Consider the following 516705-nt stretch of genomic DNA (forward strand, 5'->3'; position numbering starts at 1 on the left):
GTGGCAGTGATCAATGTTGCATGGGGGCTTAATTATAAATATAAATGCAATAATTTTAGTAGCTGTGTGACCGATTAAGAAGTCTCGTAACCGGTTGGCCCTGACTAGTATTGGCACGCAATCTGACTGCATAAAACAAAAATTAAGAATGACAAGGAATTTCCATTAACACAATTGATTAATTAAGTCCCCTGCAACTATAAAAACTGCAAAGCAACAAACACAAGTGTAACTGTTCTGTGTGTGGTAGTGTGACTCAACGTACATGTATCTGGCTCGGTTCTTTCTCAAACGGAAATATTTTAAACACCATTTACAATTAACTAATTGAAAAACCAGAAATACTATAATTGCACATAGAAACCAGCATTACAAGTCTAATAAATGAACACGAGCCAGATGCCTTGTTGACTGTACCTGTGAGGAAGAGGCATTGTCATTAAAGAAAACTGTAACACCTTTTTACCTCATTATATATTGACGAAAATTTTCCATTAAACCAGCATCATAAATCAAAAGCTCATCTCCTTTCTCAAATACACTGTGACAATTGCAACATCTTCCATCTATACATTACACGAACCGAACAGAACCTACTATCTCGCCCAACAGAACATCAACTGCCCTCGACATCCACTCAACTACTACTGCACCAGTGGAGGTGGTGGAATAATAATCTTCGGCGCAATCTCTGGCGCTGTGACTCAGCGTAGCCACCTTTCATACGCTCCTCCTACACGGGCTAGAATTTGGTGGTATTTTTGCCAGCATTGATGGTGAAAATACCACCAAATTCGTCCAAAAAACACAGACAAAAATAAAAGATGATATTAATAAGTAAATATCACATAACTAAATAAATTTTGGCTGTGCACTGACCTTTCAATAACCTAATATATAAAAATACAGTAAGGAATACAAATGCTTGCGTACATGTGATTTTACATAGTAGTTTACGCAAGTATCATTTCTCAGAGTAGGTAAACAGTTCAATCAATCGCACCAGCAATGACGAATAGGTGCAGATAAGAGTCTCATAACATTTCATAAACAGTAAATACACAATAAATCAGTTTACACAAATATTCACGTAAAATCTTTTCAATAGTTCAATAAACAAGTAGCACTCCTCAGAGTAATTGACAGTTCCAACAGTAGCACCCAGCAATGGTCAACAGGTGCAAATAGCAGTCCCATAACATTTCATCAGCAGTATTTGAACAGCTCCAACAGTGGCACCCAGCAATGGCGAGCAGGTGCAGGCAGGAATGAGTGTCATCACATCAATACTAGCAGTTCAAACAGTGGCACCCAGCAATGGCAAGCAAGTGCAGAAACCAACAAGTGACATCTCATGAGTGGTTGAGCAGTTACAACAGTGGCATCCAGAAATGTTGAACAGGTGCAGACAGCAACAAGTGACATAATTTCAGTAGCAGCAGTTCCAACAGTGGCACCCAGTAATGGCGAGCAGGTGCAGGTAGGAATGAGTGCCATCACATCAATAGTAGCAGTTCCAACAGTGGAACCCAGCAATGACGAGCAGGTGCACACACCAACAAGTGACATCTCATCAGTGGTTGAGCAGTTCCAACAGTGGAACCCAGTAATGTTGAACAAGTGCAGGTAACAGTCCATAATATTCACCAGCAATAATTAAACAGTTCATCAGAGTTCATCAGCAGAAATTAAACATTTCCAAGTGGCACCCACCAATAATAATAGGTGTAAGCACGAACAACAGTTTGAATGCACACACAATTGCTTTTACAAAATTATTAGCATATTAACTATTACAAATACACAAATATCAGTAAACCTATAATATTTATGGGTGTCAGTGCGAGCCACAACAAATAAGTAAAATAATATTTAGGAGGTAGGTCGGTACCAAATATTTGGGATGAGGAAAGGAAAACACACAAACACACTCACTCATCTTTCATCCACAAACTAAGTACTATTGTGTAATTGAATAGTGTTAACTGTGTAAATGTAATTCTGTCAAAATTTGATGTTCAACATGTGTATCAATTAGTAGTGGCAGAAGTGTATAATAGTCAATAATAGTTAGTCAACGTCATAGTCATCATGTCGAGACCAATGTTTGCCAAGCCACATCAAAATATACAGTTGCTGAATAGCTGTCAGTTTGCCAACATACGCAAGTACTTCTTTGCCAAAAAAAGTATATACTGCTTATTTATTTAATAATGTGTGTGTGTAGACAATCTTCCTTCCACTGGAGTGTTCTAGTCTGCCACCTTCATCCTTCTTGTTCTATATAAACCAACAAAAAAAAGTGCTCCTCACTTACCTCTTATCCACCAAAACTCCAATAATCATCAGCATCACATAATCTCAATACTTCAATAATATCTCTTCAGTACGTAGATGCATATAAACTTTATCATTAATATCATTTACTTTACCTCTTATCCACCAAAACTCCAATAATCATCACCATCACATAATCTCAATACTTCAATAATACCTCTTCAATACGTCGATACATATAAACCTTATCACCAATATCATTTCACTTCCATAACAACTCTTTCCTCCAGTCAGTCTCCTCGAACAAGTACAGGTAAAATCCTAGTGCAAACTTCAGTACATCATCCCATACAATCCGAAGGCACAAAGTCCACACACAACCTCTGTGTAATCCACCTGAGCCAAATCTTCTACTCATTATGAATTATAAAATACATTTTGGTTATCTTGTCCATCATAAAATAAAAGAAATGCACTCATGACCTCTAACAACCTTCAGTTTGAATAACTTTGACTAAGTAGGTGGGAGTACCCAGTGTTAATGATCACATAAGAATTTGAATGAATAAATAGTATTTCACAGTGTGTACACCAGTTCAAGAATCATGGCAAAACAGAAGCAAACGTGGAGTATTTCTTTGTGTCAAGTGTCACTTGCTATTTCAATTGCTCACGAAGAATGTAGTGTAATAACTGTCAATGTGAACCTCCAGTTCATGTGACTTCAATGAAGTTTCTTGTACCCATGTACTTCGTAGAATTATAGCAGTTAATTTTCTTATCTTAAAATGTAAAGCACTGAGTGTAAGCAAAACATGCAATAGCGAGTAAATAGGACAGAATGTCAACAAGTGGATGCAGCACAATCCCTACAACGAGGCTCCGCCATGCAAACAATCTATAATTAATACCATAGTGTAACCTAAACTCTATGTTCGTGCACAGTATACAGGGTGTTATAAAAAGGTATGGCCAAACTTTCAGGAAACATTCCTCACACACAAAGAAAGAAAATGTGTTATGTGGACATGTGTCCGGAAATGCTTACTTTCCATGTTAGAGCTCATTTTATTACTTCTCTTACAATCGCATTAATCATGGAATGGAAACACACAGCAACAGAACGTACCAGCGTGACTTCAAACACTTTGTTACAGGAAATGTTCAAAATGTCCTCCGTTAGCGAGGATACATGCATCCACCCTCCGTCGCACGGAAACCCTGATGCGCTGATGCAGCCCTGGAAAATGGCGTATTGTATCACAGCCGTCCACAATACGAGCACGAAGAGAGTCTACATTTGGTACCGGGGTTGCGTAGACAAGAGCTTTCAAATGCCCCCATAAATGACATTCAAGAGCAGGGGCGGGCAAACGTTGCACGCGGCTCGTGAGCGCACAGCGCCGCACGTGTGCTGCTCGCGTGCAATCGTGGCGACAGCCGGCAGGTTGCGGCAGTGTAGTACCAGGCTAAGCCGCGGACGTTGATGCGAAGCGACCACTACGTAGTGAACGTTGTATTTCAAGAACCGGAAAATGCAGAGTGAATCAAGGAAACGGAGACGTGGAGATTTGCTTCCTTTTAAAAAGTAGTGGGAGAATCATTTTTTCTTTGTGCAATAACGTGAAAATTCGAAATATTTAATATGTGCCAGTACTCTCGCTGATCAGCGGAAGTTTAGTATTGAAGGCCATTATAATAAATTTCACAAGGACGAGTACAGTTTATTGTCGGATTCTGAGCGGATGGGGAAATTGACCGAGCTTAAGAAGGGCGACCTGACGATATTAGATGCATCTGTCCTAGTTGCCGTTGTCACGAGAGATCTGCGATTTTCTTTCGTCATGTCTCTCATCTAACTGATTTAACATTTTATGGAGCACTGTTTTCAATTTTTCAGGACGACAACAATAATTGCCCAGCGGTACGTTGCAAGCTATAAAATTGCGCTTAATATAGTGAGAGCTGGAAAACCATTCGCTGAATTAATAAGTCTCGGTTTAAGAGCAAACATAAGTGATGAAAATTTACGTAACTATTTGCGTTTGTTCTGTATGTAGAAATTTTGTTCCAGATATTAAACGTATTGTAAACTCCACCTGTGATAATTAAATAAAACGTATCGTAGTTAATAGGTACTCTTTCAAACCATGATTTATTTCAAGCACTCCTGCTAACCTTATTCCATCATTCAATAAAGCAGGCTAGAAAAACAAAACGCATTACAGAGGAAGGAGTGGATAGAAGGTATGGTGGGGAGGGGAGATAAGCGGGTGGCCAGCTTGCCCCTGTGTGCACGCAGAACACCTGTTAACTGCACGCGTGCAAGTGCACCGCACACGTGCAGGATTCCTGCCCGCCCCTGTTCAAGAGGGTTGAGGTCAGGAGAGCGTGGAGGCCATGGAATTGGTCCGCCTCTACCAATCCATCGCTCACCGAATCTGTTGTTGAGAAGCGTACGAACACTTCGACTGAAATGTGCAGGAGCTCCGTCGTGCATGAACCACATGTTGTGTCGTACTTGTAAAGGCACATGTTCTAGCAGCACAGGTAGAGTATCCCGTATGAAATCATAATAACGTGCTCCATTGAGTACAGTACAGTACATACTGACGACACTAAATTGAGTTCTAACATGGAAATTAAGCGTTTCCGGACACATGTCCACATAACATCTTTTCTTTATTTGTGTGTGAGGAATGTTTCCTGAAAGTTTGGCCGTAACTTTTTGTAATACCCTGTATAAGTATTTCTGTACACTAAATTAAAGATTAGTTTTGACAACAAGACAGAAATGTGTAAATATGCAATCCATACTCAAAGCAGCAAGTATATATCTTACATAATAAATAGGTCATTAGCATCATATCAGCATAAGCAAATAAATGTTCATATGTAATCTTAATAAGTAAACATGAAGGCGCAAGCGGATAAATCACAAAGTATAACTTACATACATAGCCATATCAGCGCAACTAATCAGGTGACAAATATAATTTAAATAAGTAGACACAGCAGGCACATAATAAAAAATATGACATCAGTGAAAAAGCATAGCAGCCAAGCGATGCATAATATACACAAGTAACGACCCTGTTCAGTAATAAAACATTGTCAAAGTCAGCAAATGTACGCAAGCATGTCGCTTCACAAGTAAATTCATAGAGAATAAAATTTAAAACAAAGTATAAATCGCGAGCAGCAAATTAATAGTTAACTTTTTAGTTTATTACTTTCTTCCTCGAAATTACATTCTTCCTGAAATTTTCTTGATAGCAAGTCTTCTTAATGTCGGACACGCAGAGAATTTACCTGAAGTTCTTAAATATTTTATAGAACTGTATCCTGGAAAAACTGAACGTTATTAACATAAGTTAACAAGTCACTAAAGCTTTATACTGAATTTAATCGGAGAAATTAGACTGGGTATTTGTCTACGGCTGTCAGTGCATTCGCACTGAGTGCTCGATCAGCTGTAGGTAAGCATGACGTAGGAAGTAATTGTTTGCGGTCAACGGCTACCTTGTGCGGCGCGCGGACTGACTGTCGCTTTGTGCGACACACTGTGAGACAAACGATGAGACTTAATTAACACCTTTTGACCAACTGACATAGTTTTTAAACGATCAGGACGTTTAGCTGATTTCTCTCTTCTAGCAGGCGCAAATGAAATATTTTGTAGAGCCAGGTTGACAACTTCAGAATGCCGCAGTTTCCGTGTAGGCGGAAAAGGAACGATTTCAGAAATACGATTTGTCTGTGCTTTATTTTTTAATATCAATATAGGCGGTAAAGAAGTTGAATCATTAGGGAGTTCATTCAGAATGTTTTGAAAAATATGAAGATACTGATCCCACGTTCTGTGATTATGATGACAATAAAGACGACACAATTTATTGATTTCCTTCATCCATCTCTCTGACGCGTTAGATTGAGGGTGGAAAAGTGAAATGAAAATTAGTTTAATCTTACGACGCCATAGAGTACGAAGCCAAATTTTAGAGCGAAACTGTGATCCATTATCTGATATAACTTTATCAACATGACCTACTTCTTTAAGAAAATGTTTGATGAACGCATTAGATACTGAACGAGCTGTTGCTTTGCGTAAAGGTGTAAAACACATATTTTGATGTTAATTCCATACTACCATAATGTACGCAAAGCCATTAGTAGAACGATCCACTGGACAGAACAAATCGACTGCAGCCATCTCCTTTAATCTCGCTGGAATGATAGGAAACAACGGTGCTCTGTGAGAAATAGTTGGCGGCTTAGCCTTTTGACATAATTTGCATTTAGCAAGAACAAATCGAATACGTTTTTCCATATTACTGAACTAGCAATTTTCTCGTAAATTATGGAAGCATTTTCTGGGACCAAAGTGTGCATAGCTGAAATGTGTTTACCAAATCAATGTATTAACCCACTCATCAGGAATGCAAACTAACCCAACAGAGTTGTTAGCCGATTTTCGTTTAAAAAAAATATCATTGCGATTCCAGACAGATAATACTGTCTAACCGCTACGCTTTCCTTTCTTCTCCACTTCTCCTTAATGTCCTTCCAGATTGGATCCTTGTTTTGCTCTTAGCGATGTCCTGGAGCGAGGGCGAAACGAAATTTTCAAACGCAACACCTTGAATAAACATCAAACAATAATTGTTTTCTTTGCAGTCCTCCTCAGTACTTTGTTTCAAACCCATAGGTGCATGTGATAAAGCATCAGCAATGATATTAGAAGAACCCTGGATGTAAACAATACTAAAATCAAATTCCTGTAGATACAGTGCCCATCGTGATAATATTCCATGTGTTAATTACATTGACATAAGAAATTCCAGATTTCGATGATCGGTGTAAGCCTTAGCATGTCTGCCATAAAAAAAGATGCGAAATTTTGTGAAAGCCCAAACAACAGCCAAAGCTTCAAGTTCCGTAATCGAATAATTCTTTTCTGATTTAAAGAGAACACGACTTCCAAATGCAATAGTTTTCTGTACTACAACGCCGTTTTATTCTATCTCTTGAAATAAGTGTGCACCTAGGCCTTTGTATGATGAGTCCGTCGCCAAACAAAAATCTTTAGATAAATCCGGATGTGAAAGAAGTGGAGCAGCAACTGAAGCATCACGAAGTTGTTCAAATTCTATTTGAGCTTCCTCATCCCAACACCAATTAGAATTCTTTCCAGAAAGTTCACATAAACGAGGTGTGGCCAAATTATACAATCTAACAAAGCTTCTAAGAAAATTACAGACACCAAGGAAACTACGAACATCACGTTTAGTAGTAGGAACAGGATAATTACGAATAGCATCTAGTTTCTCTGGATCAGGAAGAATACCTTCTGTAGAAATAATATGAGCAAGAAATTTCACCTGAGAACGACCAAATTCAGATTTTTCCAAGTTCACTGTAATGCCAACTCTTGCAAAAATACATAACAATGAATCCAAAATTCTGTTATGCTCACTTCAAGAACGTTTAGCAATAAGAATATCGTCAACATATGAAGTAATATTGTTACGAAGATAAACAGATAAAATTTCATTTAAACCACGAATGAATGCTGCTGAAGATACTGTAAGTCCAAACTGTAATTTCCGAAATTGATAACAGTTACCAAAGGCTAAAAAGGCAGTGTATTTTCTACAATCAGGGTGGAGTTCAATTTGCCAAAAACTTGCGCGCATATCAATAGTGGATAAAACTTTAATTCCATGGAAATGTTGAAAAAGTTCATCTAAATTTTGTGGACGGTCAGTTTCAGGAATGATGATATTATTTATCTGTCTGGAATCCACAACCAAACGAATTGACCCATCCTTTTTAAGAACGACATGTAATGGGCTGGTATAAGGACTGATTGCTGGCTCAATAATGCCTTGATCTAACATGTATTGAAGTTCACTCTTAACCTCGTCTCTATAAGCCAAAGAAATAGCGTATTTTTTCCGGAAATGGTGTTTGATCTTTTACTTTAAATAAATATTGTAAGCCTTGTATAGTTCCTGTGTGATGACTAAATACTGTAGCATTTGAAGTCAAAATTTGGTGCAATTCTTCTCTTGCAACGTCATCTGTCACTTCAGCTTTGATAACCTTTTCATTAATTAATTCTTCACTATTAATCATATCATCCATCGCGTCTCTGTATCTATTGTGGTTGTCATGAATGAACACATTGTCGTCATAATACTCAGAGAAACCATCAGAAGTAAGAAACCTTAAACAATTTGTGTCTGATTCAGATTTCATTACACACTCGAAAAATTTCAAACATCTCGATATTCCGGCAACAGCAAGTTCACACTTCCTTTCTTAAAGTTTAAAATTGCCTTATGTGTGTTAAGTAACTCCATACCTAATATAATTTGTGTACTGAGTAATGGAACAATAATAAAATTAGCAGAAAATTCATATCCTTGACAAATGAAATTTAAGTTGGTCTGTTGTTTCACTTCCACACTTTTACCAAAAATAGCTCCTCGAATTGTAGTTTTAGAAACAGGTAACACAGGACAAGCAATAGTTCTTACACATATACGAAAACTGATTCACTAATAACATTCAATGGGCTCCCAGAATCTAAAACCGCAGTGAAATTATCCTTACTCACACATGGATGTAAAAATGCGTCTACATTATTTTCCTTTTCGTCTAGCAAAATATCTCATGTCTTCCAAGCGTACTTTGTGTAATGTCGTAGTGTCATTACTTTCTGAACCGTCTATATTGCTGCCAGAAGCCGAAGCTACAAGTCATTGTCGATTGTTTGCGTCACGTCTTTGATTATTCGCGTCATATCGCGGATCAATTTCTACGATTTGCACTTGTCTCTCTGAATTTCTGTCACGTGGAGGATGCCAATTAGGTCCCTCCTGTCTGTTAGATGTAAATTCTTGGTTGTGTCTGTTATTAAAATTTCTATTCTCCTGGCTATCTGCATGACTACTTCTTGTGTAATTTCGACTGTCACTTCCGAAATTATTGTTAGGTCCACTACCCTGGTTATTTCTGTAGTAAGAATTTCTATTATTGTATGAATAATTTCTGTATTGATGATACCGATTACTGTTTCCATATGATTGATCATTCCGGTAAGAATTTCTGTTATTATAATTGTCTGTGTAATTTCTGTTAGAACGTCTGTTATTGTCATAAGGCTGGTATCTATTATCCTGTCTGTTTCGTCTGTCATTTTCAAAATTACCGCTATAACGTCCGTTCCGATCATTATCCCTTTTCTCTGAAAATCTATTGTGATTACCGTTACTGAAAAAATTACAAGAAGTTCCATCGTCGTTGTCATACTCAAGTTCTTGTAGCAAAGTCTTAAAAGTTTCAATGTCGTCTTTACGTCTTCCGGCTAAAGCAATGTGTCTTATCGATTGTGGCAGCTTAGTTAAACAAATACGAATTAATTCAGTCGGGCTATAAGGGTTGGAAACGAATTGATTCTTTCGAATCATGTCTTCAAAGTATTCTGCCGGTGTGCGGAACTCAGACTGTTTAAAATTACGCTGCATAATAAGACTATGTTTGACTCTGTCTTGCGTGTTTTCGGACCAATATGCCGATAGAAATGCATGATAAAAATCATTTAAATTATTACAATCTCTAATAAGTGCGCGCATGAGCGTCGCAGGTTCGTTTTCTAAATATCCACACATAAATACCAGTTTGTGACTTAGTGGCCAATTTGGCGGAAATGCGTACATAAATTGATCTAACCATGAACATGGATGTATGTCATTATTAGAATTGCGAAAGATCTTAAATTTTTGAACTGTTAAAAAGTGGTTATAGTCAAAGTTTTCGCCTCGTGGCGACAAAGACCTACCGCGTCTCTCCCAGTCCGAATGTCGATTATTATCAAGTTCGCGCGCCTGGCGCTCTCTTGTTGCGTATCGTAAATGAAATAAATTGTTTTCTTCAAAACTTACCGCTATCGGTGATTCTAAATTTCTTCTACTGTCTTTTCCCTCGATTTCGCTTTCAATTTGTTTAACTTGCTTTCGTAAAGCCTCAAATTCCCTTTTAACGCGTTCATTAAATTTTCCCTGATTTTCAACATGTTTATTTACATTCTGGCACTCTTCTGTTTCTGCAAATGGCAATGGAGCTGTATCATCTGAATCTCTGTCCCCATTTAAACTAAGACTTGTCAATTTATCTGAAATCCCAACTCTTACCGATAAGTCACCTATTTGTTCTTTCTGTTTATTTACGTCTTCCGTAAGTGTCGCGACTCGGGTTTCGGTACTGACACATTTAGTAGTTAACTGTTCATATTGTTGCGTTAGGTTATTTATTCTGTCATTTGGTACGGACTCCTCGATTCTTTCAAATATTTCTTCCTTATCGTGTGCACGTTGTAAATTTAACTCTGAAAATTTTAGTACTATCACGCGATCTCTTTCTCCCTGTTCTCTATCCTGTTCCTTTTGTATAATTTCTATTGAAGTTAATCTATTATTGTGACCATTCAAAATCGGTTGTACTTCTTCTCTAATTTATTTCTTTAATTCATCTTTCATATTTTCAAAACATATCCTCATTCGTGAGTCTAACCGTGTTTCCATTGTTCTCATTTGTGATCCCAAATTTAATATTGCACTCATCAACTGCTCCATATTAACTGGTTCAAAATTCTTTTCGCCCCCACCATTTCCCGTGAAACTAACTTCCTTCGTCATAGCCGTAAAGCTATCTGTGTTCAATAATATTCCAGAATCTTCTATCGTTAATCTCGTATTCTGAAAATTTTTCAATTATGAAAAATTTTGAACGGCTTCCTGACTATCTTCCAGGCTTATTAAATTGTTTTCTACTTCATTATTCACCATAGTGTTCTCCTGTGTTGGCGAGTTCGCCATGTTAACAATTTCGTTATTCTGACTATCCATCATTCTTGCCTTTTTCATCGATCGCGTAATCATTTACAAAATATACAAAACCCATCACTATACGAAAATTACATACAATATAACACTTTATCACCAGCAATACCATTCACACGAAATTCTTCCCGACAAACACGATTAACGAACAATTAAAACCTTCACAATTGCACAAAATTGTCAAACCCGTATAGGACACATCAAAAATTAAATTCTACAAAAATACTATCAGAAGAATGCCAAGACAACTACAAATGATCACTTATAAAATCTACACGTGCAATATAGACTACAATCACTAAACTACAAATTACTACAACAATACTACTGTCTACTATTTTTACTATCAAAAGAATTCCAAGGGACGATCCGAAGCAGCGGTCGCCACGTGGACGGGGGCTTAATTATAAATATAAATGAAATAATTTTAGTAGCTGTGTAACCCGGTTACGAAGTCTCGTAATCGGTTGGCTCTGACTAGTATTAGCACGCAATCTGACTGCATAAAATAAAAATTAAGAATGACAAGGAATTTCCATTAACACAATTGATTAATTAAGTCCCCTGCAACTATAAAAAACTGCAAAACAACAAACACAAGTGTAACTGTTCTGTGTGTGGTAGTGTGGTAGTGTATCTAGCTCGGTTCTTTCTCAATACGACAAATATTTTAAACACCATTTGCATTGAACTAATTTAAAAACCAGAAATACTATAGTTGCACATAGAAAGCAGAATTACAATTCTAATAAATGAACACGAGCCAGATGCCTTGTTGACTGTACCTGTGAGGAAGAGGCATTGTCATTAAAGAAAACTGTAACACCTTTTTACCTCATTATATATTGACGAAAATTTTCCATTAAACCAGCATCATAAATCAAAAGCTCATCTCCTTTCTCAAATACACTGTGACAATTGCAACATCTTCCATCTATACATTACACGAACCGAACAGCATCTACTCTCTCGCCCAACAGAACAACAACTGCCCTCGACATCCTCTCAACTACTACTGCACCAGTGGAGGCGGCGGAATAATAATCTTTGGCACAATCTCTGGCGCTGTGACTCAGTGTAGCCACCTTTCAATGTGTTACAAGTATTTATTATTAAAAACAGTCTTGATCACGATTTATTTATTAAGATGACCGGTTTCGACCACTGCTGTAGTCATCTTCAGACCATTGAGTCGGAACCTCTTTCTGCTGGAGAATCACTACTCAATTCTCCAGCAGAAAGAGTTTCCTACTCAATGGTCTGAAGATGACCACAGCAGTGGTCGAAACCGGTCATCATAATAAATAAATCGTGATCAAGACTGGTTTTAATGGTAAATATCTCAAAGAAGGGCTGTGTGTATTTTCGTGTCAGTGTAGCATTTCGTATAGAGAACACACTACTGGAATAGCCGAGAAATGCTAGCGAAAAATGTAAGCAATTCGGTTATAATCGAGCACTATTTGAGGTTTCTCTTCACTCGTATCATATTTCAAAAGCTTGTATTAGCTTCTTGTCTGAATTTCTTGTCCGAACGTTTCACTTCTGTGCATGCCTATGCTCCACAAATATATCTTCAGGAAAGACTTTTTAACAGATGTATTTATTTCTATGTCAAGAAATGTATGTTTTTCTGAATTATGCATCATGCCGTTGCCAATCTGATTTTATATCCTTTCTACTTGGTCCATCGTCACATACTTTGATGGTAAAATAAAAATGCTCAACTACTGCTTTTAGTGTAAATTTCCTACCATAATTACCACAGTACCATCCAATTTAATTCGAATAAATACGATTTCTCTTCTTTTTCTTTAGTCGATTTTCATCTTATAGTCTCTTGTAGGCACTATATATTCCATTAAACTTTGTCATCCTAACAGAACTGCAATGTCACCAGTAAATCTTAAAGTTTTAATCTCTTCTCTTCGAAATTAAATTTCCTTTGAAAATTACTCCTTGGTTTCCCTCTCAGCTTCCTCAATGTACAGACTGAATAGCATTTGGAATATGCTACAAAACTGCCTCATTACTGCTTCCATTGCATGTCCTTCAAGTCCAATAATTGCGGTCTGGTATGTTTACAGGGTGTAAATAACCTTTCACTTCTTGTATTTCATCCCCACATCTTCAGAATTTTAAAGAGTGTAATCTAGTCGACTGTCAGACCATTCTCTAAATACGAAACTGCAATAAACCTCGAATTACCTTCTTTCGACATATTTTCTGAGGTAAGTCATAGGGTCAGAATTACCTCATATTCTCCTACATTTCTCCGGAAATCACATCAGTTTCCAATCTTCTATAAGTAATACACATCAATGTTTTGCAACCCTGAGTTATTAAGCTGATGATTCGGTAAAATTCACACTTGTCAGCATCTCTCTTGTTTGCAACTGAAATTATTACATTCTTGCGTACATCTTGCATACCAGGTAGAATAGTTTAGTCGTGGCCGCTTCTGCGGCAGAAATCAACAATTCGGTGTAAATTTCATGTAGTCTAAGGGCTTTGTAACGACTTTGGGCTTTCAGTCCTTTCTCAAAGTCTTCTCGCAGTATCCCGTCTCCGTTCTCAATCCAACTACCTCCTCTTCTTTTTCTAAGTTACTGTCATCAAGTTCGTTTCCCTTGTGTGAACCTTCTATACACTCCTTCCACTCTTTAGACATTTCGTTGATTGGTACTGGCTTACCATCTGAAATTTTTATGTTCGTACACATGTTTCACTTTCCTTCAAATATCGCTTTAATTTTCCATACATCTAGAGTTTTGTACATCTCCTCTAGCAATTCCTACTTTCCCAATATCCACTTTCTGGCAATCTCATTTTTAGACGTCCATATTCCCTTTTGCCTGCAACACCTCACACCTCACAATCTGGCTGCAGTCCAAGAATCGACCACCGAAAGAAGAAAACTAGGTTGAATGTCGAAAAATTTCGCGCAAAAACAAATTCTTCAACATGGCTAGAAATACGAAATACCATCAGTGCTAACGACAGTTAAATACCCTTCGTAGTTAACCATATGGCCACACAGCTCAAAGAAACGGCTTCAGTTGACATACTGTATCAGATGCAGACCACCTAAAAAGAATTGATTAATTGTAAAAAGCGAACACACTGTGTTGTAAATACAGAATTATTTCAGATTATTTGGCACTTCCGTAATGTTATATATTAATGAACAACAAGCACAAAAAAATAATTTTTAAGAAAGGTTATTATTTCAAACTGGCAGTTCTAAAGAAATATTCTCATTTCTGACTGACGGTTTCGGCTTTTATGTCGTTTTCAAACAGCTGGGATGCAGACCAGGTGTCAAACTCAAATCAGATTAACTGTAATCTCGTCGGTATTTCTCACCTTACGGATCGTGCCATACATCAGATTGACATAAGTGGACAGTGACGTTAAACTGTCCTCTGAACAAATGATCAGAGATAACTAAATAAATGATCTTGTACACATGATGACAGTCATGAAAAATAAGCGATCTGTTGACCTAACAGGTATTGATTAACGACTTCATGTAACGCCAGACTATCATATGCTTGAGTGGTGAGATTTCGTTTTGTATCAAACGATTCCCTACTTTTTCTCCTCTGCAATGAGTTGTGTCATTGAGCTATATTACAACAAGTTCAGATACGTACCTCCTACCGTTTTTCATAGGCGAAATAAATGGAGAAAGACATATTGTTGATAAATGGCACAGAACGTTTCTGCTTTTGCGATTTCACACTCGGGCTCAATGACAGTGCTGGATTTAAGGTGTTCCTCTACCCCCATATTGCCATTAATTCTATTTTAGAAACAAATGAAAAGTTTCCAGAATGAGATTTTCACTCTGCAGCGGAGTGTGCGCTGTTATGAAATTTCCTGGCAGATTAAAACTGTGTGCCGGACCGAGACTCGAACTCGGGACTTTCGCGGGCAAGTGCTGTACCATCTGAGCTACCCAAGCACGTCTCACGCCCCGTCCTCACAGCTTTACTTCTGACAGTATCTCGTCTCCTACCTCCCAAACTTTACAGAAGGCAAAGGTCCAGAGTTCGAGTCTCAGCCCGGCACACAGTTTTAATCTGCCAGGAAGTTTCATATCAGCGCACACTCCGCTGCAGAGTGAAAATCTAATTCTGGAAACATCCCCCAGGCTGTGGCTAATCCATGTCTCCGCAATATCCTTTCTTTCAGGAGTGCTAGTTCTGCAAGTTTCGCAGGAGAGCTTCTATAAAATTTGAAAGGTAGGAGACGAGATACTGGCAGAAGTAAAGCTGTGAGGGCGGGGCGTGAGTCGTGCTTTGGTGGTAGAGCACTTGCCCGCGGAAGGCAAAGGTCCCTAGTTCGAATCTCCGTCCGGCACACAGTTTTAATCTGCTAGAAAGCTTGAAATGAATAGTTGCTTCATTACTCCAAAAACTGGTTCAGTCACACTGTCATCCTTTTCAGCAAATGTCGAAAATTCTTACAAAACGTCTGCTCTTCAAGGGATCATTGAAGCAGAGCTTGTTGGGTGCTTAGATCTACTGTAATCGTTTGTATAGACTTTTGCCTGCCATTGATACTGACAACTGCACATGGCTGTCTCCATTGATTTCTACCGAGTTCTTAGATTGAATCTCATACCTGGTTCCTCAGCGCGTCGTTTCTTTAATTAACGATATATTCTCTGTCGTATTATCTTGAGATTCGCGACACGAACACCTTCTTCGTTTGAATTCAGCTACACGGCTATTTTACAGTATGAAAAAAATTTAAATTATCGGATGGCATTGTTGGCCGGGGTGTCTCAGTCGGGTTCGGCCGGCAAGTGCAAGTCTTATTTCAGTCGGCGCCACATTGGGCGACTTGCGGCCGATGATGAGGATGAAATGGTGATGAGGACAACACAATATCCAGTACCCGATCGGAGGAAATCTCCAACCTGGCCGGGAATCGAACCCGGGCCCAGTGCATGGGAGGCAATATCACGGTATAAGTGTATGTGTGTGTGTGTGTGTGTGTGGCCATTTATCACGGGACTATTATATATTCTTGTTTTTATAATTATATTTTTTATGATTTTTGGTTGGGGTGGTTTTAAATATTGTGAGCTAGCATGAGACTTTTAATTAACTTATACCAAGATAACACTCATACGGAAATCAGCTGCCCCGACCCGAAGTACGTACGATATAATATTTTTTAAACAGAACGCGTGACTCACCGCCTTCTAATAAACAGTTTGCGTAAGCACTGCTATTTAGAAAAGAAAATATGCGTATTCTTACGTTAACTGTAATTAGTAACACGGGTCTCAGGGGCTATTGGTTGTTTATGTACCAAATGGCACAAAGATTGACTGAGATATTGCGGAGCTTTTTGAATATACTGATTTTCAGTATTTCTTGTTCATTATTTGCAAGGCAAAACTTGAGAGAATCTCATCCTCCGTTAGGCGGCCAAACTCGAAACATACTGAACTCATTCAGTATTCTAAATATTAATGAAGGAAATCTATTTTTACTCTGTTAACTCTGAGACTACTGTAAGATCAAGGTAGAGAAACCACTCACATTTACATTTAATATTATGGCATGAAATTTTAATTAAATAATACAGTCAGCTTAATGGCTGACTAAATCCTGCTAGAAGAGATGAGCTCCCTGCGCTATGAAGTTCTGCAAAAATTTTGTTAATTATAATTAATCGTTGCGATCATGAGAGGTGACAACTAAGTCAGTAATACACACTTTCTAATAACAATTTCTATTATATTTTGCAAAATTACAACCAAACTTACATTAAATTTTATCCAGCGCTACAATGGCGGCCTACCTCTAGACGAAACAAAACAGGAGAGCTGGTTCATTCAAAGCATTGTCTCTGATCTTCATGGCCTATGTTACACAGAGATTATACCAAAAAACTGTTTTTTGTTCATTACTTCGATATTTGTGTTTTGATAATAGTAACTTACGTTCTTTACTATTTGTTATACATCGCGCACAAATACACAGTCTAGAAATAATTTATAATTCACACGTCTCATAACAAAAACTTCTTTTCCCTTTCTCCAAATGTCCATTTATGTGACGCACCGTCACAGCAAGCACCTTACTACCCAGCTAAGCAGGCGGACTATTTTACAGTTTGTTGGTTACTCATTATGGATACATTAAAACACATGCGAGGTGTGGCGAGGGAATTAGCATCCATTGAGGGAGTCCTCACAGCAAGTGACGTGGAACAGCTTAATTGTACCTGGACGCAAACTGACCATTGGCAACTGTAAGGGAATAACTCCAATAGAATGTTCCTGTTATAGTTGCAGTGATAACGAATGGTCTTTGACACCAGCCATCAGCACAGACATCAGCTGTAGCATTTACGACGGCGACATGCTAAGCTACTGCTGCAGGTTGCCACAGATGCATCCTGCGCCGACCCCTATCCCGTTCTATAACATGTAGCTTTTTAAGTGTATGCGTAACAGAAAACTGCATTTTTTTATCATAAAATAAAAGTAATATTTCGCTGAAGCACGGAGTACTTTTTTAATATATTTAAGCTTAATCCTAATGTAAACCAACTTAATGGCTTTTTGAGCTTTTGCTGTTTCTACGCAAATATTAAAATCGTCCTTAGCTCGATTCATCTCCTAAAGCATATTTTATTTTCGACAGCTTCTTATAAATCCGCCGTCGCTTGCTGGCATACGCATGCTAAATAGCGTTTTCGTATTCCCTGTGTGGCCTTAATCACAATCGAGTATTCATAAATGTCAGTAAAATAGATTGTAGAGGGTACTGCTTGTAGTAAGTACGTCGAGTTCAGCACAAGGAAGTGATGGAAGACGGCAAGAAAAGAAACGTGTGATTAATAACATAACAGAGTTCCAAATGTGGAACATTTGATAAAGGTAGCAGAATCTATGATGTGTACGTGCACAATGAAGCCACGAATGACAAATTTTCATTCGTCGCTTCAGTTGGCATATAATCAGTTTGCTGCATATCTAGCTGCGCCCCTGAATATCTTTTATTTGTCGCTTCGCTCTGCTTTTAGTGACCTTGTCACCAGCTGGAACGGTCTTACTGTTGTTGTTGCGTACTTACTTGTTGAAGACCCTGTGCACTTGATGAGTTCTAAACACTCGCTAGCACTATTCCTAGTCGAAATCTATAATATGGCTGTTGTACAACCTCATATGAATTTCTGTCCTAGAGTTGTAATCTGCAGCTAAGTTCATAAGAGGAAGACGAAGTGAAAAAAATGAAGTCATGCGTCATCCACTGTCCAGCTCAGGGTTACTTCATCGGTCTTCCGTAAATGAATGAGGCTCACGAGCAATTATGGTTGTCTAACAGAAACGCACGGACGCGGTATGTTATATCGCTATTCTACTGGGTAAAATAAAACATGAATGCATAAAGATCATAAAGTACGTTGAATTTTAACACTTCCGTCGTTTCCGACTCTTTGGCTGATTTCCCACAACATAACAAAACTACTTCAACACAACACTGGAAAGCAACGATTAGACAAGACAAATGACACAGAATGGCCAACCCATAAAATTATTATTAGAGCAATGTTTGAGGTTACATGCACAAATGGACGATATACAACGTACACTCACTCATTCTATACGTAAGTTTGTTTGTCACGACCTTTTTGTTCCATTAAAGTGCGCGTCATTTATGACGGCGGCCGAGTTTAGGTTCGTTCTGCGCATCTGACCTCACAAAACACAGTCAGCCAATGAACAGAGAACGACGTTGCCAGAGCTCGACTGCAGTGCAGAGTATGGACGAGTGTCTTCAGTTTTAGAAACGTTCAGCCATAAATAAAGTAATTGAACAAAAGCAATGTCTTGATATCAGATTTTCGTTTATAGAAAGTTTGGAAAAAGCATTCTTTATACCAATTGCTTCATATGCTATTAACTAATGAAACCAAACAAGCAATAAGCCCCCTAATTAACGCGATAGCAAGGAAAGGTGTTTGTACCATTCTCACTAACCGCTTTTTCGCAATAAAGAACAGCGGTAATTGTTTATTTCCTATTGTACTTCGACGAAACGTAAGTAATTCATAATCATACCAACAGTTTTTGTCGGTATTTTGTGTGACGTTTTAAAGTCCTCAGGAAGACACATCGAATGATCAGCTGCGTTAGCGTAATGGTTAAAGTGTATGGCGGCTAAGTGAAAGGTTCTGAGTTCAAACGTTGATCGGTACTTAATATTTTCTTTATTTTAAAAACAATATCGAAGTGTCTTACTTCATGAATTTTATTCATTGACAGTAATTTTTTGAAATTTCTGGTGGCAACTAAAATCTCCATGTGGAAAGTATACGCTATGGACTTTTGCCTCTGCAAATTCTTCAAAATTTCGTGCAATGATTTACTGCATCTAATGCTGCACAATAACTGCGTTCAACATCCAAACAAAATTAAGTCTTTTATGGGGGGAAGGTATCAGTCAAGAAGATGTGTAAAAATCAAATTTTTGGGCCAAATAGTTTTTGTGAAATCGAATGATAAAGTGTGTCAAAGCAGTCGGAACACCATGTGTCCGCACGGGCGAAAAGTGCAGTGATGACAAAATCGCGCACATCGCGGAACGGGGAGCACGTCTCTGTAGCAGCGAAAGGGTTAATGCGGCCGTGGTGGCTTTACTTCATAAACTGCGCGCTCCCCTCTAAACGTAAGTTTGCGAACTATGCTATGGCGCTGCTTCTCTTGGCGCGTACAACTGGCAACGCAGCAATCTCCCGCGTCTGGGCGGGCATGCGCGAACCGCCAAGATAAAAGAATTGATCTATAGTTTACCTTATTGTTTTCAGGAGCTAACATAATTTCAGACAAAATTGGTCAGTTCAGATAAAAGGTCTCAAAACAACAAATAGTACATTGAGCCGTATGTTGAGAAGGCCATTTACATGGAGAGGTTTCTGTTATGAGAGCTTTGTGTATTATTTGTTATACACAGAAGAGCCAAAGAAACTGGTACACTTGCCTAACATCGTGTAGGGCCCCCGCAAGCACGCAGAAGTGCCGCAACACGACGTGGCATGGGCTCGACTAACGTCTGAAGTAGTGCTGGAGGGAACTGATACCATGAATCTTCCAGGGCTGTCCATTAATCCGTAAGAGTACGAGGGGGTACAGATCTCTTCTGAACAGCACGTTGCAAGGCATCCCAGATATGTTCAATAATCTCCATGTCTGGGGAGTTTGGTGGCCAGCAGAAGTGTTTAAACTCAGAAGAGTGTTCCTGGAGCCATTCTGTAGCAATTCTGGACGTGTGGAATGTCGCATTGTCCTGCTGGAATTGCCCAAGCCCCTCGGAATGCACAATGGACATGAATGGAAGCAGCTGATGAGAGAGGATGCTTACGTATGTGCCATCTGTCAGAGCCGCATCTAGACGTGTCAGGGGTCCCATAACACTGCAACTGCACACGCCGAACACCATTACAGAGCCTCCACCACCTTGAACTGTACCCTGCTGACATGAAGCAATAGGTACAAATGGTCGTTGTTCTACATTCATACTCCACAGGCCACCTTACGGTGTGTGGGGGAAGGTACTTTTCGTATTACTGTTTCTAGTTTCTTGTTCCAGTCGCAAAGAACTATTGTTGATAGATCTCCACGTAAACTCTAATTTCTCTACTTTTATCTTCATGGTTTTTTCGCGATATAGAGGACGGGCAGAAACAGTCTGGCAATCTGGTAAATGTGTTGCGGGGTAGGTCGCTCTGAGAAATAATTGTTAAAAAAATTCGATACTTTACGCCATTTCCGAGTTATTTAGCATCTAAGTTACCCAAACAGGTCGTTGCACTCACCAAATGAAGCGGCCCGTTAGATACAATTAGTGCCAGTTGTTCTCACTGCATAGATGAAACAATAGCGCACGGGACTGGTCATCCTTTGGCTCAGGTTCGATCCTTATTACCGTCCCACGTCCAATTTTTGCATCGCTCTCTTGTTCGAGTCGAGGAAACCAAACGAGGAACACGTCTGGCGACACCGTCTCCGACGGGCCGGTTGAATTTGTGCACACAACTGCCTAACTGATGAACTTCTGTGCTGGTTAACTCGGAAACGGCGCAAAGCTTCGAATTTTTTCCATAACAAATATATATATGGTTCATATGGCTGTGAGCACTATGGGACTTAACTTCCGAGGTCATTAGTCCCCTAGCACTTACTTAAACCTAACTAACCTAAGGACATCACACACATCCATGCCAGAGGCAGGATTCGAACCTGCGCCCGCTCGGCCAATCCGGCCGGCTCATAGCAAATATTTCTCATCACAGCGTACCCTGCAACACCTTTACAAAATTTTCACACTGTTTCTGACCACTCAATGTAGATAGAAAGAAACAATATATTGGTTTACTCTTGTGGGAATATACGCTGTCGGGATTTTAACAGTAAACTACACCGTAATATACGATGCCTCTCTTGTAGCGTCTGCCACTGAAGCTGAGCGAAAACCTAATGACGCATTTGCGCTTACTACATGAAACTGTAACGAAACACATTACTCTTTTTTTAATTTTATTTTTTTATTTCCTCTACCGGTTCCATCTGGTAAGGACCCCAAGCTGAGAACCAATACTCAAATATCGGTCGAACGAGGAGTTTGTAAGCTACCACTTTCGTGAGTGAACCACATTATCAGAGGATTCTTCCAGTGAATTTCAATCTGGCGTCTACCCTTCATAAGATTAATTTTACGTAGTTTTTTCCCTTTCAGTCATTCCGTACACATACTCCCAGCTGTTTATTGAATGTGAGTGAATGCTGAGAGGGATTGTTCGACAATCGCCTAATCGTGTAATTATACAGCAACGGGCATTTCCGCATGTTTATTCTCAGTATGTTACATTTGTTTATTTTTAGCGTCAGCTGTCAGTCCCTGCACAAACCATCGCCCCTCTGTACGCCTTCCCGAGTTTCGCTACGATTTTCTCGCTTTCCTATCTTTACCGATTCCCCGCAGACTTTGGGAGTTGCAAATCAACTACACCGGATAGTACAAACATCAGAATGATGCAGAATATCGACCTACACTGGATTGTCAGTACAAGCCTTCATAGAAAAGAATGTATGTGCATAAATCTTTGGATTGTTTATTGTTGACAGCACAATCCCATGATGGTCGAAACCATTAGGTGAAGGAAAATACTGGACGGAGGCATACCATTTGTGGTCATATAGATGTGTCGGACTGTTCGTCGGTGACTTTGCAACACACCGGAATCGATGAGGTCTCAAACGCCACAGCTTCGTATACCAATTGCAGTCAGCAACGCACCATCACATCTGCTGGAACAGCTGCGTGGGGAAAGCAACATGAAAACATACGCAGGAAAGATGTTCGCTGTCTGTTGTTCTAAGAAAGGAGGATACCGAGAAATAAGCACGACATTAAACGCGTGTCTGTTTCGAGGAACGGATTGAAATAAATGAGAACTGTCCTGAAGAGAAATCTGATATTTCAAAAATCGTACAATCAGATCTGGGGAAAGTAAGTTGGTGATATTGGAGTATTAAAAATTTCCATGCAGTCTGTTCCGGCGTAACGGCAAGCGCTGGCACGAAGATCAAGAACGGAAAAGCGGAGAGGGCTGTGGGGCGACGTCAGCCAATAGCACGCTGACTAGGACGTCACCACGACAGTAGCGGCCTGTATACGAAGACAAAAGCGACCCGCCGCCTAGCTGCGGTCGGACAGTTGGAGACGCGCTAGAAGAGCCACAGTGATATTAACGATACCACTGTCTTATGAACTTGTGTGATTAGCTTGCATGGAAAGTGTATCTATCAAAGGACATTGATTATTTGCATGTCGCCAATTCCTTGCGACCAGTCATGTAGAAACGAAAGTTAAGTATTGTCAATTCAGTTACTGTAATAAACTCCATTAATATGATTTGCTTGCATGTTGTCTAGTTATCCGAGAAAACAGCTTCCTAGGCATCCTAAAAGAGACGAGTGGGCAGGATCCCACACAGTCTGCATGGACATCATGAAGCAACAAGCAGAAGAAAACCTCAAAGAATTGCAGGTCCTCTAAGAAAGTACCAGCGTACGCGCCAAGCAGCCACGGTTGATGAAAACAAAGGTACAGTACAGAGCGAAACTTTTCTGCCACTATTGTGAACACGTCACACAGAAATGCAGCATGTGAGATCTGGTAGAAAACCAGGAAAATGAAGGCACAGCATGACATTGCTACTAATCATAAACAGAAACTGTCGCACATTGTCGATGAGTAGGAAGGACATTGAATTGTGTTAAATTAGTTACTTATAAATGTAGACTAGATTTGGCATCAAATTGTAAAATGACAATAATGAGATGAAGCTAATTAGTAAGTTCCATTTTCTAAAAATCATATTCAGGAAAACGTTATTATGAGGAAAGTGTCAAGACTGTATAGAATATGTACATATTAGTGAGCACGTAGGGTTTTAGTTGACTACTTACTTCTTTTCAAGTATTCATCTAAGGTATAGATGGAATTGTTGTGGAGAAAAATCTTTAATAAATAGGTTAGTTTCACCAGGATGTGCTGCAAATCCTTAATGTTACGGGGCGCCGGCAAATCCTTGATCACAGACAAATGCAGGGCAAATACCCTGTGCATTTAACACTTTTTTTAAAATATTCATGTTCTTCGTGGAGAAAGCAGCACCTTTTCCTGTTACGCTTTAAGCCAGTCTCGGTGAGAACATAAAACAAACATTCTAAATTTGCCAAATGTTCACCAGGAGAACGACCCACGATCATCCAGATAGTTCGTACATAAAGCGACTTTAGCTGTTAATTGTTCCAGGAAATGTTGAAAAATAGCAGGCGCTGAAACGCTTCCGAATGGCAGTCTTTGTAACTGGAACGATCCCAGGTGAGTATTCATCACAAAAAATTGCCTGGACTGCTCATCCAGCGACAACAGTAAACATGCCTCAAGGAAATCAATCTTCGAGAAGAATGCCCCCATGCAGAAGAAAAGAATGTACGATACTTTATGGATTTATCGTGGCTTTGAAATCAGCGCGCAGACCTATACCTCTAGACTGCTTTTTACGGATCACCAGGGGGATGCCCACAGGTCTGCAGAAATGGGTTGTATCAGCCCATCGTTGCATTTCATTTGCAACCTGATCAGATATAGCACGGGGGACAGTGTCTAGCATGATTTACTCGTGGTTATGTATTATCTTTAACAATGAACAGCACCTAAAAATCTCTAACCCTTAGTAATCCTGGTTCAAAAAGTTCACTGTACCTATTGCACATGCCAGAAACAGGGTATGAGACACTTCCATCCATGCACAGATCGAGCAAATCAAGCAAGACTAAATTAAAAATATTCATTTTGTAACAGGAACTCCGCAAACACCTGTATTCAGACCAATTTTATTAAGGCGCTGCCGGTTTCTTAACTTGTAGCTACATCATTAGGCGCGTATAAAGATTAAAACATGGTACAAAACGTGGCTAAGAATGTAGAAGGCCCAACCTTCTTAGTTGAAACCATAATGTCCGCAGCGCGGATAGTCAATAAAGAAAACGTTTGGTGGGGGGAAAACCTGCATATAAACGTCAAATCATGGTAACCAACATGGTGGAGAATGTAAAAAGTTTAATCTTTATAGTCAAAATCTTCATGTCCATATGGAGGATAGTCAATGGGTAAATAAAGTTGACGTATTGACCATCTGTCCCACGGACATAAAGGCTTTAACTGTGAAGATTGGGCCTTCTACATTTTCCACTATGTTTGTTACCATGTTTTATATGCCGAAGTTTTCCCTCGCCCAACTTTTTAGTCATTAACTATGCACCCCACAGACATTATGTTTTTAACAAGAAGCTTTGGCTTTCTGCTGTCTTCGCTATGTTGTGTACCATGTTTTAATGTTTGTACGCAACTGATCCTATATGGTTACAAGCGAGGAAACCGATAGTGCCTTATTAAAATTGGAATAAATACAGCTGTTTGTGGGATTCTTGCTACGAAATCTACTACCACAACTGCGGATACCCAGGCCATACATTCGTATGCCAAAACGTTCACGCTGTTTCTGGAACACAGTACATGGAGCGAAACACTTATTAACATCACGAAAAGTTGCTGGCACACTGCAAAAGCCTGGTACTGGTATTTTGCGTCCGTTATAAGCAGACAGAACTAGGCTTTCGTAGCCGTGGCTACCAAACATATCATAGACGTCTTTATTGATTAGGGAAACATACATACCTGCATCTAATTGAAATTTAAGTGTTTTATGAGCCACTATTAAATGGGCAAAAATTTTGTTCTCTCTCTGGATTAAAGTAGAAGGTTTCCACTATGCAGAAAAGTGAGACCTTGTTTGTGCATGCGGCTCAGGTTCAGTAGTTGTTGTTGTGGTCTATAGTCCTGAGACTGGTTTGATGGAGCTCTCCATGCTACTCTATCCTGTGCAAGCTGCTTCATCTCCCAGTACCTACTGCAACCTACATCCTTCTGAATCTGCTTAGTGTATTCATCTCTTGGTCTCCCTCTACGATTTTTACCCTCCACGCTGCCCTCCAATGCTAAATTTGTGATCCCTTGATGCCTCAGAACATGTCCTACCAACCGGTCCCTTCTTCTCGTCAAGTTGTGGCACAAACTCCTCTTCTCCCCAATTCTATTCAATACCTCCTCATTAGTTATGTGATCCACCCATCTAATCTTCAGCATTATTCTGTAGCACCACATTTCGAAAGCTTCTGTTCACTTCTTGCCCATGTTTCACTTCCATACATAGCTACACTCCATACAAACACTTTCAAAAACGACTTCCTGACACGTAAATCTATACTCGATGTTAGCAATTTTCTCTTCTTCAGAAACGCTTTCCTTGCCATTGCCAGTCTACATTTTATATCCTCTCTACTTCAACCATCATCAGTTATTTTGCTCCCCAAATAGCAAAACTCCTTTACTACTTTAAGTGTCTCATTTCCTAATCTAATTCCCGCAGCATCACCCGACTTAATTCGACTACATTCCATTATCCTCGTTTTGCCTTTGTTGATGTTCATCTTATATCCTCCTTTCAAGACACGTAGTCCATCCAAGTAGTAATTACGTCCGAAAGTGGACAGAAAGAATACAATGCACACCGTAAATTTAATTCTGTAGGCTGAGAAATGCGCTTCCAGCTGAGAGAGATATTCCGACCAATCCTCATCCTTGCAGTTAAGCGGGCAAAACCTGGGTGTAGCAACCGGCTGTGGTACTGCTCATTGCGATAGCGAGCCCGTCCTCTGTTGAACATTGAGCAACAGTCAGTCAGTCTCCTGAACCCTAAACTGAAGACTTCTGTTACCGATAGTTTACGTGGGCCTCAAATATGTTTAGAGATTTTAGACTAGATTTAAAAAATGATTGCTGCTGCGACCAGCGGAACACAAACCACGTCCATGCTGGCAGGTGAAGGCGGAATTCGATTCAAAAACTCCTCGTCGCTATTTTCATATGCCGTAATAAGCCTGGATGACAGTTCTATGGTTTTAACGCCTGGAGGAGGTCGGGAAGGTTCTACAACATTTCAGTATCACTAGAGCATTTTCAGCAAAAAAACTTTAATAAGAAATACTTATCTTTAGAAGACATCCGTGTCCATAAGTGGGACTATAATACGTAATACAATCTCAGAACAAATTCAATGATAAACATAAGTTGGACTATAATACGTAATACAATCTCAAAACACAGTCAATGATAAACAGTCTTTTGCCTCGAATAATAGTACTGCTATTTTTGTAACTGTTTATAGATCTTCTACTGAATAATTCTACACAGAAATGCCGTCGGCCCAACATGAGTCAAACATGACTTGGTACATTTAACTCTGAACTTTAATACACTGTCATGATTGACGGCGCTAGCTCACTGGTGGATCTGAACTACGGTGAGGCTGCTATCAGCGTAGGAGAGCGGCTCTGCACTCTGATGTAAGTAGACTTCAAGCAACGGCGGAGTACGGAACTATTTGCGAGCGTCTCTTCGCCGACGTCTCTCATTCGTGGCTGCGGGGGCGGCGGCTGTCTTTGATTTGTGATTCCGTCGTGAGATACCAACTTTGCTATGGGGTCTTATTCTTCGGGCGACATTACAGAACTTGCTGTCCTACTTATTTTTTGTTACATTTCATTAAAAGCGTTTGGAGTATGTCAGTGTACTAAACTGTTTCAGGAATGAAGCTAGTTAAGCGTGCAAAAGTAGGTAATAAATTTAACAAAAGCTTCATTTACTGCTTTGTGTGCGGATATTTCTTTGCTTGGCTTGTGGATAATACTTACATAAATTGCAAACATTTGTGAAATGCAATGGCAGGAAGAACAGGAGCCGGCAAGTGTGGCCGTGCGGTTCTAGGCGCTTCAGTCTGGAACCGCGTGACCGCTACGGTCGCAGGTTCGAATCCTGCCTCGGGCATGGATATGTGTGATGTCCTTAGGTTGGTTAGGTTTAAGTAATTCTACGTTCTAGGGGACTGATGACCACAGATAATACTTACATAAATATGCCATTTGAACCATTTTTTGAAGAACACGACCTCCGGTCTGGTGGTGTACAGGGTTAAAAACATTTAAGGGTAATGCAGGAGTAGCTCTAATAGTGAATAAGGAATTAGGAGTCTGGGTAAGTTTCTATGCACAGCATAGCGAGGTGATTATAGCAGTAAGGCAACATCCATCAGAGGCGAACGAGCATAAATGCTTTTGGCTCCGCAGATAATGAAGAGATTGAAACAATGTTTTATGAGATAAAAGAAAATATTCATACGATTGAGGGAGATGAACATTTACTCGTAATGTGAGACTGAAATTAGATATTAAAAAAGGAAGAAAAGGAGAAATTAGTAGGAGAACGTGAAGTGGAGAAAAGGCATTGAAGAGGATGAGAATTTTTCACGGAGCAAACTTTAACCATTGCTAACAAGTAGTTTAAGAATCATGAAAAACATTTGTATACGTGGAAGAGACTTCGAAACACTGGAAATTTTCAGACATTATATATTGATAAGACATTATATAATGATAAGACAGAGATTTTACCGAACGTGGTGGAGCAGTGGTTGGCACACTGGACTCTCATTCGGGAGGACGACCGCTCAAACCCGCCCCCGGCGATCCTGATTTACGTTTTCTGTAATTTTCCTAAATCGCTTCGCGTAAATGCCGGGATGGTTCCTGTAAAACGGCACGGCCGACTTCCTTCCCCCTTCTTCCCTAATCTGATGGGACCGATGATCTTGCTGTTTGGTCTCCTCCCCCGAATCAACCAACCAACCGCAGATTTAGAAACCAAATTTTAAACATTTCCAGGGCAGATATGAGCTCTAATCATAATTCATTGCTTATGAGCTACATATTAAAGCTGAAGAAGGTTGGAAATTAAGGACATATCAACCTGGATGCATTGAAAGTATGAGAGATTGTTGAGAGTTTTAAGGAAAATATTAGACAGCGGTTGACTAAAACAGGGGATGAGAATATATTAGAAGACGAGTGACTTGAGTTGAGAGATGAAATAGTGTAGGCAACAAAAGATCGAATAGCTAAAATGACAGGGCCCATTAAAAATCCTTGGATAAGACACGATATACTGAACGTAACTGATAGCAAGATAAAATATAAAAATGCTATAAATTAAGCAAGCAAAAAAGAACAGAAATGTCAAAAAAATAAGATTAGCAGAAAGTGCAAAATTGTTCAGCAGGTGTGGCTAGAGCAGAAATGCAGAGTTGTAGAGGCGTACATGACTAGGGAACAAATAGATAGGCCTACAAGTATATTAAGGAGAAGCAGCTATATGAATATCAATACCTCAGATGGAAAGACAGTACTGAGCAAAGAAGGAAAGGTGGAAGGACTATGTGGAATCGCTATTCAAGAGAACTGAACTTGAAAGCAATAATACGAAAATAGAAGAGGCTTTAGATGAAGATATGTTGGCAGATACTATACTGCAAGAAGAATTAATAATTCTAATTTCAAATTGGCTGGTACTCAGAGGTGCGGACACTATCAAACCATCAGTTTAACAAGGAATGATTGTGAAATATTGACATGAATTATTATTCATAGAAGAATGAATAAACTGGCTGAGGCCGACTTCGGTGAAGACCAGTTTGGATCATGGAGAAATGAGGGAACAGCAGAGGCAATAATGTACCTATGATATATTTAGAAGATAGGTTAAAGAAAGACGAACTTCGGATTATAAAAATTGAAGTTTTGAAGGACTTTGTCAATGTTTACTGGAATACGCCCTTTGAAATTCTGCAGGTAACAGCGATAAAACACAGGGAGTGCAAAGTTTTCTTTAACGTCTTCAGGAACCAGACTACAGGTATAGGAAAGGAAGGAGTAGTAGTTCTCAGGGGAGAGTGACAGGATGTTATATAATTACTCACACTGAGCAAGCAGTAAGGAGAAATTTGGAAAGAGGATTAAAGTTCAGAAAGAAGAAATAAAGAGTTCGATGTGTGTCGACGACATAATAATTCTGCTAGAGACGGCAAAAACTTGGAAGAGAAGCAGAACGAAATGGTTAGTGCCTTGAAAAGAGGATATAAGACGAAGCACAATAAAAACAAACTAAGAATAACGGAATGTAATCGAATTAAATAAGGCGATGCTGAGAATATTTGATTCAGATGTGAGGCACTAAAAGTAATAGACGAGTATTGCTATTCGGGCAGCAAAGTAACTGAAGACGGCAGAGGCAAGAGAGGACATGAAATGCAGAATGACATTCGCAATCGGGTCTCAGAAAAAGGAAAATTTGCCGTAGGGAAGTTTCATCTGAGGATATTTGTCTGGAGTGAACCCTTGTAAGGAAGTGGGACATGGACGATAATCACCGATACATGAAGAGAATAAAAGCTTTTGGAACCAAGGAGGAAACAAAAGTGATGGGATAGCGATATGCACATGTATATTTGAATGTAGTATCACGTACACAAGATATGAAACGGCAGTACACTGTCGGAACTGTAATTTGTACTCAGGTAACTTACGTGAAAAGGTTCCGACGTGATTATGGCCACACGATGGAAATTAACATAGTTTGATCGCGAAACGGTAATTGAAGCTAGACGCGTGGGACATTCTATTTCGGAAATTTTTAAGAAATTTAATCTTCTGAGATCTTCAGCGTCAAGAGTGTGTAGAGAATACGAAATTTCAGCATTACCTCTCGCTACGCCCAACGCAGTGGCCGATGGCCTTCAAATAGTTCAAATGGCTCTAAGAACTATGGAACTTAACATCTGAGGTCATCAGTCCCCTAGACTTAGAACTACTTAAACCTAACTAACCTACGGACATCACACACATCCTCGCACCTGCAACCGTAGCAGCAGCGCGGTTCCGTACTGTAGCGCCTAGATCGTCCGGTGTTCCGGGCGGCCTGTGGATGGTTTTTAGGCGGTTTTTCATCGGCCTCGACGAATGCGGGCTGGTTCCCCTTATTCAGCCTCAGTTACACTATGTCGGCGTTTGCTGCGTAAACATTGTCTCCACGTTACGCGTACGCCATAATTACTCTACCACGCAAACATTTGGGGTACACTCGTCTGGTATGAGACGTTCCCGGTGTGTGTGTGTGTGGGGGGGGGGGGGGAGGGGGGCACTGGCGATGGGGTGGCACTGGCGGTGGGGTGGGTGGACTGCTGTGCCCTGTTGTGGGGTTATGAACCGCTGAAGATTACAGAGGGACGAAGCTTATCCGTCGTTTCTAGGTACCCGGTCCAATATACAGGGTGGTCCATTGATAGTGACCGGGCCAAATATCTCACGAAATAAGCATCAAACGAAAATACTACAAAGAACGATACTCGCATAGATTGAAGGGGGAAACCAGATGGCGCTATGGTTGGCCCGCTAATAGCGCTGCCTTAGGTCAAACGGATATCAACTGCGTTTTTTTAAAATAGGAACCCCCATTTTTATTACATATTCATGTAGTACGTAAAGAAATATGAATGTTTTAGTTGGAGCACTTTTTTCGCTTTGTGATAGATGGCACTGTAATAGTCACACACGTATAAGTACGTGGTATCACGTAACATTCCGCCATTACGGACGGTATTTGCTTCGTGATACATTACCCGTGTTAAAATGGACCGTTTACCAATTGCGGAAAAGGTCGGTATCGTGTTGATGTTTGGATATTGTGATCAAAATGCCCAACGGGTGTGTGCTATGTATGCTGCTCGGTATCCTGGACGACATCATCCAAGTGTCCGGACCGTTCGCCGGATAGTTACGCTATTTAAGGGAACAGGACGTGTTCAGCCACATGTGAAACGTCAACCACGACGTGCAACAAATGATGATGCCCAAGTAGGTGTTTTAGCTGCTGTCGCGGCTAATCCGCACATCAGTAGCAGACAAATTGCGCCAGAATCGGGAATCTCAAAAACGTCGGTGTTGAGAATGCTACATCAACATCGATTGCACCCGTACCATATTTCTATGCACCACGAATTGCATGGCGACGGCTTTGAACGTCATGTACCGTTCTGCCACTGGGCACAAGAGAAATTACGGGACGATGACACATTTTTTGCACGCGTTCTATTTAGCGATGCAGCGTCATTCACCAACAGCGGTAACGTAAACCGGCATAATATGCACTATTGGGCAACAGAAAATCTACGATGGCTACAACATGTTGAACATCAGCGACCTTGGCGAGTTAATGTATAGTGCAGCATTATGGGAGGAAGGATAATTGGCCCCCATTTTATCGACGGCAATCTACACTAATGGCCATTAAAATTGCTACACCACGAAGATGACGTGCTGCAGATGCGAAATTTAATCGACAGGAAGAAGATGCTGTGATATGCAAATAAATAGCTTTTCACAGCATTTACACAAGGTTGGTGCCGGTGGCGACACCTACAACGTGCTGACATGAGGAAAATTTGCAACCGATTTCTCATACACATACAGCAGTTGACCGACGTTGCCGGCCGTGGTGGCCAAGCGGTTAAAGGCGCTACAGTCTGGAACCGCGCGGCCGCTGCGGTCGCAGGTTCGACTCCTGCCTCGGGCAAGGATGTGTGTGATGTCCTTAGGTTAGTTAGGTTTAAGTAGTTCTAAGTTCTAGGGGACTGATGGCCTTAGAAGTTACGTCCCATAGTGCTCAGAGCCATTTTAACCATTATTTGACCGGCGTTGCTTGTGTTGTTGTGATGCCTCGTGTAAGGAGGAGAAATGCGTACCATCACGTTTCCGACTTTGATAAAGGTCGGATTGTAGCCCATCGCGATTGCGGTTTATCGTATCGCGACACTGCTGCTCGTGTTGGTCGAGATCCAATGACTGTTAGCAGAATAAGCAATCGGTGGGTTCAGGAGGGTAATAACGGAACGCCGCGCTGGAACCCAACGGCCTCGTATCACTAGCAGTCGGGATGACAGGCATCTTATCCGCATGGCTGTAACGGATGGTGCAGCCACGTCTCGATCCCTGAGTCAACAGATGGAGACGTTTGCAAGACAACAACCATCTGCACGAACAGTTCGACGACGTTTGCAGCAGCGGAGACCATGGCTGCGGTTACCCTTGATGCTGCATCACAGACAGGATCGCCTGCGATGGTGTACTCAACGACGAACCTGGGTGCACGAATGGCAAAACGTCATTTTTTCGGATGAATCCAGGTTCAGTTTACAGCATCATGATGGTCGCATCCGTGTTTGGCGACATCGCAGTGAACGCACTTTGGAAGCGTGTATTCGTCATCGCCATACTGGCGTATCGCACGGCGTGATGGTATGGGGTGCCATTGGTTACACGTCTCGGTCACCTCTAGTTCGCATTGACGGCACTTTGAACAGTGGACGTTACATTTCAGATGTGTTACGACTCGTGGCTCTACCCTTCATTCGATCCCTGCGAAACCCTACATTTCAGCAGGATAATGCACGACCGCATGTTGTAGGTCCTGTACGGGCCTTTCTGGATAGAGAAAATGTTCGACGGCTGCCCTGGCCAGCACATTCTCCAGATCTCTCACCAACTGAAAACGTCTGGTCAATGGTGGCCGAGCAACTGGCTCGTCACAATACGCCAGTCACTGCTCTTGATGAACTGTGGTGGCGTGTTTGTACCTGTACACGCCATCCAAGCTCTGTTTGACTCAATGCCCAGGCGTATCAAGGCCGTTATTACGGCCAGACATGGTTGTTCTGGGTACTGATTTCTCAGGATCTATGCACCCAAACTGCGTGAAAATGTAATCTCATGGCAGTTCCAGTATAATATATTTGTCCAATGAATACCTGTTTATCATCTGCATTTCTTGTTGGTGCAGCAATTTTAATGGCCAGTAGTGTAAATGGTGCAATGTATGCTGATTTCCTACGTAATGTTCTACCGATGTTACTACAACATGTTTCACTGCATGACAGAATGGCGATGTACTTCCAAGATGATGGATGTCCGGCACATAGCTCGCGTGCGGTTGAAGCGGAATTGAATAGCATATTTCATGACAGCTGGATTTGTCGTCGAAGCACGTTCACCGGATCTGACGTCCCCGGATTTCTTTCTGTGGGGAAAGTTGAAGGATATTTGCTATCGTGATCCGCCGACATCGCGTGACAACGTGCGTCAGCGCATTGTCAATGCATGTGCGAACATTACGGAAAGCGTACTACTCGCTGTTGAGAGGAATGTCGTTATATGTATTGCCAAATGCATTGAGGTTGACGGACATCATTTTGAGCATTTATTGCATTAATGTAGTATTTACAGGTAATCACGCTGTAACAGCATGCGTTCTCAGCAATGGAAAGTTCACAAAGGTACATGTATCACATTGGAAGAACCGAAAAAAAAAATGTTCAAACGTACCTACGTTCTGTATTTTAATTTAAAAAACCTACCTGTTATCAACTGTTCGTTCAAAATTGTCAAAATTGTGACTATTTCAGCGTCGTCTATCACAAAGAGAGAAAAGCGGTCCAACTAAAAGATTCACATTTATTTACGTACTGCACGAATATGTAATAAAAATCGGGATTCCTATTTAGAAAAAAACAGTTGACATCCGTTTGACCTATGGCAGCGCCATCTAGCGGGCCAACCATAGCGCCATCTGGTTTCCCCCTTCAATCTAGAGAAGTTTCGTTCTCTGCGGTTTTCTCGTTTGACGCTTATTTCGTGAGATATTTGACCCGGACATGATCAATGGACCACCCTGTACACAACAGACACCCAGCTTGGTAGTACACTTTACTGAAAATGCGTTGATATTGCTAATGGTGTCCTAAAAGATATTTCAGGTTCTGGGCAGTACTTACACCTGAATACCTCTTTAAAAACTATGTTTTAATGTAAGTCAACACCAAATAACGAATTACGTTTCTTTATAACTTTTTATGGTGTGGTCACTTCCTCCACCCCTTGGTACAGTGCGTTATGGGAAATGCGTCGGTACTGCTAGGGGTAAACTAAGTAACAAAAAGTTAATTTATATAATAGAACATTGTGAGTGACACGCTTAGGTGTTTTCAGTAACTGAAGAAAGAAACGCAAGACGAAACGATTATAAAGATTTTGAATGTGTAGCATTCTACATAGATCGCAAGGAAGAAACCGGCACAAGTATTCAAGTATACGCGCACACGCGCACACACGCGCGCACACGCACACACGCAACCACGCAACCACGCACACACGCACACACGCACACACGCACACACGCACACAGAGAGCGCCCAGCATTCGACGTTCCCCGTCTCTCGTGCGGCACAGACTGCTTGATGCTGTTTGTGTTGCTGCCGCTGCGGCTGGCACCGAGCGACTTCCTCGCGGCCCTGTTGCTTTTAGCCCGTGCGCAGCCGACTCACGGCCTCGATGTGGTCAGCGGCGTTGCCCTCTATTCTGGACGCCATTGTGCAGTCTGTTTGGTGAGCAACGCCGTGCTCCAGCTGACGTAGGAAAGTGCCTCCGCCTACAGCTCCCGTTTCCACTTTTGCGGCAACCCCACACTATCATGTATCGTGCCGGGTTGGAGCTGTGATGAAAGATCAAACTGGTCTCTTGTAAAATGTAGGACTGTAGGGATTTCCTCATGGAGAATTTAGTTTCGCAGAGGTCCTGATCATCAAGACTGGCATGATACTGAGCATTTTCCTATTTTCAGTCGTGTCTGCAAGGTAAAGAATTATGGAGGTTCAAATGGCTCTGAGCACTATGCGACTTAACTTCTGAGGTCATCAGTCGCCTAGAACTTAGAACTAATTAAACCTAACTAACCTAAGGACATCACACACATCAATGCCCGAGGCAGGATTCGAACCTGCGACCGTAGCGGTCACGCGGTTCCAAACTGGAGCGCCTTTAACCGCACGGCCACACCGGCCGGCTACAAGAATTATGTTCTATGATATCGCAAATAAAATCATGCTATTATACTGGAGGGTGGAGTTTTGCAAATGTGAATGTGATATCTATGACAATGTATGCAGTCCATAAAGTATGTCTGTGTCGTGTTTGGACACAGCCTCTGTCGATTTCCCTCACAATGGATACTGGACACAAAGAAAAGAATCTACTAATGCGGCCTGGCCAAACTGCGCTACGCGAGAGCGAATGATCCGACGGCGCTCCTGCCTAGCTCTCGGAGCGCAGCGGACGTGGGGATGAGGGGTGGCGAGGAACAGGCAAATGAAGGCTGCAGCTGGACGCCGCTGGAGCGATGTAGTCAATGGTTCAAATGGCTGTGAGCACCGTGGGACTTAACATCTGAGGTCATCAGTCCTCTAGGCTTAGAACTACTTAAACCTAACTGACCTATCACACACATCCATGCCCGAGGCAGGATTCGAACCTGCGACAGTAGCAGTAGAGCGGTTACAGACTGAAGCGCCTAGAACCGCTCGGTCACAGCGGCCGGCGCAAAGTAGTCAATTTGTCACATCCCCAGCAGTTTGCTGAGATAACTATTTGTATTGGCACCTTGGGGCATACAGTATGTGGGAAACTGATGCATACAGCTATTTGTGTACAAATATCTGTCGCCATTCTTTGCAGATGATGGGAGTTCTCAGAACTTTAGTTCACAGAACACATAGCATTTCCGATGATAGCAGTCTGCAGGCCGAACTCCTACATTTAAAGAGAGTTTTTGAAGTCAGTGGGTATTCTCAACAGCAGAGACGTAAGACGCTATGAATGGAATCAAAAGTGGCCGTAAGCAATGCAGAAGAGGGCGCAGTAAGATATAAATCATATAAATCAATGGCTTTCCTACCATATGTGGGAAGCCTATCGTCAAAAATAGGAGGTGTACTCAACAAGCACAAAGTAAAAGTTTTTTCGTCCTTCACTGAAGACAGCAACACTCTTGGATTTCGTTAAAGATAATTTTATGCTTCGGAAGCTGAGGTTTACAAGAAGTGGTCTCTCATACATCGGTCTGACGATTCGTACAATCCATGAAAGATGTACAGTACTCTGCAGGTACACCCGCCTCTTACAGCCATATAAATCGGCTGTGGCAGAACGCTGTACTGATAATGGCCACTCTTTGTTGTAGAAAAACTTCGAAAGTTTAGCGTCTACATCCTCCTTCTGGGACTTGGTGCTGGAAGAGGCAATTGAATTTAATTAATATAGTGGCTACAACTTGGATAAATTATGGAATCCGGTGCTTTCTGTAAGAAACTTAGGAAGACGTCGTGACACTGCAGCTCAGAGCGATACATCAACATCGCAGCATGGATTGACTGCGCAGCCATACGGTCCCAGAATTTGAATTTAAAAGGACGGAATAAATGCTGGAGCGTTAGTCTTTCGCCTCACACTCAAGATGGCTGAACGATATGCAGCCGAGATATTAGAAGAAGCTGAATTTATGCGGCTGAACACACGACAGTTAATGAAGCAATGATAAAAATCCTACTTAAGTATGCTGTATTACTTACCTCTTAGAAGCCGCGGCGGGGGGGGGGGGGGGGTAGCCGCGTGGTCTAGGGCCTCCTGTCACGGTTCGCGCGGCTTCTCCCGTCGCAGGGTTGAGTCCTCCCTCGGGTATGGGTGCGCGCGCGTGCGTGTGTGTGTGTGTGTGTGTGTGTGTGTGTGTGTGTGTTGTCCTTAGCGTAAGTTAATTTAAGTTAGAGTAAGTAGTGTGTAAGTTTAGGGACCGATAACCCGAGCAGTTTTGTCCCATAAGATCTTAACACAAATTTGTTCACCTCTTAGAAGTAGTCTTACTGTGTTTAGAACATGTCTACTTAGTTTCCCGCATCTGCAGGCTTCAGCATATAGCGGCCTCACTCACACCGTTTCTCGGAATAGTGCTGTGATGGGGGAAGCTCTGGAGCGCAAATCTTCGCCAGACCTGCCTGTACTGTACTAATGCGAGATATTTCATTCGTAGTTGTTTACGTATCACGATCGAATACCTGCCCCCCCCCCCCCCCCGCCCGCCCCCCACACACTTCCATCACACCTACACTCGGACAGAGAATCTTTATCAGGCGTTAGCTGTATGATGTCTCAAAAACTTAAATCATGGTACACTAGTGTGAATCACAAAGTATTATACGTGGAGCAAAGGACAATGACACTGGTACGTGTGAAAGTCGAGCTGCGAGTGCGTCGCCGTCTGTTCATGAGCTATAAATGTGTACTGCTTTGCAGCGAGTTCGCTGGCAACATCGCACGCGCGTCACATATTTACAATATCGCCGCCAGACTAATAACTGATATCACAGAAAAATTTCTGCATCTGGCACTGCTTTCCAGCGAGTTCGCTGCAACATCGCACGCGCGTCACATATTTACAATATCGCCGCCAGACTAATAACTGATATCACAGAAAAATTTCTGCATCTGGCTGAATCGTCACAAATGGACGCACAGCGTGGAATGTTCCATCGTAGTTACTTCTCATATCCATCAAATCGTACTCATAATCTCGCGCCGTGCCAATAGTTAACGAAACTTAAAGTAACTCTCTACTAGCAGCTCTATATCCTCATGCACCACACTCACATATTCATATATATCTGAGACTACCACTAAATAGCGTGCACTCCACTAGAGGAGAAATAGAAATGGTTTATAGGTTGTTAGCGAAATGTAAGACTCGATATTCTTTCCGAAATAGAAACCAGACCAACAGCGAGTAATGGGTGCCTAGGAGTTACCAGGAAGGATGTGTCCTCAATGCTTCACACAGATATTGATGAGTGCATGGCAGAAGACTCACACAGCAAATACGACGGCCTAAGTCGTGTCACATTTCTTCATTTGGGATAACATCCATTGTGTTTCGTGGACAGTGAAGCACTTATGAGTGGTTTAAGCATTATCATATGGCCATTTACAGACAGTTCCACACTTGAGGTATGGCGAATTCTTCCTCTTTTTTATTTTCCCTGGCGTTCTATGAATGAGACCGGTGTTTCAGGATTTGGTAAACGTCCTTATACACTACTGGCCATTAAAATTGCTACACCAAGAAGAAATGCAGATGATAAACGGGTATTCATCGGACTAATATATTATACTAGAAGTGACACGTGATTACATTTTCACGCAATTTGGGTGCATAGATCCTGAGAAATCAGTATCCAGAACAACCACATCTGGCCGTAATAACGGCCTTTACGCCTGGGCATTGAGTCAAACAGAGCTTGGATGGCGTGTACAGGTACAGCTGCCCATGCACTTCAACACGATACCACAGTTCATCAAGAGTAGTGACTGGCGTATTGTGACGAGCCAGTTGCTCGGCCACCATTGACCAGACGTTTTCAATTGGTGAGAGATCTGGAGAATGTGTTGGTCAGGGCAGCAGTCGAACATTTTCTGTATCCAGAAAGGCCCGTACAGGACCTGCAACATGTGGTCGTGCATTATGCTGCTGAAATGTAGGGTTTCGCAGGGATCGAATGAAGGGTAGAAAAAAATGGTTCACATGGCTCTGAGCACTATGGGACGTAACATCTTAGGTCATCAGTCCCCTAGAACTACTTAAACCTAACTAACCTAAGGACATCACACACATCCATGCCCGAGGCAGGATTCGAACCTGCGACCGTAGCGGTCACGCGGTTCCGGACTGCACCGCCTAGAACCGCACGGCCACCACGGCCGGCTTTCAGGGTAGAGTCACGGGTCGTAACACATCTGAAATGTAACGTCCACTGTTCAAAGTGCCGTCAAAGCGAACAAGAGGTGACCGAGACGTGTAACAAATGGCACCCCATACCAACACGCCGTGTGATAAACCAGTATGGCGATGACGAATACACGCTTCCAATGTGCGTTCACCGTGATGTCGCCAAAGACGGATGCGACCATCATGATGCTGTAAACTAAACCTGGATTCATCCGAAAAAATGACTTTTTGCGATTCGTGCACCCAGGTTCGTCGTTGAGCACACCATCGCAGGCGCTCCTGTCTGTGATGCAGCGTCAAGGGTAACCGCAGCCATGGTTTCCGCTGCTGCAAACGTCGTAGAACAGTTCGTGCAAATGGTTGTTGTCTTGCAAACGTCCCCATCTGTTGACTTAGGGATCGAGACGTCTCTGCACGATCCGTTACAGCTATGCGGATAAGATGCCTGCATCTCGACTGCTAGTGATACGAGGCGGTTGGGATCCAGCACGGCGTTCCGTATTACCCTCCTGAACCCACCGATTCCATGTTCTGCTAACAGTCATTGGATCTCGACCAACGCGAGCAGCAATGTCGCGATACCATAAACCGCATTCGCGATAGGCTACAATCCGACCTTTATCAAAGTCGGAAACGTGATGGTACGCATTTCTTCTCCATACACGAGAAATCACAACAACGTTTGACCAGGCAACGCCGGTCAACTGCTGTTTGTGTATGAGAAATCGGTTGGAAACTTTCCTCATGTCAGCACGCTGTAGGTGTCGCCACCGGCGCCAACCTTGTGTGACTGCTCTGAAAAGCTAATCATTTGCGTATCACAGCATCTTCTTCCTGTCAGTTAAATTTCGCGTCTGTGGCACGTCATCTTCGTGGTGTATCAATTTTAATGGCTAGTAGTGTATGTTGTTAGCGAAATGTAAGACTCGATATTCTTTCCGAAAAATAAACCAGACCAACAGCGAGTAATGGTTGGCTAGGAGTTACCCGGAAGGATGTGTCAATGCTTCACACAGATATTGATGAGTGCTTGGCGGACGACTCATACAGCAAATACGACGGCGTAAGTCTTGTCACATTTCTTCATTTGGGATAACATCCATTGTGTTTCGTGGACAGTGAAGCACCTATGAGTAGTTTAAGCATTATCATATGGCCATTAACAGACAGTTCCACATTTGAGGTATGGCGAATTCTTCCTCTTTTTTATTTTCCCTATCGTCCTATGAATGAGACCGGTGTTTCAGGATTTGGGAAACGTCCTTATATTATTTAACTTCGCGGCTGGATGCACTCACTGACACCACAGTCGAACGTGACGTAAGGGAGCGAAATGGTGAGCACCATCTTTCTGTGAATCGTGTAAATATTGTTATGCGTGACATATTTCAACGGTTTGTGGGTTTATACACTGTAGGAAAATGAGGTACAAGCCCAGCGTTTGCCTAAACGAGAGTGAGAAACAGCCTAGAAACCATACTCAAACTGGTCGGTGTAACAGCCCACGATCGCTAATCCCCCACATCCACAAGCCTGACTCAACCCCTGTGTCACAAGCTAGATCAAGATATGCAGCATGAAATGGAAACATTCAGTAGGATTCAGTAGGGCGCTTGCTGCCACCTGACCTCGTGTTTCCCATCAGTGGTAGCAGTCTATTTGTCCTACAGAGTTTCTCACCACATCCAGCGACGTCCATCCGTTAAGCGAAGCAGAAAGCAGTACTCACCAGGAATGACTAGCAGCCAACAATCAGCAGCAGTTCTGTTTTTATACAATAGAGCAAAGCCATGTCGCTTATGTTGCTGTACGGTCGATATCGTAGTGTGTACTCCATGAATCTGGTACGGAATTCCCCAGACTGCGAGCTGCTGCACTGTAACTAGTCAATTGGATTCTATACCTCATATGTGACGACATTCACCTCGGACAGCAATGGTACGTGGAAATTTGTTGATGCTACGATGATTACTTCTCGTAGGTTTGTTACTTATCGCCCAAGAAACTTTCACTTTTGACTATCAACAGCCTTTGTCTGCCCCTGGTAGCTGAGTGGTCAGCGCGACGGAATGTCACACCTAACCGCCCGCATTCGGTTCCTGGCTGGATCGGAGATTTTCTCCGCTGAGGAACTGGGTGTTGTGTTGTCCTTATCATCATCATTCCATCCCTATCGGCACGCAAGTTGCCGAAGTGGGATCAACTCGAAAGACTTGCACCAGGCCAGGGGTCTACCCGACGGGAGGCCCTAGCCATACTGCATTTCCGTTTCCCAAAAGCCTTTGTGGTTTTTACCGTTAAACCCCCCCAACAACAAAGGAATTTCGCCTTTGTCAGGATTCTGTCCCCCCATGAACTATGGACATTGCCGTTGGTAGGGAGGCTTGCGTGCTTCAGCGATACAGATAGCCGTACCGTAGGTGCAACCACAACGGAGGGGTATCTGTTGAGAGGCCAGACAAACGTGTGGTTCCTGAAGAGGGGCGGCAACCTTTTCAGTAGTTGCAGGGGCAATAGTCTGGATGATTGACTGATCTGGCCTTTTAACACTAACCAAAACGGCCTTGCTGTGATGGTACTGCGAATGGCTGAAAGCAAGGGAAACTACAGCCGTAATTTTTCCCGAGGGCATGCAGCTTTATTGTATAGTTAAATGATGATGGCGTCCTCTTGGGTAAAATATTCCGAAGGTAAAATAGTTCCCCATTCCGATCTCCAGGCGGGGACTACTCAAGAGGACGTCGTTATCAGGAGAAAGAAAACTGGCGTTCTACGGATCGGAGCGTCGAATGTAAGATCCCTTAATCGGGCAGGTAAGCTAGAAAATTTAAAAAGGGAAATGGATAGGTTAAAGTTAGATATAGTGGGAATTAGTGAAGTTCGGTGGCAGGAGGAACATGACTTTTGGTCAGGCGAACACAGGGTTATAAATACAAAATCAAATAGGGGTAATGCAGGAGTAGGTTTTATAATGAATAAAAAAATAGGAGTACGGGTAGCTACTACAAACAGCATAGTGAACGCATTATTGTGGCCAAGATAGACACGAAGCCCACGCCTACTACAGCAGCGCAAGTTTATATGCCAACTAGCTCTGTAGATGACGAAGAAATTGAAGAAATGCATGATGAAATAAAAGAAATTATTCAGATAGTGAAGGGAGACGAAAATTTAATAGTCATGGATGACTCGAATTTGGTAGTAGGAAAAGGGATAGAAGGAAACGTAGTAGGTGAATATGGATTGGGGATAGGAAATTAAAGAGGAAGCCGCCTGGTGGAGTTTTGCACAGAGCACAACTTAATCATAGCTAACACTTGGTTCAAGAATCATGAAAGAAGGTTGAATACATGGAAGAAGCCTGGAGATACTGACAGGTTTCAGATAGATTATATAATGGTAAGACAGATTTAGGAACCAGCTTTTAAATTGTGAGATATTTGCAGGAGCAGATGTGGACTTTGACCGCAATCTATTGGTTATGAACTGTAGATTAAAACTGAAGAAACTGCAAAAAGGTGGGAATTTAAGGAGATGGGATCTGGATAAACTGACTAAACCAGAGGTTGTACCGAGTTTCAGGGAGAGCATAAGGGAAAAATTGACAGGAATGGGGGAAAGAACTACAGCAGAAGATGAATGGGTAGCTTTGAGGGATGAAGTAGTGAAGGCAGCAGAGGATCAAGAAGGTAAAAAGACGAGGGCTAGTAGAAATCCTTCGGTAACAGATGATTAATTTAATTTATGAAAGGAGAAAATATAAAAATGCAGTAAATGAAGCAGGCGAAAAGGAACACAAACGTCTCAAAAATGAGATCGACAGGAAGTGCAAAATGGGTAAGCAGGGATGGCTAGAGGACAAATGTAAGGATGTAGAGACTTATCCCACTAGGGATATGATATATCCTGCCTACAGGAAAATGAAAGAGACGTTTGGAGAAAAGAGAACCACTTGTATGAATATCAAGAGCTCAGATGGAAACCCAGTTCTAAGCAAAGAAGGGAAAGCAGAAAGGTGGAAGAAGTATCTAGAGGATCTATACAAGGCGATGTACTTGAGAACAATATTATGGATATGGAAGAGGATGTAGATGAAGATGAAATGGGAGATCTGATACTGCGTGAAGAGTTTGACAGAGCACTGAAAGACCTGAGTCGAAACAAGGCCCCGAGAGTAGGCAAGATTCCATTAGAACTACTGACAGCCCTCTGAGAGCCAGTCCTGACGAAACTCTACCATCTGGTGAGCAAGATGTATGAGACAAGCGAAATACCCTCAGACTTCAAGAAGAATATAATAATTCCAATCCCAAAGAAAGCAAGTGTTGACAGATGCGAAAATTACCGAAATATCAGTTTAATAAGTCACCGATGCAAAATACTAACGCGAATTCTTTACAGACGAATGGAAAAACTTGTAGAAGCCGACCTCGGGGAAGATCAGTTTGGATTCCGTAGAAATGTTGGAACACGTGAGGCAATACTGACCTTACGACTTATCTTAGAAGCTAGATTAAGGAAAGGCAAACCTACGTTTCTAGCTTTTGTAAACTTAGAGAAAGCTTTTGACAATGTTGACTGGAATACTCTTTCAAATTCTGAAGATGGAAGGGGTAAAATACAGGGAGCGAAAGGCTATTTACAATTTGTACAGAAACCAGATGGCAGTTGTAAGAGTCGAGGGACATGAAAGGGGAACAGTGGTTGGGAAGGGAGTGAGACAGTGTTCAGTGTTGTAGCCTCTCCCCGATGTTATTCAATCTGTATATTGAGCAAGCAGTGAAGGAAACAATAGAAAAATTCGGAGTAGGTATTAAAAACCATGGAGAAGAAATAAAAACTTTGAGGTTCGCCGATGACATTGTAATTTTGTCAGAGACAGCAAAGGACTTGGAAGAGCAGTTGAACGGAATGGACAGTGTCTTGAAAGGAGGATATTTGAACCATTTAAGATGAACATCAACAAAAGCAAAACGAGGATAATGGAATGTAGTCTAATTAAGTCGGGTGATCCTGAGGGAAATAGATTAGGAAATGAGACACTTAAAGTAGTAAAGAAGTTTTGCTATTTGGGGAGCAAAATAACTGATGATGGTACAAGTAGAGGGGATATAAAATGTAGACTGGTAATGGCAAGGAAAGCGTTTCTGAAGAAGAGAAATTTGTTAACATCGAGTATAGATTTAAGTGTCACGAAGTCGTTTCTGAAAGTATATGTATGGAGTGTAGCCATGTGTGAAAGTGAAACATAGACGATAAATAGTTTAGACTAGAAGAGAATAGAAGCTTTCGAAATGTGGTGCTACAGAAGAATGCTGAAGATTAGATGGGTAACCACATACCTAATGAGGAGGTATTGAATAGAATTTGGGAGAAGAGTTTGTGGCACAACTTGACTAGAAGAAGGGATCGGTTGGTAGAACATATTCTGAGGCGTCAAGGGATCACCAATTTAGTATTGGAGGGAGACTAAGAGATGAATACACTAAGCAGATTCAGAAGGATGTAGGTTGCGGTAAGTACTGGGAGATGAAGAAGCTTGCACAGGATGGAGTAGCATGGAGAGCTGCATCAAACCAGTCTCAGGACTGAAGACCACAACAACAAACAGGGTTTTGTATTTCAGTCTCATTTTCAAGGGCTGATGCGATCTAACGCAGATCAGCGACATTTATGAATATCCTAGGATCTACCGCACATTTCAACTGTGTAGTCAATGCAACGGATGTTGTGTTGTTTTCATTAGTTCGGAAATTACCTACAGGAAAACGGAAGCTAACATCCGTATAGCCCTCATAATTCACCAGTGCGCATTACGTGCGATACGCTCACGAACAACTGAACTACATACGCCTGCTGTGCTGCAGAAGGAGTGCAGCTTTCGCCACAGCGAGTAAGTTTCCTAGTTGTAGTACTCACTAAGAGACCAACTGATATCGACGGGTTTTGGCATCGTACAGGGCTCAGTAATATTAAAGTAACCACCGCCTACGTTCGACGTAAATGCGCAGTAACCACTCACACACGGTCGGCGGCAGCACTGGTAGTGGAAAGTATATAAAGCATGTCGGGGGACGCGGAAAACAGTCCAGTCCTTGTCAGAATATGGAAATGGAGCGATTTATCTGATCTCGAAAAGGGAATGATCATTGGCTTTCGGGCAAAGGATGGAAGCATTTCCGAAAGGTCTAAGTTTGTAAACTGTTCGTGTGTCATCGTGCTTGAAGTGCACCGTGAGTGGCAAAATGGCGCTATCCAAACAGGCTCCGAGGCAACGGTGGTGCACCAGAGGCCATAGATGACAGGGGGAATAGTTGTGCAACTGTTGAGTAACTGACCGCCCTGGTAAACCAAGGAGCTGCGAACAGTGGCTCCTCGACGACCGTTCAGTGAACGTTGCTCCGTGCAGCTGGAGCCTGGGTCATGCATCCATGCTACATGATGATCGTCGTTGACGAATGCAACTGGACATCTACTGAGCTGTGACAGGTGACGTTTTCAGGTTAATCACGTTTTACGCTCCACAGAACAGATGGCCCTTGTGGAGTTCACCGTGAAGCGCCTGAAAAAAAATGGTTCAAATGGCTCTGAGCACTATGGGACTTAACATCTGTGGTCATCAGTCCCCTGCAACTTAGAACTACTTAAACCTAACTAACCTAAGGACAGCACACACATCCATACCCGAGGCAGGATTCAAACCTGCGACCGTAGCAGTCGCGTGGTGAAGCGCCTGAAAGCAAACACTCTAACAATCGTCAGAAGGGCCAGACCATAGGAGGGGAATGTTTCCGTGTCATTCCCTCAGTGATCTGGTCATTTTGGAAGGCACTGTGGATCAACACAAGTTTACATACATCCTTGGGGACCATGCACACCCTACATGCAGTTTTTTCTCCTCGGGGCAATGGCATCTACCAGCAGATGTCACAGCCCGAAGAGCATGTGCGTGGTTCGAAGGGCACCAGAATGAGTTTACCGTACACTTCTGGCCACCATACTTCTCGGATTTAAAGAAAGTCGAGAATCTATCGGACCAACTCACTAGTGCTGTTCGCGCCACGGACCCTCAGCCGAGAAACCCAGTGCAACTGGCTACGGCACGGGAATCGGCATGGCTCCACATCTCGGTCGCTAGCTTCAAGAAACTCAGTAACTCTCTTCCTGCCTGTCTCGTAGCGGTCGGCTGCAAAATGAGATTATTCAGGCTTTTGACAAGTGGTCACATTAATATGACTGTACAGTACATGTGCCTAACGGAAAACAGATTTCATTTTTTCTTAGTGCAAAGGAGTTTCCTGCTTTCTTTTCGTGTGAGATGAATACCTTTCGGCACATGGTAAAGACTAACTATGACAGGAAGAAAAGAAATGAATCGTTGGGAAATAGAGATTCGAGCAATAATTGCTTATCCATTTGGGTGCTCTTACATCCACATATTCGCTAAAAGAGATATATATTCTTGAGAAGAAACAGACATGTAGTCTACACCGAGAAGCAGACACGTGTCACATAAGTATTTAAGAATGTACATGCATGATCGTGTTTAGTTTGGTGGCACTAAAATTCTTATTACTTTATATATAAATTCCGGGGTACTGCTTCTTGAGTCCACGCAAACTTCTGACATTGATCTGAAAGCAGATCTTGCACGTTTTGGCCATCATCTCAGTTTGTAAAGGCTTTTTTACTCATAAATACTGCAACTCATCGAAATAATTAATTCTTCGATTTCTCGGAGGCTGTCAAGTTACGGATCTGATAGGTGTGAACAAAAGTTTCATTTTTTTCTAGTGTTGTAACAATTCAGTGGCAACAATAAGAAGACAAAGAAGACGAATACTTGAAAAAAAAAAAGACATTCTGTTTGCGGACATAATGACTTTCAATGTACTACTTTTTTGATCTTTCAGTTAATCATTTTTTTATAACACAATGTTAACCGGTTTCGGATATCAAAGGCCATCTTCAGATGCTGTGGGTAGTATTCGACGATCAAGTATTCATGCGATGTCAACGCTTGAACGCTTGTTCATTAAATTATTGGTCAAAATATAAAAAGAAATACGTAAGAACAACAGTGTGTGAATATCATATACGGGAATGCTGTAGCTGTGACATTGTTGTGAACCACCTGAGCATCAGTAGCCACCGTGAGATGTCAAGTAGTATGCTTCTGCAACAACCACAGACCACGGAAATGTAGCAATGTACACCCTCGCAATTTGATAGCTCTATGGGACCGTATCATCAACTAATTGCATAGCTCCATATGCCATACCTGAAGTAACTCATAGAGTTTCTTTTTCGCCAAATTGAGACCATTATCAGGGCTAGAGGGAGTTTTACGTGACATCGGCATAGTATCTCTGTTGGATGAGTAGTATTTTGTCTGGTGTTCCGTGCAAAAAGAAGTAACTGGTAATAATGTATGTATGCCACTGTCAGTGCGCAGTCAACGTGCCGGAACCTGGAGTTCGGATCATAATAGGAGGCGGTCAGTAGTAAACCTCGAACCATTTTGCTTTTCATTTTTCTGAAAAAATATTAACTCATTTTTGTAAGACACGATTCAGTTTATAGACTTTATGGCAGACAGTTACAGTAAGTGTTCATCCGGTATCACACCACGTGTGCGTCATACAGGTGGGTATAGCTGCAATGTTTTTCTGTCCAGGCCCAGCTGACTGCGCCTTTTCTCTTTGCCTTCACCAGTTTGGCGTTCCCTTTTTTTGTGATACGGCCAGAGGGCGTGTGGAGCGTGCTAATAATAGCGCATTTGGAACGGCGTGCGTAAGGAGGCGGGCAGTCGGTGTGCGTCCCAGTGCCATCGCTGACGCAGCTCACCTGCGCTGCCTGGCGTTTACAGCCTGGTGCCTGCTGCTTGCTACGGTATCTGGCAGTCGCGTCTCCCACCAGGTACTGCAACTGCCACTTGTTGTCTCTCTCTTGTAAACCCCTCCACTCTAATGGAATACCCTGTCCATCAATCGAACAGTGCTATTCTGTGTGACGATTCACTATGTAAATGGGGACATTTATTTAGAAAAGCTTGTTTTTCAGTTGTGCGTTCCAGGAACCGACTGTGTCTCGCCGTTATAGACTAAAAAACAGTGGACAGTTAGATGAAATAAATCAGATAATTTGCGAGAAGATGGATGACACTAGAGAAATTTTCGATTGAATTCCACAAGGTTCAATGTTTGGGCCGTTATTGTTCCTCACACACTAAGTTTACGAAGGGGCGTAGATCTGACTAACATTTTACAAACGCCCAGTTATGGGAAAGAGGCAGTATTGCTTTAATGTCTGTTTTTGTTTTGTGAATGGAACGATGTAGGTCCAAGATCTTCGAGATTTTCATGTAACATTTCTGGAAGCTTGCATTGACACTCAGTTCTGAAAGCGCGACTTAGGTGATAAATGTGAAGCCCACTTCTGATACAAGAGCACAATTCTCACTGTTTAACCTGACGCTTACATGTATCGGTTCTCATTGTTACCGACGAAAAGAAACCGAGAAGTAACATGGAATAAGCCAGATAATCGAGACAGCGCATCTGATGTGGGGGAAGTGGCCAATGGAGTTTCACAACGTTCATTGTTCGCTCTGCTATTAGTCCTTGCCCACTAAGTTTCCATGCAGCTTGCATATGCCTGACATTTCGCAAACGCTACAAAGATATCAATACAAGGTTGCAGCGCATCTGATGTGGGGGAAGTGGCCAATGGAGTTTCACATCGTTCATTGTTCGCTCTGCTATTAGTCCTTGCCCACTAAGTTTCCATGCAGCTTGCATATGCCTGACATTTCGCAAACGCTACAAAGATATCAATACAAGGTTTCCATTGAGTAAAAGTGTACAATTTGGGAAAATTAAATTTGTGGGGGTGGGGTGGGGGGTGGGGGGAGAGAAAATTGGAAATTTGTGGTAAGTTCCTATGGGACCAAACTGCTGATGTCATCGGTCCCTGGATTTACACACTACTTAATCTATCTTAAACTATCTCACGCTAAGGACAAAACACACACCGGTGCCCGAGGGAGGACTCGACCCTCGGACGGGGGAAGCCGCGAGAACGGTAGCAAGGCGCCTTAGGCCGTGTGGCTACCCCGCGCGCCCAGGGGGGAAGTGAATTGTTTTGCTTCACTTAAATACTTGTAGCTTTTTCCTGGAGTAAGACGTTGAAGGAAGTATGTAGCTTTGTGATTAGAATGATGTATTTGGAACACCCTGAAATAGAGGGATGTTTTCAGATATCTGGAGGTCTGCACAGATACGGCCATGGATATCCGCTTTAATAACTACTTTGCGAATAAAAGCCTGCGCTTTCATGCATATTTTCTTGTAAATCTTCAAATATTACCTATAAAAACATCTTTGTGGGCCTAGAAGACAGTATCAGTACTAAGAATTTCGTTCATTTGTGTTACATGAGGATGATAACGATAAGTTTTAAGTCACTATTGTAAACCATTTGAAATGATGTGTCACTATGTTGGGTTCGACGCCCACTGTCGTGAAGAGGGTAGATGCTTTGTTGTCATCTGCAATGGCTAAAGATGCCGAGATGCCCTTCTTCCTGTTTGTCCCCATACTTACATGCAAACCCCGATTACGGTGTATTGCAGCGGCCTTACTTGTGATTGACTCCTGTTTCGTCTACTGTGTAACAGGTCACGTACGCAATTAGGATAAGCTGCCACAATGCTGCCTCAAGGCTCTACTAGGGCACTGTATCCACTGTAAACTTCGCTTCACGGTCTAACATCTGTTTATGTATCAGATGTATCAGAGACGTCACAAATAATGTGCAGCACAAAATATACCAAGGACCCTCTTACATATATATACAAATACAAAATTAAACGTCTATTACATTGAGAAGTATATTATGTTAGCATGATTTAATACTGTTGAACTGAAGTAAATATGACATTAAACAGTATGCATTAAGTGACAACAACTTGTAACTCCATTAGACTGGCCAACTGCTACGAAGAACATTTCACAGTAATCTTAATAACTCCAGAAAGTTGCAAGTTGTGGAACGTATCAAGAATATGACAGGTTATATTGTATTAAAATGTGGTCATGATCGATCTCTATGTTAATAATCCGTAGAATGTAAATTACAACCTGTGTCTTGGGAAGACAAAACTTTAGGCTAGCGGCGTTTCAATGAAAAGAGCTCCGAAGTACAGAACAGGTTAAAACGATTAAAGAAATTTAATACCAATGGATGCAAATGCGGATTACGACACTTGAGGAAGCGTATCTGTGACCTCTGTACGTAATGTTTGACAGAGCTTAACATTTTTTTGCAAAACAGCTGCATGCGACATATTACAATACTGGCCATTAAAATTGCTACACCACGAAGATGACGTGCTGCAGAAGCGAAATTTAACCGACAGGAAGAAGATGCTGTGATATGCAAATAAATAGCTTTTCAGACCATTCACACAAGGTTGGCGCCGGTGGCGACACCTACAACGTGCTGACATGAGGAAATTTTCCAACCGATTTTCCATACACAAACAGCAATTGACCGCCGTTGCCTGGTGAAACGTTGTTGTGATGCCTCGTGTAAGGAGGAGAAATGCGTACCATCACGTTTCCGACTTTGATAAAGGTCGTATTGTAGCCTATCGCGATTGCGGTTTATCGTATCGCGACATTGCTGCTCGAGTTGGTCGAGATCCAATGACTGTTAGCAGAATAAGGAATCGGAGGGTTCAGGAGGGTAATACGGAACGCCGTGCTGGATCCCAAAGGCCTCGTATCACTAGCAGTTGAGATGACAGGCATCTTATCCACATGGCGGTAACGGATCGTGCAGCCACGTCTCGATTCCTGAGTCAACAGATGAGGACGTTTGCAAGACAACAACAGTTCGACAACGTTTGCAGCAGCATGGACTAGCAGATCTGAGACCATGGCTGCATCACAGACAGGAGCGCCTGCGATGGTGTACTCAACGACGAACCTGGGTGCACGAATGGCAAAACGTCATTTTTTCGGATGGTTCCAGGTTCTGTTTACAGCATCATGATGGTCGCATCCATGTTTGGCGACATCGTGGTGAATGCACATTGGAAGCGTGTATTCGTCATCGCCATACTGGTTTATCACACGGCGTGTTGGTATGGGGTGCCATTGGTTACACGTCTCTGTCACCTTGTTCGCATTGACGTCACTTTGAACTGTGGACGTTACATTTCAGATGTGTTACGACCCGTGGCTCTACCCTGCATTCGATCCCTGCGAAACCCTACATTTCAGCAGGATAATGCACGACCGTATGTTGCAGGGCCTGTACGGGCCTTTCTGGATACAGAAAATGTTCGACTGCTGCCCCGGCCAGCACATTCTCCAGATCTCTCACCAACTGAAAATGTCTGGTCCATGATGGAGCAACAGGCTCGTCACAATACGCCAGTCACTACTCTTGATGAACTGTGGTATCGTGTTGAAGCTGCATGGGCAGTTGTACCTGTACACGCCATCCAAGTTGTGTTTGACTCAATGCCCCGGCGTATCAAGGCCGTTATTACGGCCAGAGGTGGTTGTTCTGGGTACTGATTTCTCAGGATCTATGCACCCAAATTGCGTGAAAATGTAATCACATGTCAGTTCTACTATAATATATTTGTCCAATGAATACCCGTTTATCATCTGCAATTCTTCTTGGTGTAGCAATTTTAATAGCCAGTAGTGTAAACGTGAAACCCATTTGTGACGTCACTGCGGAATTTCCACTCTGTTACACGATGCTTACTTGTACTGTGTACTTGCTTCAGTACCATCATACTTAATAAAGTACTGAACATTAATCATGCAGCAAACTACTAGCCTCTTAGTATTGTAGCCCATTCCAGCCCGCATTGCATCAGGATGGGTGAAAAAGAATGCTAAGGGAGAGGACAGATATAAGCCAAGGTGTACAGTCAAACAGCGGTAGTACTGGCAGGCGTTTATTCAAGCAGCGTATAAGCACTGTGTACTTGCAAACACAGCCGATCGCGGAATGCGCTGAAACCCCAATCAGGCAATTGCGTCCGCAGTCCTGAGTCGTGGACCGCATTGCTGAGCAGTCCATCAGCAGGCGACGCCGAGCGTGTCGCGTGTGGTGAAGAACGTGTGTCCTTTGATGCAGTAGCCGACGACAGACGTCCGTTGCCAAGTACCTGTGCCCTGTTGAACACCCGCCCCCCTCGCGCTCCCCATCTCCCCAGGGGTCGAAGGGATGATAATCGATGACGTCTAGGTGGCTACGAGGTCGCGAGGATCCATCTGACCCAGCCGAATCGCAGACAGATTGAAGTCCGTCGGCCGAATTCTCTCAGTGGGCCGATGTTGGCCGCCTACCTGCATCCTGCATCTGTGAAGTTTCCAGTGTCCCGCGGCACTACGCCACTGGTAGGCACACCTCCCCAGAATTCGATGAGTCAGTCAGGGTGTAGGTTGTCAGTCGATCTCCAGCGCCAAGGGTGGGTCGCATTTTCTCTGAAACGCAGAAGCCCAGCATTCTCTCCGATTCAAGATGCAGACAGAATCGTGGCACGACTGAAGAAGCTTTGAGCCCCTGAGCTCAATTATTTATACCCTCATAGCTACGCCTCTGATGTCCTATTAGAGGCGGGCAAGTAGGTTTGCTTCATATTACTTGTCCTGTAAGCTTTTCCTCGCTCGCTCTGCACTGAGCACAGGTTACTACGCCCGGTTAAATCTGCAACATGTGAGTTTCAAGTTAGCACGCAAATGCCCAAATTATAAAATATTACTTCACCCATGGTCACAATGAATTAGCTTTTCCGTACCCTTAACTGTTGGCCAGTGTCGCAAATTCCGGTCTCTCCGGATTGTTTGATCGTAATGTCGCCTATAAGGTCCAGTGGCTTACTTGATTAGCACAACGGTGTAAGTAACCAATCATGCCTCGCACCTCACTAAGCTGTTGAATCTGAGCAACTGATAAGAAACGCAATAGATGGGTTAGTTGTACGAGGGGAAAGCTACATAGTAAATTGGATATCGAGATCATCGACTATGGCTTGAAACTTTGTGCAGCTTTGACAGTATAGGGAGAACCTACTTTGGCCAGGGAGTAGATGACCCTAACCACACACGTACCACGAATCATTAATATACTACAGAATATTTTACCCAAGAGGATGCAGCTATCATTACGCCATACAGAAGAGTTGCATACTCTCGGGAAGACAAAGGATTGATAGAAAAAGCAGAGGTGACCCAAAGAAGTTCAGCATGCTTCGGCACAGGTACATTTAGTACACTCAAGATCACATACGTAGTTATAGGCCATGTGGACATCTAATGCTTAATGGTATGAACTCTGACGAATCTGTGATCGATTTCGGTTCAAAAACTTATTGGTATTAGGTTTTATGTGTGACTCCGTTCAGGCTGTCTACGCTCACTATTTGGACTATCCGTCACCCCTGGGTGGGAGTGGTGGCGTGCTCCTGTAATCCAGCGACTTGGAGGCTGGGTGTGGTGGATAGTCTGAGGACGTGAGTACTGTTTCACAGCATCCTGTGTTGATCTGGTGTCCGCACTGAGATCGCTATCAATATGGTTGCTTAAGAGGAGTCTTGAGCGACCAGGTTAGCTAAGGGGGGCGCACCGGGCCATGCAGGAAACTGAGCAGCCTAAAGTCTCTCTCCTAGTCATCCCAATGTTTCTATAGTTCCTAGTCCGCTGAAGGTTACCTGAATCTCAGCCTCCTGGGTAGAGTTTTACTGGCTACGTGGGCTTTCCGAGCGTGCTGTTTCCTACCATTTTGTAGACGACGCAGGTACGTGGGACTTCGAACAACAAGTTTTGCACAGTGGGTTTTCCGACCATAGCCTCTCCCACTGATGACTGACGCCAATCATTCACCAGCACGTACGTCTTATTACCGTGTCGGCCGGCCAGTGTCCTCGCCGATAGCCTTTGTTTCCGTGTAGTTTTGCAGGCCTAGGCTACTTTGAGTTCTAGGCACTGCGGGAAATGGAAATATTAATTACAAAAACAAAAAGGAAGCTGTGTCTTCTCAAGGATGGTCATCGCTTCTGGATGCTCAGAAAATGAACTGGTTGCGCGTGAACTTCGAACGGAGTAGGTGCCGAGGCCATTTAAAAATTGAAAGTGGCAGAATCATCGCTGAACAACAACATTATCGTCCACCAGACGAAGCAGATGTGCAGATTAAGAAAAAAAAAGTATAATTGCAGGAAAAGAATCCACGAAGAAAAGGCTGTGTATTTCTTCCAAAGCTGTATACAGGAATTTCGATATTTGAAATATAAAAGTTTAGATTTCGTCGCAGATATGCCAAATCATACGAATTCCAAGACTACATTGTGTAAAGCTACAAGCGAAGCTACGGCAACGACACAGAACCGTGAAATTACACTCCTGGAAATTGAAATAAGAACACCGTGAATTTATTGTCCCAGGAAGGGGAAACTTTATTGACACATTCCTGGGGTCAGATACATCACATGATCACACTGACAGAACCACAGGCACATAGACACAGGCAACAGAGCATGCACAATGTCGGCACTAGTACAGTGTATATCCACCTTTCGCAGCAATGCAGGCTGCTATTCTCCCATGGAGACGATCGTAGAGATGCTGGATGTAGTCCTGTGGAACGGCTTGCCATGCCATTTCCACCTGGCGCCTCAGTTGGACCAGCGTTCGTGCTGGACGTGCAGACCGCGTGAGACGACGCTTCATCCAGTCCCAAACATGCTCAATGGGGGACAGATCCGGAGATCTTGCTGGCCAGGGTAGTTGACTTACACCTTCTAGAGCACGTTGGGTGGCACGGGATACATGCGGACGTGCATTGTCCTGTTGGAACAGCAAGTTCCCTTGCCGGTCTAGGAATGGTAGAACGATGGGTTCGATGACGGTTTGGATGTACCGTGCACTATTCAGTGTCCCCTCGACGATCACCAGTGGTGTACGGCCAGTGTAGGAGATCGCTCCCCACACCATGATGCCGGGTGTTGGCCCTGTGTGCCTCGGTCGTATGCAGTCCTGATTGTGGCGCTCACCTGCACGGCGCCAAACACGCATACGACCATCATTGGCACCAAGGTAGAAGCGACTCTCATCGCTGAAGACGACACGTCTCCATTCGTCCCTCCATTCACGCCTGTCGCGACACCACTGGAGGCGGGCTGCACGATGTTGGGGCGTGAGCGGAAGACGGCCTAACGGTGTGCGGGACCGTAGCCCAGCTTCATGGAGACGGTTGAGAATGGTCCTCGCCGATACCCCAGGAGCAACAGTGTCCCTAATTTGCTGGGAAGTGGCGGTGCGGTCCCCTACGGCACTGCGTAGGATCCTACGGTCTTGGCGTGCATCCGTGCGTCGCTGCGGTCCGGTCCCAGGTCGACGGGCACGTGCACCTTCCGCCGACCACTGGCGACAACATCGATGTACTGTGGAGACCTCACGCCCCACGTGTTGAGCAATTCGGCGGTACGTCCACCCGGCCTCCCGCATGCCCACTATACGCCCTCGCTCAAAGTCCGTCAACTGCACATACGGTTCACATCCACGCTGTCGCGGCATGCTACCAGTGTTAAAGACTGCGATGGAGCTCCGTATGCCACGGCAAACTGGCTGACACTGACGGCGGCGGTGCACAAATGCTGCGCAGCTAGCGCCATTCGACGGCCAACACCGCGGTTCCTGGTGTGTCCGCTGTGCCGTGCGTGTGATCATTGCTTGTACAGCCCTCTCGCAGTGTCCGGAGCAAGTATGGTGGGTCTGACACACCGGTGTCAATGTGTTCTTTTTTCCATTTCCAGGAGTGTATATATATATATATATATATATATATATATATATATATATATATATATATATATATATACAGGGTGAGTCACCCAACATTACCGCTGGATATATTTTGCAAACCACATCATATACTGACAAATCGATTCCACAGACCGAACGTGAGGAGAGGGGCTAGTGAAATTGGTTAATACAAACCATACAAAAATGCACGGAAGTATGTTTTTTAACACAAACCTACGTTTTTTAAAATGGAACCCCGTTAGTTTTGTTAGCACATCTCGAACATATAAACAAATACGTAATCAGTGCCGTTTGTTGCATTGTAAAATGTTAATTACATCCGGAGATATTGTAACCTAAAGTTGACGCTTGAGTACCACTCCTCCGCTGTTCGATCGTGTGTATCGGAGAGCACCGAATTACGTAGGGATCCAAAGGGAACGGAGATGGACCTTAGGTACAGAAGAAACTGGAACAGCACATTACGTCCACATGCTAACACATTTTTATTGGTCTTTTTCACTGGCGCACATGTACAATACCATGAGGGTGGAGGTACACGTACACACGTGGTTTTCGTTTTCAATTACGGAGTGGAATAGAGTGTGTCCCGACATGTCAGGCCAATAGATGTTCAATGTGGTGGCCATCATTTGCTGCACACAATTGCAATCTCTGGTGTAATGAATGTCGTACACGCCGCAATACATCCGGTGTAATGTCGCCACAGGCTGCCACAATACGTTCTTTCATATCCTCTGGGGTTGTAGGCACATCACGGTACACATTCTCCTTTAACGTACCCCACAGAAAGAAGTCCAGAGGTGTAAGATCAGGAGAACGGGCTGGCCAATTTATGCGTCCTCCACGTCCTATGAAACGCCCGTCGAACATCCTGTCAAGGGTCAGCCTAGTGTTAATAGCGGAATGTGCAGGTGCACCATCATGCTGATACCACATACGTCGACGCGTTTCCAGTGGGACATTTTCGAGCAACGTTGGCAGATCATTCTGTAGAAACGCAATGTATGTTGCAGCTGTTTGGGCCCCTGCAATGAAGTGAGGACCAATGAGGTGGTCGCCATTGATTCCGCACCATACATTTACAGTCCACTGTCGCTGTCGCTCTACCTGTCTGAGACAGCGAGGATTGTCCACGGACCAGTAATGCATGTTCCGTAGATTCACTGCCCCGTGGTTTGTGAAACCCGTTTCATCGGTAAACAGGTAGAACTGCAACACATTCTATGTTAATGCCCATTGACAGAATTTCACTCGATGATTAAAGTCATCACCATGTAATTGCTGATGTAGCGACACATGAAACGGGTGAAAGCGGTGACGATGCAGTATGCTCATGACACTACTTTGACTCAGTCCACCGGCTCTCGCAATGTCCCGTGTACTCATGTGTGGGTTCATGGCAACAGCAGCTAACACGCCAACTGAACCCGCTTCTCCTGTGACGGGCCTGTTACGGATCCGTTTGCGTGCTACGACCATACCTGTTGCATACAGTTGGCGGTAGATGTTTTGCAACGTGCAGCACGTTGGATGCTCTCTGTCCGGGTACCGTTCTGCATACACCTTGCAGACTTCAGCTGCATTTCGTCATAGATGAGTATCATCTCCACCTTTTCAGAGTTCGAATACACCATGGTCACAGTTCCTACAACACTACACTATCACAGACGTCTGGTAACACGGTGTACTACAGTTGGTCTGCGTGCGGAGACGAATGCAGAATAACAATAGCAGCAAGCGCTACATCCGGGCACTGCGACAGCTAGACCAAACCACAACAGTGCACTACAGCCACACTCGTAAACACGGTCGTCATTATAAACATGTCCCTGGAGATGCTGCTCGCCGACCGTGGCCCGTGTTTGTTACAACACGCAACTGAACGTCGGAGGTTTCAAGCGTCTACTTTAGGTTACAATATCTCCGGATGTAATTAACATTTTACAATGCAACAAACGGCACTGATTACGTATTTGTTTATATGTTCAGATGTGCTAACAAAACTAACGTGGTTCCATTTAAAAAAACGTAGGTTTGTGTCGAAAAACATACTTCCGTGCATTTTTGTATGGTTTGTATTAAACAATTACACTGGCCCCTCTCCTCACGTTCGGTCTGTGGAATCGGTTCGTCAGTATTTGATGTGGTTTACGAAATATATCCAGCGGTAACGTTAGGTGACTCACCCTGTATATATATATATATATATATATATATATATATATATATATACTGGGTAGTCCATTGATAGTGACCGGGACAAATATCTCACGAAAAATGCATCAAACGAAAAAACTACAAAGAACGAAAGTCGTCTAGCTTGAAGGGGGAAACCAGATGGCGCTATGGTTGTACCGCTAGGTGGCGCTGCCGTAGGTCAAACGGATATCAACTGCGTTTTTTTAAAAATAGGAACCCCCGTTTTTTATTACATTTTCGTGTAGTACGTAAAGAAATATCAATGTTTTACTTGGATCACTTTTTTCGCTTTGTGATAGATGGCGCTAATAATAGTCACAAAGCGTATAAGTACGTGGTATCACGTAACATTCCACCAGTGCGGACGGTATTTGCTTCGTGATACATTACCCGTGTTAAAATGGACCGTTTACAAATTGCGGAGAAGGTCGATATCGTATTGCTGTATGGCTATTGCGATCAAAATGCCCAACGGGCGTGTGCTATGTATGCTCTTCGGTATCCTGGACGACATCATCCAAGTATCCGGACCGTTCGCCGGATAGTTACGTTATTTAAGGAAACAGAAAGTGTTCAGCCACATGTGAAACATCAACCACGACCTGCAACAAATGATGATCCAAAGTAGGTGTTTTAGTTGCTGTCGCGGCTAATCCGCACATCAGTAGCAGACAAACTACGCGAGAATCGGGAATCTCAAAAACGTCGGTGTTGAGAATACTACATCAACATCGATTGCACCCGTAGCATATTTCTATGCATCAGGAATTGCATGGCAACTACTTTGAACGTCGTGTGCAGTTATGCCACTGGGCACAAGAGAAATTACGGGACGATGACAGATTTTTTGCACGCTTTTTATTTAACGAAAAAAGCGTCATTCACCAACAGCGGTAACGTAAACCGGCATAATATGCACTATTGGGCAACGGAAAATCCACGATGGCTGCGACAAGTGGAACATCAGCGATCTTGGCGGGTTAATGTATGGTGCGGCATTATGGGAGGAAGGATAATTGGGCCCCCATTTTATCGATGACAATCTAAATTGTGCAACGATGTTACTACAAGATGTTTCACTGCATAACAGAATGGCGATGTACTTACATGATGGATGTCCGGCACATAGCTCGTGTGCGGTTGAAGCGGTATTGAATAGCATATTTCATGACAGGTTGATAGTTCGTCGAAGCACCATACCATGGCCCGCACGTTCACCGGATCTTATGTCCCTGGCTTTCTTTCTGTAGGGAAAGTCTGAGGATATTTGCTATCGTGATCCAGCGACAACGCCTGACAACATGCGTCAGCGCACTGTCAATGCATGTGCGAACATTGCGGTAGGCAAACTACTGGCTGTTGAGAGGAATGTCGTTACACTTATTGCCAAATGCATTGAGGTTGACGGGCATCATTTTGAGCATTTATTGCATTAATGTGGTAATTACAGGTAATCACGCTGTAGCAGCATGCTTTCTCAGAAATGATAAGTTCACAAAGGTACATGTATCACACAGGAAGAACCGAATTAAAATGTTCAAACGTACCTACGTTCTGTATTTTAATTTAAAAAACCTACCTGTTACCAACTGTTCGTCGAAAATTGTGAGCCATATGTTTGTGACTATTACAGCCCCATCTATCAAAAAGCGAAAAAGTGGTCCAACTAAAACATTCACATTTCTTTACGTACTACACGCATAGGTAATAATAAATGGGGGTTCCTACTTTAAAAAAGGCAATTGACATCCGTTTGACCTATGGCAGCGCCATCTAGCGGGCCAACCATAAGCGCCATCTGGTTTCCCTCTTCAAGCTAGATAAGTTCCATTCTTTGTAGTTTTTTCACACGTTCAGATCGTCCGCTCAAAACTCTGGCATCTTTCTTTCTACATCCACCACAGCTGGCGGCTGACTTCCAACTGCCCAACGCTACGATCTGTTCACATCCAACTGCCCAACACTACACAAGCGAATATTCCAACAATGAGTCTAATCAACCACAGACTGCACACAGCACAGTCAGTGATTTTTATACAGAGCGCTACGTGGCGTTATCAACATAAGAACCTAAACAGCCTACTTACAATATCGGTTGGATCTTGGACGACTCGTAAACGGTGGCCTGGTAAAATGAGTTGCGATTTCAGTTGGTAAGAGCTGATGGCAGGGTTCGAGTGTGGTGCAGACCCCATGAAGCCACGGATCCAAGTTGTCAACCATGCAGTGTGCGAGCAGGTGGTGGTTTGATAATGGTACTGGCTCTGTTTACATGGAATTGACTGGGTCTTCTGTCCCAGCTGCCATTTGGAGACCATTTGTAGCCATTCATGAACGTCATGTTCCCAACCGAAAGTGGAATTTTTATGGATGACGCTTGTCCCTCATAGATACCCTTCCGTTCTGGCAGCAGAGGCACGCCAAGGCACTCCACCTCGGCAAGGTCGTTGGTTTGTGGGGAAGGCAGTGACCTTAAAAGTGAACAACTCTTAAAAACAGAGTTTTTCTTAAAATTTAATTACAAATATATATTTTAAAATTTTTAGTTTAATTTTGTTGTTGTTATTTTTATTACAGTTACGTATAAGTGTTTATAGAAGAACAATTAAGAGAATATTACAGAAGTTGTACTAAAACTTCAACTCTTGGACAGTTCCAGAACATTTAGTTGTAGAAAATGATGCAAACGGTTTAAAATAAATGTATTTTATGGTGAAAACGTTTGGATAAGCAGCAATTTTAGCAAAATGAGGTGTGATACTCAAAACGCCTACTCTTAGTTATGTGTCGAGAGTTGGAGGTTATTTTTAAATACGTTTTTGAACGAATTGTATTCCTGTTTGATGTTAATGCCTAAGCCGCCTCCTCTCGTACAGAAGACTTTTTGCATTGCCCTCTCCATTACTTTACTCTCAGAATATGTAGGCGGTAACACACACACTCAGTTTCAGATCTTTCGGCATGTGTACTGCGGAAACAACTTTCTTGAAACGCCGTGATTGTCTCCCATAGTGACGCAGAAGTTTGAAATTTGGCTCAAACGTGCGTACTGCCTGCCTTTGTAATTGTGGAAAGGCGAGACGCGCTGCAACAGCAGCCTCCGATTCGACCGACGGTTCAAAGAGGATGGTGTCAACACGTGAGAGAAAAAGGCCAGAGTTCGGAAGTTCATGTCAGATAAAATGTGGGTAAATGATGTCACATTAGCCCCAAATTTCGCCACAATTCTACCAAACGACACCGTAGACGTGTCATACGATAGGGAGCTCGTAACACCACTTCTTAGCCACAGCTGACCCCTCCTTTTGACGCTTCTCCGATGGAGGTCAGAACTGCAACGCCTGCCGTTGCAGTCGAGCTGTTTTCTTACGGGTGGCTGAGAAAAATATTTCAGGCACATCGACGCTGAGAATCGACTTCAAAAGGCCGTAGGGGGTGACATAAAGGGCGTCAATGAAAGTACCCATTTCCTCCGAGCCTTGATTCCCAGACATTTCGAGGTCGAAAACGGAAGTTTCCAGTGTGGTGAGCAGCAGGACGACGTTCGTGACGACGTCTGACACTGCTGACACCCTCCAACCGACTCAACCCTTCTCTAAGGACACAGTGGACCAGAAATGCCAGGGAATGTGATGGCACCCCCTTGGAGCGCACTGTAAACGCAGATTTTGATCTAGTGTACAGGGTGGAACCACAAGGGGCCGTTCAAAGCCATTCGACGAAATCCGAGCGTGATCCGAAGCAGCAAAGGGTCTTAAGTTTTTTTCAGCCCGCGCAGGGCGTCATGCATTTGTAGCATTACAGAGGTTGGTTACTGGCATGTTTGAGCCAAATGTCAAACGTCTTCGTCCTGATTACATTAGATTAGTACTTGTTCCACAGATTATGAATACGACACTTCGTAATGATGTGGATCGTGTCAGGTTAATAAAAGGTGTCTATACAAGATATTACAATTACAGAACATATTACATGACACTTAATATTATTAATTTTTTTTTGGGGGGGGGGGGGGAATTACCCACTTACTATGTACAAAAATTCATCTAATGAGTAGAAAGAGTTGCCATTCAGAAATTCTTTTAATTTCCTTTTAAATGCTAAATGGCTATCTGTCAGACTTTTGATACTATTAGGTAAGTGACCAAAGACTTTTGTGGCAGCATAATTTACCCCCTTCTGAGCCAAAGTTAGATTTAACCTTGAGTAGTGAAGATCATCCTTTCTCCTGGTGTTGTAGCCATGTATACTGCTATTACTTTCGAATTCGTTCGGATTGTTAATAACAAACTTCATATGTGAATATATATATATTGTGAGGCTACAGTGAAGATCACTAGCTCTTTAAATAAGTGTCTGCAGGATGATCTTGAATGAGCTCCAGCAATTATTCTGATTACACGCTTTTGTGCAATGAACACTCTTTTACTCAATGATGAGACCCCAGAATATGATGCCATACGAAAACAGAGAATGAAAATAGGCGTGGTAAGCTAATTTACTTAGATCTACATCGGCAAAATTTGCAATGACCCTAATAGCATGAGTAGCTGAACTCAGTGCATACACCTCGAAATTTTGAATATTCTATCTTAGCTACCGCTTTCTGATCGAAGTCTATATTTATTAATGGTATCATTCCATTTACTGTGTGGAACTGTATATACTGTTTTTTGTCAAAGTTTAATGAGAGCCCATTTGCAGAGAAGCACTTAATGATTTTCTGAAAAACATCGTTTACAATTTCACCTGTTAATTCTCGTCTGTTGGGTGTGATAGCTATACTTGTATCATCGGCAAAAAGTACCAGCTTTGCATCTTCGTGAATATAGAATGAAAAGTCCATAATACATATTAAGAACAGCGAAGGACCCAAGACCGAACTTTGCGGCACCCCGTTGTTGATTGTTCCCCAGTTTGAGAAATCACCACTTTTTGCATTTTATGTGAACTGCTTATTTCAACTTTCTGCACTCTTCCGCCGCGCGGGATTAGCCGAGCGGTCTTAGGCACTGCAGTCATAGACCGTGCCGCTGGTCCCGGCGGAGGTTCGAGTCTTCCCTCGGGCATGGGTGTGTGTGTTTGTCCTTAGGATAGTTTACGTTAAGTAGTGTGTAACCTTAGGGACTGATGACCTTAGCAGTTCAGTTCCATAAGATTTCACACACATTTGAAGATTTTTTTGCACTCTTCCAGTTAGATATGATTTAAACCACTGTCCCATTCACACCACAGTACTTGAGCTTATCTAGAAGTATTCCATGGTTTACACAATCCTAAGCCTTTGAGAGATCACAAAAAATCCCAACGGGTGACTTTCGATTACTCACAGCATTTAATCTTTCATTAGTGAAAGTATATATAGCATTTTCCGTTGAAAAACCTTTCTGGAAACCAAACTAATATTTTGTTAAAACTTTATTTTTACAAAGGTGTGGAAGACAACTATGGCGTTTCGAGGAAGTAATCCTTTAACTGGGTTACACAGTGTAGATTTCAGTGCTAGCCGTTTGCATATGTTGGTTTTATATGGGAAGAAGAAAACTTTCGCATAAATTGATTTATATTTTCTCTGTATGTTTGTTATTTTTCCCCAGTTTTCATTACACGTAAATAGCAGAGTGTTATCAGTCGATCCATTTCGATTTTATATGGACGGAATGTCACAGCTTTTGGAGACTGTTGAGCACACGAATTGTACAGTTTCAGGGGCTTACATCGGGGCGAAGGTGAAGGACCGTGGTCCAGCCCGGCTGCAGAAGAAGGAAGAGCGAAGAAGGAAGGAAGCACCATGTGGCGGCCCGCGTACCTGCTGATGGTGCTCGTGGTGCTAGTAGGAGCGGCTGGAGGTGGTCTACGCATAGGTCAGTGGCTCCCACTCAGTCCCACAAACACCAGTTACATTTGGATTGGATTGGTTGGGGGAAGAGACCAAACAGCGAGGTCATCGGTCTCATCGGATTAGGGAAGGAAGTCGGCCGTGCCCTTTCAAAGGAACCATCGCGGCATTTGCCTGGAGCGATTTAGGGAAATCATGGAAAACCTGAATCAGGATGGCCGGACGCGGGATTGAACCGTCGTCCTCCCGAATGCGAGTCCAGTGTACTAACCACTGCGCCACCTCGCTCGGTACACCAGTTACACTGAGGTGGCAAAAGTTATGGGGCAGAGATATGTTGTGATGTCACCGCAGTTTCTGTAGTAAAAATCGCGGCGAAGTGTCAGTCGAGAATCTGGCGTGTTTACATCTAAGATGGGTGTGTGTCAGCCGTCTTGACAGCAGCAGAATCGTCCTAGTTTCGGCACTGACCGACAGATGGCGGTTCTTTAAAAAGAGTACGGTCAGTCTGGCGTCCAGCCACGTGACGGGGAAACTCAACGGCCGGCACGCTGGCTCATGGCGGGCTTCCTCCTGGCAGGTTTTAGCATAAAGCTAAAGTAAATGTATGATGTAGAAATAAATAAAAACTGATCTCAATGTGGCACAAAGGAGCTTGTAGGCTCATTTTAAAGCAGAAAATTAGCCTGTTGTGCTCACATAAACGCGCCTGCAGTCGCTTTGGTAGTTTTTGAATTATAATAAATCGAATATTTTAATAACTAAGTAAGATTGTGCATTGGAAATCTTGGAGACGCTTTGCAAAAATTTTACGAACAACGTGTCAAGTGAAAGGTCTGAATGAGTAGTATTAAGATATCTATGTAACTTTTTTACACGTTTTAAAAATTCAAATGAGGAGCCGGAATGCTGTTTTCGTGATTAAAAATGCAGAATTTTGATAACAAAAAATAAGAACTATAAAGATAGCTGCAGTATGGAAAAGTAGGCAGAAAGAAATAGGTAATACAATAATAATATCAGTTATTTAAGCATCGAAATTATTTTAAATAATGAAAAGTTCTATATGAAGAACACATAAATTTTAATAATATGAGAATAAGGTCCCGTACAGACATTTTTTGATCAATCTGAATTCAACGAAAAATTTCCGTCTGAAGAGAAGTGTTACATGCATTTTATTGTATCTATATTCAGTGTGAAACTAAATTTTATGTGCAAACAAACTTGATTCGACTTCAAAGCGTTCAAACCGAGGGCTTTTAAGGACGACCATTTTCTGTGGTTGAGTTGAGTTGAAAGGGGTAGAACGTGTAACTGGCAAAAATCCGTGCACGAACTGGACTTCGAATATTTTCGGACCGCGAAGTCGCGTGGAACATGTGATTTTCAGCAGTTGGGTGCTGCTGGACTTTGAAGAATTCTCGGTGGTGCGTTTGTGAGACTTGTGAAAATTTCACATACGAGTTGAACTTAGAATATTTTCGTACCGCGAAGTCGTGTCGAACTTTAACTCTGAACAACCGCCGTGGGATATAGTGATTTCAGCTTGCGGTTGGACTTCGGATTGTGTTTGGTTTATTATTATTTTTCGAGAAGTATTCTCCGCTCGGAACTTTGTTCACCTTGGAGCTTCAGCTATTTTAAAAGAAACATTAAGTGAATAACTGCTGAATGACTGTGATTAATATTTGTCTGGTGCTGTTAAACCAACTCGGTAAATATCTTAGGTCAAATCAAGAACACTTAACAGTATTTTAGTCAAATCTGTCCTGAACAAGTTAAAATAAACTCCAATTAGTTAAAGCTGTGTTTGTTCACTAGAAATTATTCCTCCCTGCTAGCATTTATTTTTATAAACTTGAAATTAATTTAAAATTACTGGAGATAGTGCAGCGGATGTGGCTGGCATCCCTCAGACCTAACGTAGCCAATTTAGTAAATAAGTCCGACCACATTTTACGGAACCCCAAGAGGATGCATGCGATGTAGATGCTTGGGTGATTATTGTTTTTTTTTTATTATTTTTTCGTGCAGAAGCACGTGGGGGCTCGAACCATCTAGTTTTACTAGATAACTGACTTTGAACTAAAATTATTGTGACCACCCTGTTCAACCAGTGTGTTTCTCCCGGTCTCGCGCTTAGAGAGAAACCGTAGCACGTCGCAAATGGTTTTCTCGACGCTGCGAAGTTCGCAAATGGGTATTTCTCGTCCGTAGTAGTTCAGAATGTACATATAAAGGTAGCGCTAGTATCGCATACAAGGTATAAAAAAACAGTGAACTGGCAGAGCCGTTATTTTTACTCAAGTGATTCGCTTGAGAAAGGTTCCAGCGTGATTACGGCGGAACGACGGGAATTTTTAGACTTAAAACGAGGAATGCCAGTTGCAGCTAGACGAATGGGATATTCCGTTTCGGAAATCGTTAGAGAATTTAATATTACAAGATCCGCATTGTCAAGCGTGTGTCGAGAATACCAAATTTCAGGCATTATATCTCTCATCACGGACAACCCAGTGGCCGACGGCTTCCACTGAATAATCGGGAACAGCGGTGTTTGCGTAGAGTTGTCAGTATTAACAGACAAGCAACACTTCTTCGTATAACAGCAGAAATCAATGTGGGACATACGACTAACTTATCCGTTAGGACAGTGCGGCGAAATCTGGCGTTAATGGGCTATGAGAACAGGCGACCGACGTGAGTGCCATTGCTAAAAGCATGACATCGCCTGCAGCGCCTCTCCCGGGCTCGTGAAATATATCGTACCCAAAATGACAGGAAAACCGTGACCTGGTCAGGTAAGTCCTCATATCAGTTGGTAAGAGCTGATGGTAGGGATAGAGTGTGACGCAGACCTCATGAAGTTATGGACACAAGTTGTAAGGCTCTGTTCGGGCTGGTGGTGGCTTCATAATAGCGTCTGTGTTTACATGGAATGGACTGGGTCCTCTGGCCCAATGAACCGATCATTGATCATTTGGAGCCATTGATGGACTTCATATTCCCAAGCGACTATGGAATTTTTACGGATGACAAGACGCCATGTTACTGAGCCACAGACGTTTGCGATTGGTTTGAAGACATTCTGAACAATTCGAGCGAATGATTTGGCCACCCAGATCGCCCAACACGAATCTCATCGAACATGTATGGGACATAGTCGGGGGGTCACTTGGTGCACAAAATCTTGCAGCGGCAACACTTTCGCAATTATACACGGGTCTAGAGGCAACACTGCTCAGCATTTCTGCTGGGGTCTTCCAACGACTTGTTGAATTCATGCCACATCGAGTTTCTGGGGAATAGATTAGAGATATACCATAACTTCTGTCGCAACCGAGAGAGGTGGAGCAGTGGTAAGCACACTGGACTTGCATTCGGCTGGGTTCAAACCCGAGTTCGGAAATCCTGATTTACGTTTTCCGTGATTTTCTGAAATAGCTTCAGGCGAATTCCGGGATGATTCCTTTGAAACGTGACGGTCGATTTCCTTCCCCATCCTTCCCTAATCGGAGATTGTGCTCCGTCTCCAATGACCTGTTTGTCGACAGGACGCTAAACATTAATCTCCTCCTCCTCTACTTTCGTCACCTCAATGTACATATGCTCTACACTGTATTACATTCACTTAACACATTCCCGGCAGCCATGTAAACGGCACTGTGTACGAAGCCGCGGTGCGGGAAGCTGTATGGCGACTTCCACATTCACACATAAAGGGCTGGTGGTGCCCACCTGTTACCAGACAGCCGTGGCCCTGTGGACCTGCTAGAAGCTTCCACTGCTGCAGCTGCCTGCCGTGCCACACACAAAGTGCAACATATGAGATGTGATCAAAAAGTAACGGGAATATTTTGATTTCACGTGCTTTATACATCAGATTTTCAAGTTTTTTTGCATTGTTGGTACATGTGTTACTGATGTATGTTTTCATTTTCAGCTCTTTTGAATATTTGGTTAATTGCTGACATTCGAAAAGGTTATTCGTGTTTTCAAGCGCTCGCCGAATTTTTACTTTTGATAAAAAAAAATGTTCAAATGGCTTTGAGCACTATGGGACTTAACAGCTGAGTTCATCAGCTACGGTCGCAGGTTCGAATCATGCCTCGGGCATGGATGTGTGTGATGTCCTTTGGTTAATTAGGTTTAAGTAGTTCTACGTTATAGGGGACTGATGACCTCAGAGTTAAGTCCCATAGTGCTGAGAGCCATTTGAACTATTTTTTTTATCGAAAGTAAAAATTCGGTGAGCACTTGAAAACACGAATAACATTTTCGAATGTCAACAATAAACCAAATATTGAAAAGAGCTGAAAATGAAAACATACATCAGTAATGCTGACTGTGGCTTTTGGTGAATCTACTGTGAATAATACAATAGTTTACGAGTGGTATAAACATTTCAGAGAGGGTCGAGAAGATGCCCTGGACGCCCTAGCACATCAATTACCGACGACTATGTGGAAAGAGTAGGGAAAATGGTTCAGAAAATCACCGAGTCACAATCAGAAAGGCTGCTGATGATATCGGCATCTCATTTGTCTCGTGCTCAGACAATTTTTTCGAGTGTTTTTGGCATGAAACGTGTAGCAGCAAAGTTTGTTTCGAAATTGTTGAATTTCACATAAAAAGCACATCGCGTAGACATAACTCAGGAATTGCAGACTGAAGTCGACAACGATCTAGAATTTCTAAAGAACGTTGTAATAGGTGACGAAACAGGGTATACGGGTATGACATCGAAACCAACGCCTAGTCGTTCAGTGGAAGCTACCTAAAGAGCCAAGACCAAAAAAATTCGACAACTTCAGTCAGATGTAAAGGTTCTTCTCATTATTTTCTTTCATTACAATGGGATAGTGCATCATGAGTACCTTCCTTATGGTCGTAAAGTCAATAAGTAATACTACCTGGAAGTTATGCGCCGTTTGCGCGAAGCAGTCCGAAGAAAATGACTAGAATTGTGGCAAAACAACTCGTGGAAATTCCACCACGATAATGCTACCGCTCAGATCTCAATGGCTGTTAGTGATTTTTTGGCAAAAAAACAAAAGTGCCCTGGTGTCTCAACCACGGTACTCGTTGGACATGGCCTCTTGCTATATCCTTCTGTTCCCGAGGCTGAAGAGAACCCCGAAAGAACGTCGTTTTGACACCATTGATGAGATAAAAACATAATCACCGAAGCAACTGAACGCCATAACGCAATGTAAGTTCCAGTAGTGCTTCCCAGATTGGAAAAACCGATGGCACAAGTGTATTACATCTGTGGGGATTACTTTGAAGGGGACAAAGTTGATGGTGCTAAGTAAATAAAGGTTATCTAAGAAAAACTTCCTTTACTTTTTGAACGTACCTCGTATCTTTCCTGGTAACGCCCATAGGCTCGTCCTATGCCTTACTGTGGACGCCAGTTAAAAAAAAAAAATGGTTCAAATGGCTCTGAGCACTATGGGACTTAACTTCTGAGGTCAGAAGTGCCCTAGAACTTAGAACTACTTAAACCTAACTAACCTAAGGACATCACACACATCCATGCCCGAGGCAGGATTCGAACCTGCGACCGTAGCGGTCGCGCGGTTCCAGATTGTAGCGCCTAGAACCGCTCGGCCACACCGGCCGGCTGTGGACGCCAGTGCTGGCTTACAATAACCCTGGGGGAAGCCATGAGATTATGAGCTGGTAATTTCTGTATTAAGTTTAGATACGTGCTTGAAAATGACTCACGGTTGAAACTGACCAATTGGACGGATAATAAAAAGTATGCAACCTACTTGGACCACGTTTTCATTCTCAATACACGTCCAAGCAGTTTACCACAAAAATAAAATTTTAAAACCCCTGCATTCCTTCTAAATGGGTTGTGTACCGAGTTTACCAGGCTGGCTTGAGGGGTTGTAAGTTACCTGAACGGTAAGCGGTTCGTGTTTTCCAACACTCATTGCAAGGAATCATCTGAGAGTCCTGGCAGGAAGCAGGACTTTATAGAGAGTACTTTTGGTAGCAGTAGGAAGTGGCCGATCAGATGCGTGACTTCGAGTCCTGAAAGTGGTTGTCAGAACGACCTGAATGTTTCATGACAGTTTCGTGGATCAGGTTTGGAACTTGCGGCAGCCCTCGCGAGAGTAGGAGACGAGTCGTGGGGCCTGTGGCTCAGAAGTTACGTTTTAAGAGTTTTCCGTATTACAAGGCGGTAATCAGTTGACCTTAGCTATCAGGCTATTTAATTTTCCTTAATGGAAAGGTCGAAACAGTTTGTAAGTACGTCTCCCTTGTGCGGGGACAGAGTCGCTTTCATCCGACAAGGAGAGTTTTGTTTTTCGTAGCACCTATTACGTCAGTGCGAAAAGTGTCGCTTGAAACAAACTGGTTGGTTGTTGTTCAAATATTTTCAAGCAAAAAATTTTGAACAAAAAATGATCAATTTATTTCAGGAGGGCCATTTGGCATCCACATAAGTGTTCTGAAGTTTTCCATCTTGTTCGTATGGCTCTTTGTGACTTTGCAATACAATTTGAGTGCTGCCGATTTGTGAGCGTGTAGGTCCCCTGTAGACGGGGGGCCTTTTACACCAGGTGGTGGACTCAGTAACTTGCAGGAGGTGCTGTTCAGTGAACGACGTCGATTTGACAAGGTTTAACTGAAGCCAATAAATTACTTTTGTTCCCGTGAAAATTTAGACGTAGTGTGGTTGTGTGAATTTTAGCTGTTGATTTCGAACTATTTCCTCTTTTGTTGTTGTAGAACATTACCGGCGGAAGTTGCTAGCAGTCATTTGGATGTGGTGCACTGAAATGTTAGGGATGGAGTTTTTCAGTCCAGTTCTCGGATCTCAGAATTTTCCTAGAAGTAAGTACACTACTGGCCATTGAAACTGCTACACCAAGAAGAAATGCAGATGATAAACGGGTATTCATTGGACAAATATACTAGAACTGACCTGTGATTACATTTTCACTCAATTTGGGTGCATAGATCCTGAGAAATCAGTACCAGAACAACCACCTCTGGGCGTAATAACGGCCTTGATACGCCTGTGCACTGAGTCAAACAGAGCTTGGATGGCGTGTACAGAGCTGCCCATGCAGCTTCAACACGATACCACAGTTCATCAAGAGTAGTGACTGGCATATTGTGACGAGCCAGTTACTCGGCCACCATTGCCCAGACGTTTTCAATTGGTCAGAGATCTGGAGAACGTGCTGGCCAGGGCAGCAGTCGAACATTTTCTTTATCCAGAAAGGCCCGTACAGGACCTGCAACATGTGGTCATGCATTATCCTACTGAAATGTACGGTTTCGCAGGGATCGAATGAAGGGTGGAGCCATGGGTCGTAACACATCTGAAATGTAACGTCCACTGTTCAGAGTGCCGTCAATGCGAACAAGAGGTGACCGAGACGTGTAACCAATGGCACCCCATACCAACACGCCGTGTGATACGCCAGTATGGCGATGACGAATACACGCCTCCAATGTGCGTTCACCGCGATGTCGCCAAAGACGGATGCGACCATCATGATGCTGTAAACAGAACCTGGATTCATTCGAAAAAATGACGTTTTGCCATTCATGCACCCAGGTTCGTCGTTGAGTACACCATCGCAGGCGCTCCTGTCTGTGATGCAGCGTCAAGGGTAACCGCAGCCATGGTCTCCGAGCTGATAGTCCATGCAGTTGCAAACGTCGTCGAACTGTTGGTGCAGATGGTTGTTGTCTTACAAACGTCCCCATCTGTTGACTCAGGGATCGAGACGTGGCTGCATGATCCGTTACAGCCATGCGGATAAGATGCCTGTCGTGTCGACTGCTAGTGATATGAGGCCGTTGGGATCCAGCATGGCTTTCCGTATTACCCTCCTGAACCCACCGATTCCAAATTCTGCTAACAGTCATTGTATCTCGACCAACGCGAGCAGCAATGTCGCGGTACGATAAACCGCAATCGGGATAGGCTACAAATTGACCTTTATCAATGTCGGAAACGTGATGGTACGCATGTCTCCTCCTTTCATGAGGCACCACAAGAACGATTCACCAGGCAACCGGTCAACTGCTGTTAGTGTGGCCGAGCGGTTCTGGGCGCTTCAGTGTGGAACCGAGCGACCACTACGCTCGCAGGTTCGAATCCTGCCTCGGGTATGGATGTGTGTGATGTCCTTAGGTTAGGTAGGTTTCAATAGTTCTAAGTTCTATGGGACTGATGACCTCAGATGTTAAGTGCTCAGCATTTTTTTTTCGCTGTTTGTGTAAGAGAAATCGGTTGGAAACTTTCCTCATGTCAGCACGTTGTAGGTGTCGCCACCGGCTCCAACCTTGTGTGAATGCACTGAAAAGCTAATCATTTATCATTTGCATATCTCAGCATCTTCTTCCTATCGGTTAAATTTCGCATCTGTAGCGCGTCATCTTCGTGGTGTAGCAATTTTAATGGCCAGTAGTGTAGGTAGCGACAAGGCTGCAAGTATTGACTCTTGGAGTAGAGAGACTTATAATCCTGTCTTCCGTGTCATTTTTCCCATTTAGATACGCAGCATAAACAAAGACTTTTAGCCGATGCTGCCTTGCATCAGTGCGTTTGTGACGCTAAAAGAGTTTTCTAAGTGTATAGACGAGAAAAACAAGAACGTGAGCTGCAAAGGCGGCTAATAATGCATTCAACATGTAGTCGACAAAATCGTAGTATGGTATTCATCAACTGAAGATGGATATAAACGCGGAACGCATCTTTGCATACGTAAGCCCACATCAAATGTGGCCTGCTGGTGCATTTCGTCAAGTAATTGAATCCGCAGCCGCGGAACTCAACCACTATTATAATCGATGAATTAATTATTTAAAAACCAATCTCATATCGTGTTCCTCACAGTATTTGCTCAAATTTTTCTACCCATTTAAAAGTACTGGAAGAATTTCTCAGAGTAGTTGCAGAGCTCTTGAAACAGGGCGTGAAATAACCATATTTGCTACTTTTCAGTTTAATTCGATGAATTCACTTTATGGGTTGGGTTTTTTGGGAGAGGAGACCAAACAGCGAGGTTCAAATGGCTCTGAGTACTATGGGACTTAACTGCTGAGGTGATCAGTCCCTTAGAACTTAGAACTAGTTAAACCTAACTAACCTAAGGACATCACACACATCCATGCCCGAGGCAGGATTCGAACCTGCGACCGTAGCGGTCGCACGATTCCAGACTGTAGCGCCTAGAACTGTACGGCTACTCCGGCCGGCAGACAGCGAGGTTATCGGTCTCATCGGATTAGGGAAGAACGGGGAAGGAAGGTGGCCATGCCCTTTCGAAGGAACCATCCCGGCATTTGCCTGGTGCGATTTAGGGAAATCACGGAAAACCTAAATCAGAATGGCCGGCGGCGGGATTGAACCGTCGTCCTCCCGAATGCTAGTCCAGTGTGCTAACCACTGCGCCACCTAGCTCGGTAATTCACTTTATCGTTTTCCTTTGTCTTCACAATCTACATTAACTAAAATTCGTGCCTGAGTTTGATCGATTTCCATTTCGCTGTGACTGTGTTGAGAGAGTGGGAAGGAACAATATTAAAAGGAGGAGCGGCTGGAACGGTCCTGACTAAATTACCTACCGCTTTGGTGTGCTAAGCTAGTTAAGATGATTCTCTTAAATGATAATAAATTTGAAATGTTTTGGTGAAAGCCAGAACAGGTCCAACATATCCAAGCAGAATACTCTCACCTCGCAGTTTATAATGAAGCAGTAGTAAGAATTATAGTAGTGTCGCAGATAAGCAGTATACCGATGCCCATGCAATTGAACACTCCTAACCAGAATTATCTCAAAATGCCAAGCCGCATTAGTCTGATTCGGTTTGTAGCAAGATGCTTCAATGCTGAGTTAATATATCTACATAAATTTACTATACATTTCAGCTGGACATTACATTGGTGTGGCCGCGCGGGATTAGCCGAGCGGTCTCAGCAGCTGCAATCATGGACTGTGTGGCTGGTCCTGGCGGAGGTTTGAGTCCTCCCTTGTCCATGGGTGTGTGTGTTTGTCCTTAGGATAATTTAGGTTAAGTAGTGTGTAAGCTTAGGGACTGGTGACCTTAGCAGTTAAGTCCCATAAGATTTCACACACATTTGAACATTTTTTTACATTGGTGTGAGAGTGTTTAGTGATCAAAAAAGACAGTAAAAATACACTCGTTGCACAGCAACTGCTGGATAAATATAAAATCGCCGAGGTGTTGTGCTGCTGTTTGGACATGCTGTAGGAAAAGTGTGAAATGTGCTTTCATGACGAGGGGTCCGTTTTCAGCTACATAACGAGTAGTTGTCAGTTTAAGATTTACCAATCTTCGTTTACATTTTACACGGCGAACACTTTCTCCAGCTTTACAAGATCGATGCCGAATTCGTTGATGAATCAGCTGAGTCACAGAATTAAATTTCCTGTGGCACGGTGACATTTATTTTGACTCAGTTTCTTATTCATTTATTAACTTTCTGTTTCAAATGGCACGAGGGAAAGCTGCAGTGATTGTATAGTGAGCGACGTGTTGCATTGGTTATGTAATGGTCTTGTATTTGAGAGGATCTGGTTCAAACCGCGTCCCAGTCATCCCGACTTAGGTTTTCTGTTGTTTCCCTAAACTGCTCAATAAAAAGTAGAAAGGAACACGATTGATGTCCTTCCCTAGCCTTCCCCAAACCTACGCTGAGCATCAGTTCCAATGACCTCGGCGCTGACGATATTTTGGGTCCTAATCTTCCTTCTTTTGGTCGTACCTCTGTACAACGACCGTGAAATATGCAACCGAAACTACTACTCACATCTACAGGGTGTTTCAAAAATGACCGGTATATATGAAACGGCAATAAAAACTAAACGAGCAGCGATAGAAATACACCGTTTGTTGCAATATGCTTGGGACAACAGTACATTTTCAGGCAGACAAACTTTCGAAATTACAGTAGTTACAATTTTCAACAACAGATGGCGCTGCGGTCTGGGAAACTCTATAGTACGATATTTTCCACATATCCACCATGCGTAGCAATAATATGGCGTAGTCTCTGAATGAAATTACCCGAAACCTTTGACAACGTGTCTGGCGGAATGGCTTCACATGCAGATGAGATGTACTGCTTCAGCTGTTCAATTGTTTCTGGATTCTGGCGGTACACCTGGTCTTTCAAGTGTCCCCACAGAAAGAAGTCACAGGGGTTCATGTCTGGCGAATAGGGAGGCCAATCCACGCCGCCTCCTATATGTTTCGGATAGCCCAAAGCAATCACACGATCATCGAAATATTCATACAGGAAATTAAAGACGTCGGTCGTGCGATGTGGCCGGGCACCATCTTGCATAAACCACGAGGTGTTCGCAGTGTCGTCTAAGGCAGTTTGTACCGCCACAAATTCACGAAGAATGTCCAGATAGCGTGATGCAGTAATCGTTTCGGATCTGAAAAATGGGCCAATGATTCCTTTGGAAGAAATGGCGGCCCAGACCAGTACTTTTTGAGGATGCAGGGACGATGGGACTGCAACATGGGGCTTTTCGGTTCCCCATATGCGCCAGTTCTGTTTATTGACGAAGCCGTCCAGGTAAAAATAAGCTTCGTCAGTAAACCAAATGCTGCCCACATGCATATCGCCGTCATCAATCCTGTGCACTATATCGTTAGCGAATGTCTCTCGTGCAGCAATGGTAGCGGCGCTGAGGGGTTGCCGCGTTTGAATTTTGTATGGATAGAGGTGTAAACTCTGGCGCATGAGACGATACGTGGACGTTGGCGTCATTTGGACCGCAGCTGCAACACAGCGAACGGAAACCCGAGGCCGCTGTTGGATCACCTGCTGCACTAGCTGCGCGTTGCCCTCTGTGGTTGACGTACGCAGTCGCCCTACCTTTCCAGCACGTTCATCTGTCACGTTCCCAGTCCATTGAAATTTTTCAAACAGATCCTTTATTGTATCGCTTTTCGGTCTTTTGGTTACATTAAACCTCCGTTGAAAACTTCGTCTTGTTGCAACAACACTGTGTTCTAGGCGGTGGAATTCCAACACCAGAAGTATCCTCTGTTCTAAGGAATAATCCATGTTGTCTACAGCACACTTGCACGTTGTGAACAGCACACGCTTACAGCAGAAAGACGACGTACAGAATGGCGCACACACAGACTGCGTTGTCTTCTATATCTTTCACATCACTTGCAGCGCCATCTGTTGTTGAAAATTGTAACTACTGTAATTTCGAAAGTTTGTCCGCCTGAAAATGTACTGTTGTCCCAAGCATATTGCAACAAACGGTGTATTTCTATCGCTGCTCGTTTAGTTTTTATTGCCGTTTCAAATATACCGGTCATTTATGAAACACCCTGTAGTTACACCGGGCACGCCACTTGTCAATAGATGCAGGCGGCACCATCGTATTGCCCAAAGGTGTGTTCCGGAGATAAGTGGAAACATGTTGGCATGCGTTCAACGGCTCAAAAATATGAAAATTGTCGTATGGTTCACGTCAAAAATTTAAAAAATAGTACTATTATTGTAATTATCTGTAAATGAAACCGAAATATTATTGAAAATTGTTCTAACAATGTTAAGGAACATGGCAGAAGTTCGCCTCGTGTTTGTATTTGGTGGAGCAAGCCTAAGGTGCATTGTTAAACAAACTGATTCAAAGAGAAAGAAAAGATTTCAGCTGTTATTACAGAAAAACTATGAAAAATGGAAACACCTTGTGCGTGTCATTGGGTAGAAGGAAGTTCAAAGTCTTTCACAGATATTATACCATACACTGAACATCAGCACCATGCGTTGCTCGAGGAACATCGGAACGGTAGTCCATTTCATTCCACACACGAATGAAGAGTTCCCTGTTTAGCGAATCAGCAGCTTGAACAATTGGCTGGCCGGTGTCGCCGAGCGGTTCTAGGCGCTTCAGTCTGGAAACGCGACCGCTACGGTCGCAGGTTTGAACCCTGCCTCGGGCATGGATGTGCGTGATGTCCTTGGGTTAGTTAGGTTTAAGTAGTTCTAAGTTCTAGGGGACTGATGATCTCAGATGTTAAGTCCCATAGTGCTCAGAACCATTTGAGCCATTTGAACAATTCGAGTCCTCAGCTCCTGAAGTGTAGCTGCCATGTGCGGAACAAAGACACTGTCTTTTATGTACCCCCACAGAAAAAAAATCGCCAGGTGTGAAACACAAAACATATTCAGTTTCGGTGAGTCTATTTCAAGTTCGATGGCGATGCTAGGATTTTTTGACCCCAAATTCTTGCATGAAGTCGGTTTATATTGCCCGATAGAAGGAACGTCGATTCGTCCATAAAGTTGAGTCGTTCGGAAAAACTGTCGTATCTTGGCGAACTGAAAGGCACAAGTCGTACCTTCTCTTATAGTCGTCGGAACGCTGTTGCTGTAGTAATAGCAACTTGTAAGGCTTCATATGCAGGCGTCGGTTCAGAGAACGCCAAAACGATGTTTGCGGAAGCTGAAGCTTCTGACCTGCCCGTCCTGTGTACATCCGAGGCCTCGTGACGCAGCTCTAATACACTCGACATACGCCTCAGAAATGCGCAACCGACCAGTGCTCTTCTCACTACATATGCGACCATCTGCCAAGAATTTTTTATATGCCAATCACAAATCTACAAATCCAACAAACAAAATAATTTCTCTTGTGGTGTAGTCGCCATCTTGCTAAAAACAAACAAAAGGGCAGCTGTGGTAAAATTGGATCTTTCCTCTATTCACTGACATGCGCAATGTGTTTCTGTCGTTTATAGTTTGTAATAAACATCTGAAATCTGTTCTTCCGTGCCGCGCATGAATAGCCGAGCGGTCTGGGGCGCTCCAGTCATGGACTATGGGGCTGGTCACGGCGGAGGCTCAAGTCCTCCCTCGGGTATTGGTGTGTGTGTTTGTCCTTTGAAGAAGAATAATTGATACACAGTCAACTTCAAGCCTTTCTTTGGCCTTCTTATCCAGTCGGTTCACCTTACTTAGTGGTATCACTAGAGGAGGCGATAGTAAAACAGTCATCAGTCAGTCTCTCCACCAGCTTAACAAGCGACAACACACCTATCCTTTCCATGATATACTGCAGGATCTAAAAAAAGAACAGTTTGCTTGCGAGTGCCTAAATTGACAAATTTGTAACGTTTAAAAAAGGCTAACAAATTCGAGGAATAATGTCTAGAATTATGTTTTCTTTTTTAATCCATATATACCTCAAAATTTTTTCAATCGCCTAGCATTTATTTACAATTGATAACTTGTGTTTTTAAGATAAGTAATAATAAATATCAACAGCTGAAATACAGGCGTTCACGCTAGTCAGGACTCCAAAAATTCAACTAGTAGAGAATTTCTTCAACTCTAAGTATAGTGCAACTTCGTGTCTTTTAGTCTGAAGCGATACGAATATGCTGCGTATGGTGACCGAGAGAAAATGCTTTTCACTATCCAGATACAGAAACGTACTGTAAGTGTTACTAATTACGGAATTACTAGGAGTGGTATGAAAACTATCAGATGGAACAGGTGTCAGATTGGTGTTTGTCCTTAGGATAATTTAGGTTAAGTAGTGTGTAAGCTTAGGGACTGATGACCTTAGCAGTTAAGTCCCATAAGATTTCACACACATTTAAACTTTTTTTTTTGTTCTTCCGTTTTGAATCACCCGATATTTAGCGACGATGTTAAAGTTACGAAAGAAAGATAATTGCTCGTCAGCCTTCACAGGGTGTAGTCGTTTGCCATAATATGACATATTTCTGACTGTCTAATCATAGAAAGTGTGACAGTGTCGCGACAATAAATCTTGTATCAAAGTAGATTGTTTTCATGGTATTACCACAAAGAAGGGCCCTGTATTACTTTTATACACATTACGACGGAAGGAGAAGTTGTTATGCAGGGAAAAGGCGCTCTGATTTACAAACGTTTCTCTAAACTTGTTATTTACTAATTAATTATTTAAAAAAAATACAGTTTAAATTCAGATTTATGTAGGAAGACTCCTTACAGAAAATAAAAGATTTTGATATACAGTTTTTAGAAGAAAGGCGACAAAAACGCCTAGTTTTCGAGCCGCTTACGTGTGGTCCTGATTTATGGCCGGCGCAGCTCCGTCTACGTTCGCCCTAATGGTTTTAATTTTGACTGACATAATCTTATGATTATGCGTCTTTAATGTTTTAATTTTTAATCTGTGACATGGCCAGTGTTTGGCTCACAAAATAATTTCATTGTTGTTCTGAAGAAGATTCCATTACTGGAATCGAAACCTAGGTAAACGAATAAAATTACCTTGCAACTGAAGGCTGAAAACATTGTTTATTTGCTGTACATTTCACAGTTGCTGACACGCTGCAATATGTTAAAGATTTGTAAAAACTTTTTTGTTGTAAAGAAGACGTTTCATTACAGAAGAAGACCATCATACTAAGGAAGAAGCATACTTTAATATTTTTTTTTTGGTCATCAGTCTACTGACTGGTATGATGCGGCCCGCCACGAATTCCTTTCCTGTGCTAACCTCTTCATCTCAGAGTAGCACTTGCAACCTACGTCCTCAATTATTTGCTTGACGTATTCCAATCTCTGTCTTCCTCTACAGTTTTTGCCCTCTACAGCTCCCTCTAGTACCATGGAAGTCATTCCCTCATGTCTTAGCAGATGTCCTATCATCCTGTCCCTTCTACTTATCAGTGTTTTCCACATCTTCCGTTCCTCTCCGATTCTGCGTAGAACCTCCTCATTCCTTACCTTATCAGTCCACCTAATTTTCAACATTCGTCTATAGCACCACATCTCAAATGCTTCGATTCTCTTTTGTTCCGGTTTTCCCACAGTCCATGTTTCACTATCATACAATGCTGTACTCCAGACGTACACCCTCAGAAATTTCTTCCTCAAATTAAGGCCAGTATTTGATATTAGTAGACTTCTCTTGGCCAGAAATGCCTTTTTTGCCATAGCGAGTCTGCTTTTGATGTCCTCCTTGCTCCGTCCGTCATTGGTTATTTTACTGCCTAGGTAGCAGAATTCCTTAACTTCATTGACTTTGTGACCATCAATCCTGATGTTAAGTTTCTCGCTGTTCTCATTTCTACTACTTCTCATTACCTTCGTCTTTCTCCGATTTACTCTCAGACCATACTGTGTACTCATTAGACTGTTCATTCCGTTCAGCAGATCATTTAATTCTTCTTCACTTTCACTCAGGTTAGCAATGTCATCATCAAATCGTATCACTGATATCCTTTCACCTTGTATTTTAATTCCACTTCTGAACCTTTCTTTTATTTCCATCATTGCTTCCTCGATGTACAGATTGAAGAGTAGGGGCGAAAGGCTACAGCCTCGTCTTACACCCTTCTTAATACGAGCACTTCGTTCTTGATCGTCCACTCTTATTATTCCCTCTTGGTTCTTGTACATATTGTATATGACCCGTCTCTCCCTATAGCTTACCCCTACTTTTTTTCAGAATCTCGAACAGCTTGCACCATTTTATATTGTTGAACGCTTTTTCCAGGTCGACAAATCCTATGAAAGTGTCTTGATTTTTCTTTAGCCTTGCTTCCATTATTAGCCGTAACGTCAGATTTGCCTCTCTCGTCCCTTTACTTTTCCTAAAGCCAAACTGATCGTCACCTAGCGCATTCTCAATTTTCTTTTCCATTCTTCTGTATATTATTCTTGTAAGCAGCTTCGATGCATGAGCTGTTAAGCTGATTGTCCGATAATTCTCGCACTTGTCAGCTCTTGCCGTCTTCGGAATTGTGTGCATGATGCTTTTCCGAAAGTCAGATGGTATATTGCCAGACTCATATATTCTACACACCAACGTGAATAGTCGTTTTGTTGCCACTTCCCCCAATGATTTAAGAAATTCTGATGGAATGTTATCTATACCTTCTGCCTTATTTGAACGTAAGTCCTCCAAAGCTCTTTTAAATTCCGATTCTAATACTGGATCCCCTATCTCTTCTAAATCGACTCTTGTTTCTTCTTCTATCACATCAGACAAATCTTCACCCTCATAGAGGCTTTCAATGTATTCTTTCCACCTATCTGCTCTCTCCTCTGCATTTAACAGTGGAATTCCCGTTGCACTCTTAATGTTACCACCGTTGCTTTTAATGTCACCAAAGGTTGTTTTGACTTTCCTGTATGCTGAGTCTGTCCTTCCGACAATCATATCTTCTTCGATGTCTTCACATTTTTCCTGCAGCCATTTCGTCTTAGCTTCCCTGAACTTCCTATTTATTTCATTCCTCAGCGACTTGTATTTCTGTATTCCTGATTTTCCCGGAACATGTTTGTACTTCCTCCTTTCATCAATCAACTGAAGTATTTCTTCTGTTACCCATGGTTTCTTCGCAGCTACCTTCTTTGTACCTATGTTTTCCTTCCCAACTTCTGTGATGGCCCTTTTCAGAGATGTTCATTCCTCTTCAACTGTACTGCCTACTGCGCTATTCCTTATTGCTGTATCTATAGCGTTAGAGAACTTCAAACGTATTTCTCGTCATTCCTTAGTACTTCCGTATCCCACTTCTTTGCGTATTGATTTTTCCTGACTAATGTCTTGAACTTCAGCCTACTCTTCATCACTACTATATTGTGATCTGAGTCTATATCTGCTCCTGGGTACGCCTTACAATCCAGTATCTGATTTCGGAATCTCTGTCTGACCATGATGTAATCTAATTGAAATCTTCCCGTATCTCCCGGCCTTTTCCAAGTATACCTCCTCCTCTTGTGATTCTTGAACAGGGTATTCCTATTACTAGCTGAAACTTGTACAGAACTCAATTAGCCTTTCTCCTCTTTCATTCCTTGTCCCAAGCCCATATTCTCCTGTAACCTTTTCTTCTACTCCTTCCCCTACAACTGCATTCCAGTCGCCCATGACTATTAGATTTTCGTCCCCCTTTACATACTGCATTACCCTTTCAGTATCCTCATACACTTTCTCTATCTGTTGATCTTCAGCTTGCGACGTCGGCATGTATACCTGAACTATCGTTGTCTTGTGTCGGTCTGCTGTCGATTCTGATTAGAACAACCCGGTCACTGAACTGTTCACAGTAACACACCCTCTGCCCTAACTTCCTATTCATAACGAATCCAACACCTGTTATACCATTTTCTGCTGCTGTTGATATTTCCCGATACTCATCTGACCAGAAATCCTTGTCTTCCTTCCACTTCACTTCACTGACCCCTACTATATCTAGATTGAGCCTTTGCATTTCCCTTTTCAGATTTTCTAGTTTCCCTACCACGTTCAAGCTTCTGACATTCCACGCCCCGACTCGTAGAACGTTATCCTTTCGTTGATTATTCAATCTTTTTTAATGGTAACCTCCCCCTTGGCAGTCCCCTCCCGGAGATCCGAATGATGGACTATTCCGGAATCTTTTGCCAATGGGGAGATCATCATGACACTTCTTCAATTACAGGCCACATGTCCTGTGGATACACGTTACGTGTCTTTAATGCAGTGGTTTCCATTGCCTTCTGCGTCCTCATGTCGTTGATCATTGCTGGTTCTTCCGCCTTAGGGGCAATTTCCCACCCCTAGGACAAGAGAGTGCCCTGAACCTCTATCCGCTCCTGCGCCCTCTTTGACAAGGCCGTTGGCAGAATGAGGCTGACTTCTTATGCCGGAAGTCTTCGGCCGCCAATGCTGATTATTTATCAAAATTTAGGCAGTGGCGGGGATCGAACCCGGGACCGAAGACGTTTTGATTATGAATCAAAGACGCTACCCCTTTTTTTTAGTCTCATTTTGTTCGTTTTCGTTCGTTGTATCTGCTCGGTGCGGACGTCGCAAGACACCCGTTTCAGTTCGTAGTTGATCCATTATCTCAGTTTTTTTATTACAGAGGGCAACTAACCCTCTGACCGAACACGCTGAGTTACCGTGCCGGCAACCCTAGACCACGGGTGACCACACAGCACTTTAATATCACAGAGCTATAAATTTAACTTTGTTTTTGATAGGAAAACCAGTCACAGACAAGGGAAGCCAACCGAGCCGGCGATCATCGGCGAGAGAAAGGAAGTCTATAAGGGAAAGTTGGTGACGAAAGAAAAGTAAGAGAGGTAACAAAGCTGGGTAAACGCAACACCACAAACCTCAAGATCCAGGGATGCATTCCTAAACGATCTAATCATTTTTTCCTGTTTTTTTTTGTTTTTTTTTTTGAGCGACAGTTTTATTTTCTTCCAATACGGTTTTTATTACCCTGCGCTACAGGAGAAATTGCACCAGAAAATAACGGTTTGTGTGACCAGCGTGCTGACAGAATGGAATTTTTCGGAAACACACTCTACAAAAATATCGATATAAACAGCCCTGCATGTAATAATGTAAGAAGAAAGAAGCTGCAAGCTGATAACATGGAAGTTTTTCAATATTAATAGTTTTCGCAAGAACTTAAACTATTACATTAATTAGCTTTTTGTATTAAAACCCATTGCACAGTAGCCTCTCGAGCACTTACTTGTACTCTGTTCATGAAGTGTTTTTCTGTTTCCCACTTATGTTATTCGTGGTGTTATTTAAGTTCTGTGATAACTATCTAATTGATAATTGCAATCTCCTAGTCTGCATAGTGGCTGCAATATCGGTCACTGCAGCCAAAGAAAGTGAAAACTGCTTCGGAAAAGAACTCTGCGAGCCTGGTAGGATCATTCTGGCAGAAAGCTGCAGGCCACGTGCTGCAGAGACGTAAGCTCCCAGGCGCACGGCTGACAGTTATATGAATGTTTGTCACCGGCGGGCACGTACAAAGTGCGTCACAGTCCTACGCCTTCCCCTCACGCTGCAGACCGAGGCACTACAGAGCGCAGCTTTGTGCCTTCCAATTAAGGAGCTCTACTTATTCTAGTTTTCCTGTACTGCTCGCCTTAATATTGTTACATCAGCTGATTCCTTTTCTTGATTTTTTAGGTTTCAGAATGTAACTCTTCATAATCCTTTTTAATCTCTTAGATTTATTTTTCTTTCTGCAAGCTGCAGTTAAATTGAACCACCATCATTCTGCGTGACTCTACTTCAAAATTTTCCGGTTTAATTTCTTCTATTTACTCCACTACAAGAAGTTCCAAAATTCCAATCTAAATCGTATTCTCCGGTAGCTGCCACTGGTGGTGATCCCTGCATTCTCCTTTTGACCCTGAAAGCTTTGCTGGCGGGAGCGTGTAAACTCCTGGTAGGGTCACTTTTAGCTAGGCACGTCAAGTGGTAGGATCCAGGACAATTGCAGCCCGTAATGAAGGGCAAGGAAATCAGGTGAGGTGAAACCAGTCCTGGGAGAAGGAACTCGAAAAGAAACGGGAATAGGATGATAAGTTAGAGGAAGTTAAGATAACTCCTAGCTCCTCTAATCGCTGGAAACCTCGAGACACTGTTCCTGTTCCCCAGGTTTTGCTCGGTTTGGTATGTCTAGTTTCCCAAAATGAACAAAAGATAATATCTCACACTCTAAATTCAAACAGAAACAGATGAATTGAGGAAGGAAAAATGATTTAGTATGAATGGATGAATGACCTGAGTAACTTGGATATGAGAGGCTTGAACCCGAAATCAAATTAATTATATCATAAACATGCCAAAATGAAAATGCAATGAAAATAATTTCAAAGACAAAACAGAAATTAAAAGGATATAAAGAACAGAAAAATTGTCATGTTTTATAGTGAAGTAACCAAGGAAAATCGTCCTTTATCTGGAATAGCTATTTAACAGAAAAATAAATACTGACAAATAAGGGGCTATCAAAAGGTTTCCGTCTGAGGGCGTTGCTGCAGGGCATATGCAACGTAGTGCGACTCCGATGCGGTTATGCGCTGAAGAGCCAAAGAAACTGGTGCACCTGCCTAATATCGCGTAGGGCTCCCGCGAGCACGCAGAAGTGCCGCAACACAACGTGGCCTGGACTCGATTAATGTCTGAAGTAGTGCTGGACGGAGCTGATACAGTGAACCGTGCAGGGTTGTCCATAAATCCGTAAGAGTACGAGGGGGTGGACATCTCTGCTGAAGAGCATGTTGCAAGGCTCCCGGACACGCTCAATAGTGTTCATTTTTGGGGAATTTGGTGGCCAGCGGAAGTGTTTAAACTCAGAAGAGTGTTCATGGAGCTACTCTGTAGCAATTCTGGACGTGTGGGGTGTCGCGTTGCCTTGCTGGAATTGCCCAAGTGCGTCGGAATACACACGCCCCGCACCATTACAGAGCCTCCACCAGCTTGAACAGTCCCCTGCTGACATGCAGGGTCCATTGCTTCACGAGGTTGTCTCCATACCCGTACACGTCCATCTGCACGATACAATTTGAAACGAGACTCGTCCAATCAGGAAACATGTTTCCAATCATCAACAGTCATATGTCGAAGTTGACGGGCCCAGGATAAGGCGTAAACCTTCGTGTTGTGCAGTCATCCAGTGAACAGAAGTGGGCCTTCGGCACCGAAAGCCCATTTCGTTCAATGGTTCGCACGCTGACACTTGTTGACGGCCCAGCACTGAAATCCTTAGCAGTTTGCGAAAGGGTTGCACTTCTGTCACGTTGAACGATTCTCTTTAGTCGTGGTTAATCCCGTTGCTGCAGGATATTTTTCCGGCCCCAGCAATGTCGGAGATTTAATGTTTTACCGGATAATTGATATTCGCGGTACGCTCGTGAAATGGTGGTACGGGAAAGTGCCCACTTCATCGCTAACTCGTAGATGCTGTGTCCCATCGTTTGTGCGCCGACTATAATGTTGTTGTTGTTGTGGTCTTCAGTCCTGAGACTGGTTTGATGCATCTCTCCATGCTACTCTATCCTGTGCAAGTTTCTAAATCTCCTAGTACCTACTGCAACCTACATCCTTCTGAATCTGCTTGGTGTATTCATCTCTTGGCCTCCCTCTAAGATTTTTTCCCTCCACGCTGCCCTCCAATACTAAATTGTTGATCGCTTGATGCCTCAGAACATGTCCTACCAACCGATCCCTTCTTCTAGTCAAGTTGTGCCACAAACGTCTCTTCTCCCCAATCCTGTTCAACACCTCCTCATTAGTTATGTGATCTACCCATCTAATCTTCAGCATTCTTCTGTAGCACCACATTTCTAAAGCTTCTATTCTCTTCTTGTCTAAACTATTTATCGTCCATGTTTCACTTCCATACATGGCTACACTCCATACAAATACTTTAAGAAACGACTTCCTAACACTTAAATCTATACTCGATGTTAACAATTTTCTCTTCTTCAGAAACGCTTCCGTTGCCATTGCCAGTCTACATTTTATATCCTCTCTACTTCGACCATCATCAGTTATTTTGCTCCCCAAATAGCAAAACTCCTTTACTACTTTAAGTGTCTCATTTCCTAATCTAATACCCTCAACATCACCCGACTTAATTCGACTACATTCCATTACCCTCGTTTTGCTTTTGTTGATGTTCATCTTATATCCTCCCTTCAAGACACCATCCATTCCGTTCAGCTGCTCTTCCAAGTCCTTTGCTGTCTCTGATAGAATTACAATGTCGTCGGCGAACCTCAAAGTTTTTATTTCTTCTCCATGGAATTTAATACCTACTCCGAATTTTTCTTTTGTTTCCTTCACTGCTTGATCAATATACAGATTGAATAACATCGGGGATAGGCTACAACCCTGTCTCACTCCCTACCCAACCACTGCTTCCCTTTCATGCCCCTCGACTCTTATAACTGCCATTTGGTTTCTATACAACTTGTAAATAGCCTTTCGCTCCCTATATTTTACCCCTGCCACCTTCAGAATTTGAAAGAGAGTATTCCAGTCAACATTGTCGAAAGCTTTCTCTAAGTCTACAATTGCTAGAAACGTAGGTTTTCCTTTCCTTAATCTAGCTTCTAAGATAAGCCGTAGGGTCAGTATTGCCTCAGGTGTTCCAATATTTCTACGGAATCGAAACTGATCTTCCCCGAGGTCGGCTTCTACCAGTTTTTCCATTCGTCTGTAAAGTATTCGCGTTAGTATTTTGCAGCCGTGACTTATTAAACTGATAGTTCGGTAATTTTCACATCTGTCAACACCTGCGTTCATTGGGATTGGGATTATTATATTCTTGTTGAAGTCTGAGGGTATTTGGCCTGTCTCATACATCTTGCTCACCAGATGGTAGAGTTTTGTCAGGACTGGCTCTCCAAGGCCGTCAGTAGCTCTAATGGAATGTCGTCTACTCCCGGGGCCTTGTTTCGTCCCAGGTCTTTCAGTGCTCTGTCGAACTCTTCAAGCAGTATCACATCTCCCATTTCATCTTCATCTACATCCTCTTCCATTTCCATAATATCGTCCTCAAGTACATCACCCTTGTATAGACCCTCTATATACTGCTTCCACCTTTCTGCTTTCCCTTCTTTGCTTAGACCTGGGTTTCCATCTGAGCTTGATATTCATACAAGTGGTTCTCTTTTCTCCAAAGGTCTCTTTAATTTTCCTGTAGGCAGTATCTATCTTACCCCTAGTGAGATATGCCTCTACATCCATACATTTGTGCTCTAGCGATCCCTGCTTAGCTATTTTGCTCTTTCTCTCGGTCTCATTTTTGAGACTTTTGTATTTCTTTTTGCCTGCTTCATTTACTGCATTTTTATATTTTCTCCTTTAATCAAATAAATTCAATATTTCTTCTGTTACCCGAGGATTTCTATTAGTCCTCGTCTTTTTACCTATTTGATCCTCTGCTACCTTCACTATTTGGTCTCTCAAAGCTACCCATTCTTCTTCTACTGTATTTCTTTCCCCCATACTTGTCAAACGTTCCCTAACGCTCTCCCTGAAGCTCTCTTCAACCTCTGGTTCTTTCAGTTTATCGAGGTCCCATCTTCTCAAATTCCCATCTTTTTGCAGTTTCTTCAGTTTTAATCAACAGTTCATAACCAATAGATTGTGGTCAGACTCCACATCTGCCCCTGGAAATGTCTTAAAATTTAAAACCTGATTCCTAAATCTCTGTCTTACCATTATATAATCTATCAGAAACCTTTTAGTATCTCCAGGGTTCTTCCATGTATACATCCTTCTTTCATGATTCTTGAACCAAGTGTTAGCTATGATTAAGTTATGCTCTGCACAAAATTCTACCAGGCGGCTTCCTCTTTCATTTCTTACCTCCTATCCATATTCACCTACGACGTTTCCTTCTCTCCCTTTTCCTACTACCGAATTCCAGTCACCCATGACTATTACATTTTCGTCTCCCTTCACTATCTGAATAATTTCTTTTATTTCATCATACATTTCTTCAATTTCTTCGTCATCTGCAGAGATAGTTGGCATATAAACTTGCACTACTGTAGTAGGCGTGGGCTTCGTGTCCATCTTGGCCACAATAATGCGTTCACTATGCGCTGGTTGTAGTAGCTTACCCGCATTCCTATTTTTTTATTCATTATTAAACCTACTCCTGCATTACCCCTATTTGACTTTGTATTTATTACCCTGTATTCGCCTGACCAAAAGTCTTGTTCCTCCTGCCACCGAACTTCACTAATTCCCACTATATCTAACTTTAACCTATCCATTTCCCTTTTTAAATTTTCTAACCTACCTGCCCGATTAAATGATCTGACATTCCACGCTCCGGTCCGTAGAACGCCACTTTTCTTTCTCCTGATAACGACGTCCTCTTGAGTAGTCCCCGCCCGGAGATCCGAATAGGGCACTATTTTACCTCCGGAATATTTTACCCAAGAGGACGCCATCATCATTAACCACACAGTAAAGCTGCATGCCCTCGGGAAAAATTACGGCTGTAGTTTCCCCTTGCTTTCAACCGTTCGCAGTACCAGCACAGCAAGGCCGTTTTGGTTAGTGTTACAAGGCCAGATCAGTCAATCATCCAGACTGTTGCCCCTGCAACTACTGAAAAGGCTGCTGCCCCTCTTCAGGAACCACGCGTTTGTCTGGCCTCTCAACAGATACGCCTCCGTTGTGGTTGCACCTGTGGTACAGCTATCTGTATCGCTGAGGCACGCAAGCCTCCCCACCAACGGCAAGGTCCATGGTTCATGGGGGGGCCGACTATAATACCATGTTCAAACTCACTTAAATCTTGATAACCTGCCATTGTAGGAGCAGTAACCGATCAACAACTGCGCCGGACACTCTTATATAGGCGTCGCCGATCGCAGCGCCGTATTTTGCCTGTTTAAGTGTCTCTGTATTTGAACACGCATGCCTATACTACTTTCTTTGATGCTTCAGTGTAGAAGCATAGACTTGTAGGCTAAGGATTAGTACGGCATTCGTACGACGTGCGTGCGATAAATGCGGAAACGTGAACTGTGGCAGCGTAATTACCAAATGCGCCCAGACAGGAACAACATGATGTTATTATTTTCTTGGCTGCCGAAGAACAAACTCTGGTGGACATCCATCGGAGAATGTGTAAGGGGTAGCATGTCTGTCGAAAACGACCGTTGCGATACGGTACGCCAATGGGTGCTGCTGCTTCATGATAGCGCACGTCCCAACATCGCAAATGTCGTAACACAGAACTTACGCCAACATAAATATGGAGACACAAGCAACCGCCCTATAGTCCACATCTCTCTCGATGCGATTATTATGCCAGCTGTCCCTTAAAAAAGGCCGTGAAGGGTCGACGAAACCTATCGGGCAAGGAAGTGCAGCAGGCAGTTACAGAGTCCTTCACGCTTCAAACTGATGCGTCGCTCAGATGATTGCCTCAATGCTCAAGTCAGTTTTGCCTGATTGGCATTTCGATTCTGAACTGTACGGCATTCGTGAGGAAATTTTTTGATTGCTCCTTATTGAATACAAGGTTACAACTCTATGTATCAGAGGATAACTAATTCTAGCGATATAATCACTGGGCGTTATTTAGCAATTCTGATAATTTTCTTCTTACAGAAGGTGAGGAAATAGGACAGCAAGGAATATTGTGAACCTTTACATTATTTTGACACAAAAAACGATTACTGGATCACTGAAAAGAAGACAGAAAGTCTAAGAGTTTACATACTGTAGACGCAATATCACTACAGACAGAAACCATCCGCATTATTTGCAAAGGAATTTATGTTAAACGATTAAAAAATACAGAACATGTAAGTCGTTATACCTTCGATGGCGGCCATTGTGAGGACGCCCGGTATGTGAAAAGGATTCCTGTAATGATTTCCTGAGAGTTGTGCGTTATCGTCTTTAACGACGAACCCGTCTCCGATAAATTGACTACACTGGTGGACGTGAAACTGGAGGACCCTGGTTCGGTACTCGGTAGCCCTCACTTTACACTCGACAATTATGAGATGCGTCTGCACAGCTGCTCGAAACATGGCTCACCTACTTCCGACTTGGATCCATTCGACTACATGCCTGAGACGTGGTTTGGTGCCTGGCAGCCCTTGCACTCTTCTACGATGATCATCTGGGGTCAGACAAATCCTGAACTCGCCAGTGAAGAGAACCCGATACCACGGCCTATATTCCATTCCAGGTGTTCCACTGCTAACCTTCTTCGCTGGGAGGTTTGTACCTTCCTTCGTAATGGGCGCCTAGAGATCAAATTGATCAAATGGTTCAAATGACTCTGAGCTCTATGGGACTTAACTTCTGAGGTCATCAGTCCCCTAGAACTCAGAACTAATTAAACCTAACTAACCTAAGGACATCACACACATCCATGCCCGAGGCAGGATTCGAACCTGCGACCGTAGCGGTCGCTCGGCTCCAGACTTTAGCGCCTAGAACCGCACGGCCACTCCGGCCGGCCCGATGCTATTCAATCTGTATATTGAGCAAGCAGTAAAGGAAATAAAAGAAAAGTTCGGAGTAGGTATTAAAATCCATCGAGAAGAAATAAAAACTTTGAGGTTCGCCGATGACATTGTAATTCTGTCAGAGACAGCAAAGGACTTGGAAGAGCTGTTGAACGGAATGGACAGTGTCTTGAAAGGAGGATATAAGATGAACATAGCCGGCCGCGGTGGCCGTGCGGTTCTAGGCGCTGTAGTCAGAAACCGCGGGACTCCTACGCTCGCAGGTTCGAATCCTGCCTCGGGCATGGATGTGTGTGATGTCCCTAGGTTAGTTAGGTTTAAGTAGTTCTAAGTTCTAGGGGACTGATGACCTAAGCTGTTAAGTCCCATAGTGCTCAGAGCCATTTAAACCATTTAAGATGAACATCAACAAAAGCAAAACGAGGGTAATGGAATGTAGTCGAATTAAGTCGGGTGATGCTGACGGAATTAGATTAGGAAATGAGACACTTAAAGTAGTAAAGGAGTTTTGCTATGTGGGGAGCAAAATAACTGATGATGTTCGAAGTAGAGAGGATATAAAATGTAGACTGGCAATGGCAAGGAAAGCGTTTCTGAAGAAGAGAAATTTGTTAACATCAAGTGTAGATTTAAGTGTCAGGATGTCATTTCTTAAAGTATTTGTATGGAGTGTAGCCATGTATGAAAGTGAAACATGTACGATAAATAGTTTGGACAAGAAGAGAATAGAAGCTTTAGAAATGTGGTGCTACAGAAGAATGCTGAAGATTAGATGGGTATATCACATAACTAATGAGTAGGTACTGAATAGAATTGGGGAGAAGAGGAGTTTGTGGCACAACTTGACTAGAAGAAGGGATCGGTTGGTAGGACATGTTCTGAGGCATCAAGGGATCACCAATTTAGCATTGGAGGGCAGCGTGGAGGGTAAAAATCGTAGAGGGAGACCAAGAGATGAATACACTAAGCAGATTCAGAAGGATGTAGGCTGCAATAAGTAGTGGGAGATGAAGAAGCTTGCACAGGATAGAGTAGCATGGAGAGCTGCTTCAAACCAGTCTCAGGACTGAAGACCACAACAACGACAACAACAAGGGGGAGATTGAGTACCAGCCGAGCACTTGCGCAGATGGACGTCGGAAAAGGGCTCTGCCAAACCAACAGTCGACAATCGTCCACGCAAATTCTCTCTGGATCCGGCTCACTTCCCTGTCCGGCAAGTTAGCACACTTTGCGTTAAGCTGTACTAGTAGGACAGGTACAAAGAAGTCTTCTTATAAACCGTCGACTTTTTGCACCTTTTTCTATTTTCATCCTCTTAGTGCTTCGCTTGATTTTGAGTACGCGCCTGAGCTGCATTTTCGCTGTGCGCTTTCAGCGCCGTAAATCACCTGGAAGGTACAAAGGATGAAAACGTGCCTGGTCACTATATACTTTTCATATCGCTCCCATCGGGCAGAGTTGGCTAAATGTGTGGTGGCCGCTTACCAGCGCTATTTTCTCCCGGGAAACGTAAATCGGTGTGATGAATAAATCGGCCTGCCAGCCACACTTGGCCGGCGCGCCAGCTGCCGCCACAAGCGATTAACGGCGTTCTCTAGCTGGCGCCACGGCGGCCCAGCCTCTGCGTCTCGCGGTGCACATTGTGTGTACACACGACAGGTCCCAGAATCCACCTTGGCAGCCGAGACCGCTGACGCACGCTGGCATCGCGGCATCTGTGCAGGAGGTAGTTATTCGGGACACTGATTAAGGAAGATATTTCCACCACCAGAATCATCACAGATATCCAGTACGCTGGTCCAAACCGCAGGATTGTCTACGGACTCTCGTGGGGTCTGCGTATGTGACAACGTTGGTGGAAGGTTATGTGTCAATGTTGGTGAAAGATCGGGTAGCGGTGCTCGAGAGGCGTGTGTCAAATCAGGTTTCTCCCTGCTGCTTCTCAACATAGAGACGATACTGCATACCACAGGCATCTATGACCGTCACCTACAATAAACAGTTCCAAAAAAATGGTTCAAATGGCTCTGAGCACTATGGGACTCAACTGCTGAGTTCATTAGTCCCCTAGAACTTAGAACTAGTTAAACCTAACTAACCTAAGGACATCACAAACATCCATGCCCGAGGCAGGATTCGAACCTGCGACCGTAGCGGTCTTGCGGTTCCAGACTGCAGCGCCTTTAACCGCACGGCCACTTCGGCCGGCAAACAGTTCCACTCCTGACACAAACCTCACCCTGCCACGCTACGTGCACTCTGATGCACTTTTTTTTTTTTTTAGAAAAAAAGGAGACTACAATTTCAGAAAATTTGGATGATTTATTCAAGAGAAAGATCTCCACAAACTCAGCAAGTCAACAATGCGATGGACCACCTCTGAGTCTTGTACAAGCAGTTATTCGGGTGGCATTGACAGAGAGCCTTTACTGGCAGTCTTTCACTACCCATACGGTCTACGTGTTTCTTCCATTTCCCAACTTTCCTTTAGTTTTTCGTTTGGGTTAATATTCCTAAATCCTTTCCTTATATCCTCATTTCATGGACAGCCAGTCACCGCTTAATGAACAGTATTTTAATTTTTTTGAACGGCTTTCTCGTACTATTTTCGTGGACGGATGCATTCTTGAGGACAATTTTGGCGGGGAGCAGTACAGATTTGGCCTATATAAGATAAAGCGTGCCGTCTTTGTTGGTCTGTTGACTTCCCCGGGGAAAAAGTTTTGTGACCTCTGAGCAGACTGGCTTTCCTGTAATGCACACTCCCCGTCGTTTTTAAGCGCTGGACACCAGTGCTGCAGCTCCACTTGTGTCCGATCTTTAGAAGAGGCAACCTGTAGCTCGATGCTACTCGGAGATGATAGTACCGCGTAGGGAGACGATAGAACGGTGCGGGGCAGGCAGATGCGTACCGAACGAGAACGCGTAGCAGTTAAGTTAAGTGGCTTCGCTCATTTTGCTACGCTCGATCAACTCGTCACTCGCTCGCTTTCCCATGAGGTCGCATGGTCTTTACATAAATCAACGTTCCTTCGAAATTAAGTCCGTTCATTTTTGTATCCAAACTTGAGTTTGTATTCTCTAAAAAGTTGCTGAGACAAGAAAGAACGCGTTCAGCAATTTTTAAAATCCCAAAAAGCATCAAGCTAACTACTTAGAGTTCCACTGGCGTTCGTCACTCTGAAAACCCACGTTTGCTGTCGAAAGGTGATCTAGCAGCAGGCGTTTTCCTCATAACGTTGTATGACTATTCGGACATGACCAGCTATTCTAAATCTGTTCCTCAAGACAGCATGTAGAACTCCTCGAAGCTTGTATATCAAATTTCAAATAATAAGAATCGGAGCTCTGTAGCCAAATCAAGCCGAAATTGAAACTTTCTTTGGCACAATCAACATTAATTTACTCATAGCGCCAGGAAGTCTCTACAAATTAGGAGGAACTGTTGAAGAACAAAAAATTATAATTTTATACAAGCAAGAAACAAGACTGTCAAGTAAGAACACCTTGGGTATTGAAACTTACAGACCATTTGAAAGCAAAGCAGACGAAAGAATCTTTAAAAATACATCCTATGTGGGGATTGCATCGGCAGTTTTAGAATACATTGTGACATTTGTAATCGGATAAAACCTGTGAGCAACAGATTAATGTCAGTTTCCTTGAAATGTGCAAATAAAATGAACAAAGTAACTAATGAACGTATGCTGACCAACAAAAATGTAAAATAAACCCAAAAACGTTGGGAGGTTGTAGAAAATGCAGCTTCCAGAATGCCTAAAGATCATCTGAAAATTTTGATGAGCGAGTTTAATGCACATTTTGGGAAAGAGAAAAGATTGAGGAAAGTAGTTGACGAATGAACCGCGCGCGAAAGGAAAAATCAAAACGAAAACCTCGTCTGTTGACTGACAGAGACCGCCGACAGTTAAACAGGATCGTAATGTGTAAGAGGCAACATCTATCCAGACCATCACACATGTGTTCCAAACTGCATCAGGATCCAGTGCAAGTACTATGAAAGGATGGAGGTGAGAAAACGTGGATTTCATGGTGGTGCGGCTGCTCATAAGCCACAAATCACGCCAGTAAATGTCAAACGATGCCTCACTTGGTGTAAGGAGCGTGAACATTGGACGATTGAAAAGTGGGAAAATGTTGTGTGGAGTGACGAATCACGGTACACAATGTGGCAAACCGATGGCAGGGTGTGGGTATGGAGAAAACCCGATGAACGACATCTGCCAACATGTATAGTGCCAACAGTAATATTTGGAGGTGGTGGTGTTATGGTGTGGTCGTGTTTTTCATGGAGGGGGCTTGAACCCTTGTTGTTTTGCATGGCAGTATCACAGCATAGGCCTACACTGATGTTTTAAGTACCTTCGCGCTTCCCACTGTTGAAGAGCAATTCGGGGATGGCAATGCGCGCCTACCCGAGTCCAGGAAGCAGAGCGTTAGCGCTCTCGGCTATCTTGGCGGGTCGGTTAGCAGACACATACAGGTAGTTTAATAGATTGTACTGTCATTTGATAGGCTATTGTCATTGTACTGCTTTTAAACATCGAGGACAAGTGAATCGGTGCCTAAAGAATAAGAAACCTGAGGAGGATTCGAACCAAAGCAAATGGGTTTTATGTCCCAGTAGCCTACTCAGTGTGCTACAACGAATGGTTGAGTAGGGCGGGCTGATACACATTCCTGTGTACATTCTGATTCTCTGCACGATGTGACACTGCTGTTAGCTTCTCGTTTTCGTACATGTATTTTCAAAATGCACTTCATCTAATTTTGATTTATAAACATTTGTCTTAAATCTGGATGCAGAATCACATTGCCGACCTTCAAGTGCAGCATTTTTTATTCATCCTGTATAACCTCTCTACCTCTGCCTACTGACACGTTACCCTAGTAGCCGTTTACTCAACTATCACCGCCCTAGCGGTCGTTCACGGAAACAGTGGTCAACAAAACAGGACTTTGGACTTCTCTTCCCTTCGATATTAGACTGCCCATGTTCCATTTATTTGTCATGAAATCCAAATTAATTAAATTGTGTGCATATTTTTAATTCACACTCACATTACGCTAAAACAAGGCAAAACAGTAGAACAGCAATTACGACGACAAGTTATACGTAATGTTAAAAAAATTTCATTTAATTACAGACAACTTGTTTAGTCATATGCATAAAGTGCTATAACTACGAATCTGTCCTGATGTGTACACTTTTTAATTTGAGAATATCCTAGTTCATAGTAATTCCTCTACGTCGTTAACCATAATTTGATGTTGTAACGTATGTACAGTGCATTCATCAACTTGAATCGCTCTGTATCATCGGATGTGGCGAGAATTTAGAAAAGTTACTCATTATTCCACAACCAAGAGTGCAGTGTTCTGTTACAAGGTCATAAATGGACCGAAAGTATTTACCATATGTTCAGATTCATATATATGTTGTATTTAAGATTGAATGCCCTGAATGGTGGCTACGTTGACAGCAAGTGTGTTGAGTAGAACAGTGGTCATATGAGTGAATCTTTAAACAAGCCCACAGAGCAATTCTCGCGTTTCTTTGCCAGGTGTTTGTTAGTGAGGTAAGATCGTAGAGGTTGGGAAGCCAGAATGTCACGGGGCCTCAGATTGTGTTAATGGGACTTAGGATATTTTGTTGATACGAACTGAACATTTGGAAATATTTCCGGGCTCTCAATTCAATCGGGACTTGGAAATTTTCAAGTCACTTGCAGTGTTTGGTTCTTTTGCAGCCACCCGAACTTTATTATTATTCATCTGTTTATAAGCAGCTGTGAACTATAGTGACTTGTCTGCATTTTATGATTTCGTTAGTGTGACGAAATTATCCCGTATGAAGTCGCAATAATCTTGACGATAATGAACCTTAGATGTCGCTTTGAATGTTAGTGAGATTTATCGGTGTCAAACTTTTTAAGATTTTCCTATTGGTTCTTCGTATATTTAAGCATTACTCTATGCACTTTTTCCACGCATGGTACTGTCTGTAAATGCTCTGTTTGCGCTACTTATTTACCTTGTTACTTAGAATGTTGGTCAGCCGACTTATTAATTTGATGTGGGGACACCATTCACACATATTTGTGTGCTTGTATAAAAAAGAACGTTTACTTAAGTTCGAAAAAAACTGGATTAGACAACATCATTATCCTTTGAGATTGTTCTTTCCCCTTTAATTATTTATTAGTAATGTCTAACATTCTCAGAATGGAGAAACGGATGTTTATGTGCTTTGTTGAATCATAAAAAGAATTCAGAGATTTGCACGTTAATGACTGATGTGATTTTTGATGGTGAACTTGTTTAATCAGCCTGTACGAGTATGGTGTACAGGCAGGCTTAGTTTTGTTGTTGCTGTTAGCTGTAAATTTGTTATTCATGTTGTGTTCTAACAAATACATGCAACTGCACGATTATTATTACTGGTACGTCTGGTTTGTGTTCAACCTGCGTTTAATATGAACGCGATCTATAGATGGTTCTTACTTACGGTCGAAACTAGATAGTCATCATATTTTAATTTTGTTATAAAGGCGATACAGGCATTAAAGGATTTTTGTGAAGTTTTTTATAAATTTAAAAATATTTATTTACTGCTCATTTCTTGATAATTTCGCTAATGTGTGTACTTGTAAAAAGTTTTCAGGTTTAAATTTGTGTTAGAATTTGGGCTTAAAAGTGATGGTGCATGACCAACTCCTACTGATTTCAGCGAGCCGTACAAAAATATTATATTGAGCATGCCTGCAGCAATGTTATTGTTAAGTCGCGATTTAATTGTGACGCGTTAAGGCAACAGTTTATGTGGCTTTTTTTATGAAGGTAATTTGTATGTAATGTAGACCTGTACGTAAGTGAAACCTGGACGATAAGCAGTTCACACGAGAAGAGAATAGAAGTTTTTGAAACGTGGTGCTACACCCTGAGGCATGAAGGAACGGTCAGTTTGGTATTCAAACGGATGTTGGTTGGAGTAGGTACTTGAACATGAAGAGACTTGCACGGCATAAAGTAGCGTGGAGAGCTGTATAAAGCCATTCTTCGGACTAAAGACCACAACAGTAAATGAGCAGTATGGAGGAGATCTGTTGGAGGAAGAAAGCTTTGGTAAGGATTTGGAATGGCTGAATAAGTTGTGAGCAGCGAGTCATAAAATTTCGGAGGACGGAAAATTCAGGCGACGTTAGCGTAATAGAGGACTCGTCAGATTAAGGCTTTGCAAGTGTAGAGACTAGTGGATGGTATTACTCCTACCTAGGCATTACGGCTGCACTAAAAGGCTAATCATTTTCGTGTCCAAGCTTGCTGCACGTTTCATGCCAATATTATTGTATCTGAATAATGCGGGCATGGTGAGGCAAGGTGCTTCAGACCGAACAGCAAATATTTTAGGAGGCAGTAGTGTAAACAAATATGAGTAAAACGATCCATATAACATATGCGCGGTTTACACTGATAAGCAAAATCATTATGACCACTGCCCACTGAGAAGTTGGATGGGACCAGGTGGTGCTGCGGGAACGTGACGCGGTAAGGAAAGTACACTACTGGCCATTAAAATTGCTACACCAAGAAGAAATGCAGATGATAAACGGATATTCATTGGACAAATATATTATACTAGAACTGACATGTGATTACATTTTCACGCAATCTGGGTGCATAGATCCTGAGAAACCAGTACCCAGAACAACCACCTCTGGCCGTAATAACAGCCTTGATACACCTGGGAATTGAGTCAAACAGAGCTTTGATAGCGTGTACAGGTACAGCTGCCCATGCAGCTTCAACGCGATACCACAGTACATTAAGAGTAGTGACTGGCGTATTGTGAAGAGCCAGTTGCTCGGCCACCATTGACCAGACGTTTTCAATTGGTGAGAGATCTGGAGAATGTGCTGGCCAGGGCAGCAGTCGAACATTTTCTCTATCCAGAAAGGCCCGTACAGGACCTGCAACATACGGTCGTTCATTATCCTGCTGAAATGTAGGGTTTCGCAGGGATCGAATGAAGGCTAGAGCCACGGGTCGTAACACATCTGAAATGTAACTTCCACTGTTCAAAGTGCCGTCAATGCGAACAAGAGGTGATGGAGACATGTAACCAAGGACACCCCGTACCATCACGCCGGACGATACGCCAGTATGGCGATGACGAATACACGCTTCCAATATGCGTTCACCGCGTTGTCGCCAAACACGGATGCGACCATCATGATGCTGTAAACAGAACCTGGATTCATCCGAAAAAACAACGTTTTGCCAATTGTGCACCCAGGTTCGTCGTTGAGTACACCATCGCAGGGGCTCCTGTCTGTGATGCAGCGTCAAGGGTATCCGCAGACACGGTCTCCGAGCTGATAGTCCGTGCTGCTGTAAACGTCGTCGAACTGTTCGTGCAGATGGTTGTTGTCTTACAAACGTCCCCATCTGTTGACTCAGGGATCGAGACGTGGCTGCACGATCCGTTACAGCAATGCGGATAAGATGCCTGTCATCTCGACTGCTAGTGATACGAGGCCGTTGGGGTCCAGCACGGCGTTCCGTATTACCCTCCTGAACCCACCGATTCCATATTCCGCTAACAGTCATTGGATCTCGACCAACGTGAGCACCAATGTCGCGATACGATAAACCGCAATCGCGATAGGCTACAATCCGACCTTTATCAAAATCGGTAACGTGATGGCACGCATTTTTCCTCCTAACACAAGGCATCACAACAACGTTTCACCAGGCAACGGTATATGTTGTAGCAATCAAAGACAAGCTGACGGCTGATGGCAAGCTGCGTCGCTTCACGCTTGATGTCTTCACCGACGGCGATATCGTATTTCAGCAGTATAATAGTCCGTGCCTCTAAGACAAAATTGTGCTACAGTGGTTTGAGCTGTATGATTGTGAACTCACGTTGATATCTTGTCCACCAAATTCACCTGATGTGAATCCAATGGGACCCATTTGAATCGGTGTCGGACTCCATCACAGCGTACACAAATCAGCGGCTAGTTATCTATGGGAATTGCATGACTTGGGCATAGACATCTGGCGCCACATACCTTCACAAAGCTACCGACAAACTGTACAATCGATGATACGAAGAAACTGTCCTGTATGCGTTGCAAGATGGCTCAAGAAGCTATTAAGCGTTGCAAAGATGGCTCAACAAGCTATTAAGCCGGTGGTCATAATTGTTTGGCTCTTCAGTGTATATTGGTTAAAGCGAAACCATTAATCACAGAAGGTGTTTGGGACGCCCTGCTAAGCTCGCAGGACACGACAGGTAGTTTAAGTTGTGAAAAGGGGCCAAAATAAGCAGCTGTCAGTTACGCTCGAACATACAACCTTTTATTTGATCAAAAAATACAAGAGCCAAGAATTTTAAAAAATCAAGAAAAAAAAATACTTTAGTTTTGGAACTTAATTAGCTGCTGAATGCACCGTAATATCTCGTGCCTTAAGGGCAAGACCACTTTAATTTAAAAACGGCTGAAAGCCAATAACTTAAAGCTCAACCAAAATCAGAAATTTAAAAGGCAAAGCCTTATCTTAAAACAGCTCCTTAATGAGGCTGAAGGCCCATATAATCTGACACTTTAACAGCCATGAACTTAAATTCCAAATCTTCTGAAGGCCCAACACATAAGACTGAATAATATTAATTTTAAAAATGCCAAAGGCTTTACGTAAAACAGTTCTTAAATTAGGCTGAAGGCCCAAACCATATGACACCTTAAGGGCATAGCAACCTTAATCTAAAAAACGGCTAGAAGCCATACAAGTACAAATAACAAGAACAAACAAGAAAAGGGAGTACACCCAAGGGCACTCAGAAGTTCCAAGGGTCGGCCTGGAATTCAAACACTACCGCTCGTTTAGGTGAGACAGGCAGTCAGCCCAACCATTGTCAATCCGACGACAATCCAACCGACAGACAGTCAACGGACCCATCGACAAGATAATCTCCGCTTCACCCGACCAGCACAAAACAGGGAGTTCAATGGAACTACGTAGAAGGTATTGGCGCCCACAACCAATTATACACTGAGCTGTCAAACTACACACCGTGCTGGACAGCGACAACACGATGAGTAAAATACATAGCCTGAATTTACGCCAACGGCCAGGGCAGGTAACCGGAACGTTAACGGCCACAAGGCAGAAGATTCCGCTGGTGCGCTTCAGTTCAAATAACCAAGTACAGTTGAACTCCACCGGAGGGTGGCTAAAATTTGCCACTTGAAAACACACGTTGTTGGTTCAAATGGCTCTGAGCACTATGGGATTTAGCATCTAAGGTCATCAGACCCCTAGAACTTAGAACTACTTGAACCTAACTAAACTAAGGACATCACACACATCCATGCCCGAGGCAGGATTCGAACCTGCGACCGTAGCAGTTGCTCGGTTCCGGACTGAAGCGCCTAGAACCGCTCGGCCACCGCGGGCGGCCACGCGATGTTGCTCGCGGTAATACCTCAACAGCCGACAACGAACTCCAAACGACACAATGTGAACAGTCGTGACTTGCTGGTGGATTAAGTCAAAACTCAGATTTCATGTCGGGATCGGTGAGCCACGAACCTCGTAGCAACGGGAACAGCACCACACACTCCGACACCGCCTAGAGGCCGCCAGAGGACTCGGCCAAACTGTGAGCCGCGTAGATTTCGTCGCTGCTCCGCGCCAACCGACCAACTGCCCGCACACAGCCCAGCCGGAAACTATAAGCGCCAGGTCAAAGACAGTCCAAGGTGCGAATATCGATACACACCGCTGCTGTCACCCGCGGAAAGAGAGGATAACAGCATAATCGCTATAACCGCGGGAGACTAAACACAGAATAGCAACCAAGGTTTAATCAAACGCGTAGCGTGAGCCAGCCACGGCTCAGTGTTCTTAACTGGATGCAAACAATTAAGTTCAGAATTGTTTTTTCGTGACTTCCGCCATCGGCTTCATGCATTTTCGAAGTCTTTTGACAGTACCACGAGTGGCTCTTTTGAGGTCCGTTCTGACATTTTTTATGAGGGCAGCAGTGGTTTAATTGTGTGCCGCAAATGAATCTGCTTCTGATATAGTTGTAGTGTATCTCTGAAAATTCTGTGGCTCACTCAACAGTCTCTCCGTCCGCTATTCAGAATGGAAGCATGAACATCGGAATAGCGTTAGTTAATCGTTAGGGCATTTTACAAGAATTCCAGATACATTGATATGGTGAGACGCGCATTCACCAGAACGTTTAATTCTAGGCCCTCCATGAAATTACAGTGGTGAAAGGAAGTCCAACTGTGATGACAAAAATTAAGCATTCTTCGGTGCGGATTTTGAGTAATGGTTTCCCTGTTTTTGTAGAGGCTGATGAGACGTTTGGAGAAGACTCGATCCCTACATGACTCAAGGAAGGGCCATTCAAAACGACTATAAGCACTCCGTCATCAGGCCACAAGTGGCCCATCGGGACCATCCGACCGCCGTGTCATCCTCAACTGAGGATGCGGATAGGAGGGGCGTGTGGTCAGCACATCGCTCTCCCAGTCGTTACGATGGTTTTCGTTGACCGGAGCCGCTACTATTCGGTCGAGTAGCTCCTCAGTTGGCATCACGAGGCTGAGTGCACCCCGAAAAGTGACAACAGCGCATGGCGGCCTCGATAGTCACCCATCCAAGTGCTGGCCACGCCAGACAGCGCTCAACTTCGGTGATCTGACGGGAACCGGTGTATCCACTGTGGCAAGGCCGTTGCCCAAGACGACTGCCCTCAGCTGGAATTTTGGAGAATTTCGAACGAGTGCAACTTCTATTCAATGAGGAGACCATCTAACAAATACCACTACTTGCAAAGTAGGTTAGAAATCAGATTAATAATGTTGCTCACGCGGCATATGTTCGCTTTATCGGGCAACAACAAAGTTATTGACTGTGGATGGTATCGTCAGTCATTAATTTTGGCACTTACCTTGAATGGATTCCCACGTAGATTTCGTCGAAGTTGTTATGGCTCATCTTGTTGATTCTAGGGCGATTCCACTTTGACTGCTAGAAGGTCCAGATCTGTATTTTAGCAATATTTGAAGACCTAACAGATGCGTTTTTCAAGAAATTGTTAATGATCTAACAATCCCAGATCAGAACAATGGTACGGTAGAAATAATTTTTGGCTTGGTGTTCACGATCCACAATTTTATTAAACTTCTTGTAAATTCACATATACTTCTTCTTAATTGTCACATCATCAAGAAAACAGTTTTGTATCAATCTTCATATATTTAATTTCCGCTTACACCAAACACAAGACTTGGCTGTTCTTTTACAAAGCGAAATAACAACTTAACTTCTGCAAAGTGAAACAAAGACTCCCCTGTGCGCATTCGCGGCGAAACGGTTACACGCAAGTCAAAGATTATGACCGTCTCACAGAAATGAATACACACAAGAACCATAGCACTGTAATATATCTATACATCGGAGTAGCTATACATTAATAACACCAAATGTGAATATTGTCACAAAAATGTGTCTGTTACTTCGCAGAAAAGTAGTACGATATTACTGGTATCGAGAACTGGGGTTGGAGTGCGGTAATGGTCACGTAAATAAAGAACCATTACAACCACTACATCAAAAAGACATTGAGCACAGCAACTCGGGATATTACTACTATCACTGAGGATAATGAAACAGAAGTTGAACCCTTCCTCTTACAAAATACTACTGTGACAACCTTTGAACGACAGTGACATGGAGCAGCGATATTGTTTAGCAAGAGAGATGGTTGAGGTCTTTGAAAATGGAACAGTCCTTAGCGATCAGGTTGAGGGATGAGGCACAATTCTACCTCCATAGGGACACCAACAAACGAAATGGCTCCACTGGGGTACTGTGGATGCACACACCCAAGCTGCCTGAAATGCTGTGGAATAGCCCACATATAGTACCGATCTAAATCAGTATGGTTATTTCTGTTGGCCATTGCGGCCTTATTACTTTAGGAGATGGCGTAAAAAAGATCTGAGGATGGCCATTACGGACTGAAACCGGTCATCGTCTAAAGAATTCATATTGTAATCAAAGACTGAAATGAAAAACGTTTCTGTTGGGATTATCTAAAGTACACAGATTCTTCGAAGATGCAGCTGCAGCACTCCATGTCCTTCGTGCTCCAATTTCCAGAAATATTCATACTATCGAAAGTAGTGAACTTCAGTAATTCACCACAGAATTCATTTCAAGACAGCCGCTCGGAGTGGCCGCATGCTTCGAGGCGCCATGTCACGGATAGCGTGGCCCCTCCCGTCGGAGGTTCGAGTCCTCCCTCGGGCATGGGTGTGTGAGTTGTTCTTAGCGTACGCTAGTTTAAGCAGTTTGTAAGTCTAGGGACCGATGACATCAGCAGTTGGTCCCTTAGGAATTCATACACTTTTGAACATTTCAAGACTACTCAGCACACTGCAGAAGGAAAGCACTTTGAAAACCTTTTCTACTAAATTTAAGATTGTCTGTTATAGCATAAATAACATAATAATAAACTATCAACCCATATTATGTCGTAGTAGCCAAAAACATTGTAACATCTATTTTGCGCCCGTCTGCACTAACGATCAATTCATCTCTTGTTTTAACTTTTTCTTTGTAGACATTGCCTTCTACCTCACGAACAGAGTTAAACCTACATGGTAAGGGCTGAAGACCTTTGTTGCGGAGAGCTGTAATGGTCCATCTTCAGGGGAATGTTGGGTTAGTTGATATGTCACCTGACGACTAGAATGCGCAGGATCTCATATTGTTGAGAGACCATACCTATCCATGCAACAAAAGGAAACACCTCCAATGATAACGGAGTTCCTTTTCAGGAGAGTGTAGATCACGGGGTTATTTGAGACGAATGGGTAATGCAAGAGACCCAGTCAACTGTTTCTACACCATTCCACACCACACATTTACAGAAAAGCGTCCTTGATGAGATGATGATGTTTGGTTTGTGGGGCGCTCAACTGCGTGGTTATCAGCGCCCGTACAATTACCCAATCTTTGCTCAGTCCAATTTCGCCACTTTCCTGGATGATGATGAAATGATGAGGACAACACAAACACCCAGTCATCTCGAGGCAGGGGAAAATCCCTGACCCCGCCGGGAATCGAACCCGGGACCCCGTGCTCGGGAAGCGAGAACGCTACCGCGAGACCACGGGCGGCGGACAGCGTCCTTGATATTGTGTCTCCTCAAAGAAATGTGGTTTTTCGTCGGACTACCGATGTGATTTACGGGTTTTACTAATATCGTCACGAATGAAAGTGGATTCATCAGTAAAAAGAATTAAGGTTTTTTTGGAGCTATATACTACTAGTCAATGACAAACAGTTGACCTTTATGTTGCTCTCAAAAGGGCTGAATCAGTGTAAATGATAAGGATAGAGCCAGTGCGTACATATTGTCCGCCATAGTCTTTTATGTGGAACATCGATATGTATAGGAATTTTGTGTGTGCTCCTCGAATGACTACGTTCTAACAACTGAATAATGCCATCTGCGTCATCCACAGTCTGTTAATCTGCACGTGTAGATGACACGTGTCTGCTGGACACTGCACTCCGCTGTTCGAAAATCGCCTAACGTATTATCTACCGGCAGCTTTAGCTTTTCCGTTACAGAATCCGCACATAAATACCATTTCGGCATACTCACTATTTGTAAGTGGCCTCTCATTCGCTGGGCCGACGTTTCAAAAACTCGCCCGGCCATTCTAATTTAGGTTTCCCGTGATATTCATAAATCGCTTCTCGTAAAAGCCGGGATGGTTCCTCTGAAAGAGCACGGCCGACTTCCTGACGTCCTTCCCCAATCCGATGGGACCGATGACCTCGCTGTTTGGTCCCCTTCCCCAGATCAACCAACCAACCACTGTTTGTAAATAGGTGCGGCATGCTTGAACGATACATCGGAATTGTCCAACAAATCACAGTCACAATTACCGTCAGCGGCGTTCCGACACTACGGGTTAAAGCGTTTCATCGTAGTTTTATTACTTTTTTACCAATTTTGACAGCGCTTACCTTGGCTACATGTTTTATGTTTTTTTTACTAGTTTAGGGCCACAGACGTACCTGATGATGACTTCGTAGATCGAAACCGCTCGTAAAATAAACAAGAAAAATTCTCATAGGTGGCATCATGGTCGCTGCTGCCCTCATTAGGGAACATCCAGAGCAGTCAGACAAGCAACAACACATCATGTTGAAACATCCCCTTAGAAAAATTATACATAACTGTGCTTAGACTGACACACAATATTTTTTAGCGCAACGCAATCTGACTGTCAATAATCCCTACAAGAGAATGGCCCTGACTAAATTAATCTATACGTTTCACAAATCACTTACTTCACAAAAATCTTCGTTACTCGAACTACAATACAGCGAGCGCCACTACTGCCAGCTAAATGAATGATTCAGACTACTGAAGGCACTAACTACTGATAAGCATAGTTAGCAAATGAAATATTTTGATAGCGAACAAACAATGTATTTACCTCAATAGTGTTCAAAAGTCATAATATATATATCAGTCCATGAAATCCAATATTACAAATTTACTCTTCGTGACGGACACACGTCCAGATCGTCCGCTCTCAAAATTCCGCACACCTCTCTCCCCACATCCGCCACTGCTGGCGGCTCACCTCCAATTGCGCAATAGAGTTGTGGCGATTCGTGAATGAGTCGTTCATTTGAACGACTCTAAATAAAGACTCGTAAGAATCGAATCGTGATACGGACGAATCGTCGTTCAAAAGAATCGTAAGAACGATTGCGTGTTTCCGAGTCGTGACGATTCCAAGTTCCAACGATTCATCGACTCTTAGTACGCTATGCTTCGAAGGCATCTTCCGGAATCATGCCGAGTCGTGCCGAATGATTACGACCGCCAGATGGCAGTCAAGTGGAGGATGCGTGTGAACAAAGGAAGCTCGGAAGGAACAAACGAAGTTCGTGGGCCGTAATATTACTCGACATGAAAACCAAGCTGACACTTTTACTGTCCCTATATAGTGCACATACGCGGATTCGTATCATCCTACGTTTTTCTGTGCTCTTTCCAATTCCACAGCACCTTATATTTCACAATAAAGCAACTGTCAGCCCTCACACACTGCAAATTTAGCTTAACTTTTGTTTCGTCGAAATACAAAGCATAGGTATTTTGCTTTTAATTTGTCTGAGAACTTGCTTCTGCCACTACTATTTACGTGAGAAGACGACATACTTCTAAAGTGTAGGACACAATCGTATACAGCGACATTACTTCACTGCTAATTTGCTAATTCTGTTAGTTCCACCAGTCCCGCCACTAAATGGCTGTCGCACTAGAACAATATTACAGAGCCTACATACCGTCTTTAAACTAAAGCTTTTTAAGTAATAATTTCCAGTTCGAATTTTAAAATGTTATCCTGTTCACATTCATATTAAATTTTAGTGAAGTAATGTCGACGTATACGACTGAATCCTATTGTGTAGAAGTATGTCGTCTTCTCACGTAAACAGTAGTGACGGCGGCAAGTTCTCAGACAAATTAAAAGCCAAATACCTATGCTTTGTATTTAGAAGAAATGAAAGTTAAGCTAAATTTCCTGTGTGGGAGGTCTGTCAGCTGCGTTATGAATTACAAGGGTGATGTGGACTTGGAAAGACATCTTAGCACAGGAAAACTTAGAATGATATGAGCCAAACCACGTCTGCCTCACTGCTAGATTTTGTTATTATAAAACAGACGTCTGCAGTTAGGCGCGTTCAAGCCACACAACCAAACTGGCATACCACGTAATTTTGCACCACCTTCCGCACAAATCGACTCCTCTCTCCTGGCATACTGAAATAAAACAATAGATGCAATCAAATCAAACGTGACCTTTCAACAATTAAGGCATGACACGTATAAATCGAGAATCGCACTTGTAACGTCATATGCATGTTTACTCATAAATAAACTATTTGTGGCATATCTTATCAGTTCGATTCTAACCCCTTTGACAATTTTAGACCTGTCCTGCCATCTGTGAGTAAGATGCTTTTTGCATTCCGTAAGAATCGTGCCATCGCAGACTAGAATGAATCGTGAAAGAATCGTGAACGAATCGTAGGAATCGATTCGCAATGTGAGATTGAATCGTAGGAATCGAATCAGGAAAAAGAATCGTGTTGCCCAACTCTATTGCGCAATGCTACGCTCTGTTAACAGCCAACTGCCCAACACTACAATAGCAAATTCCAACAATGCCACCCAGCCACAGACTGCACACAGCACAGCCAGTGATTTTCATACAGAGCGCTACTTGGCGTTACCAACATAAAAACCTAAACAGTCTACTTACAATGTTCTCCGAAGGGCGCAAAAATGCACCGACTCGGACTGTGGGACTTTCCAACATTTATCGTGAAATGTACAACAGTTATAATGTGACTTGTACTATAATGCTTAGAGATGAATGTGTTAAAAATACGTATTTTTCAATCGATACTTTTTAAAACGCATGTTACCCTCTCTCTCAGGTAGGCAAAACAGGTAGCATGTTCAAAGACAGAAAGACACTGATACATTTAAGACGTGGACAAGAATTAGTAAGGCCCTCAAACGCTTCTGAGAGACCCGCTAAACCCGCTGGGCGGAACAGGTAATAGGATTGTGGAAAGGGCCAAGGGCTGAGGCCAGTCTCTGCTTCTAATTGTCATTTATTGTAATTTAGCAACTCTTTCACGGCTGAAGGCCTCCAACAAGAAATCGTAACAAGATAAAAATCCAATTAAGATAGCAATAAAATAATTCAAAAAACAATATACACAAAGTGCAATACAAATGGTTGAGGGCCACAATTAATTTACAAAATTTTAAAATATATTACCATAGACCTTTAAAGGCAGAAAGCCAACAAGAAATCTTAAAAAACATCAACAAGATAAAAATCCAATTAAGATAACAATAAAATAATTTAAAAAAACAACATAGACAAGGTGCAATACCAATGGCTGAAGGCTACAAACAAACTTCAAAAATGGTTCAAATGGCTCTGAGCACTATGGGACTTAACATCTATGGTCATCAGTTCCCTAGAACTTAGAACTACTTAAATCTAACTAACCTAAGGACATCACACAACACCCAGTCATCACGAGGCAGAGAAAACCCCTGACCCCGCCGGGAATCAAACTTCAAAATTTCAAAATTTATTACCATAATCTTTATAGGCAGAAGGCCGCATTGTTTGAGCAAGAAAGAAAAATTTAAAAATTAATTTTGCAAAATTTTAAGAAACAACAATAACCACAAGACTAAAATTTAAAATAGCTGACAACAGATAATTAAACACCGGCGCCACTCAAAAGGCATCTAGGGAGGTCTGTTTGCCCTCGTTCACTTAGGTGAGACAGGTGGTGAGCCCAACTATACTTGATCCGTCGGAACCCAACCAGGAGGCAGCCATGGACCGACCGACACAGCTACTTGGTTCCCGTCCATCAGTACATGAGAACCCCAACCGATAATGTTATAAACTGTGATAAACCACAATGGAGCACGTATTAGCTGTCAAAATTACACACCATGTTGGACAGCGACAACAGGTGAGGAAAGGACGCTGCCTGAAATTGCGTTAGTGGCCAGAGCAGGTAAGCAGAACACTAACGGCCACAAGACAGAAAATTCCACTGGTGCACTCAAATCGTAGTCGATCAAAATAGTTAATTGCACCGCATGACGGCTAAATCTCAGCAGTAGAACCACTCGGTGGTGCTCACCGGAAAACTTCACAAACAGCAAACCACCGAAGCGAAACATCGCAACATGAATAGACGTGGCTTGGGTAGTTGAAACTACTACTCAGCTTTGACGTCCTGTGTCGGCGAACCACGAAGCTCGTAGCGATCGGACAGCTCTACACACGCTCCGACACTGCGCAGGGACTGCCAGAGGCCCCAGCCGACTGCACCGCGCGGAGAACTTCCCTCGTCTGCAACAACCGACCGACTCCCCTCAGAATGCCGACAACATCTGAAATCGTCGTCAGTAGACATAACGCGAACTACACACACAACCTGACATGCACTTGCACGAAGAGCTGAACGATACACAACAGTAGCTAAGCATGCACGAAGACAAATCGGGAGTCGATGCATACACTAACAGCCGACTCATGAACGATCGGCGAGCCAAAACGCGTCGTCCGGTTGGACGACCGACCGACCATCCATCAAGACCGTGGCCCGGCTCAAGTGATGCGTGGCGGCAATGGTCGGGCGAGCCATGCCGATGCAGACCTTACTGTTGCTCCAACCCGACTGCAATAGTGCCGCATTGCAACTTCCCGACTGGCAGGTCCGGACTGCGCTCCCGACGCGTCCCCAACCGACTGGCAGCCCGAAATCGCAACACGAACTCGCGACGTGAACTCTCCTACGACAGACAAGAACCGGGAAGTAATAGCAGACAAGCAAAGATACTACGAGAGGGGATATATCGATAGGAGCTGCTAACGCCGCACACGGTCAGGCAAAGCAGCAACTCAGTGACAGTAGTAATTTAAATTAACATAGTGAGTTGCAAGTACGTTAAAAACAAGGTGTAAAATACATAATAGCGGGAACACGAGCCACGCAAGGCTCAGATACGATTGTATGCACTGAAGACGATTTAAAATGAAAAAAGGGGAAAAATGCTAAAACTTTTTCCTTTGATGTTCATCTCCATGTGCAAGTGGGAGCTCGAGTGTAGTGAGAGATGTATTCCTCTTGCAGCTGCCGTGTTCGACGAAGCGGACCCGCCGCATCTGCGGTCGGCGTACCTCGCGGCCGTGGAGGCCGTGAACCTGCAGACGGCCGGCTACCGGGTTCGCGCCAGCGGCTTCACCAGGCCCGTCCTGGCGCCGCTCAACGCCACCGTGCCGGGACACGACGGCTTCAGGACCGCCAGGATCGGTAAGCTGTCCAGCCGCTTTCACGTTTACTCTGCAGGCTGTCCCAGGACAGTGAACAGTACTCAAGGATTTGACAGTAATGATCATTCGAAGCAAAATAATCTAGTAAACATGCACCTTGCAATGCATACCGTAAAATCTGTGATCGGTGCTGAGAAACAACACTCTTCTACTGCAAGCTCTTTGCTTTCCATATTTTGGCAGGAGGTAGTATGGACCGGCTTAACAACGAAGGCCGGTGTGCCGGCCAGCCTGGATGTGGTTTTTAGGCGGTTTTCCACATCGCCCTAGGTGAATACTGGGCTGGTCCACACGCCCCACCTCATTTCCACGGCTCGCAGACATCTGAACACATTCGCACTATTCCATGGGTTACACTAGACGCAGACAGTTGCGGTACACTAATTCCGTCCCGAGGGGTACGGGGTGGGGGCAGGAAGGGCATCCGGCCCCCCCTTAAATTAACATTGCCAAATCCGAATAACCATGCCGACCCTGCGCCATTGCGGGAAAACGGCACAAGCAAAAGAAAGAAAGAAAGAAAGTATGGACTGAGACAAGAAAAAAATGTCTAGTAAACACGGGCACTTAAACACACACCTCAAGATCTATGAGCAGTTGTTCGGTAGAACAGACTTGTTTCACATGGGAGAAGATGAACACTTGCTCATACCTCCTAAGCTAAGCATGTTAGAACGCATGTTTACGACACATGTTTGCTTCGAATATTATTTCCTGTCGTATCCTTGACTGCTGAGTGTTCCTTCTGGGACACTCTGTATTTAGATTAGCTTAGATTTACTTTTCGTTCTGATTGGTTCATAGTAAAGAGATGTTCCAGGATGTGGAACGTATCAGACAACAAGAATACACAATAAATATATACGAAAAAAAACTGATATGCTACTCTACCTTTCACATATCTCAAGTTAAGCGGTTCTCGTGGGTACGGAATACGTCAAAAAGTTTGAAAGATATTTTTATTTGAAGGATAAGAAAAGTTGTCATAAAACATGTAAATGTTCACCATCGGCTAAGCTACAAGGAGGCAGTCGGTGAAGAGCCAACAACAGAGAAACACTGCGGAGTGACAAATCGGGCAATCATGTCGTGCCTGCTATGCAGCACTGGCTGAACTCTCTCTTTTTCTGTCTCTCTTTCTCTTTCTCTCTCTCTCTCTCTCTCTCTCTCTCTCAATGGCTGGGCTGGGCTGTTTACTGAGGATGGAGCGCTAGCGTGAGCTACGTGTCACTTTCAGTAAGGCTGCATGAGGATGTCACGGTTTCGTACTAGCTGGATTGGCGGCGAATTGAAGAGGACACAGCCACTAGCAGAGGCCTACGTGAACTTCCTTGCGAGTGAACGGCTCTGCGGATTCCAAATCACGGTAAAGGCCATTTTAGATGCTTTCCTTTTTGCCGTGGTCAGGCTCAGGATTGTGTTGAAGGTGTGTTCAGCAGAAATTTTTGTTTGGTGACCACATGGGAGTTTATTAACTGTGATTCCGACCCGTGTTCCTCGTTAATCCGTACAGTAGTGGGTTGCGTCTTAGAATAGACTATTGTGTTCACACCCCAAGTTGACCAGCCGCTTATCTAAGAGCAACAGGCTTTGCCTCGTTGTGAGCCGGCCGTTGTGGCCGAGCGGTTCTAGGTGCTTCAGTCCGGAACCGCGCTGCTGCTACGGTCACAGGTCAGAATCCTGTCTCGGGCATGGATGTGTGTGATGTCTTTAGGTTAGTTAGGTTGAAGTTGTTCTAAGTCTAGGGAACTGATGACTTCACGTCAGATGTTAAGTCCCATAGTCCTTAGAGCGATTTGATCCCCGTTGTGATTGTCGTCAATGTAACATCAAAACCTTTTATTTAACCGGTTGTGTATGTTGATACTGTAGTGTTATATTTAGTCTAGTGCATAATTTTGTTACAGGTGGTCACATATAATCAATGTGTCGTAGTGTTTAGAGCTCAGTTGGCACTGAATATGATTTCAGTGGAAATTTTGTCCTTTTGTTCTTATTGTTTCAGAAAACAAATTGCTTTTATCTCAGGAGAATTGTAGTGTAGTATATATAGGTACCCTGTGGGCATTCCCGGCGAGATAAGGATCTTATCGCATCTGGTGGCATGTTGCACATCCGGCGACAGGGTTACCTACTTGGACTTCTTGCTTGCCCAGGGATCTACCAGGAATTGATCAAGTTTCCTTATAGAATCACCAGCCCTTTCCCTCCTTGCCCCCTCCCCCCCCCCCTCTGGACCATTTGGGATCGTGTACCCCCTCCACACCCTCATGTTTTATAGCTGGGATACTTGTCTAGGAGGAGTTACTCTGCAGCTGGACTGCATAGGGAGACGATCTGGTTGTGTCTTTTTGTTAATAACAAATTGCGTTAAGTCATATCACTTGACTTGTGTTTGTTAATACTAATATTACGTGACACCAGTAGAGACCACAACCACACAGATATGTAAGTACTCTCGTTTTTACACATTTCCCATACTTTTCGTAGTTTCCCTAATTTGTCCTATTTTCCACAGTTTTGCACACTACGCTCAGCTACGGAAATTGTGTGTTAACATCACATCGTGTCGTGTCATGACGTCGCGTCAAAGCATCACGTCGCGTCGATGTCATGATGTTGTCAGCTATGTTCCCGATTTACATATCGCTCCTATGCCACCACTGCATTAGTAATATGTAACATGGTAGTGTTAGAAACGGACACGTTGGTAGAAACAAAGACGTCATAGAGAATTGTATAAGCCAAAGATATTGTATAAGAATACCACACCACCTTACTGCATTATGTGACTTCAAAGTAAAATTCTGGTGCTCCAACCAAAGATACTGTATTTATAGCACACCTCTAGAGAGAGCCGTCCAGTATCTGTAACAACCCCAGCGAAAATCATGTCCCCTGCTGAGAGGTAGATCAGTCCCCTCAGATTTCGACGTGTGGGTGTGTAACAGCGAAAGCCAATAATCGCGGATACAGTGTCCACCTACAGCTGAGAAAATTGCATTTGGTGCCTAACGTTGGTGCTAAAGCAATTCTGACCGAGAAATCACCCGCTCGCGGTAATAACGGCCAACAGATCCCAAGACGTAGGTGGAAATATCAAAGACTGTTTCACGCCTAGATAACGAGGAGCTCCTCCCCAATATCCACCGGATAATGCCAATATCGTATGGAACTCCTTGTACGATAGTGGCCACTAGGACGCGAAAGGGAGAGATCCACATGTCTGTCTGACACTACGCCAGACCATGTCCCCAGGTGTTGTAGAGAAATTAAAAGAATGTATGCATAATCATCTTAGACCTAGAAGCTGACACAAATGAAGCTCGATCGTCCAGGGAGAGAGCGTTTGCCACAGCTAAACCTATCATAACTTGGCGATGCTTTTGCAGATAAGCACTGCAAACAGTTTAATAGCCAACCCCCTCCCCGCCCCTCCATAATTTCTCTATGGAACACCTAGCCAAACGACTCACAACTCGCAGACACGTTCATAATCACCGGAGGAATCCGTGGACTCCTTTGTGGATAAAAGTTGTTAACAGTTCAAGCGCCAAGCACGTTCTTCCCCACCACCGTTTCTCTCTGGACTTTTCAGAAACATACTCCCCTTCCTGCCTCCAACCATCATGCTTTTGAAACCAGCGTGGCTGACTCCGTTTTTCAGTCGGGGAGCCTCCCAGATGGAATGAAGACCGTCAATAAAATCAATCTTACAAGTATAAACGACATTACTACCAGCGTTGCTGACTCCTTTTATCAGTCAGAACGCCTCCCAGATGGAGTGAAGACCCACAACAAAATCAGTCTTACAAGCATAAACGACATTTCTATAAGGCTCGTAAATTAACCACGGGAAAATCCGAATATTGTCCGTAATTTTGACTGCCAAGCGCAATACAAAGCCATCGACTTCGTAGGGACAGTGTACGAGTGTGTCTTGTGATACATCGATCGTAATGTAGAATACATACGTTGTCAGCACCATTTTTTTAATGAGTCCCATCACGGTGGCAAACATGACCCAAGTTATTGCATACTCGTCTAAGACGTTTTTCTCCTAGTACAACGGACTGATAATATATCACTATACAGATAGACTCTGCAACCGTCCCTCTGAGAAGTGTCCGTCAACCAAGTATCGGGACTCTTGCAGAAGCCACTGTGAGCGTACAGACAGACATGGGAATAATGATCAAACTTTGTCATCGACTCCATTGTACTTTCGGAGCTCTAACGCGATCTGAGAGGTGGATATTATTATAACAGTACAAATATGGATTCCTTTTTGCTACTAAATAATACTTTTTTGTGGATAAGACCGTATGCGACAGCTTACAAGTGTGTAATATAAATTAATTTTAGTAGGTTTTTACTCCTCTAGATGTTTTGGGTCTTCGCCAGGTGGCACGCGCTGTCAACATTATCAGTCGCCGACTTACCCTGACACCGGCAGCACACGGGTGATCTACTCCAACGGTCGCTGGAGAATTCTCCGTAAATGGTTCCAATGGCTCTAAGCACAATGGGACTTAACATTTGAGGTCATTTGTCCCCTAGACTTAGAACTACTTAAACTTAACTAACCTAAGGACATCACACACATCCATGCTCGAGGCAGGATTCGAACCTCCGACCGTAGCAGCAGCGCGGTTCCGGACTGAAGCGCCTAAAACCGCTCCGCTACAGCAGCCGGCCATTCTCCTTAAAAGGCGGCGCTAGTTACCAGGCGAATGCGTTCGCACTTATTGCGAACCGTTAGAATAGCGACACGTCGGTGATTTTCCCCATTATTATTTGTAGCCAATGAGATGGCACTTCCCCGCGACTGGCGGGCACGCGTGGCTGAAGTTTGATCATTATTCCCATGTCTGTCTGTACGCTCACAGTGGCTTCTGCAAGAGTCCCGATACTGGGTTGACGGAAACACACATCTTCTCGTCATAAATACGGTGCTGACTGCACTGTTATCAGGTACGTGTGACCAGTTTTTTCAATGTATCATTCTGTAACTGTTGATCATATACACTCCTGGAAATGGAAAGAAGAACACATTGACACCGGTGTGTCAGACCCACCATACTTGCTCCGGACACTGCGAGAGGGCTGTACAAGCAATGATCACACGCACGGCACAGCGGACACACCAGGAACCGCGGTGTTGGCCGTCGAATGGCGCTAGCTGCGCAGCATTTGTGCACCGCCGCCGTCAGTGTCAGCCAGTTTGCCGTGGCATACGGAGCTCCATCGCAGTCTTTAACACTGGTAGCATGCCGCGACAGCGTGGACGTGAACCGTATGTGCACTTGACGGACTTTGAGCGAGGGCGTATAGTGGGCATGCGGGAGGCCGGGTGGACGTACCGCCGAATTGCTCAACACGTGGGGCGTGAGGTCTCCACAGTACATCGATGTTGTCGCCTGTGGTCGGCGGAAGGTGCACGTGCCCGTCGACCTGGGACCGGACCGCAGCGACGCACGGATGCACGCCAAGACCGTAGGATCCTACGCAGTGCCGTAGGGGACCGCACCGCCACTTCCCAGCAAATTAGGCACACTGTTGCTCCTGGGGTATCGGCGAGGACCATTCGCAACCGTCTCCATGAAGCTGGGCTACGGTCCCCCACACCGTTAGGCCGTCTTCCGCTCACGCCCCAACATCGTGCAGCCCGCCTCCAGTGGTGTCGCGACAGGCGTGAATGGAGGGACGAATGGAGACGTGTCGTCTTCAGCGATGAGAGTCGCTTCTGCCTTGGTGCCAATGATGGTCGTATGCGTGTTTGGCGCCGTGCAGGTGAGCGCCACAATCAGGACTGCATACGACCGAGGCACACAGGGCCAACACCCGGCATCATGGTGTGGGGAGCGATCTCCTACACTGGCCGTAAACCACTGGTGATCGTCGAGGGGACACTGAATAGTGCACGGTACATCCAAACCGTCATCGAACCCATCGTTCTACCATTCCTAGACCGGCAAGGGAACTTGCTGTTCCAACAGGACAATGCACGTCCGCATGTATCCCGTGCCACCCAACGTGCTCTAGAAGGTGTAAGTCAACTACCCTGGCCAGCAAGATCTCCGGATCTGTCCCCCATTGAGGATGTTTGGGACTGGATGAAGCGTCGTCTCACGCGGTCTGCACGTCCAGCACGAACGCTGGTCCAACTGAGGCGCCAGGTGGAAATGGCATGGCAAGCCGTTCCACAGGACTACATCCAGCATCTCTACGATCGTCTCCATGGGAGAATAGCAGCCTGCATTGCTGCGAAAGGTGGATATACACTGTACTAGTGCCGACATTGTGCATGCTCTGTTGCCTGTGTCTATGTGCCTGTGGTTCTGTCAGTGTGATCATGTGATGTATCTGACCCCAGGAATGTGTCAATAAAGTTTCCGCTTCCTGGGACAATGAATTCACGGTGTTCTTATTTCAATTTCCAGGAGTGTATTTTAATCATGTTGATAATTTGTCTTGGGAGGGTCGATTTCTCCGTATACGGTGCTCGGTCTCTAAGGTCGCATTTTGTATCATAATGACCTCCTCGAATATTCCACTAAGACTTCAGTCTTCCACAATGTGTACACATACAGCTAAAAATATAAGATGTATTCGAATTTTAGGAGTCGTAATCGGAAAAGACGATACATCAATTTCATCGGAGCTAGTATGATTCATGTCAAGTAGACAAACTGCGTAACGATCTTAGATTAACATGTTCAGTAATTTTAATGGGTCTGTTCGGCAAACACTATCTACAATACGAATCAGGAACGCATAATTTATTCTACAGGGTGTTACTGAAAGGTACGGCCAAACTTTCAGGAAACATTCCTCACACACAAATAAAGAAAAGATGTTATGTGGACATGTGTCCGGAAACGCTTAATTTCCATGTTAGAGTTCATTTTAGTTTCGTCAGTATGTACTGTACTTCCTCGATTCACCGCCAATTGGCCCAATTGAAGGAAGGTAATGTTGACTTCGGTGCTTGTGTTGACATGCGACTCATTGCTCTACAGTACTAGCATCAAGCACACCAGTCCGTAGCATCAACAGGTTAGTGGTAATCACGAACGTGGTTTTGCAGTCAGTGCAATGTTTACAAATGCGGAGTTGGCAGATGCCCATTTGATGCATGGATTAGCACGGGCCAATAGTCGTGGCGCGGTACGTCTGTATCGAGACAGATTTCCAGAACGAAGGTGTCCCGACAGGAAGACGTTTGGAGCAATTGATCGGCGTCTTAGGGAGCACGGAACATTCCAGCCTATGACTCGCGACTGGGGAAGATCTAGAACGACGAGGACACCTGCAATGGACGAGGCAATTTTTCGTGCAGTTGACAATAACCCTAATGTCAGCGTCAGAGAAGTTGCTGCTGTACAAGATAACGTTGACCACGTCACTGTATGGAGAGTGCTACGGGAGAACCAGTTGTTTCCGTACCATGTACAGCGTGTGCAGGCACTATCAGCAGCTGATTGGCCTCCGTGGGTACACTTCTCCGAATGGTTCATCCAACAATGTGTCAGATCCTCATTTCAGTGCAAATGTTCTCTTTACAGATGAGGCTTCATTCCAACGTGATCAAATTGTAAATTTTCGCAATCAACATGTGTGGGCTGAGAGAATCCGCACGCAATTGTGCAGTCACGTCATTAACAGAGATTTACTGTGAACGTTTGAGCAGGCATTGTTGGTGATTTCTTGATTGGGCCCCATGTTCTTCCACCTGGAGCACGTTATCATGATTTCATACGGGATACTCTACCTGCGCTGCTAGAACATGTGCCTTTACAAGTACGACACAACATGTGGTTCATGCACGATGGAGCTCCTGCACATTTCAGTCGAAGTGTTCGTACGCTTCTCAACAACAGATTCGGTGACCGATGGATTGGTAGAGGCGGACCAATTCCATGGCCTCCACGCTCTCCTGACCTCAACCCTCTTGACTTTCATTTATGGGAGCATTTGAAAGCTCTTGTCTACGCAACCCCGGTACCAAATGTAGAGGCTCTTCGTGCTCGTATTGTGGACGGCTGTGGCACAATACACCATTCTCCAGGGCTGCATCAGCGCATCAGGGATTCCATGCGACGGAGGGGGGATGCATGTATCCTCGCTAACGGAGGACATTTTGAACATTTCCTGTAACAAAGTGTTTGAATTCACGCTGGTACGTTCTGTTGCTGTGTGTTTTTCCAATCCATGATTAATGTGATTTGAAGAGAAGTAATAAAAAGAGCTCTAACATGGAAAGTAAGCATTTCCGGACACATGCCCACATAACATATTTTCTTTCTTTGTGTGTGAGGAATGTTTCCTGAAAATTTGGCCGTACCTTTTTGTAGCACCCTGTATACCGCAACCAACTAGACGGTCTGGAACAGATCCTTAGTTGTTCCTTGCATTCTCAGACTTACTCTCGCTAGAAGTTCCCGTACTGATTTGTTTACTACAAACAGTCATCTACATATGCACGTATACAGCACATTGTCTTGTAAACCATTGTAGGTCCTAAAAGTCTTTTTTTAAGTTAGATTATGGAGATATTACATCCCATCATTGCCAAATAATCTGTTGAAGCTACTCTTCCATACCATGTTCACATCCAGCTATCCTGGTGTCCAGAGTAAAAGCAACGAACCGCTACTTCCCCGTCTTGTGTCTGATTTACCGTATAATCATACAAACTGTCAACAGATGTTCGTACAATCGTGTTCTGAAAGGAAAATGGCATTCCGGCCGACGGACAACCGGGTGAAAGATAACGGGGTAATGTCTGCTGGGTAATCTCACATCTACAATCGCTGTAGATACAGTCACCGACGGTGTAGTATGGCACAAAGGAAGACGCCCAACCGACTCTCTACGGTGGAGAGCTATAAGAAGGATGGATGCAGGAAAGTCGCAAACACATGAGGCCTGATGGCTTAATGTAATAAATCTTTCTGTTGTTTCTTGGTTGTGTCAACAATTTATAGACACAAACTACCTATTGGCTTCTGTCTCGGGTTCTTCGGCGGACGTTCATCAAAACGATTTTACTGACGTTTCGCCAGCACGAGGGGCTGGCATTGTCAAAGCTTCACCCTCCATTGCCGATGGTGAACTGGAGCCGAGCTCGCGGTGGCACACTGTATGTACCTGGCGCGCCAATGTCCGAGGGCTTCTCCCCCGTCATTTCCGGTGCGGTTCTCCTCTTGCTACGTGCGACGGTCGTTCGCTACAGTACGGGAAGGCAGGATCCGTTTACCTTAAGGCTTTCCTCTTTCTTGTTGAAACTGTTCGCGTGTTTTTGGATTTCTACAGCTTCTCTGAACAAGCGCGTGTGATAGTGCTTCTGTACAGCCAGAATTTCCGTGTCGGCGAATTTTATTACGTGGTCGGTCTCACTCAGTGCGTGCTCTGCCACGGCCGATTTCTCCACGTGCCCCAAACTGCAATGTCGCTTATGTTCTTTGATCCTGGTGTTGATTGACCGTCCAGTCATTCCGACATAAACTTTTCCGCACGTGCATGGTATACGGTATATTTCCGACATTGCAAGTGGGTCCCTTTTTTCCTTTGCCGATCTAAGACACTCTTTGATCTTCCTTGTCGGTTTGAAAATTGTCTTTACGCCATGTTTGCGCAATATACGGCCGATTCTGTCCGTCACTCTTGGAATGTATGCCACAAAGGCCGTACTCGACATTTCTTTCTCTGATTCCTTACTTCGCTGAGTGTTTGGCCGCAGCACCTCAGACGCGAAATGTAACACCTGGAAAGTGTTCTGAGGAGCAATGGGTACACCACAAGTTATATTAGAATTGTACAGAGCCAAACACTCGGCGAAGTTGGGAATCAGGGGCTTCGTATCAAAGTTGGAAGCATAAAAAGTAGCACGTGACATCTGGTCGTAAAATCAATAAGAGCATATTTGTACTCGTATATTTATATATGGAAAATGAAAAAAATGGATAAATATTGATTAGATAGTATACGGTCACAAACGATATCTGCATTTATACTTAGAGTGTAATCGAGATGGAACATAAGCACTACATTCAAGTCTCTGGGGGAGAACCCTTGGACACTTCCCTAGAAAGCTATGAATATGAGTGATCTATTAGAATCACTGCGGAATGTGCCTCCTAACTGACATATCTGTGCTAAAGGGTGAGAATGCAATCTCATTATAGACCCTTGGAAACTAATATAGTGTGAATATTAGTAAAACCAACAGACTGCAAGAACGATTTTCTGACTGGAAATGGAGGAAAAAAGATCCTGTGAACATATGTTTGAAAATGGACGTATCACATTCACATTACAACAGATGTTCAAAGTGTCCTCCGTGGGGTTGTATGTGATAGGTATAATAGCGGTTGTCATAGAGGATACACATTATCATACTTTGGCTTACACCATGTTGGCAGTCCACTTGCCTGGATCTTGTACAAGGATTCGATTCAGTATCCTATAGAACGCGCAACTCCAAATCTGGTGTACTCTGTCCACCCCCTCCCTGCACGTCCATCTGTCTGTAACGATCCATGATCACACAAATGCCCAAAATTGGCTTGAACTGTTGTATGATGTGATTGATGTCTGTGAGGGTACTTGTTTTGGTATGGCCTGCTACCTCTCGACCGTTTCCATCTGCTTCGCCGTACACAAACACCATCTCGGATTGTTCCCGACATGAATACCGGATGATTTTGATCCTTACAGTGTGCTGCATCAGTCACACAGTCTGCAACACACAAAGAACACACGGCACGTGGTCAGAGGAACTGCCATTCGTCAGCACCATCTATCGTGGAAATGATGCATTTCTAAACACGTGTTCATAGGACCTTTTTCTTCCATTTCCAGTCTGTCCCTGCAGTTTGTCGGTTTCATTTATGTTCACAATTTACACGGGTTTTGTTGTTACTTATACAGAGCAAGTGATAGCCATGGCGTCACAGATGTATGGAACTTAGAATAAACACAAACATTATATGGATGGGGTAATCGATCGAGAAGAAGCGCTATATTGAAGAGGTGCTGCATTAAAGCATGAGAAAAATCTTTCTCACAGTCTTGGACTTTGTTCTCCACAAAAATGTGGGATAAAGGTATTGCCGAATTAGTTCTGGCTCCCACAAGCATTACTGACCGCAACAGTAGATCTGTGTGGCGGGTGACAGCTGCTGTCGTAACCCAGTCATCAGGGACGCCGAAATCGCACCCCACCCTTAATCCATACCTCATTTCTGCTGGGTGTGGTAGGCCATGTCCATCACTGCTAAATAGTCCAGGGTCGGCGACAATTCTACCTTCCATCGTGCATGGTTCTCCCGTCACAGTTAAATATGTTCAAATGTGTGTGAAATCTTATGGGACTTAACTGCTAAGGTCATCAGTCCCTAAGCTTACACACTACTTCACCTAAATTATCCTAAGGACAAACACACACACCCATGCACGAGGGAGGACTCGAACCTCCGCCGGGACCAGCCACACAGTCCATGACTGCAGCGCCCCAGACCGCTCGGCTAATCCCGCGCGGCCCGTCGTAGTCCACTGGTTGTAAAATATCTGAAAAAAATATTGGTTATAAACCAAATTTCTTTTTTTCGTAGCATTTCTGGATATTCGTGACAAGTAAATTAATATGCTGTAGATACATACTTTCTCCCCCTCTGTCAGTGCAAGGGGGCCGGAAGATCACCTTTCAGCAGAAATGTTACAGTTGGAAGTGTTGTACACGCTATTGAATCAAGACTGAAATACATTCTTGTTATTTACGGTTTCTAAAACTGTCAATGGTGTAGCGTTTCTCAGAGATTTTTACTGGCGTGTTAAGAATATTGGAGATAAAATCTAATGAGAGCAATTCAGATGTTGCAAAGGAGAATCCTAACTGGTGGTTGTATAAAATTCTAAAGGATGTAATATGTTATAGGAGTGTATCCCTATAGTTAATCATTATCTGTCGAACAGATCTGGAGTATTACCTATTGAAGGTTTTCTTATCTGAATCTCTACAATCATTCTGGAACTTGTCTACTGGGGGGGGGGGGGGGGGGCGGTAATACTGGAACATATAGCATTGATCGTGACGTCTTTTCTGGTTATGACCCCTTAAATTAGAATATATGCGTTACATTTCTAGCTGGATATGCACATGGTGTGGAAGATTGTAGTTTTACTGGATTATCCGGTAAGGGTGTGATGTAATATCTCCATAACCTACTTTAAAAAAAAAACTTTTAGGACCTACAATGGTTTACAAGACGACGTGGTGTATAGGTGGTATTCCATGCTGCACATCTAGGTCACTGTTTGACGTGCACAATCAGTATGGAAAATTATAGCGAGACTAAGGCTGGAAAAAAAAGAAAGAAATAGGTATCTGCTTTAGAGAGTGTGAGAGTGTGGTTGGTTTGGTATAGAATAAATTATGCCCTACTGATTCGTTTTGGATATATCATTTGTCGAACAGACATATTAAAATTACCGAATATATATACGTAAGATCGTTCCGCAATTTGATTACCGTATATGAATAATACTAGCTCCGATAGAATTGATGTGTAGTCTTTTCCGATTACGACTCCTAAAATTCGAATACATCTTATATTTTTAGCTGTATGGGTACATTTTGTGGAAGACTCTAGTTTTAATGAATTATTTGATATGGTAGTAAGCAATATCTTGATACTCTACTTAAAAAGAAGACAATCAGGGCCTATAACGGTTAATAAAAATGTGTTGTATACCTGTAATTTTAACGTGGAAATCGGTTACACCAATGATCTGCACTGATAGCCAAACTAATCGTTGAATTCAGAGTTACTCAGCAAGTGATTGAAATCATCTGCCGGCCGGAGTGGCCGTGCGTTTCTAGGCGCTACAGTCTGGAACCGCGTGACCGCTACGGTCGCAGGTTCGAATCCTGCCTCGGGCATGGATGTGTGTGATGTCCTTAGGTTAGTTAGGTTTAAGTAGTTCTAAGTTCTAGGGAACTGATGACCACAGCAGTTAAGTCCCATAGTGCTCAGAGCCATTTGAACCATTTTTTGAAATCATCTCATACTTCCTATAGAGCGGGCCGGAGTGGCCGTGCGGTTCTAGGCGCTACAGTCTGGAACCGCGCGACCGCTATGGTCGCAGGTTCGAATCCTGTCTCGGGCATGGACGTGTGTGATGTCCTGAGGTTAGTTAGGTTTAAGTAGTTCTAAGTTGTAGGGGACTGATGACCTCAGCAGTTAAGTCCCATAGTGCTCAGAGCCATTTGAACCATTTTGAACTTCCTATTCAACCAACAGTGGGAGACTAGCTTTCTTATGCTCTCACAGCTATTGTTGATAGAAACATCGTCTTGCCAGACGTGTCACGGTTCAAATACACAGGGCAAATGTCAATCTGTTTGTCTTTCTTTCGGCGAGCGGGATATCTCTCGGTTAGCAATGTCGGCCACCAAACGCAGCTTTCTCAGCAATAGGTGGACACTGTATCCTCGATCATCAGCATTGGCGCTGCACACCCGCTTACATAGGAGTCTGAGGGGCATGCTCTACCCTCCAGTTGGCGACGTGATTTTCGCAGGGTTTGTCGTGGACACTGGATGACTCTCTCTAGAGGTGTGCTACAAATACATTATCTTTGTTTGCAGGCATCATAATTTTGCTAAGGCTTCACATAATCTAATAACCTAGTGTGGTATTTCTTACACAATATCTTTGGCTTATGGAATTCTAAATAGCGTCTCTGTTTGTACCAACGTGTTCGTTTCTAACACTCTGATGTCACACAGTAGAACTGAAATGAAATGAAATGATCGTGTGGCATTGTTGGACGGGAGGCCCCATGCGAGGAAGTTCGGCCGCCGTATTGCAAGTCCTTTTTAGTTGACGTCACTTCGGTGACTTGCAAGTCAATGATGATGAAAGACACACAACACCCAGTCATCACGAGGCAGAGAAAGTTCCTGACCCCGCCGGGAATCGAACCCGGGACCCCATGCGCGGGAAGCGAGAACGCTACCGCAAGACCACGAGCTGCGAACGCAGTAGTACTGGAGTGGAATCATAGGAACGATTTATAAATCGTCTGAGATCATGACGGTCACACGGCGATATGTTGATATATAACACACATATGTAACAGAGTGCAGCTTCCAAAAGTGTGTAAAATACGTAAAACTGGGGAAACTACAAAAAATATGAGAAAATATGTAAAAATGTAAGAAAATACATATCTGTCTGGTTGTGTTCTGGTGTCACGTAATATTGGTATTAACAAATAGAATCCAAGAGAGGCGACTTAACGTAATTTGTTACTAACAAATAGACACTGCCTGATGCTCTCCCTATGCCGTCCAGCTGCAGAGTAACGCCTCCCACACTAGTGTGCAGTTATGAAAATGATGTTGTGGAGTGGGTGCATGATCCTCATTGCTCCTGAGGGAAGGGTGGAAGTGGGAGAGTGAGAGGAGGGGAGCGACTGGTGATTACCTTGGGTGACTTTGATCAGTTCCAGGTGGTTCCCTGGGTGAGAGGGAGTGGGGGAAGCAAGGAGCCCAAGTAGGTAAACCTGACACGGAATGTGTAGCATGATACCGGATGCAGTAAGATCGTTATCTCGCCATGAATACCCACAGCATTGTATTTGGAGTGTGTTCTTGAGGCTAAACACCTATATATTCAACTCATGTGATTTGGGTGTAAATGCCTTCAGTTGTTTCAGCGGTATTAACTGGACTACCGTCTGTTTGATTAATATTCTGGTTGTTAACTTGGGTTGTGTTGATTATTGTTAAGTGTCTTTTGGAGTGGGGTGTAAAACTTTGGATCTGGTTGCTATTCATTGATTTCTTTCAAAGTGTTATTTGACCTTGCTATCTCCAGCACGTTCCACATCCCATCCCGATTCCACTACCGTTTCAGTGGCCATGTATTATCATACAGAAAAATCATTTCACAACACTTATTTCCAATGGTCGTATTTCTGCACTGAATTTGTACAGAAGTCGAATTCTAAGTAAAACTCTAATTATTAGATATAATAAAGAAATTCACCAATGGAATAGAAGGAGTTGGCCACCAATAAATCTTTTAGGCTCCTATGAACAAAACTTTTTTGCATTAAACTCTTTATGGCTGTTGGTGGAAATCTGTATATTTGAATGACAGATGCCTTTCTGGACCACAGTAACTGATTTTAAATCTTTGTGAAAGTTATTCATATTTCTGGTGCTGATTTCATGAACTGCGTTGTTGGCTTGAAAAGGAGATATATTTTTAATGGAGAATTTCACTAAGCTGTAAATGTACTGGGAAGTAGCATTTTCTGTTTTTAATACGCCATGAAACAAATCTCATAATCAACTTCTTTAAACTGTAAAGAGTACTCGTGTCTAAGATATAAAAGGAGCAGTAAGTGTTGCAAATCAATCAGTGCCAAAAAGTTAGTCATAACCAAACTCCTTTGTTTTACTTCCTGAAACTTACCCACTTTGCAAACTCTACACTCTCTGTGAATTCCATCGTTATGTTCTGACACCTCTGAGGCGTAATTGTCTTTATCGCGCCATAATGCCACTTCAAACAAAAACATTAGTCTACTAACTGTGTAAATTGTCTGACGCATGTTTTCAAATTTAATTCCACATTTCTTTCCTTGAGTGTGAGTGGGGAATCGTTGTGGAAATCATTTCAATGTGCGGTAAACCACCCAAAAGAAGACTTCTTCATTGATCCATTATGGACCGTGGGACAACGGCTGGCATTTATTTCTTGATGCAATAATTTACCAACAGCCGTATGTATTGTAGAAATTTATTTTATGAACTTCTTATGTGCTACCAGTTTCGGCATTACATTGATGCCATCTTCAGACCCCACACGTTATAGTCGCAAAAACGCTATACACGGAAGGAGCCATATAACTTGATCCGTGAATCAAATTTTTATGCAACAGCCTGAAGATGGCATCAATGTAATACCGAAACTGGTAGCACATAAGAAGTTCATAAAATAAATTTCTACAATACATACGGCTGTTGGTAAATTATTGCACTGAGAAAAACAAACGAAGACTGGCTCCGAATACCAGCCCACCTTCGCGGGGTGGAACTAGGCTGCTCGAGGTCATTCGTTCAGTTTCGCTTGCCTCTTACCATTTTACCCGTCACGCTATTACAGTGCCATGACCTGTACTGGCTGCATGTTTACATAATTCGCTACTTGCGTATGACTGTTTGTTTTATTCCTTGAAGTAATTTTCAGTTCCTTGCAGTTCTTAATTTAATAGAAAATAATTCTTAAAGAAGTGGCGATTCTTAGCTTCATTAACCAAGAATGAAAGATTAATTTACTATGTCTACATCATCTACATCTACGTGACTACTCCTCAGTTCACACGTGAGTGCCTGGCAGAGGGTTTTTCAAATCACTTTCAGACTACATCTCTACCATACCATTCCCGAAGAGTACGTGGGAAATATAAACACTTAAATCTTTCCGTATGAGTTCTGATTTCTCTTAATTTATTGTGATGATCATTTCTTCGTGTTAAGACTGGCATCAAGTATTTCACGTTCGGAAGAGAAAATTTCTGATTGAAATTTAGTGAAAAGATCTCACTGTATGAAAAAAGTCTTTGTTTTCATGACTGCCACCCCAGTTCGCTTATCACATCCGTGAGACTCTCTCCCCTATTTCGCGATAGTACAAAATGAGCTGCCCTTCTTTGGACTTTTTCCATGTCCTCTGTCAATCCTATGTGGTAAGGATCCATGTTGTTGTTGTAGTCTTCAGTCCAAAGACGGGTTTGATGCCGTTCTTGATGCTACTGTATCCCTTGCGAGCCTCTTCATCTCCGAATAACTACTGCAACCTACATCCTTCTGCATCTGGTTACTATATTCATCTCTTGGTCTCCTTCTATGATTTTTACCCCCAACGCTTTCTTCCAATACTGAATTGGTGATCTCTTGATGTCTCAATAAGTTTCCTATCAACCGATCTCTTCTTTTGATCAAATTGTGCCGCTAATTTCTCGTCTCCCCAATTCCATTCAGTTCCTCCTCATTAGCTACGTGATCTATCCATCTAATCTTCAACATTCTTCTCTAGCACCACATTTTGAAAGCTTCTATTATCTTTTTGTCTAAACTATTTATCGTCCATGTTTCACTTACATACATGCCTGCACTTCTTATACAAATACCTTCAGAAAAGCCTTCGTAACATTTGAATGTATATTCTATGTTAACAAATTTCTCTTCTTCAAAAATTCTTTTTTTGCCATTGCTAGTCTAGCTTTTATGTGTTCCCTATTTCGGCCATCATCAGTTATTTTGCTACCCAAATAACAAAAAAAAAGACAAGAAAAACAAAAAAAGAAAAAACAATCATCTGCCTCTTTAAGTGTCTTGTTTCCTGATTTAATTCGACTACATTCTATTATAATTGTTTCGCTTTTATTGATGTTCAGCTAATGTCCTCCTTTCAAGAAACTGTCCATCCCGTTCAACTGCTCTTTCAAGTCCTTTGGTATTTCTGACAGAACTACAATGTTATCGGCAGACGTCGGAGTTTTTATTTCTTCTCCCTGGGCTTTTTCCATCCCAAATTGTTCTTTGGTTTCCTTTACTGTTTGTTCAATGTACAGATTGAATAATATCGGAGATAGGCTACGAGCCTTGTTTCCGCTTAGCCCATTCAGAGCTCTGTCAAAATCTTCTCGCAGTATCGTATCTCCCATTCGGTCTCCATCTACGTCCACTTCCCTTACAATGAAATTGGCTTCGACTACATCTCCCTTGTGTAAGCCCTCTACATACTCGTTTGCACTTCCTGTAAATCTGCCGGCCCGTGTGGCCGAGCGGTTCTAGGCGCTTCAGTCTGGAACTGCGCGACCACTACGGTCGCAGGTTCTAATCCTGACTCGGGCATGGATGTGTGTGATGTCCTTAGGTTAGTTAGGTACTTTAACTTAGGGGACTGATGACCTCAGATGTTAAGTCCCATAGTGCTTAGAGACATTTGAACCACTTTGAGCCTGTAAATCTAATTTTTTTAATGTTTGTATTCCCTTTGGCTTGCTTCATTTGCTGTATTTTTATATTTTCTCCATATGCAATATTGTGCAATATTGTGTTATCCAAGGATTTATACTTGACCTTGTCCTTTTACCTATTTGATCCACTACTGCCTTCACTTTTTCATCTCTTAAAGCTTTACCCTGTTTAGCTAACCGTTGTCTAGAGCCCCATTTGAAACTCTCAACAACCTCTGATTCTAGGTGCCATCTCTTCAATTTCTTATCGTTTTGCAGTTTCTCCAGTTTTAATCTACATTTTATAAACAATAAATTGGGTCAGAATTCGTATCTCCGCCTTGCGACTTCTTAAAATTTAAAATCTGGTTCCTAAATCTCTGTCTTAACATTATATAACCAATCTGAAACCTACCGATGTCTCCAGGTCTGTTCCATGTAAATAACCTTCTTTTATGATTCTTAAACCAAGTGCTAGCGATGATTAAATTATGGTCTGTGCAAAATTCCACCAGGTGGCTTCCTCTTTCATTCCATTTCCCGAATCCATATTCACCTACTATTTTTCCTTCTCTTCCTTTTCTTACTGTCGAATTACAGTCTCCCATCGCAATTAAACTTTCGTCTCATTCAACTCCCTGAATAATTTCTTTCATCTCATCATACATTTCTTCAATCTCTTCATCACCTGAGGAGCTAGTTGGCATATAAACTTGTGCTACTGTAGTAGGCATGGGCTTCGTGCCTATCTTCGCTACGATAATGCGTTCAATATGCTGTTCATAGTAAGTTACCCGCATTCCTATTTTTTATCCGTTACGAAATCCACTTCTGCATTACCCCCATTTGATTTTCCATTTATAACCCTGTATTCACCCGACTAGAAGTCCTGTTCCTCTTGCCACCAAACTTCACTAATTCCCACTACATCTGACTTCAACCTATCCATTTCCCTTTTTAAGTTTTCTAATCTACGTGCCCAATTAAGGGGAGTTGGAACGCCCTATCCTGGCAATGTTAAATTTAGTGACTTGGGTTCCCTGTATTTCAGGAAACCCTGTAGCCATTGACATGAAACTTTTACAGGACATTAAAATGTATGTTCTGAGTCTACTGAACTACAGTAACAGCATTTCAGCCACTGCTTTTGGAAATACAATTTTTTAATTACACAGTTAAAATTCTGTGTACTTTTTGTACGTTTACCTAAATAATTTTAATTATACATAAAATTATGTTCTTCTTTTAGTTCAGTAGACTCTGGATATGTATATTATTACTGCCTGAAAAATTGAATACTCTAAGCGAAGTGGTTTCTGGGATTTAGGGGAAAATGCAACAGAAAACGTAAATTTTCAGGAACGGCTTCTGTAACTTACTTAATATATGCTTAATATTTTTTTTAATTTTTAGTCACTCAGAAGCACCATGCACTATACTGTATATCATCCTCTTCATTTTTTTCCAAGTTTTTCTTCTTTTCTTCTTTCTGGACTCCTTAGTGGCGAACTGTGCTGCATACTCTACTTTATCAATGCGAACCTTATCCATCCGTGCAAGTTCCCTGAGGCCGATTGCTCCAGGATTAATTCCCATACGTTGTAGCACTTTCATCCTACCCATGTTACCATCATTAAAATCATCAATAGCAGCATTTCTGACCTTCCCCCTCCCTCACTTTAGTGTCTTCATTCCAACAACAACATTTTTTGGTAAGCGAGTCCATATAAGATTATTGTACGACTATGGGGATTTTGAGTCTGACCATGCAGACACTTCTTCTTCAGTAATTCAGGTCCAAATGGCTCTGAGCAGTATGGGACTTAACTTATGAGGTCATCAGTCTCCTAGAATTTAGAACTACTTAAACATGGGTCTCATCTCAGTAGGGAAGGATGGGAAAGGAAGTCGGCTGTGCTATTTCAAAGGAACCATCCCGGCATTTGCCTGGAGCGATTTAGGAAAATCACTTGAGTACTGGGCATTGCGGTAAATGCACTATGAATCAGGTCCAGGAGGGCAAAGGTGGTGTACTGGTTTTTCATCAGTTGACAGTCTGTGGAAGAAAGTAGCCCATATTGCCTGCTTCATTTCCAACAAATTCTCAGTATTATTTCTTATGGCCATCCCATAATACTGCTGTAGTTCGTTAATCATTTTGTCTGTCAGCCTGCCTCTTATGGTTTTACCATCTCTCTAGCATTGTTTCAACTTCCTCAACCTTGCGCCCATCCTTTTCTGGACATGACCTTTATAACACAGTTATCCACAGCCCTCTATATAAAAAATTACCAATTTTATTAGATCTTGAAGTAATGCACGTAAAAATTTTAACAATTTCAACCGGTGTAGATTATATTTAAGGAAATAAAACAAAATACTTCCTATGTGAAGTTATAAGTGATATATATAATATATATTGCTTGCCTTGCTGTGCTGGTACTGCGAACGGCTGAAAGCAAGGGAAAACTACGGCCGTAATTTTTCCCGAGGGCATGCAGCTTTACTGTATGATCAAATGATGATGGCGTCCTCTTGGGTAAAATATTCCGGAGGTAAAATAGTCCCCCATTCGGATCTCCGGGCGGGGACTACTCAAGAGGATGTCGTTATCAGGAGAAAGAAAACTGGCGTTCTACGGATCGGAGCGTGGAATGTCAGATCCCTTAATCGGGCAGGTAGGTTAGAAAATTTAAAAAGGGAAATGGATAGGTTAAAGTTAGATATAGTGGGAATTAGTGAAGTTCGGTGGCAGGAGGAACTAGACTTCTGGTCAGGTGACTACAGGGTTATAAACACAAAGTCAAAGAGGGGTGATGCAGGAGTAGGTTTAATAATGAATAGGAAAATAGGAATGCGGGTAAGCTACTACAAACAGCATAGTGAACGCCTTATTGTGGACAAGATAGATAAGAAGGCCACGCCTACGACGGTAGTACAAATTTATATGCCGACTAGCTCTGCAGATGACGAAGGAATTGAAGAAATGTATGATGAAATAAAAGAAATTATTCAGATAGTGAAGGCAGACGAAAATTTAATAGTCATGGGTGACTGGAATTCGTCAGTAGGAAAAGGGAGAGAAGGAAACGTAGTAGGTGAATATGGATTGGGGCTAAGAAATGAAAGAGGAAGCCGCCTGGTAGAATGTTGCGCAGAGCACAACTTAATCATAGCTAACACTTGGTTTAAGAATCATGAAAGAAGGTTGTATACATGGAAGAACCCTGGAGATACTAAAAGGTATCAAATGGCTCTGAGCACTATGGGACCTAAAAGGTATCAGATAGATTATATAATGGTAAGACAGAGATTTAGGAACTAGGTTTTAAATTGTAAGACATTTCCAGGTGCAGATGTGGACTCTGACCACAATCTATTGGTTATGACCTGTAGATTAAAACTGAAGAAACTGCAAAAAGGTGGGAATTTAAGGAGATCGGACCTGGATAAACTGAAAGAACCAGAGGTTGTACAGAGTTTCAGGGAGAGCATAAGGGAACAATTGACAGGAATGGGGGAAAGAAATACAGTAGAAGAAGAATGGGTAGCTCTGAGGGATGAAGTAGTGAAGGCAGCAGAGGATCAAGTAAGTAAAAAGACGAGGGCTAGTAGAAATCCTTGGGTAACAGAAGAAATATTGTATTTAATTGATGAAAGGAGAAAATATAAAAATGCAGTAAATGAATCAGGTAAAATGTAATACAAACGTCTCAAAAATGAGATCGACAGGAAGTGCAAAATGGCTAAGCAGGGATGGCTAGAGGGCAAATGTAAGGATGTAGAGGCTTATCTCACGGGTGGTAAGATAGATACTGCCTACAGGAAAATTTGGAGATAAGAGAACCACTTGTATGAACATCAAGAGCTCAGATGGAAACCCAGTTCTAAGCAAAGAAGGGAAAGCAGAAAGGTGGAAGGAGTATATAGAGGGTCTATACAAGGGCGATGTACTTGAGGACAATATTATGGAAGTGGAAGAGGATGTACATGAAGATGAAATGGGAGATACGATACTGCGTGAAGAGTTTGACAGAGCACTGAAAGACCTGAGTCGAAACAAGGCCCCGGGAGTAGACAACATTACATTGGAACTACTGACGGCCTTGGGAGAGCCAGTCCTGACAAAACTCTACCATCTGGTGAGCAAGATGTATGAAACAGGCGAAATACCCTCAGACTTAAAGAAGAATATAATAATTCCAATCCCAAAGAAAGCAGGTGTTGACAGATGTGAAAATTACCGAACAATGAGTTTAATAAGCCACAGCTGCAAAATACTAACTCGAATTCTTTACAGACGAATGGAAAAATTAGTAGAAGCCGACATCGGGGAAGATCAGTTTGGATTCCGTAGAAATACTGGAACGCGTGAGGCAATACTGAACTTACGACGTATCTTAGAAGAAAGAATAAGAAAAGGCAAACCTACGTTTCTAGCATTTGTAGACTTAGAGAAAGCTTTTGACAATGTTGACTGGAATACCCTCTTTCAAATTCTAAAGGTCGCAGGGGTAAAATACAGGGAGCGAACGGCTATGTACAATTTGTACAGAAACCAGATGGCAGTTATAAGTGTCGAGGGACATGAAAGGGAAGCAGTGGTTGGGAAGGGAGTAAGACAGGGTTGTAGCCTCTCCCCGATGTTATTCAATCTGTATATTGAGCAAGCAGTAAAGGAAACAAAAGAAAAGTTCGGAGTAGGTATTAAAATCCATGGAGAAGAAATAAAAACTTTGAGGTTCGCCGATGACATTGTAATTCTGTCAGAGACAGCAGAGGACTTGGAAGAGCAGTTGAACGGAGTGGACAGTGTCTTGAAAGGAGGATATAAGATGAACATCAACAAAAGCAAAACGAGGATATTGGAATGTAGTCGGATTAAGTCGGGTGATACTGAGGGAATTAGATTAGGAAATGAGACACTTAAAGTAGTAAAGGAGTTTTGCTATTTGGGGAGCAAAATAACTGATGATGGTCGAAGTAGAGAGGATATAAAATGTAGACTGGCAATGGCAAGGAAAGCGTCTCTGAAGAAGAGAAATTTGTTAACATCGAGTATAGATTTAAGTGTCAGGAAGTCATTTCTGAAAGTATTTGTATGGAGTGTAACCATGTATGGAAGTGAAACATGGACGATAAATAGTTTGGACAAGAAGAGAATAGAAGCTTTCGAAATGTGGTGCTACAGAAGAATGCTGAAGATTAGATGGGTAGATCACATAACTAATGAGGAAGTACTGAATAGGATTGGGGAGAAGAGAAGTTTGTGGCACAACTTGACCAGAAGAAGGGATCGGTTGGTAGGACATGTTCTGAGGCATCAAGGGATCACCAGTTTAGTATTGGAGGGCAGCATGGAGGGTAAAAATCGTAGAGGGAGACCAAGAGATGAATACACTAAGCAGATTCAGAAGGATGTAGGTTGCAGTAGGTACTGGGAGATGAAGAAGCTTGCACAGGATAGAGTAGCATGGAGAGCTGCATCAAACCAGTCTCAGGACTGAAGACCACAACAACAACAAAAACATAATATTTTACTCGGAAAATTACAAATTTTAAAATGGATGAAAATATGAAAAAAAAATCCGTTCTAACTCCCCTTAAAGGATCAAACATTCCACGCTCTGAGTCGTAGAAAGCTACTTTTGTTTCTCCTAACGACGACGTTCTCCTGAGTAGTCGTTATCTGGCAATCCGCATAGGGAACTATTTTATCTCCGGGGTATTTTACCCATTAACCATGGATCTTGTTGTCGGTGAGCTCGCTCACGTGTCTCATTGATAGAGTCGTCCTGTAGATGTAACCACGACGAAGGGGTCTCTGTTGAGAGACCAGACAAACGAGTGATGGTTGAAGAGGGGTGTTACCCTTTCAGCAGTTGCAGGGGCAACAGTTTCGATGTTTGATCTGGTCTTGCAACATCAACCAAAACGGCCTTTCTGTTCTATTAGTGCGGATGGCTGAAAGCATGGGGAAGCTACAGCTCTACAGAATAGTTTAAGAATCCCATTCTGCACACCACTACTCTAGAGAGGACAGACAAGATTAGTGCAGGCAGTCTCTTTAGTAGATTATTTGCAGCATGAAAGTGATATGGCAATAAAATGTAGTCCTTGATTTGCCATCCCGTAAATTTATCTGTGAGATGGTCCAATTTTTATTCGTAATTATAATTCCTAGGTATTTCGCTGAATTCAAAGCCGTTAGATCTGTGTGATTTACAGAGTACTAAGATGTAAACCTAAAATATTTCCATGTTCGTTTAAAATATTGTAGTTCTGTTTTCACCCAGATAAACTATAACATAGTTTGCACTAAAAGATGTAAGTCTCTTTTCACAACAATATTATCTGCAATGACTACATTAACAACTTCGATTTTCATATATAATGGCAGTGGCTGGTACTGCAGATATAAAAGAGACTAATTAATGGAATTTGTCTCAGAAGGCAGATAAGTAATATTGATATTCTTGTTATGAGTATAAATATGATAAGACTAGGTGTGAAAATCAGTTGTAATATCACAAATACAATTCAGGAGCCAACGTATTGAAAAGAAGAATCACAAATTAACAGCGAAATTGCAGAACCACTTGAAGAATTCTTCTCTTGAAGGCAGCCGAGGACAGTGAATAGTTGGACAGTATTATTAGTGCTGTATACTCTTTGGAATATTTTGTTCACGTATATAGTTCAGGTGAAGCCCCACTGATGACATTGCAGTCATACCTTGCATGCCCACGCACCAAGCTTCCTTCTCTATGAGGTCACAGTCACCAAATGACAAGCCACATATCCCTTATCTGTGACATCATTCACGATCGAAGAAGCCACACCTCTTTTCTTGGAATAGTGACAGCCACTAAAATGAAGCAGCAACAGATCCCAGTAATTCACAGGCTATTAAATCGAAATATCCAGTCTCAATATAACCCCAGAGACGTCATCTTGGCTGGCCATCTTCATAAGTATCACAGAAATATGAACTTTTCGTGACCTGTTCAAAATTATTCATCAAAAAATTACGTAAAGGATGTGATTTACAGCATTTACATATCTGAAATGCGTAAGATTAGTCATCAGCAACAAAAACACTAACAAACACACACACACACAATAGTGTAAGGCACAATGGACCCTCAGCTGATTACACCCACATCTAAATTGTTCTAAAACACATGATGTTTGTCAAGTGCCACAATGTTAATTCAGTTCCTAGCGTGTCTGCAAAAACACGTATACTTCATCAGCAACACAATGTTTATGTCAATTTTACATCTACATTTAAAATATTAGTCAAAACTGACGCCCAACACATACTGTGGGCCCGTAAATGAAATGTCCCAGTGCTATTTCCCTGTTTAAATTATCACAAAACAGACCTGGATAAAAATATTACATACTATACACGAAAATGACATCTGATTTTTGGATCAAAATGAGGCTGTGTACTAAAAAAAGAAGGAAAATAGATAAACAGAGATAGCTGACATAAACGAATAGGCAGTCTGAGTTATTGTCAGGACTGAAAGAACGCAATTAATGTATCGCCTACACTTCATGCCTCAAGGGTGACTATGAAGCCTCTAATTAGTTGCCACGATTCTAATTCCACATCCACATTTCTCTATAACTTTGCAAAATACATGTAGCACGCTAAGCTACATTTCATCCTAGGCCCAAATGAGAATATGGTCAAAACAAACCAAAAGAAGCGTCGTCTTAGGGGGGGTGGGGGGGAGGGAGGGAGGAAGATCATAACACACACAGAAAATTTACGTCAAATGTCACAATGCTATTTTCACTTTTAAAATATTCAACAAAATACATACAGAGTGCTACTTACACTATTTATGTGTCTAAAATGTACTTCAAAAAATACAGCAGCAACACACAATGTTTACGTTAAATGTTACAAAGATATTTCCACATTTAAAAAAAATCTGTCAAAATACGTCAAGGTATTGGCATTTTGCTCATCCAGGCATTTTACCAGTCATTAAAACTCGTGATTTCATGATGATATCACAGAAAAGGGGACATAGCTTGTGATGTCAGTGATGGAGTACTGACCTTTGCATAATATGTCACAAATCTAAGAATTTTGTTTGTTGGAACAAGGCTTGAGTCGGTGGCATTAACAAACATCGATTTGCTAACTAATCGTTTTTGCTTGTTGAAACAAGTCGAAAATTTGAAGCCATTTTTAACTTTCAGATATTTAGCCTCTATTGTGTAAGAGTAATCGTAGGAAAAATATGAGTCGTTCGCAATGTGTCACGAAAATAATGCAAACTTTAGGGCTGGGCTAGCACTTGGGTAGGTGACCAGCCAGTCTGCCGAGCGCTGTTGGCAAGCGGGGTGCACTCAGCCTTTGTGAGGCAAACTGAGGAGCTACTTGATCGAGAAGTAGCGGCTCCGGTCTCGTAAACTGACATACGGCCGGGGAAGCGGTGTGCTGATTACATGCCCCTTCATATCCTCATCGAGTGACGACTGTCGACTGAGGATGACACGGCGGTCGGTCGGTACCGTTGGGCCTTCATGGCCTGATCGGGCGGAATTTAGTGTTAGTTATAGCAGAACGGAACACAAAGGACTCGAAAGTCAAAATGTTGCACACTGCATTTCATTCACACATAACATTAAAAATGGAATGGATCGAAATTTATTTACATGGTCTACGCCCACATTGGAGCACTAAAATCAAACATAATACAACAAAGCCTACAATGATTAAGTTTAGGTCTTAGCAGTCAGTAATTTCTTCTTTTCTCAAAATTTCTTCATTCGCTGTGATCTTCTGCAGATATGACATACATCTTTCGTTCTGATGGTTTGAATATCAGCCGTGTATTTGTTCTTCAGAAGGAGTTTCTCTTCTCTGTGTTGAATCTGATGTGGGGTGATGTTCAATTCATCCAGATCACTTTGTACTTCTTTAAACCAGATGTTTTTGGTTTTACTGTTCCAGAAGTAGTTAAAAATTTGCTTCAGGATTCTAGTATTTGGTAGGCGAGATATGGGGCCGAAAAATGCAATCCTTCTTTTCCGCATTAGATTAATAATGAATTCGCTTTCGTTATACACTACTGAATTGGGCAAAAGTCTCCACTGCCCATTAACTTGATGTTTTTGACTGATAATTGTTCGGAGAATTCTTCTATCAACTTTCTGCAATATGTCAGTAGTTGCTTGAGTATTTGGTTTGAATAAGTGTTTCACTTGCATATGCTGCTTCCGGTTTAACGACGGAGGAGTAATGGCGAAATTTAGCATTTGCTGAGAGAGATCGTTTCTTGTAGGTTGGCCATTTGGTTCTCTGCGCTCGCTGTAGTTTTAATGTTCTACTATCTATTGATGCTCCTTCATTAGCATTCCACGTAATAATCTCACCAAGATATTTAAACTTTTTTACTGCTTTAATTTTTTGATCATTATGAAGTATGATATGGGATGTGTCAATTGGGAAGCTGGGCATCATTTCTGTTTTCTCAAACGAAATTTGCAATCCAACCTTTGCCGCTAATCTTTCTAGTTGTTCTATCTGAACCTTTGCTTCATCAATATTGTTTGCTATCAGCGCCAAATCATCTGCAATTGCAAGGCAGTTAAGTCCAATCTTTCTTCCAATCTTAGCAGATGGTGGGCATATCTTCTTCCATTCACGCATGATTTTCTCCAGCACACAATTGAACAATAATGGAGACAATCCATCGCTTTGTCGAAGGCCAGTATGAACCTCAAAAGGTTCAGAGAATTCATTTCTGAATCTTACTCTAGCTTTGGCATTTCGAAGGTTGGCTATAACCAGGTTGACAAGTTTCTGAAATAAACCAAATTCTTTAAGAATTGACAGAAGAGATTCACGATGGATACTATCGTAGACTTTTTTAAAATCGACAAAGGTGATCACTAGCTTCTTGTTCCTCGCCCTTTGATGCTTCATTAGCCATTTGAGACTAATAATTTGATCAGGACAGCTTTTTCGTCCTAGACGAAAGACTCCTTGATATTCGCCTATTTCACCATCAAGCTGTTCATGATATCTGAAATACAGAACCGTGGAAAAAAAATTATTAGTAATATCCAGCAGGGTTATACACCTATAATTATTTAGATCCGATCTAGCTCCTTTTTCGTGTAGTGGATGGATTATTGCAACATTACATTCCCCTGGTAACTTCTCAGTATTCCAAATGTCAGTAAAATGCTTGTGTAAGTTCAGAACAGTTTGTACATTTGCATATTTCCAAAGTTCTGCCACTAGTTGGTTCTCAACTGCTGCTTTATAATTCCGAAGTGCGTTAATCACTGCTTATACTTCATCTGGATGCGTTTTGTTTCTTGGATAGGAGTCAAATTCCAAACGATGTTCAAGGTCCCCGCTATTTAGTAACTGTTTTAAATATCTAGCCAATATCATTGAATTATCATAATTGTTATATGCTACCTTTCCGTTTGTATACTTCATCATAAGAGTAGGTGGAGTGTATTTCGTCTGGTACTGTTTGAACTTCTGATAGTAATCTGTTGTCTTGTGGCGATTGACAGCATCCTCGATAGATTTTAGCGAGTCCTTATGAAATTGCCTTTTGACGCTTCTAATTTCTTTGGCGGTTGATAGTCTAGCATTTATTAATTCCTCCCTGGAGCATTCAGTTCTCTTCTGTTGGTCATTTAACCAGGCCTTATGTCTATGTTGAATCGCTAAATAGCATTCCTCATTCTACCAAGCATGTTTCTTGCGTTTCCGTACAGGAGCTACTTTCTCAGCCAAGGCTTTTAATCGATTGACAGTGGCTTCTAGATTGTCGCTTAAAGGTATTCTTGATCTCTCGTAATATATCTGACTATTAATAATATAACTAGGGTTGCATGTTCCTTTTGTGTCTAACTTTTGAGGTCTGCTTTTGCTTTTAGATGTCAGTTTGATTTTAATGTTTGAAATGTTGTGGTCTGAATCAACGTCGACGCCACGCAGCACTTTAACATTATAGATTTCCCTATGGAATTTCTGATCAGTGGCCACATGATCTATCTGGAACTCTCCTAGCTTGACGTTAGGGCATTTCCACGTTATTAACTTATGTGGTCTTCTCTTAAACCTTGTTGTCTTCAAAACCAATCCATTTGTAGTACAAAATTCAGTTAAACGATCGAAATGTAAAAAATATCTACAATGCATGGATAGATTAGCAGAAAATGGCAATGTACTACAAGACACAGAAAATACTCTAGCACGGGCATCACCATTAAATTTGGCTGATTTTCATATTTGTTTTAACCGAATTTCTGCAAATTTAGACGTGCGAACAAAGTCCTTTATTTTGGTACAAAGGTAAAACTCTTCTCGAATACAAGTGCACTTAAAAGCCATTACTCAGACCAGCAGTAGTGCCCATGCGTGTTTTGGAATGTCATTGAAATTTTTTTTTTATTTTGATAAATTTAGTGAGCGGTACAAAGCTAGAATTAAGCTTGTCAACTAACCTGGAAGTTGTATCACTATTGCCAGTAAGTAAGATGTGTGTATTTTTAGAAATAATGAAGATAATTTAGAGGTGCCAATATTTAATTCGAGGTTCCACTGTGGCTTTTGCAAAGTGTGGTACAATAGTCGACCTTTCGTCATAGCCTCCGTAGTTTTGTGAGTAGTGCCAATATGTGAGCCGTGTGTATTTTTTAAAAATCTAATAGGATAGTTAAGTTACAGTATTAGCGCCATATATGTTTTGTACTTGAAATCTTACATACTTCAAAAAATAATTTTATTTTGGTGCAGAAATCGAATTTTCGTGGTGCAAAATTTGCACTTTTTTAAATCTTACAGATCAGTTAATTAAGCACAGCAGCGTCATGTGGGTTTTTTACTTGAAATCTTCCACTTTCTGAGAAATAATTTTGTTTTGGTGAAAAGCTTGAATTTTCATGATGCAAAGATTATATTTTCGAGGTAGCGAATTTTCATCTCAGTGTTTTATAATTGTGCTTACTGAAGTGAAGAATTACTGAAAAACTTCTAAAACATCAGTTAATCAAAATCAGTTCATTCCACCATGAATAAACTAGCCTCACAATGAAACAACAATATTTTTATATATTTTGACAGATGTTTTAGACGTAGAGGTACCACTATAATACTTGCATAAATACTGTGTCTCGCTGACCTACTTCCTACATACATTGCAGACTTGGAAATACTGTAAGTTATACCATTTTTATGGGTATCTCAAGCATGAAAATTGCGTTGTGGCCTTAGACATAAATTTTGGGCATGTTAGTATGCTCTTCTCCCCTTAAACAGTTGCTTGTTCAGCGTTGTTTTCGTTGCTACTTCATTTAGGACTACAATGAAATGTCAGCTGCCTACGTAGCTATGAGCGTTTTGTACAGTTATAGACCAGTTTAGATTTAGAATTAGAAATGTGGCAATCAGTTACTAATAGTAATCAAAGCGAACTCGGTCTCTGGTTAGAAGCCCGCCACCGCTTAAATTTTGATTAATAATCAACAATGGCTACAGAAGACTTCCGGCGTAGGAAGTCAGCCTCCCTCATTCTGCCAACGGCCTTGTCCAAGAGGGCGGAGGAGCGGACAGAGGTTCAGAGCACTCTCTTGTCTTTGGGGTGGGAGACTGCCCCTAAAGGCGGAAGAATCAGCAATGATGAACGGCAAGAGGTTGCAAGGCGTATATCCGCAGGTCATGTGGCCTATAACTGAAGAAGTGTCATGACGATCTTTCCATTAGCAAAAGATTCAGAAATAGTCCCCTGTTCTGATCTCCGGTAGGGGACTGAAAAGGGGAGATGACCAGGAAAAAAAGATTGAATAACGAATGGGTGAATAACGTTCTACAAGTCGGGGCGTAGAAAGTCAGAAGCTTGAACGTGATAGGGAAGCTAGAAAATCTGAAATGGGAAATTCAAAGGTTCAGACTAGATATAGTAGGAGTAAGTGAAGTGAAATGGAAAGAAGCCAAGGATTTATGGGCAGATGAGTAAAGGGTAATATCAGCAGCAGTAGAAAATGATATAACGGGAATAGTAATGAATAGGAAAAAAGGGCAGAGTGTGTGTTACCGTGAACAGTTCAGTGATAGCGCTGTTTTCATCACAACAGACAGCAAGCCAACATGAACAACTATAGTTCAGATATATATGCCGACGTCGCAAGCTGAAGATGAAGAGATAGAGAAAGTATATGAGGATATTGAAAGGGTAATACAATACGTAAAGGGAGATGAAAATCTAATAGTCATGGGGGACTGGAATGCAGTTGCAGAGGAAGGAGGTGAACAAAAGGTTACAAAAGAATATGGGCTTGGGACAAGGAATGACAGAGGAGAAAGACTAATTGAGTTCTGTAATAAATTTCAGCCATTAATAGCCAATAGTCTGTTCAAGAATCGCGAGGAGCAGGTACACTTGTAAAACGCCGGGTGATAAGGGGAGATTTCAGATAGATTACATCATGGCCAAGTAGAAATTCCGAAATCAGATTGTGGATTGTAAGGCGTACCCAGGAGCAGATATAGATTCCGATCACAATGCAGTAGTGATGAAGAGTACGCTGACGTTTAAGAAATTAGTCAGGAAAAATCAATACGCAAAGAAGTGGATACGGAAGTACTAAGCAATGATGAGATACGCTTGAAGTTCTCTGAGGCTGTTGATACTGCACTAAGGATTTGCTCTGTAGGCAGAACAATTGAAGGGAAACGGACGTCTCTAAAATAGGCGATCACGGAAGTTGGAAATAAAATATAGGTACATCGAAAGTAACTATGGGTAACAGAAGAAATACTTCAGTTGATCGATGAAAGAAGGAAGTACAAAAATGTTGATATAAAATCAGGAATACAGAATACAAGTCGCTGAGGAATGAAATATGTAGGAAGTGCAGGGAAGCTAAGACGAAATGGCCGCATGGAAAATGTGAGGAAATCTAAAAAGAAATGATTGTCGGAAGGACTGACTCAGCTTAAAGGAAAGTCAAAATAACTGAAATGAAAAGCAAGGATGGGAACATTAAGAGTGCAACGGGAATTTCACTGCTGAATGCAGAGGAGAGAGCGGATAGGTGGAAAGAGAACACTGAAGGCCTCTACGAGGGGATTAATTTCTGTGATGTGATAGAATAAGAAACAGGAGTCGATTTAGAAGAGATAGGAGATACAGTATTAGAATCTGAATTTAAAAGAGCTTTGAAGGACTTCCGATCAAATAAGGCAGAAAGGATAGGTAACATTCCAACAGAATTCCTAAAATAGTTTTGGAAAGTGGCAACAAAACGACTATTCACGTTGGTGTGTAGAATGTATAAGTCTGTCGACATAGCATCTGACTTTGGGAAAAAATATCATCCACATAATTCCGAAGGCTGCAAGAGCTGACAAGTGCGAGAATTATCGCACAATCAGCTTATCAGCTCATGCGTCCAAGTTGCTGACAAGAGTAATACACAGAAGAATAGAAAATAAAACTGAGGATGCGTTACATGCCAATGTGTTTGGCTTTAGGAAAAGTAGAGGCACGAGAGAGGCAATTCTGGACAAAGCGTTCGACAATGTAAAATGGGGCAAGATGTTCGAAATTCTGAGAAAAGTAGGGGTAAGCTATAGGGAGAGCAAAGAGGGAATAATAAGAATGGACGACTAAATACAAAGTAACTATGGGTAACAGAAGAAATACTTCAGTTGGTCGATGAAAGAAGGAAGTGCAAAAATGTTGAAGTAAAATCAGGAATACAGAATACAAGTCGCTGAGGAATGAAATATATAGGAAGTGCAGGGAAGCTAAGACGAAATGGCAAAAGGGTGTAAGATAGGAATGTAGTCTTTTGCCCCTACTATTCAATACGTACATTGAAGAAGCAATGATGAAAATAAAAGAAAGATTCAGGAGTGAAATTAAAATTCAAGGTGAAAGGATACCAATGATACAATTCGCTGATGGCATTGCTATCCTGACTGACAGTGAAGAAGAATTAAATGATTTGCTGAACGGAATAAATAGGCTAATGAGTACAGAGTATGAACTGAGAGTAAATCGAAGAAAGACGAAAGTAATGAGAAGGAGCAGAAATGAGAACAGCGAGGAACTTAACATCAGAATCGATGGCCAGGAAGAATTCTACTACCTGGGCAGCAAAGTAACCAATGGCGGAATGAGCAAGTAGGACATCAAAAGCCGACTAGCACTGGCAAAATGGGCATTCCTGGCCAAGAGAAGTCTACTAGTATCAAATACAGGGCTTAACTTGAGGAAAAAATTTCTGAGAATGTAGGTTTGGAGCACAGAATTGTTTTGCAGTGAAACACTGTGGGAAAACTGGAACAGAAGAGAATGGAAGCGTTTGAGATGTGGTGCTACAGACGAATGTTGAAAATCAGGTGGACTGATAAGGCAAGGAATGAAGAGGTCCTGCGCAGAATCGGAGAGGAAAGAAATATATGGAAAACACTGAAAGGAGAAGGGACAGAATGATAAGATATCTGTTAAGACGTGAGGGAATGACTTCCATGGTACTAGAGGGAGCTGTAGAGGGCAAAAGTTGTAGAGGAAGACAGAGATTGGAATACACCCAACAAATAATTGAGGACATAGGTTGCAAGTCCTCGTCAGAGATGAAATAACTGCATTCTTCCAGTGCTGACACTAATTCAAACTGCCTACTTGTTTGTGTCAGTTTACGCTGCTTGCTTGCTTATCATAGTATTTTAACGAGCATGCGTTTTGTGCAGTTATGGGCTTGGTCATGTGTGTTTTTTAACATAGCCTCATTTACGCCTAAAATGAAACGACGACGGGCTTTTCGGAATTTATTATTATTATTATTATTTCCACCCAAATGTATCTTGCGACAATTCAGGCATTGTGAAGGTACCCTGGCATTTAAGTTCATAGTTTCAGTAAAGTTTTAGGCATGAATTTGGATATTTTATGTGTGGATATAACACTCAAATAAATATTGTGTTGCTGATGAAGTTTATGTATTTTTGCAGGCGTGAATTAACGTTGTGACACTTGAAGGACAGCACGTGGTACGTGGCACAATTTAGATGTGGAAATATTCAGCTGAGTACAGTGATTGAATTGTATAAGTTCACGAGTGCTGTTTAACCTTTAAATTCATATAAACATTGTACGTGTGTGTGTGCATGTGTGTGTGTGTGTGTGTTTGTTTGTTTGTATGTGTGTGACTAAATGTTTTTTTGGTGATGACGAATCTGATAAGTTTTAGGTGTAGAAATACTAGAACTTCCACCTTATACGTAATGTTTTGATAATGTTTTTGAACATGGCACAATAGATTCATATCGGTTGGAGAGGTTTGTAGATGGCGAAAATGGAGGGAAGTATATTGTGATTGACCGCTTCGTTTCAATGGCTGTTACCGTTCCAAAAGAAGTGATGTATTGAAAATGACGTCATAGATAAAAGGACGTGGCTTGTCACTGATGATGATATCATAGATAAAGTGGTAATGCAGGTGGTTGTGGCAGTGGCCACAGGCGGAGGCCGCTTGAACTGCAGATCTTAACAAAGAGTTGCTGATCAGTTAGGAAAAGTTCACAATCAATGTGTATTATTCATTTTGACATACGGCTGCGTAACATGGACAGTTAAAGCGAAAACCCTTAAATACCGAAGGTTGCTCAGCTAGCAGTATGTCACAACCCTGTATGGACAGAATTATGAGGCAATAAAGAAAAAAATTCTAAGTGCTATATTTGAGTTACTTTAGGGCCACAATAAAAATATATTAATAAAATGCATTAAATCATGTTTATATATTATATTTTTAGCGTTACATATTTGCTACCTTAAGCGTTTAAGAATTAACTTTTGGCTTGCAAATAATTATATATATACTATCGTGACACATGAAAATATTTAAGGATTTGAACCTTATGACCTTCATAGTTTTTGTTCTTTGTGAAAGTCCAGAAAACAGTTCCTTTTCTTGTCGGTGCAGAAAATAACATTACGCTTCTGGCAGATAACTGATGGACCTCCCTTGCAGTTCAACATCTTGCATCTACCTCCCTTGTCAAACACAACTGGCCAGTGTCCAACATTGTCTTCACAACCAACCTTTCAGGGAATCGACTTCGATACATGCCCTATTTTCATCTTCTTTGCGTATTCATTATCTACACAACATTTTCCGTCTTTCTCTCACTTACATATTTGATTATTTTGCACTTGGCATCAGCTGTTTCAGTTTTTAACTGACGAAGTGGCCTCGCTTTCTTTTTGGGTACACCAAGAGAGCCACAATTCCCCTATGCTGCAGCCATCCACTTACTACCATCATATCAAGGAAATGAAAAAATAACCAGTGGGAGCACTTTCTTGATCTGACTCTAAAGGAGCCCCTCCTTCCATAAATTCGTTGTAGAGAAGAATAATTGATACACAGTCAACTTCAAGCCTTTCTTTGGCCTTTTTATCCAGTCGGTTCACCTTACTTAGTGGTATCACTAGAGGAGGCTATAGTGAAACAGTCATCAGTCAGTCTCTCCACCATCCTCACGAGCGACAACACACCAATTCTTTCAGTGATATACTGCAGGATCTAAAAAAAGAACAGTTTGCTTGCGAGTGCCTAAATTGACAAATTTGTAACGTTTAAAAATAGGCTAACAAATTCGAGGAATAATGTCTACAATAATGGTTTTTTATCCACATATACCTCAAAATTACCTCAGTCGCCTAGCATTTAGTTACAATTGATAACTTGTGTTATTCAAGATAAGTACTAATAATAAATATCAACAGCTGAAATACAGGCGTTCATGCTAGTCAGGACTCCAAAAATTCAACTATTCAATTAGTAGAGAATTTCTTCAACTCTAAGTACAGTGAAACTTCGTGTCTTTTAGTCTGAAGCGATACGATATGCTGCGCATGGTGACGGAGAAAAAATGCTTTTCACTATCCAGATACAGAAATGTACTGTAAGCGTTACAAATTACGGAATTACTAGGAGTGGTATGAAAATTACCAAATGGAACAGGTGTCAGATTGGACAGGAAGACAATCATCTCTGTAATGAAAGTGAAATTGAGAGTTCGGGGCATGTGGAGGTGGAGTGGATGGTAGAGAAATTTCTTTTATGGATTTCTATAGATAAGAAAAGACCGAGAGAACGCGCTGGTGGAATGCGTGTGTACAACGTTAGAAAATGTGTGGTTGCAACATGGATGCGTTTATCTGAAGTCTGTAATCTATGGAAATGTCTCTAGGAGGTCAGTACCCACGACGCACGGTGATCTTGAGGATGACGATTACATGTAAGAGACTATACGTTATTTATGAACATTTTTCGAACCACTCGTCTAAGAAAACATAGAAACGCGATGTCTTAAAAGGCCCCAGAAATAACTGAAAAGCTTAATTTACTCACCGGGTAGAACATAGAACTAAAATACACCCATGAACGTCTCGTTTAGGGCAGAGGATACAAGTGACATCTTGGATATTCGGGAATCCAACCGGATGTTCGCGTCGTTCTCGCACGATATTTCAACAGCGTGCCTCGCTGTCTTCTTCAGGTGCTACCTGAGACTGGTCCTTGGGTCGATCGAGTCCATTATTTATGCCTGGGAGGAGCTGGGCGTTCCCTAATCGGTCCGCGCCGGGTCGAGTGTTCCATCTGTGGTCCGCGCCCGCCAGACTCGGCTTCAATGGACCCCTCCAGTCGCAGATGTTCCGACTGCCGTCGGCGCCGGTTCTGGCCGTCCTCAACGGATGTAGTTATCATCTGAGGTGTGTCAGACCTGGTCTGAGATGTTGGGTACTCTATCTCCTGACTGTTACTATGATTTCTACTTCTGTTTCGTGCTGGGCGCTCCCTAATCGGTCCGCGCCGCGTCGTGTGTTCCCTCTGAGGTCCGCGCCCGCCAGACGCGGCTACATTGTCCCTCTCTGGTCGCTGGTGTTCCCTCCGCCGTCCGCTGATCTTGGCAGAGATAGGTCCGGCATATGGCAGGTATGCCATCTTCTTTGCCTCTTCTGGTTCTTCTTCTTGATCCTTTGGCCGGTTAGCAGGTTGAAGTGCCTTCTGGATATCTCTAGAGGAGTACCCATTCCTGCTGAACACTGATTGTAAGTGTTCTATTTCTGTGGCCAGACTATCAGTATCTGACAGAGTTTGTGCTCTGTGGACCAGTGTTTTGAGCACTCCATTCTTCTGTGCCGTATGGTGGTAACTGCTGGCTTGTAGGTATAAGTCAGTGCGAGTAGGTTTGCGGTACATATGCCGGACCTATCTCTGCCAAGATCAACAGGATTCTCCATAAATATGACATCAAGAGCATATTTTGCCCACCCACCAAAATTGGGGCTATGCTGGGGAATGTAAAAGATGACCTGGGGCTACGCAAGCCAGGTATTTACAACATACCATGTCAGTGTGGGATGTCATACATTGGCCAGACCATCAGAACTATGAACATCAGGTGTAAAGAACACCAGAGACATACCAGACTCAGGTAGGCAACTAAATCAGCCATAGCAGAGCATTGTCTGGAACTTGGTCATTCAATGGATTACAATGACACCAAGATTGTGACACAGACCTCAAGATTTTGGGACAGTGTCATTAAAGAAGCCATTGAGATTAAGGTCACAGACAATCTAATCAACCGTGACTCGGGATACCAAATCAGCACTGCCTGGAATCCAGCGCTTGAGCTTGTGAAAACTCAACGCAGGACACTCAGGGATTCTACAAGAAATAGAAGTGGAGACCGAGAGAACAGCCGTTAGACAAGGTGTCTGACATTGGAGACCAGATCTGACACACCCCAGATCACGAACTCGACTTCAGAAGACGGCCAGGCCGGGCGCGGACGGCGGAGGGAACACCAGCGACCAGAGAGGGACAATGTAGCCGCGTCTGGCGGGTGCGGACCTCAGAGGGGACGCACGACGCGGCGCGGACCGATTAGGGAGCGCCCAGCACGAAACAGAAGTGGAAATCATAGTAACAGTCAGGAGATAGAGTACCCAACATCTCAGACCAGGTCTGACACACCTCAGATCAGGTCTGACACACCTCAGATGATAACCACATCCGTTGAGGACGGCCAGAACGGGCGCCGACGGCAATCGGAACATCTGCGACTGGAGGGGTCCATTGAAGCCGAGTCTGGCGGGCACCGGTCCGCATCATCTAAACTACCGGCAGGGTTGAGGGAATGTAGTATTTACCCGAAGGCATCGACTACTAAGTCTGGGTATGGGAGAAGGAACTTCAGGTGGAGGAAAATGTCTTCTTTATTGGCGGATTAGAGAATCAAATGGAATTGGACTTCTGTGGGTTGGACACTGCCAGGTGCGTTACCTGTTAAGCAGTGCGACTGGTCGTTGGTATGTGTCCCGAACATCTGACGGGACTCCGATGTTCCGTATGAGTGGGTTCTCCGAGACCACGGCTTTGTGATACAGGCGTCTGGCTTTTTGTTGAAATCTGCGAAGGACCTCAGGTTCCTGCAGAGCTTCGTGTACGTAACGAGACGGGAACTGCGGGTGCACGTGGAGGATTCGTCGGAACGCCTTATTCTCCAGCGCTTGAAGTCGTTGAATGTGGCGGGTGGCAGCATTGCCCCAGGCGACGCAGGCATAGTCCATAATCGGCCGTACGAACAGCCTGTAGATGAGGAGGCCATTCGCAACCGACAGTGAGGAGCCTTCATTAAGCAGCGGGTAAAGTGCTCCCAGGCGCTGGTCCACTTTCCGGCGGGTGGCCGTGACATGCTGTTGCCAGATGAGCTGACGATCCAGCACGACACCGAGATACGTCACTGAGGGCAGCCACGCGATGACTTCGCCGAATAACCGAAGTTCCGGCACATGCGGCGGACGTCTCCTGGTAAAGATGACGGCCTGGCTCTTCTGTGCGTTGAAGCGGATCCGCCATTTGCGGGACCATCCTTCAAGGTCGGAACAGGCTTCCTGAAGCCGACGGTGCATGGCCTGAGGCCAGCGGCTGCGGGTGTAGATGGCGGTGTCGTCAGCGTATATAGCTTTTTCCACCCTGGGGGAGGTGGGGATGTCCGACGTAAAGAGGCAGTAAAGGATCGGCCCAAGGACGGATCCCTGAGGGACGCCAGCGTCGATGTTCCGGAGAGTCGAACAGGAGTTGGCAACGCGAACAGAAAAGGTTCGCCCTCGGAGGTAGGAGGCGAGCAGCTGTACCATCGATCGGGGAAAGCCGTGCTGCATCAATTTCCAGAGGAGCCCCTGATGCCAGACGCTGTCGAATGCCTTGGAGATGTCGAGGAATACGGCCCCACAGTATTCCCGGTTATTAAAGGCGAGGGTGATGTCTTCGACGACGCGGATCACCTGTTGTTCGGTGGAGTGGCCGCGTCGAAACCCAAACTGCTCCGGCGGGAGGAGCCGCCGTTGGTCCATTATGGTGCGGATTCGTCGTAGCAGCAGCCGTTCGAAGACCTTACTGATATGAGGGAGGAGGCTGATAGGTCGATAACTGGCCGGTTCCTTCCTGTTCTTCCCCGGTTTTGGAACGGGGATAACTGTAGCCCGTTTCCATGCCTCTGGATACGTCAGCGCCCGGAAAATGTTGTTAAAAACCGCAGCCAGCCAGACATAGGCTGCTGGAGGAAGTTCCTTCAGGGCTCGGTTGGGTATGTCATCTGCCCCCGGCGCCTTGGTGGTGTTCAGGCCAGCGATGCACGTCCGAACTTCGTCCGTCGTAACGGGCGGAATTTGGTCCTCACCGACAGCAGCAGGTTGGTCCAGGTAGTGCCGGACTTCCGCCTCCACGCGCTGAACGTGATGGACGTCTATCGGGTCATTCACAGGGACGAAGTTAGCTTCAAATACATCGGCGAGTGCGTTGGCCTTGTCCTCAGGGGTGTAGACGAGTCCAGCTGGGGCGTCCAATGGAGGAACAGTCGTCCGACGTTTAGTGAAGAAGCGAACCGTGTCCCAATGATTGGCATCCGGCGTAAAGGCCTCGAGTTTCGAGGCCCACTGCTGGTTCCTGTGGGCGACGAGGGCGGCCTTGACGTCGCGCCGAAGTTGGTTGATACGTCTCTTAAGGTCCGGATCCCTGGTGAGCCGCCAGTCTTTGCAGAGACGATTGCGAAGACGGATAAGGTCCAGGATCTCATGAGGTAACCCTGGACGAAGTGGCTGCCGCTGACCGGCCTGTGGCGTGGACTGCCGGAGGGCCGTGGTAACAGCAGTGGAGAACCCCGCCGCGGCAACATCGACGGGCGCATCCGGTGGAGTGAATGCCAGCAGATGGGGGAGCCGTTCCCGGTAGCCATCCCAATGTGTACGTCGCAGATTCCACCGCGGCGTCTGCGGAGGAAGATGGACATTCAGCTGGAAAATGACAGGCAGATGGTTAGAATTGAGAGCATGTCTCACTTCTGCCGTCATGAACTGATTCAGGCCCTTGGTGATTGCGATATCCAGGACGTCCGGAGTGCCCCGGGAGGGGTAGCATGTCGGTTCATCGGGCCCACAAGCATGCGCATCAGCTTGCTCAAGGACGTGGAGGAGACGGCGACCGTCATAAGTGGTGGTGAGTGAGTTCCACGCTGCATGCTTTGCGTTAAAGTCACCGGCGAGGAACAGCTTTCCAGGAAGGCGCAACAAAGCCTTCGCATCGTCGACGTCAATGTGCGGCTTAGGTGGGCGGTAGACGGCCACAAAGGTGACGGTGCCGACCGAAGTCTCGACGGCCACAGCTGTCGCTTCCATCTTCCGCAAAGGAGGCGTCGGGACAACATAGTGCGAGATCGTCCTCTTGATGTAGATGGCTGTACCGCCGCCTTGAGTGGGGCGATCGTTCCGATAGCAGAGATAATTTGCGAGATTAGCCCTCAGGCCCGGCTTCAGATGCGTTTCGCTGACCATGCAGATGTCGACATGCTCATCTTCTAAGAATTGGCGAACCTCCAGTAGGTCGTGGTAAATGCCATCCGCATTATAGGTGGCTATACAGAGGTCTTCATAGCGTCGGGGCCTAGGCATGTTGAGTAGGTGCGACGTCGCTGGTGGCTCGAAGCGAACTACGAATGGCCGCTTCAACTGTCGTGGCAAGAACTGCCGGGAGCGCTTGAATTGCTCGGCTCATCTCGGTGACGGCCGTCATCATGGTCTGCATGAGCGCCAGAAGTTGGTTGACGTCAGCTGCCGCAGTGGTCGGTTGGGGACGTCCAAAGTCGTCGGTGCGCCGGCCGCGAAGAGGTGGAAAGGACGCCGAGGCAATCTCAAATGCCGCTGGTGGGGGTGCCGCCGGAGAGGCGTCGCCCCGCAAGACATCCGCCGCCGTCGGAGACTGGAGGACGTAAGCTGCGCGTCGTTGCATCAGTGGAACGCGCTCCTGCTGCGGTGCATCGGTGTATCTGCTGCTGGCAGGTGTGCTTCTGACGACATGGGTCCCAGCACGTCTAGTCTTGGCATTGAGAGGTGGTAAACCCCTCTGTCGGCGACTAGCATCTTTGTGTTTCCGGCAGGAACGATAGCTGGCTGGGTGCCTGCCGCCACACAGTCCGCATTTTGCAGGTTCTTCTTTGGGGACGGGACACTGGCGGCTGTCATGAGGGCCGCCACACTTCACACATAGAAACGGCATTGTGCAGAGCCGCGCCACGTGGTTAAAGCCCTGACAGCGGAAGCACTGAGTCACTCCTCGTGATTTACGCAGCTTCTCGACAGAAACGGAGAGTGCACAAATTCTGGTGACTTTAAACACATCACGATTTTCTGGTGTGTCCGGGAGAACCACCACACGGAGGCCTGACTTCTGCTGCGTGCCAGGCATCCGATGGTAGTCGACGACCGTTGCCGCAAATCCCAATGCAGACAATTCGTCCTTGAGTCTGTCGTTCGGAAGAGAATCGACGATACCTCGAAATATCAGCTTCAGAGTGGGCGGTCGAACAGTGGGAAACGTGTAGCACGGGATTCCCTCGGCGCCCACCATGTCCATAACCTTGACGTAGTCTTCAGTGGCCGTGACAGTGAGTTTTAACTTATCGCCTCCAGCCTGCTTCGCTGTGAAAGGCTGCTTCAGATGTTGCGTCAGCCAATCGTACAATTTCAGATAAGTGTCCGGATATTGCAGGACGATCGGTGGAATTTTATGCTGCTGCTGTTGTGGTTGCTGCTGCTGCTGTTGTTGGTGGAGGTGTTGTGACTGCTGTGGTGCCGCATTAGCCGGCGGCGCCACACCTCCATCGTCGATGACGTCAAACCTGTTGCTTACAGGCACGACAGGCGCGGCCGCCGGGGCCTTGGTCTTCGCCTGCTTCTTTTTCGGCGGACGAAGAAAGCCGTCTTCAGTGGGCGCCACATGGGGCAGTCCAGGTCCAGGATCGCTGCGCTTCCGTCGAAACTGGGACGTCGACGGGCGAGTAGCGTCGTCGTCCAACGACGCGTCAGTAGAATAATCCATTGCCATGTCCAGAGTCCTCGCTGTGGTCGTCAATAAATCATTGCCCTTACGCCTTTGCCGGGTCGTCATGGTTGGGGGGCCGGATGGGGCCGCCGACGAAGCGAGCTCCGCCGGACGGCGATCCGCCACACCCTCCGCTGAGCTAGATGCCGAACTCATGGCAGCGCACGCGTAGCACGTCTGCACACTACGGAAGACTAACTCGAACTAAGAGTCTGGCGGGCGGGGACCACAGATGGAACACTCCACCCGGCGCGGACCGATTAGGGAACGCCCAGCTCCTCCCAGGCATAAATACTTGACTCGATCGACCCAAGGACCAGTCTCAGGTAGCACCTGAAGAAGACAGCGAGGCACGCTGTTGAAATATCGTGCGAGAACGACGCGAACATCTGGCTGGATTCCCGAATATCCTAGACGTCAACAGATCGCCGGGAAAGCATGAAGAATTACAACAGAGGAAACAAGTATTATTTTTCGTTGAAATGCTCGAAGTGAACTTCATTGTTAGAGGATAAAGAAGTAAAGTTTTGTCGGCAGTGTGCAGGCTGATGGAGCAGGGCGTGGCGGGCATCATCGGCCCCTCGCAGAGCGCCTCCACAGACATCGTGCGCTCCATCTGCGACCGGTTGCACGTCCCCCAGTTGGTGCTCAACTGGGACCCCACTCCGCCAACCGCAGCCTCCTACCAGCTCAACCTGCACCCTGAGTCTCATCTGCTGTCGCAGGTGAGCCATCAGTACTCATGTGAGCAGATATTCGTTCAAGTCACTCAGTAAGAAAAATAATGTACAGTTATCAGTATCAAACTATCTGTGTAAAAAATATACCTTGTTAGCCAATGTAGGGTTTGGCAGGCACGAAGACAAGCAGCAGAAATTCTCGCCATGTGCAGGCGGACACAATCTTGCTGAAATGTAAACCCAGGATCGCTTGACATAAAGGGCAACTAAACGGGGCGTACAATAACGTCGATGTACTGCTGCGCTCTAAGGGTGTAGGGGATGACAACGAAAGTGGTCCTGCTATGAAAAGAAGTGACACCCCAAACCATCATTGGTGGTTGTTGGGCCGTATGACGGGTGAAAGTCAGGTTGATATTCCACCCCTGCCAGCAGCGACTCGAGTGGAATTGTCTGTAGTGATGAGTCAGTCACTCTTCGAGCTGAGCCTCCATGCCCAGTGAAGACGTGTCTGGAGTCGCACCAGACTGCAGTGATAACACTGGGATACCAGCCTGACTGTAGCCCGCCATGTGGCCCAACAACCAGGGGTGATGGTCTGTGGTCCACTTCTGTTGATAGCAGGACCCTTTTGGTTGTCATCCCCTACACCCTTGCGGCGCAGCGCTACGCCGATGATATTCGATTCCCTTTTATTGAGTTTTTGTGAAGCCGTCCTGCTCTTACATTTCAGTAACATAATGGCCGCCCGCATACGGCGAGAGTTTCTCCTGCTTGTCTTAGTGTTTGCCAAACCCTACGTAGGTCAGCAAAGTTTCGGGATGGCTCATCAGTTGAGAACGTTCGGAACATTACTGGTTTGGCCCTCCAACCATCTCAAGATTTTGACGATCTAACGCGCCAGTTGGACAGAATGTGGCACGATACCCCCCAGGATGACATCCAGCAACTCTCTGAACCAATTACAAGCTAAATAACTACCTGCATAAGGGCCAAAGGTGGACCTGCGCATTAATGACTTGCTCAATTTGTTAAGCTCTTTATCTTTAATAAATCACCCGTTTTTTCGCTGATTGTAATAATTCGTTTCTCTGTACATGTACATCTACCTATTTCTGTTCCATTCGGACAATTCCTTTGTGGTGCGTCGTTTCCATTTTTGCATGAAACACTAAGTTTGCTCCAGCAGCCGCTAGCCAACATCTTATTTATTCGTTTATTCATGCAATTATTTCCTGATATCAGACTACGCAGCGTGTATTCGCCACATTGACTGCCAATGGATGGATGAAAATTTCCCTTTCATTTTGTTTTCATTACCGCTCTGTTTGACTACGAAGCCATCTTCAGTAGCTTATATAGTGTAACCCATCAAAATTAACAAATCTGCTCAAAAAATGTTCAAATGTGTGTGAAATCTTATGGAACTTAACTGATAAGGTCATCAGTCCCTAAGCTTACACACTACTTAACCTAAATTATCCTAAGGACAAACACACACACACCCATGCCCAAGGGACGTCTCGAACTTCCGCCGGGATCAGCAGCACAGTCCATGACTGCAGCGCCTGAGACCGGTTGGCTAATCCCGCGCGGCGACAAATCTGTGTTCGAGTTCAATTATTCATCAAACAAGTCAGTGGTAAAAGTGTGAAAGGTTGGTCGACTTCATACTTAAAGATATAATACCAAGTACATCTAGAATAAAGATAACGTAGACATTATTCCTAAGTGGTATACTACAAAATGGCTGTTCTAGGTAGCAAAGGCGTCACATTTTTATATTTGAAGTCCGAGCAACAGCGATCAAAGATAGTTGAGACTCAGGAACAACGCTATTGGAGAGGGAAAACACTATACGGACTGATGAGTAGTGGTAAACATTGGGAAATGCCCATGGCAGGGTTCTAACACACCGATAACCGCTTTAGCGTAACGGACGTACGTTCAGGCAGGTGCTGGAGGTATTCTTGCGAGCATGAAGATTACATGCGATTAAGCGTGGCCCCAGATTTACTTGTCATAGTCCTAGAAGTCCGATCATGTGCATCCGTTTGTTCCATTATGGTCACTCTCAGCCGACTCCTATGTTCAGCTTGTGCTTATGTAGTTCCCGTGTTACCTGATCTCTACCCTAAGAGGACCTCGGTAATGCCTTCGAACGAGAATCCCGCATCCCAGCGCCGACTTACCTTCGTGAGTTCTGCGGGTAAGCTGAACGATCACGGATGAGGACGGATCTCCATCCATTACTGTGTTGTCGTGTCCATGTTACTACGGGTCGCCGTTTTCAAAAAGGTGAAAGATGTTCCGGGACGCACTAGGAATGATGTGAGTTCGTCATGAGTATGCAAAGATAGTGATGAAGTAAAATTAATAGCAATAGCAGCCCTCGGTCGCAAAAAAGGATTCTTTTGCCCAAGGTTTCGTCACTGCTATGAGTGTCTTCATCAGTAATAAAACTCTCAACTGGTCATATCACATATTAAACTAAAAATCAAATGATAAAGTTTTAGTCACCAGATTTGTAAAACAGAATACGTAAAACGCAAGCCACTATGGGCTGCTCAAATGCGTCGAGCTACGGTAGCACCAGACTCTGTCTTTTATGTGGATTTACTTTGTAAACGGTCGCTGACCACGAAGCCATATTCAAAACTTGATAGTGAGGAAGAGTAGAAAATGTGATATCATGTAGCATACATCGGTTAACGGTTCTGTAGTTCATGTTACTATTATATCCATTATGAATCTGCCGTGTGACGGCAGCAAATAAGCTGTTTTCCATTTAGATCCGTTGTCCCCCTGCATCATAAAACATCAGCAATATGTTGTGCTGCATTTTTAATATATCGCCTTCTGTGCAAATCGTCTTGTTGCCCATTTTTATTCTGAGGGCGGTTTTCGTTGGGACTGCGAAGACTGCCCCCCCCCCCCCCAGTACAGTACACAAGGGGCAAACTACAAGTATCTCCAGGCTGCCAGAAGATGACAGCGCGAAAACTACAGGACATTCACAAAAATTACACTTATCAGTAGATAGAGCATCTCTCGAAGTTTCGATTCATAATGTATGGACAAAGAGCGCACAATTAGGGCGCAGGCGTGTCAGAACACGTAGACAAATCATCTACTCCACATTTTCATACTGAATTAGTTCGTGCAACCCACTGAACAGATTTCCAAAGCTGGTAAAGGAATTGCACGCACGTGCTCTTCCATCCGTAATGACATTTGCCACGTCCCAAGTTACAAACATGGGAAGATGTTCTGTCCACTGATAATCTCATTTTTCGATGTGTCTTGTAATTTTGCCGGCCGAAGTGGCCGTGCGGTTAAAGGCGCTGCAGTCTGGAACTGCAAGACCGCTATGGTCGCAGGTTCGAATCCTGCCTCGGGCATGGATGTTTGTGTTGTCCGTAGGTTAGTTAGGTTTAACTAGCTCTAAGTTCTAGGGGACTAATGACCTCAGCAGTTGAGTCCCATAGTGCTCAGAGCCATTTGAACCATCTTGTAATTTTCACGCAGTTGTCTTTCGAAACCCGAGAGTTACTTACGAATAAGCCTTTATCTCTGATAGCAGTCATGGGCGAAGCTTTGTGTTAATTACAGAGGATTAACTCCTCTATTGGGATATGTAAAATGCCTTTTAGGCTTCAAAATCTGTTCTATTCTAAATCTATTTTATAAACGGACATATAATATTTTCGTAACATTAGCTCTTGCATGCAGTTTGGTAACCTAAGATCATTATGCATCCACATGTTAATTTCCTCATTAGAACTTTGTATCTGGTGACTAACTGTCGAATCTTTTCAATACCTGTGCTCTGATTAATAATGTTCACGTCGTTGGTGCTCTGCACACTCGTCATGTCCAGAGTAACTCGCTTAAGCTGTTTTGCTCCCTTCTTGCAGTTTTTAGTGTCTTACACAGTATATCATATTACACTACTGGCCATTAAACTTTCTACACCACGAAGATGACGTGCTAGAGACGCGAAATTTAACCGACAGGAAGAAGATGCTGCGATATGCAAATGATTAATTTTTCAGAGCATTCACACAAGGTTTGTGCCGGTGGCGACACCTACAACCTGCTGACATGAGGAAAGTTTCCAACCGATTTCTCATACACAAACAGCAGTTGACCGACGTTGCCTGGTGAAACATTGTTGTGATGCCTCGTGTAAAGAGGAGAAACGTTTCCGACTTTCATAAAGGTCGGATTGTAGCCTAACGCGATAGCGGTTTATTGCATCGCAACACTGCTGCTCGCGTTGGTCGCCAATGACTGTTAGCAGAATATGGAATCGGTGGGTTCAGGAGGGTAATATGGAACGCCGTGCTGGATCCCAACGGCCTCGTATCACTAGCAGTCGAGGTGACAGGCATCTTATCTGCATGGCTGTAAAGGATCGTGCAGCCACGTCTCGATCCCTGAGTCAACAGATGGGGACGTTTGCAAGACAACCAACCATCTGCACGAACCGTTCGACGACGTTTGCAGCAGCATGGGCTATCAGCTCGGAGACCATGGCTCCGATTACCCTTGACGTTGCATCACAGTCAGGAGCGCCTGCGATGGTGTACTCAACAACTAATGGCAAAACGTCATTTTTTCGGATGAATCCAGTTTCTGTTTACAGCATCATGATGGTCGCATCCGTGTTTGGCGACATCGCGGTGAACGCACATTGGAAGCGTGTATTCATCATCGCCATACTGGCGTATCACCCGGCGTGACGGTATGGGGTGCCATTGGTTACACGTCTCGGTCACCCCTAGTTCGCATTGACGGCACTTTGAACAGTGGACGTTACGTTTCAGATGTGTTACGACCCGTGGCTCTACCCTTCATTCGATGCCTGCGAAACCCTACATTTCAGCAGGATAATGCACGACCGCATGTTGCAGGTCGTGTACGGGCCTTTCTGGATACAGAAAATGTTCGACTGCTGCCCTGCCCAGCACTCTCTCCAGATCTCTCACCAACTGAAAACGTCTGGTCAATGGTGGCCGAGCAACTGGCTCGTCACAAAACGCCAGTCACTACTCTTGATGAACTGTGGTATGGTGTTGAAGTTGCATGACCAGCTGTACCTGTACACGCCATCCTAGCTCTGTTTGGGTCAACGCCCAGGCGTATCAAGGCCGTTATTACGGCCAGAGGTGGTTGTTCTGGGTACTGATTTCTCAGGATCTATGCACCCAAATTACGTGAAAATGTAATCACATGTCAGTTCTAGTATAACATATTTGTCCCCTTTATCATCTGCATTTCGTCTTGGTGTAGCAATTTTAATGGCTAGTAGTGTAGAATAGCTCGTTGCGGTGTGCGTGGACTGAAGCTGGTATGAGCTGTGTGGCGTGTGCAGGCGCTGGTGGACGTGCTGCGTGAGCTAAAGTGGCGCTCCTACACGGTGCTGTACCAGGATGAGGAGTCGCTGGTGCGCCTGCGCAGTGTGCTGCAGGAGAGGGAGCCCCGGGACCCACCCATCGCCGTCCGGCAGCTGAACCCAGATGGCGACCACAGGTACACCTGCATCGCTTACCTCATACTCATGACAGTCATATTGTCGGTCGAAAGTTATCTTAATAAATAAGAGAGGTTAAGAAGATTTGCTTTACTTCTGGATTGTTTCTTTCTGAATGTAATGTTTTTTATGAATGTAAGCTGTTGCATACCAAAAAATTCCACTCACAGAAAATGAATGTGAGCATAAATTAACCTCACATTTTCTGTTAAGGACTAAGTCTGTCTGCGAGAATGAGAAGCTAATCCGACTGCAAGAGTGTAAATGAAGTTGCCTGTCTGAATGAGAACTGTCTGTTGGAAAAAAAAGACTTTGATCTTTGGCAAGAATAAGTAACTCAACACTGTTAATTGACCCTATGAAAATGAAAACCTGTATGTTATGTATTTGGCTCATCTGTGTTGTTGCTATAGAAAACGACGTGCAACTGCTCTCCTGGAAAAAGAAGAAAAGGCGTGTCTCTGTTTCTGAGCCGCTACTAATACATAGGATCGTGGCAGCGCAATCCGGGCTCCTAAATACATGTAATGCGAACTAGGTTCTCATAAAATTAATTATCTCTCATAAAGAAGAATTGTCATCAGGTAATGGGATCTGCATAGTGATTTAGAATAATCTGAGTTACTTTCGAGAGAAAAAATTCTTCTCAAGAAACTCTACTGAAATATAAAAAAAACCCTCAGAAATTTCTTGGTACTATTTCATTTACAGAATTTCACCATTGAAAGCTTGGCAAGCAATAAGGAAATTTTTCATTACAAATTACAAATACGTAAGATCAACACTGAAGAAATACAAAACTGTACCTCAACATGAAGATTTATTCTAACACAAAAGCGCTCACATTAATGATTAAATTCTTCTCGTCTTTTCAAATCCATTATCATTGACTGTGACAAAACCTTACAAAAGTAGTAAGAAATTCCTGATCTGGATGTCTGTGTTGAACCAAGAATGCCGAATTAAATGCTGCCGCAGTAAAGTAAAATATGTTCATTCGTCACCTTAAATCCGAAACTTCTCAAAATAGTATCTATCTTAGTTTCTGAAGAAGAGAAATTTAAGTGTCAGGTACTCTTTTCTGAAAGAGTGTAGCCATGTATGGAAGAGAAAAGTGGACGATAAATAGTTTAGACAAAAAGAGAATCGAAGCTTTCGAAATGTGGTGCTACAGAAGAATGCCGAAGATTTGATGGGTAGATCACATAACTAATGAGGAGGTACTGAATAGAATTGGGGAGAAGAGAAGTTTGTGACACAACTTGACTAGAAGAAGGGATCGGTTGGTAGGACATATTCTGAGGCATCAAGGGATCACCAATTTAGTATTGGAGGGCAGCGCGGAGGGTAAAAATCGTAGAGGGAGACCAAGATATGAAAATACCAAACAGATTCAGAAGGATGTAGGTTGCAGTAGTTACTGGGAGATGAAGAGGCTTGCACAGGATAGAGTAGCATGGAGAGCTGCATCAAACTAGGCTCTGGACTGAAGACCACAACAACTTAGTAAACAAATCTCATTCAATACATATGCTAATGTTCCATTTGTAATAATATCTCCCATCAGATCAATAAATTAATTCGCAAGAGCACCATGTTCAGTGTTTTCATGTACAAGCTCACTGCCACGACACCGCGCTACAACTCCCTGTCTCTTCTCCTCATGATCAAGAGTTAGCACCCTTGCATCTTCGCAAAGCGAAGATCACCTAACTAGGCGCCGAGTAGCACATCGTCTCTGACGAGGCTACGCACGCGTAACTAAACGATACAAATGTTACATGCGTGTTCTAAGACACCCAAAACAAGAAAATTGCCTGTAAAATATATACACACACCTTTCATTACCACTCGGCCTCTCCCGCCACAATTTTGCAGAGTTAGGTTTATAAGTGGCAAAGATTAGTCTGGAAAATTCTGTATTGAAGTTGTGCAATAGAGTAAAGAGTACATAACCTGTAACAATGGAATAACAAAACGATGAGCATAGAAAAGTAACTTGTTTTCCAGTAATGACAAATGCATTAAATCGTCGTGCACAGGCGCACAAATAAAATAAGAAACATCAATGTAAACTAGGCACAGGTATGAAAGACGTATAATTCAGTATAATATTCAAATGGTATAGCCGTATTACTCGTGGTACTCGTCCCTGTTTTCTATGTTACTATTTTGTGTACATAATAAATGCTTGATGGATACGCACTGCACATTGTAAGTGAGACTGCTGCAATAAATTTATTCTATCACAAAGATGAAGACAGCACATCACTGAAATGCCATATTTGTATAGCCCTGCGTAAAAGGTGTCGCTGTCGTTGATATATATGCAAGGAAATTTAGTGTCAACATGATTGTACTCAGTACAACAGTAATATGTCGTAGAAGAGTGTGTCGAAATAAACATTTTGTCGAAGACTCAGGGCAAGATAAACACTGTGTTATATCCCATGGCCTCGATAGATGTTACTTGAGTAGCTGACTTCATTTGTGAATAGGCTAAGGCCAGATTCAGAGGATGCAGAATCAGTCCAAAAATTCTCTGCTGACAACTCGAAGCCTGTTGTGAAACTGTGCATTACTTACACAAACACATTACAATTCATGTGTTCAGACATAAAGAATCCTAAGAATGTGTGCAATCAGAATATTACATAGTAGATAAACGATGTTGTAAAAGATTGAATACGTAAGCTAATATTAAGTCTGAAAGATATATTGTAATACACTAATAGCTAAGGGAAGTTTGCACAAAAGAATAAGTTTGGAGGAGGCAGTCAAACCCAATACACAGCACAAAGCTTAAGTTGAAGATCCTAATGCAAATCAAATGACGGGAAACCATAAACTTTGCATAGTAAAGTGTAAATGAAATTATTCATACCAGTGGAACAAAATAATCTAGGTAAGAAATCATATGAACAAAATATTGTTTCCATACTACACATTAAATAGGAATAGAAAAATTAATGCATCATGATATATTAAATCAATATTCCTGGGTGTAATACTGACCTACATTGGATAAAACATATCTATAACAACCATAAATCGGAATATACTTCCTACCCAATTCTCAGGCTCGAGCAACTACTAACAAGGAAACTGGATGAAAGAAGAGAACAGAGGGTTTGTGCACAAAATTGACATTGTACTTGGTAAAAGAAACGAATTGTACTGAAACGTCTGTTGTTAGCCTGTCAAACACAAGAATACTAAAATGTGAACAAAACTGCTTAGTCTATGCTCGTGCCTAGTAACAATTATCATCGAAGAACAATATGCTGAATGTATCCCACACACAAGAAAAATAATGTTGTAAAATAGACACACCTTACAGATATACTCAAAAAGATAAAGAATTAGTATACTAAATTACTACTAAATACGTTTAACCTCTTAAGCTTATGTATTCTGACCATAGCTAAATGAAGCGTCATTGGCCTGTTGACTGGAAAAAAAGTTATTAGAACAAGAAAGAGAAAAACAAACATAAAACTAAGAACATGAAAATAGTTGTTATCTACCACAAATATGAATATCTGATCGACATATAAGTACTTAACATCTTACGCCAGTGTCCAAATTGCTCACCATAACAGTGTATCTGCCTGTAAGAAATTTTGTTGGTTTATCCTGTATCCGATGTTAATGTTACCTTCTATCAATCAAATTTTTATTGTGTTTTATATTACTATGTAATGAACATTTGTTGATATCTCATTCCTTTGTCGCTTTCCTGGGATCCGTGTGACATATACAGCAAAAATATGGGAGTTATTATCTGTAACCTTAGAGCAATTCGTATTAACACAAGTACATGATGTAAAAGATATACAAAATGGTTTACACCCTCTTCAGTCTTTAAAAACCAAGATCTGCACTTAAGCTCCAACTTACATCCAACAAGACAAAATGACATGGAAGATACACATCAAAACAAATTGTATGATCTAACATGCGATTAACAATATTTATTTTGTATATAAGCACGAGACTCCACTGGCATCACCGTATTTGAACGTGGGTTCTCTGTTGGGCGTGAGGAGGAGGACAGTGGGCGTGTGTCGACGAATGGCTGCTGATGACAGAATAACATCATTTATTTATTAACTGCAATACATTGGTTGTTGGCCCTCTGGGCGAGGTATACTTCCACGCGTAATATTCTCGGCGGCGATGAAGGTAGCCGACGGGCGCTCTAACGTGTGTCCACTGCTGCGACTGTAGCTGCCCTGTCTTTAACTGGAAACAGACTCTGAACTGGTGGCGGCGATGAGTGGCGCAGGTTCTTGCGTCATTCCAGTGCCTCAAGACGGTCAATGATGAGCTGGTTGCCCGTCCTTAAACTTCGATTGGGCGCCCCTATATATAAAGTACGCCAACAACAGTTAATATTCCCTCGGACTGTTCCATTACTATTTTGCAGTTGCAAGCCCACATCTATTATTTCATTATGGCTTCAGCTAACACAGCAACAATTTGTATCATCATACGTCCAAGCAAGCAGCAAAATATAAAATAAATAGCGAGCTAGGTGAGAAAAAATTTATGATCTGTGCAAGAAAATGACCCAATTCCGAGCGAGCAGCACACTCTCACAATGATGCAGTTGTCTACGAGATAATTAGTAACTGAATAAGTCTTTGACAGGACTCTGATGCAACTACCCCGATGGGGTTCATTACTGCCGGAACGCTTGTATACATCAACACAGCGATATAATGAAAGTTTATTCTATTATTGTTCAATTAAACAGTTATAGTTTATTTTATTGTTGTTAAACTAATATTAAACTGTAGTTTTGCCCAGACTTGTGTACCATGGTAACATAATGACAGCTATTCTTTAAGTGTGTACAAATTACGCCGTGTGCTCACTCGTGTTACGAAAATAGGAGCGCCCGCTCCAGGGATAAAAATGGATTTCTGCCGCTGATATTTGCGGTTCTTCCTGCACAATAGGTCAGTAGAATATTCTGTTGTTGCTCGGCTATCGTAACAGACTTCAGACTTCGTTATTTCTCCCCCCCCCCCCCCCGGGTCAGTGACACGGTGTTCTCCTTTGTGTTGCTCAGCCGACTCACTTGTGCCATGGTACCATGCTACTGAGCTGCGCAACGGTATGTTAACAAACATACGACTTCTGGCAGCCAATATTACTTCACCTTGTAACTAACTTCATTACTGTAAAACTGCTACCTTCGAATACTTTACTTGTACCGTATTTCCTTGGCTCACTTCCTTTGAAACAATATTTTATGGCTTACCATCACTAACTACATCACAGTTATTGCTCTTATACACCATTGCTCATTTGCCTTCATAACTGTGCGAGCTTTCTATTTAAATAAATGAGATGGTGTGATGTGGCCCTCAACTACGTACCCACTGACTCAGAGTTGCAATTCAAAAGTTTTGGCTGGTTTTGATGTATAGGGGCTGGGATACGCAGTTACCGGTTCAAAATGGTTCAAATGGCTCTGAGCACTATGCGACTTAACTTCTGAGGTCATCAGTCGCCTAGAACTTAGAACTAATTAAACCTAAATAGCCTAAGGACATCACATACATCCATGCCCGAGGCAGGATTCGAACCTGCGACCGTAGCGGTCGCTCGGCTCCAGACTGTAGCGCCTAGAACCGCACGACCACTCCGGCCGGCGCGCAGTTACCGCATTACAAGCCAAATACTGCTGAGTCTACAGTATGCAATATGAATATACACATGAATCGAATGGTCGAAGGTTCCTATCACTCAGCAATTGCGAATGTGACGTAGAAATTTATAAATGAAAGAGTTCCATTAAATGAAATCTGCAGGTACTATCTTAACGACTTTACATGTTGAGTACAATGGTAGAAGTACTTTTGAGAATGCGGTATATTTTTGCAAAACACTTATTGGTGTTGATGGTCCAGCAATTAAATAAAACATAAGTTGAATAACAGGGAAACAATCGATTCTTACTTCACGTAATGAGTTATGAGTAACAACACAGCCCGCGAGATATTCACTTCTAAACGCATACAACGTCTTCACTGTAGCAACCACCGCAAGTTGACAAGTCGGCACTCCGAAGTATTTCTAGTACCCGCGACCACGCGCAAACCGCTCCGCACTCTCCAAGTGTGTCTCGCGGCTGTCCGTGTTCTGTGGCGTACTGCCCAGAACTCTTCTTCCGCTGTCATCCAGTCTCCCCATTCACGAGTGCAGTGATTGGCTAGAGTGCTCGCCCCATGTCTTCAAGCCAACGCACCCACACAAACATAATGAAGTACATTGGAAATACTGGATTTGCATTTAAAAAACTTGAAATTAAATAAATATTCCTACGGTTGGGCCATAAACACGCTCTAACACACATTATTAGATACATAAAGCCGGCAGGAGTGGCCGTGCGGTTCTAGGCGCTACAGTCTGGAGCCGAGCGACCGCTACGGTCGCAGGTTCGAATCCTGCCTCGGGCATGGATCTGTGTGACGTCCTTAGGTTAGTTAGGTTTAATTAGTTCTAAGTTCTAGGCGACTGATGACCTCAGAAGTTAAGTCGCATAGTGCTCAGAGCCATTTGAACCATTTGAACCAGATACATAAACAAATTAAATAAACATATATTAAAGGAATAGAACAAAAGGTAGGCCAGCTAGCCTAAAGTCTCTGTGCTTTCTAAAACACAGTAAATATTTAACCAATTTCTCCATGAATAGTATATATCGGATATAAACAAAGACGTAGATGAATCAATATACACTCCTGGAAAATGAAATAAGAACACCGTGAATTCATTGTCCCAGGAAGGGGAAACTTCATTGACACATTCCTGGGGTCAGATACATCACAGGATCACACTGACAGAACCACAGGCACATAGACACAGGCAACAGAGCATGCACAATGTCGGCACTAGTACAGTGTATATCCACCTTTCGCAGCAATGCAGGCTGCTATTCTCCCATGGAGACGATCGTAGAGATGCTGGATGTAGTCCTGTGGAACGGCTTGCCATGCCATTTCCACCTGGCGCCTCAGTTGGACCAGCGTTCGTGCTGGACGTGCAGACCGCGTGAGACGACGCTTCATCCAGTCCCAAACATGCTCAATGGGGGACAGATCCGGAGATCTTGCTGGCCAGGGTAGTTGACTTACACCTTCTAGAGCACGTTGGGTGGCACGGGATACATGCGGACGTGCATTGTCCTGTTGGAACAGCAAGTTCCCTTGCCGGTCTAGGAATGGTAGAACGTAGGGTTCGATGACGGTTTGGATGTACCGTGCACTATTCAGTGTCCCTTCGACGATCACCAGTGGTGTACGGCCAGTGTAGGAGATCGCTCCCCACACCATGATGCCGGGTGTTGGCCCTGTGTGCCTCGGTCGTATGCAGTCCTGATTGTGGCGCTCACCTGCACGGCGCCAAACACGCATACGACCATCATTGGCACCAAGGCAGAAGCGACTCTCATCGCTGAAGACGACACGTCTCCATTCGTCCCTCCATTCACGCCTGTCGCGACACCACTGGAGGCGGGCTGCACGATGTTGGGGCGTGAGCGGAAGACGGCCTAACGGTGTGCGGGACCGTAGCCCAGCTTCATGGAGACGGTTGCGAATGGTCCTCGCTGATACCCCAGGAGCAACAGTGTCCCTAATTTGCTGGGAAGTGGCGGTCTTGGCGTGCATCCGTGCGTCGCTGCGGTCCGGTCCCAGGTCGACGGGCACGTGCACCTTCCGCCGACCACTGGCGACAACATCGATGTACTGTGGAGACCTCACGCCCCACGTGTTGAGCAATTCGGCGGTACGTCCACCCGGCCTCCCGCATGCCCACTATACGCCCTCGCTCAAAGTCCGTCAACTGCACATACGGTTCACGTCCACGCTGTCGCGGCATGCTACCAGTGTTAAAGACTGCGATGGAGCTCCGTATGCGACGGCAAACTGGCTGACACTGACGGCGGCGGTGCACAAATGCTGCGCAGCTAGCGCCATTCGACGGCCAACACCGCGGTTCCTGGTGTGTCCGCTGTGCCGTGCGTGTGATCATTGCTTGTACAGCCCTCTCGCAGTGTCCGGAGCAAGTATGGTGGGTCTGACACACCGGTGTCAATGTGTTCTTTTTTCCATTTCCAGGAGTGTATTTATAAGCATGCTGCTATCTTTTTTTAGTGTGACTGTGAAGTACTTATGGCCTGACGCGGTCGATAGTAATCGGCCACTTTGACCTTCAATATCTCATGTACTATTCAAGCTACATGCTTGTAATTTACACCAATTTCAGTTTACACTAATAGCTTTCTCAGGAGACGTAGATCGATGAAATCGGATGAAGCGTTAAGATTTTGGAAATTCCTTACTGGGTGTTACTTGTATAATTTACAGTCAGATACTGAACAGTCAGATACTGAACAGTCAGGTATTGAAAATCTGATTACACCATCAGAATCGTCGTGCAAATAATGGTAATGTACATGTTTCTTTTTGAGGTATCATGATTCCTCTGGCTACTATTAATTTCTATATGAACTGTGAAATATCTGCCATTAAGGTTTCACAAAGTCCGCCATCTTTGGCACTCCCCACTACAAGTCTCTTTCATCGACATAGCGTCACCAAGGAATTCCCAGCCATGTGGTTGATGGACCACGTGTTGCGGCTACCCCTCTTGCAACGGCCAATGTCCGGCACCACGCGGCTTACCTGCCGAGCACCGGCTAGCCGAGCGGCCCGTGCGGTCATGCCAACTCTGGATTAGAATATTTTCAGGGCGCGCCCGTTACCTCACAACGTTCACTCATTATACTGCTGCTTACTTCTGTAGCTTTTCACGTGCGCTAAGTATTGCTCCATGGTAACACAGTCATTTTGTGTGGCGGTCATCTGATGTACAGAGGTGATCAGGTCCTCATCAATGGTATCGGTAAGAAATGGGTGGCCAAAACTGAGGAAGGTAGGTCAGACATATAAATTAAGGATGCACCATACTGACGACTATGGATCCCATTATCGTAGCTGGTAAGCGGAAAGTGGGTCCAGATATCTCACAACGAGTTCCATTTTAACCCTTGACCCTGCAGAACCAACCTTTGTGTGCTATCCAGCCGGCCCTGCTCAAAACAAGTACTGATAGCGACTGGCGACTCTGGAACTGAATGTAACGAGTTGTGTCCTACCCCCTCCTCTGACAATACTTCCTTAGGACATTCTGTGGCCCCCTTCTCAAAATGAAACCACACGAACTTGCAAGGCTTTGGCACTGTATGCATTAACTTAGAAGAGCAGATGGTAACCAGTCCGGTGTGGCAGCGTAACAAATCTTGTGAAGACATTAAGACGTGACTGTGTCTGACTGGTACCACTACTAAGTTCTCCTGTACTTTTAGTCAGACGCACTTCCGCAAAGAGTCCCATGCTACTGGGTGTGCGTGTACTGCATAGCACTGCAGACATCAGTTTCTACAAGTTAGTGGTATTTGTACGCAAACTTCCAGATGAGTCACTCTCTACTGGCTTGTACCGGTAGCCAAGCGATAGTACATAATCAAGTACTCCTCCCTTGCCGGTTTAATAAGTTCCATAGGCGCTGGCACAACAATCTGGGTTTCTTTGAAACACGTGAGCAGTCGTTCCAGTGGTAGTAGAAGTGGTGTAAGGTACCTCCGCAGTTTCAACAAGGGCATCCATAAAGATGTCAGCAAGATTGTATAATAATGTGGCAATCATTAACTGTGCGTCAGTATTGTTCAAGCGATCACCAATAATACGGAAATTCCTATTGGTAGTTTTAGGAGATGATCTAATATGTGATATTAAAGTAGCGGTTAACTTATGATGCCGCCGAGTGTTTTTCAGCACAGAGCTTTGGATAGTGGCGAGCTGAGTTGCGTGCAAATTGTCTGCCTCCTGGTACTTTTTCGCCTATTCCCGAAACTTCTGTAATGCCTTATTGAAGCTAGATATGTCATCTGCATCGGCTGTGCCAAACACTGTCTTTAAGATGCTACCACCTCCTGCGTCCAACCACCCTTTTCTTCGTCTAATCCGCGGGCTCGACTCCGTAGTCTGTCAGAGATGCAGTAGTTGCTCTTGTAGCTTTGAAAACTCCGATCATATCAGACGATACTCTCCTTGTGTAACGTTATACCCTGACTGATTACTCATCATGCTGTGCAATTTTATAACGTTTCTTCCAGTCTCCGAATCTCGTTCCCGTGTGCCCAAATTTTGCAGTTTACCCTTAGTGTCCACTGGTGATCCGACATAATCAAGTCCCTCTGCTCGGAAAAAACGACTTCTCCTGACACAGAACATGCCTTAATTGATGCGGCTGCATATCTGTAGTACAGTGGGCTTAACACGGTAAGACTGCGTGCTTCATACCTTCTACATGACCGAATGTTTTCCCGGATACTGCTTCTATTCTCTCCCGACCCGGGGTAAGAACGTGCGTTCTGCAGAGAAAGAAAATCCTAATATCCGTCCCACATCCCTGCTCTAGATCTTAGCATATGCCTATGATTCGCCATATTATCCTGTTTCCTTCGCATTGCTTTTTTCCTTTTCCTCCTCCTCGCTCGTCGTTTCTCCCAGTCCCCCACCCCCGCCACCCCTTCTATGGAAACTGACGTCACACGAGGCAAAGTGCCCACATCCGTTTCAACTGCCGAATTCAGCTCACGTGATATTACCTGATAAGAGCCATTATACCATGTCACAAACTTCTTCATTTCCCATTCGGCACACAAGGATTCGTTAACATAACCCACTGACCCACATGGTACTTGGGTTGTTACATCAAGCACCCTTTCCTGTTTCCCTAAAGCTGAGGGAATTAGATTAGGAAATGAGACACTTGAAGTAGTAAAGGAGTTTTGCTATTTGGGGAGCAAAGTAACTGATGATTGTCGAAGTAGAGAAGATATAAAATGTAGACTGGCAATGGCAAGGAAAGCGTTTCTGAAGAAGAGAAATTTGTTAACATCGAGTATAGATTTACGTGCCAGGAAGTCGTTTCTGAAAGTATTTGTATGGAATGTAGCCATGTATGGAAGTGAAACGTGGACGATAAATAGTTTGGACAAGAAGAGAATAGAAGCTTTCGAAATGTGGTACTACAGAAGAATGCTGAAGATTAGATGGGTAGATCACATAACTAACCAGGAGGTATTGAATAGAATTGGGGAGAAGAGGAGTTTGTGGCACAACTTGACAAGAAGAAGGGACCGGTTGGTAGGACATGTTCTGAGGCATCAAGGGATCACAAATTTAGCATTGGAGGGCAGCGTGGAGGGTAAAAATCATAGAGGGAGACCAAGAGATGAATACACTAAGCAGATTCAGAAGGATGTAGGTTGCAGTAAGTACTGGGAGATGAAGAAGCTGGCACAGGATAGAGTAGCATGGAGAGCTGCATCACACCAGTCTCAGGATTGAAGACAACAACAACAACAACAACAAAGCATTAGTATTCATTTTTTGTACTTGTCTCCAGATAAGTTTCATTGTCCTAGAGAAATCCTTCACTGTCGAGGTGTCTCCTTGCGAGGGGGCTTTGCAAAACTCAAAGAGTGATGGAATCTTGCGCCCAAAAATTATTTCGTATGGAGATAACGCTGTGCTTTGATGAACTTTCGAGTGGTATGCAGCGATGACGTAGGCCAATAGGACGTCCAAATTGTTATGCTAGGAATTTATATAAAAACTCAATATTTTCGCAATCGACCTGTGGACTCGTTCTGTGCGGCAGTTGGCTTGAGAATACAATTTTTCTGTCCATTTGAAAGGATCTGCCAGCTTCTGGTAACTTCTATAATTTAATTTTCTGGTGGTTAAGTTCTGCTCTTTGGGCAGAGGGAACATATTTTTTCACGTATTGGTTCATGAGCTGTTTACACATCATCCACCAATAGCTCTGCAGTGCCCTCCTTTCCACTGCTCTTCGATACGAATGTCCCGCTAAAATCGAATCATGCGCTTGTCTTAACACTTCGTCACGCAAGCTCTGTGGTACCACTAACTATGGCCGATTTCGTGTTGTCTGATGCAATACTCCATCTTCCGTGCACAACTGCTGTTATTTAGGAAACTGCTGGCAGTCTGGGTCAGCACTTTGTGCTGTCCTTCGTCCACGTACGTCAATGCCTGTGCATTCCTTGTCATGTGCTTTACAACTGAGTCTGTCTATGTTAGCGTACGACCTTCCTGGCCGATGTACTACCTCGTAATCGAATATGCTTAAGCACAATCTACTTTTTGGATCTTTAAGTCTTAAAAGCCACTTAAGCGTTGCATGATCAATCACACTTTAAATCGTTTACCATACAGGTAACAACGGAAGTACCCAATTTCAAAAATCACTAAGAGCACTTCCTTCCCTGTAGAGGAGAATTTCGTTCAGCATTATTGACCTGCCATGAAGCGTACGCAACAGGGTGCTGCTGTACATCTATTTCCCGACTCCAAATAGCTCCTAGTGAAAAATCGCTCAAATCACAAGAAAGAATAAACGGTTTTTCAAAAACCACATAGACCGAAACGAGACTGGATGACAATAGATCTTTTAACTTCTTGAACGCCACTTGATACTCAGCTGTTCAACAAAACTTTACTCCTTTCCATAGCAATTTCTGCAGATTTTGGAACATATCTACGCGAACCCCGAATAAGATTGCAGTTCCTTTAGCTTGGTGGGCGTTGGATAATTTTGAACAGCCTCAACCAGCTTTGGCTTGGTATGAATTCCATCCTGCCCTATAATGTGACCCAAAGTCGAACTTCTTGCGTTACAAAATGATACACTCATGCTCATAAATAAAGGATAATGCTGATACATGGTGAAACAACGCTCTGGTGGGCTTTTTGCGGGTTTAAATCACCTCGGGGTATGACCATGCGGTGCATTTGACCTGCGGTCGTCGGACCGTGGCGCTGGCAGCAGTCCACATACACATAGGTGTGTTGGTGCATGTCAGAGTACGGTGCAGTGAGTAAGTGTGCAGATGTTTCCAGACGTGCTAATGGTGACTTTGTGTTGAAAATGGCTCAAAGAACACATATTGATGACATTATGAGGGGTAGGATACTAGGGCGACTGGAGGCTGCTCAAACACAACAGGTCGTAGCACGGGCCCGCCGTGTGTCACGAAGTGTAATCTCAAGATTATGGCAATGATTCTAGCAGACAGGAATTGTGTCCAGGCGCTACAGTACGGAACATCCATAGTGTACAACACCACAAGAAGACTGATATCACACCATCAGTGCCTGCAGACGGCCACGGAGTACTTCAGGTAGAATTGCTCGGCACCTTACCGCAATGACTGGAACAGTTGTCTCCAGACACACAGCCTATAGACGACTGAACAGACATGGTTTATTCACTCGGAGACCTGCAGGGTGCATTCCACTGACCCCTGGTCACAGGAGAGACCGTAAAGCCTGGTGCTAAGAGCACAGTACATGGTCACTGGAACAGTGGTCCCAGGTTATGTTCACGGACGAGTTCAGATATAGTCTGGGCAGTGATTCTCGCCGGGTTTTCATCTGGCGTGAACCAGGAACCAGATACCAACCCATTAATGTCCTTGAAAGGGACCTGTACGGAGGTGGAGGTTTGATGGTATGGGGTGGGATTATGATTGGTGCACCGACACCCCTGCATGACTTTGCCAGAGGAACTGTAACAGGTCAGGTGTATCGGGACGTCATTTTGCACCAGTACGTCCGCCTTTTCAGGGGTGCAGTGTGTCCCACCTTCCTCCTGATGGATGATAACGCACGGCCCCACCGAGCTGCCATCGTGGAGGAGTACCTTGAAACAGAAGGTATGAGGCGAATGGAGTGGCCTGCCTGTTCTCCAGACCTAAACTCCATCGAGCTCGTCTGGGATGCCCTCGGTTGACGTATCGCTGGACGTCTTCAAACACCTAGGACACTTCAGGAGCTCCGACAGGCTCTGGTGCAAGAATTGGAGCCTATACCCCAGCATCTGCTCGACCACCTGATCCAAAGTATGCCAACCCGTTGTGCGACCGGTGTACGTGTGCAAGGCGATCATATTCCATATTGATGTCGAGGTATATGCGCAGGAAACAGTGGCGTTTTGTAGCACATGTGTTTCGGGACGGTTTTCTCAAATTATTACCAATACCGTGGACTTACAGATCTGTGTCGTGTGTGTTCCCTATGTGCCTATGCTATTAGCGCAAGTTTTGTGTAGTGCCACGTTGTCTGGCACCATATTCTGCAGTTATTCTTAATTAATGAGCGTGAGTGTATTTCTGTAAACTCAACGTGAACCATGCTACACCATTATGTCGTACAGCTACACCTTGCACTGTTTTGGTTTTAATCTGTGGGACACACTACCCAGCAAATGCTGAAAGGTTGCTCAAAATGGCTCTGAGCACTATGGGACTCAACAGCTGTGGTCATCAGTCCCCCAGAACCTAGAACTACTTAAACCTAACTAACCTAAGGACATCACACACATCCATGCCCGAGGCAGGATTCGAACCTGCGACCGTAGCAGTCACACGGTTCCGGACTGCGCGCCTAGAACCGCGAGACCACCGCGGCCGGCGAAAGGTTGCCGCCGCATTTTTAAGTCCAAAATGCGCGCGGTGAAAGTGAAAGTGCCTAGCCAGCCTTGAGAACGCTGTTTACGGCCGGTCCTCCTACGTCTCTTCCAACTGGTGGTAACCACTATGCAAATTCAATGTTGTGAAGTACCAACACTGACACAAGCTGTCCACTGTCTCTGTTATATTAGGCATATGTAACGCATGCGACACCGTTTTCTGGTTGAGGAAACGGTAATCAGAACAGGCACAATATGCTCTGCCACCATCTGGTGATTTTTGGTCTACAATTGCAATGGGAGCAGACTAGGGGCTGCAACTAGGTTTTATGATGCAGTCTCAAAGTTTCTAATCTATAAACTCTTCCATAATAGGCTGTAAATGCCTGGGTGCTTTGCTTCCAATAGGAATTCGGTACTGAAAAGGCGATGTTGCGGGTAAGTGGCCCGACAGATTAAATAATTCCACGTACTAATGCTCTTTCCTGATCTTCAACATGTGCTACCTTACTCCTTAGCGCTGATCAATCGTCAGACCCTCCCAGAATTGTGTAACTTGCTATAAAACTACAGTCTAGTTCATCCTCATCTTTTAAATTCACAAGCAGGGTAACCAGCGACAACTTTACTTCCGAGGGGCCAAAATTATCAATACCGACAGGCACCACTCTAGTGCGGCCTGCCTCGTGAACGCAGGACACGCTACATCATATAAAACAACTAACTGCTTCCAGTACTTCATTATCCGCCAAAGATTTAATGATACACAACGCGTTCTTTGGCAGGTCAGTACCAACATCAATCCAGACTACCTTTGCTGTAGCTTTCTGTTTGCAATCCAGCGGACTGATCTTAGAGGACCTTGTGCGCAATTCAGTTGGTTTCTCCTGGCCATGAGGTGGACCTTGCGATAGTGAAGGTAATCTGTCTACAGAGCTTAGTTGAACCGAAGTTCCATTTCCTACCGTATGCCGTTCCAGGTCAATTATGGCGCGATGTGGAACCAGGAAATCAAGTCTGAAATCACTTCGTACCTGCCGGTAACGACCGAAGGAACTTCAACATTCCAGCACCGAGTGAATTTACACGCTCTCCACCTACGTCACTTAACGTCCAGTGAATGCATTTAACCTGTTTTACCCAAATACTTCTTTGCTTGCAACCGATACCTGAGAACCGGTATCCAACAACATTTTACATAATTTATACTCCACATAGCTGGTCAGAAAAAGTCTGCCACTGGTTTCTCACATGCGCTAACTCTTATTGGGAGCATAGCACAGTGGACACCCCGCCACATTCGCCGTTTAACTGCTGTCCGCAAGATCTACCCTGCGATTAAAACTCCTGTTGTTGCTGATCTCTGTTATGGCGTTGCCGATCTGAGTGAGTAAATTTCTTGCAATGCCTGCAACGTTGCTGTTTGTAATTTTTTTGTACGTAGCCCTTTCGTCCACACCAAAAACGGTTTATATGCATGTTTGTATGTATTGATCTGGGGTCCTAGAAAACGATGGAGAGGCTTCGTCCCCGCCGTAGCCCTCAGTGGTACACAACCGCACAACAGACTACAGCAGTCCATTCACCCCATCGCCGCCCCACACCGAATCCAGGGTTACTGTGCGGTTCGGCCCCTAGTGCCTCCCCCCGGGAACTTCTCATTCCAGACGAGTGTAACCCCAATGTTTGCGTGGTATAGTAAGTATGGTGTATGTGTAAGTGGAGACAGTGTTTGCGCAGCAACGTCGACATAGTCTAACTGAGGCAGAATAAAGGAAACCAGCCCGCATTAGCCGAGGCAAATGGAAAACCACCTTAAAAACCATCCACAGGTTGGCCGGCACATCGGACCTCGACACATATCTACCGGGCGGATTCGTGCCGGAGACCGGCACGCCTTCCCGCTCAGGAAGCAGTACGTTAGACCACACAGCTAGCGGGCGGACGTTTATGTGCGTACTAAACACTGTCCGATGTTCACGTTCTGGTACCGCGCGCCGCGGAATTTGAATCCCTGCCTGACGTCATCGACGTCGAACATCCCTAGAGGTCTCTGCACCATCGCGCTGTAAGCTGTGGCGGCGCCCGCCTACTGGCCTGCATTTAGTGTGAGGGCGCCACAGTGGAACACGTGGTTCCAGCGGCCAATAGCCTGCCTCTCGCTCAGCTAGTCTCCCCCATCTGCTCCTATTCCTCGAACACATCCGCATCCTCTACACCTCCAGCCGCCTTGATCCCCCTCACCCCCTGGTTGCTCCTCTCCTCTCCCATCCCCGCCCCCTGCCGCGTCTTCACTGTTGTGTCCCCCCTACCCTCCATCCCTACACCCTTCATCTCCTTTCCCACCCGGATTATGCCCTCTCTCCCTCCATTTATCCCTCCTATCAACTCTGATCCTCACTCCCCCTCCTTTCCTCTGTCCTTTTCCTGGGCTCCCTCTGCCCCCCTTCCATCCTCTTTTTTCCCAACCTCTCCCCTCTCTGCCCCCTTCTCTCCCCCGAGCCCTTTTGCATTTCCCTCCTCTGCCTCCTCTCATTCCCTCTCGCGTCTGCCCTGCCCCTCTCCCTCCTTGGTTCCCCCCCTTTTCGTTTTTTTTTCCTTCCTCCCTCCTTGTTCTTCCCGCTCCTCCAGGTCCCCACCCCCCATCTGCCTTTGGCTCAGGAGTGTCATCTTTGTGCCACCCTTTTCGTGCAGTTTTTTACAGTGAGTGTTCTGTGTTGTGTTTTTTGTGAAGTGTTGCGAACGGCCATCATACTGTCGCTGGGTGTGCTTTTTATCTCTTGCGAACAGAAACTAGACTGTCGCCGTGTTTTTTAATTGTGTGTGAACTATATTACTTGTCTGATTCCTGTGTCTTTTATTAACATTGCCAATCCCTTTTGCTTTCTGTTTTAACTTTTCGCGTTTTTCCGCCATACTACACTTTATGTCACCGTTTTATCGCCTGTTTTTCTTGTTTCTTTTCTTTTTCCGTTTTTAAAATAAAAGTCTGTAGGCTTTAGAGCAGCGTACTAAGCTGCTGCCAGCCCGCCCCCTTCAGGGGGAATTGAAAATCAATAAAGGAAAAAAAAAGAAACAAGCTCAGCTAGTCAGTCTAACCTTGCGTACGTCTCTGGACACATTGCCTCGCCTTAGACAGCTTTTTACTTTCTTGTTCTGTTAACGAGTGGACGTGGTTGTTAGGTTTTCTTGTGACTCCATTGTTTCGATCTTGTTGTCGTTCATTCTGTCCTTCGTTGGTAGTGTCCGTCCTCTCCGAAATTTAAAGATTTAGTTGATCAATGAAAGAACAACATGTTATAACGATCGACAGACGGGATTCATTGTTCTGTACATCAAGAAGCACTTTGTTCTAGATTTGCAGACATGGAGCAGGTGAAAAATTGGAGGTACGAACAGTAAAATTTCTCAAGTTGCAGGCATTTCTTCCCTGTCAGTTGCAACAGTTTTCAATGGATCTGAACGATAAGGAGACTTCATGTATTACTGCTAAGTACATTGGTTATGACAAGGGGCGTGCCTGAAACAATCTTTCGATTTAAAAACCACTATTGTCGAATTTCTGAAGGAAAAAGGAGTGCAGGAACGAACATTATACCATGCGGAATGGATTGCAGACTTCGCGTCTTGCCGGCCAGAGTGGCCGTGCGGTTCTAGGCGCTACAGTCTGGAGCCGAGCGATCTCTACGGTCGCAGGTTCGAATCCTGCCTCGTGCATGGATGTGTGTGATATCATTAGGTTAGTTAGGTTTAAGTAGTTCTAAATTCAAGGGGACTGATGACCTCAGAAGTTAAGTCCCATAGTGCTCAGAGCCATTTGAACCATTTGAACTTCTCGTCTTAAGTGGACTTGACCGCCAAATGGCTCTGAGCACTATGGGACTTAACTTCTAAGGTCATCAGTCCCCTAGAACGTAGAACTGCTTAAACCTAACTAACCTAAGGACATCACACACATCCATGCCCGAGGCAGGATTCGAACCTGCGACCGTAGCGGTCACGCGCCTAGAACCGCATGGACACACCAGCCGGCTCTTCATAAAGGCAAAAATAATTAAATAATATTGAAAGTTCCTTTTGCTTGTGATCTACTTGTTGAGAAATATAAAACTAAGCCGTAGTTAGTGCGAGTGCCCCTGTTTTCCCCACTTCCCCCTTCTCATGCTCAGCCAGCATGCCTGCCGGCGTGCCGGTTGAAGAAATGTGCAGCGAGGCCGAGCGCTTTGGCACTCGTGCCTGGGCAAGGGCTGCAAGCCGAAATCTTGGCCTCCGCTGAGTTACAGCACGATCTATATCGTGACCTCTTACACTCGAAAATCGATAGTCAGGCAATCGATGCCCAAAGACACACTGACACATTGAACAATGACCGTTAAATTTTTAAATTATTTCTTGCCTACTTAGCATCCTTTAACATCAGAATACTTTTGTGGCAATGCAGTACATACAGGCTAAGAGAGGTGCTAGCACTTGTCATTAGACACTCCATCTGAAAGCTTTATACTTCTTAAGATGTTAAAGAAACTATGGAATGAAAAGTTAAAACTGTTTTCAAACTGAATCACGCATTTCTGAACGAAATTTAAGGAAACAGGATCACTTCATTCACTACCAGTATAAACAGTAAATTTTTAATCATTTATACTGGAACTGATTTCCTTTACTTCAATAAATTTGAGAAATGTGTCAGAACAATGCATGACTGAACGTCCTTCATGTTTTTCTCAATTAATAGGAACAATAAAAGACAGAAAATTCAGCATTGCACACTATTATTATGAATCGACACTAATAATTTTGCAGTTCTCTGTGTTTTTAATGAAACAAATGCGTAACGAAATTTGTTCTCTGTAATTTAGTGTAAAATAATCACCTATTTACGCCTCATCTGTAAGATTACTCTGTGGTTAACACTTAAGTCCCTGGCAGAGGGTTCAGGGAACCAACTTCATACTATTTATCTACTGTTCCACCATCGAACATTGGGTGGGAAAAGTGAACACTTAATTCTTTCTGTACGATCTGCGATATCTCTTATTTTATTTTTATGCTTATTTCTTTCTATATGGATTGGCTTCAATGAAATATTTGTGCGTTCAGAGGAGGAAGCTATTGATTGAAATTTCGTGAGAAGGTATCAAAGCAACAAAAAGTGCCTTTGTTTTAATGACTGCCACCCCAACTCGCTTACATATGTGTGACACTATCTCTGCTATTTCGCGGATAGCACATAACGAGCTGCCCTTCTCTGAAAATTTTCGATGTCCTTCAATCCTATCCGGTACAGATCCCAGGTACAGATTCCATACTGCACAGCAGTACTCTAGCAGAGGACAGACAAGCGTAATGTAGGCAGTCTCTTTAGTAGACCTGTTGCAACTTCTAAGTGTTCTGCCAATAAAAAGCAGACTCTGGTTTGCCCTCCCCACATTTTCTACGTGTTCTTTCTAATTTAAGTTGTTCGTAATTGTAGTTCATAGTTATTCAGCTGTTCCTCATTTCGGGTCAATTGCCACTTTTCACATTATACAGACATTTGTCTAAGTCACTTTACAGTTGGTTTTGATCTTCTAATGACTTTACCAGACAGTAAAGGAAAACATCATCTGCAGACAGTCTAAGGGAGGTACTCAGACTGTCACCTAAATCGTTTATATAGACTAGGAACAGCAAAGGGCTTATAATAATTCCCTAGGATACGCGAGTTATCAGTTCTGTTTTACTCGATGACTTCCTGTCAGTTACTACGAACTGTGACTTTTCTGACAAGAAATCGCGAATCCAGTCACACTACTGAGACGATACTCCATAGAATGCAGTTTAAATAGAAGTCTCTTGTGAGGAACGGTGTCAAAAGCCTTCCGGAAAATCTAGAGGCATGGAAACAATTGGAGATACCCTGTCGATAGCAGTCGTTACTTCGTGTGACAGACGAGCTAGTTGTGTTCAACAGGAACAATATTTTCTAAATTCGTGTTGACTATGTGTCAGTAGACCGTTTTCTTCACATAACATATTCATAAAGGTAGATATACCTGTGTTAGTAAATGCAGATACACTTTTATTAACTTACTACAGCCTAATCTATCTATGCTTGCCTTACTACAGGATAATACAGAAGAATGTAGCAAATAGACATGTGCAAAGTTTATTGAAGCTAATGAGAAAGGCTATCTGAAGCCCCTAACAAGTTTCTGCAGAGACTAATTCAGAGAAACAGTTAAATTGCCTGTACTCTCACTATGTATCTTTGAAAATTACTCACATAAAATGCAATACGCAAAATGAGGGTGATTCATATTTTGAAATGAAACTATTCATATTAACTGGAATCGATGCCAAAAATACATACATTTTTATTTATTTTAGATGCAGTCACAGCTTCTGTGATTGTGAGTCTGATTGTGTGACAGAGAGTAAAAGACACAAAAATATAAAACCTGGATAACTTTTCCCAATAGACATCACAATTCCAAAAATAATACCATGTAGATTATGTGTATTCTGTATAACAAAGAACCTCACTAAATAAAAATCTCAGAAAAAACGACCACTGAAAAATAAATAATAATATTACCTTATCCTAGCTTATCAATATGGTACAAAAACTTGGAATGATTAAAGTAGAGTGCATGAAGTAGAGTGCATGAAGTAGAGTGAATGCAGTACAGGGAGTGTAACTGAGTGAGTGAGGTAGAGTAACTGAGTAGGAGTACATTGGAGTGGAATGAATGAAGTAGAGGGAGTGAAGCTGTGTGAATGAAGTAGAGGGAGCCAAGTAAAATGACCAGAATGGAATGAAGCTAGTGAAGAAGGGTGTGTGAAGTAGAGTGAATCAATTAGAGTAAATAAAGTAGAGTGACAAAATTGGAGTAGCTGATGTAGTATGAATGAATTTGTGACTGATGGGAAGTGAGTATAGTGGAATGAGTGAAGCAGAGTGAGGGAAGGGGAGTTAGTGATGTAGAGTGAGCGAAGTGAGTGAAGTGTAGTGATTGAAGTGAAGTAAGTGTGTTGTTGAGCGAAGTAGAGTCAGCGACATGGTGTGAGTATTGTAGGGAGTAACGTGATGAGAGTTAAGCAGTGTGAACTAGATGACATGCAAATATATCTTTGCTTTTCTTGAGTGTAAATTACAATAATAATGTCATATAACTATAGTGAAATTGTGTTTGGAGTTTGACTTTATGTATCTGCATAAATCGATACATCTTATTCAGTTTCCTGAAACGATGGGAAGACATATAAATACTTCTTCTACTGTGTGCTTTCACTTGCAGGTCTTTGCTGAAGGAGATTCGGCAAGCGGGAGAGACTCGTCTGGTGCTGGACGTGGCCACGGAGCTGATCCCAGAGGTGCTGTGGCAGGCCAATGAAGTCAACCTCATGGGCCTTTACCAATCATTCTTCATCACCTCACTGGTAAGCATGTTCAGGACGCTGCGACAAGTTCTTGAAATAATATCCAGATTTACAGTTCCGCCGAACTGATTTTACGATTATTGAACTGCGATACAGTAGTTTCTCTAGTGCTTTTAACACTTTAATGTTCGGATAATAAGTTGCCGTCTCTTTAATCTAAGAATAGATGATCAATGCAGCTAGCCACTATCTCTGTGTAAGGTCTTGTCTGTATAGACGTGTATCTGTTGTCTTTAAGATACCTGCCTCGGGCATGGGTGTTTGTGATGTCCTTAGGTTAGTTAGGTTTAAGTAGTTCTAAGTTCTAGGGGACTGATGACCACAGCAGTTGAATCCCATAGTGCTCAGAGCCATTTTGAACTGCAGTCAGTTGGGAGAATCAATCGTTTGGACAATTTGTTCCTTTTACGAAAGATTGCGAATTCCAGACGTGTACGAAGCTTTTTTGGACGATTTAACACTGACTCAGTGATTGCAGGCTCTCTTCGACACAGCTGAAACTTCCCCACTAATTACAGGGCCAACGTGATCAACAAATGATTCAGAAAAAATTCATTCGTTCATTCACTCCAGAACAAAAATGTCACAAACCTTATTTATGGAGGAATTCGTGTATTAAATCCATCTCCATTACATGTCCAGATTTCCGGTGATTCCACACCTTAATTATTTTCCTTTTACAATCTCTTTCTCTTCAAAACAAATCGGTAGTGGCACAAATGTTAATTGGCTCGCTTTAGCGAGAAGAAAAGCAGAATATGTATCTCTCAGAAACACGTCAATCCCTCAACAGATACTCCAGAAGCTGTCCTAGTTACCACTCAAACAACCTTGGAGAATGCATATATGCCTCTCTGTTATTTCAAAGAATAAATGCACTAGAAAACACTTTGGCGTCGACGAGCTGTCGCCGCATATATTACGAGAAAATCAGATCAAATAACTTTTCCAAAGTGAATGAATGTGGATGGTTTGATTGAAAATGATTAATTGGTGCGTGGTAGAGGGTATTTACTGTGGGGACATTACATACTCTTTGTCATGAGCGCCTAGTGCAGATCTCAGTTGCTCGCAGTCTGAACTTTTATCAACTACTTGCGAATACCAGAGTCCATGCATCATCTTTCTATTTAATCAGTAATTTTTTCTCGACACAGAACAATGACATACTGTTCCCTGCATCCGACTTCTACGGTTCTGACAGTAATTGAGCGCCAAATTTCACATTTTTTAAAAATCAAGTCTCTGTTTTACTGACTAAATTATCTCATTAATCTCGATAGCCTCTTTTATTGCACTGATGAGACTAGCACTTGGTGTGTGTACAAGCAGATACTGGACAAAAAGTATCAGAAATGAGGCATTATAAATGTGCTAAAAGTGGATATAGACTTTGAAATACTTCTCAACCAGCAGTGATTTACGACTTTTATATAAACAAACTGCAGTTGTCATCCAACCCCCGCCTTCCTCTAGCCGTCCCGTCGCACAGCAGTCCGCATGGGTTCTTATTCTGTGTTTATTTAAGACCTAGTTTAGAATCCTGGGTATTATCGTAATAAATATATTTATTTAAGATTTAATTTATTAACTAATTATCCTTATCTCGATATTTACATCACACTTATAGTTACCGCTGTAATTTATTAGCGACAATGACCACTGCTGTATTTATGTCACCCTTATCTTTATTGGTGCAATTTATTACCTAATTAGCTTACCCAGGAGTCCTTATCCCAATAATTTATTATTCAGTATAGCCCCCGGATATCTTTACAAGATATCAGAGGTCCGTATATTAATTAATATAACTTATGACACAATATGGCGACGCAGTCTAAAGATGATTGCAAAAAACGGTCATAAACATTTTACAGGCATTGCCACCACTATGATAAGTATAAAATAGCACTAAATACAAGATCATTAACAGTTACTGAGGTAATATAAATTTTTATCGCTGTTACTTATGAATAATTATTTTACAAAGAATGTAGCTGCTGTACTTGTACTTACCCACCCAAAATAATCAGAACTAATTTGCAACATCATCATCCAAAGACACACGAAAATTACCACAAATTCGAGACTTTTAATGTTTAAGCAATTTGACTGTGTGCATATTGTAGGATAGAATGGAACAGAAACATTTATGTATGTAAACAAATAGTATGTCAGGGTAGTTCCAAGTGTTGCAGCATACAGACAAGCTCATGTAGGAGAAGAACAGATGTTATTTATACAAGAGCAGGTTGCTTATCATAATACACGAGTATCATTAAAGATTTATGACTTGAATCATAGCCATCAAAATCGTCTCGAATGGATTGGGTAGGGTATCGCAGTGTGTATCACTTTTACAGCGCAAGGATACTATACAGCTGTCAAGCTACTGCCATCAAACAGTTAATGCTGACAAGATACATAAATAAGTCTAGAAATTCAGTACTTCACGATTACACTATTGTTAGCAAGGCATTAGAAACGGTAACAACCGTATCGCTATATGCTGTGTGAAGTACTAATGCTAAGGGTAAAACAAACTCTTTCTTTAAAAACAGTGTCACTGACGCACTTACAAGCAACGGAATTAGTGGGAATTGCTGATTTTGATTCCTATGCGATCATTCTACATGTGCGATCTGAAAAGCAGAATATAGTGGCATTAGTGTATTTTGTGACTAAAGTTCTTAGTACATCTGAAACTACCTGGCAGATTAAAACTGTGTGCTGCACCGAGACTCGAACTCGGAACCTTGCGTTTCGCGGGCAAATGCTCGTTCGATCCTCGGTCCGGCATACAGTTTAATTTGCCATGAAGTTTCATATCAGCGCACACTCCGCTGCAGAGTGAAAATCTCATTCTGAAAGACTACTTCTTTTTACTAGTGAGTTGTTGTTGTTGTGGTCTTCAGTCCTGAGACTGGTTTGATGCAGCTCTCCATGCTACTGTATCATGTGCATGCCTCTTCATCTCCCAGTACCTACTGCAGCCTACATCCTTCTAAATCTGCTTAGTGTATTCATCTCTTGGTCTCCCTCTATGATTTTTACCCTCCACGCTGCACTCCAGTACTAAATTGGTGATCCCTTGATGCCTCAGAACATGTCCTACCAACCGATCCCGTCTTCTAGTCACGTTGTGCCACAAACTCCTCTTCTCCCCGATTCTATTTAATACCTCCTCATTAGTTATGTGATCTACAGATCTAATCTTCAGCATTCTTCTGTAGCACCACATTTCGAAAGCTTCTATTCTCTTCTTGTCTAAACTATTTATCGTCCATGTTTCACTTCCATACGTGGCTACACTCCATACAAATACTTTCAGAAACGACTTCCTGACACTTAAATCAATACTCGATGTTAACAAATTTCTCTTCTTCAGAAACGCTTTCCTTGCCATTGCCAGTCTACATTTTATATCCTCTCTACTTCGACCATCATCAGTTATTTTGCTCCCGAAATAGCAAAACTCCTTTACTACTTTAAGTGTGTCATTTCCTAAGCTAATTCCCTCAGCATCACCCGACTTAATTCGACTACATTCCATTATCCTCGTTTTGCTTTTGTTGATGTTCATCTTATATCTTCCTTTCAAGACACTGTCCATTCCGTTCAACTGCTCTTCCAAGTCCTTTGCTGTCTCTGACAGAATTACAATGTCATCGGCGAACCTCAAAGTTTTTATTTCTTCTCCATGGATTTTAATACCTACTCCGAACTTTTCTTTTGTTTCCTTTACTGCTTGTTCAATATACAGATTGAATAGCATCGGGGAGAGGCTACAACCCTGTCTCACTCCCTTCCCAACCACTGCTTCCCTTTAATGCCCCTCGACTCTTATAACTGCCGTCTGGTTTCTGTTCAAATTGTAAATAGCCTTTCGCTTCCTGTATTTTACCCCTGCCACCTTCAGAATTTGAAAGAGAGTATTCCAGTCAACATTGTCAAAAGCTTTCTCTAAGTCTACAAATGCTAGAAACGTAGGTTTGCGTTTCCTTAATGTTTCTTCTAAGATAAGTCATAGGGTCAGTATTGCCTCACGTGTTCCAATATTTCTACGGAATACAAACTGATCTTCCCCGAGGTCGGCTTCTACCAGTTCTTCCATTCGTCTGCAAAGAATTCGCGTTAATATTTTGCAGCTGTGACTTATTAAACTGCTAGTTCGGTGATTTTCACAACTGTCGACACCTGCTTTCTTTGGGATTGGAATTATTATATTTTTCTTGAAGTCTGAGGGTATTTCGCCTGTCTCATACATCTTGCTCACCAGATGGTAGAGTTTTGTCTGGACTGGCTGTCAGTAGTTATAATGGAATGTTCTTTACTCCCGGGGCCTTATTTCGACTTAGGTCTTTCATTGTTCTGTCGAACTCTTCACGCAATACCATATCTCCCATTTCATCTTCATCCACCTCCTCTTCCATTTCCATAATATTGTCCGCAAGAACATCGGCCCTGTGTAGACCCTCTATATACTCCTTCCACATTTCTGCTTTCCCTTCTTTACTTAGAACTGGGTTTCCATCTGAGCTCTTGATATTCATGCAAGTGGTTCTCTTTTCTCCAAAGGCCTCTTTAATTTTCCTGTGGGCAGTATCTATCGTACCCCTCAATAGATAAGCTTCTACATCTTACATTTGTCCTCTAGCCATCCCTGCTTAGCCAGTTTGCACTTCCTGTCGATCTCATTTTTGAGACGTTTGTATTACATTTTTCCTGCTTCACTTGCTGCATTTTTGTATTTTCTCCTTTCATCAATTAAATTCAGTATCTCTTCTGTTACCCAAGGATTTCTACTAGCCCTCGACTTTTTACCTACTTGATGCTCTGCTGCCTTCACTATTTCATTCCTCAAAGCTAGCCATTCTTCTTCTACTGTATTTCTTTCCCCCATTCCTGTTAATTGTTCCCTTATGCTCTCCCTGAAACTCTCTACAACCTCTGGTTCTTTCAGTTTATCCAGGTTCCATCTCCTTAAATTCCCACCTATTTGCAGTTTCTTCAGTTTTAATCTACAGTTCAGAACCAATAGATGGTGGTCAGAGTCCACTTCTGCCACTGGAAATGTCTTACCATTTAAAATCTGGCTCCTAAATCTCTGTCTTACCATTATATAATCTATCTGAAACCTTTTAGTATCTCCAGGGTTCTTCCATGTATACAACCTTCTTTCATGATTCTTGAACCAAGTGTTAGCAATGATGAAGTTATGCGCTGTGCAAAATTCTACCAGGCGGCTTTCTCTTTCATTTCTTAACCCCAATCCATACTCACCTACTACGTTTCGTTCTCTTCCTTTTCCTACTGTCGAATTCCAGTCACCCATGACTATTACATTTTTATCTTCCTTCACTACCTGAATAATTTCTTTTATCTCATCATACATTTCATCAACTACTTCATCATTTGCATAGCTAGTTGGCATATAAACTTGTACTACTGTAGTAGGCGTGGGTTTCGTGTCTATCTTGGCTACAATAATGCTTTCACTATGCTGTTGGTAGTAGCTTACCCGCAACTCCTATTTTTTTTATTCATTATTGGACCTACTCCTGCATTACCCCTATTTCATTTTGTATTTATAACCCTGTATTCACCTGCCACCTCCTGCCACCGAACTTCACTAATTCCCACTATGTCTAACTTTAACCTACCTATTTCCCTTTTTAAATTTTCTAACCTACCTGCCCGATTAAGGGATCTGACATTCCACGCTCCGATCCGTAGAATGCCAGTTTTCTTTCTCCTGATAACGATGTCCTTTTGAGTAGTCAACGCCCGGAGATCCGAATGGGGGACTATTTTACCTCCGGAATATTTTACCCAAGAGGACGCCATCATCATTTAATCGTACAGTAAAGCTGCATGCCCTCGGGAAAAATTACGGCCGTAGTTTCCCCTTGCTTTCAGCCGTTCGCAGTACCAAAACAGCAAGGCCGTTTTGGTTAGTGTTACAGGGCCAGATCAGCCAATCATCCAGACTGTTGCACCTGCAACTACTGAAAAGGCTGCTGCCCCTCTTCAGGAACCACACGTTTGTCTGGGCTCTCAACAGATACCCCTCCGTTGTGGTTGCTCCTACGGTACGGCTATCTGTATCGTTGAGGCACGCAAGCCTCCCCACCAACGGCAAGGTCCGTGGTTCATGCGGGGTACAGTGAGTATTTAATTTAATTAAAATTGCTTTAAAGACGAATCCGATGCAATTCACTACTCAGAAACCTTGCGGTTAATACTACACAAACCAAAAAAGTTTTGCATCACTCCGGTTCCCAGAACTCCTGAAGACAGACGTTGACCGTGGATATTGTATTACAAGCGGTTCAAATGGTTCTGAGCACTATGGGACTTAACTTCTGAGCTCATTAGTCCCCTAAAACGTAGAACTACTTAAACATAACTAACCTAAGGACATCACACACATCCATGCTCGAGGCAGGATCGAACCTGCGAACGCAGCGGTCGCGCGTTTCCAGACTGTAGCGCCTAGAACCGCTCGGCCACCACGGACGGCTATTGTATCACAGACACAGGCCCTTTCACTGTTCAGAGTTTTCGCTAAACCCGCTCAAAGATGTAAACAACCATGCATGAGCAGCGCCTATGAGACGGAGGATGTCCGACAGCCGATGAGTTCCAGTCATTCCACCAGGAAGGAGGAGGACGGCTTGAGTTGTCTGCAGTTTAACTATGCCTAGACGGTCAATACCGCGGTTCGATCGTGTCCGCGTTGTTAATTTGTGCCGGGAAGGGCTCTCAACAAGGGAAGTGTCCATGCGTCTCGGAGTGAACCGAAGCGATGTTGTTCTGACATAGAGGAGATCAGAGAGACAGGAACTGGCGTGACATGCCTCGCTCAGGCCATCCAAGGGCTACGACTGTAGTGGATGACTGCTATCTACGGATTATGGCTCGGAGGAACCCTGACAGCAACACCACCATGTTCAATAATGCTTTTCGTGCAGCCACAAGACGTCGCGTTACGACTCAAACTGTGCGCCATAGGCTGCATGAAGCGCAACTTCACTCCCGATGTCCATGGCGTGGTTGCAGTTTGCAACCACGACACCGTGCAGCGCGGTACAGATGGGCCTAACAACATGCCGAATGGACCACTCAGGAGTGGTTCAAAATGGTTCAAATGGCTCTGAGCACTATTGGACTTAACATCTGAGGTCATCAGTCCCCTAGAACTTAGAACTACTTAAACCTAACTAACCTGAGGACATCACACACATCCATGCCAGAGGCAGGATTCGAACCTGCGACCGTAGCGGTCGCTCAGTTCCAGACTGAAGCGCCTAAAACCGCTCGGCCACTCCAGCCGGCGCTCAGGATTGAGGATTGGTATCAGGTTCTCTTCACCGATTAGCGTCGCACATGCTTTCAACCAGACAATCGTCGGAGACGTGTTTGGAGGCAACCCGGTCAGGCTGAACGCCTTAGAAACACTGTCCAGCGAGTGCAGCAAGGTTGAGGTTCCCTGCTGTTTTGGGGTGGCATTATGTGGGGCCGACGTACGCAACTGGTGATCACGGAAGGCACCGTAATGGCTGTACGATAAGTGAATGCCATTCTCCGACCGATAGTGCAACCATACCAGCAGCATATTGGCGAGGCATTCGTCTTCATGGACGACAATTCGCGCCCCCATCGTGGACATCTTGTGAATGACTTCCTTCAGGATAACGACGTCGCTCGACTAGAGTGCGTACCATGTTCTTCAGACATGAATCCCATCGAACATGCCTGGGATAGATTGAAAAGGGCTGTTTATGGACGACGTGACCCACCAACCACGCCTGAGGGATCTACGCCGAAATGCCGTTGGGGAGTGGGACAATCTAGACCAACAGTGCGTTGATGAACTTGTGGATAGTATGGCACGACGAATACAGGCATGCATCAATGCAAGAGGACGTGCTACTGGGTATTAGAAGTACCGGCGTGCACCCCTTTGAAAGTCTCGCTGTATGGTGGTACAACGTGCAATGTGTTTTTCCCATAAGCAATAAAAGGGGTGGAAATGATGTTTATGTTGATCTCTATTCCAATTTTCTGTACATGTCCCTGAACTCTCGGAACCGATGTGATGCAAAACTTTTTTTGATGTGTGTATTAACAACCTTAATTTATAATCACAGGGAGAAAACCAGTGACTGAGTGATTTGTGCACTCATATTAAATCCTTCCTCAAAGAAAGTTTTGTTTCAGTTTCAGTTGGACAAAAAATGTTTCACGTATTTCAATACATGCCGAACATTCAGTAAACAATCAGAGAATCCATTTCTGGCAGATTTCGCAATTGAAAGTTTCAGTACTCGCGAAAATAAATCATTTTTCAGATTTTGATGCAACTGCAAACGGTATCAAGATTTTTCAGAATCCTTTTAACACCGATACGTTCAGTGTTGCCTGAGAATTTCAAATGCAAATGGCCGATTTACAAAGAAGTGATTTTTATAAAGATAAGTATTTAAATTCCTCTCACACATTTCAATCAGTTGCTTAAGTTTACTCTTGTTTTCTTTTCCACTTTCGGCACTACTTATCTGTGTGAGAAAAACATTCTCCAAAATAAAGTACACAAAAATATTCACAGATCGAAACTAAATGGCTAGCATTTAAAGTCGCATGCTTTTATTTCGATCAGTAAACTTGATCCACAACTTCATATAGTTGTTGAGTGGGAAGTTATAGCTAAATAAATCTCATTATGTGAGTTGACTATGTGTTTCACTTAGGTATGGTAAATTTTCAGGAAATCTCAAATAATAAATTACAGTTGAAATGTCCAGTTACATTATGTGTATGTTAATGTGTATCTTAATTGATCTTATAATAAAAGCAACTGGTTATTGTACGTATTTTGTATGATTTGTTTGTGTTGTAAATTTTACACAGTCCAGTGTCACATCGGTTAATGAGCGTGATTCATCCCTGAATCTTCCTCGTAATTAATTCTAGTTAATTGAAACATTTTTTCTGTAGGAATCCATTTAGAGTAAGTCAAATCGTTCCATTCCGAAACAATAGTAAAGCAGGTTTACGGTATAGTAATGTAATCTTTTACTTTTAGTACAGTAAATACTGTTTTAGAACAAATTTGTCTGAAGATGTTTGTTTATGCCCATGTTTCAAAATTTACTGGAAGATAAATAGTATTATGTTTAATTAAAATCTTGGTGTGCATAGCTATTGCTTTATGGGTATCCGTAATGAATACGTGTCTGTTACCGATGACGAAACAGAATTTGAATTCATAAACAGATACTGCAAGGAAAAGGGTTGCCAGACGCTGGCGAAGAAAATATCTTGCAACATCGTTGCAGAGAATATGCGGCTCCGTCGCGGGCGGTATGGGTGGCGATAATTGCGGCCCGATGCGCTTTGCGATCAGTTCTGCTGACTGAGTGTATCATTCACGGAGTTTATACTTTACAGAGCGGTAGTTTATAGGAGAAATCCTGACGTAGTGTTCATTTATAGTGGCCAAAGAAACAGATCCAGATCAGAAAGTAGGTTTGAGATGGTTATTAAAGACTGAAAAAAAACACTTAACAGACTATGCAAAACATGATTCGTTAAGCGAGTCAGTGTTTTCATTTTCTTCTACTCGTTTTTCGAATAACCATTATGGGAAGCGCTCGATAGGCAAAGCTCGACTGTATTTAAAAGAAAAAATACGGAAGATCGAATACCTTGCATGTCTGACGTGTCACCGTGGGCCGGATTGATGATGTTCGCGGATCGGTTTTGCCTGTGAGCCGTAGTTTGATGACCCTGGTCTCAGGAGAGAGAGGGAGAGTGTCGGGTTATGTGAACCAAATGATCTTCTGGCCAATGATCTTCTTCAGTGCGGATGCACTCACATTGCTCATACTCTTATGGGAATCGGTAGATTGACTGCTGCGAGTAATGAGTATAGTGAGCAGGGACACTATAAATGTAGTCTCGTGGGGAGCGTGCCAGAGATAAGTCCCTGCAATCACAGTATCCTCTGTGTCCTCGATGGCTCAGTCGGATAGAGCGTCTGCCATGTAAGGAGGAGATCCCGGTTTCGAGTCCTGGTCGATGCACAAATTTGCAACTGTCCCCGTTGATATTTATCAACGCCTGTAAGAAGCTAATGGTATCGATTTCATTGCAAATATTGTTCCTAGTTTTTATCTTTACAGCGGTGTTTCCCAGATGCTTCTTATAGGCTCTATCTGGTCCAGTGTAACCTCTAGATATTTTGGGTGCTGGTTGTGGTGAAGTAGTCTGTAACCAAAGCACACCTGGAGCCATCTGTCTGGCGCAATGTTGCGCAAGTGAAAGCAAGCCATCTCAGCCTCGGTCGGGTTTGGTCTCAGTCTGCGTCTAAGAACGTATATTCCCAATATCATCAGATCGGATGTTAAAGATGGCTTCCGATCCTTAAAAATTTCATGTCCCACTGCCAACATCCGGTCATCAGCACATCCAAACTTATGAGAGCTAGTTTTAGGCATGTCAGAGATGTACAGATTAAAAAGTTGTGGGGCAAGGACAGATCCCTGGGGTAATCCATCATTTAGGGTCTTCGAAGGGCTTATCCTGTTGCACAGTACGACCAAGAATGACGTTCCAGTAAGCATGCTGTTAATAAGTTGGACTGTTTTCCTGCATGGGATTCTTTGAACAAGTTTGTAGAGATGATTGTGCCTCTATACTATGTCATAAGTTGCTGAGAGATCGATAAATGCAGTTGATGTTCTTAAATTAGTTTCAAAGTCTGCTTCTAAGTAGGTGGCGAGTGACATTATCTGGTCCATACGGCTTCTTTCAGGGCGAAAACCAGCTTGTTCAATCGGAATTTTCTCAAATGTTATAGCCCAGATGTTTTGTAAATGGCTCTTTCAATACTTCTGTACGCTTAGCTAGGAAGGGCTATTGTGCGGTAGCTTTCCGGCTCGTTGCTTGGTTTTCTTGGCTTAAGGGTAGCGATGACGTTAGACCTTTCATTCCGTTCTGTATTCTCCTCCTCATCATGATATCAGTAAAGAACTCTGTTACCCATTATTAGGTACATTTACCACCGTTCAGGAAGAATTCAGGATGAATTCCATCAGGTCCTGGTGCCTTTTCCGCTTTAACTTCTTTGAGTGACATTGTTATTTACTCGACAATTAATGATTGGGAAAATACGGTGTGGTCGGGCTTAGATGTTTCAGATTCATAAATTATTGTTTGATGTGGGTGGTGCGAGCTTTGGCCTGTGGTATTCTTGAAATACTCACAACGTGCTTCGCAGTCCTGTCCGGGTGAGAGACCACTTCCCCTCTTGTATGCTTAGGACTTACACCTAATTCTTTAAAAGTGCCTGGTCTTTTCTGCTAGAACATTTGAAGCCCACGTTCACGACTGTTTCTGTCCATTTCTCACGTCTAGCCATGTCAAGTAGGAGGTGATCCGCTATCTCTCCTTAGAGGAACTCCTTGTATAGTTTTACACATTGAGCATTCCATCCTGATAAATATTCCTTGTGGAATCCTCTAGGGCTGGTCGTCTTTGCTACTTCAATCACTACTCTTGTGAACTTTTGGCAACTTTCGATAGTGGGTGGAATCCAGCCTCAACACTTTTCAAGGTGGTTGAGGAACTTGTTCCAGCCCGCCTTCTTAAAATTACATCTTGGACGAGGACAGGATCTGATCAGAGGAACGCGCTTTCGATTACGGGTGGTCGATGTTGACTGTGTGGAAGGTCTTGAAGTACTCTGCAGGTCCCTTGCAGCAATTGTGAACTGACCGTCTTTTTTTACGAAGCACCAATCAGGGTTGTATTCTAGGTTCTATGCTGTTGATTTAAAAGATCCCTTGTCTTTTGCATAAAATAGCAGAAACAGATTGTTATCATCGACCCAGCTTGCTAGGGGTTCACTGCTGCTATCGTGCGTCTGATGACTCCTGAAGTCCCCCACATAGCCTGCTGGGTGGGACAGTAAAGGCAGGACTTCAGGTGTCCGTTCGGTGGCGGGGAGTTTACATATATAGTATTGATAATTATTTCTATCATTTTGACTTTGTAAGTGTTGTTGGTGAAGGATGTCTTAACCCTGTAAGTACGTTACTCGGAGGAGCGCACATTTGTGGCGACTCCATAGGTACGGTGACAAGTGGTTTGTAACAAGTCATGTTCAAAAAAATGTTCAAATGTGTGTGAAACATTATGGGACTTAACTGCTAAGGTCATCAGTCCTTAAGCTTACACACTACTTAACCTAAATTATCCTAAGGACAAACACACACGCCAATGCCCGAGGGAGGACTCGAACCTCCGCCGGGATCAGCCGCACAGTAACAGGTCATATTCTGGTATTTCCAGTCTATTGGTTAAGTGCTCTTTACTGTCAATAAGGGTTTCCTGGATACAGAGATGTCTACATCTACATCTACATCTACATTTATACTCCGAAAGCCATCCAACAGTGTGTGGCGGAGGGCACTTTACGTGCCACTGTCATTAGCTCCCTTTCCTGTTCCAGTCGCGTATGGTTCGCGGGAAGAACGACTGTCTGAAAGCCTCCGTGCGCGCTCTAATCTCTCTAATTTTACTTTCGTGATCTCCTCGGGAGGTATAAGTAGGGGGAAGCAATATATTCGATACGTCATCCAGAAACGCACCCTCTCGAAACCTGGCGAGCAAGCTACACCGCGATGCAGAGCGCCTCTCTTGCAGAGTCTGCCACTTGAGTTTGTTAAACATCTCCGTAACGCTATCACGATTACCAAATAACCCTGTGACGAAACGCGACGCTCTTCTTTGGATCTTCTCTATCTCCTCCGTCAACCCGATCTGGTACGGATCCCACACTGATGAGCAATACTCAAGTATAGGTCGAACGAGTGTTTTGTAAGCCACCTCCTTTGTTGATGGACTACATTTTCTAAGGACTCTCCCAATGAATCTCAACCTGGTACCCGCCTTACCAACAATTAATTTTATATGATCATTCCACTTCAAATCGTTCCGCACGCATACTCCCAGATATTTTACAGAAGTAACTGCTACCAGTGTTTGTTCCGCTATCATATAATCATACAATAAAGGATCCTTCTTTCTATGTATTCGCAATACATTACATTTGTCTATGCTATGGGTCAGTTGCCACTCCCTGCACCAAGTGCCTATCCGCTGCAGATCTTCCTGCATTTCGCTACAATTTTCTAATGCTGCAACTTCTCTGTATACTACAGCATCATCCGCGAAAAGCCGCATGGAACTTCCGACACTATCTACTAGGTCATTTATATATATTGTGAAAAAAGCAATGATCCCATAACACTCCCCTGTGGCACGCCAGAGGTTACTTTAACATCTGTAGACGTCTCTCCATTGATAACAACATGCTGTGTTCTGTTTGCTAAAAACTCTTCAATCCAGCCACACAGCTGGTCTGATATTCCGTAGGCTCTTACTCTGTTTATCAGGCGACAGTGCGGAACTGTATCGAACGCCTTCCGAAAGTCAAGAAAAATAGCATCTACCTGGGAGCCTGTATCTAATATTTTCTGGGTCTCATGAACAAATAAAGCGAGTTGGGTCTCACACGATCGCTGTTTCCGGAATCCAAGTTGATTCCTACATAGTAGATTCTGGGTTTCCAAAAACGACATGATACTCGAGCAAAAAACATGTTCTAAAATTCCACAACAGATCGACGTCAGAGATATAGGTCTATAGTTTTGCGCATCTGCTCGACGACCCTTCTTGAAGACTGGGACTACCTGTGCTCTTTTCCAATCATTTGGAACCTTCCGTTCCTCTAGAGACTTGCGGTACACTGCTATTAGAAGGGGGGCAAGTTCTTTCGCGTACTCAGTGTAGAATCGAATTGGTATCCCGTCAGGTCCAGTGGACTTTCCTCTGTTGAGTAATTTCAGTTGCTTTTCTATTCCTTGGACACTTATTTCGATATCAGCCATTTTTTCGTTTGTGCGAGGATTTAGAGAAGGAACTGCAGTGCGGTCTTTCTCTGTGAAACAGCTTTGGAAAAAGGTGTTTAGTATTTCAGATTTACGCGTGTCATCCTCTGTTTCAATGCCTTCATCATCCCGGAGTGTCTGGATATGCTGTTTCGAGCCGCTTACTGATTTAACGTAAGACCAGAACTTCTTAGGATTTTCTGTCAAGTCGGTACATAGAATTTTACTTTCGAATTCACTGAAGGCTTCACGCATAGCCCTCCTTACCCTAACTTTGACATCGTTTAGCTTCTGTTTGTCTGAGAGGTTTTGGCTGTGTTTAAACTTGGAGTGAAGCTCTCTTTGCTTTCGCAGTAGTTTCCTAACTTTGTTGTTGTACCACGGTGGGTTTTTCCCGTCCCTCACAGTTTTACTCGGCACGTACCTGCCTAAAACGCATTTTACGATTGCCTTGAACTTTTTCCATAAACACTCAACATTGTCAGTGTCGGAACAGAAATTTTCGTTTTGATCTGTTAGGTAGTCTGAAATCTGCCTTCTATTACTCTTGCTAAACAGATAAATCTTCCTCCCTTTTTTTATATTCCTATTAACTTCCATATTCAGGGATGCTGCAACGGCCTTATGATCACTGATTCCCTGTTCTGCACATACAGAGTCGAAAAGTTCGGGTCTGTTTGTTATCAGTAGGTACAAGATGTTATCTCCACGAGTCGATGTCGATACCGTTATCTACCAGACTTGTATGCAGGCCCTAGCATTTGGTCCTGCTTATCCCTTCCGTACAGATTGTCTGGCAACCAGTGTTGTCCGGTTCTTAGCGTTACCCAGAGTGCACCACGTTGAGGCGTGCTGACGTTGCACCACAATATCGAACACAATGTTTCAGCAAGGACTTTTCTTCACTTGTAGCTAAAGACAGACCTGATAAATTTGACTCATTCTGCGCCCCATTCGCGCGTGTAGTGCAGATAATTTTATCCAGTAATTCTCAGCTGAGAAACATTACATATCGCATCAGGGCAGAAGATATTGTTTTGAAGGTTTCGCCAAAGGTGAGTGTTTTCAATGCGGACGAAAAGGCTTAGCAATAAAGGCCGCACTGTTGGTTAAGACCTTCTTACCACCACAATTCTTAGGCTGTGTAACATGGCTGCAAGTAGTACACCATTCTTTTGTAGACAGCCCGCGTGGTGCACCAAAAAATCGGACTACTACATTCACAGTGTGGTGACGGACTCGTTCGAAATACGACAGTCATTTTGCCGCGTCGTCAAGTCGATCCGTCTGCTGGTTCCACATTTACACGGCTCCACTCTCATGACTCTCGTCAGCGGTGGAAAGTCACGTGATTACCTGGTACTACTATTACATCATCTATAGCGCTTCAAGGCGACGTGTGTTGTCCTAATTTTCTCCGGTTAGTTTGTTTCCTATAAACTCGACCACTATCCATACAGGGACTGTTTTATGACTCATACTTTATTCGAGGATCTGTGGAAATGCTAGGGTGCGTCGTGAGGCAGTTATCTACATCTACATAATTACTCTACAAATCACAATTAAGTGTCTGGCAGAGGATTCATCGATCCATCTTCAAGTTGTTTCTCTACCGTTCCACTCTCGAGCAGCGCGCGGGAGAAACGAACTCGTAAATGTTCGCGTGTGAGCTTTGATTTCTCTTACTTTATTACGACGATCCCAATGCAGGTTGTCGCTAACGAAATGTTTTCACACTCTGAGGAGGAAGCTGGTGACTGAAATATCATGAGGTCCTGCCGCAGCCAGAAACACCTTTAGTGTAATGTCTGTCATTCTGATTCGCGTATTATATCCGTGGCACTATCTCCCTTATTTCGCGATAATACAGTACGTGCTGCCTTTCTTTGAACTTCATCGGTATCAGTCATACCTGATGCAGATCCTACAATACACAGCAGTACTCCAAAAGAGGGCGGACAAGTGTAGTGTAATTGTTCGAATGACTCAGAGCACTTTGGGATTTAACAAAAACGGTTGAAATGGCTCTGAGCACTATGGGACTTAACTTCTGAGGTCATCAGCCCCCTAGAACTAAACCTAATTAACCTAAGGACATCACACACATCCATGCCTGGGGCAGGATTCGAACCTGCGACCGTAGCAGTCGCGCGGTTCCGGACTGTTGCGCCTAGAACCGCTCGGCAGTAGTGTAAGAAGTTTCTTTAGTAGACCTTTTACATTTTCTAAGAGTTTCAACAATAAATCGCAGTCTTTGGTTTGCTTTCCCCACAACATTATCTATGTGATCGGTCCAATTTAAGTTATTCGCAATTGTAATCTCTAAGTATTTTGCTGAGTTTATAGCCTTCAGATTTGTGTGATTTATCGTGTAACTGGAATTTAGCGGATCGTTCTAGTACACATGTGGATGAATTTACACTTTTCATTTTTTAGAGTGCATTGCCATTTTTTATACCATACAGATATCTTGTCTAAATTATTTTGCAATTCGTTTCGATCATCTGACACCTTTACAGCACGCTAAACGACAACATCATCTGCATCAATCTAAGGGGGCTGCAAAGATTTTCTCCTAAATATTATAACCACTACTGGCCATTAAAATTGCGATACCACGAAGATGACGTGCTACAGACGCGAAATTTCACCGACAGGAAGAAGATGCTGTGATATGCAAATGATTAGCTTTTCAGAGCATTTACACAAGGTTGGCGCCGGTGGCGAGACCTACAACGTACTGACATGAGGAAAGTTTCCAACCCATTTCTCATACACAAACAGCAGTTGACCGGCATTGCCTGGTGAAACGTTGTTGCGATGCCTCGTGTAAGGAGGAGAAATGCGTACCATCACGTTTCCGATAAAGGTCGGATTGTAGCCTATCGCGATTGCGGTTTTTCGTATCGCGACATTGCTGCTCGCGTTGGTCGAGATCCAATAACTGTTTAGTAGAATATGGAATCGGTGGGTTCAGCAGGGTAATACGGAACGCCGTGCTGGATCCCAACGGCCTCGTATCACTAGCAGTCGAGATGGCAGGCACCTTATCCACATGGCTGTAACTGATCGTGCAGCCACGTCTCGATCCCAGAGTCAGCAGATGGGGACGTTTGCAAGACAACAACCATCTGCACGAACAGTTCGACGACGTTTGCGGCAGCATGGACTATCAGCTCGGAGACCATGGCTGCGGTTACCCTTGATGCTGCATCACAGACAGGAGCGCCTGCGATGGTGTACTCAACGACGAACCTGGGTGCACGAATGGCAAAAAGTCATTTTTTCGGATGAATCCAGGTTATGTTTACATCATTATGATGGTCGCATCCGTGTTTGGCGACATCGCGGTGAACGCACATTGCAAGCTTGTATTCGTCATCGCCATACTGGCGCATCACCCGGCGTGATGGTATGGGGTGCCATTGGTTACACCTCTCGGTCACCTCTTGTTCGCATTGACTGCACTTTGAACAGTGGACGTCACATTTCAGATGTGTTACGAGCCGTGGCTCTACCATTCATTCGATCCCTGCGAAACCCTACATTTCATGGGGATAATGCACGACCGCATGTTGTAGGTCCTGTAGGGGCCTTTCTGGATACAGAAAATGTTCGACTGCTGCCCTGGCCAGCACATTCTCCAGATCTGTCACCAACTGAGAACGTCTGGTCAATGGTGGTCGAGCAACTGGCTCGTCACAATACGCCAGTCACTACTCTTGATGGACTGTGGTATCATGTTGAAGCAGAATGGGCAGCTGTACTTGTACACGCCATCCAAGCTCTGTTTGACTCAATACCCAGGCGTATCAAGGCCGTTATTGCGGCCAGAGGTGGTGGTTCTGGGTACGTATTTCTCAGGATCTATGCACCCAAATTGCGTGAAAATGAAATCACATGTCAGTTCTGGTATAATATATTTGTCCAATGAATACCAGTTCATCATCTGCATTTCTTTTTAGTGTACCAATTTTAATGGCCAGTAGTGTAGATCATGAGCATGTCGAATTGTTGATGTGACGCCTCGTGTACCGTTGCAGGACGCCCTGACTCTGGACCTGTCGCGCCTACGCGGCAGCGGCGCCGGCGCCAACTTCACGCTGCTCAGGATGGTCCAGCGGGAGCGACTGCTGCACGACTCTCCAGCAGAGCTGCGCTCCAGCCGCACGGTAAGCTGCTGCTAACACTCCCCTTCATGTTGCACTCTTCCCGCGCTAACATCTTCATGTCAGACTAGCACTTGCACCCTAAGTCCTCAGTTATTTGTTGGGTGTATCTCAGTCTCTGTCTTCCTCTACAATTTTTAGCGTCTGCAGCTCTTTCTAGTACCTTGGAGGTTTTGTCCTATCATCCTATCCCTTCTTCTTGTCAATGTTTTCCATATGTCTTTATTCGCCAATTCCGCAAAGGACCTCCTCAATCCTTATTTTATTTATGCATCTAATTTTCAACATTCTTCTGTAGCACCACATCTCAAATGCTTCGACTGTCTTGTGTTCCGGTTTTCCCGTAGTCTATATTTCACTGTCATACAGTACTGTGCTCCGGACGTATAGTCGTGCTCAAAAGTATCCGAACGAACAAAATTGCATTTCACCTAGTTCGCTTGCAACCCGCATAACGCAGCAGTCTATCAGGTCATCTAATCCCTCCTTGGTACATTCATTTGACTATTGAAAATGGTTCCAACAAGTCACCACTAGAAAACACTGCTCTGTATTGCAATAACTCAAGATGTAAACTAATACCACGATACTAAAAATAACAGGGAACACCTTAACACAATGATACTGTCCTTCAGGCTTGTAAGCTCACATTTATTACAATAAATGACATACCTGAAATGTTACCACTCTCATTATTACGTCAGATAGGTAATGCACGTAGTAAGTTCGTCGTATTCATGATTTCCTCTTCAAAGTAACATACCGCACTTATTATTTCACACAAAATATCATTAAGATTTTAAGTTATTCTCGAACAGCTAGTTGAGAATATGTATGAACTTCAAATGACACGACGAACCGTCTTGTTCTGCATATGGATTCAAACCTAAGTCTTGCAGACTAAGCAGAGATTTCGTGACTGACGGAAACTAACAGTCATTCCTGACTAGGCATAGCACGATTTTAGACAGTATTAGTTCGCAAATATCAACTTTAAATTACATAACGTAAACATTTTTACGGACGTGAATTCCTACCCAGCATCTATTGTCCCTGTTAACGAACTACGAGAGATGTTAAATACTGCTTCTTCACAAGTAACTTACTTGAAATACCTTGAGGTAAAGCTTTGTGTTGGACAGGGATTCGAACCCAGAACCTCATCGGATTGATATCGAAGCACAATCAATTGTGACATATCGGATTTTCTCGGCAGTAGCTACATGTTTTAACTGAAATGACGTGACGAAATATTAATTTTTTCCTTTCCAGGGCTCCAACCCATCACCTATCGCTGTTTTATTCTAGATAAAGCGAACGTTAAATATGGGTTTTTTACACCAGCAGCGACATGTGAGCATGCTTGAACTAGAAATACTATGACGAAGAGTTCACTGCTGACTAGGAAACGAACCCCACACATATCGGTTGTTGACTACACATAAAAAGACGTCAGCTACCGAATTTTTCTCCACCAGCAGCTAGGAATAACATGCTTGAACTTACAGTTCAAAAATGGTTCAAATGGCTCTGAGCACTATGGGACTTAACATCTGAGGCATCAGTCCCCTAGAACATAGAACTACTTAAACCTAACTAACCTAAGGACTTCACACACATCCGTGCCCGAGGCAGGATTTGAAGCTGCGAACGTATCGCTCGCGCGGTTCCAGACTGAAGCACCTAGAACCGCTCAGCCACAGCGACCGGCACAAAAACGTCAGATATCGTTAGTGTTGCAACGAATGAATATACATTAAAAATCAAAATTATTATCCACCAGCAGATAGGTGTTCTCGTGCTAGAGCTTGATAATACATAATGAAAACCTTAGTGCCAGGCCAGGATTCGAACCCATTCACGCACAATATGTGGCGATGTTGAGGAATCTGCAGTTTTGAACAAACAACAAATTGTAGTCGAGCTGTATTGTCACGAAGGGATAAAATTCCGTGTTAAGTTCAGAAGTTCATAACCAATTTTATCGACATACAGAAGCTCAAATAAAAGATGTTATAAGTGTCCTGTGACCCTACATAGCGTTTGTTTCGTCAATAGAAATAAATAACTGGTATAAGAGAGATTACTGGTGATAGAGTTTCTACATGTCGACACTCCTGACTTTATTGTGGTTCAACATAACGTCTACTTGGTAGAGAAGGAATATCATTTTTAATGTGAATTTCAGACCACAATGTCATTATACCTTCTTTACTTGGCGTATCCAGAAGAGAATAGAATCTTTCTCTCCCTATCAAAAGTCTTTGGCAGAAGTTGGAATCAAACCTAGACCATAAGTATATGAACCTATCAGAAATCCAACAGACCACCAAATCCTCTTCTCTGTGACTCATTTCTCTGTCGTAACGCCATTGCGCCACATTGTATGAGAATTCTGACACACAGGCTCCCTGTAGTGGTTTGCAGTATGTTCAGTACATTTGTTTACTTGGTTGACTGAATCACCATGAAGTAGCTGCCTCGGCTACCCAGTGCAAACATTCGTCTCTATTTTGTGATCACCGAAATAAAATCACGTAATGCCACCTACACAGAACTGCCAACAGTGTAGGATGCAGAAATTAAAATAGGAAGTGTTCCCTCCTGCTTGAGCTACTCTATTGGACTATCTGTTCGTTGAAAACGTCGTGCAGTGCAAAAGAAAAGCTGTAACTGTTTGTTTCTCAGAACTCTAGATCCGGCCATATACATTATCTCACAGCACTCTGGAATGTGGCAGTTCTGGAGGAATTGTTGTTGACTTCTGGAGCGGCTGTAGCTACGTGTCAGCTAGTAGCGTAACAGTAAGCGATGCGCACCGTAGTCAAGACGTCGCGGGATCGAGTACATTTACTGATACATTTTTAAAAACGTTATTCTGCTGTCTGCTGAAGTTATCAATCTAATGGAACTTTGAACATGATTCCCTTCACCTCTCAACCCAAAATAGTCGCATGTGGAAAAAAGGGCTAACTTCTGTGTCAGTTTGTTCTTTTCAGGTTTAATAGACGGCCAGGCAGCAGATGCATCTCGAAACTTTTGTGTTATGTATGGGGAGAGCGCATCATGCCAAAATACGTCAGAAAAGTATTTTCTACATTAGCTATTATGTAGCAAGAGTAAGTTGATAGAGGAGCAGGAGCGTAAGATCTGTGCCCTTCAGGTGCAGTTGAAAAACGCACAGGAGGAGCTAGATAGGATGAGGAGGGAGAAGGGGGTTGGGGAATGGGAGCTGGCTGTTGGCAAGAGATCTGCTAGGAGAAGAAGATTTTCAGATAGTTTTACTATTGGTGTTTACAATAGATATGACCAACTGTCAGAGTCTAGTGGAGAGGATTTTCTAGTAGCTGTAGATGTAGGAAGTATGCAGCAGACCTCAGTAGTTACTGTGCCTAGAACAGTTGCAAAGTCGAAGAGGAAGAAGAAGGTTCTGCTGTTAGGTAGTTCTCATGGCAGAGGTGTAGGCCAGCAGTTGCAGGAAGTGCTGGGGAGTGAGTACCAGGTCACTAGCATTGTGAAGCCTAATGCAGGGTTGGGTCAGGTGACTGTTAACATAGGGGGGCTATGTAGGGATTTTACTAAAGAGGATCAGGTAGTGATTGTGGGTGGGGCTGGTAATAGTATTGGTAGGGATGGGGAGTATAACATAGATGGTGACCTGGAAAAGATACCCACTCAGGCATTTCGTGGAACTGTTTCACCGTCACGATCTGCCTCATCTTAATACAGCCATCAGGCGTAATAACATGAGACTTGGGGGTGCGCTGATGACAGAAAGCATGGGTCACATTTCAGTGGTGTCGGTGGAGTCTATCAGCAGGACGGGTTTCACTAGACATGGCCTGCACCTCAACAGGTATGGGAAGGGGAGGTTGGCAAAGCTTATAGGTGACAGCATAGGTGGGGTTGGTGGGATCACTCATGGGAAAATTCCTGCAGTAGTGGGTGTTAGAGCTGCACCTTTTTTAGATTGAAGTCAGCTGATAGGTATTCCTGCTTAAGGGAAGTCTCTCTAACAAAGAAACCACTTTCGACAAAGCTTAGGTATCCGAGTAATGAGGGAATTAGTATATTTCATCAAAATATACAAGGTATTAGAGATAAAGTTAGTGAACTGCTTATACACTCCTGGAAATTGAAATAAGAACACCGTGAATTCATTGTCCCAGGAAGGGGAAACTTTATTGACACTTTCCTGGGGTCAGATACATCACATGATCACACTGACAGAACCACAGGCACATAGACACAGGCAACAGAGCATGCACAATGTCGGCACTAGTACAGTGTATATCCACCTTTCGCAGCAATGCAGGCTGCTATTCTCCCATGGAGACGATCGTAGAGATGCTGGATGTAGTCCTATGGAACGGCTTGCCATGCCATTTCCACCTGGCGCCTCAGTTGGACCAGCGTTCGTGCTGGACGTGCAGACCGCTTGAGACGACGCTTCATCCAGTCCCAAACATGCTCAATGGGGGACAGATCCGGAGATCTTGCTGGCCAGGGTAGTTGACTTACACCTTCTAGAGCACGTTGGGTGGCACGCGATACATGCGGACGTGCATTGTCCTGTTGGAACAGAAAGTTCCCTTGCCGGTCTAGGAATGGTAGAACGATGGGTTCGATGACGGTTTGGATGTACCGTGCACTATTCAGTGTCCCCTCGACGATCACCAGTGGTGTACGGCCAGTGTAGGATATCGCTCCCCACACCATGATGCCGGGTGTTGGCCCTGTGTGCCTCGGTCGTATGCAGTCCTGATTGTGGCGCTCACCTGCACGGCACCAAACAAGCATACGACCATCATTGGCACCAAGGCAGAAGCGACTCTCATCGCTGAAGACGACACGTCTCCATTCGTCCCTCCATTCACGCCTGTCGTGACACCACTGGAGGCGGGCTGCACGATGTTGGGGCGTGAGCGGAAGACGGCCTAACGGTGTGCGGGACCGTAGCCCAGCTTCATGGAGACGGTTGCGAATGGTCCTCGCCGATACCCCAGGAGCAACAGTGTCCCTAATTTGCTGGGAAGTGGCGGTGCGGTCCCCTACGGCACTGCGTAGGATCCTACGGTCTTGGCGTGTATCCGTGCGTCGCTGCGGTCCGGTCCCAGGTCGACGGGCACGTGCACCTTCCGCCGACCACTGGCGACAACATCGATGTACTGTGGAGACCTCACGCCCCACGTGTTGAGCAATTCGGCGGTACGTCCACCCGGCCTCCCGCATGCCCACTATACGCCCTCGCTCAAAGTCCGTCAACTGCACATACGGTTCCCGTCCACGCTGTCGCGGCATGCTACCAGTGTTAAAGACTGCGATGGAGCTCCGTATGCCACGGCAAACTGGCTGACACTGACGGCGGCGGTGCACAAATGCTGCGCAGCTAGCGCCATTCGACGGCCAACACCGCGGTTCCTGGTGTGTCCGCTGTGCCGTGCGTGTGATCATTGCTTGTACAGCCCTCTCGCAGTGTCCGGAGCAAGTATGGTGGGTCTGACACACCGGTGTCAATGTGTTCTTTTTTCCATTTCCAGGAGTGTAGATGTTGACTCTGAAATTATTGGTATATCTGAACACTTCTTAAATAAGGAGATAATTCAGAGGTTTCCTTTACCAGGATGCAGGTTGGCTGGCAGCTTTTCGAGGAGCTCTTTGTGGTGTGGGGGAGTAGCCATGTATGTGAAAAACGGCATCCCATTTGAGTCAATTGATGTTTCAAATTACTGCACTGAAAAGGTGTTTGAATGTTGTGCAGGTGTGGTTAAATTTAACGGAGCTAAACTTCTAACTGTTGTTATTTATAGATCCCCAGACTCCGATTTCGTAACATTTTTGTTAAAGCTAGAGGAGTTTCTTGGTTCACTTTATAAGTTAGTTATATGTAGTGACTTCAATATTGATTGTATAAGTGATTGTGCAAGGAAGAGGATGCTGGTAGACCTCTTTAATTCATATAATCTTATGAAAACCGTATTATTTCCAACGAGAGTGCAAGGGAACTGTAGAACAACCATAGACAACATTTTTGTTCATTCCTCATTACTAGAAGGGCATTCTGTTAGCAAAACGGTGAATGGCCTTTCAGATCATGATGCACAAATTTTAACTTTAAAAGATTTTTGTGCTGCAACACGTGTTAAATATAGTCATCAGCTGTTCAGGAAAGCTGATCCAGTGGCTGTAGAGACCTTTGTAAACCTTATAAAGGAACAAGAGTGGCAAGATGTTTATAGCGCTGATACAGTAGACGATAAATATAATGCTTTTCTCAATGCTCTTTGAAAGTTGCTTTCCGTTAGAACGTTTAAAACAGGGTACTAGCACAAACAGGCAGCCTGGGTGGTTGACTAGAGGGATAAGAATATCTTGTACAACAAAGTGGCAATTATATCAAAACGTTAGAAACAGTCGAAATCTAAATGCAGCAGCCCATTACAAACAGTATTGTAAGGTGCTTAAAAATGTTATTAGGAGGGCAAAAAGTATGTGGTATGCAGATAGAATAGCTAAGTCTCAGGATAAAATTAAAACCATATGGTCAGTCGTAAAGGAAGTTGCTGGTCTGCAGAGACAGGTCGAGGATATAGAATCAGTGCGTAGTGGGAATGTCCGTGTTACTGAGAAGTCGCATATATGTACAGTATTTAATAATCACTTTCTGAATATAGCAGGTGAACTAAATAGAAACCTAGTCCCAACAGGGAATCATATAGCGCTCTTAGAAAAAAGTGTTCCGAGACTGTTACCTGAAATGCTCCTCCGTGATACTGACAAGAGGGAGATTGAGTTAATAATGAAATCACTAAAGACCAAGAACTCTCATGGATATGATGGGGTATCTAGCAGAATACTGAAGTATTGGTCTATGTATGTTAGCCCAGTTCTCAGCCATATCTGAAACTTTTCCTTTAGGAGTGGTCGGTTTCCTGACCGATTAAAGTGCTCGGTAGTGAAGCCACTTTATAAAAAGGGAAACATTGATAATGTTGACAATTTTAGACCTATTTCTATGCCATCGGTATTTGCTAAAGTTATTGAGAAGGTTGTATATACAAGGTTACTAGAGCATTTAAATTCACATAATTTGCTGTCAAATGTTCAGTTTGGTTTTAGAAATGGTTTAACAACTGAAAATGCTATATTCTCTTTTCTCTGTGAGGTTTTGGACGGATTAAATAAAAGGTTGCGAACGCTAGGTGTTTTCTTTGATTTAACGAAGGCTTTTGACTGTGTTGACCACAAAATATTACTGCAGAAGTTGGACCATTATGGAGTAAGGGGAGTAGCTTACAATTGGTTCGCCTCTTACTTTAAGAACAGAAAGCAGAGGGTAATTCTCCGCAATATTGAGAGTGGTAGTGATGTTCAGTCCCAATGGGGCACTGTTAAGTGGGGCATTCCCCAAGGGTCGGTGCTGGGGCCACTGCTGTTTCTTATTTATATAAATGATATGCCTTCTAGTATCACAGGTGATTCAAAAATACTTCTGTTTGCTGATGACACCAGCTTGATAGTGAAGGATCTTGTGTGTAATATTGAAACAGTAACAAATAATGTAGTTCATGAAATAAGTTCGTGGCTTGTGGAAAATAATTTGATGCTAAATCACAGTAAGACTCAGTTTTTACAGTTTCTAATTCACAATTCAACAAGAACCGATATTTTGATCAGACAGAATAGGCATATTATAAGCGAGGTGGTACAGTTCATGTTCCTAGGCGTTCGGATAGATAGTAAGCTGTTGTGGAAAGCCCATGTCCAGGATCTTGTTCAGAAGCTAAATGCTGCTTTATTTACCATTAGAACAGTATCTGAAATAAGTGACACTTCAACACGAAAAGTAGTCTACTTCGCATATTTTCATACGCTTATGTCGTATGGTATTATTTTTTGGGGTAATTCTTCTGATTCAAAAAGGGTATTTTTGGCTCAAAAACGGGCTGTTCGAGCTATATGTGGTGTAAGTTCGAGAACGTATTGTCGACCCCTATTCAAAAATCTGGGAATTCTGACATTGCCCTCACAGTATATATTTTCTTTAATGTCGTTCGTTGTTAGCAATATTAGCCTATTCCCAAGAGTTAGCAGCTTTCACTCAGTTAATACTAGGCAGAAATCAAATCTGCATGTAGAATGCACTTCCTTGACTCTTGTGCAGAAAGGAGTGCAGTATTCTGCTGCATCCATTTTCAATAAGCTACCACAAGAACTCAAAAATCTTAGCAGTAGCCCAAACTCTTTTAAGTCTAAACTGAAGAGTTTCCTCATGGCTCACTCCTTCTATTCTGTCGAGGAGCTCCTGGAAGAGCTAAAAAATTAAGCAAATTCCAGTGTTAGATTGTTAATTTTCTTCATTTAAACTTACGAATTGTCACCTGAATATGTTTTTTTATATTTCATTTTATCTGTTTCTAATATCGTGTTATAATTTCATGTATTGACTCGTTCCATGACCATGGAGAATTCTCCTTAATTTGGTCCCACGGAACAATAAATAAATAAATAAATAAAAAATAAAAAGCTTATTGCCTTCCAACCAGCGAAATGAGGCAGAGTACGGCCGGTAAACGATTCACAAACGACGGTTTAGTGCCGTTAAGACGATTTCTTTAGACATTGTCGTAGCTGAAGGAATTTAGTTTATTCTTAAAATGGTTCAAATGGCTCTGAGCACTATGGGACTTAACATCTATGGTCATCAGTCCCCTAGAACTTAGAACTACTTAAACCTAACTAACCTAAGGACAGCACACAACACCCAGCCATCACGAGGCAGAGAAAATCCCTGACCCCGCCGGGAATCGAACCCGGGAACCCGGGCGTGGGAAGCGAGAACGCTACCGCACGACCACGAGATGCGGGCGTTTATTCTTAAATCGTCTTCTGCAGCAACGTTCACGGATGTCTCAAATAGGAAAAGCTCTTTATCCAGGCACGAAGGTTGTAAAAAAAACTTCCCACAGTTTGTTTCAGGTTGATCTTTTCGTGTGATAGCACTGCGTAGGTATTTTGTATATAGATCTTATCTCCACTCTTCTCTGCTGCTCATAATGTCCACGTTCGAACCACAACAACTTGAGAACTAATGTAAAACGAAAGTCATGCACAAAATGACCCACAAAAATGTTCCCCTTTTTGATAAGGATTACTCGGAGGCTTCTATCAACGTCTGTTCATTTTGGCGCTACTTCATTATGAACTTACTCAGCCCACTAATTAGCAACCTTTCACAGCACCGCTTTTCAAATGTTTCCAGCTTCTTTTGCACATTTGCTATGCTTCATACAACTACTGCTCCATATAACATCGAGTTTCAGATGCACATTTTGAGAAACTGTGCGTGACTACATGGATTCCAATATACATCTATTGTTGGCCCAGGTCATATTTTGCTGTGCTTGCCTGACGATTCAGAAGAGGACCAAGCTGCACACACTGTCTGCCTGACAGAACTAAAAACGAAGTCGGAACAATATGATACGTAATAAATTGCATATCGAATCTTTCTACTGAACGGTGCCTTAAGGAAGGGGCTCGTAATGCAGCTGGGCCGACGTCACAAAATATCGCTTTTTTGGCAATGATGCAGGGTTGTTGTACCAGTGTTCTGTGACAGCTGACGTCACAAGGTTTTCTATGGTAGCAGTGTTCTACATAGCGTTCACAGACAAAAACAACAGTTTTATTTGCATAAATTGCGTCATATGCTCATGGTTTTTTTAACAAGGATGACGTGAGCCCTTTCACTCTAACAAGGCTGTTTCCCATGGGTTCATCTACACTCCATTTCCGTATCTGCACTTCGCAGCTCCTCAGCCTAAACAGTATCGCATCTACCCTCCTTAGTATATCAACGAGACTTCATTTCTTGTCTCCTAACATTTTGTCATAATTAACAGATGTACCTCCACTTCCACACAACCGTTGCCCCTTTCGCTCTCTCGAAAGGTAGGGCAGATTACAGGACGTAGCAACTTCCATTCCCACAGCTTTGACCTTCTAACAATACCACCACTTGCAAAGTAGGTTAGAAATCAGATTAATAATGTTGCTCACGCAGCTTTATCGGGCAACAAAAGAAGTTATTGACTGTGGATGGTGTCGTCGTAATGGAAATAATGAAGTCACTGTAAAAAAGTCATTAATTTTGGCACTTATCTTGAACGGATTCCCACGTAGATTTCGTCGAAGTAGATATGGCTCATCTTGTTGATTCTACGATGATTCCACTTTGACTGCTAGAAGGTCCAGATCTGTATTTTAGCAATATTTGAAGACCTGACAAATGCGTTTTTCAGGAAATTCTTAATCATCAAACAATCCCAGATCAGAACAATGGTATGGTAGAAATAATTTTTGACTTGGTATTCACGATCCACATTTTTGTTAAACTTCTTGTAAATTCACATATACTTCTTCTTAATTGTCACACCACCAAGAAAACAGTTTTGTATCAATCTTCATATATTTAATTTCCGCTTACACCAAACATAAGACTTGACTGTTCTTTTACAAAGCGAAATAACAGTTTAACTTCTGCAAAGTGAAACAGACTGCTCTGTGCACATTCGCGCCAAAACGGTTACAAGTAAGTCAAAGATTATGACAGTCTCACAGAAATGAATACACACAAGAACCATATCACTGTAATATATCGATACATCGGAGTACCCATACATTAATAAAACCAAATGTGAATATTGTCACAAAAATATGTCTGTTACTTCGCAGAAAAGTAGTGCGATATTACTGGTATCGAGAACTGGGGTTGGAGTGCCGTAATGGTGACGTAAATAAAGAACCATTACAACCTTACCATTCAAAATGATTATATGCAGCTCAGTACCTAGGAGCAAATTTTTTTTTACATCGTTACACGCCGTTGGTGTCACTCAGTTCACAAAATGCCGGGATATTTCCATTGAAAGGGAGCAGCCGATTTTCTTCCTCGTCCTTCTCCGGTCCGGGGTTTTGCTCCGTCTCTAATGAACTGGTAGTCGAAAGGAAGTTAAACAAGAGGGTGAGTCAAATGAAAACTTTAAATTTGTAATGTTGTTGTTGTTGTTGTGGTCCTCAGTCCTGAGACTGGTTTGATGCAGCTCGCCATGCTACTCTATCCTGTGCAAGCTTCTTCATCTCCCAGTACCTACTGCAACCTACATCCTTCTAAATCTGCTTAGTGTATTCATCTCTTGGTCTCCCTCTACGATTTTTACCCTCCACGCTGCCCTCCAATACTAAATTGGTGATCCCTCGATGTCTCAGAACATGTCCTACCAACCTATCCCTTCTTCTAGTCAAGTTGTGCCACAAGCTCCTCTTCTCCCCAATTCTATTCAATACCTCCTCATTAGTTATGTGATCAACCCATCTAATCTTCAGCATTCTTCTGTAGCACCACATTTCGAAACCTTTTATTCTTTTCTTGTCTAAGTTATTTATCGTCCACGTTTCACTTCCATACATGGCTACACTCCATACAAATACTTTCAGAAACAACTTCCTGACACTTAAATCAATACTCGATGTTAACAAATTTCTCTTCTTAAGAAACGCTTTCCTTACCATTGCCAGTCTACATTTTATATCCTCTCTACTTCGACCATCATCAGTTAATTTGCTCCCCAAATAGCAAAACTGCTTTACTACTTTAAGTGTGTCATTTCCTAATCTAATTCCCTCAGCATCACCCGACTTAATTCGACTACATTCCATTGTCCTTGTTTTGCTTTTGTTGATGTTCATCTTATACCCTCCTTTCAAGACACTGTCCATTCCGTTCAACTGCTCTTCCAAGTCCTTTGGTGTCTCTGACAGAATTACAATGTCATCGGCGAACCTCAAAGTTTTTACTTCTTCTCCATGGATTTTTATACCTAGTCCGAACTTTTCTTTTGTTTCCTTTATTACTCGCTCAATATACAGATTGAATAACATCGGGGATAGACTACAACCCTGTCTCACTCTCTTCCCAACCACTGCTTCCCTTTCATACCCCTCGACTCTTATAACTGCTATCTGCTTTCTGTACAAATTGTAAATAGCCTTTCGCTCTCTGTATTTTACCCCTGCCACCTTCAGAATTTGAAAGAGAGTATTACAATCAACATTGTCAAAAGCTTTCTCTAAGTCTACAAATGCTAGAAACGTAGGTTTGCTTTTCCTTAATCTTTCTTCTAAGATAAGTCGTAGGGTCAGTATTGCCTCACGTGTTCCAACATTTCTACGGAATCCAAACTGATCTTCCCCAAGGCCGGCTTCTACCAGTTTTTCCATTCGTGTGTAAAGAATTCCCGGTAGTATTTTGCAGCTGTGACTTATTAAACTGATAGTTCGGTAATTTTCACATCTGTCAACACCTGCTTTCTTTGGGACTGGGATTATTATATTCTTCTTGAGCTACGGTCGCAGGTTCGAATCCTGCCTCGTGCATGGATGTGTGTGATGTCCTTAGGTTAGTTAGGTTTAAGTAGTTCTACGTTCTAGGGGACTGATGACCACAGATGTTGAGTCCCATAGTGCTCAGAGCCATTTGAACCATTTGAATTCTTCTTGAAGTCTGAGGGTATTTCGCCTGTCTCATACATCTTGCTCACCAGATGGTAGAGTTTTGTCAGGACCGGCTCTCCCAAGGTTGTCAGTAGTTCTAATGGAATGTTGTCTAATCCGGGGGCCTTATTTCCACTCAGGTCTTTCAGTGCTTTGTCAAACTCTTCACGCAATATCATATCTCCCATTTCATCTTCATCTACATCCTCTTCCATTTCCATAATATTGTCCTCAAGTACATCGCCCTTGTATAGGCCCTCTATATACTCCTTCCACCTTTCTGCTTTCCCTTCTTTGCTTAGATCGGGGTTTCCATCAAAGCTCTTGATATTCATGCAAGTGGTTCTCTTTTCTCCAAAGGTCTCTTTAATTTTCCTGTAGGCAGTGTCTATCTTACCCCTAGTGAGATAAGCCTCTACATCCTTACATTTGTCCTCTAGCCATCCCTGCTTAGCCATTTTGCACTTCCTGTGGATATCATTTTTGAGACGTTTATAATAACAAATAGAAATTTCGCTCCGTTATCCTGTAAGTTGGTAAGCATGCTACAAACAGCGGGCAGAATGGCCTGTAGGTGGCAGTATCAGTATAAAGATAGCTGCCCCACTTGCGACTTGCACCAGGGAAGAACAGCGTTCTGTTATGCGTAGTGAAGGTGTGAATCCTATTGAAATTCATCGACGAATGAAGGTTCAGTACGGTGATGGATGTTTGTCACAGCAGCAAGTCTACGAATGGAGTAGGAAGTTGGCAAATGGTGTGACTTCAGTGGAAGATGCTCCTCGTCCAGGTCAGTTGTGACTCCACAGAACATTGCAGCAGTTGAAGCAATAGTGAAGCAAAACCGCCGAGTGACACTGAATGACATTGCAGCATGTTTAGGAATTAGTCATGGGTCACAACGTTGTGCATGATGTGCTCCAGTTTCACAAAATGTCTGCAAGATGGGTGCCACAGCAGCTGACTCCTTAAATGAGTGAACGACGTGTTGATGCTGGTGAAGAACGTCTTCAGCGCTTTGAACGAGAATCGTTACTGGGGATGAAACCTGGGTTCACTTCCACCAACCGAAACGAAGAGAGCGAGCAAGGAATGGCGCCCTTCCTCATCACCAAAACCAAAGAAGTTTCCAACAGAACCATCAGCAGGGAAGGTTATGCTGACTCTCTTTTGGGACGAAAAAGGCGTCATTTTGGAGCATTACGTGCCCAGAGGGACCACTGTCGCCAGTGCATCATACACAGTTCCCCAAAAAATCATCTGCGGGCTGCAATCAAATCAAAGCGACGTGGATTGCTGTCAGCAGGTGTCGTTTTGCAACATGACAATGCAAGACCCCACACTGACTGTACAACAGTTGCAACAATCACAGACCTGCACTACGGTCGCAGGTTCGAATCCTGCCTCGGGCATGGATGTGTGTGATGTCCTTAGGCTAGTTAGGTTTAAGTAGTTCTAAGTTCTAGGGGACTGATGACCACATATGTTAAGTCCCATGGTGCTCAGAGCCATTTTTGAACAGACCTGCATTTTGAGTGTCTTCCTCATCCACCGTTCTCACCAGACCTTGCCCCAAGTGATTTCCATACGTTTGGACCACTCAAAGACGCAATGGGAGGAAAGAAGTTCCGTTCTGATGAAAGGTACGCCACGCGGCGCATGAGTGGTTGCGCGGACTACCTAAATAATTTTTTTCTAAAGGAATTTATGCACCTTGTAAGCTCTGGAGGCCTTGAATTGAGCTTGGGGGAGATTATGTTGAAAAGTGATACAGCTTTGCACCACTTCTGCACAATAACTAATATTTAAAAAATTATTTAAGGTTTTCATTTGACTCACTCTCGTACTAATGCAGATCTTGAACGCTTGGGGCTCCGCAGATTTCAGATATAAAGAGCATCTTGTATATACCTTTAGCTGCATTATAATGGTTTATTTGACAAATTGATTTTCGGGTTATTAATCCATCATTAGTAGCATCTGACACAGAGGGAAAGGAAACCAACTGTATGTACACGATTTCTACAAAACGACAACTGCAGTTAGTAGCAGTAACATATGTCTCCTCACATTATTTGCCTCTACAGGAGTGACGTGATAGGATATGAAATCTGTTCTGTAACATATAAGGTTGTCATGTATATTATTGCTGTGAATTCTTAGGGAGTGGCATTCCTTGACAACGTTTGTCGTAACTAGTGTAAACATGGAATTGACAGGTCAACTAGTCTACATTACCTGCCTTTTGTTATTTCTAAGATCATATTTATAATTATTTGGAACATGCATTCATATATGTAAATTACGATTTTGCGTCGCGCGGGATAACTGTGCAGTCTGAGGCACCTTGCCACTGTTCGCGCGGCTCCATCCGTCGGAGGTTCGAGTCCTCCGTTGGACATCGGTGTGTGTGCTGCCCTTAGCCGAAATTAGTTTAAGTTAGATTAAGTGGTGTGTAAGCCTAGGTACCGATGACCTCAGCAGTTTGGTCCCATAGGAACTTACGACAAATCTCCAACAATTTTTTAACAATTGCTACATGAAGATAGAACATACAAGATATATAAAGTTGCAAAATGATCCAACACATCACATCAAATTAGACTATTTTACAGGGTTAAAAAACTGTTGAAATTTTGTTCAAAATGGTTCAAATGGCTCTGAGCACTATGGGACTTAACATCTGAGGTTATCAGTCCCCTAGAACTACTTAAACCTAAGTAACCTGACGACATCACACACATCCATTCTCGAGGCAGGATTCGAACCTGCGACCGTAGCGGTCGCGCGGTTCCAGACTGAAGCGCCTAGAACCGCTTGGCCACTCTGGCCGCTGTTGAAATTTTGTATATATGAATCTATTCGGTGAAACTGTTTGTTCATTAAGTTACAGCCTCTGCTTCCTCTCCGCACAGCGGCCTCTTCCTGAGCCCAACACCTCCGTTCCCAGAATGCCAGTCAGCTAATCTCGACTATCGCACCATGCATGGCCCCTGCCGAGTTCCCGCACGACTGCCATCTGCTTACACCGTAGCGCAGGCACTGGCCTCCAGCATATGTACTTGAATAGCGAAAATTGAAACCAACAGCTGTACTGTAATTCAAACGACGTTTATTCAAAACATAGTTCCAATTTCGACTCGGAAAAGAGTCATCTTTAGGCCCCAAGCATAATCTGCCATCAGCGTACGAACCACAATGAGGATGACCAATGGAGTCTTCAAGTGTAAACAGTGCAACATATTAGCCATATTAAGCCAGTATGTGCAACCAAGAAAGTAGAGTGCAGGGGGCAAAATCAAATGCATTCCGTAACTTCTAATAACAAGCCCAATAATGGTCCAACTTAAATTCATGCATTTACTCTCGGTCGTTGTCACTTGCGCTCCACACACCAAATATGTTTCTAATACCTGTCATAAACGTAGCACTCAAAACCTCATCAAGCTGTGTTTGGTCCTCAACCCTGGCGCTGTGCAGCTCTGATTTCAACGCATCGCCCTGACTCGATCCATTCACACAGTCTGAAGACAAATTCCCGACACAATTTCATTAGGCGTATACTCTAAGTTTACTAAACTCACATAGTTCAATAGAACTCACACCTCTAAGCTCCTTCCTCTCATCAGAGCTCCTGCCTCTTTCTTTTATTTCCTTAAATCTTAAGTCAGCCACAAGACTTACAAGGGAATGGTCAGACTTGTCATGTCGAAACCTGTGTTGCTTTTTTTACCACTGTGAGTTAACATTGCAAGAAGTCTGTATGCAGAATTTTAGCTGCTGACATGACCTGGAAGTCTGTAAACAATTTTATGAAGTAAGACATTATTGTCGCATGGTTTCCGCGCTTATAACTGCGTCTTGTACAACCCTGACCTCTCTCGCTACGTTATACCAACGCCATCTAGGGACAAGGTGGCGTTAGCTACGCGCCGCTCTCTTGCCACAGAAGTGAGAGAGCTGATTCCCCCAGCGAAAGCGATCGTATGATAATGAAACATTCGTTGACAAATATGGCTGATATGTTATCTACAACATTCTTTCCAAATAGCTATGAAATAGACACAAATAAATATACGGTTTAGAACACGTCCAAATTTTATTTCTTGTAATTACCGCAAAAATGCGAAATATTGATACAATGTTCAAAACATAGGTTTTTTTGTGCACCAAGAACATACAAGCAAAGACTACATATGGCAGCCCTGCGAATCACAGACGTTGTTAGATGTCCGTAGACAAAACTGGGTTGGTGTTAGGAATGAATCAGGCGTAGTATCAGTATATTTCGACGAGTGCCACACATATTTACAGTAATCAAATTCTGAAACCGTGGGGAGGGGGGGGGGGGGGGAATTGATAATGTACTACTGACTGCAGCTTGAGAATATTGTCACGGTGATAGACAGGAAATTGCAATGATCTGCAGTGTATGAATGGGTGAGTGCAGTCGTGGACTGCGCAATCGCCTCAATATGTTTTTTCCCTTTGAATGACAGTGTTCTTTCCGCACGCATTTCTTTTTGAAAACCTGACTGACCTGCATTGTACACGTACGATTCACAAAAACTAGCGATCTCATTTTTTGCATTCGTAAGAAAAGCTCGATACAAATTTTGTTATTTTTCTTGCCACAATTTTATGTGATCTTTTGAAGCGACTAATCAACTTCGAGAAGCTGTAAATTCTTTAGCGCCTATCGCGTTGGCAATCTCTAACGCCCAATCACGCAAAATTGTATCGCTGACACTAAATGACTGTTGTCTGGCATCGGTAAATAGCTCAAAAAGTCGCGCATTTATCTCCGTCGCAATTTCCAGTCGACTCTTACGCCGTCCAGCGACTTCCTTTTTCCATCTATACAATTCACGTTCAGAACGGACAAAGCGATACTTATTTTGAACAGTACTGACACGTAGGCGTTTCTTACCACTTTCGTTCAACCAATGCGTCACCGCTTTTTCTTTGTCTGATAAGGTAATTGTAGTTGCTGGTGTTACTTTCGGAGATAATTGATGATGGTACGTGACACTATCACTCGAAGAGTCTTCATGGGTGCAACTTTCGTCGGTGTCTTCGTCGTCTGTAGATTCACAGTCTGCAATATCGAGTGTTTCAGTTGTTTATAGCCACATGTCTGCGCCATTTACATGCTCGTCTATAAGTTTAACAACCATATCGCACAAACCGTGCAGCGATATTCCTCTTTAATGAACGCCGCGGTAAGACGGACGCACTTCCCGACCATGCGCACAACGCTCGCGACTCGCCATTTCCAGGGGTGGCCAGCTGTCACTGCAAGCGCCAAGCAGGAAACACAGCCATGTTCGTGATTTTTTTTAGGTGACTTCCAGTTCATCTCAGCAGCTACAATTTTGCATACGGACCTTTTGCACAGTTAAGTAACAGTGCTAAAAAAAGCAATACATGTTTCCGCATGACAAGTCTGACCATTCCCTTGTTAGTCACATCAACTGACAAATTTTTGTCATCAAAATTATATGTCTTCTATGGCACGTAATCCCCCCAAATTCTATAAGTCCCTCCAGATCCTTAGTGCCATGCAGTCTGCCTCGCCTTCAGTATACACCTCCCATCCCCCACGCAGATCCTCTACGACCTGATTCCTTTCCCTCATCTGCTCCTATTCCTCGAACATATCCACATACTCTACACCTCCCGTTGCCTTGATCCACCTCATCCCCTGGTTGCTCCTCTCCTCTCCAACCTCCACCCTCTGCTGTGCCTTCAATGTTGTGTCCCCCCAACCCTTATCTCTGCACCATCATCTCCTTTCCCAAGGTGGCTTCTGTCAACTTCCCCTCCCGGATGATGCCCTCTCTCCCTCCATTTATCCCTCCTATCAACTCTGATCCTCATCTCCCCCTCCTTTCCTCTGTCCTTTCCCCGGGCTCCCTCTTCCCCCCCTCCCATCCCGTTTTTTTCCCCACCTACCCTCTCTCTGCTTTCCTTCTCCCCCCCCCCCCCCCCGAGTCCTTTTGCATTCCCGTCCTCTGCCTTTCCCCACTCCCTCTCGCATCTTCCAGCCCCCCCCTCCCCCAACCTCTCCAACCTCTTATGAGTCCTTGTCCTCCGTCTGCTCCTTCCCCCCCCCCACTTCGATTCTCCTCTCCTCCCCCCCTTTTCTTTCCATGTTCTGTCCAGCTTCCCCCTGTCTGCCCTCGACTGTGGTGTATCATATTTGTGCCAACTTTTTAGTGCAGTGTTCAATTGAGTGTTCAGTGTTGTGCGTCTTTCCAAAGTGTTGCGAACAAAAATCATGTTGTCAGTGGGTGTGATTTTTATATCTCTTGCAAACAGAAACCAGACTGTCACCGTGTCTTTTAATTGTCTGTCTATTATTTTACCTGTCTGCTTCCTGTGTATTTTATTAGCATCACCAATCCTTTGTTTTATGATTTAAGTTCCACAATTTTCCGCCATTTTAACATTTAAGTCACCGATTTTATCACCTGATTTTATTATTTACTATCTTCATTTTTTAAAACAAATTGTGTAGGCTGAAGAGCAGCGTACTAAGCTGATGCCAGCCCGCCCCCTTCGGGGGGAATCGAAACTCAATAAAGGATAAAAAACGGCACATAAATAATGATAAATATTCTGATTTCTTTTTAAATAAGTTGATCTTTTTAGTGGCAGATTCCAGTTAAAGATATTTTTTCCATAAGCACGAGCAAATTTATGACCATCTGCTTGCTGTAGTCTGCCGCAAATATGAGGAGCAGGTGAAAGCGTGGTGAAGCTTTGAGATGTAGTTAATACAAAAAAAATGGTTCAAAAGGCTCTGAGCACTATGGGACTTAACTTCTGAGGTCATCAGTCCCATAGAACTTAGAACTAATTAAACCTAACTAACCTAAGGACATCACACACATCCATGCCCGAGGCAGGATTCGAACCTGCGACCGGAGCGGTCGCCCGGCTCCAGACTGTAGCGCCTAGAACCGCACGGCCACTCCGACCCGCTGTAGTTAATACATAAAAAATATATTTTGAGAGGGTAAACTGAGGCTTATTCTGTTTCAGCTAGAACTAGTTTAGCGTTGAGAACACACTGTGTAGCAAGAGAAATGATTCTGCCTCTACTCAGTTACGCAAGAGTGCAGGAGTTGTGGCGTGTTGCAGGCGGGTGAGGCGCTGATGCAGGACGCTGTGGACGTGTTGTCCGAGGCTCTGTTCCATCAGGACTCGGAGCGACCCCTACACGCTGAGAGCCTCAAGTGCGACGGCCCAGCCTGGAAGCGCGGCCAAGGCGTTCGACAGGCCCTGCACGACGTCAGTACTGACACCTGCTACTCTCTCTCTCTGGCTGTTGTTTCACACTGTTCATTTATCTAAACTATGGCAACCATATTTCCTTATTTATTGATACAATTTTTCTCTGTCAGCTAGACTGCACAACAGTTCTTAAATTTCCACATAATAATACACAGTTCATTTCTCTTTTATACCATAGAACTATAATTTTTTACAGGGTTTCATTAAAACCCTGAAACTGATACTAAATGAGAAGTAGGAAAGGTACTGAATTAACAGTGGTAACTGATTGTGAGACGAGAAAATAAAGAAGACTGGAAAGGCTGAAGATGTACATCATTCCGTTACTAACGCAGTCCAGGTATAGAGGCTTAGGAATAACTTCGATCCTGGTATCCCTGGACAGCATGTGTCGCTAGACTACTCTAAACTTCAGGTCATCGCCGAAACACCGGGGAGTTAGGTTACTCTTAGCAGCGAAGGGCTACCAACTTGCCTTTCCGAATCTGATGTCACCACTTCACTTGTGTTTCTGCTATATGTTGAGCACAAACTGACATCTGCAGCGCACAGTACCCAAAGGAGCCAAACAAATTTTTTCTTAAAATGGAAAGTAGGATTTACGGAGAAGGTGTCAACACTGCCAACCGACAACAGACCAACAGCCGCTACACTCAGCAGTCGTGGAGGTGATGAAAGTTCTGAGTGACAACTTTTTCTGAGTCATCAATCTTTTGACTGGTTTCATTTGGATGCGGCCCGCCACCAGTTCCTCTCCAGTGCCAAACTTCTCATCTTAGATTAACATTTGCAGCCTACATCCTCAATTACACTCCTGGAAATTGAAATAAGAACACCGTGAATTCATTGTCCCAGGAAGGGGAAACTTTATTGACACATTCCTGGGGTCAGATACATCACATGATCACACTGACAGAACCACAGGCACATAGACACAGGCAACAGAGCATGCACAATGTCGGCACTAGTACAGTGTATATCCACCTTTCGCAGCAATGCAGGCTGCTATTCTCCCATGGAGACGATCGTAGAGATGCTGGATGTAGTCCTGTGGAACGGCTTGCCATGCCATTTCCACCTGGCGCCTCAGTTGGACCAGCGTTCGCGCTGGACGTGCAGACCGCGTGAGACGACGCTTCATCCAGTCCCAAACATGCTCAATGGGGGACAGATCCGGAGATCTTGCTGGCCAGGGTAGTTGACTTACACCTTCTAGAGCACGTTGGGTGGCACGCGATACATGCGGACGTGCATTGTCCTGTTGGAACAGCAAGTTCCCTTGCCGGTCTAGGAATGGTAGAACGATGGGTTCGATGACGGTTTGGATGTACCGTGCACTATTCAGTGTCCCCTCGACGATCACCAGTGGTGTACGGCCAGTGTAGGAGATCGCTCCCCACACCATGATGCCGGGTGTTGGCCCTGTGTGCCTCGGTCGTATGCAGTCCTGATTGTGGCGCTCACCTGCACGGCGCCAAACACGCATACGCCCATCATTGGCACCAAGGCAGAAGCGACTCTCATCGCTGAAGACGACACGTCTCCATTCGTCGCTCCATTCACGCCTGTCGCGACACCACTGGAGGCGGGCTGCACGATGTTGGGGCGTGAGCGGAAGACGGCCTAACGGTGTGCGGGACCGTAGCCCAGCTTCATGGAGACGGTTGCGAATGGTCCTTGCCGATACCACAGGAGCAACAGTGTCCCTAATTTGCTGGGAAGTGGCGGTGCGGTCCCCTACGGCACTGCGTAGGATCCTACGGTCTTGGCGTGCATCCGTGCGTCGCTGCGGTCCGGTCCCAGGTCGACGGGCACATGCACCTTCCGCCGACCACTGGCGACAACATCGATGTACTGTAGAGACCTCACGCCCCACGTGTTGAGCAATTCGGCGGTACGTCCACCCGGCCTCCCGCATGCCCACTATACGCCCTCGCTCAAAGTCCGTCAACTGCACATACGGTTCACGTCCACGCTGTCGCGGCATGCTACCAGTGTTAAAGACTGCGATGGAGCTCCGTATGCCACGGCAAACTGGCTGACACTGACGGCGGCGGTGCACAAATGCTGCGCAGCTAGCGCCATTCGACGGCCAACACCGCGGTTCCTGGTGTGTCCGCTGTGCCGTGCGTGTGATCACTGCTTGTACAGCCCTCTCGCAGTGTCCGGAGCAAGTATGGTGGGTCTGACACACCGGTGTCAATGTGTTCTTTTTTCCATTTCCAGGATTGTATTTCCTGGGTGTATTCCGATCTCTGTCTCCCTCTCCAGTTTTTACCCTCTACATTTTCTTCTAGTACTATGGAAGTTGTCTTAAGCGATATCCTATCATCCTGTAACTCCTCCTTGACAGAGTTTTTCACCTATCCCTTTCTCCGCCGGTCATTTGAACAACCTCCTCGTGCCTTACCTTATCAATCCACCTAATTTTCTACATTCTTTTGTTACACTTCACCTCAAATGTTTCGAATATCTTCTGTTCCGGTTTTCCCACAATCCACGTCTCACTGTTGTACAATGCTGGATTCTAAACGTACATCCTCAGACATTTCTTCCTGAAGTACTAGTACACTAGTAGATACTAGTAGACTTCTCTTGGCCAGAAAAGCCCTTTTTTCCAGTGCTAGTATACTTTTTATGTCCTCCTTGCTACGTTCGTGATGGATATGTTGCTGCCTAGGTATCAAAATTTCTTAATTTTTTCTACTTCTTGATCATCAATCCAGATGTTAAGTTTCTCGTTGTTCTCATTTCTGCTACTTCTCAACACATTCGTCTTTCTTCGATTTACCCTCAATCCATATTCTGTACATCTACATCTACATCTACACCCATACTCCGCAAGCCACCTGACGGTGTGTGGCGGAGGGTACCTTGACTACCTCTATCGGTTCTCCCTTCTGTTCCAGTCTCGTATTGTTCGTGGAAAGAAGGATTGTCGGTATGCCTCTGTGTGGGCTCTAATCTCTCTGATTTTATCCTCATGGTCTCTTCGCGAGATATACATAGGAGGGAGCAATATACTGCTTGACTCTTCGGTGAAGGTATGTTCTCGAAACTTTGACAAAAGACCGTACCGAGCTACTGAGCGTCTCTCCTGCAGAGTCTTCCACTGGTGTTTATCTATCATCTCAGTAACGCTTTCGCGATTACTAAATGATCCTGTAACGAAGCGCGCTGCTCTCCGTTGGATCCTCTCTATATCTTCTATCAACCCTACCTGGCACGGATCCCACACTGCTGAGCAGTATTCAAGCAGTGGGCGAACAAGCGTACTGTAACCTACTTCCTTTGTTTTCGGATTGCATTTCCTTAGGATTCTTCCAATGAATCTCAGTCTGGCATCTGCTTTACCGACGATCAACATTATATGATCATTCCATTTTAAATCACTCCTAATGCGTACTCCCAGATAATTTATGGTATTAACTGCTTCCAGTTGCTGACCTGCTATTTTGTAGCTAAATGATAAAGGATCTATCTTTCTGTGTATTCGCAGCACATTACACTTGTCTACATTGAGATTCAATTGCCATTCCCTGCACCATGCGTCAATTCGCTGCAGATCCTCCTGCATTTCAGTACAATTTTCCATTGTTACAACTTCTCGATACAGCACAGTATCATCTGCAAAAAGCCTCAGTGAACTTCCGATGTCATCCACCAGGTCATTTATGTATATTGTGAATAGCAACGGTCCTATGACACTCCCCTGCGGCACACCTGAAATCACTCTTACTTCGGAAGACTTCGCTCCATTGAGAATGACATGCTGCGTCCTGTTATCTAGGAACTCCTCAATCCAATCACACAATTGGTCTGATAGTCCATATGCTCTTACTTTGTTCATTAAACGACTGTGGGGAACTGTATCGAACGCGTTGCGGAAGTCAAGAAACACGGCATCTACCTGTGAACCGGTGTCTATGGCCCTCTGAGTCTCGTGGACGAATAGCGCGAGCTGGGTTTCACATGACCGTCTTTTTCGAAACCCATGCTGATTCCTACAGAGTAGATTTCTAGTCTCCAGAAAAGTCATTATACTCTACAGAGTAGATTTCTAGTCTCCAGAAAAGTCATTATACTCGAACACAATACGTGTTCCAAAATTCTACAACTGATCGACGTTAGAGATATAGGTCTATAGTTCTGCACATCTGTTCGACGTCCCTTCTTGAAAACGGGGATGACCTGTGCCCTTTTCCAATCCTTTGGAACGCTACGCTCTTCTAGAGACCTACGGTACACCGCTGCAAGAAGGGGGGCAAGTTCCTTCGCGTACTCTGTGTAAAATTGAACTGGTATCCCATCAGGTCCAGAGGCCTTTCCTCTTTTGAGCGATTTTAATTGTTTCTCTATCCCACTGTCATCTATTTCGATATCTACCATTTTGTCATCTGTGCGACAATCTAGAGAAGGAACTACAGTGCAATCTTCCTCTGTGAAACAACTTTGGAAAAAGACATTTAGTATTTCGGCCTTTAGTCTGTCATCCTTTGTTTCAGTACCATTTTGGTCACAGAGTGTCTGGACATTTTGTTTTGATCCACCTACCGCTTTGACATAAGACCAAAATTTCTTAGGATTTTCTGCCAAGTCAGTACATAGAACTTTACTTTCGAATTCATTGAACGCCTCTCGCATAACCCTCCTCACACTACATTTCGCTTCGCGTAATTTTTGTTTGTCTGCAAGGCTTTGGCTATGTTTATGTTTGCTGTGAAGTTCCCTTTGCTTCCGCAGCAGTTTTCTAACTCGGTTGTTGTACCCCGGTGGCTCTTTTCCATCTCTTACGATCTTGCTTGGCACATACTCATCTAACGCATTATGTACGACGGTTTTGAACTTTGTCCACTGATCCTCAACACTATCTGTACTTGAGACAAAACTTTTGTGTTGAGCCAACAGGTACTCTGAAATCTGCTTTTTGTCACTTTTTCTAAACAGAAAAATCTTCCTACCCTTTTTAATATTCCTATTTACGGCTGTACTCATTAGACTGTTCATTCCATTCAACATATCTGTAATTCTTCTTCACTTTCACTGAGAATAATGGCATCAACTAACCTTGTCATTGATATCCTTTAACCCTGAATTTTATTATCACTCTTGAACATTTGTTTTATTTCCGTTATCGTTTCTTCGTTGATAAATTGAACAGAAAGGGCGAAAGACAACAACCGCCCCTTAGACCCTTTTCAATCCGAGCATTTCGTTCTTTGTCTTTCGTGTTGTTTCCTCTAAGTTCTTGTGTATTACCCATCTTTCGCTATAGCTTACCCATGTTTTTCTCAGAGTTTAGAACGCCTTGAAGCACTTTATACTATCGAACACTTTTTTGGGTCCGAAATGTTTAGATTTTGTTCTTCTGAAATTCTAATGGTATGGCGCTAGTCTCATACATTCTACTCACCAACTTCAATAGTCGTTTTGTTCCCACCTCCCACAATTATTTTATAAATTCCAATGGAATGTTACTCATTCCTTCTGTCTCATTTGATCTTAGATCTTGCAAAGCTCTTTTTAATTCTGATTATAATACTGGATCTCCTATCTCTATCCTGTAGACTTCTGTTTCTTCTTCTATCAAGTCATCAGACGAGTTCTGGCCCTTATAGAGGCTTTCAGTGTGCTCTTTCCACCTATTCGCTCTCTCCTCTGCATTTAAAACGGGATTATCATTGCACTCTTATACTATTCCTGAATTTCCGTGCACATTTTTGTACTTTCTGCTTTCGTTGATCAACTGAAGGATTTGTTCTGTTATCCATGGTTTCTTCGAGCTTACTTTCCTTGTACCGACGTTTTTGTTTCCATATTCTGTGACAGCCCTTTTTAGAGGTTAGGAGGGGACAGATTGTTCCCTCCTCATTATAATTTTACGTGATATTCAGTGGCTAATTTCATAAAGAAGTAATTGTCACTTGATAAACTGATTAATGCAAGACCTTGAGACTATAGTGAAGAAATGGACAACCTGTGTTCATTTATTGAACTCCATAATACACTTTCTTTTAAGTATCCTACTGTGTGGCTACGCATTATTTGGATCTGATAAATGGAAGTTCGTCTTCTGGATGTATTAATTCAGAGATAGGTTCGCCCTCCACTTCAGAAAGAAGAGCTGGGCGATCACTGTGTCGTTGCCGTTTGATTGAATTCATGGTCTGCACCTCGGAGAGATCACACGGAACCTATGAAGGTGTCAGTCTTGGCAAGCAGATATTATTTCTGGGATGAAGTATACTTTGATATATGTGACCAATCCGTTCTCTTTCAGGCGATTTATAGTTAGAATAACGTTACGACAACTTTTTGCAGTAATTTTGATAGTCAGTTTTACGGACAGAACTTTGCTTTCAGATGAAAGCATGCAGACTCACTCCATTCATTAGTTTCAACGTAACCTTTCGGTTCCTTAAGCACACATGAATAGGAATAGCTTTGCAATTCATTTAACTTCATTAATAAAGTTAACATTTAGTGTTCTGAGTAATTTCGGCCTATTTTCCTTTGTAATGTGTGCCTCACCGAAGCAGGTAATGAACAATGCGGAAGATGGTCGTATCGTGTGAAATCAAACAGGTTATGAATGTGTTAAGTGTGAAATATTTAATGCTGAAGGCGTGTGAAGTTATTTGTTGAAATTTCATGAATATATACGGTCGGTCTTTGCCTCTGTACTGCCGAACATGGCGGGAGACCGGAGCGTTACGTCTTAACTTAGTTTAATGAGTAGGAAAAGCGTGTGAATTTTGGCATAGATGTAAATCCAAGACGATCAACGTGTGGAGTAATAAATTATGCCATTAGTTTCAATCATTCACGTGGTGACGAACTGCACAGTCAATGAGTTTACTGATCGTACTTAAGGACAGCTAAGTCGAGGTTACTTGTGTGTGAATCGTGTGAGAAACTTTACTATTATCCAACGGGGTGTAAATAATTGAGGTGAGTGAACTTAATGACATGCGTCTGCCTTTGAAAGGAGATGACTGCACAGTCAACAGTGAATAGCGCGCTCTTGATGAGATTAAATGTAATCGTGTGAAGAAATTTCTAGGATACATTAATTTAATTTTCTTTGTGCATGTACGTCCATGTTCGTGTCTACCTGCCCCCGTTTTCTGCCATTAGATTTCGTATTGTGGTTTAAAGTGATGTTATTGATACCCAATTCCCTGGTTGCAAGGATTGCTAACAACGAATGAATATGAAATAGGAACTAAGGATGACGCTCCAGCACAGGGTTCATTATGCTAGCCATATAATTCCTTCCCCCTCCACTGAGCACAGAATAATGAAGAGAGGGCGCGCGGAGCTGCCGCGAGGTTTGAGGCGCCATGTTACGGACTGCGCGGCGTCTCCCGCCGGAGGTTCGAGTCCTCTCTCAGGCACGGGTGTATGTGTTGTTCTTAGCATAGGTTAGTTTAGGTTAGTTTAAGTAGTGTGTAAGTCTAGGGACCGATGACCTCAGCAGTTTGGTCCCTCAGGATTTCTCACACATTTCGACATTTGGTCAATAACTAAGAGACCACTAATTTAATAAACTGGGTGCCCTCAACGCAAGACAAAAGTGTTCTTTCAGATCTCACTATTACAAGTTTGTCATGATTTTGCTCTTGTCCTATGTTTAGAGAAATGATAAATTTTCCGATAAAATTAATTGTGCAAAAGTAATTATCTATTGTGTTTCGCGTAATAATCTGAAATCTCACCTTTTCCACCGTGTTCCAGATTTCCTGAAGAGGGTAATTCCATTCTCATTGTAACTAGTCAGCCAGTGTTTAAAAATGATTGAAATCATAGTATGTAGACCGTATTGGAGTGTGATATGAAATATTCTTCTTATCATTGTGAATTAACTAATTATTTGTATCGGGCCGCCCCCTTTAATTGAATCATTGAATCACAGAAGACATTTTAATCGAAATATATGCACATAACACACTAGCATAGACTAAGGAAGATAATCAAGAGAGACAAGAGGACAGGAGTCTTTTAAGATTTCCATCCAACTTCGGCTTAACTGCCTACTGAGCTTTTCATTATCATAGTATCTATACTCTCAGAGAACTTCAAGCATATTTCTTCATTCCTTAGTACTTCCGTATCCCACTTCTTTGGCGTTGATCATTCCTCAGTAGTCCGTTAACCTTCAATCTACTCTCCGTCATTACTATATTGTGATCTGAATCTATATCTGCTTCTGGGCACGACTCACATTCCAATATCAGATTTCGGAATCTCTGTCTGACCATGATGCAATCTAACTGGAATTTTCCTGTCTCTCCTATCCTTTTCCAATTACACCTCTTCTCTTGTGATTCTTGAATAGAGTATTCGCTGTTGCCATCTGAAATGAATTACAGCACTCAATTAGCCTTTTTCTTCTCTCGTTCCTCTTACTACCAAGCCCATATTCTCTACTTGCTACTTTCTGCTCCCTCCCCTACAACCGCGTTCCAGTCCCCTGTGACTATTAGATTTTCGTCCTCCGTTGCGTACTGAACTACCCGTTGAACATTCTCGTATACTTTCTCTATCTCATCATCTTCTGTTTGGCTCGTCGCGATGTATACTTGAACTACTGTTGCCGATGTTGGTTTGCTGTCGATTCTGATGATAATAGCTCTGTCATTGAACTGTTTACAGTAACTCACTCTCTGCCCTACCTTACTGTTCATAACGAATCCTACTCCCGTTGTGCCAATTTCCGCTGATGTTGACATTAAACTATACTAGTTAGACCAGACATCATTGTCTTCTTTTCGTTTCACTTCACTGACCTCCACTATATCTAGATAGAGCTTTGGCATTTCCATTTTCAGATTTTTTAGCTTCGCTGCCACGATCAGAGTCTGGACATTCCACGTCCCGACACACAGGACGTTACCCTTCCCTTGGTTATTCAGTCTTTTCTTGTAGTCACCTTAGACTTGGAAGTAAACTCCCGGAGATCCGAATGGGGACTACTCTGAAATCTACGAGGTGCATTCAAGTTCTAAGGCCTCCGATTTTTTTTTGTTCGGATTGGAAAGAGATATTGTCAATACGTCCCAGAGATGGCAGCACCGTACGGCAGATGGAATTTTACCGCCAGCGGCGAGAAAGAGAACTGTTTTAAATACTTAAAATGGCGACGTTTTCCTTACTTGAACAGCGTGCAATCATTGGTTTTTTGAATTTGCGTGCTGTGAAACCAATTGAAATTCATCGACAGTTGAAGGAGACATGTGGTGATGGAGTTATGGATGTGTCGAAAGTGCGTTCGTGGGTGCGACAGTTTAATGAAGGCAGAACATCATGTGACAACAAACCGAAACAATCTCGGGCTCGCACAAGCCGGTCTGACGACACGATTGAGAAAGTGGAGAGAATTGTTTTGGGGGATCGCCGAATGACTGTTGAACAGATTGCCTCCAGAGTTGGCATTTCTGTGGGTTCTGTGCACACAATCCTGCATGACGATCTGAAAATGCGAAAAGTGTCATCCAGGTGGGTGCCACGAATGCTGACGTACGACCACAGGGCTGCCCGTGTGGCATGTTGCCAACCAATGTTGACGCGCAACGACAGCATGAATGGAACTTTCTTTTCGTCGGTTGTGACAATGGATGAGACGTGGATGCCATTTTTCAATCCAGAAACAAAGCGCCAGTCAGCTCAATGGAAGCACACAGATTCACCGCCACCAAAAAATTTCGGGTAACCGCCAGTGCTGAAAAAATGATGGTGTCCATGTTCTGGGACAACGAGGGCGTAATCCTTACCCATTGCGTTCCAAAGGGCACTACGGTAACAGGTGCATCCTACGAAAATGTTTTGAAGAACAAATTCCTTCCTGCACTGCAACAAAAACGTCCGGGAAGGGCTGCGCGTGTGCTGTTTCACCGAGACAACGCACCCGCACATCGAGCTAACGTTACGCAACAGTTTCTTCGTGATCACAACTTCAAAGTGATTCCTCATGCTTCCTACTCACCTGACCTGGCTCCTAGTGACTTTTGGCTTTTTGCAACAATGAAAGACACTCACTGGGACCGCACATTCACCAGCCGTGCTGCTATTGCCTCAGCGATTTTCCAGTGGTCAAAACAGACTCCTAAAGAAGCCTTCGCCGCTGCCATGGAATCATGGCGTCAGCGTTGTGAAAAATGTGTACGTCTGCAGAGCGATTACGTCGAGAAGTAACGCCAGTTTCATCGATTTCGGGTGAGTAGTTAATTAGAAAAAAAATCGTAGGCCTTAGAACTTGAATGCACCTCGTATTGCCAATGGAGAGATCATCATGACACTTTTTCGCTTTCAGAGCACATAAGCTGTGGATACACATTAATGTGACTTTAATGCCCCCCTCCTGGAGGGTACTGTCAAGGCAGACGTGACCATGAGAAAGAGACTGAATAACCAGCGAAAGGATAATGGTCTACGAGACGTGGCGTGGAATACCAGAAGCTCGAAAGTGATGGGGAAGCTAAAAAATTGAAAAGGGAAATGCTAAGGCTCAGTCTAGATATAGTGGGTATCAGTGAAGTTAAATGGAAAGAAAATAAGGATTTCTGGTGAGATGAGTATAGGGTAATATCAACAGCAGCAGAAGATGGTATAACGTGAGTAGTATCCATTATGAACAGGAAGGTAGGGGAGAGTGTGTGTTACGGTGAAGAGTTAAGTGATAGGGTTGTCCTAATCAGAATAGACAGCAAACCAACACCGAAAGTGGTAGTTCAGGTATAAACGCCGACGTCGCTAGCTGAAGATGAAGAGACAGAGAAAGTATATGAGGAAGTTGAACGAGTAATTCAATATGTAACAGGAGTTGCAAATGTAATTGTCATAGGGGACTGGAATGCAGTTATGTGGGAAGGAGTAGAAGAAAGTGTTACAGGAGAATATGGTCTTGGCTCTAGAGCTGAGAGAGAAGAAAGATTAATTGAGTTCTGTAATAAATTCAACAAGTAATAGGGGGTACTCTATTCAAGAATCACAAGAGAAAGAGGTATGCTTTGAAAAGGCCGAGAGATACGGAAAGATTCATCATGGTAGGACAGAGGATCCGAAATCAGATACTGGATTGTCAGGCGTATCCAGGAGGAGATATAGAATCAGATCACAATATATTAGTGATGAAGAGTAGGCTGAAGTTCAAGATATTAGTCAGGAAAAATTAAAATGTGGAAGTACCAAGGAATGAAGTTCTCTAAGGCTGTAGATACTACAATAAGGAATAGCTAAATAGGCAGTATAGTTGAAGAGGAATGGACATTTTTAAAAAGGGCAGTCACGGAAGTTTGAAAGAAAAGCATAGGTGCAAAGAAGGTATCTGCAAAGAAACAACGGGTAACAGAAGAAATACTTCAATTGAACGATGAAAGGAGGAAGTACAAAAATGTTCAGAAAAATTCATGAATACAGAAATACAAGACACTGTGAAATGAAATAAACAGGAAGTGCAGAGAAGCAAAGACGAAATAGCTGCATGAAATGTGTGAAGAATTCGAAAAAGAAATGATTGTCGGAAGGACTGACTCAGCACATACGAAGGTCAAAACAACCTTCGCTGAAATTAGAAGTAAGAGTGGTAACATTATGAGTGCAATGGGATTCCACTGTTAAATGCAGAGGATAGAGCGGCCTCTATGAGGGGGAAATTTTCTCTGATCCGACAGAAGGAGAAAGAGTAGTCGATATAGAAAAAATAGGGAATGCAGTAGTAGAATCAAAATTTAAAAGAACTTTGGAAAAGTTAACATCAAATAAAGTGCCAAGAATAGATAAGATTAGATCGGAATTTGTAAAATCATTGGGGCGAAAGGGCAACAAAACGGCTATTCAATCGGTGTGTAGAATGTATGAGTCTGACGATATACCATGTTACTTTTGGAAAAAGTACTTCAACGACTGCAAGAGCCGAAAAGTGCAAGAATTATCGCACAATCAGCTTAACAGAGTTTTACCTGTCACCCAGTTTCTGCAACTCAGTCCCGAAAAGAAATGCTAGTCACTGTTGTCGCTAGGCTGGAGTTACAGCGCGCTACAATACTTGGACTATCTGATCTGTCCTGCTCATGTACAAGGTAACATAAATGTGCTGAAATCTGTATGGATGGATGGTGCTGGCTCCATATACACAATCTGCCCTAAAAGTACCAAGACTGCTTTTATTCTAGGCGTAGAAGCGACGTCAGCGCAGTAGCATATTGAACTAACAACTGTAAAAGACAGCTCTACATTAGACGAGTCAGTTGTAAGCGGGCGGTGTTAAGTAATGGAAAGGCGACCATGGTGTGTTGTGTCACAAATCGAAATAAAGCAACAAATGACCACCTCTAAATCAAGCGTCCAAGATATTCTCGAGAATTTTTTGAAAAAGAAAGTAGTGCAAAGTCTGTCTCACACACTTTGACTCCAGAAGAAAAGAGGACGTGTAGATGCCTGCTCCGACTTAATTGGAATGAAAAAATACGGACAATTCTTTTCTGTAAACGATCATTACAGGTGACTAGACCTGATGTTATCAATACGAATATACCACAGAACGACAAACAGAGAATGAATCTCTGACGGCTCTTCAAGACCGAAGAAGGTGCGAATGTGATGCACGAGTTGGACATCTCAAAGTCTTGCAGTTTCACACTGTTGTGTGGACTTTCTGTGCGCTGCACTCAAGTGCAGGTAGATTGTGTAAGACATCTGAAGCATTAAAACCAGCATTTTAACGTTTCTCTATTTTTATTTATTAAACCAGACACCAAATTTTTTGACTGGAGGGTATAATCGTTTCCACCTGCAATTTGCATAACGATTCCATTTGTCTATTTTTTATTTAATCGCAGTGCTGAGTATCTTGAATATTATCTTTTCTTGCCAGCACTTCTCCCTCTTTTTGATTTATGAAAGTATCGCGGACTATTTGTAAGATAGCTGTATAACTGAAGCTTAATGTACATTTCATTAAATAGAGAAGTAGCTCATCACATCCTCTGAAGTGATTAGCGGTTAAAATCCTGATTTATGCACTGCATACATTTCATGCAGCTTAAACTACCTGAGCAAGCATCTGAAGGTGGAAATGTCTAGCCGAAATTAACACTGTCGATTTAGTCGCATTTGTACATATAACTCTCAGATAAATGTCCGGCTGACATCACCTATCCATTCGTATTAAAGGGAGTGAATATGAGACGAAAAGGTAACTTCCTACACGTCGAAGTTTGGAAATTTTAACATGGTAGGGAAGCTAGAAACTCTGAAAATGTAAATACAAAGACTCAGTCTAGACATGCTGGGGAACGTAAGGTGAATTGGAAAGAAGGCAATGATTTGTAGTCAGACGAACAAAGAAGAAATTGGTGTAACAGGAGTAGGATTCGTTGTGAATGGGAAGGCAGGACAGAGTGAGTTACTGTCAACAGCTCAGTGATAAGATTCTTATCGCCAGAACTGACAGTAAACCATCGCCAGCAACAACAGTTAAGGTACAGGTGCTGACATCACAAGCAGAAGATGAAGAGATACAGAAAAGCTATGAAGATGTTGAACGAGTATTTCAGGATGTAAAGGAAAGTGATAATCTAATAACGATAGAGGATAGGAATGAGGTAGTAGGAGAACCAATAGAAGAGCAACTTAAAGGACCGTAAAGGATTAGTAATAAAAATGAAAGAAGAGAAAGTGTAATTGAGTTTACCAATAAATTTCGACTAGTAATAGCGCATACACTATTCAAAAATCACAAGAGAAGAAGGTATAATGGGAAAAGGCCTGCAGACGAAGAAAGTTTCCAGGTAGGTTTTATTTTGGTCAGACAGAGATTCCGAAATCCGATGTTGGATTGTAAAGCATAGCTAGAAGCAGATATAGACTCGGATCGCAATGTAGTAATGATGAAGAGTAGAATGAAGTTTAACAAAATTGTCCGGAAGAGTCAATCTGAAATGAAGCACGTTTGTAGTTTACAGGGCTGCGGATGCTGCGATAATGAATACTCTGAGTGTGTGGGTTTTATTTTTGTCAAGTTCCGCAATGGATTGATCCAACAAGTACCCTTTGGCTCCTGCAAGAAACAATTTCCGCCTCACACTACTACAGAAGTCAGACAGACGCTCCTAATGTACCAACAAGAACTGCTTGAAAAAACATTCAGCAACAAATATCTTCTGGAGTCGTCCAGTGTAAGGAAAAGACACAAAAATATTCTATATTCTTACGTAACTAGTGGAATACTTGGGTACTGGAGTACTGCTAGTTAGTGTAAGAAAAACATTAAACGAACGAAAAATATTATTTATTGCAAAGAAATACTGAGAAATCAAGTGAGACTTTTTCTTATAAATTAATAAATTTCCGGGTTCTTTTTGGAACAGTAGATTGCCTCTTATGGATAGGATTGCTATTATTTTACAAAGTATGAAAAGGTTCTTTTCTCCCTTTTCTTCAAGAATGTTATTTACTCTGCAGAATGGCTGAGAGCTGCGCCTACACAACTTGAATAACTTTTCTAGGTACGGTCAAGGCTGTTGCGTGAGAAATGTAATGGAGTGTACTGTTAGGGAGGAAAGATGGGGCTCGCATACGCTGTAGCTCACAATACCGTGAGTTGCGATGACTGCTGCCTGCGTCGCTCGCTGCTGACAAATAACACAACTATCTCTTTCCATCTGGATTGACCTTCGCCAATCAAACTCTCCCTACGCCTTGATGAAGTCAAGGACTGCTATCCACCCCTAGTCTAACTATTGGCGTGGTACACTGGTCAGATAACCAGTCCACCGCGATGCCACTCAATATTCGCTCGCTGGCGATTAACTAGTACTCTGAGTTCATACTGCTCAATAAGTGTGGCGGCCAACACAGTGAACAACGCTTAACCGCGAGCGACTCAATATAGAGTATCACTCTGATTCGCTACCAACAGAGGTGCTCTCCCGTTGAAGTACTGAGGAGAGACTTTGTTCCTCGCTCTTTGCATACACGTATGTGCGCACTCACTCTCGTTACATGTTCCCGCTCCAAGAGCGACCACGGAACGGTCCCTTTTCTGGAAATATTGCAAGGGTATATCATTCGCTGTCTTCCCTCACTCCTCTGGCTCTTTGCGTCAGAAATATTCGGCCAATCAGCGTTGCTCTTTTAAAGGGGAGAATGACGTTTCGTTTACGTCGACCAATGCGGAAATATGTAGCATCTCCATTAGGCGTATACTATCCTCCTGTGAGAACTCCATAACTACGCAGTCGGTCTGTCAAAAAATGCATCTTCTGTGCGCTCCCACACAATGTAGCGGAATCTGCTTTTAAGTCGAACACGGGGGTCGTTATCTCTTCGCTCTGGCAAAAGCTGTCCTTTCTCTGGGCGGTCGCTCTAGCCGAAGTAGGTGTGGGTTGACTCATCCCTCTGGAGGGATGGGCCTCCCAGCGGGATGGTTGCCTCTTTAGAACGAAAATTCCTGTGGCCATCATGTTGTGTATGCCAGCCTCGACTTTTCAACCTCAGTGCACACTTTCGATTTACTTATTATATTTGCATATCGCTTACATGAATTCGTACAAAATTGACTCTACCTTATCGAGTTTGGGTTCGAGTGAAGCATCTTGATTTGCAGAATAGGATTGTGAGGGCGGAATATGTAAGAAATGAATGTCAGGAGACCACGCCACCTTACAATACTACAATAGGTAGTTCAGTTGGAGAGATGTGGACATCTCCAAAAAGGGAAATCACAGAAGTTGGACGCAGAAGTAATAGGTACAAGGAAGATCACTGAGAATAAACCTTTGGTAAAAGAAGAAATATTTCAATTGATCGACGAAAGAAGAAAGTATAAAGACGTTCAGAAAAAGACTGGAATACACAGTGATGTGCCAAAACATTGTGACCACCTACTTAAAAGTGTGTTGGTCCACTTCTGGAACGCAATTCAGCAGTGATTTCACGTGCCATGATTCTACAAGTACTTGATAGGTTTCCAGAGGTTTGTGGGAGCAGATGTCTAGGCACAGATCACGCTTACCGTAATTTACGGGCGGTTGGTTTGCGGGCTCGGATCTGGCTCCCGATAACGTCCTAGTTGGATTTCACCGGATTCAGATGAGCCGAATATGAAGGCCAAGACATCAATATGAGTTCACTATCATTCTCCTCAAACAATTGCTGCACTATTCTGGCCTCGTGACACAGACAATTATCCTGCTGGAAGATGCCACCACTGCTGAGGGAGACATCAAGCATAAGGGGTTACAGGTGATCCACAACTGTCGTGGTGCCTTTGATTACTACAGTATGTCCCATGGAAGTCCACCTGAATATCCACCATAATATAATACTGCTTCCGCCGGCGTGCGTCAGTGGCGCGTTGCACGTTCGAGCAGCCCTTCCCCTGGCTGATGGCTAATCTGGCCACGACCATCGACATTGTTTAACAAAAAAACGGGATTAAGACGACCATGCGACACGATTCCATTGATCTGTTGTCCAATCTCAATTATCTCGTGCCCACTGTAGTCATAATTGAGGATGTTGTTGTGTCAACATGAGAACATGTAGGGGTCCTCCGTTTCGGAACACCGTTTTCTACAGTGGGCGCTGAACGGTGTTCTCCAAAACACTTGCACCTGCGCCAGCACTGTACTCTGTTGTCAGATGAGCCACAGATGGCCGCCTATCCTGCTGTAGAGAGCGGGAAAGCCTCCGATCCCTATGTTCTCTGATGAGATATGGGCGCCCAATTTCTCGTCGCCTGCTCGTGGTTTCAGCATGCTTCACCCATTCTGCATAGGCGCTCACGACAGCAGCACTCGAACAGCGAACCAACTTCGCCGCTTCCGAGATGCTCGCTCCCAGGCTTTGGGTCACAACAATCTAGCTCTTGTCAAAGTCGCTTACGTCGGCGGATTTCCGCATTTGCGCAACTTATCTGCGCTAGAATGATTCCCCATTTGTCTCTGCTCCGCTCACACGCTTCTCTTACCGCGTCACGTGCCTTCAGCGCTACCAAGCAGCATACAACCTCGCGTCAGGCAGTGGTCATAATGTTTTGGCTCGTCAGTGTAAGTCACTTAGGAAATAAATAAATCGGGAGTGTAGAGGAGACAAGATGAAATACCTATAGAAAAAATGAGAAGAAATTGAAAGGTAAATTCTCTTCGGAAGGTTTGACTCAGCATATAGAACAGTCAGAACAAGGTGAATTGAAAATAAAATGCGACAGTGTTAAGAGTGCACTGGGAATTGCGCTGTTAAACGTAGAGGAGAGGGCAGATAGGTGGAAAGAGTGCATTGAAGGTTTGACGAGGGGGAAGGACTGATGCGATAATGTGACAGAAGAAGAAATGCAAGTCGTTATAGAAGACGTAGGGTATCTAGAATTAGGGTCAGAGTTTATGCTAGCTTTGGAAGACACACGATCAAACAAGGCAGAAGGGAGAGGTAACATTCCTTCAGAATTTCTAAAGTCATTGGGGAAACTGTTAACGTTAGCTGTAGAATCCTCGAGACTGCAGACATACCATCAGACTTTCAGAAAAATATCATTCATATGATTCTGAGGATAGAAACAGAAAATAAGTGCAGGAACTATCGCACAACCAGGTTAACAACTCATGCATCGAAGTTGCAAAGTAAATAAAATTAAATATGTGTTAGGCGATAGTTTGGTTTCATAAAGGGTAAAAGCAACAGAGAAGCTATTCTGACGTTGGAACTGAAAACTTAAGAAAAATAAAAACTCGATTATAGACGAAAAAAGCATTCGACAGTCTAAAATGGTGCGAGAAACAGGAAATTCTCACGAAAATGGGGGTAAGCTATACGGAAAGGCGGGTAAATAAACAGTACACTATCTGATCAAAAGTATCGAGACACCCCTAAGTAAAGTGGAATTGACCACCAAATGTCACGACAGGAGGACCCGCCAGTGTAAAAGGAGGCGGGGAGTATTGTGACGTCAGTAGAGAAAAAGAGACAGTAGATTGGGTCTATCAGGAAACCTCAGTGACTTCGAACATGGACTAGTCACTGGTTGTCAACTGAGCTACAACGCCATCAGGAGCATTTAAACCCTTCGAAAGTTGACCAGGCGACTGTTGATGTGATTGTGAAGTAGTGGAAAGGAGATGCGACAGGTAGAGCTAAACCAAAGACAGGCAGGCGTCACGTGCTGACAGATAGGGACCGTCGAACACTGCGTAGAGCTGTTGTAGAAAGCTGCATGAAATAAGCGGAAAAAAATCAGTTGTGCGTGGCAGTGAGCTACCAGCAGTCCAGCTAGTACACTGTACACTAGAGAGTAAAAAAGAATGGGGTGCAATGGCCGAGCAGCTTCTCATCAGCCACTCATTTCTCATGTCGCTGCGAAACGACGGTTGACATGGTATAAAGAGTGACGTCACTGGACAGTAGATGACTGGAAAGGAGCGACTTGGAGTAACGAATCAAGCTGTACCCTATGAAAATACCGGGTGATCATAAAGTCAGTATAAATTTGAAAACTGAATAAATCACGGAATAATGTAGATAGAGAGGTACAAATTGACAGACATGCTTGGAATGACATGGGGTTTTATTAGAACCAAAAAAATACAAAAGTTCAAAAAATGTCCGGCAGATGGCGCTTCGTCTGATCAGAATAGTAATAATTTGCATAACAAAGTAAGACAAAGCAAAGATGATGTTCTTTACAGGAAATGCTCAACATGTCCACCATCATTCCTCAACAAAAGCTGTAGTCGAGGAATACTGTTGTGAACAGCACTGTAAAGCATGTTATGGTGAGGCACTGGCGTCGGATGTTGTCTTTCAGCATCCCTAGAGATGTCGGTCGATCACGATACACTTGCGACTTCAGGTAACCCCAAAGCCAATAATCGCACGGATTGAGGTCTGGGGACCTGGGAGGCCAAGCATGACGAAAGTGGCAGCTGAGCACACGATCATCACCAAACGACGCGCGCAAGAGATCTTTCACGCGTCTAGTAATATGGGGTGGAGCGCCATCCTGCATAAACATCTTACGTTCCAGCAGGTGTTTATCAGCCAAGCTGAGGATGATGCGATTCTGTAACATATCGGCGTACCTCTCACCCGTCACGGTAGCAGTTACAAAACCAGAATCTCGCATTTCCTCGAAGAAAAAAGGCCCGATAACGACAGATGTGATAAATCCAACCCATACCGTGACTTTCTCGTCGTGCAATGGAGTTTCCACGACAGTTCTAGGATTTTCGGTAGCCCAAATTCTGCAGTTGTGGGCGCTGACAGACCCTCGGAGCGTGAAATGAGCTTCGTCGGTCCACAACACGTTACTCAACCAATCGTCGTCTTCCGCCATCTTTTGAAAGGCCCACACCTCAAATGCCCTCCGCTTCACTAAATTGTCAGGTAACAGTTCATGATGCCGATGGATTTTGTACGGATACCATCGGAGGGTACGCCTAAGTGTCAACCAAACAATAGTGTATGGAATGCCGGTGCGACGTGCGACTGGACGAGCGCTGATTTCCCCGTGCATAGACGAACCGGCTACAGCCTCCATTTCTTCCTGAACTGTCTCAGCAGCATTACGCCTTGTGCTCGGTCGGCCACTACGGAATCTATCGTCTAAACAACCCGTGGCTTCGAACTTCGAAATGATTCTCGTTACAGCTGCATTTGTCAACAGAGCTTTACACGTTCGAATCCTCTTCCTATGGCGATAGGGTCGTAACGCTGAACTAGCACATTCCCCATTCTGATAATACAGCTTCACTAAAAGCGCCTTTTCAGGTAACGTCAACATGCTGCGACTGCTGGCGCATCTGATTCTCTCTCTCTCTCTCTCTCTCTCTCTTTTTACTTTATTGTTATTTTGATCACCTTATACAAAGGCGGGCTGGCAGCAGCATATTACGCTGCTCTTGAGCCGCGACTGGTACAATAAGTATTACATATAGGTGGCACAGATAACACAATAAAAACGGCGGGCAAAACCTGTAGACACGAAAAACAATAAACATGGAGTCGTTCACGCTGGACGAGAAAAAACACTAACACTAGTTGACACGGCGCACATAACACGGATGACTGCGACGGCACACATGAACAGTGGTGGCGTGACAGCGAAAGAACACTAAACACAAAACGAAGGCACACACACGAGACACTGTTGGCGATGACCTCTGGTGCGTGAATGTTCACTGAGCGTGTGCGAGTCCAGGGACCTGCCAAGAGAGGAGGAGGGGGGGGGTGGGAGAGGAAGAGGGGAGAGCAGAGATGCCGTAGGCTGGGGAGAGAGGGGGAAGGGAGGAAGGGGGAGGGGAAGCCCAGGGGAAGAGGGGTGGAGAAAAGGGGGGATGGGGGAAAAGGAGAGAGAAGAGAGGGAGGGTGCCCAAAGGAAAAGACACAGGAAGTGGGAGGGGAGGATCAAACTTGATAGGAGGGGTAGATTGGGGGGAGGAGGACATCATCAGGGAGGGGGAGTTGGCGGAAGCCACCTTGGGAGAGGGTAAGGAGGGTGGAGTGATGGAGATCAGGTGGGACGTGGGAATACAGGTGTGGCAGTGGGTAGGGGTGGGAGAGGATGGGTGAGACAAGCGGGTGAGGAGGATCGAGTTTATGGGAGGTGTACAGGATCCGTATCCTTTCAAGGAAAAGGAGGAGGTGGGGGAACGGAATGAGGTCGTACAGGATCCGCGTGGGGGAGGGGAGACGGATGCGATAGGCGAGGCAGAGCGCATGGCGTTCAAGGATCTGAAGGGATTCGTAAAAGGTAGGGGGGGGGGCGGAGATCCAGGCCAGATGGGCGTAACAAAGGATAGGGCGGATGAGGGATTTATAGGTGTGGAGTATGGTGGAGCGGTCCAGACCCCAGGTACGGCCGGATCGGAGCTTGAGGAGACGGAGTTGGGAGCGTGCCTTGGCTTGGATTGTCCGGAGATGAGGTGTCCAGGAGAGGCGACAGTCGAGGGTGACGCCAAGGTACTTAAGGGTGGGGGTGAGGGCGATAGGACGGCCATAGATGGTTAGATAGAAATCGAGGAGGCGGAAGGAAGGGGTGGTTTTGCCTACAATGATCGCCTGGATTCTCTCTCTCATTACAGCTTCTTGTATACACTATTGTCATGCGCAGTCACTGACGTTTTGCTGTACAGCGCCTTCTGTCGGACATTTTGTGAACTTTGTTTATTTTTTGGTTCTAATAAAACCCCATGTCATTCCACGCATGTGTGTCAATTTTTACCTCTCTAACTACATTATTCCGTGGTTTATCAAGTTTTCAAATTTATACTGACTTTTTGATCACCCGATACAACGGAACGGTTGGGTTTGGTAAGGGGAACGTGATATACCATTCCGTGTAAATGCGGAAGAATACAAACACATTTCACAGCTTATGTGCTGCGTACAGTAGAGGAACAGATCGGAAACGATGACTGTTGGTATTAACATGCCAACGCAACTTATCATGAAGCAGCATCTGTGAGGCAATAGTTTGTGGACAATAACAGTCTTGAAATGGACTGACTTGGCAACAGTCTCAATCCGAACTCTTTGGATCACACTTTCAAATCACTTACAACGTCGACTTCGCTCCAGACCCGAGCTCCCTACATTATTTTCCTCTCTGCTTTCGGCTCTTGAGTGTGAATGGGCTGAATTCCTCGACAGGCTTTCAGACGTCTCATTAAGATGACCCAGCAGAGACCAAGCCCTCATCCAGTATCAAGTGTCGGGATACTTTTGATCAGATAGTGTGTGTACAACTACCAAGACTGAACAAAAAGAATGGAAGACCAAAAACGAAGGGCTCGGATTAAAAAGGGTGTAAGACAAGGTTTCAGTCTATTACCTCTACTGTTCAAACTATATGTCGAAGTTGCAGTGACCGAAGTACAGGAAAGATTCAAAAGTGGGTTCAAAATTCAGGGTGAAAGAATATCAATAATGATATTTGCTGTTCTCAATGGAAGCGAACAAAGTTACAGAACCTGTTGAACGGAAAGAACAATCTAATTAATGAGTACACAATATGGATGAAAGTAATGAGGAGTATCAGAAACGAGATAAGCTATGAAGTTAGTAATAAACTACTGAAAGCGAAGTGGGCGAATTGAAGGAACACATCTATTTTGGGAGCAAAATGGCAAATGACGGACGACGCGAGGAGGAGGTAAAAGATGGACTAGGGCGGGTAAAGAGGGCGTTCCTGGCTAAAAGAACTCCAGTAATATCATAAATAGGCCTTAATCTCAGGAAGAAATTTTGTATAACGTTTAGATAACAGTGTTATATTGACAATGAATCATGAAAAACCAGAAAAAGATAACTGAAGGTCTGAGATGTGGTGCTAAGGATTGAAATCGAAAATTAAATGGACTGAAAAGATAAGGAATGAGAAGTTTCTCTGCAAAGTCGCCGAAAAATGAATGTATGGAAAACACTGAAGACGGGACAGTTTCGAACATCGCTGATTTGAGGTGGATGTTCTTACTTCTACGAACATAGTACTGCGTCATTTTTTCCGAGCGTGTTTCTTCAGATTCTTCTGACGAGACGATCTCTATCCGTTTTCGTATCAAGTAGTCGGACTGGACAGCGCTCTGTTGCCACTGTACTCCTGGCGTCGGAGAAGCAGCGAGGCGCTATTTATAGGTTTTCTTTATTTGCTACCACAAAAAAATGTCCAGTCTTCCCCAGGGAAGCTATCGCGGTCACGGTGCCAAGGACCATACGACTCCCTTCTGCATGGCTTGCAGTCGTATTTCTCCCGGTGACTGTGTCCGTTCAGAAATAATTTTACATGTTAAAGCTTGGGTTAATTGCTTGCAGTTTTGTGAAACTGCTTAGGAATTCAATAGTTTCACACATTTACAACATTGTTTTATCCAAGACACGTCCCTTTGATTTCTTCTTGGTGGGCACCAGAACCCTGACAAATTCTTAGAAAGTATTCATCACATCCAACACGCTGTTTGTACAAAACAGGCCTATGTTCTTTATTTATCGTAACTGGCCATTTTAGAGCTTTAGTTCATTTTAAAATGTGCCTATAGCACATCACCACATGAGAACTGAACAGAAGAGAAAAACATTAAAGTCTCAACAGCCGAAACGGATGTAGCGAATTAAGTTATACAAAATAAAATGCGGACACATCCTTCTAGTAATTATACACTGACCGCCCAAAAGTTTCCGAGACTGATTTTATTCCTGGGTATACTGAGGCGACAAAAGTCAGGGGACAGCGATGTTCACATATACCGATGGCAGTGGTACCGTTTAAGCAAGGGATAAAAGGGTGGTGTATTGGCGAAGCTGTTATTTGCAATCAGGTGTGTGAAAAGTGTCCTACGTGATCATGGCCGCAACATGGGAATTGAACGCGGAGTGGTAGTTGGAACCAGACGCATGGGACATTTCGAAAATCGTTGGGTTTTTCAGTATTCCGAGATCCACAATGTCAAGGGTGAGCCGGCGAAACCAAATTTCAGGCATTACCTCTCACCACGGACAACACAGTGGCCGATGGCCTTCACCTAACGACCGAGAGCAGCATTGTTTGAGTAGAGTTGTCAGTACTAACAGGAAAGCAACAGTGCGTAAGACAACCACAGAAATCAATGTTGAACGTACGACGAAGGTATCGATTAGGACAGCACGGCGAAATTTGGTGTTAATGGGCTATGCCAGCAGATGACCGAAGAGAGAGCTTTTTCTAACAGCACGACAGCGTCTGCAACGCCTCTTCTGGGCTCGAGACCGTATTGGTTGGACCCTAGAATACTGGAAAACCGTGGCCTGGTTATATGAGTCCCAATTTCATTTGGCAAAAGCTCGTGGTAGTGTTCGAGTGTGGCGCAAACTCCACGAGGCAGTGGACCCAAGTTCCAACAAGGCACTGTGCAAGCTGTTGGTAATTCTATAATGGTATGAGTTGTTTTTACATGAAATGAACTGAGGCCTCTGGTCCAACTGCTACTTGGAGACCATTAGACAATTTGCAGCTATTCATGTACTTCACATTTCCAAACAACGATGGAATTTTTATGGATAACAATGCTGCATGTCACTGGGCCACAATTGTTCGCAATTGCTTTGAAGATCATCCCGGACAATACTGCGAACGTTTTGGCCACCCAGATCATGAATTCCATCGAACATTTGTGGGACATAACATACAGATCAGCTCATGCACAAAATCCTGCATCGGCAACACTTTCGTAATTATGGATGGCTATAGACGCAGCACGGCTCAATATTTCTCCAGGGACTTCCAACGACTTGTTGAGCGCACACCTCGTGCAGCTCCTGCCTTACGCCAGATAAAAAGAGATTCGACACGACATTACGAGGTACCCCATGATTTCTGTCACCACAGTATGTAAGAGACATGAAGGCAGTAACTATGGTGATTGTTTGAACTAACAACTGTAAACAAAAAATGTGCAGTCAATTACAGGCAGTTAGTGTTAAGTACGAGCACTTCGAGTCGTGGACGTGTAGCTGTAGTGTGTCAACGTTGTTGAATCGTAAATAAAGCGTTCAAGAAATTCTCCACATGTTTTGAAGAAGAGAGAAGTGTTTCCAAAGTATGTCCCGCATACCACGACTCCTGAACAAAAACAACGACCGTGGACTCCTGCAGCGACCTGATTGAAATGTAAAATGCAAACAATTCTTTCTGGGAAAGACCATCACTAGTGACGAGAGCTGGTGTTATCAACACGAACTCATCTCAGCACGAAATTGTGCAGAAGTTCACATGAAGGACGCAACCGACATTGAAGCCGATGTGACGTGCGAGTTGAACATCATTGCAAAGAATGATTTTTGTGACTGTTTCGCATAGTTTCATGAATGTTTCGTGCGTTGTACTCAAGTAGGGTGGGTCTATGTAGAACATATAAGGCACTAAAACCACCATTTTACGTTGCTTGTGGAGAATAGGAAGCAAACATGTAGCAGTTCCACCAGTGCTTGAGAACGTTACTCTATATTTATAAAAATGAGTGACATTAGGTGAATCAGAATTAGAAATTGTATTCATTTATCTCTTAAAGTTTAATTACGACAGCAATTTGTATACGTGATAAACGTCTAGTTTTTGAAACCATTATCTGGGGGATAAGCGTCTAATATCATTCAAAATGACCAAGCTTCTCTCAGCGTACGTAGAAATATTGTATGTCTGAAATTTTATAGTTTTGAGAAATAAGTTGCAATAGATATCAGCAGGGGAATGTACAGGCACAGAGAGAACAAAAATAAACTATAGTTAAAGATTAGACATGGACTCCAACAAATCGTCAGTACATATCGACCATGTCCATTCGAATAACCGAAGTGAATAGGTATAGAGATTATTTTTCTTGCTAGCAATGAAAGCAGTTGACAAGATAATGAAATAATATACATTACAGAGGAACCTTTAAAAGTGGCGATTATTGTTTGAAATTTAAGTAGGACATAGCAAATGAAGTAAAGACTCAGTTGCAGAATGGGAAAAATTTTGTCAGCCACAAAATGTGCGATTTGTAAATTCTAAAGGAGAAATTTTCCCATGAGATTTCGAATAATGAACTGCATGCTTTGGAGCTTGGTAACAGGTAGAGTAAGATCGTATTCGGTTTTGTACATACAGATAGAGGTCTGGAACCGATACTACGAATCCATCACATCACAGCACATATATGTCTCTGAGAGGTTAATAAGTGCACTTGTGCATTATGTAAATGACAGTCAGCTACTGTGTGTGTGTGTGTGTGTGTGTATGTGTGTGTGTGTATGTGTGTGTGTGTGTGTGTGTGAGTGAGCTTGACGTCGCTGCATGTCGGCCTGCCTGTTACACCCCGAAAGGCAGATAATTAAACTATTTTATTGCCTCTGGAGTCTGCAGAAGTCAGCACATCGGCGTGCGTACTATCCAAACAAGAGTTAGCTATAATGATTCAGACATAGGCTACACTTTAGATGTAGACCTTGTGTGTCCTGAAAACATCCATGAATTTCGCCCCGTTGTATCGTCATGCACAGATAAAATGATAAAGCCAGGAGTACCAAAGAATCTGATTCCCATATTATCCAATAAAAAATTAGGTAATTCACTATAGAAATATAAAACAGTGTCTGAACAATAATCTTTTACCAAACAAAATTCAGCGGATATTATCATTCCGTCAATCTTGCTGCATGAAACTGTATATCTATATTAATGCTGAGAAATGTATGAATGCAAAAAGTAGTTCTGAAAACAATTTTTTTTTTAAATCAATGAATAACAATGTTTTTGGATATACTATGCAGAATGTGGAAAAAATGAGTGATTTGAAACCAATAACAAATCGGGAAGATAGACATTAAGCTGTTGCTCTGTCTGCAATAGTGAATTTAAAGCAGTGTCGTGTTTAAGCAAAATTTGGTTGCTACTGAAGTAAGCAAAAACAAAACCTCTACCTATAGGAATGGCTAGTGTAGATATTTCTAAGATACTTACGGGTATATGTTGAAGAAATTTCAAGCAAAACGTGTTAAAATGTTTTACTCAGATATATATAGCTTAATTCGTCATGGAACTACCTCGAATATTTATTATGACTTTAAAAGTTATGAGCACAGCTGTTCTGACAATTCGCTTTACCCCAATGATAACATTTGTAACATCGGATGCATCCATAAAAAGAAATTAAGTTTAATGAAAGATGAATTACTGCAGAAGTCTCAGAACAGAGAGAAAAAATTTACACTCTTAAAACTGAAACACAACACGTAAGGTGGGGCGCAAAGGGTGCAAAATGCTCATTAGCCGAGGAATTAGTCATTGGTAACTACTGAGAATGTTTGTTAAATAACGTTGATAAATCGGCTGTTCAGTATATAATTTGATCAAAGATGCATAGAGTTACCACTATAAAGTGAAATAACTGGCGTTATTATCAAAAGGTTGTAAACACTTCTACCTTGAATTGTGCAGCATAGCATGGTATCATTTTCCGGAAGACATGGCTAGTCATCAGTTGTATGTGCAACAGAAAGTGATTTACTATTGACTTACCAATAAAATACTTGTTGTGAATGTAATGAACTGAAATTGTAACCTATGTGCTGTAGATGTAGCAAAGACATAAACCAAAATTGTAAGCTGCATGTGATGTTAAAGTAATGTACTGAAATTGTAACCTACATGTAGCAGTTACATAATGATAATGTAAATGTAACACACTGATTATATATGTATTATGGAAATGTAACTAAGGTGAGGGGTTATTGGGACAACTAAATGCGTGTAACACAGCTGGTTTGAAAATTTGGCTTAGGAAAGGGGATGGCAGGGAAAGGGGTGTGGCTTATGAATGGCAGAGGGGAGCGGGAAGGGGGAGGGGAGCGAGGCTTAGGGTGGGGAACAGTTAGGGGGGGGGCGAGGGAGGGGAGGAGAGCGGGAAGGTGAGGAGGACAGTCATGGTCAAGACTCAAATTTTGTCTGAAATACCCATGCATTCTTACTTGTCTTGAAAGTGTTATAGACGCTCCCTGCAGCATTCAACGTGATGTTGCATCTGGTCGTCTTGAAACAGTAGTGACACAAACTTCGCTGGAATCCTTCTCAGTTCTTCTCAGAGAATACTTTCACAGGTACCACAATTTATTGCCAATATGATGCAGAGGTTTTAGATGGCGTGTCTACAGTCTAGCAGAGTCAGGTACCCCACTTACTGAACATTTGCTTGTGTGTCGCCAGTTAATGGCCGACTGGAACGATTATCATGATCATTCGATGTTCACACTTTGGTGAAACGCTTATACCAGTCGTAAGCCTATCTCTGACGTAATGAGTTGTACTCCATATCTAGCTTCAACATTTAATGCGTTTCTTCAGCAGTTTACTCAAGTACATAACAAAATTTCGTACAGAAACACCGCTCTTTCAGGCTAACCACAAAAGCATTTAAAGACAGCAATTGAAATACGCTTACCGCCAATTGACCAAACTCCTCAGCTTGCAGCCACCTGTCACACAGATTCAAGAACTCCCTGAATGGCGAGACACATGGCGGTAACTCGCAGCTCACGTAATCATTTGCGGGCAAAATTCAAGTTTCTGGAACTTCTGCATGACATCTCGTATAATGTAGTGAATATTAGAGTTAAATGACTGCGAATTTTGTTGATGGATCGTAGATACAGCACGAGGGAATCTCCGGAAGCATCGCATTCGACAACCTGGGGCGACGCGTGGGCTTCTCGCTGGAAGTGCTGCAGCTGTCTGCTGCTGGATTCCGGCGCGTCGGCACCTGGACGCCGGCCCAGGGCTTCTCCAGCACCAGGACCAACAAAGAGGACATGGAGGACACGCGGAGCATCCTGCAGGGGCGTCACCTCATCGTCTCGTCCAGGATTGTGAGTACGCACAAGTGACGAGCTACCCACCACACATAGCTAAATTTCAGGTGTGAGTAGTTTCGAACTGCCAGTTCGGGTGACAGCAAAGTCAGCACTTTCGGCAGTGTCAGATTAAAGCTGACACAATTAAGTTTATTATATTCAAGTTCACCCTTTACCCTCACCTTTCCCTATGCCCTCCCCCCCCCCCCAACCCTCTCTTCTCCTTCCTCCATTTTGCTCTTGGCCGATAGGAATCATTCGAGGTCAGTACTCTGTAGTGAGAGGATCATAACGAAATGGTAGCTGCAGGGAGCAGTTTCTTTCTCAAGCCAGAATAAAAGCAGAAGAACACTGGCAGTAAGTACTTATCTATCAGTTAGTAACAATAATATTGTTATTAACATATTCTGTTATACTTACGTTTTGTCTTTTTTCAGCAGAGCAAAACACCTTTAGCAGAATAGGAAGTCTTGCCTGCACCTTCATAGCAACAGCAGCAGTCCACAGGTGGTCTTCTTGATTTATGACCCCCAGTAACTGTAACATGAAGTCACATATCATGAACTGGTCATTTAGTATATGAGGTCTTGATACCGTTCAATCGAATTGTTTACCTCAGCTCTTTTGTTCAGAAATCTCGCTACTTGCATTGGTGCTTGCTTGAAAAAACTCAAATCCACTGCACAAGATGCAACAAAATGAAGAACCAGACTTGTTATTAATTTAAATAGAGATCAACTGTATATGGTGTAGAAAAATATCCGCTACCAGTCACAATAAAAGGTTATTTATTTGTCACACGACCGGTTTCGAGCTTGCGCCCATCCCCAGGTGTTTATACATTCATTTACATGTTTATACTGTTGGAGATAACTGTACAAATACAAAAAAATTATTTGCTGGTGACTACACAGATACAAGTGGGACAATTGTAAGTGGTAGGGCAGCATTTGACGAAAATATATCTGTACTTACATAAAGATGAAGCGCCATTATTACAGTTATGCTGTTTTTACCAAGTAAAACTGAAATATGGACGTGAAAATGACAATAAGGGTGTAACTAAGTGGCAAAACTGCCACCACTTCATAACTGTGATAATGGTGCTTCATCTTTATGTAAGTACAGATATATTTTCGTCAAATGCTGCCTTACCACTTGCCGGCAGGTGTGGCCGAGCGGTTCTAGGCGCTTCAGTCTGGAACCGCGCGACCGCTACGGTCACAGGTTCGAATCCGGCCTCGGGCATGGATGTGTGTGATGTCCTTAGGTTAGTTAGGTTTAAGTAGTTCTAAGTTCTAGGGGACTGATGACCTCAGATGTTAAGTCCCATAGTGCTCAGAGCCATTTTCCCTTACCACTTAAAATTGTCCCACTTGTATCTGTGTAGTCACCACCAAATAATTTTTTTGTATTTATACAATGCTCTCCAACAGTATCAACATGTAAATGAATGTATAAACACCTGAGAAACCGGTCGTGTGACAAATAAATAACCTCTTATTGTGACTGGTAGCGGATATTTTTCTACACCCTATAAAGGAACGGTCACGGAGTTCGACAGCATCCACTATGGATAAAATTCATTCAAAGATCAACTCGCTGGTGATTGTCTACATTATCGAAACGTATACAATGTTCGCCATCCAACTGGACGCTATAAGTAGGGTACCCCGCTATATACATATTTCTCTCTGACTATGAAGCAAAATCTCGGAAAGTACTGCAGGGACTTTCCCAGGGTTTTCACTAATAGATAAACTGCTTCACAAGGAGGGTTTCTGTATATAATCTGTAAGTACAGTAATCATGAGTATATAATATATGTATTATCTGTTCCACATCTTATCTTAAAATGCCAGCTGAACTACATATTTATAATGCACAAATACGAGAATTTACGCGTTTCGAACGTCGGCATTCATCATCAGAATAATCGTACAAGAATCTCTAAAAGTATCCAATATAAAACATAAACAAGAACAATGATCTTAATAAAATGTGGCTACTTCCCTTGCAGCCGTGTCCTTTTAATATGTGCATCTACATCACAGTCAAACGATAAAATAGATTTAAATGTAAGTCCATATGTTATCCTGGACACTCGCAGCGTCACAGTAACAGCCGTATGCATGCATCTTCCTTAACTCCACATCCCGCAGGTAAACAGATAACTAACGCTAATGAACGCTTCGTGAATGTAAACATGAAATCCAAAGACAATACCGGAGAAAGACAGATGTATAATTACGTATTACACAAATCTCACCATGAACGGAAAGCTGTGAAGTCAGTAATTAGTGGATATTAAAAGAGATCCGAATAGTTTCTGAAAAAGTTATTTGTGTCACCTGTAACCTGTTTGTCGAATGTATCATGACTTCCCATGCAGTGTACAGCAATCTCCGGCTGTTTTACTCGATCCAGTTTATTGCATTTATCTTGTATAAGCAAAATTGCGAGATCTTCGTCAGTTCCCAGCACTGGGTGACCGGATTCATGAATATGCATGGCTACGGCTGACTTCTCGAAAATGTTAAGCCGAAAAGCGCCCCTTTCTTTTTTGCGCCTTACTTAAATGACCTAAGAGTTTGTCCTAGGGGTGGGGAAAAAGCGACCGGTTAAGACCGATACTAGTATTTTAGTTCTCATTCGTAGGTATTTTTCTGTATTTGTGTGGTCTCGGTTACAACAGCTTTTTTAATTTTTTGCTAATCACCGGATAAAAAACCGGCATATCAATTTGGCATAGTAACAATGCTAAAATTTTTAGTTTTCAAATACTTTTTTTAAAAAAGGAGTATTGCTTGTTCGTAAAAGTTCCAATGCTTTTAAATATTTGATTACAACAGAAATTGAAAAAAAAGCGATCAGCACTATTTTAATAACAACGCCTACAGTTAGAAACTAGCGACAAACACATGATACAAGAAACGGTACAGTGTTGCAAAGACAATAACACTAGACAACAGCCATTTTTAATCTGGTGATGTGATGCATTAGCTAGTACGTATTTTGACGTGTAGAATCCGAATACACCGTTCAAAATGTTCTAGCAAATACCATTTTTGAGTTTTTAAAGGATTTTTTTCGTATTCAGTATTTTGCTTTTTGCTGTTCTTCTGTTTTGATGATTTGCAGAGGAGAGCAAGATGAGCTACAAATCGTCAATAAATGGTTGGTGTGGTAATCCAGTGGTGTGAAAGAGATCCTCAGTGAGTGTTTCCTGTGAAAGATAGTGCAAACTTTTTGTGTTTAAAACTTACGCTAAGAAAAATGGCAACTAGTAAAACTCGTTGCTGTCTAAACCATCCCAACAACTTTAGTTATGTGTGTGAGAAATTCACTCCAAAAGCCCAAAGAAAGCCAATCACTGATTTGGTTAAGAAGGCATATAAATTTTATTTGGTTGTCCTGTTGGTGATCAAGATAAAAATTTTGCACCTCATATTGCCTGCATAACCTGTACTACAACCTTAACCGAGTGGTTGAAAGGAAAACGCCGAGCCATGCCACTCGCTGTTCCGAAGGTGTTGTGTGAGCCTAATGACCATTATTCAGATTGTTACTTCTGTCTTACGAATGTTTCGGGACATTCAAGCAAAACTAGACATAAAATAAAGTATCCAAACGTATCTTCAGTGCATTTGCCTGTGCCACATGATGAGGGGTTGCCTGTTCCTGTCTGTAACTAGAAAGCCACGAAACCAGACACCATGTCAAGTGATCAAGAAGTATTGAGCATATAGAAGAGCACTGCCCACAATATCATGCCACTTCGCCTCAGCTCTTGAATCAAAAAGAATTGAACGATTTGGTTCGCAATCTAAAACTTTCGAAACAGCAAAGGGGTCGAGACTGCAACAACAGAACCTTCTAGCTCCAGGGACAAAAAATTCCTGTTTCACATCAAGAAGTGCTTCGTTCGCTCAATATTTTGATATGCAGAATTCCATGTGTGTATGTAAAGATGTCAATGGTCTGACAATGCAGCTAGGTGTACAACATAATCCACGGGAGTGGCGACTATTTATTGACTCCAGTAAAACCAGCTTGAAAGCAGTACTACTGCATAATGGCAATGCATTTCCAGTGGTACCTTTGGCTTACGCAGTAGACATGAAAGAAACATTTGAAACAATGGCTTTGCTGCTAGAGGCAATCAAATATAAGGATCATGAATGGCAGCTTTGCCGTGATTTAAAAGTTGTTGCACGCCTTATGGGTTTACAGGCTGGATTCACGAAATACTGCTTCTTTTTGTGCCTTTGGGACCGCCGTGACACCAAAAACCACCATACAGTCAAGGAATGGCCTATAAGGAAGTCATACGTTCCTGGAAACGTAAATGTGAACAATACCCCATTGGTTAAGCCCGATAAAATCATTTTGCCTCCCCTTCATATCAAATTGGGCCTTATCAAGAACTTTGTAAAAGCTCTGGGTAAAGAAGGTGAGGCCTTCAATCACTTAAAAGAAAAGTTTCCCAAATTAAGTGAGGCAAAGCTGAAAGAAGGTATATTTGTTGAACGACAAATAAGAAAATTTCTGAAAGATCCCACTTCTGATACCAAACTCACAGACATCCAGTTAGCTGCTTGGTCTTCTATTAAAGCAATTGTGAAGGGCTTTTTGAGTAACAGAAAAGACAAAAACTATGTTACCATTGTGAATGATCTGTTGGACAACTGTAAGAGCAAGGGATGCAGAATGTCGCTTAAAATTCACTCATTACATTCTCAGCTTGATTTCTTCCCGGAAAATTTGGGAGCCGTAAGCGATGAGCATGGTGAGCGCTTTCACCAAGACATTCTTACCATGGAACGCCGTTACCAAGGCCATTGGAAGCCTTCGGTGATGGATGAATACTGCTGGGGTCTTGTTAGGGAGAGTGATGAAACGGCAAACAAAATAAAAGCTCAGTTGCCGCATTTTTCAAAAACCAAAGATGGTTAAAGGTGAAAATATCTTCTGAACTAATCTGGACCTTTTATTGCCATCATGCCCACATATACATACAAAATAATATTGATTTAAAACGTTCTGAATGTGTATTTTTGTTTGACCTAATTGTGTCAATTTTCGATGTTACCATTTTTTTATTCTGCTATGTATCTAGGAAATGTGACGTCATAGAGAACAACTGATTTTACCAGTGTATTCAACACCCTGAAATTAGGTAAATCCACCATTTACAAACCAGATGCAGAAAAAAAGTTTAAATTTGTCAACTAATGCAATGTGGTGTGGACTATTAGATGGTACGTTTGTACTCTACTAGCGGTGTGCAAAACCTGTATCCCCCTGACGTATACAGTAGTTTTTCGTTCTGAGACAAGGGTTGTATTGCAGAATTGTACCATCACTAGTCTGGAAATATTTTACAAGGTGTGGTAGCAATGAAACACAATGCTCCATTTCCTTTAAAAACATTAAAAACGGTAGGAGGCACAACAAACTTGCTATATCGTTTAAGGCGAAAACATCCGCAAAGTTCCTTGGAAGAGAAGGCAAACTTGATTAACATACCTATAATTTTGTTAACGTGCTATGATTTGGGATAATAACTGGACCCTTAATTTTGCGGTTGTTTCAGGGTATAAAATTGATAGCATCCGAAAGTGACGGCGCAGGGATGTCTTCAACTTGTGACCTTTCGCTCTCGCTGCCGTCGCGCCCGTCTTCTTTACTTTCGCACCTTTGCTGGAGACAGTGAGACAGATTTCTGCCGCAGCCTCAATCCCATATCGATTGTGATTTCCTACTCCTTCACCTCCATTAGAATTTTTCAGTCAATGTATGTTTATTACTGGAAGTAATAGCAATTCAAAACCGAAAATCGGTTATTCCAGAAACCGGTTATTTTGAGCGGTTTTAATAGTCAGATTAAACTGGTAACGAATAGAAACGGTGTAACCGAAAACCAGTCGTTTCAGCGATAACCACCATCCGTCTAGCCTACATAGCTCGCATTACTGGTGTTTTACTGAATTTTGTAGATAACAGTCCTTTCGTATGACCAGATTTCATGTTGTAAATTGTTTCTTAGCTTAAATCGCAGAGTATTGTTGGTCTTACATATGACGCTGTGAATAGGTGGTTGAACCGACATTTTATTATTGGTTTTGCAACCGTGACCTCATATCCATTACGGATAAAATTCAGTGTCACATATTTAATTGGCGTTTGGGGTGACATCTCGTGGCAATGATGGGAGCTACGTGCTGGTCAGCTACAGAGGATGCCGTATCTGGCGGGAAAAACAGTATAGTAAGAAGCTGCTGCAACTCCAGAAAGCAACAAACAGGAAGTATGGAAGATAAGTGTTCAACGTCCTATCGACAACAAGGGAAGGAAGGTGAAAAAAATCGGCCGTGCTCTTTCAAAGAAACCGTCTCGGAATTTGTAGTAACCTATTAAGGGAAATCATGGGAAACATAAGTCTGAATTGCCGCAAGCGGATTTGAACCGTCGTCTTCCTGATCATGAGTTCAGTGTAGAGAGACAGACAGCATCGTTGTCGAGCAGAATCTATATAATCTATCTTCTATCTATATATTATAAAGACCCCGCCTTTCCAGTCCTAAGTATCGACTGCACAGCGACTAGCGCAGTGCCGCGAAACGGCATCAAGAAGGCGGTGACCCACGCGCTAATGGAAAGAGCGGGCAGCGCCACACCTCCAAGAATTCAGCACGCCCTGTCAATGCTGATTTAACCTGCCTCCCATCGCTGTTCGGTCCAGCCTTGACTACAGTAATAGGAAACTGTCACTTAGCCTGCGTTCTGCGAGTAGTTCTAGATTGTCATTGTTATTGCATGTAAGAGGCACAGGAAGCATGGAAAGTTCAGTATTGTTTTTTTCCCTTAACAGAAATAAAGTTTTTTGTTAATTGAAAGTGATTTGTGCAAATGATTTTGGATTCCTCCAACTGACCATCGCAACTTCTCTCATCCTTTGTTTATGTCGGTGCTGACTTCCACTGTGGCCGACACAACGCTGCCATAGTTTTCTGCATGTTTTGAACGCTGATCTCAGGAACTACTGCAGGGATTTTGATGCAGCTTTCACTAATAGATAGAAAGATTCCCAAGGAAGTTTTTTTTATATAATTTATTTCTACTACGCCACATAAGACGTCCTGCCGTACATACTTACCCTACTGGCCATTAAAATTGCTACACCAAGAAGAAATGCAGATGATAAACGGGTATTCATTGGACAAATGTATTATACTATAACTGACATGTGATTACATTTTCACGCAATTTGGGTGCATAGATCCTGAGAAATCTGTACCCATGACAACCACCACTGGTCGTAATAACGGCCTTGATACGCCTGGGCATTAAATCAAATAGAGGTTCGATGGCGTGTACAGGTACAGCTGCCCATGCAGCTTCAACACGATACCACACTTCATCAACAGTAGTGAATGGCGCATTGTGACGAGCCAGTTGATCGGCCACATTGACCAGACATTTTCAATTGATGAGAGATCTGGAGAATGTGCTGGCCAGGGCAGCAGTCGAACATTTCCTGTATCCAGAAACGCCCATACAGGACCTGCAACATGCGGTCGTGCATTATCCTGCTGAAATGTACGGTTTCGCAGGGATCGAATGAAGGGTAGAGCCACGGGTCGCAACACATGTGAAATATAACGTCCACTGTTCGAAGTGCCGTCAATGCAAACAAGATGTGACCGAGACGTGTAACCAATGCCACCCCATACTATCACGCCGGGTGACACGCCAGTAAGGCGATGACGAATACACGCTTCCAATGTGCGTTCACTGCGATGTCGCCAAACACGGATGCGACCATCATGATGCTGTAAACAGAACCTCGATTCATTCGTGCACCCAGGTTCGTCGTTGAGTACAAGATCGCAGGCGCTCCTGTCTGTGATGCAGCGTCTAGGGTAACCGCAGCTGTGATCTCCGAGCTGATAGACCATGCTGCTGCAAACGTCTTCGAACTGTTGGTGCAGATGGTTGTTGTCTTGCAAACGTCCCCATCTGTTGACTCAGGGATCGAGACGTGGCTGCACGATCCGTTACAGCCATGCGGATAAGATGCCTGTCATCTCGACTGCTAGTGATACGAGGCCGTTGGGATTCAGCACGGCGTTCCGTATTACCCTGCTGAACCCACCGATTCCATATTCTGCTAATAGTCATTGGATCTCGATCAATGCGAGCAGCAATGTCGCGATGCGATAAACCGCAATCGCGATAGACTAGAATCCGACCTTTATCAAAGTCGGAAACATGATGGTACGCGTTTCACCAGGCAACGCCGGTCAACTGCTGTATGTGTATGAGAAATCGGTTGGAAACTTTCCTCATGTCAGCACGTTGTAGGTGTCGCCACCGGCGCCAGCCTTGAGTGAATGCTCTGAAAAGCTAATCATTTGCCTATCACAGAATGTTCTTCCTGTCGGTCAAATTTCGCGTCTGTAGCGCGTCATCTTCGTAATGTAGCAATTTCAATGGCCAGTGGTGTCATATTACGTGTGCGAAGCCAGAGGGGGTTGCTAGTTCTGCAACAGACGAAATATTACACTGTGGATTTCTTGTTGAGAAACGCTTTATTTCAAGTAATATCGTGCTTTGCCTCTTATAGGAAGGAGAAACGTCTTTGAGCACATGTCAGAACTCGACAGTGGCCTCTGGAGACTGCGGCTTGTGATTACGTGATACTGCTGGTCGCTTTGCTCAGGATCCCACGACACACACTTGAGAAAGGAGTCAATAGATTAAGAAATTCAGTGCTCAACACCAAGCAGAGTCCCACGTGCCTAGAAAACGAGAGCATAGGCAAACTGTTTGAACTAACAAGAAGAAATGTACGGGGACATAACGACCCTTGTGTCTCATTTGCAGCAAGACGAGTGCGGACAGTACAACGACGTCTGGAGCATCACGGATTGTAAGCCGCGGCTTCCATTGACAGAAAGGCAGAGAGAGGCGCGCCTGAATACAGTAACTGGGCACGGGAGTGGTCCACTTTGTCTTGGCAGACGAGTCCCAGTTCTGCATATAGCAGCATCACGATTGACATATCCATGTGTGGACGAGCCGAGGAGGATTAACGTTACCAGGTTGCATTTATCAGCACTGCTGTGTCGCTACCCAGTCTTTGTGCAAAAGTAATAAGGCTTTAGCAGAAATAATAAGAAGTACTGAGAAAGACGCAGCAACAGCAGCCAGTAGAGGGTCAATGTGACACCATGTGCGTCAGAATAACAGACAATCAAGGGGATCGTGAGATGAAGATAGCCGAGGGCAGCCAAAAACTGCATTTCAGAGTGCTACACCTGGCAGCAAAAGATGCTCTAACGTTAATGGACATAGAGTCGAATTGAGCTTGGATGTCAGATATGAGTATGTCATATATTGCTTTAATTATGTGGCAGAAACCATCAATCGTAGTGGTTGGCGAATGATGGCATGACCGCTATCGACAGCCCATCGCATTCGGGAGGACGACGGTTCAATCCCGTCTCCGGCCATCCAGATTTAGGTTTTCCGTGATTTCCCTAAATCGCTTCAGGCAAATGCCGGGATGGTTCCTTTGAAAGGGCACGGCCGATTTCCTTCCCCATCCTTCCCTCACCCGAGCTTGCGCTCCGTCTCTAATGCCCTCGTCGTCGACGGGGCGTTAAACACTAATCTCCTCCTCCACCTCCTCCTCGACAGCCCATGACAAGCGGTCGAAGTCACCACACCAGGACATGCCTCATGTTGTGAACGAAGTGACTAAGTACCGGGTGTTTGTGAAAGAAATGGGCACCAGAGGCATATAAATAGCGGCGAATTTTGAGGTAGGGGCTCTTCTCGTCGCCGGTGACCAGCACCACCAGAGCTATGCTGCACAGTGAGACGGCTACGCATCGCCAGCAGCAGCTATGGGCTCGAGACCACGCTGCGCCATCCCCCAGAGTACTAGGTCCTCCACGGGACTTGGTCGCACAGCCCCACTCACCTGCCATCCCAGCCTGCTGTGTTACTAATGGAACTTGACGCATCAGCGTCAGCCATCATCTGACTACTGCCAGAGGGCAACATGTCTAATCCCACACACATCCTCTCAGTGCCCCCCCCCCCCATACACACACAGTGAAGCATATGGAGCAAGGGGCCACTGATGTTCCACGCTGCCAAGGAAAGCAGCGCCCTGCTGACTTCAATGACCGTGGCCTCCTTAGGTCGCCAACCTACCACAGGCCTGCCGCCAGCATCGCAGGTCCCCCATATGTCTGTGTCGGATACGGACAACCCAGAGTAAGGCGTGTTTGCCTCGCTGAGCAGCAATGCGTCATCTACACTCCTGGAAATTGAAATAAGAACACCGTGAATTCATTGTCCCAGGAAGGGGAAACTTTATTGACACATTCCTGGGGTCAGATACATCACATGATCACACTGACAGAACCACAGGCACATAGACACAGGCAACAGAGCATGCACAATGTCGGCACTAGTACAGTGTATATCCACCTTTCGCAGCAATGCAGGCTGCTATTCTCCCATGGAGACGATCGTAGAGATGCTGGATGTAGTCCTGTGGAACGGCTTGCCATGCCATTTCCACCTGGCGCCTCAGTTGGACCAGCGTTCGTGCTGGACGTGCAGACCGCGTGAGACGACGCTTCATCCAGGCCCAAACATGCTCAATGGGGGACAGATCCGGAGATCTTGCTGGCCAGGGTAGTTGACTTACACCTTCTAGAGCACGTTGGGTGGCACGGGATACATGCGGACGTGCATTGTCCTGTTGGAACAGCAAGTTCCCTTGCCGGTCTAGGAATGGTAGAACGATGGGTTCGATGACGGTTTGGATGTACCGTGCACTATTCAGTGTCCCCTCGACGATCACCAGTGGTGTACGGCCAGTGTAGGAGATCGCTCCCCACACCATGATGCCGGGTGTTGGCCCTGTGTGCCTCGGTCGTATGCAGTCTTGATTGTGGCGCTCACCTGCACGGCGCCAAACACGCATACGACCATCATTGGCACCAAGGCAGAAGCGACTCTCATCGCTGAAGACGACACGTCTCCATTCGTCCCTCCATTCACGCCTGTCGCGACACCACTGGAGGCGGGCTGCACGATGTTGGGGCGTGAGCGGAAGACGGCCTAACGGTGTGCGGGACCGTAGCCCAGCTTCATGGAGACGGTTGCGAATGGTCCTCGCCGATACCCCAGGAGCAACAGTGTCCCTAATTTGCTGGGAAGTGGCGGTGCGGTCCCCTACGGCACTGCGTAGGATCCTACGGTCTTGGCGTGCATCCGTGCGTCGCTGCGGTCCGGTCCCAGGTCGACGGGCACGTGCACGCTGTCGCGGCATGCTACCAGTGTTAAAGACTGCGATGGAGCTCCGTATGCCACGGCAAAGTGACTGACACTGACGGCGGCGGTGCACAAATGCTGCGCAGCTAGCGCCATTCGACGGCCAACACCGCGGTTCCTGGTGTGTCCGCTGTGCCGTGCGTGTGATCATTGCTTGTACAGCCCTCTCGCAGTGTCCGGAGCAAGTATGGTGGGTGTGACAATGTGTTCTTTTTTCCATTTCCAGGAGTGTATTTGAGTTAAATAATGTCATTCTTTACTGTCAACACTTTTCTACTGTGTCCTCCAGGCCAAGATTCGCCCCTCTGACTACATCGTCATACTGGTTTACAACTGGCGTGGTGGTATCAGGTGCCAGCGGGTACACAACACAGACACTGTGCCTCGCATAGGTTGGACACAGATGTTACGTTTCTGAAGTGGTAAGGAGGGCGGATGTGTACTATCTTCGAGGTATTCGTGACGTTCAACAGGAAGATACACGATCGCGTGTTACCCATGCTGTCCTGATCTACAGAGGGCGTACGACTGTCACCTTGAACAGTCACCTTGAACAGCACATTCTCTAGATTTATTGCCAGTTTGAAAACAACTTTTCATGGACTGCCGATAGCTGGCACGCCATTATTCGCCAGCCACTAGTACTGCTGATCAAATGGTTCAAATGGCTCTGAGCACTATGCGACTTCTGAGGTCATCAGGCGCCTAGAACTTAGAACTAATTAAATCTAACCTAAGGACATCACACACATCCATGCCCGAGGCAGGACTCGAACCTGCGACCGTAGCGATCGCTCGGTTCCAGATTGTAGCGCCTAGAACCGTACGGCCACTCCGGCCGGCTTACTGCTGATCTCTGGCACAGAATTAAAGCAACATTCGATGACATATCCATATCTGGCATGCAAATTCAGTTTGACTCGATATCCATTCATGTTAGAGCAACTTTTGCTGCCAGAAGTGGCACTGTTTACTGCTATATAGTTACAAGTCACCTACAAATTAATCATATATTCTCCTACTATACTGAATCCGCACAATCAATGAAATTCCATTACTTACTATCCTTACTGGTATTGCTATGTCCATGACCAGCGTGGTATGAAATTAGTGATCAACAACACAGTAGGTTTCGGTGAAGGCAGAGTCTTTAAAATAAATTTAATGTCCTTGCACAGTGTCTGTTGCTTCTCTGTACATATAAAACATTCTCAGACTTCTTGTTCGTCAGTTCAGGGTAAAACTTCGAGCTGTCGGCGATTATTCCCATCGTCTTCGTCAGGAGTAAGTGCAACTGTGTTGGCCTTGTACAGCCCATAAACGATTTTTGATTGGTCGGTTATCACGTAGCGCCACTGCAGATGGTGTCACCATCTGCGCTGGTGGCGCCACCACTCCGACCGTAGCGTAAACATTGCGACGAATGTCCCTGGATATTCTCTGCATCGAGAGCTAGCTTCCATGTATCACTGAGATTACATCCACTGGTACTGTTGAAGATCTTCTTACGCATTCCTATTTCTACAGCCCCCTTTAATTACAGAATCTCAGTTTGTAGAAGTGTTGGACAAAACTTCAGTTACGTCAAATAGTATTTTATGTTTGTTTATGAGACTGTGCTCAGTAACTGCAGATTTCTCCAGCTCTCGGTTTTTAGTGTGCCGTTGATGTTCTGCACAGCGGTCGGAAACGGTGCAGATGGACTGACCGATTTCATTGCTTCTGCACTCACAAGGGATGTTATAAATCCCAGAGAACCTGAGCCTAGGTTGTCCTTAACAGGGCGCAGTATCTTCTTTATCGTCTTAAGAGGTCGAAAAATAGATCTGTTACCCCGTCTTCCCAAGACTTTGCCTATTTTGCTGGACATAGCGCCACAGAAAGGAACGAATGCAATCATTGGCTTATCGCATGAATGTTCAACATTTTCACGGTTGCTTTTCTTGCAGATCTCTGACCTCATGCCAAGTGATCCAAAGCCGATCTTTCTGAACACATACTTCAAATGATTAGTGGGACTCAACTCTGTTATACAGCAGTAAAACGGTGGAGCTCCTGAAGAATTCTTGTCAACCAGAGGATGTCATCAAAAAACTCAACGGACGAGCTCTGTTTTTGGCGAAGACCAGGTGGATTCCGAAACTGAGCAGCTCGGCCACTCTGGCCGGCATAACGACATCGCTCGGCTAGAATGGCCATGATGTTCTCCAGACATGAACCATATCGATCATGCCTAAGATACATTGAAAAGGGCTGTTTATGGACGACGTGACCCACCAAATACTCTGGGGGATCCACACCGAAAGGCCTTTGGGGAGTGGGACAAAGTAGACCAACAGTGCCTTGATGAACTTGTGGGTAGTATGGCACGACGAATACAGGCTTGCATCAATGCAAGAGGACTTGCTACTGGGTATTAGAGGTACCGGTGTGTACAGCAATCAGTACCACCATCTCTGAAGTGGTACAACACGCAATGTGTGGTTTGCATGAGCAATAAAAAAGGCGGAAAAGATCGCAATTCCAATTTTTTGTGCAGGTTCAGGAACTCTCGGAACCGAGGTGATGCAAAGCTTTTTTTGATGTGTGTACAATATTGCCTTCACGAAAGGCTTCGTTCTCATACTGCTCTTTATGTTTTTAGAAGGATAGGGAAGACGAAGCGTTATTGTCCACATTTTAATATTTGTTGGTTTTGAAGTCTCTCTAAGTTTTTGTAAGAAGTATGGATAGAGAGATATTTTTCCGTGATTGTTCGCGATGCGTCTGTCATGGAAACACATACTGTCACGTACCACTTTGTTGACTTAGCAATATAAACAAACATAGTTACTTTAAGCTGCTTTTAATACCTCCGCCCCCCTCCGCAATCACCGTCAACTGACGGCAGTTGTGTCGCTAACTGACTACTTACTGCCTCTATAATCTCCCACTACACTCCGCATTCGATACTCAAACTTGGGCCGTCTACACCAGCCTACATAGATAACTAGCGCTCCCCACATTCTCCCGTACCCTGATACACTTCAAGCCTTTTTTCTCTTTCGAGCAGTTAACTCATATACATCTTTGAAACAGTGCCCTGCTACGTCCTCCCAGGTGAATTTTCCAGTGGAGCTGTCGTCCAAAAATAACAAATATTAATTTCTAATAGGAAAGAAAGGCTTCTCAACTAACATCGCAGATCCGTTTGGTGTTTACAAATAGCCTCGGAGTTCCTGGAAGCACTATGGTTCCATAACTACTGCAGGTATCGCAAGGGTTTCATAGCAAACATTACTCTGGGCGGGTTTACTTCGCTGTGTCTGGTGTTCTCTAGGCTCTTGTACCTGAACGCATAATTAAGCGCGGCTTGCCATTTTACGGTGTCGCTGTACAATATACACATGCAGCTCTCTTTCAGTGGAAACTATTATCTAGCTAAATTTTGTTTTCCCTGCTTCTGAGATTCTGCCACCGTCCATAGCATATGTCCACCATTCCCCTTTATTTAAAGAATAGCGGGTACCGAGTTGACATATTCCTTTAGATTAAGATCCAACTGAATGATACATCAAATGCAAGTCTTATGTATAACCAGCTGAAACTTTTTCCTGATGGAGCACGAAAAAGACCAATATATTCTTCCTTAAAAGAATGGCAGAAGAGTGGGAAACCAGCACCTAAATCCTCATTCCGCCTTCCTAACAAAAAGTTTTGGCACAACACAAAACATTCTTAATTCTTATACAGAGTTCTTTTTTATTTTTTTATTTTTTTGTAGTTAGGCCTTCACACTTAGCATCTCCCTCTCATAGCGACTGCATGTATAAGTCTCTCTCCAACTGTCACCTTTTCCTCCCATTAGTTTACAGCAGGGATTCCCATCCTTTTTAGATGGTGGATCTGTTTTTCAGGAGAAATTTCGCGACGGACCCCTTGTTAGTCAAGCGCACAGTAACTGTTGAAGTTTAGCGCGAAGCCCTTCGGGATTGAAAAGTTCGTAATGCAAGTACCATTTTCACTAAACCCACAACGAATTGAGAATCTTTCGTTTAAATATGAATAGAAACAACTTGAAAATAACGACGTTCCCATTTGTTTGAAATCCTACTATATCCAGATAATTGCTGTTGAGTTTACTACCACTGTTCAACAAGGTAGGCAGGCCAAATTTCTAACTGTGTGAAGGGGAATACATTTCAAAGGAAAACAACATTCGTTGGATATAATTTTAATTTTCGGAGCAAAAATATCGATGCCAACCGAATTCAATTAATTATTAATTAACTGATAGAAAATTCAAACAAAATACAGTTAAAAGTTACAGTCCAGGAACGTTCACTGCTCATCAACGAAGCAAAGTACATTTTTTCTTTACTAGGGATGAGTCTGTAATAATAGTAACTGGATCTTAATATGAAGGTTGAGGGTGCTTCTGCTGACAGAATTTTGAAAAGTCAGGTTCAGTACTTGATAAATGGAGATGGATGTCTGTTTCAGCATCTAGATAGCTTCGGTTCTTCGTTTTGTTGGCAGTATAGATCGAGAATACGGATTCGCAGGTGTACGTTGTGGCAAATGGAAAAAGAAAACGTTTTGCTTTTTGAATAAGGGCGCAGAATTTCTCGTTTTCCAAATGGATCCAAGAGTGTGAGTAACCGTCACTATCGAAAGTAGATATCAAGGCTGAGTAGGTGGCAATTTCTATCAACAACTCACATTCATTCTACGATAAAATGTTCGGCTTCTTGGATACAGCGAATGGGTTGGCCACCCATTCGTGTCTGCAGCTTTTTATCATGAGCTGTTGGGAAGTAATGCTCCAACGATGACGTCATGCCTCGGAGATATTAGAGGATATCATGAAAAAAATTGTTCTCAAGCTCCAATGTCTTGTCTTTCAAAAAGTCGTTGAGAAGAAGAAAACATTCCACGTACCCCTCCTCAGCACTCTGTGCCCGAAATTGATTTTCCTCTTGACCACCCGAACTTAGTCGTTGGCAGTGAAATACTAATTTCATTCATTTCGGAGAAAATGACTGCCAAACAAGCAACTATACAGTGCCAATTTTCGTAATTAATAAGGTCAGCTAATTTGGTGTTATGGTGTAAAAGTAAAGTAATTCATATAATAGAGAGAACGTATTCCCACGTGAGAGTCACGTCACTTCTGTGCAGAGAACCAGGAAGCGATGAAGGCTTCCCATATCTCCACACAGTGTTGTGGAAAGTCTTGACTTCAACGGCCGTGATTTCATGTAATTAATAATTTGGATGGATTCATCTAAAGCTCTCTTGAAGGAAGCAGGCATTTGTTTCGTAGCTAAAGCATATCTGTGGAGAGCACAATGACTACTGCTGCAATTCTTCGAGCTCTCTTTTTTTTTTTAGTTAGCGCTCCGACGGTTGGACCCGTCGTAGCTTTCCCGCCAACTGTGCACACATTAAAAAATCGTCCAACAAACGGTATATTTCAGCACCTTTTGTATTGGCAGGTACTGGTTTGCACAATAAGAGGTCCTCCTCGAAACATCCCGAGTATTCTAAACGGACAAAAGCCAATAAAATCGATAATCCCGCAACGTCAGTAGATTCAGCTGTACGGAGAGAAAATGAATTGTGTGATGCGAGAAACCAGTGATTCTTTCACATCACTTGACTTGTCAAGTATCCCTCTCTTGACAGTACTGTTTGATAGTGGCACCGAAGATAGAGGTTTTACTGCCTTCTCGTCTAGCATACAAGAAGCAATATCGCTAACACTCGGTTTTATAATGGCTTTCGCAAGCTTTACTGTATGGTTAAATGATGATGGCGTCCTCTTGGGTAAAATATTCCGGAGGTAAAATAGTCCCCCATTCGGATCTCCGGGCGGGGACTACTCAAGAGGACGTCGTTATCAGGAGAAAGACAACTGGCGTTCTACGGATCGGAGCGTGGAATGTCAGATCCCTTAATCGGGCAGGTAGGTTAGAAAATTTAAGAAGGGAAATGGATAGGTTAAAGTTAGATATAGTGGGAATTAGTGAAGTTCGGTGGCAGAAAGAACAAGACTTTTGGTCAGGTGAATACAGGGTTATAAATACAAAATGAAATAGGGGTAATGCAGGAGTAGGTCTAATAATGAATAAAAAAATAGGAGTGCTGGTAAGCTACTACCAACAGCATAGTGAACGCAGTATTGTAGCCAAGATAGACACAAAGCCCATGCCTACTACAGTAGTAAAAGTTTATATGCCAACTAGCTCTGCAGATGATGAAGAAGTTGATGAAATGTGTGATGAGATAAAAGAAATTATTCAGGTAGTGAAGGGAGACGAAAATTTAATAGTCGTGGGTGATTGGAATTCGAGAGTAGGAAAAGGGAGAGAAGGAAACATATTGGGTGAATATGGACTGGGGCTAAGAAATGAAAGACGAAGCCGTCTGGTGGAATTTTGAACAGAGCATAACTTAATCATAGCTAACACTTGGTTCAAGAATCATAAAAGAAGGTTGTATACATGGAAGAATCCTGGAGATACTAGAAGGTATCAGATAGATTATATAATGGTAAGGCAGAAATTTAGGAACCAGGTTTTAAATTGTAAGACATTTCCGGGGCAGATGTGGACTCTGACAACAATCTATTGGTTATGAACTGTAGATTAAAACTGAAGAAACTGCAAAAAGGTGGAATTTAAGGAGATGGAACCTGGATAAACTGAAAGAACGAGAGGTTGTACAGAGTTTCAGGGAGAGCATAAGGGAACAATTGACAGGATTGGGGGAAAGAAATACAGTAGAAGAAGAATGGGTAGCTTTGTGGAATGAAATACTGAAGGCAGCAGAGGATCAAGTAGGTAAAAAGTCGAGGGCTAGTAGAAATCCTTGGGTAACAGAAGAGATACCGAATTTAATTGATGAAAGGAGAAAATACAAAAATGCAGCAAGTGAAGCAGGCAAAAAGTAATACAAGCGTCTCAAAAATGAGATCGACAGGAAGTGCAAAATGGCTAAGCAGGGATGGCTAGAGGACAAATTTAAGGATGTAGAGGCTTATCCCACTAGGGGTAAGATAGATACTGCCTACAGGAAAATTAAAGAGACCTTTCGAGAAAAGAGAACCACTTGTACAAATATCAAGAGCTCAGATGGAAACCCAGTTCTAAGCAAAGAATGGAAAGCAGAAAAGTGGAAGGAGTATATAGAGGGTGTATACAAGGGTGATGTACTTGAGGACAATATTATGGAAATGGAAGAGGATGTAGATGAAGATGAAATGGGAGATACAATACTGCATGAAGAGTTTGACAGAGCACTGAAAGACCTAAGTCGAAACAAGGTCCCGGGAGTAGACAACATTCCATTGGAACTACTGACGGCCTTGGGAGAGCCAGTCCTGACAAAACTCTACCATCTGGTGAGCAAGATGTATGAGACAGGCGAAATTCCCTCAGACTTCAAGAAGAATATAATAATTCCAATCCCAAAGAAAGCAGGTGTTGACAGATGTGAAAATTACCGAACTACCAGTTTAATAAGTCACAGCTGCAAAATACTAACGCGAGTTCTTCACAGACGAATGGAAAAGCTGGTAGAAGCCTACCTCGGGGAAGATTAGTTTGGATTCCGTAGAAATACTGGAACACGTGAGGCAATACTGACCCTACGACTTATCTTAGAAAATAGATTAACGAAAGGAAAACCTACATTTCTAGCTTTTGTAGACTTAGAGAAAGCTTTTAACAATGTTGACTGGAATACTCTCTTACAAATTCTGAAGATGGCAGGGGTAAAATACAGGGAGCGAAAGGCTATTTACAATTTGTACAGAAACCAGATGGCAGTTATAAGAGTCGAGGGGCATGAAAGGGAAGCAGTGGTTGGGAAGGGAGTGAGATAGGGTTGTAGCCTCTCCCCAATGTTATTCGATCTGTATATTGTGCAAGCAGTAAAGGAAACAAAAGAAAAATTCGGAGTAGGTATTATAATCCATGGAGAAGAAATAAAAACTTTGAGGTTCGCCGATGACATTGTAATTCTGTCAGAGACAGCAAAGGACTTGGAAGAGCAGTTGAACGGAATGGACAGTGTCTTGAAAGGAGGATATAAGATGAACATCAACAAAAGCTAAACGAGGATAATGGAATGTAGTCGAATTAAGTCGGGTGATGCTGAGGGAATTAGATTAGGAAATGACACACTTAAAGTAGTAAAGGAGTTTTGCTATTTGGGGAGCAAAATAACTGATGATGGCCAAAGTAGAGAGGATATAAAATGTAGACTGGCAATGGCAAGGAAAGCGTTTCTGAAGAAGAGAAATTTGTTAACATCGAGTATAGATTTAAGTGTCAGGAAGTCGTTTCTGAAAGTATTTGTATGGAGTGTAGCCACGTATGGAAGTGAAACATGGACGATAAATAGTTTGGACATGAAGAGAATAGAAGCTTTCGAAATGTGGTGCTATACAAGAATGCTGAAGATTAGATGGGTAGATCACATAACTAATGAGGAGATATTGAATAGAATTGGAGAGAAGAGGAGTTTGTGGCACAACTTGACTAGAAGAAGGGACCGGTTGGTAGGACATGTTCTGAGGCATCAAGGGATCACAAATTTAGCATTGGAGGGCATTGTGGAGGGTAAAAATCGCAGAGGGAGACCAAGAGATGAATACACTAAGCAGATTCAGAAGGATGTAGGTTGCAGTAAGTACTGGGAGATGAAGAAGCTTGCACAGGATAGAGTAACATGGAGAGCTGCATGAAACCAGTATCAGGACTGAAGACAACAACAACAACATTCGCCATGGTATGTGTTTTCCCTGTCTTTGGCGCTCGATAACTTACCAAGAAAGAAACTTTTAATGAGTTTTCATTAATTTTTTGCATGAGTTTTCATGCAGTATTGAGAAGCAGCTAATTTAGTGCCCTTCCTCTTATAAAAGGAAGTCCAAGTGAGTACTCTCAAAACGACGGCAAACTTTAACTGGAACCATCGAACTATTTGGAAGGACTCGAGCGCAAATTACACACTGAGCTTTAGTCTCCTCTGTCTCAATAAAGACCATTTCTAAATAGCTGCCGTGGTACTTATGCATTTCAATTATTCCACTTCCACAGGGTATTCGAAGTAATGGAGCACTTGCACAGTTGTAGCATAATAAATCCGGCTGTGGCGCTTCCTGCGATGGTTCTTCATTTGGCCGTCCTGCCTCCTTATTAATTTTCAACCGGGGGCTTTCCTTGTTGTGAAGGCGATGGAAAAAGTACTCGCTTCTTCAGTGATCTCGACTTCAACCATCGATCCATGTTTGAAGTAATAAACTGGTCAAAAAGTTAGTGCACTCACGAAAGTAGTTTAATATTGAATGATGTCTCGGACCGCATATGCGCCAGCGAGCGCTCTAATTGATCGAATGAGCTCGTTCCATTTCGGAATATCATGTACGAAAGTTTTCTGCTCATCGAACCTGACGTCCCCCGGCGTGTTGCAGAAACAGTCGAGCAGGAAGGCCGCGTCCATCAGCACTAAACTACATGCGAGTCCCCGCCTGGGAACAGAACCGCTGATTGGGATCGCGACCTGACGTACATGTACACATACTTTTCAAACGATAAAAAGATAATACTGACGAATTTCCTTTAGGCATTTTAATTAGTACTTTTCTCATTATTTTTACAAATTTTGCTCAAATGTGGCACGGATCGCCTAGAAAAAGCGGGAGGACCCCTAAAGCGTTCGTGGACCATATGTTGTGAAGTCCTGGTTTACATTATAGTCCAGTGCCTTTGTTTCTTCTCTCACTTACACCGTCTCCTTTTGCTTTCTTTTCCCTCTGGCTATATCTCCATCCTATCTCGACAGCTGAAAAATTCTATCGAGTCCAACTTACTTTTTCTCCTGCACCCACATGTTAAGGTTCTCTGGTATGGGTGGGTCCAGACCTAGAAGGCCTAAGTATGATCTGTACTCAACTATATTTTCATATCCACTGTCTCCTCTCTCTTGTCTCCATCCATCTCTCTTTCTCTTTTACTGCCAGTATCTCTTAAGGCCATCGATATCCCCTCTCTCTTTGGCTCTCACTTATATTGCCTTCATCCATCTCTCTTTCTGTTCACTGCCTCTCTCTCGCTCCCAACAGAACTGGTTTATCTCTCTTTCTCTCCCACTGGTACCGCCTCCTCTCTCTTTCTCTCCCACTTCCACCGTCTCTCCTCTGTTCCACTGTCACTGCCTCACTGCTCGCTCTTTAAGCACAAGAATGCGTGAATGTGTTCGCATGCCACAATTTTCTTTGAGGAAGGCGAAATCGATGATTCAAGCAACTGATTTCCCAATTTTCTGTCAGAGTCTTTTAAAGGGGAGTGTATTCACCTTTTTTGTGCTCCGACAGTAGCATTTTTCCGCTGTTTCCCAATTTCCTGCTACTTCAGCGTAGGCTGCTTATATAAAACGGATTCTATATAGCTCAGTGAAGTTTGACAGCTTATTTATATTATTCGACATAAAAAACAAACAAGTAAGCATAATTTAAGATAAACACAAAATCGTTTGTTTCACACTCTTTTCTGGATACTTTCCTCATCGGCCTCAATTCACCGAAAACGCCCGGTTCGTGATTTGTATATTAAAATATTTTACTGATTTCACAGTCTTCCCAGTTTTAAATAATTTCTGACAGTAATTTTATGTTATTTTCTAGCATATTAAGACCTTCTGAGTCCGTTTTGGTCATAGAAGTATCACTTTCAGATTACCTGTACAGGCATGAAGTGCTCATTATACAGTGACTGCGTGTCATAAAGCTCTATCGGTGAAAAAATGTTGACTAGAAATATAGTCTGGTGACCTCAGAACCCTTGGGATAACCTAAGAATCTTTGCCATGGATTCATATGTCTGTTAAAACTACATCTGTGCCTCAGACTGGATATATCGTGCGTATTTTACATGCACAAGTACGATAAATTTGAACTTCTGGATCTCGGTAAAGGAAAATACTATAGAAAAAATTTAAAGGCTCCCAGAGAACATCATCTTAAGGACAAATTATTAAAATTTCGACGATTTGCCATGAATAGGAATTATAGATGTGGCCATCACCACAACTGGTACTTTTGGTTCCCAAAAATTATGATTTTTCGCATTTTACTCAGGAATTGCCCATGAACAAGTGGTGCTTTCTTAAGCCGCCGAAGACCCACCCTACACCATACCTAATGCATAGGAAGCAAACGATTTGCTCAATTTACCTGTGCTGGAGGCACTTTTAAATATTTATTTGGACACTGTACCTTGATGCTGGCAACAATCAGAGCAAAATGCCTCGGACCTTTGGAGGTGACGGAGTCCCACCTCTAACTGACAAACCAGGGACTCCTAAGATACGACTTGGCAAACAAATGGTAATGAGATGGGGAGCTATTAATATCAATGGGGGCTACTCTGGGAAGAAGGTAGAGCTGGCAGAGGCTGTAAGTAAGATGGGGATGGACGTTTTAGCTGTTAGTGACATTCGGGTAAGGGGTGAGAAAGAAGAGGAAGTGGGAGAATACAAGGTCTATCTGTCAGGAGTCAAAGCAGAAATAGCACAATGGGGTGTAGGGCTTTACATCAGGAAAGAAATGGAACCCAGCGTAGTTGCAATAAGGTATGTAAACGAACGACTGATGTGGATAGATTTGACAGTGTCTAGCAAGAAAATTAGGATTGTGTCAGTATATTCGCATTGTGAAGGGACAGATCAAGATAAGAGGGATAGTTTTTATGAGGCACTCAGTGATGTAGTTGTTAGAGTAAAGGACAAGGACAGTGTTCTGCTCATGGGTGATTTTAACGCCAGGATTGGAAATCGAACAGAAGGGTATGAAAAGGTTATGGGTAAATTTGGAGAGGATATGGAGGCCAACAGGAACGGGAAACAACTCTTGGATTTCTGTGCCAGTATGGGCTTAGTAATCACAGACTCCTTTTTTAAACATAAGAACATTCACCGGTATACTTGGGAAGGCAGGGGAACCAGATCTGTCATTGACTATATAATAACAGATCAGGAATTCAGGAAGGCTGTGAGGGACACACGTGTATTCAGGGGATTCTTTGATGACACTGATCATTATTTAATCTGCAGTGAAATCGGGATTGTGAGGCCGAAAGTGCAGGAGGTCAGGTCCATATGTAGGAGGATAAGAGTGGAGAAACTTCAGGATAAGGAAATCAGGCACAAGTACATAACAGCGATCTCAGAAAGGTACCAGTTAGTTGAATGTAGCCAATTACAGTCATTGGAAAAGGAATGGACAAGGTACAGGGACACAGTACTAGAAGTGGCTAAAGAATGTCTTGGAACAGTAGTGCGTAAAAGTAGGAAGAAGCAAACAGCTTGGTGGAATGATACAGTCAAGGCAGCCTGTAAGAGGAAAAAGAGGGCGTACCAAAAATGGCTACATACCAGAACCCAGGTAGACAGAGAAAGTTATGTTGAAGAAAGAAACAAAGCCAAACAGATAATGGCAGCATCCAAGAAGAAATCGTGGGAAGACTTTGGAAACAGGTTGGAGACTATGGGTCAAGCTGCTGGAAAACCATTCTGGCGTGTAATTAGCAGTCTTCGAAAGGGAGGTAAGAAGGAAATGACAAGTATTTTGGACAGGTCAGGAAAACTGCTGGTGAATCCTGTGGATGCCTTGGGAAGATGGAGGGAATATTTTGAAGAGTTGCTCAATGTAGGTGAAAATGCGATCAGTAATGTTTCAGATTTCGAGGTAGAATGGGATAGGAATGATGATGGAAATAGGATCTCATTTGAGGAAGTGGAAAAAATGGTCAATAGATTGCAGTGCAATAAAGCGGCTGGGGTGGACGAAATTAAGTCGGAACTCATCAAATACAGTGGAATGTCAGGTCTTAAATGGCTACACAGGATAATTGAAATGCCGGCCGCGGTGGTCTCGCGGTTCTAGGCGCGCAGTCCGGAACCGCGCGACTGCTACGGTCGCAGGTTCGAATCCTGCTTCGGGCATGGATGTGTGTGATGTCCTTAGGTTAGTTAGGTTTAAGTAGTTCTAAGTTCTAGGGGACTGATGACCACAGCTGTTAAGTCCCATAGTGCTCAGAGCCATTTGAACCATTTTTTTTGATAATTGAAATGGCCTGGGAGTCGGGACAGGTTCCATCAGACTGGACAAAAGCAGTAATCACACCAATCTTTAAACATGGAAACAGAAAAGATTGTAACAACTACAGAGGTATCTCTTTAATCAGCGTTGTGGGTAAAATCTTCTCTTGTATTGTTGAAAGGAAAGTGCGAGTATTAGTTGAGGACCAATTGGATGAAAATCAGTGTGGGTTTAGGCCTCTTAGAGGTTGTCAGGACCAGATCTTTAGCTTACGGCAAATAAGGGAGAAGTGTTATGAGTGGAACAGGGAATTGTATCTATGCTTTATAGATCTAGAAAAGGCATATGACCGGGTTCCTAGGAGGAAGTTATTGTCTGTTCTACAAGATTATGGAATACGAGGCAAACTTTTGCAAGCAATTAAATGTCTTTACATGGATAGTCAGGCAGCAGTTAGAGTTGACGGTAAATTGAGTTCATGGTTCAGAGTAGTTTCAGGGGTAAGACAAGGCTGCAACCTGTCTCCACTGTTGTTCATATTATTCATGGATCATATGTTGAAAACAATTGACTGGCTAGGTGAGATTAAGATATGTGAACACAAAATAAGCAGTCTTGCATATGCGGATGACCTAGTTGTGATGGCAGATTCGGTTGAAAGTTTGCAAAGTAATATTTCAGAGCTAGATCAGAAATGTAAGGACTATGGTATGAAGATTAGCATATCCAAAACGAAAGTAATGTCAGTGGGAAAGAAATATAAACGGATTGAGTGCCAAATAGGAGGAACAAAGTTAGAACAGGTGGACGGTTTCAAGTACTTAGGATGCATATTCTCACAGGATGGCAACATAGTGAAAGAACTGGAAGCGAGGTGTAGCAAAGCTAATGCAGTGAGCGCTCAGCTACGATCAACTCTCTTCTGCAAGAAGGAAGTCAGTACCAAGACTAAGTTATCTGTGCACCGTTCAATCTTTCGATCAACTTTGTTGTATGGGAGCGAAAGCTGGGTGGATTCAGGTGACCTTATCAACAAGGTTGAGGTTACGGATATGAAAGTAGCTAGGATGATTGTAGGTACTAGTAGATGGGAACAATGGGAGGAGGGTGTCCACAATGAGGAAATCAAAGAAAAACTGGGAATGAACTCTATAGATGTAGCTGTCAGGGCGAACAGGCTTAGATGGTGGGGTCATGTTACACGCATGGGAGAAGCAAGGTTACCCAAGAGACTCATGGATTCAGCAGTAGAGGGTAGGAGGAGTCGGGGCAGACCGAGGATAAGGTACCTGGATTCGGTTAAGAATGATTTTGAAGTAACAGGTTTAACATCAGAAGAGGCACCAATGTTAGCACTGAATAGGAGATCATGGAGGAACTGTATAAGGGGGGCTATGCTCCAGACTGAACGCTGAAAGGCATAATCAGTCTTAAATGATGATGATGATGATGATGATGATGTACCTTAAGCTAGCTACAGTGGCCCGTTCTTCGGGTCGTTAGGCCAAGGGCTATGTGAACACTTGTCTATTTATCTCTGTGATCAATGGATACTGAGATAGGGCCCCATTAAAAACGCATTCTCGTGCAAGGCATTTTAGAATATACTGGTGCAGTTTACTGTCGGGCACGGGCCAATACAGGGTGAATGAGAACTCCACCGACCGACTTTCATTGTTTGTTCAGGGATACTTTCTGAATATTTTGGTATAAGTGACCCACTGTCTGGTTAATATGTAATTATGATTTTTTCGAAAAAACCTCTAATATTGCCATAACCATAACGTACAAGGCTAACACACAACAGAGAGAAATGCAACAGCCATCAGACGAAACATGTACATTTTGATCACATTGTGTCAAGTCTGTTATGCCAGTGTACAGTACAGCACGTAACAAATGCTGACCGTTCCTTTACAGGTGTTGTGCAAAAGTTAGTCCGCCATGATCACGACAAGGTGTACAGAGAGGCATCGTAGACTGCCTTACATGCTCAAGAACTCCAGCAGTTGGGTGTGCTAATTCCACCATCATGTCCGTGCGTGTATCGACCGGAGTCTCGTAAACTAGGCTCTTCACATGGCCTCAGACGAAGCAGTCCGTTGGTGTTACAGCTGATGACAGAGCTCCCGAAACGGGAGAACTGAGACAAACTCTTTGTTGTCAAACGAAATGCAATAACTCTACAACAAGTGGCAGGAGACCCAGGGTCCCTAACTCCAAAATATTTAGAAGGTATCCCTCTGAAAACTTGCCGATGGAGTTCTGGTTCACCCTATATAACACTTTGTATGTGTGTGAAAGAGAGGGAGAAAAGAGAGAGAGAGAGAGAGAGAGAGAGAGAGAGAGAGCAATGTTAACCAGTAACAAATTACAACAAGCTTATTATACGTATTCTAAGGAGTACTTTTAACAGGTATACCAATGTATTGTCGTCGTTACAGGGCGCGCCGTACCTGATGATGAAGAAACCTACGACGCCCCCGCGGGTTGGCAACGACCGCTACGAGGGCTACTCGATGGACCTGATCACGAAAATCGCCGAGCAGCTCCACTTCACGTTCGAGTTCCAGCTCGCCAAAGATGGCGCGTACGGCAACCTTAACGAAAAGACCGGCGCCTGGGATGGACTCGTCGGCGACCTCCTCGCGGGGGTGGGTATCGGACCGCTCTCCGCCATAGTCCCACACCTGATCAGGAGGGCAGTGGTGTGCGAGCACGCATAATCAGGCTAAGTAATGCCACATCGTACCTGTCCTGGTCCCAACGACTGTAGCAAGTCGTTCCAAACTTTTACTTTCAAACTATTAACTACAGCATTCCATCGCTATATTTGTTATTTCATCAATATTAATAAGGGCCAGATAAGAAGAGGAATTAAATCTTAGAAAGGAAGTGAATGCTATCTTCGCCCTAGGATCCAATGAAAGAAATAAATTACATCGTATTTAAAACAACTGTTCACATTCGTTCCTCAATCGGAAATACGAACCACTGTAACAAATCACATTTATTATTCTTCCCAATATGCATTTCGGAGGTGAATTTATTTCAATTAACCCTTAAATACTAAAGGAGGGGAAAATGTTGCTACTAAGCCATTGTAAAATTTACTACTCCACATTTCACTCAAAGTGTAATCCACCCACCCCTCACATAATTTGTTCATTGTCACTGACTTCATAATTAACTCTTTTAATAAGTTTCGAGAGGAGTAAAATTTACTGTAAACTTTTTACTTATCTTGTTTTCTCGTAGTTAGCTCGAGTTCTTCGCGTCTAGAGGCTGATTCTTAAAGCTGAAATTTTTGACATTGCAGGTTCTCATGGTTCCAATTGACGTAAATAATACTGAAGTATTGCATGAGTAGTTTATTTTATTCTCTCTCATTTTTCTATAACATACTGTCTTTACAATTTACACTTCAAAACCGAAAATTACATCGTTATTGCAAAAAATAAAAACACGTCCGATCACAACACCCGCATACCCACTATTAATCCATTCTGCGGTACTAACAATATTCCAAAGAGTTTACAGATTTTCTAGACAAATGAATCTCCACCAATTTATATCATTATTTTATAAATGTATCCAGAAGTAAACATAATACTAGTAAATATCGTCAGAGTGCGCAGTTAATAATAGGAATTTGAAGTGTGCCGGATATTTCGTAATTCCAAATATTTCTAAAAAAAAAAGTAATTTTGACTGTACATACAGTGCTAGTACACATCGATTGTAGCAACGAAAATAAAGTAATTTCTTTTTATGGATTATAGGCTGAAATATACCACATAGTGTACAAAATCATACGGAATTCTTTTAGAAAAACAGCTGAGATAATGTTAACCTATTTAAAAAGTTGTAATTATTTTTGGTATCGACTAGTTCTGTTGAGGAAAAGTAATGCTAGAGGAGGGTGTCTCTGTAAATAGGAAGTTGTAAATTATGGTTATGCATTAGTTAATTACAATTATTAGATCGACAACGGTATATTGCATACCAAATTAAGCACAAAATGTCCTGTTTCATACCGTAATGCAATCGTAAATTTTTCGAGGATTTAGAAATCTAGGGTTAATATGGCACGGACTATTTGCATGTACGACAGTTTATGGGCAACCTGTGGCACTACTATCCGCATCCTGACATCAGAAACCTCAATATCAGCATACGAAAAGAATAGACTAAAATTTTGTTGAGTTGTTAGAGGAGATAAAAAGAATCGCGTTTTCTCACATATAAACAATGTGTTAAGACATTGATTTCTAACGATTTATGTGAAGGATTTTAACATTGGTCATATTTCACGTAATTTACATCCTTTCACGATGTATAGAGCTTCGCACTTGTTTATGTTGCTGTATTTCTACAGTGAAAAGCCTTATTTTTGACGATAACATGTATACATCTTGGAGAAATCTAAAGTATGACACGTACTGAAGCAGAACCTTTTGCAGTACCAGTTGAAAATGGTCAAAAGACCCAATATAAATATCTACACCATGAAAGAAACTTAAATGTTGTGAGACTAGTTGAAGTATAATAAGCATTAATTACAGTGACAGTGGACGAGTTTCTCACTGAAAATGCAAATAGCGTTACCTCTTCATACACTGCCTTTTCGAAAGCTGAACTAGATACGACACATAATGTTTACCTAATTTGTGTGATAGTTAGGAGTATCATGCTACACATTTTTGCACAACTGATAACTGTTAACTCTAGCAAAGCTACATTAAGGTTTAAATAATGTTAATACAGTAAAAGGAAAAAAAAATTCCTTTAAATTCAGAGTTAATAAACCATTCAACAGCTAATACTATGGATTGCACCTACTATATCATCAGGTTAACTGAGGTCGTTTCTGTTCATTTTACGAGAGACGTTGACGCTTTCAGATAATGAAGATGCACCTCGTCCGCTAAGAACAGTTGAGACAAATGTCACTTTAGTGACGGTAGTCTCTTTTTAATTTATCCAAAATAAACCATACAAAAGGTTTGTGAACAAGTATCACTTCGGTGGTCGTAGTTGATTTGTAAGGGAAATGATGTGTACGGGTGAACTCTATGACTCCGTTTCGAATAGTTTTTTTGCTCTAGGTTACAACATGAGGCGGGGATTTAGAAAATCATCAGAACAGTAGTCACTGCTCCAGAACGCAGTGTTGACCTATGCAGTGTCAATACGTCCACAGATCGCACAAGCACTGTATGTGCAGGACCGAGTGCTAATACATCACATACAAAGCTATATGTAATATGAAGTACTTACACAGTGTAGACTAGCGCAGCTTACAGAACCTGGACTAGCAGACTGAAACGAGTGCTACGCCACCGTGCTATGATCACTGGGCCTGGTGCCGCACACAAATGCGTTCTGTCTGACGGCTGCTGAGAAGGGAGCATCGCGTTTCACAAAGAAGGTGAGCACTAAAGTTCACCATGTCAGGCGAGAGTGGTGATGGGTAAGACGAGAGCCGAGAAACGGGAAGTTCTCAGTTCTAATGTGTTCTCAGGGAGCGGCTGTCCAATATTCGATACCCAGTATTCGGTACCATATTCGTAACGAGGCCTCCACCTTCATGTCGTAGAATGGCTTATGTCGGCAGCACACTTTACTAGAAGGAGAACAGTTACGAGCTGCACCCGATTTGGAGAACTGAACTTTCTAATCCTAGAACTTCACGATTTGGTTTCTTGATAAGTGAATGTCTCTCTGATGGAACAGCCAGTAAACGAGGTCACATATGGCCGCTTTAGAAGAATCTGCTACGGAGCCGTAGATGTGGATATTTTTGATATGAGCATCTAATAAGTTGCTGATTATTAGACGACTTAACCATAATTACATTACCACAGCAGCGTCAAATACTGCTGTTAAACTTCCAGTCACCTGCCAAATCGTCTTTTCGTTTTATTACTGTACTGAACAAGTAGATATGGATTCCCCCAGTAACTTCAAGCCTGTCGCTGCTTGAGACACCAAGGCATAGACTATTGACGTTGCACAGGATGATTACAGGTCATTTTTGTTTAGGTAAAATAGATATAAACTGTGAAATTGTGGGCAACTGTTATCACAATAGCGTTTGGAGGAAATAAATAGAGCTTTCAGATAAACATTGGCACGTTCTATAATTTATATTTAGATCGCTACACCACATCAGTTCAGGTTAATTGTTAATAAAATAGTGGTAATTTAGAATTAAATTCTTTGTAAATGTATTGGTAATGAAGGAAGACAAATGTGTTTGCCTCTTTTGTATTCCTGGATCTTTCAAAGTGTTTGTCTTATTCTCATACCTGTCTGAAAGTTTGACACTTATCGACTCTCTCTCATAACTGGTTGTAGGCATCGAACCACGCTCTTTACTTCGTATACGTACGTTGCTGATTGCCTGTTTTGTTGCAGAGGGCAGAGCTGGCTATATGTGACCTTACGATTACAGAGATAAGACAATCGGTTGTGGACTTCACCATGCCTTTTATGAATTTGGGTAAGGTTAAAAGCTATTCGCATATATTTTATGCTAAGAAACTCTCAATAGAAAAATATTTAACTTACGAAAGGTTTGACAAAATGGCTCTGAGCACTATGGGACTCAACATCTTAGGTCATAAGTCCCCTAGAACTTAGAACTACTTAGACCTAACTAACCTAAGGACATCACACACACCCATGCCCGAGGCAGGATTCGAACCTGCGACCGTAGCAGTCCCGCGGTTCCGGACTGCAGCGCCAGAACCGCTAGACCACCGCGGCCGGCAAAGGTTTGACGAATCAGTGAGTTTGATAGTATTCCAATTTCACTCATCGTGCTATTACTTAATGCATTGTGTTCGTTGAAGAAGACATCTCATGTTGACTCTGTCAGGCATGTTTCAAGAACGTTATAAACATTTGGTGTACGATATTTTGTCCAGTCAATGGACAACGATCGTTTTAAACGTGCTTACAAACATTTTCGGTTTACTTTATTTTTAATATAAAAATCATGGCTATTTCATGTGAATAACAATTCGTCTTTAACGGAGAATTATAGAAAAACTTTTGCTAATTCCGTCCCAGTATCAGTATTATTTCCTTAGCTGGACATGAGGGTGACCGTTATGTAAGGAATATTTCCTCACGTCAGAAAGAAACACTTAGAAAATATAGCAGGAAACGTTTTCTATTCGATAGGCATACCGAGAAAACTTCTCTCTATGAGGAATGCAATGCTTTTAAATACTGCTGGAAAAACGCCTATATAGGCCATATGAAACTGAGAAATTACTTAGAGCCCTTAAATAAACAGTACACAAATGTAGAGAGTAGTAAAAATGTCCACCGTCTGAATCCAGCCCTAAACATGTGCAGATCAGGCAGTGGTACTGGGGGAAGAGCAACTTTATTCTTTAAGGCTTGATAATCCGCTTTGGGGAGCATCCCGTCCTGCACCTTAGGTATAACAAACATCTAGGAAGAATAGGGTGATTTAGACGGCTCAATAACCCCCTGTTTCAACACTTCATCGATACCTGCCTTAAGCTTCTTAAAGTGAGGTGAGACGACCGATATGACAGGTGTCTTGCAGAGCCATTGGCTGTAAGCTCTTTTTTATATTCTTCGCCTTTTAATTCAAAGAAGACATAGGTAAATGGACTAGACAGGTGACCGAGCCGACGACCCTGTTCGTGAGATATCAATTCTCTGCCTTACAAGCATCCGTCATTCACGTTTGATTTCAGGCCTCTCCTGCCACTGCTTACGAAAAAAAAAATCTTGCCGGAATAAGGCCAAATTGTCGTATAAAATCGACCCCAGAATAGCGGGAATCAATAAATTCCGTGCCATGTTAGTTTTAATTACGTAGGCAAAATTTTGAATCCTGTCCGTAACGGGAAATTCCTCCCATAATAGCATTTTCCCAGAATTTGCTACCCTGCAAGTCTATCGCAGCAGTGAAAGTGGGACGTTTGCTTACTGCACTCTGTGCCATATACCAATCATCACTAATCAGCCTCAGAAAACTTCCGGAATGAAAGTGCACACACAGGTTCTTCGTTGACGCTCCCACACACGAATGGGCCCTTAACCCGGCACCCGTAACACCTGATGTCTGATAAGCATGATCTGTTATCTGGAACCATCCACACATACAGCTGCTGACCCTTCGACTCACTCTCTGCACGTGTTCCATCGGCCTGACACATGGTCTTCACCTCTGAAATAAATCTTTCCAGTTGTTTGAAGCTCCTAGGTTGCTCACTAAATCGGCTTTAGACTGGTCGCTGGGACAAAGTGCCTCTAAAATATTACAAGGAATCTCTTTTGAAAATCTGAGCATATATTTCTGATAGTTTCTTTCATTCTCTTTATGCACTTCTCCAATAGCTCATCGTGCCACTGTACATAGAAATAACTCTTTTTTATTGAGTGATGGCACACCTGTGCAGACACATAGCTCTACGTGTTGACTGCCTAAATTTCGAAAAGTAATAAATTATTCCATATTGCCTGCTTTAAAGATTGTTCCAAACGCCTAGTGACCATTGGAAATAGAAGTCGGTAACACTGCTTGTAACTTGCACAGATCTCTTCAGCACAATCCTGTAAATCCAAGAGAAATTAAAGTGACCATTCGATCTCCTCAGTATATGTCACAGACAATACTCCCCTTTCCGTGGCAGACCCAGTAAATGGTTCATTTTTTTGGCTCGTTCGCTCACTATGCGTTGGTTTCATAGATATAGCTGCCCTCTCCATCGTGGATTTAGCGGTACAATTGATCACCGTCTGTGTTATCCTGAGTAATTCGTCAGCTTGCTCCTGTAGCTGTTTATTGCGCGCATCTGTTGTGCTGACACTACACAATTCTCAAGCCCTGTTAGCATACTGCACCACTAATGTCCTGATTCAAATAATTTGTGAGTGTGGTAGTTCAGTAGTTTTGAAAAAAGACGCTAACAATATAAGCCCCTCTAGCGCACACTGAATGTTGGTGACGGCATCTCCCACCTCAGTTGAGTTCAAGTTTTGTGTGGCCTTGATATAGTTGATTGCCTCTCTCACTCACACACCAACTCGACCATACTACTGGAAAAGTCGCAACCTCCAATGCATAGTTCATACATGATATCACTCTTCCGCAGTTCTGCGATACCAGGCACCTCACTTGCAGACATTCTGAAACACAATTAGCTAAAATACCGTCCGTTAGACCAGGCTAATTCCAAACTTCGAAAATTTTTCAGTTGTGCATGCCACTCTCCACCTCCATAACCACTCTCTGCTACCAGTGTAGGGTGGTAGTTAGAAATGGTGGTGCTGGTTGAGAGATGTGCATCATCTTAGATAATATCTTTATTAACAACGTAAAAGCCATCAAAATCAAGAGGCAGACTATCAGTTCATATTTACAATTCATTAGCACGACTTATAACCCCAATATACTGCCACTAAAAAACAAAATACAGGACAGTGCCACTTCCATAGAAATTTATAAAATGTAACTCTCAAGAGTGCCTGGTTGCCAAGGTCACAAATAAAAGAAACGCCCTGAGTGTCTCAGACCTTTACATTTTCTTAGAATAATCACATAACACACATTCATGCCTAGCAGCTGTTAGAACACCACATAACCTTTGGTACACCAAGCACTCAGACTATTATGGTTTTAAAGTCGAGACATGTCCAAATAATCAGTCCAAAGCAGTAATGACCAGAGATTTGAGGAAACACTATTTTGTCTATAATGAGCCACTCTAAATATCCCAAACATTAGCATTAAAGATGGCTACCAATTATCATATGGCCATGATTAAAACCACAACAACTGCCATTCAGTCAACAATGTGAACCAACATGAAGTCTATTCTATTAATCAATAATGAACAGAGAAACTTTTGTACAAATTAAAAAAAAAATGGTTCAAATGGCTCTGAGCACTATGGGACTCAACTGCTGTGGTCATAAGTCCCTTAGAACTTAGAACTACTTAAACCTAACTAACCTAAGGACAGCACACAATACCCAGCCATCACGAGGCAGAGAAAATCCCTGACCCCGCCGGGAATCGAACCCAGGAACCCGGGCGTGGGAAGCGAGAACGCTACCGCACGACCACGAGATGCGGGCTACAAATTAAAAAAACGGCGCAACTGAATATGAGCTTGCTAACAGCACCTGCACAAGCATGCATCATTGTAGAGAATACAGTTGGGTTACTGCAGCCACACTTTAACACAGTTTCTGTGCTGTCCGAAATTCAAGTCCATAGCTGCACAAAGGATTCCTAGAAAACGAGGAATACACCATTTCATTCGGTGCAATTTATCTCCATTTCATACAGGCCGAATTGAGCTGATATCGACCCAAGGTCACATCCAGCTGATGAGCCCAATTTCTTACCAGGTCGAGGCACGTGGTACTAAACGCACTCACCGTCAGTGTGATGGCAGGTGGCGTTTCCTTGCTGATGGCTCCACAGGGAAGACCACACTAGGAAACTCGCGCCTCCCGAAGTGAGCCCCAGTGTGTCCCATCAGTTTCGGCCAGCGTGAATACTTCCCCAGCAGCGTGCGCAGTTCGGAGGGTGCTCAGACGCCTCGGTGACGTGGTGGAGCGGAACCAGCAAACAGGTAGCGTCATTTTTGAGCCACAGGTGGAGAATGAACTCTGGGAGGATGGTGGATACTGCCACAACTGACAATGTACAGACCTACGGTCGAAGGACTGAGACAGCTTTCAGTTCTGGGAGGGTCCCAGTCTATTGCTAGCCCTTTGCTGGTCCTCCACTCAAATAGGGCTTTCTATCAGTCCATTATTAACGTTTCGAAGAATGTAAAAGTTTAATAATAATTATACTAATAACAAAATACAGAGAATGTTGTAATATAATGAAGCTAATAATAATAATAAATTGTTTAAAATTTGAAACAGTCTTTGATGTCAAAATTGTTTTCCCTTCAGTTTATGATCGGTTTAAACCTTTGATCATCCAGTGTATCTTTCATATTATAGTATACAAAACGTTAAAAAAGTTGTAGCCTAATTAGGCACAAGTTTTTGATATATTGGACATATACAAGTTTAGGAAGAGAGACATAGCTGATGGTGATCACACAAATCACAACAGGTCATAAAATAAAAGAGAAAGAACATTGCCGCGATCAAAGACTGTTTTAACGTAAACACAATCCAGACCCTCGGATAAGGTCTCAGGCGACTGGCTAATTGCTGCCTACAAGAAAGTACGAGAAGGTATTTATGATTGCAGGACATGTGATCAGGAAGTCGCCAATCCCTCTAGCCGTTACTGTCAATAGAAGAATCCAGGTGATGCCGAAACCAGCTCCTCCTTTGGCCTCACTAGATTGAGCGAACAGAGGACACCGTTACAGGCCATCCCACCAGAGACAAAAGTCTGGGGAGATACCGGAAATGCAACCTGGTCCTTCCGCTCCGAAGGAAGCGACGCTAACCTTTTTCTTGGGGAGGAGTCTCCATCCACCACTAAGTAATTCGGCTACAAAGGTGGTCGTTCAAAGACTGCTTTTAAATGAAAAAAATTTAAACTACGTCGCCCTGCCCTTCGCTGCGATTACTTCACATTTCATAAATTTTTTAGTTACAATAACGTATAACCTATGTTACTGATCGAATTTGTATGTATTGTGTCACTTCAGTTTTGATCATGGAGGTGGAAAAAGAAGAGAGATGGCACTAGACACTTACACCGTATATTGTTTTGAAGCCAGAGTGGGCGGGGCCTGCCGCCATCTTAAATAGCATTGGCAGACTACTGCTTACGACTGCTTCTTGGTCATTATTTCTGTTGTGAGCACGCGTCAGTTGTCTTAAATATGAAATATTACAAGTCTTAAATGAATAACATAGTGTCAGGAGGGCAGCTTCGAGCGTTTTTCTGTTCTTAAATATGTATTTGCTCTAGTAATACGACACATTTGGCTTCGTTACTGCAATTTATTTTCTGTTGACATATTTCGAATAACCAAGAAGAGAAGCAAGTGATGTGAAAATCATGCTGTCGTAATCAATTTCATTCTACGTTTACTGTATTTCTATCGATAGCAAATGAAGCTGGCACTCCGAAACCAATGCTTGTTTGCTTACTGGTACTGCTTCTTGTTCGTTACATTTTCAGCTTTCAACAAGTACGCGAAACATTTCTAACGTTCACGTTTGAAAAAAAAAAAACTTGTCTACGTGTTTTTTGCTAGTCTGTAAACCTGTGCAGTAAGGAAAAATGGAAGGCATGATATTGTTTCTTCTGCGTGTCAACTAGCTGAACGATTGTTGAAATGTCAAAGAAACAGAACTGTGTGGAGGTGTACCTCTATGCAGAATAGAGCTCTTGTTTTATTAGATTATCAGTACATTAGTTTCACTGTAGTTTACGCATCTTCTCTATTTTAAATCTTACCTGTGATGCGTCATTCAGTCTGTGACCAATGATAGCAATTTACACGATAAAAAAAGGTATAATTTTTAAGCACGTTCCAGCACTGCGCAATGCTATAAATGTGTTTGAGGGAATGGTCTCAAACGTTTAGGCCACGTAAAATGGATATTTTACTTTAACATGTATGTAAGTCATTTTTTTAGTAATGATAGCCTAGCCTATGTAACATATTAGGCCCAACTTTCCAATAGTAGCCTAATGGTTTCTTTTCATGGAACGTTTCTCGCCAGTAACTCTGTCAGTTTTTCAGGAATAAACAAGCATATCACATTGGAATGTACATCTGTTTTGATCATCTGTTTCATTTTACTTCTGAATTTCATTTTGAAGCTTTCAAAGTGTAGGCTGTACTATCCGTTGTGATATACCAGAAGTTAGTTAATTTCATGTTCCACGTATCATTTATACAATAAATCTTAATGACGTGGGAGGAGTAATTTTATATTAATTTTTTTTTAAATTGGCTCCATGCTGATCATTTATTAGTTTGTTGTTTTTCAATTAAAGTCAGATGTTAGTCAATAATTCCTGGTCATCGCCACTTATACTCTACAATAATAAATAGTCTTCTGCGGAATAGGAGGAATTTTCAAAGAGAAACGTTTTGAGTTAAGTTTCAAATTTTACTTTGCTGTCTGTCAGGCATTTTATATCACTGAATACGGGCCAAAACTTTCGGTTGCAGCATTATGAACCCCTGTTTGTGCTACAGACAACCTTAATGTGGTGTAATGAATGTCATTGTTCCTGATGGAGTGCAGTGGATTATTTCCAACGGTTAGTCTGCTACTCACACGCCGAACAGCGGTCAGACACGACGGAAAGCGTGTTCATATAGGCTTTTGGCCAAAGCCTTCTTCCGAAAGGAAGCAAAGCACACGCACACGTTCATACAAATATAGAAATGAAACTCATACACACATGACCGCTGTCTCCGGCTGTTCTAGCCACAATCTTTTTTTAAAGAGGGAGGAGTGCGAACATTGAGTAACTATCGGCTGAAGGAATTTAGGGCATGAGATGCTGCACCAACAACCAGAGCGGTCACGCAGCCGTGTATTCTGTGAGGGCGAGGCCGTTGATACGGGATGGCTCGGATGTCGGAGCGTTCGCGGTTTGAAAGACAATGAAAAACACAGGAAAGAGTAAAGTAAATAGCGCAACCACAGTTCATGTACAAAGAAGAAAATATTGCTTGAACGGCTCCATATACGATCGGATCGATTAGTACCCCAGTAAACGAAGAAAGCTGGCATTTTTAATGAAAAAATTACGTATCCAGACGATCACAGCACCAGATGCTATTTGGGATATGACTACAAAACTCGATAGATATCTCGAACGGCCGAAATTAGGTCCGAGAACGCCAGACTGACATCACAGCGAAGTGTCACCATTGCTTAGCTGGGAGGTAGCGTGCTCGCCTCCCATAAAAACGGGCCCGGGTTCGATTCCCGGCAGGGTCGGAGATTTTCTCCACTCGGGGACTGCGTGTTGTGTTGTCCTCATCATTATTTGATCCTCATTACCGGAGCGCAAGTCGCCCAATGTGGCGTCGACCGAAATAAGACTTGCCCTTGGCGGCCGAACTTCCCCGGATAGAGCCTCATGGGCAATGATGCCATAGGTTCATTTCATTTTCTGTCACCATGGTGAACCATGGAGGTATAAATGCCGTGAACCTATTCATATCTTCGGCCACAAAACAAATAGAAGTCGATCACCTTCGCGGTACACAGTTCTAAGTCTCTCAGATGAATCCTCCCAGATCTCCAAACGGTTGTTTTACTTAGTCGCTATCGAGGTAAGATTTATATTTCCTTAAGCACAATGTAGATACAGTGGAGGTAAGTGGAGTGAAATGGAAAGAGGACAAGAATTCTGGTCTGATGAGTGTTGGGTAATATCAAGAGCAACAGAAAATAGTATAACGGGAGTAGGATTCGTTATGATTAGGAAGGTAGGGCAGAGAATGAGTTACCGTAAACAGTTCAGTGACAGGGTTGTTTTCATCAGAATCGACAATAAGCCAACACCTACAACAACAGTTCAGATGTACATGCCGACGTCGCAATCTGGAGATGAAAAGATAGAGAAAGTATATGAGGATATTGAACAGGTAACTCAGTACGTAAAAGAAGGTAAAAATATAATAGTCGTAGGGGATTGGAACGCGGTTGTAGGAGAAGGAGTAGAAGAAAGGGTTACGGGAAAATATGGTTTTGGTACTAGCAATGAAAGAGGAGAAAGACTAATTGAATTCTGCAATAAATTTAAGCTAATAATAGCGAATATTCAAGAATCTGAAGAGGAGGAAGTATACTTGGGAATGGCCGGAGATATGGGAAGATTTCAGTTAGATTACGTCATGGTTGGGAAGAGACACTGAAATCAGATACTAGATTGTAAGGCCTACTCAGGAGTAGATATAGACTCAGATCACAACTTAGTAGCGATGAAGAGTAGGCTGAAGTTTAAGAGAGTAATCAGGAGTGGTCACTGCGCAAGGAAGTGGGATACAGAAGTACTAAGGAATGAGGACACCCGCTTGAAGTTCTCTGAGACCGTAGATTCTGCCGTAATGAATATCTCAGTAGACAGTTCAGTTGAAGAGGACAGGAGATCTATAAAAAGGGCAATCACGGACGTCGGGAAGAAAACCGTAGGTACAAGGAAGGTAACCGCGAAGAAACCGTGGATAACAGAAGAAATCACTGAAGGAAGTAAGTTCAAAAAATGTTCAGTGAAACTTAGGAATACAGAAATACAAACCACTTAGGAACGAAATAAGTAGGAAGTGCAGAGAAGGTAAGACGAAACATCTGCATGAGAAATGTGAAGAAAATGAAAAAGAAATGATTGTCGAAAGGACTGAATCAGTATTGTGGAAAAGTTAAAAGAACCTAAGGTGAAATTAAAAGCAAGGGTTGTAACATTAAGATTGAAATGGGAATTCCGCTGTTAAATGCATAGGGGAGACAGAGAGAGAGAGAGAGAGAGAGAGAGAGAGATAGAGAGAGAGAGAGAGAGAAATATGCTCAACTATATTAGACTGCGTGACAAAGTGAAAAGCCTGGAGTAAAGCTTACAAAGAACTTGTCAGTATGAGTCCACTTATTGTTAAGACAATGAACCATCTCTGCCATGATTGGGTTCTGAAGGGTCTCTAACAGCCACTGTATCCTCTCCCTACGAAACCTGGCTCACATCTGCTCCAAATGGTCTTGGACATCTTGGATACTAGCACTGAGACTGACATGATATCCCTTCGGTTACCACACGTGTTCTATTGGGGACAGATTTTGGGACCTTACTGCCCACGGGAATACTTCAACTTCGTACAGACAGTTCACAGAGACACGTTTCATGTGGGTAAGACCATAGTCCTGTTGAAAAATTGTACCACGATACTGTCACATGAGAGATAACACGTGACGTCGTATCATGTTCGTGACATATCTTTACAAATGTTTTTTATTCCAGTCTTTGATCACAATATCAATTCTTTTGACGATGACCTGTTTCAGTCCGTAATGACCATCCTCAGATCTTTTTTACACCATGTCATAAAGTGATTAGGCCATAATGGCATCGTCAAAAAATATAAATATAGTCAGCACAACATCGTACATAGATCTAAAATAAGGTGTAGGATAGGCTACACAGTCATTATTACAACTGGCTACTCGAGTAGCTTGTTACGTGTGTATGTGTGTAGACTGATATTTAACCAGGTCTTCTGGGTGCTTCACATTTTTGTCATGCACTGTATAAGCTCTCGTCAATTTTCTGTAATACTACAACTTTTACAACTTGTTTTTGTTTGATTATGTAATGAGGAGGGAAAAAAGCTGTTTCACTGATGTCCATGAGGCTGTGGTTAAGTCGAACTCTCCGAGTCTGACGGCCCCTATGGCCGAGCGGTTCTAGGCGCTTCAGTTCGGTACCACGCTGCTGCTACGGTCGCAGGTTCGAATCCTGCCTCGGGCATGGATGTGTGTGATGTCCTTAGGTTAGTTAGGTTTAAGTAGTTCTAAGTCTAGGAGACTGATGACCTCAGATGTTAAGTCCCATACTGCTTAGAGCCATCTGAGCCATCTCCGCACTTTTTTCCTCCTTTGCCGGCAGGTCATCAGCACAGCAGGAAATGCTCTGTATAGCCTGGAGAATAACAAATCACAGATTTAAGCTTTGAATAGCCCTGTTAGGTGTGCAGTTGTCACGCTCTGCCACAGAGTCCAAGGATGTGGGTTCGTGTTCCGAACCGACTCACACACGGATCTACTCCAAACGTTCCTCGCACCTTATTTTGCGCCAAAGTCTGAAAACCACACTCTCTCTAATATTTTTTTCCCGTAACTGAGCAGCAAGTTCTCTCAGATTCTACTATTAAAGTTATCATACTGACTTTAGCGTTACCAGAACAGTCAAGTTTGTTTCTTTGGGAAAATGTGCCATGGCATGCATATCCCAAACACAGCAAAACTCTCTTCTTATGCAACCTTGGCGTTCTTGTTCTGTGAACATATGATAAATTTAAGAAATTCTGGGTACGTGCTGAGCACTAATGTGACAAATGTGTCTTGTGTAGGTATCAGCATCCTGTACAAGAAGGCTGAGAAGATGGAACGCAGTCTTTTCTCATTCATGGACCCTTTCATCGTTGACGTATGGATCTTCGTGGCAACAGCCTTCCTCGGCGTCTCCCTCATTTTCTACATAGTGGCAAGGTGCGTGCGTCTAGTAAGATAGATCCAGTTAATTGTTTACGTGGATGGAATTAGTTTGGTTGGCAACGGGCTACAAATAAATCATCACCTTCCTTAATTCAGATCAGTAACATATAGCTTGTTCCAGAAATGTTGCGATGAAATTCGAGGGGTTGCAGATGATGTCTTGAGGAAGAAATAGAGGACAGGAACCCACATCCGAAAATGTCATCCAACGGCGCTATAGAGTGCCGGAGTTATACGCGCCGGCGTCTGCCGCGCGGTCACGCTTTCGGCAGTAAACGTGACTTCGTACGCTAACGGACCGTAGGTGGAACGTCTCGCAATGTTGTTTGTTATTCTGTGATCGCGACCGATTGCCACTGGAAATCGCCAATGGAGTAGATGGAGCTAGCGGCTGCGTAGACAGGCCTCGTCTGCTATGTATGCGATGCTCTATCGCCTCGTGGCTGCCGGTCTCCATCTGCAATTCATTGTTCTCCTGGAACCCTCTAAAATTTCCGATGTTTTCGGTGTACAGGACAAAAATAAACTTCTGACAGAAACCCTTGTCCGAAATCGCCATCCAACCAGGTAACAGAGCATCGATTTCATGGGCCACAAGATCTGCCTACGCAACAGCGGATAGGTGGCGTTTCTTCCATAAGCCCTTCAACCTAACTTGATACGGTGAGAATTTTCTAGTTTTAAGTCTCCTTGGATATCAGTTAACTAACACAGATAAACACATTCGTTAACACTTTTAGATAGTTATTCTTCAATAGTTTTTGTCCTATAGTTGCCCACGTAGCGTCTTTGATTATTAATCAAAACGTCATGGTCCAGGTTTCGAACCCCGCCACCGCTGAGATTTTGAATAAAAATCATCAGCAGTGGCGGTCGAAAACTTGCGGGATAATAAGTAGCCTCATTCTGCCGACGACCTTGTCAAAGTGGGTGAAGGAGCGGGTAGAGATTAAAAGCAGTCTCTTGCCCTTGAAGTGGGAAACTGCCCCTAAAGGCGGAAGAAAAGGCAAGGACCAACGGCATGAGGACGCAAAAGGCAATGGAAACCACTGCATTAAAAACACACAACGCGTATCCACAGGACATACGGCCTGTTATTGAAAAAGTGTCACGATGAGCTCTCCATTAGCAAAAGATTCTGGAATGGTCCCCTATCTGGAGCTCTGGAAGGGGTTTGCCGAGGGGGAGGTAACCATGAGAAAAATACTGAAGAACCAACGAAAGAGTAACGTTCTATGAGTCGGAGGGTGGAATGTCAGAAGTTTGAAAGTGGTAAGGAAACTAGAAAATCTGAATAGATAAATTTGTATGCTCAAACTAGATATAGTGTAACTTAGTGAATTCCCACGCCCGGGTTCCCGGGTTCGATTCCCGGCGGGGTCAGGGATTTTCTCTGCCTCGTGATGGCTGGGTGTTGTGTGCTGTCCTTAGGTTAGTTAGGTTTAAGTAGTTCTAAGTTCTAGGGGACTGATGACCATAGATGTTAAGTCCCATAGTGCTCAGAGCCATTTGAACCATTTTTTTAACTTAGTGAAGTGGGAAGAAGACAAGGATTTATGGTCAGCAGCGGGAAATGGTGTAACGGGAGTGGAGTTATGAATAGGAAGGTAGATCAGAGAGTGAGTTACTGTGAACAGTTCAATGATAGGATTGTTCTCGTCAGAATCTACAGTAGTCAACACCGACAACAATAGTTCAGATATACATGCCGAAGTATGTATATCTAAGTTCTAGGGGACTGATGACCATAGATGTTAAGTCCCATAGTGCTCAGAGCCATTTGAACCATTTTTTTAACTTGGTGAAGTGGGAAGAAGACAAGGATTTATGGTCAACAGCGGGAAATGGTGTAACGGGAGTGGAGTTATGAATAGGAAGGTAGATCAGAGAGTGAGTTACTGTGAACAGTTCAATGATAGGATTGTTCTCGTCAGAATCTACAGTAGTCAACACCGACAACAATAGTTCAGATATACATGCCGAAGTAGCAAGCCGAAGATGAAGAGATAGAGAAAGTATACGAGGATATTGAACGGATAATTCATTACGTAGAGGGAGACGAAAACCTAACACTCATGGGGTATTTAAATGCGGTTGTAAGGGGACGGATAGAAGAGAAGTTTCCAGGAGAATGTGGTCTTAGTACTAGGAATGAAAGAGGAGAAAGACTAACTCATTTCCGCAACAAATTTCAGCCAGTAACAGCGAATACTGTATTCAAGAGTGAGAAGAGGAGGAGGTAAACATGCGAAAGGCCAGGAGATACGGAAAGATTTCAGTTAGGCAGAGATTTCAAAATCAGATATTGGATAGTAAGGTATACCTAGGAGCAGATTTAAGCTCACACCACAACTTAGTGGCGATGAAGAGCAGAGGGACGTTTAGGAGATTAGTCAGGAAAAATCAATGCGCAAAGTAGGGGGATACGGAAGTACTAAGGAATGACGACTTACGCTTGAAGAACTCTGAGGCTATAGATAGTGCCATAATGAATAGCTTTGTAGACAGGTCAGTTGAAGAGGAGTGGTCATCTATAAAAAGGGTAATCACGGACGTTGGAAAGAAAACCGTACGTACAAGAAAGGTAACTGCGAAGAAACCGAGGGTAACAGAGGAAGTACTTCAGTTGATCGACGAAAGACGGTAGTTCAAAAATGTTCAGTAAAATTCAGGATACAGAAATACAAATCACTTAGGAATGAAATAAGTATGCAGTGCAGGGAACCTAAGGCAAAATGGCTCTATGAGAAATGTGAAACGAAATGAAAAAGAAATGATTGTCAAAAGAACTGACTCAACATAAGGAGAAGTTATAAGAATCTCTGGTGAAATTAAAAGTAAAGCCGATAACATTAAGAATGTAATGGTAATTCCACTGTTAAATGCAGAGGAGAGAGCAGATAGGTGGAGGGAGTACGCTGAAGGCGTCTGTGAGGGGAATGACTTGTCGAATGACGTGACAGGAGAATCGACAGTGTCGATATAGAAGATATAGGGAATCCAGTTTTAGAATCAGAATTTAAAAGAGCTTTGGAAGACTTACGATCGAATACAGGAGAAGGGATGGACAATACTGCATCAAAATTTCTAAAATCATTGGGGGAAATGGTAACATAACCATTATTTACGTTGATGTGTAGAATATATGATTCTGGCGATATACCATCTCACTTTCGGAAAAAATATCGTTCACAGAATTCCGAAGACTGCAAGAGCCGACTAGTGTGAGAATTATCGCACAATCAGCTTAGCTGCTCATGCATCTAAGTTGCTGGCCAGAATAATACACAGAAGAATGGAAAAGGAGATTGAGGGTGTGTTAGATGACGATCAGTTTGGCTTTAGGAAAGGTAAAGTACCAGAGGGGCAATTCTGACGTTGCATTTGATGATGGAAGAAAGACTGAAGAAAAATCAAGACACCTTTATAGGATTTGTCGACCTGAATAAAGCGTTCAACGATGGAAATTGTACAAAATGTTCGAAATTCTGAGAACAATAGGGATAAGCTATAGGGGAAATAGGTAATACACAACATTTACGAGAACGAAGAGGGAACGACAAGACTGGAAGACCGAGAACGAATTGCTCGGATAAAATATGGGGTAAGGCGGGGGTGTATTCTTACAGCCCTCTTGTTCAACCTACACATCGTAGAAGCAAAAGGAAGTGAAAGAAAAGTTCAAGAGTGCGATCAAGAATCGTGATGAACGGATATTAATGATAAAATTCGCTGACAATATTTCTGTCCACAGTTTAAAGTGAAGAACTACTGAACATACTGAATGGAATGAACAGTCTAATGAGTACAGAACATGTATTGAGAGTAAATCGTAGAAAGACGAAAATAATTAGAAGTAGCAGAAATGAGAACAGCAAGTAACTTAACATCAGGACTGATGGTCATGAAGTAGATGAAGTTAAGGAATTCTACTTCCCAGACAGTAAAATAACCCTTGACGGTCGGAGGAGCCGTGGAAGTCAGAAGACGGATGACTAAAAAATAGAAAAACAAAATGTTAACCACTTCTTTCGCATGATATTTGCATTGTTGCCTGGAGTGTTGCATAGTCTACAAATCTCAAGTTATTAAGTCTTTTCTCATTTATTCTAATTCACACTTTTTCAATTAATTTTTTCGAATAGACACATCAAGGACTGTTATAAATAGTTTCGGGGATATAAAGTCACCCTATACTGCTCTTTTAACAGAAAATTCCTATGCTAAAAGAATCTATCGCGATATCAAAGTCGTAACATAATATGTTTTCGTACTTTGTTCCACACACTGTACGGTCAGTGCCAGCATAACTGCAGTGTGACTGATAGAATTAAAAGCCTATTGGACGTCTACAAAATCTATAGGTAGTAACCTTTCATATTCATTTACTCGACTAATTGCCATTTGTAGGACATGTATATGGTCGATTTATACATGTTGATATTGTTTTTTTCACTGATCTTACTCCCCGTCTGTCTTGTTGGGTGTTTACGTCTACTTCTGCTCTCAGCAATCCGTGGTCGCTATCAGTATTAAATTGGTTTGCAACTGAAACGTCTTTGATTATTTTGTTTTGGTTTGCGACTGTAAAATCTACTTCATTTAGACTTTCATGATGTGGACTTCTTCATGTCCATTTTCTGTTGGATTCTTCTTAAAAAAGTGTTTGGCAACCTGAACAAGTGTTCCTCCTCTTTCATTCCTTTCATCGATTTCATTGCAATTTCAGAAACATCTTTTTTTTTTAAATACCAACATTGGCATTTAAATCTCCAGTTATCCAGCTTAAAGTGACAGTCCCGTCTTTCATCGTGTACGTATTTTACTTCGTCATTAAATGTTTCTAATTCATCGTCACAATGGCTTGAAGGAGGAGTGTATAGTTGTACTACTTGTAATTTGTATCTCTTTGATATTTTTAAAACAATCCGTGCTATCCTATATCATATGCCTTTTCCTATATCTTATCAATTACGCTCTTATTTACTAGGAAACCCACATCATTTATTCTTCTGTCTGGTTCTCATGAGTGGTACAAAATGTTTTCTGACCGTAATGTTAAAGTGTTACACACTGCTTCCCGGTATGGCGTACTTTATACATATCAACAACTGACACTTTATTCCTTCAACTCGTCCTCAGTTTCACTTGGTCTATGTTCACCTGCAAGTGATCGGCAGTTATATGCGCAGACATGCAGATGTCTGGCATTATCAACATTAGGTCCAATAATAGAGGGACTAATCTGGAATTTTTAGGTTAGCGTTACTCATCATATAAGACTTATTGGTTTAAAGTAAATTCGCCACGTTTGATTCAGAACATATTGGCGATCTAATTTTCCAGGCTGCCCCTAACATGGGGTACAGAGCCTTCAGCAGGTCACTCCACTGGAATACAGATGCTACAGATGTTTCTGGATTTGATACACCCCAGGTATTGTATTTCCTTGGCGCCACCTACATCTGGGATCCTTTCCCCAATACATTGCCTGGGGAGGTGCCCGACACAGCATGGGAAAAAAAGAAATATACGAGGGTTGGAACTTAAATAGTGGCAAATATTTATTCACAACAGATACAAAAGAGTTACATGTTTGTACCTGTTACTGTCCTTCAAAGTAGTCACCACCGTTGTGTAGAACCCGTTGCCAGCGATGTGGAAGGCGTAGCATACCGTTAGCAGAGCCACTTCTATTGATGGTGCAAATGGAGCAGTCTACTGCCCGTCGAATCTCTGGAACATTTCTGTAGCGAATGCCACGAAGTGGTTCCTTCATCTTCGGAATCAAATCAGTCACAAGGACTTAGGTCCATGGAGTATGGTGGATGGTACAGTACTTCCCAGTCGACCGAACAGAAAAGCCACAGCTTGCACTGTATGCGCCCGCTCATTGTCATGCAAAATAATGGGTGGGTTGCGCAGAAAGTGTCGCCGATTCTTTCGCAAAGCTGGTTGCAGGTGATGCTCCAAAAACAAACAGAGTAGTTAGATTTTGTAGGTTCTGGACCACTAGACCAATCTTATAAAAAATAAAAAATTACTTTTTAACACTCACAATTTTTTATTTTCCATAAGATTGATCTAGCGATCCAGAACCTACAAAATCTAACTACTATCCCTATTAATAATAATATAATATAATAATATCTATAATAAAAAATCATTTATCTTGCATACATTTCCCATAGGTGAATGTAATGTAAATAAATAAATTTGGTAATTAACTATTATTTTTTAAAAAAGCATTTTTATAACATTTTCTTAGCACCAAAAAGTTCTATTTTTGACTTTTGTGAAAAACGTGTTTTTTTAATTATATTAAGGAATAAGTATATATAATTATTTACTTTCCCCTTTAGCAGCCATAAGATTATTATGAACTGTTGTTTGTAAATGTTTTTTGAAGGAAGATTTACTTACAGTTCTACCACATTTACAAGTAACTTTAATTTTATTACATTCCTTATAGCATTCTTTACATACATATTTATATCCACCTGTTCGATATTTATCTTTATAAAATTCGTCAATACTTTTTTTTAATCATACATTCACTACATTGTCTTAATTGTGGCTTGGCACAGCCTAAAGTGTGCTTTAGCTAACGCTTAGTGTTGTCCATTTAAAGAATATAATTTTTTTTCACTATCTGAAAGCTGCAAAACATCCACACAATGTCCTACACACATTTTCAGTATTTCAGACTCCTCTGACCCTATGTACACAGCATTACACGAAGACTAAGTTCTCAATTAACAGAACCGCTTCTTTTATTTGGGCTGTTATTAAGTACATAGGCGAGTGTGTTGGATATGTTAGCCAAATGGCTAGCACTCTTCACACAAATACGTTATAATGACCTTTCATATGCGCACTCTCATTGGTCAACGAATGTGTGAAGTTTGGCTGAAGTAGAGGAGCATGAAGAATGTATATATAGTTGGAGTTCTACTAACAAAGTATCTTCTAAAAACCAACTTTTTCTTCAATTTATTTGAGGCTCAAATTCATTATTTTCTTAACATTATTCCATTTTAAAATTGGAGAACAAGCGTGAACAATTGATGAATGCGATCTTGAACATCAAAATTAAAAACAAAAATAGAGAAAATTATATCTAAAGTAAAGTATGTTCCCACATTAAAGTAAATGGAACTTACTTCAGCGCCATCTGTTGACAGAAGTTAGAATGCAGTTAGTTCAGACTATTGCTCACAGATGTCGCTCTAGGTACAGTTTGATACAAACAAAATGAAGTACAGTTTCATACATGCAAAATGTATCTACCATGACTCAGCACTTTTGGACTTGTGATTTTCTGTTTAATCTCAAGACTATGAAAATTCGTTTTTACTATAACTTTTCTATTTTTAGAGATATTGGAATTCTGATTGCATTTTTGGTTAGGCCCTGTTCCCTAAAAGTTTGCTACCCACAATACACGGAAGTAAGTCTGGTTGCATAACTCATAGGCGCAAGGGGCAAAATACTTTTTGTTAGTTTCTCAGTCAAATATTAACCGATTTTAAAAATTCAAAATGCTAACATAATCTACATAAAAAGAGCTATCTAGCAAAAATATAATAAAATAAATCGGAAATCATTTAATAAGTAAGATATTAAAATTTTCAGTTTTTATTTTTTCTATCTTTCATAAAATGTTCCAGAAATGTATATAAGCAAGAAGTTAAAACTTTTGTAAATTTTTTAAGTTTCTCATTGATTTGTATAGAAGCAAATGTTAATAATTTAAATTTTTAGTAAGTAATCTGTTTTGCATCGTATGTAAAATTCTTTTACCATACATAATTACATAAGCAAGTGTATCATTTTGAATTTTATCATTAAAAGTTGCACAAAGTTTCATAGTAGTTTTCTGTGTAGCTACAACATTCTTTGTACATTTCATATTGATTACATAAATTGGATAATTATTTATAAAACTAAATGGACTAATATCAGTATCTGATTTTAGTAAAGTAATTCTTTTAAAATCAAGAAATTCATCATATGATTGAAGAAAAATATTGGGCGGATTAATATTACACATTTCTTGAGGAAAAACATCATTTCTACCATTTTTAAATAAATATTCTGTAGTTTAACATGATCAAATAATGACAAATCAACTAATTGATTATTTTATGATTTGTTTGAAATGTAAAAAATACGAAATATGGCATCAAATTCTGTAGAGTTATAGTAATTTGTAATATCTAGTTCAAAACTGTTTTAACCAGATAAACCAGCAACTTCTTGTGTTTGAAGTTTATAAAAAGAAATAGAAATTTTCGGATTTTTAAGAATAATTTCACATTGCTCAAGTTCTTAATTTCGTTCGCATTTAACAACTGGTACAAGAGTTTCCATAGATTCTATAACTATTTTTCCTTCTTTTGGAAAAGTATCTTTTATTTCAATTCCAGCATCATTGTTATGAGACCAAGGAATAATTACAACTCCAGAATATGAACAGCATGTAAAAATTACAGTTAAACCTCCTTCCCACATAATTTCATTATAATCTTTAAAAATCCACCAAGTAATGATAATGGATAAAGTACTTCATTTGTATTACTATTTATTTTTCCCGGATTACTAATATATGTCGTTCTAAACTTATTTTGTCAGTAACAGATGAAGTTAGATGAAGTAAAACAGATGAAGAAATAAAAGGATATTCAATTCTAGATAAAATATTATTTCCTTTCTTTATCATTATAAAATTAAACAGTTTTGCTACTTAATTAAATAATTTTTTGTTTGATTTTCCATCATAAGTTGGATAATCTGTGCCATCACTTCCAATACTACTAAAATTCATATATAATTGTGCATGATTTGGATGAAGCCAACCATGTTGTTGTTGTTGTGGTCTTCAGTCCTGAGACTGGTTTGATGCAGCTCTCTAAGCTACTCTATCCTGTGCAAGCTTCTTCATCTCCCAGTATCTAATGCAACCTACATCCTTCTGAATCTGCTTAGTGTATTCATCTCTTGGTCTCCCTCTACGATTTTTACCCTCCACACTGCCCTCCAATGCTAAATTTGTGATCCTTTGATGCCTCAAAACATGTCCTACCAACCGATCCCTTCTTCTAGTCAAGTTGTGCCACAAACTTCTCTTCTCCCCAATCCTATTCAATACCTCTTCATTAGTTACGTGATCTACCCACCTTATCTTCAGCATTCTTCTGTAGCACCACATTTCGAAAGCTTCTATTCTCTTATTGTCCAAACTAGTTATCGTCCATGTTTCACTACCATACATGGCTACACTCCATACAAATACTTTCAGAAACGACTTCCTGACACTTAAATCTAAACTTGATGTTAACAAATTTCTCTTCTTCAGAAACGCTTTCCTTGCCATTGCCAGTCTACATTTTATATCCTCTCTACTTCGACCATCATCGGTTATTTTACTCCCTAAATAGCAAAACTCCTTTACTACTTTAAGTGTCTCATTTCCTAATCTAATTCCCTCAGCATCACCCGACTTAATTTGACTACATTGCATTATCCTCGTTTTGCTTATATCCTCCTTTCAAGACACTGTCCATTCCATTCAACTGTTCTTCCAAGTCCTTTGCTGTCTCTGACAGAATTACAATGTCATCGGCGAACCTCAAAGTTTTTACTTCTTCTCCATGAATTTTAATACCTACTCCGAATTTTTCTTTTGTTTCCTTTACTGCTTGCTCAATATACAGATTGAATAACATCGGGGAGAGGCTACAACCCTGTCTTACTCCCTTCCCAACCACTGCTTCCCTTTCATGCCCCTCAACTCTTATAACTGCCATCTGGTTTCTGTACAAACTGTAAATAGCCTTTCGCTCCCTGTATTTTACCCCTGCCACCTTCAGAATTTGAAAGAGAGTATTCCAGTTAACATTGTCAAAAGCTTTCTCTAAGTCTACAAATCCTAGGAATGTAGGTTTGCCTTTTCTTAATCTTTCTTCTAAGATAAGTCGTAAGGTCAGTATTGCCTCACGTGTTCCAACATTTCTATGGAATCCAAACTGATCTTCCCCGAGGTCGGCTTCTACCAGTTTTTCCATTCGTCTGTAAAGAATTCGCGTTAGTATTTTGCAGCTGTGACTTATTAAACTGATAGTTCGGTAATTTTCACATCTGTCAACACCTGCTTTCTTTGGGATTGGAATTATTATATTCTTCTTGAAGTCTGAGGGTATTTCGCCTGTCTCATACATCGTGCTCACCAGATGGTAGAGTTTTTTCATGACTGGCTCTCCCAAGGCCATCAGTAGTTCAAATGGAATGTTGTCTACTCCCGGGGCATTGTTTCGACTCAGGTCTTTCAGTGCTCTGTCAAACTCTTCACGCAGTATCTTATCTCCCATTTCGCCTTCATCTACATCCTCTTCCATTTCCATAATATTGTCCTCAAGTACATCGCCCTTGTATAAACCCTCTCTATACTCCTTCCACCTTTCTGCCTTCCCTTCTTTGCTTAGAACTGGGTTTCCATCTGAGCTCTTGATGTTCATACAAGTGGTTCTCTTCTCTCCAAAGGTCTCTTTAATTTTCCTGTAGGCAGTATCTATCTTACCCCTAGTGAGACAAGCCTCTACATCCTTACATTTGTCCTCTAGCCATCCCTGCTTAGCCATTTTGCACTTCCTGTCGATATCATTTTTGAGACATTTGTATTCCTTTTTGCCTGCTTCATTTACTGCATTTTTATATTTTCTCCTTTCATCAATTAAATTCAATATTTCTTCTGTTACCCAAGGATTTCTATTAGCCCTCGTCTTTATACCTACTTGATCCTCTGCTGCCTTCACTACTTCATCCCTCAGAGCTACCCATTCTTCTTCTACTGTATTTCTTTCCCCCATTCCTGTCAATTGTTCCCTTATGCTCTCCCTGAAACTCTGTACAACCTCTGGTTCTTTCAGTTTATCCAGGTCCCATATCCTTAAATTCCCACCTTTTTGCAGTTTCTTCAGTTTCAATCTGCAGTTCATAACCAATAGATTGTGGTCAGAATCCACATCTGCCCCAGGAAATGTCTTACAATTTAAAACCTGGTTCCTAAATCCCTGTCTTACCATTATATAATCTATCTGATACCTTTTAGTATCTCCAGGATTCTTCCAGGTATACAACCTTCTTTTATGATTCTTGAACCAAGTGTTGGCTATGATTAAGTTATGCTCTGTGCAAAATTCTACAAGGTGGCTTCCTCTTTCATTCCTTCCCCCCAATCCATATTCACCTACTATGTTTCCTTCTCTCCCTTTTCCTACTGACGAATTCCAGTCACCCATGACTATTAAATTTTCGTCTCCCTTCACTACCTGAATAATTTCTTTTATCTCGTCATACATTTCATCTATTTCTTCATCATCTGCAGAGGTAGTTGGCATATAAACTTGTACTACTGTAGTAGGCATGGGCTTTGTGTCTATCTTGGCCACAATAATGTGTTCACTGTGCTGTTTGTAGTAGCTAACCCGCACTCCTATTTTTTTATCCATTATTAAACCTACTCCTGCATTACCCCTATTTGATTTTGTATTTATAACCCTGTAATCACCTGACCAAAAGTCTTGTTCCTCCTGCCACCGAACTTCACTAATTCCCACTATATCTAACTTCAACCTATCCATTTCCCTTTTTAAATTTTCTAACCTACCTGCCCGATTAAGGGATCTGACATTCCACGCTCCGATCCGTAGAACGTCAGTTTTCTTTCTCCTGATAACGACGTCCTCCTGAGTAGTCCCCACCCGGAGATCCGAATGGGGGACTATTTTACCTCCGGAATATTTTACCCAAGAGGACACCATCATCATTTAATCATACAGTAGAGCTGCATGTCCTCGGGAAGAATTACGGCTGTAGTTTCCCCTTGCTTGCAGCCGTTCGCAGTACCAGCACAGCAAGGCCGGTTTGGTTAATGTTACAAGGCCAGATCAGTCAATCATCCAGACTGTTGCCCCTGCAACTACTGAAAAGGCTGCTGCCCCTCTTCAGGAACCACATGTTTGTCTGGCCTCTCAACAGATACCCCTCCGTTGTGGTTGCACCTACGGTACGGCCATCTGTATTGCTGAGGCACGCAAACCTCCCCACCAATGGCAAGGTCCATGGTTCATGGGGAAGAAACCAACCATCACCAATATTTATTTCAATTTCTGTATCTTTGTTAGGAACATTTAAATTATTTTTAGTTTTCTTATTCAGAGGGAATGAATAGAATTGATAACTTTCAATTTTATTCATGATGCAGTCTAAGATTGTTTTAGCAGTTACTTATTTATTAAGGAAAAATTTTATTAGAGTTAGCAAAGCAGACTTTAGTCTGTGACTAAGATATTTCTAAAACAACTGTTGCAGTAGCACCATTATAGTCAATTAAATTATCATTTTCATCTGTTATATTAAATTATAAATCTTGAATTGTATTAAAAATAGGTACATTTACAGGATATTTTGGTTCATAAATTTTGGTCAACCAAAATCTGCATTATGTTTAAATGAAGCAATAATATTAGTTTCTTTATGAAAATCATCATTATGTTTTACATACATTCCATCAGCAAGATTAACATTTATATTTATTAATTCAAAAGGAATAATTTTAGGAACATCTTTAGCTGCAGTTTTCTCATTAGGTAAAATAATTTGATTAGTAAAACCAAGTAAACTTCCAATACTATCTGCTAAATCTACACAATTTTACATCACTTATAATAACAATTCTGTTTAAAATTTCATCTGCTTTAATATGTATATTAGCTTTTTCGAATTAATAAATTTTTCTAAATTTTTAAAACTATATATTTTTTTAATAAAATTGCAGCCAAATAGCCATATACAGTTACTTTGCTTAACATTTTACATTTACATTTTACATTTTTGCATATTCATTTATCGATTTCACTCTTTTACTGCACAGTTCTATGTGATATCATTCACAGGCTTCGTTACACAGTTCACATACACATGTTGCGGTTGGGTCGTGATAAGTTTTGTTTTTGCTGATTAGATGATGAAAGCCGTGAGTAGAAAGTCTAGTTACAACATGTCGCTGTTCGAAGTTTGGTGCTGTCCATGAGCGGTTCGTCATTGCTTCAGTGCCATAAAACTCCGGCCATAATTTTTCTCGTTTGTCCTCCATGATCTTCAGTTGCTTTCTGGAAGCCCTGGTGTGTTGCATCATATATCGAAGTCTGATGTCTTCAATTAGGAATGTCTCTCTCGCTAGCAGGTACACTAGTCTAGATCTTGTTGTCTTTCAGAGACCTAGTGCTCTTTTTAGATAGGTCGATTTTACCTTTTCTAGTGTTTCTAGATTTTTTCTGTCATGTGGTCCCATATAACCTCCATCCCATAGGCCAGGATTGGCAAGATTTTTGCGTTGAATAATTTCATTGCCGTTTCTAGACTGAGTAGGCGGATGTTTTTGATGTCCTGTATTGCTATTATTGCTTGGGCTGCACGTTCTGTTGTGTTTTCTGAAGCATTTGGCTGTTGGTTGCAATGTCACTCCTAGGTATTTAAAGTCTGATGAGATTTTTATTTTTTGTCCTCTGATACTGATTTCTGCATTCTTGGGTGTTTTGCCTCTTTTTCTGAAAATTACCATTTCTGTCTTTGTTATGCTTATGTGTAGTTTGTGTTCACTGCACCATCTGTCTATTTTCCCAATGATTCGCTGCAGCTTCTGTATATCTGTTGAACCTACGGCTATGTCGTCAGCGTATGCTTATACATACACATCTTCATTTTCTCCAATTCGGAGTACTTCTTCAGTGGCAAGAATGTACAGCAAAGGGCTCCTTGGGTCATCCTGTAAGACTCCGTTCGATTGCAGAATGGGGTTCGAAAAAGAGAGGTTGTCTGATATTGTAAATAAATTGTATTCGAGGATTGATTTGATTATTCTTGCCCATACGCTATCTTCTCCCATTGTGTTTTCCAGTTTTCGGACTATGAGCTCTCTTTCCAATAGGTCAAAGTCTTTGGTAAAGTCTATGAACACTGTGTAGAACATTTGTTTCTTTTGTAGCGCATCATCGATGTTGTTTAGAAGAAGCCTAACTGCCGTAAGTGTTGATCTTCCGTATCTGAAACCCATTTGTCGTTCTGGGAGATGACTGTCCACAGAGGCTTGGATTTTTTGTGTTATTATCTTTGAAAACATCTTGAATTGAGTATTTTCCAGGGCTATGCCTCTGTACTTGTTTGTGTCCACTGGGTCTCCTCTACCTTTGTAGAGAACTTTTATTGTCGAGTGTCTCCATTGTGTCGGAATTCTTCCAAGTTCCAGGCATTTGTTAAAAAGTTTGGTCCATATGTGTTGGAGGGCCTCTTTTGAATCTTTTATATGTTCATTATATATATTATCAGGTCCTGCTGCTTTTATTACTTCTTTCACATCATCTTCATTTATGGGTTCCCATGTATTGTCTTTTTCCTTAGTTTGATGTTGTTTTTCTTTCTTTGGGGGTGTTTTGAGTCCTCATTTGTTCAGAATCTTACTGAAGTGGTCTTCCCATTCCTTCAGGTCTATATTTGGTGTATGAGCCATTTTTCTTGGTCTTGCTGCTATGTATGGGTCTTTCTCTGCTTCATCCACTTCTCTTTTTGCCTCACTTTCTATGTATTCTTTTTTCTTCTCTTCTATTAGTTTTTTGTAGATTCTCCTCTCTTCTGCGTACAGTTTGTATGTTTCCTCGTCATGCTGGTTTCTTAGTCTGTGGAGGATTCTTAGAACAGTGTTCCTTTTGCTGTAGCATTCAGCATCAAACCATCTTTTGGCCGTCCTTGTTTTGGGGATTGTTTGTATCACTGAATCTTCTATTTGGTCTGTTGCTTCTTCAAGGTCTGCTTCCTCTATGAAAGTTTCTATTTCTGTTAATTGTTCTTGCTCGTTCGTTAATTTTTCTATATCAATTTTTCTTTGTGTGATTTGGTGGGTCTTTCTTGCTGGCGGTGACGTGACGATATTTATTTTTGTCTTCATTGGAATGTGCTTTCGTATAGGAGTAATGGAGTCATGCCATATTGGTTGAATACTTCCTTCTATGTCTCCTCTTGTTAATGCGATATCAATGGTGCCCTTCCCATTGTGGCATATGTATGTAGGTATCTGCCTATAGTTAAGTAGGGTGAAACCAACTCCTTCTAGGGTTTCAACGACTAGTTTTGTTTTATAGTTTTCTGTGTCTATTCTGCAGTTGAGATTGCCTGCAATAATGGTGGGTTTGCTGTCGCATTGTTTGATGAGTGTGACTATTTCGTCAATTATTTCTACAGCATTTGTGTGCGGTTTAAAATAGGCTGCAATTATATTTGTGTTTGCCGCTTCTATTAGCATACTATTTTCTTGTTTTATGATTTTTTTGGTGGGCGTTATCTAGGGTTTCAGTAGGATAGATATTCCTCCCATGGGTCGTCCTCTTTCTCCCTTCTATGCCATTAGGTGATAATTATAGAAATCTTTATGTTGCCAGCTGTCTATCAGGAAGGTTTCTGTTAGAATTGCAAGATCCGAGTTTTGCAGAATGTCTGTTGGTGTTAGGTTAAGAGCACTTTTTACTCCCTCTGTATTCCACAAGACTGTGCTCTTCTGGTTTTCTTCTTAGTTTAGTTGAGCTCTGCTCCCTCTTCCATTGATCGTCTTGGGAAACGAAATCTACATACTTTTATGTTTTCTGGCCAGAATTCTGGTTCTTGTGTGATTTGTAGCTTTTCAAATGGAATGCCTACTTTGAAAGCTTTTTTGTCGCCCAGTGTGCACAGTTCTTCACATTCTAGTTGTGCCAGTATTCCGTTCTTGTTAAGGTATTTCACTACTGTAGCAGTTGTGGTGGTTCTCTTTAAGTTACCGATGTATAACCACGCTGTTGTTTCTGCTGCTTGCATTTCTTCGTCTTTTTTGATACCCATTATGGTTTTATAATTACTCTGGTTTCTTCTGTACCAGCTCCTCCCTGCCACAGTACTCCAAGTTGGTTCCTCTAGTTCATTAACCTGATTTCGGGTTTTATTATGTTGCTCATGTGCATTGATTTGGACTTTTAACTGATTTTGTTGCTGGAGCAGAGGATTTCTGTATATTGTCGTTCCCTCTGGTTTAACGTTGTTGTTGTATTTAGTTTGTATGTTGTTTCCATCTGTTTTGGTTTTCTCTGCATCTAGGTGGCTTTCCTTTTCTAGACTTTTCTTTATTGGCTCTTGCATTAATATCCCTAGTTGGTTTTTTAGGAAATCAGTTATCTCCTCCACTTTATGCCTCAGTCCTCCCATTTCCGTCTTATTTCCGTCTTTTTTTGCTTTTTCCAGAAAGCTACCCACACCGATGTCTCCGTTGAAGTTCTTCTCATATCCCATAGGTGTCTCTTCCGTCCGTCTTTGTCTGCTATGTGCTGTTTCCTGCGTTTCGCCAATAGATGTCACTAGGTGACTAGCAGTCCACTGTCCGCTATGTGCTGTTTCCTGTGTTTCGCCAATAGATGTCGCTACGTGCCCAGCAGGCCACTGTACGCTATGTGCTGTTTCCTGAGTTTCTCCGATAGATGTCGCTAGTTGTCCACCAGTGCAGCTGTCTTCTCCCGCGCTCGTCTCTTGTTGGATGTTCCTAACCTCTCCTGCAGGATTCCTATTCTCCACCTTATTTGCTTTTCTTTCGTTTTTCAAAGATCCTAAACATTTTCTTATTTCACTCACCGCCTCTAGTAAATTGTTCTTCGTTTCCTTCTTCATATATCCTCCGCCTTCTGCCACTTTTTCGATCATCACAAGAGCGTTCTCAATACGATACACTGCACTGTCCGCCATCTTTATTCATATTGACCTATAGAAATTTCTATCGTTTCTCCATCACAATAAAGTTTATTATTTTTTGTTGTAATATTTGGTGTTAAGAAAGTTGAATGAAAATCAACTAGTGAAACATTAGTATAACTATCACATATTGGAACTGTTAATGTTTTTCCAAGTATTGAAGATTTATCACTAAGTTGAAATAATATGCTCATTTACTACTGAAAACATTATTAAATAAATGAATAAAACAGATTTTGAACCTAAAGTAAGAATTCCAGAAAATAAGTTAAAAAACAAACATGGTAAACTTTTACCAAATTCTATTAGATGTGCGATAATTGGACCAAGTGAGTGTGGAAAAACATTAATGATTGATAATTATATTTTAGCTCCAGGATGGTTAAATTAGAATAAAATTAAGCATTTATGTGTTTATTCAAAAAGCTTAGATCAGCCAAAGTATCAAGAATTTATAAAACAATGTAAAAATTGAAGATAAAATTAATGAAAATATTGTTAGTTTTATTGAAAATAAAATGCATCTAACACTCGCTCGTGACTTCCTGGCAAACTGCTTGGGATTTTCACGGCCTGTTACGCATACAGCGCCTTATGTTACGCATACAGCGAGTGTGCATGGGTTGGCTACAATGTTTTCTGTGGCAAATGAAGCGCTAAGAACGTGGAACGTCGTCTCTTTGCTGTTTACCGTTTCGAATTAGTTCAGTGTTGCGCCTGTTGTTGGTAGTATTATACTTCTTGTGTAAAGCATTTTTCTGGTTACGATGCCACGTTTTAGTAACCGTGTATATAAGAAGAGGAAGAACATAGGGAAAAGAAAATTAACACTAATACCAAGTTGCGATACTACAATTACTGAAACAGTGCGTTCTTCTGCTAAGCAACACATGGCCATTCATAGCCCTGTGACATCTTCTAGCAAACACTACCTTGGGGATGGTGACTCCAAAGGTTTCAAGACTATAGAGGAACTGAAACCATATGGAAATGAATTTATAGTTGAAAAGTTGGAATGCATTGGGCATGTGCAAAAGCGTATGGGTGCACGGCATCGAAGGCTCAAACAAACTTTGGGTTCAAGTAATTCAGTGATGGAAAGACAATAGGAGGGAGAGGCAGGCTTACTGATCAGGTGATTGAACGTCTATAGAGATAGTATGGGTATGCTATAAGGCAAAATACTAGTAATGTTAGAGGTATGCGAAAAGCAGTGTGGGCATTGTTCCTATCCAAAACCTATTTCAGTTCATATGAGAAATTTAGGTATTGAAAATTTTCGAATTGAATATGTAAAATCAGTTGTAGTTTCATCACGAAAAGAACTCAGAACAGAAGAGCAGAATGAAATAGAAAAATATTATAAGTCGATTTTATTAAATGTACTTTTAGCATACTCTTACAATCGTAAAGAGACAAGAGATCAAGAGGAAAAAACGCATAGTTAGAAGAGATTATCATAAGCAAGATCCGGAATGGCATGAAAATGAGGAAAATAGAAATAAACATAGAATGCAAATAAAACGAAGCAAAGAAAAGCTACTGAATGAAGCGTTTATGTAGCAATGTAGAATAGGAATATAAAAACCTCTATTTAATTTTTAACTATATAAATGAATAACTTTACAATTGATTATACTTCGCTAGATAGTAGTCAGACTAAACCAAAATCAATTAAATTAAAGTTAAGTAATGAACAGTTAAATGCAATTGAACCATATTTAACAGTGGCTCAAAAAAGGAAATAAAGAAAAGAAAGTTGGTGGAAATTTACTTTTTACATTAGGTATTCCTGTTGTAAAAAAAATTATTTAATATTTAACAAAAAAGGAAGATGGTAAAGGACTAACACAACATTAAGGCGGATCTTTACCATTATTATTATCTGCATTACCATATTTAGCAACAATTGGTTCTTTAGCTGCTGGATCTTCCGCAAATGCAATTGGATTTATAAATGAAAATAACGCTGATAAAGAATTAGAAGAACAAAAAAGACATAACTTCAGAAAAGAAAATAAATCAGGAACTAGAATAAAGAAAAACAAAAAAATCCAAAAAGTAATTAGTAAATATCCTTATGCGCTAAATAATTTTGATATAGAGGAACTTACTAAACAATTGAAAATTAAACACTTTCATGGTGTATATGTGATTGATGAATAACCAAATAAGCCATTTAACATTGAATGTGGTATAGTAAATTTAGATACATCTGATAATCCTGGTACACACTGGATTTGTTATTATAAAAATAAAGATAATAAAGTTGTTTTTGATTTATTTGGCAGTAATATTCCAAAGCAGTTAGTTAACTATTTAGGGAAAAGCGAATTATATTACAATAGAGAAAAAATAAAAAATTTTGATGAAGTAATATGTGGTCATTTATATTTATTCGTTTTAAAATTACTATGTGATAATTATAATTTTAATGATATTTTAGGTGAAATAAATGGACATTTTTAGAAATAAGATACATCTAAAAGCAGAAGTAAAGCTGTGAGTACCGGGCGTGAGTCGTGATTCGGTAGCTCAGATTGTAGAGCACTTGCACACAAAAGGCAAAGGTCCCGAGTTCGAGTCTCGGTCGGGCACACAGTTTTAATCTGCCAGGAAGTTTCATATCAGCGCACACTCCATTGCAGACTGAAAATCTCATTCTGGAAGATACATCTAATTAAACAAAAAGAACAAGTAGTTAAGACAACTACATTAAATTTAGAAAATATTGAAAATATCGAAAATACTGTTAAACAACTACAATCATCAATAGATCCAAAGATTTCAGTAGGATAGATATTCCTCCCATGGGTCGTCCTCTTTCTCCCTTCTATGCCATTAGGTGATAATTATAGAAATCTTTATGTTGCCAGCTGTCTATCAGGAAGGTTTCTGTTAGAATTGCAAGATCCGAGTTTTGCAGAATGTCTGTTGGTGTTAGGTTAAGAGCACTTTTTACTCCCTCTGTATTCCACAAGACTGTGCTCTTCTGGTTTTCTTCTTAGTTTAGTTGAGCTCTGCTCCCTCTTCCATTGATCGTCTTGGGAAACGAAATCTACATACTTTTATGTTTTCTGGCCAGAATTCTGGTTCTTGTGTGATTTGTAGCTTTTCAAATGGAATGCCTACTTTGAAAGCTTTTTTGTCGCCCAGTGTGCACAGTTCTTCACATTCTAGTTGTGCCAGTATTCCGTTCTTGTTAAGGTATTTCACTACTGTAGCAGTTGTGGTGGTTCTCTTTAAGTTACCGATGTATAACCACGCTGTTGTTTCTGCTGCTTGCATTTCTTCGTCTTTTTTGATACCCATTATGGTTTTATAATTACTCTGGTTTCTTCTGTACCAGCTCCTCCCTGCCACAGTACTCCAAGTTGGTTCCTCTAGTTCATTAACCTGATTTCGGGTTTTATTATGTTGCTCATGTGCATTGATTTGGACTTTTAACTGATTTTGTTGCTGGAGCAGAGGATTTCTGTATATTGTCGTTCCCTCTGGTTTAACGTTGTTGTTGTATTTAGTTTGTATGTTGTTTCCATCTGTTTTGGTTTTCTCTGCATCTAGGTGGCTTTCCTTTTCTAGACTTTTCTTTATTGGCTCTTGCATTAATATCCCTAGTTGGTTTTTTAGGAAATCAGTTATCTCCTCCACTTTATGCCTCAGTCCTCCCATTTCCGTCTTATTTCCGTCTTTTTTTGCTTTTTCCAGAAAGCTACCCACACCGATGTCTCCGTTGAAGTTCTTCTCATATCCCATAGGTGTCTCTTCCGTCCGTCTTTGTCTGCTATGTGCTGTTTCCTGCGTTTCGCCAATAGATGTCGCTAGGTGACTAGCAGTCCACTGTCCGCTATGTGCTGTTTCCTGTGTTTCGCCAATAGATGTCGCTACGTGCCCAGCAGGCCACTGTACGCTATGTGCTGTTTCCTGAGTTTCTCCGATAGATGTCGCTAGTTGTCCACCAGTGCAGCTGTCTTCTCCCGCGCTCGTCTCTTGTTGGATGTTCCTAACCTCTCCTGCAGGATTCCTATTCTCCACCTTATTTGCTTTTCTTTCGTTTTTCAAAGATCCTAAACATTTTCTTATTTCACTCACCGCCTCTAGTAAATTGTTCTTCGTTTCCTTCTTCATATATCCTCCGCCTTCTGCCACTTTTTCGATCATCACAAGAGCGTTCTCAATACGATACACTGCACTGTCCGCCATCTTTATTCATATTGACCTATAGAAATTTCTATCGTTTCTCCATCACAATAAAGTTTATTATTTTTTGTTGTAATATTTGGTGTTAAGAAAGTTGAATGAAAATCAACTAGTGAAACATTAGTATAACTATCACATATTGGAACTGTTAATGTTTTTCCAAGTATTGAAGATTTATCACTAAGTTGAAATAATATGCTCATTTACTACTGAAAACATTATTAAATAAATGAATAAAACAGATTTTGAACCTAAAGTAAGAATTCCAGAAAATAAGTTAAAAAACAAACATGGTAAACTTTTACCAAATTCTATTAGATGTGCGATAATTGGACCAAGTGAGTGTGGAAAAACATTAATGATTGATAATTATATTTTAGCTCCAGGATGGTTAAATTAGAATAAAATTAAGCATTTATGTGTTTATTCAAAAAGCTTAGATCAGCCAAAGTATCAAGAATTTATAAAACAATGTAAAAATTGAAGATAAAATTAATGAAAATATTGTTAGTTTTATTGAAAATAACGGTGAAATTATTCCTTTAGATGAATGTGAAGATAATTCAGTTGTGGTATTCGATGATTTCATTGTAGAAAATCAAGATGTTGTGAGAGAATATTTTACTAGTGGCAGACACAAAGGTATAGATTGCTTTTATTTAGCTCCAACTTATTCGAAAATACTTAAACAATTAGTTAGAGACAATCAAAATTTTTTAATTATCTGTTGACAAGATGATACAAATTTAAATCATATTTATCATGAATTTGTTGGTGGAGATTTAAAGTTTGATAATTTTAAAGAAATGTGTAGTAAATGTTGGAATGATGGGTTCGGATTTTTCACAATAGATATGTCTATAAAACCAAATGAAGGTAAGTTTAGAAATAAAATACAACATTTATTAACAACATAAACATTAAATGTAAACATAAATTTTAACATAAACATAAACAAATGTAAACATAAATGTTAAACATAACTGATGCTTTTTCTCCCTTAGTAAATGTTTACAAAGTATGATGAAAAGTTGTTAAATAAGCTAAACAAAATAAAAAGAAAGCTGAAGAAATAAAAGAACAATTTAAGCTTTGGAAAAAACAACCAAGAATAGAATATGAAAAATATAAAAAGGAAGATCAACCTGTTATTGATGCAATTGAACAAGTTAAACAAGGAGTCGAAGTATTAGGAGATAATGTTCTCAGAGCAATTGAAGAAAATACAGAAGTTGAAAAACAAATGATTGCATATCGTCATCATATAGAAGATTTTGCAGATTTATCGCCAATTAAACCATTAAAAGATTGATCTGATGACATTCCTGGAAAATATGATTACACATTAAGTGAATCAGGAATTCAAGATGTATTAAATAAATACCAAGAAGAAATAGAATCAAGTAGTCATCAAAATGAAAATAAGATAAATGAAACTAAAAAGATAAATGTAAGTGAAAGAATGTTAAAGTACATTAATCATAGTGAAGATAAAATTTTTGGTTTAAGGTAGCCAGAGGTGGTCAAATCCAAAAAATTACGATTTTTTTTTGCTACCGAAAATTAATTGGAACATTCCTTTGAATTATTGTTCTACTCGCCCTAGAAGTAGAGTTATTACCATTTTCCCCCATGCCTGCAGAGGAAATGGGCGGCCGCTGAATGCATCTAACACTCTCTCGTGACTTCCTGGCAAACTGCTTGGGATTTTCTCGGCCTGTTACGCATACAGCGCCTTATGTTACGCATACAGCGAGTGTGCATGGGTTGGATACAATGTTTTCTGTGGCAAATGAAGCGCTAAGAACGTGGAACGTCGTCTCTTTGCTGTTTACCGTTTCGAATTAGTTCAGTGTTGCGCCTGTTGTTGGTAGTATTATACTTCTTGTGTAAAGCATTTTTCTGGTTACGATGCCACGTTTTAGTAACCGTGTATATAAGAAGAGGAAGAACATAGGGAAAAGAAAATTAACACTAATACCAAGTTGCGATACTACAATTACTGAAACAGTGCGTTCTTCTGCTAAGCAACACATGGCCATTCATAGCCCTGTGACATCTTCTAGCAAACACTACCTTGGGGATGGTGACTCCAAAGGTTTCAAGACTATAGAGGAACTGAAACCATATGGAAATGAATTTATAGTTGAAAAGTTGGAATGCATTGGGCATGTGCAAAAGCGTATGGGTGCACGGCATCGAAGGCTCAAACAAACTTTGGGTTCAAGTAATTCAGTGATGGAAAGACAATAGGAGGGAGAGGCAGGCTTACTGATCAGGTGATTGAACGTCTATAGAGATAGTATGGGTATGCTATAAGGCAAAATACTAGTAATGTTAGAGGTATGCGAAAAGCAGTGTGGGCATTGTTCCTTCATACTGCCTCTTCCAATGAATACCCTCAACACAGCCTGTGCCCAAAAGATTCCTGGTGCAAATATAATGCAAAAAAGGACTATGATCACAAACATGGTTTGCCAGCAGCTGTGATAAATGCAATAAAACCAATTTTTCATGGCTTAGCACAGCCAGAATTGTTACACAAATGTCTACACAGAAAGACGCAGAATCCTAATGAGTGCGTAAAAAATTTGATCTTGAAAGTTATTACTAAAAGGGTGTTTGTAAGCATAAAAACACTGCACTTTGGCATTTATGATGCAATAGCAACCTACAACCAAGGGAACAGTGTGAAGTGTGAAGTTCTGAAGGCATTAGGATTTACAGCTGGGGTGAACACTGTACGAGCACTAAGAAATATTGACAGAGAAAGGATAAGAGGAGCAGAAAGAAGAGAAAGGCATATGAAGTATGATGGAAGAACAGGCCAGAAAAGAAGACAGAGGAGGATGCTTTTGGAGGATGAAGAAGAAGACCCTGATAATCTATCCTATAGTGCAGGAATGTATTGAGAAACTTTGATAGCCATTTCCCATAAATTAGAATTTTTCGAATATAAGGAACATTTTCTCAAAATCCACTCAAGCTAGAGAGATGAAATTTTTATACAGCACTCCTAGTGGTCAAACTTACATTGTAACACAGCCATTTGGCAATATGTTCAGTAGTTTAATTTCAGTTTAATTATAAAGCAATTATTTGTAAAAAAATTTGGGTCATTAATAAAAAAAAAATAATTGGACGAAAACTAGAAAAGATACTCCAAAATCCCTCTGTCATAACTGCAATACTAAACCACTCTATATGTAAAAAAAATTCAAATTTTTTCTATTTGGTAGTTTATTCATAAATGTTCCTCAAACTTAGTGATTTTAACATGGGCAGCTTAGTCACCTCCGGCTCCCCTTAAAACTTGTTGGCATGTTTAAATATGTTGGTAATTTACCTGTTGAATATAGTGGAGATAAATTAAAAATTGGTGAAAAAACATATGAAGGTACAGATGGATTAATGAGACATTTAACTGAAAAACAAATTACTATAGATTATATGAATGCAAATTTCGATGGTCTAGATTTATCAAATCATGCAGATATAATATATAATTCAGGTGCATTGTATTCTGCTAATAATCCAAATAAAATAAGATCAAGTAAAGGTAATAAATATAAATATTTGATAAAATCAATTGTTGATGATTATCTTCCAAACTTAAGAAGACATACTATAGATGATTCAGAACCAAGTTCTCCTGAAAAAATAGGTGAAGGTTTAATTAAAAAATATACAGATAAATCAATTGTATATGTTTGGATGGATGACATTAGACAATTAATTGATAGATTAGCAGTTATTCATGGTGAAGAACTAGCTGGTAATAAGAATTATTGTAAAGAAAAACTTAGTATTGCTCAAATGTTAACAAATAAATTTAGTGACTTTGTAATTGATAATTCCATATTTTATTAGATTTTTGAATAATCTTCCACATACATTTGGGAAAAGTGATAAATATGGAAAAGGATTAGTAAATTGGGTTTTAAATAATGTTCCAATGCCTGAGATGCATCTACCAGGATATAATTACTGTGGACCATTTACTAAACTTGAAGAAAGACTACCTTGTGGTGATCCAGGAATAAATCCATTAGATGAAGCTTGTAAACAACATGATATAGCATACAGAGATCATAAAGATTCACAAACTGGACATGAAGCAGATAAACATAATGAGTTATCTGCAAAAGAAAGAATGCATGCAAGTGATGCTAGTTTTAAAAAGAAAATTGCTGCAACAGCAGTTAGAGGCATTATATATGGTAAACAGAAACTAGGTATGGGAATTGATGTTGATGAAAATGGTTCAGGTTTATGAAATGTTTGTTATTATTTTTTCTCTAATAAAATTTCCTGCATCTAAATGAATGTACTACATGGTACAATATACAAGATTACAAACAGCATTGACAATAAAATATACATTGGAAGCACAACAACAAAATTATGTTTAAGAGTGACAGGACATCGATGTGATGCAAGAAATGGAAATCCAAAACCTATTTCAGTTCATATGAGAAATTTAGGTATTGAAAATTTTCGAATTGAATATGTAAAATCAGTTGTAGTTTCATCACGAAAAGAACTCAGAACAGAAGAGCAGAATGAAATAGAAAAATATTATAAGTCGATTTTATTAAATATACTTTTAGCATACTCTTACAATCGTAAAGAGACAAGAGATCAAGAGGAAAAAACGCATAGTTAGAAGAGATTATCATAAGCAAGATCCAGAATGGCATGAAAATGAGGAAAATAGAAATAAACATAGAATGCAAATAAAACGAAGCAAAGAAAAGCTACTGAATGAAGCTTTTATGTAGCAATGTAGAATAGGAATATAAAAACCTCTATTTAATTTTTAACTATATAAATGAATAACTTTACAATTGATTATACTTCGCTAGATAGTAGTCAGACTAAACCAAAATCAATTAAATTAAAGTTAAGTAATGAACAGTTAAATGCAATTGAACCATATTTAACAGTGGCTCAAAAAAGGAAATAAAGAAAAGAAAGTTGGTGGAAATTTACTTTTTACATTAGGTATTCCTGTTGTAAAAAAAATTATTTAATATTTAACAAAAAAGGAAGATGGTAAAGGACTAACACAACATTAAGGCGGATTTTTACCATTATTATTATCTGCATTACCATATTTAGCAACAATTGGTTCTTTAGCTGCTGGATCTTCCGCAAATGCAATTGGATTTATAAATGAAAATAACGCTGATAAAGAATTAGAAGAACAAAAAAGACATAACTTCAGAAATGAAAATAGATCAGGAACTAGAATAAAGAAAAACAAAAAAATCCAAAAAGTAATTAGTAAATATCCTTATGCGCTAAATAATTTTGATATAGAGGAACTTACTAAACAATTGAAAATTAAACACTTTCATGGTGTATATGTGATTGATGAATAACCAAATAAGCCATTTAACATTGAATGTGGTATAGTAAATTTAGATACATCTGATAATCCTGGTACACACTGGATTTGTTATTATAAAAATAAAGATAATAAAGTTGTTTTTGATTTATTTGGCAGTAATATTCCAAAGCAGTTAGTTAACTATTTAGGAAAAAGCGAATTATATTACAATAGAGAAAAAATAAAAAATTTTGATGAAGTAATATGTGGTCATTTATATTTATTCGTTTTAAAATTACTATGTGATAATTATAATTTTAATGATATTTTAGGTGAAATAAATGGACATTTTTAGAAATAAGATACATCTAAAAGCAGAAGTAAAGCTGTGAGTACCGGGCGTGAGTCGTGATTCGGTAGCTCAGATTGTAGAGCACTTGCACACAAAAGGCAAAGGTCCCGAGTTCGAGTCTCGGTTGGGCACACAGTTTTAATCTGCCAGGAAGTTTCATATCAGCGCACACTCCATTGCAGACTGAAAATCTCATTCTGGAAGATACATCTAATTAAACAAAAAGAACAAGTAGTTAAGACAACTACATTAAATTTAGAAAATATTGAAAATATCGAAAATACTGTTAAACAACTACAATCATCAATAGATCCAAAGATAGCTAACGTAATTTAAACAATTTCGTATGAATTTAATGTTATTTTTAAAGTAACTATAGGATATATTGGTTTTAAAGGTACAAGACTTGCTGATGTAAATGATCCAATCGATGCAAAAGTTGTAGTTAACTAACAATACTTAGAAAAAGGTTATGTTACAAAAACTGAATACACAAATATTTTAACACAATTTAATAATTATTTTACCAAAAAAGAAATAGGAAAAGGTTTTTCAGATTATTTCACAAAAACAGATTTAACTCCATACTCAGAACAGTTAAGTAATCTTAAAGAAAAATTATATAATAAACAAATAATTGAATTTACAATTATGATGGGTGGTGAAGAAAAAATGTATAATTTGAATATGATTTTAAACTTAAAGGAATTATTATTGTTGTTAAAAATATAAATAGAGATTTAAACTTGATATAACAGTCAGTGTAGCTGATAATCTATATAAAATAAATAATAATATTCAATCAATAATGGTACATAAATCAAATTTTACAAGTGTAATATTGAAAGATTCTGTTCCTGTAGATGTAAATATAACTGATTTTGGTGAAATAATTTAAAATTTAATAAATTTTTATCTATATAAATGGAAAATCATACATCACATAATTATCATATTTATTGTTTAAAGTGTAACAGGTTAACTGATACACATAATCCGCAAGAGTAACAGCTAAAAATGAAAGACAAAGAATTGAAGGTCTTTGTACAGTTTTTAAATCTAAAAAGAGTAAATTTGTTAAAAAAATTTTGTAGATGAACAGAGTTACAAGACTGCAAAAGCAGTAGATGGTGAAGGTTTAAATAATAATAATGTTCGTGAAAATATAATTAATGTATTACATAAACCTATGAGAACGAATTTTGAAAGAAGAAATGTTGTTTCTTTTAGTATAGATGATTTATGGCAAGCTGATTTAGTTGAAACGGATTCAGATAATTTAAAAGGTATTTCTAAAATAAATAAAGGAAATAAATATTTATTGACTGTTATTGATGTCTTTTCAAAATTTGCTTGGGCTGTTCCTATTAAAGATAAAACAGCCAAAAATATAGTTGATGCGTTCAAGAAATTTTTATAGATAGACGACCAAATAATTTACAAACAGATAATGGTAAAAAATTCCATTTCAAAGAATTTAAGGAATTAATGGAGAAATATAACATTAATCATAATTCTACTTTTTCAGAATTAAAAGCATCTGTTTTTGATCGTTTTACCTGAACATTTAAAGAAAAGATGTGGAAGAAATTTTCTCTACAAGGAAATTATAAATGGATAAATTTAAAGATATAATTTATGAATATAACAACACAAAACATTCTACAGTAAAAATGAAGACATTAGAAGTAAATGAAAAAAATTGAAAATAACTGACATTGTCTCTACTGAAGGTGACGCTAAATTTAAAAAAGGTGATAAAGTGAGAATTAGAAAACTTAAAGGTCTTTTTGAAAAAGGATATACAGCTAATTGGTCAACAGAAATATTTGACATTGAAGATGTTGTTTATTCTAACCCAGTCACATCTAAATTAAAAGATATATAAAGGAAATTTTTATGAACAAGAACTGCAGAAAACGAAATATCCAGATGTATACTTAGTTGAAAAAGTTTTAAGTAAGAAAGGAGATAAAGTTTATGTTAAAGTTTAGGTTTTGATAATTCACACAATAGTTGGGTAAATAAAGATTAAGTAATTTTATAGTAGTTCAGTTTGATTAGCGACTGCTAAAGCAGTCTTTGACTGCGACAAGACTAATTATGTCATGAATCAATTGTTCTTGAGTATAGTTATTCAAAATATTGAAATAGTTCATATGACAGTCAATCCTTAAATTTTCTTTCATTCTTTGATACAGATTTATTGAATTAGGATTATAGTTCAATCTTAACTTTTCTTCACGATTTGGATGTCTATCTTCGATTTTATATAGTTTTTTCTGTAAATTTTTGTTGTGTTCTAATGACATAATAATCATATTGACAATCATCATCAAATAATTTTAAGAAGAATGAATGTTGGTCTTAAGTTTCATTAATTGTTTTAGGAACTACATGTGGTAATAAGTTATTTATTTCTCCATTTCTTTTACCTATTCTTTCCTAAGCCATATTAACTGTTTCTCTTGAATTTTCGATTTGTTTTTTATCCCGTTTACGTATTTCATGTAAAGATTCTATTTGATATTTATAAGCATCAATCATCTCTTTTCTAATCTTATATCACCATGTTTTCTAATTGATGGCAAAACTTCTTCATAAACCCAATCTTGAAAATCTGCAAAAGGCATTTTCGATTTCATAACTAGAGAATAGACCAGATTCATTGATAAATTTTGTTGAATTTTTTAGATATTTTGGTAGCACTGAAATAGTGCTACCAAAATTCTGATATGTTTTTCAGTATTTATGTTTAGCATTATTATTAATATCATTCCTAGGTCTGATGTATCCTAACAGATCAGCAACTTGATTTGCGTTAAACCATAGATTATTTTCTTAATCAATAATCATTAAAACTTGCTTATTGTTCTAAGTAAGCTTATTGTTAATGATATCTACAATTGACTCTACTTAAGAGAAATATATTTTATTAGTTTTGCAAAAAATAAACATAATGCGAAAATTGTAGTTTGTATTTAAGATTAAATTAAATTAGAAAATTTAACTTTTATATAAATCTATTAAAAATTATTTCTTACAAATGGAAAACCAAAACGAAATGCAATCTAAAGAAAAACATACTTACGAACTAATGGAGGTATATGAAAAAGATATTCATTTTCCTATTTGTCTAAGTGATTAAAATAATAATCAATTTGTTAAAACAAGCTGTAAGCATATTTTTCTTAAGAATGTATTGATGAATAGTTTAAGGAAAAAGAAAATTGTCCACTTTGTAGAAGTATTATTAAAACTAAAGAACCAACATTAAAAGATGTATTAGCTGCACTTGATTCTTTAACCATAACTACAAGCTCTTTTGATCTTTTATTTGATAGAAAACGACAATTTAGAAATCAGGATATGAATCAGACGCTGATTATTGGTGATGATTAGTTTTAAAATAATTTATATGAATAATTTAAAATATAAAAAATTTACTTTTTTACAGTTCTAATAAATTTTTTCTATACAAATGGATCACGTTCAAGTTCAACAAGATACTTTCCCAAAAACTAAATTTTCTAAATATTGAAATACAGAGAAATCATTTGATAATCTCACTTCACAAAAGTATACAAAAGATGGTTATAGAACTATATGTAGACCATGTTTAAATAAATATCATGAAGAAAATTAAATTAAAAATCGAATTCCTTGCGTATGTGGAAAAAGTGTTGCTAAATATTATTTTTAGGAACAGTTAAGACGAAATGCAAGTGAAGAACATGCAAAAATGGAAAATGGAGAAAAATCTAAATCTACAATGAATAATGAAGAATAATGAAGTTATAAGTGAAGAAAAAAAAGAATGTAAAATTTGTCAAAAAATTAAAGATTTAAGATAACCATAAAGATAAACATAATAATAAATGTAAGAAATGTACTTTAGAATATATTAAGAATAAGAAAGCTTTAACTTTAAATAATAATCCTTTATGATTAATTATCCATCCATCTTTAAATAATTGACATTTTATTTAAAAAATTATTTTTTCAAATCTAATAAATTTTTTTGTAATAAATAGAATATCAAAATGGGGAGTAACATCGCTGCTCAACTAGAACAGCTTGTTAATCAACTACAACAATTTCCTATTGTAAGGCTTCACGAATTATGTAGAATAAATAATTTACGAGGTTATTCAAGTTTATGTAAAGCTTATTGAATTAGATTTATTATTCATAATCATTCAATTATTATTAGTAATCATACTAATATTGTTAGAAGTAATACATTTGTAGTCAGTAAAATAATACAAATATTGTTAAAAATAATACGTCCGAAACAAGTGAAAATCATAAAAATTATTTACCTGAAGTAAGTAAAATATGTAGAGGTATCATTAATATTTATGTATCTGGACACAGTTCTAAGACTGCGACAGCTATCACTGAAGAGGTAAGTGATAATCAAGCAAATTTTGTTAAAATAATAAATCTGAACCTAGTGGGAATCTTTGGTAAAAGTTATGATTTTATGATATCTATGATGTATTTCTATTTAAAGAAGATAAACCATTCAAAGGAATATTTCCATTTTCTACAAATATATTTGTAAAACCAAAAGATAGAAAAACAGTTAATGATTACTTAGTTGAAAAGACATTTGGAAACACCTTACAAACTATAAATTTAAACAATAATATGGATATACTTGACCCTAATCATTAAATGCGGTAAAAACAAAAATTCTTAAGATTGTTAAAGACTATTTGATAGTACATCATGGTGTAAAGATAAATTTTAATTTATGTTGTGAATATAAACTACAAACTGCTAAAGCAAATGGAAAAGTTCAAGAATTTTTACAACATACACCAAACTGTACTATTTTAACAGAAAAAGACTTTAATAAAAAATTTAAATATGGTAAAAGAAATTTTTTTTGGAGAATATATCTAATTTTCAAACACAGGGATCTGTATGGTCATTAAATATAATAACTGGCTTACAATTAGCAGTTAACAAATATGTTCCACTAAGAGGATCATCTTATATTGAGTTACCAGATAAAATTAGAAATAAGAAAGCATGTGTTAATCTAAAAAATAATGTTCAGAAGTGTTTTCTGTGGGCTATAAAATCAGCTTCGTTTCCTGCAAATGATCATTCTGATAGAATAACAAAATATAAAAATGTTGGTCTTGATCTTGTTGAAAACTTGAAAATATTGAATTTCTTGTACTAGTTGATCATATTCCAAGAATAGAAAAAATAATGTATCTATTGATGTTTATTCATTTGATGATGAAGATGAAAGATGTAAATCTTCTTTATTTTAAGAAAGATAAAAATTCACATTATTGATGTGTAAAAAATTTATCTAGACTTGTATCAAGTCAAATGACTAAACATGAAACAGTAAAATTTATTTGTGATTTATGTTTACTACATTTTACTAGTACAGAAAAATTAGATGAACACACAAAAAATCGTTTAACTAATAAACCATTAACAGTTGAAATGCCAGGTGAAGGAGAATCGGTAAATTTTAAAAATTATCAATTTACTCAAAAGGTTCTATTTGTTATTTATGCTGATTTTGAAAGTTTACTTTTAAAGATGGATAATTGTGAACCAAAACCAGAAACACCATACACAATGAAACATCAAAAATATGAACCAAGTGTATTTTGTTATTATATTAAATATATATATGAAAATTATAAAGATCCTGTTGTTTATAGAGGACCGAATTGTCATAAAACATTTATAGAATGTATAAAACAAGATGTTGAAGCAATTGGAAGAATTTATTCTGAAATTGAAGAAATGAAACCAGTTACACTTGATGAATATAAATTGTTTCATAAATCAACAATTTGTACACTATAAAAATGTCCTTATACAAAAAAGAATAAAAAAAAGTACATAATCATGATCATTTAACTGGAAAATTGCTCCATTTTGTTATAATTGTAATTTAAGACTAAAACAACCTGGTTTTTTACCTATTTATTGTTTAACTTAGTAATTAGAAAAGGTGTTTATCCATATGATTACATTGATTCTTGGAAAAAATTAAAAGAAACAGAATTTCCAACAAAAGATAAATTTTGTAGTGAGGTAAACGATTATGATATAAGTGATGAAGATTATGAACATGCAAAATTTCTTTGGGAAAAATTCAATATTATAAATTTTAGTGAATATCATGATTTATATCTTAAAACTAGTGTATTACTGTTAAGTGTCATTTTTGAAAATTCTACAAAAACATGAATAAATACATATAATTTAGATCGATCTTCGTATTTTACAGCACCAGGTATATCTTGGGATGCAATGTTAAAAATTACTAATCAAAACCATCAATTATATCATTCTAATGGTTAAAAAGGAATGTTGTTGTTGTTGTCTTCAGTCCTGAGACTGGTTTGGTGCAGCTCTCCATGTTACTCTATCCTGTGCAAGCTTCTTCATCTCCCAGTACCTACTGCAAACTTAATTCCTTCTGAATCTGCTTAGTGTTTTCATCTCCTGGTCTCCCCCTACGATTTTTACCCTCCACGCTGCGTTCCAATACTAAATTGGTGATCCCTTGATGCCTCAGAACATGTCCTACCAACCGATCCCTTCTTCTGGTCAAGTTGTGCCACAAACTTCTCTTCTCCCCAATCCTATTCAATACTTCCTCATTAGTTACGTGATCTACCCATCTAATCTTCAGCATTCTTCTGTAGCACCACATTTCAAAAGCTTCTATTCTCTTCTTGTCCAAACTATTTACCGCCCATGTTTCACTTCCATACATGGCTACACTCCATACAAATACTTTCAGAAATGACTTCCTGACAGTTAAATCTATACTCGATGTTAACAAATTTCTCTTCTTCAGAAACGCTTTCCTTGCCATTGCCAGTCTACATTTTATATCCTCTCTACTTCGACCATCATCAGTTATTTTGCTCCCCAAATAGCAAAACTCCTTTACTACTTTAAGTGTCTCATTTCCTAATCTAATACCCTCAGCATCACCCGACTTAATTCGACTACATTCCATTATCCTCGTTTTGCTTTTGTTGATGTTCATCTTATATCCTCCCTTCAAGACACCATCCATTCCATTCAACTGCTCTTCCAAATCCTTTGCTGTCTCTGACAGAATTACAATGTCATCGGCGAACCTCAAAGTTTTTATTTCTTCTCCATGGATTTTAATACCTACTCCGAATTTTTCTTTTGTTTCCTTTACTGCTTGCTCAGTATACAGATTGAATAACATTGGGGAGAGGCTACAACCCTGTCTCACTCCCTTCCCAACCGCTGCTTCCCTCTCATGCCCCTCGACTCTTATAACTGCCATCTGGTTTCTGTACAAATTGTAAATAGCCTTTCGATCCCTGTATTTTACCCCTGCCACCTTTAGAATTTGAAAGAGAGTATTCCAGTCAACATTGTCAAAAGCTTTCTCTAAGTCTACAAATGCTAGAAACGTAGGTTTGCCTTTCTTTAATCTTTCTTCTAAGATAAGTCGTAAGGTCAGTATTGCCTCACGTGTTCCAGTATTTCTACGGAATCCAAACTGATCTTCCCCGAGGTCAGCTTCTACTAGTTTTTCCATTCGTCTGTAAAGAATTCGTGTTAGTATTTTGCAAGAATAAGAGGTGGAATTTCACAATGTTGTAAAAGATATGTAAAAGCAAGTAATAAATATTTAAGAGATTATAATAATAAAGAAATATCAAATTATATAAAGTATCCAGATGCAAATAATTTATATGGTTATGCTAAGAACCAATATATACAACATGGCAGATTTAAACGGGATGAACCAAATAATTTTAAATCTACAAAAATAAGTGAAACGTCAAACAATAGTCAAGATGGATATATATTTGTAGTAGAGCTAGAATATCAAAAAGAATTACATGATTTACATAAAGATTTACCACTAGCTCCTGAATCAAAACTTGTTCCAAGTACAAATGAAAGGAAATTAATAACTACTTTAGATAAAAAACATAATTATGTAGTACATTATAGAAATCTTAAGCAATATTTATCTTTAGGAATGAAACTTACAAAAATACAGAAAGTTTTAAAATTTTAAGAATCTAATTGGTTAAAGAAGTGTATGGATCTAAACACACAGGTAAGAATAAAAGCCACGAATTATTTTGAAAAAAAATGTGTAAATTAATCAATAATTCTGTATTTTGTAAAACAATGGAAAATATAAGAAATAGACAAGATATTAAATTAGTTTCAGATAGTGAAGTTTGTGACAAACTTGTTGCTAAGCCAAACTTTAAACATAGAACTATATTTACTGAAAATCTAGCTGCTATTCATATGAATAAAACTAAAATAATATTTAACAAACCTATTTATATTGGATTAAGTATACTTGATTTATCCAAAGAATTGATGTACGATTTTCACTATAGAGTTATGAAAACTAAAGATGTAGAAAAAATTGAATTATATTATCAAGATACAGACAGTTATATTTACAATATTAAAACCAAAGATTTCTACAAAGATATGAAATCAGTGATTGATTATTTTGATACAAGTTATTATCCAACAGATAATATATTTAATATTCCACAAGTAAACAAGAAAGTTGTTGGTAACATGAAAGATGAATATAATGGAAAACTAATGGAATACTTTTGTGGTTTAAGAGAAAAGATATATGCTTATAAATTTGGTAACAAATTAGAAAAGAAATATAAAGGAATTAAGAAATGTGTCGTTAAAAACAAAATAAGTTTAGAAGATTATAAGGATTGTTTATTTAACAATACAGAACAATATAGAAAATTTAATTTAGTCAAAGGGAAAAACATGAAATATTCAAGTAAACAAAACAGCACTAAGTCCTCATGATAATAGAAGATATGTTTTAGAAAATCGAAGAGATACATTCCATATGGTCACTACTCATTATTGAAAATCTAATAAATAATTATTATATATAAATCTGATAAAATTTATTCTATATAAATGGAGACTAAATCAAGAAGCTTAATGATGTTATTTTCTCAAGACAGATTAAAAAAAACTGAACTAGAAATTAATGTTTTATATAATGTTACTGACTGTGAATATTTAAAAACTAGATATGGAGAAAAAATATGTATGGAACTTAATAATGATTTTAAAGTTATTTTACCAGATAGATATTACAAATTAATTGATCCTTAGGAACTTGAAATAATTAAAAAAGGACAAATGAAACTGAAATATAAAGGAATGAAGAAACTTAAAAATAGAAATAATGAATTTCATGATATAAAATTCACAATGTGAAATTTTTAAAAAATTATTTTTCACATTTGTTTACTTTATTTAAATTGACAACACTAAGCATCAGCTAAAGCAGACTTTAGGCTGTGCCAAGCCACAATTAAGACAGTGTAGTGAATATAAGATTAAAAAAAGTATTGACAAATTGTATAAAGATAATAATCGAACAGGTGGATATAATTATGCATGTAAAGAATACTGTAAGGAATGTAATAAAATTAAAGTTACTTGTAAATGTGGTAGAACTGGAAATAAATCTTCCTTCAAAAATCTTTTACAAACAATGGTTCATAATAATCTTATGGCTGTTAAAGCAGAAAGTAAATAATTATATAAACTTATTCTTTAATATAGTTTTTAAAAAACACTTTTTTCACAAAAGTTGAAAATAGGACATTTTTTGTGGCTAAGAAAATGTTATAAAATGCTATTTTAAAAAAAAGAGTTAATTACGTAATTTATTTATTTACATTACATTCACCTATGGGAAATAAGATAAATGATCTTTCATTATAGTTATTATTATATTATTATATCATATTATTAGTTAAAAGGGATAGTAGTTAGATTTTGTAGGTTCTGGATCATTAGACCAATCTCATGGAAAATAAAAAAATTGCAGAGTGTTAACGAGTAATTTTTTATTTTTTTCTAAGATTGGTCTAGTTGTCCAGAACCTACAAAATCTAACTACTGAACAGTAATCCTGTTATTTTATTGCTTCCAGTTGTAAGTGACGAGTGGGCAATAAATGTAGAGAACAACAATGGGTCCGTGTGGAGTTAACACCTGCAGAGGCTTAAATTTATTTGCATATTATAAGTTATGGCCTAAAGTGATGGTGGAACATAGGCTTTTTGTTTCAAGTCTCCAAGAGTAGAAAAGAAACAGCTTCTAACTTGAAAGGTAAACAAAAATAAAGAAAAAGAGAAAGAATATCAGAAACTGAAAAATAATGAAACCTAGAGTAATGAACATTTTATTAAAGAAAAGATACTAGTAGTTGTCGAACGTTAGATTTTCCCAAAAAATATCATGTGTTCTTTGCTTTAGAAATGTCAATTTCGATGAGATAATTTTACTAGGTTTTTTACATCAGCAGCTAATAAAAAGAAGCCATTATGTTATCAGCGTAGGTACAGTGACTGATACTAGTAGTTCTTGTAACAGTTATGACTTATAGAAGAAAGGGAAGTCAGAGGCTACGATTATGTCGCTGTCATCGACTTAAATTATACCTCCTAACATTAAAAAGCTCGTTAATTGTGGAAATGGAGAGCTTTTGCGTTACGTGCACTGTGAGGAAAAATAAATAATTAATCGGTAGGTTGTTATTTAGAGAACAACGACTTGTGCACGTTTTCAAAACGGTGATAAAAAATAGAGATATACTAGGTTTATAATAGAATCGGTTTGCCTGATTAGCAATATGTTTATAACAGAACAGTTTTGGATAGTTACCAGTGTGTGCATAGTCTCTGTTGCCATCAAAACAAGTTATCAAAGTAAGTATACAATTTAACTACCCAAGAACCATGATTTAGTGGTGAATCCATTAAGATATTGTTTCTCCAAAACACGCTCTAGTTAATCGAGATTACTGAAAAGCTAATAGTCTATGATTTATGGTATAGAGACGTAACAGGAGGGAGATCTCTAGTTTGTTTCGCCGAGTGGCTTAGAGCATTTTAATAGATTATCATTCAGTTATATATAAGTCAATCGAAAGTTAAAACAACTCTTATATATTGTTGCCCCCTACGTACTAATAACTTAATACGTTACCTGAGAATCTTTTGGTGGTGAGACACGTTTGAACGTGAAGTTATTAGTAGATATTTTTCGCTCAATACTGTTTTAATAGACTATCGAATAAATGTACCTGGAGAGAAGGTTAACTGAATGTGAGGAAGAGAACACCAAAATTTATAGTTGTCATTTGACTCGCACTTGTGGTGCTGGTTTCTGGTACAGCTATATATGTATATATGATGTGTTGATTGGTGTTTCAGGGCGGCGCCAATGGAGTGGCAGAAGGCAAATCCTCGCGATCCCAACTGCAACGAGCTGGAAAACCAGTTCAGCATGTCCAACATCCTGTGGTTCACCGGCAGCGCGCTTCTGGGAGGAGGCGGTGAGGAGATGCCCAAGTGAGTGTTTACTCACTACTACGTTACAAAAAATTCGAAAAAATACAAAATCTCTCGGAAGATTGAATACATAGAAGGCTACAAGTACGTGAGAAGACACATCATGAACATGAGAGTACGTAAATGATTATGAATATACAGCTGAATATGAACTCTGACCTTGAGAATGTAGTTTTACTGACGAAGTCTCACGTGCTCCAATCAGAATCTCCAGACGTCATGCCCTGAAATCAATGATGAGCTGGATATGCTGATGTGTCTCCGTGTGGTTTGTATACGAGTCTATAAACCGCCAACAAAAGATGGTGGAGAGCCATGGCGACATGGTTAATGATAACCCATATCCCAGATGTGTTCAGTATACGACACGCCAGGCAAATGAGCCGGCCAGCAGAGCAATAGTAGCCGTAATTGTAGGAAGCGCAGTGCCTCGAGTTCTAAAATCTCCTCCGGCCCCGGTGACCAAGCGGTTCTAGGCGCTTCAGTCCGGAACCGCGAGACTGCTACGGTCGCAGGTTCGAATCCTGCCTCGGGCATGGATGTGTGTGATGTCATTAGGTTAGTTAGGTTTAAGTAGTTCTAAGTTCTAGGGGGCTGATGACCTCAGATGTTAAGTCCCATAGTGCTCAGAGCCATTTGAACCATTTTCTAAAATCTCCAGATGCAGCAGTCGCTGTTCTGATCCGTTGGAGACAACTTTGTTTTATCCTATAGGGATCAAAACCAACACATTCGGTGTTCTACCACTAAGTCGATCATACAATACAGGCTTCCAGATTATTCTCACCTGCTGTTGCTCTTATGACAAGAGGTTGCTTGCCTGCAACCGCCTGTAACTTTCGTCGAAGTTTCTCTCTATACAGGAATATTTTAAAGTGCTCAACAAAGGAAGGCAGGATGTTGGCGACGCGATCTCGGGAGGGGGGGGGGGGGGACTCTTTGAGCGACCTTTTGCCGATTGCGTCACTCATGTGTCAGTGTCCCACCCCGTCGTGATCACGCCACAGGAGGGCACCAAGGAAGAGGGCTGAAACAGCATATGCAGCTGTTCCTGCTTTGGATCACGTTCAAATTAACTCGAATGGTTTCCAACGGTTCCAAGTGGCTCCTCCCTCTACTGCCGTTTTCGACCGCCAAACATGAGGGAATCAACACCCTAAGAAATGGGATAGTCCAACTGATACCCTTTATGCCGCCCCCCCTCCCAGCCCTTTCCGTGTCGATTCTGAGCGGCGGTGGATCTGAAATGTTTTCGGCCACCCATAAGAAAAGCGCCCGATTTCAACGCTGGATGTCGCGTTCTGGACTCCATCGCAGAGGCGTCAAAAGAAGGCGTGAAATGTGTGACGATCTTCCCATCGTGTGACGCGTCCACGGTGGTGTTTGTCAGAACTGTCGTGAAATGTGGTGTCAATCTGATATCCTTAACGCATTTTACACCTCACATGACCATCTGAGTTCTCGCTTTTTCTTTTCATATGTGTGGACACGTTGCTGTTTGAAGAGCTACCGAGACCGATAGTGATATCACAGGGCGTCACGTTTTTGCACCATTACAGAGGAAAGCTGTAGGCACATTTGAGACAAATTTGAAATGTATGCGCCGCAATGGCAGACAATTACGACCTTTCAAAAAACAATCCTTTATTTGTGTTTCGCTGAGTACTTTATTCCAGGGGCTGCTGCTGTGACATGTGACAAGCACGTAATCTCCAATAAAACAGCCCATTGTGTGTCATTCCATTTTCCAGAGGACATCACTCAGACCGTCTATGCTATAAATTCACTACTCTGTAAGTTGGAAATTTACAAGGCGAATCAACCTCGTTACAAATTTTATATTCAGGCGTTATTATTTAGAGCTATCCGTCCTGTTGACCTACAGTACAATAGGACTGTTTCCCTGCAACATTCCAGTCAGTGAAAGTGCATTTGTCCAAATATTTCTGTGCTGAATCACACTGTAAAGACATTTCTTGTACTCTTGACTTCCATTTTTGTGTATCTGGCGGTGCAATTTGAAAACTTTCAGTCATACTGTTGTGTCGGCAGATTAGCCAACACAACGCACACTAATTTAGAGGAGGCCGAAATGCACGCGTCAACTCACGCAGGCTGGCGTTAGGTCTGAAACAGGATACGTAATGAATGCTATAAAGAAAAGTACGTAGCTGCTGGAATACTTAACTTTAATCCATCATTTGTATACAGCATTCTTGATGATGCAAGTGAGACTCTCTCTAGAAATGGTTAATGGCGCCTTGCTAGGTCGTAGCCATGGACTTAGCTGAAGGCTATTCTAACTATCTCTCGGCAAATGAGAGAAAAGCTTCGTCAGTGTAGTCGCTAGCAAAGTCGTCCGTACAACTGGGGCGAGTGCTAGTAAGTCTCTCAAGACCTGCCGTGTGGTGGTGCTCAGTCTGCGATCACTGACAGTGGCGACACGTGGGTCCGACATGTACTAATGGACCGCGGCCGATTTAAAGCTACCACCTAGCAAGTGTGGTGTCTGGCGGTGACACCACACATACGTCCACAGATATTACACAGGTATCACTACCGAGGTTGGAGAAACACGATGATATAATACAGTTAGAGGGGCGCAGGGAACGTAGACTCGAGCAAAATTTTCCACATAACTCCTTTGTTGTGGAGCTACGGCCATAAAACGACAGCCAATAAGCGACGTGAATATAAGCTAACTTGTTCCATGTAATATCTGGTATACTAAACAGCGCAGTTACTAATCATGTTAGCTGTACATAATAGTATCAGCCGAACAGTCAAAACAGAGCGAACTTTAAACCCTTATCGATAAACGCCGATTTTCTGTGATATTTACTGGGTGAAGTTTGGCTGTTAAATTAAATACGCTAAAAGGTACAGTAATTCCACCAATTTGTTAAGCTAACAAGTTGTGCTGCAGAAAAAGCAGTGCAGCAAGATAGGTGACAAGTGGCACTCTAAGGTGCAATGCTGTTAATAATGAAACCTAATGGCCACATGTTCTAATTTTTGCTAATCTGTAGAGACAACGGATGGACGTTTATTCTAACACTAAAGTAGATCACGAAGTGTGAACTACTACGAAGGCGAAAAAGAAAAAGCAAAGTAACTTTAAAACATTTTTTTTTCAAATCAAATCTTTTTTACTGCAAAATCTCTCAATATTCTCACCGCCACCATTGCAGCATAATACAGCAGCAGCTCAGTAAAACAGCGGATCAAGAAGTTTCCGTTCGAAGGCCGTACAGCCCAGAGTCGATGGGCCTGTTAGGCAAAATCGGCGTGCGCATTGTGGGAGTCATCCTGCCGACACACCAGGTTGGAGTTGTAGACACTTGTGAGAAGCGACACTTGTGGGAAACTGGAATGTGGCGACAGTTGTGAGAAATATGGGATGCTGAGGGACCGGCACAGGGTGTGTCGCAAATGCTGCGCCACTACCTGCTCGACCACTACCTGCTGCCGCTTAGTGTGACCGAGCGCTCGGCTTGTGCCGTCCCGGGCAGCTGCCGAGGGATGTTCTCACTCCTCCAGTGCAGCCAGGTTACATTATTTCAGAATTTTTTTGGGCAATAAAGAGTAGCCTTAGTGAAGTTAGAAATCGGAGCTGATTTTGCCCCCACGATATCATGTCAACCATTAGTTGCAGCATAGTTATGGGTAAGACCTTTTCCATTGGAATTTTTGTTCTGATTAATCTTACATAGGGCATAGTTTTCGCTCAACCTCATACTTAACGATGTATTTTACAGAAACTATAGAAACCAAAAATGTTTTCCATCTTTCAGCCCATCACGCAAAATTTGATATGATAGGAGCGGCAACATTTTATCATATACTAAGAGGAGCCAACTAAAGAATTTGGTTCTCGGTAGAAAATTTTTCTTTAATTATTTCGAAATGAACCTCAATTTTCTCGTACCGTGCAGGGAAGTGTACTGAGATCTAATGTGAGTCCTGCTATCAATTAGCGTTAAGAAATGCAATTTATGTATTGAAACAAGATGTATTCATCGTCCACTTAAACAGACATTGTTTCTAAAATTCTCTACACAAAAATGCTGATTGTCATTATTAGAAAAGCTATTACTTTTCATTCTTCATTAGTGAATCTTTTACAATTTGCAAGAGACATTTAGCCGACTTTGTATCGTTTCCAGGGAACACTACGAGGAGGTAGTCTTTCTTCGTCCCGCATTATATTTATTTACAATACTTACAGTTTGATTATTTATTTACAATTTTCACAATAGGGCTATCGGCGTGAACTGAACCCCTTTCAATATTTACAAGTGTTGCTGTAGCTTCAGCCATTTCCTTTTCATTGTAATTTCTGTACAAAGGCCATGCAACTAAGAAATGATTTTATATTTCCGTCGACTTGGAGTATTTTAAGGGTCTTAGAAACTATCTCATCTGTCTTAATTGTGGACTTCTTTCTTCTTTTCCCACCTAGTTTTAAAACTAGTAGGTCAAATTGATGCTCATGATATTCTACGTCTTCTCTGAGAATTTTTACTAAGGAATATAAATTTGGATGAACCTTCGAAATTAATGTATTTATCCTCCGATTCCATCCTTCTGAAACATTGTTGGTGCGGTGACGCCTTCCTGCGCAGCTCCATATATCTCTTGGCATGTGTTCATTATCCAGCCATTGTTCAACAAAATAGTCGTAAAAATCCTGCAGTTTTTCATTATCTGGCGTGCTCTCCTGAATGCATAGTCACCCATCATCTAACATGTCCAGGGGAATGAGAGCCAAAGCGGAACACAATCTTATGTGAAAACGAATTTCTTCGTTTTCCTTGTAGGCAGCGACAAGGCCGCAATTCTGCCCTTGCCTCCATAACCACTGATTGAAATGGTAGTTGCAGCCATTAATCTTTGCATCAGGAAACAAATGTGTTACTGATTGGATGATTGCTGCTTCAAAATCCATCATGATAGCTATAGGATTCCATCAAGGTACGTTGCTCTTAACAGCTGTGATAAATCGATCGTACGTTTCTCGCTTTTTATTGGGTAGCAAGGCGTACACGGTTGGAACTGTGTTTGTTTCCTCCTCAGAACTAGAAATATCGGCATGAACAATAAATAACTGACCAAACTGCTTGCTGGAGCTTTTGAACGTTCCATCGACAAAGAACGAATTGCAGTCTGTTAAACAGGATTTTCCTCTTTCGCTAGCGAACACCAATATCCTATCTTTTGGTCCTCTGTCGTCATCTGCAAGTAAAAATTTGCTCCTGTCATTCATTAGCAAATGATGTTCTTGCAGAAATATTCCTGCAGCATTGGTCGGATCTTGTGTAGATCCCATGCTTTTTGCCTGATGCGTTGCAGCGATCGTTTTGCACTCCTGTGTGACTGCAGTGATGTGATGATGCAGTACTGAACTGCGGTGCACTACCTGTTTGGTGTCCCTGTAGACCTCCCACTACCTGTTCAGCCGGGTCTCCTCACAAATGTCGCTCCTCACAACTGTCGCTCCTCACAAGTGTCGCAACCACCCAGTTTGAAAGACAGCCGTTTGATAAAACACCGTGTCCTGCTGAGTGAAGAAGTACATAACTACCTGCTGCACATCCTCATTCGAGAAGAATCGTTGACCCTTCAAAGCCTTTTTCAAGAGACAGAAGACGTATTAATCGCATGGGGAGAGATCAGAGCCATAGGGAGGGTGGTCGGGTGTCTCCCACTTGAACCGGGGTAACTTCCGTGTGGCTGGCCTCCCAGATCGACTGGCTTCTCGAGTCAAATCGCGACCTGCATGGAACTTGGCGCACCATTCCAAAACGGTGGTTTTCGACAAATATGCTGCCACATATAAATTCTTTATCCTCCGATGGATGTCTACCGGGGTTTGTCATTCGGTAGACAAGAAAAGGTCCTTTCTGAAAGCATGTGGTAATAACATCGCCATAGTTCACGCTTCCGTCGTTACCGCACGCACGTCGGAAAGAACGAATGCCACAGTAATTCTTACCTACGTATCGGTGCTAACATACCCGTACCGGAGTCTCGCTACGTTGCATATACGCTGTGACAACGCCGTTAAACGGCGCTCTTTGATCTTGTTTTACAGCACAAAACTGCACTGCTAGACACAACCGAACACTTCCGCTTGCGGGCAGACTTCTCCATGTTCGTCGCTGATTCGATGTCGTATTATGGTCATAGCTCTATAGCGACGCGTTCCTGATCTAAGGCTGTTTTGGAAAATATTGTTGATTCATCATACTTTAACTAGGATATTTTTCTCAACGTTGTATGCAGACGCTTTAAAATGACGTCGAATCAATACGTGACTAGAAATTTCATCCAAAGACGCTACAGGATCGTATCGATCGTCGCTTACATAAACTCACTGGTATATTTGAAGAATGTGGCTGTGAGGTAGGTATTCATTGGCAGAACACATGCCTCGTGTTAAAATGTTTGTCCTATACTACGCATAACCCATTACATGCTGTAATCGACATAAACTGAAGTGTCAAAGAAACTGGCATAGGCATGCATATTCAAATACAGAGATATGTAAACAGGCAGAATTCGGCGCTGCTGTCGGCAACGCCTATATAAGAGAACAAGTGTCTGGCGCAGTTGTTTAGATCGGTTACTGCTGCTACAATGGCAGGTTATCAAGATTTAAGTGAGTTTAAACGTGGTGTTATAGTCGGCGCACGAGCGATGGGACACAGCATCTCCGAGGTAGCGATGAAATGGGGTTTTTCCCGTACGACCATTTCACGAGTGTACCGTGAATACCAGGAATCGGGCAAAACATCAAATCTCCGACATCGCTGCGGCCGCAAAAAGATTCTGCAAGAATGGTGTGAACGATGACTGAAGAGAATCGTTCAACGTAACAGAAGTGCAGCCTTTCCCCAAACTGCTGCAGATTTCAATGCTGGGCCATCAACAAGTGTCAGCGTGCGAACCATTCAACAAAGCATCATCGATAGGGTCTTTCGGAGCTGATGGTCCACTCGTGTACCCTTGGTGACTGCACGACACAAAGCTTTACGCCTCGCCTGGGGCCGTCAACACCGACATTGGGATTTTGATGACTGGAAACATGTCGTCTTGTCGGACGAGTCTCGTTTCAAATTCTATCTAGCGGATGGACGTGTACGGATATGGAGACAACCTCATGAATCGATGGACACTGTATATCAGCAGGGGACTGTTAAAGCTGATGGAGGTTCTGCAACGGTGTTGGGTTTGTGAAATTGGAGTGATATGAGACCCGTGATACGTCTAGATACGGCTCTGACAGGTGACACGTACGTGAACATCATGTTATTCATGTACATTGAGCATTCCGACGGACTTTGGCAATTCCAGCAGGACAAAGCGACACCCCACATGTCCAGAATTGCTACAGAGTTCATTATTCAGCGTATGTGGGACGCCTGGCAACGTGCTGATCAAGAAAGATCTCCACCCTGTCGTAGTCTTACATATTTATGGACAGCCCTGCAGGATTCATGATGTCAGTTCCCTGCAACACCACTTCAGACGGTCGTGTCCATGCGACGTCGTGTTGCGGCACTTCTGCGTACTCGCGGGAGCCCTACACGATATCAGGCAGGCGTACCAGTTTCTTTGGCTCTTCAGTGTATAAGTATTACATTTTTGGGAACACACAGTTCGTACACTTTTCAGTTTTCTATTAACATTATCTAATATAAAAGTGGGTTGTCTTTCAAGCCTGCATTTTGTATTTTTCCCGACGAATAGACGAGTTACGTTTCTAGCTTCTATTGCTTCTTACAGGGTGTTTCAAAAATGACCGGTATATTTGAAACGGCAATAAAAACTAAACGAGCAGCGATAGAAATACACCGTTTGTTGCAACATGCTTGGGACAACAGTACATTTTCAGGCAGACAAACTTTCGAAATTACAGTAGTTACAATTTTCAACAACAGATGGCGCTGCGGTCTGGGAAACTCTATAGTACGATATTTTCCACATATCCACCATGCGTAGCAATAATATGGCGTGGTCTCTGAATGAAATTACTCGAAACCTTTGACAACGTGTCTGGCGGAATGGCTTCACATGCAGATGAGATGTACTGCTTCAGCTGTTCAATTGTTTCTGGATTCTGGCGGTACACCTGGTCTTTCAAGTGTCCCCACAGAAAGAAGTCACAGGGGTTAATGTTTGGCGAATAGGGAGGCCAATCCACGCCGCCTCCTGTATGTTTCGGGTAGCCCAAAGCAATCACACGATCATCGAAATATTCATTCAGGAAATTAAAGACGTCGGCTGTGCGATGTGGCCAGGCACCATCTTGCATAAACCACGAGGTGTTCGCAGTGTCATCTAAGGCAGTTTGTACCACCACAAATTCACGAAGAATGTCCAGATAGTGTGATGTAGTAATCGTTTCGGATCTGAAAAATGGGCCAATGATTCCTTTGGACCAGTACTTTTTGAGGATGCAGGGACGATGGGACTGCAACATGGGGCTTTTCGGTTCCCCATATGCGCTAGTTCTGTTTATCGACGAAACCGTCCAGGTAAAAATAAGCTTCGTCAGTAAACCAAATGCTGCCCACATGCATATCGCCGTCATCAATCCTGTGCACTATATCGTTAGCGAATGTCTCTCATGCAGCAATGGTAGCGGCGCTGAGGGGTTGCCGCGTTTGAATTTTGTATGGATAGAGGTGTAAACTCTGGCGCATGAGACGATACGTGGACGTTGGCGTCATTTGGACCACAGCTGCAACACGGCGAACGGAAACCCGAGGCCGCTGTTGGATCACCTGCTGCACTAGCTGCGCGTTGCCCTCTGTGGTTGCCGTAAGCGGTCGCCCTACCTTTCCAGCACGTTCATCCGTCATGTTCCCAGTCCGTTGAAATTTTTCAAACAGATCCTTTATTGTATCGCTTTTCGGTCCTTTGGTTACATTAAACCTCCGTTGAAAACTTCGTCTTGTTGCAACAACACTGTGCTCTAGGCGGTGGAATTCCAACACCAGAAAAATCCTCTGCTCTAAGGAATAAACCATGTTGTCTACAGCACACTTGCACGTTGTGAACAGCACACGCTTACAGCAGAAAGAGGACGTACAGAATGGCGCACCCACAGACTGCGTTGTCTTCTATATCTTTCACATCACTTGCAGCGCCATCTGTTGTTGAAAATTGTAACTACTGTAATTTCGAAAGTTTGTCCGCCTGAAAATGTACTGTTGTCCCAAGCATATTGCAACAAACGGTGTATTTCTATCGCTGCTCGTTTAGTTTTTATTGCCGTTTCAAATATACCGGTCATTTTTGAAACACCCTGTATGTACCCCTACTGATTGCCACAATGCCCGGTGATGAAGGTGGGAGAGAGCTCTGATCTAGCGGCTACTGGTTTCAGTGTCTTTTTAGTGCTCTGCTACTTTGTTGGGATTATCTCGTAGACATTCAAGAAACGCTATTTAAAAAAAACTTTCAATTACATCGTAGTTTTTGTTAGTATCATTTTCAGACACGCTGTTGAATCAATTTATGGGAGCAGCATGCTCAGAACCTTGCTTCTGCATAATTTTTACGCTATCAGCCTATGAATCTGTTGTTCTCGCTGGCAGAGCCGTATCGACGCGGATTATGGCGGGCATGTGGGCCTTCTTCAAGCTGATCATGCTCGCCTCCTACACGGCCAACCTGGCGGCGTTCCTCACCAGCAGCAGGATGGAGTCTTCCATCAACAGCGTCAACGACCTGGCCAAGCAGAGCAAGATCAAGTACGGCCTCTACGGTTCGGGTTCCACCGCTGGCTTCTTCAAGGTAAGGGCGTAAGTACAATGATGTGTGTGTAAAAAAAAAAAAAAAGAAAAAAAACATGCTTTGTATAATAACCACTTTCATATGGCCAATAGCTTCTCTAGCGGACTTTGGGGGTTCACCCTCAGGTGACGCAGAGAGACGTACAAAAGTCCGCGGGCTAGAAGAAGGGGAGCGGAGGCAAAAGGTGTTCGTAAAACTCATTCTGATATGTCCATAAAATGTTCTTAAAAACCTAATACAATACATAAAACAGAACTGGTGTACGAGATAAATTTTGTTTCCTGCCAGTGCTGTGATGAATGCTCTTGGTTACATGTGCCATCACCTCACACAAGTGAAAAACAATCTGTATTACACCATTTGATAAATTTTAACGTGAAAACGTGAAGTCGCTCATCTATCTGGCATTTCTGTGTGACAAAATACCGTCAGATTTGCGTCGCTAGTAACAACGGGACTAGTAATGCGTAAACAGTTGTAGAGCCCACAACGTATGGATCAAGTTTATACGTAGAAATATATCCACTACCAGTCACAATAAAATGTTATTTATTTGTCACACGACCGGTTTCGGGCTTGCGCCCATCCTCAGATGTTTATTCATTCATGCACATGTTTATACTGTTGGAGATCACTGTATAAATACAAAAAAAATTATTTGCTGGTGACTCCACAGGTACAAGTGGGACAATTGTAAGTGGTAAATCAGCATTTGACGAAAATATATCTGTACTTGCATAAAGTTATGCTGTGGTGATAGTTGTGCCACTTAGTTACACACGTATTGTCATTTTCAAGTCAATATTTCAGCTTTACCAAGTATAGCTTCATATTCCACTATTATGATGTGCACTTGTGAAATACACTATGTTTACATACAGACTTGTGGGCTGTAGTCAAAGAACTTAGATGTAGCAAATGTAAAGATGTTGCTCATACAGAAACTTGTAGGTTATAGTCAAAGAACTTAGCCACAGGATGTGCAAGGGTGTTGCATATATAGAAATTTAAAAAGCTATTACAGACTGCGACATTTCTTGATACACATTATGAAAATTTTTGATTCACATGAAAAATGACAGCCAGAGCTGTTTTGAGCCACTCTGTTGGTAGCGAACTTAGATCTAGGAGGTGCAATAATGTTACACACATGAAATTTTGAAAGCTATTACACATTATATAATGACAGTTACAGCTTGTGTTTAGAATATGACTATTACAAATTATGATAATGACACTTGGACTGTTGTATGACTGCTACATCGAATTTCCATAGAATATTACTTTGTTATTATCAGAGGATAATTAGTTTCTATTTTTGAATATTTCATGAAATATGTGAAAATAGGATTTGTTTGCAAGCTCCAGTTGTTCGTTGAGAACAAGGTCTGGTGAGTTAGAGCTGTGGATATATATTCTAGCTCTTCAAGCAGATTCATTTTCTTTCCTTTGTTCACAGTGTGTAGTATTTGTAGTTCCCTGTAAAGGCTGTGGCTGAGTGACCATGGTCTTTTAGGTGCATTGCAAAGGTGGAGTTAGCAAAAGTATTTAGCTGGAAGACATTCATATGCTCACAGTATCTTATAGTGAAACTCCTTCCAGTTTGGCCTATGTAGAACTGTGGGCAATTGTCACATAAAAGTTTTTAAATACCTGATTTGTGGTGGCATTGGTTGTTTGTCTTACTGTTGTGGATGATGTGCTGTTGTAGCTTGTTGTTAGTGCTGAAAGAAATTTGAATACCAGTTTTCTGAAAGAGGATGGCGATTTGGTATGAATTTTTACCTATAATTGGTATGTGGGCGAATGTGTTTTTACCTTCTTGTGAATCTGATCTAGTAGGTGTACATTGTTTCTTTTTGATTTTGTTGTTAAGTTTATCAATTACATCTTGGTTGTATCCATTTCTCCGTGCAATTTCTTATACATGTTAATTTCTTTTTGTTCATTATGGGGTCTGAGTGGGATTTTATGTATACAATTAAGTGTGGGTCTGGATGACATGAGGAGTTGTTAATGACAATGTCACTATTGGTAGGTTTTCTGTAAATCTGGAAGGCATTGTTGTTGTTTACAGTAGATATTGTAAGGTCAAGAAAATTGATGCCTTTATCTATGTGACGTTCTACAGTGAATTTGATGTTGTTGTGCATGCTGCTGAGGCCTTTAGCAAGTTTCTCAATTTCCTCAGTTGTACCATTGTACAAGATAATAGTATCATCCACATACCTTTTGCAGTATGTTATTTTATTTTCAAGTGAACTACCTGATCTGGAAAATTTATTTTCTATGTGGTTAATGTAAATATCTGCAAGTATTCCTGCCAAACTACTGCCCATTGCAAGACCATCTTCCTGTTTATAAATGTTGTTATTAAAAGTAAAATAATTGTGTGATAGGACTAGTTCTAGCAGATCAATGCGTTCACATATCTCAGCCTTGGACAGCTTTTTGTGTTTAATAGGTTGTTTGTAATTATCTGATTAGTTTTATGTACAGGAATGTTGGTGTAAAGGTTTACTATGTCCATTGAAGCAAATTTGGCGCCCTCTGGTATTGGTAAGTCTTGGATGTGGTCAATAAGCTCATAGCTATTCTTAACTGAAAAATTGTATTCATAGGTATAAAAGTTACTAGGAATGTCTTTAAGTTTCTTGCTGATAAAATATGCTGGACTGTTTCTTAAGGTGACTATGGGGCATATAGGGCAACTTTCGTTATGAATCTATGGTTGCAAACGTAGTTTTGGTGCAGATGGGTTCATGACAAGGCATTTTAGAACATCAGAGTCAGATAGAAGGAAGTCAGAAGATTTCAGTATTTTCTTAAGCTGGGCCTGAAATTTGCGTGTGGGGTCATTGTGTATTTCATGTATGTTATTATTCTGGAAACATTCTAGAGTTTTGTTGATATATTCAGATTCATACATAACAACAGCTTAGTTCCCTTTATCAGATTTGACTACCAGAGCTTTGTTTTCAGATAGTTTCTATTAATATTTCTGAGCAGTTTGGAGTCACAGTTGTTTTTTGATTTTGTAATTTTTTGTGTATGATATTGTTAACTTGCAGCCCAATACCAATCTTTTCATTAATATTTATTTTAGCTGAGTCAAATGCCATTTTAGAGCAGACAATTAATTTTTGAAATTCTTATCAGTGAGTATAGGTGGCATATCATATTTGAGACCCGTCTCAAGTAATTCAGTTTCATTTTTGTCAAATGAGATGGAGGTTGAATTAATCACCTTATCGTAAAACCTTTGTTCTGATGTGGAAGGAGATTGTAGTTGTTGCAGTTTCTTAGGGTTAAGAGCAAGTAATTTCTGATTACGTCCAGTTAACACTACTAGTTGTCTTTGCACACTTAGTCACTAATTTTATGTTACATACACATAAATTGCATATGAGTCAAGGAGTTGCTTAGTGCCAAGTGTAGTTTGAGCAACCATCATCATTTCATCCCCATCGACACTCAAGTCGCCGAAGTGCCATTAAATCGAAAGACTTGCACCATGCGAGCGGTCTACCCGACGGGAGGCCCTCGTCACACGCCATTGTTATTATTTGTTTGTTAAAGGCGACTTTATGCTTGTATAATGATTGGATTTCAGTTTTTAACCAGACAGTTTTACATTTTGACTTTGCTATTTTGGCTGACTTAGTGTGGCTCCTAACATTAATTTTAATGTAGTTCGGTATTACTTTAGACAAAAGGCACTTTATGTTGAATTTGATTGCTTGAATGATCTTCATCATCTTTAATTTACATGTTTTGAATGCATTGACAGTTCGTAATACCTGGCTAGGTAACATTAAATGAACTTTATCCATAGTGGATGCTGTCGAAATCCGTGTCTGTTCCTTTATAGGGTGTAGAAAAATATCCGCTACCAGTCACAATAAAAGGTTATTTGTTTGTCACACGACCGTTTTCGAGCTTGCACCCAACCTCAGGTGTTTATACATTCATGTACATGTTTATACTGTTGGAGATCAAAGTATAAACACAAAAAAAAAAAAAATATTTGCTGGTGACTACACAGATACAAGTGTGACAATTGTAAGTGGCAAGGCAGCATTTGACGAAAATATAGCTGCACTAACATAAAGATGAAGCACCATTATTACAGTTATGCTGTGGTGATAGTTTTGCCACTTAGTTGCACACTTATTGTCATTTTCACGTCCATTTTTTGATTCACATTTTTGTCGGCGAACTTAGATCTAGGAAGTACAATGATGTTATATGTATATGAAATTACTCAAAGCTATTACAAATTAAAGATGACAGCTCTAACTCACCAGACCTTGTTCTCAACGAACAAGTGGAGCTTGCAAACAAATCCTACCTTCACATATTTCATGAAATATTCAGAAACAGAAACTAATTATCCTCTGATATAATACCAAAATAATATTCCATGGGAATTCGATGTAGCAGTCATACAACAGTCCAAGTGTCATTATTGTAATTTGTATTAGTCATATTGTAAACACAAGTTGTAACTGTAAGTTCTCCGACAAAAATGTGAATAAAAAAAATTTCATAATGTGTATCAAGAAGCGTCGTAGTCTATAATAGCTTTTTAAATCTCTATATATGTAACACTCTTGCACTTCCTGTGGCTAAGTTCTTTGACCATCACCTACAAGTTTCTGTATGAGCAACATCACTTGTATCTGTGTAGTCACCAGCAAATAATTTTTTTGTATTTATGCAGTGCTCTCGATCAGTATAAACATGTACATGAATGCATAAACACCTGAGGATAGGCGCATGCCCGAAACCGGTCGTGTGACAAATTAATAACCTTTTACTGTGACTGGTAGCGGATATTTTTCTGCACCCTATAAAGGAACACTCACGGAGTTCGACAGCATCCACTATAGATAAAGTACATTTAAGTTTATATGTGCTTGTCACACAATATTTGTTTTGATGTTACAAATTAATGGCTGAAGTCGTCTCATGTGACTAGTAAATATGCTCTGAATTACACAGGATGGAAGTCAGAGGAAAGTTCGCATCGTAAGGGATCCAAAAGGTCTAAAAGTCCACTGTTGATTTAATGCGAGAACTATGGCAGCAAAACGATTACGTAGCTGGCGCATCGGGCATACAGCGGCCAACGACAGTCAAGAACTCCTGTAACCGTTACTCTGCTCTGTACAACCATTGTATTAAAGAGATTGATAATTATATTACGTGCTAGTAAGAAACAGCTGTTACGATTTTATCGCGACGTTTTCCGAAAATTTACGGCGCAGTCCGAACTGCGAACACGGAAACTTTTGCTTGCATAACAAAAAATAAATTCAGTTATGCTTACAGATATTCCCAGTTATCCCATGCTTTATATAATAATATGTAGCATGATATTAGTAACAAACAGCAAATTTCTACTGTACATTGTAAAATCTTGTCTTGTTTAGAATATTCTCTGCAATTGATGTTAGCTGAAGATTAAACACAGTGCATGGCCTCAAGGAGTAGGAGTATCATGTCAGTATTCAATAAGCGCATATCATTTAGGATAAAAGGTGATCGGAGTTAAAAATTTATGAAAAAAAAACGTTGTAAATTATTAAGTCAGCGAACTGAAATACTAATCATAGGTACTTTTTCAAGCGACCGGGAGATGACGATAACGTAATTATGACGCTCATAAACCTTCTCAGCTTCGGTCCGTTTATTTTTAAATACTTACTGGTGAGTCGCTTTTCTCAACGAACTGAATATTCAAAGAAATCTCGGGCTTGCTGCTGGTTAACTACAGTTTCCGAAATTTCGAGTGGGCACCTGCCAGTCACATTCATGTGAAGTATCGAAGACTTCGATGACTCACCTTAAGATGACTGGCACGTGTTCCGTCGAAATATCGTTGATTGTAGTTAACGATGACCGGCAGCAAGTTTATACGTTCTTTAATTATTGAGATACGTTGTTGACTCTATCGAGAAATATTGGAAAATTAATGTGGTTGAACTTGAGAGATAAATGTTTTATAAATTTCCTAATAACGCCTCTGGCCTCAACAAATTTCATGCATCATGACAAGTGTGAATGTAAATAGTGGTGTTCCTTGAGTACAGAGGAGTTATTCCCCCATTTTTGCGGATCAGTATGCATTAGAAATTAAGTTACAAATTATCACGAATGTAGTGATTTCTGTTAAAACGGAGCTTTCTTGGTCAATAAGGTATTCTCCTGCACGTGACGTTGGCGTCAAAACGTTTCCAGTATCTGGCAACCTAGCATCAGAGAATCGTTTCTTAGGAACTTCCTGCCAAAAAGACGCAGTAAGGTTGGCTACGAAAGTACTGTATTCTCTGCAGACAGGTCACACTTATTCAGAATATTTCATTACGTGTTGTATCCGCAGGTAAGGAAACCACGTTGATGAGTTAACAAATGTTCAAATGGCTCGAGCAATATGGGACTTAACATCTGAGGTCATCAGTCCCCTAGAACTTAGAACTACTTAAACCTAACTAACCTAAGGACAACACACACATCCATGCCCGAGGCAGGATTCGAACCTGCGACCGTAGTGGTCACGTGGTTCCAGACTGAAGCGCCTAGAACCGCTCGGCCACAGCGGTGAGTTATTATTTCAGTTGTTTAGCTACATGCAATTCGTCACAACTTTCGGCTAACTTAACGAAGGTAGCATGAATGAACGGTCGCCACCGTTCAGGAAACGCCAAAAGGTTCTACTGCCAATTTAGCATTACACGTCTGTATCACTCTTTTTCTTCTCATTGTCCAATGATTCTTGTTATCTTTTATGATACAAGCACTCTCTGGCACGTTCAAAGTTTGATAAACGTCATTCGATCGATATGATCTAATTCCTTATATAAACGAGATTCACAATACGTCTTCGCGAAAAAAATCACACATTTGTACATACACTATCTGTTCAAAAATGTGAGGACATCCATGTGTAATGCAGCATTGAGCACTAGATGTCACGAGCGGCAGACAGGCTAGAAGAGAACTCACTAATCAGTCGATATAAAAGAAGGCAGGGTATATTGTGCAGTCAGCAGGGAAGCAGTTACAGTAAAATAGGTCGGTCGGTAGAGCTCAGTGACTGCAAACATGGACATAATAAATCCATCAACGACATTCGAACTCTTCTAAAGATGTTCACGGCGAATGTTTCTTATGTGATTGTGAAGTGGAAACGCAATCCCCCACGCGGATCCTCTATGACCTGATTCCTTTCCCCCATCAGCTCCTATTCCTCGAACATATCCGCATACTCTACACCTCCCGCCGCCTTGACCCCCTCACCCCATGGTTGCTCCTCTCCTCTCCAATCCCCGCCCTCTGACACGTCTTCACTGTTGTGTCCCCCCTACCCTCCATCTCTACACCCTTCATCTCCTTTCCCAATGTGGCCTCCATCAACTCCCCCTCCCGGATGATGCCCTCTCTCCCTCCATTTATCCCTCCTACCAACTCTGACCCTCACCCACCTTCTTTCCTCTGTCTTTTTCCCGGGCTCCCTCTTCCCCCCTTCCATCCTGTTTTCTCCCCACCTCTCTCTGCTTCCCCTCTCCCAACCCCTCCCCCCAGAGTCCTTTTGTATGCCCCTCCTCTGCCTTTCCCCACTCCCTGTCGCATCTGCCCAGCACTTGCACCCCCTCTTACGGGTCCTTGTCCTCCATTGGCTCCTTTCCCCCCCTCCCCTCCCACTTCGTTTTTCCTCTCCATCCCCCTTTCCTTTCCCATCATCTGTCCAGGTTCCTGCCATCTGCCCTCGGCTGTGGTATATCATATTCGTGCCAATTTATTAGTGCAGTGTTCAAGTGAATGTTCGGTGTTGTTCGTCTTTCCAACGTGTTGTGAACAGAAACCATGCTGTCGTTGGGTGTAAATTTTATATCTTTTGCGACCAGAAACCAGGCTGTCGCCGTGTTTTTTTAATTGTCTGTCTATTATTTTACCTGTCTGCCTCATATGTATTTTATTAGCATCATCAACCCTTTGTTTTATGTTTGTAGTTCCACGAATTCTGTAGACTGAAGAGCGGCCTACTAAGCTGCTGCCAGCCCGCGCCCTTCGGGATGGGGGGGGGGGGGGGGGGGGAATCGAAACTCAATAAAGGAAAAAAAAATGGAAACGCAAAGGAACAAGCACAGCTAAACCGAAATCTGGCAAACCTCACGTACTGATGAACAGGGACGGTCGAGTATTGAGGAGGGAGGTGGTAAAAAATAGCATGAAATCGGTGGAAGGAATCACTCGTGAGTTCTAAAGTGTTACCAATGGTCCGGCTGACACAATAACTGTGGGTAGGGGGTCGAGCAGATTCTTAGAAGCCACGTATTTCTGTAGAAAACGCTAAGCGACGCTTGAACTGGTGTAAAGAGCGGCGCCACAGCGACAGGTGTCGATCCGTTCCACGCCTGGCACACCTCGCTGTATTCCCTAAATTCCATCAGTCAATCATATTTCTAACACATTATTTACACTGGTTGCTAATTACACTAATGATATCAGTGACTGTAAAAGTCAAGCATACTTCCCTGGAGAATTTTTTGGAACATTGTCCTTACAAAAATCAGTGATCGGTGAAAGTAATTCACATTATTTCAATGAAACAATCTTCGTCGCCTGTACGTCGTATATATTTCGTTTGCTGATCGGTTTCGGTCTTTTGTAAAACACTCATCAGACCATCTGTTTACTCTGTAAACACGAGGTCGAGGAATGAATACAATCCTGGAAGTAAAATAACACGAAACGAATGGCTAGTGTACCCCTGGTGACAGCTGGAGCAGCTGATGTGGAGCAGGCCACTCTGGAGCCGTGTGGAACTCTGCTGCGAAGAGCTCAGTCGCTCGTGGTTTTACAGCGGGCGCTCCGCCCACCGGCTTCTGCATAACGCCACCAACAGCCAGTCGTAGAGAACCGTTACTGCAAGCTGTGGGAGCAGTTTGTAAACATACGTTACTATAAGTTAAAGTTATAGGAAAAACAATTATGGATGTCATGAATATACGTAAAAGACATGCATTGTAAACTGTTCTAGAGGAGAGCTTCTCTCCCAATGAGATTGGTTCATTTCAATATTATGCTGCTCTTTATAGCTGAAGGTAGTGAAGCAAAGATGGTTGATGGGACGCCAACTGATTGCCAAGGCGAAGAATGTCAGTCAGTATGCTCCACTACGTGCCAAAGATGTTGTTGCATTCAGTATGGAGCAACATGTCTTTAACGTATTGCAACGTAAGTTTACAAAATTCTCTCGCAAATAACAGCGACGGCACTCTAGTGTTGCCTAGTGATGACGTCATGCAGGAGGCGGTTTGCCGAGCTTTTGCTGTGAAACCACGAGCGACAGAGCTCCACTCAGCAGCGATCCAATATCCTCAAGAGCATCCTGCTGCACGTCACCATCTCTGGCATTCACCACTGGTATACTAACCATCTATTTTTTGTTATTTTACGTATAGCATTGTATTCATTTCTTCACCACATACGATGTGTAACACTCTTCTCTACAGAGTAAAGAAAATGCTCATAAAAGTCCGAAACCGATCACTAAACGAAATGTATACAGTACAGATGCGACATAGAGTGTTTCATTGAAATAATTTTAATGCATCTTCTCCTATGTGTTAATCTTCTTTAATCTGTTTGAGAACTTTTGCATGCGATTTCGTAAATGTCGCTTCTGAGCCTAGGTCTGGAGGGCTAGCAGCATATCACAGCAGCGTCTGCCGGTCGAGATCCCTGCAGAGGTACTTCCTAAATGACAGAGGCTGTCTTTCCAGGACCCTGCCAAGAGGAGGAGGGGTGCTGCCTCTGGTCAACTGGGACGCAGGTATTCAAACAATGTTCTGATGGGCCCCGTTTTGGCGGCCCCAAAAGATTTTTTGAGCTGTAGGCCGACAGTGCTCGCAGCACGGATGCAGTTAGAACGTGAGAATAATGAATCTTGGAGAGCATCACCCATAGCAAGCAAATGGCCGATTTACAACCAGACCCAAGTCGGTCAAAGCACTCTTTGCAGAGGGCACTGTACACAGCACAGTGACTTCTCGGTAGACAGTTGGAGTGGGACGCAATCTGTATAGATTCCTATCTCCTGCTGTTCCGAAGGAGGCGAAGCTATTCAGCTTCCTTTAACATGTTTTCGATCTGCCAGTGAAAGCAAGTAGTGTTGACTGGACACCAGCCACGGTGGCATGGGGATTTTTTCCTCCAAAAGGTGGCAGGTGTTCTTATTGGGCGTTCTTAGAAAATACTCCAGAGTGGGAGGCTAGGACCTGAAGATTAGGATATGTTGTACGCTGGAAAACCACGGACTGGTGGCCTAAGCAAGAAATCGATGACGTAGGAAATCGAAATGAAAGTGACGTTGGCAAGAATCCGACAGATTGGAGAATTTTTTACACCATTCCCTTGGCGTGAGGATAAAAATCACATAAACAATTACATCATGGACCGTAATGTATACATGCAGACTGAACTGACGCACGAAAATTTGTACTAAAACTGGGAATCGAACCCATGTCTCCTGCCCACTAGGCAGATGTCCTAACTACAACACCACACTGACACAGTCGCTCTGAACAACTGCACAGAGAACCCTAGCACGCCTCCCTCCTCAATTCAAATTTCCATTCACCCCTCGCCCCACTTGCTATTTTGCCTAACTCGAAAAGCATTGCCTAGGCTTGAATGGGAATATGGACTGAGGAATCAGGAGCGCTGGAATAGTCTGTGCAGTTGTGCAGAGCTAAAGAGCCAGGGTGGCATAGCGATTACCACATCTGCCTATTGAGCAAAAGACCTGGGTTTAAATCTCGGCCTCAGTACAGATTTTCATTTGTCACTTCAGTCTGCATATATACATAATAGGTGTTTTTGACAAGGAAAACTCTCTGGAAGTATAATGTTTCATTTGATTAAAGCACCTATACCTCGCTATCAGGCAGGACACCCCGTTTTGTACGATCGATAATCTCAGCAGTTTGGTCCCATAGGAACCTACCGCTACCCGTTTCGATCGATGCTGAGGTGCTGTCTCAATACAGTTGGAGAGCTGAATGGGAATATGAATTGAGGAGGCAGGCGTGCTAGGATAGTCCGTGCAGTAATGTAAAGCCACTGTGCAAGAATGGCATGGTGGTTAGCGCATCTGCCTAGTGAACAGGAAGCCCAGGTTCGAATCCTGGCCTTGGTGCAAGTTTTTATTCATATGCGTTCCCCAAGGTAGTGTTATAGGCCCTTTGCTGTTCCTTATCTATATAAACGATTTGGGAGACAATCTGAGAAGCCGTCTTCAGTTGTTTGCAGATGACGCTGTCGTTTATCGACTAATAAAGTCATCAGAAGATCAGAACAAACTGCAAAACGATTTAGAACAAATATCGGAATGGTCCGAAAAGTGGCAGTTGACCGTAAATAACGAAAAGTGTGAGGTCATCCACATGGATGCTAAAAGGAACTCGTTAAACTACGGTTACACGATAAACCAGTCTAATCTAAAAGCCGTAAATTCAACTAAATACCTAGGTATAACAATTACGAACAAGTTAAATTGGTAGGAACACATAGAGAATCTTGTGGGGAAGGCTAACCAAAGACTGCGTTTTTTTGGCAGGACACTTAGAAAATGTAACAGACTTACTAAGGAGACTGCCTACCCTATGCTTGTCCGTCCTCTTTCAGAATACTGCTGCGCGCTGTGGGATCCTTATCAGATAGGACCGACGGAGTACATCGAAAAAAATTCAGAGAAAGGCAGCACGTTTTGTATTATCGCGAAATATGGGAGAGAGTGTCACAGAAATGATACAGGATTTTGGATGGACATCATTAAAAGAAAGGTGTTTTTCGTTGCGACAGAATCTTCTCACGAAATTCCACCTCCGAATGCAAAAATATTTTGTTGACACCGACTTGCATAGGGAGGAACGATCACCAAGATAAAATAAGGGAAATCAGAGCTCGTACGGAAAGATATAGGTGTTCATTCTTTCCGTGCGCTATACGAAATTGGAAAGATAGAGAATTGTGAAGGTGGTTCGATGAACCCTCTGCCGGGAACTTAAATGTGATTTGCAGATTATCCATGTAGATGTAGATGTAGATTGCTTCAGTCTGCATGTTCACATCATAGATATTTGAGACTTCAAAAGGTCCCTGGAACCAATTGATTCATTGGCCATAATTTGGCACACCTTTTTTCACTGTAGAAACGTGTTTGTGGCATGGTCTCTGTGCAGAGCAGGGACTAGAGAGGAAATTTTTTGACGGGACTCTGGGAGAAGTCACGAGGCATTACTCATGTTCAGAGTTAAGTGGAGAGACTTCAGACTGCAGTGCTAGGATGCAGCAACGATTGGAATTTCTGTTCTGAGAGAGAGCCTGTGCCTCGTTGGACGAGTGGCAGAGGTGGCTAACCGCATCATATGCAGCTCGCATGCCTGCACACCGATTTCGGTGAGACTCTCTGGCAGCGTCAGCCTTTTAGGGTGAAGTGAAACTAGGATGTTTTCGACACTTCATTAAATTCCTGAGAGCTTATCCATGACCAGGTGAAGCAGATCGTTGTAGCAGTCGGTAGGATCGCGTTCTTGGCACGGTTGGTCTTGGCATCTGGATAGCGAATGACACGAAACTAGTGGTGAATCACACTATATTGTGCCATCCGATGGAAGAATGTGTAGTGTAGTGCCATTAGTGAACTAGGGGGGGGGGGGGGGTGTCATGCAGTATGGCGGTATTTTCTGCAGATATTCTGGGGTCCCCTTAATGCGCATGAGGAATCGCTAATTGCGAAAGAATATGAAAACATTTTACGTCATTGTGTACTGTTTCTAGTTGAAAGACAGTTCTGAAACGATGATTGTTTGTATCAGCATGAGAAAGCAACTTGTCATAAACAAGCATATGAGAGAGCTTATGTGGACATTAACATTGCTGAAATGGACTGGCCTCGACAGAGTCCTAACTGAACGCAATGGAACAATTTTGGTATGAGTCAGAACGTCAACTTTGCTCCAGATCCCAACGTCCAACATTCTGAAGTTCCAGATCTTGAGAAAAATTGGGCTGCTATCCTCCACAGACATCTCATTCCAAGTCTCCCCAGCACAGTTCAAGCCTCATAAAGTTGAAGGGTGGACATGTCTCTTATGAATGTAAGACGTTGTGGTCTCCTGACCTTCATTGCTTACATATTCCGCCCTCACAATCATATTCCGCACATCAAGACGCTTCATTCGAACCCAAACTCGATAAGATAAAGTCAATGGTGTATGCATTCATGTAAACGATATGCAAATAACTAATAAATCGCAAGTGCGCACTGTGATTGAAATACTCGAGGCTGGCGTACACACATACATTCCAGACACAACGGTCAAAGGAGCTTTTAGTTCGAGAGAGGCAACCGCACGCCAGGAGGCCAGTCCCAACCCATCAACGTCGGCTGGTGGACGCCCGTGGAGCAGACAGTGTTTGCCTGAGGGAAAGGAGGAACGACCCTGTGTTCGGCTTAAAAGCAAATTTCGCTACATTGTGTGGCAGCGGCCAGCCTACGCATTCTTTACACATAGCACGCAGTTTCAGGGATTTTCACAGGGAGACAGCAAACGCCAAACGCCGATACTACAGATTTCTGGATAGGTCGCCTTAAGCGAAACATCATTCTCCCATTTTAGAAGAGCAATGCTGATTGGCAGACGATATATCTGACGCCTTGAGCTGAAGGAGCAATGGAAGAGACCGAAAGATATTCCCCTTCATGTCTGGTGTGAAGAGGCGCCGTTCCGTTGTCGCTCTTGGAGCGAGGAACAAGTCTCTCCTCAGTACTTCACTGGGAGAGCACCTCTGTCGAGAGCGAATCGAAGTCCGACTCTCTACATTGAGTCCTTGAGATTAAGCATTGTTCACTGTGTTGGCCAGCACACTTATTGTGCGGTGTGAACGGACAGAGTTATAGTTAAACGCCTGTGAGCGAATTTTTGAGTGGCATCGCGGTGGACTGGTTATCTGACTGGTGGACCATGCCAATAATTAGACTAGGGGCGAATAGGAATCCTTGACTTCAACAAGGCGTAGGGAGAGATTGGTAGGCGAAGGTCAATCCAGATGGAACGAGAGTTATCTTATTTGTCAGCAGCGAGCGGCGCAGACAGCAGTCATCGCAGCTTACGGATTTGTGCGCTACAGCTATTGCGAGCCCCATATTTCCTCCACAACAGTACACTTCACTGCATTTCACACGTGACAGCCTCGACTGTACCTAGCAACATTCTAAAGGATAATTATTCCAGTTGAGTAGGCGCGCCTCTCAGCCATTCTGCCAAGTCAACAACAATCTTAAACTTTGTATAGAAATTTCATTAGCGAATCCTATCCTTGAGAGGTAACTTCACATTCTGATAAGTATCAGGATATAACTTGTTCAATTCATAACTAAAAGTGCCATTGTGATTTCTCAGAATTTTTGCAAAATAAATAATAACTTTCGTTAGTTTCATGTTTTTCTTACACTAACTAGCACTACTCCAGTACCCAAGTATCCCACTAGTTACGTAAGAAATTTTGTGAATTTTTGTGTTATTTCCTTACAGCGGACGACTCCAGAAGATATTTATTGCTGAAAGTTTTTCAGAAATTTCTCTTTAGAACGTTAGGAGCGTCTGTCTGACTTCTGTAGTAGTGTGGGGGTGGAAATTGCATCTTGCAGGAGCCACAGGTTAAAGGGTACATCTCACTCAGATTAATCCGTTGCGCAGAATAACAGAATTTCAGATCAACCCCACGCTCACAACGTCAACTAACAGGTGTTCGGCTTCTTTTGATCAGATAGTGTAGAACTGTTACCCATCATTTACGTGTTCTCGTAGTTTGCTGGCTCTTTCCCTGTTTTTATTTACTATCAGTCAGCCTCATGTACCAGAAAATAACTTTCAGCATTTTTTAGCTAATTCTCGTCTTATGTAGTAGTTTATGCAATGGATGTACTACAGCTATATTTAAACATAAGGAAAGAGGATCAAAGCACCCGCAAACATACTTTCTCCCGTCCGTTGTTTTTCCTATACATTTCACTGTTGATATCCAATCACTCCCTCTGTTGCCATTGCTAGACAGTCTTACGAGTATCTAATATGTGGCCACGGGCCGTTGTCCTAAGAAGGTTGCTTACGAGGAAAGACATTATTCTTACAAGTCATTTAGTTCGCATTCTGCAAGATCGCTTATATTCACGCCGTTGTGCTGCACCCTGAAACATGTACCATCTGCATTGTATAGTAAGTACGAAGTTTCATCAATGGCTAATACTGATGAATAGAAATACTGGAATTAATTTCACCGTATCAACAGCAAAAAAATATAATACACTGATATCATTGTTCCAACAGTAAGCTATTACGCATTTCGCCAATTTTGGCAAAACATAGGCAAGAGAAGAAGATAATATAGACGACGTTCCGCAAGCAACAGAGAGAGAATTTTTCGAGAACGTTTCTTAGAGGCAACTGCTGAGAAAGAAAGTTAACTGATAAGGTACAAACGCCACATATATACAAAAAAAAAAATTAAGTTCACACATCCAGAAACTTTCCCAATTGTTCCAATTGTAGCTGTTACAGGCAACGCAAAAATGATAGTAGATGATAAATAAATTACGTTCTGAAACAAGTGGTAAATCTCTAGCTATCAAACTGCAGTTCGACAGCCGTTTACAGACAACGCTCATCAGCCATCTAAACTGTTCCACAGCGACATTTAATCCACTCTATCGTGCTAACAGGTACTATTGCTAACGAAATAAAAACTTCTTATACGTGATAGGTCTTAAGAAATCACAGACGCCACGCCGTCAGGAAATCGTTACAAAAGGCAGTGGCACCATGCGCCACAACAGCGTCGAAAGCTGTAGCTGTTAACTTTGCAAACTCGATCAAACAGGCCGATGGGAGCTAAAGTTCTTTTCGTTAAGGCCGGAGATAGGAAAAGTCGATGATCGATACTCTCGTAAACGAAAATGAGAAACTCCGAGAGGATAACTGTTTACACAGATGCTTTGGTTCAAATGGCTCTGAGCACTATGGGACTTAACTTCTGAGGTCATCAGTCCCCTAGAACTTAGAACTACTTAAACCTAACTAACCTAAGGACATCACACACATCCATGCCCGAGGCAGGATTCGAACCTGCGACCGTAGCGGTCGCGCGGTTCCAGACTGTAGCGCCTAGAACCGCTCGGCCACCCCGGCCGGCACAGATACTTTTCTCGTTAACGAAGCTGTCGTACACCTGTGCTGTTGTTGGTCAGTGACTTCATCCCACCTTTGCACTGACTTACGAAAAAGTTATAGTGGGACATACAATTTAGCATGAACCTTGAACCACAGAACTTTTCTCATGTTAACATATCCTTCGCAGAGGCGAAAGATAGTGAAATGGACAAGGATGCCCGTAAGAAGCAAGAACTGGTGGACAATAATTCGACGCTATAACGTTTGAAACATAACCTTTGAAATGTGTCCGTTTGCTTGCTGTAACCTTGCCGTTGATTTAAGGATCATATGTAAGTGGAAGAATGAAGGATAAGAAGCGAAGTAAGGTCATGCTGCAGTCTCTGAAATCCAACGCTCACCCCTGGAGCACCACATGCCAAGCAGCTCACACTGGATAACTGCTCCTGATCAATCTGTTATCACAATACAGTCAGAAAGCGCTGGGATATGTTTTATAGAGGTAGGCACACACCAATATCTGTTACTTGTAGCGCATTTTGACTTCCACCTACTTTCGTGCGACCACTATCAAACACGCGGTGGTGGATGAGTTACGTGCGTTTACTGCGATAAGCGTATGTTAAGCTTGATGAAAAACATAGCTTTCACACCGATATAGTCTTCAGAATTACGAGGAAAGACTGAAGGATCGCCGGCCGGGTGGCCGTGCGGTTCTAGGCGCTACAGTCTGGAACCGCGTGACCGCTACGGTCGCAGGTTCGAATCTTGCTCGGGCATGGATGTGTGTGATGTCCTTAGGTTAGTTAGGTTTAAGTAGTTCTAAGTTCTAGGGGACTGATGACCTTAGAAGTTAAGTCCCATAGTGCTCAGAGCACCAAATACCACGTCTGACTAGAATAAAGAAAAAATAAAACTATTACTAATATAGAAATGCTTTTCCTGTCAACGCTTTAACTGAGCAGATTTCATAAGTAGCTTTTAGTTCGGTTGCGAAAATTTCTCAACATAACACTAATTCAAAATAGTAACTGAATATTTAATTTTTATAATGAACGTTCAAATTTCTGCTCTGTTGTTTCTTTCTTTCCTTCGTTCTAGAACTATTTGTTAGCGACATTAAATTGCTAAAGTTTTGACAGAGGCGGAAATTATTTAAGGAGTTTACACAATTTAGGTTATCAGAGTGTCAGTCTACAACGGCAGGTCACAATTTCCTTTTACAGTGCAATAAAACATCAAGTTATTAACATTGCCCATACTTGTGGCTAGAGCCCTGAGTTCTTAACTGATAAAACCAATTCGTTATCACTTTTCCCTATGAAGGAACACTAGAAAAATATTTGACATTCGATGGCACCACTTCCTTCTAAACGAACAAAAATGGTTCAAATGGCTCTGAGCACTATGGGACTTAACATCTATGGTCATCAGTCCCCTAGAACTTAGAACTACTTAAACCTAACCAACCTAAGGACAGCACACAACACCGAGCCATCACGAGGCAGAGAAAATCCGTGACCCCGCCGGGAATCTAACCCGGGATCTAAACGAACAAAACAGACTCCGATTCACTTAATCTCAAAACAATATAACTTTTCTTTACACTCAGACGCTATCCACACAACTAGAACAAGAAAAAGCGCTGTTTTTCGCTTTACATTGCCGCAGTACCTGTAAACGACAGCTCATCTATGAACATGCGTCTGTTTTGGACGATAGATACTATTCGTCCCCTAGTTTCATTAAATAAGCAAGGAAACAGCGGTTTTCTCTCCTTATAAGAATGTCAGACATTGTTGCACATGCAAATATGGTTTTCATTTAATGATCAGTTGTATTATTTCAACGTGAATAAGTAAATGTATTCTTGATTTATAGGTCTCTGTTCTGTAATCGTAGTAATGCAAGTAATGAAGGATAGATATCGTCTTTTGCAACTGTAAGAAAAGTGTTATTTAGACCTTGTACTGTATGTTTCGTATCGTTGTAAATCATCTTCAGTGGTCATTGCAACAATTTGGTTTTCCTTACAAATCTGTTTGCAAGAACGTAAACAGTTCTCCTGTTTTAAATAATTGTTACTCTAAATGCCATCCGACCAAGCTTCGGAAGGCCCAACGGCATCGACTCTCCGCCTTGTCAACCTCAGGCGACAGGCGACAGTCGAAATCTCTAGGCAGACATCCGTACTTGGCGAGAGACACTATTTTCGAGGCATCTTTATACGCTCGCTGTGCGCTCACAAGTGCAAAGTGCAACGTGACGCGACCTACAGGGATTCTAGAGACACTGCCCAACACATCTTTGCACAGCTTCATCGGATTTTCATTGTGGACCCATTGCGCACCCAATCAGAACCTACGTTTCGGGCACACATCGTATCATGCCTCATAAATTTCTGAGTTTGGAGCAGATAAAAATATGGTGTATTTTTAAGTTTTCGTACCCATAATATATTCGCTTATTTTCAGTAACAAGAAAATTTCCTGCTTATAGGAAATTTGATGGTCGTCAATAAAAGCAATTTCGTAAACTTTCCGTACGTCATATTAAAAGTTTGAAGTCACAAATGAAATTGAAAACACTACATAGTACAGTTACTGGGAATGTTGGACAAAATTGCTACTAATTACGCCTGAACATCCACGGCAGCAGAACAGCGTCTTACTGCTGTAGCTCTTTAAAGGCGGCAGACTGCACGCTATAACCATCAACTTAAACACTAGTTAGACAGGGTGGCACTGTAACAGAAATTTGGCGACGCAGTAAGAAATAACTGATAATATTTATTAAAAGTACACTACTGGCCATTAAAATTGCTACACCAAGAAGAAATGCAGATGATAAACGGGTATTCATTGGGCAAATATATTATACTATAACTGACTAGTGATTACATTTTCACGCAATTTGGGTGCAGAGATCCTGAGTAATCAGTACCCACAACAACCACCTCTGGCCGTAATAACGGCCTTGATACGCCTGGGCTTTGAGTAAAACAGAGCTTGGACAGCGTGTACAGGTACAGCTGCCCATGCAGCTTCAACACGACACCACACTTCATCATGAGTAGTGACTGGCGCATTGTGACGAGCCAGTCGCTCGGCCACCATTGACCAGACGTTTTCAATTGGTGAGAGGTCTGGAGAATGAGCTTGCCAGGGCAGCAATCGAACATTTTTTGTATCCAGAAAGGCCCATACAGGACCTGCAACATGCGGTTGTGCACTATCCTGCTGAAATGTAGGGTTTCGCAGGGATCGAATAAAGGGTAGAGCCACGGGTTGTAACACATCTGAAATGTAACGTCCACTGTTCAAAGTGTAGTCAATGCAAACAAGAAGTGACCAAGATGTGTAACCAATGGCACCCCATACCATCACGCCGGCTGATACGCCAGTATGGCGATGAGGAATACACGCTTCCAATGTGCGTTCACCGCGATCTCACCAAACACGGATGCGACCATCATGATGCTGTAAACATAACCTGGATTCATCCGAAAAAATGACGTTTTGCCATTCGTGCACCCTGGTTCGTCGTTGAGTACACCATCGCAGGCGCTCCTATCTGTAATTCAGCGTCAAGGGTAACCGCAGCCGTGGTCTCCGAGCTGATAGTCCATGCTGCTGCAAACGTCGTCGAACTGTTCGTGCAGATAGTTGTTGTCTTGGAGACGTCCTCACCTGTTGACTCAGGGATCGAGACGTGGCTGCACGATCCGTTACAGCCATGCGGATAAGATGCCCGTCATCTCGACTGTTAGTGATACGAGGCCGTTGGGATCCAGCACGGCGTTCCGTATTACCCTCCTAAACCCACCGCTTCCATATTCTGCCAACAGTCATTGGATCTCGACCAACGCGAGCAGCAATGTCGCGATGCGATAAACAGCAATCGCGATAGGCTACAATCCGACCTTTATGAATGTCGGAAACGTGATGGTACGCATTTCTCCTCCTTACACGAGGCATCACAATAACGTTTCACCAGGCAACGCCGGTCAACTGCTGTTTGTGTATGAGAAATGGGTTGGAAACTCTCCTCATGTCAGCATGTTGTAGGTGTTGCCACCGGCGCCAACCTTGTGTGAATGCTCTGAAAAGCTAATCATTTGCATATCACAGCATCTTCTTGCTGGCTTGATGTCCTAAACGTAAAACAATGGCGTCTGATACCTTTGCTCCCTCTTCGCAATCTATGTTGTCACTACTTCTCAATGTAATTTATTAGAGACTCTACTATTTCTCCATAAACATCGACTGATAAGTCGGAATATTGTCTTCTCAACAGACCTCGTATAACTGAACTATGTGGAGTAACTGCTGGAGCTGAGTAGAGCTGCAGACACTGAGTCAAAGTACTTGTCTACAGGAACAGATTGTTGAGTGTCTATGGCGCGTCGTCTTTTGAGCCTGTCAACCGGAGGATTTCTATTTCTGGCAGTAAAAGTTGGAAGCCCCAATGCAGTCCGAGGTTGACAACGCTTCCTTTGGCGGCTGGCAACACTATCAGAGGATGAGTGCGATGCGCAGATGGACGTAGCGAGGAAGCAGAAAGAGGTCCGTGTGTGTGAGCGCCATGTGGAGGCTGGCACGCCGAACTGCGAGGCACCATGCGGCCTCTCGTAGTATTTGTTGTGTACCCTTAAGCCTGGTACAGAACAACAGCTCTTCCAGACAAAATTTATGTGAGTTCCACCCATCTTTGTAATTGAATAGTTTGCTCTGACTGAATGAAACGCAAGATTATACATGGTTTCCATGCGGGCTGTGGCAACTCTGCTCCGAATTCTACGTGCTGTCGTCAAAGTGTCAATCCTAAAGTAATTCTGAAAAGGATACAGATTATGCAGATTTTTGTATGGTAGAGCACTTGCCCGCGAAAGGCAAAGGTCCCGAGTTCGAGTCTCGGCCGGGCATACAGTTTTAATCTGCCAGGAAGTTTCATATCAGCGCACCCTCCGCTGCAGAGTGAAAATCTCATTCTGGAAACATCCCCCAGGCTGTGGCTAAGCCATGTCTCCGCAATATCCTTTCTTTCAGGAGTGCTAGTTCTGCAGAGTTTGCAGGAGAGCTTCTGTAAAGTTTGGAAGGTAGGAGACGAGGTGCTGGCAGAAGTAGAGCTGTGAGGACCGGGCGTGAGTCGTGCTTCGGTAGCTCAGTTGGTAGAGCACTTGCCCGCGAAAGGCAAAGGTCCCGAGTTCGAGTCTCGGTCGGGCACACAGTTTTAATCTGCCAGGAAGTTTCATATCAGCGCACACTACGCTGCAGAGTGAAAATCTCATTCAGGAAGTATGTCTTAGATTTTGTCGTATGGTAAATGTGCCAACAGAACTCGAACGACAGCCTGTACCAGCGGATGTGGACCATCATGAAGCAAGCACGTCCGAACGTGTTCACCAATGGCAACGACGAGGGCGTGGAGCGCGTCAGGAAGGAGAAGGGCAAGTACGCCTTCTTCATGGAGTCCACCAGCATCGAGTACATCACGGCGCTCGACTGCAATCTGCGCAAAGTCGGCGGGCTGCTCGACTCCAAAGGCTACGGCATAGCGCTGCCCAGAGGTGAGGCAGCCCACTGAACTCCACAGCTGCTGCTAGCGATCTACAGGGTGTCCGAAAAGTCTTTCCCTGATTACATAAATTGATAACTGTGGCTAGAAGTAAGATACAAATATGAAATTGGTGTCTAATTGTTTCAAAACTATCAAAGTTTTTTTCATACATCAATAAACTTCCACATGAGCACCCTTGGTAGCACGTAGCACATCTAACCGATATTCAGTTTCCGTCCACACACTAGCCAACATTACTGGAGGGATCTATTCAACGACTGTGGTTATCCGTTGCCGCAGGGTTTCAAGATCTGGTACACGTGTTCGGTAGACCTCGTCCTTGACATAACCCCATAAAAAGAAGTCTAATAGGGTTATGTGAGGAAAACGTGGAGGCCAAACCGTTGGCTCATCACGACCAATCCATCGCCGAGGAAAGGTCATATCGAGATAGGCTCGGTCGTCCAAACCCCAATGAGGCGGAGCACCGTCGTACTGAAACAAGACATCGGGGTGACACTGAAGCAACTGAGGAACAGCAAACAGTTGCAACATGTCTAGATACACTGCAGGTGTGATGGTAGCCTCAGCGAAGAAGAATGGCCCGATAATTCGATCGTGCAATAGCGCGCACCAAACATTCACCTTTGGACTGCCTCTGGTGCACTCCATGACCTCGCCAAGGGGTTGTGAAGCCCAAATGTGCACATTACGGCGATTCACTATTCCACTGACAAAAAAGGTCGCTTCGTCGGAAAATGCAATTCGTCTGAGATAACCATCATCGTCCTCAATACGTGATAGCATTTCGATCGCAAAGTCATATCGACGTGAACTGTCATTGGGCAACAAAGCCTGAACGATTTGCACTTTGTATGCACGAAACAATAAACGTTTACGTAAAATGTCATGGAGAGAGCTTTTTGGCATCTGTAATGCACGTGAGGCCCTGCGCACCAATTTCTTCGGACTTCGCAGAAAAGACTGCCTTACAGATTCCACCCTGTCTGCTGAGGTTCTTGGGCGACCAGACCTCGGAAGGTCAGCAACCGATCCTGTATTCTTGAACCTCTCATACCAGGCTTTAATGCTCTTTACATCAGGTGGATTCCTTCCAAATGTTGTCTGGAAGTGTCTCTGCACTGTGGTTGGTGATCGTGTCTCATGGTACCACAGGACACACTCTGCCTTCTCCTGATTGGTTGACATGGCTTTTTGGGCACTGCACCTCATCCACTACTTACGTACTACGAACCTAAAACAGAAAAGAAAACTTTGATAGTTGTAAACAATTCGACACAAGTTTCATATTTGTGTCTTACTTCTAGCCTGAGCTATCAATTTATGTAATCAGGGAAAGACTTTTCGGACACCCTGTATTATCGTATGTGAAGTAGAAGGAGCATTTTGCTTAAAGTAATTTATTACACAGAAATTCAAACTTCGATATCAAAACCCAAAAACTTTGTTTTACCTTTCACAGAATAACACATGCTCTGTACTTAATATTACAATTTCTAATAACATCATGCAACAAGAAATAACAGTTTAACAGCCTGATGGTGATCCCCATGAAACCAAACAGCAACAACAAATTTTACACACTGACTATAGCTCTGGAAAGGAGAAGGTGTCAAAACTCAAATGACTTTCAAAGACTTCAGATAACAACTATAAAATGACACATTCACTTGATATAAAAGTTAAACATTGAGTTGAGCAATGTCATCAGTTATTTGCTATATTAGGAGGTCCTTTGCCTCTCCATTTTCTGCGATCCATTGCTTCCTTCTTAAGGCTGCTGTATGTTGTACCGTCCATCATGTCATCCAGTATCTGGAATCTCTTCCTTCCTCGCTTCCTTTTCCCTTCTACATAACTTTCTAAAACTGTTTTTATCAGTCCGTCATTCTTTCTTAATATATGCCCAATCCAATTTTTTTTGTTCTCTTTATTACAACTAGTAACTGTCTTTTCTCTCCCACTCTTCTCAGTACCTCTTCATTTTTTTATTCTGTCCATCCAGCTTATTCTTTCCATCTTCCGCCATGTCCAGATCTCAAAAGCCTCCAGCCTTTCTCTGACTTTCTTTCCTCATAGCCCATTAGTCCATGTTTCAGCGCCATATAGAAGAACACTCAGTACAAGACATTTTATGAGTCTCTTTCTGAGTTCTCTGTCCAGACCGCTGCAGAATATTCTCCTTTTCTTATAAAACGCCTCTTTTGCCATTGCTACCCTTGTTTTAATTTCTGTGGTGCACTTCCAGTCGGTGTCTATCCTGCTTCCAAGATACTTAAAATTTTGCACCTGTTCTAGTGTTTCTCCATTAAGCATAATTTTTATTTCCTCCTAGTGCCAATACTTTTGTTTTATTTGTGTTAATTTTCATTCCATATTTTTTTCCGTTAGTTGCAATGGTGTCCACCAAATCCTGTAATTCTTTTTCCCCTGTGGCTAGAAGGACCATGTCATCAACAAATCTCAAACACCCTACTCTTCTTCCTCCAATTTCTAATCCTTTGTCATCTAATGGGCATTGGTCAATCATATTTTCCAAGTAGAGGTTGAAAAGAGTAGGAGATAAACAGCATCCTTGTCTTACTCCTTTTCCTAGTCTGATCCAGTTTGTACTTTCTCCTGGCACTTTAACTGAAACTTTTTGATTAAGATGTAATGAGTTTATAAGTCTTCTGTTTTTCTAGTCCACTCTCTTTTCCCTCATTATAGTCGCCAGCTTGTCCCAAACCATATTGTCAAATGCCTTTTCTAGATCGATGAAGCACATATATAGGTCTCTTCCTATTTCAATAAACCTTTCTCCCAAGATTCGTAGGAGCCCTATTGCATCTCTGGTGCCCGTATTCCGTCTAAAGCCAAACTGTTCCTCGCCAAGATTCTCCTCCATTACTTTTTCAAGTCTTTTATTAATTATTCTTAGCATCACTTTGGCTGCATGTGAAATGAGGCTGATTGTCCTGTGCTCGCTGCATTTCTTGGTTCCTTGTTTTTTCGGTAATGGAATCATTACTGTTGTCAGAAAGTCCTCAGGCAATTCAACACTGTCATATATTTTATTACATAACCTCAGTATTTCTCTTATTCCATCGTGGTTCAAGCATTTTAGTATTTCTCCAGGTTTGCCATTTTTCATTGCAGCTATGGCAGACTTTACTTCTTTCATTATGATGGTCGGTCCTTTCTCGTCATCACTTACACTGTTGTGTGATTCAAGTTCCAGAGTTTCTGGTTTGCTATTTGTGTCCTATAGCTCTTTTATATATTCTTCCCATCTCTGGAGGACATGGTCACGATCTTTGTACACTACCTCTTCGTCTTTACTCAAAATTTCCATAGTAGCATTTCCTGCTCTGTTTTGTTCCCATGTCATAGTCTTTACTCTGTTGTATAGTAAGTAGTATCTTCCCTTCCTGCCCAGTTCTTCAATTTCATCACATTCCTCTTTTAGCCATTTTTTTCTAGCCTGCTCTGTTTCTCTTCGCGGTTCATTATTTAACCTTCGGTGTATCTTTCTTGCATCTTCAGTGTTCTTGTTTTTCAATTTTCTTCTCTCCTCCAATGTCACTGTGCTTATTAAATTTTGACTTAACCAGTTACAACATTTCCACCTGGTTAAGCAAATATGACCTTTCAGCTATAATGTAAATTATTAAACCTTGTAAATGGCGCTACGCCAAAGTTAAATTCAGTGAACAGATTTAAAGAAAACAGTAATTACATAACTTCAGTTAGTGAACAACTCTTGTAATTTAAAGCCCGTGTACACAAATACGAACAATTATCACAGGCACACAGTCTTTCCAAACTAGTATCTATCTATAGGAGCCGATTTACTGCATTACAAGACGCTCCGTTCTATCAGACTGTTAAAAAGACAGTAATGACAGTTTGGAAGCAAATAGAAAATTTCCATAACTAACAGTCCCCACAGTACACAGAACTAGAACAGCCAAGTAATAACTACAACGGAATAACTTACAATAGGATTTATATTTCCAAATAATAACACACAGGTAAAGCCCCACTCGCAAATGGCTGTTCCGTGAGTTTTTCTAAAACATCAGTCACCAATGTGGCCTTTACAGTACATTAAGCAGTGCAAAACATTTGGATAGAAACATCAGAAACATAAATTTGCTGCCACAAGTAACCCACATATGTAAATCCTTATACAGAGTGTCCAGAAAAGAACTCCCTGATTTCAAAATTAAATATCTCGAAAACAAAGTTCGATAGAGGAATGCAGTAAACGGGATGTTTATTGTGAAAGCTGTAAGAAGTTTATACAGCAGTTTGAAATAATAGTTACAAAAGCTGATAACAGATGGCGCTGTAATCGCCATACGTAATGCCTAGTATAAATAGTGATCCGAAGCCCAGAGCGATCAGTTCCACTATTGAAACGTGAAAGGAGGTTAGCGTACCGAAGGAAGAGATTAAAACCATGTACTCCATTGAACAACGCGTTTTTCTGGTGCTAGAGTGCCACAGGTTAGAAGAGAGTCCTACGGCAACAAGGCGAAGTTTTAAAGCACGATTTAATGTTCCAAAAGGACCCGATGCGAAAACCATTCGTACGCTCTTAGCAAAATTTCAACGAACAGGCAGCGTAACTGATTATCTAGTGGGGCATGTTGGCCGCAAGCAAACCGCAGTTACGCCTGATAATATCGCCACGGTTTCTGGAATTATTCAGCGAAATCCAATGTCATCCGTCCGTAGAATTGCATCTGAGACTGGTTTGAAGCGTTCCAGCACGCAGAAAACACTGAGAAAGAGCCTACACATGTTTCCATTCAAAATTCAAACGCACCAGGCCATACCCGTACGAGCTGTGCCATAAAGGGTTGCCTTTGCTAATCGGGTGCTCATAATGATTGATAGTGAAGGATTTGATGTTGGCTGCATCTGGTTTACAGATGAAGCACACTTCCACCTGAATGGATACGTGAATAAGCAGAACTGGCGATTTTGGGGTTCCGAAAAGCCATATTGGTGTGAAGCGAAACCCCTGTATTCTCGTAAAGTTTCTGTGTGGGCTGCAGTATGCAGCAGTGGCATTATTGGCCCTTTTTTCATTCGAGAAACGGTCACTGGTGCACGTTACGTTGCAATTTTGGAACAATTTGTCGCCACACAGCAAGCGTTAGAGGATCGACCAGGTACTGAATGGTTTATGCAAGATGGTGCCCGACCACATCGGACCGAACAAGTGTTTCGCTTTCTTGAGGAATACTTCGGGAATCGAGTCATTGCTTTGGAATATCCCAAATTTACTGGTGCAGGCATGGATTGGCCTCCATATTTTCCGGATTTGACTCCCTGTGACTTTTTTTTGTAGGGCACAGTGAAAGACATGGTCTACCCGAAGCATCCCGCCACGCTGGACGAGCTTGAATCGGCGATCTCTGTGGCATGTGAATCCATTTCGGCTTAGACACTACGAAATGTGATGGAGAATTTCATTCTTCGTTTGCGCCACCTATGTAGTGCCAATGGTGAACATTTTGAAAACATTTTGATGTGATTGTTTGCAAAGATTGTTTTCATACGATTATTTCACTTATGTATGTTGATATGAGCTGTACAGCGTACAGCGCCATCTGTTAGCAGCTTTTGTAACTATTATTTCGAACTGCTGTATAAACTTCTTACAGCTTTCACAATAAACATACCGTTTACTGCATTCCTCTATCGATATTTGTTTTCGAGATATTTAATTTTGAAATCAGGGAGCCCTTTTATGGACGCCCTGTAGAAGGTACTTACACACTAAACAGGGACGGAATTTCTGTTATCTGTTGCACACAATCGCTACTGATTTAAAACGTTACAAAACGGGACCAACTTGAGGTCACGGTACTGTTCCAAACGTGATAAGAGAAACATTACTCGGTTTTTAGATGTAACTAGGGTGCGAGAACAGTATAATAAACGCTATAACCTCTCCGATTTCTGGAGAGCCCGGAAGAAGAAAGCCACCGCGTCATATTGTGTATTGAACTGGGAACCTAGAAACGACGGAGAGGCTTCATCCCCGCCGTAGCCCGCAGTGGTACACAACCCCACAACAGGCTACAGCAGTCCACTCACCCCATCGCCGCCCCACAACAGACCCAGGTTATTGTACGGTTGGGCTCCCAGTGGACCCCCCGGGAACGTCTCATAACAGACGAGTGTAGCCCCAAAGTTTGCGTGGTAGAGTAATTATGGTGTACACCTACGTGCAGACAGTGTTTGCGCAGCAGTCGCCGACACAGTGTAACTGAAGCGGAATAAGGGAAATCAGCACGCATTCGCCGAGGCAGATGGAAAACCGCCTTAAAAACCATCCACAGACTGGCGAGCACACCGGACGTCGACACTAATCCACCGGGCGGATTCGTGCCGGCGACCGGTCTGCCTTTCCTCTCGGGAAGCAGCGCGTTAGACCGCGCGGCTGGCCGGGCGGGCTACCGCGTCGTAGCTTAGCTCTCAAGACCAACTAGAAACAACTTCGGGGTCACAGGCTACCAGGGTGAAGAAGAGTTGACAAGACTCCCACAATGTCATCAACTCATTTCGGCCTGCACAAGACTACGCTGCCCGCGTTTCTAGTACATCATGCAGCACCTTAATACTTTAGGATGCTGAAAGAGCTCTTACAAACACACGTGCCTCTAGCAGTCGCAAAGCGGTCCATGCCATTACTCAAGTAACAGCGACATCGAACACACCACACAGCCCACTGCTCCGGCCCCTGCCCCCACACTCCGCGCCACTCGCAGCACCACGTGGGGAGCCACCACACAGCCCCAGCGCTGGAATCCAAGTCTATCAAACGGCAACGCGCACGCGCCCAAATAGCCTTCCATTCTCTGCACAGGAAACCCTCTGACGGGAAGTTTCGAGAGAACAATCGAACCACCCAAAACAAATAGAAGACGCAACAACACCAGCGCAAAAACGATTTATTACAAGTTATCCGTGGATGGTTCATGAAGGATACTCAGTTTTGTAGAACACTCGGTATAATGTCGTTTATTGAAACTGAACTACACTTCTTGAACAATCACAATATACACTCACAAAAAGAAAAAACAAATAACTAGTAGACGACTTTTCATCAAGAGCGTCGGTGAGGTCCGTCGGAGCTGGTCCTAGCTCGGCGAGGAACTGGCTGTACTGCTTGTTTTTTTTTTCTTTATTGTTATTTTAAAACCTGTACAACAGGCAGGCTGTCAGCAGCACTCTACGCTGCTCTTCAACCATAGAATACACAATGAGAAAAAACAGTGAGACGACACATAAGTTACAGAACGGTGGGCAATAAAACAGTAGACACAGAAAGACAAACACGGAGCCGTTCACACTCGACGATAATCCACACTGCAAACTGTTGATACGACGCACAAACACTGAAGATGGCGATGGCACAGGTGAACGATGGAGTGCGACGGTGAACACTGAACACTAAACACGACGGCACACACGAGACACTGATGGCGGTGATCTCCGGCGCGCGAATGTCCACTTAGCGTGTGCGAGTCCGGGGACCTGCCAAGAGGGGAAGAAGGGTGAGGTGGGGGAGAAGGGAGAACAAGGATGCCAATGGCTGAGGATATGGGGGCAGGAGGAGAGGGACAGGGGCTGTACTGCTGCTGCGCTGGCCTTATAAAGCCGGCGGAGGCAGGCGGAGTACTCCAACTTTCCCTGCATCTGTGAGGCGACCTCTGCAGGTTCGCATTAGTCTCTAGCAAGTTCTGTTTGTTTCGAAGAATTGTTTTCCTCTTGGTTGCGCCTGCAAGTGCTTGTGTATGTTCTATGGTACACAGGGGTGTCTTGAGTGTAATCTTCCTGGCAGGGGCCGTTTGTGACAACGTAACAGTTCAGTATGGAAGGCTCAACAGGGTGGAAAAAGACATCCTAATAATTAATCAGAGCGGGGTGGGGGACATCGAATCGAGCTAAATTTTGTAACTAACGCTTGTCGGGGATGCGCCATTGAGGAGCAATGTCATAAAACGGCAGTCAATCAATGACGAGTGTATGGGAGAGGAAGTATTTGGGTGACTTTTGTCGCTGTAGCTACTCAACGGTAGTTTTTCTTCCTGTGGTTATCTGGGAAATTTTACACGATTCGACATGCCTTACCCTGCTCTGACGTTACTTTCGGGTCGTTTTACCCCACACTGTAAGAACGGGCAATATCGTGGTCGGCGTATCCAGGAATACATACGATCAGAAAAGGCTGTACAAATCAGCTCGTTAAACGTAGTAACTGTAACTAAAGCATATTATCAGGCCATACTTGATAAGTTAGATAAACAAGACAAAGTCAGCACTATGTCATTTTATTTATTCAAAAGGCGCATACACCCAGAATTTTCAAGAAATAATGTCCTTTCCTTCCTAATTTGAATCCCACAATTTCTTTTAATCACTCCTAAAGAGCTGTTTTTTATACGAGGATACATTCGGAATCTATCTGTTTCCACGGTAAAATGATAGATAACTGTTTTGTGTAATTAACTCCAAAAGCTTACTTTGTAATCTCAATAAATTCGAACGTCAATCAGTGCTGTAGTTCCCGTCTGCGGCCATCTTAATGCGGTGAAGTGAATGAGCACCACATACAATTCAAATTCCGCACATTGAAAATTTATTTCTTCGTCACGCGTGGGGCAGGTGGAGTAGATTAGTTCTTCCTTACCCTTCTGTGCACGAACTATGAAAACTGTAACAAAGTATTTAGTATTTGAGGAGAATATTACCGAAGTAACTAAAAAGAGAGTACTATGATTCATCGTATCTGGTCGGGTTATTTATTTATTGCATTAGTAATATCACTTAACATTAACTAAAACAATACTAAACCAGGTTATAAAAATCAAAACACCCACAATAATGTTCTTCGAGTCACCAGGACCCGTAAAATCACTTGACGAAATGAACAACACAAAGGTACAGCTGGTTATTATCTCTGTGGGCAGAGATATTAAAGTATCATAGCTAAAGAATGTCCTGCTCTACATCAGTGGCACACAGACGTCCCGACACGACGCCAGTATTTGAATTCTATTACATACTGTTTCATGACTGTAGGAAGTGGATAGGACTTTTTAGTACCGTCAGGCAGCAAACGCTTAATATCTTGCTTCATCTGACGATCGATAATCTTGTGCTCTCTCCACGTAATTTTCTACATACTTCATTATATATCAAAATGTTAAGCTCTTAATAAGGTTCAGTTTCACAATTATTCACCCAGAACAGATATGAAAGATCTGTAAAAGACACAACACCCCCTTGCCCCTCTCATCTTTCTCGAAAATCCTCGTTTACTCTTATTTACTTATAGGACTACTGGTGAACTGTACGTATCTGTTAGATGAATATTTATTTAATCACATTTTAGGCAAACATTAGTCATAGGTACATATCTAATGGGAGAGACGATAAAGGGATGCAAGGTCGCCGTCAGAAATATTTGAAACAGCTCCAGAGCACTGTTAAAATCGGTTAAGAGGAAGGAACAAATCACAAAAACAATACATTTACTCCACTGCAAGCGCTTATACCCTGATCAACCAGCACATAATGACCAGTTACCTAACAGTCAGTATGTCCACCTTCGGCACGGATAACAGTGGCGACGCTTCGTCGCATGGAAGCAATGAGGTAGATCGCTGGAGGGAGTTGGCACCTCATTATCGTAAATTCCTTAGAGGGGAGGGGTGATGACCTCCGACGCCACGTTCAGTCTTATCCCAGATGTGATCGATAGGGTTCAGATCTGGCGATCACATTCCTCACCTTGTGACAAGGTGCACTAACTTGTTGAAAAGCGCCACTGCCGTCGGTAAACACGATCGTCGTGAAGGGGTGTACGTGACCTGCAATCAGTGTACGGTACTAAATGGTTCAGATGGCTCTGAGCACTATTGGACTTAACTTCTGAGTTCATCAGTCCCCTAGAACTAGGAACTACTTAAACCTAACTAACCTAAGAACATCACACACATCCACGCTTGAGGGATGTAGTGCCTAGAACCGCTCGGCCACTTCGGCCGGCAGTGTACGGTACTCCTTGGCCATCAAGATGCCTTGCACGAGCCCCAGTGGGACAGCTGATGCGCACATGAATGTTCCCCAGAGCATAACGAAGCAGCCGCCAGCTTGTCTCCGTCCCGCAGTACATGTGTCAATGAGCTGTTCACAGGAACATGGCGGTTCATGCCCTCTCATCGGATTGACGAAGAAGATATCGTGATTCATCAGACCACACAACGCTCTGTCACTGCACCAACGTCTAGTGCCGATGTTGATGTGCCCATTTCAATCGTTGTTGTCGATGTCGTGGTGTTAACTTGGCACATGTGTGGGTCATTGGCTGCGGAGACCCTTCGTTAGGAGTGTTCGGTGCACTGTGTGTTCAGACACACTTGTACTCTGCCCATCATTAGAGTTTATTGTCACAGTGTGCCTCCTGTCCTGTTTTACCAGTCTTTCCAGCCTACGACGATCAGCATCCTACGACGTTCGACATTTGTAAAGAGGGAGTGGCCGCCCAACCCCATGACGTCTGGATGTCCACTTGGTTTCGACACTTGTTGAAGACACTCACCACAGTGCTCCTCGAACACTCGTCAAGTCGTGCAATTTCCGAAACTCTCGTGCCGAATCTCCAAGCCACGACAAACTGCCCTCAGTCAAAATCAGATAGATCGTGAGTCTTTCCCATACTAAACACAGACAGCACGCCCACTGATACTACATGCAGTGTGAGTTTGTCTGACTAGCAGTCATTCCTCGTCAGGTGACGCTTCTATCGTCTGGACTGGTTTATATCGATAGTAGGTAGGTGGTCATAATGTTGTTGATCAGTGTAAGCGAGTCTTAGAAACGCTTTGCACTCAATGGAAGACTGTGCCGTGTTAATGGTAGTACACTCCTGGAAATGGAAAAAATATCACATTGACACCGGTGTGTCAGACCCACCATACTTGCCCCGGACACTGCGAGAGGGCTGTACAAGCAATGATCACACGCACGGCACAGCGGACACACCAGGAACCGCGGTGTTGGCCGTCGAATGGCGCTAGCTGCGCAGCATTTGTGCACCGCCGCCGTCAGTGTCAGCCAGTTTGCCGTGGCATACGGAGCTCCATCGCAGTCTTTAACACTGGTAGCATGCCGCGACAGCGTGGACGTGAACCGTATGTGCAGTTGACGGACTTTGAGCGAGGGCGTATAGTGGGCATGCGGGAGGCCGGGTAGACGTACCGCCGAATTGCTCAACACGTGGGGCGTGAGGTCTCCACAGTACATCGATGTTGTCGCCAGTGGTCGGCGGAAGGTGCACGTGCCCGTCGACCTGGGACCGGACCGCAGCGACGCACGGATGCACGCCAAGACCGTAGCATCCTACGCAGTGCCGTAGGGGACCGCACCGCCACTTCCCAGCAAATTAGGGACACTGTTGCTCCTGGGGTATCGGCGAGGACCATTCGCAACCGTCTCCATGAAGCTGGGTTACGGTCCCGCACACCGTTAGGCCGTCTTCCGCTCACGCCCCAACATCGTGCAGCCCGCCTCCAGTGGTGTCGCGGCAGGCGTGAATGGAGGGACGAATGGAGACGTGTCGTCTTCAGCGATGAGAGTCGCTTCTGCCTTGGTGCCAATGATGGTCGTATGCGTGTTTGGCGCCGTGCAGGTGAGCGCCACAATCAGGACTGCATACGACCGAAGCACACAGGGCCAACACCCGGCATCATGGTGTGGGGAGCGATCTCCTACACTGGCCGTACACCACTGGTGATCGTCGAGGAGACACTGAATAGTGCACGGTACATCCAAACCGTCATCGAACCCATCGTTCTACCATTCCTAGACCGGCAAGGAAACTTGCTGTTCCAACAGGACAATGCACGTCCGCATGTATCCCGTGCCACCCAACGTGCTCTAGAAGGTGTAAGTGAACTACCCTGGCCAGCAAGATCTCCGGATCTGTCCCCCATTGAGCATGTTTGGGACTGGATGAAGCGTCGTCTCACGCGGTCTGCACGTCCAGCACGAACGCTGGTCCAACTGAGGCGCCAGGTGGAAATGGCATGGCAAGCCGTTCCACAGGACTACATCCAGCATCTCTACGATCGTCTCCATGGGAGAATGGCAGCCTGCATTGCTGCGAAAGGTGGATATACACTGTACTAGTGCCGACATTGTGCATGCTCTGTTGCCTGTGTCTATGTGCCTGTGGTTCTGTCAGTGTGATCATGTGATGTATCTGACCCCAGGAATGTGTCAATAAAGTTTCCCCTTCCTGGGACAATGAATTCACGGTGTTCTTATTTCAATTTCCAGGAGTGTATAAGAGGGTTAGCAATACTTTCAATTATCTCCTGAAAAAAAAATTCAGCAGTAGCCTGTAAACAGTCGTTCGCGGCTGTGTATTAGTGCAAAAGTTACTAGTGCTGGTGGAACAAATACGTGTATGTACAGACTGTGCTGTATTACGATGTATGGACATGTGTGCTCGCACTACTTAGCAGCGTTACGAATGTATATAACAGCAAATGACAACGACTTATAAATGTGTCAGCTTGTATAAAGTTGATATGGATTAAAGCCAGATCATTTGCACTTGATAATGGCCTAAGGCCGAAATTGCAACAGTGGAAATAAAAAGTTTTACAGTCACTGGTGAACATGATGTCCTTCAAAAATGTGCAAATATGGTGCTCTATAGCGTCCCCTAGATTCTCCATTGCTCATATTGAATAAATTATGTAAGCGACGGGTAACACAAAATCAACATTACGCATTTCTCATTTGTTTGACCTTTTCTGCCCACGCCCCATTCCTAATCCATTACATATGGAGACATTTCTATACGTCTTTCTCACATTCACAACACCATATGGTGGCCAAAATTGGACTTAATTTTTTCCACCGTAAATCAGCTCCACATTAACACATTATAATATCTACTAATTTTCGCTGCCATACGTTAATTACAACCCACACTGGACCTGTGTGATAGCTCCGCTTTAATTACAACACCCAGCTGGTATATGAAAAGCAGGTGTGGGGCTGAGAGTTATTCGAAAGTAAGGAAATCAATCCATCCTCGAAAGAAGTGGGTTCAAAGAGACTTACTGGACCGATTCTTAAATATTGGTCATCAGTCTGGGAGCCTTATAAGTTTGGATTAATAGAAAAGATGAAGTGGATCCAACGAAGAGTGACTCGTTTTGTTACGGGACTGCTTACTCGACGCAAAAACGTTGTGATAATAGTTACCAAACTCGAATAGTAGACGCTACAACCGAAGCGTTCTGCATAACGGAGAGCTCTGCTGTTGAAGTTTAGAGAGAGAGTACTTCAAGAAGACTCAGGCATCTACATATCTCTCGTAAATAGACGAGAAAATGAGTGAAGTTAGAGCTAACAGAGAGGTTTCCCCTCAGGCGTTCTCATGTGCGAATGGAACACAGAAGAGAGGGAATAACAGCGATGCCAAGGTGGCTAGCAGAGTGTAGTTGCAGATATAGATACGGAGCAGTCGTAACGGATATATCTCCAGGAAGGCTCATCTTATGTTGGTACAGACTCACCCTACCGGACAGCCATCAGCGGGGAAGTGCTGAAGCTGCAGGAGCGAGGCAACCTGACCGCCCTCAAGGAGCTCTGGTGGAAGGCGCCCGAGGGCAAAGAGTGTCCTGCCGAGGAGGAGGGGCCTTCCAGCAGCAATGCCGAGCTGGGCATCCTCGATGTGGGGGGCGTCTTCCTCGTGCTGGGCTGCGGCATGATCCTCGCCATGATCATCAACGTCCTGGAGTTCCTCTGGAATTGCCGGACTATCGCCGTTGAGGAACAGGTGCGTGGAGCTACAACCATATTTGCATAACTAGGCAGCTCATTGCTAAAGGCCTAAAAAATGTTACATGTGCTGCTACACCAATAACATTTTCTTTTATTCTGGAGGTGGGCTACAATACAATCACCACTCACGTGCATCAAATGTGTGAAAGTAAACACAACAGATGAATTTAAAATATATATGAGTATAATTATTTCACATGAGTGTACACTGTGCCTCCGTAGCCGTTATCACGAAAACTCACAGACGTATTTCGAACCCTGCTTCGTCAGTGAGATATTGAAAGGTATGTGCTAAGGTCTGATCAGGGTAGATCCAGAAAATAAAGTCGATTGTTGCCAACCGCAAGGTGAAATGAGCATAATATCTTTGCGTAGGAGGATCTTTGAAGGTTAAGAGAGCCGGGCGCGCACAGTAAAAAACTCAGTAGTCTCAGCTAAGTGCTCGGAGGAAGCAGACGTGTGGTGATAGCTTTAAGGTAGGATTCGCGCTACGCATTTTTCAGGTTGTACACTGAGCAAACTTTAGCACGTTTATGGGAGAAGCTATAAAACTATTTCAAAAATGGTTTTTGTTAGATACTGTCCAGAGTAAGGATTTGATGTCCAAGTTTTGACGCAGTAGGTATTTTGTAAATTTTTTTGTAAGAGTGATTCGTGCCGCAAAAATGTTGGAAATGGTAGTTTTTGTATATGACTTAAATTTTTATCAACATTGTGTTTAAATCTAACAGCCTGAATCATAATCCACATCCTTTGCTTGTATGGGATATGAAAATGAGTAGTAAAGTAAAATTACCCACCAAATGAAACAACGTAAAGAAAATGAGGCCTCTATGCAATATATATGTGCAGTTCATGGTTCGAAATAGATTGTGGTATAACTTAGGTTACGAGAGCTAAGCTATTTCGAATAACTACTTTTATGCCATTGGACAACTGGCATTATTCAAGTCAAGATATAATTTCATTAAGTAAACATCAGAGCCAAAAGTTAACAGTACCATTAGCACAAATGGCATTATTCTCTAAAACTTGATTGCTGAGTCAAATACATGTTTCATTGCTGGCAAAATGGAGGAGTGCACGAAACAAGTTTGCAGACGCAGTCAGGTGCAGGTTTGTTGAATAATTATTTTGGAACAATTTTATCTTTGATACTTCCACTAATTAAAAAGGAAATAATTTTGGTTAGATACTTTCACTTTTAAAGATTATTTGGACATAATACTTTCAATATGAAGAGGCCGTGAAGTAATCACTGCAGTGAACATCGTTGCTCTCTTTCCAACGAACTGTCTACAAGACGTTGCATGGTGTTGAGTTCTTCATTACATTGGGCACAGATAGTTTGATACAACTGCAATGTTCGCGACAACTTGTGCATCGGCCTTAGAACAAATAAAGTGCAATAAAGACGTCAAATAGGACAGACAAACAGAGCATGTTGTCTCTTTTGAATGATATGAACACGCTGATCAGAACTGCGTCTATGGCTTCGTGTTTGAACAGGTGGGGTTGGTTTATACAGGGTGACTTTTTCCACCGAGTTCAAACTCTGATAGATGAGAGGATACGGAACAAAAAAGATGTAATGAACTTACGTACGGAAATGCATGGTTTCCATGCTAGAGACCATTTATTCGATCATACTTTGTTACAAAGTCTGGGTCTTATACGTGCACTACCATGCAGCCACAGTTACAGTATGCATTTCCTCCAAGAGGATCATACCGTTCCTCATACGTCATGCTGTAGCGCCGTCCCTACCTTAGTAATTGGTAATGTAGTGTGCGATTCATTTCTTTTGCTGACACCTTGTAGTGGATGTGATGCAGCGCTGTACGCAATGTTTCCGTATTTGAATCGAGAGCTTATCGACGTGGTGTTAACTTACGGAAAAGCAAATGGCAGCAGCGGGAGGCAGCAATGTTTATAGCAGGAGACCTATCTCCTCCGACAAAACCCACAGCATTCAATGTGTGCAACAGTGTTCCGCCGTTTGTCTGAGATAGGGACGTTTCAGGATGCAGGAAATCGTGAAGGGAGTACCCGAAATGTTCAGACACCAGACTTAGAGGAAAATGTGATCAACACTGTGGAAGGCGACCGCTGTGTCAGTACCAGGCAGTTGACTCTCCACTACAGGATAAGCCAGACGATCGTGTGGAACATTCTGCATGACAATTGTTACTACCCTTATCACTTACAGCATGTGCAGGGCTTACTAGCGATAGACTTTCCACATCGGGTGCAGTTTTGTCACTGGTTTCTTCACAAGGCAACCATGATTCTGGGACTTGTGTCATCCTTTCTATTCACAGAATAGGCCACCTTTACGCGGAGTGGTATCTTCAACTTTCATAACGGTCATCTGTGGGACAGTGTGCAGAACCCCCATGGTATGGTGACAGCGAATCATCAGCATCGGTGCACCCGGAATATGTTGGCCGGGATTATTGGCGACCGTATTTTGGGACCAGTCTTCGTACCACGTCGCCTAACAGGCTGAAACTATCAGCATTTCTTACGGGTGGCTTTGCCTCCACAGCTGGAAGAAGTTCCATTGATGATTCGGAGGGTTATGGTGGTGCTCCAGCCCTCTTCGCCGTTAACGTCCGGATGCATCACAATCTTGTCGTATGTGGTGGATGGATCGGACGAGGGGGTCCAGTTGCATGGCCTGCTCGTTCACCGGACCTCAATCCGTACGATTTCTGGTTAGGGTACCATCTCAAAAGTATCATGTATGTAGAGCCCATTCCAGATGTGAAGACACTGTAGCAGAGAATTCCTGCTACCTTTGACACTGTTTGGATGAAGAACGGCCGACGTGAACGTGTGAGGGCCCGCATCTCGTGGTCATGCGGTAGCGTTCTCGCTTCCCACGCCCGGGTTCCCGGGTTCGATTCCCGGCGGGGTCAGGGATTTTCTCTGCCTCGTGATGGCTGGGTGTTGTGTGTTGTCCTTAGATTAGTTAGGTTTAAGTAGTTCTAAGTTCTAGGGGACTTATGACCACAGCAGTTGAGTCCCATAGTGCTCAGAGCCATTTGAACCATTTTTTTGTAAACGTGTGAGACAGAACATGCTACGGCGCGAACACGCATGTGTTGAGGCACATGGAAACTATTTTCAACACAGACTGTAAATGTGGCTGCTTGGTACAGTGCGTGTTAGATCGCAGTCTCTGTAACAATCTATGACTGAAAAATGGTCTCTAGCATGGAACTTACGCATTTCCGCAAATAAGTTCATTACACATTTTTTGTTCCGCGTCCTCTCATCGATCAATCGGTAGAGTTTATACGCGGCGGAAAAGATCACCCTGTTTTATTTCATATAACTTCAGTTCTATCTTGACTGCAGCCAGTCTTCTAGAAGTTTTAATCTGATGGTTTCAGAGTCGTAGTTTTGATGTTTAAATGCTTATCCAACACCTTGCTTTTGAAGACGACATCGGCGAGGATCACTAGGATGAGATTAGCTGACAGCTCCCTTAATGCGGTGAAGTGGATGTGGACAACATGTGTACCCGTTCGTCTTGAACAAGTGTTGTTGGCTTTGTGCACTTCTATTCCTGCAAGTATAGCTGCAAACGTAAATATTCGTGCTGTCATTACTTATCAACTTCAGACATCAGATTTCTGATTCTTGAAGCGAATAATGTTACAAAGACGCCAAAAAAACTTTTTGTTCCTTGTTAGATGGTAGAAAAAGAATGTTTTTTTTTTTTTTTTTTTTTTTAAACAGGCTGCTCGGGGTAGAACGACCGTTAGCTGACACCTTTTCAACGCCGTTTATTAATGTGGGCAGCTGATACGTTTGCGCTGGAACAGATGGAATCCTGTCGCAAGTGATCGCTGAAACACAATTTATCTCTGAAATTTCGACGAGCGAAGAAATATTTCTGTAGGCGTTGGACAAACAAATCGTATTTTGCCCATAAAATGTGACTATGTTACAACTATCTCTGATAGTTCGCTTGTCCACAGCTCTGCTAGAAAAGCTAGCCTCTACAAATCCTAAAATTTGAGGTAAATGTGAATATGAATTGCTAAATCATACTCCATAATTTTACCCTAAAAGATTTTCAGTAACCTTCGGCTCGACAAATGTAGACCCTCTATTCCTGGCTGAGATACTCTCCACTTACAGCCAACCAGTAAATTTCATGCATCATAATATGATACTGGAGTCTCTGAATGTACTGTAGTAGTCAGACTTGTTTCATTCAATGGGTAGAGTCAACTGAAAAAATACCTATAATTAACGCATGCGAGCTACAGAGACTCCAATGCTCTTCTTCATTGTTAACTGTTCATTTTGTTCAATGGTTATATTCTTGAAATTAACGTTGAATTAGGTGCCTGTAATACTGCACTGATTCATTAATTTCCTTTTCTTCTTAAGAGTCGTTTCTTGTGTTTCGTATTACTATAAATCCGTATACACTGTCTGGCAGTAAAAGTGAAGCACTCAGGACAGGAGAAAGAAAAGAAATGAAACTCGATGGATTGAAAGAGCATGTGATTTATTTCTGTGATTACGAAATCGAGTCAAATCTGCTAAGAACTGGGCAGTATCAGCCCACTCATCAGTATGACGTTGCGTCTTCTCAGGCCTGATTGCATACACTGATTCGGTTGGCAAGGGTGCCAACAAGTCGTGGTATCGTCAGATGGGGCAAGCTGGGCCACAACTGCTGTAACTTGTCCTTGATATCCTGGATACTGGTAATAGGACGGATCTGACGTCCGAGCTGGTTCCTACATTTGTTCCATTAGGGATAGATCTGGGAATCTTGCTGACTGCAGGAGTATTTCTGCATCATGCAGACAGCTCATAGAAATACGTACCACGTATGCATGAGCAGTATCCTGTTGGAAAATGGCACCACAATACTGTCACACGAGAGATAACACATGGGAACGCAGACATGTCGTTGTACTGTCAGACTTCTCTCAGTCACTATTAGCTGTGACCCGAAGTCATACCCAATTGCTCCATACACCATAATGCCAGGAGGAACACCGCTGTGCCTCTCCAAAACATAGGAAGAGTGAGACCACTCCACAGGGCGCCACCATACTCGCCAACGGTAGTCAACCACATTAGTGCAGAACAGAGATTGATCGCTAAACGCAGCGCCACACCATTCATCAGCAGTTGCACAATATCGTGATCCTCCCTTGTGGTGGTCCGTGTCCTTCACAGTGACTACTCAACATCTGACGCTGTGCAACCCCATTACATGCTCTACCAGGCCTGGTAACAATACCAAAAACGAGCAACACAACATGGTCAGCCGGAAACTTGACGAGGAGTGGCCGAGCGGTTCTAGGCGCTACAACTCAAAATCTCCAAGATTGGGGACATTTTACTGAAGTTCGAAACTTTAGAGCGGAATTCAATGTGAGACACATATGATAGTTTTCGCAACGAAACTCTGTCTTGAAATCTGCCAGAAAATCCAAAGAGCTTCTCGTCATATGTTAAGTGCACCAGAGGCTATAACACCCCCCTGCTTACCGGGATTTTCGAAATTACTAGTTGACAATGACCGTGAATTGTGAATTTTGAACCGCGTCGGGATAAAGCATCCGAATCCGAAGTAAATAATGATTATTCCGCGGGAAACAGGGGACGTTATAACTTGATCGTTACTGAATGAGTAATTTCATTCAATAACGATCGGTAAATGAAATAATGGAAATAATTTGGAAATAAATTTTGCCAGTGGAAATTTTGCCGAAAGAAATTATTAAGTTGTAAAAGCAATTTAAAAAAATTGGCTGCCAGCTTAACTGATGAGCGACAGTACTGTTAAGTACGTGAACAACAATAAAGTTTACCTGTTTGTAGCGCAGCAGGTGGAACGGGAACTTTTACGTAAGTGCTGTGTCAGGCTCAGTAGTCATATAAAACAATGTCAGAACACTCTAACTACACTTAAACATTAATGGTTAACTTTCAATAAGTATTTTGATAGTAATTTTGTTCATAATTTCTCAGCTAAGTGCAATGCTGACAACACAGATAATTATGTATCGAGATTTTGAATAATGGGCTGCCATTCTGTCTTTAAAATTAGGTACTTTGTACAGTTTAATCTACTGATGATGAAATATATTGCCAATAATTGATTAACTATGTTTTGAATGATAATAATTCATTAATTGAGGGATTGTCAGGTGGAATAAGCTTTATAGTTTCATGAAATATCCTTGAACTAACTTCAGCTGAATATGCATTGAAATAAATTGTAATAATAAAATTTATTACCTCAGTCACTACGGTTGGCGTAAGCTTATTAAGTGCAACAAGTAACTACGATAACCAGTATGAAATTTACCCTTCACCGTCTATGCAAATAATTTGATAATTAACATATTTTCTCTTGATAATGGCGTGACACACTCGGTTCAATAGGGTAAGGATCGGAAGGAACCTACTTGGTGTTGTTGTCAGGTGGAATGTAACTGCAACACTTCGATTATAAAGTGCTTGTTATTAATTTTTGAACTTCAGAGAAAAGCACAGTCATTGGCAAGCCTTCTACAATTTTATCTTACGAAAATTACGTATATATTACTTCCCTCGTTGTCGATGGATCGACGGAATTCCACGGCAGCGACACAATGTGGCAGCGGGCTTTTACTTTTGCGACTTGGGCCCACAGTGCGCTTCACATTTAAGTCCTCGTTTCTTCAGCACTATGCCCATTAATCCATAATAACTTGCCCGGCCATGCTTCCAGTTATGCCGACCATTACTTTCCCGTCGTACTTAGATCCACACACTAGCCGTTATATGTAACACAGCTAGGACTAGCAGCACTCGACTGTACGTCTTACTCCGAGCACGGCGTCACTGCTACTACTACCCGCTGGCGCGCTCCCGCGCCCAGCGACACGACAAAACAATCTCTCTGCTGCAACGTTAACTAAATATGCCCTGACTTGCCAGTGTTAAATATTACATAATTTAAATATAGTATTTACAATACATATTTACGCTAGACAATACATCGTATACAAACAGTTTCATGTGTTAAGTAGCCGGCCGAGGCGGCCGAGCGGTTCTAGGCGCTACATTCTGGAACCGCGGGACCGCTACAGTCGCAGGTTTGAATCCTTCCTCGGACATGGATGTGTGTGACGTCCTTAGGTTAGTTAGGTTTAAGTAGTTCTAAGTTCTAGGGGACTGATGACCTGAGCAGTTGAGTCCCATAGTGCTCAGAGCCATTTTTCTATTAAGTAGGCGAAAATATTCATAGCAAGGACTGCGTTGTAGCCTCACAAGGCAAGACACAATCAATACCTTCACTGTGTGACACCAGAAGTAATATTACCGATGATGTCGTCATTAAAGCGGCGTTATTAAACACAGTTTTCCGAAATTCCTTCACCAAAAAAGACAAAGTAAATATTCCAGAACTCGAATCAAGAAGAACTGCCAACATGAATAGCTTAGAAGTAGATACCCTCCGTGCAACGAAGTATCTTAACAAAGGCAAGTCTTTGATTTCAAATGGTATATCAATACTGTATGCCGATACAAGAGCCCCATACTCAGGAATCATATACAACCGCTCGCTCGACGAAAGATCCGTACCTAAGACCGGGAATTCGCACAGGTCACATTAATACTCAAGAAAGGAAATAGGAGTAATCCGATTAATTATTGACCCATATCCCTAACGTTTGTTTGCAGTAGGTTTTTGAAACAAACACTGTATTCGAACATTATGAATTGCCTCAAAGAAAACGGTCTATTGGCTCGTAGTCCACAGAGATTCAGTAATTGTCATTCTTGTGAAATACAACTGGCTCTTTGGTCATACAAGGTAATGAGTGCTGTCGACAGAGGAGTTCGATTTGATTCCATATTTCTAGATTACTAGATGCTTTTGACATCTTTCCCTATGACAGACTTCTAATCTGATTGCATGCTATGACGTATTGCTTTAGTTGTTCGACTGGATACATGATTTCCTGCCAGAAAGGTCACAGTACATACTCGATGGTAAATCATCGATCAAACGAAAGTGATATCTGGCGTTCCCCAAGGAACCGTTACACGCACTGTGCTGTTCCTAATCTTCTTAGATTGTTCGCAGATGATGTTGTCACTAAAAAAAGTCATCATAAGATCAAAACGAATTGAAAAAAGACTTAGACACGATATCTGTACGATGCGAAAAGTGACAGTTGTCTCTGAATAAGGAAAAATGTGAGATCATTCACGTGAGTACGAAAAACCATCCGCTAAATTTCGGCTGCACGATAAATCGCACAAATCTAAAGGCTGTTATTTCAACTAAATGCCTAGGAATTACAATTACAAAGAACTAAAATTGGAAGTATCATATAGGTAATGTTGTGGGGAAGGCAAACCATTGACTGCGTTTTATTGGCAGAACACTGAGAAAATGCAACAGGTCTACTAAAGAGACTGCATACACTACGCTTTTCCGTCGTCTGCTAGAGCACTGTTATGCAGTGTCGGATACGCATCAGATAGAATTGACAGTGGTCATTGAAAAAGTTCAAAGAAGGGCAGTTCCTTTTCTGTTATCGCCAAACAGGGGACAGAGTGTCACGGATAAGCGAGTTGGGGTGGCATTCGTTAAGACAAAGGCGTGTTTCGTTGCGGAAGATCTTTACACGAAATTTCAATCTCCAACTTCACCCTTTGAATGTAAAAATATTTTATTGTCGCCAACCTATGTAGGAAGAATACTCATCGTTATAAAATAAGAGGAATTAGAGCTCGTACAGAAAGACATAAGTGTTCATTGCCGGCTGGTGTGGCCAAGCGATTCTAGGCGCTTCAGTCTGGAATCGCGCGACCGCTACGGTCGCAAGTTCGAATCCTGCTTCGGGCGTGGATGTGTGTGATGTCCTTAGGTTAGTTAGGTTTAAGTAGTTCTAAGTTCTAGGGGACTGATGACCTCAGATGTTAAATCCCATAGTGCTCAGAACCATTTGAACCATTTTTAAGTGTTCATTTTTCCCTCACTCTTTTAGAGAGTGAACTGGCACAGAAATAGTCTGAAGGTGGTTCGAAGAAACTTCTGCCACGCACTTTAATGTGAATTCCAGACCAGTCGCATAGATGTAGAACACTAATGCACTGTGGTGCCCGTTCTAACCCTCACAGAGGATTGCAACTGTAAACATTTGCATACCTGCCGATGGTGTGTACGTGTGTGAAGTTACAATGTCTTGTGGGTGCTTCACTTCTTTTTCAGGCAGTAGAGATTTGAAATAGCAACTACAACTATGTTTAATACTTAACAGAAATTGTGAATGTATCCAAATACTTGTATCAGATTGATAAAGTGTGATTAGATTTGTGCGCTGAACCATCGTACAGATCAATTAAAGGCTGCTACGTACTTTCATACTATGTATTCCTGGATATCAATTGGTGCAAGATAGTATATAAGAAATTTTTTTTCAGTTCGGCTGTTATTTTACAATTCAGTATAAAATCACAAAGTAATCAAATGTCTTTTTAAATAAGTGATAACAAAATGGTGTTTCTCCTCAAGCTACAGAGGTTGTTGGGGTCTTCAGTCTGGAGACTTGTTTGATGCAGCTCTCCATGCTACTCTGTCCTGTGCAATCCTCTTCATCTGCGAGTAGCTACTGCAATCTACAACCTTCTGAATCTGCTTACTGTATCCACCTCTTGGTCTCCGTCCACGATTTTTACCCTCCGCCCCCCTTCCCCCCCCCCTTCCCCCCCAGAGTCATACGTCCCTCCAGACCAAATTCGTGATCCCTTAAGTCTCAGAATGTTCCCTACCGACAGATCGCTTCTTCTAGTCAAATTGTGCACAAATTTCTTTTCTACCCAATTCTGTTCCTTGCCTCCTCATTAGTTACTTGATCTACCCTTCTAATCTTCAGCATTCTTATGTAGCACCAGATTACAAAAGCTTCTAATCTCTTCTTGTCTAAAGTGTTTATTGTCCATGTTTCACTACGGTACATGTCCACTTTCCGGACAAATGTCTTCTGAAAGTACTTCCTAACGCTTAAATTTATAACCGATGTTAACAAATTTCTCTTTTTCAGAAACGCTTTTCTTGCCATTACCAGCCTACATTTTACATCCTCTCTGCTTCGTCATCATCAGTTATTTTGCTGCCCAAATAGCAAAACTCATCTATTACTTTAACTGCCTAGTTTCCTAATCTAATGTCCGTAACATCACCTGATGTAATTCGACTACATTCCATTACACTTGTTTTGCTTTCGGTGATGTTCGTCTTATATCATCCTTTCAAGACACTGTCCATTCCATTCAACTGCTCTTCCAAATACTTTGCTATCTCTGACAGAATTACAATGTCATCTGCGAACCTCAAAGTTTTTGTTTCTTCTCCTCGAACTTAAATTCCTTTCCAAATTTTTCTTTAATTTCCTTTACTGCTTCTCAATGTACAGATTGAATAACATAGGGGATAGGCTACAACCCTGTCCCACTCCCTTCTCAACCACTGCTTTCCTTCGTGCCCCTCGAGTCTTATAACCGCCATCTGGTTTCCGTAAAAGTTGTAATTAGCCTTTCGCTCCCTGCATTTTACTCCTGTTACCTTTACAATTGCAACGAGAGTATTCCAGCCAACAATGTCAAAAGCTTTCTCTAAGCCTACAAATGCTATATATGTAGGTTTGTCTTTCCTTATCCTACGAGGTAAGATTAGTCGTGTGGTCAGTATTATCTCACGTGTTCCTACATTTCCATGGAATCGAAACTGATCTTCCCTGAGGTCGGCTTCTACCAGTAATTCCATTCTTCTGTAAGGCATTCATGTTAGTATTTTGAAACCATGACTTACTAAACTGATAGTTCGGTATTTCCATACCTGTCAGCAACTGCTTTCTTTGGAAGTGTTATCATTACATTCTTCTTTAAGTCTTAGAGTATAGCGTCTGTCTCATACTGTACGTCTTGCACTCTAGATGGAAGAAGTTTTGCCATAGGTGGCTCTCCCAAAGTTGCCAGTAGTTCTTAGCTCTTACTGAATGTCGTCTATTCCTGGGGCCTTGTCTTTCAGTGCTCTGTCAAGTGCTTCTCACAGCATTGTATCTCACATCTCATCTTCATCTATGTCATTGATAGTAGAAAAGTAATATCACAACTTTGACATTCAGATGAAAATACATAACTAAATAAAAAAAAATATTACTTGCAACTTTTGTACAAACAGAAACGCTCACGCTTCACATCACGCTTCATGTAATATACAATTTTGTATTGTTTGGCTTTTGGAATATAATTAACGAAATATTAATAAATACAGAAATTCTTTTATTGTATATATATATATATATATATATATATATATATATATATATATATATATATATATATATATATATATATTTCCAAATCGAGTATACAAGACCTGTTCAGATTACTTACAACACTGTTTTATTATGAATAATATAAGAATTCAATAGGAATCACACTTTCTACTTATTTCCACACTACTAGTTTCATTAGATCTTAAATACATCAACTACAACTCATAGAGTCCATATTTCTACTATAAGTATTAGAGAGCTGCAAGTAACTTTGGTTAGAAGGCCTCAACTTGTTATTAAAATTAATGCAAATGCCTTTGTGTATTAAATTTTTATGCTAGTTACTTTCCATTTCTGTTGTGTGATGTTCATTATCATTATCTAAGAGATAGAAAGTGCTGTAGAAAGACCGTTTGAAAACTGAAGGTAGCTTCCTGGATATTTTTTCTTTCTTTTATTTTTTTAACTGATTTCATTCTACAGTTACTTTAACTGCATTTATTAAACTGACTAGGATGACTTAAACATTATTGTTTACACACTACCAGTGGTTGAACTTTTTGGTTTACAAACAAGCACTTGGTTATAAATGATAAGATACCTGCGATAGATCAGCGAATGTATTCATCCAAAATTTTTGGCAACATTTTTGGGGAATAGCGAGATTGTTGGAGTCTTTGTAGCGTTTCATACAATTTAAACTCTAGGTTTCCTTGGAGGTATTGTCTTACATGCATGAAAAACTTCTGTAGTCTGTCAGTGATCTAAAACTTCTTAATGGGAAATGGAGGAGTAGACCGGCGACTCATATACACCGAGATAGCTAGAAATTAAACCTACATGGAGACTGTTTGGGCAAAACTCAATGTAAAGAGCGGACATTAACTTATAACTGCATATCTCTATCGACTACTGGACGCACCTCCACGTGTAGCAAAAAACTGTAGAGAAAACTTCAGCTCGCTAGTAATTATGTACTCCAACCAAAGTGCCATCGTCGGAGGAGACTCGAACCACCAAATGATCTGTTGAGTCAATTACAGTTTTGTAGGTCATGGGCATGAAAAAAGAGCCTGCGAATCTACATTAAATACCTAAAACAAACAGTTAGAAAGCCCACTCGTGATGGTGATGTATTGTGTCTAATGGAAAGAGGCAGACCTGTCCTCTCTGAGTATATCCAGGTTGAAACTGGCGTCAGCTATCACGTGGAAATTTTGCGATCGCCAAAGTGCAATGAACAAGTAAAGCTAGTAGAAGGATTTATATGTTCAGCAAACTGACAGAAGTGTCACATCGCAAGGAGGAAATTGAGAAATTTAACTCTGGGAAGGACCATGTGTAACAAGTGTGGCCCAAGTTAGGAAGAATAATTTGTCAAGTACTGTAACACTCTGACCAACCGGTTCCACACCTGCACTCCGTTTCTTGCTCCAAGCTTTTCTGTACTGAATTCATGTCACCACTTTTCTTCATGAAACGGACAGTGTCTTTGGTAGCACAAGTCATGGAATAAACCACTGGAACCTCATTTACCAAACAATCGTCATCGAAAATCTGTTTCATGACTGTGTTCAAAACCAGTGTAATGTATGCATAATGCTGGAAAGATCGCAATTCCTTGCATATCTTTGCGCCTTGTTTAGTGACGAATGAAATATTATTAAAATTCTGATGATTTACTCCTTAAAGTTAAACAACGTTTTCTTCAGTTAGTTCTTAATAAGTTCCCGAGTTTTTTCCTGTCACAAAAGTAAGTTGTCACCGATACTACATTTCGCATTGCTAAATCTTGATAAGCAAAGTGCACAGTACCTGATATGTAACACATTTTCCGATATGTATCGGTCCGTATACTTGTATGTCCACATGCTTTCCGTCTATGGCCTTTATAATGCTGGGCACCATACGCGCCAGTATTAGATCGGCTTGTCTTTCAGCGTTTCTCGCTCCTGTCGTAGGATGAGGCTAAATATTAGAGACGTCTACATGTCGCATTTCTGAACCGATGTCTACAAGCTTGCAAGCTACCTCATGTGGGAGGGAGAAAGAGGTGTGAATTTTATTTAAATTCTACACTCCTGGAAATTGAAATAAGAACACCGTGAATTCATTGTCCCAGGAAGGGGAAACTTTATTGACACATTCCTGGGGTCAGATACATCACATGATCACACTGACAGATCCACAGGCACATAGACACAGGCAACAGAGCATGCACAATGTCGGCACTAGTACAGTGTATATCCACCATTCGCAGCAATGCAGGCTGCTATTCTCCCATGGAGACGATCGTAGAGATGCTGGATGTAGTCCTGTGGAACGGCTTGCCATGTCATTTCCACCTGGCGCCTCAGTTGGACCAGCGTTCGTGCTGGACGTGCAGACCGCGTGAGACGACGCTTCATCCAGTCCCAAACATGCTCAATGGGGGTCAGATCCGGAGATCTTGCTGGCCAGGGTAGTTGACTTACACCTTCTAGAGCACGTTGGGTGGCACGGGATACATGCGGACGTGCATTGTCCTGTTGGAACAGCACGTTCCCTTGCCGGTCTAGGAATGGTAGAACGATGGGTTCGATGACGGTTTGGATGTACCGTGCACTATTCAGTGTCCCCTCGACGATCACCAGTGGTGTACGGCCAGTGTAGGAGATCGCTCCCCACACCATGATGCCGGGTGTTGGCCCTGTGTGCCTCGGTCGTATGCAGTCCTGATTGTGGCGCTCACCTGCACGGCGCCAAACACGCATACGACCATCATTGGCACCAAGGCAGAAGCGACTCTCATCGCTGAAGACGACACGTCTCCATTCGTCCCTCCATTCACGCCTGTCGCGACACCACTGGAGGCGGGCTGCACGATGTTGGGGCGTGAGCGGAAGACGGCCTAACTGTGTGCGGGACCGTAGCCCAGCTTCATGGAGACGGTTGCGAATGGACCTCGCCGATACCCCAGGAGCAACAGTGTCCCTAATTTGCTGCTGGGAAGTGGCGGTGCGGTCCCCTACGGCACTGCGTAGGATCCTACGGTCTTGGCGTGCATCCGTGCGTCGCTGCGGTCCGGTCCCAGGTCGACGGGCACGTGCACCTTCCGCCGACCACTGGCGACAACATCGATGTACTGTGGAGACCTCACGCCCCACGTGTTGAGCAATTCGGCGGTACGTCCACCCGGCCTCCTGCATGCCCACTATACGCCCTCGCTCAAAGTCCGTCAACTGCACATACGGTTCACGTCCACGCTTTCGCGGCATGCTACCAGTGTTAAAGACTGCGATGGAGCTCCGTATACCACGGCAAACTGGCTGACACTGACGGCGGCGGTGCACAAATGCTGCGCAGCTAGCGCCATTCGACGGCCAACACCGCGGTTCCTGGTGTGTCCGCTGTGCCGTGCGTGTGATCATTGCTTGTACAGCCCTCTCGCAGTGTCCGGAGCAAGTATGGTGGGTCTGACACACCGGTGTCAATGTGTTCTTTTTTCCATTTCCAGGAGTGTATATATGAAATGCAAGGAGTGCTGTTCAATATATAAGTGGTTTATTCAGTAAAACTGCATTAAACGGCACATGCAATAATGATTGAAATTTTATCAAATTCATTTAACAATCACTCACAAATTATTCAAATAATGATAAACAAAAATAAAAAAAAATTTGGGTCGCCAGATACTGTAGAAAGTATCAAATAAAAAAACAACAAATAGAATTGAATTGGCACCAAGAGCTCACAACAAGTGAGTTATATAAGGTGCTTGCCCTGGTATTTGCCTTTTAACATGAGCATTGTATGACTTCATTCTAATTTAACATATAAATAAATTACGTGAGACGGGTTGACCTGGTGTATTAAATGAGGAAGGAATAAAAAAACAAATAAAAAAAACAGCTCTCTTAGCGGGCAAACGGTGAATACTGTGCCTTCCGTCTTTATGAGCATCTAACACATTGCAAGGAAATTGAAGAAAGCGAAAGAAGAATGCGCAGCTAGGAAAGTGGGCGTTTTCTGTATTACCGTGTTCATAGCGTAGTCGGCGTGGCGGTGGAGTCGGCTGATTGTGTGCGGCTGCATCAAGACTCTGCCGGCGACGTAGTTGATAGCGTCTAACATGCCCTACGCTGAAAATAGTGACCGAAACCTGCTACTGGAAGTTATCATTACTGGACGACGGTATGCGTCCATCTGCAAGTGCAAACCTACGTGAAACTGCATTAAACAAAGCTCAAAACTGTTCTAACAGTACTACCGTCATCGGACATGTACTAAATCAAAATGTGATCCTGAGTTAAGGTCTTGATAACGCGCACAGTGAGTGAAGCTTGCTTACTTGGATCTAACAGACTTTGCTCCCTACGCTGTTTGCGACGAATGCAAAGTGCATCGTCTCATGACAAGCGATAAGAGAATCTTGCGACTTATCGGAAGCAGTCAAGAGTGAACTCCAGCCTCATCAGATGCAATATTCGGAATCCAAATACTAGTGCGCTCCTTGCACCTGGAGAGAGAGAGCCGCTCCCCTCCAACGTCTTGTCTCCGCCCTTCCGCAAATTACGTAGCTCTTACTATTTTTCAAAGCCAACGTTAGATTCTTGCCAATAAAGAAGTCCCTTTCAAAATTTCCTCCCTCCTTGCCGTCGCATTCCGCGAGGAAAAGAGAGCCACACTCTGTGTGAGACAGAGTATACAAATAAACCAAGACTTCTCCCTTTGAGTATTGCCGCTACGTTCCCAGGTGTTTTGCTCGCGGGAAACGGTCAAAATTCCCCGGGCCACTTGAGATTCTTGGACACCCAAGTTGTGCTGTTGCTATTCAACTCGCCGCTCTGTCCGCGTTACCTAGAATCGTGACAAAACTGTTTTTGCTCTAAATTTGTATTGTGAAGCGTGCCGACATATGCGCGCGACTGCCGCTCGCCCGTGGGCACTACCTGTGTCCACCTGGTCACCGGGCTTCCCAGCTAGGAACGCATCAGAAGAATTCCTTTCATGCACAAAGTGTACCAAGTTTGCAAAGAGAAGAATCATAGCCCTTTACCGACACAATAATTCACCTCCATCACACTTTGTATATTGCAATAAACTAATGACTGATTTTAAAAGCAATTATCTCCTTTAATTATAAACATGAAAAGCTTTGACGCTTTTCAGACTCCTGACAATAGCCGAATATCTCTGGCATTCATTTCTACACGCGTTTGATTGTCTTAGCTTTCTCGTGTCCTGCAGACATGTGTCTTCATATGTGTGGTGGCGGATCTGTGAGACAGGAGAGCAGAGCACTTGCCACAGCACACCTAGCCGACATCTTTGTCAGTCACTAAGGAAAATCTCTCTCAAACATTGTTATGACCATCTTCCTTCGCACTCAGGACATATTCCTTCGAATCATGTTTCGCTTTCACACTCTCCTTCTTCTCACGTTCAAGCGCCAAGATACAACAACGGGTGACTGAACGGCGCTCTAGTAACTAGGAGACGGTGAGGCAATTCGAGCATATGGTGCTCGAACGAACTTCGAGGAAGTCGGTCCAGTTGCTGGCCACGTCAAAAGCGATTGTATTGACACCTGCCGGAGTTACGCGGAACTACTTTCACCGAGCAGTTCTAGCGAGCATAAACGTCAGATGGAGACGCTCTGTAAAAGTCAGATATCCTGCTACTCTGGGCTATCAAATATTGCCTCACGGTCCGCATTCTCCTGACATGGCACCCAGATACTTCTCTCTCTGGAAACCATGTGTGGCAGGCATTTCCCCAAAGACGCGAGGTGGTTTCCGAGGTGGAACATTTCCCAAAGAGTCAAAACGCAGACTTCTACAACCAAGGTGCCCATCAAGTTATCCATCGTTCGGAAAAAGTTTTGCTTTGAACGCGGAATGGGTAACACCATCATCAAGTTTCATGATCGTAACTTCATTTTTTCGAGGTGATAACTAGAACTTTATGACTAACTCTTGTAGAGGTTCATAATACAGGGTGCGTCAAAAAAATGTATACACACTTTGAAGCGTCATAGAAAATTTATTTCCCGTTCTACAATGTTAAATTTCTGGAAATGGAAAGCTTAAAGTCCAATTGGAAAAATAAATATACATTGCAAATGTGATTAATGTTCAAACTGGTGGCCTTCAGCATCAATACATTTCTGCGTACGGGTCACCACTGATTCCGTACATCGTACCAAAGTGTCCAATGAGATTTCTGCGCACACCGCCTGAATCTCATTCCAAAGTGTGTCCAGGTTACGTGGTTTACGTTTGTATACCTCATCTTTTACTGTGCCCCATAAGAAGAAATCCAGCGGCGTGAGGTCTGGAAAGCGTGCAGGAAACTCGATTGGTCCCCTGCGTCCTATCCACTGGCCTGGCACATTGTGAACCAGGTATGCTCGTACGTCCCTATGATAGCGTGGCGGGACGCCATCTTGTTGGAAATAAAACTCATCATTACCGTATAATACACGAATGGCAGGGAATATGGTGTCAGAAAGCATTGATAGGTACGTTTCTCCAGTAACAGTACCTTCAAAGAGGAAAGGCCCAATGAGTCCCCTTGCAGGCAAACCACACCACACATTTACACCAGGCAAATTTACAGCCTTTTCAACTGTAATGTGAGGATTATCTTCAGCCCAGTACACACAATGGTGCCTATTGACGGTTCTATTGAGTTTGAATTGGGCTTCATCCGACCAAATTATGCTACCCATAAAACCCGGTCACGTCTCACCATCACCTGAACCCATTCACAAAATTCTAACCTTCGATCTGGATCGTCGTCACTTAGCTGTTGCACCAGCCTTGGAATGTACACACGAAACTTGCCTTTCTTCAGAATGCGTAGTACACTACTAGCACTTACATTACTCTCAGGTGCCGCTTACCTTTAAGATTTTTTAGGCGAACCGTGAAACAGTTCCAAGACCGCAGTTGTGGAATCATCACTTGTAGCTGTACGAGGTCGCCCTGATGCACATCACACACTGTTTCATGAATTACGAATTTGTCTCGTAGAAGAGTAATTGTTAACCTTGAAAGTGGTTCTGTACCATACTCACTTCTCCACAGTCTTCGAACCGCAGCTACATTCTCAAACTTCCAGTACCACTTAATTATCTGCTTCCGCGCTTCAAAGCTCAAACGCACGTCCGCCATGTTGCAGTTACTTCCTTGCCACTGCTGCCACCTGTTGAAGAAACATTACATTACTTTCTCACAGATATTTAACCTTGTAGAACGGGAAATAAATTGTCTATGACAGTTCGAAGTGTGTATACATTTTTTGACGCACCCTGTATAACGCTAGTTTTCAGGGCACTGCTCTAGGTTTACAGATCTTTCACCAAGTTAATTATATTGCAACTTCTGCTACAACAGCGCAGGGACAACAGTTTTTTTAAGACGCTGTTCAAGTGTTCACTTCATAACGATGCCCAGATATGAGCGCACCAGCTATTGAAGCCATTTTGATAGCAGACCTTCGAAAACCTCCGAACCAGCGAGATCCACCTGTCTACAAGTCAGCGACAGCCTTTTATTCAAAAAAGCACTGACCGCATGTTTCAGATCTCGCACTGGGACGCGTTCGTGTCTGAGCTGAAACTGGTGTCGCGCCTCTGCAGCGACGTCAAGCCTGTCCGCAAGAGCCACCTGCCGCAGCCGGAAGGACCGCAGCCGCCGGACGTGTGCGGGTAGCCGCCGCGCCGTACCTCGGCGGTGTGCGACCACATGGACGGAGTGTTAGTGCAAGTGCTCACAATCAGTCAAGTCTGTGGCTACTGGCATTGGATCCTAAGAGTTTTTCATAAAAACGACTCTCGATGTAAGCACATAATAGGTTTCTGCAGTCTCCAGGCTTACACACCTACATCCACATTTATACCCCGGAAGCCAACTTAATGTGTGTTGAGGTGCGTATTTCTCGTATAATCAACTGTTACCCTTTCCCTCTTCCATTCGCGGATGGCGTATGCGAAGAATGACTGTAGGTAAACTTCCGTATTAGCTCTAATTTTTCGGATTTTTTCACTGTGGTCATTTCTCGAGATATACGTCGTCGGGTGTAATATGAAGCACATGAAGGGCTTATTTCAGTAGTGGTACAAGTTCATTTTTGTTCATTCTGAGATACAGAGTCCTATAGTTAAAAGAGCGCTGAAAAACTGCAGTTGAGATACCAGAAATATTCAAGTACCGGGTGATCAAAAAGTCAGTATAAATTTCAAAACTGAATAAATCACGGAATAATGTAGATAGAGAGGTACAAATTGACACACATGCTTGGAATGACATGGGGATTTATTAGAACCAAAAAAATACAAAAGTTCAAAAAATGTCCGACAGTTGGCGCTTCCCATCTGATCAGAATACCAATAATCAGCATAACAAAGTAAGACAAAGCAAAGATGACGTTCTTTACAGGAAATGTTCAATATGTCCACCGTCATTCCTCAACAATAGCTGTAGTCGAGGAATAATGTTGTGAACAGCACTGTAAAGCATGTCCGGAGTTATGGTGAGGCATTGGCTTCGGATGTTGTCTTTCAGCATCCCTAGAGACGTCGGTCGATCACGATACACTTGCGACTTCAGATGACCCCAAAGCCAATAATCACACGAACTGAGGTCTGGTGACCTGGGAGGCCAAGCATGACGAAAGTGGCTGCTGAGCACACGATCATCATCAAACGACGCGCGCAAGAGATCTGTCGGACATTCCGTGAATTTTTTTTTGTTCTAATAAAACCCCATGTCATTCCACGCATGTGTGTCAATTTTTACCTCTCTATCTACATTATTCCGTGGTTTATTAAGTTTTCAAATTTATACTGACTTTTTGATCACCCGGTATATATACTTGAATATTTCTGGCATCTCAATTGCAGATTTTTCAGCGCTCTTTTAACTTTACTTGAATATTTCTGATATCTCAACTGCAGATTTTTCAGCGCTCTTTTAACTTTAGGACTCTGTATCTCAGAATGAACAAAATTGGACTTGTACCACTATTGAAATAAGCCCTTCACTTAGCAGTATACGACCGATCGCCTGCACAATATAGTTCCGAATTTCAATAGTTAATCTCTCAGTGACGCTCAACGCCATTCTTGTACCATGTGTCATTGGAGTTTGTCATTCATCTTGGTGACACGAGCCTACAACCATCCCGTGACGAAACGCAACGCTCTTGGTTGAGTCTTGTCTATGTCTTCCATTAATCCAACCTGGTATGTTTTACTTTTCCATCAAACTCTTTCTGTGAATCTCACTCTGTCATCTGCTTCTCCTGCTATTTGTTTTATGAGATTATTCCACTTTAGGTCACCCCAGATGGTCACTCCTAGGTATTTAACAGTAGTTTTCGTTTCCAGTGATTTGACAGCAATAGTATTTATTCGGCTGTTCATGCGCAATATGTTCCATTTACTTTCGTTCAAGGGTAACTACCAGCCCCTGCATCAATGATAAATGCTTTGCAGTTCGCTATAGGCTTCTGGCGTTCCTACCATCATTTAGACAACCCCATCTACAAACAGTTTCCGACCTTATCAACTAGATCAGTTACTTATTTTGTAAACAGTAACAATCCTGTTACATTCCACACTGTACTCGTGAAATAACCTTTACATCTATCGGTTTTGTTCATTTATGAACGACGTGTTGCGTTCTATTTGCGAGGAAGTCCTGAATTCGGTTTCACATGTGGCCCGACACTTTCTTTCACTTTCCTTGTAATTTGTATCAACTATTGTCCAGCAAATGTTACACCTTTTTGTGTTAACATTTGACTGGAATTGTTTTAGTAACCCAATTCATGGCTCTCAATATGGCTCTAAAGGGTGACTTCTCGATATTTACGGAAAACCAAATAACGCACAGATAATGCTACGCGGAGTCTAAATGATGGACTACTTTTCACGCTGTCGGTAACGTTCTGACGCTCATAAACACCAAGTTAGATGAACAGAAAACTAACTAATTAATACGTGAAACGATCACGTTATAAAGATTTGTGGGAGCTGCTTTGTCTAAATGAACGATGCTACTCGTAATATTCAGAAAAGGTTGATGTAGTGAACCAGGCAAACAGGGTTATGACTTTGGAAGCAGTGTGTTTTTTCCTGGCTTCGCAAGCAGGGCTACTTGGCGAATACGGTCGGGCGAATTTCGTGTACACTGTCTTGCAAACAGGGTGTTAAGAAGTATTCTGTATTTTGACGACTGGCAGTATGATCGAAACAAGAAAAAATGTCCAGTAATCATGGACTCTGAAACGCGTACTTGAAGAGCTATGTGCACTTGTTCATCTCCGCTCCTGTGAAACATATCTCTTCTATAGCAAGCTCGTTGCTGTTACGAACGACCTACAGAACGCAGTAAACAAATGAGGACAAATTTTTCTCTTATTGTCCATTTGTTACTGTAAACCGTATTTACGTTGCTGGCTAAGTGCAGCGCATAAATTAGTTGTAATGGAACCACTCTGTGTTTTGACAAATCTGTGAAACGCTTTTACATTGCAGTTTTATCTGTGCACTTATCAGCATAATGGAAGTCTATTATTCCACACGGAAATTGGCAGACGTAATCTTCTCTTACCTTCCGGGAAGCCCACCTGCTTAGCTGGGTGATAACGTGCTTGCCTCCTATGCAGCGGGCCCGGATTTGATTCCCGGCCGGGTTGGAGATTCTCTCCGTTCGTGGACTGGGTGTTGTGTTGCCCTCATCATCATTTTATCCCCATCACAGGCACGCAAGTCGCCCATTGTGGCGTCGACTGAAATACTTGTAAGACTTGCACTTCCACTTGCCAGCAATGCCATACGATCATTTCATTTTATCGTACGGAAAATGGAAACAACCGTCGAATCATGTTTACCTTTTTAGGTGTGGAATAATAGGTCTCCATGGCTCTGGTAGGCGCAAAGATAAAACTACAATGCAAAAGAATTTTAAAGACTTATCCAAATACTAATGTAGAACTATTGTATGTGCTGCTCTTACTCAGAACTGAGAATACGTTTTACAGTAACAACACTAACAAAGTTTTACTACATGCTGTATCCATGAACAATAACTGAAAAATTTCTATAGGTCCTTTGTGTTAGTAGAAATGACTTTTTTTTCATAGTAGTGAAAATGAAGAAGTGTTCACTGCCCGTGCCATATGCACTTTTAGCTCATAATTATTGGACATTTATTCTTGTTTTGATTCATACTGACACCCCTCGAAACATGGACTACTTCTTTAACACACTGTTTGTCAGCCAGATGTTGTCAACATGGACATGGAGGACTCCAGTACGGTTGCTTGTCCAACAGCCACATGGGTCTGCCTGTTTCAGTCACAGGCGCTTTCTGAAAATGGTTCCCATAAATAGAAACTTTATGCATTAATTATTGACTAAACAACTGGACAAACAAATTAAATGGTAGAAGAACTTTCGTCTGTAGGCAGTCTGTACTTTCTGCAGGTAACGTTTCCATATGCATCGAAAAGCCGCTCTTTTCAAAGGACTACAGTTGATTTTACAAAAACTGTTAGGAAACCTAATACGTAATTAAATTCTCCTTTCATTGCATAGGATTTTGGTGAAGCAGTACAGAAAACATCAACTTGCGAACGTTGTCTTCAGACAAAGCTTACGAAAAGACTGCTGACGAAGTCATTGAGATGTATATTTTATTATTGTTCTCATGAGAATCACGTTGTCCACTGAATACTTATTTCCTGCAGCCTTAGTCGTCATTGAAGTCACCACCAGTAAGAAATTTTGTAAGTCCGGGATGAAAGCCTAAAGTAATATTTCAGACTGACGGTACTTTGGAGGAAATGGGTATATCTTAGGTGATCTCGCAATTTGATTAGAGGTACCATAAAAGTCTGGCCACAATGCGAAAAGAAATTTTGTATTGTTCCTGAATAGGATGGTCTCCTCTGGAACTCTGAATGAATTATGCTGCTTGACAAAGGAAACCTAATTTATTTCTATCATTTTTATTTTTTAAAATTGTGTTACTCGTTCTGCGTGTTTTAGAAAACTGAAGTCAATGAGGCAGTCACATTAACCACATCTTCATGTCATTAATTATATGAAACGACGAAGTAAATTTTTGTTATTTTAATTTAGTTCAGTCCTTATACTTCTCACTCCTCCTATGTAATTTTTTCCTTGTGTGATTAATACAATGTCCATTAGGGATGTAACAGTAGTGTTCGAATGGCAACTTACATGATATTTTATTAAATAATTCAGGCTCATGAGGAACCAGATAAAGAAAATATTCTCATTCTGAAATAATTTCACAAGTATTAAAATCCACCACCAGCACAAAACTGACTTGAGGTTAGCTTAATTTAGAATTAATGCAGTGTGTAGAAAGTGCAATGCAGGGAAACCACTATTTTTTCTTCATTCTTGGTCCTTAAACCCATATTTATTTTTCTCGCATTAAATACTTGCATTATTACTGTTATGATGAGTGAACACAACTGTCAATCCGCTGCTGAACACTTATCGTAGCATTTCATTTAGTTGACAGAAATATGCTGCATCGTTGACGAATACAGTTACTGAGGTTAGCAGGAGACATATTTTCGACATAATTTTGAAAGTATACGATTCTTGACGTGGTACACTGTACATGAAACTGCAGGCGCTTATTAATATCAAACTTTCCTTCAGAAAATTTTCAGTTGGCTTGACAAGTTACATTAATAATATAATTTTATTGTACTTTGGGTTAACGTTCCTGCATAGTACGTGGGCTCTTACGTCTTGCGTCTAGCAAGCCCACCCCATTCCAAAACACGAAATCGATCAGTTTCTCGATAGGAAATTTACATTGTTTTACAGAAACTGCACAGTGTCAAACTGTAAGTGCGTTCTTCATAACTTATCCCATTTTGTTTTGAGAATGCTTTGTTAAACTTCAAAATAAATGAAAATTTCGTCAATATGACTTCCAGCTTTTTATTTAAAGCTCGCAAAATTAGAAAACATTCAGAACATCATACACCGTAGCAAACGTTATTTCTTTTCAGTTGTCTTCATCTGTCACTAATGTACAATAAATCAAACCAGCGATATGAGTTCTATTCTGTTCGCTTTAGACTAACATTTTCGAAGCACTTTATCCTGGTGCCGGTAGAGTATATATAAAATAAATACACACTTTCATTGTTTCCCATTGTACTTGGTTTTCGTATCTTCTGTCACCGAAGAAGAGAGGATTAATGAAGTGTCGATTAATTTATGAGACACCTGCTTTTACGAGACTTAATTGCCCGTACGTGGCAAAGACTCACATGCAATCAGTGTTAGTAGTCATTCTAGATAACTTACTACCGTTCTGTTGCGTATCTGGAGTTTCTGAATAATTTCTTATTTTTCATTATATTTTCCTGTTTTTATTTTCCCTCCTTTACTCTACGCTATTTCTCATTAAGTTCTATAAAATCACGAATACTTTCCATCACATTTTTTTCTTTGCGCTGATATTTGTAGATTATGTAATGGTCATATGCAAAATGAGGCCTTTCTTATGGAAAATATTCTGTACCGTGTTTATTTCTATGAAATTTCCGAAACATTATCTACGAATAACAAACGAACTGTGTTTCGGCCGACAGACAGCAAAATATTTGAGGTAATACAATTCTTATTATTGCTCTGAATCTACCTCTAAACATGTACCTGTTTTTCTACTCTAATTTGCAGTGAATCTACCTCTGACATGTTTCTTATATTTATTGAGTTTCGCTGTGTAAATATTTTACTTACATTTGTAGTGAACACATCAGCAGATTTGTACCAGCAAGCTTCCTTGAATTTTTAATTAACCTACTTTTACATTTGTATTTTTATCTGTTATTGCAAGTTGGTATAAATTAAATAAACACACTGCATTTGAATTTTATGTTGTTGTTAGAAGCAACAAATGCTTATCGTTTTGACGATAACGTCTTCTATGTATTTTCTATGTAAAGCTATTAAATTCGTAAATGAATGTAAAATACTGGCTTTAACTGAAATAAAGCACTGTTTATCGTATTAAACTCAGTCCTCTTCTGTACTGATATTTCATAAAATTTGGTGCAGAATCCTGGGAGCAAATCATGGAAGTAAGAGTGCGAGAAAATTGAAAAGTATTACATACTGACGATGGCACTTCAAGCGACTTAGATCTTACAGTACCGAGACTCTGAACTCGGAAGCAGTAAGTTACCGCAACACTAATCTTCTTTGTTGCTTACTGTGATTACGAGACTTGTACAGTAGACAACAGCTTGTAATTTAGTAGTGCGCCCAAGCATTCTATAGTTACGTGATAAGTGGCCATAGTATGTTGATGAGTGTGTGCCACCGCGATAAATGTATTCCGCAAAAGCTAAAATATTCTAACGAAGTGCCAACTTGAATGTAGCGCTGTGGCTGTTGCTTGTTTATTTGCCTTTGTTGGAGATAGCGTATTCTACGATCTACTGACGAAATTAGTGACCTGCAGGAAACACTAGTGTGTGAATCTTCAGAGAGACTTGTAGCTTGAACGCACACCACCATGACTGACACGACGCAATTTCTGTCAGAATTATGACGCAGAAGTGACACAACTCTCCGACGCTGCCCGATTCATTCGCCAAATAAGTACATTCCATGTTTCCACGCCAAAGAATAAAACTGAAAATACTCAGGTATTTTTGTAAAAAACGTTTAAATCCGTTATATTATCGAATATAACACATCCTTGAACATACAAAGTACGACGCCGATACTCGCAAGTGGGCTATTCGCAGGAAAATGGCTTCTTCGCAGGAGCATATTCAGCGGATGTGGATGCCGTTGTTAAACCCATCTCTACACCAGTACCAAGCCAACTTATGCGTTTATCTAAGTCATGGTGCTAAACAAAAAATTTTAGACTTTCCCTGTCATATTGAAGCTTGTTCCAGATAATAATCAATCAGCATCAGCGATCAATAGACTGCTGGCACACTGCTAATTTTCGATTTATGAAAATCAGATTTCTGAAAACATCAATAAAAGGCTCTTATTTTACAGAATTTTGAAGCTATTACTTTTTTCTTTCTGAACGTAAAGGAACTAATGTTTCTGTGCTACTGCAGTAATAGAAATTAGCTGTAAAGTGACCAAATTGTGGCTTATTTCTTCGTTTTCTTTCTTTTTCCCGAACCGACCTACTTGCTAGAGAGTCGCTGTACTGAAGCAACGTGTGTCTATGAAATCACCGTAGGAGGGAAATGGCAAGAAACCTGTGCCAATGCTGCACGCAGCTCACCTATAATGATACTCTCGTTAGAATCATTATTTGTGCGGCGTTCGCACTAAGGCAAAATGAGTCAGATTACTTTGTAAATAATATTGTTTTATTGAGGCTACTAGGCATAATGTGGTCGTGGAAGGGCCGTTGGTTATCTTGAAACTTATCAAAGGTTCCTGCATGGTGGCAACTGCGATAACAGTGATAAAAAGTGCGACCTTATTGAGTCGGTCTGCGTGAGATTATCGAGTCTGACGCACATTTCTTTGCTGAGGAGTACTTTAACATAACACAAGAAACAACACCTTATTCCACACTACGGACCATTAAAATTGCTACACCATGAAGAAATGTAGTTGATAAACTGGTATTTATTCGACAAATATATTATACTAGAACTGATATCTGATTACAGTTTCACGCAATTTGGGTACATAGATCCTGAGAAATCAGTACCCAGAACAACCACCTCTGGCCGTAATAACGGCCTTGATACACCTGGGCATTGAGTCAAACAGAGCTTGGATGGCGTATACAGGTAGAGCTGCCCATGCAGCTTCAACACGATTCCGCAGTTCATCAAGAGTAGTGACTGGCTTATTTTGACGAGCTAGTTGCTCGGCCACCATTTACCAGACGTTTTCAATAGGTGAGAGATCTGGAGAATGTACTGGCCAGGGCAGCAGTCGAACATTTTCTGTATCCAGAAAGGGCCGTACAGGACCTGCAACATGCGGTCGTGCATTATCCTGCTGAAATGTAGGGTTTCGCAGGGATCGAATGAAGGGTAGAGCCACGGGTCGTAACACATGTGAAATGTAACGTCCACTGTTCAAAGTGCCGTCAATGCGAACAAGAGGTGACAGAGACGTGTAACCAATGGCACCCCATACCATCATGCCAGGTGATACGCCAGTATGGCGATGACGAATAAACGCTTCCTATGTGCGTTCACCGCGACGTCGCCAAACACGGATGCGACCATCATGATGCTGTAAACATAACCTGGATTCATCCGAAAAAATAACGTTTTGCCATTCGTGCAAGCAGGTTCGTCGTTGAGTACACGATCGCAGGCGCTCCTGGTTGTGATGCAGCGTCAAGGGTACCCGCAGCCATGGTTTCCGAGCTGATAGTCCATGCTGCTGCAAACGTCGTCGAACTGTTCGTGCAGATGGTTGTTGTCTTGCAAACGTCCCAATCTGTTGACTCATTGACTCAGGGATCGAGACGTGGTTGCACGATCCGTTACAGCCATGCGGATAAGATGCCTGTCATCTCGACTTCTAGTGATACGAGGCCGTTGGGATCCAGCACGGCGTTCCGTATTACCCTCCTGAACCCACTGATTCCTTATTCTACTAACAGTCACTGGATCTCGACCAACGCGAGCAGCAATGTCGCGATACGATAAACCGCAATAGCGACAGGCTACAATCCGACCTTTATCAAAGTCGGAAACGTGATGGTACGCATTTCTCCTCCTTACATGAGGCATCACAACAACGTTTCACCAGGCAAAGCCAGTCAACTGCTGTTAGTGTATGAGAAATCGGTTGGAAACTTTCCTCATGTCAGTACGTTGTAGGTGTCGCCACCGGCGCCAACCTTGTGTGAATGCTCTGAAAGGCTAATCATTTGCATATCACAGCATCTTCTTTCTGTTGGTTAAATTTAGCGTCTGTAGCACGTCATCTTCGTGGAGTAGCAATTTTAATGGCCAGTAGTGTAGTTAGAGCGGGGAAGTTGAAACTGGGATTGATAATACGAGTTTCATACCTTATAGTGTTGTAACTATTACAGAGAGAGAAATGGCATTCGCCTTTGCAATTGGATCAAGTGGCGTTTTTTTGCTTGGAAGATGTTTTTTTTTGTTTGCCTTATGACGCTTCTAAGTCATATGAAATGGCGGTTCATGTGTTTCAGTGTTTCCTTCTTAGTCTGTAGGTTCATTATCTATCTGCATTCCTGGCCCCAGTGCCACATTTCGTGATAGTACACACTCAAAGAACTTGACTCTCGTGTCCGCTTCTGCTGAGCCTTGATTTTTATGTAAAACGTGAAAATTTTTGGTTTTTGGGTTGCAGTCGAAACAATATTCCCACATTTCACGCACGTAGTAAAGGCTCCCCAAATTTCTTAGTTCCATAAGTCTGTTGCTCTCTAAGTTCATTATGGGCTGAATTTAACATGTACTTTGCCCTTTATATTCTATTATTATCTCACACACAGGAGAAAAGTGGATTATAATATCTACCAAGTAACTGCTTTTCTAATTTGAAGCCATATTGACTATTAATCGACCGTAACTGTATCATAAATATTAAAAAGTTTTCAAATCCGCTACCAGTCACAATATTTGTTGACAACTAAATTATTTATTTAGCGAAATGTTTTGAGGTAATACCACAACGCTTAACACATGTGTATTCAGGTATTAAGGCTTTATATGACTGCTGTGATCGTCTTGTGGAGAGAGAGAAGAAGAACTTAGTAAATTGCCATGTCACTTTGTGTACTGGTCTTCTGTTTACACTTCTTTTCGAATTTAAATCCAGGACTCTTAAAATACACTCCTGGAAATTGAAATAAGAACACCGTGAATTCATTGTCCCAGGAAGGGGAAACTTTATTGACATATTCCTAGGGTCAGATACATCACATGATCACACTGACAGAACCACAGGCACATAGACACAGGCAACAGAGCATGCACAATGTCGGCACTAGTACAGTGTATATCCACCTTTCGCAGCAATGCAGGCTGTTATTCTCCCATGGAGACGATCGTAGAGATGCTGGATGTAGTCCTGTGGAACGGCTTGCCATGCCATTTCCACCTGGCGCCTCAGTTGGACCAGCGTTCGTGCTGGACGTGCAGACCGCGTGAGACGACGCTTCATCCAGTCCCAAACATGCTCAATGGGGGACAGATCCGGAGATCTTGCTGGCCAGGGTAGTTGACTTACACCTTCTAGAGCACGTTGGGTGGCACGGGATACATGCGGACGTGCATTGTCCTGGTGGAACAGCAAGTTCCCTTGCCGGTCTAGGAATGGTAGAACGATGGGTTCGATGACGGTTTGGATGTGTCCCCTCGACGATCACCAGTGGTGTACGGCCAGTGTAGGAGATCGCTCCCCACACCATGATGCCGGGTGTTGGCCCTGTGTGCCTCGGTCGTATGCAGACCTGATTGTGGCGCTCACCTGCACGGCGCCCTCGCTCAAAGTCCGTCAACTGCACATACGGTTCACATCCACGCTGTCGCGGCATGCTACCAGTGTTAAAGACTGCGATGGAGCTCCGTATGCCACGGCAAACTGGCTGACACTGACGGCGGCGGTGCACAAATGCTGCACAGCTAGCGCCATTCGACGGCCGACACCGCGGTTCCTGGTGTGTCCGCTGTGCCGTGCGTGTGATCATTGCTTGTACAGCCCTCTCGCAGTGTCCGGAGCAAGTATGGTGGGTCTGACACACCGGTGTCAATGTGTTCTTTTTTCCATTTCCAGGAGTGTATTATATACATATCATTAGTGTATATATATATATATATATATATATATATATATATATATATATATATGACAGTATAAATACTTACTATTTTGAGAATTACAAAGATATTTCTGGGATATATATATATCCCAGGATATATATATATATATCCCAGAAATATCTTTGTAATTCTCAAAATAGTAAGTATTTATACTGTCATTTGTATTACAAAATGCTTAGTGTTGCACATTTTTAATATACTACGCCAAACAGCATCATTTACATGACAGCAAGGCATACAGAAGACACTGCTACTGATAACATCAGGATGCACATATCGATAGCCAAATCGAAACTAGCCTTATTTCGAACGCCTTCTTGTGTTCTGCACTGCTGATTTGTTTTGTATAACGTGCTTTGAAGACACCGTCGTGAAGTCTATGAACAATGGTGAAGAATTCCAAAAGAGCCATGGAAATAGTGATGCCTCAACACATCACTAGAAAACTGCCACACCACAAGGACAAAGTGAGTCAGTGCTTTATAAAATTTTCTAGTGAACGGAAGACCAATACTCGAAGTTACAGCGCCTCAACTAGGTTATCTTTCTTTCTGTCCACAGGATGATCACAGCAGTCATGAAAAAGCTTTAACATCTCTATAAACGTGTTAAATGTTTTTGTAATGTCAGTATTGCCTGATGATGAGCTGTCACCTCGAAACATGTCGCTAAATAAATAACGTAGCTGTCAACAAAATTTGTGACCGGTATCGGTATTTGAAAAACTTTTCAAAAACCTTCTTGTTAAATCCCAAAGAATAATAACGCAGTCATGGCAACAGTACCACAGTAAACTTTCCACAAACACATGCAAATAGTAATTATCTTGCACTCACATCATCCACTTCTCAGTGGCATAATCAGTTTAAAATTTTAATTAATATTGTTGGAAATCGATTCCACAACAAGATCTTATTGTTGTTCTTGATTTTTCACACTGTGGCGGAAGGCAACTAGTCGACTTTTTACCAGTAAACCTACCTAAACTGTTTTCTGTAATTCTTAGCATATAACTAACTTGGCTGGTAAAGCCACCCTGAGGGTGAAGAATAAAGCTGACATTACTGTTGTCTACAGCAAATATCGTGAGTGGATGGAACAAGCTGGTTTTGTAAACACATAGCGTGAATCGTCGTCATTTGCACAGTTGTATACAGTCGTGCTCAAAAGTATCCGAACGACCTGAATTGCATTTCGCCTGATTCGCATGCAACCCACATAACGCAGCTGTCTAGCAGGTCCTCTAATCGCTCCTTGGTACAGTCGTTTGACTATTGAAAATGGCTCCAACATGTCACCACTAGAAACTTGGCTCTGTATCGCAATAACTCAAGATTTAAAGTAATACCACGATACTACAAATATCAGGGAACACCCTATCACAGATACGACTGCCCTTAAGGCTTGTAAGCTCACGTTTATTGCAATAAATGACATACTTTAATGTTACCACTCTCGTTATTACGTCAGATAGGTAATGCACGTAGTAAGATCGTCGTATTCATGATTTCCTCTTCAAAGTAACATACCGTACTTGTTATTTAACACAAAATGACATTCAAAATTTAAGTTATTCACGAGCAGCTAGTTGTATGAACTTCAAATGACACGAGGAACAGTCTCGTTCTGCATTTGGATTCAAACCCAGGTCATGCAGACTAAGATTTCGTGACTAACGGAAACTAACAGTCATTCCCGTCAAGGCATACAGAGAGTGATATACCTCGTTTTTAGACAGTATCAGTTAGCAAATGTCAACTTTAAATTATATAACGTAAACATTTTTAACAATCGCAAATTCCTACCTAGCATCTATTGTTCCTGTTAACGAACTAAGAGAGATGTTAAATATTGCTTCTTCACAAGTAACTTACTTGAAATGCCGCGATGTAAAGCTTTGTGTTGGACAGGGATTCGAACCCAGAACCTAATCGTATTGTTATCGAAGCACAATCAACTGTGACATATCGGATTTTCTCGGCAGTAGCTAGATGTTTTAACTGAAATGACGAGAAGAAACATTAATTTTTACCTTCCGAGGACTCCAACCCGGAACCTATCGCTGTTATTTATTAGAGAAAACGAACGTTAGATATGGTTTTGTTACATCAGCAGCGACATGTGAGCAAGTTTGAACTAGAAATAATATGACGAAAAGTTCAATGCTGACTGGGAATCGAACACCACACTTACCGTTGTTGACTACACACGAAGAGCCGTCAGCTATAGAATTTTTCTCCACCAGCAGCTCGGAATAACATCCTTGAACTTAGAGTGAACTCTCAAATAGTTCTGTGTCTCACTGGGAGTCAAAAACGTCAGATATCGTTAGTGTTGAAAACGAATGAAAATGCATTAAAAATCAAAATTATTATCCATCAGCAGATAAGTGTTCGCATGCTAAAGCTTGATAATACATAATGAAAACTAGTGCCGGGCCAGCATTCGAACCCATTCACGCGCAATATGTGGAGATGTTGATGAATCTGCAGTTTCGAACAAACAACAAATTGTAGTCCAAGCTGTATTGTCACGAAGGGAGCAAATTCCGCGTTAATGGCCGTCTGAGTCTCATTCCAAGTTCAGAACCAATTTTATCGACATACAGAAGCTCAAATAAAACGTTGAACAAGGCTCCTGTGACCCTACATAGCGTTTGTTTCGTCACTATAAAAAAATAACTAGTATAAGAAAGGTTACTGGTGACAGAGTTCCCACATTTCGCCACTCTTGACTTTATTGTGGTGCAACCTAACGACTGCTTGGTAGAGAAGGATATTATGTTTAATGTGAATTTCAGTCCACAATGCCATTATACCTTCTTCACTTGGCGTAGCCAGAAGAGAATAGAATCTGTCTCTCCCTATTAAAAATCAAAACCGCAAGTTGGAATTGAACCCAGACCATCATCATAGCAACCTATCATCAATCCAACAGACCATCAAATCATGTGCTGTATGATTCATTTTTCATTCATAACATTGTTGCGGCGAACTCGATGAATATTCCGACACAAGGCTCCCTGTAGTGGTTTGCAGCATGTTCAGTACATTCATTTACTTGGTTGACCGAATCGCCATGAACTAGCTGCCTCGGCTACCCAGTGCATACATTCGACTCTGTTTTGTAATCACCGAAATAAAATAATGTAACTGCCACCTACACAGAACTGCCAACAGTGTAGGATGCAGAAATTTAAAGAGGAAGTGTTTCTTTCCATTTGAGCTACTCTATTGCGCTATCTGTTTGTTGAAAACGTCGTGCAGTGCAAAAGAAAATCTGTAACTGTCTGTCTCTCAGAAGTCTAGATCCGGCCATATGCATTATCTCACAGCACTGTGGAATGCGGAAGTTCTGGATTAACTATTTTTGACTTCTGGAGGTGCTGTAGGTAGATGACAGCTAGTAGCGTCACAGTAAGTGTCACGCACCGTAGATAAGATGTCGCGAGTTCCATTTCATTCGCAGCTACATTTTTTACAACGCAATTCTGCTGTCTGCTGAAGTTCCCAATTTAATGGAACTTTGAACATAATTACCTTCACTTCTCAACACAAAATAGCCGCATGTGGAAAAAGGGCTAACTTCTGCGACATTTTGTTCTTTTTAGGTTTAATAGACGGCCAGGCAGCAGATGCATCTCGAAGCTTTTGTATTATGTATGGGGAGAGCGCATCGTGCCAAAATAGTCAGAAAAGTATTTTCTACATTAGCTGTCGTCTGGTAGTGGCATTTTATTCTTCTTCAAACTTTGTTTGACAGCTTTAACTCAGAACAAGTTTTTTACATGCATGGAATCAATAACCTGCATGTGAAATGTCAGACTGTTATAGATCACATCAGAGAATTCGCATATATCAAAAAATTGGCTCTGAGCACTATGGGACTTAACAGCTATGGTCATCAGTCCCCTAGAACTTAGAACTACTTAAACCTAACTAACCTAAGGACAGCACACAACACCCAGTCATCACGAGGCAGAGATAAATCCCTGACCCCGCCGGGAATCGAACCCGGGAACCCGGGCGTGGGAAGCGAGAACGCTACCGCACGACCACGAGCTGCGGACTCGCATATATCGTTGATGATTAATTTCTCTCTCATGTTTAGTATTGTTTAAACATCATTAATTTCTCTCTCGTGTTTAGTATTGTTTTAACAACACTAAAAGAAACCTTACGAAAATTGTGCACTGTATTAAAAGAAATGAAATAAAACTACCCACGATAACCGTACGGCGAAAGTCTGTTTGATAAAACTGAGTATCTGTACACAAGCATGCCTCTATCGGCACTAATTAGTAAAATACTAATCACTTACATTTCGATTGGGTCTGTGTTTAATTGGTATGCTGTTTCATACTCAACATGTATGGAAATGAGGAATTTCATAAACGTTCTGTATTCCTAGAGACCCAAAATTTGCTTGTCAACAACGGAACGAGGCGTTACCTGTTGTGAAGAATTTTAAGATTTTCACCATTGCACCATGAATTGAAAGTATTTTTTTGCGATTTCCTTATCGATGTTTGATATGACCGCCTGTAGCTCTTTCACACAAGGGATGAAAATGGTACATTCAGCGAGACTGGAACCGTGAACCATAACAGACACTTTTTCAGAGGTCAGCACGTCACCACACGGCTAGCGAAGAGGTATGTGTTTCCGACTTCTTTTACGGGGCCAATAGTGTCTAGAACTCGTAAACCGCTGTTTAAAGGACGAGTTTAGTTGCGATTTACACATGCAACGATTTTTCTGGGCTGAAAACTGCAAATTTACTGTCTTTTGTTACACCTGAAGCGATAGTAGATTATTCAATAGAAATGACAGGAAAAATCAAGTGAACTTTGAGGCTTAATTCCGTGCACACCAGGAAGTAGCTCGTCGATCACAGAATTGCCAAATATACCTTGCCTTGTTGTCAATTTTCAGTTACAGTACTAGCAGGAAGAAGACGAACCTAGGAGATCCTACAGAGGGCTGGGAAGTGACCACAGCTGGCCTTTCCAAGACGCGGCTGCGACGGCATGGCATACGTAATACACTCCTGGAAATTGAAATAAGAACACCGTGAATTCATTGTCCCAGGAAGGGGAAACTTTATTGACATATTCCTGGGGTCAGATACATCACATGATCACACTGACAGAACCACAGGCACATAGACACAGGCAACAGAGCATGCACAATGTCGGCACTAGTACAGTGTATATCCACCTTTCGCAGCAATGCAGGCTGCTATTCTCCCATGGAGACGATCGTACAGATGCTGGATGTAGTCCTGTGGAACCGCTTGCCATGTCATTTCCACCTGGCGCCTCAGTTGGACCAGCGTTCGTGCTGGACGTGCAGACCGCGTGAGACGACGCTTCATCCAGTCCCAAACATGCTCAATGGGGGACAGATCCGGAGATCTTGCTGGCCAGGGTAGTTGACTTACACCTTCTAGAGCACGTTGGGTGGCACGGGATACATGCGGACGTGCATTGTCCTGTTGGAACAGCAAGTTCCCTTGCCGGTCTAGGAATGGTAGAACGATGGGTTCGATGACGGTTTGGATGTACCGTGCACTATTCAGTGTCCCCTCGACGATCACCAGTGGTGTACGGCCAGTGTAGGAGATCGCTCCCCACACCATGACGCCGGGTGTTGGCCCTGTGTGCCTCGGTCGTATGCAGTCCTGATTGTGGCGCTCATCTGCACGGCGCCAAACACGCATACGACCATCATTGGCACCAAGGCAGAAGCGACTCTCATCGCTGAAGACGACACGTCTCCATTCGTCCCTCCATTCACGCCTGTCGCGACACCACTGGAGGCGGGCTGCACGATGTTGGGGCGTGAGCGGAAGACGGCCTAACGGTGTGCGGGACCGTAGTCCAGTTTCATGGAGACGGTTGCGAATGGTACTCGCCGATACCCCAGGAGCAACAGTGTCCCTAATTTGCTGGGAAGTGGTGGTGCGGTCCCCTACGGCACTGCGTAGGATCCTACGGTCTTGGCGTGCATCCGTGCGTCGCTGCGGTCCGGTCCCAGGTCGACGGGCACGTGCACCTTCCGCCGACCACATCGATGTACTGTGGAGACCTCACGCCCCACGTGTTGAGCAATTCGGCGGTACGTCCACCCGGCCTCCCGCATGCCCACTATACGCCCTCGCTCAAAGTCCGTCAACTGCACATACGGTTCACGTCCACGCTGTCGCGGCATGCTACCAGTGTTAAAGACTGCGATGGAGCTCCGTATGCCACGGCAAACTGGCTGACACTGACGGCGGCGGTGCACAAATGCTGCGCAGCTAGCGCCATTAGACGGCCAACACCGCGGTTCCTGGTGTGTCCGCTGTGCCGTGCGTGTGATCATTGCTTGTACAGCCCTCTCGCAGTGTCCGGAGCAAGTATGGTGGGTCTGACACACCGGTGTCAATGTGTTCTTTTTTCCATTTCCAGGAGTGTACTTCTGATTCGCATTTCTGTAACCAGGTTTAGGGACTGGAGCGTAGTTATTAATAATACTCAGAACTGACTGCAAACTAAGAATAAAAAATCAGTAACTCTCATAGTTGTTTTTATATTTCTTTCATAACTGTACTCAAACCTAAGAAACTCATTCACGGACGTTTTCGTGCCTCTCCGATATTCGAGCACACCAAACAAATAAAAATAAAAAAAGAATGTGTGTGTGTGTGTGAGAGAGAGAGAGAGAGAGAGAGCCAGAGAGTGAGAGAGAGAGAGAGAGAGAGAGAGAGAGAGATGTAGAGAGAAGAGAGAGAGAGAAAGAGAGAGAGAGAGAGAGAGAGAGAGAGAGAGAGAGATAAATAAAGATATAGAAGAATGAGAGAGAGGGTAAAAAATTTTTGTAAAGAAATTGAATACCGGTATGTAAAGAAATCTTTCATTAAAATAACACGCTCCATATCATTACGAAGTGTCGTATTCATGATCAGTGGTACAAGTATTAATCCAATCTACTCTAATCAATCATATTGCTGACTAGCCGTGAAGAGTCATGAATTACCGAAATTTTCGCCAATATCAGTAACCAAATCCAAACTTGAAAATAAAAGACGACAGATTTTGTAATAAACCGGGGATTCCTATCAAGATCCTTTCATCCCTGTCAACTAACCACGAAAGATGTCTGATATACCTCCATTCAGAAGTAACAAAGTGTGTATGCATTTAAAGATGAAGTGCATGATGTGAAGTTCTGTGAAGGAGGTAGAAACCCAGCACGTAATCGGATTGTTAATTAAGTAAAATCAAATGTTACTTATCGGTTTTTCTTACGAGCTGCTAGGTGTTTGAATCTAAAATAAGGATACAAATTTTTGTGCCTGAGCCTCAATCGAACCGCACTCCTATCGTTCTTCTTTATCGTCCACGAATGTAGCTTAAGTATGAATTGCTTACCCACCAACAGTAAGATGTATGCGTGTTTGACCAGAAATTGTTGGCAACACATGAACAGACATTAAAAATACACGTTAATTTTCACTAGCGGGTCGGTGTGCAGGTGATAGGACTTGAAATTATGAATATTTTTGTACTGGATCAGGAATCGAACCCACATACTTACCTTTGGAGGTGACCCAGAGAAGATTGCAGTCTTGGAAAAAGGAACGAAATGATTGAACTATCCTATTCCGAGAGATTCGGTTCCTCGAAAGAGGAGATACGAATTCGAATCATAGTCCAGCACCAAATTTTTCAACGTCTCTAGTTCAATCAAGTACAAGTAAAATAAGAGCCCTGTTCCTTTAAATGGCTATCGGTTCATCAAATAAAATAAAATTTTGTAATGTAAGTAAGTTTACTGGCGACTGTATTTCTGTTTACAGTGACCTCCGCCTACGTCATTTCCCAAAGCAAACCGGCTCTGTCCAGTTGAGAATGAAGGAACGTGATGTTTAATGTAGATTCTGGATTTAACGTCTTTCTCTTGATGTTACCAGAGGTGAAGTAAATCTGTTTGTGCCTCTTAAAAGTAAAAGCTTGTACCCACGCGTTACACTTGTGATAGTTCGTTCCACCAGACCACATTTCCCAGCCCCAGGAGTGTGCTGTAACGGATGATGTGCTTAGTTTACAAAATTAGTCACGGTGGAAAAAAATGCGAGTCTATTAAATGGTTAAGTAGAAGGAAGCTTCTGACACAGAGATTATGCTATTCTCACGTCAGCACTATGTAAAGACTCTTCTAGGCATCATAGCCTCGATGTGAAGCCATTTTGAAATTTTCACTAATTCAGGAAATATCTTAGTTCGAGAAAATCCACTGTGAAGTGTGAAGTTACCGGATAATTCAATTATTACCGTACTTATTACTATCATTTTCTTCATACTGCTGCTGGAACACATGTGCTTGAAGAGCATTTAATGCCTTTTGGTCATTATGTAACTAGTTGCCCAAGAACAGGTTCTTTCCTTAATGCCTTTTGGTCATTATGGAACTAGTTGCCCAAGAACAGGTTCTTTCCCTGTCTACGGAATCCTTTTCATGTTAATATCAAACCTCAGCAATTACTTGTAGATTACATTAAAACTGAAGTAATTGATGAAGACGTTACTTGATAACAAAAACGCGCTGCCTTTCTTCATTTACTTGCGGCTGGAAATGGCTGCCGAATACTGCCAAACCAAAAGCCAAGGGATCTTACTGCCTTCCAAAATACGTCGCTGTCAGCTCTTCCACATGATTTGGTCGACGTGACCTGTTTCAAGTTAAGTATGACAGAGAATGTTTTAGAAAATCAATTGTATTCCTTTGCAATAAACAGAAAAATTTTCAAAATTTTCGGAATCTTAGTTCAAATTTAATATTCGCATTCGCTTCTGTAATGTAGGAAAGCATTTCACAGTTGCAAAACCCGCATCCGACTCATTGTCCTTACACTTAGTCGCTGACCATAAATTCTAGCTCAGAGTGACACCAGATTAAGTAATCTAATGTAGCGAAGACTGTTTCCCAGTGCTCTTTCTCATCGGAAAATATGCAATTCACAATCAACAGTAATTTATGTGTGTATGCAATGCATACGGATTGTAGAATTCAGTGGTGCTCTCTTACACTTCTGTATACAATATGACTGACCTAAACGGGCGATTTATCATTACAGGCCCTGGGGGGTGTAACAGTAATGTGCTTATACTGACCACCTCACTGTTCGTTTTACCTGATTTTGTAATCATTTAAATAAAACAACATGACCTTCCAGTGAAATTTGTCAGTAAGCTTTTTGCCTTCCAACCAGCGAAATGCGGCAGAGTACGGCCGGTAAAAGATTCACAAACCACGATCTAGTGCCGTTAAGACGATTTCTTTAAACAGTGGCGTAGCTGAAGGAATTTAGTTTATTCTTAAATCGTCTTATGCAGCAACGTTCACAGATATTTCAAATAGGAAAAGCTCTTTATCCAGGTAAGAAGGTTGTAAAACAAACTTCCCACAGTAAGTGTCAGGTTGATCTTTTCGTCTGATGGTACTGCGTAAGTATTTTGTCTAAGAGTAGTAAGAGTAGCAGAGTGGAGTAGTAAGTAAGAGTAGTAAGAGTAGTAAGAGCACAAGTAGTGTTCCTGTAGTTGTGGGAATCATTGACTGAAAACTAGTTTAACACCAGTGGGTACAGCACTGCTAAATATTCAAAGTGATTATCAACCTAAGTCTGAGTTCATCCACAAACTGAGGCGTATTTATAATATTGTAGCTAGGTTTGAAGAAGAATAAAATGCCACTACCAGACGACAGCTAATGTAGAAAATACTTTTCTGACTATTTTGGCACGATGCGCTCTCCCCATACATAATACAAAAGCTTCGAGATGCATCTGCTGCCTGGCCGTCTATTAAACCTAAAAAGAACAAAATGTCGCAGAAGTTAGCCCTTTTTCCACATGCGGCTATTTTGTGTTGAGAAGTGAAGGTAATTATGTTCAAAGTTCTATTAAATTGGGAACTTCAGCAGACAGCAGAATTGCGTTGTAAAAAATGTAGCTGCGAATGAAATGGAACTCGCGACATCTTATCTACGGTGCGTGACACTTACTGTGACGCTACTAGCTGTCATCTACCTACAGCACCTCCAGAAGTCAAAAATAGTTAATCCAGAACTTCCGCATTCCACAGTGCTGTGAGATAATGCATATGGCCGGATCTAGACTTCTGAGAGACAGACAGTTACAGATTTTCTTTTGCACTGCACGACGTTTTCAACAAACAGATAGCGCAATAGAGTAGCTCAAATGGAAAGAAACACTTCCTCTTTAAATTTCTGCATCCTACACTGTTGGCAGTTCTGTGTAGGTGGCAGTTACATTATTTTATTTCGGTGATTACAAAACAGAGTCGAATGTATGCACTGGGTAGCCGAGGCAGCTAGTTCATGGCGATTCGGTCAACCAAGTAAATGAATGTACTGAACATGCTGCAAACCACTACAGGGAGCCTTGTGGGGTTCGATTCCAACTTGCGGTTTTGATTTTTAATAGGGAGAGACAGATTCTATTCTCTTCTGGCTACGCCAAGTGAAGAAGGTATAATGGCATTGTGGACTGAAATTCACATTAAACATAATATTCCTTCTCTACCAAGCAGTCGTTAGGTTGCACCACAATAAAGTCAGGAGTGGCGAAATGTGGGAACTCTGTCACCAGTAACCTTTCTTATACTAGTTATTTTTTTATAGTGACGAAACAAACGCTATGTAGGGTCACAGGAGCCTTGTTCAACGTTTTATTTGAGCTTCTGTATGTCGATAAAATTGGTTCTGAACTTGGAATGAGACTCAGACGGCCATTAACGCGGAATTTGCTCCCTTCGTGACAATACAGCTTGACTACAATTTGTTGTTTGTTCGAAACTGCAGATTCATCAACATCTCCACATATTGCGCGTGAATGGGTTCGAATGCTGGCCCGGCACTAGTTTTCATTATGTATTATCAAGCTCTAGCATGAGAACACTTATCTGCTGATGGATAATAATTTTGATTTTTAATGCATTTTCATTCGTTTTCAACACTAACGATATCTGACGTTTTTGACTCCCAGTGAGACACAGAACTATTTGAGAGTCACTCTAAGTTCAAGGGTGTTATTCCGACCTGCTGGTGGAGAAAAATTCTATAGCTGACGGCTCTTCGTGTGTAGTCAACAACGGTATGTGTGGTGTTCGATTCCCAGTCAGCATTGAACTTTTCGTCATATTAATTCTAGTTCAAACATGCTCACATGTCGCTGCTGATGTAACAAACCCATATCTAACGTTCGTTTTCTCTAATAAATAACAGCGATAGGTTCCGGGTTGGAGTCCTCGGAAGGTAAAAATTAATGTTTCTTCTCGTCATTTCAGTTAAAACATCTAGCTACTGCCGAGAAAATCCGATATGTCACAGTTGATTGTGCTTCGATAACAATACGATTAGGTTCTGGGTTCGAATCCCTGTCCAACACAAAGCTTTACATCACGGCATTTCAAGTAAGTTACTTGTGAAGAAGCAATATTTAACATCTCTCTTAGTTCGTTAACAGGAACAATAGATGCTAGGTAGGAATTCGCGACTGTTAAAAATGTTTACGTTATATAATTTAAAGTTGACATTTGCTAACTGATACTGTCTAAAAACGAGGTATATCACTCTCTGTATGCCTTGTCAGGAATGACTGTTAGTTTCCGTTAGTCACGAAATCTTAGTCTGCATGACCTGGGTTTGAATCCAAATGCAGAACGAGACTGTTCCTCGTGTCATTTGAAGTTCATACAACTAGCTGCTCGTGAATAAATTAATTTTTGAATGTCATTTTGTGTTAAATAACAAGTACGGTATGTTACTTTGAAGAGGAAATCATGAATACGACGATCTTACTACGTGCATTATCTATCTGACGTAATATCGAGAGTGGTAACATTAAAGTATGTCATTTATTGCAATAAATGTGAGCTTACAAGCCTTAAGGGCAGTCGTATCTGTGATAGGGTGTTCCCTGATATTTGTAGTATCGTGGTATTACTTTAAATCTTGATTTATTGTGATACAGAGCCGATTTTTCTAGTGGTGACATGTTGGAGCCATTTTCAATAGTCAAACGACTGTACCAAGGAGCGATTAGAGGACCTGCTAGACAGCTGCGTTATGTGTGTTGCATGCGAATCTGGCGAAATGCAATTCAGGTCGTTCGGATACTTTTGAGCACAACTGTACATATATTTTTCGTTTAATTCAGCTACGAAGGAAAATATTTGTAAATAACAAACCAGACTGGCCGAAACATCGGCTTAACGAACCTCGTTCAATTTCGTGGACATACACAAAAATTTCAATACTTTTGAAATACACTCCTGGAAATTGAAATAAGAACACCGTGAATTCATTATCCCAGGAAGGGGAAACTTTATTGACACATTCCTGGGGTCAGATACATCACATGATCACACTGACAGAACCACAGGCACATAGACACAGGAAACAGAGAATGCACAATGTCGGCACTAGTACAGTGTATATCCACCTTTCGCAGCAATGCAAGCTGCTATTCTCCCATGGAGACGATCGTAGAGATGCTGGATGTAGTCCTGTGGAACGGCTTGCCATGCCATTTCCACCTGGCGCCTCAGTTGGACCAGCGACCGTGCTGGACGTGCAGACCGCGTGAGACGACGCTTCATCCAGTCCCAAACATGCTCAATGTGGGACAGATCTGGAGATCTTGCTGGCCAGGGTAGTTGACTTACACCTTCTAGAGCACGTTGGGTGGCACGGGATACATGCGGACGTGCATTGTCCTGTTGGAACAGCAAGTTCCCTTGCCGGTCTAGGAATGGTAGAACGATGGGTTCTATGACGGTTTGGATGTACCGTGCACTATTCAGTGTCCCCTCGACGATCACCAGTGGTATACGGCCAGTGTAGGAGATCGCTCCCCACACCATGATGCTGGGTGTTGGCCCTGTGTGCCTCGGTCGTATGCAGTCCTGATTGTGGCGCTCACCTGCACGGCGCCAAACACGCATACGACCATCATTTGCACCAAGGCAGAAGCGACTCTCATCGCTGAAGACGACACGTCTCCATTCGTCCCTCCATTCACGCCTGTCGCGACACCACTGGAGGCAGGCTGCACGATGTTGGGGCGTGAGCGGAAGACGGCCTAACGGTGTGCGGGACCGTAGCCCAGCTTCATGGAGACGGTTGCGAATGGTCCTCGCCGATACCCCAGGAGCAACAGTGTCCCTAATTTGCTGGGAAGTGGCGGTGCGGTCCCCTACGGCACTGCGTAGGATCCTACGGTCTTGGCGTGCATCCGTGCGTCGCTGCGGTCCGGTCCCAGGTCGACGGGCACGTGCACCTTCCGCCGACCACTGGCGACAACATCGATGTACTGTGGAGACCTCACGCCCCACGTGTTGAGCAATTCGGCGGTACGTCCACCCGGCCTCCCGCATGCCCACTATACGCCCTCGCTCAAAGTCCGTCAACTGCACATACGGTTCACGTCCACGCTGTCGCGGCATGCTACCAGTGTTAAAGACTGCGATGGAGCTCCGTATGCCACGGCAAACTGGCTGACACTGACGGCGGCGGTGCACAAATGCTGCGCAGCTAGCGCCATTCGACGGCCAACACCGCGGTTCCTGGTGTGTCCGCTGTGCCGTGCGTGTGATCATTGCTTGTACAGCCCTCTCGCAGTGTCCGGAGCAAGTATGGTGGGTCTGACACACCGATGTCAATGTGTTCTTTTTTCCATTTCCAGGAGTGTATTTGCACTTTAGTGCATGTGAACTGGTGCTCTCTTGTCCTTCCTCTAGGTCTCTTGTCTCCTGTTTGCATTTTATCAGTCTACCTTAGTATCCTGCCAACTCACATTCATTTAACATCCCATACCATCTTAGTCTTGTCTTTCCTGTGCCCTCTTATATGGGCTTACGTCAGTTTTGTAAGAAATTGTCACTGCTAGTGATTTGTCTATCATTGGCACTGATTCCTTCGAACATAAAATGTGAGATGTATCGTTTACTTTAGCGCTCTTACTAAAATTTCGCCGGCCGATGTGGCCGCGCTGTTCTAGGCGCTTCAGTCTGAAACCGCGCGACCGCTACAGTCGCAGGTTCGAATCCTGCCTCGAGCATGGATGTGTGTGATGTCCTTAGGTTTGTTAGGTATAAGTAGTTCGAAGTCCTAGGGGACTGATCACCTCAGATGTTAAGTCCCATAGTGCTCAGGGTCATTTGAACCATTTGAACTAAAATTTATGTGGTAATTCTCTTTCAGATATCCATTTTTCCCCTTACTACCCCCTTCTTGAATTTTTCTAATTGTTATGTCACACTTTGTAGACTAAGTCAGGTTACTTGATACAGTTCAGGTGGCTAAAGGAATCACAACTCTAAAACAGATCCATTGTTTGGAATTTACAGTTTCTCTGCCTGATAACTTTTGCCTCTAGCTCGCAATAATTCAGTTATGTGCTGATCATTCTCAAGGAGAGACCTTTCAAAAACAGATGAAAATGTTGTTGACATTCCAACGGAATTGATACAACCCGGACGAGACCAAGCAAGTCCAACGTCACTGGGGGTTTAAGGTAAAAGATAATTATTGTGAGATCGATCGTGAATTACAATGATGTGACAAAAGTCATGGAATAGTGACACGCACGCATAGAGATGGTGGTAGTATCTGGTCCCGGCGGTGGTTCGAGTCCTTCCTCTGGCATGGGTGTGTGTGTTTGTCCTTAGAATAATTTAGGTTAAGCAGTGTGTAAGCTTAGGGTCTGATGACCTTAGCAGTTAAGTCCCATAAGATTTCATACAGATTTGAACATTTTTGGTGTTAGTATCACGTATACAAGGCATAGAAGAGAGTGCATTTGTGCAGCTGTCATTTGACAGGTGATTCATGTGAAGAGGTTCCCAGCGTGATTTTAGCCGCACAATGGCAATTATCAGGCTTTGAACCTGCAATGATTGCTATAGCTAGACATACGGACATTCAACTTCGGAATTCATTAGGGAATTCAATAATCCGAGATCCACAGTGTCAAGAGCGCGTCGGGAACAGCAAATTTCAGGCATTACCGCTCATTACGGACAACGCAGTGGCCGACGGCCTTTAATTCACGACAGAGAGCGTCTGCCTTTCACAGAGTTGTCAGAGCTAGCAGACAAGCAACACTGCTTGAAACAATCTGAGAAATCAATGTGAGACATACGACGAACGTATCAAATGGCTCTGAGCACTATGCGACTTAACTTCTGAGGTCATCAGTCGCCTAGAACTTAGAACTACTTAAACCTAACTAACCTAAGGACATCACACACATCCATACCCGAGGCAGGATTCGAACCTGCGACCGTAGCGGTCGCTCGGTTCCAGACTGTAGCGCCTAGAACCGCACGACGAACGTATCAATTAGGACAGTGTAGCGAAATCTGGCGTAAACGGACTATGGCAGGAGACGACCGACATTGCCTGCAGCGTCTCTCCTGGGCTCATGACCATGTCTGTTGGACCCTAGACGTCTGGAAAACAGTGGTCAGATGGGTCCGGATTTTAATTGGTAAAAGCTGATGTTGGGGTTCGAGTGTGGCGCAGACTGCACGAAGTCGTGGATCCAATTTGTCAATAAGGCACTGTGCAAGCTGGTGGTGGCTCCGTGGAATGGGCTGTGTTTACATGGAATGGCTGGGTCCTCTGGTCCAACTGAACTGGTCATTGCCTGGAAATGATTATGTTCGGCTACTTGGAGGCCATTGGCAGCTGTTCATGGATTGTGGAAGGCAACGTGCCTTGCCATTGGGCCACAGTTGTTCGTGATTGGTTTGAAGAACATTCTAGACAATTCTAGCGAATGATTTGATCATTCAGATCGCCCGATACGAATCCCATAAAACGTTTAACGGACATAATCTACACTCCTGGAAATTGAAATAAGAACACCGTGAATTCATTGTCCCAGGAAGGGGAAACTTTATTGACACATTCCTGTGGTCAGATACATCACATGATCACACTGACAGAACCACAGGCACATAGACACAGGCAACAGAGCATGCACAATGTCGGCACTAGTACAGTGTATATCCACCTTTCGCAGCAATGCAGGCTGCTATTCTCCCATGGAGACGATCGTAGAGATGCTGGATGTAGTCCTGTGGAACAGCTTGCCATGCCATTTCCACCTGGCGCCTCAGTTGGACCAGCGTTCGTGCTGGACGTGCAGACCGCGTGAGACGACGCTTCATCTAGTCCCAAACATGCTCAATGGGGGACAGATCCGGAGATCTTGCTGGCCAGGGTAGTTGACTTACACCTTCTAGAGCACGTTGGGTGGCACGGGATACATGCGGACATGCATTGTCCTGTTGGAACAGCAAGTTCCCTTGCCGGTCTAGGAATGGTAGAACGATGGGTTCGATGACGGTTTGGATGTACCGTGCACTATTCAGTGTCCCCTACACGATCACTAGTGGTGTACGGCCAGTGTAGGAGATCGCTCCCCACACCATGATGCCGGGTGTTGGCCCTGTGTGCTTCGGTCGTATGCAGTCCTGATTGTGGCGCTCACCTGCACGGTGCCAAACACGCATACGACCATCATTTGCACCAAGGCAGAAGCGACTCTCATCGCTGAAGACGACACGTCTCCATTCGTCCCTCCATTCACGCCTGTCGCGACACCACTGGAGGCGGGCTGCACGATGTTGGGGCGTGAGCGGAAGACGGCCTAACGGTGTGCGGGACCGTAGCCCAGCTTCATGGAGACGGTTGCGAATGGTCCTCGCCGATACCCCAGGAGCAACAGTGTCCCTAATTTGCTGGGAAGTGGCGGTGCGGTCCCCTACGGCACTGCGTAGGATCCTACGGTCTTGGCGTGCATCCGTACGTCGCTGCGGTCCGGTCCCAGGTCGACGGGCACGTGCACCTTCCGCCGACCACTGGCGACAACATCGATGTACTGTGGAGACCTCACGCCCCACGTGTTGAGCAATTCGGCGGTACGTCCACCCGGCCTCCCGCATGCCCACTATACGCCCTCGCTCAAAGTCCGTCAACTGCACATACGGTTCACGTCCACGCTGTCGCGGCATGCTACCAGTGTTAAAGACTGCGATGGAGCTCCGTATGCCACGGCAAACTGGCTGACACTGACGGCGGCGGTGCACAAATGCTGTGCAGCTAGCGCCATTCGACGGCCAACACCGCGGTTCCTGGTGTGTCCGCTGTGCCGTGCGTGTGATCATTGCTTGTACAGCCCTCTCGCAGTGTCCGGAGCAAGTATGGTGGGTCTGACACACCGGTGTCAATGTGTTCTTTTTTCCATTTCCAGGAGTGTAGATGTCAGTTATTGAACAAAATCCTGCCCCGGCAAGACTTTCACAGTTATGCGTGTGTCTAGAGGCAGCTCTGCTCAGTATTTCTGCAGGGGACTTTCAACTACTTGTTTAGTCCATGCCACGATGAGTTTCTGAGCTATTCCGGGCAAGAGGAGGTGCCACACGATATTAGGAGGTATCCCATGACGTTTGTCATCTCAGTTTAAAATCAGGGCAGTCAGTGACTAATGTAATCCTAAGTCACTGTGCAGTGCACAGAATCAGCTAAACTCAATAAATTCTCAATTGTTAACATTTTCATCTATGTCGGCAAGTCTAGGTGCAATAACCAATTCACCATTGCAAAGTTCGATCACTGTTAGGTATCATGTGTGCTTTACATCGCAGGTTGATAAACAACGAAATGACTAGTTGTAAGTCCCAAATTGATGCACATCAAAATATTTCTAACACCGAGTACACTTGAACACATTCAGCTCTCTGACCGCTCAACCTTACAAATAATATTATTTGACTAGTAACGAGCATCAAAATCCACGAAACATGCTCTGCTTTCTTCTTTGTCACTATTGTCACGATATTGCGATAATGAGTAGTTCCGCTAGATGGTGATGTGCTCAGCTTTCAGAAAGGTGAAGGTACCAGAGAAGCAGTTCTTACCCTGAGGTTGATAAGGGAAACAAGGCTTAAGAAAAATCAAGACAACTTCATAGCAATTGTCGACCAACAAAAAGTATTCGGCAATGTAAAACTGTGCAAGATAATATTAGGGGTACGTTATAAGGAAAGACTGGTGATATGCAATTCGTACAAGAACCAAGATGAACAATAAACACGGCAAACCAGGAACTAAGTGCTCGGATTAGAAATAGTGTAAGACAGGGCTGCAGTCTTTCGCCTCTACTGTTCACTCTACACATCAGAGAAGCAACGAAAGAAAGATTCAAGAGTGGGATTAAAATTCAGCACGAATAGGTAGGTATCACTGAAAAAATTCGCTAATGACATTGCCATCGTCAGTGAAAGTGAAGAAGAATTAAAGGACGTGTTGAATGGTATGAACATTCCAATGAATACAGAATGTGGATTGAGAGTAATGAGGAGTTGCAGAAATGAGATTCGCGGTAAGCTTAATATCCAAATAGGTGATCACGAAGTAGGCAGAATCAAAAAAAATCTTTTACTTTGGAAGCAAAATAATATGTGACGGACAAAGCAAGGAAAACTAAGAGCAGACTACCACAGCCAAAGGCGGCTTTGTGGGTAAAAGAAGTCCACTAGTATCGCACATAGGAAGAAATTTAGGAGAATATACGTTTGTTTGAAGCACAGGATCGTACGTGAATGAGTCATGGGATGTGGAGAGACCAGAAATGAACATAATCGTTGCGCTTCGTAGGTGGTGCTACAGAAGTATGTTGAAAAGTAGGTAAACTGATAAGATAAGGAATGACAAGGTTCTCTGCATAATCTGTGAAGATCAGAATATATGTAAGAAACCGACAGGATGATAGGACATATGTTAAGACAACAGTTAATACTTTCATCGTACTAGAGGGAGCTGTAGAAGGTAAAAACTGTAGGAGAAAATAGAGATTTGAATCCCTCCAAGAAGTAATTGAGGACGTACGTAGAATACAATGCTACGCTGAAATGAAAAGGTTGACTCAAGAGCGGAATTCATAGAAGTCCGCATGAAGCCAGTAAGTAGCTTTATGACTTAAAAATGCTTCTGAATATTTGTTTTGTGGGTCAGTGGTAAGGAGTAATACGAAGACCTTACTCGCGTAAATTTTATACTTAGTTCATTTATTTATTTATTTATTTATTTATTGTTCCGTGGGACCAAATTAAGGAGAAGTCTCCATGGTCATGGAACGAGTCAATACATGAAATTATCACACGATATTAGAAACAGATAAAATGAAATATAAAAAAAACATATTCAGGTGACAAGTCGTAAGTTTAAATGAAGACAATCAACAATGTAACACTTGAATTTGCTTAATTTTTTAGCTCTTCCAGGAGCTCCTCGACAGAATAGAAGGAGTGAGCCATGAGGAAACTCTTTAGTTTAGACTTAAAAGAGTTTGGGCTACTGCTAAGATTTTTGAGTTCTTGTGGTAGCTTATTGAAAATGAATGCAGCAGAATACTGCACTCCTTTCTGCACAAGAGTCAAGGAAGTGCATTCTACATGCAGATTTGATTTCTGCCTAGTATTAACTGAGTGAAAGCTGCTAACTCTTGGGAATAGGCTAATATTGCTAACAACAAACGACATTAATGAAAATATATACTGTGAGGGCAATGTCAGAATTCCCAGATTTTTGAATAGGGGTCGACAAGAGGTTCTCGAACTTACACCACATATAGCTCGAACAGCCCGTTTTTGAGCCAAAAATACCCTTTTTGAATCAGAAGAATTACCCCAAAATTCAAGTTAATTAGTTCAAGTTAATTAGTGTAATTCATAAAAATATATATTCTGAAGTTCCTTAACCCCTTTAGACACAGTAGAGGAATATTTATACAGGTTCATGCACGTAATTCGATATCTTTCCATCAGATCAGTCCATTGACACCTAGTGCATTATGAAACTTCTTCTCTGGAATAGTGTGAGGTGGCGCAGTGACTAACACAATGAACTTGCATTTGGGTCAGCGACGGTTCAAAACCCCGTCCGGCCATCCAGTTTTAGGTTTTAAGTGATTTTCCTAAATCGCTCCAGAAAAATGCCGAGATGGTACCTTCGAAAAGGGCACGCCCGATTTCCTTCCCCATCCTTTAATGACCTGAGATTTTGCTCCGTCTTTAGAGACTGCGCTGTCGATGGGACGTTAAACTCTTATCAGTTTCCTTCCTTTAATTCTTGAATTGCCCTTTTTACCCTCCGCCAAGAATCTTACTTTATTTATTTTACATGGTAAACAGTAGCTATTTATATACAATGTATGGCTTTTTCAAGTGGGTTGAAATGGTCCCATGGTTCATTGCGTGGTATGTTTGCTTTACATAATTCTTTGTTACATTATTAGTCAAATTTGCTCCCCATCCGACAGAATAGCACGCCTCTCCCTGGATTCGGAAAGTTACGTCTGCCCTGGACCGAATCGACACGGCAGATTAATCGTGTGGATTATCGACGAGGGCCGATCTGCATTCCAGCCTAGATGTTATCTTTAGACAATTTGCCACTAGGTGAATACCGGGCTGTTACCATCGCCCCCTTAGATTCATGTTCGCAAACATTTAGGAAACTGCTTAGGAAAGCATGTTTCAGAAAACAGCTATTACGCTCCTTTAACACATTTATTGCCTCAAAAGTGGTCCGTATAAATGTAATATTGTTTCACTCTGTGCTGAGGACTTTGTCCTATTCCCAGGATAAAGCCCCTCAGAACAGGCCAACGCCAAGCTCACAAAACAAATTCAATATGGAGAACAATTAGTGGTCATTTTCAACTAAGCCATAAGCGAAAAGTACATGCTGGATCCTAAACTACTTTATTTTCACTTAACCTCCAAGTACAGTATAATACCTAAATGAGTCAGGAACGGAAGATGGCGTTCAAGCGCCGTTTATTTCACACTTATCAGATGCTCATAACTTAGATATTGAGTGCCCCAAACCAAAACTCCCTCGTCAGTTTATCAAATTCGCAGATTAGAAGTTCGTGAAATTTTTTTATCAAATCTGTTTTGACCTGATACTGTGGACAGTGTATCCGCTATGCGAGAGTTTGTATGTATGTGTGTGTGTGTGTGTGTGTGTGTGTGTGTGTGTGAGTGTGTAAGTGTGAATGATGAGCAACTGTTTTGGCCTGCTTGCATGAGTGAATGGTTCTATGATATCTTTGTTGTTTGTGTTTTTTATTCTGTAGACTCGTGGTTTACATGGAAGCGGTTTCAGTAACAGTGCTTGAATATACCGTGCTGTAATCGGCGTTGTTTCTTAGCGATCTCCGGTATGTGGGTACTGGGCCGCCTTAATGCAAAAATTAGTGAATTACTGCTATCAGTTAAATTATTCTAGCTCTGTCACGGTGGAACTGGATTCAGTAAGAAACTAAACTTTTCTCGTCAGCACCCTGCGTTCTTAATGGCACTGTGGTCACCAGCAATGTTCAGAAGCATCGCAATTCAGCCTCATACAGGGTACATATTGAACCTAGGTGTGAGATCTAAAAAAAGTATCCTTAAACCAAGCAGAAGTAGTTGCTTGGCTGCATAATTGGGCATTCAATTACACAAAGGGCTGACAGTGGCTTATTCGCTTACTAACACCGAGGTCATTCGTATCAGACTGTTCATACCTGATGATCCAATGAATACATTATAGTACCTGCGTCTACAAATAAGTTCAGAATGTATGCGCTAGAATCCCGGACTGAAGAGCATCTGATTGTTGAAAGATATTAATGACTTTAGATTCGTTGACTGACTTACAAAGATAAGTCGTATGAAGATATGTTTACGCTCACAACTTTCAGACACGTGACTGGAGAGCATTTGGTCCCGGCGCTTATTATACCCCTAGAAACTGATGCTCATACTTTGCTTGCTGTAAGAGAAATTCAGACCTCAGCCGCAATCGGTCACTGAAATAAATCCAGTGGCGACCGGTGAAAATTTGTGCCGGATCAGGCTTTATGCGAGCGGTCACCTTAACTGCTTCGGTCAACCGAGCACGCTTTTTGTCTAGCCCAGATTCTCAACGTTTCACACGCTACACATGTAGCTTCCACTGTCCATTCTCCTTTCTGATCACAGCTTTACCTGATTCCCGCAAGAGTTCGAACATATTGTGCATCCGCGCTGAAGGTATCATTGTCCACCGTCCGGCGCACATGTATACATAAACACCACACATATCTATGGTCTCGAGAAGGAGCAAGTCGCTCCATGACACGTCGTGTTTATTACCAATCCAAGTTCAGTCTTGGCGCTTCGTGCTGGGCATGAAACACTGACGGACTGATAGAAATACTCGTTATAAATAAAGGGTGGTATTCTCAAAGTACAACTCCCGGACGTCATCACTACACCGTTGCCTCACTGCTATGGTCTGCTTTGAAGGCCTACATCTTTCCAACACAAGACGATTCAATACCTCCTGCGATGCCATGATCATCGATACTGGAATGTACCCTTGGTGTAGAACTACCGAAGGAGAGCTCTAACATCTCATCGACGGCATACATTATGGCGAATAAAGATTGGAAACGAATCTGTGGGAATGTATTGAAAGAACCATTCTTCAATTCCACCCGTTTAGGTTACCCACGAACTCCCTAATTCAGAATGAGCGAACGGGAATGTGAACACACAGCATTCAGAAGTCTGGATACAATGGGAATGACACAGCCAACCAGTTGCTTTACCTAGGCTGCGACAGATACAATCTTGTGTTCCTCAGAAGTAGTAATAACACCTAACCTTAGGATACATTACAATCAGTAGATGCAAGTCACATGTGCAACGAAAAGGAACATTAAAAACTACCTACAATGGAAATATAAAATAAACTTCCTTGTTACATGTTGTGTGAACAGAGAAACGAAGTGATAAGGATTAGTCAACAGGACAATGATACACATAATGCTGTGGAATAGCCCTACGGCTTAGTCAGCAGTAAAAATGATCTACGTAAAATGTAAGACAGACGTGCCTCGTACACACAAACAGATAACTAACAGGACAAAACGGACAAGCCAGAGGGAAACGTATGCCCAAGTGTCTCAGATAAGAAGCGCTGCCAAGCACAAAAGACACCTGGCACGTAAATAGCATTACATTGAAATAACGTTACAGAAACGGTAACGTAACAAATATTATGAAAATTTTAAAAAATCTGTATAAACCTATGCAAATGGTAAACAAAACTATGACTCACATTAAAGTAAGATGATGACAGGCGGCGTCTTTCCGAAAAACAACACCTCGAAACAGCACAGAAAACCTGATACAGCTGCTGTGTCAATTCAAGAACAGGCCGAGAGCTATCGAAAAAGTTTCTGTTTTTAAGCTGTAATTAATTCTTAAGAATAAACGCCTATCATTGAAACTGTACTTATAGATTCGAACTTACAGGTTTGAAATAACTCCATCAAGTCCAGTCTAAACCCTTTCTATTCCCTATGCAAAATAACCATGTCTTACAATTTAATAGTGGAATGTGCACATTGTATGAGATGTCCAGTGTAAGCAGAGCCGTGAACGTCACCGCCTCCTTAACTCAATAAATATTCTGTAGCGTTTGTTCTCAATGAGGCGGATACAAACAACGTCTGACTCATATTGAGCGGCTGTATCCGGATGGGCAACCATCTGCCCATGTGGAAACTACCGGGATACTACCACACTATTTTTCCCCAGTAAACACATCGTATGAATCTCTTTGTAAAAGAATCAGGAGGCAAAACTTCCCCTCAATCGGACCTCCGGAAAACATTATATGGAAATTAAATACAGAGGCGCTGGAGAAGGATAAAGGAAAGAGGAAATGGAACAGAAAGAAGGTAGGGAGATTAAGGATTGGAACATGAAATGTGCTCACACTATTGCTGGCTGGATAGTTGGAAAATGCCAAATAGGAAACGATGAAGAAGAAACTTTTGTGTATTAGTTGATTGTAGAATGAGATGGAGGAGTAAGGGAGAGTTAAATAGTCAAACTATTTTACTCAGGCAGGGAGAAGATAGGCTGCCGTGGCGTGGCAGTTATGACAGGAAACAGGCTGACAAACTACGTATTAAAACTGGAGTACATAACGAAAGACTGATGATGATGAGATTGAAAAGTGAAGAAGGATGTCGTTTCAGTAGGAATACATATGCCAACATATCAACACACTGATGGGGAAGTAGAGGAATATTATGAGAAGATTGAAGAATTTATGGATAAAGAAAAAGAGAAAGGACTGCATCATTGTAATGGGAGATTTTAATGCAGTGGTAGGGGAGAGAAAAGAAGAGGGAGTGAGTGGAAGATTTGGATTGGGAAATAGGAACGACAGGGGTAAAAGGCTGGTTAATTTCCACAGAGAAAATTCTCTTCTGGTTGGAAACACATTGTCTGAACACCACAGAAGACGAAGATGTACATCGATATCTAGGTTGAACGATGACAGATACCAAACTGATTATATCATAATTCAGAACAGGCACAAGAACTGCGTAAAGAACACCAGAGCGTAACCTGGAGTAGACGTAGATTCGTAACACAACTTGGTTGACGAACTTGCAAATAAGATTGAACAGAGGAAAAAACCAAGAGAGAAATTTGACTTAGAGGGACTGAAGGAAAAGGGTAACCATGCTGAGTTGGAAAACACATATATCTCAAAACGGGATAGGGGGCCCGATGAATCGGCAGTAAATGAGAAATGGCAGAGGATGAGACAAATCCTCAACGAATCTGCAGGAAAAGTTGTAGGGATGAGGAAGTTCGAAAGAATAAGAAAAGGACTGGTAACAAGGACAATACTGGGTATGATGGAAGAAAGAAGGAAATGGAAAACAGTAGAAACTGAATAAGAAAGAAGAATGTACAGAAAGCTGAATAATGAATGAAGGAGAGAAACAGAACAGACAAGGAACACATGGATGAAAGGGAGATGTAAAGAAATAGAGAAACTATAAAAGGAAAGAAAATATGAAATGATGTGTGGATTAGCTGCTGATCTAGTCTTTGAAGCAAAGGGAAGCAGGACCACTATGGGAATAGACAGAAGTGATGGTACTATGGTTCCTAAACCAGAGTAAGTGTTGGAAAAGTGGTAAGACTATGTGGAGTGCCTATATGAGGCTGATCAAAAACCAAAAGCTATTGAATTAGAAGAGGAGAGGAGAGTTATTGAAGAGGATAAAGGTTGCTCCGTCTTGGAAGGAGAAGTAGGAAGGGCTGTAAGAGAGATGAAGAAACATAAAGCAAGTGGAAGTGACGGATTACCTGCAGAGGTGTTTAAGAGACCTGGGACTACTGGCGTGCAAGAGTTAACACATCTATGTAACAAGATGTATGAAAATGTGAATGGCCGGATGACTTGTACCCCGGCAGTAATAATACCGATAGAGAATAAAAGGAATACCAAGAAACGTGAGGATTTTGAACTATAAGTTTAATTTCTCATGCATCAAAAGTTTGATTAATGGTGTTAAACAGGAGACTTCACGGAAGATTGGAAAAAAGTATTGCAGAGAAACATTATGGATTTAGAAGAGAGAAAGGTACAAGAGATGCAATTGGACTGCTGAGAATCATTGGTGAGAGATACATTGAAAGAGGGAGAGAAGTTTATACTGTTTTCATAGACTTGGAGAATGTCTTTGTTAGAGTATAGTGGAATAACTTAATGGACATTCCAAGGAAGAATGATGTCGACTTGAGGGATAGAAGGCTGATAAAAAACTTATACCTACAGCAGAAAATAGGAGTACAGATGGAGAACGAGATGAGAGAGGAAAGCGCTATTGGAAGGTAAGTGAGGCATGGCTGCTGTCTCTCTTCAATACTGTTTAACATATATTTGGAGCATATGATTCAGACATGTTTGAAACAAAATAAAGAAGTGTGGGTTGGTGGTAAGAGGATAGAATGTGTTCGATTTGGGGATGATATGGTGTTATTGGCAGAAAGTGGAAAAACTATGACTGGAATGTTAAAATAATTGGAAATTTGTGGTAAGGTCTTATGGGACCAAACTGCTGAGGTTATCGGTATCTAAGCTTACGCACTACTTAATCTGACTTAAACTAATTTACGCTAAGGACAACACATACACATATGCCCGGGGGAAGACTCGAACCTCCGACGCGGGGAACCACACGGACCGTAACAAGGCGCCTTAGACCAGGTGGCTACCGCGCGTTGCTTTAAAACAATTAATGAGATTTGTGAGGAATTCGGAATGAGAACTAATAAGGAAAAGACAAAAGTATGGTGTTAAGCGCAAGAAAAGTAAGAACGACTCTAAAGTTAGGACAGGAATATAGATATAGAACAAGTTAGTGCGTTCAGATGTCTGGGAAACATTATTATGGACGACATGGTACGTAAAAAGAACGTGCAAACACGTATAGCAATTTCCAAGGAGGCATTTAATAAGAAGAGGATGCTTCTCTGTGTGAACGTGAACAGGGACCTGAAGAAGAGACTGGTGAATCGTTTTACGTGGAGTGTGGCATTGTACTGAGCTGAGACATGGATACTAAAGAATGAGAAACATAGAAGGAAGCATTTGAGATGTGGATCTGGAGGAGGAAAGAATGGATAAAACGGGTTGACAAAGTAAGAAATAAAGTGTTGAGAAGAGCGAGGGAAGAGAGTGAAAGTTTAAAGGTAGTCAGAAACAGGAACACAATTGGCTAGTGCTCTGAATGAGAAGAGACTGTTTATTGGTGGATGCCACGGAAGGAACAGTAAATAGAAGAAGAAGAAGAGGACGCAGAGGACACCAGGTCGTGGACGGTATAACGATAGGGAAACGATTATGAAAAAACGAAGAGGGTAGAAAATGGCAGGACTGCATGGAGAGCTGTACGTGAAGATCTGCCCTAGGGCAGAACACCAATGATGATGACGATGTTGATGACGATGATGAACGATGATGAACGATGACAGATACCAAACTGATTATATCGTAATTCAGAACAGGCACAAGAACTGCGTAAAGAACACCAGAGCGTAACCTGGAGTAGACGTAGATTCGTAACACAACTTGGTTGACGAACTTGCAAATAAGATTGAACAGAGGAAAAAAACCAAGAGAGAAATTTGACTTAGAGGGACTGAAGGAAAAGGGTAACCATGCTGAGTTGGAAAACACATATATCTCAAAACGGGATAGGGGGCCCGATGAATCGGCAGTGAATGAGAAATGGCAGAGGATGAGACAAATCCTCAACGAATCTGCAGGAAAAGTTGTAGGGATGAGGAAGTTCGAAAGAATAAGAAAGGGACTGGTAACAAGGACAATACTGGGTATGATGGAAGAAAGAAGGAAATGAAAACAGTAGAAACTGAATAAGAAAGAAGAATGTACAGAAAGCTGAATAATGAATGAAGGAGAGAAACAGAACAGACAAGGAACACATGGATGAAAGGGAGATGTAAAGAAATAGAGAAACTATAAAAGGAAAGAAAATATGAAATGATGTGTGGATTAGCTGCTGATCTAGTCTTTGAAGCAAAGAGAAGCAGGACCAGTATGGGAATAGACAGAAGTGATGGTACTATGGTTCCTAAACCAGAGTAAGAGTTGGAAAAGTGGTAAGACTATGTGGAGTGCCTATATCAGCGCACACTCCGCTGCAGAGTGAAAATCTCATTCTGGAAACATCCCCCAGGCTGTGGCTAAGCCATGTCTCTGCAATATCCTTTCTTTCAGGAGTGCTAGTTCTGCATGGTTCGCAGGAGAGCTTCTGTAAAGTTTGGAAGGTAGGAGACGAAGTACTGGCAGAAGTAAAGCTGTGAATACCGGCCGTGAGTCGTGCTTCGGTAGCTCAGATGGTAGAGCACTTGCTCGCGAAAGGCAAAGGTCCCGAGTTCGAGTCTCGGTCGGGCACACAGGAAGTTTCAAATGTTCGTTGTTTGCTCAGAATTATTCTGAAAGAAATCCCATAGTCAAGCCAAAAGGCTACACTCATAAGTTCTTGTTAAACTTCAAGTGATTGAGTTTAAGCACTATTGGAAGCAACGACATAAGTTCAACACTTTCACATAAGTTCAACACTTTCAGGCTCTGTTAACTTTTTGTGAAGACGCAAAGTAGTGTCGTCAGCGAGATTGGTATATAAGCTAGTGATGTCAAAGGAAGCTAGCATGGCTTGCGGGGAACATGTGATATTTTCCAACCTATTAATAAAATATACTGAATTTTAACGGAAAAACTCTCTTCAGACTCATTTGCTTCTTTAAGTTTTGTATGTAGAAACCTGGCTAAGTTATGGTGAGCACTGTTAGTGCTATCGGCAGCTGGACGAATTGTTTGTCCATGTTTATGTGACCATAAACTGGCTCCTCAGGACTGGTGGTTTGGAATCATATTTATGAGCCCTTTTTGTGGAACTCTCCAAGCAATTTTTTAGTATTTAGTAAACCGTTCCCAATTTCTTCCTGCAAACTAGCAGTCGGGTACACGTCAATATCTACGATGTTATTTTCCTCAGAAAAATCTGCTAGTTTTAGCCATGTACTGGTATTCGCTCTTGTGAATCCAATTTTTACTGATCTTTCCCTCTGCGCTGTATAGAGACAGGAACAAACATTACAACTTATTTGTAGACTCATAATGGAAAATTTTGAGCGATTTTATTATGCAATATTCCGTCTTCTAATGATGGTTCGTGGCCGTTATTACCGGCTATAGCTTTAATCAAATATATCTCTACCTGAAAATTCTCCCTTGATAACTGAGTAACCAAAGAAAGATGAATATCAGAATCGATAAAGGCCAATCTGTGTGCTTGTGGGTGAGCCGATCAACACGGATAATGTTATTTGAAAAAGTTTGCTTACGAAATTATCTGTAGTCAATTTTATCGTATTATACTCAGAGTAAGAGCAAGGAATTTCAACTCACTATCTCCGTTCTGCAATTTTTTAGCAAACACTGTTATCTCATGAAACTGAATGAAAGTATGAAACAACTGATCTAATTCAGCATGAGTGCCTTGGAATACAAAAATTAATCGTCAACATACCGAACACAGAAGCAGGAGAGCTTCTGTAAAGTTTGGAAGGCAGGAGACGAGGTACTGGCAGAAGTAAAGCTGTGAGTACCGGCCGTGAGTCGTGCTTCGGTAGCTCAGATGGTAGAGCACTTGCCCGCGAAAGGCAAAGGTCCCGAGTTCGAGTCTCGGTCGGGCACACAGTTTTAATCTGCCAGGAAGTTTCATATCAGCGCACACTCCGCTGCAGAGTGAAAATCTCATTCTGGAAACATCCCCCAGGTTGTGGCTAAGCCATGTCTCTGCAATATCCTTTCTTTCAGGAGTGCTAGTTCTGCATGGTTCGCAGGAGAGCTTCTGTAAAGTTTGGAAGGTAGGAGACGAAGTACTGGCAGAAGTAAAGCTGTGAATACCGGCCGTGAGTCGTGCTTCGGTAGCTCAGATGGTAGAGCACTTGCCCGCGAAAGGCAAAGGTCCCGAGTTCGAGTCTCGGTCGGGCACACAGTTTTAATCTGCCAGGAAGTTTCATATCAGCGCACACTCCACTGCAGAGTGAAAATCTCATTCTGGAAACATCCCCCAGGCTGTGGCTAAGCCATGTCTCTGCAATATCCTTTCTTTCAGGAGTGCTAGTTCTGCATGGTTCGCAGGAGAGCTTCTGTAAAGTTTGGAAGGTAGGAGACGAAGTACTGGCAGAAGTAAAGCTGTGAATACCGGCCGTGAGTCGTGCTTCGGTAGCTCAGATGGTAGAGCACTTGCTCGCGAAAGGCAAAGGTCCCGAGTTCGAGTCTCGGTCGGGCACACAGTTTTAATCTGCCAGGAAGTTTCAAATGTTCGTTGTTTGCTCAGAATTATTCTGAAAGAAATCCCATAGCCAAGCCAAAAGGCTACACTCATAAGTTCTTGTTAAACTTCAAGTGATTGAGTTTAAGCACTATTGGAAGCAACGACATAAGTTCAACACTTTCAGGCTCTGTTAACTTTTTGTGAAGACGCAAAGTAGTGTCGTCAGCGAGATTGGTATATAAGCTAGTGATGTCAAAGGAAGCTAGCATGGCTTGCGGGGAACATGTGATATTTTCCAACCTATTAATAAAATATACTGAATTTTAACGGAAAAACTCTCTTCAGACTCATTTGCTTCTTTAAGTTTTGTATGTAGAAACCTGGCTAAGTTATGGTGAGCACTGTTAGTGCTATCGGCAGCTGGACGAATTGTTTGTCCATGTTTATGTGACCATAAACTGGCTCCTCAGGACTGGTGGTTTGGAATCATATTTATGAGCCCTTTTTGTGGAACTCTCCAAGCAATTTTTTAGTATTTAGTAAACCGTTCCCAATTTCTTCCTGCAAACTAGCAGTCGGGTACACGTCAATATCTACGATGTTATTTTCCTCAGAAAAATCTGCTAGTTTTAGCCATGTACTGGTATTCGCTCTTGTGAGTAACTATTACATTATTCCCTTTATCTGAGTTATTTACTAAAGTACAATCGTTCTCGAGTTTGCGGCTCATACTGGTCATTAGCGTCTGCGCTACGGGGAACACGCTCTATTTGGAAGAGCATGTTTTTCCAACCTATTACAGCACTCATGAGCAATCCTAACCTGTCGATATCTCTACATTTTGGAACTGTCAAGACCAATTTTAAGATCGACAATAAAGTTTTCAATAATATTTGGGTCAGTAAGTCTAGACTTCATATTATATTTAAGAAATTTACATGACATCTTTTTCTTCCCGTGTAAAACTACTATCGGTCTTATTTACCATCCTATCATAGAATCAGTGCTCATGCTGATTACTAGGAGTTACACAGCGTTATTAGTCACATAGCAGTTTTATTAATAATGTTCCTAATTTCTTTTCGCGTCTGTCAATAATTTCACATTTCCGGTTATATTACTAATCGTTGACACAACAGCAAACATTGTCTATTTGAAAATTAAACTTGTCTTTGAAAGCTTTAGTAAAAATAATAAGACATTTGCGCTTCTCGTTCAACTTATCTTTGTCATCATAGGGTTTCACTACTCTGCTTCAGATAATTGGTATTAGTTTCTTTCTAGTTGACTGAGCTTTGTCACACTGTTTAACATTGATATATGCTTTTACATAATCGGATATCAAATAACGTTTCTTATACTATTTATTAAAAGCAATTGCCAGGCCAGGATCCATGGGGGGCGAAGCGCGGTATCTGCCCCTTGCGAAAATTTCAGGGGGCGCCAAATTTATATCTTTGAGTAAAAAACCCTTGTTCCACAAAGCGCCTAACTTACAATGCTCTTTGGACTATCAATTATTCACGTGATCTTGAAACGCATATCTGTTGGTTTCTGAGCATTTTTGAACACATTCTAAATCAATTTCTGACGGATCATAAGTTAATTTTTGAATGCATTCGTATTGTACGTTATGTCTCTACAAGGGGAATCCCCGTAGCATCTAGACATAAATAACTCTCCCGCAGAGGAAAAGGGACGGGGCTATATGAGCTGAGCCGAATAAACCCGAACGGGTGAATGGCAATCGCTGATTGTTTGTGTGTTTGATTGGGTATGCGAATGATAAGCGTTATTATAATTGTTGGCGAAGTCCTCAGAGTCAAACTACCAGAGTGGAAATAAACAACTAACAGGAATAACAGGAAAGAAAGATTACGCATTATCTTCCCGGTGTATCCAAGCAAATAAAATTTTGACAGAAAATATTTGCCACATCGCTACGCTACTAAGGGCCAGTTATACAGTCCACGTTTAGCAGCCGCTAAGTTCTATTCTCGGAATAGCACGGAAAATGTGTTTTACGAACACGTAATAACATCTAACCGGAAAATAAACACCGAGTAACTCAACCCCTGATTCTGGCAAGGTTAGTGAAGTTAACAGGTGACTAAGTTTCGACAATGGCAGGAATAGTTGCAGAATTAGTAATGACGATATTATTTGTTAGAACAAGGAAGGAGCAGAAACGGGGACATCACACAAATTATACGGAAGAACATTGAGATTCCAAATTTATATGACAGTTTCGTACTACCACTACTTTTCGATCTCATGCCTGAGATACTGGAGCATATGAATGAAATGTGACACCATTTCCTATCATAAAACTTTTTGCTTGCAGTAGGCCTAATAAGCATTTGATATTGGTACTTCGTGAATTGTATTCTCTTGTGTTGTTTACGTAAACGAGGTAGATAAAAATGACCATTTGTGTCAAAACGGTCTCGCTTATTTGGCGTATGTTACAGTTGCTGCAATATTAGAAAGCCTAGTTTCGTTTTACTAGCAGACAGTGACAAAACAGACGATAATCAAATCGAGAGACCATACCAGTCTTAGGTACTATTCGTATTAACAGCTTTTTCAGTATTAGACAACTACGTTTTGATCTGTCATGTAGAAAAACGTTTGACGAACTTTGATGAGGTAACAGATTCTTTCGCAGAATGGAAAGCACGCCGAGTAAAGCCGTAGCAAGATTAGAGAGAAATAATTTCTGGGACGTAAGAATTGAAGAAATGCGTACTGTCTTGCTCGTCTCTTGTCTTTACTGGCTTTATGTTTCCTATATTTAATTTTATGTCACACGAAACAGAGAGTCATTAGATAATAAGCAATAGAGAGAGCAAATTTTCTGAAGAGTTCTTATTCTCCTGGTAACAAATAATCCCACCCAGTATTAATTGGAAGTTTTTTAAAGAGGGTCAAGATGTCAAAACGGCCGACTGGGAGCGGGAGAAGCGCAACGGGACATTTTGATTTCCACTGTCCTGAATATAGGTTTAATGGCTTCCTACACACAATATGCACGTTTGAATTCCGCAGGGCGAAATACAGTGACGTGATGTAGAAGAACGCTGTGTGGATAAGCGTGGAACTGAACTTTGGCACACTTAAAACCAAATAACATGTCTTACATTTTTTCGAACATATATGTTTTATCCATCAGACTCTTTACGTACACTACAAAATAAACATATTATTGAAAAATCGATTTAAAAAAATCAAAAGCTCGAGGGGGAGTGGGGCACCTCTGTCACGTTTTTGCACGGTTCAAGAAATATCGTAGATCCGGGGCTGTCAATTGCCATGCCTGTTTTTAAAATTTTGAAAGAAATGTCCATGTAGTTGGCAGCACCTTTAGATACCTGGGCAGGTACAAACTTTAAAATCTTGGACATGTCAGCACTCAGCAACTGTAGAATTATGGACACGATGGGAATCACACAGGCAACAAGTTGCTGCACATCGAAAGTTTATTCAAGGGTTCACCTAGGTTTCGACAGATATACCTGTCTTCCTGAAAGGAGGTGATAACACCTAAAAATGGCTTATAGTACAATCAGTATGTGGAAGTCATATCTGCAGCCAAATCAAACTTCAAGAATTTCATGGAGTGTTCTCTAAGGAACTGCAGAACGGCAATAGTGATTTGTATTGGCTTGATCTTACTTTGGGTTTAAAAAACGATTAAACTGACATCAGAATTATCCTTAAGAAAACTTTTCAAATAAAGTTATCCCGGTTGATTCGGCTCACCTCCAAGCACACAAACTGTCCTTTATCGATTCTGAAATTCATCATGCTTTGGGTGCTCCATTATTCCCGGATAATTTTCGGGAAGAGGTATACAATATGTGGTCAAAAGTATCCGGACAGCCCCAAAAAAATACGTTTTTCATATTAGGTGCATTGTGCTGCCATCTACTGCCAGGTACTCCATATCAGCGACTTCAGTAATCATTAGACATCGTGGTTGACCAGAATGGGGCGCTCCGTGGAACTCACGGACTTCGAACGTGGGCCGGCCTCTGTGGCCGAGCGGTTCTAGCCGCTTCAGTCTGGAACCGCGCGACCGCTACAGCCGCAGGTTCGAATCCTGCCTCGGGCATGGATATGTGTGATGTCCTTATGTCCTTATGTTTGTTAGGTTTAAGTAGTTCTAAGTTCTAGGGGACTGATGACCTCAGATGTTAAGTCCCATAGTGCTCAGAGCCATTTTTGACTTCGAACGTGGTCAGCTGATTGGGTGTCACTCGTGTCATACGTCTATACGCGAGATTTCCACACCCCTAAACATCACTAGGTCCACCGTTTCCGACGTGATATTGAAGTGGAAACGTGAAGGGACACGTACAGCACAACAGCGTACAGGCCGACCTCGTCTGTTGACTGACAGAGACCGCCGACAGTGGAAGATAGTCGTAATGTGTAATAGGCAGATATCTCTCCAGACCATCACACAGGAATTCCAAACTGCCTCAGGATCCACAGCAAGTACTATGACAGTTAGGCGGTAGGTGAGAAAATTTGGATTTCATGGCCGAGCGGCTGCTCATAAGCCACACATCACGCAGGTAAATACCAAACGACACCTCGCTTGGTGTAAAGAGCGTAAACAAACATTGGACGAATGAACAGTGGAAAACCGAAGTGTGAAGTGACGAATAACGATACACAATGTGGCGATCTGATAGCAGGGTGTGGGTATGGCGAATGCCCGGCGAACGTTATCTGCTAGTGTGTGTAGTGCCAACAATAAAATTCGGAGGCGGTGGTGTTATGGTGTGGTCGTGTTTTTTCATGGAGGAGGTTTGCACCCCTTTTTGTTTTGCGTGGCATTATCACAGCACAGGCCTACATTGAAGTTTTAAGCACCTTCTTGCTTCCAACTTTTGAAGAGGAATTCGGGGATGGCGATTGCATCTTTCAACACGATCGAGCACCTGTTCATAATGCACGGCCTGTGGTGGAGTGGTTCCACTACAGTAACATCTCTGTAATGGACTGGCCTGCACAGTGTCCTGACCTGAATCCAATAGAACACCTTTGGGGTGTTTTGGAACGCCGGCTTCGTGCCAGGCCAGACCAACCGACATCGATCTCTCCTCAATGCAGCACTCCGTGAAGAATGGGCTGCCATTCCCCAAGAAACCTTCCAGCACCTGATTGAACGTATGCCTGCGAGAGTGGAAGCTCTCATCAAGGCTAAGGGTGGGCCAACACCATATTGAATTCCAGCATTACCGATGGAAGGCGCTACGATCTTGTAAGTCATTTACAGCAAGGTGTCCGCTTACTTTTGGTCACATAGTGTATCTGATTGAAACTGTAACCGATAATGACGGTTACAAACTATAATTAGTAGACCGACTATTGGATAACGAAACCGATAAAAATGTTCCATTGTGGAGCCTATAAAATAAAATGTAATGATTGTCCTTGTTTCTATACAGGGCAGAGGGAAAGCGCAGGGAAAGCAAGATTCAAAGGACATTTATTGGATAAAGGCGGTGGTAATGTCTGTGGCTCTACTTACACCGAGTGTCTCATACACTGTGCACACTCCCCCGTTAAATTGTAAGACGATAGAGGAGAGAATGGTTTTAGAGTAGGCTTGCTGGAGGTATTTCAAATTTTTTAAGTACGGTTTCAGTTATAAGGGCTTCATTCTTAAGGTTTAATTACAGCTTTAAAACAGAAACTTTAGTGGCGGCTTTCGGAATTTGGTAGATTGACACAGCATCTGTATCGTATTTTCCGTGTTGTTTCCCGATTTTGTTTTCCTCAAAGACACCGATAGTTGTTATCTTACGTTAAGGTGCGTCGTAGTTTTGGTTACCATTTGCACAGGTTCATATATATATTTTTTAATTTTTCATAATTTTTGTTGTGTTATGTTCCTGTAACGTTATTTTAACGCAATTTTTTAACATGACATGTGTTTTTTGTGGTTGGCAGCGCTTCTTATGTGAGCGCCACCTGGACGTAACTTTCTGATGGTTTATCCGTTTTGTCCTGTTAGTTGTCTGTGTGTGTGATGCACGTCTGCCTCAGATTTTACATTGACCATGTTACTGTTGACTAAGCCTTATGGCTATGCCATTGAATTATGTGGATCATTTTCCTGTTGACTGAGCCTTATCACTCCGTTTCTCTGTTCACACAATACGTAACACGGAAGTTTACTTTATAGTTCAGATGGATGTTTCGTTTTGCTACACTTACGAATTGCATGTAATTGTTGTACTGTACCCTATATTTAGGTGTTACTACTTCTTATGAAGAAGACAGGTTCATATCTGACGAAACCTAGGTAAAGGTTAGAATAAACTTTTGACGTTCAACTGTTCGCTGTATGATTCACGTTGCATCCATAATTGTACAGTTGTTAAGTGCTGCCATGTTCAAGATTTTAAAATTCAGAAGCCCATTTGCAGTAAATATTGTGCAGCGGACTATCATCGATAGCGTTGATTCGCCAGCAAATGCTGAGATATCATCTGATATCCACCGCAGACATGGTCCATCAGACAACTAGAAAACCTTTTATTCATTTATTTCAAATTATCCTTAAATTTTTTTTATTTGTGATGTCATAGTCATTAACGTTTCACATAATATAAACGCGTGGTGAACAGTTTTTAATATCTATTTTGTGTGCTTTATTTTTTCTGAGAACTAGCATATTTTGCTCACTTGTTTAAATGCAATGAAGGCACACGTAGGAAATACTGGAGCAAACTAATACTTACTGATAAGATTACAAAGGTTTCTTTTTTGGTTGGAACGACCTTAAATTCCAGAGTTATTGAGAAACTCGTTTGGTATAGCCGTTTTGATAATGTAGAATACTATCATCTTAATGTAGAATATCAGTTTTTACACTTTCAACGCGTGAATCTATCGTAATCCGACAGGAAGGAAAGCATATTTTTCTACCATCGTTTTATGTTCACTATGTATTTCATTGTCATTGTTTATGGCGTTTCTACGTAATAACTTTTCCATGTGATAAGCAATTGTCCAAAGTAAATAAGAGTTGGCAGCTTTTCAATTGGTGTTCTAACAAATTTATCACTCCTAACATAACAGTAGATGTCGCCAACTTGTAACTCGAAACTGCGACAAAGCAAAGTTATTTACAACGGAGGATCGTGACAAAGGGAGGGAGACTATGATTTAATCTTCCACCCTGACGAAGATCATCAATTGGAGACTGTTGGTGAGGAAATGGGTGATCACTTACTTAAAAGTAGAGTCATAAAACATTTGAAAACGCACTGATTCATGGAATAATGTAGGTAGAGAAGGCAATCCTTGAGATACATGCCTGAAAGGACATTGGATTTTATTGGAACCAATGAAAAGTTACTCGCCAGTGACGCCGCATGAGAATCGTGTATGTTCAAATGAGTTGAAATCTTATGGGACTTAACTCCTACGGTCATCAGTCCCTAACCTTACACACTACTTAACCTAAATTATCCTAAGGACAAACACACATCCATGCCCGAGGGAGGACTCGAACCTGCGCCAGGACCAGCCGCACAGTCCATGACTGCAGCGCCATAGACCGCTCGGCTAATCCCACCGGCAGAATCGTGTATCAAATGAGTTGTAGTGGGAGAGGGAGTCAGATGTGGCAACAATCGGGCATGTTGACTTCCCCAGAAAACGCACTGTTAGTGAAGCTTTGCTATGAGAATGAGGAATCCGCCACTGCAGCTTTACGATCCTATCACCATAAGAAGTGTTTTCGAACGTGTGAACGTCCTGTGAAAGGCGTGGCTGTGAAGAAAAAGATCACCAAGTTTGATAGATACCTGCTGGAAGGTAGGACATTTAGGCAAGATGGCGCTCCAGCTCATACTGCTTCATGTGTATAAGATCTTTTCCGCACATCGTTCGGGGAGATTCGTGTGCTGAGTCGCCACTTCCGTCTTACTTGGCTTCCGAGGTCCCCAGACATCAATTCGTATGATTACTGGTTGTGGGTTTACCTGAAGTCGCAAGTGGATGTGTTGAGAATTTGTTATATAGAACATCGTCTTTGCTAAAAATTAATTGTTATGCTAATTATTGCTTTTGTATCACATAAAGCGCCATTGGTTATCCGTTTTGCGCACTTTTTGGTTGCAATAAACCCATGTCATTTCAAACACATGTGTCAATTTTTACCTCTCTGCCTACGTTATTCCATGAAGTATTGAATTATCAAGTGCAAACGGACTTTCGGGTCACTCTGTGAATGACTTCAGGAAATCACGGCAAACCTGAATTTTGGTGGATGCAATGAGACTTTAACGTCAATGTTTGGAAGCCAGCCATGCCACTCAGTAGTGGCACCACAGCTTTCGGTGTGACGACGAACCATAGTATTTCATAGCACAGGTCTCGGAGGATACCAACGATTTGCTTCCTTGACCTCAAACACGTCTGCAAGGTTAATACGTCAGAGGATTGCGACATGTTTACCGAGAGAATATTGTCACGTAGATGAAGGTGCAATTAGATGAATGACGAACACTAACTTCACTTAACGATGATTTATTCAACACTTGAACATACAAGAGTGTGGAGCGAACTGCCTCCAGCCAGAACACACACAGTATATATACAGCTACAGAACATTCCAGTACAATGATTCTTGGCATTTTGTGGATACTTCTAGAATGTACTCGAACCGAATATAGAAATTAACATTCTACAGTTGAGGTGAGTTTTGAACTCACGACCCTCCATGCGACAGTCTAGTATCATAATCACAACACTATGGCAACTGTGCTATTCAGCTTCTTCTGCGACATTGCTGCCTCCTTAGAGAACAGCGTCTCGGTGTTACGTCCTCCTGGTCCTGGAACGAGTCATCGGTCCTGCATACTCCGACTCCCGATGACTGATGCTCGCCCTGGCGGTGATCTTCTTAGAAATTCTTTTGCCGCTACGTTTTCTTCACCTTTCCGCTTGTTGCCTGTCGCTGGAGCTTCGAATTTACCCTGGGCTGCAGGATCCTTATAGGGCTTCATTCAAGGACGTGGACCATATCTCTGATCTTTCGTCATCTTGTGTCTGGGTCGAAATCTTCAGCTTCATAAGTAACATCAGACAACTGTCTTACAACCTTATAAGTAGCGGCTGAGGACCTTCTCAAAGAGACCAACCTTCCGAATAGGAGTGACGATCCAGACGAGGTCACGAGGCTGGTAGACAACAGGGCAATGGCTCGTGCCATACCTTCAGCGATCGTTTTCTTGAGCCTGCAGCATGGGGAGTCGAGCTAACTGCCGAGCTTCCTCAGCTCTGGTTAACACCTGTCCGATGTAGTCGTCGGTCACGTCATCAGGAAGTAACGTCGTCGTCGCCTCACGCCCATGCACCAGGGAAAATGGCGTGAATCCTGTGGTGTCTTGTTTGGCGGTGTTGTAGGCAAACGCCACGAAAGGTCGCACCTCATCCCAGTTGCTCTGCTCAACACTGATGAACACTGATAGCTTGTCGGTCAAGGTCTTATTAAGCCCGTTAGTGTGCGGATGGTAGGCAGTCGTCATGTGATGAGTGAAGTTGCACAGACGGTTTATTTCTGTCACAAAATTCGACTGAAAAACTTTCCCTCGATCCGTAATTAACGACCTTGGGGCACCGTGTTTTAATACAATGTCTTCCACGATGAATTTGACTACCATGGATGCTTCGGCTCTTTTTAAGGCTCTTGTAATGGCATAGCGTGTCAGATAATAAGTGCAAACAATAACTCATCTATTGCCACTAACATACGTTGGAAATCGTCCGAGGAGGTCAATCCCAACACGCTGGAAAGGCTTTTCGGCTGGTGGAATTGGTATGAGTCGGCCAGGTGGTGTCTGAGGAACTGCCTTTCTCCTCTGGCATTCTCGACAGTGCGTCACATAGTGACGGACAGTCCTAAATAAACCTGGCCAGAAAAATATCTTGCGGATCCTATGGTTCAAATGGCTCTGAGCACTATGCGACTTAACATCTATGGTCATCAGTCCCCTAGAACTTAGAACTACTTAAACCTAACTAACCTAAGGACAGCACACAACACCCAGTCATCACGAGGCAGAGAAAATCCCTGACCCCCCCGGGAATCGAACCCGGGAACCAGGGCGTGGGAAGCGAGAACGCTACCGCACGACCACGAGCTGCGGACGCGGATCCTATCGTATGCCTTAATAAATCCTAAATGTCCGGCCTCAGGTGCGTCATGGAATTTATGTAGAACATCTAAGCGCATGTGTTTAAGAATCACTGGTAGCCACCTCTTTCCAAACGGATCAAAGTTTTTCTTGCAAAGTAATCCATTAACTACCTTAAATTGTCCTTTCACATCCTCTGACCGATTTAAGGTAAGAATAATTTGAGATATCTTGGCGTCCTTCTTCTGGTCAGCAGAGAGATCCTGGAACGCAGCGAGACAGTCACTATCTTCATAAAAGTCTTGATGGTCTTGCACAGGGTTTCTTGAGAGACAGTGGGCATCTTGGTTTTTTCTTCCACTTTTGTACACTACGGTAATGTCATACTCTTGAAGACGTAGTGCCCACCTGGCGAGTCGTCCTGTTGGATCCTTAAGACCTGTCAGCGAACAAAGTGAATAATGGTCTGTAACAACTGTGAATGGCCTTCCATAGAGATGCTGTCGAAATCTACACATGGCCCAGATCAAAGCAAGACATTCTCTTTCTGTAGTTGAGTAGTTTCTTTTGACTTGTGTAAGTGTCCTAGAAGTATAGGCTATAACCTTCTCTTTTCCATCCGAAATATGCACCAGAATAGCACCGATCCCGTATCCACTGGCATCTTTGTGTAGTTCTGTAGGTTCTCTCTCATCATACAGACCAAGAATAGGGTCAATGACCAAAGCTTTTCACAGCACATCGAAAGAATCTGGTTGAGCACCACCCCACATAAATTTAGCATCGGCTTTTAACAACTCTTGGAGTGGCCTAGCTTTGATACAAAAGCCTTTGATAAAACGACAGTAATAATAATATAATCCGAGGAAACTTCTCTCATCTCTAATACTTTTAGGAATAGGAAGTTCTGTTACAGATCTCACTTTTCCTGGGTCTGGCCGCACACCTTTGTTTGACACAAGGTGACCAAGTATTTTGATTTCTTTTGCTCCAAAGAGACACGTTCTTGGATTAAGTTTCAGTCCGCCTTGTTGGAGACACTTAAGAACGACCTGAGAACACTATAATGTCATCTAAATAACAAAGACACATTGTCCACTTCAGGTGACTTAGAAGATTATCCATCATCCGTTCAAAAGTTGCTGGTGCATTACACAAACCAAACGGCATTACCTTAAACTCATACAGGCCCTCAGGGGTTATGAATGCAGTTTTCTCACGATCAGCCTCATCTATTTCGATTTGCCAGTATCCCGAGTACATGTCCATGGTTCAGAAGAACTTAGTCCCCTTCGGACAATCTAGTGTATCGTCAATTCGTGGAAGGGGGTAAACGTCCTTTTTAGTTACCTTATTAAGCTTCCTGTAATCAACAAAAAAGCGCCAAATGCCATCCTTCTTCCTGACGAGAACCACTGGTGACGACCATGAACTCTGCGAAGGCTGAATGATGTCGTTCTTCATCATTTTCTCCACCTCGTCGCGAATTATTCGACGTTCCGTTGCTGACACACGGTGTTCTCTCTGGCTTATTGGTTGATGGTCTCCAGTGCTAATCCGGTGCTTCACCGTCGATTTGTCTAATTTGATCTTCACCTGTGGATTGAAGCATTCAGAGAAGTCTTGAAGAATAGCAAGTAGGTTAGGTTAGGTTAGTGTTGTTTAACGTCCCGTCGACAACGAGGTCATTAGAGACGGAGCGCAAGCTCGGGTTATGGAAGGATGGGGAAGGAAATCGGCCGTGCCCTTTCAAAGGAACCATCCCGGCATTTGCCTGAAACGATTGAGGGAAATCACGGAAAACCTAAATCAGGATGGCTGGAGACGGGATTGAACCGTCGTCCTCCCGAATGCGAGTCCAGTGTGCTAACCACTGCGCCACCTCGCTCGGTGAGAATAGCAAGTAGCTTCTTCTGTTGTTCCTTAGTGAGATCTGGTGATAGTCGAGCTAGAAGATCTTGTCTTGTAGTGGTAGCGCTAATTACACCCACAGACTCAGCATGGGAGGCTTCTATGATGCTCAGCTGTTCGGCAATTAACAGATCAGCGTTTGCTATGCAAATGCGTCTTGGAAGGATCTGCGGTTCACCGAATCTGCTGTTAAACGAGACGACAGAGTCTGGGATGACGAAGTTATTCTTCAGTGGAATGCTTCTCTTACATTCCACTACAAGATCCATAGATTGATGCATGGCATGGCACATGACAGTTACCTTTCTAGCGCTGACTTCATCCAGCCCACACTCGGATGCGCATCTTCCTGTCCACAGTATCTCATCTCGTCTAGCATAATCTTCGGGCGACTGCAATCTATTATTACTGAGAAGCTTTCAAAAAGTCCCATCCGAGAATGACGTCATGACTACACTCTTGTAAGACGATGAATTCTAAAGGCTGTGTATGGCCACCTACACCCACACGAATAACACATCTTCCTCTAGGTTTTACATATTTCCCATTAGCCACCTTCAGCAGAGATGTTTTTCTGTCGACGAATACGGCTTTCTGCAACTGGCGACGGTACTTCTCCTAAATGACTGAATATGATGCTCCAGAGTCCGCAAGAGCTTGGGATGGTCGTCCATCCATGAGGATATCGACATAGTTTCCTATCATTTTTGTAGTGATCGAAGAAGGAGGATTTTTCTCTTCGGCGGCCTCACTTCCAAGGAAGGTCGCACCCTTTAGTTTTCCAGGTTGCGGCGGCTAGGTGATCGACTGGAACTTCTAAACGGCGATGGAGACCTTGATCGGCGCGTTGGGGAACGTCCTCTCCAGCGGCTAGCTTGCGGCGAGGGTGACCTACGTCGTCCTGCACCCACATCTTCTTGTTCATCTTCGTCGTCCTGGAGTTGGCGTCGGCTAAGATCGCTCTGCTGTCTTCTGGCGCGGGCGTCATCAAATATCAGCCACCTTTCTCGGCAATAGCGTTCCACATGTCCCGGTCATCCGTAGTGGAAACATACTGGTTGGTTATCCTGGGTCCTCCAGACGTCAGACTTCCTTGGTGCCCAAATAGGTTCCTCATGAGGCATTATAGAAACGTAACTTCACCTGGTTCTCGACTTTCCTACCGTTTTAAACGGAAATGAAGGACGAGAGACTGGGTTCCATGTCTGTTCCACTTCCTCCCTTATGACCCCTTGAAGCGTCTCGGTTTTTTTGCTCGTCGTGCAATGCAAGTGCCTTCTGAACTTCCACTCTCACTATCTGACGAAGAACACTTGTGAAATCAGTTTCTTCCATCACAGACATCGATACGACGTTTGGAAGCCGTTCAAACTTCTTGCGTGTTATTCTTTTTTGATGCATTGTCTCGATATACTGGCACTATTTTATGAAGTCGTCTGCTGTCGAAATCTCCTTCAGGAGTAGGGCTTGATACATGTCCTCAGCAACACCCTTCATGAGATGTGCAACCTTATCTTCCTCCTTCATTCTAGGATCCACTATTTTACACAGATCCATGACGTCTTGAATGTAGGATGCTGTAGTTTCTCCTGGACGCTGTGCCGTGCACTTTAATTTGTCTTCAGTCCTGCACTTCTGTCGTTGTGTGTCGCCGAAATACTTGCGCAGTTCCGCCTGGAATACTTCCCAGCTTGTGAACTTCTTCTCGTTGCTCTCCAAGTAGAAAAATACGTTAGCCAAACACACGGTGTCATCCCATTTGTTAAATTTGGTTATACGCTCATATACCTTCAGCTACTTGTTTGGATCTTGGCCATCGTCACCAGAGAACCTGGAAGAATGTCTCATGTGGTGGCACACAGTTCCTGTCATCGTAACGTCCTCTTCTTCTTCTGTCTCTGATAGATTGCGAACTGTTAAATAAGGATCGAACGCGGGTTTCTCCCCAAAAAACGGCGGCTCTGTCGTGGCTTGATGGGAGCCACTGTGTCGTCGATAATGTGCGCTATGAAAAGTTCCAATACCCAGCGCCTCCACCAGAGTAATGTGACGTAGAAGAAGGTGTAATTAGATGAATGACGAACACTAACTTCACTTAACGATGGTTTATTCAGCACTTGCATATACAAGAGCGCGAGGCGAACTGCCTCCGGCCAGAACACATACGGTATGTATACAGCTACAGAACATTCCAGTGCAATGATTTTTGCCATTTGTGGATACCTTTAGAATGTACTCGAACCGATTATAGAAATTAACGTTCTACAGTTGAGGTGAGTTTTGAACTCACGACCCTCCATGCGACAGTCTAGTATCATAACGGCGACTGTGCTACTCAGCTTCTTCTGCGACAATATAATTGGCCGTAAGAAACTTCCCGTCGCAACTATACACCTTTAGTAGCCAAACCGATAACGAACAGTACATCTGAGCAATTTGATCTCATGATAAAAAGATCTAATCCTGATGGTAGAAATATTTACATCACCGACATTTCGCCCCACAGTGAAGCAGAAACCGTGGCTTGAATTTCCTGCTTGCTAGAGTGCGGGCCCGCGCCCTTTGTGTGTGTGTGTGTGTTTTATTGTCCGCGATCCTCTAAGAAATTTTTCAGGTAGTAAGACTCTTTGGATTGGCCCAGAAGATAAGGCACAATTGAAAACCCTGCTCATCTGTCAAGTGTTTGACTATATGAGTTTCGCTAATTCGAGTACTGCTAACGGTGGTATGGGTACCTTCTAAAAGTTTGGTACGGTACCTTCTAAAAGGTCATTCTCCTATCAATATTCTGGTATCTCGGATTTTGCTACGTCTCTAATGATTCAGTCGTCGACGGAATGTTAAAACCTAATCTTTCCCCCTTCATTTCTTTAGCGGAGGGAGGGCATGTGAAGTCTCTGAGGACGATCCATTGACTCGATGATGTCGTCAGACTCTAAGGCACCTTGATGTTGTTTCAACGAAACAGTCTGTGTGCCGGCACAACACAAGTACACGAATGAGCTAAACACGCTTTCACACCGGTCGCAAAAGCTAGGACATTACTATGTGAACATGAAACGCACATTCCGCGAATTAGTCTACATGCACGTAGTGAAAATTTTTCCAATCAGGGAATGAACGTACAACTCGGACCTGCTCTACCGGCATATATGACAATAAGCCATGTTAACCCAGTGAACAATTTCACGTTTTATTTCATTCCTACGATAACAGAAATGGAATAGCAGTCTTCAGTTCGAAAGCTGATTTCTTCGTGGCAGCGCTTTGCTAGAAATCGACTTATTAGAGGTGATATTTATCTGCGGTCAGATATAATGTGACGGCCTGCACTGTAATGTTGATTGTAAGTCATGGACCAAAGTATCGGTTCTTTCATTTTCAAAGAACCGACACACGTGGAAGAAGTTACATTAAGCGTAAAATAAATACTAGAACAGATCTGTAATCGCACTGAGTACCTTTCAAATAACAGCCGCACTCATTAGCCATTAACTTTCAATATTAATATCCCCACGAGTAAAGGGTTAGAAAAGGAAACAGTTTTTTCATTGCATGCCGAACATATCGACTTTATACTTTGACACAAACAAACAGCGGCATGTGCAGACGCTTGGCTGACGGTTCCAAAGCTCCGATTACGAGAGGTTATATGTTTTAAGGTGAATGGCAGAGCTGGAAACCCCACTAAAAATTTTGACATTTGGTTAACTTTTCGCCCCAGCTCGCTGGAATTTGGCTGAAGAGAACTAAAAGTTCTACAATGCGACACCCTGCCCACGCGCAAAGTGGATTAAAGATGGTAAGTTGTTAATAACTCAATAGAACAACAAGTCGCAAGGGATTACAATTTTTTTTTTTAAGTGACAGCATCAGCCGTTCTTCACACCACTATATGGAAAACACGCCCTGTCCGAAGCGTTAGATAAGTTTCCCATAAAGTGTAAAAAATCCTCTGCAATTCTTCTATGGAGCGTAATTGTTACGTGCGTGTAGAATTATGCTACATGGTTTGAATTGTGGCAGCGACTATAATGTAGAGCGTCAACATGATTATGAATCATTCTGGATAAGTCCGCACGAGCAGAATTAAGATTAATATTTGGTTTCCTCGGACGTCTGCGCACATGCCTAGTTAATTGGCAGTAGTTGCGACACGCTTGGCGATAACTCAGAAGACGGCGTTCACCTTCAGAGTCTTCGACACGGCCAGCCTGTCTGTTGCTTGGCGCGTACAAAACAGAGCGCGAAGAAGAGGTATCCAGTTCAGAAACCAGCAAGGCCAGGTACAAACCAGTTTCCAGCTCACCACGGGAGCTGCCTCGCAAGCTGGCAACAGTCTTAGCCAACTTGACCGCTGCGAATTTCACGTCCCCTTCTAACGATGTTATTTCGTTTTATGTTGGTAATTACATAAAGCGAGAGAATATGCTTACAACTTGATTTTGAAGTCAGTTAAAAGCAAACAAGCATCTCGCGGAAAATATGACTACTTTAGAATCCCGACGAAGGTAGCGCTTAAACCTCTTTCTCTTGTATAATAATTTGCGATATACATGCAAACATTTCAGACATTGCAGTACTTGCAAGATGGAACTCAAAAACTTACAGTTGTTACCGAAGATGAACTACAATAAAAGGGGTGTGTGGCTGGACGCACCATTGGTGTATATACTTTAAACTTGCTCACACTATCAGAATGACGTAATAGTTTAATAGCAAATTTGCCAGTACTTTTTACGTTGTAGACGTTTAAGGTATGAATACATTAAGACTGAAGGCAAAAGCAAGAAATCTGTTGTATGTGTTACGCGTGTTTGTAGTGTTGGTACAAGCACGCAAAAATATTCGTATTTACAAGCGCACTTAAAATATGACGATCAGTGCTTAACGATCTCATTAGCCTTCAGTATGTTATGTATTACAATAATTTTGTGCTTTATTTTGATGAAACGGCCAATACTTGATTTTGATCGAAAAACGCGCCATTACGTTTCAGTGAAAGTAAGTTACCTATATCTCTTGATGCTGCATCAAGGTGTCGCAGTATACAGATTTTCGTAAATATCAGGCATTTTTACCGTTTTTTGGCTTACGCTGAATACCTTCAAAAATAATTTTATCGATCCTACTTCCGTTAAATACCAAAGTACCAGCTGGATTGCGTGTTGTGTTCTTGCACTGACAGATGTTTTAATGATTCTCTTGCGTTTGACTATAGGAAGACTACCAACGCTTATTGCTGGCGGCAAGATGACAATTTTTTTTTTAAATGTTCATTTCTTGTTTGATAGTTATTAGAGTAAAGGGATTTTGAACTGTTCCTGGGTAGTCCATCAGATGGTGTCGTCCAGATGGTGCAACATTCGCTATTTTGGTGCCATCTTCAGGCGGTGCTGATGAATGAATGACTTCCTGTAGATGCTTCTTTATATATTCACCTCATCCTGCTGTTGGTTCTGGGACCTCAGCGGCCACAAGTGGCTTCGTTAGCGAGGCGGAGGAAGGGAGGGGGGAGGGAAGAGGGGACGGGGGCAGGTGTGTCATCGAGGCACGAACGGCGGACGCTGCTGGAACGGAATAGCTACGACTGTTTGGTAAATCAGCGTGGTATAAAAGGATCTTCTATCTGACTGACTTTGCTATGGTCAGACTTGTCATGTCGAAACATGTATTGATTTTTTTTTACAACCGTTAGTTGACTGCGAAAAACATCCGCACGCATAATTGTAGCTGCTGAAATGAACTGGAAGTCACCTAAACAAAATCGCAAAAATGGCTGTTTATCTTGCTTGGCGTTTGCAGTGAAGGTTCAAATGGTTAAAATGGCTCTGAGCACTATGGGACTTTACATCTGAGGTCATCAGTCCCCTAGAACTTACAACTACTTAAACCTAACTAACCTAAGGACATCACACACATCCATGTCCGAGGCAGGATTCTAACCTGCGACCGTAGCGGTCGTTCGGTTCTAGACTGAAGCGCCTAGAAACGCTCGGCCACTACGGCCGGCTGCAGTGAAGGCTGGACATCCATGCAAATAGCGGGTCTCGAGCTGTCGGTATGGAGAGCATAGCCGCGCATGGTCGGAAAATGCGGTCACCCTATCGCAGCGTTCACTAAAGAGAAATATCGCTGCAAGGTTTTGGTGAAAAAGGAAAACTAATATTCGTGTCTTGGAAATGCACTTTCTTTTAATTCCTGGCACGTATTTCGAAACATACCGTCCTGCCACTAGTTCGAGGTGTGAAACATATACTATACATCTAAATATGTACTCCGCGAGCCGCCGCGCGGGATTAGCCAAACGGTCTTGGGCGCTGCAGTAATGGGCTGTGCTGCTGGTCCTGGCGGAGGTTCGAGTCCTCCCTCGGGCATGGGTGTATGTGTTTGTCCTTAGGATAATTTAGGTTAAGTAGTGTGGAAGCTTAGGGAGTGACGACCTTAGCACTTAAGTCCCATAAGATTTAAGAAAAAAAAAAAACTCCGCGAGCCACTTTATGCTGAACATTCAATCTCCCTTCACTGGCGATAGTGAAATTGTAAATGCTTTGCTGCTTGCTACGGCGACATACAACAGACGCCAAATGAAGTCATCAACAGAAAACACGCTTGAAGATGTAGTGTGCTAAATGGTAATTAAACGTCTGGCCGAACATGTAAATAGCGCAGACACGTGGCTAGAAACGACTTAAACAACTGTTATCGTGAATTGCGTATCCACAGACGGCGAAGAAACTGAAGAAAATTGTATTCATGAAGGCTCTTCGAGTGACAGAGGCACGTACAATCATCAGTTAATCTCCGAATAGTAAGAAACGCTTACGTCCCATTACCGTTCCACATACATATCGCTTTGTCCGCTCTGAACGTGAGTTGTATAGATGGAAAAAAGGAACTCTCTGAAGGATGTAAGATTCGACTGAAATTTGCGATTGAGTTAATGTGCGAATTTTGGAGCTATTTACCGAAGATAGACGAAAGTCATTTATTCCCAACGATAAATTTTGACGTGATTGAGCGGTAGGCGCTAAGGAATTTACAGCTTCTCACATTTGGATTAGACACCCCAAAAGATAACATAAAATTGTGGCAGGGAACGAACGGAAAATGACGTGATTCACACCGAAATTTTTTATTACGAATGCAAAGCGTAAGATCGCTAGTTTTAGTTTGTCTTACGTTTACAATGATCAGTACTGCTTCCACAAGTAAATGCATGTTAAAAGAACAATATCACGCAAACGAGAATAAGATACAAAGGCGACCGCGCAGCCCGAGACTGCACACACATTCGTATACTATAATGCCCCTAATTAGTCTGGATGGTTTATTGCTGGTTAATCTATATGTATAACTTCAAGAATCAACAGGACGGTTTGGACCGCGTGTCAAAGAACAATGTTCTACGCAGACATTCTTGCGATAGTCGCATCGAAGTCGCGAAAAATGGAAAATGATAACTTTACAGCTTTTTTTCCGTCCTGCATGAACAAATTTCTTCTCCTACTAGATTCGTTGTCATGTCATAAAAGTTTTGATTCATTAAAAGATGTATTTGGAGCTCACCCTGAGAAAGAAGTAGAGATACTTCAGATTCTACCGAGCACGTCGAACGTAATTCAACTGTTAAAAAGAGAATTTTTCTATCAGTGGAAGGTATTCTTCAGAAACCTGACAGAAAAAATTATTGTGGATAGATCACGGCAGTTTACAGTCTACCACCATGACAATATTCTCTAGTTTCAATTAGTAGTACATTATGAGTTTTCCTCTAAAGGATTTCAAAATTTAATTAAATATGCATGGCACTCCTCGAAATATAATGATATAAGGCCTGATTCATTTCTAACACCGGCCAAGGTTTGTGTAAGTCCGTCTATTAAGGTCTGTGACTCACTGGGCTGTCATATGTGGTCTTTACTTATACGTTATTGGTGCACAAAAAACATAGGTTTGGAATACTGCATTTTGCGGTTGTTACAAGAAATAAAATTAATTTTGACGTGTTCTAAAACCTATATTTATTTGTGTCTATTTCATAGCAATCTGGAAAGAATGTTGTAGGTAACATATCAGGTGTACTGGTCAACGAATGTTTAATTATCTTACGATCGCTTTAAGAGGGAATCATCTCTCTCAGTGCTGTGACATGAGAGCGGCGCCTAGCTAAAGCCACCTTATCCCTAGATAGCGTCGACACAACGTGCCGAGAGAGGTCAGGACTGTAGAACAGGCAATTAAAAGCGCGGAAATCATGCGACAAATGACCAACTCCATACAATATTTTTACAGAGTTCCAGATCATGTCAGCAGCTAAAATATCGCGTACGGACATTTTTCAACGTTAACTCACAGCGGTAAAAAAAAAAAAAAGACAACATAGGTTTCTACATGACAAGTCAGACTATTCCCGTGTGAGAAGAGCTGGATCCCATGCTTTACTAAACTGCCAACCATTGTTACTCATTCAAGAGCTCGTCATGTTGCCGCATCTCCACCGGTATCTTACAGACGCTGTCCCAGGAAGTATTGGCCTGTTTTAACACCTTCTGTAAACTGTGGAGATGCAATACACTGCGACAATGTCGTTGGCAGATTACAGACAACAGAATAGTACATGTGTAATGTCGAATTACCTCACACAGCGTGAAAGTTTCTGGAACTGGTAAATGTCAGTTATCGCAATTTTCCGAAATGTGTTCTGCTCAGAGGAAAAATGGCGAGGAGGTTTGCAGTGATGTAGCTTGGTGGCCTCTTACGCCGGTTTAGTTCGTTGAGTCACTAATAGCGCTCGATTCTCTACTAATTCTCAATGCCATCTCCCGTCCAAATATTATGTGAAGTTCCATCATCGACTAAGTCATTGGAGATCTTACAAAGTTCGTAGCTCGGACTGGAGAAGAATGGGGACGAAACTAAAAGAAACTTACTTGGCCTAAAATGTGGTAGTGATGTCATCTTGTACGATGGCGAATCAAAAAGTAAGTTACACTTCCAAGTTATGGCCATTTATTAAATTACATGTATATAAGCAACACGACTATGTCGACATACAATTTAAGTTCACTTTTTCACATAGTCCCCAAGAAACGGTAAACATTTCTAGAAACGGTAACGAACTTTTCTATTCCGGAACGCGAAGAAATCACCTCTAGCGCTGTGTAACCACCTGAATACAACTGCTTTCACCTACTCATCGTTGCGGGATCGTCATCCATCTAGATCCTCTTTCATCTTGCCAAACACATAATAATCGCATGGCATTAGGTCTGGACTGTATGGAGGATGTTGCCATACCTCGCACTTGAACCGCTGCAGCAGTTCTGGCGTTTGGCGGGCTGAGTGTGGTGTTACGTTATCGTGAACAAAATCACGTCGGTGTTCAACTTTCTCGCCATTTTCTTTAATTGTCTAAGTATAAAAACAGGCTTGGTTGAGGAATTATTTAATCTCAGTGAGGCGTTTCACCCTTCTGGGGCACCATCAGATTTTCTATAAAAGCAAGAAACTCATCACTTAGTAACAGATAGATGAAGAAGAATGGTCCTATCTTGCAAGACTGCGCACGTAAAATAAGTGAAAGGAACAAAACTTCCGTAAAAATAGCTAGATATGAAAGCCATGCGTCGTACCTTATAGCCATATAGAATGGAAGACAGTAACTGGACATGTAATCCATCCGTCATAAAAACACACAGAACGCAAGGTGGACATAGTTAAAAGAAAAGAAACCCGCCAGTATATCATGAAGAAAGTATAGAAAGGTGGCGGACAGATTTCATCGCCGCGCGGGGTAGCCGAGCGGTCTCAGGCGCACTGTCATGGTCCGCGCGGCTCCCCCCGTCGGAGGTTCGAGTCCTCCCTCGGGCATGGGTGTGTGTGTTGCCCTTAGCGTAAGTTAGTTTAAGTTAGACTGAGTAGTGTGTAAGCTTAGGGACCGATGACCTCAGCAGTTCGGTCCCATAAGACCTTACCACAAATTTCCAATTTACAGATTTTTTCAGTTATCGCGTGTTACCTTGAACGCACCAACTGACACCGCCACAGTAGTACAAAATAGACCCACGCTTACAAAAATAAACGCGGTATGAGCCGCCCGCAGCACAATGTCCCTTTGGCGTGCACACAAATAGTACTGTGACAAGACAAGATGTAAACACAGCGTTTAGTGTGACAAGATGAGCCGAGGTGGTGCGCATGACTGGTGTACACCGGGCTAAAAAAAAAAGAAAAAGAAAAAAACTGTATAAACCTAATGAATTAAGATACATATAAACAAACTATTGTGTTCACACGAAGCCGAAAGTACATGAAGGTAACCCCACACAAAAAAGAATAATTAGTTAAAACTGTGACATAAAATAACAAATAATCAGGAAGAGGGGCATTCGTAAACATTGCCACTATTGACAAAGTCTACTCATTAAAATTAAAATACAACAAAAAAAGGAAAGTCACGTACGATAAAATAAGGCCATTAATAAGCTTCCTTTGAAATATAACTACCACAACTTCATACACAACAAAACAAGCAACTTAAAAATTAGGCTGTATCAAAAATAAACTGTATCACTGTAACTACATTCTAAGCATTGTATCTTAATGTACTCGGTTTCTAATAACCAGTTGATCGTTAAGCAACTTGTATTTATCGACAAAGAGATGTTTAACAATTTCCAACTCCTCGATTAGATTCAGCTTTTTCCCTTTGAATCCTGTCGAGGAATTATTCCAACACAGTAGTATTTGCGTGCACGCCGAAAGGACATTGTGCTGCGTGCTGCTCATACCGAGTTTACTTTTGTAAGCGTGGCCCTATTTCGTACTAATGTTGCGGAGTTCAAAAAATGTTCAAATGTGTGTGAAATCTTATGGGACTTAACTGCTAAGGTCATCAGTCCCTAAGCTTAACCTAAATTATCCTAAGGACAAACAAACACACCCATCCCCGAGGGAGGACTCGAACCTCCGCCGGGACCAGCCCGGCGGGGTCAGCGATTTCCTCTGCCTCGTGATGACTGGGTGTTGTGTGATGTCCTTAGATTAGTTAGGTTTAAGTAGTTCTAAGTTCTAGGGGACTGATGACCATAGATGTTAAGTCCCATAGTGCTCAGAGCCATTTGAGGGGGACCAGCCGCCCTGTTGCGGAGTCGGCTGGTGCTTTCAAGGTAACATACGACAGTCGATGAAATTTGTTCGTCACCTTTCTGTACCGTCTTGATGATATATTGGCTGGTATCCATTCTTTGAACTAGGTCCACCTTCCATTTTATGTGTTTTTATGACGTATGGATTAGATTTGGCCGGCCGCGGTGGCAGAGCGCGTCTAGGCGCTTCAGTCCGCAACCGCGCGACTGCTACGGTCGCAGGTTCGAATATTCTCTTTGACATGAATGTGTGTGATGTCCTTAGGTTAGTTAGGTTTAAGTAGTTCTAAGTTCTAGGGGACTGATGACCTCAGATGTTAAATCCCATAGTGCTCAGAGCCATTTGATTACATTTGACACCGTCCCGCATTGCCGTTTAATGAAAGAAATACGTGCTTACGGAGTATTTGAGCAGACCTGCAATTGTATTCAAGATTTTCTTGCAGATAGAACTCAACACGTCGCTCTTTACGGAACTAAATCAATAGATGTAAAGGTAATATACGGAGTACCACAGAAAAGTGTGACAGGACCGTCGCTGTTTGCAATATACATAAATGATCTAGTAGAAAGCATCGGATGCTCTTTAAGGCTATTCGCAGACGATGCAGTTATTTATACCAAAGCAGGAACGCCAGAAGATAGTACGAATTTGCAGAACGATCTGCAGAGAATTGATGAATGGTGCAGACTCTGACAGTTGACCCTGAACGTAAATAAATGAAATAAATTGCGCATACATAGGTAAAGAAGTCCACTACCGTACAGCTACACTATGACAAACAGCTGATGACAAAAATATCTAGGCGTAACTATCCAGAGCGACCTTAAGTGTAATGGCCATACAAAACAGAAAGTGGGAAAAGCAGACACCAGACTCATATTTATCCAAGAAAAAACTGGCTTATAAGGTGCTAGTTCACCCGATTCTTGAGTATTGTTCATACATCTGGGATCGCTATCAGGTATGACTGATAGAGAAGATAAAGAAGATCCAACGAAGAGCGGTGCGTTTCGTCACGGGATCTTTTAGCTGGCGAGAGAGCATTACAGATATGCCAAACAAACCCCCCTGGCAGACGTTACAAGGCAGGTGTTGGTCATCACGGAGAGATTTGCTATTTTACACTTTTCAGGAGGAGTCGGACAACATATTACATCCCCCCCCCCCACACACACACACATACGTCTCCCACAGAGGCTTACCGACAATCATTCCTCCCACGCACTATTCGCGAGTGAAACAGGGTTGGAGGGATCAGATAGTGGTACCGAAAGTACCATCCACCACGTACCATTAGGTGGCTTGCGGAGTATGATGTAGATGTAGATGTAGACATGCAATTACTATTGCGCCCAGTTTTCATTTTATGTGGCTGTATGATGGATGGGTTTCATATCGAGCTACTTTTATGTAAGTTTTTACTGCTTGCAATTGTTTGACCTGCGTAGACGTGCAAGGTAGGACAGGCCCCTTCCTCAGTCTGCTTGACTGGTTTCTTGTTTCGGTAGGCAATCTGATGATGTCCCAGAGGAGTGAAATGCGTTATGGACGTTAAATAATTCCACAGCCAAGACTGTTTTTATTCTGAAATAATTCGAAACTGGTTGCCGTATCACCTGCCACAATGGAATTGAATAATTTTTCTTTAATTCCTTTACCCAACGGGTACAACGTTTGAGAATACGAGGCAGAGTTGATTGTTGTGCCTTTCGGCATAAATTCTACGTGCACCACACCCTCATGTGAAAGAACACTGTCGCCTTTACCTTTTCTGCTTCCTTTCGTTGTGGTGATGTGGTATGCACCCAATCCGTTGATGTTCTCTTTCTTTCTCGGTGAAGTGGTGGACCCACATTTCATCCCGTGTGATAATTCGCCGCAGAAACTCGTTGACCTCCGCAAAATACCGTTCTAAAAATGCCAGTGACGACTGGAAATGGTGTCCCTTCTGAACATTGGTGAGTAGCCGTAGGACCCAACCGGCACACAGATTAATATCGAAGGTGCTGGCGATCAGTGGAGAACACACTACCATACGAAATGTTCAGCATGCTGGCAATTTCCTGCAGTGTTATGCGCCGATCCTTTGTAATGATCACATCCACACGGTCAAATTTTACAACGGTGCTGCATGTTGCGTGTTTGTCTTCGCGATATTCGTCAATGAGATCCGTGCCTCCGGCTTTAAATTGATTACACCACGTTACAATACATGGGTGACAGGTAGTACGCTCATCATATACAGCAGTGATTTCACGAGATACATCTGTGAAATTTAGCAGTTTAGCCCATAGAAATCTGATCGTTGCACGCACCTTAAATTTGGAGTAAACATGCAGTTTACACGCCATTGAGCCTAGCCCGCTCTGCACACACAACACGACGGGATATTGCACCACACGTCCTATCGGACGCGTCAGCAGTTAATGTCGCGTGCTACACGTTTGCCACGGTCACGACACACAGTATGTTCTCACTGCGAGCTAGTGTAAGTTATTTTTTGTTTCGCCAATTAATGAAAAGCACGGTAAACTTTTTTAATTGCCAGTAAAATGATTAATGGTTGAATATGGCATGCTGATTGTACTAATGAGCATATCATTGTTACTGTTTGTGTTGTGATTGTGATGGGGGTGGTGGTAAGGGGGAATTCAGTTCGACTAGTGGTTTGATGCAGCTATCCATGTCGTTCTACCCTGCGTAATTCTCCTCATCTTTGCATAGTTATAGAAACCTACATTCACTTGAGACTGCCTACTGTAGTCAAGTCTAGGTCTCCATCTACAATTTTTCCCCTCATGCTTCTCCGCATTACCATATTAATTATTCCCTGAGAAATCTGGATGTGTCCCGTAGACATTTACCATTTTTAAGTTGCGCTACCGAGCATTTTACTCTCCAGTTCCCTTTAGTAAATCTTCAACAGTTATCCAAAATACCAATACCATCTTTTGCATCCCTCTGTAGCACATTTCAAAGGGCTCTACTCTGAACTGTTAATGTTCCACGTTTAGCTTCCGTATAGTGCCACATGTCATACAAACACCTTCACAAAAAAAAAAAAAAAAAAATCTTGCTAACAGGTGAATATACATTCGGTCTTAACATATGTATCTTTTTCAGAAACACTTTTCTTGCTAGTGCAAGAATGCATTTTGTATCCTCTTTGCGTTTGTCAGTGATAGGTATTTTGCTGGCCAAATAGCAAGACTCAGATGCTACTATTAGTGTCTCATTTTCTAATCTATTTATAATTCCCTCAGAATGATCTGATTTACTTCGACTACATTCCTTTACTTTTGTTTTACTTTCATGGTTATTCAACCTATAATCTCTTTTCAACACACTATCCAAATGGATCTTCCAAGTCCTTTGCCGTCTCCAACAGAATTTCCGTATCATCCAAAAACCTCAATGTTTTTCTTTTCTTCTCTCTGAATTTTAATTTCTTTTCCAAATTCCTTTCCTGAGATGAAGCTTCAGTGTCGATATGTTTCTCTTGTACGTATGTTTCTTGAAACTAACGTCGAAGGACCTAACAGTTTCCTTCTTGTAACCTTCACCAATAATTGTATACGCACATTTGACGAAAACTTAACTATACTAGGTGTAACACTATGTTGTAGATCTGTTTTCAGGCTTTTGGCTGTCTTAAAAGCCACTCCTACATTATTTTCCGTAAGTCGTGTTCAACTTCTTCTGGCACATGTCTGATGTACTTCGCTTCAACCATATTCTCTTTACTTCCATTGATTTTATTTTGTTTAGCTTCACTGGGGAGTCAGCTCTTGATTTTTTATACTTTTTATCACAATTTGAGGGCCATAATTAATAGCAAAGGCTGTTTCGTGAGGACAACAAATGTATTTCTTGCTAACAGCACCTATAACACGCCAGGCCAACGTTTGGGCTCCCGGACGCGCCCGCACTTCGTGAGCGCAACCGAGTCTGCTCAACTCTCCTGCTTTCCATATCACTGTGCCGTTCCGAGCAAGTGTTATTGAAATGGCTGTATGAAGAAGGCTGCACATGTCCGAAACTCATGAAGACGTATTTGCAGCACAATACCACTACTTCTAAGAGGCGAATAATGCAGCATACTTTTACAAGTTCGATTTTATCGTGTGTTCATTTTCAACTTTTTACTTTTCTGCCAAAGCAATAACTTTGTTTTTGCTTAATGAAATGGGTACGTTAGTGCTAACGTGGTGAGAAGAGCTGCAAAAAGTTTTACATACAATATTTAGCATTAAATTGTGACGTTTATAAATTCATACTCATTTCGATTTTACAAAATAAAAGAAAAATTCGGAGTACGAATTAAAATCCATGAAGAAGAAATAAAAACTTTGAGGTGCGCCGATGACACTGTAATTCTGTCAGAGACAGGCAAAGGACCTAGAAGAGCAGTTGAACGGAATGGACAGTGTCTAGAAAGGAGGATATAAGATGAACATCAACAAAAGCAAAACGAGGATAATGGAATGTAAGCGAATTAAATCGGGTGATGCTGAGGGAATTAGATTAGGAAATGAGACGCTTAAAGTAGTAAATGAGTACTGCTATTTGGAGAGCAAAATAACTGATGATGGTCGAAGTAGAGAGGATATAAACTGTAGACTGGCAATGACAGGGAAAGCTTTTCTGAAGAAGAGAAATTTGTTAACATCGAGTATAGATTCAAGTGCCAGGAAGTCGTTTCTGAAAGTATTTGTATAGAGTGTAGCCATGTATGGAAGTGAAACGTGGACGATAAACAGTTTAGGCAAGAAGAGAATAGAAACTTTCGAAATGTGGTGCTACAGAAGAATGCTGAAGATTAGATGGGTAGATCACATAATTAACGAGGAGGTATTGAACAGAATTGAGGTTGGTAGGACATATTCTGAGGCATCAAGGGATCACAAATTTAGTATTGGAGGGCAGCATGGAGGGTAAATATCGTAGAGGGAGACCAAGAGATAAATACACTAAACAGCAACAACAACATATCTAGAACTATTGTTCGTGATACAGTTTAACGCATGGAATTACGTAGGTTAAAATCTGTTCAACTCAAACGTTGGTGGGACTTCGTCAATCTTATAACTGAAAAGAAACTTTCGGACACATACTTGCATTGAATCAAACATTGAAACAACTTTAGCGGCTTGTCTGTGCAGTCGAGTGAGTACTACACTGTGCGTCTACCAGCTCAAGTTGAAATTAATGACGTGTATCACGAGCCAAAGACTGGGAACGGCCCAACAAATAAATCTAAATCAGTTGGAATAACTTTGGGAACTCATGATGAAATGTGTCTATCACCGAAACGTTGTCAGTCATATCTGGTCCACAAATGTCTACCTTGAGTTCCGGGAAGTGCTCCATGCCATGAACTAGAGTTCGATTTTTCCTTAGAATTAATTATTGTTTTACAGTATCACACTTTCCTGCTATATCTGTTACCAGATGCTATTTCCCCTGCACTAAGAAACATAAAGAATTCAAATAATACGTGATGTCTACCATAAAATATGTTGTCGCCATTCTGCTTAACCTAATACAGATTTTTCCCTAATGGCCGCCTTCAGTTCAGCCAGTATTCATTGTCGTGTATCAGAAGACAAGTGCCTCATCTCGCCTGTATGGCTGGTGTTGTAATGACTTTCCATTGAGTGTTTTTCCAGCTCACAACAGTGAGAAGGCAGATTAAGCACTTTGCGTGGCCTACAAACTACACACGTCAAAAAAAGTTTTGGATCACCTCGGTTCCGAGTGTTCCGGAACCAGTACAGAAAATTGGAATAGAGATCAACATAAACGCCATTTCCACCCTTTTTGATGCTCATGAAAACCAGACATTGCATGTCGTACCACCATGCCGCCCGGGTTCCCGGGTTCGATTCCCGGCGGGGTCAGGGATTTTCTCTGCCTCGTGATGACTGGGTGTTATGTGCTGTCCTTAGGTTAGTTAGATTTAAGTAGTTCTAAGTTCTAGGGACTGATGGCCATAGATGTTAAGTCCCATAGTGCTCAGAGCCATTTGAACCATTTTGAACCACCATATAGCGAGACCTTCAGAGGTGGTGGTGCAGATTTCTGTACTCGTCGGTACCTCTAACACCCACCAGCACGTCCTCTTGCATTGACGCATGCTTCTATTCGTCGTGCCATACTATCCACAAGTTCATCAAGGCACTGTTGGTCTAGATTGTCCCACTCCGCAACGGCCTTCCGACGTAGGTCACTTAGGAGTGGTTGGTGAGTCACATAGTCCATAAACATCCCTTTTCAATCAATTCCAGGCATGTTCGATAGGGTTTATGTCTGGAGAACATGCTGTCCACTCTAGTCGAGCGATGTCGTTATCCTGAAGGAAGTCATTCACAAGATGTGCATGACGGGAGCGCGAATAGTCGTCCATGAAGACGAATGCTTCGTCAGTACACTGCCGATATGGTTGCTCTTTCAGCCGGAGGATGGCATTCACGTATCTTACAGCCGTTACGGTGTCTTCCATGACCATCAGTGGCGTACGTCGGCCCCACATAATGCCACCCCAAAACAGCAGGATACCTCCACCTTGCTCCACTCGCTGGACAGTGTGTCTAAGGCGTTCAGCCTGACCGGGTTGCCTCCAAACACGTCTCCGACGATCGTCTGGTTGAAGGCATATGTGACACTCATCGGCGAAGAGAACGTGATGCCAATCCTGAGCGGTCCATTCGGCATGATGTTGGACTCATCTTTACCGCGCTGCATGGTGTCGTGGCTGCAAAGATGGAACTCGCCTTGGACGTCGGGAGTGAAGTTGCGCATCATACAGCCTACTGCGCACAGTTTGAGTCATAACACGACGTCCTGTGGCAGCACGAAAAGCATTGTTCAACATGGTGGCGTAGCTGTCAGGGTTCCTCCGAGCCATAACCCGTAGGTAGCGGTTATCCACTGCAGTAGTAGGCCTTGATCGGCCTGAGTGACGCGTGTCATCGACAGTTCCTGTTTGTCTGCATCTCCATGTCCGAACAACATCGTTTTGGTTCACTCCGAGACGCCTGGACATTTCCCTTGTTGAGAGCCCTTCCTGAAACAAAGTAATGATGCGGACGCGATCGAACAGCGGTATTGACCGTCTATGCGTGATTGAGCTACAGACAACACGAGTCGTATACCTCCTTCCTGGTGGAATGACTGGAATTGATCGTCTAATAGGCGCTGCTCATGCACGGTCGTTTACATCTTTGGGCGGACTTAGTTACATCTCTGAACAGTCAAACGGACCGTGTCTGTGATCCAATATCCACAGTCGACGACTATCTCCAGGAGTTCTGGGAACCGGGGAGATGCAAAAGTTTTTTTGATGTGTGTATAATAAAAGGATATAAATTCGCATTCTTTTGTGGCAAAGTGCATAGATGCCGTAGTATTCCTAATGCAGAATGTAAATCTAATTGTAGTGCAATATTGTGTGCAAACTGCTTGGAGTCTGACAAGGCACCTGCTTTGCTCTAGCGACGTCCCGCCGCAGCCTTCATCCTTCCATTCTTCCTCATCCCTCAGCCACACCCGCCTATGCGCTCAGAGGGACCAGGTAGGAGCGTGGCAGGAACGCTCGCGACCGCGGAGCGCTGTTTGGCCAGACCTGATATAAAAGAAGGCAAACTGGCAAGTCCTTCGATGTCCGCTTCAAGCAACGTACATACAAGGACAACAAATCAGTATTGGGCCTTTAGCTTAGTTAGTAAAGAAAAACATATTGTTATCAAAAACATTGTTATCTAGAAAACCTCTACCACTAATATTGTCAAATCCAGATTAACATGCCCACCTAGCACAGATACGGTAGCAGGCCAGGGAAAAGAAGAGGAATTTTATTGAGTAAAGTACTTTTATATCCTCTTTTACAATTTTCTATTTACAACATGTCAACATCAAACGACTAGTCAGTAGACCACCAGGGAATTTACTTTTATATACGTGATCCATCTCGTGAATATTCATTGACAATGTGGTTTCCACGGAGGTGAGACTTAACAACAGCATGAATTTCACTGTACTACATCTTTTCTGTGCTTTAGTTTTGACGAACTCTTCACAATATCTCTTTAATTTTTAAACTTATTTGCCTTGTACACTACTGGTCATTAAAATTACTACACCTAGAAGAAATGCAGATGATAAACGGGTATTCATTGGACAAAATTATTATACCAGAACTGACATGTGATTACATTTCCACGCAATTTGGATGCATAGATCCTGAGAAATCAGTACCCAGAACAACTACCTCTGGCCGTAATAACGGTCTTGATACGCCAGGCATTGAGTCAAACAGAGCTTGGATGGCGTGTACAGATACAGCTGCCCACGCAGCTTCAACACGATACCACAGTTCATCAAGAGTAGTGACTGGCGTAATGTGACGAGCCAGTTCCTCGCCCATCATTGCCCAGACGTTTTCAATTGCTGAGAGATCTGGAGAACGTGCTGGCCAGGGCAGCAGTCGAACATTTTCTGTATCCAGAAAGGCCCTTACAGGACCTGCAACATGCGGTCGTGCATTATCCTGCTGAAATGTAGGGTTTCGCAGAGATCGAATGAAAGGTAGAGCCACTGGTCGTAACACATCTGAAATGTAACGTCCACTGTTCAAAGTGCCGTCAATACGAACAAGAGGTGACCGAGACATGTAACCAATGATACCCCCTACCATCACGCCGGGTGATACGCCAGTATTGCGATGACGAATACACGCTTCCAATGTGCGTTCACCGCGATGTCGCCAAACACGGATGCGACCATCATGATGCTGTAAACAGAACCTGGATTCCTCCGAAATAACGTTTTGCCATCGTGCACCCACGGTCGTCGTTGAGTACACCATCGCAGGCGCTCCTATCTGTGATGCAGCGTCAAGGGTAACCGCAGCCATGGTCTCCGAGCTGATATTCCATGCTGCTGCAAAAGTAGTCGAACTGTTCGTGCAGATGGTTGTTGTCTTGTAAACGTACTCATGTGTTGAATCAGGGATCGAGACGTGGCCGCACGATCCGTTACAGCCATGCGGATAAGATGCCTGTCATCTCGACTGCTAGTTATACGAGGCCGTTGGGATCCAGCACAGCATTCCGTATTACCTTCCTGAACCCACCGATTCCATATTCCGCTAACAGTTATTTTATCTAGACGAACGCGAGCAGCAATGTCGCGATACGATAAACCACAATCACGATAGGCTACAATCCGACCTTTATCAAAGTCGGAAACGTGATGGTACGCATTTCTCCTCCTTACACGAGGCATCACAATAAAGTTTCACCAGGCAACGTCCGTCAACTGCTGTTTGTGTATGAGAAATCGGTTGGAAACTGTCCTCATGTCAGCACGTTGTAGGTGTCGCCAACGGCGACAGCCTTGTGTGAATGCTCTGGAAAGATAATCATTTGCATATCAAAGCATCTTCTTCCTGTCGGTTAAATTTCGCGTCTGTAGCACGTCATCTTCGTGGTGTAGCAATTTTAATGGCCAGCAGCGTAGATCTGAGGATGGCCGATGCCGGACGAAACCAATCATTTAGTTTTAAATTAGTTGTGTTGGACAATAAATTACTGTCAAAAGAATCGAAAAACTATATTCTCCAGTTCGATTAAAGTGTTGTTCTTTCGAATAAATATTATACGTTTGAATACTACTGCGGAATCGATCTACGTGCTTTACAGTCTATGGTAACACGTTCCATATCTCTCCAGGAGCACTATCAACCACAGTCAGAAACAGAATCATCGTTAATTAGGACGATATTGCTTTAACACTTACGTCTCGTATATCACGAATCTTTGATTCTTAACATCATCTTGCGACACTAGCTACCAGTATCGCTGTTGTGGAACTCTCTTTACAAATGTGTGCAGAAATGTTTACAATATTCTTTTCGGCCAGTGGCTCTACAAATTCTACTGATTACATTTGAAACAAACAAAATGATACAAAGTTCAGAAAATTTCGATAAAAATCATGATTCACTTTACAACAAGTATGATAGTACATAGAGTGAAGTTTATTCGGGCTGCTTCCGGATATCTATCTTACTAATTCACATACAGTATTGCGAGAAGAGCGCACATCTTAAAGTAACAAAAAATTATATGTTGGATACAGAAGACGTAAAACAAGTAGTGTAATGTAAGTGTGTAATAGACACTGTATCATAACCCGCTGCAGCTAACAACAAAGCTCCAGCTTTATTATGCCAGTTTCCACACTGGCGGCAAGATAAGAGAGGAACAAATACGGACACGTGTTGTTGCATGATGCACATCGTGAATGTCTGAGATGAGCTTAATTCTGCATTCGTACCCACTGATGCAGAACAACTGCCGCTAGCAAAAGCACGTAACGTGATCAAGCTTCATGGCAGTCGATGACTCATATTTCATACTTACAATAAGCGTACGGATACTATAGAAGATGTGGTTACATGCTTAGAGGCTGATCCGGTGGCGAGAGGCGGACACACATGACATTGACAGTATAACATCAGGAACTTAGTAACTTCCTGCAAGAGCCTTTTGATTAATGGCAGTAGATTGGGTAGTGTATCTCCATGTAGTATAGCTAACATCGAGGTAGAACCAGTATAAAATGTGAATCTCTTTGAGAATAATTCCCCTTCTTCTGAAACGAGGAAAACAAGATCACGTGATTTCAGTCCTGGCAGATAATTCTGCGTGTATGCACACGGTAGAATCTTTCACAGTTAGTGCTGCTCCTAAATATGTACTATTATCATGATTGATAGAAGAGGAACTCTGTGCATATAAGATCACAGGAATTTCCACATAGCAGGCCGGTGTGGCCGATCGGTTCTAGGCACTACAGTCTGGAACCGCGCGACCGCTACGGTCGCAGGTTCGAATCCTGCCTCGGCCATGGATGTGTGTGATGTACTTAGGTTAGTTAGGTTTAAGTAGTTCTGAGTTCTAGGGGACTGATGACCTCAGAAGTTAAGTCCCATAGTGCTCAGAGCCTTTTGAACCATTTGAATTTCCACAGACTCCGTGGATGCAGTTGTGGAATTAAGAGACACATCTGTTAGATGGAGACAAAAAAATTTTAATCGTGAGTAAAAACTCATTTGCTCAGTTTATCTTAAACAACAATACATATTTTGCATGAGTCCTTCAATGCGAAGAAAATTCTGCACTGATAGACACAGGAACTTCTTACCCACCGTGACTACTAAACACCTGTTAGAATATTTATGGCCGGCAGGAGTGGCCGAGCGGTAGCCGGCACGGTAGCTCAGCGTGTTCGGTCAGAGAGCCGGTTGGCCTCTGTAATAAAAAAACTGAGTGGAAGGATCAACTACCGAACTTGAACAGGATGTCCTGCGACGTCCGCAGTGACCAAACACAACGATCGATAATGAACAATAAAAAAAAAAGAAAAGAAAAAATGGTAAAAAAAAAGCGGTTAAAGGCGTTACAGTCTGGAACCGCACGACCGCTACGGTCGCAGGTTCGAATCCTGCCTCGGGCATGGATGTGTGTGATGTCCTTAGGTTAGTTAGGTTTAAGTAGTTCTAAGTTCTAGGGGACTTATGACCACAGCAGTTGAGTTCCATAGTGCTCAGAGCCATTTGAACCATTTTTTGAATATTTATGTCCATTGTGTTCTGATCCGACAGGGAGGGTACCAAACCGACTGTATGGCACGTAAACAGTCGCTGAAATCAACTCTACCTAACGTTTTACGACATTATATGGAACAGCACAGAAAAATAGAAAGATAAGAATGTGTGCTGCTTCAGGTTCATGCCTCTGTATTAAGAGTTTGTCACATATAGCCGAACCGCAAACAGAAAGTTTTGAACTAATGGAGCATCTTCTGTTATTATAATGTGAACTCTCCGCGTTGGACAAAGTACAAAGAAACGTATTTTGCACAGGCAAAATATTTCAAAACACCAGCTAGACACGCAGAAAGCAAGATGGGGAAACCACCTTAAGAAAACAATAGTATACAGCAGTTCTCGACCACACGCTTACATAGATTCAGCCTTGAACTGTAGGTTTATTACTCACAAGCAGACGCTCTGGTGAACAGTTTTCGACTGTGAAACTACATACGTTTGTGGTAAATCGACTGAGGAAGGAATATGTCACAAACCACGAACACTATGTTACGAAAAACATAAAAAACAACATTACAGTGACCCTAGTTTAGGCCTAATTTCCGCTTTACGGAAAATGTGCAAGTACCGCATTTTAGCCGTAGCTGACAAAATATTAGTGACCGGGCTAAATATAAAGCATCAAACGAAAAAACTACAAAGAACGGAACTCGTTTAGCTTGAAGGGGGAACCAGATGGCGCTATGGTTGGCCCGCTAGATGGCGCTGCCATAGGTCAAACGGATATCAACTGCGTTTTTTAAAATAGGAACCCACATTTTTATTACGTATTCGTGTAGTACGTAGAGAAATATGAATGTTTTAGTTGTACCACTATTTTCGCTTTGTGATAGATGGCGCTGTAGTAGTCACAAACGTAAAAGTACGTGGTATCACGTAACATTCCGCCAGTGGGGACGGTATTTCCTTCGTGAGACATTACCCGTGTTAAAATGCCCCGTTTACCAATTTCGGAAAAGGGCGATATCGTGTTGATGTATGGCTATTGTGATCAAAATGGCCAGCGGGCGTGTGCTATGTATGCTGCTCGGTATCCTGGACGACATTATCCAAGTGTCCCGACCGTTCGCCGGTTAGTTACGTTGTGTAAGGAAACAGGAAGTGTTCAGCCACATGTGAAACGTCAACCACGACCTGCAACAAATGATGATGCCCAAGAAGGTGTTTTAGCTGCTGTCGCGCCTAATCCGCACATCAGTACCAGACAAATTGCGGTAGAATAAGGAATCTGAAAAACGTCGGTGTTGAGAATGCTACTTCAACATCGATTGCACCCGTACCATATTGCTATGCACCAGGAATTGCATGGCGACGCCTTTGAACGTCGTGTACAGTCCTGCCACTGGGCACAAGAGAAATTACAGGACGATGACAGATTTTTTTTCACGCGTTCCATTTAGCGACGAAGAGTCATTCACCAACAGCGGTAACGTAAACCGGCATAATACGCACTAACGGGCAACGGAAAATCCACAATGGCTGCGACAAGTGGAGCATCAGCGACTTTGGCGGGTTAATGTATGGTGCGGCATTATGGGAGGAAGGATAATTGGCCCCCATTTTATCGATCGCAATCTAAATGGTGCAATGTATGCTGATTTCCTACGTAATGTTCTACCGATGTTACTGTTGTGACTTGGCAAGACAGCCAAGCCATTATGACCGGTAGCCGAAAGGCACGCGTTTAAGCTCACGCAGGCTGGCGTGAGGTCTGGAACAGGACAATGCAGTTAATATAGCCAATAAGGTACGTTGCTGCTAGAATACTTAACTTTAATTCATAATTGGTGAACATCGGTCTGACGGTACATGCATCACAAGATAAATAGCAAATGATAATGGCGCCTTGCTAGGTCGTAGCAAATGACGTAGCTGAAGGCTACGCTAACTATCGTCTCGGCAAATGAGAGCGTAATTTGTCAGTGAACCATCTCTAGCAAAGTCGGCTGTACAACTGGGGCGAGTGCTAGGACGTCTCTCTAGACCTGCCGTGTGGCGGCGCTAGGTCTGCAATCACTGACAGTGGCGACACGCGGGTCCGACGTATACTAGCGGACCGCGGCCGATTTAAAGGCTACCACCTAGCAAGTGTGGTGTCTGGCGGTGACACCACAGTTACTACAAGATGTTTCACTGCATGACAGAATGGCAATGTACTTCCAACATGATGGATGTCCGACACACAGCTTGCGTGCGGTTGAAGCGGTATTGAACAGCATATTTCATGACAGGTGAATTGGTCGTCGAAGCACCATACCATGGCTCACACGTTCACCGGATCTGACGTTCCCGGATTTCTTTTGGTGGGGAAAGGTGAAGGATATTTGCTATCATGATCCACCGACAACGCCTGACAACATGCGTCAGCGCATTGTCAATGCATGTGCGAACATTACGGAAAGCGAACTACTTGCTGTTGAGAGGAATGTCGTAACACGTATTGCCAAATGCATTGAGGTTGACGGACATCATTTTGAGCATTTATTGCATTAATGTGGTATTAACAGGTAATCACGCTGTAACAGCATCGAAATAAAATGTTCAAGCGTACCTACGTTCTGTATTTTAATTTAAAAACCCCACCTGTTACCAACTGTTCGTCTGAAATTGTGAGCCATATGTTTGTGACTATTACAGCGCCATCTATCACAAAGCGAAAAAAGTGGGCCTACTAAAACATTCATATTTCTTTACGTACTACAGGAATATTAATAAAAAATGGGGGTTCCTGTTTAAAAAGCCGCAGTTGATATCCGTTTGACCTACGGCAGCGCCATCTAGCGGGCCAACCATAGCGCCATCTGGTTTCCCCCTTCAAGCTAGACAAGTCTCGTTCTTAGTAGTTTTTTCGTTTAACGCTTATTTCGTGAGATATTTGGCCCAGTCACGATCAATGGACCACCGTGTATAAAAAGAAAATTCTTGCTAAAAGCAAGGTGGAAAGTTATGTATACAACCAAATATGGAACTAAAGTATGAATTCACAAACGTGCAAAAAATAGCTACTACGGCCATATCACAATCTGTGTGTAACCTAATTAACGTAACACACCTACTGCAGAAATAAAAGAGTTCGCTCGCTAATTGTACACGATCCAGTAACATATTCGATGTCAGCATGCAACAATCACTCACAGACGGCAGGTGGCAGCACCTATTGCAGAAATAAAGGAGTTCGCTGATTGTACACGATCCAGTAACAAATTCGATGTCAACGTGCAACAATCACTCACAGACGGCAGGTGGCAGTACCTATTGCAGAAATAAAAGAGTTCGCTGATTGTACACGATCCAGTAACATATTCGATGTCAACATGCAACAATCACTCACAGACGGCAGGTGACAGCATCTATTGCAGAAATAAAGGAGTTCGCTGATTGTACATGATCCAGTAACAAATTCGATGTCAACGTGCAACAATCACTCACAGACGGCAGGTGGCAGCACGAGCAGAGGTGTTGGGGGGAACGTGGGAAACAATGCAGTCGTTGTCGTAAAGCCGAAATGTGGCGATTTATCTGACGTCCAAAAGGACACAATCAATGGCTTTAGGGCCAAAGGTAGAAGCATTTCGGAAAGTTCGTTAAATTTTCGTGTATCGCAGTGCCTAAAGTACACGGTGCTTGGCAAATTGGCGCTATCCAAAACCGGCTCTGAGGCAATTGCGGTGCACCACGAGTCATAGATGACAGGGTTGAACGGCGACTGCGGAGATGTGTGTGGGCGAAAAGCAACTGACTGCCCAGATGAACCAAGGGGTTACCAACAATATCTCCTCAGCCACTGTTCAGCAAAGGTTGCTGCATATGGGCCTCTGCAGCACAGGCCTGGTACATGCACCCATGCCGACTGGTGTTCACTGGCGACGAAGGTTAGAATTGGCACGATAGTACCATGACTGGACGTCTACTGAGTGGCAGCAGGTGCCTTTTCAGACGAATCATGTTTTATGCTCAATCGGACAGATGACCGTTGACGTGGCGTGTACGGCCCTGCAACAATCGCTAGAACCGTCCAGGCCGGAGCAGAGGCTGGGAAATATTTTCGTTTTCGTGGCATTCCCTGGGCGATCTCGACATTCTGGAATGTACAATGGATCAACAAAGGTATGCATGGGGACCGTATCCTACATGCAAATGTTTTTTTCTTCGACATGATGACATCTACCAACAGCACAATGCAGCATCTCACACACCTTGCAATGTACGTGCGTGCTTGGCACAGCACCAGGATGAGTTCACCGCAGGCCATCAAACTTCCCTGATTTAAACCCAATCGAGAATCTGTGGGATCACCTCGATCGGCTGTTCGCGCTTGGATCCTCAACCGATGAACCCAGTGGAGCTGGCCGCGACACTAGAGTCGGCATGCCTCCACATCCCCGTGGGCACCTTTTAGAAACCCACTGACGCTCTTCCTGCACGTTTCGCAGCTGTCTGCGCTGTTTTAATTGACAAAGTAAAATCGTTTGCTGTCCAGGACTAGATACTGTGTCTCTGCATTTCGCAAGTAATGCTCTGAGGCTATTTCATAGCTACTCGCGTGACAATTACTGTCGCGCTAGCAAGGTATGTAGGTGCTATTGGTAGACTGATCTCTTAATGGACGTTCTGAGGCGTGAGTACATAGCACAGTCGATCAAAACATTGATGAAGAGAAGCTTGAATATTTGTCGATTCCATAGATTTAGACTACCAAGAAATCTTGCTATGAAGGTGTACATTCCATTACAGTGTAGAAGATTCGTTCTAAGTAAGTAGTGAGCTCCAAAACAGCAGAACCGGTCGACGTTCTCACTACTTATATCTGGACCTATCTAGATTTACTTCTAAACTCCGCAAGCCACCTTATCGGATGCGGCTCTTCCTGTTCCAGTCACGTATGGTCCGTCAGAAGAATGATTGTTGGTAAGCTTCCGTGTGAGCTCGAACCTCTGCGTTTACCCTCATTTTCTTTGCGCAATGTATACCTAGGAGGAAGCAATATATCGACTGTTTCTTCCAGGAACGTACGCTGCCGGAATTCTAATTATAAACCACACCGTGAGGAACAAGGCCTCTCTTGCAGCTTTTGCCACTGGAGTTGGATGAGCATACCCGTCACGCTTTTCCACTTACTAAAGCAGCACACGACGAAACACTCCGCTCCTTACTGGATCTTCTCTAATTCCTCTATCAGTCCTATCTGATGCGGATCCCAGACTGACGAGCAATATTCGTATATTGACTGAACTAGGGTTTTGTAAGCCACGTCCTTCGTGGGTGGACTAAACGTCCAGAGACTTCTTCCACTGAATCTCAGTCTGGCATTAGCCTTACCTGCGATTTGTTTTACGTAGCCTTTGCACTGTAAATCTCTTCTTCTGAAATAAACTTCCAGGTATTTCATAGATGTGACTGCTTCCAGTTATGATTCTGCAATCGTGTGATTATACAGCAATGTGTCTTTATGTCTGTTTACGCAGTACATATGTATTGTCTTTCTAACTCTCCTGCTGAGCGACTTTCAATGTTACAGTGAACAAGTTACCAGTTTAGTACATAATGAAGTGCTATTATTTATTTTTAAACATAGAAACATCACATATTACCGCAGCTACCGTAAATCAACAAACGACGTCACTTACATACGGAAAACTCTAACGTGAACAGATTCTGGAGTAACAGTTTTTTAAAAAAGTATATAAAATTGTTTTAACATAAATAAAATAAGACATTATCCACGGAAGACCAACAAACTTTTGATGGGTACATATAAAAAAAACTTTTATTCTGTAAAATAAAAACTTTTAATATTTTTATTGAATAAGCTTACCTATTTTCAATAAGAATGTGGAAAGACCTCTGAACCCCTGAATTTGTCTACAGTACACTTCATATTGGTGAGGAAATATATGAAGATCTCGGATGTACACAACGAAAGTCGATGAGAAACAGAGTTATTGCATGCGAAACATGGTGTACGGTGTGCTTTATTCAAATTAGTTAATAGTTTCTCGCTAAACCAACAAATCAGAGATTTATCTCCGATTTCAGATTCTCACTAATGACAGCTTAGTCGGGATATGTGCATTAATATGGTGGTAAGTTCCAGTGGCTGCCAGTAGTAGTAACATGTGCGGCCTTCGTGCCAGAGAAAATGCTTTTTCAGGGACGGTAGTTAAAAATTCGATGATGACATGGATAACTACAGCTCAGATAAAGGTCCTTAATATATACCTGAACACAAACGCGCTTCAAAGGTTGTTGCTCATCTGTTAAACATGAATAATTTTCTAAGCAACTAAAAAGTGCAAAGGTGAGTTCAGTGCCACTGTTTACGTGACAGTTGTGGCAGATATGTTAAGAGACATCCTTAATATCATAACTTACTTTTTCAGGTTGATATATTTCATTATTTTAAAACTTGGCAATGGAAATCTTAGTATCATAAACTGAAACAATTCGGACTTTCTAAACTTGTATTTTTGAGAGGTTTCACAATATTGTTTCGTTAACTCACCTAGCAAGTAAACAATAGTAAGTCAATGGTAACTTACGTAATGTGCACTGACTTTGTAAGTAAACATTGTTGAGTGCCAACTGACGTACTTTTAAGACACGATTTTGGATAGAATTTAAGATTTTAACAATTTGTCGTTACTCTAGAAAAATTTTAAAACAATGGTTTATCTGAGTAAAGAATCAGTGTGGATGTACTTGAAATATACGACTTATGAGATTTTATTGATATTTAACTGTGCAGTTTCTCAAACAACCAACTCGTGTCTCGCCATCGTTTACAGCCTAACTCTTCATATATTTAAATTTTGGAATAAATTTTTAAATTTTGAAGATTAGCAATAATTTTTCAATACGTATGTAGTTCATTCTTATCACAAAAAATAAGATAAAATCTCGCTACGAACTATTGTCACATTGGCAGAATCCGGTGTTCTTTATTTTCAGCTTACGAAGACCAGCCAGAACAAATGCTATGATTTCAATTGGATTCTGGTTATTGACGACGATATTCTTACAGCACGTAAGAATTTTTAAGACCTTTCTGCCAGTGAATTTCGCTTGTTTCGCAATGTACTCGGAACAGAAAAAGTGGTGGCGTTGTTACACATACTATAAGGGAGATTGGTGTACAGAAGGTGCTATTCCATTGTTGTTTTAACCACTTTAGAACAAACCGTAGATATGGGCATCTGAAAATTGATAAAAATGTGAGTAAGTAAGAGACCGATGGCGGCAACAAGACTTGTCGAACATTTATATGAATGCGAGGTGTCAGACACCTCCCATTCACATAAATGATAAGCCTGGCTGAGCAATAGATCCACTTTCTTCACTGCGAATGCAATGAAAGATGTCCAACCTCCTGCGGGAATCTCTGAGTAGCGAACAGGAGTATAATGGACAGGGACTGCGGATAGGTGTCATACCGACATACTCCTCGCTGTTGTGATAACGATGAGTCCTGAATTGCGCAGTGGTTACCACACCTACCGAGTAATCAGGAGTTCCCGGGTTCGAATCCCGGACCGGCACACATTTTCGCTCTTCGTCACTGATTCCGTTTAATGTCCCGCTGCAGCTGACAGTAGTGATCCACCTCCCATTTACATATAACTTGTCGACAGCTACCGTATGACGTGTTCGTGGTACGTCACAGTTCTAACGAGATAGCACCACAGAGAGCCGGTGGTGGCAAGCTGCGGGGAAACAGAGGGGCAATAACGCCGTCAGACACAAACAAACAGAAATAGGCGGACGCCGTGGAGCGGTGGTCGCAACTAGTGTAAACCAGGCTGGCGATATCAGAATACGCGTGCGCGCCGCGCCGAGCGCGCTGCTATGTATAGCAGGTCGTGTGCTCAGCCGCTGACAGCGGCGCCGCTGCACCAGTCCCAAGACGCTGCCGCCCGCGCGCTGCTAGACACCCAGCGACACACGGTAAGAACTCCGCCCGGTGGTTGCATGCAGCGTCTGTAAACAGCGCAGAGTGCGCAAGTGCGCCTTGTGTTGGGAGTTATTTTTCAACGCGCCATCTGCTGTGTTCATTACTCCACTGTGTTCATTACTCCACTGTGGCACCAGGGAAAATTTATCTGCAAGGCCCTTTACGATGTTATCATTCAACCAAAAGACGAGAGTGTCTCGATGGATAGCATGTATTTCAGAAAGATATAAGGTGCAATGTACCAACGGCATTAGTATTTTTTTTTCACTGAATTCTTAACTGGTTGTTGTTGTTGTTGTGGTCTTCAGTCCAGAGACTGGTTTGATGCAGCTCTCAGTGCTACTCTATCCTGTGCAAGCTTCTTCATCTGCCAGTACCTACTGCAACCTACATCCTCATCCTTCTGCGTCTGCTTAGTGTATTCATCTCTTGGTCTCCCTCTACGATTTTTACCCTCCACGTTTCCCTCAAGTACTAAATTGCTGATCCCTTGATGTCTCAGAACGTGTCCTGCGAACCGATCCCTTCTTCTAATCAAGCTGTGCCACAAATACCTCTTCTCCCCAGTCCTATTCAATAGCTCCTCATTAGTTACGTTATCTACCCACCTAATCTTCAACATTCTTCTGTAGCACCACATTTCGAAAGCTTCTATTCTCTTCTTGTCTAAACTAGTTATCGTCCATGTTGCACTTCCATACAAATACTTTCAGATATGACTTCCTGACACTTAAATCTATACTCGATGTTAACAAATTTCTCTTCTTCAGAAGCGCTTTCCTTGCCATTGCCCGTCTGCATTTTATATCCTCTCTACTTCGGCCATCATCAGTTATTTTGCTCCCCAAATAGCAAAACTCATTTACTACTTTAAGTGTCTCATTTCCTAATCTAATTCCTTCAGCATCACCCGAGTTAACTCGACTACGTTCCGTTATCCTCGTTTTGGTTTTGTTGATGTTCATCTTATATCCTCCTTTCAAGACACTGTCATCCGTTCAATTGCTCTTCCAGGTCCTTTGCTGCCTCTGACAGAATTACTATGTCATCGGCCAAACTCAAAGTTTTTATTTCTTCTCCGTGGCTTTTAATTCCTACTCCAAATTTTTCTTTTCTTTCCTTTACTGCTTGCTCAATAATCACATTGAATAACATCGGGGATAGGCTACAGACCTGTCTCACTCCCTTCTCAACCACTGCTTCCCTTTCATGCCCCTCGACTCTTATAACTGCCATCTGGTTTCTGCAGAAATTGTAAATAGCCGTTCGCTCCCTGTATTTGACCCCTGCCACCTTCAGAATTTGAAAGAGAGTATTCCAGTCAACATTGTCAAAAGCTTTCTCTAAGTCTACAAGTGCTAGAAACGTAGGTTTGCCTTTCCTTATTCTATCTTCTAAGATAAGTCGTAGCGTCAGTATTGCCTCACGTGTTCCAACATTTCTACGGAATCCAAACTGATCTTCCCCGAGATCAGCTTCTACCAGTTTTTCCATTCTTCTGTAAAGAATTCGTGTTAGTATTTTCCAACCGTGATTCTTTACTTAGAGAGGAGAATTTGTAGGAAATGGAAAATAATTTAATCAGTGTTTCGTTTCTCATTTTCGGTACAGGATTTTCTTTTCTTACCAATCACAATACGGCTCATTGCTGTCCTGAACACCAAGCAAATCCGCATACTGTGCTCGGCCTGGTTACAATTACAACGGACCGCCTGTAGCACATGTAGCCGGAAGCAGAAATTAATGAAAGCGTGGTGTCTGCTCTTTTAGACATGTCACAAAGAATAGACACTACGGATTCATGTAATTGATTCACCTCGATGGGCAGTGAATCCACGACCTTCAGTCTGGATGCACAGTTACGTCCGACCTCCTGTAGGAAGGAAGTAAGTCAGCCGAGGAGGTCTTAGAGGTATCTAAAGCTATTTCGTCACTCTTAGTATGTCACAACACATCTGATGTATGACTCGTATATGACGACAAAACTTTATGTCTGGTTTCAATGAGCACCGACATCATTTAATAATGAGACTTTATCCTTTAAACTATTTGTGAGAAAATAAATTAACAAATGAGTAGCTGTTACGGAAAAGCTATTTTCTACGGAACAACAATAATTTCCTCGGAAGAAAATGGAGTCGTCTGAGAAGAATGTGCATGGAAGGCATATTGTAGCATCGGCAGGAACAATGGTCAGATGTGAGATCACAACTGAGAGTTTCAGCGGGGAGGTGATCGTCGTACCGCCCGCTGAGACGTAGTGGATTAAATTTCAGACGTCAAACTTCAGGACAGTATTAACTGACGTATCTGTTTGTGGTGCTTGAAGCACACGTATTTCAATACGACACATACTAAGAGAGTGGGTTTTGTAATACAAAGCGACTTGTTACCCTGACGTTTGTTTTAGCTGGCGGCGTGGTGCCTGTTCTAAATTTTTTATTTGGTATGTGTCTAATGTGTTTGCTTTGAAGAATTTAGTTCCTTCCTCGTGCTTTTTTAAGTACACGATTGTCAGTTACACGTATCTTCTGTAGCATTTCAATTGCTTCTCTTTCCTTGTGTCGTTTCTTTCATAGTTGTTATAAAATAGAGAATCCCTCTCTCTCTCTCTCTCTCTCTCTCTCTCTCTCTCTCTCTCTCTGTGTGTGTATGTGTGTGTGTGCGTAGATTTTAACCGAAACGTAACATTTTGATATGTAAGATGATATTACGTACAACTTTACTTCCTGTTTCTACCTTTTTCCCCATATCTTGTCAATATTCATGGCATTGGTTCTACAAACAATGACCCTGTTAACAGGACATATTTTTGAATTCATTAGGTAGAGCTGTAAGACCTAATTTGAATTTCAGAGGTGTCCAAGATCTTTGTTTCCATTCAATTGCACGTCACAATAAACAAAAGGCTTTCAGATGGTATCTGTGATTCATGTCTCTTAGGCACATACGTTCCTCTAGTTCACTGACAGTCATTTTCATGGATATCGCTGCACCCACAGGGGACCCGTTCGCCGTCACATCACAACAATGAGAAAATGCAAATCGTCAACATGACGAATATGGTCGCCAGACGATGCAGTCGTTATAGTATTGTACCACACAGATTGGAATGGGTATGCAGAGGCACATTTTCCAATTCCAGCTGACGCCGCACATGCACACGTACGTGGTTCATGTTGCGTCTGGACACACGACGGACGGTGGGCAGGCGCTCCCTCACAACAGTCTTAGTCTGCCGAGCTTCTCGCAGTCTGTGGAATGTTACTCGCACATCACAGCTGTTCTTCAATGTGGCGAACTGAGTGTAGACGTGCACTGTTGTTCCACATAACGCCTTTAACCATGCCAACCAGATTTTGAAGAGTCTACGGTCGCAGCAAACACGAGAAATGTTCGTAAGTCGTAAGACAGGTACTCCACGAATAATGACTGATGACTTGACATTACGAGCTGAGTGCTTTGTCATAGTTTTGTTTTCTTACACCTTTCTGGAGTCATCATATGCACTAAGATTGAACAGGGAACGTAGCCCGGCTCCGTTTCTACCATTTTGTGAGTCAATTTCTGGGACTCCTTGTCGCGATATAACACTGGTGACTGCTCAAGGCTGCAATGCACAAACATTCCCTTTGACAGTGGCCAAATTCTTTTAGGCACCGACGGACGGATCTCGTAGAGAAGCCAAACTTAGTACGGCCCCATTGTGTCTTACTTCAGCACCAGTGACTGAGCAAAACCCAACAACTGAATATACCTATATCGTTATGGGAATTATCCAGCATATCGTTTATATCTGTGTTGACTACCTTGGCTTGAAGGTTAGCTGCCACAAGCGGACGACGTGCGTTGTGTTGCTCCTTTTTTGTGAGATATACTGTCTCTCCCGCGTTCCTCTTTGGCACGTCAGTGACGTGGAATCTGTTAACTGTAGAAAGAGTGCAAATCACACATTTATTTACTTTTAATTATGTATGTAAGTCAGATTAAGGTATTTCTGTGATCTCCGAGTAAAATCACGAGCGACAGTAAAATCATTTCCAAAACTTGGGTCCAAAAACGTGACGTAAAATTGAAACATGTTTCTCGTGTTTCTTTTACTAAAATTCATGCCAGTGTCGTGATATACGAGTACTGTGTAGTACTACATCTTCAATTGCAAACATGACCTGTACTTTCCAGAAACATGTATGCTGAGTAGCATTGCATCGTCAGTTTTAAAGTTAACCATTGATTTCGAGAAATTTTTGGCCACACTATCCTTATTCAGACCAAAACTTCTCTACTTTCATTATACATTTACATGAAAAAGGTATATATTTGAGAATTTTCGGAATTTTGTAAAATATTTTGTAATTTAGTCTCTCGTAATTCATGAACTACACTCCTGGAAATGGAAAAAAGAACACATTGACACCGGTGTGTCAGACCCACCATACTTGCTCGGGACACTGCGAGAGGACTGTACAAGCAATGATCACACGCACGGCACAGCGGACACACCAGGAACCGCGGTGTTGGCCGTCGAATGCCGCTAGCTGCGCAGCATTTGTGCACCGCCGCCGTCAGTGTCAGCCAGTTTGCCGTGGCATACGGAGCTCCATCGTAGTCTTTAACGCTGGTAGCATGCCGCGACAGCGTGGACGTGAACCGTATGTGCAGTTGACGGACTTTGAGCGAGGGCGTATAGTGGGGATGCGGGAGGCCGGGTGGACGTACCGCCGAATTGCTCAACACGTGGGGCGTGAGGTCTCCACAGTACATCGATGTTGTCGCCAGTGGTCGGCGGAAGGTGCACGTGCCCGTCGACCTGGGACCGGACCGCAGCGACGCACGGATGCACGCCAAGACCGTAGGATCGTACGCAGTGCCGTAGGGGACCGCACCGCCACTTCCCAGCAAATTAGGGACCCTGTTGCTCCTGGGGTATCGGCGAGGACCATTCGCAACCGTCTCCATGAAGCTGGGCTACGGTCCCGCACACCGTTAGGCCGTCTTCCGCTCACGCCCCAACATCGTGCAGCCCGCCTCCAGTGGTGTCGCGACAGGCGTGAATGGAGGGACGAATGGAGACGTGTCGTCTTCAGCGATGAGAGTCGCTTCTGCCTTGGTGTCAATAATGGTCGTATGCGTGTTTGGCGCCGTGCAGGTGAGCGCCACAATCAGGACTGCATACGACCGAGGCACACAGGGCCAACACCCGGCATCATGGTGTGGGGAGCGATCTCCTACACTGGCCGTACACCACTGGTGATCGTCGAGGGGACACTGAATAGTGCACGGTACATCCAAACCGTCATCGAACCCATCGTTCTACCATTCCTAGACCGGCAAGGGAACTTGCTGTTCCAACAGGACAATGCACGTCCGCATGTATCCCGTGCCACCAAACGTGCTCTAGAAGGTGTAAGTCAACTACCCTGGCCAGCAAGATCTCCGGATCTGTCCCCCATTGAGCATGTTTGGGACTGGATGAAGCGTCGTCTCACGCGGTCTGCACGTCCAGCACGAACGCTGGTCCAACTGAGGCGCCAGGTGGAAATGGCATGGCAAGCCGTTCCACAGGACTACATCCAGCATCTCTACGATCGTCTCCATGGGAGAATAGCAGCCTGCATTGCTGCGAAAGGTGGATATACACTGTACTAGTGCCGACATTGTGCATGCTCTGTTGCCTGTGTCTATGTGCCTGTGGTTCTGTCAGTGTGATCATGTGATGTATCTGACCCCAGGAATGTGTCAATAAAGTTTCCCCTTCCTGGGACAATGAATTCACGGTGTTCTTATTTCAATTTCCAGGAGTGTATTTCGTAGAAATGTCACTTTAGTTCTCTAGAATGTATACTGCCTGCATTTATCGTAAATTAAAGCTATTCTCGTATCTTTTAACGACGACAACCTTTCAGAGAAACGATAAAACTGGTACGGAAATTTCTGTTGTCGTAAGAGATATCTCACGGCTCGCCAGTGTTTTAAGACAGCTGTAGAGGCAGAAACACCTACGTTGGAAAACACAGAAGCAAATATGGTAGCTCTACCTCCAGATGTAGATGAGCAGACATAAGACGAAAGATGCCTTGTTAGGAAAAACCTATGTAAGCAATATAACAGGTACTTCTGAAATTTTACATGCAAGAGACAACGGATACATTTCTCATGTTTCTTTCAAAAGATCCTGTAAAGAGGAAGTTAAATAGATTGATCAGATTTAGGGACGAAAGCTTCTGGTCTGTCGGCCGAATTCAAAGAAACGTCGTATGACCTCACTCCCATATAATTTTTTGAAGAACTCTAAACTGAAAGGTACGCTAGGGAGCGTAAGAACAAAATACCTTTTTCAGATGTACCTGAGGAAATTCTTGAATTTGTTGGGTTCTTAATCTTTACTGGCTATCGTAAATTGTCCATTGGAAGAAATTCTCGATCTGAGTATGATGATCTTGGTGTTCAGACAGTGAAAGATGCCATCAGTCATAGCAGGTATTTTGAACTGAAATCTGTGTTACACTTCAATGACAATAAAAAGGCCAATGATAACAAAAGTAACAAATCTTTCAAAATAAAACCATTAGCAGAGGCTCTGGTACAAAATTATCTAAGATGGGAAGCCTTTCAGGAAAATGTAGCAGTTGATGAAATCCTATAAAAAGCTTTGGATATAAAGTATGGGCCTTATGTGATATTGACGGCTACTGTTACAACTTCTTACTCTGTTGTGAGAAGTACCAGAAGGATGACAATGAAGATTTACCACTGGATTCCAACACTCTTTTGAAAATGCTGTCGATTATTGATGTGCCAAACAGTCCCAAAGTATTTTTTGACGATTACGAGTCACAACCTGCTCGACCAAGTGAAGGAACTATGATTCCATGTAAGTGGAACCATAAGAGAAAACAGAACAAGCAAGTGTCCTTTATCAGCTGATAATGTAATGCAACAAAGGGGAGCGGATTTTTTAATTCAGATTTGCTAGAAAGAAGGAAATTTTGGTCACAAAATGTAATAATAACAAGTATGTTGTACTAGCAGCTAATGTTAGATATAATCTATCATTGATCCCTAGAACAAAAAACCGTTCCCAGTAGTTGGAAGGAATCACAGGTCACACCCGTCTAAAAGATCCACAAAACCATTGCCAGTATTCTTGACATTCATCTGTTGTAGAATCTTAGAACATATGGTATTCTGTGCCCAAATATAACAAAGTATCTCGAACAGAATGACCTCTTTCATCACTCACGTGAAACCAAACTCTCACTTTTCTCACATGACACTGATAGCCTTGGAACAAGGCAGTCAGGTAGATACAGTATTTCTTGATTTCCGAAAAGCACTTGACTCAGTACCACGCCTACGCTTATTATCGAAAGCACGATCGTATAGAATGTTGTGGGTTGGCAAGAGAGCCAACCCGGTACTACTAGAGGAAGCCGAAAGGCACGCGTTTTAGCTCACGCAGGCTGGCGTGAGGTCTGGAACAGGCCAAGGAAATTAGACTTCTGCAAAAACGTACGTAGCTGCTGGAATACTTAACTTCAATCCATAAATGGTGAACATCGCTCTTGACGGTACATGTTTCACAGCATCAATAGTAACTGGTAATGGCGCCTTGCTAGGTCGTAGCAAATGACGTAGCTGAAGGCTATGCTAACTATCATCTCGGCAAATGAGAGCGTATTTTGTCAGTGAACCATCGCTAGCAAAGTCGGCTGTACAACTGGGGCGAGTGCTAGGAAGTCTCTCTAGACCTGCCGTGTGGCGGCGCTCGGTCTGCAATCACTGATAGTGGCGGCACGCGGGTCCGACGTATACTAACGGACCGCGGCCGATTTAAAGGCTACCACCTAGCAAGTGTCGTGTCTGGCGGTGACACCACATAGGAGATCAAGCGAAATTTGTGACTGGTTTAGGGATTTTTCTTTTTGGTAAAGAGTTGCGGCAAAGAGGCAAGTTATCTTGAATGGAGAATCATTGGTGGGTGTACAAGTACCTTCAGCTGGATTCCCGGCAAGTGTGTTGAGTTCCTTGCTGTTCGTGTTGTATGGTGGTGACCTTGTGAAGAATATTAATAGTAACCTCCGACTTTTCGCAGCTGATGCTGTTATCTGTAATAAACAACAGTCTGAAAGAAACTGCACAGATCTTGTCAGATCTCGTTAAGATTTCAATCAAAATGGTGCAAAACGCAATACCATGTGACTACAATATCAGTGAGTCACAGCTGGAATCGGTAAAATCGATAAGGTCATACAAACACCTTGGTGTAACACTTAATAGGAACATGAAATGGAACGGTCACACAGGGTCAGCCGTAGGTAAAGCAGGTAGCGTCGTATGGTTCATTGGTAGGCTATAAGGAAAGTGCAGTCAGGATACAAAGGCGATTGGTTGCAAATCACTCATGCGATCCATTCCAGAATATTGTTCATGTGTGCAATACCCGTAACAGACGGGACAAACAGGAGATATTGATCATACACTTATCAAATGTTGAAATGGCTCTGAGCACTATGGGACTCAACTGCTGAGGTCATTAGTCCCCTAGAACTTAGAACTAGTTAAACCTAACTAATCTAAGGACATCACAAACATCCATGCCCGAGGCAGGATTCGAACCTGCGACCGTAGCGGTCTTGCGGTTCCAGACTGCAGCGCCTTTAACCGCACGGCCACTTCGGCCAGCATACACTTATCAACCAGAACATTGTGACCACCGACCTACTATCGATATAAATCAGTCCAGGTGATATCAGCGTCACCTGGCGAAAAATAACTGCTGGTCAGACACACGCACGGTGCATGTAGTATCAGTGAGAGTGCTGACAGTGTGTAGAATGGGGAAGACGTGCTATCTATCTCAGTTTGATCCAGGACAGATTGTGATGGTCCGGAGGCTCGGCACGATCATTTCGGAAACTGCACGACTTGTCAGTTACCCGAGGAGTGCTATGGTGATTGTCTTCAACACGTGGCGAAACCAAGGTAAAACCATGGCCAGACGTTGTGGGTTTGGGCAGTCATCCCTTATTACAGATGTCGGACGCTGTAGGTTGGGAAGACTGGTAAACCTGGACGGGTGGCGAAATGTGGAGAACTAACGTCAGACATTAATGCTGGGCAGAGTACAAGTGTGCCTGAATACACAGTGCATCGAACGTTCCCAAAGGTGGGCTTCCGCAGCCGACGACCCATTTATGTGTCATTGTTAACATCACGATATCAGCAACTACGACTGAAAGGGGCACGTGGCCATCGGCAATGGAAGTTGGCCCAGTGACAGAGCGTTACATGGTCTGACGAATCCCGACATCTTCTCCATCATGCCAGTGCGAGGCCGCTAATCCCTCTTTTTCCAGGGAACAGCTCCTTGACACCTGCGTTACTGGCGGCGGCTCATTATGCTCTTTTATGCCCTGGGGAAAATTCACGTGGGCGTCCATGGGTCCATTGGAGCTCGTGCAAGGCACAACGATGGACAAGGAGTATCGAACACTGGTTACAGACCACATTCATCCCTTCATGACGATCTTGTTTCCCGACGGCAGTGGCATTTTTCATCAAGCTAATGCGCCATGTCATAGGGCCAAGAGTGTGATGGAGTGCTTCGATGAGCACAGTGGCGAGTTCCAATTGATGTGCTGGGCCCTCAACTCGCCATATCTGAACCAGATCTAACACACCTGGGATGTGATTTAACATGGTGCAGTGCTCATCGTCGTCGTCGTCCCCCCCCCCTCACCCGGAATTCACGCTAATTAGGTGACTTGTGTGTGCAGATGTAGTACCAACTTCCTCCAGCGACCTACCAAGGCCTCATTGCTTGCTTGCCACTACGCGTCGCTGCTGTTACCCCTGCCAAATGTGGACATAGCTGTTCTTAGGTAGTGGTCATAATGTTCTGGCTGATCAGCGTATACAGAGAAGCGCGGCACGAATTTTCACAGGTTTGTTTGATCGGCGGAAGAGTATCTCAGGGACGTACGAAAAACTGAACTGACAGACTCTTCAAGATAAACGTAAACTATACCCATAAAGCCTACTTACAAGATTTCAAGTAACGGTTTTAAATGATTACTCTAGGAATATACTTCAACCCCCTACTTATCGCTCCCATAGCGATCGGGAGGAAACATTAGATTGATTGCAGCATGTCCAAAGGTATTTAAACAGTCATTCGTCCCGCACTCCTTACGCGAATGGAACGGGGCAAAGCCCTTATAAATGGTACAGTGGGATGTAGCCCTTGCCATGAACCTTACAGTGGTTTGAAGAGTGTCGATGTAGACCTACGAGAATGGATGACTCTGCATGTGACTTTGACTTGTTCCTACAGCTGAAACTGAAAGAACAGCAAATTTATGCGACTGAGAAATCCCTCCAAGACAGAAGATGACGATGTGCCCACCTTTCATACGACGTTTTGCGGTGTGATGACTGATTTCGTAATCTCGAAAGATGCTTCGAACGTAGAGAATATTACTACAAAAAACATGAAATAAATAACGCACTGTTGTGAAATTGTTATGATTGTGTTAGTATTAACAGGTGTCACCATCTAAAGACGTTCCCCATTGTGCCCTTCGATGTACCTAGCAGTTAATCTTCAGACCTGGCCCCGAAAGGTGCAGCTTGTTAACAGTGGTATGAATGACATAAAACTAGAAATCGTTAGTTTTATGGCATTCATACTGGAAGCTGCGACTGGGCCAAGGCTGAATACAATTTGAATCTAACGAACCTCTTCGATTTGCAGGTAGGCTCCTACGAGTCAGATGCATTTAATAAACGTGGGTGCAGTCGAAACGGAAGGAAAAGGGGTTGGCTCTGACAAATGAGTTGCTGGTGAGTTTTTTTAAGTTAATAGTGATACCAGCGAGCAAGTGGCTCATCTATAAATACTGAACTCTAAGATCGGTAAGTTAAACCATCGTTTACCACAAAATGTTTTACAGGAGGAACAGCAGATGACAAATTAATGTAATAGTTAAGTCTTTCATGCATTCGAGATGAGTGTAAATTGTAATATGAAATGCATATATTTAACACTTGACAGAAACTGATTGGAAAAGTCCACGGGGAAGGGAAGAAAATAGTCTGCTAACTAACTTACGGAGTCATTCGGGTAAATTAAGTACACAGTTTTCTATAGGACATGCTTATTACGTCGTTCTGGTATTATTAAGAACCGAGACAATTGAATCATTGTTAAGCCATTGGCTGCCACAGCCTGATTTAAAACAACACCATCAATGCTTCACATGAAAGTGCGCCTACTCCTGTCTCATCACTAGCTTCTCGCTTACTATGCTGCCAGAACGTAGAAGCTTGAGAGGCGAAAAGACAGGCTGCTGCTTCAGCAACTGCAGAAGGCATCTGCATTCGAGTGCTGCCCACAGAGAGTTTGAATTTCTCGCCACGGTCCCCGTCCAGCCGACGAGAACTGTTCCACCTCGGTCCCAACCAAGGGGACAGTTCTGCTTCCGTCAATACAAAGAGTACTTTACTGCTTCGTGTCCCCAACAGGAGATCTTCTCTACTTGGCGTTTCAACTAAGAGTTTTTCTCTCCTCCACGCCAAGTGTTCTGTTGAGCTTTGCTTCCCGACTGATAATACTTCAAAAGCGACGTTCCTCTATGTTCTCTCTGGAAAGACCAGCTGAAATTAAAGGTTGTCCAATCAGACAGAATGCTAGAAACAACGCCTCTGAGGGGGCCTTAACTAAAATTTTCCTCTCTCTTCCAAAATGTTTGTTATTACTTGTACCATTCTCTTAATTTTTCAATCGGAAACGAATTCACAATAATGTGGTGCTAGATAATCGTCCAGGGAAACTGTGGAAGCTCTGGTCAATGCGAGGAAACTCACACTTCAGACCCTACGTCAGTCGCCGCCAGTTCTCTCACTACGATTAATTTTAAGATATCATTCAACTAACGAGTGTTCTATTTCCTGCATCAAAGCTCGGGTCTATAACGCCCAAGTTGGCAGTGACTGTGGTGAAATTCAGGAGTTGGTCTAATGTGTGAGACTGTGCGTTCTCCACCAGATGTTATCTGCATTCCAAGCTATTGCCCAAACTACCCAGAAGTGTCCGCTCGGCCACTCTGGCCGGCCACTTATCTGGTTTTGGCGAGTGTTCGCCCCAGCTAATTGACTAACAGATCAACAGAGAGTGCAAAACTGCCGCAATATCGGATAATGCAAAGAAAGTAATAAGGCCCTTTGACTCCTGACTGAACTGCGGTGGCAGTGTTGACATTAATTGATTCAGAATTGATCACTTTTAATTAAAAAGGGGTGCACATTGATGTTATATTCAGCTATTGAACACCAGATGCAAATGTTGAACATAAAATTAATTAAGAAAGTAACTTGGAATGTCAACTATTTGATTGAAAACAGATGCAGTCGACTATCACAAATTTGTTTTAACTCCCGACCTTCAATCATCACATTACGTGACTTTCCTAACAGGCAGCGGTAATAAATTGCGTTTACGTGGAGTAAAGCGCGATAAATCAAAATTAATTCCTATCGACTGACCCAGGCGTAATGCGAAGTGCGAGAAGAATTCCCCAATCCATGGCCCATGAAACCCTCATGGAAACTTTGCCGACGTGATCCAACAAATTAATCGGTGACCTAACTCAAGCCAGAGCGGGTGCAATATCACCGAATACAGCGTGGCGGAGCGGCGTCGTTGTGAGGACGTCGGCCGGCCACGTGGTGCTGCAAGGCTGCACTCATCTATTCACTCCTAGTTATCTTGTTCAGTACATAGCTGAACCAAAACTTTCTATCTCCAAGCTCAATCGTTCCATTTGCTAAGTCCTATACTGCAGAGATGCTCACTCTCTCTCAGGCAAGCTGAGTAAAGAAAGCCACGTCCGCACTCTAGGCAAGCTGGGAACGGAAGACCTCTATGAAGACCTCACCTCGGTTTTTCCTCCATCAAAATCACTTACGCCAATTGCAGCACAAGTCGCGTTAATTATGCATCGCTTCCCAGCGCCGACCAATGCCTGCTCTGAGAATTGGACAAATTCCCACAAAATTTCCCTTCCTCTCAACTTCTGCTATTTAGCTCCTCCCAGGCCACCCATCAAGGTTAGAATCTGCACAAAACACTAATTTTTCCGGAATTCTGACTACCAGGAGAGTAGTTCAAATTCCTTGGCCCTACATTCCCATCGGAGGCCGGAGTATTTCATTCTGTCGCTCTTCACCTGATTTACTTCACACCGTGAATTCAGCGTGAAGTTGATATAGTCATGAACATGCATATTTTGGCCTCTGTTGACCACTCCACCGTAGCTTTGCGCGGCTTTCTCGCAAGTTTCACTGAAAATGGGACGACAGACATTTATCAACAGACGTGCAAGTTCTCCATCTGTTTCCTGGTACACCAGCATGGGGTTAACCACCCCCCTCACTGTTACTCATCTTAAGGCAGCTGGAGGCCGTGCCCTGATACCGCTTTCTCAGAGTCTGAGCTGTCCTAAGCTGCCTATTGTCACTTCCCTTCGCCGCTCCCCAGCCGGCCACAGTCAACTCTGAATACTTCCCTGGGATAAACTAGCCTCCAGTAAATCGACGCATTTCCACAAAGTTTTCATGTTGTGTGAATTACTTTAAAACCATCACCCGACATTAATTATTCCAATATGTCCATACTATACCTTCTACAAAATGCATTGTGCATTGTCAGTCATTTTTGTTCAGCCCTACTGTTCGCTCAACGTGAGTTAGGTGATCTTTAATGACTTCATGTAAGGGGCATAGTTCTTGCCATCTTACAAGGGAAATTTTAATCGCTGCAATTATCATCTAAGATTCGTTTGCATATCAAAACCCGAATTCCTTAACACAAACGAAGGAGAACGAATCTCGCTGTCTCTTGTTGAGTTGCTAGTACTCTTGAAATAAATGAAACCAGCCGACAGGCTCTAGCCTTACACGTTTCAGTACCATCTGAAGTTGATCACCTGCACAGATAAACATCGATAATCCTTAATATAAAAAACTGTGATTCAGACAGTGTTTTTACATTCGTTATAACAACTGAGATCACTATTCCTGAGACATGGCATCCATTATTATGTATCAGAGTTAACTGTGTCTTAACCTTATCTGTTGATAGCAGATGACTGTAATGGGTCGGTGTATAGTACAGTGTTGTTGTTGTTATGGTCTTCAGTCCTGAGACTTGTTTGATGCAGATCCCCAGGCTGCTCTATCCTGTGCAAGCCTCTCCATCTCTGAATAACTTCTGTAACCTACATCCTTCTGAATCTGCTTAGTGTATTCATCTATTGGTCTCCCTCTACGACTTTTACCCTCCACTTTTCCCTCCAGTACTAAATTTCTGATCCCATGGTGCCCCAGAATGTGTCCTACCAACTGATCCCTTCTTCTAATCAAGCTGTGCCACAAATACCTCTTCTCACCAGTTCTATTCAATATGTCCTCATTAGTTACGTGATCTACCCATCTAATCTTCAGCATTCTTCTATAGCACCACATTTCAAAAGCTTCTATTCTCTTCTTGTCTAAATTAGTTATCTTCCATGTTGCACTTCCATACATGGCTACACTCCATACAAATACTTTCAGAAAAGACTTTCTGACATTTAAATCTATACTCGATGTTAACAAATTTCTCTTCTTCAGAAAACCTTTTCTTGACATTGCTAGTCTACATTTTACATCCCCTCTACTTCGACAATCATCAGTTATTTTGCTCCCCAAATAGCAGAACTCATCAACTACTTTAAGTGTCTCATTTCCTAATCTAGTTCCCTTAGCATCACCTGATTTAATTTGACTACATTCCATTACCCTCGTTTTGCTTTTGTTGATGTTCATCTTATATCCTCCTTTCTAGAAACTGTTCATTCCGTTCAGCTGCTCTTTCAGGTCCTTTACAGTGTCTGACAAATTTACAGTGTCGTCGACAAACCTCAAAGTTTTTATTTCTTCTCCATGGACTTTAACTCCTACTCTGAATGTTTCTTTTGTTTTCTTTACTGCTTGCTCAGTATACAGACTGAACAACATCAGGGATATGCTACAACAATGTCTCTCTCCCTTATCAAACACCAATTCCCTTCCGGCCGTTGTGGCCGAGCGGTTCTAGGCACTTCAGTCTGGAACCGTGCGACCACTCCGGTCGCAGGTTCGAATCCTGCCTCGGGCATGGATGTGTGTGATGTCCTTAGGTTAGTTAGGTTTAAGTAGTTCTAAGTTCTAGGGGACTAATGACCTCAGAAGTTAAGTCCCATTGTGCTCAGAGCCATTTGAACCATTTTTGAACCAATTCCCTTTCGTGCTTCTCGACTCGTAACTGCCTTCTTGTTTCTGTACAAATTTAAATAGCCTTTGGATCACTGTATTTTACCCATACCACCTTCAGCATTTGAAAGAGACTATTCCAATCAACATTTTCAAAAGTTTTGTCGAAGTCTACAAAAGCTATTAACGTAGATTTGCCTTTCCTTAATCTATCCTCTAAGATAAGTCGTAGTGTCAGTATTGTCTCCAAGGAATCCAAAATGATCTTCCTCGAGGTCGGCTTCTACCAGTTGTTCCATTCGTCTATAAAGAATTCCTGTTAGTATCTTGCAACCGTAACTTATTAAACTGATAGTTCAGTAATTTTCACATCTTTCAGCACCTGCTTTCTTTGGGATTGGAATTAATATATACTTCTTGAAACCTGATGATATTTCACCTGTCTCATACAACTCGCTCATCGGATAGAAGAGTTTTGTCATGGCTGGCTCTCCCAATGCCATTAGTAGTTCTAATGGAATGTCGTCTACTCCTGGGGCCTTGTTTCGACTTAGGTCTTACAGTGCTCTGTCGAATTCTTCACGCAGTATCATATCTCCCATTTCATCTTCATCTACGTCCTCTTCCATTTCCATAATATTGTCCTCAAGTACATCGCACTTGTATAGATCCTCTATATGCTCCTTCCACGTTCCTGCTTTCCCTTCATTGCTTAGGTTGGTTTTCCATCTGAGCTCTTGATATTCATACGAGTGGTTCTCTTTTCTCCAAAGGTCTCTTTAATTGTCCTATAGACAGTACCTATCTTACCCCTAGTGATGCATGGTTCTGCAGCCTTACATTTGCCCTCTAGCCATTTTGCACTTCGTGTCGAGCTCATTTTTGAGACGTTTGTATCCCTTTACGCCTGCCTCATTTACTGCATTTTTATATTTTCTCCTTTCATTTATCATATTCGATATCTCTTCTGCTATCTATGGATTTCTACTATCCCTCGTCTTTTTACATATTTGATCTTCTGTTGTCTTCACTATTTCATCCCTCAAAGCTACCCATTTTCTATTGTATCTCTTTCCCCTGTTATTGTCAACCGTTCCCTAATACTCTCTCTGAAACTCTCTACAGCCTCTGGTTCTTTCAGTTCATGCACGTCTCATCTCCTTAAATTCCTATCTTTTTGCAGTTTCTTCAGTTTTAATCTGTAATTCATAACAAATATATTGTGGTTGAGTGCACGTCTGCCCCTGGAAATGTTTTACAGTTTAAAACCTGGTTCCTAAATCTTTGTCTTACCACTATATAATCAGTCTGAAACTTTCCAGTGTCTCCAGGTCTCTTCCAAGTATACAACCTTCTTTCTTGATTCTTCAACCAAGTGTTAGCTATGATAAGGTTATGCTCTGAGCAAAGTTCTACCGGCCGGCTTCCTTACCCCCATTTCATATTCAGCTACCAAGTTTACTTCTCTTCCTTTTCCTACTATCGAATTCCAGTCACCCATGACTATTAAAGTTTCGTCTCCCTTCACTATCCGAATAATTTCTTTTGTCTCATCATACATTTCATCAATCTCTTCGTCATCTGCGGAGGCATGGGCTTTGTGTCTATCTCGGCCACAATAATGCGTTCACTATGCTGTTTGTAGTAGCTTACCCGCACTCCTATTTTTTATTCATTATTAGACCTATTCCTGCATTACCCCTATCTGATTATGTATTTATAACCCTGTAGTCACCTGACCAGAAGTCTTGTTCTTTCTGCCACCGAACTTCAGTAATTCCCACTATATCGAACTTTAACCTCCCCACTTGCCGTTTTAAATTTTCTAACCTACCTGGCCGATTAAGGGACTAACATTCCGTGCGGTAGCGTTCTCGCTTCCCGCGCCGGGGTTCCCGGGTTCGATTCCCGGCGGGGTCAGGGATTTTCTCTGCCTCGTGATGACTGGGTGTTGTGTGATGTCCTTAGGTTAGTTAGGTTTAAGTAGTTCTAAGTTCTAGGGGACTGATGACCATAGCTGTTAAGTCCCATAGTGCTCAGAGCCATTTGAACCCTTTGACTAACATTCCACGCTCCTATCCGTAGAACGTCAGTTTTGTTCCAGCTGACAACGAAGTCCTCCTGAATAGTCCCCGCCCGGACATCTGAATGGGGAACTATTTTACCTCCGCAGAATTTTACCCAGGAAGATGCCATCATCGGTTAACCATACAGTAAAGGTGCATGCCTACTCCTCCAGCCAAGCTTAACATTCTCATCTGACGGACGGATTACCATCAACAGTGTCACATGCCCTCATTGCGTGAGAAACAGTGGCAGAGGTTTGGTACCTAACGCAGTATAAGCCGACGGCGAAATTTAATTCCAGCACCACTGTTCGAAACGGCTACAGTCACGTCCACAAGAAAGTGTACGCCGTTATCTGTATGAAATAAAAAACACTATTACAAAAATATGTTTACATGAAAATACATTTTATTACTAACTGCACAATTACCTGATAGTTAATCCAATCGTCGCCATTATCGATTACAGCTTCATACCTTAGCCCTCTCTGCGGTAAATCATCCACGTTTCTAATCTCTAAATATCGTTTGATCCACTTCGCAACGAATGTCTTTGACTTTCTAAGAATATTAGCAGCAGCTACATATGAAAGCTTTGGACCCTTTGGATGATTTACAAGGATCACTGCCTCATGAAGCTTCAGATATTTTGCACTCATTTTAAACTGTAACCGACAAAACAAGACATTCAACTCTCACACCGCTTATCTATACACTGTGCAAAAGCGCATTTATTACAGATTCTAGACCACTACCAGAGATGTCACTGCGGACGTTACTTTTAAAATTATGGCGTACACTTTTATTGTGGACCTGACTGTACCGCCAAGAATTGCCATGGTACAGACATGTGTTGAAGACCTCGACTGCGGTGACAGGTTAGTTGACTATAGATTTGGGGCGGCAGAGTGCAGCATCTAACACGTCGGTAACGCATAAAACAACTCACTGATCGTGGACGCAACTGATATCTCACATGCTATGTTTTGACGTATTGTACCGAGCAGCAGCTCTCGAAATAAACATCATGTATGATCTGTTGGTTGCCATTCAGAAAGTTTCTCAACCAGACCGAATCTGTTCGTAGATAACATAAGTGATTCTGAAAAGACCTCTTATAAAACAAAAGATACTTCCCCTTACAACAGAGATGTATTTCTTCCTTGTTTTCCAAAACTTAATTACAATGTATTGCTCAAGGCTTCGAAGTTTACACACTGCAGCAACACATTTTACAAAAGTACACTGGACAATTATGTAGCGTCTATTTCTTTGTTGCTGCCTACAATCCGAAAACTATTTTGATGGAGCTCTCTCAGATAGTCTGTCCTCTGTAAATCTCTTCATCTCAGTGCAGGTATTACAATGTACTTTCGCTAGACCATACCGACTATATCCAAGCGTTGCTGTTGGTCTGCCTCGGTAGCTGCGAGGTCAGCGCAGTGGATTGCCAAGCGAACGGGCCCGCTTTTGATTCCCGGCCAGCTCGGAGATTTTCTCCTCTATGGGATTGGCTGTTCTGTTGTCTTTACTTTCATATCATCATAACTGACATTCAATTTGTTGGATGTGAGGTTCGCCAGTTATGCAAAATACCGTTTTTTCTCTCAGTACCCATAACTGGCGGACATCACATCCAACACTTTTAACTGCAAACACGGCCAACACAAGGAGCTGCAAATCAGAATGATGAATATGACATTCTACTATTGACATAGCTGAAAGGACACTTCACAATAGCCAATAAATTTAAAAAAAGCTTTGGTCTTCCTCTACAAATTTTTCACCTCACTCTTCCATTTTCAAACTGATTACTCTTTGATGCCCAGAACACCTCGTATCAGTCCATTTTTTCTTCTCGACGTATTGTGCTACACAATTTTTTCTCCCCAGTCTGAAGCAGTATCTCTTCATTAGTCACTTCATAAATTGATATAATATTTGGTCTTCTTGTATAACATTTCATCCCAAAAGTTCTGATGTCTTGTCGGTGCTGTGTATCGTCCAGTTTCAGCCGGATACCTATTAGTGGACGTTGTGGCAACGGCCTTGCCGCAGTGGATACACTGGTTCTCGTCAGATCACCGAAGATAAGCGCTGTCCGGCGTGGCTGGCACTTGGATGGGTGACCATCCTGGCTGCTGTGAGCTGTTGCCATTTTTCGGGGTGCACTCAGCCTCGTGATGCCAGCTGAGGAGCTACAAGACCGAACAGTAGCGGCTCCGGTAAAAGAAAACCATCATAACGACCGGGAGAGCGGTGTGCTGACCACACGCCCCTCCTATTGTGCTACACATCCTCAGCCAAGGATGACACGGCGGTCTGATGGTCCCGATGGGCCACTTGTGGCCTCAAGACGGAGTGCTTTTGTCAGTGGAATTAATATAGGGTTTTGTCCACCCTTCGCCTTTATAACGACTTGAACTCTGCTGGTAACACTTTCAGTGAGGTGTATGAATGCTTGTGGAGCAATGCCAGCCATATCTACATCAAGACCCTCACCAGACAAGATACAGATGTTGGATGCTGGGGTCTGGAGCGATGTCAGCGTTCTAACCCATCCTAAATGTGTTCCATTGCAATCAGATGACGACTCTGGGTAAGATAATCCATTTCAGGAATGTTGTTGTCCACAAACCATTGCCTCCAGGATGCTGCTTCATGGCAGGATGCATCTCTATGCTGATACAGTCATCGTGCACGAACTGTTCCTCTACTGTGCCCTTTACACAATGTTGTAGAATATGTTAATATCCTTCCACATTTCTTAAGCTCAGTAAGCAAACCTCATGATAACTATTAAAAATACTCCAGTACTAGTATGCAACGTTCTCCTTACTTCACTGTTGGCACTATACGTTTTTCAGGAATTCGGCGAAGTCAGACCGTTCCATCGGACTTCCACAGGATACAGCGTAATTCCTCACTCCAAATCACTCGTTTATAGGCGTCTAGTGGTGTCGCTATTTACACCATCACAAACGTCGCTTACCTTTGACTACAGAAATATGTGCGCCCTTCTATTTAACTCTGTATTCACTGTATTGTGCTATATGGGTTACTGGTAGCACTTTGGAACTCACCAGTGACTCCTTCAGCTGATTTCATGCGATTTTTTACATCTATCCTTTTCAAGACTGTCCTTGTCCTTCAGTAGATGAGGTCCGCCTGGTCAGTTGACGAGATGGGGTTGTTACTCAGGTGACATCTAATGAATAGCCTACACTCGAAGTCGCTGAGCTCTCCTGACGGACCGATTGTGCTCTTACTGCTTCTCTGCTGACAACACAGTACTCCCCTCTGCCTATATCACTTCATTCTCAATTACGGTGCCCGTTTCATGTGCTTCGATAGTTAACTTTTGTTTGCTTTCTGTTCAATATGCAGGTAGCATTTGGCTGTCTTGGTTTTTAGTCTTGCTACGTTCATTACTTCGAGAAATTATTTTAGCCAACACTATTAAAAGCTTTTCCTAAATCTATAAATGGTATCAATGTGGGGCGATGTTTCTACAACTTATTCCGTTGGACCAGTCGTTGGGTTTTCCGTCTCGCGTCATCCAGTATCTTTTCAGGACTCAGACTTACCGTCTCCCAGGTACGCTTACACCAGTCATTCAATTCCGCATAGCGTTTGTAACCATCTACATTTCGAGCTGGGCCTCAAGGACTTAGGTAGCAAAAAGGGTCTTACTTTGTAGTATGTTTACGAAGGTTTTTAACCAGCTGAGCTTCCAGTGATCTAGCTCTATACTCCAAAAATGTTACTGCATTTAGCAACGTCTGTGGTCAAGTAGTGATAGACAGCAAATCGTAGGGTCCGAGCCTGGGATTTTTTCTGTCTATTGCCGCTATTTCCTCACAACCAATAACAGTACATATAAAAATATCAAGCCTACAACTCAAAGTACGTGGTCGAACAGAAGCAATTGTTAAATTCAATACTCCAATTTATTTATATAAACAGTTATGGGATCAACATAGAAAACGAATAATCAGAAACTTGTGACAGCTATATCTGTCCTAAGTTGCGTGAAGATTAAGAGGAAAGCAGTTTCACTTTCCTATAGGTTAAGTGACTTCGTTCCCTTTTAAAAATTTACTCTCTCTCGATGTTCACAATAACTGACAACTATTTAATCCAGCATTTCTCGATCGAAACAGTGACTGTAAATTGGTGACTAAAATTCGGAAGTCCACACTTTCATTACCAGTGCAAAGGGAGATGAGGCAGGCTATCGTCCTGGATTCCACAACAGTGAAATCGAATTGAACAACTCTGCCAGTGCTGCGAATTACGCTCACTGTACCTATGACTGGGCTATGCCGAGCTGTGCGCTGCGGGCGTGCTGGTTTCTTCACGAAGACGGAATGCTCGGCATCTTTGCGAGTTTCCAAAATGTGGCAGCCTGCACTGCGCTGCTACACCACGTCGATCAGGACACCAGCTCATCCTACCGGAATGTCGAACTGGAGACTCTCACGTCCTACTGCCGAGTGCTTCCCCTGCGACATTTACCTATGTCCTGCATGTTCCTTGCTACCAAAATTTGCGTCACCAATCGCAAAATTAGGAACCACTATGCCCCAATCTCGAGAATTCCCTTCAAAAATCCCGCTAAAAAATAGTGCCTCTTTTGCTGCCTCCAGTGACAACATCAAACAGTCCTCTACTACCAAAAGCATGCATTCCAACGCTGCAATCTGACATCACATATCTTTATGCCTACTGCACGTTCTCCAGCCAATTTTCATAGCATTTCAACTGACTTAAAGGAATTCGGAGTCGACCTCTACGAGACTAGAGGTTGTTTCATGTGGCCTGCGCCTTCTTACAAGTCACCGATGCTAATCTACAATAGGAGTCAGGAAACGCTGAAAGCCGCCATACCAAACCTGGCCAGTCCTTATACCTCACACTCGTACACTATGTGATAAAAGTATCCGGACACCTGGCTGAAAATGACTTACAAGTTCGTGGCGCCCTCCATCGGCAATGCTGGAATTCAATATGGTGTTGGCCCACCCTTAGCCTTGATGACAGCTTCCACTTTCGCAGGCATATGTTCAATCAGGTGCTGGAAGGTTTCTTGGGGAATGGCAGCCCATTCTTCTCGGAGTGCTGCACTGAGGAGAGGTATCGACGTCGGTCGGTGATGCCTGGCACGAAGTCGGCGTTCCAAAACATCCCAAAGGTGTTCTATAGGATTCAGGTCAGGACTCTGTGCAGGCCAGTCCGTTACAGCGATGTTTTTGTCGGATCGCCACATTGTGAATCGTGATTTGTCACTCCACACAACTTTTTCCCATTGTTCAATCGTCCAATGTTTACGCACCTCACACCAAGCGAGGCGTCGTTGGGCATTTACCGGCGTGATGCGTGGCTTATGAGCAGCCGCTCGACGATGAAATTCAAGTTTTCTCACCTAGCACCTAACTGTCATTGTTTGGAATTCCTGTGTGATGGTCTGGATCGATTACGACCCTCTTCAACTGTCGGAGGTCTCCGTCAGTCAACAGACGAGGTCGGCCTTTACGCTTTTGTGTTGTACGTGTCCCTTCATGTTTCCACTTGACTATCACATCGGAAACAGAGGACCTAGGGATGTTTAGGAGTGTAGAAATCTTGACTACAGACTTATGACGCAATCCACACCCAATCAACTGACAACGTTCGAAGTCAGTGAGTTCCGCGGGGCCCCCCATTCTGCTCGCTCTCGATGTCTAATGCCTACTGGGGTCGCTGATATGGAGTACCTGGCGATAGGTGGCAGCACGATGCACCAAATATGGAAAACGTATGTTTTTGGAAGTGTCCGGATACTTTTGTCACATAGTGTAGGTCGACTGGTCACTCAATGACGCTGCCGAGCGGGTCTCTCCCCTGACACGTTTGCTTTTGTGTTGTACGATTTTATAGTGGTCGGTTCCAGGGCCCAGGTGTGTCGACTCCACTGTACCTCTTACCTGTTGGGCCCTACCTCTATCTGACACCCCCACGCTATGTCCTTTTCCCTTCTTTTTTTGGCATGGTGAAGTCTGCCATGCAACTGGGTACAGGTAGGGTCTGACACGCAGTCGCAGTGTACCCACAGTCAGTCAGACAGGTCAGCGATCTGCTCAGCAGGGGGACTGGCAAACTCTCCAACCTGGATCGGTGGCTTTGGCCACAAGCAGTTATCTGTGAAGATAATGCTTGCCGCCCCCTGTGGGTTCTGGGCCAACCTCACTTCCAAGGATTTTATATCGCCCACGCCACAGGCCCAGCCATCGGTCACCAGTCTGCTTAGCCGATGTGTTTCCTGTTGCTCTGTCTCATGTCCACGTCTCTGCGCATTCGCACACACGACAGGATCATTAAAACCGTTATCGAGTCAATTAAGAGAGACATGCAAATTAAAGAGAACACCTTACCGCCAATATAAATAACTTTTTTTATATAGAGTTTCGCCGCGTGGAGTGGCCGCGCTGTTTGAGGCGCCATGTCACGGATTGCGCGGCCCCTCCCATCGGAGGTTCATGTCCTCCCTCGGGCAAGGGTGTGTGTTATTCTTGGCATAACTTAGTTTAAGTAGTGTGTAAGTCTAGGGACCGAAGACCTCAGCAGTTTGGTCCCTAAGGGCTTCACACATATTTGAATATTTTTTATAGATTTTCCCTGTGGTCAGCATCTGAATAATAAATACACTCCTGGAAATTGAAATAAGAACACCGTGAATTCATTGTCCCAGGAAGGGGAAACTTTATTGACACATTCCTGGGGTCAGATACATCACATGATCACACTGACAGAACCACAGGCACATAGACACAGGCAACAGAGCATGCACAATGTCGGCACTAGTACAGTGTATATCCACCTTTCGCAGCAATGCAGGCTGCTATTCGCCCATGGAGACGATCGTAGAGATGCTGGATGTAGTCCTGTGGAACGGCTTGCCATGCCATTTCCACCTGGCGCCTCAGTTGGACCAGCGTTCGTGCTGGACGTGCAGACCGCGTGAGACGACGCTTCATCCAGTCCCAAACATGCTCAATGGGGGACAGATCCGGAGATCTTGCTGGCCAGGGTAGTTGACTTACACCTTCTAGAGCACGTTGGGTGGCACGGGATACATGCGGACGTGCATTGTCCTGTTGGAACAGCAAGTTCCCTTGCCGGTCTAGGAATGGTAGAACGATGGGTTCGATGACGGTTTGGATGTACCGTGCACTATTCAGTGTCCCCTCGACGATCACCAGTGGTGTATGGCCAGTGTAGGAGATCGCTCCCCACACCATGATGCCGGGTGTTGGCCCTGTGTGCCTCGGTCGTATGCAGTCCTGATTGTGGCGCTCACCTGCACGGCGCCAAACACGCATACGACCATCATTGGCACCAAGGCAGAAGCGAATCTCATCGCTGAAGACGACATGTCTCCATTCGTCCCTCCATTCACGCCTGTCGCGACACCACTGGAGGCGGGCTGCACGATGTTGGGGCGTGAGCGGAAGACGGCCTAACGGTGTGCGGGACCGTAGCCCAGCTTCATGGAGACGGTTGCGAATGGTCCTCGCCGATACCCCAGGAGCAACAGTGTCCCTAATTTGCTGGGAAGTGGCGGTGCGGTCCCCTACGGCACTGCGTAGGATCCTACGGTCTTGGCGTGCATCCGTGCGTCGCTGCGGTCCGGTCCCAGGTCGACGGGCACGCGCACCTTCCGCCGACCACTGGCGACAACATCGATGTACTGTGGAGACCTCACGCCCCACGTGTTGAGCAATTCGGCGGTACGTCCACCCGGCATCCCGCATGCCCACTATACGCCCTCGCTCAAAGTCCGTCAACTGCACATACGGTTCACGTCCACGCTGTCGCGGCATGCTACCAGTGTTAAAGACTGCGATGGAGCTCCGTATGCCACGGCAAACTGGCTGACACTGATGGCGGAGGTGCACAAATGCTGCGCAGCTAGCGCCATTCGACGGCCAACACCGCGGTTCCTGGTGTGTCCGCTGTGCCGTGCGTGTGATCATTGCTTGTACAGCCCTCTCGCAGTGTCCGGAGCAAGTATGGTGGGTCTGACACACCGGTGTCAATGTGTTCTTTTTTCCATTTCCAGGAGTGTATATTCTAATTATTGATGAGATTTTCATGCAAAAAGGCTTCTCACGTTTCAGTGGGACATCAGTGTAACACGTACTTGGACATCAGATGAGTGGAGTACATGGAGATGTTTCCTACTCCTGTGAGACAGTTACCAGCACGTGATAGAGTTTGAAAGATGCCTCATTGTGGGTCTCCATTCGGCCAGCTGATCGAATAGTGGATGGGAACACGAGGGCAGGAATACTCACATAAATGTTCCGGCTGACCACGTCTGACCACTACAAGAGAGGATCATCGTATTGCGCATCGCAGCTCCTTCACATCTGTTTCTGCCATTCGAAAACAAGCGAAAGACTCCTGCAACAATCTGTGTCATTCAGCTCCATTGGTCAGAGACTAGAACCAGCCAGACTAGGGACTCGTCCCAAGAATAGGGTGCCTTTACATCGCGATACAAATGGCTATGTTTGCAGCGGAGCCGTGACCGGGAAGCACGGACTGTTAACAAATGGCTTCATACTGTGCTCAGCGATGAATCGCAGTTCTATACTAAACTGGACGATCATCGTCAGTGAGTGTGGCGGCGACCTGCGGAGAGAATTCATTCTTCCATTGTCTTCAGGAGGCACAGCGATGTTACTCTTGGCAGCAAATGTCGCTAGGACCCAAAAACTGAAGCAAGAGTAAATATGTGTAAAAATTATTTTTCTTAAAATTCAAATGGCTCTGAGCACTGTGGGACTTAACTTCTGAGGTCGTTAGTCCCCTAGAACTTAGAACTACTTAAACCTAACTAACCTAAGGACATCACACACATCCATGCCCGAGGCAGGATTCGAACCTGCGACCGAAGCGGTCGCGCCGTTCCAGACTGTAGCGCCTAGAACCGCTCGGCCACCCCCGGCCGGCGATATGTCTTTCTCAATGGTACATACCTAATATTTGTTACTGTAATCGAATGAGAAACTGCTAGTTTACATGCTAAAAATAATGATCAGTACCTTTTCCCTGATTGACATACATGGCTATTACAAATGATTGAAGCGATTTCATAAATTTACTGTAGCTCCATTCATTGACATATGGTCACGACACACTACAGATACGTAGAAAAACTCATAAAGTTTTTTTCTGCCGCCAGAGCGCTCGAGAGCGCAGTGAGACAAAATGGTGACAGGAGCCGAGAAAGCGTATGTCGTGCTTGAAATGCACTCACATCAATCAGTCATAACAGTGCAACGACACTTCAGGACGAAGTTCAACAAAGATCCACCAACTGCTAACCCCATTCGGCGATGGTATGCGCAGTTTAAAACTTCTGGATGCCTCTGTAAGGGAAAATCAACGGGTCGGCCTGCAGTGAGCGAAGAAACGGTTGAACGCGTGCGGGCAAGTTTCACGCGTAGCCCGCGGAAGTCGACGAATAAAGCTAGCAGGGAGCTAAACGTACCACAGCCGACGGTTTGGAAAATCTTACGGAAAAGGCTAAAGCAGAAGCCTTACCGTTTACAATTGCTACAAGCCCTGACACCCGATGACAAAGTCAGACGCTTTGAATTTTCGGCGCGGTTGCAACAGCTCATGGAAGAGGATGCGTTCAGTGCGAAATTTGCTTTCAGTGATGAAGCAACATTTTTTCTTAATGGTGAAGCGAACAGATACAATGTGCAAATCTGGGCAGTAGAGAATCCTCATGCTTTCGTGCAGCAAATTCGCAGTTCACCAAAAGTTAACGTGTTTTGTGCAATCTCACGGTTTAAAGTTTACGGCTCCTTTTTCTTCTGCGAAAAAAACGTTACAGGACACGTGTATCTGGACATGCTGGAAAATTGGCTCATGCCACAACTGGAGACCGACAGCGCCGACTTCATCTTTCAACAGGATGGTGTTCCACCGCACCTCCATCATGATGTTCGGCATTTCTTAAACAGGAGATTGGAAAACCGATGGATCGGTCGTGGTGGAGATCATGATCAGCAATTCATGTCATGGCCTCCACGCTCTCCCGACTTAACCCCATGCGATTTCTTTCTGTGGGGTTATGTGAAAGATTCAGTGTTTAAACCTCCTCTACCAAGAAACGTGCCAGAACTGCGAGCTCGCATCAACGATGCTTTCGAACTCATTGATGGGGACATGCTGCGCCGAGTGTGGGAGTAACTTGATTATCGGCTTGATGTCTGCCGAATCACTAAAGGGGCACATATCGAACATTTGTGAATGCCTAAAAAAACTTTTTGAGTTTTTGTATGTGTGTGCAAAGCATTGTGAAAATATCTCAAATAATAAAGTTATTGTAGAGCTGTGAAATCACTTCAATCATTTGTAATAACCCTGTGTTTCGCTTCTTTCTGACCTGCTCATTTACCCGACACATCACCCTTTGAACACATAGGATTTTGTAGGGTGACTCGCACGTGATACAAATGGAATAAACAATATAGCAAAGTTCTGGGTTCAGGTAAATATTCAATCTCTCGGCCGCAGTTTCAAATCTTTATTTGGTGATCCATCATGAAAATAGTTTTAGCCCAGTAGGTGGTGGTTTGCTGGTTTATTTAAAGAGCGTTGAGGTATCTGAATCACGATCGCCACCTGCTGATTCAAAGCCAGTAACACCACCTCGATTCCTTCGTAATAGCATCGTAATAACAGTACTAAAGTTCCATGTCCCATTCACGATTAGGAAACCCATGCTCGGGGTGGGCAAGTGGGAGGAATAAAATGGTCATGTCTAACTTTCGAGCGATCAGCATGCTACAGCAGCTTCCACTTACTTTACAATTTTTATCATAAAGGTCCAAATTGTGGTGAGCTTGGCGAAGTGACCAGGCAACAATTTCAGCCCTAAAGAACCGCTGTAGTTCACGAAACGTTGACAATTTATCCTTTAATGCGTATTGAATCCATACTTATTTCAGTTTTTTGGACTATAGCACTGACACGCCATCCTTGTCAACTTGTTAAAGCTTTCCTAGGTACCTTGCTCTGACGAAAGTCGGCACATCTATTCTCCTTTCTGCGCAACCACTTACCACAGAAATCCGGTCAATGACGTACTTAACAATAACAATATGGAATAAAAACAATTACGATAATTATTTTTTTAGCCATAAAGATACATTTCCATAGTTCACGTAGCTACCAGTTGGGTACCTCTATCTTTCCGTAAAACGTTGCGCAAAAAAAATCAGAGAGTTAGTTTTCTGAAACCTCGCAGTTTTCCTCTATTGATGCAGAAGAGTAATATTTGGCTCGAAGGTGACTACAACTTCCTCTGTAATAGGGCGAAATCCTGGCGCCCTGCAAAGTCATTAATGTGTTCGGCGACGCTACAAACAGCAAGGCGTCGACACATGCGAAAAAAAGGTCAGAGCTCAGAAGATCATGTGAGGTGTAAGATGGATGAATGATGTAACCTTGGCATCATGTTGTTGTTTGAAGCGTCGTCGAACCCGACGGTGCCTCACTTTTGCACCATTGCAGGGGAAGGCTGTAGACACCTTTGCGTCAAATTTCACACTTCTACGTCGCAGTGGGGGAAAATGGCGGAATTTGAAAAATAAAATGACGCTTAAATTATTTTGCGCAGTGTAGTCGTAAGGTCACGTTATGAAAAAAAATCTTCATTACGTCTGACTTTCACTCACTGCTTCTTCAAAAATTTTCAATATATTTTTTTTCACAAGTGTAGTAATCGGAATTGTGCCCTTGATTAAAGACCTACTTATGCATTTCTAATGTTTGCTGCTTTTCTGGAAGTTCCTTAAACTGTTCCATTTTCAGAAGTTGTGCCACAGTATACGTTTCAACGTGCTGCAGATGCCAGATATTTCATTCAAAGCGCTAATCCCTGTACTTACAGTTTTACAGTTTCTCCTTCCTCTTCCTCAGGGCGACTATAATACCAATAGTTATTCCAGTCTCGTTGGCTGTCTTTTAGTCTTAGTGCAGACCAGTCAAATCGCAGCCACTTAGTCGCCTTGAGTGTAGAGTAATTGTATCGTGCGTTTATAAAGTACTACCTGTAACCCGCGGCTGCGCTTGCGTATCACAAAAGAATTCCACAATTTTCCTCCATTGACGCACAAGTGTAACATTTAGCTCAAAGGTGACTACAACTGTAATAGGACAAAATCCTGGCCCCCTGCAAAGTCATCAATGGGTTACACTGATTGTCGGTGAATAAGCAAGCTGGTAACTTATTAACGTCTGTGTATGTCGTGGTGTAGAGACGTATGTCTAAAAAATGTATGCAGTGCCACTATGAGGGTAGGTAATGCATGTGCTTTTTTTTATTTCGATGTGTATCCATTCTGAAACCGCGCATTATATTTTCTAATTACATTGCAAAGATACCTCGATTAATTACATTCGTACAGTAGTAGAGTTTTTAGGCATTTCTAGTACTGGATGTGAGATTTTGTCACCAGAGTAACACCTACAAAACGTTTCTTCTTTCTATTTCAGGGCGTTATGCTGCCTACATTTTTTATCTATTCGCCTAAGATGACTAATTCGTGATTAACATAGTCAATTAATAGATCATAATCAAACGCAGTTTCACTAAATGTCTCCAACGTTCCACACGTAAGAGTACGACGTCTCTCTGCTGTCGTAGAACCTATAAATGACGCCGTTGTTGTGAGCCTTCAAGCGCCGCGGAAGCTATCAGAGACGCGTGGCGCTCGGCGTCTAAACTAAGACGGGCTTGTGGCTGCTCTGTTGTCTCTGTTGCACTTATGGCCGCCTAACGTTCTGTGTCCAAGTTCCGGTGGACAAGGGACTGCCCCTAGATAGTTGGATTCGGGTAACTTTCGCAGCCCCAGCTCTTTTAGAACGCTGCGTTAAATCAGCCACGTTCGCGAGGCTTATCGAAATAGTTTCAAATCAGGTTGTCGGGATTACGGTCGGATTGTATTGTTGTACCGCTACCAAAACTCCCCAGCTATGCCAGCTCATGTAGCAACTCAATATCACAAACCGCGCTCACAATAACATTGGACTTCACTGTGATTAGTGTGGTAGTATGGATTAAACACTTTGAGAACTGAATAAGCAATATATTGATTATGCTGACTCATACTACGTAGAAAATATCAACCAAGAAAAGCATTTTCACAAATATGATGAAGTTCAAAACTGAAAGAGCGAACAGCTTTTTCAAAAACTAAACATTTTTCCTTAATTTGTGTAATGTTATTCAAATCGTTAATTATTTTGTACTACACATTTTGTAAAGTAGCCTACCCTCTTCATCAGAGTTCAAGCTATCTCAGGTCTAATTTCACGAATATCGGTTCAGTGGTTTAGTCATGAAAACGCAAAAGAGTTACATTCGTATTTATAATGTTAGTATGGAATTATGAATTTGCATGGATTTAACACTTTGAGTGTTGTATTCTAGCTTTAATCACGGATGCGTTCGCGTATCAGTAAAATGAAATGAAATGTGCGTATGGCTTTGTTCGCCAGGAGACCTCGATTGGGATGTTCTGGAGCTTGGTGCAAGTCTTTTTATTTGGCGCCACTTCGGTGACTTGGAAGTCGATGATGGTAAATTGATGATGAGGACAACGCATACGTCCAGGCGCGAGCATAAAAATACCGACCCGGGCGGGAATTGAACCCGGGAGCCCACGAATGTGTAACAGCACCACTAACCGGATGACCACGACCTAAAAACTGAACTCTGCGCGAACAGGCTATGAAGGCCCAACGGTACCGACCGACCGCCGTGTCATTCTCAGCCCACAGGCGTCACAGGATGAGTATATGGAGGGGCATGTGGTCAGGACACCACTCTCCCAACCGTATGTGAGTTTACCAGACCGGAGCCGCTACTTCTCAACCAAGTAGCTCCTCAGTTTGCCTCACAAGTGCTAAGTGCACCTCGTTTGCCAACGGCGCTCGGCAGACTGGATGGTCACCCATCCAAGAGCTAGCTCAGCCCTACAGTGCTTAACTTCGGTGATCTGACGTGAAACGGTGTTACCACTGCGGCAACAAAGAAGTTACAATACACGCATGAGGCTTAGCGTCCAGAATGTGAGAGTTTGTGACTGATATTAGTATGAAGTATGGATTAAACACATAGGGGACTGTATAAGCGTTGTATGCACTATGTTGAATCGTATTACGTAAAACATATGAAATGGTGAAAGCAGCTTCACAAATATAAAGTTCAAAAGTCAAAGCGTAAATAGCTACTTCAAAGAGTAATCATTGCTCCATATTTCGCGTTACATTCTTCAAATCAATAAATATGCTGTTCTACAAATTTTCTTAAGTAGTCTACGTTCTTCCTTAGCTTTCAAGCTACCTGCATAACAAATCTTATCAACATCGGTCCAGCGGTTTGGTCGTGAAAGAATAAAAGACAAAGTTACTTTCGCATTTATATATTAATATTGATTGTCGTGAAATGCGTGTCACCACATATCCTAATCCTCTTGACTAACACCAAGGAGCTTGACTGAAGGGCCTCTGACTGAAGGATCACTATCAACAGTCACACGTCCTCACTTAGTGAGACTCTGTGGAGAGGTTTGACGTTTAATAGCGGACTTTGGCCAAATGTGGTGACCAGGGAATTTGCTTTACCATGTCTCCTCCCTTTTTCGACCAAATATAGGCCATCAAATACTTTTCCAGCTCCATTAGAATTTATCAATTATAACTACAGTTGATTTTTGCTAAGAAATGATAGAAGAGTAGGGTTCAAGATAATTAGAGAACGAGTACAAGCTAGGTAAGGGCAGGGGAGGAAACTATCCAGGCATGAGCCTAAAGCAATTTTGGGAAACCACGAGAAACGTAAATCTGGATGGGTGGGCGGTTACGTGAACCTTATTCTTTCGGAGTGCTAGTCCAGTACCTTACCCATCGCTTCATCTTACACGTTATTATCTGTGGTAGTCGATTACCTTTACAGTCAATAATGGTCCGCTGCAACACGGCATATGTTGTTTCTGTCCCTTGTACCACAGTAGTGTGTGTGTGTGTGTGTGTGCGTGTGTGTGTGAGAGCGCACGAGCGCGCGCGCGTGCGAGGTTCTTTTTTGTTTCTTACAAGACACCTCAAAATAGCTATTGATATCTCTTTTGCTTCATCGTCTTCCAAGACTCATTTATTTTCTCAGAATGAGCTCTATTCTCTCAAAAATGGTTCAAATGGCTCTAAACACTATGGGACTTAACATCTGAGGTCATCAGTCCCCTAGAATTTGAACTACTTAAACCTAACAAACCTAAGGACATCACACACATCAATGCGTGATGCAGGATTCGAACCTGCGACCGTAGCAGCCGAGTGGTTAAGGACTGAAGTGCCTAGAACCGATCGGCCACAGCGGCCGGCTTTATTCTCTCCTATGACCTATGACCATTTGACAACAAGTGTTTTACGGTTTGTTTTACCTGCCTGGAAACCTTTGATTTTCTTGATTTTTAGTCTGAATTTAAGGTTGTGTGTTTTCGTGATGTTGCGATACTTGGTTTTTAAAATCGTTGAGTTACATTCATTCGTCATGCGTCTTTTAAAACGATATTTGTAGCGGTACCTTTCAGTTGTCACGTTCGGAAGTTTTCGTCTTTTCTTTTTTTGCGTTCTCTAAGGTTCCGTTATTGTTACGAGATCGTCTGCAAAAGCTAAACAATTCATTTCTTCTCGACATCTACTCAACTTTATGTAGTTATTAACCTTTTCTTTTGATTCCTCTATTTTCCACTCTCTCATAACTTCTCCCAGCGCACACTCGAATAACTATGGCGACAGACGATCTCCTTGTCTGACTCTGATGTAATTTGGAGGGCATTAGAAGTTGTTTCGGGAAATTTAACTTTATAGTGCATTTATAAGGGTTTGTCTCGTTTTACCAGAGATTACCAGTCTACTGCAAATTCCTTCAGGGTTCTTATAAGGGAGTCTCTTGCTATTTGATCACATGCGTTTTTAAAAACAACCGCTATTAGCTCTATCCTTTTATTTGATACTATATTTTCGTACATCTAATTGTTTTTTAAAAGTTTAAGACTTGCTCTGGACAGGATTTGTCATTCTTGAGTCGAACTTAATGCTGTACAGTTTGTTTACCTGATGGAAGACTTGATTTGTCTAGAAGAGCTTCCGACAGGTTTTTGTATCCTCAGGGTAGTAGTGGAATTTCTTTTTTTTTTTTTTTTTTTTTTTTTGAAGACGTGAATTAATGCAACCTTCCACTTTTGTGGAATTTTTTCGGTATCGCAGACCTTATCTAGTTTTTCTTTTGTAATTGCGGCACCTAGATGAAGTGAAAAGATCGTGTGGCATTGGTGGCAGGCAGGCCCGAACCGGGGAAGTTCGGGCGCCCGGTTGCAAGTCTTAATTCAGCACAGGTGACAGCACACTGGGCGACGTGGGTGACGGTGGTGGTGAAAGCACGATGAGAACAGCACAACGCCCACTCCACGAGCGGAGAAAAGGTCCGACCCGGCCGGGAATCGAACCCGGGCCTGCGGCATGGTAGGCAAACACGTCACCACTCACCTAAGCAGGCGGACGCACCTAGATATCCATGGGCTTTTAGAATTACTGCAGTGCGGCCAGCTTTACATGGACCTTTGTTATGTTTTAAGTGTTTGAAGTAATTTCATGAAATCGACGCTTGGTGGTTTTCAGTTTTCATTTGGAATATTATGATGGAATTACAGTTCTTTGATCGGTCTGTCACAGTTTTTCAAAATATGCTGTAAGTAATTTAAAGTTTCCTTCAGTGTAAAGTGCGAGTTTTCCATTTCCTTTCCTGAAGTATAACTATTGAGGAACATATCCAAACAAACCGTTCTTGAATGTTTTGTAAAGCGTTCTTGTGTTATTGTTTTTGGAGTGTTCTTCGATAGTTCTAAGTTGCTCTGTTTCAAAATACCATCTCTGTGCCCTGATAATGTTATCTGCTCACTTCTCGAACTGGTAGATTTTCCCATTACTGTTTGTTTTCTTGATAAACCAGTTGTCCCTAGCTTTCTTTTTCTGGAATCCTTATCTAACGCCAGAAGCTGATTTATTAATTTATTATTAGACCGCTGTTATTGGATTTCTCTGCTTTGGATCTCAAAAATGACAACATCATCCGGCTCGACAGTTATTCAATATTTATTTATTTAATTACGATCGCGATTTGCCCTATGATAACATTATGAAGTAATAGTTCACTACGAAGTGCATCAATGCATATTCATTCTTGTTCAGAGGATAGCATACTCAAGCCAGCTACATTTACATCATTTAATGTCAGTTGCATAAGAAAATAGTGTTTCCAGGCATCTGTATAAAAGCACTTCATACGATAATTACAGCTGAATTCATCTTAGTGCCGCACTCTCATTTACCACTGTGCGTTACGAATCACGAGTGTAATAGCACTTTGTACGACTTCCCGCCGTTGCCCACCAGTGTGTTGCAAGTGCGTAGTTTTTGTGGCGGCTGAGTGTAGAGACAAGGCAAAGGCGGGTGTGGGCGGCGACGCACCAGTGAGACCGCGTCTGGCGCGCCGCCTCCTGGCAACCGCACAAACGGCCGGACCGCCCTGGCCGCACTCTCGCTTTCCCTCTCACTCTTCCCTCCATATATCCCCCCCCCCCTCTGTCTCTCTCTCTCACTCACCCGCTGCGTCCTTCTAGTTTCCCAAGAAACAGGCGGTGACTCTTCTTCCACTAGGCAAGACAACATCGTCTTTACGCACGATTTTTGAACCCCACACAACATTCCATTGTACAATGACTTCAGAAACGACACAGCCGAAGAAGAGCATGGACCACAGCATTTTGGATACGCTTGTAAAGATAGTTAAAAATACGATCTAAGAAAAAAAGGACGCACCACGAAAGAATTGTCCGAATTAGACGGAAATCGGTAGAAGTGATTTACATGTACAGACAAATAAATGATTACAGTCTAAGAAAAAGTGGATGATTTATTCAAGAGATAGAGCTTGACAAATTGAGGAGCCAGTAACTCGATTGTACTCGTCTGGCCCTTACGCAAGCCAGATTGACAGAGTTGTTGGATGATCTCCTGAGGCATCTTGTGCCAAATTCTGTCTAATAGGTACATTAAATCGTCAAAATTACAAGCTGGTTGGAAGGTCCTGCCCTTAATACTCCAAACGTTCTTAATTGGGGAGAGATCTGGCGACCTTGCTGGACAAGCTACGGTCCAACAAACACGAAGACAACCATTAGAAAAATCCTAAGTGCGCGGGTAGCCACTATCTTGCTGAAATGTACGCCTTGACATCAAAGGCAACAAAACGGAACATAGAATATTATCGCGATATTGCTGTGCTGTAAAGGTGCTGCGGATGACAAGCCGGCCGGTGTGGCGGAGCGGTTCTAGGCGCTTCAGTCGGGAACCGCGCGACCGCTACGGTGGCAGGTTCGTGTCCTGCCTGCATGGATGTGTGTGATGTCCTTAGGTTAGTTAGGTTTATGTAGTTCTAAGTTCTAGGGGACTGATGACCTCAGACGTTAAGTCCCATAGCGCTCAGAGCCATTTGAACCATTTGTGATGACAACCAAAGGGGTCAACATAAAAATAAGTGGCACCCCAGACCATCACTCCTGGTTGTCGAGCCGCATGGCAGACGACTGTCAGGTTAGTATCCCACAGCCGGCCGGGGCGTCTCCAGACACGTTTTCGCTGTTTCAAATGGTTCAAATGGCTCTCAACATTAAGGCACCTAACATCTGAGGTGATCAATCCCATAGAACTTAGAACTACTTAAGCCTAACTAACCTAAGGACATCACACACATCCATGCCCGAGGCAGGATTCGAACCTACGACCGTAGCGGTCGCGAGGTTCCATATTGAAGCGCCTAGAACCGCTTGACCACACCGGCCGGCGAAGGCATCTGGAGATTAGGTCAACAGGCACGAAAACGACCATACTTCTCTTTAATTGGGGCTTTGGCGAAACCTGTGACATGAGCTGAACAACAGATCTCGCACCGTCTTCTGGCCGTTTACTAGTAGGCTATCATGACCCCATGATAACTAAGATTTGGGCGGACCTCCTGAACCGCATCATGGCCACACTGAATTTACTGTCCAACAAGCACATGAAGTTCCTGCAAAAATACAAATAATTCATGTATACTTTGTAAGCAGACTGTACTACATGTCCCAGAACTTCCCCTCCCTGAAGCTTCGTCTGAATAATCAGATATCACTCAACTGGTTTCTTCTTCGCAGTAACTTCTTTAAAGCACATTTCACGGCATCCACTGTTCCTTCCTTACCTTGGACTTATCAGCGTTCGGCACCTATGTGTCATGTTCCTCATGAACCGGATGACAAAAGAATTACAGCCTCAGAACATTGCTTTCTTCGTAGTTTTTTAACAAGCGTGACACCAACAAGCCTAGTGCCACCAAAACACCTGGTGACGATTCCTCCAGAACACCAACATATCCGGATATACGCTCTTGAATTTAGTGATGTGTGCACAAGTATATCAAACACCTCACAACTTCTTAAAAAGACAATATACAACATCGTGATGAAGACCGCACCAGGAAATCCCCTTGAAGAAAGGGAACCATGGGTGAACTGGGCAGTACAGTGGCGAAATATTCACCAGACATTCCTGTCATCACGGACTGACTGACAATGATATCTGATTGTTAATGACAAAATCCCTACGAACGAAAAACTATACAGAATACACATTAAAGCAACAGCTGCCTGGCGCGAACGCGGAAACTTAATCTCGCTAGTGCGCCGGTTTGTGGACCAACGCAGGACGTGTGACATCTTCTCAACCAGCAGGTAACTATCACTGATAGGACGAACGCACGCTATTTAAACCTTTGGGAACTGATGCGGCCTGACAGCAAGCAGTATCCAAGTACTGTACACAATGAAGCTCTATGAATGGTCGTACATACAGCCATACAAATCATTGGGAACCGAGAATCTACATACTCGGAATTCTTGTCCTGTATTGAAGAGGATCAGTATCGAATTTCGCGGGACGCCTGCCACAGGAAAACAGTGGCATCAGGCTGCATCCATCTAAGGAATCCCCGAAATCACCCCCGTTAATTGTAATCGATACAATGTGGAAACACAAACCAAGGAAAAATGTTTTAAATTCTTATATAGCTCTTTCATATAAGTGATACAGTTCTGTGTGACGAAACAGGAGGCAAGAAAGGAAAAACTGTTCAAAAGGCAACAATTCCTCTGCAACCGAGAAATTCCCCATATATATGTAATTTATCTTTCCCTTTTCCTTGTGTTAAGCCGATTTATCCTTTTAAAATGCTACTAGGAAAAATAAAATGCTGACAAGGAAAAAAAATTGACTAATGTAGCGTAAGAAATCGGCCGCAGCTTTGTTCAGAGGCTCATTCCGACATCTGTCACAGGCACTCTAGTACAACTTCGGAGAATGCTGACTCAGAGTAGCCGAAGTGTGAATAAATACCCTCTCCTCTCCCCTTCCCCGGCGTATTAAGCAACATGAGCCTCTCTAGGCTGTCCACCGACTCCCCGTTAAAACTTATTGGGATTACACAAACACGGATAATAGTTCACATAATGTAGTATGTCCCTTTAAATAAAATGCAGTCTTGTAAACATAACCAAAGTTAAAAATTCAGCTTTTAGTCTGAAGAGAGCTGTCTTTGCAACCCTGCACTCATGATCCATATGGGTGCAACTATTTAACGATTGAAAGTAATAAACGAGTAATTGTTGGGCGTTTATTTGAGCTTTGACCTAATGAGCTTTAGATATATCAGCTTTGGAAAAGAATCCCGCATTTATGAAATTTAGAAGCATCAGGTTGGTAAAAGATTTCCGATCTTGTTTAGAAGAACCCTGGCATCTCCGATTTGGCTTGTTACACGGAACAAAATTTGACTCCCAATTTAATAACTGGGATGAAGGAAGAGATACGAAAATTAAATGAAAAGCTACGCAATTCGTCATAAATTGTTTAGTCAGCGTGGGACTATCACACAAACGCTCATTAATTCTCTGAGGGAGGCTCAACAGAAATGACGTTTCGCGTTGCGCAGTCTTAGTATTCTGAGAACATAGACAATTATCATGAGCGTCTGTACTGAGCCATGGCTGCCTTATTTTCCCAGAATAAAGGAGGATGCAATCACAAAGAGGATACCTTATTATGAAGAAGTACATACTCCAGTCATTAAACTCATCTGCTTTTGCTTTATCTTTCTCACCCGTAATGAAAAAGACTGAAGTAAAAGTTGAAACAGCAACACCGGTGCAGACAAGTGGTGCAAGCACAAGTTGTAAGTAGGCTGTTTGGATGTAAGTAGGCTGTTTAGGTTTTTATGTTGGTAACACCACGTAGCGCTCTGTATGAAAATCACTGACTGTGCTGTGTGCAGTCTGTAGCTGGTTGGCATTGTTGAAATATTCGCTGTTGTAGTGTTAGGAAGTTGGATGTGAACAGCGCGAAGCGTTTCGCAGTTGGAGGTGAGCCGCCAACAGTGGTAGGTGTGGGGAGTGAGATGGCGGAGTTTTGAGGGCGGATGATCTGGACGTGTGTCCGCCAGAAAGAGTAAATTTATAAGACTAGATGTCATGAACATATATTATGACTTTTGAACACTATTAAGGTAAATACATTGTTTGTTCTCTATCAAAATCTTTCATTTGCTAACTATGCCTATCAGTAGTTAGTGCCTTCAGTAGTTAGAATCTTTTATTTAGCTGGCAGTAGTGGCGCTCGCTGTATTGCAGTAGTTCGAGATAAGTGATTCATGAAAGGTATATGTTATTGTTAGTCAGGGCCATTCGTAGAGATTTTTGAAAGTCAGATTGCGTTGCGCTAAAAATATTGTGTGTCAGTTTAGTGTTGATCAGAATAGGTAAAGAGCGAAATGTCTGAGTACGTTCAGTTCTGCTCAGCTGTTTGAAAATCAAATAATGTAAGAGGTTTATCAGCACAGTCATTCACAAATTTTTCTAAGGGAACGTTTCAAAGTACATGTTCATGTCAGTGCACTTTTAAAGTCATATTTTTTGTTCCAGGAGTAATCAGGTCAGTTGTGCCAAATTCTGACACAACTAAAACAACCAAAGGCAACAACGCAACAAAAAACGTAAAAAATAGAGCCAAGGCATTCAACATCACCAGCGTACCAATAAAGGAATAAAGTGGGACAAATGATAAGAAACCAAAAAGAAACGTTCTTCAGAGTCATCAGATAATCCTTCACTAGAGATCTCAGACTAGTGTGAAAATGACTCATTTGGGAAAGCAGTTGACTGTAAGGAAAGGGCTAACTTGGATTAGGTGTATTCGCGTCTCACCCTTACCAACTACTTGCAAATAGCCGCTCCAGTGTTACACTTCCTCCTTACACCGCAAATGAAGAGGATCTCTCAGCATCCCAGACGCTTCATCCTTTGCCGGGATCTTCGGTGTGCATGGCCTACAATGCGGTTCCACCGGCACTTGCGCCAACGGTCAACTTATTGACGGCTTCACATCTTCAAAAGCTTATGCCTTCTGAATAGGGAGGGCGCAAAACGTAGTACAGAGTCGTACTCCACTGTAGATCTCGTGATATGATCTATAGCTTCGCAGAAACACTCCTTTGACCACTTCATGATCTGGATACACCTAAGAGATCGAGTTGTGCGCAGAAGGAAATCGTTGAAACGGAAGCTCAGTGAAGGAAACTATTCTCGGTACAACGAACTGGTTGTTTTTGAGTAACGGAACACGAATCAGGAATTAGTGTATCCTAGTATTGCGATCCACCAAACCGCTGATGCACGTATTCCAAAACCCTTAGGCCATCTACAAAGACTACCCGTGTCATGGCGGAGAGAAGGTTACTGCCATCGAGACTGGGCGTATAATTTGGCGTCCACGTTCAAAATTGCTCTGAGCGGCTGTTTTCACACAATAATGAAGTATTGCGGGCCTGATGAATAATGCCTCCCACAAGGACTTTGTTGCCATGACCACGCTTTCTTTTGAAAAATTTTGAGCGGTGTGC

General features: G+C 42.5%; 1 protein-coding gene across 1 annotated transcript; it reads left to right on the forward strand.

Annotated features, from left to right (window-relative positions):
• Positions 1–110824: 110824 nt before the first annotated feature.
• Positions 110825–392805, forward strand: LOC126156153 (glutamate receptor ionotropic, kainate 2-like). Its single transcript, XM_049916279.1, has 15 exons — positions 110825–111086; positions 154142–154329; positions 159662–159819; positions 181678–181819; positions 199821–199949; positions 219648–219797; positions 247953–248171; positions 275046–275255; positions 279022–279106; positions 289668–289806; positions 327800–327937; positions 337543–337741; positions 359320–359551; positions 373155–373423; positions 392315–392805. Exons 1-15 carry the CDS (start codon positions 110825–110827, stop codon positions 392441–392443), a joined length of 2649 nt encoding a protein of 882 aa, XP_049772236.1. The 3' UTR covers positions 392444–392805.
• Positions 392806–516705: the final 123900 nt, after the last annotated feature.

Source organism: Schistocerca cancellata, chromosome 2 (genome assembly GCF_023864275.1).
Source record: "Schistocerca cancellata isolate TAMUIC-IGC-003103 chromosome 2, iqSchCanc2.1, whole genome shotgun sequence".
NCBI classification, from domain to species: domain Eukaryota; kingdom Metazoa; phylum Arthropoda; class Insecta; order Orthoptera; family Acrididae; genus Schistocerca; species Schistocerca cancellata.

Coding starts and splice junctions, on each gene's coding strand:
- LOC126156153 (XM_049916279.1), top strand. CDS start 110,825: ATGCTAAAACTTTTTCCTTTGATGTTCATCTCCATGTGCAAGTGGGAG. Junction 199,950..219,647: donor AGCTGCGCTCCAGCCGCACG/GTAAGCTGCTGC, acceptor GGCGTGTTGCAG/GCGGGTGAGGCGCTGATGCA. Junction 337,742..359,319: donor CCACCGCTGGCTTCTTCAAG/GTAAGGGCGTAA, acceptor ATGTGCCAACAG/AACTCGAACGACAGCCTGTA.